This window comes from Acanthopagrus latus, chromosome 9 (genome assembly GCF_904848185.1).
Source record: "Acanthopagrus latus isolate v.2019 chromosome 9, fAcaLat1.1, whole genome shotgun sequence".
Classification (NCBI taxonomy): Eukaryota; Metazoa; Chordata; class Actinopteri; order Spariformes; family Sparidae; genus Acanthopagrus; species Acanthopagrus latus.
In genome coordinates, this window is record NC_051047.1 from 16915234 (window position 1) to 17438918 (window position 523685).

The following is a 523685-nucleotide window of genomic DNA, read 5'->3' on the forward strand; positions in this document are numbered from 1 at the left end:
ATTCTCAGCATTCTGAGGTTAATCTCAGAATTCTGGGATTAATCTCAGAATTATGAAATTAATGCTGAGATTTATTCTGAGATTAATCTCAGAATTCTGAGATTCATCTCAGACTTTAATCTCAGAATTCTGAGATTCATCTCAGACTTTAATCTCAGAATTCTGAGATTCATCTCAGACTTTATTCTCAGAATTCTGACATTAATCTCAGACTTCATTCTCAGAATTCTGACATTAATATCAGACTTTATTCTTAGCATTCTGAGATTAATCTCAGACTTTATTCTCAGCATTCTGAGATTAATCTCAGAATTAATCTCAGAATTAATCTCAGAATTCTGACTTTTTTCTCAGAAGTTCTTTTGAAAAAAAGTGAAAAAATTCTGACTTTTATTTCAGAATTCTGAAACTAATCTCAAAATTAATCTCAGAATTCTGACTTTAATCTCAGAATCCTAAAATTAATCTGAGATTAATCTCAGAATTCTGACTTTTTTTCTCAGAAGTTCTGACATTTAAAGTCAGAATTCTGACTTTAATTTTTCTCAGAAGTTCTGACTTTTAAAGTCAGATTTTTTTTTAGAAAATTCAGAATTCTGAAATTAATCTCAGAATTCTGACTTTAATTTTCTGAGATTAAAGTCTCAGATTAATCTCAGAATTCTGAGATTAATCTGAGACTTTAATCTCAGAATTCTGAGATTAATCTCAAAATTCTGAAATTAAAGTCAGAATTCTGAGATTAAACTCAGAATTCTGAAAATAACGTCTGAGATTAATCTCAGAATTCTGAGAATAAAGTCAGAATTCTGAGATTAAAGCCAGAATTCTGAGAAAGTCAGAAATCTGAGAATAAAGTCAGAATTCTGAGATTAAAGTCAGAATTCTGAGAATATTGTCAGAATTCTGAGATTAATTTGAAAAAAAGTGGAAAAATTCTGACTTTATTTTCAGAATTCTGAGATTAATCTGAGATTTATCTCAGAATTCTGACTTTATTTTCAGAATTCTGAGATTAATCTGAGATTTATCTCAGAATTCTGACTTTATTTTCAGAATTCTGAGATTAATCTGAGATTTATCTCAGAATTCTGACTTTTAAATAGATTAATCTCAGACTTTATTCTCAGAATTCTGACATTATTCTCAGAATTCTGACTTTAATCTCAGAATTCTGACTTTATTCTCAGATTTCTGACTTTATTCTCAGAATTCTGACTTTAATCTCAGAATTCTGAGACAACCTTATCTTAATGTGTGCACAGGCTAACAGTGCCAACACAAAGCACTAATTTGCATTGCACCTATTATTATTTATTTATTTGAAGTTATTTGATATCACAATGACAATCAGAAGTTTATGGCCTCATGATGGCACCAGAGGAATTCATCACCTCAATCACCCTCAAGGGACATCGTCTGAACCAAATTTCGTGGCAGTTCATACAGTAGTTATTGAGCTCATTCACACAAAACCACAAATGGCTCTAAAGGAAACATTGTACCATAGTTCAGAATCAGAATCAGAATTCCTTTCTTGTCCCTCAAATGGGGAAGTTTCTATGTCAGATACATTGTCTGGAGACCATGAATGTCTGAAAATAATTTCATCAAAAAATTATTGTAATACATCAGCCACAGAATATCATTTCCATACCCACAGCCATGCCTTAGTGTGCAAGAATGGACTTTGCACCCACCAAAACAGAGACATGTTGTCATGTCATTTAGATTACATGGCGAGGCAGCTCTGTTTAGTGTAGCAGACTGTGAAATGCAGACTAAAACATTAAAAAGATGAGTGGATCTCTGAGGTGAGATTGTTTTGTCGCACACAATGTGCACAAGGTTGGGACTTGCTTTAAACAGTGACTAGTGTCAGGAGGTCTTTCAGCTTTCAGGTCTCATATGGTACTATCATATTAACCTTTGATAGTTAACAAAAAGTTGAGTTGTATCAAATATGTGGTCAATACGTGTGAGCAAAGAATGAATCTAGTTAACCTCTCACAACAAAACATAAAAACAAAATGTTCTCTTGTGGCCCGAGTGGTCAATCTTGCATGTCTAATTAGTATTGCCAGATGTTTCGAAGCACTCCAGTGTGTTACAGAATTAGTCCTCTTGCATAACAGATGTCAAACGGTTCCTCTGAATGAGCATTTTTGGGAAGGAATTTATGCCAGCTTCGTCAAGTAGTGTGGAACTCAACAAGGTGTGGTAAACCTGTCGTGGCTGCCCCATTTTACAGTACACTTCCCACAGCAGCTTCCTCTGGGATCTGTGCCTCATTCCACACCTGATGTTGGTTACCCCCACCTGATCACAGCAGTCTTTCAAAACAGCCACGCTCAGTTTCACACACAGATGCCACACATCAGGCCCACGGATGGTTCTGATCGCGAATCGTTCTTCTTCTCATTTGTTTGCACCATGCCTGGATGACTCACACACATTTACAGCCCTGAAGTTTGGCGAGTATCATCATCTCCATGGAGTCAGTCTGTCTGATTGACAAGCAGGGTATTACACACAGACAAATGAGCACTGTAATAGCTAACTGACCGCCATTCATGTCCTGAACACAATGTTCCGTGCAGAGGGGAGGGGACTGTATAACAGCAATTACATTCAGCAGTGGAAGTCAATGTGCTTATCGATTCTGCCCATTTTTCTCCTCCTTTGGGTAAGAAAGTCCTATGCTGTTCCTCGGAGATAGCAATAATATCAGATGGGTTTAAATGAGCTAGTCCCTTGAAAGCAGTCTATATTTCAAAGTAATCTTGCCAGAGCAGTGTGGTGAGTGTGGTTAAAAGCCACAGCTGATCCCGAGATTACACCATAACCCACTTGCTCTTCGTCGAGATAAGCTGGGAAAAAAATCCTCTGGCTAAAATATTCATCCTGCATTCGAGTACAAGTTCCCATGTCTGTTAGTGTATATGATTCGGCACTCACTTTGGTGGAGCGCTCATGTTTTAATTAAACCTGCTGTGTTTAGTGCAAAGCTTTAATATGTTGCTCCATAATGCATATGTTGTAAAGTGCCTCTTACATACAGAACTGCTGAGCTGATTTGAATCACTGCACAGAAGGGATGAGAATGAAGTTTATGGCATGATTATGTGAAGGGGTAAAAAAGCAATCAAAGAGACACACAAGACGCTACGAAAGAGAAGAAAGAAGAAAGAAGAAGACATCAAGAACTGGCCTGAAATCAATCCTGAGCTTCACCTCAAAAATCTGCAAGATACTTTCTAAAACTTTTAAAACAGTAATAGTAGCAGCCATAATACACTCAAGTACTGCGCCTTCCATGTCAGCTAAGTTATTTTCGAGCAACCATGCGTCCCTCCACCCGCACATTCGTGAAAACATGCTGCAGATATTCTTTAGAAAATTTGAAACGAAGGACATGAAGCATAAAGACCAATTTCGTCGACTGCTATTACACATAAATCCCCTGGCATCCTCTTTGCGCTCCCACTGCTCCCCCCCCCCCCCCCCCTTTTTTCTCCAGCCATTTTCTCTCATTATAGGCCACACACACAGCAGCCAGCGAGTGCCCACAGCTGGACATCAGTCCTCAAATGAAAACCACTCACCACCTCCATTCTTACCTCAGATGCATCAAACAAGAAAGTACATTTTGTGCTCCATTACAAAAACGGAGCGGGCCTGAAATTTTGCATTTAGCCCATAATGACTCAATGAAGACTGCGCGCGTTGACATCTTCAGCATATAGAGGCAACTTAAATAATTCAGATCACGTCGGGAATGCATTTCAGACATGCGAGAACAAGGTTTGTTACATGTCTGAAGACAGCTTTCGCTAATGCACTGAGACAGTAGAGTGGTGAGGTCTGCCACATGAACAGTGCTCTGTGTATCATTCATGTGCGGTTAAAAAATGAATCACCCGACCTCCATCTTGGCATCTTCCTCGCTTCAGCACTTTTTTTCTCAACCATGAAATAAACCTTGCTTTGGTAAAACTGTGTCAAATGTTGTTGGAGGGGCTTTGTCGGTTTTAAGAGTGTCTCAGTGGCCGTGCTAATGAAGGGGATTGTTACCTGTAGTTTCCCCAGTAAACACACTGACTTCTTCGATTGTTGCAGTCCAAAGCGCAGGCTGCCCCTTATGAGCAGCCATGTCGCAAATGCTGCCTTTCCAAAAACCAAGTCTTGCTTTCAAGCATGTGCCTAGCCGCGAGACACAGCTGTGGGCTGAAGAGTTGTTTACTGTGTGTGTTACCGGGGCACCATTATATCATCACCGCCAGCCACACACACCCCAGCACACAGGTATAAATGCTCCTGCGCAGATTATGCCGTAGGTTTGTGCCGTCATAAATCAGTCTTTAAATCAATATTCACAAAATTTCAAAGTGAATAAATACACATTTGAAAATGACCGTTGGTAAGCAAATGACATCAATCAGGCTGATACAGCATCCATTTTGTCATTTCAGCCCCGAGCAAGCTAGTGTGTCTGTGCATGTGTAACACTCTGTGACAGTCTGTCTTTATGTCCATCTATCCTTAACACACACACACACACACACACACACAAAGCACTTTCTGAGTGACAACCTGTCAACAGAAGCCCGACCAATTCATTTTCTGACAGACGCCAATTCAGCTAAGATCCTTTCAAAGTGCCCACATCTCCTCACAGACCACAGAAGAAGAACGCATTCAGCACAAGCTTACAAGTGCTGAGCATAATGTCAGGTTGATCAGACGGGAGATATTCATATCTGAGTCGGGGAATCTTCCCACATTGTCAGGTTTGCTCGAAAGACAAATCCTTTCAGAGATTTTCTATTTAAAGTTCTAAAAAGAGTAAGAATGACGCAAAATATTGTGTCTGACATTTACTATGACATTCAGCAGCCATGTGTTATTCATACTTTTTTCTGCTGCGATCTGACATCATGCTCAGAGGTTTTCTGTCATCGCCATCAGAGAAAGCTGGAAAATGTGGTGTGTATGTGGTGTGTGTGTGTGTGTGTGTGTGTGTGTGTGTGTGTGTGTGTGTGTGTGTGTGTGTGTGTGTGTGTGTGGTTGTGTGTGTGTCTGTGTGTGGCATTGCTAAGGGGAAATACAGTAGACCCTTTTACCTACACGATTGAATATCCATGAAATCAGCAACTCTTTCTGAACCAGGGACTGCGAATAGCTGGTACTCAGCAATCAACAGCTTTGTGCGTTCTTGTGTGATAATTGCAATCCAGAGAGGAATTGTACCAAAAATAGTTTCTCGACTCCCGTTATAAATTTGCTGTGCAGAGCTCAAATGTAGCCGAAATTCCAATTTGTGATCCCGATGTGTGATGGAAGCTGTGCCATGGGAAGCTGCACATGAACCAGGCTTGTATGTAGCAAATAGTAAATGGAGAATGTTTGATTTTTTTTTTTAAACTCAGAGGTAACGCTTTCATTGATCATGGGGCACAGTGGGAAATAATCACCTAGAGGACAAATATGCTTTTAGACAAAACATGCTCACCTAAAGCAACAAAAACAAGCAGAGTTGGAGTCATGTGCTCTGTGATGAAACTTAACTATAAGTTCTCGAGGGCAGAGGGATAGAAAGACCTACCATACTATGCTCGTGTTTGCATGTATGCGCTACTAAAGCGGTGGTCATATTATTGATTGGTGCTTAAGTAAGAGAGGATGGTCCTAAGCCATGTGTGCATGGAAATTTGTGACACATGAAAGAAAAAATGAAACAAAATACAAAAATCTGCATGACTTTTTTAAGCAACAATTTTCCTCTTCTTTTTTTTTGTCTCACACAAACCAATATTATGTAAAAGCTTTTTCAGAGCTTTTTTGACTCATTATTTTCAGAGGGGAAATTGAAGCAGCATGCTGCAAATGTTATACTGTGTGTTGTTGATTGTTAATGTGACCGTGGTTGACAGGAAGCCAATTGTTAGATGAGGGAGGAGTGGCTGTAAGGCAGGTCAGCAGTGTGCTGGACTCAAAGCTCACTGAGTAAAATGGCCAAAGGCAAACATTGACCACCTCATATATTGTGAATCAATCACACACACACAGCAGTGAGGCACAGGCAAACTGTGTGAGGGTGTATAAATAGAACACCAGAGCATATGAATATTCTCTGATGGATGTATCCTTAGTTGAGAAATGGTTTCAGCATCTGATCAACATAAATCATCAGCAAGAAAATGAACGATAAATGAAAAATGATGGTAAGATCAATGAAAGTATGAATCCAAACAGTCGAGCTAGAGTGATTTTTGATCTGTGTAAGACATCTTTCATTGACTCCTCTCAGGAAAATATTGTTTCACTAGCACTCAGCAGTGAGGTCTGGACATGTTGTCAGCTACAGAACAGCACCCCTGCTGGTGGCAAGAACTCTCAAGAACATTAAGGGCAGCTTCTTTTACTTCTATATCACGTATTTGATTGTATGTATTTTTGCATTTTTTGTTAGGAATTAAGTTGTATCGCATTTCAATTTAAGCCAGTTCTTGATCTTGAAACTTGATTATCTATTTTTGCCAATTAAATATCAGCTGTTCGTGGGTTAATTTTCAGTTGGATACAGAAATTTAAGGTGTAAATTGTCCTGAATTAATAACAAAAATGTATTTACTTTAAAATTTGATTTACATATTGAATGCATCATTTTAGAGTTTTGTTATGTCATGTTGTGTTTTTACCAGTGTCTGATTGTTGGTTGGTTGGTTGGTTGGTTTGTCATCAGTATTACACAAAAACTACTGACAGCTTACCATTCAATTTGAGGGCGCCGTATTGAGGATAACAATTTCTATCAGTAATATTTTAGTTTAATTACTCAGTATGACCGAAAACATTTGCAGCTATGCATCAGTGATGATTCATGGTTTGTTTTGTTTGTTTGTTTCCCAGAAGACAAGTGATGCACTGTGGTTGACTGACTCCCATCATTAGGTTGAAGCTCGATCCATCACTGCCCCTCACTGTCGCCTTGTTGTCGTTTTTGCTTGTTAAGAGAATGGATAGGGAATTCTCCCGCACTTGTCAGTAAATACATCAGAGTTTATTGCAGTCTACCTCGAGTGTGGGATCATCTGTTTCCCTACTCTTTGTTGCATGCTTCATACTCCAACAGCCCCTTAAATCCCAGGGACGACTTCACAGCAAACAACAGCACTGAGCAGCATATAGATAAGCTTCACATCACAAACATCTGTGGCAACCGTTTTTCTTTTTGAAAAGATCTTGAACGATTGTTCAAAATGTTTGAGTCGGTGGACATGTTATCTCTACAGGACAAAAGCAGCAATAAAAGAAAATCTATTTGTTCATTAGGCCATCAAACTAATTTTCTGTTTGAATAAGCCTCATAATGGGTGAGCTGCTGCTTAACCCTGCTTTGTGTGAAAAATATACGACCAGGCTGCAGGAGGGAGAGGACCACGGCTGTGTTAATGGCACTTAAAGACGCAGAAAGTGACCACTCTCTAATTTCCCTACCGTCACCAGGAATGATTCCAGCTACAGACAGCCAGGAGAGCCATGTCACAGAAGCCAATAATTGGAAAATCACAGCCAGTTCTCCAAATGATCCCCAATACACCAAGGTAATTTAGCTGTGTCTGAACACCAGCTACTCCAGCTTCTGAAATGGGCACCTGTTTCAACATCTGAAATAGCATTCATTTCAACAGTGCAAAGAATTACCTGTCTGGCAGAAAAATCTGTCTCATTTGCAAGGGAGGGCAGGTGTAGGTTGCAAATACGTGGATTATCTAACACAGAATGTAATTAAGTTCACAATGACATTTAAGACACACAATTTCACACAACACCCTTATTATTTTTGAGGTACAAATACAAGAAACAAGAAAACAAGAAACAATACGAATTTTAGCTGTATCAAAACCGCATGTTTTGGATGTCCAGCTGTTGTAAATTGCTATTTTTAGACGCAATTGTCTGTACAATGTATCTGCATGATCTTTATGGATGTATTGCATTGTTTATTTATCTTTTGTCTATTTTGGATGTGTTTTTCTATGTTTGCGTCTTTTCTGTCTAATCTTGGAGGTTGGGATATTTAAACATATGTTGAATGTACTTATATCATTTCATTATCATATTTAAACTAATCTGACTATATTTTAACATATTTTACATTAGTTTTGAGTATTACATTTCATTACATTTTTTTTTTTTACAGAAGATGTTGTTCAGTCTACAGTCTATTGTATTTTATGGCTCTCGCGTAATTGTACAGTAAAATCACAAAATACTACCACTCCCGCTGTTTTTTGCGCATTTATGCACATTACTAACGCAGAGTGACGCTTCGGAATCTTCACCTCTGACCTCTCAGCGCTGCGGAGAGAGTCGAGCCAATCATCGTGCTCGTTGTTGAGAGGTGCTCAAGTTTCTAGGAGGTCTTACCCTCTCGTCAACATGGTGAGTACAGTCATTCAAAAGAATATGTGACTAACTGTAAAGTAAAAAAATAATAACTGACTAATGCGAAATTGTACTTATTCTGCGTTTGTTTAATTGCCGGTTCTTTGACTCCGCGATGTTATAACAATGTCGCACTTCCTTGAACATCACAGGTTAGCATGTCGTGTTAGCGCTGAGCTAACATAGCGGCACACTCAGATCGTCATGGTTCGGACTATTTCCTGAAATCGATACTAAGCATAAAATAAAAGTAGAGACTACTAAGAGGCAGTTCGGTTTGCTTACATGTATTATAAGTAAGTATATTAAGCGGTATATACAAAATTAATCCTGAGACAGGTGAAAGGCGTATTTAGCTAGTTGAACAGTTAGCCAACTAGCTTTAGCTGACTCTCAGGTTAGCTGGACTGCTTCCACTAACCATTCTTCATTGCCAGGATGTAGACGGGGGTCAGCCTTTCAAAACGAGCAGCACTTTACAAGGGGGCAGTTGATTTCCAAGTTATCATGACTCTGATGCAAATGTGAGATACTTGGCCATGTGTTCACGTAAAATGAATTAGGACAAACGACAGTGATCTGCTGTTAGAGACACTGCTAACATTAACGTTATAACGAACGTTACGTTAGCATCTCTTAGGTGTTTTGGTTACGTTTACGTCAATGCATTTGTGCTATCGTCTGCATGGAAAATCTTATGAAGTAAAAATAGTTTGATCTTGATTAATTGAGCCCACAGCAATATTTAATCACATTATATAACATTTCTTGACTTGACTAAAAGATAATTAACTTCTGGTTAGTTTGGTCAGCTAGACTTAAATAATAAAAGTAATTGACGTTTTAACTTTGAACGGCTGGTATGTCTCATTTAGTTGGATACATGGAAGTCTATTGACAACAAAAGATATGGAAGAGCACTAAAAGTTAACCACCAGGAACACACACATGGGCAGATATGTAAGCAGAATCAGATTGTGGCAAATAGGGAAAAACACCCGAGCCTGAACAGGTGATTTGAGCATGCAAGATAAACTAAAACCTGGGACAGAGGTGTTTTTGAACCACCTAAATTAGACAAAGCGCAGTATTGCATTTTATTTTATGCTACAAAATCAAAATGCTTTGACACTATATAATCAAGATCACATTCATTTTGTTGGCAAAGTATCTTATCTTTGTTCAGGGTGGAAATCAGAGTAACTCATGGTATAATTTACGGTACATTTTCCATAATAAGAGTGATATCACAATATAGTTATTCCACTATAAACATCAGAGCCAAAGTAGCACATTTTTAAATTTGTTCATTTTTATTGGCAATCTGACAGAAAAATCACAGATAACAATAATTGGGAAATGCTGAAAATAAGCCCAGATAATTGGTCTATACCAAACCACAATATAGCGATTCTGCAATAAACATTGGAGGGGTAGACTGACATGGCTTCTTCAGGGCCAGTACCGTTTATTAGAAAACAAGGAGATCAATTCATTTGCGGTACAAATTAAACTTTTTGACAAAATTTCGAACAACCAGTAACATAATAACTTGAGTACAGTTTACTCAAGTACTGTTATAATTTTCAGGTACTCTACATGAGTACTTCGATTTCTGCTATTTTATACTTCCTCTCAACAACATTTATTTGGTATATTTAGTTGCGAGTAACTTTGCAGATCCAGATTATTCAGTGTTTAAAGGCTGTTAATTGTGATGTGTTACCAATCAGATAGTGTTGTGGGCAGGACGTTGTGGGAGGATGCTGTATCAGATCCAAAGTATCACATTATTAAATTGGTATATTGTCTGCAATCTGAAAGAAAAACAAAACAAAACACACATTTTCAATTATCAGAAAAATGCTGAATATTGGCCCTATAATCGGCGTACCACTAATCAGTATACTGCAAGACAATCATCTAATGATGCATCACGATATCTGTCCAACCAAAGACTACAAAATATCCCTGCAGAAACAAAGCGCTGGAGTTATGTATTTATTCACGGAATTGTGGTGTCAGTTTAACAGAATTTAACAACTGAGAGTAAACAAAGTGTTGAAAAAGTACATCAGGAGTATTGCTTAGCGCCACACACTGACTGCAGCTTGCTCATTTCATGTGTGTTGTCATTTAGTTGTTAAATAGTCACCAAATGGCAAAAGCCTAAACTGCCAGGAAGCACAACAGTTCTGGAGGTAAAAATGTTTAAAGGAAGAATACAACAATGCCTCACTTAATTCACAAGTCTCAGCAAGTCATATTTTCAGGGGAACCTATTGAGAGAACCTGCATGTTTGAATGAAAATACTGATTTTTGATGTAATTTTATATATAACTTGTCCCACCCCTTGTATTTAAGCTATAAGTAATGTTCATAGTAATTTCCAAGTTAGTGGCTGTATAGCATCATGGCCGTATTAGGTTTGTGTTTAGAGAGAACAACTTTTCAAACAAATATGTGAAAAAATATTTATGAATCAGGCTCATTGTCACTTCTGATCAGAACGTTGCCCCCAAAAATCTAGTGAGCCTGATATACGGTGGTCAAACTGTGGGATTAGAAAAATACAAATGGATTAAAAAAAAAAAACCATCATAATGATAATAATAATAATACCATGATAATATTATCATAGTGTTAATAAAAGATTATTATGGGCTGTGACTACATTCAGAATGACATCATATAGGCATAAAATATGTAAACTGCACGTTGTCTTAAATAGTTAATAAGTCATCACTTGCTTCTTTTACAGAGGAGAAGTTACTAAAAGCTGAATTTGTGCAGACTCTAACTTTGAAAAAGACATGACCCTGACCTCCTGATGTGAGTGTGTCCTCTTGCAGCTTGCTAGTAAAAGATGGCAAGCGACCTCGTTGAGACGAGGCTGCTGCACCAGCTGGAGGAACTTGAGCTCGGATTAAAGCCCACACATCGTTGGGTTTGCATGCACAACTCCGATTCTTCACTTATATATCCAGGCCTGTGCAATCTTAATGGTTGACTTGCAGATCAAGTTGTGGCCAGAATTTGTTTTCACTTCAGATCTTTTGTTGTCAGTGTAGTTCTATATAGGTGTACCGGACTAAAACGAACACAGACTTAAACAAGAGCCCTGCATTAAATCGTGTTTAAGGTTATATTCTGTTTTTTTTTTTTTGTTAAAACTGTTTTAGTGAGGTGTTGATTTCTTGTATTTCTGGTGATTTAGGAGGCTGTAGCTTGTGGTGCTTTTAAACTGCACTGCCTCATCTGAGAGGTGTTTCTTATTCCCCCCCCCCTCCACACAAACACACTTTTAATAAATATTGTGGAGTGATACTACCTGAAAATTGATATTCATTTACTCCTTTTAATCATATTTAACTGTAAGTGTGAAATCATTTAACCTTCTGTCCTCATCATTAGATGTAGCATTAATGAGAAACAGTTTGCACATGTTATGGTAAAACTTTTATTTTCTCCTCAGCTACAGTTAACTGTCATATTACAGCATGAAATTCTAATTTAACAACTTTAAAAAAAACTTAATGACATATTTGGAGACTCAATGATGGTGGCTTTATTGAATTAAGCACGCTACCTGTTAACTACGCATTACACCACCAGCTGCCGTGAGTTCACTAACTCTCTGTGGTGTTTCTTATTCATGACAGTCTTCATCGGAGGCAAATAATGGCCCGAGCCAAGCGCCACCTTATCCAGGTGTACCGCCCTCAGGGATACCTCCCCCATTTGTAAGTCAGTGACAGATATGTTTATCACAATTAGCTTTTCACCTCATGTTTCCAGTCATCACACAGGGCTGTACTGAGAGTAGTTAATATTAAAGGTCTTCATCATTGTTTAATCTAATCTAATCTAATGCATCTTCCTCTATCTCCCCGCCTAGATGGGACCACCAGGAATACCGCCTCATTTCCCTCCCATTGGAATGCCCCCTATGGGACAGCGACCGCCCAGCATGACTCCCATGCCTCCTGGTATTATTCCTCCAGGTATAATGCCACCAATGGGTGCACCACCAATGGGACAGGTGAGCATGGTAGGAAGCATTGCAACCTGTGTTTCTGCTTTTACTGTTACACCATTATTCATCATGTTCTTAATCTGAGCCAGACAAGGATTTACCACTTTACACATCCCAAAAAATGAAAAAGCTAGATGGTAGACATTATTACTTTATCAAAGAAAGACACATGGTGCTGGTTGTGGGTGGATCAATACACAAATATTGATAAATCCAGTCCCAAATGTATCTGTTTTGGGATCAGATTTAATATTACAAGATTGATATCTAAGCTCAGTTATTTAGGGTAACTGTGTATTTTACTATCAACAGGGACACAGTAGAAAGTAATTACACCACGACCAGAATCTAGTCTGAATAATATTCAGTTGACAGGAACTACTCCTTCTGCCTGTTATAGTCAAATGCAAACTATCTGTTTTTATAAGTGCATGAGACACCACTCTGATAGAGAGTGGTCAATAACAGCTGACCAAAGCAGAGGAGTGGAGTCTTTTCAGAACAGAGGGGACGCTGCATGTGATCTGTATGTGCGGTATTGCAGCGACACCACAAACTTTGTTAAGCATCTGAGATATACTCATATATACAGAATATAATTAAGTAATGCAGTGACAGTCTAAAGAAGGGGTGAGAAAGGTACTGATAGGGTGAGATGGACTTCATTCACAGTCGTGAGGAACTGGCATTATCCCGATTCAGAGAAACTGGGTGTAGCTATTGGCGATGTTTATTACTGTCACTGACCATGGGAAAGTGATACACGTCTGCCTAGATATCAGTTTTTGCGCTGATGGTTAAACAACAAGTGATAGTCGCTTTCTTAAAAATGTTGACTGTTGTTTTATTAAGCATTACAAGCATACAAATGTCAGTATTGTATTGGTATTGGCGATACTAGTGTAGTGGGGAAAAAACAAACAGCTGCTCCTTTTTCCATTGTCACTTTGGTTGATTTTTTTCAAACTGTACTAATACAGTAAACCATTTTTATTTAAATCTTGTTCTGCCACTGACAAGGTGATTCTGCTGTTATTGTCAGTTAGCAAAGTTAAGATAGTTGAACAAAAAAAACTGTGTTCCATTACAACTTGGATTATCTTTAAATTCCATCCTCAATGGTTTTAGAAGTGTTAATAATGCTCAATGTTGTGAAAGCCTGAAGATATGTAGTATGACATTTTCTGGTAATGAATGGGCTTATGTATCAAAAGTGCAACTTAAAGTTGAAATTATTCATATATTAACATACTGTATATGCGTGAATGATCAGGTGAACGAACCACCAGATTTTGGCAAATGTTAAACGTCCATCACAGTTTAGAGATAGACTTATTTAGTTACTGTAGATGAGTGCACTCATGAATGTTCCTGTGTACTGAGGTAATGATGGGTGCATTCACTTTTGGTTTTACCTTGTAAAAATAAACCAATCTGGGAAAATTGTTATGTTTAAACCTGCTGGCCAGCTGACGGCTCACGTTCCTTAGTGTGTTGGATGTATTTTTTAAAATGTTGTCATTCTGAGATCTCAGAAATTACATTGAGTGCACATTATCATTGCTAAAAGTTGTTGATCAGAAATAAACACAATCAAATCACGTCTTAAGATTACTTTTAACACAATCATAAGAGAAGTAACTCTTGACTTCCCTTTTTGTTAAGCACTTCTGCACTGAGGCTGATGGGTTCGACATTGAAAAATATCTATTAAATGAACAATAATAATAATAAACTGCAAAGTGCTTCACAGAAAGGGAAAGGAAAGTAAAAACAAACAGCAGCTAAAAACAGCACACGAAGAGCAGTAGTTTTAAGTAAAGACGCTTAATGATACAGCAAAAGCTTTATAAACATTTAGGGATTAAATAAACTTGACTAAGCAATCAGGGAAATTATTTGATAGTCAATAAATTCCTTCCTTCATATTTAACTCCACCCTCAGTTGACTGAATACTGTTGAGGTAGTTTGTTTTAATTAAATGTGTGTTGTTGTTTTTTTTTTTTCTTTGTTTTTTTTTAAAGCAAAAAGGTGTCCACATTTAGTCAGCATATGTGGTCCTGTCATGCACATAAATAGGTGTGATATTGGGGGGTGTTTGATCAAGGAGCCAGCTACACAAGTCTGAAAAGGTGGTGAGGTGTTGTAGTTTGGTGTGTTGCTGCTTCACAGATGACAAGCTGTGGCTTCACACCATTAAATAAGCACAGCAGAATCAGTTTCAGTCTCACCTTCACCCCCAGTTGCCAGCCGCTCATCTCACACACACAGACCCAAATACACACCAGCACTCTGTCTCACACTGTGTCTTAAACTTCTGCCTGCACTAGGTGGTATGGAAATACCAGATGAATATTTCATGATGCTTCTTTTATTAGATGCCAGGCATGATGCCACCTATGATGCCAGGGATGATGATGCCCCCTCGCATGCCAGCTGCGGCTGTACAACCAACGGGACCGGTAACCCTCCTCACTACTTGCTCAGCCATCCTCTGCTTCACACATCTTTAAAAATACACTGCAATCTGTGAGATGCTAAATGATCATGTGCACAGGATCTGTTACTGTCGGATATGAAAAATTGTCATTTCTATTTTTAGACCAAATTTTTAACCACGTGTTTGAATGAGACAGCTGAAAAACACTGAAATACAGTTTGTAATTAAAATGAACACCTGCATCCAATATGTCCGTGATTGTCACTTTTTGTTTTCACTTTGGTTCAGCTGTAAAAGTAATGAATCACATGAACCCCTCACTGTTCATCTTCTGTTAATTTTTATTTTTTACTGAGTACTAAACAAGTTATGCAAATGAGCAATCTGAAAGATTTATTGTGACAACAAGCAGGCGGCTTTAGAGATCCACTTAATCACCGCAAGAATATTTTTGCATCTTAAGGGTAGGAGTTTTGCACTAATTAGCAAAGCTTTGTCAGTTACTGCTTATTGTGAATGATGAGTCTGTATTCCCAGCTGAATTCACCATTCAGTATTAGAGAGGCACTGTTATATGCTTCCAGATTTGTGCGTGTTTCTTCATGGGGAATAATCCACTAATAAAATTGTCTTTTTCCACAGCCTGGTGTTGACTCCACAGGTAAGAAGATCCTTAATTTGTCACTTCACTCACAAGCTATATTGTTTAATTTTTTTTAAAAATTATATGACAATATATTTCCTGACTCATTTCTGATTTTATCCTCACAGCTGCTGCACCTGGAACAGCTGTAAGTGTAATCTAATTATACAATTTTGATTTCACATCATTGACTGATGTTTTTCAATAACTGCAGTTTTTTTCAACCTTTCATGTGTTCCTCTGTCCCCTGTAGAGCACCACAAATGGATCTCCACAGGAAGACCAGCCAAAAAAGGTTTGTGCATGTTGAAATTGGAAAGATTATAACCCTAACCCATTTAAAATACGTAAAGCCAAAGTAAGTGGTGTCTTGCTGTTTCTTTTTATTGTCAACGCTAAAATAGTTGAAGTACCTCTTGTTTTCATCTGCCTCAGAAGTCCCTGTGGACAGAACACAAATCACTGGATGGGAAGACCTACTATTACAATACAGAGACAAAGCAGTCCACATGGGAGAAACCAGAGGACCTCAAATCTCCTGCAGAGGTACAAACATTAATCACTTACATCACACCTTTAACACCTACTTTTAAATTGCCCAAGAATAACCATTTGCTTACTGACTTCACTACGTCTTCACTAGAGCTGCAACAATGATAGATTAATTCATAAATTAATTGTTTCAGTCTTTTTTCAAGACAAAGTGTCAGAAGTTTGCTTCTTAACAACTTCTTGAATGTCAGGACATTCAGCTTCTCTTTGTCATGTATGGTGGAACAATAAGGTGGTTGTAGTTCAAACAGCACATTTTAGGTGAATTTGATCTTTTCAATACTTGAATGTATTCACTAGACATAATGAAAAATTTGGTGTGTCGCAATATACCAGTATTAACTCTAGTTGTGATATTTACAAAATGAAATGTTGATATTGTGTTAAAAATACATTGCCTGTTTGCAGTGAAGCACCAGGCCGTATAGTAAATAAAAAGGTGTTGACTGTCGTTTATGTCCATATTGAATAGGATCTTCTTGCATATACAAATCTCACTAAATAAATGCAATTAAATTCTTGGTTTGGGTCATTGTAACATCACTTTTCACTTTCCCTTCTATTTTCTCCCCCTTTAGCAAATGCTGGGTAAATGTCCATGGAAGGAGTACAAGTCAGACACAGGGAAGCCTTATTATTACAACTCTCAGACGAAGGAGTCCAGGTGGACCAAACCCAAAGAGCTGGAGGATCTTGAAGGTAAAGACCTGTAGTCTGATGATATCAGACCTGCTGTGAGAAATACTGTGATGGTCCGTACTGAGCCAGGCTGCTCTCCATGGCTGAGCCTTTAATGGCATGATGATTGACATGCCCGCTGAGGAGGTTTTGGGCAGCACTGGAGTACAAACGCAGGAAGCACAAATACAGGAACACATGATCGCTCCTGCTGCACATGTATCTCTGTGCTGTCCTCTTATCTGCAGTCTGCTTTGAAATGAAAACAAGTACCCTAACAGCTGTCTCCTTTTGTCTATTCCAGCTATGATCAAAGCAGAGGAAAATGGGTAAGAGCTTCCTGTTTACCTTTGGTTAGCCATCACTGCAGCACCATGTATTATAAACAACACATTCAGCGGTTATTAAAAGTGATTTCTTCCTCCATCAAAAAGCTTTCTATTTTATTATTAATACGGTTGTGGATTTCAGCCTCATTGTCCTGGTATTCTTCCCATCATGTGCTGTGATTTGTCATGCTCTGAATGCAGAACGGCAGAGGCAGTGGCTCCAGGCACCACAGCAGCTCCAGCAGTGCAAGCAGATATTACAGCCACTATGGCAACCGTAATGGAGGCGGAAACTGCAACAGCAGTCTCAGAGGAGCACCTGTCTCAGGCGGCCGTGCATCACACAGCTGAGGTCAAGACTGCAGATGCACCTGTGGTGTCCTCAGAGAGCTCCATCGCCACAGAGGCCGCAGCCAGGTAAACAATAATGTCAGCACAGAGACAGGTAATGTCTCCTCTACTCAGTTAAACACTGTATACATCAAGTCAGAGACATAGAATCACATTGACACTGGGTTCATGTACACAGGAACCTTTCAACTTGGATCAGGATGTCTGTTTTTGTCTTTCATTAATTTACGTGTTAAATGTTTGATGCAAACACAACTAGGTTAATCCGTCTTCTTCTGCCCACAGTGTTGAAGTCGTAAAGGAAGAACGACCAGAACTTCAGAAGAAAACTTACAAGTGGAACACGAAAGAAGAGGCCAAGCAGGCCTTCAAAGAGCTGCTGAAGGAGAAGGTGAGTCAGGCTGTCAAATGGGGTCAACATGTATGTGAACTAGAGGCCACATGCTACAGGTGAGTGCATGTACACATGACTTGATATGTAGCATGCTGGCCTGGACATACATTAGTTTCCATTAATTTGCTCTCATCTGTGCAGCAGCACCATAAAAACTTAATCTGTGAGATGTTTGGTCCGTCCCCAAGATTGAAGACTTAATATTGCTTATGCTATCACAGCCACTTAAACTGTACTGTTGCTGACTGCATCATCTGCCTTTGAATGAAACTAAAGTTACAACATGAGATATCTTTTTCACAAAATACTTGGAGTACAAATTGTTTGTCATGAGGTCAGTGGTGCTATGAGTTTGTGTGAGTGAGTAGAAACCACCAAGGTTAACGATTTAACAAGCTAGTGAGTGGGTTACACAGTTTATGCAATTGCATTATATAAAATTACCGCCTACTAAAAATGTTCTTCCTTGGCCTCTGCTATTTCTGAAAAAGAAAGCAAATGTGTAAACTTGAGAACAATTCCCAAGGTTGTCAGTAGTACAAGCGAGGGTGGGAGGGTCTTCTCATGAACATTTGAAAGGAGCATCTATCCAGAAAATTCATAATCAGTGCAATTTATCAGCAATTATGGGCTTGTTGTTTGATAATTACATCTATGTCTAGATAACAAATGTTTAGTTTTTAGTTTTTGTCTGTCTCTTCAATGTATTTTAGTTTGGTAATAATAATCCTGATACAGCCATGTTAGAGCTCTTGTTTAAGTAGTGCCTTACAACAAGTCTTCTATTTTAAGTATTAATAAGTGATTCGGCTTCCCTGATCAACATATGTCGACTTTGGAAACATAAGGTGGCCTCATATATTTCATCAAAATAACTCCACTAAGTGTTTTGGTGATTGAGTTGTTCACCCTTACACTTTGAAGGCTTGTTTGTCAGGGATGTACATTATGAATTATTAAATTTCATCATTGGTGTCAGACCAATTCAGAGGAAGACAACACGTGTTTCTTGCAATACATGTTGCAAGAGGAGGTAAAAAGTCTATAAGTTGTAACACTACAACCTGTGGAATATAAAATCATCCTTCTTTGCTCTTTACATTTGAACCTTTTTCAATTCCCAAAAATGTCAAATTAACAATAATCTTTTGATCATGAGAAGCAGTTAATCATCCCTTATTGGCCGACAAAGTCCACCTCATTTTAATTTTTTTTTAGGTTAATTAAACCTTGTCTATCAGCATATCCTTTGCATTTTGATCTGAATCTAATCCCTGTCCCTCCTCATGAACCCCTCTGACGTTTTAGCACGATTGTTAAGCTTCACCTCCTGTTGCTGTGGATGTGTTGTGTGTTCGGTCACAAAGGAGGCCTAGCGCCACCCACCTTGAATGGTGCTATATTTAGGCTCATTTTAATTTTGTGCACAAAGCTCTCCTCTGAGATTGCTTGCCATTTCCTGCAAGATCTTAATGGCTCTGTCTTTATGATTAGCTTTATTGGATCAAAGGCACAGGGCTGGCTGGGATTAAGACAGTGAGAGAAAGTGGCATGCCTCAGTGAGTTAGAATAACTGTGACAACTGACGAGACAGAGGCACACGGTGGAGTCAGTTCATAATGGATGGCGGAGTCACTCGCTGGAAGAGGCAAATGGCAGAAAGGGCGCTTATAGAAGTCCTCAGTGGCACTTCTTTGAATTATTGCCACTCCACACGTCTTAACCCGGAATCTATTAGTAATTAAGAAAATGTGCGAAGGCAAAGCAGCACAGCTCCCTTTTCTGCCTGTCTATCATGTAATAAAGGGCAATGAACAGTTTTCCTTCATCTGCTGTTTGAAAGTGTTTGAAACATGACATCTAAATTTAACTTCTCAGTTAAAGAGTATAGTCACTCACGACTTTGAATTTTATTCTCTGTATTTCAGGGTGTGTCCTCAAACTCCTCTTGGGAACAGGCTATGAAAATGATTATCAATGATCCTCGCTACAGGTACACTATTAATTTATTTTATTTGTTTTCTCTTTTAAAACCCACTCTAAACTCTTGATTTTGGTTAGATTAATTGTTTTATGACATTTATGTGCTTTTTTTTTCTTTTTAATGTGTTCATTCATTCTTGAAAGATGCTGCATATGTAAAGTTAGTAATGCTTTATAGTAACCATTAATAAGACATGGTAAATTAATAGTTATTCAGTCTTTAGTTAATATTTATATCCACTTTAAACAATTAAATGTTTTATAAATGATTTATTGAGCAATTATTTATTGTGAAGTTGCAACTGATTTCCACAGAACTGTGTTAGTGATTAATAAGAACGGTTTAGTTCATCTATAAACATTTTTTGGACGGCCATTATAAAGTTGCAACTGATGTTTTTCTAAACCTTTAAGACCACTCAGTAAATCTTTTATAACCCATTTCCTGGTCTGTTAACAGGGAAATTACTATCAACAAAAGTTAACTAGGAAGTTACCATTTATTATATCAAAATGTTACCATTAATTTAATATTATTATTATTATTATTATTATTTGCATTAGCAGTTGAGAACTGTCCAGATCTGACATGTAATTTTCACTTTTCTATGCCAACAAAGTGCCCTTCCCAAACTGAGTGAGAAGAAACAGGCATTCAATGCGTACAAAGTCCAAACAGAGAAAGAAGAAAAAGAGGAGGCCAGAATTAAATACAAGGAGTCCAAAGAGACCTTTCAGAGGTTCTTGGAGAACCACGAGAAGATGACATCTACCACCAGATACAAGTAAGAGCTGCACATTTTGTTGGTGTCTTTTTTTCCTGCATTGACTTGTGCTTCCATGAATTGTCAATATGATTATGCAGATGGGATCAGTAAAAGGTCATCTATGGCTTGTGCACGCCAGCATGCCGCTCTAGCACTGTTAGCTTCCACTTAAACTGCTTTGACCTGTTAGTTCTTGTCACATTGAATTGGGTTCACCTTAACTTAATGTTGCTAGGTCACAATCTAGTGAACAAGAGGACTTAAGGAATATTGTGGTATGTTGGTTCTGATGTTCATTTTGAATTTCTATCTGTGCTCCAATTTTTCCTCTCATCATGTTCAATTGTTTTCATGCACAAATGCAACAAAGATCTTTTTTACATGACTTGTACCTATATAGTTCAGTTTCTTTTGCTCGCATGTAGTCAAGAGTTCAGTGCTGGAAATGATGCAGACAACATTCAAATTGTTAAAGTTTTGATCCTTGGTCTTGCATGTGACATCCAGCTCACTAAGGTTTGGCATTTGGGTGAAAGTCATCATGACGGACAGATTGATGAGTGACCTTGACAGGGAGCCAGTTTCTGAGTTCAGCTGGCACTGGTGTTGTTGTGGTGACTAGTGCAGTAATCTGGGATGGCACACAACAGGCAGTCGGGCAGGATAATGGGGCTGTGTGATGGTGTTTCTGTGTATCTCTTTGAATTTAAAGCATTATTTCACTGTAGTCAACAACCTATTCTGACATTAAGTTTGGAGCAGCCCACTAAGTTGTTTTCTGTGTGCATGATGAAAGACAGCTCCTTTTTTAAGTTCCACTGTGCTGTTTCCTTGCTATTTACACAAGTTTTACATTAACTCTACACTACGGTGCATCTGATGAATTTAACTAAGCATTCTATCAATGCTTTAAAGGTACATTTGGCTGGTGAAATGCTGCCCTCATGTGGTTAATTGTGTGAACGTATATCCTAAATGAGTGTGTGTAATTTCTCCAGGAAAGCAGAACAGATGTTTTGTGAGCAAGAGGTGTGGAGCTGTGTACCAGAGAGAGACAGGCTGGAGATCTATGAAGATGTGTTGTTCTACCTGGCTAAGAAAGAGAAGGTAAGGTTTCGGTCTTTAGTGTTCAGTCTTCAAGTTTCATTCTGGCTCTGTTCACATCCTGGTTTTCCTTCTTTACCAATCGTTTTCAGGAGCAAGCCAAGCAGCTTAGGAAGAGGAACTGGGAGGCTCTGAAGAACATTTTGGACAACATGGCCAATGTCACATACCGCACCACCTGGTCTGAGGCTCAGCAGTACCTGCTAGACAATCCTACCTTTGCAGAGGACGAGGAGCTACAAAGTACAATAGCAGACTTTTTTTTTTGACACAGATTGTATAAATGGGTTAACTTGGTTCAGTGTTAATTGGTATAAAAGTATAAATTATTTGAGTTCTCCCTGCTGATAGTGTTATCTGCGCACAGATATGGACAAAGAGGACGCTCTCATCTGTTTTGAGGAGCATATCCGGGCGCTGGAGAAGGAGGAGGAGGAAGAGAAACAGAAGACTCTTCTCAGAGAGAGGAGACGCCAGCGCAAGAACAGAGAAGCCTTCCAGGTGAGACTGACTGGTTGGGATAATGCATATCTGAAAAAAATTACCAACTTACCACCAATTTACATTTCTCACAGTCACAAAAAGGGCTCACTCTGTTTGTAAAAACATTGTGTTCTGAATGTCTGGCTGTTCTGAATGTCAGTTTTCTAATTACATGTATTCCTCTCAGAAATTTCTGGATGAGCTCCACGACCACGGACAGCTCCACTCCATGTCTGCCTGGATGGAGATGTACCCGACACTGAGCTCAGACATCCGCTTTGCCAACATGCTGGGCCAGCCGGGTAAGGCAGCAGGCAAGCAGCAACACACGTGGCCTCACGCATCTGCAGCACGTGGATGTGACATGCAGAGACAGCAGCACATGACACAAAGCACACACAGCTCAGGATGTGAATACTGTATGAACCACGGGAGGGTATTGTTGCATAGGGATTTTATTTTTAATGGCACTCATTTTAGATTTGTCTATTTCTGTTTATTACATTTCCCAAAAACAATTTAAAACAATGTTTTAAACATAAAACAAACTTTTTTTCTTTTTTGACATCCTGTATTTTCTGCAGGTTCAACTCCCCTGGATCTCTTCAAATTCTATGTGGAAGACTTGAAGGCTCGTTACCACGATGAAAAGAGGATCATTAAAGATATTCTCAAGGTACGATTGTTGGTCCTCTTCTAGAATATGCTCTTAATATCTGTACAAGGGTCAAACTGTTTTTATACGACATGTTCATTTTCTGCCTCCTTTCTTGTGTGGTCAGGACAAAGGCTTCCTGGTGGAAGTTAACACCAGCTTTGAGGACTTTGGATCAGTCATCAGCTCAGACAAGAGAGCCACCACTCTGGATGCAGGAAACATAAAACTGGCCTTCAACAGTGTAAGACTCCAGATCTGCATTGCATTTTTCCTCAGCAGATTCCTATGTAGCTTCACGGGGCAAACACAGATGCTGCATAACAAGCATGCTTGTTCAGTCAAAATGTGCACACATGTTGAGTAGCGTAGCTTAAGGTTTCAATTGATGTACACCTGATTTTCGTCTCCCTAAGCCAGATTTATCCCTGTCTTTGTTTCTCAGGCTTTTTTTGTGTTCATATTTTCCTTCAGGGTTCAAACACAATATAGAAAAATATAGAAAAGTATGTTTTGGGATTTTGATCATTTCCAGTGTGAATTTCTAAAAACAAATTGATCAAACAAGCAGACATTTTATGGTGTTTGGAGCTTGGATGTTTATCACTGTGTGAGAGAGTGGTGGCCAGGGCAAACTTGATAGCCAGGCAGGAAGTATGGCATACAACGCTGAAGGCTAACTCCTCACAGCCGTACATCACAGCTGTAAAACAGCTCCAAAATTAAGTGCCTGATAGCTGTACCAGTCTTGACGTACGCAACCAACCAATCTAATTTGAAGTAAAATGCGGAAATATCTGAGAATTCCATACATACATGGCATCACAAATAACCACATGTTAAGCTGTCTGAACATGTCTGAGTTATGCAATGATGCCGTTATCAGAAATGTACACAGACACTCTGTTCTGTGCAATGAAACCATAACTTTATATTTTCATATTTGAGTGTTTATCAATTTGCGTCAGCTACAGTTTTCTGCTTTTATGTAGCAACATAAAAGCATACATAGTTGGAAGGCATCATTCATGTTAACAGCTGGATTAAAAAGCATTTATTTATATAAAAAAAAAACTTCCTGCTATGTTAACTCGAATGTCACATGTGTTCTGTAACATCCACCCACAGCTCTTGTAATGTGTCAGTAAAATTATGGGATTTTTAAATGGAAAATCTTTTGGTATCCTGTTCATTTATTAGATTAACCAATTTTGCAACCTTTTTTTTTCTGTTCAGCTACTGGAGAAGGCAGAAGCCAGAGAGAGAGAGCGAGAGAAGGAGGAGGCCAGGAAGATGAAGAGGAAAGAAGCGGCCTTTAAAAACATGCTGAAGCAAGCAACACCACCGCTGGAGCCAGAAAATACATGGGAGGGGGTATGTGGTTCAGCTATTTTCCATTTAGATTAAACTCCCCGCCATTCAGTTCTGATAACAGTGATAAACATTATTGTGGCTTTGCTCAAGTCATTGTACTTACTTTACATTTCAGGTCAGAGAGAGATTCTTAAAAGAATCAGCCTTTGAAGACGTGACTCTGGAGTCAGAGAGGAAAAGGATATTCAAAGATTTCATGCATGTCTTAGAGGTGAGTCTGTCATTCTCACTGGGAATGGGTTGAGAATGATTTATCTTGGTGACAAAGACGATGCTGATTTTTAACATGGCATGTATTTAACAGCATGAATGCCAGCATCACCACTCCAAGACAAAGAAGCACTCGAAGAAGTCCAAGAAGCATCACAGGAAGCGTTCCCGCTCCCGATCGGTTCGTAGCCCCTTTATTAATCTAGAACACGGCTGTAACTAACAACTGTTTTATTGTTGATTCATTTATTGGTTGTTTGGTCTGTAAAATGTCTGAAAATGCTAAAAAAAAAAAAAAAAAGTCAACTAATGTTTCCTAAAGCCCGAGAGTATATCATTTTTTGTCCACGACCCAAAGATAATTCGATTACTGCCATAGAGAAGAAACCAGAAATGTTTACATGTAAGAAACAGGGATCAGAATTGTGATGATTTTATTCCTCAAAAAATTACCCATCGATCAATGGGTAATTAAATCTACAAGAAATGCTCCACATCATGCCTCTTTAATCTCTCGGTTACTTACTTTGTCAACAGGGCTCGGAGTCTGAGGATGAGGAATACCACAAGAAGAAAAAGAGGTCACAGTCCAAGTCTCCCTCTGAACGCTCGTCTAGTGGAGAATCTGGTAGGTGGCTTTCAAAGCCGAGATGATCCATTTATTTATCATGTTTGGAAGAAGTGCAGCCATATTGACATTTACTGACATTTTCTGCCTGAAACCAGAGAGAAGCTATAAAAAGTCCAAGAAGCACAAGAAGAAGGGCAAGAAGAGACGTCACAAGTCTGTAAGTATACAGCCCATTAAATTATGTATAATATAAATGTGCAAGTTGTGTCTGTATGTGCACTGATGGTGATTGTGACCAACAGGCATCGCCAGACTCCGACAATGACAAGAAGGGAAGAGATCGCGATGGGAAGCGTGAAAAAGACCTAGAGAAGGACAAAGAGAACGATAAGTCTCGGGGGAAATCACGCTCGGACTCTAAACAGAAGTCTCCTAAAAGGAAAGCGCCAAAGGAGGAGGTTGGTTTTGTTTATTACTGTTGTGTACAAAGATTCTTTGGGTATGAAGGACAGTGCGAGTACACGTTGCCATGGTTAAGGAAACTGGGGGGGCCTGAGGGAGCTTCACACTTGGCTTACTTTGTGAGGAAGCTCAGGCAGTCTGGTAGATGAGCTGAAGACCTTGGAGACGCATCATCTTTATAATAAGCACAGATGAGAACTGGTCACACAAACGTGGATGCGCATCATAATCTTAAAATGAAGAGACCTACATCAGTATGACATTTTGATCATGTCGCACAGCTCTGTGCTAAAATCTCAAGACGTGACTGTCAAATCGGTCAGTTTTATTAGCCACTACCATTTCAAGGTCGACCTCTGAGGACTCATTATCATCTTCTTTCTTTTTCTGTGTTGTGTTCAGGGCGGCTGGGATACATCAGGCAGTGAGCTGAGTGAAGGAGAGCTGGAGAAAAGGAGAAGAACTTTACTGGAACAGCTGGATGCACCTTGATGACGGCACTTCTGTGGCCCTTAATTGTATTTGTACACTTCGACAAACATGCATTCCCCTCCGAGCTCATCTGACCGTACTGCAGTGTTCATACGGACTGTGTGAGAGAACACCATCATGGGAATGTGCTACACTGAGCTTATACACGTACTTGGTTACTAATTTGATATCAGGAAACTGATCAGCTGATCAATCTCTAAATGTCAGGATGTGTTTTTGTTGCTTTTGTTAGCTTTAACTATTTTTTTTTGTTAGTTGGCTGTAGCTGTACATGTTTTCCATCGCCAATAATTTTTTATATTCAATTAAGCGTACCTGAAACGTCAAAATGACTCAAATGGAGTTCAAGTCTTTGTCATCATAACTGGAGCTATCCAGAGATAAAGAAAACATATTTTTGATTTGATCCCACCAAACTGCAGCTGTACTTGAAGAATAAATAAAAGAACGATTTTAATTGGAGCATTTGTTAAAAATTGAACTGTAGTGAAATGAAATAAAATGATGTTTCAATGGATTATGTCTGAATCTTTATGCAATTATGAAACCACTTGAAGAAACAAGTGTTTCATAACCTCCACCAAGGAGGTATGAATTTGTATGTGTGTTATTTGTTTGTTAGCAGGATTAGACAAAAACTGCTGTATTGATATCAATAAAACTTGGATGGAGGGTGAGTCTCAGCCCAGTATAGATCCCATTTACTTCAGGTGTTGATCCAGCTAACAAATATTCCCCCTCCAATATTGAGAGAGGGTTTTTTTTTTCTCCAACATTTATGTTTATTTCTAGAGGGATTAATGCATGGATCTCCATGAGTACCATCTGATGAAGATCTAAACAATCTGGATGTAATGGTTTTAAATATGTTTTGTGTGATATTGGATTAGGCTGTTAGGCCTTGGTGGAGATATACACTGAGAGCCATTGTAGTTAATATATAGAGGCTGCTTCTATGACAGCTAATTAGTAGGATATTTATCAGTTAATATTAATAAATGACCTGCGTTTCATCCACTTCAGTGGATGTGCGACGTGTAAAATATAAACCCATCTAAGGCTAAGTGAACGCAATAACTCCTCCCTTAATTAATGAAGTCCTGGTTTGGATGCTAATATAAAGCTTCTGCGATAATAATCAGTTCTGTATTAATGTTTGTCCAACACATTTATATCACTGATGGTATACTTGATGTAACCACTCATTTTAACACAATACAGTTAAACTGCAGCCTGAACACTCATCTATACTATGAAACTTTCCTGAAGGTGGAATTTATTGCACAGGTGTCACATTAGATAGCCTGTTTGCTTGACATACAGCTCTTTATGTAACTATTGAGCAAATGCTAAGTCTTACATCTCATGAAGGGTTGTTTTTTTATGGGGGGGGGGGGCGAGCATTCTCCACTTAAATCTCCCACTGGTTGTGTGGCTGTTTCAAAAAGAAGAGACAAGTTTTTTTATATTCAATGTAAATAGTTTATTTGATCATATTTGTTGAAAATCTCATATCACCTAATTTTTAAAAAAGCTTGTTATTTTGTAATCAGCACAAACTGCCTAAAATACATTTCTGGTGAAAGTAAAAAAAAAAACAAAACAAAACAAAACAAAACATGCCAGTATTATCCAGTTAGAGATAGAGTCACTATTACAAACAGTGAAGTTGAGAAAAAAAGAGATGAACGGCAGCATGTGCTTCAGTGGAGATAATCACAGGAGGGTGTGTGACAAGGACACAAAACCAGCTGATCACAGGCCAACCAGTGGAGACCGGTGTTTGATTCAAGAGTTTAAATCTGTTCAAATGCACCAACACTTGCACATCAGAACATGTTTTTTTCTCAGCTGGCTTTGACGCCCCTGTGACACACCCGCGAGCAAGTTCAGTGATCCGCTGCCTCCTGCATGAGACACGATGATTTAACACACTACTGTAGATTCATTTGGCTTAATTAAATATACAAAAAATGGAAACAAAAAACTATAAGTTAAAATAACATTCAAGTTGTATAGCACAAGGCAATGGAAACTTTTGTTTAAACAATATGTACAATAATAACCATCTGGTGATGTGAATAAAGTAAAAAAAAAAAAAAAGTTGTAACAAAATATCTGTACATTTAGGAAACTTTTTTTGTGTGTTGTGAATTTGTTTTTTAATGACCGTGGACACGTTTAAATGATGATGATGAGCTTAAAGGAATCCTTTCAGTGGTTAAATACTATACATTAAAATTACAATAAAGTGAGTAGACACAGTAGCCTTGGATATAATTAATCTGTAAAAAACTTTTGACAGAGATGAAATGCAGAAGGTATATCCAGTTATGACGATGAGATCATCCAGTAAGGTTCATGCAGCTTGGTAGGAAAACATCTTTTACGTTGCTTTACAAGTTAATTTATTCTCGTTATTTGTTCCCACAAACCAAACAAAATGATGTGCTGCTACAGAAATGCAACAATTCCAAATGGACGGTAGACTTAAGTTAGCAGGCGGCCTACTTCTGTGGATTAAGAGCTACAAATTCAGGCTTGAGCTGTTAACAACTTCAGCATGGAGAGGCCTCACATCTAACATTCACATTAGCCCAGACTTGAATTACTGTTTTAATTTTTTATTTTTTATTTCATGTGTTCTTCATCATCCTTATACAACCCATACTCCAAAAAAAGCTGAGACCTTGTAACATGTAAATAATAATCGAAAGCAATGGTTTACAAACCATTTTTGACCTATTTTCACGTGAGTACAGTGCCAGGACGCCATATTTAAAAAGGTCCCATATTGTAGAGTTACACCTCCATGTCCTTTTGGTTATAGAGCAGGTCTAAGTGCTGTATGAATGTTGTGGTTGCAAAAACCAGCGTCAGAGCTAATGTGGAAACACAGCGGGACAGTCACTGCTCGGGCCTGTGAAAGCTGACCAATCAGAGCAGATTGGGCTTTGTGGGGGCGGGGGGGCGCTGAAAGAGACAGGAGAGTTCAGATGGAGGGTGAACAGAAACTTACCAGCCAACCTTGAGAATATAAAACTAGGGAGAATTTCAAAACCGAAGTGCGGTTCTGAGGCTCCCACCCCCCAAATACTTGAGGTTCAAGGACGTTTTTCCTGCATGATTTTTAAAGCATGACAATGACAAAATACTGCATTTTATGTTAATTTTACTCTTTATTTTTACTTTTAGAATAATTCACTTTCTAGTGTAAACTTGCATACATCTGTAGCATAAAGTAATATATATATCACTTTTCATTCATTCTTTAATTTTTTTGCCTCAGCCCTTACGAAGCCCACTGCCCTGTTTGTCAGACTTCTGATGGGGAATGACGCAGTGCGACCAGTGTGATCAACAGAAAAACTGACTTGGCAGACTTTCCTTTTAAACTGTACACATGAATCTAGAATTCTTATCTCCAGGGCATCTGAAATGTGTTCCAGTATTTCTTCTCCTGTCCATTTCTCTGTCTGTCTGTCTCTCTCTCTCTGGACGATGAGGCGTAACAATACAGCAGAGTACACGCTGTAAAGTGACAGGAACTGGTAATGATAGTTAAAAAGGGGAAAAACTGAGAAGAAATGTCAAACAACAGGGGAAATAAGGGAGAATTGTAAAACCAGGGGGGGTATGAGAAAAATGTGTTAATTAAAAAGTAAAGATTTTCCAGTAGACACCCAAAATAAAAACATGATATGAAAATTAGCATTAAATAGGGCCTTTGATGTTCAAACTAATATTGACTTTTGCTGCCCGCAACATTTCCCAAAAAATTTGGGAGGGACCAAAATTTTTTGGAATAGGGGTTGTACACACTTTTGTACAAATATTGAGTTCAGTGATTTTCTCATCACCATCTTCAAGCCTGCTCATCAGCCCTTTTAAGTCAAAGTTTTGAAGCCTCGAGATGTTAAAAAAGAAAGTGCAGGGCGAGCACGCGTCTGTATGAGGAATGGAAAAGGAGCACCGGAATGTACCAAGATACTAAGAGATGTAATATTTGTAACAGCTACAGGGCAAACGTCCCGTATACATTCTACATTCTGTTTCCGAGGAAGCGTCTCTTCACGTGGCTCTTAAGGCCACAGCAAGTCCACTTGTACACACATATTAAAGCCAGGTCAAGTTGTATTGCTCGAAGTGGGGGAGTATTAAAAAAAAAAAAAATCAGACAAACAGAAGACATTAGCCCACAAAAATAAGTTCAGGCACTTGGCTTGTCTAAGGTTTGTGAATCAACCTTTCCGACACTTTAAATCCAGTCCCACACATGTCTCAGTCCTTCATGAAAAGCTACGATACCACAGACATGGAATAACGTGTATTCTTATGTAATATATATACATACTCGTCTCTATGGTTGCTACAACTCGTCATCTTTCACTTATCCATCCTTCAAACTGCATCCGACCTCCCGTCCCTCCCTCTCTTGACGTCACACACATCCTCACCATCTTCTCCCCTCCCAGCACATGCACTGTCCCCCTCGTCACATGACCACTTCGCCGTTGTTCACCGGCCGCAGGTTCTGATCATCAAAGCGTCTCCTGACACTCCTCCGCACAGCGTCCGCTCGCCTGTAAGGCTGATTCCTCAAATCTGTGAAGGGATTGATGGGGAGGGATGAATAAAAGAGCTGTCAGTCATCTTGTCAGGGCGGTTTTGATGAGCCCACATGCTCAGAGTGCTGGCAGCCTGTCTTTCAAAGCAGCATGAGGTCTACACAGAAAAAAAGCCTCACGGGTCGACTGTCTCTGGGAGTTACCACTGAGACATGCAAACAGAGATACTGTTAAGAGGTGTAACTGTTTCTTTTCTTTTTTTTTAATCATTCAACATTAGCATTGTCATACCGGGGATAAGAGGAGGAGGTAACAGAGGAAGAGGGAGGATGATCCTAAAGGAGAGGACAGTAAAAGAGGAAGGGAGGTAATAAAGAGATGCTTGCCAGGTTTGGGACACATCCACCACTACAGGGGTGCTACTGGACGAGTTCCTTACCCTCGAGTGGACATTGGGAAATTTAGTTATATTATTCTTCTTTAGAGCTAGATGAAGAGAAGACAAAATGAAGGTTAAAAGTGGAGGAGGAGGAGGCCGACCGGAGCGCGTCAGCCCGACATATTCACACTGGCTTTGCTAAGAGAGCGCCGCAAAGCAGAGTGGCAGCAGGCTGCATGGGGAGGAGGGGCGGGGGAGAAAGGGAGACAGAGCTGGAGGATGTTAACTAGTTCAAATGGCAAGGAGGAGGATGAAAGCTTCTGTAGGTTGTCTGTTTTTTTTCTGTGTTATAAACCCAGTCTGCTTTGCAAAGTGGCTACCAGCAGGACAGAAGAAGAGCCCGTTTCAAACGTCCACTGAAATATACAGATACAGTTCCGGGACACAGCGTTGTTGTTAAAGTTCGACAGCATCTTGACCGAAAACCAAGCAAAGCATGCATGCATGCATCCAGGGAAACCACACTGTTACACAAAACAGGTGCGATTGCAGTGAAACGACCTGGTTGCGCGTTAGTAGCACACACGGAGCTGCAGAGACAGACTGCTGCAAGTAAAGGAGTATTTGTACGCAGGCATCATGCAGAATATTAGTGAATTTGCCAGAGCACAAAGTTTGACAGAAGGGTGACCCGCAGGGGCAAGCAAAAGCATATGGGACTAGCAGGGATGCATTGTGGGAAAGCAGGCAGGGATGAAAGCAATCTGCATGCACGAAGCTGTATCAGCTGCAGCAGCAATGATTTTGTGATAATGAACACACACAAACAGTCATTTTTAATCAAAAAGAATGACTGAACACACACAGAGAAAAAAGCAAGTTATAATGCCACAGACGCTTCACAACCATGTAACATGTAGGCGATGAGTGAAACCCTAAGTGTTTGTTTTCAGTCTGTCACCACTAGATGGCAGCGCAACGTTTCTGCTCGATGATGAAAAAGTGCACTCTCCAGATAAGAGTTTGACCTTGGAGACAGTTTCTTCTGTGACATTATTGTTTGCCGTGGTTGATAAAAAAAATGGTGATAAATGAGGGTGTCACACGTCATGCAGGTGGGGGAGCGAAAACCATCCCGACACCAAATCATGCTTAGGGGTGGTGGGGAAGAAAACACGTGAACACTCAGACAACGTGTGTACGTCTCAGGTCCGGTTTAAAAAATAAAATAAAATAAAATAAAAACAGAAAACCAGGCATGCAAGGATGGAAGGAGGAGAGAGAGAAGATATAAAAAAAAATCTGAGAGAATTTGTTCCAGCAACCTTAGAGAAGAGAGACAGTTCTATAAGCTTTAGTAATGGTACTCCTCATTGAGGGCGGGCTCGCAGAAGAACCGAGAGCCGCGCTTGGCGGTGCGGGCGGTAAAGGGCACGGTCTTCAGCACTGCATTGAGAACAACAAGGACAACAGCCAGGACAAGACAAGACAAAGACAATATAAGAAAAGCAGACTCCTACAGGGGGTTTAGCACTGGTTAGCACTAGGCAAATACCCGACAACAGCATCAGGAGGAGGAAACATGTCTGTAAAGAGGGTGAGGCTTTACTGAAGGGCCTGAAATACACTTGGATTATCACAGGACTCCTACTTGTACTGTAAACTCTTCCTGGCTTTGAACACAGCAAGTTTATGTTGTTACACAGATTTGGATCGACCTGAGTTTGTATTAAAGTCTTCAACACTAAAAGCACATTAACATTACTCCTGTAGCAAGTGGTGGAAAGATATCGAGAACCTTCATTTAGAATAAGCAGGAATACCTCAAAGAAAAGGTCCTCAGATTACAGGTAAAAGTATCAATGGGTAACACTTCATACTGAAGCAGCAGACTAGACTTAAGTAATGATTAACTACTGCATGACTCATGACAATTTAATTCAGGATGTATTATGAATTTCTGTTGCTTACTGTGAACAAACAATCAAGTTACGTTGACTTTAAGTGATTAGATTACTTATGAATGTTTATCCCTTGTTACCTCATATAGTAGCTGCTATGTGACCAAATTAACTGGATTCCAGCTCCATTAAAACTGCATTTGCTCAACCTCATATGAAAACTGTTCCTGTTCTCATGAAAAAACTAAGCTTTTCTTTTCTTTTTTAAATCAGACTGGTAAGAAAAGGTCAAGTTAGCTCTGAATATAGAGAGTGGGTTAGGATAATGACAGGGAAAATCGTTTGAGTTAATGTTACAACCATAAAAAGTCTGCTGAGTCATATCTGCTAAGTTTTGTCTTTTATAAAAGGAGCCCAACACTATATTTTGGAAAAATGCATTTTCCCTTTGGATGCATGTCTGTTTTTGACATTATGAACATCTGTAAATAATCATACAGGTGTAAGGACAGGCTCTCTCACTTATTTAGACTTCTTATTAGTTTCCAGGTTTGATTTCTAGAATGGGTGGATTGGTTCATAATTCACATTGAATCATCATGAGTCATGTGTTAGTTACGCATTACTGAATCATATGATTTGTACCCTTATTATAAAGTGTTACTGTATTAACAACCAAATGTTCTCCAAGTACTAAAGGACATTTTTTATGTATTTTATCATCTTTTAATGTATAATATTATTGTATAGTAATTATTAATATATCAGTATGTGAGTAGCATTTTACCGTTGTGGTTGGTCGAGCTGGAGTCGACTGAAGCGACATTAAAACTACCCAAACAGTAAATAATCTATATCAAGGCACTCAAAATCTCACTTTGCAAAGTAAATCAGAGCCATTAGAGCGAGACTTAGGTCATCTTATATTAGATTTTTGCAGATATTTATCAGTATAAATGGCAGCTGATAAGAAACTGCTGTACAGACATGCAGAAACTATGTTTGAGATAAACGAACGGTGTCTCTATTACATAATTTGTCACCAGAGAACACTGACATGGTTGTTTTTCAACTGTAAAATGTTCCAGTCAGTATTTATGTGTTTTCAGCTTTCTAATATCAACATAAATATTTGCCTGAAGTTAGCTGATTGCAGTAACTATAGAGGTCAAATACATGCCAGAAGTAGAGTAAAATGACAATATATGATTATGAAAGTAGCGAAAAAGACATATAAATTGCCTTTATATAGAAATACAAGTTCCTCCATAATGTACCCGAGTAAACTTGAGTAAACTTCCACCACCGCCCTTCAGTAAACAGAAGATTGATTAATTCCCTTCCAGTTAATTTATATTCCAGGAGCTAGTCACATCCCGGCCCCCGTCACACAGATGGTGTTACGAAGCAATGACAGAGCAGATAAGATAAGCAACGACCATCAGACACATTGGAGCTGAGTGTCACTGGATTAGCTGGACTGTCAGCGCATGTTTGTACTCATGAGGTTATCACACCTTCAGTTCTCAAACATCTGACAGCTGAGTTTTAAAAAAGAGCCACAGTCATCATGTTAGTGGTTTAGATTCCCCTTTGTTAATGACCGAATGTAGAGCACCAGAGAGGACCTTCATGCAGAGCGCTCTGAACGTGTGTGTGTGTGTGTGTGTGTGTGTGTGTGTGTGTGTGTGTGTATGGAGAGAGACTGCAGCCAGGCCCGTGTGACGTTACCCGTGATGATGTCCTCTATGGCTCCGTCTTTGCCCTCGTAGACGTGTCGGCTGTCTTTCACCTGTTTCCTCCTGAGCTCTTGGATCAGCTCTTGCTGCTGCCGCTTGTTCTTATGAGATGGAGACTGAAGACGACACACACACGCACAGTCATCATCTAACATCTTCAACTAAGTCTCTCATACATGAGTATTCTTTAATTAGCCAAGGATTCTCCCAACATCAGTATCTATCAGTCAGTCTCTCTCAACTCTTTGTGCATGTTTTTAGTAATTGGAGCAGTTAGGAAGTATAAGCGCTGATCCTGAGTAGATGTGATGAGGCTCAGCAGGGTGTCGGGCTGTAGAACCAGATATAACTACCCCCGGCACTCAGTCAGAGCACAACTAATCCTGTGATCAGGAGTCTGGAGGATGAAGCGGAAGGGGAGGAAGTGGAACCGGCTTACCTTGATCCACTGTAGCCTCCTGCTCTAAAAAGCAGTGGGGGCAGTAGTACAGTGAGAGAAGAGGTGGCGAGTCGGGTGACTTACCTTCTGATCTTCCTCCATCATAGCCTCCTGTTCCAGAAGTTTCTCCATCAGAAGCTGCTCCTGTCTCTTTCTCTGCTCATTGTCCTCCTCCGCTTGCTGAGGAGATTACGAGCATATGTCATGTACACTCAATGAAGAAAGTGTTGAAATGCACAGTGTTATTTCCCGCCTTTAATTTGTGACACCATGTCACACACCTGAATAATTTATGCCTAGCAGCTAGTTTGTCATGTAAGCATACAATTAGCACAGCTGCTCTGCTGTAGTTGCCGGTGCTGACTCAGACTTGTGTGAGCTGACCAATCAGAGCAGACTGGGTATTCAGGAGGATGGGCCTTAAAAGAGATAAAGGCTAAAACAGAGCGTTTCAGTCGAAGGGGAATACAGAGCTGCAGCACTGGACTGTAGTAAGCGGATGTGTTTTTTGAACATGAAAGTATGTACACCTATTCTAGTAGTAACCATAAATAATACTATGAACATGAAAATGAGCAAAACATGTCTAGTTGGCAACTTCTTTCCTCACTCTCTGACTGTCTCCCAGGAAGTTATTGTAACAGGCACAAAATCAGTGTGGTTACATTGTTATAACATTATTTCATCAGATGTTCCTCTCTCTCTCAGGAACTCTCTTTTTAAAAATATTCACCACACGTGCTGGTGCAATCTGAGCTTCTATTTCAGTGTCAAAACACGTGGTAAATTAAGTCATCAGAGTGGTTTGGAATAGTAAAGACGAGAAAGAGCAGCACTAAACAGAGTTGACATGCAGCCGTGAGACACAAACAGCTGAAAACACATCGAGCAAGTCTTGGATTGAAGCCCAGTTCCTGTAAACATATTGATCAAACTGCTACTTTAAAGATCATTAAGAAAAGAGTCAAACATTATCAACACAGATGGCGCTGTGCAGTAACACATAATGTGATTGGTTTTGTTTGTTATAGCCACAGTACAAAATACTTGCTCATTCAATTGTAAAATTCTTAAACTTTTAACTATTTTGATAATCAATTAATTAGTTTGAGTATTCAGATCCAGAACACCTCGCACACACAAGACACACAAGCATTTCAAACTCATTTACCACACTGATCCTCCTCAGACGCTGTTGTGATTTAAAGAAGAACTCCACCAATTTTACACATCAAAGTTTGTTCTATGGATCTTGGAGATAAGTGAAATTTGTGGCTCCAGAGGGAGCTGCAGGGAAATAAACTGATTCACTTGAGTCAGTCTGTGAGCGTACCAGACCTCTGCAGCCTGCTCCTCATCTTTGCCTCAGGGTAGAGACTTGAGGCTCTATTAGCTGCTATCAGCTTTAAATCTGTCTTGACTCACTGGTTGATGTGGATGATGTAGGAGCAATACTTAGACAAGAATGTCTGGAATCAGTAAGACAATATCTCTGGTTCTGTTGCATCAATTTTGTGCTATATAAGCAGTGAAGTATGTTGTATGTGTGTGTGTGTGTGTGTGTGTTTGTCAGACTTTTTTCAACTCACCCTGTAAGCTTTAACAAATCGCACAAACACAGGGAAGAAGACAGAGGGTGGCGTCGTTTTGGAGTTCTCCCCGAAGAACTTCACCGCCTCGTCGAAGGCGTCCTTTTTCAAAGACAGGGGACTTATGTTAGACAATATTTAGATGACTTTGTGTACAACTTTGTTGGATTCAGCAGATGGCACTACATCATGGTGTGCTCATGTTACCTGTGCAATCTTGGCATCATCCTGCAGCTTCTTCAGCTTGCTCTCATTGTGTGCAATGAAGTCTTTCAGCATGGTGTTGTGTCCGTGCATGCTGTACTCTCGTTTGGTCAGCTCCATGCCTCTGTTCAGCTCCTTGACGTCCAACAGGACATTCTCCAACGACACTGTGAATACGAGCAGCAGCAGTGTGAGCAACATGTGCAAATCAGAGTTACTATTCTAAACTAAAACTTAAACTAAAATGAATATAAGCAGTGAGAGAAATTAAATTAAAAGATAATGCCTGGTTACAAAAGAAATCAAAATGAAATAAAACAAAAAAAAATAGTCAGATTTATTTTGTTGGTAATAGGCATCAGGTCCATTTAGTGTCATTGAATTAACAAACAAAGATTTGAGAAGTGACTAAAACTAAACTAAAATCTTAAAAACATAAATTAAATAAAAAAACTGAAAATTCAAAACTACCAAAACAGAACAATGTCAAAGAGAAACAAATCTGTACGACTCACCTGCTGCAGCTTTCTCCACGTAGTGCAGCTCATTGTAGAAGAGAGAAACTTGGGCATATTTCTCCTTTACCACATTGGCTATGTAGTGTAAAAGCGTTAACTTGCGGTCCGTCGACTTGGTATCAAGTAGCTGTAAGGAAAGTTAAAAAATATAAAACTCTACAAAACATTTGTTTAGAAAAATTAGAGGGTTTAATAAAGGAAAAAAAAGAAACTTACCAAGTCTAAACTTTGCAGCTTGAAACCGTACACAGCTCCTCTTTTGCTGCTGTTCATGTAGTTTCCAAGCGCCAAGATAATCTGAGAAGAAGGAACAAGAAAAATGTGAAGAAGGAAACTATACATTGAATCAACATCATGTTAAGTCCATAAATGATTCAGTCACCTCAAGGATTTTCTTTAGCTTCTGTGACGACTTGATGGACACAGATGCTGCAATGACGGCATGAAGTTGCTGTGGGTAAACAAACAAGATGGCATGAGATCACTTCCTCAAACATCACATAATAATCCTCATCAAAGAGGTCCTGGTTCTCACCGGCGTGAGCATCTGCACACTCTCGCAGAAGTTGCCGATGAACGCCATGATGGTCATCTTCTGCATGAGCCGCTCAATTTTACTGAACTGCATCATGAAGCGGTCTTCGTCCGTCAGGCTCTCAATGGGCTTGCGCTCCTTCTCAAACTGCCGCATGACTTTGATCTCATTCTCTGTGGGCTGGAAGCGCATCAGACACTCCACAAAGTCCACCGGCAGAGTCCGTAAGTCGAAGCTGAAAAAACAGAAGAGATGATGGACATTAAAACACACTCATAACACAGAAAATTAGTGCAAAATGCATAGAAATTACTATGGAAGGACTGGAGTCTCTGGTTTTATTTTGAAGGGGCTTACATCTGAATGGCCTTGCAGATCTCTTCAGGAGTCTTGCCCACTTTCCTCAGTGTGATTGCCAGGTTCTTTGCTCTGTTGGAGTCCAGCAGTGTCACCTTGTTGGGCCCCTTCTGGATGACCTTCTGCTTGTTCATGGTGATGTCAATTGCCTGTCCCTGGGCCTTCGTCTTAAACATCTCCTCAAACTCGTCCACGTTCAGGTCCTGAAAGGCGGCAACAAATAATCAGCTCATTGCCTGTTATCAACGGAAATGGATTTGCTAAACTGAGAGAAGACTCTTACCTCGAGTATCCTCTCATCATCGATCTCGTTGAAGACAGTCCCATTGATCTGGTTTGGTTTCAGAGCGACCCAGTTGAAGACGGGCATACGGAACTTTGTCTTGATGGGTTTCTTGATCTTGACAGCTACACAGGATGCACAAACGTTAGCACAGCATCCTTGTCTGCTATCAGAGTGCACACACGTACATTCACACACGTGCAGGGTAGACATTGATCTGGGATTGGTAACACACATGGAGTTGTCTCTAAAAACACACAATTCAACTTGTGATGGACTAATTCATTCAGGTTGAACATGAGGCAACCCCAAAGAAAATTGGCGAGCCAGGCGAGAGGGATCTTTCAGGAGACTAGACCAACGCGATGAAGCCACCCCCACCCCAGACTAATGCACCAGCTCAACTAATAACCCTGAAGGCTGTCAGGGGAAAGGTGAACTGCCATCGGTTTGTTTTTATTATCTTCTGTTGGTCATTGTGTCCAAGCATGCAACCAACACTCTTCAGTCATCCATACAATCACAAACAATATCAAAACTACAATAAGGTGTGAAGGTAAAGCATGCAGAGTTTTGAAATGTGGTATTTTCTTTGCCATCTAAAAGTCATAGAAGAAATTCAAAAAAATATCGTGTTTCATATATGTTTGCCAGGTTCATATTTGTTAGAAGTGGCAAAAAGAAATAAACAGAAAAAAATAACGGGAAAAAGTAAGCGTTATTTCTAAGAGACTTGAAATTACACAAATGCAACATATTTCTGTCTTTGTCTACTTTTAGTCAGAGACTGAAAATACCAGTTTCAAAACATGTGATAAAGGAAGGGGAATAGTGGAGGGACAAAACACCGAGCATGACAAGCAGAACCTACAGAAAAGTTTGATGGGTCCCTCTGGTTGGCAGAAAAAGAAACAATTCAAAAGACAAATCATTAAGAAATTGAATTGGCAAAGAGTTAGTGAGAAAGCTTCCACATGCACATCTGAAACACACATCTCACTGTTTACGGACGGATGGAACGGAATGTGCACCAATATCTATCAATCTACATACAGTACAGTACAGTACAGTACAGGTTGATCTGGTTACATAAGAGTATAACTCAATGAGTCACATTAGAGTGTGGCCTTATCAATACTCATCATCTCAGCAGCAACATGTCTGAAACTGAGTTTTAAAGTTACTTTGATTTGGAAACCTACGTACAAACTGTCTTAAAGTATAAATAAATTAAAGCATTTGACAAGACATAGACGACAACGAAAGCCATTCCAACCTTTCGGTTACCATTAACTATCTTGAAAAACCATACAAATACATACTTAGGGCAGAAACAAGGTCCACGCAAGTAGGTGAATGCAACTAATCAAACCATGGCCAGCTGGCAGAAATACGCATCCCCACTCTTTTGACAGGTGGAGGTAACAAACCCCTCTAAATCCTGATAGAGATAATCAGAACGATTCCATGAAGGAAGTAGCAAAAAGTCATGGTGTCTGTGGATGAAATAAATAAATGAGAAGAAACAACGTGACAAGGTGTCACAATTATGCCGATCCATATGGACATGTTCAGCTCGAACTTCATCAAACTGTGATCACTTTAAGTGGAAGTGAACCAAACAGAAGGGGTCAGACTGCAGCGTTGTGTTACAAATTTTTCCGGAGACAAATTCCAGGAAGCAACAATGTGTTAAATCGATCTTGCATCACTTGAAGCGTCTGCACGTGTTCTTGTGTGGACCATATTTCTGCCCCGCTGTGCACCTTATTGAGCAACAAGCCAATCAGCACATTCAGCCTTCCTGCTGCACGTCACGCCTCAAACTTTTGCTTTCATCACATTCCCAGCGACAGGAAGTCTTTTACTGTGAAGCAGCTTCAGGTGTTAGGTTTGCATTAAACTAGTTGGAATATAGTTTGTTGTTTGTTGCACTGAGAAGTTCAGGTCATAACAAATCCTGCATATTATCATATATAAACAACTGCAAACTGCTATGACCATTATAGGATTTTTCAAAATATATGACCTTACCCGCTAACCCGGAGTTCATGATGACAGTCGGTGTGCCACAGCCAGGCAGAGGAGGGGCTACAGGAGGAGGCGGAGGAGGCAGAGGTGCTGAGATCTCCGAGGCTGGCCCTGGGGGAGGAGGTGGTGGTGGAGGGGGAGGTGGTGGAGGAGGCGGAGCTGGTGCTGCAGGAATGACTGATGATGGTCCGTTCAACACTGGTAGAAAAGAGAGACGATAATCATAAATAGCAGGAAGGTTAACTATTGGAAACCAAACATCAGTTTAAAATAACAACTGCAAAAATATCTGGACTAATATTAAACCTACATGTGCCGTTCACTGGCAGTGGAGGTGGTGGTGGAGGCGGTGGAGCAGGCGCGCCCGCAACAATTCCCACATGGTTTGGACCAACAGCGACACCGTTTCCTCCCATCATGACCCCCGACGAGCCCTCCACACCCGAGGATGGCGTGGGCAGGATGGAGATGTCTCCATCTCCTTTCTTGTGGATCTTGATGGTGCCTTGTTTCTCCAGTTCATGGATCTTCTTCTCTAGGTTACTCTGCCGCTGGATGGCCTCATCCTTCTCCTTCAACATCTGCCGCAGCGAGTGGACCTGCGTGCTGGTGTCTTTGTAGACTTCCTGTATTGATGAAGGACAGAGAGTGTAGATTTGTAAAACATTTGAAATCATCATGCTTGATCCAACTGGTACAAATATGTGGTTGATTGGTATAAATATGAATTTGTATTTGAACATATGTTGCAGGATATGTGGATGCATGACTATTTGTATTTAGCTTAAATGACAACTTGAGGATGAACATGAATGGTAAGAGTCTGACCCTGATGGATTCAAGATCCTTGTTCCTTTGCATCAGCTGCTTCTCCAGCTCCACGATCTTGGACATGGCCTCGTTCTCCATGTCCTGCAGCTTCTCCGTCATCTATAGGAACAATAGCCAGGAGGAAAAAGAGTCACATACATGAACTCATTGTTATGACAGCATCAGACTCGATATATCACAAGGAAATCCAGTGGGTCATTGATGTGCAGCATTTAATATACATGTCAGGATTAATTGTGAAAAGTCTTAAATTATGATCATTAAAAAAGTGTGTGTGTGTGTGTGTGTGTGTGTGTGTGTGTGTGTGTGTGTGTGTGTGTGTGTGTGTGTGTGTGTGTGTGTCTGTGTCCATATATGAGTCTTTCTATGGTGGCTGACAATCAACAGCAAGCATGAGATCATAGTGATCCCACTCTGAAGGGGCAGTATGTGATAACAAGCAAGTGTGACAGAGCTTCAAACAGACTGCCAATTCTCTGTGCCACCAACATCCTGACATCCAGGATAATAATATGTAGTGACAGCAGAGAAATGAGATGGACGAGTCTGCGTGAGTAAAATCAATCGTCCCATGGACTCACATGCGACATGTTCTCCTCCAGCTCCTCCACGCGCTCCAGGGCAGCGTTTTTGGTCTCGGCATCCTCCAGAAGGGCTCCAACATCAAACACATTATCCAAGTACGCCTGGATCTGGACCTGCAGCTTATCACTCTCTGTGTGCTTTAGTTTCTGGAAAACATGCAAACAAATAGAGATATTGTTAAGGGAAGACCAAGATTTCTTTTTTTAGTTCAGTCCCCTCGGCCAACATATCATCCTGCAAAGGTCAGCATTGATCTCACCTACGCACTCAGCCAGGAGATGAGAATTTCAAAACTCATCAATATTTCCTTAAGTAAAGGAAAAGCCATTATCAAGGTGTCTTAAGACAACTTGTTTTCTGATTACCTTTCCCTTTAAACATCAGATTCTGAGAACTGAGAACTTTAACAATGACAACTATCAAGCTTTAAAGATGAGCTTTGCATTAACCTGCATCATTCAACTTCAGTTACTCATGAACACACCTGACCATTGCACTTTTCACATGCAGACAGCATGATGTAGCCTATCCAATAATGACAAGTAAAAACAATATCAAAAGAACTACAATTTCAATTTCTGCACAAAATATATACATTCAAGCACTTTCAATGACCCATATCTAAATATTCAAGGACTTTAAGTTCACAAACTTGTGCTTTAAGGACCGTTGGGAGCCTCACATTTTTGACTGGTTTTCTGTCTCGGGGGTGATGTAATGACAAGCTGCTCTGCACTGAGCCAAGTATAAAGAGTCTGTCTGTCCATGTGTGTTGCATCGTAATGTCTCAACTCACGTCTAAGTAGTCGTCCAGACACAGCTTGGTGAAGTCGAACTGTAGATGAACTCTGAAGTTCATGTCCTCCACTGAGTGCACGACTATGTTGATGAACTGCATACAGGCCACCTAGGGATTAGAAACAGAAAAGCTGAAGACCGAGGACTTGACAAGTCAAAGTTTAACAACAGCCTAACCTGCAATAACACATTTATTTGTGACGTTTTGGTGACGGACCTTCATCAGAAAAATACAGTGTGACAGTGAGAGGCTTATCTTAAAAAGAGAGTGGCCATAATACAGCAACCAATCACATCATACACAAGTAATGTCAGGCCTAAAAACAAAATTACTTGAAAGTCTCCAATATCTTACACAGAGCAAAAAATCCAACACTCTGCAGAATAAACTACTTTTTTAGAAGGAACACAATTTTCCTTTCAAGATTTAAGATGTTATTGTCACTCTGGTTGTACAAGAACACTCCTGTGAAATAAAATACAAGTGCATAACTTAAGTACAAATACAGAATTATGCAGAATTTAAATAGATGGGAAATACATTCCCATGAGTCTGACCAGTCTCTGATGTGTTTATTAGTTTCACAATTGAAACAGAATGAAAACAACCTGCACCTTTCTAATCTTAAAAGTAGGTTGTCAGTTTAATTCTCATAAATTCCCTCTGATTATACAGATTTTTACTTATTTATTCATTCATTTATTTATTTATTTTACTTTTTAATGCAATAATGTTTGTGCTTAGCAACAAACATAACTTCTGAACGGGCTCATTAGCTAACCAACAAAATGATCAAACAGCAGGAATGAGATTGCTGAATGGCCGGATTTGGCCCACTGACCAGCACTTCCAGGTCTGCTGTAACAATCCTTAAAGCACCCTAACATACGTACATTAAATGGTCACTTACTTACTATTCACTTAACTTTTAGTATAAAATCAATGCTTAAAGCCTGACAGGCTAAATCTGAAATGAAACACTCCAAGATATTGCAGGTTCAATTTGTAGATGCACTTGCGGAGATACATTAACTTGGCAAAGAGAAAATCAGCATCAATAAACAAATAGAAGCTTCATAATACATTTCTAAAATTCTAATGGGCAAACACTAAATCAATGTGTAATAAAATAAAATAAAACACATAAATGATCTGTCAAATAAAAAATAAATAAAATGGCCATGAGATCCAAACAAAATGCTGTAAACTCAAAGTAAGAATGTGTTGATGGGCTGTGAAAGGGTTTTATGTTCATTATCACATCTGTTTTCTTTTAACACAGCTTCCACTGAAACTGTGGGTAGAAATCCTGATTATTGGGCCAAAAGAATCTCAAAGAATAAATGAACAAAATCAACCCGTTAATCTCTATTGGCTGTCTGAAACAGATTAGTGGGGATCTCAACACGGCATCTAATGTCCACACATACTCCTCAGCCTGACAGTGGCTTAATAAACGTCCGGTAAGAAGTTCTGTTGTCTCTGTGTGACATGGCAGCTTCGACAAAATCTGTTTGCTTTAGTCTGATGAAAGCCCACATAGGGACTGTGGGTGGATTTGAGACTGAAATCCTACTGAAGGGCACTTCAAACACAGCATCTGTTGGTTTTCACTGTATTTGCCTCACATCAATTAAAAGACACACACTGGATGAAATCATGTCTTAGTTGGCACTTTCCATACAGTGTCTTTTACTCTTATCTGCCAGGCTAATTAGCACTACTCAGCCTGGAAATGACAGACTTAGCATGGATTCCTTGCTCACTGCCACTCCCCCTTGATGCACTGCACCACACATCTGTAGTTTCTGCTCTGATGAAAGAAATTAGAGGGCTCACACACAGACTGATAGTCCTGTGAGCCGTCAAACTGGAAGCAAAATGAATCTTTTCATGGAGTTATTTTTGACTTTGGACAAACATTTGAGGACACATGCTCAAAATGTTAAAAATATCTATACTTACAACATAAACTATGAGTCATGTTTCTATTTAATAACATCTGGATGTTTGCGGCTCCCTGTGCACCTGTCTAACCTTAAGATTACAGCAAGTCAGAATCACTGTCTCTGAACATCGGACAGCAATAGTGAAGAAACTTAACTCAGGGTTTTCCTAGCTCAAAAAACCTCCAAACCATCTGCAGTTCGCAGGGTGATGTAGGATTTTCAAGGGATTGCAGAGCAATCAATAAGCCATTAGGAGAGTGTGTGTTCAAGTGTGTGTGTGTGTGTGTGTGTGTGTGTGAACCTACCATAAAGTCGATGTTGTTGTCCTCGTTCTTGAAATACTCCATTAGCTTTTCGAACCGCTGCGTCTCCACACACACCTGCACAACAAATGACATCTCACTTATTGTATTTATTGGAGTCCAGCTTTTAAGAGCAACTCAAAGTGATTTTTGCATAAATGACACCAGCGACTTCTAGGATGAGAACATTCTTATTGTTGAGAGGTTTTTAATTGGTTTTCACCTTCACACAAAGCAGCCATTTGACAAGGTAAACAAAAAAAACAACAGCTTTGATTTCAGCTTTAATCATGGGGTCTAAAGGTAACAGTTTTTTAATGATTTTTTAATGCTTTTTATAACCATTTCAAGCTAATCATTAACCAAATTTAAGACAGATTTTTAGACAAATCACTGTTTTCTCATTCAAGCATTGCAGATAAGTACAAAATTATTTACTACACACTGTTCAGTGCAGAGGTAGGTTATATGAAGTAACATGGTTATTGTAGAGAGCCAGGTTAAAGGTGCAATATGTAAGAATTGTGGGTGAAAAAAAAGATTCTAAACTAAACTTAAAAATAGTAACAGTTTTAACAGTAAGACTATGTATTGCACTGCAAAGCATGTTTAGCATGCTAACCAATTAGTCCTGGCCCACCCCAGTTGTTGCACGAGTGTGCAGCAACCCTGCAGGCACGACCTTAAATGACCTCAGACATCTGCAGGAGGTTAGGACAGATACATTGAATTACTTGAGAACTCATTTGTCATGCTGCTTTTGGCCTTTTAAATGAGTTAATATGATACAGTTGTTTGTATTTATTGTTGTAATTTCTTTTTCTTTTTTTGTGTAGTTGCTGTTGCCTGATTGTCATGTGCTTACTGCTGCCTGTACCACGGAATTGGCCCTTGGGGATAAACAAAGATACCTTGAACGTGGGTGAGGATACAAAATTAAGTGATGTTCAAATACATCACTGCTTGCCATAAACTCAGAGAAAAAGAGCAGATTACAGAGTGACTGTTAATCTAAATTAGCAGTACACTGTACATCTGTGTTCAACACTGCTTGTGGTGCAACTTTTACCACCCATTCTGGAGTTTTTTCGTCCTGCCAGTGAAGCCCATTTGAACGAGATTTTGGGAGACAGAAAAGAACGGAGGGGGAGAGGGAGATGCTCTGCAGTTCAGACAGTTCATCTGGAGGCCAATGAAGGAGATGGAGCATGATAAAGTATTGAGAAGGAAGGGAGGAAGAAGAAGGAGGGGTGTGTGTGTGTGTGTGTGTGTGTATTCAAAAAAACCTCTGAGCAACGTTTCTCCGCCTGCAGCCTCTCCATCTCCATTAAACCAGCAATATCAAAGTCACTTAGCAAACTAGATGTAATGACGCTACATTTGAGTGTCAGTTTACAACTAAACAACCGATCTCTGCAGGAAGGATACAGAAAATGTGTCCTCAGATGCTCCCGGCTGCCTACACTATCATTACACTAACCTTCATCTCATTAGACGAGCCTCTCCCTAAGACTTATTCTCCAACTAATGCCACTGAGAGCAACACTCAATATTTCATTCAGGGGTGTAAATATTGCATTAACTGCGGTCGGCCCATTTTCGTGGACCGTATGCTACAAAATGGGGCTGCAGTTAGCGCCCCACTCCATCAGAAACCACCCTTTCCTCCGGCAACCAGAATACCTCATTCAGACAGGAAAGGGTCAGACGAGGCTGTCCGTTACATCTTTCTCTCTGCTATTCTGAGCTTTGATGCGTCTGCCAAATCCCTTTGGGACTCACGTAACTGTTTTCTCTGGACACCGAGAGAGTCCTCCTGTGCTAAGCAGCTAAACCACTGTCTGTAATCTGTGCACAATAGAGCTCATTCCTAGATGCAGAAGCGAGGAATCTGCCAGTCTCATGTGCGCCTGGGGGAGCATTCCTCCAGGGCTGAGTCACCACTTGAAATGTAATGACATATTCGTCTCCCCAGACCCCCACTTCCTCTCTCTCTCAGTGCAGCTCGTACCTCCTTAAAGTTGTCGAACGCGGAGAGAATAATTTCGTGGCCTCCCCTCACGAGACAAACTGCCGCCAGGAGCTCCAGGACGAGAGCTTTCGTTCTGTGAAAACAGGGAAAAATATAAAGGCATGGATGGTTAGTAAATGACAAGCGCCAGAGCTGCGGCTAACCTGTACTTAAACATGGAGCAAACAAAGAGGAAAACAGGGTGATATAACATCCTGCCTGTGCTGAAACCTCTGTGTGCAATGGGGCAGAATTTATCACAATTAATGTGTTTTAAAGATGTTTTAAAAATAACTTTATAAAAGATGTAAAAACTCAAGGATAAGAAGCCTACATTAAATAACTCACTGAAAAAAATGAAAAAAGTCCACATTTTTATCTTATCCGATAGGATTAAAAAGATGGGCCACAAAATTAATACTTCAGTCCTAATCCGTGTGTGTGTGTGTGTGTGTGTGTGTGTGTGTGTGTGTGTGTGCGTGTGTGTTGGGAGCGCAGAGGACGGCTACATCCTGTGCGGCCACTCTTCGTTCGAAGCAGGATTTGATGTGACAGGTGATGCGGAGTGGTTTCACATCCACTTTTGAGGAAATCCTTGAGCCTTGCAGGCATGAAGTGAAAACACACACACATATACCCAGCCACACACACACAGAGAAGTGAGTCCTTCTTGCTGGCTGTTTCAGTGAGCAGCTGCCAGTGCAGTGGAGTGTGCCAGCGGTGCCCTGACCCGTCTGTCTGCATGAATGTGCCCCAGAGCTACAAAGACACTCACTCTGGATCAGACTGTGCAGGTGCACTGAGGCTCATGTTGAATGCTCCATTATGGATGTTGGTCTTTGTTGGTGAAATACTTGTATTTGTTGAGCTTCAAATGTATCAAATCTGTTATTATCTATTTTTATTTGAAAAGAGAGACACAAAAACCTTCAGGTTTCCTTGTAGATAACGAGCAAGCAAATTATGTAGTGTTCTCGCAGAGTTAACTGCTAATAAATGCAATATGCAACTGTTTTTTAGGTTTCAAAACAAGTCCCCATCTACTTCAGGTTTTAGGAGAAAAACTGCATCACTGTGTTGCTGCGAAGTTTTGTGGACCCACGAAACATCAGTAGTTAATGTAGATATTGACTGGGTATTCATTTTTGTGTGAACTGTTCCTTTATTGTTAACCTATATGGACTGTCAAGTTATCTTTAACCTTTGCTTTTACTTACCTTGGGTTTTTATTGTTGAGACTTAGTGCAATTTCATTCACAGCATGTGGGTGTGACATGACCATGTTGAAGCCATACTGCAGGATGAGAAACAAACAGGAGGCAGTCAGACGCAGACAAATCAGCTAATTTACAAAGAAGAGGAGGCACAGAAGAAGCATTCCTCTGCATAATAAATGAAACATGGAGGACTGGCAGTGGAACAAATTGAATTTGGCTTCCGTTAGATAAGTGTGCTTTAGTCCAGAGGGACACGCTTCCTTCGAGGACTGACCTGGTAGTTCATGATAGCGCGCAGGCACATGATGCAGACGTGGACGTCGTCTTTCTTGCAGACCAGCCTTGAGTTTTTCAGAGTTCTCCGACTCGGCAGCGTGTTGCAACTAAAACAGACGATGGAAAGGATGAAAACAAATCAGTGATTAAAGAAAACCAGGCTGTTTTTTACTTAAACAGGTGTCGACTGTATGAGCATCTGAGCACAAACACAAGTGCACTAGAAATAAGAAAAACAGATGCCATTAGTGAATGAGCCTCCTCCACATAGTGAGGCTATTAAACTGCCCCGCCACCTTACATTAACACACAAACAAAGGACATATAATCTACAGCCTCACCAGGGGCCACAGGATGCCACTCTTTCAATTGTTTTAATTTTATGTCCTCCACAAAGATATCACTTACAGCCTGCACAATAGAGGCCAGTCATTTGCATGCAGCTCAGTGATTGGGCAGCTCAGTGTGGATAGAAACGAGGCCTTTTCTCACAGCGCAGCTCTCACAATAAAGAGAGAAATGCTGCAGCAGCAGTATTACTGAATGATATGCAGAGTCAGTCTGAGTAAAACAGTTTATTTTCAGACTTTTGTCACGAGGTTCAATTGCCAGCCCGAGTCCTGGAGAAAAATGTGTCCTCAGGCTACTGATAGACACGCCGATTCGTGTCAGCTCGCATGTCTGAAGGCATGACTCCTCTGTGAGTCACAATGTGGTGTTTTGTTTGTCTGTAAACGGCTAGATAGTTTAGACAAAGATAGTTTTTTGATAAACTGGCAAACAAATGTCAAATTTGTGCTATTTACTGTGTGTTTGTGTGTCTGACGTACATGGGAGACACTGTGCGGTAAAAATAACCTAAAGAGTTCATTCGAGGCTTTTCCTCTCCCGATTTATCAACAGCTACACTGAGGCGTGGCACAACAAGCAGGAAATGAGTAACAATATTTCTCAATCTCAAACCAAGGTTCAGTAATGATAAATGATTACGTGACACCCACAAAATGTAATACCTTGACCTGCATTGACTCGTCTGAAATGACTCAACTAAACTTTACATAACACATCAAATACAACACGGTAGATCCAAGAGGCTTTACAGACAAGATCAGACAATAGGACAGGGGAAATACATTCAGGATGGTTTAAGTCAAAGTAAGGACAAACAAAGAGATACAGACACAGCTGAAAGACAGACACAGATGAAGGAGCTCAGGTCTGTGACACTGTAATATGGAGACAGGAGGTCCCAGAGATAAAAAATAAAAAATACATTCTTGTGACCTCGAGGTTTAAGTTGGTGACTTTGTGACCACAACATTCCTGGTTTGAGTCAGGTGAGGGGACATAGGTTACGTCATGTCCTGTTCGCTCTCCAATAAAAACAGAAACAGACAAACAGAATCATCCTGAATGTAAAAAATCCTCAACCCGTTTCAGCCAGGAATGGGCCATGAGTTTGAATTTTCACATTGTCTTTAAATCAGAAAAAAATGGAATAGCTCGTGCGACTATGGTTATGTCTCAAAAATCATACATTTCCATTGTTTTTTTTTCCTCTTGTCATTACTGGCACCTGAAAATAATGCTATACCACAAGGTATCTCATCATTACAGGCCACAGGTAGAGCTGAGCTATTATTACCAGGCTCCAGGAAAACTTGTGTAGCATGGTCTCTTCCACACAAGTTCAGTGCCGCTATATGTTCATGTACATGCTTACATTTATATCATTCAACAATTGCTGAATAGTTCCCAGCGATCCCTCGTTTCACCATCAAGCCTTCGTCAGGGAGTCAAAGGTTTGATGCTGAAATTAGTCTGAGTTTGGTCCAAACATGAGCATACTGTGACACCAAAAGCACTTAATAGTTTAAAAGTTAGTGCCTTGGAGTTTTTCTTGTGATTTTTATAGATATATATATCACAATCCACAGAGAACCTCACACAAACTCAATTTGAGTCCAGGAAGCACTCCAACTTTTTCATGTTAAGAATTGTCCAGAATTTAGATTTTGCTCCCCAAGTTACTTGTGTGTTGCATTTTATTGCCGGATGACTGTATGAGGTTTAGGGAAATATTGTGGTTTTGTTCAAAACAAGGACATTATTTACATAATGACATAAATCGAGTTCCTGCTACTTAGTTGAGGTTGGCATAAAACTTGCACACAAGAGACACATTCAATTATGATTTGTCTCTGTTCCCCGCCATTTAGAGGAAGTGGAAATATGAAGCTTGTGCAAGTTTGAAAACATTTTTAAAAAATAACATTGCACTCTATTGCCTTATAATCACGAAACGTGGTGTGGCCCTGGAACATAACTCGGGACAAGACGTCCGAATTGAAGGAGAGAGAGCAGTGAGTGGTGCTGTGAGGATTTAATGGTTGCAAAAACACAAAGACAAAACTTCTACTTTTGCCACTTTTCTCAAAACAGCACGAGCACAACAAACAGAGGATGTTCTAAATCACACCACAGAACAACATCAACCACTACAACTACAATCTATAGAACCACAGGTCAAACACAGCTATGTCTTGCGAGCTCCATGTAGCTCTTCACACATACCGTCTGATTTGAGAGCACTTTGGACAGTTCAGCGTGCTCGTGGTCCTTCAAGATGGCAGTTTGCAGAAGACACACACAGATCTTATTTCTACACCCAGTTACTGATCTTACATCATGCTAATCTAAGCGTGACAACACAATAAAGGCAAAACATTCTGTATAATGGACATCAAGAATTTCAAAACTGACAGTAGATCAGAGCAAATGCTTCATAATTAGTGTGACATCTCAAAGACAATGTATCCAAAATACAGAAGACTTTCAGAGGCAACCTAATCTATCCCCGGTGGTTTTGTGGCTGAGTGAAAGCCTAAGCTTTTACAGGGCTTTTGTAGAAAACTAGGCTAGCTTCTGCACAGAATGGCATTTAGGGAGCCACACAAGCAGCACACAGGCACAGAGGCAAGAACAATGAGTGCAGAAAAACCCATTTGCTCCGAGGAAAAGGAGAACTCAGTCTGAAGCGCAGGAGGGGAGGCTGGCAGTACAAATAATTCACATCCCAGACACAGACAGCAGGACAATTAAACCGGGCAGCGCTAGCAGGGAGGTATAACGTACAATGAGGCAGGGGGATTTGTATGTGTGTATTTGTGTGTGTGTGTGTGTGTGTGTGTGTCTGGGGAGGGAGCAGGGATGCAGGGTCACGGCTGCAGAGAGCTCAGTCAGCCAGCAATGTGAACCTGCCTGCTGTCGAAGACTGGCAGACAGAAGAGGAGATGACTATGGACGAACACGAGGACAGAACAGAAGAGACGGTTAGCCTCACTGAAGACCTGTTACACACACTGTACGCACTCAAGAGGGAAGACACAAGGACGCCTGATTGTCTGGTGATTGTTAAATATCAGGTCGTTCCCATGAAAAGGTATCTTTAGCATTGATTTTCTGATAATCTTTACAAACAAGTCACACAATTCACATCTATAATTGCCTACGATGGATTAATTGGATTACAGTGTGTAAGACAAGAGAGCAATACAGTGAAACAGTTCTTTCTAAGCTACATTTTCTTTAGCTTTTGTCATTGTTTTTGTCCCAAAATTGAAGATAAGTTTTTCTCCTCTTACCTCTAGTGCTATTTATCCATCTAGATTGTTTTGGTGTGAGTTGCACAGTTTTTGAGATATCGGCTGTAAAGATGTTTGCCTTCTCTCAGATATAATGGAACTAGATGGCATTGAGTTTATGGTGCTCAAAGTGTCAAATAATACTTTTGAAAGACTCAACAACAATGTGTTTTTCTAGACATTATGACCCGATTACTAAAGATAATCCACCAACTTCGTTGTGAGGAGTTTCATGTTGGAAGTATTTTCTCTTCGTATCATTGCGAGGGAAGAGGGAATTGTGCACCTACTCATAGATGAGACGCTAGCTAACTAAGCTAACTAACGTTACAGCTCAGCTGAGGAGGACGCCAATTAAGGTGTGCATCCCATGTCACAAGCCTCTCGTCCATGAGTAGATGCACACACAAGAAATATTTTACAACATCTTTATAAAGATAAGATAATAATGACAACTGAAATTATCTGGAGCAGGGGTCAGCAACCTCTTTGAGACAGAGCAAGAACAGAGTAATATGGTGGGACGGAGTAAAAAATAAGTAATATCTGTGTGGGAAACACTGTTATAGACTTAATAGGTTACATGTATTAGGAGACAAGTTTGAGGTGCTCATGTTGGAGACCCCTGATCTTGAGTAACCACGTCCTGATTTCTGAAAAAAACACACTACTGATGACATTTTCAAATGTTTGCTTTTGCCTCTCAAGCCAAGTGCCATCAAGTTCCATTATATTCAAGTGAGGTCAAACATCTCTCAGCCCAATATCTCCAAAACTCAGCAACACACACCCAAACAATCTACACAGATAAACGGCATTACAGCTAAGAGGAGAAATACAGTATGTATTTTGATTTTGAAGTGAACTGTTCATTTGAACACATGGAGAGAAAACTAAAGCAAAAAGTGCTGTACTGAAACATCAATGGAATGACATGGAGGATTAGCAAAATAATGCACAACTGAAAAGGATTTATGCTTCGGAGCATATATTAGCATGGGCTTTTGAATTAACCGCTGTGAAATCCTCTGTGTGAAGGATTTGGAGTTAAAATGGTCGGTTTGGTCTTCATAAAAACAAAACAGAAAAAAAAGGTTTGCCCCATAAAAGAAATATTTTCCTTCTGCAGCATCGTCTGTAATATGAAAAATTGTGTGTCATGATTGTGTGAAAACCAGCGTGAGTTTGACAGGCCAAATTATCCGGACAAATATTACGTCGCCTCACGCTGAAAAAAATGGGTCTTAAGCCATTTAAAGTCTTACAGACCTCATGACTGCTGCAGAGGCATCATATGAATTGTGTGACTTCTGAAAATAATCACAATACAACCATGTAGCTCCAGCTTAACACTGGGTAACAATGAGAGGGGGAAAGAAAGAACTCTGAAAGGCAAAAGTAGCTGTTACAAATCACACAAACACACACACTGAATGCTGAATCTTTCTTAACCATCGATAAGTGTGTGCACCATACCGTAACGTGGAATGTCGCCCAGCACGTGTGATGCCATTCCCAGTGATGGGTGATGGCAGGGTGCTTCCTCCATGTAGGTCTTCTATAGAGCGGCTCCAGGGTTTAGACTTATCCATCACAGCCTCAGGGTTGTTCTCCAGAGAGTCTCCATCAAACCTGTCGCACAATAAAAACAAAACAAAAGTCTGACTGCTGAAGCACCGATGTATGGGCTGGACATTAGTATTGGCTGAATTTTATCTGTTGTTTGCCAATAATTTTTTGTGCTGGTACAGTCATGAGGTGCTGGCTCGTGACGTCCCTGCCATCAGTGTGTAATGCTAAGTACTGAAAAGTTGTTAACCTGGAGTAAATAATCATTTTTGAAGCTTTTATTGCATAAAACACCTCAGTAAATACCCTTGTTTGAATTATAAAAGGTTTAAGTGTCTTGTAAAAGATAAATTGCAGGTTAGTTTACAAAAATATGACATCTCAGCAGCAGTCTATACAGTATCTGTTTTAAATCCCATTTAGCGTTTCTCATATTTTGGTCCAGCATTAGTATTAATGAGTGCTGGCGCAGATGAAAATATGCTCAACTGCAGTGCTAAAGCTAGGATTTCAGATTTTTGGTTTACGCATAATACTGTAGGTAAGCAAAAGGTCTCATGTTCTGTTGTACTTGGAGGAAACCTCGGAAAGAGCTGGTAGTTACAGCATACCTGTTATGATCTATTTCAGACTGGTCGTTTTAAATGCTGCTGCAGTGGTTCTGAGGGTAAACACATTTTTACTGCTAACCATTCATAATGTGGACAGACCATAATGACATATGGTGAAGTGGGGGAGTGAATTAGAAATTTAACTGCGTGGCTCTTTGGCCCTGAACAGGGACCTTGTGACTGACTAATAATCACACCGTCAATCTATGAATAGAAGCCTATGGCTGGTATAATACACAGTGCCAATGTGTCAGCAATGGGCCCCGAGTGACTCAGTGTTTCTGACAACCAGGCAGCAGCCACAGTGATGGCAATGGTGGTGGTGGTGCTGTGTGGAGATGCATCAGCGGCTGTGCAGAATAGCAGCATTGTGTTGCTTGTCGGTGCTGCATATAGACTACACTGGTGGTAAAGACAGAAAGAGCTGGTAGTGACTTACGTGACGGCATACTGTGCAAAAGAAAGATACTCCACCAGCACATCCAGGCCTTTGTTGTCTTCATTCAAGAACTCTCTCACCCACCTGAAGAGAGACAGAAACAAGTACAACTGAACAAAGGCACACAAACTTCTATAAAATCATGTGGTCAGTTTCTGTCTAGAGTTCCCCAGCAGTTTGAGCAAGAACCAGCTGCTGTAATACCCATTTCTGACTTTAAAGGAGACATACCATGCTCATTTTTAAGGTCCATCATTTTATTTTGGGTTTGGAAAAGGTTTACATGTTTCAGTGTTCAAAAAACACATCTGTTATCTCATACTGTGCAATGCTGCAGCACTGTATTCCCCTTCTGTCTGAAATGCTCTGTTTTAGCTTCTGTCCCTTTAAGGCCCCCTCCTGAATATCTAGTCTGCTCTGACTGGTCAGCTCACACACGCCTGAGCCAGCACCACTAACAACAACAGAGAAGCTGTTATAAATCATTTATTTTATGCCGAATTAGTTGCTAGTTCGAGAGGAGCCAGTTGAGGTGGCTCGGGCATCTATATCGGATGCCCCCTGGGCGCCTTCCTTCGGAGGTGTTCCTGGCATGCCCCACTGGGAGGAGACCCCGAGGAAGACCCAGGACACGCTGGAGTGACTATGTTGCTCGGCTGGCCTGAGAACACCTTGGGATCCTCCAGGAGGAGCTAGGGGAAGTCTAAGGGTGAGGGAAGTCTGGGTGTCCCTGCTCAGGCAGCTGCCCCTGCGACCCGGCCCCGGATAAGCGGAAGAAAATGGATGGATGGATGGATGGATGGATAGTTGCTAGGCAAAATTATTCAAAAATTTGACATGTTGATGTGGTGTGATGTCACAAAGACACAGAATTAAATGGGGGACCACTGACGAGGCGTTTCAGAAGCAGTGTTTTCTGTGGGAAAGAGGAGCTTCTGTTGACAGTTTTAACTTTCAAGACCAGAACCTTTACAACATACTGGAGGAAACAAAAAAAAGGTCTCCTTTAATCATTTAGACTAAAACTGATCTACTTTGGGATAATCACAGCTTAAAAACTTATTTTCAGTCTGTGGTACTCTACAGTAAAGCAGTAGCATGAAGAAATTGCCCTGTAAAATTATCAAACATGCTTTAAAAGACAAATGTAATGGTTTAATTTTACTAATATTTTCTCTTTACTTTGTTTAGTGAGTGATGTTTTAATGTTAAACATGTCCTAACATCTGAAATACATCACCATCACAGGTCTTTTAGTCGAAGGATCTACAAATTAACACTAAGATAGTTTTAAGGCTCTTATTTGAGTGGTATATAATATGTTACTTCCTTTTTTCTAACCCTCTCTGCAGCCTTTGGCCATACCTGACCTCGGTGTCCAGATGTTTTCAGATCGTTTCCCCCCCTCTCCTTTAGTTTCTCCCTCTCTTTGCCAAGAAAAATTGTAAAAAAACTTCAAAGCTTCCTGGCTCAGAGCAGCAAACATCTCACGCATGTATGTGTTTGCAAAAGCAGAGGCATCCACACACATATCCAGAATCTCATTACTGACTGTCTCCTCTACAAGACGCTCACACCGACACACAGTTTCTACTCTGGTAAAGACAAGCCTCCAGAATGATCAAAAGCCCATTCTCACCTTCCTTGCAGGCACTGAAGTGGGCCACCCATTCAGCACTCTGTGTGCTTTAATTTCTTATTCTGCACAGAAAACCCCAAGGTTTTCACAGGAAACTCCCGCTACTTTTGGCATGTGCCATTTTTCTCCATATTTATAGGCACTGTAAGCTAAATCACAGAACATATTTATTTAATCGTGTCCTATGAGGGTGATGGTGTCTTTTTATTGGAGCCTCAACAGCTTCGACAGGCCTGATTGCTTTGTGATTAGAGAAATTTGCAGGGCATAAACATAATGACATGCAGCCAGGTTTCTGAGTTGTACCGTGCTGATGGAGAAGTAAGGCTAAACTGCTTTAAAAATCCACTAGCTGCTTCTTTATTAGCTCCCCTGTGGTGTAACTGCATGGGAGCGAGCGAGGCTAACGAGAGCATCCAGTAAAGCGGTGCCTGGTGGGGCTCGCCGTGTTTTAAAAGGCCCCGGAGGTGTGGTCTTGTCGGGCCACATGGTAATCATTACGGCAGGACACTAGCTAACAATCCTCCCATTCACCACATGTTGTTGACCACTGCACAACATGTGAGGAGCAGGCAGGCAGGCAGGGGGCCGGGGTTATCGACAGCAGGGCTCATACAGGGACAATCTGCCTTTTATACACAGCCTACATGGTGCTGATATTCCTGTTTCACCTCTGAAAAGAAACAGTAATCATTCACTGTCTGAACGGGTGACATCTTGCTCCCCCCCCCCACCTCAATCTATCTCCCTGTCCCTCAGCCATTATTCTAATGCCATATTGTCTAATCTAGATTAGGCCGATTATTTATGTAATCTAGTTTACCAACGTACGGTCTCACAAATGAGATAATCCAAGTAAACAGTGCCGTGACTGGTTTGCCAGACGGACATCCTCTCTGGCTGTGGTTGGGAGTTTATTTTGGTTTGAGGAGCAGAATCTGACCTGTGTGTGGAGGAGTGTGAGAGACGGTGTTGTCAGAAATACAAGATGAATTGTGTGAGTGTGAGTGAATCAGGAGTAAAGTAATATGTGTGTAGGAGGGAGGAAAAGAGAAAAACAGAGGGATTAAAGGATGTACAGTAGTTTAGATAACGCGTGTGTGTGTGTTTGAGATCTTGTGACGGTTGTGTAATCAGCGTGCCTCAGCATCTTTGTTGTCACAACAGTCTGTGGACAGCGGATGCTCTCATGGCCATCATGGCTGCTTCTTCCTGTGCTTGATGGGGTCTCCATGTCTCCTGTGACCGCCCACCTCAGACAACCCTCCAAGCTGCTAGCCCTCATCCTCTTTCCTACCAAACAATCCTGGTGCTTTCCTCTCCCTTGTCAAAAACAAGCACATTTCCAGAAGCAGCTCCCACAAGTTGGATTGGTTGGATGGGCACTTCTTGCGTACCATACGGTCAAGCTGCTCCCACAACAGCTCAATGGGGTTCAGATCTGGTGACTGCGCTGGCCACTCCATCACCGATAGAATACGAGCTTCCTGCTTCTGCTCTAAATAGTTCTTGCACAATTTGGAGGTGTGTTTAGGGTCATTGTCCTGTTGTAGGATGAAATTGGCTCCAATCAAGCGCTGTCCACTGGGTATGGCATGGCGTTGCAAAATGGAGTGATAGCCTTCCTTATTCAGAATCCCTTTTACCCTGTACAAATCTCCCACCTTACCAGCACCAAAGCAACCCCAGACCATCACATTACCTCCACCATGCTTAACAGATGGCGTCAGGCATTCTTCCAGCATCTTTTCATTTGTTCTGCGTCTCACAAACATTCTTCTTTGTGATCCAAACACCTCAAACTTAGATTCGTCCGTCCACAACACTTTTTTCCAGTCTTCCTCTGTCCAATGTCTGTGTTCTTTTGCCCATCTTAATCTTTTTCTTTTATTGGCCAGTCTCAGATATGGCTTTTTCTTTGCCACTCTGCCCTGAAGCCCAGAATCCCGCAGCCGCCTCTTCACTGTAGATGTTGACACTGGTGTTTTGCGGGTACTATTTAATGAAGATGCCAGTTGGGGACCTGTGAGGCGTCTGTTTCTCAAACTAGAGACTCTTATGAACTTATCTTCTTGCACAGTTGTGCAACGCGGCCTCCCACTTCTTTTTCTACTCTGGTTAGAGCCTGTTTGTGCTGTCCTCTGAAGGGAGTAGTACACACCGTTGTAGGAAATCTTCAATTTCTTAGCAATTTCTCGCATGGAATAGCCTTCTTTTCGAAGAACAAGAATAGACTGTCGAGTTTCAGATGAAAGTTCTCTTTTTCTGGCCATTTTGAGCGTTTAATTGACCCCACAAATGTAATGCTCCAGAAACTCAATCTGCTCAAAGGAAGATCAGTTTCATTACCCATAATACAACTCATTTACTGAAAGTTTTGGTAGTGCCTTATATAGCCTTGAAGGAGCAGGCTACAGAGCTCACTTCTTTCTAAGTTCAAACCTCAGTACAGTCAGTACTGAGGCAATGTCAGACTTCATGCAGCTCCTACTGGAGCCACAAAAGCATTTATACGACTATTTAATGGCAGTATTTTCTAATGTTTTTGCCATACTGCAAAAAATAACAGTGGCTGAGTTTTAGTTCTGTTTATTTATACTGCTATAACTAAGCCAGGTATATTTTCTATTATTCTAAAAGAGCTGAAACGTTTTATGAAGGGAATGAAAAGCAAATAGCTATCCTTGGCTGTAGCAACCAGTTGCCATGCTAGCTGCCATTAGCAAATAACACAGCTAGCCGTGAAGCTAAGTGGCTCTATTAGCTGACTGAAGTCTGCCTGCAGGTAAAACAGCTCAGTCAACCGGTGAACACTTAAATCAGAATGTGACTGAACAAAGCCTCAGAGAGCAACTGGTGCCAGTTTGAAGACAGGGGATACAGTAGGGAGGTGAGTTACAACTGCTGTGATTTGGATGAGATGATATGCAGGCAGGGACAGGAGAGGCATGTAAGGACAGGGGTGACAAAGAGATAGTGTGAGAGTCGAAAATGGCGTGTAGAGCCTGCATATTTTCATATCTACTCTGTGATTTGAAGATTTATTTACACCAAACCAGTGGTGTCTGTGGAAAGACAGTTTAATAAGTTTGTTAATGTTAAATGTTAATGTCTATACTCTGAGCCAAGGAGGCACTAAGCTTGTCTTGGCTCCTTGAATTCAGGCATTGTTCAGTTGTATTTTTCTATTTTGTAAGGAAAAAAGGTTTGAAAAATATCTATTTTCTTGACTAGGGAGAGTTCAATTTGCTTCCTTATTAGATTAAGCAGCAAACTCAGCCCATTACATCTGCTACCTTAAACTATAGACGGCTATCAGACTATCGTCTCTTGCTGTTCAAAGAGGTATTAGAAGACAAGACAAAAACAAGGGCTAGCTGGTTAGCATGCTTTGTTCACACTGTTGAATGCTGCAATTCTTTACTTTTCCATCACATAAAGTTAAATCTTTTTGTATCTCTTTTAGATGTTGCATTGATAAATGAAGCCCGTGGATCCTGCATATCCCAGAATGCATTAGGCCACATTAATGATGTGGAGCAATCCATCACAGTCTATCAGGGTCTCCAATCACAGAGACCCATGATCTAAAGCGAGACTAAACACTGAGCCGTTGCTGTGATATTGATCTTTCCTGTGGCTTGACTATACAACACTGAATCAATATCAGCTGCAGCACGTTGAGGCCTGTTAACTCAGAATACCTGGAATTACCTGTGAATACTGCAGGGTTTTTAATCTGTTGTGAAATCATGATCTCTTTAGCAATCTCTACAACAGTACCACTGATGAATCAAGTAGTGCAACTCAAGCACTGCAAGAAAAATGTGTTTTCCTTCCAGAGGCTGCTCATGTGTCAGCCGTCCCAAACAATCAATCGATTCATCTTTTCTCCATCGCCACATGGCTTTCTGTGTAATATTAGGCCGGAGATGAATGGGGGATGGTGGTGGTGGTTAGTGTCAACGTCTCTGGGTGTCTGGAATGTCAGATTTTTTCCCCCTTGAATCTAATATAACCAGGTCCAGGACATTCAAGCTTCACACAATCCTGCAGTGACTCACCCTATATGATTGGTCCGTAACGAAATTTCCAGTTCTCTCAGGACTTGGGTGGACTCCTGAACCCTCCGTCTGAATTTCTGAGGAGGGAAAGAAAGGGGGGAGTTAATGTTTTCTCATACGGCTAGAACTGTAAATCATCAAGTGGTAGCGTCGGGAAGTTTTGGCCAAGGGAGAACTTTTTTAAATGACTGAAAGGTCAGAAAAACAAGAGACAAACCGCAGTGACATTTAAATGTGAAACCAGACAAACCGTGCACTGATTACATAATAAAAAAAATCAAGGTTGGGATTTGCTTGTTAATAAGATTTTTAAAGTGGGCCTTTTCCTTGCCAGTAACGATTCAACAGGCTTAAAGAGAAGCTGACTCATTGGAAACTGTGAATATGGAACAGCTCCCGTTATCTTGTTTGCTCACATTGCTTCTTTATATAGCAGTAATCCCTCCTGCTAGCACCGTGATAAAATCAAGTAACCTAATTGGTTACCTCTCAGGCCCTGCAAGGACACCCAGCCACCACACAAACACACAGGTATACACACACACACACACACACACACACACACACACACACACACACACACACACACACACACACACACACACACACACACACACACACACACACACATTCTGTACTCGTTACTGTGGCTACAGCTTTCAGAGAGTGAGGGATGAGCATGGAGGCATGAGCTGCCAGGGAATGAAACAGAAAACAACAGAGCAGAGAACATGAGCCGGTTCCTCTTTGATTTCATCCTCTGACAGCGGGTGATCTGTAGAAAAATGAAAACAAAAAGGCTCTTCAGGCTGTTACACAACCGCAGCAACAAAACAAGAAAAAGTGAATGACCAGTAGCGATCAAACAGGAGTGGGAATCCCTGAAGAGAGGGAGTGTGAGTGTTGCATCAGAGGAGGAGGTAAATATGTTAATGCATCACAATGTGTGTGCGGTTAAAAATAATACATTATGTCAAAAGGGAAAAAAGAAGCTTTAGTAGACACATCCAAAAGTTCTGACATTATGCTGTCTGGATGTTTTGTTTCAGAGATATCTACTCAAGTTAGCATGCTAACCAGCTAGCCTCCATCCTTCCCAGTCCAAAGCTCCTCTGTTATTGTATAAACACCAGCACTCGCCTGGTCCCAGAGCTCCCAGTCGCAAAACACTAGCTGCTTGGGTCTGAATTTGACAGGATGAGTTGTTTCATATCAAAATGAAAAATTATCAAATTATTCCACCCATTAGCGAACAGAAATTGTGTTTTTTACACGTTTTTGTACAAATAAAACCTTTTTATAGGTGAACTTTGGAGGATTTTATCCAGTCTGGACCATCTCCTTGCTGAAGCTTTAAATATTTATTAGACAGTCGTCTCTAACAAGTGAGTAAGCCCATTTCATAATTGAGTTACAGCACCACAAATGGGAGGATTTGTTGAATTTCTCTGTTTTATATCAATGTAAATTGATAATATTTACATCTTGGACAGCTGACAGAATATAGTAAGATATCTCAAAACGTCTTCTTGGACTCATTTATGATTTTTGAAACTGAATAGACAAAATCATGTATCGATTAAATCTGCAAAATAAGTGTCGGACCAGTTAAAAACAATTACACACAATTGTGAGGAGAGGAGAGGAGAGAAGAGGAGAGGAGAGAAGAGAAGAGAAGAGGTCTCCACCCAGGGTTGGAGGGCCTGGTCACTTTCCATGATGTGTTTGTATCACGGAGGAAACAGAGCTCAGCCCTGCGTTAACCTATTATTACCATCCACAGAGACGAGAGCAGTTCCCATAGCTGGGGTCGCTCTCTCTCCCTCTCCAGTCTGTGTCTTTGGGCTTGGGCGGTGTGTGTTTGGCACATGAGGAGATGAGAAACAGAGTGTTTTTATTAGGGAGGAGCCCTTTGTGCGTTGGTGTGGAGAGCAGAGCATATTTAGGGGTACTGCGCAGGCTCCCAGAGGCACCCCGTCCTCCTCCTCCTCCTCCTCCTCCTCCTCCCTCTTCTCCCACCAAACGCCCTACACTCCACACTTTAAGTACTACCAGCTGCAACACAGAAGAGAGAGCAGGAAGAAGAGAGGAGCCGACAGTGGGGGGAGAGGGTGAAAGACGACATGAGCGGAAAGGAGAAGAAGAAGAAGAAGAGGAGGAGACGGGGAGGGAGCAGTGAAAGGGGAAAGTAAAAGCAAAGGAGACAGCACGGAGAGTGTGAAGGGGGAGAAAGAAAAAGAGAGGTTTGAGGGGAGTGTGAGCTCAGGAGGGGTCATCCTGGAAACAAATCAATGGCTGATACATTCTTGGGGACTAGTTGGACTGGAGCTCTTCCTCCTTGGCTGCCTATTGGCTGGGAGCTGCCCAGAGGAATGCACCGGAGCCTGCCTATGGAAAGCAGAGGCAACGACCTCCAGCTCCCTCACAGCGGCACAAAGTGGCAATTGTTTTGAGTTGGAAGAAAAGGGGGATGGAGCAGGAATGTAGAAAGAAGCCCATAACTCTTTCTTTCCCTCTCTTGTGCTTCTCTTTTTTTGTGTCTCTCTCTCATTCTCTACCCATCTTTCCCTCCAGCCAGTCTACATTATTCAGTCCTGCTCCTCACTCTCTCATGCAATTCCTGTTCACTCGTCTGCTTCAGGTTTCTGATCCAAGCAAGGCAGAGGCAGCCATTCAAGGCAGACTGTTTTGTTTTTTTTTTCAAAAATCCCACGCGTCTCAAGCTCGTGAGACTAAACATTCAAAACAAAAATGTGTGTAAACAACGAGGTGTTGGGACAGTTTCTCCTATGTTGCCTCATCAGGAGCAGTTAGTTAGTCTTGCAGCCGCAGATGAGTTGAATCAAAAGAGAGAGGAAGGATGTGGCTGAGATAAGCAAACTAGGTAGACAAACAACAAACCTAAGTGATGTCTTGTCTGTCTGTGGTCCCTCAGTCATAACTATGTTGAGCGTTTACACCAGAGAGGTTCAAACATCTTCAGCAACTCCCTCAGTTTGACATTTTTGCTAAAGTGTCTTGCTCAAAAGCATGTCAGCAAAAGGTGAAGAAGCAGTGAAGATGATTACTTATTTAAGTCATGGTTGGCAACCTGTCAACAAGCCTTCCTCTCTTACCTTGACACTATCTCTGCCCCAGCACACAATGCCACGATTAACCTTAAGAAAGTGTTATGTCTGGTTAAACTTGCGTCAGTCTTCTCTCACTTCCTGCTTTTCTTTTTTTTTCTTTTTTTTTTTTTAAATCATAGCTCCTGTGAGAAACAACAGGAGCTGAGCAGTCTCCTACAACAATAGTTATCATCCTGTTCCACGGAACTATCAGATGAAGCCTTCAAAAACTTCATCAATATGCTTATTTGAAATTATTTTGAACTGAACTGCCAGCTAGCACCATCAATCGAAGTTAGATTGGTTTGGTGTAGTTTGCAATTGGCAGAGGGTAAAAGTGTGAACCATTTAACCGTTACTTTTAGCTATTTATTTATCTATTAATGTTAAACCACCTAGCCATTACTTTACAAGCTGCTACTGCTATTTTTAGCAAGCCGTTCCATTTGTATCCTTTGTTGTTTTGATAATCTATCCATTACTTTTAGCTATCCATACCAACTGCTACTTTTAGCAAACTATTCAAGCTGTTTTGCTGTAGCTAGCTGTCCCAAATTTTAATCTACAACTATAAACTAATTTAATAATGTATCCTTTTAGGATATCCAATACTTTTTGCTAACTATACCATTTGCTACTTTTAGCTAACTGTTTCATCTGTATCCTTTAGCCTACCTAGCTACTTCAACCATGTTAGTCATCACTTTTAACTTACAATACCAACTGCTAGATTGTAGCAACACTGTAGCTATTTGAGCCTTTCATCCAGAACTGTTCCAACCTGGAGCTATTCCAACCTTTTATCCCCAACATTCAGCTATTTCAATCATGTATTCATTCAACAAATACCCATTACTCTGAGGTATGACTAGAGCACAGTAGGAATCAACCAATTATCCAATATATTTTTAGCATGTTCCAATATTTATCAATTACAAGGCTGCTTTTGACCTTTAATTCAACAAACTGTTACTTATAATTAGGCCAACTATTTCAACTGCTTTAGCCTACTACTTAAACTGTTAATCCATTACCTAAGTAACAAAGTTTCAGTCATTTGTCATTTACTATTAGCAAGCTCACTATGTACTTGTAGCTAATGTTCAGCTCTTTATTTATTGTGATTATTTACAACTTTCAGCTATCGATTTCAAACTCTTGTCCACTACTTTTTTAGCTATTTTCTGACAATTTGAGTCTTTTCTGTAACACCTTTGGAAAATTCCCAGATGTGAGCCTACTGTATAACATATTTTTTGCATCTTAATTCAATCAACCAGGGAGAATTTAATTCCACAACCATGCCTTTTAAAGGATTTTCTGTGTCTCTATGCATGTGCCACTGTCTCTTTTGCTACAGTCATTACAGCTCAGCTCCTGCTGCTCTAGCTGGCTTATTGTGATGTAAAATTTTAATTCCAGTCAGTGCAAATTGAATTATTCAGCGATTTGTTGTTATTCTGGCAGAGTCCATTGGTTAATTTGTTTATCACAGAGACCGGTCTCCCGGCACCACCCCCCCACCCCCACAGCGCTCTCACCCTGGCCAAAAGACTTAATTTTGGCGAAGCATGAGAGCTGGCTGATACTTTGCTTCATGGAGCTCCTCCTCTTACTCCCTTCTTCTCCTTTCCAAGCAGCCAGGAAAGCCAGAGCTGGCTGCTAGGATGACATGAGACAATTTTTATCATGTTGTGAAAAAAGCTTAAGCTACTTCTCATGTTTGCTCCTGCCATGCGGCAAGCAACTAGCACCAGTTTCAACACTATTATTCTCTCCACTGCCTCAACTCATATGGTTTTCTGTTGCTCTTCCTCAGAGAGAGGTCAGAGCAAGACAATACTGTCAGCCACAGAACAGCATCACAACGGATTGGTAAGGATTCAAGGATTCTTGCTTAATGACACTTCAGCTGGGCAGATGTTTCTCAAACCTGGGCGTTCCAGATAAACAACTGTCTCCTTTATCACAAACTCACTCACACTGTTGACTGTTTTGTAACTAAAATTCCCAAGCTGTCTGCTCCAGAAGCCTTGTGTGCAATCTTTCCTCAGCTGTAGGGATATCCTGGATGAGAGATAGAGGGTTAGAGGGGAAGGAAAAGCTGCAGTAGTGGAACGGCCAGAGGAACAGGATAGCATGTTGGTGAGGGCACTCACCTTTCTTGTGACTGCTGGGTCTAGATAACTCCTCAGCTTCTGGAGGTACGTGTGAGGCGGGTTTTTCACTTGGAATCGTTCCTGCCAAAAAAAAAAAAAAGAGAGTCAATTGAGTACAAGAAGAGGAAAAATATTAGAAAGCATAGAGAGACAACATAAAAAAAGAAGGGAAAAAGATAAATCCCATAGAGAAAAGTCTGAACACATGTCTGGTAGAGGGTTAAACTGTCGTTGAGAATATAGCCATCAGACTGAAACTGAACAGGCTTTGAGTAAACAACAGTCATCATGAGTCATCCTTCAATTGTTGGGAACCAAGATTAAGTTCTACATTAAGGGTTGGAAAGAGACTTGCAACAATGATCCCTCTATTTCTGCTGCAGTGGACATGACAAGCCTTTGTCAATGACCAGCACTCAACAGAGCATATTTTCTTGGGGGACTTCTTTGTAAATATGGGCCCATTCAATGATACTGTGTCACATTTTAGAGTGGTTCATGTTTATAATATTTCATACAGGTAGATGAGAGCAGGAACGTAAATCTCTTTAGAAACCTGGTCGCAGTCTGGGGAACACCAAGAAAGGTTTGGCTGTTGACTGAGCTGACAGAGTCGTTCTGCCTGCAGGTGGTCATAAACGATTCTGCTGTTAATGATCGTGATTAGTACTAATGAGCTATAAAGCAAGACCTGCATGGGGATTCTAGCCAAACGTGTTTGGCTGTGTGCGCAGGTGTCTTAAGTTCAGCCAGGAACAGTTTTAGGTCAAATCCCTCAGCGTTGTGCTCTAAATATAAATACAAGAGATTAGAGGTGGATTTGGATCAGTGTGTTGAGCGGGAAACAGTATTTGGATCAGGCTGAGTGTCACACCACAGCAGCATGAATGGTTCCGTTACCGCACTACACTGAATCAGAGAGTATGAGACTTGAGGACATTTCATTCATGAAATGTATTCTTCAGATGTGGGAAAAGACGGGGAAGATAAATACTGACAGACAGCTAGGCTGTTATATATCATCCATCTTTGATTTTGATTTTCAGTGCATGCCAGAATATGCAAGGACCTCAGCTGCGCATCTGTATGTTGCTTGTTAGATTCGCTTCTCACACGAAGACATATTTTCTCAAGTACAGTAGGAAGTCAAACATTCATTAATCTCCTCAAGGAGACCTGTAAATCCACATACCAGGATGTAGTTCTATGGTTTCCCAGGTCAATGGACATTGTCTACATTCTCTGTTTTGTGGATCTAACAACACCAAAGTTCTCAGTGGTGTTTTATAGCGAAGATGGACCAACCAATCTGAAACAGAGTCTACTTCTGCTGACATCCAAAAAAAAAGACACAGTGACACAAAGAGTAGTGACACAATAAAAAACATACATTTTAAGGGTGTGGTTATTGTTGAAGTTGTAATCAATTAACTAAACTGTTGATGAAACAAGATGCATCAGGTTAAGGGTGCCTGGTGGTTCCCCACCTGTTTCTTTTCATCTGCCAATGCAAACAGAAACAGAGGTTTATTATTTCCACCAGATCCAACCCTACACTCATCAGACATCAAGGAAATGCAACATGGAAATGATCCCTCAACACCTTCCCACCAATATACACTCATTTGTGTTCACAGGATCACAGAAATTAAAAGTTTCATGATTGGAAAAGGAGCCCTTGATCTCTGCAGGTCTGCTACAATGACATCTTTTTTCAACCTGTGCTGTCAACTGTAAGTCTACATAAGTTGAAACATTTTCATGCTTTTCCCAGAATTCATTTTGTCATATAAAGACAAAGTTGTTGCCAAGATTAATTTTCAGTTTTTCCAGTTGGAAAAAAAGCAAATGTATTCATATGGAATTTATCATTTTGCTTGCTTCAACAGAAATTAGAAAAGGGTGATGTGGCCGTTACAACCAATTGCAAATGTACGATGTCACTGTCCACCCAACACAACAAACATCAAAAGCCACAGCCTAAAAATGACCTCTCCCTCTCTGACAGTCAAAATTAAGTTATTAGTTTCATAAAAGGAAGCATTTTCTTCAACTCCACTGTATTGCAGCACATATTATGAAGTTGTTCACATTACTGTGCCTCCTTCTGTATACAGATAGTGATCGGATCACATTTCTGGGCTTGCCTGTGTTATCAGTATCATCACATGATTCACTGCCAGAGTGTGTCTATCTCACAAAAACAGGAAAGACGACAGTGGCGTCAGGAAAGGGAGCTGGCTCTCATGGACACAGCTGACACACGGCTCAAGTCTGCAAAATGAACACTGTATATTTCCTGTTCTGTGCAAAGAAATGTGAGGAATGGAGGGTAGTCAATACATGAAGCAAGATACGATACTGTCTGTTTTTAGGACATATAAACTTGTTCGAGCATGCTCTGCAGCAGTTAAAGTTTGTCTGAGGGAGCTGGTTTGGAATAAATTTCAAGGTTGTGCTACACCTCCCTTTCTGTACCTGAGGAACCAAGCACTGACTCAACAGGGGGAAACGCTTCATATGAAAGAGAGAAACCGGCTGTATATAGACGCCCTGCTGCTTCCAAACAGCCACAGGACTGCAACAGATTCTGAGAAGTCTCCAGATTTGACAGTGATGAGTTCATCATATCTCTTTCTTTATACTCTTTATACTTTTAACCTTGTGCTAACATCAAGAGCGCCCTCCATATTTCATAAATTCTTGTAATTGCCTGAAAAATGTTTAATATTTCAACCTCTGGTGGCATTTGCCAGGGCCTGTTTTTCATAGGGGATGTACCTGTCATCTCTGCTTCCTTGCCTCCCTCCATCACTGCTGTTTCCATGGTTACATAAAGAGATTCACTGAAGCTATGACACAGAAAATATTCACTCCCAGAGCTGCCGGTGTTGTCAGGGGTATAGGTTTGTTGGGAAAACAAGAGAGGGATGAAGATACTGGAGGGCTAGTTTAGCAACATTCTTTCATGTTTCACTGCTGAAACAATGGGAAAAATGGATCGTCTTACATCATAAATGTTAACTTTCTGGTATTTTGTTGACAGGAATTACAGTGCTATATTGTTTTCTTGTTTTAAACTTCACATGCAGCCATTTAACAAAAGATAGACTGATTACTGTACACTTCTTTGTGTTATGCTCTGTTTCAGTGCATGAGAAAGCTGAGACGCTTGTCATCAAAATCACCAGGTCATGTTTTGGGGAAACCGCTTCACCGACAATAAAAGTGAAAGCAACTATTTTCACTTCAGTTCTGACCGAGGAACATGCAGTCCCTCTCTGAACTGAAAGAGGATCTCTGACTGCTGTTCTACGGACTGGTGAGCTCTCTCTGGCACCGTTCCCTTCAGGTTCAGCGGCTATCAATACAGCGCGAGTGGGTGGTGGTCTTGATCTTGTCTCCGTTTTTTCTCCTCTGCTCAGGGAGGCAGAAAAACTCTGTCACGGAGGCTGCAGGCTGAGTGGAGCACTCAGACCACAGCTCGCTGCACAACGTGCACCCTCTGTTATTTCCTATGTGTAGCAATGACGCCAATAGCAGGCTGAGTTTTTTAACTGGCTAACTGATGTGTGCACCCTGCTGCGCCACTTAACCCACTTGACCAGGGAAGCCATGGCAGCGTGTAAAGACAGGAGAGGCTTACAGGATAAAGGCAGGGCAATGGAGCATGGGTGCTGTGTGTGGGACAGACCCTCTCCAGGATTAGATCAGAATCATTTTGTTAAACTGTAAAGACAGCTGATTAGTTGATGAGTGCACCTGAGCTTAATTACTTCCAATATCACTTCTTTTGTGTCAGGTAACCATGCAGCCTCCAGTGCATGAAGTGTGACTTGTACAGCACTACATCACAGCATGTCAGATGAATGTGACTGATGCTCACCTGATCACAGATGAGTTCCCACTTCTTCTCGTTGTCATACTGCCGCAACAGACGTGCTTTGTCCGGAGGAAGATTCATCGAGTTCTGCAAGAGAGGAAAAACATCAGAGTTAATTGGTTGTGGATAATGAAACATCATCAGTCACACAAGTCCATTAAAAACTGACATCCCAGATTAACTAAAACCACTGAAGCTGTGAACCCAAAACAAGTTACAGCCCTGCAGCCTCTCTCTCTACTTGACCATAATAACTACATGAAAAATAAGAGTCATGGTAACCAAGACATGGTATGATGGTGCTGCTTGGGAGATGTTAGCGGAATTAACAGGTTTCTTCCTCTCTGGAACACAGCAAACCTCACAGCGAACTGGCCGATTAGTTGAATGAATGTATGAACATTGGTTATATACATTACAGTATATCATTTTTTAAAATTATTTCACACAATGAGTAACCGAAAATAAGAAATAGGCTGAAGCTCAAGGCTTGTTTTTGCTTATCCTATACCATCCATAAAATAACCCTGATAACAATTACAATATGTGTGTTATAATGTATACAGTGACGGCTTGAAACTGATATTTTCTGAGATAATCATTGTGAAAATCCCATGAGGTTGCAACCCGAATATCAATATCTAATAATCAAGCAACAAGACCGACTCCTACCAAGTTTTGAACTGAAACATACAGTCCATGTCTGCTTAAAAACAAACAAATTAGCAGTAAGCAGAAGACATCATAAAATCAAGTATCACCTCAGATACAGCTGTACAGTGACAAGGTTTTCGGTCTAGGATTCAAACCTACAACATCCCGCTAAGTAATTTCCACTTCCAACAACACAGCTACCAAATATCTGGCAGACACAAAAGCCACTAATGAGAAAATCCAAAAATATCCATTGTGAAGCGCTGCAGAGGAGTCAGCAGGGAAAAAGAGGTCTCTCCTTAATGAGAGTTAGGCTGCGACACTGAGGCAGAGAGGAAAAACATCTAAGATCTGCTGTTTGAGTAAGCACTTTAATTTGTGAAGCAGGTGACCGAGTACAACCCTGACATGCTGAAGTGCACCAACACCAATGAACTAACCAGACATCCTGAGACTCTGACTACACTGAGAGTGAATGAGAGCATGAGCAACTAAGAGGATGCTCAGAACTTTTGCTGTAAAAACGATATTTCTTGTTAATGATGCTCACAGCGGAGAGTGTTTTGTTCAGGACAAATCTAATCCGACCCATGTGTTGGTTTGTCTGAAAATGAGCCCCAATCATCCTGAAACTGTTACACAACTTCTTTCTTTATCCTACTTTCCTTCGTGCACCAACACCTCTGCAGTTGTCTAAAATTTGGCTTGATTTAATACAAGCGTGACTCACCCCACCCCTGTGTGAATTAGACAAGCTTGGAACAATTAAGCAGCACTTAATCGTACCACCTACAGCATTGAGAGCGCACAACATGCAAATACGTCAGCAGAAAAATTAAAATAAAACACGTGACCCAGCGGGATATTAGTGAAGCACTAACATCAACCGCAAAGAAAATTGCAAGAAGTAAATTACAGGCACGAAAACTGCAGGCAGAAGCTGTCAAATCGATACAAGCAAAAGTGCTTCATCTTCCCTCTTCATCTGCAGCTTACATGTGGTTCATTTGAGAATTTTTTCCACTGCTGAGGAAAGAAAAAAAGAGGAAAATGTGGCCATCATGCACCGCTCAGCTTGGGGTTCATTTTCCCCTCTTCATACAATGGCCTGGATCATCTATCAGTGTGTGTTCAGCACACAGGGGGGAGCGAGAGGAAGATGGATGAGGAACATCCTGGGATCCAGCCTGTTTCCATGAGCGAGTAACACCAAAACAGAGTCAGAAACTGACCGAGTGGTCTGATCCACAACTCAGGAAGGATCTTCTCATTTTAGGTGACACATCAGCTACTGATTTACACAATCGTTGGTAGCTTTGGAATATAATATTCATTATAATGTTTTCATTGGTGTAATTGTTGTGTTTTTGTTACTTTAGACTGAACACTTGAACACTATGTCTACAGAGGGAGTGGGTCCTCTTCTATTGAGTCTGCCATGTTGCATCTCCATGTTTCTACAGTAGCTCAGGATGGACAAACCAAAGTCTGGCTCAAGAACACATGGCCCGTTCATGTTTTTCGTGCTTTTAGCAGCCACCATGAGGCAAGAAGTATTCAGTTGGTCGCTGGACCTTTAAATTACTGAGAGTCAGGTAGTTTTTTGCTTCTACTGCAATATTGTTGTATTGTTGTTCAATACCCTGACGAAGACTGTCTCATCAAAACACTGGAAATTCAAATAAAGTGTTTTCTTTATCATGCTTACAAGTGTGCGACTATCTTCCTTCACTCTTGTACTTTTGTCATGGTTAGCACCTCTCCAATCTTGGTGTATGTTCCTCTCATTTTCAGAGGCATCAAAATCACTCTGAAACACAACACTTCAAGGATTATTTGGTACAAACACCCAGGTTGTACCGCGTCCAGCCTCTTCTACAAGAGCGACCAGGAGATGACATTAGTATTCAACAGATGCTGCGAGCCGGCTGATTGCTGCTGTGCTGACTGCAGGGAATCGGGAAGTCTCTATTGACTCAGTCTGGCTGCTAACCAGAGTTAGTCCACTCTTTCCTCCCCTAAACACATTAAAATACAATTTGACACCTTAGCGGATGGTCACATTCAATGACAGGAAGCTACTAACAGTCTCCCCAGATCACACACTAAAGTAAAACAGGCTTTTACATTTTGTGGATGGTGAGTTTGTATTAAAAGGACGGTAAATCATTAAGTTATTTCTAGACTCCTTTCTAGGCACCTTTTTATGTTTGGATACTGGAGAATTGGTTTGTGGTGATGATGTGGGTGCTCCATGTAGGTGCCGCTCTCCCACAGGCTGGCTGGTTGGTTTGCAGAGTCGCCGGGGGCTTCCTGCCTGGTCAGGCTCCAACTAAAGCAGAGAACCACTTCTACCAGCCCTCACTTCATCCAATGCTAATGAGCTGTGACAGGCACTCTGCTTGCCGGGGTCAGGTTACCCTACGTCTGTCTACAAGCATACAATTTGTGTGTCTGAGTGCGTGTGCATCTGCGGTATTAATGGGGTGATGTTGAGAGAGGGTGTGGCAGCTTTTCACCAACACCTGATGGCAGGCCACCCAGACAAATATTCACACACACACACACACACACACACACACACACACACACACACACACACACACACACACACACACACACACACACACACACACACACACACACACACCTAAATTTCACTCATCAAGATTAATTAAAGTATTACTGCAACAATATAAAAAAGATTATGACAAGTCTGACCAATCTGACAGACTCAGACAAATTGTGTAATTTCTATAATTATCCAATGGTTTGGCCACAGTAATTGGGGAAGCACTGAGTAAAAACTTAGTATCAGTATCAGTCTGATACAAACCAGAAAGACTGCAAGTGACAATCTAGAGACAAATGCACCTGCAAATACATGTAAAACGTTTGTGCATGTGAAAAAATATACCCCAAAGCAAAACAGCAGAATTAACTTGAGTGTTTCAAGGGAAGAAATGTGTGTAGTAAGTAAAAAAAAAAAAAAAGGGGTTCCAGGCAGCAACAAACATTGTTGGAAACAAAGACAGCTCGTAAGAAAACTCCCTCCAGACAGCAACAAAACTAAGACCACAAGAAGGGAAATGACGGAATTTACTGTGCTGGACGACCAGCTTCACTCTGTGAAATGTGGGGCTTCAACACTTCGACATCTCCACCCTCACTTCACGCTGCCAAACTGACATTTCAGCTCCAGAGCAGCTGTCCCACATCTGTACTGTCAGAGGGTGAATTCCTTTAGAAACATTTGTAACGAAGCTGAAACTCAAACACAAACACTGGGTCATTAAAAAAACATTTCAACAATATGATCTAAAATCTAAAATCTTAAGTACAACTCCTTACCAGTTAACACCAAGTACTATTTGTTCGTAAAATATGTTCTACTTCATTTATTCTAAATAATGAAATGAACGCCAGTTAAAGTCTATGGAGTTCCAGTCCTGACTCAGGGTTGATCGGTTGAAGATTAAGATGTCACTGACTGTTTTGAAACATTTTAACTTAATCCTCTGAGTTTTTTTTTTTAAGGACAGTCAATACATTTGGTTTATGTTTTAGCTCTGACACTGGATAGACAGGCAACAGTTTAGGGGTTCACACACACAGAAGAGTCAAACAGAGTCAAACAGAGAAGACCACTGTACACTTATTTATACAACATAATGCAAAAGGTGCAGGTTAATTGACTATTTACATTTTAAAAGCAATAATGAGTATCTGATTCGTAGATTTTATAAAAGTCATATTAGTTATTGTTGCAAACTTTGCTGCCAGTGAAATTATGCACAATTCTCTCCATTCTTTCCTTTTCAGCAAACCCTTTTCTCCTAGGATGTGATGTATGTGCTCACTGGCAAGTTCAGCCACTACCAATTAGACAAAAAGCAACACTAATGCTACAGCCATAGGAAAGCAGCTGAGAAGACAGTGAGTCTTTTTAGTCTTCAGTTTCTCTTTGATGAAGGAGAAACTTAATCATAAAACTCAACAGAATAATGACTATTGTGTTACTAAGAAGCTGAATGAGTAAACCAAGCACGGCCGTGCACACAGCCTGGGCAACAATTCAGACTGTTAAATGTCTGGACCCTGGTCATGGTGGTTATTCTCTGCAGTGAGGGTGCAATGAAAACACCTGTGATCACATCTCACTATGCCATGAAGTGACTGCAGTATCGCCCTAGTGAAGTCAAAAGGGTAAATCATTAGCTCAACTTTAATATGGCTACTTCTATCAATCCGAGGTTAATGTTTCACTCACATCAGGCCACCAGACCCAGGAATACAGACAGGACTTATTTAGTGTCCATGTATCCTCTCATTAGGCAGCTTGAGTCATAAAACGAGTAAAAATAGGCAGCTGGCTCAAAGCCCACCGAACCAACCCACAACCTTCCAGGAGGTCTGCGGAGGCTCGGCCCTCGCAGCACAGCTGGCTACAAAAGCAAACACAAACACACACATACACACACTGCCCACGTAAAGGGCCTGCTTTAGGGGTGGCTGCTGTGAGAAGATGTGAAGTACATGTGCTCGGTCGCTTTTCTTAACTGATGATGACACACAATGTGCTTTTCTTTATTTAGTTAATACGGTATGTCCATGGCCATTTGTCAATGGCCCGTGCATCATGGTTTACTGTGGTACAACAGAGAAAGTTGACTGTTCTGCAGTCTGTCTAGCTGTACAGGAGTTAACTTACACATCATGGTTTTCATATCATAACTTAAGTCTTGAACATATAAGCAATTTTGACAACACAGAAAAAGAAGGAGCGAACTTGCTGACGCCCTAAATGCAGTTTCCAAAGCTGAAGGCGAATTGTCCTGTTTGAACGCCTTCTTGTTCCAACACAGAATCCAAAAACCAAGCCACCATGACAAGAAAAACTAACTTTCCTAAAAGCAGTCAAGAGATTGAAAACAAGCTCATGCTCCACTGCGTTCATATCCTCTGATGTTTGCATTGTACTGACAACAGTGTGGAGTGCAAACCCTGCCTCCTCTTGGATATCTTTCCGGGATTGATTTGTCCTTGGGGACAGATGAGTTTGAGACACGCCCACGCTCTCCTCTTTCCTCCATCTCTACCTTTTTTCCTCCTAATGCAGCAACAAATGAGAGATCTCCTAATCACTCAGACTGAGCCAACAGAACCAGACCATCAAAACTATTTTCTCTGCATCAATTTATGCTGTAAACACCAAGCTTGCATCATTCAAAATGATGTTCCAACCACTTATTAATTACTGTATTTTAAAATCAATCACTGTCTTTTCAAATGGGAATTACAGACATCACACAACATGCCACAACAAGAAAATCTCTGACTGCATGGCTTATTGACGACTAGTCATAACAAATATCCGCAAATTGCCCAATACTCTGGAAATGATGCTGCTGTACTGTTCTCTCTTAATACTTGCTTCATCAGTCACAGGAGTGTTTTTGAGGCATTTACACAATCATAATGAGGTTAGCGCCACAGGCTGCTCTCAGAGTTGTAAAACACCTCCCCAGGTGTACTAATATGTGACAAACTGCATCACATTCCAGCTTCTCCCTCCTCTCATTCACCCTGCAGGGTAGTGGAGGAGCCCTGCAGCTCACATATGTAAGAATCAAACCTGTCACATTCACAAGGGGGCAGGGAACAATAACTGCCTACATGAGGGAGAAAGGAGTAGGATAGCCCCGAGGCATGCGCCATCCAAAAACAAGCCATCCTCCCCTCATTAGCGCAGCGTGGATCCATAATCCATGGCGTTCTTTGAGGGCACAGGTGTCCTCTGTCTGTCCTCAGATTAGCTTTGTAATCCCCACGACCCCCTGCTCCGGCTCAGCGGCCTCCTCCATCGAGACAGTAGTGTTTGTGTTTGTGGAGCTGTTCGCTGGAATGGCGAGTTCAAATGTTTGAGCCTGCTGGCCTCTCATTTTCCCCCCTTTTTACGGGCACATTCCTTAGAAATTCCTTTCATTTACTTCAGTGTGGCGACCTCACGTCTTCTGACAGGAGTTCATCAGTCTGCAGCAGCTATTCTTAGCTTGGTGAAACAAGCCTCATTGGCATAATTTTCCCCACACTGTCTCTACTGTCATCAGACCACTTTGAAAGAAAACACAGAGTAGAGCAGCTGCAACTGCAGCTTCCTCTGAGAAAACTTACCAAATCTTAGTGTAAGGCAAAACTAACTTCGGGGCAAACAAAAAGGGTTGGTGTGGTTTTTACATTGTGGGTGAAGTCTTAACACAGAGGGGGCTTCAAGCTGGACGTTAACCTAAATGCCGGAGACACTATGAAGATGATCTGGAGCAGCAGGAAGTTGTCCAAATAAAACAAGCGATACACAGAGGATCCCTTGCCAGGCCAGATGTTGCGAGGTTGCGAAAGTGTTTGAAATGAGGTGGAGTCCATGTTCTTGTCGAAGCGGACAAAGAATCAGAAACGCTGTTTATCTCAAAGACAAACAACGGCTTTCGAGACAGGAGTGGGTTATAGAATGAGATCACTGGTTTACTTGAAGCTTGTTATATAAGGTTTGAGGAAAGTTTAGTTACTTCCTCGGTAGTAAACTTTATCCGAGTAGGTGGTGGTGGGATGAACAGGAAATGTATGAGCTCACAAAATGAGGCTGGCTAATTTAATGATGCTGCTAAGCATATAATCCTTCAGAGCTTTTAATCTGTTTTCTGTGAACAACATTCCAACATATCCATCCACACACTCATCTGCAAAATTGTGATGTAACACTATTTATGTGAGTTTTTCACACGTTGTTCACTCTTTAGAAGTGTAATAAATTGATTATTTTTTGCATGCAAAGAGTCTCTGTGTTGTTTTTCAGTGTGTTTGCATCCCCTTGTGTGTTAGGGGAACGTTTCGATGCAGCACGACATTATATAACAAATATAATTAGATGTATTCAGGTCTGATCACACTGGAATTGTTCCTGTGGTGTAATACGTCAACAGCTTCCTCCTGCACTGTCGCTTTAATACAACATAAAACAAACTGAAATGAAAACTTTTCCCTGAAGTCTCTGTCTCAGGACAACACAACAGTAGTGTTGTAAACAACAATGGAAACTATAACAGACTCAATAGGGGTGGAAAATACATGCAACATGAACTTAATAGATTCAGACTTATTTAAGTGTTTCTCAAACACAATCTGGCTTGTTCTCAAACAAACATACACCATAATAACAGGCCCAAACATCTGCACTCATACTGAAAGCTGTGCTTTCGGTTTGTTTTTGCTGATATGGAACCTTTTTTACAGGCTTTGGTGATGTTTGGACATATCAAGTTATTACTCTCTCACACAGGCCGAGTCTCGTCTTTGCCTTCTCTCAAGATTCTGGAATAGTTTTGGTTGCTCTGCTAACAACTCTGAAGGAGGTAAATGGATGATTACTAAATACTAACTTAAACCCAGTAAGTGATTACATCTGATTATTCCCCTAAAATCCCAAACCATCATTAATTCAGTGTTGAAGTGTACAGCACAAACTTTTGAGAAGACACACGCTCCGTTGAAGGCCACTAGTCCAAAGTGTGAGCATGTTGTTTGACATGGTTAGAATAAATTGGTGAAATTGAGATTTGTTAACTCTGTCCCGAAGGAGGAAGTGTGAGCCGCCTTTATCCCTTTGGATAGTTCAGCACTCAGCAATCATCAGAACTCACTTTTTCTATTGAGATAATGGATGAACTCTTAGCTGCACTTTCCCAACACAGAAATGTGATCCTGTCTCATTCAATAAACAAAAGGCTGAACGTAAGCTTCAAAATAAATGATTAAACTCTACAAATTACATAACCACTGAACACATCAACCTTTTCTCAACAACAGCAAAAAAGAACAAAGCAATGACAAGCAATCCAGGTGGACAAGCGGAAGTGTATTAAACAGAGTGAACAAAGTGTTTGCACAACATACTGCGTAGTGTGTTGTTATCAACTGGCATCAGCAGCAATGGCTAACCTGACTTTAACTGGTTTTCTGACTTGTTCTGGAATGCGGGCAACTGTCAACTGAATGAAGTCATTCCCAGCTCCGACTCTAAGATGTTTTCACCGGCTAATATGATTCACAAAAAGTACAACCAACATTGGAGAAAATAAACATGAAGAGCATTTATTTGCACAACTTTAGCGGAGCCAGCAGAGAGGCAACTTGATAGGTCTTTGCTTTCTGGATCACCACAGGAGCTGCGACAGCATTGGAGGGCAGAAAGGTGTGTTATGATTACCCCAATTCAAATTGGTGTCGGATACGTCTACATATCTGTTTTGTATTATGACTATGCTTTATTACAGGCTTTTCATTGATAACTAGACCGGCACTCAGTAAAGCCGTCAATCTGGAATTTTATTTGGATCCTCATCAAGTTACACAAACTCATTAGATACCAGCCACCTCAATATGCTTGATTTTTTTCCTCCGATAGGGTCCATGCATTATTCAGAGGAATAAACAAAAAATGTAGGGGGACAAAAGAAAAGACTAAAAAAAACACACAGTGTTTAAAAAAGGAAGGAAGGAACACATTCCTAGATGCCTCCCTTTATCTGGATATGCACCAAAAGTTAATGGGACCTGTTGTGAGCTGAGACCAATCCCCAGTCCAAATTTCAGGGAAATCTGTCCAGTAGTTTTTGTGTTATCCCTGCTGAAAAGCCAATGCAGACATAGTAAAAATATGACAGAGGTAATTACTTGCTTATCTTTAGCTGTGACCCGGTGATCCCGGGACAGTCCTTTCTGTAATCTGCTGTATTTCGCATTCCAAATGTTTTTTCTAGAAAATGGCATTTGAACAAACTTACTAAAAAAGAAAAGAAGCCATCAAAAAAACAAAAGGCTGCTATAAATGAAACCCTCTAAAAACTAATCTCATTCCAGGGGAACATTTTCTCACATCCCTGCTTTAGTTTTGGTTTTACTGGAAATAAGTGATTACTTAATCTAAACCCAAACACATGAGCACTCCACACTGCTTTTGTTTCACGTGGGGGGTCCGAGGTGATGGTCCCGTCCAGTAAAGCCTGAAACAACAGACTGTTGCATTGTGTGGAGCTGTGATGGGGCCTATATCAAACTCCAGCAAAGAGCATTTAAAGTACATTCAAATTCAACAGGACCTCCCATTCGGCTCTGCACATGTTCATTCTGGCAAGTCGTTACCCGACAGAACCTGCCTTTTTGACTCCAGCGGCTGCAAAAGCAGCATATGTCACAATAAAGAGACATTCAGGAAGAACATCCTGAAAAGAAGTGAAGAATAAGGTGCTGTTCATTACTATTCTGTCTGCTTACTTTTCTACTATTTGGAGGGGAAGGACACAGAGTCGATGTTGTACAAGCTTGTAAAAAGTCCAAACATGCACTAAAAAAACATCAGCTGATAGACCATGAGTCCTCGTCTGTATACGAGCCTCAAAGATCCACATTATTCAGCTCCAAAACAAGGGCAACAGATGAAACCATTATGATGAATCTGCAGTTTGGCCTAAAATCAAACAGTAAACACACCCAACAAAGCTCAAGGCCAGTAAAAGAGAGGGTACAAGTGCCACAAGATAAAGCCGACCCTGACGCCACAACACACCGCTCTTTTGTCACAATGACACGGACATCTGAAGGCTGCTCTGGACATGTGTTCTGATTAAGCTCAACACCATGAACATCAACTAATTCTTGACACTTCACAACAAAACACCCACTCTTGTCTGGTGCCGCCCTTTGGCCAAGCAGTCTCAGTTTTTAAAAGCGCAGCTGCCATCTTGGAGCCCGGACAGATCCTGGACCATAATGCACTTCTCCACACAGCACTGACTCTCCAGTTCTTCTGTGCAGTGACCCCTTGGACAACACTGGCAACCGGCTGTGACCAACATGAAAAGGACTCCGGCTGGCCTTTTCCAGGTGACATCTTCCTGCTTCTTACGCAGGGAGACCTACAGCAAAGACCCCGGCAGCCAAGTGAGGCTTCGTCCAAACTAGACCTTTTTCTCAAGAAAGCAGCCGGGGAAAGTTTCTCTTTCTTTCACAACGACAAACAAAAGCTCAACTGCTCCGGTTATTCTGTAGTACAACAGCGTATTAGGGCCACTGCAGGAGAAAGAAACTACAGAGCAGTGGGACGGGGGTAAACCACAATAATGTGGCCTCTCTGGCATGATGAGGTTGATCCAACCTTGCAAAACGAAGCAATGAGGTTCCTTGACAAAGAAGGAACACATCTTTTTCCTGTAAATTTGTGACAATATTTTTGTTTTTTTTTTCTTGTATATTTGTGACTTTAATCTCCAGTTTATGATCTCAGGGAAAATTCAGTTTGTCTTGTATATTTGGGGTTGTGTTTCCGAAATTCAACACTTTAATCTCCAGGATTTTCTAAATTAAAAATTACATTCTCTTTCTGGTTTATTTAACACATTAATCTTAGCAAATAGTGTTAAATAAATTTGTGACTTTATAATGAACTCAGATGTTTTTTTCAGGGAAATGTATCTCTTTAATCTCAAAGGATGGCAAACTCAAAAATGTTTATTTCAGACACTTTATGTTTTTTTTCTGGAAAATGTATTGCTTTGTCATCTCAGATAAATGTACCAGTTAAATCAGAAAATCAGAAAACATCTGAGTTTTTTCTCTTGAATGTATGCCTTTAAATCTCATGTGTCAAAACAAAATACAAATTCTTGAGTTTCTTCTCTTCTTCGGCTCTGTCATTTTTGCATTTATGGTGCTAATACACTGACATCCTGTAGTCACCAAACCAGACTCTTCTTATTAGTTCAGCACCCAAACAAAGGTCAGGGACTGTCATAATCAGGTATAATCATACTGAAAACACCCTGAAAGCTTTTCACAAAGTTTTAAAGTCAGACTTTGCTTGGTCAATACTCTTGGTACTCCCTGCCACCCACGCAGCAGTGCAGTAAACCGAACCACCCCCAAATGTGCGGATGTCAAAACTGAACCAAGAGAAACAATACAGATTGAAGCCCCAGTGGTTTCATCTCAGCGGTGCCTGCATGCAGCCAAGAGACCTGTTCCCACATAATCAGCTGACCCTCTGCCAGCCAGGCAAGATGCCCCCAGGCTTGGCTTCAGGGTTTTGAGCAGTGCAGTCTCATTCGACACCGCAGCACCTCACATCCCTTCTGGAAGGCTGTGAGGGCCACCGACTGCCGGATCTCATCGCTCCCCGAGCATTTCATGCTCAGCTCTGTTACGGCTAATTGGTGGGTGAGTGTCCTGGGGCTCCGACACAGCAGAAAACATACATGCCCATACACAAGCAATGCACACACTCATATTTGGGTATGTGCGGTGGCCTCTCGCAGCCTGCCGGGTCTGGGTCCAGTGCCAGGCTCCGTCTTGGGCTCTCCACAGAATAAAGAGCAGCTCTGTTCCCCGGGCCTGCTGCACGGGATTCAGCCACAGTTCACCCTCTGCTCCTTAGACAATAGCCATTGTTCTGCTTTTTAATGAAGAAGAGTCGACATGGAAAAACTGAAAGGGTTAGCTTAGTCACTTCCTGGGTCCCTTATGGCAATGTAGAAGATGGAGGGATCACTGTGTTCACACAAGCAACAGATGGCCTCAAGAGCTCAAAGACAAACAATCTATCAGAATGTAACCAGATTAAACATTTATAATTGTATATCTTTTCATTTTCCTTCCACATCCACTTCAAAAACACTATCAAGTGCCCTGGCAAGGTGTTAAACCACCACAAGCCTTCTGATACACACTAGCCCCTCTCAGATAGAAAAGATGGCACATCTGCTGCAAGGTAAAGGCTGCAATGTGCCGCCTTGTCTATCTAAAAGGGAGGTGTAATATTCCTTCTTTTCCAAAAAGCCTCCACTTAGCCGCCACTGGGGTAGGCGTAAACATGTGACGTAAAGTGAAGCACAAAGTTGGGCATGATTAGTGTAACAGGTTGAATTTGTCTTATCAAAATAAGAGCTTTACATTGCACCCCATTGGAGTTTAGAACTGGGTTCTTAGCAGGGGGCTTTCAATTTTAAAGTAGTGACCGTTAGTAACTTGCCGCCACAACAAGTGGACAACAAAGACAGCTACAGAGACAGAGAAGACGCTAGCATCTCCCGGATCTCAGTGGCTTTCCAGTTGCTCTTCTTGACTTCCGTGGATGAAGTGATGGACTAAGTGCTGTGATCAGCTTTTTCCTGGTTTTAAAAACTCCACGGCTGTGGGTCTCACAGCGGTGCACTTCATCGACACGTCCGCATATCTCACACGATTTCTGGCACGTCGACCTAGCAATGGAGGTGGAAATAAGTGTACCCTCCGAGGCGTCAAATTGGCAGACCAAAACTGACTCCCAACTTAATGCCTTCTGTCTAAATCCGCAGACCTAGCCGCTAAAAGGACAGCCAAATTGGCGGCTTGCTGCCCTGTACAAAAATGGCTACAGTAAAAGTCTGTCAAACTCTACTGTGGTGATAAACACATGTTATGTGTTGAGGATCCAAATCTCCCATACAGTGGGTGTTCAGGTAGGTTGCAATGTGGTGACAGAAAAGCCCATCCAATGTGATTGTCAGCATTTATGTTCTCAAAATTCAAAGACTTTTTTTTTTCATGTTTTTGTCTACATGCGTCGTGTTTTTCCTTATATTTGCCATCCATCTGGGGATTCATCTATGTTTCTAAATCAGTTACCACAAAAACACAATGTTTGCAACAATGACAAAGCAAATGTTTAAAGCAGCACTACTCATAGTATTTGTCTGCCTGGGGCCGAACATCTAGCACACATTTGACACGCTTAATCAAATGAAGTCGTTTTGGCTATTGTTATGTTAGCAGGCAGCTGAGTATTTGCACACAGCAGAGAGAAAGCAACATTTACATTCACTGGGGTCGAATTTCTTACCTCCTGACAAAGTCCTCAAGCTCTGTTTCGGTCTCAACCAACACCTCTAAAAAGCAAAAGTCCCATTTATTATTTTCTTATTAAACCTTCCAAACCTTTCACATGATCACTCGTATAGGAGGCACCCATTCGACCCACTGTTTCAATAAAAATATTGATTAGAGCAGCCTATTTTTATCATCATTTAGTTTGGATGAAATACAGCTGAATACTTCTTGGAAGGTTTCATACTGAAAGCACAGCCAGCTCGGACCTGTCAGTGTGACAAATTAGACTTCAGCTGAACATGAAGGCTACTCATGTGATTAATCTGGGGAGTAGATTTCAGATGCGGGGCCTCACAGCACAAATAACAGCAGCTCGGGGTGCCTCAGCAGCCTTTAAACAAAGCAGCTTAGATGTAATCTGGGCAGACTATGGAGAAGAGCAGCCACAACGACTAACTCTAAGCCTATAGTCCCCCATATGGCATTTAAATGAGTGATGACTGTAAACTTTTCTGCCTCCCTGACAGCAGTTGTGATATTCGGCTAACACTGTAGCCCTGAGATTGAAGTGGATGGTGTCCTGGATGTGGGTACAATCTAATTTGATGTCAACTCTGTGGTGAGCTGACGCAGAGGAGCAGACATGAGGCCTGAGTTGAATTCTTGTAACACCGAGTCATTTTCCTGTGGTTCAACTTGAAGCATATAGACTGGCTCATGCTCTACATGTGACTCACAGGGATTGATTGCAGTCATTTCACATGCTTTCAGACCGTATGCACTTACAGACCTGTAAATTGCCACTTTGAAGCTTTGCTTATACCCTCTCTAATGGTCGGCTAAATGACAATGTTGGATTGATTAGGCAATGAGTGCAGAGCAAACTGATCTGCCGGGATGTTGATATGATACCATAAAGTACATTCACTGGGAGCAGGGTAAACATCAAGAGGCCGGCACTGATACTGGCTGAACATCATGTGCAACCCATCTTCTTCTTGTCGACTTCAGTCCTATAGCAACCACAAGAGAGGTGAAGGCTTGCAAACATGCTTCCCAGAGTAACTACAGAGATATTTTCCCTGGGAAAACTTAAGCTCTCACAACACTGCGTTACAGTAATATTCACAAGACATACCAAGCAAAGAGCAGGACAAACACACAGCAAACCACTGGCTGGAAAACTCATAAACAGTGAATAAATTCTAGTTTAAACCAGCATGAAAATCGACCGCCCCTTCGGGACTTTAAACCATGAATATTTGGGTTTAAACTACACCTCACTTCATGGCCAAGGTCACATGTGAATTAGCCTTTCTTATCGTGGCGGAGGCCGTGCATTACAATTAGCCTAAGTCTATTTTGAAGATCAGCCTGTGGCTCCCGGGATTCACGAGACACAGACTTCAATGGGAGTGTTTCATTTGGTAGAAAACACAGACGCAGCCAGCAGTGAACCCGCAACCTTTTTACAGATCACTGTATCAAACTGAGTCAACTATCAGACTGGTAATACTGATATACACATGTAGGCAAAAGCTGGTAGGCTATTACCACAGACTTTAACACTGTGAGGTGTGTTAAAGTGGTTGCATTTTAACTTTAACAAGACCAACAAGAAAACATGAATGTAGCCGAAATAAGTTATTTCTTGCTGAGAACTTCTCTCTTCAGACAGTAAGCAGTGTGCAGTTAGTATAATGTGTATTTCTGTGCTTAGAGGAAATCACTAAGCTTAGACAGGACTCCGGGGTGTGATGGATAGACCTTCATCAAACACAAAAACGTGTTTGCAACTCTGTTCCTGTTCACCATTATTTTCATTACGTGATGAAAAACTAAATGACAAATCTTATTGGCTGCACCAAACTTATGTGCCAGTGCATCTAAATGAAAAAAAAGGTTCGATGTACCCATGCAACCAGTGAGTGTGGTGCCCTGTTAGACATCACAAATTGTGAAGCTGACTTTGGAAAACAGAACAATCTCAACTCAAGGTCCTCTTACTCATGTTGTTCTAAAACTTCATCTGCTGATAAAATACACATGTTCCTGGAGCTTTTTACCTTCAGTGGATACTTTTTTGTCAACCACATTCTTCATGTTTGGTGGGGAAAAAGGCTGGTGGAAAATGTTTTTTTTTTAATACTCTACAAAACTTAATGGGAGTGAATGGATTCTTTCATAGGGAAACAAACAGGCCTGATATCTCCAATTACTACAATGAGGACAGACAACCAGTAAGGGAATTACACATCAATACTTTTTGGCTACTGACAGAAATGTGCCTGTAGCACCAAGTAGCCTTGTTTATCTATTCTTTTTTAGGGTATTTTCTGATTTAAGTGAAGAAATCCAATAATGGAATGAGGCCAATATCAGATGCCGGTCTAAGAATTTGATAATTCTTACAGCCGATGGTCTTCACACAACTCTTCCTGTAGGACTTAGCCTCATTTTATATGTGTGGTTACTTATATATGTGGTCTAGTCAGATGATAGAAGTCATGCGTTGATGTATGAAAGGAGGCTTTTCACAATACGCAGCAGCACCGACCCAAACTCAAATACTATACTCATTGATAAGAAATTCATGGGTTTGGCGAGGTAAATTCTTCAATGTGTCAATGTCCTACACAGCACAAGCCTTTACTCCCAAAGACTTCCTCTTGAGATCCATGACTTGCCTAATGATAAAACGTGTTAGGAGTGGCAGGTAAACAATCCTGCTGCTGTTCTGTCACGCCCAGATTGAGTGAGCACATGTTGAAGGCAGTCTTTGCTGTTGCATCATTGAAAGGCTACAATGGGTGATTTCAGCTCTTAAGGCTCTCTCAGTCTGAATGATGAATATGAAAGATGCAGTTGGATGACATTGTGAAATAGCATGCAAGTTGTCTTCATTTTCAAGTTCAGGGTGGTAATTAAAATAGCCGTTATCAAAAGGAAAGTTTTCTATGTAGGGAGTTGTGATCATTGTACAGCCTCCTGACTGACCAGGAACCAAAAATCCCAAGGGACACCAGGCCATCGTACAGGTAATGTAAAAATGACAGCCCACACTTCTCCGAAGCTTAAGACTTTATGATGGGTGTACTGAAGTGACAGGAATCAACAGCAGACAAAATTCCAGCACTCTCACAGAACAGATTATATGCTTTATTGTTTGCAATAAACAAAGCGTTTCAGCACTAAGTCGAATCGAGTTGAGTTGAGTTGAGTGTGTTGAGTTGAATGAGTTCAATGTGTCCGTTGATATCACGGAACTGATTTACAGTTTTCCTTTTATATCATGTAGCATCAAATGGTAATGGATGATCACTACTGTTAGCTGTTGTCTTTCATTAGCTGAAAGGTAATCAAATATATTGTTTTACCATTAAAGTTTTCATTCACTTTATCTATACGACTTGCAGTACCACAAATGAACTTCCCACCTTACTGTGATAAAAGAAAATTGCCGCCATGTGAATATAGTCTTTTACTGATGAAAATCTGTCCGACATGGCTCTGGCAGAAAATGTTTACGGACGAGGTAATGTATGAAAAATATATCTGTGATACATTTAGTCGTGTTCATCAACTTCCTTTCTCCGTTTCCCCCCAAGTTATTGCAACAGGTGACCAGATGAAACGCAGGTTTAGCTTCAAATTCAAAAGCTTTTCCTTAATTTGAAAATTGTGGGAAACTTATGAGATAGCGTAAAGAAAAAACTCAATAGAATATATATAACAAAGGTGTTGTCCTTTTTACGACCTTTTTATGTGGAAATGTTTTAACAAAAATCTCCTCAACAAAAAAAGGAAGCCAGCCAAACCAGATCAATCAAAACATTTGTAGGTGTTGATGTGACAAATTAAGGCTCAGCATTGGCAAACAACATGAGAACTGACAAACCATCAGGTGAAACGGTGTTTGATCAGCAGCCAAGAACACTTCAAACTCGATCCACTGGCACTGATAACCGCTTATATGTTGAGCTATAAAGAAGAGGCTTGACGAGGCATCGTCCAAATGATCATCTCCCATTCAAGCTCAAGTGAGGTCATCATAGTCGCACCACTTGTGCCACTCACTGCGGCGCTCAGTGGAGCCAACTGCCATCAGGCACGGCTGAGACACATTAGGGTTTAAATGGTGGTAAATAACACTAAACTCTGTGATTACAGCTCTAAATTCTTCTAATGCTGGAGGGCTTCCATCCCGCCAAAGAGCTGAGGCATCACGCTGGCAGCAGGGAGGAAGAGGGGAGGGAGCGGGGTGTTCCTGAAATGCTACGAGGATTTCTGACAGCCAGCCCCACGAAATCCTCCGGTTGGGTTGACTTTTTTGGTTTTTATCTTTCTGGAAAGGTGGACATAAGGATAGTAGTGGATCCTAATCATTTTCTCACCCCTGACATATACTCCTCACAGAGTTTGTGAGGGGGGGGGGGGGGGGGGTGGGGGGGGGGGGGGAGTAGGTGACTGAACCAAAAGGAGGACTCAAATCCCTCTATGATGTGACGTCAAACACTTCCCATCCACCCCAAGTCTTCTGAATGGGATTCATCAGTGTCTGACAAGCAGCAGTCACACCCCAACTACACAACAGTGATCTAACTTCCAACTCTACTTGATCCACTTTCTGTAATGGGCTTACAGGCTAAAAGGATCTGTGCCACCACCAACATTAACAAAAACAAAGCTCTGCAACAGCAAAAAAAAAAAGGAGCACTGAGGCACAGAAAATTAGACCCTTTTCTGTCATCTTAAATACAAGTTTGCAACACAAGAACCTGCTCGTAGAAGTCAAATTCCTTTGAGCAGCTAATGTTTATGAGAGCAGTTGGCCAGGCGACAATCACGTTTGACCCACATTTTGCCAGCTCTCAGATTTCACCATCACTCCACTGTTCTTCCATTTAGGCCTTTCTATTCAGTGACTTGGGGAGAGCTGTGTGCTGGAAACTCTCCTGATCAGCAAAAAGTGAAGTGAGTAACGCTTTAGCACCAAATCTCTGTCTTTTACAACTAAATCCAGCCAAACAAAGCTGCTAACATCAACATAAACACCTTTCCTCTTACATCAGGTCTTCATTATGTGTCTGTCTTACATCGTATCCTCTTTAAAAGGGGACACTATGTAGATCTTGCTGGGAGAGAAAATCTTAAGTGGTTGATTTTTCATGACTAAACGGACCTTAAAGGTGCACTATGTAGTTTTGGAGTTTTTAACTTACAATTCTAATGAGGTAATAAACTCAGAAATCATTTTCCATAATTGAATAAACAAGCTGTTTTGAGAGGAAAATAAGGTCCCCTGAACACTGTTTGTAGCTATAATGGTGGCAGGGTCCGCCACATATAAACAAAGTGAAACAGCATGACATTGTGTTGTCCTTTGAGGTCAGTTTGTTTATTTAGTGTGTTTAGTGAATAAAGATCTTTCTCCACAAAACATACACTGTGCACCTTTAATATTGTAAATATCACATTTCCGAGTTTGAATTTACTTTTATCAAATTACATCAAGTGCTCCTTTAAGTGCTTTAGGGATCTTTCAGCAGCAACAGGAATGTTCAGCCGTCTGCTCCCAGGTAACATAATTGTTGACAGACGCTGTTGACACTTTATGATGTGACAGATGTTTCAAAGGACCCTGGCATGCTGGGCACTTACAGCTTCAGTAGTGAGCCAGCCAGCGTCTGGACTCATAAAGTTGAAGAAGAAGAAGAAGAAGAAAAAAGAAAGCCATAAAAGCAATAATTTGCTGTGTGTTATGACTGCAGGTGTTTCATGTGACCACACTTGGAAAATTTACAGAAGCAGGTACCGGAGGTGGCTGGGAAGCATTTATTATCTTGTAGTGTGGACTCAAAGGAGCCAAAATGTGGATGTTTGATGGGAGGTTTCAGATGTAAGTGGCTGGATAAACTGCAACTTAAAAAAAAGAAGAAAAGGGGGAGGGGGCGTTTGAAAAGGAATGCAACAGATGCAAACCTCTGTGCACTTTTTTGGTCGATATACCCCTTTTTCCCCCTGAACAACAAAGAGCAGGCGTGCTGGACAAACAGAGGTCCAACCTACACACACACACACACACACACACACACACACACACACACACACACAGCTGTCCATGTCCCGTCCCAGGACACTGAAGCATGGAGGGGAACAAAGAGACAAACATTTAAAATTAGTTTATTTTTTCTTACCAGCACGGTTGCAAATCTTTCCTCCAGTTCACCTGGGTCAGGCATGGGCAGTTTCAGAGGCATGTTGTGTCCTCTGAAATCAGTGTGCTGGTCCATGCTCCCCGCGTTCCCCATGTTTCCTCGTTGACCAACAACTTTTCACCCCCACCTTTCCTCTCTCCTCTCCTCCGTCACTCTCCTCTCTTTTCCCACTTAAAAAATAAATTCTCCGCACGGCGATAAAAAACAAAACAAAACAAAACAAAACAAATATCCCCCTTTGGTTTCTTTTATCTTTTCTCGCTCACTTGCGCCTGAACAGCTTCTCTCCTGCTCACTTCTTCTTCTTCTTTTTCTTCTTCTTCAACATAAAGCGCGTGTGAGGGAGGCAGCATAATGCGACGGGTCCCAACAGCAGCAGCAGGAGCAGGAGCAGGAGGAGGTGGAGGAGAAGCAGTAGAGGAGCCCCTGGGTGTTATGAGGCATTTTAACGGCGGACCTGGAAACTTGACTCGATATCCCCACTCTTCTTCTTCTTCTTCTTCTTCTTCCTCGCTGTTATCCGTATCTTGCACAATTTCGGCTCCACTCCCAGTCGGTAGTAATGACGACGGGCATGATTCACACGCTTGTTGCAGTCTCCCCCCTCCGTCCGCCTGTGAGTTGTAGTGTGCGGAGCTGCCTCCTCTAATCCCTCCGCTGCTGACCGGCTCGTTTGAGGAGGGGAGGGGGCTTCACACACACACACTCAGGACACACACACCGCGGCTGCACACACTCCCATACCCTCCCTACAATGAGCTCTTTCAGGAGTAAGCCTCCTACTTCTTCTTCTTCTACTTCTTCTTCTTCTTCTTCTTCTTCTACTTGGAGCGTAGCTCCCAAAAAAAAGCTGTAGCCAAAGGAGATGATGATATTTTCTGTGTTGCATTTGAGTCTGGACGAAACTTTGGCTAACTGCTGTGACGTCATTAGCCTATTTTGCTATGCTAATGTATTGGCAATTGGCAATCTATTGATTTATTGATTGTGTGGGGGCATTTTCTGGTGCTTTAGTGAAATAACAGCAGTGGGAGAAAACTTAAATAGAAATGCCAAATGTCTAAAAATACCTAATTACATGTCGAAGTCCTCAATTCTCTTTGTTGTTGTATCAGCAAAATGTACTTAAAGTGTCTAAACTAAACTTTAATTATATTAATTAGTATTGTTTATCTTTTTTTTTTTTTTTTTTTTTTTAAAACAGTATTAAAATGAAGAAATTTTAATCAGAAGATCTCCACTGGCAGATTTTCAAAACATTTTCAGACAACTTTTCAAAAACGGGGATGGCGGACAACCCGTCCTGCAATCCCATGTTTGTATTTGGCAAACCCTGCCACAAGGTGCTATATCAAATGATAATGCTCTGGGTTTCCCAAATCAACAAAAACTGACATTTTGGGATTGTATGATGTGTTGGCTGCCATCTCAAAGCATCGGTTTTTGTCGAGATGGGAAGAGACTCAAAATAATAACTTTTTTTTTTTTTTTAATTTACACATAGCACCTTTAACACCATGATTATTAAAAAGGGAATGTAATGGTGGGATTTTTATGAGGTAATGAGGGACCACTCCCCAACTACTAAGTATCACTTTACTGTAGGGGGCACAGAAAGGGTAACTAGTGATCAAGTAATTAGGAATGAATGAGTCTCCACTAGTTTGTGCTGGTTGGTGACTGACTCACCGTTGATCTGGAACAGCTCATGAAGAAATAAGTTGTTATTTCAAAACACACATACTAAAGAACTTATAATAAATTGATAGTTGTTTCACTGTTAACAAACAATTTAATGCTTTATATAAACTACTTATGAAGGAATTATGTATTGTAAAGTTGCAACTGATGTTTATTACACTTTGAAAATAGTTTTCTAAAAACATTAATGGGATGGCCATTGTAAAATCGCAATAATCTTTTGCTCTTTATGCAGAATTTAAATGTTTGTTAACAATCAAATGTCTATTAACTAAAGTTTAATTAACTGTAAATTTGCTATTTATTAATGTTGGTTATTAAAAATTGCTCTCCTAACTGCCAGTCTGTTCCCTTGTAACAGTACCTACCCTTTCACATAAGTGAAGTTTATATTCTAGTAGCTCATCATTATACTTGATACAGTCCTTAAATCTGAATCATTCAGGAACTACTCATTGAAGATTCATGAATTATCATTAGATTGTTCCTCACTAGTTCCTTTTAACTACTCACCTTTCTATGCATCATATTGTGAAGTGTTACAAAATAATGTTGCAGTGAATTGAATTGAATAATTGTAAATCTTAGATGTACTTGTTGCATTGATAACCTCAGTTTATTGAATTTACTTCTTCTTAGACGGCTCCATTAGATGCTTTCAGCGGCTCTTTAGCAAACTGAGAAATCAAATTTGTTTCATTTCTTCTTCTACGATTAGATTCTACACCTGGAGCCACTGTGTGATTTGTTTTAACTTTTTTCTGCAACCTACTCTTGTCTCTAACATCTCTATCCAGTCAAAAGCCTTGGGACGAAACCTTTATCAAATGGAGGTCTTTTGTCCTGACTATATCTGAGGATTTTTAATTTAAAAAAAAAATCCATGGGTGAGAAAAGTCACAGGTGTAAATCCTAATTCCATTTAGCTGCTTCAGTTTCAGAGTCCTGGCATCGTGCATGCTGGCTCTGCTTACTGGGACAGTTGACAGTAGAATGAAGCCATTGTTACTGTTATTACTAATAACTAAGACACATAAAAATGTCTGATGTAGAACACTCCCTGCACAATCAACAGTGCCTCTTCATGTGTTCACGTGTATCATGAAGTAAAAACACTAGAATTATCATTGAACTACAATTTTATGATAACACAGTCGCTGAGACAACATCTCAACATGCATTAGGGTGAAATCTGATCCGCTGACAGGGTGGAGACCACATTACGCACACGATGGGTGACATCAGCATGCAGAGCTCTGGAGACAATCCAGAGGTTCTCCTGATGCACAGTGGTCTCATTGAGGCTGCTGGGGCGGTTCAACAGGGGAGGGTGTCACACCGGAGGTGGCTGGCTGGATGCACTGAGGATGCAAAACACAGCTGACTGACCTCATATGATCATTACGTGTTCAGAGTTAAGTTGATCTACTCTGAGGACCCCTCCTCCTCCTCCTCTTCTTCCTCCTCCTGTGTTGTGCACTGTATGTACTGTAGACTACATGTTTATCCACTTATTTACTTAGAGGATGCTGCTTATTCAAGCTGGTTACACATCAAGAATGTAACTACAGCTTTGAGGAAATGAGCTTAAAGGCCTAAATTTAGAGCACAAATACTAATACATGTTGGACCAGTGTTGAAAATAAGCAGAGTCACATTTAAGCAACAATGAGGGTAATGGAGAGAATCTTAATCATGGATGCGGGATATGAAATCAAACTAGTATTTAATTGAATAAATAACCTGGTACAAATCTCAAATGATTAAATCATATCAATGAAATGGGTAATGTTTGTGTTTAGTGTGCATTTTGTCAGTCAAAATCCTATAGACATTTAGTGGATTTAACTATTTTTCATTCATTATGAAAATATAAATAAACATGATATAAGTATGATTCATTTCAAGTCAATTTAACTTTAAAGATCAATCAACTCATTAAACTCATTAAAGGGGCAATATGTAAGAAAAAAAATAATTAAAAACTAATCAAAATCATTGAAAGAATGTAAAGAAATAACAGTTTGACATGATGATGTTTATTTATTGTGTCACGCAAAAGTTAGCATGCTAATCTGCTTGCCCCAGTCAGGCCCGGTCTAAAGCTCTTGGCCATGATCAGCATATTATCAGATTTCCCAGCATGCATTGTTTGAGGGTTAGAAACTCTCCTGAGATCGTTCTCTGTCATAGTTTGAAGAAAACTCTCTCACAGCTACATGTTGACATAGGTCATGGTTATTCTCTTTTACAGTAATGAAAACATTGGTAACCATGGTAAGGGTCAGTATTGAATTGATGACCATGGTTTGCTTATTTGGAAATCAAATCCGTAAAGGAAGGGATGCAGAGTTTCATTCATCAAGAGACTCTAAGTTCATATGCAAATATGTCTTTACTATACATATTAATACAAGTCTATGTTAGTTATTCATATGAACATAAACTCACAGAATACACATTTGTTTTTAATGTGAAAATAACCATTCCTTTCTTGTTTTACATACACATGAGTGGCTCAGTAATCCACCTATTATCTTGTCACAATAATAAACAAATGGAGCTTACTGTACGCTGACAGCAGAGCCGTGCAGTGCATGGCGTCAGACAGACAATGAATGAGCTGTAAAACAATAACGATAACACAAAGTGTCCCTGCATTAACTGCAGTGAAGAAACAATCGAGGGTATGTGTTGCCTTAACAGGCGTCCCTGACACAGCTGATGGTGACCCACACAGAAACAAAAAACACAATGTGAAGATGGGACTCTTGTCTGTGTGTATAATAATGATTCATTACTGTCTTTGGCCCTGTCCCTCTTTCCAGGAGGCCTCTCAGGTTCAGTGAATCCTTGCAGGTGATTTTGGAAAATGGCACCATGAAGGCAGAACGAAGCAGACTGTCATGAAATGCTTTAAACACGCATTAACACCCCACCAAACACAACATATATCTGTCCAAGCGGCTGTGCATCAGAAGCCAGAGGGTGTATGAGTGGTGGAGGGGGTACCTTGCAGCTGCATCTCTGAGAGGATTGGGGGAATATGCACGGCTTCAGATATCTCCACCAGGAAATATAAAATGCAAAGGAGATGCCAAAAATAAAGGCAGCACAATCAGACCAGTGTGTGAGGAGCCTCGCAGGGAGTTCATTTGGCCACACAGTTAAGAAACATCTGTGAAATGAAGTCCTCTTAAATAAGAGAAGACTCATGGAGTTATGGCCCTCACAAGGCTGAAGTGGAGCAACAAATGTATCTTTGTATTTTAATTTAAGGACTGGAGACGAGTAAATCACGTGCGGGGATCCTCTTAATCATCAGGACAATGACGCCCTCTAATGTATGTTAAGTGTATTGCTCGCTGCATCAGGTTGCTGAAATATAAACACATGAACTTTTTCTAGTATATTCAGGTTAAAGGAACAATCAAACCAAAAATGAATACCCAGTCATTATCTACTCAATGGATGCTAATAGAAAGTTGTGTTTCTGGAGCTTCACAACAAAACAGCGTTGCAGCATTCTACTAATCAACAGAAGTATATTGGGACTTTTAAAACATAAAAGGATAAACTAAATTGTACTTAACAACAGTACCATTTAATCAAGTCTAATCCAGTATACAATGGTTAACCATCATATAAACTCATCAGATCTAGGTTCTGCATTAAAGTGTATTCACTCACAGATACCAGCCACCTAAATAGACCTGATTTTTTTCCCCATCATAATCCATGAATTATTCCCTGAGAATTAAACACATAGGAAAAAAACGTCCTATCCCCCAATGGAGAAAAAATAATCTTTATTCGTCCCTGTATTGGGACTTCCACCAAAGATTAAAGGGCGTCTATTCTGGGCCAAGATCCATCCTCCATCCAAGTATCATGGATATCCATTGAGTAGTTTTTGTATCATCCTGTTGACAAAGCAACAAACCAACCAACATGGGTGAAGACATGACCTCCTCTCCAGAGGTAAAAAAAAATAGGTATAATATGACCCCATACACCTTAGCTTGCATAATTGTAGTCTTCAGATCCAAAAGTAATTTAAAAAATGTTAGTTACACATTTAAGTCAAAATCTTCACTGTAAAGCTAAACAACATTACTACTAAGCTAAGTGTTAGCTTGCACCCTGTTCGAAGTGGCTGCTTAAGCTGAACTTCACTTTGTAAGTTAAGCAACGTCTTTTTTCAAATCAGTTTGAGATGTCAAGGCTTCTGCAGTCTTAGATTATGTTTTGCTGTGTGCCTCATCCGCTTTTCTCAACAAATATGCAACAACACTGTTTCACTGTGAAGCTCCAGAAAGGTTTTGTGGATGACAAAACTTCACACAACTTCCCATTCACATGAGGGTGAGTAGGTAATTAAATAAAGTCATTTTTGGGTGAACTTTTCCTTTAATACCGCAAGCCTTTTCAAGGGAGACTATAATAATATCATCTAATTCTGGAGTTGGACAGATTGACCTCTGTTCCAAGGCCTCACATCTGGAGACAATGACTTAAGTTTCCACAGTAACATAAACTCAGTGGGCAGACTGTTTATTTGCACCTCTAGTTACATGAGACAGTGACCACAGATTGAGCCACCACGGTTAGGAGAGATCATTTCAACATGCAGTCAGGAGTCCTGCCTTTAACCTTTTAATGGCTTCATTTACACCCACGATGTGAATATTTCACATTTACACTGAATTCTGTGGCAAAAATATGAATTTTTATAGCCGATTCACACAACTGGAAGGTCACATATAATTCAAGAGGCTGAGTATCAAACTATATTTATTGTATACAGTATAGGGACAACAAATAATGTACAAAAAAAGTGGAATATCTGCCAATGTGAACTTTTAAAATGAAGGCAGACATTCTTATAAAACAAGATTTCTACCAACACACAAGAGTCAACACAAACTAAGCATCTGTGGATAATGGTTGGATAGGTTGATGGACAAATCGACATCACAGCATTGACTCAATGTTTGTTTATACAGTGATGTACGAAGTATATATAAACATAGATGAGCTCACTCAATATCTGCACTGGTAAAAGGTGAATTATATTTTATTGTAAGTCCTGAAAAGGTTGAAAGAAAATTAATTTACACATCAAGAGAAGTTCTCCTGCTGTGCAACCACAAAGACCACTGATACAGTCGCAGTAAACCCTTAACATCAATGTATATATTAACCAAACCCTGTCATAAAAAGAACACTATTCATTTAGCTTTTTGGTCCAAAAACATTGCTGTACTTTATTTTCCATTCAGTCAAATCTGCATTGAGGGTGACAGTATTGAGGTAAACCATCCATATGGATCTTTATCCACATTTTTCTTAGCAAATGTTGAAGGTAAAATGGGCATGATACAACAAAGTCATTAACTGTTTATCAAACAAAAGAGACAGCTAAAATGTACATTAGAAAAATGGCATAGCGCCTTTAGCATCTATGGAGAGAAACCACAAGCTCCTTTCCAGCAGTTTTCCACATAGCAATCAATCAAGTACATGAATTAAAACTAGTTGAACCCATCCTGAATTTCAATGTTTACAACAATCTGGAAAAGTTAAACAAAAAGAAAACAAAAAAAGATTTTGGCATGTAGTTCAGCTTATGGTTTATGAGACATGCAGGAGGTCATCTCAACAACAAAAGAACAGCAAGTTTTTTTCATTATGAGCCAAATCTGAGCTGAGATGTGTCCCTGCCTTGGACAATTTCAAAATCATCCATTTATCTAAAACATGTCTTTAAAAAAGTTACCCTGCATCTCAAAGTTAGGATTTGGCCCCAAATGAAGAAAAAAAACGAACTCCTACTACTCTCTTTTATGTTGTGAGGAGCCTGACGTTTAGCCAAGCACAGTGGGGAAAAAAAGAACGAAGTAAAAACAGAAATAAACAATTACAACATAGAAAGAAAAAAAAAAAGGTGTGGATGTTCTTCAAAGAGTCCACGTCCCACTTAAGAAAAGACTCCTCCCGTCTGTTGTTGAAATACATCAATAGTGTCCTCGTCCTCCATCTCCAGCTGGAACCAAAATAACAAAATTACACATTAGTAATTCAAAAGCACAGATAAGATTCATTCCACAGCAAATGTAAAGGCTTTTTTTCTCATGGAGGCAGAGCCAGGTATGAAGCCCTCAATGTGTCTTCAACAGGGCATTTCACCATAAACTGTCCCACCATCTATAATCATTTCCACACAGATTAAACAAATACAATCTGTAATAAACATTCATCCAGTTTAAAGAAATGTGCAATTTGGGCAAAATACCCTTAATCATATACCCTTTCAATGCAATAAAGTCTCAACCATGCAAGATGCAGTCACAAAACATAACAAGCATGTAGTTGACACCTAATGTGCAATGAGATGCTGTATAATCATATCTCCAAATGCCATGCTGTGAATATTTTATTTATTTATTTTTATTTTATTTTATTTTATTTTATTTTATTTATATATATATATATATATATATATATATATATATATATATATATATATATATATATATATATATATATATATATATATATATATATATATATATATATATAAAAATAAATAAATAAATAAACTGTCACAAATGTGAAAATGCTACATATAACAACATCTCAATCACAATGACCAGGCCCAAAACAAAATTCACATCTGCTGCAGTGGGGTAGTTGACGCAAATGCACAGTGAACGCATGATGTAAAATTGCTTATCGTTTGTGTCTCACAGCTGATTCGATTAAATTTGTTGTTGTATGCAAGTAACCAGACCACATTAATCTCATCCATAGTCATGGGCAGGAACATCAACATGTATCTTAGCTAGTGTTTTCCCATCACTAAAACAAACTGATCAGTAAATATTCATCTCCATGACTCGACCCCATGAGTCCAGCGGTCACCAACCTGTGCAGGTGTGTCGGTTTCATTTATTGGCTGTCCATCAAACCTAAACCTTATCTGACGAATTGACAATCCCTGTGAAGGAAAGGACAGACAGAAAGCATAAGTTAGATTTTGCATCCAGTTAATTCTCAACAAATCAATTTAATGACAGTTGCTTGATCTGATATACTGTTGTTAGTCGTCACATCATCACACACAGGACATTAAAATGGTTCATGTTTGAGACATTTGGAATAAACTTACCTGTCTTTCGCAGTATGCTTTCATTAGTTTGCTGAGCGGGGTATGCCTTTTTATTTTGAACTGTACCACTGAGCCATCCTGACCAGCTACCTTGAGGTTGATGTGGTCGTTCTCCGTCTTCACTCCTTCCTGCAACAACAACAAAAAATAAATGAATAAAACCGTCAACATACCGGCGTTCAGCATCGACCTGGGGTCAGATCATCTGCAGGCTGTCGACCACCTCAGTGTGTCGGTGGCTCCTTGTACCGACAGGAGTGATACCAACTTCATCATGCAATCTGCGGCGAATGAATCCAGCCCCTTAACCACACATGTTCACATGCACAGCGGAGGCGAGAAAGACGCAGATGAATGTGCATTGTAAAAGGTAAGGAGGAGGCATTAATGAAGACGCTTCTCTTCCTGTTTTAAACACCGTCTGTTACTACAAGCAAACGCCGACGCACCGACGTGATCAGCACCAGGTCGCGTTGATGTGAACACCGGTTACAGTTAACTTGGCGTTAAAACTTCAACTTAACCAGCCGGGGAGCTAACTTAAGTTAGCTTTCATTAATAAGAGGAGGCTGGTCTGGAAGGTGGGCTTCACCAGCCAAACACACCGCGCACACACAGTCCTCTGGGCTCTTCCCAGGGTTAGCATAGCAAGCTAGCCCGTGCTCAAACTGGCGCAGAAAGCCACAATGGCGCAAATGAGAGGAAAACAACCATTCATTTCACTCGCCATCTCCTAAACCGACGTTGGCTAACCTATCTCAATTTGACGGTGAACCATATGCCAGCAGGAGTGGATGTTGATATCTGTGGTTCGGTGCAAACCCTGAAGTATGCGCCTAAAACCAAAAAGATCCGCAAATTGGTCAACCTTTGTTTTCTGCCTCGACCCGCTCAAATGCGGTGTGTGCAGCCTGGGGACGGGGCTAGCTTAGCAGCCCGTGCTAACGTTAAACTAGCAACCGGCTTTAACGAGCAAACATGACATTCACGGTAGAGAAACGCAGTACTGACCTTTGGCTTTTCTTCAGACATTGTGCTGTTTTCCCAGGGATTTCTTTAAGCGTGGAGACAGGCTGCTAGCTGTGCGGCGGGTTATCAGCTCCTCCGGCTCTCTCCTTTGCTCCAGGAGCGCGCACTCACATTTAAAATGCCATTCGACCAAAACGGTCACGTGGTCCGCTCTTTACTCGGGGCCGCGGATACGTGTGCGCGCAGGGATGATTTGCGCGTGCACGCGAGATAGGTAAAACAAAAGGGGCCCAACTGCAAAGCAGGCCAGGGGAAACTCATGAGCTGTAAACTGAAAACACAAACAGTCAAGCAACTAATCTCAAACTGCACCTCAGTGGGGGACAGACGCACAACAAACCGACCACAAATATTATGGTTATAATATGACCATGACCAAACAAAACAAACAGTATATGTGTGGGATAATGTGGGATATGTTAGCAATGGTATGATGTTGTCCACAATTTTGATATAATGTCCAGGTAACTTCATACCTTAACATCATATGTCACATATATTTTGTTCTTGCTAACTATTGAGTGTAAAGAAAGTAACAGTGCTAACTTAAAACCACGGTCTGCAATTATGTATTTGTGTTGCACAGATATCCTCTGAAGTTAGCATGCTAACCAGCTAGCAGTATTCCCAAAGAGCTAACTGAGCTAGCCAATAAGGAGCCATGTTTGCTCTGAACTACACTTGTGATGTTTGTCAATCTAAAAGATAGATAAAAGCCATTAAGGTCACAGTTTGTCATAAAGCTAATGAAATACAAGACTGTGATAATATGAAATTATAAAGACTACACAAACAGATGTTGCACTGGGGATGTTGTCTCATTTAACAGTCAGCAAAACCTGTAAATTAAACTTTGTAGAGCTGGTCACATAATTTTAAGTTTTCACATAACTGCAGTTGTCTATTTGACCAGCTTTATAGTTATTTGCACCTTTTTCTGTGCCAAGGCCACGGCCATGTTGTCGTTGGTGATGCATGTTAGAGGAAGACTAGTTCACCGAGCAGTTTAAAACAAAACTTGATGGTAATTTACTTTATAAATGACATAAAACAAAATAAATACCATGATGACAACCTTCACTTTGTTCTCTTCACAGCCACTGGATATAAGCCAGATTTCTTTCCCACAGTGGTTTGACTATTGAAAACTAAAGATGTGGGGCATTGTCTCAATATGTGGGACACAGGGACAAAGGATAAGAATGATGTGCAGTCCAACCTTAAGTGGGACACCTGGTCACCAAAAACGGTAACCATTTTTATCCACAAAAAAAAACAAAAAACAGAATATTTCATATGAACTAAAATCTAGTCTTAAGGATTTTTGTGTAAGGCTAATACAATTATTTTTTTAAAAATTTACTTATGTACTATTGGCCCTCAGTTATACATTATATAGATGTGGAATTAGAGATTATTTGTATTGTTTGGTTGACTGTGTGTTTTATCTGCTTCCCCACAGTAATCAAAGGGCTGGGCCAAGATGACTATAATGCTTCAACAGCAAATTATTCTCAGGAACTGCATCATGCATGGAGTACTTCCTTTTTATGAGGGTGATGAGAGGTTGTATAGGACGTGTGATTAGGGATGAAAAGTATTGCTGCAAATGACAGTGTGAGGTGGAGGACTGAATTGATTGTGTAATGAGTTTCGTTCTTTATTCTCCCAAAAGCCTGTTTGCATTTCTGCTGACCCCTCATGTTGCTGTCTTTGTGTTTGGGTGGGTTGGGGATGTCGTGTGTTTGGGAATTGATGTACAATTAAAGAACAAAAAACAAAAAATCTTAGCCATTTAATATTAAATTGGTCACAATTTGTTTTTATCAACAGCTGCACAAAAATCACAATGTCTCATACGTAGTTCAAGAACACACTTCTCTTTTACCCGAGAAAGTTTGTGATTCTGATACTTTATCAGCAGATGGAATAGAAAACTGTAAAATGTTACATGTTGTAAATGATTTTTTACACAAAATAAATGTTGTACCTTAGGCATCAATTGCAATCAGTAAAACGGTGTGCATGAAAAATATTTTATAAAAATTAAACTGTTATTATAAAAGAAGCACCACATGTACTTATCTGAAGCTGTTGAAATCCAACAATTCTGCATTTTATGCACGAAACAAATGAAAATAAAACAATCATCACAAACAACATCATGGTGGGCAAAATGTTTTTGCAGTTGTGCCCTGACATCTAGTTTCCCGTATGGACAGTGAAACAAGTTAACTGAATGGATTTTTAATCACTGACATCAGAATGAAGCATAAAAAATATTAATCTAGTATAAAGCGGAGAGGAATGTGAAAAACAAGAACAAAACATTAGGTGAAGCGATCACCTTCAAAACATATAGTATCATAATCATTTCAGAGCATCTTTCACTAACACTGAAGTCCAATCAGATAATCACAGTTTATCTTATGCTACATTTATATCACGTATGACATCAGTGAGATCATTTTAAGGGATTTTTTTAAAGGAATATCATCTGGGATTCTTCTTAATGATCGTCCATTCGGGCGTATGGATTTCCCTTTGCCAGACCTGAAAGAACAATGGAAAGATTAACATTTTAAATTGTGAAATTAACATTGTGGTCAGAAAATGTGTAATTTAATGTGCATCAGTAAACAAAGTAAATGTTCTCCAGTAGATGGCGCTACTGAACCAAATCTGTTGTTCTTATGTTGCTTTTTTCCCCTCTTTATTGTCAAAGACTCCTTTGTTGTTCCCTTGATTCATCATTAACATACCTCTTTATTAATCTTATTAAGTCTTATGTTTCCCTCAACCTGCCTTTTGCGCTGTCATTAATTCAACTGTTTCATCACTGTGCATGTAAACACAGCTTTAATGAATGCAAGCATCTTTGACATTCCACATTTCCATGTATTAACCCACTCACACGAGTCGAACAAGAAATGTGTCTCACCATATTTCGTCCTGATTTCATCATGTCTCAGCTGCATTTCTGTTCTCCTGTTGGGGTTGAAACAAAGACAAATTGTCAAGACGACAGAGAACACTGGTCGCACCCACGACTACAGTGTCTGAATCCACGATGGCACATGCCAAAACCAGAGTTTCATGTTTAAAATGACAATGAAAACTCATCATTTGTCATTTACAGAATGATGAATGATCAATGAAATAACATTTACACTAATAGAACTACATTGTAATGTTAAAACAGTTCAACAGTGTTTTTCTTTCTGCACATTTTAGAGAATAAACTTTGATCAAAATAAATGTTTATCTGCATGTTGAAGAGTGCAGACAGAGTGAAAGAGAATTTTTATGGTTATATTCTTTACTGAGTGACAGAATAAGTGTAGTTAAATTGGTAACTGACTTCTCTTTCTGACGAGCCTTCCTCATACGGGTCTGTCGTTCCAGCTTTGCGTCTTCTCTCTTGTTCCTGGAATATGACAACATTAAATGTTTTTTTATTATTATTGTATAATGTATCATATCAGTAATCAGAATAGTAATGTTTTTGTACATAATAGATTACATTGCAATATGAATGGCAATAGTAATACATCAGTCAGTCAATGAATCAGTCCAAGAATTGATTAGTATGACCAAAAACATCAGCGTCTCCTCTTCATCCAACACCCATTGTCAAATTAACTAGCTCAATAAAAATAGCAATGTTACTTTCAGAGCTAAACCACAGTTACAAATTCTGGCAGGCTTTAGGAGACAGCGGTATCAGCCTCGCCTCGCACAAAAACAGCCCATTGTGTTTCCCCCTCGTCCTCCTCCTTCCATGTTGATCCAGATTTCACAGCAAACGCTCGACGAGACTCAATGCCGCTTACCCGACTTTCTCACACTTGCAGCAGCAGAGGCAGCAAACAAAAGCGCCGATAATGATGACGCCAGCCACCACTGACACGGTGATGATCAAAATCTGGAAGTTAACTGGAAATCACAAAGAAAGAGGAAACAATGCGATTCAGTTAAAGTTTAAATGTGTCATATCCTGTGGAACAGAAACCAAATGTGTTACCTCTTTTTAAACCTAAACCAGCTAAAGCATCTAATGACTTTATCTAAAGTCCTACACGATAAGGCTTTAATTAACTAGTTTAAAACATTATTTTCAGTTCATTAATGTACAGACCCATTTTGGAAAGTCCTCCTAGTCAAATGTTGCTTTAGAACTCAGTGTTTGTTATTAGTGCAAACAACACTGCTTAACTTTTCTACTTTTCAACATCCAAGCCATAATATCAACATTGTTAAAGATGGAATATGTAAGAATTGTTAGCTCAGTTAGTCACGCAGCTAGCCGGAGAGTAGTTGTTCACACCGCTGGCTCAGGAACTTTACTCCACTGGAAGAAAACAGGATAAATATTGCACCTTTAACCTTTGGTATTTTTGCTTGAAAACTAAGAGCAGCTATCTCTGCTAACTGTATTCTGTTCATGACTGTAGCTGCAGATAGCTATTTAGCACAGTTAGCCATGCAGCTAGCCAGGGAGAATGTGTTTACACTCCTAGCTTAGGATCTTTGGACCACTGGAGGAAAGAGGTTTTCAGGACCAGAGCTATTATTAGCATGCTAACTTCAGTAGATATCTCTACAACAGGGTATATGTGGACCGTTAACCTTTTAGATAACATTTTATTCAAATTTGAATGTTTTCTGAGTGTTTCATTACATTTAGACTAGTCAACTAGTCTAAGTTTAAACGTGTTATTAACAATTCACTTGATCGCAACACAAAGTCTTCAAATTACTCTTTCTTATGTGACTAAAACTTTCACTTCATCCGGTAATAAAGAAAGCAGCATCACAATTGAGAAGCTATAATGGATTTTTTTTAAAATTTTTGCTTGAAAACTATGAGTAGCTATCGCTGCTTACTGTATACTGTTTATGATTATAGCTCCAGGTAGCTTGTTAGCACAGTTAACCGGGCAGCTAGCTGGAAATTAGGTGTTTACAATCCTGGCTCGGGACCTTTAGACCACTTTTCTGAGTGTTATCTTTCTTTTAGACCAGTTGACTGATCTAAATTTTAACTTGTAACTCACAGATTATGACATGAGGTGTTTAAATGGCTCTTTTTTGTGCGACTTACATGCCAAAACTTTAAAGTATTCACTTTATTCTCCAGTTAGAAAGAAGAGCATTATGACAGAGAAGCTGTAACTAGATAACTAAGAGAAGCTAACTGTGTGCTGTTTATGACTGTATCTACCGCTAGCTTGTTAGCACAGTTAGCCAACACAAGACATATTGCCCCTTTAACCTTTTAGAAACATTTTCACTCAATTTTTAATTGTTTTCTGTGCGTTTTCCCAATTTTGACCAGTGGACTTACTCTTAGCTTGAGGTTAAAGGTGCAATAAGTCTTGTGTTGGAGAGATAGAAGAAAGAAAAGCAGCCCCACAATCGAGAAGCCGCAACTAGATAATATCATGGTAATGTTTTTTTGCTTGAAAACCAACTCAAGTCATTAATTAATTGCTTATCAGGGGACTTGTTTCAGCTTCTTGAATCAAAATAATTGCCATTTCATTAAAAACAAAATATATTTGACCCAGATTTGATTGTTATCTGGGGCCTATCTCACCCCAACACACCCCCCACCGGGCGTCGTTCAGGGGACAGACACTCCTGGGGGGCAGGATCTTTCCCACTGGGTAGTCGAGGCATAGTTTGGTTGGTTCGCACCACAAACACTGTAACAACAACAAAAAAAACAGCAACAAACACAGTGCTTAGTGTCTTGTCTTTGGTATAGTCACAGCTCAGTCACAGAACTAGAGACTGTTGCAGTGTTTGACTTACTGCCACATTCTGCAGACAGTCAGAACAGGAGGTGTTGGATTTCAGGGCACAAGGAACTGAAACACAGAGAGATTGAGGTGTGTTATACTGGAGGTTGGTGCACTTATGTGCAGGAGAAGACATAAAATAATAAAATCCAGCTGGAGGTTGAATTTTTCTGCCCACAGTGGACAAATCAGCAGTCCTTGCAACAACAAAGTCCACAGTGACTCACACACTTTGCTCCAAGAGAAACAGAGCGAAGTTGCTTCTATACAACTTCTTACCATGAATAATACGATTATCTTTGTTCATATGATCGGCGAAAATCCTGTTCTGCTGCCGTCATGTGACAAACCTCCTGACTTGACTCCGGCCGGACAAAAAACAAAGCACAACAGAGAAAGTTTAAAAAAAACAAAAAAAAACAGAAGAAGCAGAGGAAACTCACCCGGAGCAGGAGAAGGAGTCTGCGCCTCTGAGCTCAGCAGAACACCGCAGAAAGTGAACACGAACACACGCAGCGAGGCTCCGCAAACTCCCGACATCGTGAGGCGAGCTGAGACCATCGACTGGCGTGAGGAAGAGGAACAAACTAACGTGTGTGTGTGTGTGTGTGTGTGTGTGAGGGGAGAGAGAGAGGCTCGAGGAGGGTGGGCCCGGGGTGACCAGGGCTGACGTCATGAACTCCTGACGCTGGCGTCATGAAACAGCTGCACAGAGAAACATCTGCAGTCGTGTGAGAACGTGATCCATATATGTAGAGAACTTATTGGCTTAAATGAATGGTTAATGACTCGTAAACTATTTTATTAATTCCCCACTCAACGTTTGCATGTTTTCAATGCAGACATCAGTAATATAATTTTTTTTAGATAACTATTTTAGACAATTAGATACTTTTTTAGAAATCCTGCTGACAGCTCATTAGATTTAAAGAAACTGAATTAAACAACTGTAATGTAACTCTAGTAGCTGGTCAATAAAACATTTCATACACATTTCAATGTTTTTTGCTGAAACTTTAAAGGGCCTCTGTAAACTTGGTACATTTCCTGTAAAAAATAATGGATATTTAATGGTTACTTACACTAAAAGATTTTTTTATATATATTTACATTAAACATGTAAACACAGTTTGGTTTTGTAATTGTGTTTCTATCATGCCTCTTTGAAAAATACAGGAAACTTTTGTGAAATAAAAATGACAAATTCTGTAAGATTTCTGTCTTTCGTGTTTCCTTTCTTTTTACAGCGCGCTGAATCTTTCACATGTGCAACAGATCCAACTGAGTCTGGTCTAATCAGGCACAATAAGTGGAAACACCTGTGTCTGTGTACAATGTATTTACTGCTGTGTGACCTCAGGCATAACAATGCACCCTGTAGATGCAGAGCTTTAAACTGGGAACGCATTCATTTTGTTGTTTTATTTTTAGTGTTTCCATTTAATTCACAAAAAAAATAAAGTGGCGTGCAGGTGGAGAAACGGGTGCATTTCTTGCTTTGGTTGCTCGAAGTAAGACTGTAAGGTATCAGCTGTCTCACTGTGGTGACCTCTCAGCTTAGTTACTGCACGAACCATTTCAAAGACCAGAGTGTGACACAATAATCAAACAGGACAGCTCTTTGAAATACAATAATTTATTAAAGCATCTTTAAATTCTGATATAAAACATTTTTCTGATTTTTTTTTTTTTTCCTTTCTTCAAAACAATCAGAAACCTCAGAAATACAGTCATCGTCAATGGCAAGATCAGTCTCTGGTGTGGCCGCCGGCAGCTGACCAGATCGCCTAAGTGAGTAACAATTGGAGAGCGATGATGGAAGACAGTGATGCAATGTGAGGTAAATACTAAGCTTGTTATGTTTGGACCTTATCATGAACTATACTGTAAGTCGACTGGCACAGACTCCTTTGTGTTCATTTACAGTGGAGGAGCGGACATAGCAAAGATAATACAAGGAACTGAGGGTGTTGGGTTTTGACGGCAACACGCTTCGATAAATTTATGATGACAGAAGAGCTCAGAAACTGGGCACAAAATGGAGAAAACCAACGCTACGTTATGAACAACTTGATTTCTTTTGGATCTGCAATTCTGTGTCCCTGAATGCACAAATAATAGAAAAGTCCTGGGACAACTGCATCAGTACATTTCCAGCACACTGTTCACCACACTCATATCGCTCCACCCACTGATACTTCAATAAATAAATACCCGACCCTCACGTGGCCTCTGACATCGCTGCAGGAGAACAATCTTTCAGACACAGATGCACTAAATAAGAAATATCCTGCTTTTTTTTTCTCAACATCAGTTTTAGCTACAAACACATCGATACAACGGCTCAACACGAAGCATTCATTCTGGTAGAGAAGCACAAACAGCTTGACTGATTTTAGTAATTAATGCTTTTTGAGATAATACTTGACTGCAGTGGTTACAGACGTCGCCTCTCCAAGGATGCAGTGGCTATTCGTGTTTGAATTTTTTTTTGTTTGTTGCATTTATTTGACTTGTAAGAGGCAAACGCACCAGTGGAAGCCGTAACTACCACTGACAAAGGGCACTGAAATCCCCAAAATTTATATTCCATTCCTGAAAGGCTGCAACTGAATCGTTTAGTCCAGGATACTTAGAATACAATTTAAATAAGGCAAGATGAAGGTGGAAATCTCCCTGGGACAGTTATATTACACATTAACCTGAGGGAATCTCCATCCAGGAGAACATTCATTAAAATGGGGAGCAATATCTAGAGAGTTAACTCTTGATTAAAGGTTTGTTTGCTGCTGCAACTCATTTTTTTAAACTAATTTTAAAGAAATTGAGTCGTAACAATAAGTCATAATTCAGATGTAATATTGTGAGGGTTTGGTAGAAAAGAGAGCAAGCTCCGACTTGTTAATCTGGATATTTAAAAAGAAAAAAAAAAACATGAAAGAAACCTGAAGTATATTTCAAGTAGGATGTGAGAAATGATCAGTGTAACTATAACGAATGTGAGAATCATGTTTGGAGACTAAATGGAAGGAAGCAAAACTCGGGGCTTTAAAGCTTAAGATGGTGCAGATGATTCAACGTTCCTGCTTTGCTGCCACAACAAAAACCTGCGTCTCCACGGAAAAGACTTTCCTCCTGGATGGAGTTTGTCTGCATTAGAAGTCGAAAGCTCTGAAACGAAATGTCTGTCCAGGTGTTTTGATCCCCTTTCTGCGTCCTCGATCCACGCCTGCTTGTTTTCCATCAGGTGAACTGTGGCTGAGTCCAGTTTAATGCCCTCTGTCGAGTCAATCACCTGATCCAGTTGCTTCCATAGCTGGACACAGACTTCACACTGCAGCGCTTCTTCACGATCATGTTTATGTAGGCTTTCATGATCTTTGTGATCTCTCCGACCTGGAGAGGTGTACAGATGAAACACACGATCAGCAAGAAGAGAAGATAAACAGACACATATACATCTTTTTTTAGAAGCAAATTTAAGTAAAAAACACTCCAGTGTTAGGAAGAAATTGGCTTATGTCTTGAACATTTGGTTGAATTTTATTTACAGTTTTACTGACAAAACTTGCTGTGTGTCCATTAATCTATGAAGACCTGCCACTGAAAGTCTATTACCTGAGGCACGGTTTAAACACACCTCCTAAAGCAGTGGTGTCAAACTGATCCAATAAAGGGCCATGTGGCTGCAGGTTTTCATTCCAACCAAGCAAGAACACACCTGATTTGGATCAGCCAACCAATCAGCCAGCCAAGCAAGAACACACCTGATTTGGATCAGGTGTGTTCTTGCTTGGTTGGAATGAAAACCTGCAGCCACATGGCCCTTTACTGGATCAGTTTGACACCACTGTCCTAAAGCCTGAGGGTTTTCTGAAAAATGTGACAGAATCGCCAACGTTCACCAAGACCTTTATTTCTCAGCCTCTGGAGCAGATAGAGCTCAAGACTGCGGCTTTAATTTGAATTTATTGCCCTTTGCTCTACTGTTCATTAAAGAACTACAGAGTATTTCTTCACCCGCTGAAAAGACCAAATTCTGCTTCCACTCATGACAGAAGACATGACGTACCTGCGGCGTGTCAAAGAACATTTCCCTCTCGTCCACAGTGATCTTGTAGGTGCAGGGCTGCGGAGCGCCAAAGAAAATGATGTGCTCGTACGGGAAGGTCTCCAGAGGTTTGGGCTCGCCTCGCTTGTAGACGGACACGTTTTCAGCGCTCACACTCAGCCAGAGATCGTGAGGGAAGCCTCCTTCTTTGCACTGGAAAGAAACAAGGACAGGAAAACATGAAGATCCCTCAGTGTGTGCAGTGAATGATCATTTTTACTATCAAATAATCTGCTGATTATTTTCTTGTTTAATCTTTCAGTCCACAAAATATATTAAAAAAAATGTCTATAATACCTCGACATCAAACAGTGTGGATCCATATCCGGGCCACTCCTTGATGATGGTCATGTATTTGAGCATGGCCTGATGCTGGTCCAGACCCTTGAGGCGGGACCACTTCTCCACGATGCTCGCCCTGGTGGCAGACATCTCCTCCTTCACCCACATCTCCAACATCTGCTCCTCCTCCATGCGCTGCTTCTTCATTGAGCCCGTCTTCAGCCCCCGTCGCAGGGTCCCGTCCAGGAAGCTGGTCCTCCGACGCTCCAGAGTTTGGCCTGAGCCCGAGGCTCCGCCCACCTTGGTAAACTGGAGAATGCGGCTGCGCAGGCGGCCCACGGGGTAGACGTTCTCCAGACTCCAGGTGACTCGAGCTTTGTCGCCATATAGGAACTGAAGGCGCAGCGCGGCGAGGTGCTGCAGGGTCTCTTCTCGGGCAGGGAAATGGCCCCGGGTCAAGCTCTCATGGGCCTGAACGGACGGGACATCATCTTAGCACCAGCTCATCAAAAAGACTCTGAATTAACAGTAACGGACAGAGTAAAACATACCTGCTCAAACATGAAGGCAAACTCCACTCCTTCTTTAGGCATGCTCTCCACATCCAGGAAGCAGTAGAGTTTAAAATAGAGTTTCCACTGGCCGTCCTCCTCACCCTCCTCACTGCCAGCCAGTCTGAAGGGACAGACACAAGCCTCACTTACATCTCTGTGCTTTGGTCCTTTCTTATCATCATAAACAGGCATAGGTGAAGATTTCAGAGGGACAGCGGAGGACACGCCCCCCCCCAATATTTAGAACACGCGCATTTCTAATGAAAACATGAAAATAGCAGGAAACTTTAATTTGGAAGAACCACTAGAACATGACTCACAAACTGCTGCCCCCTATTTGTTTGGAGTGACCATTTGAATGTGGCTGATTCTTACGTATTGCACCTTTCAGGTAATGTTTTGGTAATGACTAAAATGTATTGTATTCTTGTTTTCAGTCAGCGTCATTAAAGATTCCCTGTGGAGTTTTCCTGTAAACAAAGTTCCCGCTGTTTAATGTCAGCGTTGCTCACCAAAACACATTCTGCGTATCCTTGTAACAGACAACAACACTTGTGGCCAAAAACTCCACAGGGTACCTTTAACATAGCTGAGATGTATATCGTTACTAAATGTGTGATGTTTTGAATGTACACAATACAATATTGACTTATTTAAATATTTTGTATATTTCTGACCTAAGACTAAATCATGCCTACATGTGTGTTGACAGCATGAAATGATGCTGCTCTACAGGAGAGTAAATATTCAAAAGCAGTACAGAATATGTGAGAGCCTTATTGCATTTTAAATTTCAGAATTATTATATATAGCTGTAGCATGAATAGCCTACCTTTCAAATTTAGCCAAAACATCAGCCACAAGCACCCTGCTCTCCACAGCTCTGTCAATGGTGTTGTTGTGTTCGAAGAGTGCAAACATATTCCTGCTGTCTTCCATCGCCAGACCTCGGATCAGCTTCTCCACCACCTGAGCAAAACACGCACAAGATCACAAGTTTGTATCAGAAGAAGGCAAACTGTCAAATTTAGGTAATTCTTCCAGAGGAACGTTTGAAGCAGCATGTGTGGTGTTGACTTCAGCTCGCTCACCTCTCCAGCGGTGGTGTGTGAGTTGATGGAGATCTTGCAGGAGCCTCCTCCGTGGCAGTAGACTGTGGTGGTCATTTCCTGTCTGGTGAGCAGTGCCATGATTTCCTCCTGAGAGGGAACAAACTCCCTGGTCTTGGTCTTCTTCAGAGACTCGCCAATGAAATGGGCGAACATTTCTATCTCTGTACCGGGGTACAGCTCCTTAACCCTGCAAAGAGATAAAGAGAAGAAGACAGTGAAGTAGTTTTAACCAGCTGTCACGTGTGACCACAGGATTGTTATGAATCTAATGGAACAACATTAAATATACACTGCACCTTTTGAGGTGAAACTTGAGGTAGCGTAGGATGCCTCGGCTGGGCAGGAAGGTGCAGCTCATACAGGTCAGGAGGTGCCAGTGGGCGCGGTTGGCAGGACTGTTGGGGTGTGGGACGTGATTGGTTTGTTTGATCAGCTGACAGTAAACCTCATCTCTCAACGACCTCAAGTCCTGACAAGTCTGCAGGATTCCCTGGATGATTGGGACGGGATCCGACACTGCCTCCATCTCCTGCAGCGAGTTGAAAATTTTCACGGCTTCGTCCTGCAGGCTGGTGTAACCCTTCTCCTTTTGCACTAGAGGAGACAGACAGAGAGGGGATTTTCAAAACAGCCTCTTTATTTTATACCTGCACTAACAGGTGATTGTATAAATCACATTAGAGAACGTTTAAACTACAGTGCCAGTGTGTCACTTCGAGGTTTGAGGACGACTGAACCTTTGAGTTTGGCATTACGGCCATTGCCATCTTGGCTTTTTGGGGCCATAACTGACAATATTTGGGTGAGAGTGTGGAGCCTGGGGGGATATCCTGACTGGATCTGACTGACAGACAGAGGACACGCCTAGGTAGCTACTTGTCAATCATAATCTAATCACCTGTTTTACCCTAAATGGGACCATAATTTACCAGAAGAATGTCACGCCGTGTTGAAGAAGACTTGAATCAAGCGATGGAGACTAAAAACATCAGGGAACTGAGGGAACTGAGGTACTAAATCAAGTGAGAAGTGGGGTTATTCTCCATAACCTTCAGGAAAATTGGATTTCTTCTTGCATCCAGCATTAATGCCCTAAATTGGCTTTACTTTTGAGACATGGAATCCCTGTTCTTGAAATCTATGATCACTCTAGAAACGTCCTCATCTGTTTCGATACTGCCATAATTCTTAACGTTTTCCAATGAAAATGACGAGACCTGTTTTTTTAAACAGCCCAAATCAATTTATTGGCAGATCCAGATTGTATCCACATTGATGAAAGGTAGTAGGATTTTTGCAGGAGGTTTGAAATGCGAACCAAATCAGATTTTTACAGATGTGTCTCAGTCCAGATGCTCCAGAGTGACGAAAGTCTATCAGAGCAGCTGAGCTGAAGCTGTGCTGCTACCAGCAGAAGATAACACAGAACAGTCTATAACACAGTCACGCTGAAATATACTCTCTGCTCCGTGACTTTTCTGACGGTGGAGATGATGGATCTCCATTTCTCACGCTCATGTGTAGTTACCGACGCCTACATCAGGACCGCAGCAGCCTGTGTAGACATGTTGCCGATGTCTGGACCCAAAGACCCGATCCTTTGCAAATAATATTGCAAAGGCTCTGTCCAAAAGATCTGATTTGAGAAGCAATTCAGATTTGCCTGCAGTCTGAACAAGGCTTAATCAATGAATGACAATATGACGTCTCGAGATACATTTTAGTATAAACAAATGATCTGAGTATGTGAACACAAAAAACGCTATCTCATTTTACCCAGATCAACAGAAGTCGACAGCTGCAGATCGTAACACTCACAGTGGATGCTGACATCTCCGTAGGGCAGAGGTAGAAGAGGGGAGTGCAAAGGATGCTGGGTATATCTCAGAATGGGGTTCCTCCAGTACGTCTGCTCCACAGCCTCCACATTCAAACTGCTCTCCTGTTCAGACACAGAACTGGATCAGTGATCTCAAATAGGCTGAAGTTTGTATTTAACAGAGTTAATTAAGTCAGTTTAGGAACAGTAGAGATATCAGTGGTAAAGCTGGAAACTGGCTGTATGTGAGGAAAATGGGTAAACAGAAGTATTTTGAAGCAGGTGAAGACGATCAGAAGAAGATCACGGCACACACTCAGTGAGTACAAGTACCTCACTTTACTACACTGTGTGTCCCTGCCAAGGGTTTGCATGACTGAAAAATTGGAGTTCAAATATTAATATATGTTACCGTGATTAAATGTCATACAGGATTATTGTAACAGTGAATCCTTTACTACCTTGATGTCCCTGATGAGCTGTTGTGTTGGCGTTTCAATGGGGACTTTGCTGTCTATGGCTCCCTGTATGGCATTCGCCCACCGCATGGCTTCATTCAGCATTTTGGTGTACAGACGGTAAGAGTGTTTACGTCCATGGATGATTATATTCCAGTAACCTGCAAGAAACACGGCAGAAAATAAAGCAGAGCTTAAGAACAACTTCTCGACAAGGAGCTCAGACCTGAAATAATAGTGGATGTGAAATACGGCAGCTAAGTTTAAACTCATATCAGTATATTTCTCTTGATCAAGATGATGAGAGTAATGTCGATTGGAACTGACCAGTGTCTTTGAAGACCTTTTCATCTGGCTGCACCACAGAGCAGAGGCTGTTCAGGACCAGAGTTCCCAGTTTGGAGGCGCTGCGCTCCGACGACTTGTAGTAATCCAGAGAGTTGGTGGTGAGAACAAACCATCGCTTCTTCAGCTTCAGAGACGTGCTTTTGGCTCCTGACTTCATCTCTTTATGTAGCCAGCCTGAGAGAAATCAGTTTGAGTCAAGAGAATCATATGTAGCTTTTAACACGTTTTTCTGTTCAGAATCACATCAGCCGTTTATTGAGCCATCCAGAAGTGTCCTATAGCATGAATCAACTATGCAATGACCTCGTCTGACTGACCTCTGACTAAGAACTCCTGGCCGTCAACTCTTAAGTCGCCCTTGGATTTCTGCAGCAGGCCGATCCAGTGGTGCATCTCCTCGGGCGTGTCTGTGTTGCAGTGGATCACCCGGTTAGCCGTGATGATCACAAATGAGTTTGGTCTGCGAAACAGAAAACATACATATTGTTAAACCGCATGCAAGCCGTCATAACAACTGGACTGTAGATTAAATACATCTTTTAGGTGTAGTGGCCGTTCCTCACCTGTCGGGGTTGTCTGATGCACAAACAGAGTCGATCAAGCCCACATCCAGTGTGCCCTGGACAGAGGGAAGAGGACACTCAAGTCAAGAAAGTTATTTTGCATTTACAAGAATAAAGCTAACTTGGCTGCTTTATTTTAAGAATGTCAGTGACGGTAAAATACTATTCAGTCAGGGAACAGCAAATCCTCACGTTTAATAAGATGAAACCAGCAAGTACTGAAAAATTTGTGCTTGAAGAATGACTGATTATTAACAAAGTTGTGGAAGACTTATTCTTACAGCCCTGGACACAATAGGGATAATTATTGGACAGTCTGTCCTCAGATGTATTTGAGGTGTTACCGTTGTTACGATACGTTAGTATTAATAGAGTGAGGGAAAAAAAGAGGAGAAGATTAATTTCTGCCAGCCAGCTCTGCCTCTGCACACATGAGCATCCGCTGCATAAGGAGAGGGTGAGTTTATTGGATTTCAGAATTTTCCTGACGCAGCTCTCCCAAATTCCAATGTGAAAAAGATGTCTGATTTAGAGGGTTTCAGACGCTGTTCATCGATTCAACAAACTCTTCGTCTGAAGCATGCTGATGCCTTGAAGACTGAGGCTGTGCCACACTTATTTGTTCACATCTTTTAATTTCTGAATCTGCAAATGCTATTAACTGCACCGCAATCATCCGCTGAAATGAGCAGTGATACAGCCGCGTGTGTGCTCCACTTCTTCAGCTTAAATTACAGCGTGACCCAAATCTGGACCGTTGTACGTTGGCTCATTCAGTTACACACTCCATTATTACTGCTGAGAAACGGAGTTGAGGCTGGGGCCCGGGCAGCAGAGAGGTAAAACAGCACTAACCACTGCATTCTTTGGGTTGGCCTGTTCATGGTGCATCTCCATGAGCTGCTCCGGGCTGGCGCTGTGGACCCGACTCAGCACATTGAACCAACCGCTGGATGGGGTCAGAGGGAGTTCAGAAAGTGAGACTCAGCAAACATGGACTTGAAAATTACAGTGTGAAGTTCCGCTGGCAACCACAAGGGGGAACTTTGTCCCCACAGATCATTTTTTTACAGAGAGACGCTGTCACAGGACAACATGACAGCCACAGATTGGTGATGACTTCCTGAATATGTGTAGACAACGTACCTGGCATCTTCTGGAGACTCTGCATAGATTTGGTAGGTCCTCTCCTCGGTCACAATGTTCAGTGCATTCTCCTTCTCATGATTGTCCAATATTTCCCTACAGAAAGTTAAAGAGAAGATTTTGTTAACATTTCTGTTTCTTTTGAGTAACAAAAGGCAAGAAAAGGGAGGAAGACCCTGATTTTGAACCCTTACTTGGCTGTGCGGACATCAATGGTTCCCTTCAGCTTCTCTTCAGTGTCGTTCTCAAAGTACATGAGCTTCGACTCCCGCAGGACGAACCAGCGCATCTTCCAGTTGCGGCGAGACAGCGTGGACATCCCTCCTCCTTTCTTGTAGAGCCAGCCGGATTTGACGGAGTCCTGCTTGGCCCGAAACCACATGAAGGTCTCGTCCTTCAGGACACACCAGCGACGACGCCACGGGATCATGAGACCGCCTGAGAGAGGGAGACAGAGAGGATGTTTATTTATGTTGTTGCTCCCACCAACACCCAAACATGCATCATCGGGAGACAAAGGACACAATACATGAAAAACAACATTTGTCAAAAATATACAGTAAAGAGTAGACATAAATAAAAGAAAGAAAACAAGTGGAAAACAAAGAAAAGCCTGCAAAACTGACGCAACAACCACACGGTTGGGTTTTTGAAGGCCTGCAGGGTAGTGATTTGGTGAAGCAACTCACTCTTCATGTAGAGGTAGCCGTGGAAGTACGGAGGCCCGCTGCCGTTCAGGATGTTCACCCTCCCGTTGGAAACCTCCTCGTCTGTGTCCACGTAGCCGTCGTTGTCCTCGTCGCTGTCGATGAACTGAAACACGAACAGCAGCATTCATGAGCAACATGCTTAACGCATATTTAAAGCAGCACTGTGTAACTTGCTGCAGAATGATAACTGACTGTTGAGTCTCTTCCATCCTTCCATCATCGCCACATATGTTTGGACCTGAACCACTGACCCAAAACGTGGATATCTGACTAGGAATGAGACTCAACAATTAAGAATTTTTCTCTAGAAAGCTACCCTGTGTTGCTTAAAATAATAAACTCTGTATCTGTAATGTCGTTTCAACAAAGAACAGATTGTGTTTTCATTTCCTGGCGACTGCTGGAAGTCAAGAAGGCAAGTTTTGCATTTTCAGCATTTAAATCGGTGCCCAAAATCTGTCTGACCTTGTTGCTACTTTGTCAATCAACCTCTCCATAAAAACTAGCAGAAGCAGACACACACACACACACACACACACACACACACACACACACACACACACACACACACACACACACACACACACACTCTCTCTCTCTCTCTCTCTCTCTCTCTCCCCCTCTACTTTCCCTTTGACATTTTGCTGATCTGACAGTGTCTGAGCTCTCTGCCTGACTCGCAGTATCTGGGAATAGATTCACGTGCTCATCAGCAAAGCCAAAACAAATAATTGCAGCAGTGTTTCACTGAGATGCTAACATGAACTGAGCCCCTTTGATACGTTAGGAGAGGATTGAGGCTCGCACGCTGAATATTGGGTGTGCAGTATATTCGTCGAGCCGATGCGTGGGAAGAATAACATACCCGGAGGAAATCTAGGTGTGTGTGTCGGTGCATGTGTGAACAATGGCTTCAGTTAGAGCTGATGTGGTGAAGGAAAATGCAGCAGTTTATATGTTAGGATATGATGTAAAGGCAAAACCTGCAAAAGCTACATTTATACAAAATCTACATCCATTGGCCCTCTGATGGAGCTCCAAATGATGACCCATCTGGATTATATCTGCAGCATTTGACAGGAATGAGTCTGTTCGTTCTCACCGAGTCCGAGCTGCCTCTGAAGGAGTCCAGGCTGTTTTGGGTGCAGGAGGATTTTCGCAGCACCTCCTCATCTGTGACGTGGCCGTCATTGGTGCTAGCGCCCGAGCTCCCATGAGCCTCCTCGAACTCCTCTTGGTCGTAGTCCGACTCTGCGTCTGGCAGGTGTGAGTTTGACGGCTCTTCACTCGCAGGCTCGAAGTCTGGACCCCTGCTCGCCCTCTGGCACGGCTGCCTGTCTCCATTAGTGACAACAGCTGGAAGAGGAGGAGGCGGTCTGGAGGTTTCTATGTGAGGAGAGGCATGACTTAGTCCGTTGGGGGTATGTGAGGAGAGCTTTGCCGGAGCAGGAGAGGAGGCCGAGGAGGGAGTGTCCACTTGTCCTTCCGCAAAGGCAGGTGGAGGAGGGGGAATGCTTTGGAACACCTCCTTGTCCAGAGGAACTGCAGCCGGAGGAGGGAAGTCGGGCAAAGGAATGCACTCGTCGTCGGCATGGAAACCCTCGTCCACCTCCTCCTCGGCCAGAGGGGCGGTGGATTCAGTGGGGTCGTGCAGGTTCTCCTCACTCGAGAGGGACGGCTCCAAACCGCCAAAGTCCAGGAGCTCCAAGAACTCAGTCGCCACGCGAGAGGCTTCCTTCTCCAGCCTGTAGATCTCAGCGTCCCTTTTCTGGCGCAGCTCCTCCTGGGAGACGTCTCCCAGAAGAGACACGCCGTCCTGCTGCTGCTTCTGCAGACGCTCGATCTCTCTCTCCAGCCGAAGGATCTCCTCCATCTGACGGCTCTCCTCCTCAGAGGTTTGGCTGTGGGACATTGTCTGAGACAGCTCCTTCTGCAGACGGAGACACATGTTAGACAAACCATATGTTTTTATTGAGTAACACCATTTTTTGTGGTTTATGTTTTTGAGCTGGCTGTATTTAAAAGTATTTACCTTCTGACAGACGCCATTTACCAGTGAGCTCCTAAAAGCAAGATAAAAAACATCATGAGCGCAAAAGGAAATCATATTTAAGATTAAACATTTCACATCGACATATCGCAAAAAGTGAAACACTCACCTTTTCTCGCCGGCTATAGCTGCCAATTTCTCCTCCTCCCGCTCCGTCATCAGTCTCAGCTCCTCCCTCCTCTTCATCTCCTCCTCCTCCATCTGCCGCCGCCTCTCCTCCTCCTCCCTCTTCCTCTTCTCCTCCTCCTCCTGCTGTCTCCTCTCCTCCTCCATCTCCATCCTCCTCCGCTCCTCCTCTACTCGCCTCCTCTCCTCCTCCTCGCGCTTCTGCTTCTCCTCCTTGAGTTGGCGATGGAGGGAGCGGCCCAGCTGGCCCCTGTGATGCTTCTGCAGGATGACGGCGGCCACGCGCAGGCGCAGGAAGGCGCGTCTCCAAAAGTGAGCGCGGTAGTTCTTCTGGATGGTGACGACGCTGGACAGAACCCTCTTGTACTGTTTCCTGGTGAGAAAATCAAACACACACATTTTAGAGTCACCATTATCGAAGAGGACCGAGTGTCGCCACAGACGTGTTTGTGACGTCGGCGCCGCCCGCTGGCGCTCTCTGTTTAAATAAACACTGGTAGAAAAGCCCGTGCATTGTGAAGTGTACGATGTTTAGAGTTTGATGAGCTTGTGCTGTTCCATTGTGGCCGTGTGGGCTGCTGTGTTTAGCCCTCTGACTAAGCCCCACACACTGCATACACACACACATAAACATGCACACACACAAACACACGTGACTCACAAAAGGACCACACACACTGCTCTGACTCTGACCCGTATCCCGGCCGAGTCACCGCAGTAATCACTCCTTAGCCTCTGTCTGGTCTCAGGACAAAGATAAAGTTACATATAACGAAACAAAGGCCTCTCTTGTGTCTTTAGGGAAGTTCCCAAGTGTCTTTAGCAGGAGTGGCTCTCGAGGGAAGGGAACTCGCAACCTGGACGCTGTCATCAGCCTCATTATTCGCTCCCAGTGGAGCATTTCAGGACTGTATTTGACCTTTTGTGCTGCAGCACGCAGGTGGAGCACAGCTAGATTGCGGGACATGCCCCAGGGTGTCTGCATGTGCAGGTTCTTAAATCAACTTAGTGATGGATGTCCTTCGTGACAGGCCGAGTGGTGAAGAGAAAACCTGCCGCTCAGGCTGAAAATATTCATTTGGTGTGTAAAAATATCAACTGTGCTGCTGATAACGTAGTAATAAATCAAAGCCCCACAGATAACCGTCTGTCTGAGAGTGGCTGAGCTGAGGGGCGTGTCCTCAGATCACCTCAGATCCCGAGATGAAGAAATTGTAATGGATACCCCCTTAAGTCCCTTTTTTGCTTCTTGATTTGCTTTAAGATTGTTAAAATCATCATTTTCCTCACTGTCCGACACATTCAATCTAAAGGCTTGTGTGCTTTTTACAGCTGCACCATTATAATCATTTGTAAAAATTCAGAGGTGGGTAGTTACGAGTTATATTTACTCCGTTACATCTACTAAATATTGATAAATTAATATTTAACTCTACTCTATCTATCATATCATCTATTCATAACTGATTGAACAAGCTGTTCTCAGAGGATAATAAGGTCCCCAGAACACTGTTTGAAGCTAGATAGCAGGGTCCGCCACATACAAACGAAGTAAAAAAGCATGAAATTGTGTTGTTCTTTAAGGTCAGTTTGTTTATTGAATCGTGGAAACAAAGAGAGTTTGTTTATTTAGTTTGTTTAAGCATAACAAAATCAGTCAGTGACGATGTGTCTCTTCTGATTAAAATTTCTTCCCCAAAACTACAGAGTTACTCATTACTCAAGTTTAGTTTTTCAGCAAGTTATTTTGATCACTACTTTTACTTTCCATCACTTGCACTCGATGTATGTTTAGTTTTGTTCCTCACACTTTCAAAATAAAGTTCTGTGTATCTGAGATTTTACTGGATAAGTGTCTGAGGACTGAAAGCGAGTACGAGTGATCTACAGTGGATTTTGAGAGGCGAAGTCCTGACCCTTACTGGTGCACCGGAATGGGACCTTGTTTCACAATAAAATGTAGTAGTCAATGGGAAGCAGCAAATCAATTTTTGATCCTGTTTGAATTGTGCCATGAACTACACATGCAATGTTTGTCAATTTGACAATTTTGCAAGTCAACAACGTTGCAGTTTGTCGTTTGGATAGTAAAGCACCATTTAGTTTTGTGTGAACTACATCATCTCACTCTCACATTCACAGCTTCTGTTATGTGAAAGAAGAGTTAGTCAGTTCTGTGAGTTGGCTAAAAAGTTTCGATTATTGGTTTTTGGTGGGTTTTTTTGGGTGTGTAGTCCTTCTAATGATGCTTCAGTCTTACATTTTATTAGTTTTCTAACAAATGGAGACTTTCTTGAGTAGGAATGCTCCCTTTAATTTGACAAACATCGATCATACGTGTAAATCACGGCACAATCTGAACGGGATCAAAACTAATTCCCTGAAATAAGGTCCAATGGTGGTGCACTGGATGATATGTGACTCCGCCTCTCTGTACTAGTCCAGACATTGTAGCGTTTATAGACCTTCTGGATGTGCAACAACTTTTTAATGAGTGTGACACATTTCTCCTGAATTCTGCATGACATATTAGTCAACTTCAGAAACTCAACTAGAATTCCTTCAAAGGCTCAGTGGGTTTGAACAATGTTTGGAATAACTGATTCACCAGAGAGTCAGCAAGTTTTAAGAGAGTTATATGAAACATATATTTAACTTACGAGATGAAATAACAGTCTACTTTTATTGCACGAGAGGATCTGTAAAGCAACATGCGCTGATACTGTATATAAACCCACATAACACACACACACATTCACAAAGGTAAACACGTGTGCAAAGGCATGCAGAATCCCCCCCCCTCCCCACACACACAGGCTGTACACCTCTATTACAAAACAAACACTGACAACTGTCGCTGCCACTCAGCCCTCCTCCCCCGCCACCCCTCCTCCACTCTCCACCGCTCACCTTGCCACATAGCTGAGGATGTGGGCGCGGATCACCATGCCAGCCCTGCGCCGCACCTCTTCCCTCTCCTTCTCCAGCCTTTGCTCCAGGGCCTCCTTCAGGAACACCTGCGGGACGAGCAGCGCCACGGCCGAGACAGAGAGACACAGAGAGGGGAGGAAGGAAACAGGATGGGTCAGTTCCACTTCTCAGTTGGGCTCCAAAGAGAGGGCCCACAGAGATGTGAAGGGCCCCTGTTGTCTGTTGGCAGCACCCTGTGCCCGCTGCAGAGGAAGCTATGGTGCAGCTGAGGCTAGCAGGCTAGCCGCTCTCCCTGACTGCAGAGCAGAGCAGAGGGAAAGACTGGCACCGAGACTGCAGTGTTGCTGCTAATGCCGCTGCTGCAGAGCCTCATTGTGTTCAGGCGTCCTTCCCGAGCGTTTCCCTACTGCTGCTGCTGCTGCTGCTGCTGCTGCTGCTGCTGCGTTGGTAGCTCAACTGACGTGCACAGGCAGAGAGGCACAGAGACGGAGGGGAGGGGAGAGGTAGGGCGAGGAGGGATGGAGGGATGGAGGGGGAGGGATGGTGGCTGGTGTCCAGATAGAAAGCCACACCCCTCCTTGCTCTTATGAAGGAAAGAGTTTAGTTAACCCTTCCCTCACACCTGCAGACTTTGTTCAAACCTGCAGCTCCTTCTAACCCACAAAAACGCCTACGGGAAATGAACACACAGTGGTGACACGACATTGTAAAACATAATCAGCTTTGGTCTGTCTGCCATGTGAGCAGGCGGGGAGCACCAACCAGCTGTGGATCTGGGTTTATGTGATAATGCGATATCTGTTGCTAGCCTTGAGGATCAACTGCTTCTACGACGAGGGAGAGACCTTTGAGTGACTGTGTGTGTGTGTGTGTATGTGTGTGTGTGTGTGTGTGTGTATGTGTGTCCCAGATGTTCCACTAATCAAAGGATCCCACAGCTGCCTCTGTAAAGTCTGTGAGCGAAGGAAGCTTCCACTTCGTCCACATCCTTCCCTCGTCTGTAAAACAAATGGCTCGCAAACACACACACGCACACACACAATCTGTGCAACGTCACCCGAGCCCCTAATTCTGGGCACACATACTTCCTCTGCATACAATCAGCACGTACATAATTACACGCAGATTGTTTCTCCAAAGGAAATGTACCCCCCTTCTGTCTCTCAGCCCCCTTCCCACAACCCACACTACATTTCCCCGAGCCCAAAGAATATTAGGCTGCCGTCAAAAGCCTGTGGACGGACTGACACAGAATCAGCAGGACTCTGTGCCTTTTTAGGGTCTTGATTTGAATCAGAAGCCTCGTTTCTCCTTCTCTTTCTGTGTACGTTCAGTGTAAAGTGGAGCAGTGATCAGCAGAGTCAGCCAGGGGTCAAAGTTCCGACCCCTGGATGCTTAATCAAGTTTTACGAATACAGAGAACAGAGATGGACACTGTGTGCATGGCTGAAAACTTAAATAGAGCGTGGATACCCGACACAATCCCCCCCAGGACCTGTTGGGACCTGTTGGGACCCAACAGACTCTGTTGGATTAAGACAAGAAATGTTAAATGATGCCCAGGTTCGCTTCGGGTTCGTTTATGTCAATTTACATGCTGCTTTCAAGTTCTTTTAGGGAAATAAGCGATAACTGTTATCAAGTGATGGACCTACTGCCTGCGTGGGGGCTCTATGTCTATGAACGCAATACTGTTCAGGCAAGACTTCTGTTAAATTCAGGTCAAGTAGTTACTACTACTTCAGACTTTTTGAAAATAAGACGGGGTTTGGATCTGGTAATTGACCTGGGGCTCAAATGTGAAATAACTGGAGGAGAGGGGGTTCTGGGATTACCCTCAATAATCTACATCATTGAAAACACATGATTTAAAATCATATAATGATATGCACTGAAAACATCAGTGCTAATTAAAGACGCAAAACAATGTTTTCAAAGTTTTCAAATATTGGTTCCCCCCCGACTCTCCTCCTCCACAAGTGGTTTGGTCCACTGCCAATCAACCTGCACCACGTCCTTTAACATGCTTGAACAACCCCGAAGTTATTTATCTTTCATTATCTGGTATAGTTTAGTAGTGGGCCTATTAATCATTGTTTCCTCTGTATACATTTAGTACAACCCTACTTTTGGCGCCCCCTTCAGGAAAAACACAGTGTAAAAATAAGTGATAACTGACAGTAAGTATTGGACCTACTGTCTTGTGAAGTGCTTGGTATTACTAGTTACATGACAGCACTTTGAACGTTGTGGTTATTCATTAAGTTTATAGTAACTGCATCGACCTCGAGTTGCAAAGCTTGCTGGAGTCACGCTCTAAACTTTAATATACATAGAAATATGCACATTAGTGGTTATGAACCGGTTGTGTATTCACTGAGAGCAAACATGTGGTTCACATTAAACATTTTTGGTGTCGATATATATTCCAGCGTGCCATGTGTGCAGCTGATGCTATTCATAGACTGCCAGCCAAATGGGGTATTCCAACAAAACTGTCCCAAAAGGAAAACAACAAATCTTAAATGTCTCAGCAATCTAACGGTCACTGAGGAACCACAACTTAGAGCAGGAAGTAACAGTGGGACAAGTGTGGATTTTCGCTGATTTTTAAGAAAGCCCATAAAAGCGTTTTATTTATATCCTCTTTCTGCTGCGTGGACGCCTTCTGTGCTGAGTTCAACAAAAAGACAAACAAGTTTTACTGTCCGGATCAAACAAGCCATTACAGGTTAATCATTCAGCGAGAGTGCAGAGACGAAAGAGAGGGGCTTTGGGCAGAGAAGTTGATGATTGTTTTAAAGAGAAGGGAGAACACACGAGGACGGAGAGGGTGAAGACGAGCAAGAGATAAGCATCACAACAACAGATGATGGCGTGATAACTTTTCTAAGATGGATGCACAAGATGTGACTTTCCTCTAACCTCTGCAACGCTTCGTCGCAGCCTCCGCATCACCCGCTGGGAGTTTAGTTTATTAAATCGCTCGAGTGTCAAGAGGCTAACACTCTTCCAGCTACAATAAGGCTGCCTCAGGATTACTGTAAGGCCCCTCACACTGGGTTGGAGTTACAGTAACAGTTGTTGGTGTTTTAGGAGTAGCCATGTAACTCTGTGGTTGTCAGCAGGAGAGTGGTAGATTGGCCACAACCGGCCAGAGAAATCTTTGGGACATGAGTCACAGCTGGGGCCGTCCAAACTGTGGCACACATTAACAACTTGAGGATGACGGCAGCTTGACTTCATGAGAAAGAATCAGATCCCAGAAGACACCACGCTGAAAGAATATATCATGATTTCCTGTAGAGTCATCCTCATGGAATTGGCCATATCCAGTGCGTTTTTGAAAATGATATTTCACCTGATTCCTCAGCCTGTCCTGTTCTGTTCTCAGCAATTGTACCCTGCCCGAGTGTCTGTTTGTTTGCACAACATTGTGGGGACATTTGTATGTTCACACAGTCGCATTACTGGGACTCACCTTCCATTTTGAGACAGGAAGCTGGTCTCTATTTCCCATTTTTCTACCAGAGCTCGATCTGGTGCTCAGAATGACTGTTTACGATAGCATCCTAAAATTATTTCCTGTCTCTTAGTTTATGTAATGTTGATAGTAATACATGTTGCTATACATGTAGTCAAATATTGACCTATTATGATTTTCATGTTTTCCTTTCCTTCGGTGTTTTGTAAAAGGTCTTGAAAGTTACAAAGATCTTAAAGTGACAGGAGCTAGAAAAGAGCGTGTCAGACAGAGCATTAAAGAATGTAAACCTATTCTAGTGACAACCCCAAATTAAATCATGAACCTGAAAATGAGTCTCCGTGAAAGCTCCGACTAGATTCCATCCAAAACACAAGTCATACATTAAACAGACAGTCATTTCAAAACCCAGAGACACTCAAGGCACCCCAAACAAGAACAAGTATCAAAATGGAAAGGAAGGAAATGTTAAAAAACCTTTAATATTAGAGCAAAATCATTAAAAGGGCAATCATTAAAAAAGTCAAACTCGTTCAACTTTAAATCTAATTTCTCCTTCCTCGTTTTGATACTTTTTTCTTGTTAGGTGTGCCTGGATTGCCTCTGGTTTTGATGTAGTTCCCCTTTTTTTCAAGAGCACCTGACACAATTTTTGCTGACATTATCTGACGCAGAGCAACCAGTCATCAACTCTCACATTCTGGGTGTTGAGGCACCAAATTGATAAGCTTTTCATCTCGACTGCTCATGTTTTTTTCTCATTTGTTCGAGGGAGCTACCTGACATCCGAGTCTAAACTCCGTTGCAGAGAAAGTCAAAAAGGAAGAATATTGAACTTCAGACGGCACATGCGGTCTACCGTCACCAGCGTTCTCTGCCGGCCTCGCTTAATTTTACCGGCCTGCTCTCGTCCACTCAAAAGATATCATCTTTGCTGTCTACTGTCTGCCTGAATCCACATGACGCAGCATAAAACCAAAAATTTCAGGGTTTAGACTTTGTTTTTGGATAATGTCAGGGATAAGCTTGACAGTTAGGTTAAGGGCCGGGGCAAGGTTTGGGTAGTGGTTATGGTTGCTGTGAGTATCCAGGGCACGAACATAAGTCATGCTTAAGTGACAAAAACAAGTCTGATCATGTGTGTGTGTGTGTGTGTGCGCGCGCGCGTGTGTGTGTGTGTGCGTGTGTGCTCCACCTTTGTCTTCCCCAGCTGCCAGTCCTTCTTGGCTTTGTCATGAAGTGTGAGAAGCTCTGAGCAGCTCTGCTTCTCATCGTCAGAGTGCAGTTTGTTCTTCAGGATCATCTTGTACCTGTGGTAACACACGTACACACATATAAATACACACACAAAACGGCAGAAGACCAGATTCCTTAGAAAGAGAGAGAAAGGAAGGTCTCATTTTTCATGGCGCGTTACAATCCGCTCACATATGGCCAGTAAAAAAAGTGATTCATACATGAACATTTCTACGTTCACAGCACTTGAGCATTTTGCTGACCTGCTGAAGAAGTCCCCAAATGTCCTCCGGACTGGGAATCCAGCCCTGCGGATCTTCACAGTTTCCAGCATGCCTGAATATCTCAACTGATTCAGAACCACAACAGGATCAAACTGGTTGGCCTTCTGTAGATGACAAAGAGCAAAAACAACATGAAAACTACAAAGAAATCTACTTAAAACAAACTGTCTGTTCTATGCTTACTTTCTGAGCAACAGCTGGGCATGAAAAGTTGCCCTTTATTCAGGTTTTGTCAGCACAATTGATGTTTTGGCTGCAGTGTTGTATAAAGTACCTAAAGTCGTACTTGAGTAACAGTAAAGATATCGTGTTAAACGTGTAAAAGTAAAGGTCACCCATACAAACAGCACTTGAGTAAAAGTCTTTAAGAGTCTGGAAACAGATGTACTTAAGTATAAAAAGCTAATTTTTGGCTATGAATATATTATAATATTATAATCACTATAAAAAGGACAGTTGCTGACGGAGCTAACTAGTTTACAGCAGTAGTAGCAGATCAGTATTAAAAATAGGAGTAAAAGTTAGTGATGCATGTGTGTATAAACTGTATACTATGGGGGGAACAATTACCCACCTGGCTGATTATCAGATCAGATATTCAGTATTTTTCTGACTATAGGAATCTGTATTTTTTTCATCTGATTGCCAATAAAATAAATACATTCAAAGTAAAGAAAGTGCACTGTTTCCCTTCCAAAATTCAAATGTAATGGAGTGGAAGAATAGAGGAGCAGGACATGGAAAGTACAATTACATAGTTACACTCTATCTCAGATTACCTGTTAGTGGAAGTTATGGGGCAGCTAAACACTGCCGGCAAACTCAATCCTCCCCTGTTGAGCCCACACACCTATTCAAAAGAACTCACTGCCGACTCAAATTCAACCGGAACTAAAAAGTAAATTACCACAGTGAGTGCTATCATTTTACATTAACAATCGGGTTGCTGCGGAGAAAGCACACGCCATCCGAGAGAAACCTGAACAGTTGAGCAAGACCTCGCCAAACGGGACGACCGTTTTTCTTTCTGGAAATAATCGGCTGCATTGTTCCCAGCGATCCTCGGGCCCTGCTTATCAGACAGGATCTGTGATGTCTGCTGCCTCACACCTCTGCGCAGGCCGCCTGGTCGCTCGCAGGGAGCACACGAAGGCCATCGTCACCCAGAGGGCACACAGGACTGGATAAGCCCCGCACAGGACCCCCGCATTCCCCAAATGTGTCGGTCTAATTACAGGCTAATGCTACTATGCATGGAAACAGACACGCATGGATACAAAGGCTTGTAATTGAACACACACACATAAATGTGCGCCCCCTCGGAGCTCTGAACTCTGCTCTTTAGTGGAGGATTTAGGCAGCCGAAAGAGGCATGGCATGTCGACTCGTTTGAGTGAAAACAAGCCGGCCGTTCCCTCTGTGACATTTTTTCCAGAGAGAGTGTTTGTCGGTGTGTGTATGTGTGTGTGTGTGTTTGCATGCATGCAATCCTGTCAGAGGATTGTGCACGCAATCCTGTCATTCAGCAGGATTTACAGAGGCACGGCTTGTTCCATCCTGAACCGACCGAGGCCAGGTGAGCCAATGTGAGAGCAGAGGACGGGCGAGAGAGAAAGGAGGCGGGTGGAGAGAGAGAGATGGTGAGAGGAAGACAGAGCAGTTTCAATGCTAATAAGTAAGCGCAAAGGTGTGGAATGACGCAGCGGGAGTGGAGGTGAGGAAACAATCCCCACACTGTGCACATTAATGAGTAACAGTCACAGAGAGAATGTCACTGGACTACAGAGCAGCCAGTTCTCTCTCTCCCTCTGTATTGACACATAATATCACCAGAACTCCAAGTATATGAAAATTGGATAACAGAGCAGATTTTTAGAGATTTCTGCAGTAATGTGGTGAGGCAGTCGAGGAGAAAAAGAGGCCTGTGGTCTTATCTTGGCATTCCACTGACGCAGCCAGATCAGCGGAGCATCAGCCAAGCCGCTGCAGCTGGAGTGGCCGCCAGTGACCTCTGACCTTTGGTAAAGAGGGTAAAGTGGTAGGAATGTGCCGTTACGCAGCCCTTTTCATTTGGGGAAGTACAATGAGAGTCTTTGCACCACAGCCGGGGAGCGCTGTCAGTTTATTGGTGATGGAAATTTGCATCAAAAATAAAAAGGAAAGTGGATCATTTATATGGCTTTGTTGTAAAGAGACTAAATATTAGCTCTGAGCAGAGGGAGCTAAGAATAGCACCAAGGAGGTTTAACTTTGCAGGCACTGACCTTGACAAGACCTGGCAGCGATTCTAATGTTTTCTTTTTTTTTTTATGTGAGTGAGCGTGTGTGTGTGCAAGGAAATTTGCATGACCTACCTTGTCCATATTTGGTTTGATGCAGCGTACAAAAAAGGGGTTGGAGGCACTTAGAGTGGCCATCAGGGAATGAAGAGAGTCCTGAAAGACATCAGCAACAAGAGGATTAGGATCGAGACAGCAGAGGAACGGCTCTTTAGTCCAAATATATTCCTTTATGTCTGTGTGCTTACGCATGAGATTCTCAACTACTAACTCACTCAACAATTCAAGTACAGGTTGAGAAAAGTTGTGTGGCTACTGGTGTTGACAAAAATATCAGTACTGGATAATTAAAATGGTTGCAAGAAAAGTTGTATGTCGTTCTCATGTTGCAGAAGTGCAATAAGTGATACTGTGAATTATTTTGACAGATATTTTGATGGCGATATAATCCATGATTATTATGGGTAACTACATTTTACATCACAATTTTCATTGAAAAACTAGTGACATCACGATGATGTGGCATTTCTCCCAGTCTTTGCCAACCAAACATGTCATACTACATCTGGAGAATAAGCTTTGTAGACCAGAGCATCTCTGCAGCACTACAACATTTAATCAAGACATTATTTGTGAAACATTTCACCCTCATAAAATAATCGCAGTACTTAGATTTACAGTATTTAGATATTGCATTTAGTCATACTGTGATTTCGATTGTTTTCAGGAAACTACAGACACATTCTACTTGTAAAATGAAGATTTCTGCAGTGTCTGCACTCTAAACATTAAATTACAAAGTAACACAAGCAGTCAGATAAATGTAAAAGATTAAAAAGTACAAATCTTTCATCTGAAATGTTATGGAGTAATTCTACTTCAGTATGGGTGACATTAGCAGATATGAGAAATATTCAAGTGAGATATTTTAAACAACAATTTTACATTTTTTCTACTTAAAGAATAATTCTAGGCTTCATCCCGTTAAATCATGTATTGCAATATTTTAACCTAAATATTAATTCTGCAAAAATATTGTTGTGATGATTGTTGGTCCTTTCAATATATTTAATGTATGAAATCTCAACATGATATTTTCAATAAATGATCATCAGTACTGAATTCAATGACTATGCGAGTAAAGACAAGTGTTAGAACAGTTAGTGAGTTTGTAAAACACTATATCATTCTCATATCGTGATAACAATGTCATCTTCATATATTTCCCAGTACTTGAGTAACTGTTAGGGGGCCCCTTGTAGAATAAGTTAACAGTAAAAGTTAAATGAACAATGTTATATTACTGTACAGTAACCGAAAAGAAGTAGTAAGAGTAAGAGTAAGAGTAAACGTAATTTGATACTTCGCATACATACAGGGTATTACTCAGTCTATATATCCCTCAACACACACACACACACACACACACACACACACACACACACTCCGAGGACCCTTGAACCTTGCAGGCTATGTCAGCCTCGCTCTCCTCGCAGCCTCAGACAGTCTGTCTCCAGCGAGGCCTGGCCTGGCAGAGCTGAGCGTGATTGGCCCCTGGTTGGCCCCTCTCTGCCCAGCCATCAACCCTAATCCTCCGGCTTTAGGAACTGTAGGCCAGGGCAGCCTGCCAAATCCTCCCCTGCTCCTTCTCTCCACACTGCAGTTAGAACATGCTAAGCTAAGCCCCTCCACTCCAACCCCCTCCACCGCCACAACCACATATTTCATACATCCCATCAGCGATCATTCTCTGACTGTGTTCTCCTCCCCCCTCCGTCCCTGCATGATTTCTTTCCTCTTTTTTTCTCTGTGCCCCCGCGCTCACACTCACCATGCCAGGGAAACAGAGTCAAACGTTACGGGCTAAGTGGTTATTATATGCAGCAGCACATGAGAGGCAATTAACTCATTGTCTGGTGGATGAGACAATCACACAATCACGAGCGCTTAGATTAGAAGCTCCAGTCTCACCCTGAACTGAGAGCTGACGGTGGGCTTTCGTCGGGCTGTGCCCATCTTTAGGGTCTCGTCACCATTTCTGCTCCCGACGCGCTCAAAGAGGTCGTAGATGAAGTCCAGCCTGCAGGAGCACAGTGCAGAGCATGTGAGTGTAAAAACTGTACTTCCCTGAATCATACAGGTGTGTGTTCAACATGCAGGGGACAGAGGGTGTGATACCTGCTGTCTTTGAGAATAAACAAGATGTCATCTCTGAAGGTGTCCCTGTTCTTCTCCAGGATCCCACGCACGTCATAGAGCACCTGAAGCAGAGGTGAAAACACGAGTGTGAGCGTGTTTGACTCCTAGATAATATAAGGCTTTACAGCAGTACAAGACAAAGTCAGAAGAGACACTGAATACAACAAAAGAGGAACACAAAAAAGAATACTTAAGCCATGAACAAGATTTGTGTTGAGCCAAGGTAATGTTAAGCATTTTAAGCATTATTTGCAGCATTATCCAACCACAATCTTCAGTAACCAAATATTCTGTCAATGGAGACAAATTATGCTTTTTAGTTTTTTCTTCCCTTTCCGTCAGTGTTTGATTAAGTTTCTTATGCATGTTACAGAAGCGCCTCTTTCCCACAGAAAACACTGCTCGTCAGTAGTCCCGCCTTTAATTCTGTGACTTTGTGACATCACATTACATCATCATAATTAATCTATTCCTTGCAGCTAGTTTGGAGAAGACTGATGTGATTTTAAGCATCAAAGCATGTAAACATATTCTAGCGGAAACCCAAAATAAAAGTATAATAAAAATGAGCATAATGTGTCTCCTTTAAACAGATCACAAACACATCATGTCAAGTTGAAAAGTTTTACTAAGAGACATTAAATCATGAAGAAATATTACAAGGTAACATCTACAGTATTCAACATTTTTGTAACACTATTATAACCATCACTAATAACTGATACATCAAGTGAATAAACTTTAGTTCTTGGTTATTTCACTGTTAACAAACAATGAAATGCTTAAAAAAAAAACATTTATTAAGCTTTTGTAAAAGTAAGTCAAATCAGCTGCAACTTTATAATAAACAATTGCTTAAAAATAATTTATAAAGCATTTCATTGTTTGTTAACAGTGAAATAACTGTTAATGATGCAACTGTCAGTAATGATGGTTATTATGTTTGTTATGTTTGTTGTCTATGTTTTGTTGTTTTTGTTGCCATGATTCACAAACATGGAGACATCTGTTACTCTAAACTAAAGGAAAGAAAATACAGCTCTAATCAAGATCTGATGAAAGATAATTACCTTTGGGCTGGTACCTGTGTGCACTGCAGCACATTGTGTAGCTCTGTTAGCAAAGTATTTCCTGCCTCTAAAGGCACAGGTGTTTTAAAAATAAAACTATTTGCATGCAAAGGTGTCATTATAAACCCATAATTTAAATGCTTAGAGACTGAATGTCAATCCAGCGTGGACATAAAACCTGCTCTATTTTTACCTTCTGAGGGCTCGTTATCAGGACCCGGTGATTAATGTTTTCAGAACATTCACACGTATGTGCACAGAGTGTGACATGAAAAGGGGGACTGCGAATGCATGTTTGGGTGCTCGGTGTGAACAGAGATGAGGAGGGGGGGTCGGGCCTCTTCATGTGCAGCAGAGCGCCTGTGTGTTAATGCAGTCACCTGTTGAGTTCTGCTCAGCCTTTCGTCTTAGCAGCACAGCATTCCTCCGCTCGCCCTGACCCACAGTAACGCAGCTCTTTGTTTGTGTGTGCGAGTGTTGGCTTGTGCGTGTGATGAAAATAAGAGTGGAAATTATTCTTAGCTGGAAAAAGCATTTAAGTGATATTAAAACACACTCTTTGTGTACGTGCACGTATTGTGAGCTTGTGTTCTCAGCTGTGCGTGTATATAACAATCCAATAACAACCCCCCCCCCAATTCCCAAGCCTGGAGGCTCACGGGGAGCCATGAGATCCAAACTTGACGACACATGTATTTATAAATCGTAGACACACTAATTACACTCCATTCCTCTCCCGTTGAAAAATACTCATACAAAAGGCTCTCTGTGTCTGTCAGTCTCAGGTTCATTCAACCAAGACACTTGGATGGTCTCGTGATGCTGCAGTTTGTCAAGAGGAAGTGTGAACACAAAATCTTGCAGGTTCGGAGTGCACGAATCGCACGTACAGTAATCGCTGATCATATCCGCAAGGGTGCATGTGCAAAGCTTTAAGTAAATGTTTATATTTGACCCACGAGTTCACAAATCGTGCTGAGGCTTTATGTTGCCGCTCAATTTCCCGCCTGACACCGAGACTTAATTTAAATCGACTGCATTTCCCTGCACCAGAGGGATAATCAGATCTGTGGGAGGATGCTACTATTTCGCTGGCTGAACTCACGGTAACGTTTCAGATGACAGAAGGAGCTTTCAGAGAGGCGTCTAAACCCTCCAGAGAGGCACACTGGACACAGGGAGAAAGAGAGAGAGAGAGAGAGAGAGAGAGAGAACAACTGGCTGGCCTGCCTGTCCTCTCTGGGCCGAGTCATTACCATAGTCGTCCATGCCAGGCTTGTGACTGAGCTGCCACACTCACACTGAGGAGACCTTGTCTGAGGCAGGCTTCATAAGGCCATTCTTTATCAGGGCGCACATCCCATGCCTCCTGCCCTGTCCAAACCACTCTCCATTTGTGCCTCCTCCCTGATCTCTTTTCTCTACACTTCCTTCAGGACTTAATCTCTGCCTTCATGTAAGCACAGCAAGGAAGGGGTGATGGTGAGGCAGTTTCTGCTGACTCAGGGGAGAGACAGCAGAGGAGGGGAGCCGTATCAACATCCTGTAGCAGAGTTTGGCAAAGATGATCCTCACTTCCCCATCTTATTCATTCAGGGAGGAAGGTGAGCCTGGTTTGGCTCTGTATCTGTGTGTGTGTGTCTGTGTGTGTAAGTGTCGTTAATTACCTCTCCTGCATAGTGCTTGATGCCAAACTGGTGGTCGTTCACTCTGGGCTTCACATAGTATGGGTTCGTCTGAGGAGAAAGGACAAGGGGACTTTTAGAAAATGCTGTTCGTGTTTACTTAGTTAGTACTAATCCAATTAAGTAGCGTACAGACTGCATTGAGACCTCCATGAAGGCGTTCAGAGGGTAACTCAAAGACAGCAGCTGATGAATATATGGTGATATCAAATAATCTGTTTTCTCCACTGTCTTGGGCAGTGTTAATGATGATTTCTCTCCTGGAAGGTCAGCGTAGAGGGCACTGCGTTACATTTTCTTCACTGGTAGGGCAACAGAGTGGGTGCTCCGTCGTCTTTCCTCCACTGAAAGGTCACCACAGAGGGCACTTCATCTTTTTTTCCTCCACTGACCCCCGTAGAATACACCACACCATGTTTTCTCCACTGGAACCGTACCAGAGAGGCCACTTCATCATGTTCTCTCCTCTGGAATAACACCATAGAGTAAACTTTGATGAGGTTTCTCCACTGAAAGGGCGCCATTGAGGGCTATGGTGCTTTCCTTTCAGTGGAGAACATGGTTATCGTGTTTTCTTGCACATTGGGCCACACCAGTGGGAACTTTTTGATCAGGTCATTTATCAGAATATTGTAGAGATAATCTGGTTTTATTAAATGCTATAAACAAAGGAAGCAAAGGTTTTTTTTTCCTTCTACATAATTTACACTTTGGTTTGGGGACACAGCTACTCTCTCTCCAACCCAGTCAACCAGTCAACTTTAAAACTCAGCACATGGCAGAGACCTCAGGTAGAGGTCAAACAGTTCAGATCAGGTCTCACTTTGTATCCCTTCCTGTTTTTTCCGGCAGCTACAGAAAAAAAAAAACCTGCTGGGTTTTCTGAGGACACTCTTTTCTCCTTCACACAATGCTGATCAGGCCTGGAGAATGGCTGATCACATTTCAGCATTGTTGTGATTGCATGTGAGAGCGGCTCGGGGGGCGTGCCGCACAGACTTTCAAGGCTGCACCAAAGGCAACAGACGATTCATCAGCCAGGAGGGAGGTTTAACTCTTTGAGGCAGCCTGAGCTGGTGGGTGGTGAAGGTGTTTCTTCAGCTTTGTTGGAGGTGTACGGGTCATTTTTGTTATGCCGCTGTGAGTGTCAGCCAGGGAGTGGATAGGATATGTGTAAACTGCTGCATGTGAGAGAGTTTTCATGGGTGCGTGTGGACTCACTGCATGTCGGCTGTGCAGCTTCTCCAAAAGGGTGTAGTCTGTGCCTTTGGGGAAGCGGCTCTCCTCATTGATAAGAGCCAACATGCCCAGTTTCTAAAGGGGAGACAGACAAGAGGAGAAGAGAGGGTGAAGCACACCGCAGTCATGATGGAACTAGTTATAATCCCATTGGGGCCACATCTGGCAGCATTTATTATAACAATGCATCCAGGAAACAGCATAGTAATTCATTCAATTTTCTCCGTTATTTATAAAAAAGAGGGTTCACTCAGCAGGCACGATGATCAGCAACACCTTCCTTCACATTTCTGAAGACACACAGTCATTGAGCATAAATATGAACCACAGTAACTTAAAGTTAGCTAAGCTGAGTACCTGGCTAATGTTGCTAACGGTTCTCTAAGATACTGAGTTGATTATCTGATTATCTCATGACCAATAAATACAAAACATTTACTGTAAATACTGTGAACAAGTTGAATGATGCTGGGTTAACTGTGAAACTACTACTTAGAGTTGGCTGTATATTAACGTTAGCCTATTTTCAGCAGCCAGCTAGGCTAGCTGACAGGCTCACCTCGCTAGTGAGGTGTGAGAAGCCTCGTGGATGAGACGTGAAACGTCTTCAAGAAACTGAAACAAGTCCAGTTGCCGACAATACAGCACGGAGAACTACCATGACCCGGATGACTGAGAAACTTCATCATCATACATTATGCAAATAGTTAATAGCACAAGAATCATCCTATAGAGGGACATCAAAAGCCAAATACAAGTTTATGTAGGGGTAAAACAGTTGTAGTATAGTCTTTGTGCTTCCCCTGAACTTTTTAAGTGTGTCATTTTGACCCTTTCAGACACAAGCCTCCCATCTCTGCAGAGACTCAGCTCTAACCATCATTATAACTCTGGTGATAAAATAACACCGACTGCCTTTAATGCTTCTCTTCAACCATACCTCCAACCGCTGACTGGTGTACATTACTGTGCACACAACATGCGAAATGAGACTATATAATGATAGAGTGGGAGATGGAGGTCAACGCAAGCCGAGTGCGGCGTCTCGGTCGGCACGCTCTGGCTGGCGGTCAGTGGTCGATCCTGGTGGTGACTTTGCTCTCTCGAGGACTGACTGTCTGTTACCTTTTCTATGAGATCCAGACACTCCGCATTATCCATCCAGTCTATGGCTTCCCACTGGATCCCCTCCCTGTGAGGACAAAGAGACACACACACACAAACCATATATATATAAATATAAACAACCAGGAGGACACAATGGCTGTATTGTCTTGTGTGGACATGTGATGAAATGAGCCATGTCCAAGCTGCTGGCCCACTATTCATGAAAACAACTGTCTGGGGGAGAAACTGAGCTGATTCCAAACCTCTGGCAGTTTGCCTGCATCGCCATGTCGAGGCCCAACCCCCATCCCTGAGCGCTATCTGTCTGCAGCACATGATTTTACTTTGGATGTATCCACCAGCATACGGGCTTCATCTGAAGAAAACAATACGTCTCCAGTTTTTAAGACATATTAAACGTCTTCACCTGTTGTACTCCAGCTGTTCCAGCGAGAAGATGTGCTTGTTGAAGTACTCCTGGAGTTTCTCGTTGGCGTAGTTGATATTAAACTGTTCAAACCGGTTCACCTACAGGATGGAAGCACATGTTTTGGAGGCCATCAGTAACTAAAAGATGCTCTTCAGATGTTTTTTTTTAAGACGTCTAAATGTACTCAGCTTTGAACAACAATCAGTCTTTCACCTCAAAGTTCTCAAAGCCGAAGATATCGAGGATGCCGATGGACTTGAAGTTGTCTTTCCCTTTGATCTTCTGGTTGATCCTCATTATGATCCAGGAGAAACACTGGGAATAAAGCGCCATGGCAACCGAGTCTCGTGAGTCCACGGCCTGCAAAAAACCCACAACACAACATGACGAGGGTTAAAATGGATACCAAGTTGAAACTTTGCTGACTGCACACTCAACACAACATACAGTATGTCATAGTGTGTAATTAATGGATTTTTTAATTAATGTAAAGAATTTAATAAAAACATTTTTTATTGTTTGACTGCTGGCGTGTGCAGGGCCTCAGTGAAGTGTCTATAAAACAAACAGCGGTTTGGAGACAAAGGTGTGTTATGTCATCGTCTGTCTGCCGGCGGCAGGTAAGACAACGTCTGTTTTCACAACAGCTCAACGCCTGCATGTCTTCAGGGTGACACGCTGCAGGCAGTATTTATTGCATTTCAAAAATCCGGCGAAAAACAGAGACAAATCAAAGCAATGTAACCACATTTGCAGATAACTGTCTGTAGTTTAATTATCTTTTTTTATGTGCTGTTGTACCTTTGTTTCACCTCCCACAGAGATGGAAATATCATAAAGACAGAAGGCAGACTCTGGTGGAAAGTATACAAGTACATTTTGAGGTACTTTAACTGGGTATTTCCATTCTAATGACATTTTACTCAGCTTCATTTCAGAGTGAACTAATGCACTTTTTACTCCACTATATACCGTATATCTGAAACTTATAGTTACTTTTCAGATTTTACAAATAAAAAAACATTACGTTTGTGAAACACGAAACCCTTTAAATTATTAAACCCGTGGCTACCACACTGTTTGGCTTACAAATTAAAATAGTATTTATCTATTACCAGCTGCAACAGCAACATTGTTGTGAGTCTGTGTGTGTGTCATCATGAAAAAATGTGTTCCTAGAGACACCTACTATGGCAGAAACTACCACAGTGTTGTGCCAGTGTCTGATTTCTGTCAGCGCTGTAGCATCACAACCATGTAAGATGCAGTCATGAAACCTCACAAGCGTGTTGCAACATCAAACTGAGGGCCGAATTTAAAGATGGGTGCAGTGTAGTAATGACTACTGAGTACTCTACATCTGACAAGCATCCCGATCTTTTTCTAACTTGTTGCTTTTTCATCTTTCCTTCCTTTTTCTTGTTTGGATTGCATCTGGTTTTTGAAGTATGTTAACCAGCTGGGGTCAGCAGACCAGTGGGGTCTTTATTAAACTGCAGAACATTAACGTAAGAAATATTACGAGAGAAAAGAAATCTGCAGATGAAGACCATGTGATATAACTGAAAACTTCCTAGAGTGAACTGTCAAACTTGACTTTGAAGTCATAGCAGTAACGCAAATGACAAGATCTGCCTGATCACTATCAGACAGAACTGATTTTCTCCAGCTGCCGTGAAGTCGGCTTTTCGGCCAGACACCATCCCTGTACGAATATAAAAAGCTCAAACTTGCCAGTTAGACTTCCTCCGCAGGCATTGTGCATGAATTGAAAACAAAACAAAAGCGTGGCGGTGTGTACTGTATTTGGGGCAACAATGCTCCTGGGCTTTTCAGTAATCCATCATGCCCCGTCACCTCTTGCAACTAGCGGGTGTGAACAGAGTGCTGGTGGCTCCAGGATCTCCGTCACAGGGGTGAGAAGAATGGCTGTTTGTCCAGGATGGGGTGAGGGGGTGGGGGTGGGGGGGGGTCTAGCACAGGCAGTCGTGGGGTGGGTGACCCCTGGCCGCTGTGAGAAGAATCCATTCTTAGTGACTCCGGGGCTGGAATAATGAACTCTATTAAGAGACAAGCTGCTTCAAAGGCCAGGCAGAACAAGCAGCAGCAGGGTGACAGCACAGGGTCTTTGTCCGCCGATGAAAAGCTTTCTTGTGACTTTCGTGTCCCTGTGATAATAGTAAAGGTCCATTCTGCATATTCGCTCATATTTATGCGTGTGAGTGGGCTGCAGGCTTGCGCTCAGCCAGAGAGCATTGTGTCATGTGTCAGAATGTGCTTGCGGCGTATGGTGAGAAGGATAACGCATGCAGATAAAGAAATATTCACATTAATTGCAGACCGTAGTGTCTGAGGCCGAGAGATACACTGTTGAATTATTGCACCGACGTCTTGGTGGGGAGAAGACTCTCACTTCACCCTCAGTCATTGGGCTCTATTGTGCTTTTAACTCAGATCACTATCATGATGGCTGTATTGTGCCAGGAATCTGGCAGACAAAAAGCAGGAAATGGCTGGGAGTCACGCAAGGGATCTGGATAGGCATGTGGGGGAGAGTGCTTGGAGAAAGGCTGTGTGTGTGTCACCAGGACAGAGGAGGGAGTGAGAACAAGGGGCAACAAACAGATATCTTCTGTATGATTAACTGGAGGGAAAAAAAGGCAGCGTAGACCTTTGAAGAATCCGAGAAATAACGGTAAAGGGATTGTTCTGTGTGTGATTCCCGTTCCGGTCGGATGTGTCATTACCTGCTCCACAGTGAGCGGCGAGCAGATCTCCTCTCCTCTCAGGATCATGGAGCGTTGGGTCAACACCTCCGACAGCTGGAAGGAGTCCAGGCCGAGCAGTTCGCTGACATTACTCACCACTGAAACACACACACACGTATTAGCTGCCGTGTTTGTGTAACAGACGGTTCAAGTGACTCAAACAACAGACGTGACATATAGACCGTGATCCTATACGGTCTATAGGAAACTCTACTCTTGTTTGGCGGGGCTGTAGTTACTCTGCAGTCACTGAAGTTCACTGGTTCTTTGGAAAAGAGGTCAGACACCACGAACAAAGGAGCCTTGAGCTCATGTTACAGCCTGTTCAGCGCTCTGTCTGCGAGTGCAACGTCAATCAAACTGAGGGGCATGAGGAGTGCTGCTGCACAGTGGTCCAACATCAGGGGAAGAAAAATGGAAGTTTTCTTCCATAAATTCCAACGAAGGAAACAAAAGATCATTTTAACTGCACCCATGAACCCAAATGTTCCCAGTTGTCCCCTGAAAAGAAGCATTAAAGATAAAGTACTGCAATTTAACATATATTTTGTATCCGCTGGGTCGAGCAATTCACACACACTGCTGTTATTTTTCAAAGTCTAAAGAAATTTAAAATAAACTTTTATGGATTACGGTTCAGCTTTTTCTTGTCTGCTGGGTTTTCCATCATGTCTTCTTTGACAGGTCTCCCTCAGAAAAGACAGTAAATCTCAACGGACCTCCTGGTTAAATAATGCTTAAAGGTACAAGATGAATATCCAGTGCTTACAGGCTCCCAGTCCAGACTGCTAACTGCATTGCTGACTGAGCTAACTAGCCAACAGCAGCTACAGTTATCAGCAGTTAGCGGTCACTTTGATGAGATGCTGCCCCTTACTGGTTTTGAGATAACTCTTACATATTACACCTTTAATTAAAATCTAGTGCTAATAAGCTCTAATGGCCCTGTAGGGTTAAAATGGCTGATTGTTTGTTTTTCTGGTCGCCAAGGGAGAACCTGTTTTAAGAACCCTAACTGCCCGAGGCGCCTGGTATGAGCAGTTCCAAAAAAACTGACTGCAAAAATTGTATTTTCCTAAAAAGGGATTCAAATTAAAATGTCTTGCATGTCCTCTTCTTTTTCTTCTTGCCTTGCCTGCTCAAATCACCTGCTGTGTACTCACTAAAAGACAGGATTTCATGCTTCTCTGTACAAATTAAGGACGTGCATTACACCTTCATCAGGATCTATAAGTCTGTTATATGTTATTCACGTAATTCCTTCTCCTCCTACCTCCTTTAGAAGTGATCTGAGCGCCGCCAGCAGTCATGAATTCAATGTTGCCCATCTGAAGGACGGCGGAGAGCAACTTGAACACGTCTCTGATCTCCTCCTCGGTGAACTCCATCACTTTCAGGGCCTCCTGCAACACAACACAGACAATGTTGGACAACATGTCACTGCAAAGGACACGAGGAACACCCCTAGACCTGTCCAAGACATGACAGCAGTTCAACCTACTTTTGTTTTTTGCTTGCAGCTATACAATACTTGTATGAACAAAATTCAAAATGTGCCTCCAAGGCCAACATGACACAATCAAATAACATCTTTTCCCCAGGCTCATGTTTCCTAGAAGTCAGTTTCGGTCTTGTAAAGTGGTATTACACTCATGACAAAGGGTTATAGCGCCCTCTGGGGGTACAACAAACAATCTACACACACGCACACACACACACACACACACACACACACACACACAAATAATCCTTCCTACTGGATTTTTCTCACATCTTCTACTTACCATCACACTGTCAAAGAGCTGCTTGTCATCCAGGCTGCTGTCCTGCATGCAGCCTGACTGGCTCAGGTAGTGATATGACTCAGGGCCCTCGGACAGGAGGTACATGTCTGCAACACACAGAAGGACGAAACTCACACTGAATGAAATAAAACGTAATGTATTTGAGCCCAACAGTGGAAAAAAAAAATACAGAACTGAGTCGCCTGTGTCATCTTAATTGCTGATAGCAGTTACAGATGTTTAACCAATCTATCGTTACATGAGCGTCACATATTGTCATGATTGTGATATTTAGACATTTACTCACTTGCTATCAAAATGTGAGTGTGAGATTAACAGCTCATTTAAACTCTGTAGAAACAAACCTCTGTGGTCCTGGTCTGCCCCGGCTAACAGAGCGTAGAAGATGTGGTAGTTTCTTTCTCCGGGATTCTGTCGAACCACGCGATTCTTTGGAAAAGAAGATAGTTAGAGGTAAATGTTTACAGTATGTTACAAAGATGTTGCAAGATGGCCGTGCTTTTAAATAGTGATTATATCAAATATTTAACTTGCTGATCCCTGTTGCTGAATGTTTAAACACATCATAGACTCACCTTCTCCAGCAAATCTGATGACTGAGAGTCAAGGAGAATGATAAAAATTTACAGTGAATATGCTGAGTGAGTCCTCTGAGCCAAACACAATAAACATCTGCAGTAACTCTAAATGAACTGTTGAAGGATACAGTCAATGATGCAGCCTCCCTGAATGTTTCCGTTCTGGGAAAAGTGGAGCTGGATGAACTTCCCAAAGCGACTGGAGTTATTGTTGTACACGGTCTTGGCATTCCCAAAGGCTTCCATGATGGGACTGCAGAGAGAGGAAACACAATCAAGCCAATGAAAACTCTACCAAGGAAATCTTTCTTTTACATCTGAGACTTCCCTGAAATTCTCTAGTTTTTGAGAGGAACGTTTGTGACTCATGGATGAGTTCTGAACAATCAACTGAACTAGTATCAAAATCACAACATGGCTCCTGACGTCAAGGGAACATGCTTTTTGGGGACAGACCACAAAAAAAAAACACATCATCATTTTATATTGACAGCGAAAATTCTGACTAAAGTCGTGACTCATATCATAATCACAGTATCTAAAGTGCAGTTTGTTTTAAGAAGTAACCGAAGGAGTAAAAGTAAAGATATCTTGTTATAATTTTACTTTGGTAAAAGTGAAAGTCACCCGTATGAAGAGTACTTGAGTAAAAATCTAAATTAAATGTACTCAAGTATCAAACGCACACATATCAAACATATCTGACATAATCAGATATATGATCAGTATGTTTCCGATTATCAGTGTTTATTTTAATATGCCTGCCAATCCCCCCAAAAAATCATTTAAAAACATTGCAAGACACAAAAGTAGTGGATAAAAAGTACAATATTTGCCGCCAAAATGTAGTGAAGTGGAAGAATAAAGTTGCAGAAAATAGAAATACTGATACTGCATAACAACAAATGTCTTTATGAACTCATAGTACTCATGAGCTCAAAGACTGGCCTGATTTAACATAGTTTGCAACTAAAAAAGTTAAATAAATAAATAAATAATGTATATATGTATTGATATGTACAGAGAGAGATAAGTAAAACGTTACTCATGAGTCAAAAAACCTAAATTAACGAATTCCACAACAAATTATTTGAAGGAACGATGTTAATCGCCGTGAACTTTAACATCTTGGGACTCGGGGGTCAGTGGTTGTGGTTTGAACAGTACCTGCTCTGGACGAGGGCCTGCTCCACCCGTGTGGTCCTCTCTGACAGAGGAGTACCTGCAGAGTTCTGGCTCATCACTGACAGAAACTTCAGCAGCAGCTTGGTGCTCTCCGTCTTCCCAGCACCGCTCTCCCCACTGAAGACACCAGGACAAAAAGAGACATGTTCAACCTGTTAATTAGCTTACCTTCATTTTTGGGAACTGTTTTTTTCATTCAGCGAATCCTGCCTTTTCTATCCCCCCCCCCTCACCTGATGAGGACACACTGACTGTCATGTCTCTTCCACAGGCAGCGGTAACACTCGTTGGCCACAGCGAATATATGAGGAGGCAGCTCCCCCATCTGGTGTTTGCTGTAGAGGTCGACTGCAGTGCTGTCGTACAGGCCAGTTATCTGCTTGTAGGGATTTACCGCCGCCAGGATAGAACCAATGTTGGTCTGAGGGAAATGAAAAGGCAGAAGGAAGAGGAGGAGAAGAAAAAGAGAGAGGGAGATAAGGATTATCAGTAAAAGAAAATAGAATACACATGGTACAAGAGATAAATGCTTGATACTGTACACTAGAATTGAGATCAGTTCACCCAGTTTCCTGTCTCCTTCCTCTGACACACTACCTGGAGTCAGTAATACTCTTAAACTCCTGCGTGTGGCCTAGTTTGCACGGACTTTGGTAATATTTTAGGATCCTTTTCTCCTGCTCGGGTAATGCGCTTTGGGGAAAAGTGCCGCACAAAAGTGTGTTTGTGGGTCATCGTTCCACAATGAAACTGTTCTGCGATGCCATGCAGACAGGCCGGGCGAGCCCTCGGAGATAAGATTAGGAGATATGATTTCGAAAAAACAAAGTTACCAACGAAGTCCGTGGGGCAATGATTATTTTAATAAAGCCCGGGTCGTGTTTCAGTGCTCTGCTGTGAAAATAATCCTGTGAGAGAGACGGGGTCAGACAAACAGATCTATAATCTTGCATTCTTAAAGGAAAATCCTGCTCTGAATACTGAACACCGTATGAAAACCTGTCTGTGTTGATATTTCCTCTCTACAGAATTGTCTTAAGTCTGAAATTCTATCTTATCACCTGAGTTTCAGGCGACATTTAGGATTTTTGGTGTTACAGAAACATGTTTTCTAACCGCCTTTTTCAGAAAAAATCCAGTCTGAATTTAGGATTGGAATTTGTTATTACAAAACCATCTGAAGTGTAGAAATTCCAAAGTAAGGTTGGCAGAGAAGCTGTCCTCCAAAATAACTGCCCTCAACTGTTGTAATGTCTGTTCAATAACTGAGAAGATGGGGAGCAACATCACCAAAACATTATGATTGAAAGGCTACTCAAACTGTAACTGTTGGAGAAGCTACTGATGTTAGCCTATTTGAGAAGCTAACACTCTTGTTAGCCTGTGTAATTTTAGCCTGTTGGAAAAGCTAACACTGATGATCGTCTTATGGAGAAGCTAAAACTCTCGTTAGCTTGTCAGGCAAGCTAACAATCTTGTTAGCTTGTCAGACAAGCTAACAAGATTGTTAGCTAGCTAGCCACTGACAAGGGACACTAGACAGCCGCTGTTTATCAAAACCGAGCCACTTATAAATACATAGGAGAGAGCGACTGAAGCAGTAATTGCCAAGTAAGAGTGCGAGAGACTAAATGTGGGTCATGCTCCTTCCTAAAAACACACAACATCATGTTGTTGCATTGCATTTCCCAACAACAAAAACATTACAGCATCAACAGAGGTTTCCCGTTGATGTTGTGAATGGTTTGAGAAATTCCCCCCTTGCACCCCTGCAGAACACAGAGGACCCACAGATTCCAGGTCCATCATGGTGGTAAATGTGCTTGCAGATTAAGACAGTGCCTTACATAGATGTTGTCTTTCTGGTAGCGCAGAAAGAGGTTGTGCATGATGGCAGCTTCGTGCAGCTCCGCCAGTGTGGACATGTCTTCCACTCCATGGATGCTGCTGGGGTGCATCGGGTACACCGTCTCCCTGTTCAGCTCTGCCTTCTGTAGGTAGATCACCTGGAACAACAAACACAGATCCAAAATGTTTCACAATACTGTGTGCCAGTGCTTCAACTGGATTGAAAAAAAGTGATCTAGACCCGCAGCAGCGGGCCAGAGGCCGACTACACACTTACTACACCCTCAGGCTTTAAAAAAAAAAAAAGGAAGGAGGAATTTTCACACATCTGAATCAAACAGAAAGCCTTGTGGCACACGCATGGATGGATGTCAGGCAGATTCAAGTGATGATACTGGAAAAACTGAGGTGCCTGCCCGTGCCTGCTGCCGACACACCTGACAGGTAGAGAGCCCCCTCACTTACTCATGTCCTGACATCTCACCTTGATCAAACAAATCTCTCACCATGCCACATTTCCTGCAACAAGGACCATGAGATGCAGCAGCAGAGTTTTAGCAGCTAATTTAGCAGCTAATACGAACCAGTTTCTTCATACTCGCAGTGAAACGGTCATACAAAACGACAGACCGCCAAAGAGCGTCCAGCAGACTTTCTGGCTATTAGACGTCTAATGGATGAGACAAGAGATAAGAGAACAGACTACAGCTGTGTTGGTCACTTGATGGGAAGCAGTGTTTGGGTCAATACTGATGGAGGAGCAGGGTTTGCGGTGTCCCATTGCATTACTGCTGGCTCCCCTGGCTCGTCCAGATGTGTCCCAGCTGGGAGCAGACATTTGTTTTCACAAGACTGCTGAGTCAGCAACGAGAAGAGATGCTATTGACTGAGTGTAGATGAAGGTTGAGATGTATCTTTGCAAGCTGGATGGAGCCAAGTCCAATATTCACTCTTATTTTAGCTCAGTTTTTGGTCTCTACCAACTTCTAAAGGAAAAAGCCGCTTTTTTTGCTCACTGGCAGCTAATTGGTAAACAAATGTGTTGTTTTACCTTGAAACACAGCCCGGTGTCCCTAAAACATTTCACTATCTATTATCTCTTTTGTTGCTGGTCGATAAGAAAAAAATGAAATGACAATGATTTGTCAGATATTTTATGTTTATACTCGTTCCACATCTGCCACGCAGCTAGGTACAACTCACGCTGCGTTATTATCATTGACATTATGTTAACCAAGCAGGACACACATTCTGCAATTCGTCCGATCAGCGTGTCCATCTGGTCGGCTTCAGTACTTCAGTGGTTCGTCACACAGAGCGGATCTGCTCGTGAGGTTTGGTAAACTGATGAAGGACATTAAATAAAACAATACTTATGATTCACCTTTAAAGTCGATTTTGGCCGCCTCCAAGATAAAACACAATCTAATATTATCAGATTACCCAGCCCCGTTGTATATATAAAAATATTGATCAGTGCAGCCTTAACAAAGTTAGTGGTATCACAAGAGAGCTCCCATTACTGTTTTTGTCTTTGTCAAATAAAAGATGCTTCAGAGCTTTGTATTGTGCAGACTCCTCATGCACTTCCAACAAAATGATTCGATAGGGTCAACATACCCAGTATATATATATAAATGAGTGGCATACAGATGAGTCAGAAGCATAAAGATAAGTTATGACTAGCAACAGAATATTTTATATTAGAGTGCATTAAGATAGATCTGTAAGAGCTCTGAAGCAGATTGCTTTGTTGCAAGGCTGACAGTTTACAAATCACTGCATCCATACGTATGTGTGGATTCCATCATTTTTCATCTACTGCAGTGCGTTAAGTGAAAAAAAACTAAATACTACACCAAATAAAAGTGTGGGAAAAGCCTCATAAGTATGTGAAAAGATACACTGACTCTGGTCACTAGAGAATGGGTGTAAGCGCGATAACAATGCAGTGATTGCATGTTTTTTCAGTATTAAGGTTTGTGCGAGGGTGACGACCTCGGGGGAGACAAGCAGCACGTGCGGTGATGTCATCCATCGAGCAGAAGCTTCCAGATTTACAGCCAGATGTCCCTAAACGTTCGTGTTCAGCCCCACCCTCACTCCTCTCCGGCAAATTGGACCTGATTCACCAGGCACGGCCTAACTGACTAATAAATCAAACAGGCTTTTCCACTTGTTTTACATCCTTAATCAGTATTATCAGTTCACACTCAATTACATCATTCACTTAGTGTGATTGATGTCACTATCAGCACCTGGGCTCCGGTGGATTTAGGTGTTATCATACAAAATCACTGTGTATCTATTTGATAGTGTGTGAGAATGAAAAAAAACCCCAGAATATTAAGAAACCATGAACCATAGCCTCTTCACAAGGTGGCCATCTTAGTTACAAGGTAGACTAAATGTAGGAAACCAATCTTTGTCATTTCGCCACTTCCTGAATGATCAGCAACTGCAAACATGATGGATATTGAAAGTCTGGAGCAACATGTGTTTTAAGGTAAAGCAGCATTTTTAAGGCACCATTAGCTAACGTTAGCAATCAACTACTTTCTAGCTACTGTAACCATTTGATTAAATCTAGCGTCATTTCCAGGCTTGAAAAAAAGGATAGACAGTAGAAAATTATTGATAACGTTCTTTTTAATTCTAAAGGGTGACTGCACCAAATTTACACATTAAAGTGTGTAAAGTGTTGCGATAAGAGTGTAAATCAATTCTAAAATATCAACGCACATCTTGGACACATTTATTTAATTAACACAAATGTGCTGTTGAATGGAAATGGAACATATTATCAACCTCCCACATCTGTTCAACACCCGACCAAACAAACCAAAGAAGTCTGGTTTATATCTTCTGCCTGTGTCAGCATGCTTTACATTCCCCAAAGCGCAAGTTCAAAGATGCATTGAGGTGACGGGGAGCAAAGATAATACGGGATAACAAACAGCCAGGAGAGGCTACAGGTCCGTGTTACACTCTCGATTACACGAGGACCTCAAGTTTCACAGGAGGAAAACAAATATGGGTTCTTCAGCGAAACACACAATGAGCCGTGTACTTGGAAAGCATCTTTACCACTCCTCCAGAAAAATACATAACACAAGAAAGGGGAGAATTATCTCTTTCCCTGTTGCTACATCAAATGATGTGACCTTTGTTTCTGATCTCCTTTGGATAATTCATTGTTCAGATTTCACAGAGCGATCGAGCCTCAGGGAATTTTGAAGCCTCAGAGATGCTCTGAGGAAAACTGAGCCGCAGTTTCCAGCATCAAAAGATGTTTCACATTCCTCTGTTTTGCCCCGCTGTGGTATTTCATTGTTTGGTTCCTTTGTTGTTTTCATTCCTGTGAGATAAGTCACTGAGCGCGGTCCTCATTCAAGACGTTCATGTCTTCATAAAATGTTTTCCAAATCATTTGCTGAGTAAACAACGTCCTGCAGTCATGGCTGAAAAGAGGATGAAACATGAGAGGAGCTCAGGCCCAGACACAGACTCTTTTTTTATTTCCATTTTGGTCTTTAGGAGGTGCATTAATGTTCTATTAGTGTCCATTATAAGAAGTATACTGGGACATTTTTCCCTCCAGAAGCTGTAGAGCATCCAACTCATGCAACTAGAGAATCTATAACAGTCTCATCAAAGTAATGTAACAGTGTGTGTCCACTGTCATAGATTTTTTGACTTCCCAAAAACAAATAAATCAAAGCACACAAAGTATATCCAATCCAATTTGAGAACAAGATGGCAAAACTTAAGAGCGATTTATTCATTTCTGCTCATGATTTCAGTCGGCTGGATGTCACTGCAGTGGCCGTTTCACGTTGTGATACAGCAGCGTCGTCGATGTTAACGATCTGAGTGGTGTAACGGTGGCTTGGAGATAATTTCATGCCACTTACAACACCATGTGACTCGTCATTGATCTGTGAAAATGTTCACTGTAGAAATCAATGTTCTGCAAATGGAGTCTGGCGTTGACACCAGCGCTCTACACCGCTGCAGGACACGTGTCTGGGCACAAGGCAGACACATAAAACAAAAACGTAAAACTTTTGCTGCCATAGAATCAATAATTTATTACTCTTTCTTGGATTACGGGATGAAGCTATTAAAGCAAGTGAGCTGGGAGAGACAGGCTGTGTGTGTCTGGTTTATCCTCCTCTTATTTCTTTCTGCATTTATTCCTTCCTTCCTTTTTTAAATAAAACTGCCAAAAGCAAAAGACAACAAAATATTGCACAGGTGCCTGATGATTAGCTGTCTCAAGGCATGCAGGAAAACGATAGGAAACAATCGTTCAGGTCCCAGAGTTGAATCTTTTTAACACCATCCCTCATCCATGTGCTAGAAAACTTCAAGTTTTTGACCATTACTGGGGAGAACATTTGTTCACCATGAGGAACATTTGTTCATACATTTCTGACACTTCATGGAACTGATCACGTGAACTGAAGATTATTAAGATTTATCTTCCTGTCATGTTTCTTTTGATAGCAAAACAAGATGTCCCAATGTATGAATAACACTGAAGGCTAATAATAACTTTATCTAAATATACACCACAACAAAGCTAAAACAATTTTATTTTTGTTTTTTTGCAAGTAAAAATAATAATAATACATTTCATTCAGAGAGAACTTTTCCAGATGCTTAATAAATTGGGCTAATATTGTTTGAAAACTAAAATGTGACACACATGACCACTAGTTTTGCATTAATTCGACCAAAATTATGTACGTATTTTTTGTGTTCTTGGTGTAAATCTTTCTTAAACGCATCAAACTCAAGACAAACTGCTTTCACTAAGATTGTACAGGCTAAACAGAGGGAACATTTTTTTCTGACAGCAGCCTTCTGAATTTTAAACTTTTTCCTGCAGCTGTGACGCTCTCTCCTTTTGTTTCCTCCTGGCTGAAACCACACCCTGCTGCTGCTGCCGCTTTGTTCCACCAGCTCTACTGAATATTCACATTTAGGCGGCGTCAGGCTCCATGGCTCTGCGGACCTTCACTGGCAGATATATCCGAGGCCTTTAGAAATGACACATGGCCCGACACAAAATCACAGGCCTGTGGACACAAACACTAACTTGTTTATCACTGTCTGTTTCTGCCTCCCTCTCCCTCTTTTTCTTTTTTAACTCCGTCTGACTCTCTCTCTCTGTGTTACAGTGAATCCATCTGCTGAAGGGGGATCCCACCCAGACCCCGGAGACATGGGGGGTCGTGCGGGGGGCTGCAGGAGGAGACAGGCTTATTAAAGGGAAAACTGTGCAGAAACAAATAACACTCTGAGACTCTGGCAAATCCATCCCGAAACATATTCATATTAAAATAATTGAACACGACTGACAGCAAATCCTTAAAAAAAGATCTGTGCACCACACACACAGATGCTCACAAACAATGTTTGTGTGTTATTTCCTTGAGCGCACTCGTGAATGCACATCACCCACATAAAGGCTCCATTGACCAATAATCCAGAAAAGACTGCGAGGCCATCAATGACCTATTTCAAACCTCACAGTCTTTATGACCGCAGGCCCAGGACAACTTTAGGAGTCAGACTTGGTCCGAGTCGAATCTCAGCTCTTGAGCACAGCTGAAAGATAATTTGTTGATTAAAGAAAAAAATATCTACGCTGAGAGTAAATGAAGAGCTTTGGTTACTGGGTTGAATTGTAACGAGATGAAAAAGGAAAATATCCTTGTTTTTTTTTTTTTTGGAGGCGTAACCATCCAAATCAACTTTAGGGCCTGAACATAATACTGAAGTACTTTTACACTGTATCCTAACAACAAGCACCATGAACAAAATCAGCTTGACCTGACTGTTTTCTGTCAGGGTGTACAAACTGACCCTGTCGCTCGTGTTTCAAGCACAACATGGAGGACATTGCAAAATATAGGTGTTCTGTGATACCTATATATAGTAATATGGATCAACTACAGTACCTGGAGGCTATGCACACAATGTCACAATATGTGTGTGTCACCATGCTTACAACCATTGAGTCGCAGAACAACCAGTGAGAGGCAACACTGTCAATATTTATCATGTGCTGCCATCTTAACATTCATCTTAAATGATGCGAAAACACAAAAAAACCCACCTGAAATGAGTTCATTTGCCTTGTACACACTGTGTCGTCAATGTCGACGCGATATATTGTGCAGCCCTGAAATCAATAGATTCTGACTATTTATCTGTTAATTGACTAATGAATTAAACATCTAATTGTTTCAGCTGGACATCAACAACAAAGCAGCATTTGGCCTGTTTTTAGAGATATAAAACATGAGCTGCAGTATTTTATGTGCAGCATGTCACAAGTGATTAATGCCTCGGTCCAATCTCGGTTTATTGTTCAGCAGGACGAGGATGACATCATCTCTGACAGCAGCCATTCAGTTCAGGTGACAGAGCCTCTTCCTGCTTTTCTTCACATGTGCTCCCCTCTAGGGAGAACTCACACACTGTTAATCCAGCTGGTGCCATCTGGCCATGGAGCGCACACACACACACACACACACACACACGCGCGCGCAAGACACGAGCCACAAGACATTTAGCGCTCAGCTTCAGTGTGTCTGCTGTATCCTCCTGATCCTCCCGGGTCTGTGGTGCACCGGGGACGAGACAGTGATGAATGCTGATATGATGGTTAATGAGACAGCAGCCAGGTCAGCCCGTTAAAGCCGGGGCAGTGTGGCTGAAGACACTCTCTCGAGTCTGCAAGCCGAGCACTCAGACACAGAGCTGCACCTTACTGTGGGCACTGAAGCATTGGATAATGGTATATCCCGGCTCCCCGAGGGGAAAACACTGCCAGGATACATTTACCAAACCACCTCTGAAACTGCACACGAGGGTAAAAAACACCAGGACTCAGACAGAGAGAGACAATCAACACACACACATACATAATACCCTTAACAAAGGTTTAAAATACAGATTGCAACAGAATCAGGATTACGAGTGAATCGGGAAATGCAAATAAACCTCAGCAGATATTGTGTGTCATCCCGGGACAGAGGATCACATGAGGTCAGCAGGCAATCCTGAAGGTGGAGACTGTTTTTTCAGTCTCACACACATTCCTGTCATTCTGGCTGCAGAGTCTCACACACACACAGATAAAACACCCATATGTCTGGCCCGGTCCGAATACATCCTGAGCTCGCATGTGAAGAACATATGAGACCAGCTTCAGTTCAGATCGTACTTCCAGTCAGACAGGAAAAAACGTGACACCACGTTCACCAAATGTTAACTGAGGGTGGTGAAATGTTTCTGGAATGAGAACAACACCCTGTGGTGTTCTCTGGTCATGTCAAGACAGTAAATGAGGAGACGAGGGGTCTGATTAATATCTCAACCCCTGACCTGGTGCGGTGAATCCTTGCCAGCTCTGATACATGGTATTTCCATCTCTGCCCCTTTGACAACACATGGTTGACTTCTCACACGACAAGAATCCAAACCACTGACCATGGAAACATCAACCTAGGGCACATGGATGAGTTCATATGTTCCCTCTTACGTATATTTTCAAACTCTCTGCAGTTTTTTCTTCCAGCCTCCCACATGCAAACTGTAGGGCCCTGACACACCAAGCTGATGGTCGGCCGTCTGCCAACATCTGTAACCCTACTTTTTGCGGTATATCCCGCACTGTTGGCACTCGCCAGCTCTTGTCGGCAAGTTTTTTGGCTGATTGAGCAAGTTGGTGCAAATTAGTGCTCAAGAAAAGAAAGGGAAAGCCCCTCAAGCCTTTGTAGTATCCATGATTTCACTCATTCAGCGTGTTTTCTCCATATTTTGTATGTCAGCAGTCCTGAGTCTTCCTTTTTCATTTTTGAATGAGGAATACAGTTCAGCTGTAGTATTTACAGTACGTTAGTCGGGTGTACGGTGTGTTCAAGTGCAGCTTTTTGGGCGACAAAGCTTTCATCACTGCTAGTTATTTGATGCTAGTTAAGTGTGTCTGGGCCTTAAATGAAGAGTAAGGACTATTCAGTGCTATGTCTTAACTAAGAAAAACCCTTATTTTGGATTTCACCTATTTGTCATATTCAAATGGAGAAGCTTATAACAGAAGGACTGAAAATGTACATATGAGGATTCCTTGAAAGGTAACATCTTCTTCTAACTTCAGTTAAAACATGGCTCAGAACCATCTAAAATAAGTCAGGTCTGAACAATAACACATATAACTTCCGCATCTTGTGAACTCGCTATATGATATTTCAGACATTCAGGTCTCATTTCCACCAAGAAAATAAGCATACGTCACCCTTCTTTGTATGAACACTCAAAGACTCCAGTGAAGGAGTAACACAGGGCCTGGGGTGATGGCTATGTGACAGTGCCTGGAGGTGGAGATGATGCTACACGTTGTGATCCTGTCAGTCCTCGGGCCCTACCCTGCTCCTTCTTCCAGGCCCCGACCTGACCACATGAAGCTAAAAGGACGATCACATGCACCCGGCGCTCACAGCGCTTGCTCATTACAAAGGCATTCCACGAGATAAAAGTAGGCCTGGAAGCTAATTTTTGATCTACATTCTCTGACCTACAAACATTCAGGACTATTTTCTAACCATTCATCGCCACCTCCCTCTGTCTCTCTCTCTCCACCTCTCTCTCTCTCTCTCTCTCTCTCTCTCTCTGTCTCTCTCTCTCTCTCTCTCTGTCTCTCTCTCTCTCTCTCTCTCTCTCTCTCTCTCTCTCTCTCTCGAACAGGATTTCCTCCAGACACAAAGACCACCATGTAGTGCCAAACAGATAAGCCCAGGCCAGTGACACGACACAAGGAGCCCATTCCTGTCATTCTTACTTTACGACAAAAGGTGTTGATCCCACCGCAGAGCCTCGATATGAAACACATGTGCAAACGATTAACCTCCTCACATACACACTGGGCCCCTCCCGAGCCATATCGCAATCGTGAAAATTACAACTGAGAGATGAGGGGAGGCTTCACATGTAAACTAGACCAGTGGAAGCATGTAGGTGCGTCGTTTTGACTTCAGGGCATAAATGATGACTTTTTTCTGGAAGTAAAGGGTTTAACAAACTCATGTGGGTGCAGTCCTTAAAGGGAAAGTCCACCCAGAAATGTTCAGTTCAGTCATTATCTGCTCACCCCCACGCCGATGGAAAGTTGGGTGAAGTTTCGTTGTCCAGAAAACATTTCTGGAGCTTCACAGCAAAACAGCCCTGTTGCATTCTCTGAAACAACTGAAGTAGATGAGGACTTGTTTTAAAACATACAAAAATAATAATAAAAGCTTGTCTGGCCCAAGTCTCAGGAAGCCCCACAATCAAGCTCATGCACTCATTTCAGTTGGGATATGCACTAATTCCACCCCCCCACCCCTTTTTTTGGCAGCTACTGTGAAGATTTCAGACATTGGGGTGAACTTATCCTTTAAAGGTGCCATATCTGAGGATCGACCATATATCTGTTGAGTTAAGATTTACAAAGTGCAATGAAGTGTAAGAATAATTATTTTTGCGTGTAAATTTAGTTATTAGTTTAGTTATTTATTAGCTAAAAAAGCTTTAAAAAAATGCTTGTAGGACGTAGTGAACTTGCTGCTTGTGCACATCTCGCAGGGCAGGAGGGCTTGAGCTGCACTATCTGGTCGATCGCCACTTGTGGTAAAAAGTGGTATTACAGAACAGGATGGGCCTGCGCTAGCTGGTTAGCATGCTAATCTCATACTTCAGCAGATATTCTGCAACACAATACATAAAAGTCTTTGACATAACGCCAAAACTTTTCTTTCTTCACATTCCGTTGATATTCTTCAGTAATTTTTGGAAGACTTGAAACAAAAAATCTTACATATTGCACCTTTAAACCAATAAAAAAATAAAAAAATAAATAAAATAACACTGTACAGATGAAAGTTTGGGGTGGTTTAAAGTGAATCACTGGCAGGATTAACAGTTCAGCTGGGACAAAGGAGTCTCTTTACCTTCCCATAGTCGGTGGTGAGGGCCAGGGATGAATCATCACAGGAGCTGACGGTGGAGGGGAGGAGCTGCTCTTTGTGTCTCAGCCAGACTCGGGCCCCCTGCAACACAAAAGCCACAACAACACCATTAGCATCTGGACACAGGGCTCATAGGCTGCAGTCATCTGTGTGGTCAAGGAAATACTGGACATCTGCATTTCAATCATACTTTAGGAATCTAGTTCACAAGGCTTATATAGACCATTAGTAGAGAACAAGGAGAGAAATACGTTAAAGAAATATTCAAGTGTTCAAGTGCTGGGTGAATAATGGCTGCTTAGTTAGAAGAAACTGCAGAGATTATTTGAGAAAAAGCTGAGCTCCTGAGTCGTCTTTCCATTTTTCTCAGCATTGCTCACTGCTCTTTGCCACATAGCTTCTCCTCCACCACACAGAATTGGCACAGTTGTCCTCTTATTAAACTGTCATTGCCTTTTAGTAGAGAAAACGCTGTTTGCCAGGCCTGCGTGCAGAGGGTGTGTCAGAGACTGAAACTACTACTCAGAGACACACACACTCGGTAAAACTGTCAAAAAGGCTTTCAGCTTTAGTTGTGAGGGCTGATTTAGTCCATAAAGTAGAAGTATATGATCCCAAATGAGAGTTTGTCACTTAAGCAAATCAATCAATACACATTTTCTAAGACCATCATGCTTTCTTCTTTTCTTTATGTCAGTCAGACAAACCACAATGCGCTTCTTTCCATGGTCCCAGAATAGATCCTGGTTTCAGACAGAGATCAAAACCAGCACAACAGCTGATCCTGGTCTCCTGTGTTTGTGTATCTGTGTGGAGTCACTGACCTTCCCAGACGTGTTTGTGAGCAGCTCAGTGACCAGGAGCAAAAACAGGAATCTGTGGCTGATTGCTTAGACCCAACTGTCATTTCCTTACAGAGGTGGAAGATACGCTTATAGAACTGGTCGCGTTTTAATAATGGATGAGAACCAAAGCCTGCAGAGCCAAACTGTGAATCTTTTAGGATGACTGTACAACAAAATGATGCTTTTAGTTAAACAATATGAATTATTGATGACCATCTAGTAGTAAATCTGACTTTAAAGGAACATTTTGCATCTTGGGAAATACGCTTATGCTCTGTCTTTACGAGAGTGAGATGAGAAGATCACACCTACGAAATATAAAGCTACAACTAGCTGACGATTAGCTTAGCCTGTCTTAGCATAACATCTGGAAAAAGAGGGAAACAGCTCGCCCAGGCGATCATGGCTCTTAAGCTCAGCAATTTACATGTTATATCTGGTCTGTTAAAAATTTACAAAAACTGAAGCGTAAAAATGACTTGGCTTTATAGAGGGTTGTAAAAATGTTTTGTTAACTAACAAATAAACAAAAAAAACAGTGTTTCTCACCAAATCGCATAATTGTGTACGGTTAATGCCTCTTGTGTGGCTCTTCACTGGGAGACATATTGTAAACAGTATAAAATAATCTATAGCTAGCAAGATGTCGGATGAGGAGCTTGTGACAAAAAAAAACTGTACACTATATGTTGCATATAGTTCTTGTTGATATGATGCAATATTGTGTTTTATTAGCATATCAAAATTGAGAAAAAAGATCGCAATTAAGATCAATGACTGTGACTGTGATTAAATACATTGTGATATTATCAATATATAGATACAGATATATTGAAATAGCCAGAGAACCGTTTGTTTGAACTGTACAAAAACTGAAGTGTACAAATAACAATGTGTAGTTTCACTTATGGTAGATTATTATTACCCAATATGTCAAATGTTTCCTTTAAGTGGCCTGTTTGTATTTCCTCTACCTGTAGTCTAATCTATAAGTAATGCTACGCAAATTGAACATCGTGGTTGCTTGTAGGATGTGCAAGACATTTGCCCCCTCTCCTGTAAACCTGTCTTTGACAGATAAACACCATTAATCATCGCAAGTGCCACCACCGGGGTGGCCGCGGAAAATACGCAGCAAAAGGGAATTGTGTGTCCAACAGAGCATAAAACCGAAGAGATCAATGCGCATGGATTCCACTAGGAAACCTTACACAAGGTCACCACTTCCAGACATCAATCCTCATTAACTATTAACAACAGGCTGCCACGTGTGCGCACACACTCTCACCCATGGATCCACCAGGGTCAGAGCAAAGATCGAGATGCTTTTGTTAAGGATATTTACGCGAAATGTAATCTGCTTGATCACAGAATCAAAGAGGGAGATTAGATCAATAACGAATTATTCTGAGTCTCTTATTCTAACTGTGATGAGTGATGATTTGTCTCCATTCTTTTCTGGAATTTGTGATTCAGGCTTCGGACAAAGAGTCACTCAGTCCAACCATCCAGACTGCAAACCCACTTCCATCATCAAGGATTCTTAGTCTTTCAGTCAGCTAATGGAGGGCAGCTAAATGTGGCTCTCTCAAACCACGGGGGACAGCGGTGAGTGGGCTGGGGGGGGGTCGTGTAATTTAGGAGGAGGCTGAGGAGGGGGCAGTGAGAGGGGAAAGAGGAAGGGCGCAGGCACCTGATAAAGTCTGCCTCCCATTGTTTGGAGAGAGAGTCAGACAAATATCAGTAATGTAAGAGAGGTGTTTCTTCTCAACACATGGCCGCACATTAACTCAGTTTCAATATGGGATGATTGGTGACTTTAATACCAGTGAGCGACTGTGTCCGCCTGGTACCAGCCTGGCATGCACGGCCTTTTCAGAGGGAAAGCTGCTTCACGTGAGGTCCAGCGACGGGAGATTAATGGTGTTTACTCTATAGAATTTAAGAAGATCAGTTGCTGTTACGTAACTGGAAATCACAGCGAGTTGAATTCAGCAGAATATTTTCTGGCAGGCGTCGTCTTGTAGAGGCTGTTTGTGCTGCGACGGTGAAGAAACACGCAGCGAGGAGGTTGTAACAAAAGGCAGATTACATGAGATATCTCAAGGAATAACACAGCAGGCAGGCCCTGACATGGACAGCAGAGGCATGGCTCATAATACTGTGTGATAATACACGACATCCCAGTATTACTTCAATTTCAGTGACGCAAATATTAAGAAGACTGGAGTGGTTCAGCTGCTGAGTCAGACCATTGGAGGTTTTCCATTCATCATGAATAAGGACTTTCTCAGGAGCCCAATAACAGTTTTATAGATAAAGACACACTTGGCTCTGGTTTTTAAACAGGAATGAAGAGACCCAATAATCATAATAATAACTGGTGAATTAAATGAGTTGACACTATCTGGTAAACCAAAGGTCAGCAACAAGCCGGCCCATATTAAAGATGCTAATTCAGTCCTGGCTCGCTGCGGCAGCGTCTGTGCAGAGTGACTTGCACTCTGGAGATCTGCCCACCAGGCACTCTCATCAAAGAGACCGGAAACTGTCCAAAAAATAAAGCTGTACTAGACTTATTTTGCTCTCAAATTCCCTTTTTCAACCTTTTTTAACATGAAATTGAAATATTGACATCATGTTAATAAAACACATGTGACAATATCGCATAAATAATACAACCTTTTAAAATCATTTCTAGAGCAGAAGTGGCGAAGTACACACATTCTTTACTCAAGTAGAAGTACAAATACTTGTGTAAAAAAAGACTGGTAAAAGTAGAAGAACTGTATACTTCAATACTTAATTACAAGTAAGAAAGAAAATAATTTAAACATGACGCTCATATTAATGTATCCGCTGAAGCTTCTCTCACAATGTTGGCTTAATGGGATAAGTATTTTTGGGCATACAGTGCATCACGTGACGATGTAGCACATGGTTACAAAAACCGTCATCAAAGCCTGGCGCTCGTCCGTGGGCCTGGTGTGGCCGCTCCAACCTGTTAACATGGACACCCAAAAAACAGTAACATGCCAATGATTTGTCTGGTTGACAACTCATCCAGTCAAACTGAAGTTGGCTGAAGTTGTGGTGGGTCAGGGAAGCGGACACCAGATGTGTTTGTCCATTTGTTAGTGTCTTTTTATGTGAGCGTGTGTGTCTTAAGAGTCTGAGGCTGAAGGGTATAAAGTCGAGATTAATTGTCTCAGCAACAGATGGTCTCACCAAAACTCCTCCCCCTCTTGTCCCCTCCATCCTCAAGAGCTCCGTCACTAAGTCAGGACAAAGGCAAGCACCTCTGACTGAGAGCTCAGAAGTTAACCAGGCGGAAATATCCCAAACAATGACCAGCTGGGACGCAGAGGGACACAATTATCAGCTTGCGTTACGTCCCCCAAAACTTGAATCAGCTGCTGCAGCAACTAACCGCTGACTAAACCAGTGAAACAGTGTGTATTCCGGTCTCAGTCAACTCGACTCCCATGCCTCCGGTAACCAGGAGTTTTAATAGCTTCATTAAAAAGCAAAGTTGAACCGCTGCCATGAAATTTCCAGCTCGAGCTAATTTCAAATTCTTAAAGCTGCATGTCACCGAGCACGTGTGGCACCGCTGAGGCAGAACCAGCTGACAAAAGTAATCTGATCCACCAAAAACAGGCTGCACGCCGACGTCCCATCATGCTTTCTGACACAGAAACCACTCGGGCTGAATGATGTGATCCCGGAGTCAGAGGCTTGAGTTTCTGCAGCTTGTATCATGACATCCAGCTCAGAGATTTGATAATGAATGAGCCTTAAATATTTAAGGGCGTACACAGTACAAGGTGCCACGGCTCTTTCTCCGCTGTCTAGCGTAGCATGAGCGCAGGTGATATCGGGTGATCGCATCGGCAAGAACAAAAGAAAGCTAATTAGCTCGGCCTCGAACTCGAACACGGTCGGACAGTTAGTTATGAAAAGCTAATTTCTCGGATCATGGTGTTGTCTGAAGGAGCGGCGAGTGGACGCCTGCCCAGTGGACAGCAGTGTTGTTGCTGCAGGTATGACTGACTGATGGCCGGGACCGATGCCTGGCTGAGAGACGAGAACATCCAGCTGGATTCCTGACAAGCCTCTCATTTGTTGGAGGATAAACGTAACACGGGAAGGCATCCACCAGGAACATTTTCCTCCAATGGAAACCCTAGCTACTGCCGCTTTCACTTGTCCCTCTCACATTTCCGTTCTTTCGTGCGTTCATTCATGATTTCTTTATACTTGTCCTGGGTAAACTCCAAGCTTCTGAAGACCCAGGAGCAGATGTTCAAGAACACATCTCGAGCACGGTCAAGCGCTTCATTACCACCTCAAATACCAGGATGAAGCAGCAGCATTATCATGACAAAAGAGAGGCATGAGGCAGAGTCAAAAACCCTTTGTGCAAGTCCAGAACACTGGCTGGCAGGACGGCCGGTCTCTAATAAGGTCAAAAAGCATATTGACACTCAGGTTGGGAGACACACGCAAAGGCAGGGAGCTGATCTGATCTGGTGACGGGTGATGGGTGACAGCGGTGTGCTAATGACCAACTCCTGCCTTGTGACAATTCAAAATGCTCATTGTCAGAGGCATCAGAGAGTTTCAGGAAGCTCTAAGTGGGCAATGTAAATGCATCAATACAGAGAGACAGAAGTGCTATATTTGGAAATTCGTAGTTAAGACAGGAGTTATTGATCTGCAGTAACTGGTTGCTAGTATTCGCAGCTAACTCCAGGGAACTGTTGAGACTCAACTATCACAATGTTTCACGGCGGACATCATCACGTGCTAATTCGGTAGACATCCCCCAACTCTAATCGACACTTGCATGTTGCCAGTCTGTGTGTGAAATAATCCTGTTGTAGGAAAAAAATTAAATGTTCAACTTAAAATAAATTGAGATATTGTTCTTTTCCTGTTATAACCACCAAAATCCAATGACATTTTCCTATTTTCCAAACTTGCATGGTTTAGGATGATAAGACTAAAATATATGAGGAAAATAAAAGGCCAGAGGATCCTGTCTTTTAGCTGGCATTTTGCAGAAATTAGAGCTCTTTATTTGTTCGTAATGGACAAGAAAGTCACGGGATTAAATGCAGCCAGAAGAATTTACAAAAACAATCGGTAACAATGCTGGAGCTTATTGCCGTCTCCGTCAAAAGTGAGCCAAAATCAGGGATTGAAACCAAATCTGCTGAATGCTGAGTGAGTGGAATGAGGTCGAATCCGCCAAGTAGCTGGTGAGATTAAACAAATAGGCTGAGTGCAGCTGGGAGGGGAATCTGGGCAAAGGTCCCTCTGGGTCTTTGGCCACAGGCTTTACAGTGGGGCAAAAAAAGCTGTATGCCCTGCAAAACCTCATCTGAGGGTTACTGGATGTAATTTCACATAACCTGTCATTTTATTACAGGAACATTTGGACTCAGCTTGATCTCTGTTGCCATTTTTTTTTTATCTTAGTTATATTTTTCTCTAGGTCAGTAAGGGGTTAAGTGTATTTCCATAGAGCTCTTCAGTCGTGTTCACTGAGGGGAATTTCTTCACTAATTCACCATGCAGTCATGCAGCCCCCCCGGCAAGATGCGACAGGCTGCTGTCATCAGGCTCGTCACGCTGTACATAATTACGCTAAAAAGAATAAACAAATAATAATTAACAGTGATACAAATACAAATGTGCCTCTGCATGCCCGCTTTCCATTTTCCTGTTTCTTTGTTTGCTGTAACGTCTGCCAGTCTGAGGTGCAGCCGGTGCCCGCAGCCAGCCAGCGTGGGGTAAGGGCAGGGAAGGGGAAGGGTGGGGGGGGAGAAATCAGAAGATTTAAAGGCGACCCTTCAGCATCTGTGCAGCAAGACGTATGAATTAATGATGGGAGGGAGCAGCTGATCAGAAATTAGCTAATGGAGGAGGAGGAGTCCCATGAGAGAGAACAGGGCTTCCCCCGATCCGTGGTGGAAAAGGGGGGAGAACCAAAAAAGGGTGGAGGCTGGAGGGTGCAGCTCATCAATTGTTCTTGACTCCAAGGAGCAGCCTGAGCACCCCCCCGCTGAGGAAGCTGTAAACAGACTTAAAGCAGGATGGCCCGGAGGCAGGGCTGAGACAGGCAACCGTTAATATTCAAAGAGTGCTTTTGTTAAAGCAGAAGGCCTGAAAACGATGAAGTTATGAATGCAACTGTGTCACTGGGTTAATGGGAATCAAACACATGCAAAGCAGCAATAATCTGCCGTCATTACTGTTTTCAAAGCTGTTTTCATTCACACGATAAATGAACAGCATTCGCCTAAAGTGTGCAAGTTTGTACAGTATGTGTTTGGTAGTCTGTGTGTCGGTCCGTGTCCTTTGTCGGTGGCACCTCCCCCATCATCATCTCATGCAGCTGATCAGCCATGTTGCTAATGAGCATATTGAAGAAGATTTGCATAACAAATTATGTCTTCAGGAGAGCAACAAAAAGAAGACGAACACTTGACTCTCAGACTCCTGGCACACGCTCCTGTTTTACATCTTTATCCTGTGTGAACACATTTTCCTTCCACCACTCCTCTACAGTGATCAAAGTACCAGTGTGATCCTGCGCTCAGGGTTTGATACTTTTTCCAACAACAAAACGGGACAAGGAGGAGGCAAGCAAAATGATGCGATTACTGCGTGTTTGATTGGATCATCGGCTCAGCTTCATGACTTTGAGTATCTCCAGAGCCACATGGCACATTCCTCCTCCTGTCTGTCTGTCTGTCAGCCACATATCTGGCCCTCTCTGTGCTCGTCCGTGGTCTGTTACGGGGTCACACAGCAGGAATCTGAGGAGATATTTCAGGAATGCTGCTCAGTCAGGACTGTCAGAGAGGATGTGTCTGTGTCTGTATGTGTGTGTGTGTGTGTGTGTGTGTATGTGTGACCATGTGAGCCAGTGGACTCGTGGTTGTTAAGGCTGAGTGGAGTCATCACTGGGTGACCTGTTACTTTGCCTTTGACCTTCACTCATACCTCACATTGTCCTGTTATGGCTCATAGTGACCCTTTCGTATTACACGGCTCATCATTTTAAACATGCGTTGTATTACTGACACAACATATTGACTCAGGAGCTATGTGTAAGGATTAAAGAGTAGAGAAACTAAAAAAGTTCTGACGTCATGTCACGGAGGTCTTTGCATTGTGTTGCGGAGATATCTGCCGCACCTAGCATGCTTTTTATCTTGTTTTATATGATATTATAATTAATATGTTTAGTATTTGGACTGCATGTTGGACAAAACAAGCAATTGGAAGGGCAAATTTATGATGGATTTAAGAAAAGTTAGATTATCTGACATTGTATTGACCGAATGTTTAATCCATAACTCAAAAAAAAAAAAAAAAGTCAGATGAATCGATAAAGAAAATGATTAATGATGGAAATAATGCCACTGCCAACAGTCTCCTCCTACGCCTCCCAGAAGCTGCATCATCAACTGCGCAAGCACACACATCATATTTAAAGCTCATAATTTATAATGGTAGAGAGAGAGAGCGAGGGAGCACTGGTGGTCAGGATGATGTCACTGTGCTCCAGGCGACTGGACACATTGGAGATATACTGTACTGTATTTAAGAGGCCGTGCAGCGCGTGAAAGATCTAACAGTGCTGCGGGAATGGCTGAAAAAATGACAAAAAGAGCAAAAGAAAAACTACTGCTGCTGCTTCTCTCTTGCTGAAAGAGTGTTTCTATCTTCTGTCTGAGGATGAGGATGTGAATTGAGGTTGGCTTCAAGTGGGCGAGATAAACATACGTGGAGTCTTGAAAACATTCCTCCTCATCGGAGTCTCAGTGTCCAAGTGTGTATGATCCTACAAACACCCGGAGGCCAAACCACACACACACACACGTCTAATAAAACAAACTGGGAATGGATGGGAACGCTGACAGGTCATGACTCTGGATTGTTCCGTGCTGTGTTGTTTGCTTCTGTTAAGCACCAAGGTGCCAGTTAGACTCTTCAGACCTCAGCAGTCATGCAGTGTGGGGTGTGTATTTAGGCCCGGCGGGGTGTTCGTCATGCAATTAGTGCTGAAATTACGACTTTAACATTAACCTCATCATGACAGAGTCAAGAATTTGACCTTTTTTTAAAATGTTTTTACCTACATTTTACGCCCTTGTGGTTTTTTGCAACGTGTTTCAGGAAAATTTAACATACAGTCAATGTGTGTAGAGACACACATGCTCCATCCCGTAATAGGCCGACTCTGTGCGCAGTAATCATAGGGGGCTAAAAAAGGAAAGTCAACATCTGGGCTGGGAGCAGTAATCACAGGTTGGCTGTTATTAAGCTGCCAGACGAGACCTCCGAACTGAGAGGATTTAAGCTACTCTCATTACCAGCTCGCAGGGTCGGTCAGGTGGGGCAGCCAAGGTGAAGGCCAACGGACACTCACTGTGTGAGGGGTAAGCAGCGATCAACAGCAGCTTAACAAAGATGGAGGCAGATCAATATTCTCTGCGTAAATCTTGTAGAAAAAAACTTTATTTTGTTTGTGGAACAGCAGGATTGATCTGGTTTAAAGTCCAGATTCTCCTGCTGTAGACGTACAGGGATATTACTAAAAGATCTTGCTGAGACACGAGGAGGAGAGCAAGTCTGAGACTTTAATGAACTATGTATTACCTCACTGAAAATGTTGAGGTTTTAAACTATAGTTCAACATTTTCTGAAAATGAACAGTGATTATGACTATTCTATTCTTTCTGGCTGAGCGCTAAAAAAATTTAAAAAGAAAAACACCACTCATGTTTGTGAACTAAATGTGAGGCTACAGCTAGCAGCTGGTTAGCTTAGGTTAGCAACGAGTAGTCCAGCGTGTAGCTTAAGGACTGTTTTGTTACCTGTGGACAGAGGCAGATGAGCTGTTTCTCATTGTTTTGAGTCTTTGCGCTAAGCTAAGTGTGACTAAGTGCTTCCTGGTTTTTCCTTATCCTACTCAAAGGACAAAGGTCAAAGGATGTTTTTATCAGATTAAGTCATATAAGGCAATGTGGTTGTGATTTTGGGCGCTAAAAAAAAAACTGACTTGATTAAATAGTCTCAAATAACCCACCCCTTTGAGCCACTTACACAGTTCTATCTCTGTTGCTTTCACACTGATCACAAGGTTTACAGCGAAACCACCCAAACATGAACCTGCATGACTCTACAATGATTCCTTCATTTCACTTTAAATTCACAGATATCACAGACAATTATCGAGGTTGTTCTCTTTCTCCACAACCTTTCGAGATGACAAGAAATGTGTGATTCACCCACCCTGAGGTGATTTATATTTCAAAGGATGACACACCCAGGGTGCCCTGATACGGATACAGACACACACACAGGGAGACGTGATGCACACAGGGAGGGCAGGAAGGATGGGTGTTGGAGAGTAGACTGAACGTAAGTCTGTTTTGATGAGTTGTGTCTTGTAAACATGTAATTTCATATGACTTTCTTCTCTTGAACACTGTGAGAAACTGGAGGGAGTTATTAAAGAGTCTGGTTAGACATTTGGGCAAATTATCTCATTTGTTTTCTGGCCAAGATTCAAACAAGAAGAATGATACCACTTACATGTCATTACAATAAATATGAAGCTACCACAAGCAGCAGTTTAGCTTAGCTTAGCACAAACATTAGAAACAAGGGGAAACAGCCAGCATTGCTCTACCACAAAGGTAATTAATTCTGCCTATTGGCGCCTTTAAAGCTCACTTATTATCCCACGTTATCTTGTTTATATATTCTGTACAGAAATAGCCAAGATATAGTTCAGCCCACAACAGGTTTTTGTTTGGATAAAACAGATGAAAACATGTTTGCTTCATACAGAGACAGGATAGCTGCTTCCCCCCGTTTCCAGTCTTCATGCTAAGCTAAGCTAACAGCAATGCTACACTATGTACTACATGTTATAACTGTATAGTCACCGGACAAATCTGAGAGTTGTGTCAATCTTCTCATCTTACTCTTAGCAAAATTTAAAAAAAAACAAAACAAAACAAAACAAACAAGCGAGGCTGTTCTGAACACCTTTTTTGTTATGGCCACTGAGGGGTACAAGAAATCATACATGCGGTAGATTTTTTTTACCTATATACTGTTATACTATTATTATGCTATAATGCTATTACCTGCTTTTATTGTAATTTAGTCCAGTGATCAGTTGAACACGTAACTCCCTTGCAAGTTTGGTGCAGGTGAAGCATCAACCACTTTCTATTGAATACTTGTCATTATGGGCTAATAGAGAGGAAGACCAGCTCCTGCACTTCTTTATTTGTCATTAGTATGAAGACGTTCTTTTCCTTTTATCACCACACTCAGCTTTGTGTGAAAAGCCTGGTGATGTAGCAGGTTAAGCTAAAGTCAACAGTGTGGTGTCAGCAGGAGGTTATCACAGCATTAAGCCCCCCGTCTGACGCTGATAGACCGGGGTCAGGTTACTCATAGAGACACAAGCAATGCAAACACAAGCTAGCGAGGCGAAAACGGCTTAATCAGGGTGTTATTATCATTGCAAACAGCTGATTCTGATTTCAACGCAGTTTTAAAGCGTAAAAAAAAAAAGTGTTTATTATGTTAAAAATTGAGCGCGGCTGTAACACAAGGCATGTGTGTCGTTATGAGGACGGATTATCTGTGTTATTTTGTGTGTGGTCAGACGATGCCTGTTGGTAATTAGTCCCAGCGCACTTGTGACAGATTAAACCACCTCCAGACTGTACCAAAGCTGCAGGACTTCTGCTGACGCACACATTAACCACTGCCTTAATAATACCTCCCTCTGTTCCTTCATAAAAACTCAGCACTGTTAGTTCAACCACAGCTTCAGGACTCTCTACAGTATTGTTGGAAAGTCCCCCTAATTGAATGTGACGATGCACACAATAGGCACCTCAAGCTTAATTACAAGTTAAGACAAAAGGAAACTCAAAGGAATGCAGGATCCATTAGCCATTTTCTGAACCTTTCCTTCCTTCCTCCCTCACATCTTAACTGTACTTCCTGACTTCCCTCCTTGCTCTGTCAGATGATGCCAGATTCTCAGCACTCTTAAGTGGCAGCTGGAAGAAGTGACAACTGCATTTAAAAGACCCCGAGTTGAAAAATAGTCCACCCTTTCTCACGTTACCCATTTCAACACAGAATGCTTACCGAGCATGCCGATCCACGGCTCCGGCTTCAAAGCCCTAGACATAAACAGCACATCGCGCTGTGAGGGATGTTTCAGGATGGTGTCCCTGTGTGTGTGTGTGTGTGTGGAGGGGGAGCGGAGGTGATGGTGTGAAACCCAAAGCCTCGTCACCACAGCTCTACAATGCAAGGATGACAGGCCGGCCAAGACCGGGAATTTCAGGGGTCAGGGCCGGGAGTCTGGGATTCCCTCTGTCAGGTTTACAAAGGAATTTGGTGTGTAACGCAAGGAAGAAGTTAGCGGGCGTGGAGAGGTCCTCGTGTGGCTTTACAGTGTGTAGCAGCTGCCGCTATAAAGGAACTGATTGCCAAGTTTGGAAACGGATTCAACTTCGTCAACAGGATGTTTCACAAAGACAGAAAATATCTACTGTGCTTTTTTAGTGTGTGTGAAGGTGCGATTGTGTGTGTGATCCAACCACGTTTTCATCTGCGAGGGGATAAAAACAGAGGAAGAGAGATAAATCTATCTTTACATACACGTACAAAAAGCCCAACGAGCCTATGTGTGGGGAAAATATAGCAAACCCAGCCGCCTGGCAGACGTTAGAGTGCACAGACAGGAATCGCTGGCAAACTCCATCAATTCGTGTGTGTTTATTGGGTCGTATCCACTGAGAGGACGGATTGGGTGTGGAGTTGAGGCAAACGTCGCTGAGGGTTTTATGATGTTGTGTTAGCTCCTGGGAGGAAAGGCCGCGCTGACGGTCAGGATGGGCTTTCCTCTAAGTGCTCGCCCGTGTACCTGCCACTCCTCTCGCTCTAACCCCTGTCACCATGCATCACCCAAAAGTCACGTGCAAGGGGAAAGCTGACTGTGGATCAGAACCAAAGTGACTGAGACGAATCAATAAAGCTGGTCGGTAAAAAGAATCTTCTCAGAGCACGAAGCAGATTGAAGCAGTTACACTGACAAGCCTTCATGTGTTGACTTCCCTGTCGTGTTGGCTGTCAAAAATCACACTGATTGATCGATTCGCTGGATCCACAGTCATGAATTCATCCCGCTGCACTTGCTTTCACCGAGTTGAGTTTAATCCTCGTCTTACTTCACTTCCAGAATTCCTGCTTAATTAAATCCACCCCGGTGGCACTGAAGAGTTCAGGATGCTGGCCTTTTTCCATGACCCGACAGTCACTTAAAAAACCAGGACAGTTCATTCACTTATACTAAGGATGTTTACAGCCGCTGTAGTTAAGTTTCTATAGAGGTAGAATTTGCCTCAGACTTGGTGTCAGTGCAAGATTGTTTAGTGAACACAATTAGCGCTTCGAGGGACACTGTTGCACTAAACGAAGACATGCAGTTTGATTCAGGGCACCAGAGTGTCAACTTGTCCCATTAGCAGACTTGAACGATGAAAACTGAACACACGTGGACTGAAATTGCCTGTTAATTTGTCTGTTTCATGCATGACATCATTACTACAGTTAAGCCGGATGGTTGGCCAATATGAAAACTTGCTTGTTGTTCAGTCATTTCAGAAATGTAAGTTTACTGTTAAACTGTGAAACACCCTGCGACTATTAGACATCTTCGTAACAAGTTTTGAAGTTTTGAACACTTCTGACGCATCATTGTAAAAAGAATGAGTGCAAAGTGGCCAAACTTTTATCAATATCGGAATTTTTGCTCTTTAATATGCCCCAAAAATCAAGTATTGGATGGGCTCCAGTCAAAATTAGCATGGGACTGATACATTCTGACCAAACTTTAAACACAACCGTCTTTCTTCCCATGTAAATTCTGTCAGTCAAGACACAGATGAAACCTTTTGGTTTTACTGCAAGGATAAAAAGCACTGTGCTTTATAATAACCACATGAGAGAGAGAGAGAGAGAGAAAAAAAAGAATCCTGGATAACCTCAAATTAATCTTTGGGGAAATCTCATACAGTTGGCACAAGACGAAGGACACACACCAAATTAAAACAATGATCTTTGCTGAGCTGAGCTCAAATAATAACCTTCCACTGGACAACATATCGCCCCAATAAAATCAGATTATGACCAAAATCCAGTTCAGCTCAATATGTTCACAAAACTACAGTTCAGGTATGACGTGGTTCTACCTTTGTGGTCGTGATAACCTATCGTGATTTGACCTTAGAGTTGTCTTTTTCTGGTTTTCGAGGCTGCATTACAGTAAAGTGATGTAATTTCTGAATGACCCAGCATGTTCTACTTGTTCTAATACTTGTCTTTACCCACTTAGTCATCATGTCCACGATACTGATGATTATTTATCAAAAATCTCATCGTGTCACAATTTTGTCAAAGTACCAACAGCCATTCCTACAATATCATCATCATATGGCTGTAGAGATGTTGAAATATCAAGAAATATACTGTGTTTCACATTATAGACTTTACATATCGCAACATTAACCACTTTCTTGCTGAATGATGACAATTTCAGTACTTTCACCACCTTTGAAATGTGGAAACAACCGACATTAGACCAGAATTTTCTAAAACTCACAGTCGGACCACGTGACTATAACAGGTTAGTAAGAGTCTGGGAGTGATAATCTAGCACTGAATCATCAAAAATGTCAAATTATTGCATACAGTATACAAAAGTGCAACTTTCACATAACTTTGGTCGGACAGGGACATGTCTTATCAATGGCAGAATGGCCTCAATTAGTCCAGTGATAACTTAGTATAAGCTCAGTCTCAGCCCTTTGATAGGAGACTGTAAGAGTGTGAGGCAGCATCTGTACGGGCAGCATAATCCAGGAAACACATCGCTGAGGGTCGAGTCCTGATGATGCTGTTGACAGAGGAGGTGAGGGCAGGGACGAGAGAGGAAGAGAGTCTCATCACACACACACACACACACACACACACACACACACACACACACACACAGTCTGTCTGTCTGTCTGTGTGTGTGTGTGCCTCTCTGAGTCAGAGGAGGATGACAAATCAGACCTATAGCCAGTCCCTACTCCCTACATAGGGTTTGTGAGTGTGTTTCTGTCTGGGTGCTGTCAGTTTTGCAGATGATACATCCACCCTACATGGGCACACACTGCTGGGAGATCTGCTTTAAAAACTACCACAAGAGGGGAAGAGAAGCTGTGACATGAGGGCTTGGTGTCGTTTTGTGCACAGTAATAGTGTTTTGTTTTTGTTTTTTTTAATTTGTAACTGAGTCCAATTACAGTTCCCATTACAGCTGCATCCTGTAGAGACCAGCCCAGTGCAGGCACACGACCACCACCAGTCTGGGATATATGGCTGAGAAAGCATCACAGAGACACAATGCGGGCTAAATGAGAAAAAGTGGGTCTGTTCGGTTTTAAGTTAGCTCACAGTGTAATAAAGGGCTCACGGTTGAAGTGACTCTGACAGCAGCTCAGATAAATAAATAAAAAATAAAAACCCGCACAACACAAAACAAAGAACCGCCGCGGAATAATGTAAGAGTCGGAGCAGAAAGTACACTGTTGAGTGCAGAAACGTGTTTTTTTTTCCGTGTGAAAAAGTGCTTCCAAACTCACCTCCAGAAAGAAAGTATCCATTTTTAAAGCGGCGGCTTCGACCCTCACGTCCCTTTGTAGTCTGAGTTCAGGGTACCACAGTTGAGGAGGAGAGGAAGCTGCTGTACTCCCGAATGATTTCCATCCGCTTCCTTAAAGATAAAGTTAAACAAGAAAAAAAAAACTCTCTTCTTTTTTAGGACTCAGACACGAGTCATTCTGCAGTCCTGCGTTTTCTTCTTCGTCTTCTTCTCTCACTTCAGGGTAGTTTGTTCAGGGTCCCGGTGCAGGCTGTGTGCCGCTGTGTTGCTGCTGTCTAGTCGTTTCAATGGACCCGGCACATTATGCAGAGGGGGCGGAGCCTGCAGCGGCCCAGACCTCCCTCAGCATACGCCCTCTTTGTGTCCACTGCTACAAAGGCCTCCATGCTTTTTAAAGGATGTGCACCTCCCAGAGACAGGGATGTTTAACACAGGAACATATATACAAAGGGAGAATCTGCTGCCAAAATGACTGATACCAAGTAAATTGCTTCACTCCCAGGTATCTATGTATGTATGTATGTATGTATATATATGTATGTGTGTGTGTGTGTGTGTGTGTGTGTGTGTGTGTGTGTGTGTGTGTGTGTGCTAGACGGATGTAAGAATAAATTTGACTTCCTCCTCTGGGAGAAATAAAATGAGAAGGAAGAGGAAGAGGCAGCACAAGTGGGGGAGACTGTTTACAAAGTGATGTGGGCCTCAGGATATGTGCAGTCTGATTTTTTTTTTATGTCTGTGTAGGAAAGTGGTAAATGCTACGTATTGCATGCATTTTGTGCTAAAGTCTGAAATAGCATGTGGGTCAATAAGCAAGAAACTGACTCTTACACGAATCCAGCACTGGAGAAAATCAATTTGCCAAGTGCTGGAAGGGAGGATATGAGCAAATTGATCAAATAAATTGACTCAAACAAAAAAGAAATCATCTTCTTGTAGCCTTAAGCTATTTTTTATTAAGAAACTATAAAAAATACATTTGAGTTACTTAGTTTGGGGGAAGGACATCATTCCTGAAATAAATATAGTGTTAAAAGAAACATTGGTTAAGTAACTCAGTTTTATTAGCTGGGTTATACGGTCCTGATCAATACCAGGAGCTGAGCTCGTTCACTCCCATATCCTTGCTAACACAGCATGTTCATTTATTATCAGTGATTAAAAGAAATAGATTTTTTTTAAAGCATTCGTGTGCTTTCTTTATGGTGTGGCACTGTACAGATCATGACAACACAACACCCAATTCTGCTGCGTGGCTTTTAGCCTGTTTTAGCTCATTCTTTTCTGGCCACATTTACACTGCAGTCTACTGTTGAGTCTCATGGGCATCACTGGCCAAATATTAAACCATAAACATTAGTTTCAGTAAAAGATTAACCTGGTAAAATATAAAAGAGTCAGAGGAAAAATGGTTCCAGATGAATAAAGTTGAATAACTAGCATGCTAACTCCCAACTCTGCTCCTGTTAGCTTAGTCTGTTTAGCTCAAATTCTTTTGGCTTTCTGCCCAACCCTAAAATGTTTCGTTGAGTGTCTAGCTCACACTAATCCCATATAAAATCATAAACATCTGTTTCACAAACAGACACACCTGGTGTACAACTCAAAGCAGAAAAGAGAGAGAGGATAGGGTGACTGATAATGAAAGTTGAGTCACCACCATGCTAACATCCAAATCTGCTGTTTTTAGCTTCCAGCAATTGAACATTGGAATGGTTGTGCGCTTTGTATTGATTGGCTCCAATTTAGCCAATTTAGGAACCATAGGCAACGTAAGTTAGCTGTAGCCAGGTTAGCTCAGATTGTTAACTGTGTACATTATGGCAACTCTCTGTCAGACTCACCTGTAAATGCAAATGTTTCCTTCAGCATATCTGCTGTTTATTCTCTTGTCAGTATACATTCATGAGGTGGAGTTGTAACACCTGAACATAAGCACAAACCTTTTGTTCGGGTAACATTTTCAACTCGTGGGACTGAAAAAAAACCCTCAAAGAGAATAGAACTGTGATTATATTAGCATTGATACTTCATTTAGAAGTTGCTACGAGTCCTATTCTCCCGCTTCTGAGATAATAATTGCCTTTACTCCAAATGAAACTAGAGTAAAGAGAAGAGAAAGGACAGACACAACACTCACCAGATGTAATCATACTGGTTGTCTTTTAAGCTTATGCAATCAGTTCCAATAAACGAGACAAGAGGAAAAACCCTGGCTTTTTAATCTGCGACCTTATGCCAGTAAGAACAGCCAGTCTTGACCTGTGGACAACAGTGGAAAGACAGGCACAAGTTAATCTAGGCGCAATAGTCCTACAAGAGATCTAGGCTGGCAAATTGTGTTGCGTCTGTTATGTAATCAGTGTTGACTGTGTGGTAGCTAATAAAGGGACATGGAAGACTGTTTTACTCTGAATTTCATTTAATGTTGGTCAAAGGTCCCAAAGCCGGCCCCCGGTGACTATTCTTTTGTACATGTTGTACGCCCATCTCACATGATTTAATAACAGAAAGGCCATGAAAGTGTTGTGGCTTTTCTTCTTTTTACTTTAAAGCCAGCGTATCTTCTTTTATTGTTGAATTTTATCTGGAATTTTGTTTTGGATGGTGGGTAAATGTGATGCAGTTATGTGGATGTATTAGAATCATTAGTAGGTTAACACTATAGTGCTGTTTTCATGCCAGAGTAATGTAAAGTAACTTTACTTTTTATTATTGCAGCCCAAATATGTCTAAAGGAATGCATTTTTTTATTGAATTTCTACAATGTATAAGCACATATAAAAATGTATAATGTATAATTGTTTTTGCTCCATATGAGAGAGGAAGAGTTTAGTGAAGTGAGTCAGTAATTCCTGATAAGAAGGTTAGACACAGCTTTAATAAGAACAACATAACCATTGTGTGTTCCTGTAAGGACTTTCTGTGACTAATACTTGAACAATCCTTTTGCCAATCTCAAAGCTTGTTTACAACTCAGAGACTTTTTTGGCTTTGGCAGTTCTGACACAGACACTCTCACCTGATTCTCCACCAAAAACAAACCTCCAGCTGCCCTGATTCGCCGCAATGCTACACAGATTAATCATTATATGTTGGCTCTGTCACTGCAATGCATATAGAAACTTAGTCACAGCACGTTTCCCTTGTTTCTGGATATGTGTTGCTTTTTGTGTGCGCTTTCCTGACCTTGATGGTAAAACTGATCACTAGAACAAATGGATAAGATGTTTTTTACTCAAAGAAAGAAATATTTTTATAGATAACAATTGCCGAATTGATAAGAAGGCGCAAACAGTTCAGAGTTTTTCCGTGGACAGTGTTTAAAACATTTTTTAATTTCTCATAACTACAACTCACAAAATTGAACATTTCTTTAAGGAAGTCTGGGGCTTCCGCAGACATCAAAGCAGGTACCTATAGTGGATTGGACTGGACAGAAGCAGACGGGTGACTAATAACAGAACTGTGGATATGGGAAGTTACAGTATTAGTGAGGCACTGACCTAACTGTAACTGGTGACGGATTAAGCTTTGTGCAGGAACAGTCCACATCATGTCTCAGGTGATTTGACCCTAATCGTAAAATCGGAGAAGAATGCCAGCCGTGCCCTGCAGAGGATATTCAACATTGCACAGATTAAGCATTACCCGTTACACATTTGCCAAAACCACACAATAGTGAAAGCGCTGCTCTTTACGTGAGTCACTAATTCGACCCCTCAATGTGACACTGTGGCGGGTTAGCAGGCACGAAGGAAATGTAGAGCAAAGCTATTTTTCACTCTACCTGAGAGGACAAAGAGAGCAGGAACAAAACATCCATTTGGTCATCAAGATCCCCAGAGGGGCCCGAGGGGGGAAGGGATGGTGTTCACCGTAAGACCTGCTGTTCCTGACTCCTGCAATTGTCTCAGTCAGTCAACATAATGCTGGTTTGGTCCCTTTTAATGGAACAATTGTTCAGGTGAAGTGTGAGCAATGCTTGTCAGGTGCGTTCTTGGTTTGAAGAGGATTCATAAGACATTGGTGGAAGATGGCAGCAGGAAATTAGATTTATTGTGAGATGTGTTTCATAATGGTGCACGGTCATCAGTCCTTCAGCTTACAAGAGTGATTGAGGAGACTCAACGAACTTGAATGAAAATATCAAGATGCAGGAATATGGATGGAGGATAAAGGGGAAGTATCCAAGGTCCCATATTGTACAGTGAGATTTTTGATGATAAATGAAACTGACCAACATATGGGACCTTTATGGGATGTATAATGAAAACTACATTTTTTTTAAAGACTCTCCAGCGTTGCATTTAACTAGCTGACACCCATAATAAAAGCCCTGCACCTGACCATAATATGGGACCTTTTAAAACACATATAATGAAAACAAAATGTTTCTAAAAACCTCTCCAGTGTTACATTTAACAAGCTGTAAAGTGAAATGCCTCGAGGCAGTTCACATACAGATCCACTGTGCAATCTTTGCCCCCACTTCCTGCTCTTACAGCATGCGGTACATTTGTGGAAAGCTCTGTGGCTCCAGAAATGGTCCCTATATAGCCATATGCAGTGGCATCAACAGACAGAGCCAGAGCCAGTGATATATGTATGGAAGTTTTTTTTTTTTTTTTATGGACTCAAGGAGCCAGGGTACTGAGAGCAGTGTGACCATTTCAGATCAATATTCTGGCTCTGTTATATAGATGTCTGACTAAGCGTGAAAATGGAGCATGATGTGTTTAAGAATTGTGTATTTGGAGGGCTAATGGAAGCCACTGGCAGACAAGACCTCAGGCAAAGTCATTCAGGTCGGGTGAAGGACCCTTTTGCAGCCTCATGTCAAACAATGGGTGAGTCTGGCCTGAAGAACATGTGATGGAGGTCCCGCTGACTGAGAGTGACTGTTTGATTAGTCTCTATACAGCCACAAACAGACCATGATAATCACTTAACTGGAGGTGGTTTGATTATGTAAAAAGGACCAATCCATGCATGACTGCTTAAACCCCGACGGCCAGCTGAACAACAAGTACATACATTGATATACGCTCAGTTGTATACCTGATGTTTGTGCTGGTGCTGTTTCTTTTAGAGGTAATTTGATTTGACAAAGCAATAAGGATTAATTGCATTGGAAATGTTTTGAGATGTTTAAATAGAAAAGACACTTCTCCCATCTGTGCCCAGTTTCCTGAGATGTGTAATGCTTTCAGTGTTGAGTGGTTTTAAAGTCAAAAACATTGTCACATTTTTGTATTTAGTATTCCAAAGTAATCTTTCAGGCCTTAAATTCAACACAGTTCAAGTCCTGAAAATCAAGACGTAGTTTCCAGTTGTTTAGCTATAAACACTGCACGACTGTGACTGGTGCCAGACCTGCAAATGATGGTGAGCTATCATGTTTGATTAACTAAAGATATTTGAAATATGTGCCACTAATGCAGTTAATTTCACAACCTGATGACGGCAGGCTATTTTTTTGCAATATTTGAAATGCCATTATTAAAATAACTGGGCTATGAATAAAAAACACATATCAACACATACCTGATACCACGAATATAGTAAAGTCAAGCAAATTCTATTCATGTAGTGCAAAATCACCAATTTGGCTTTATGATCCACACATCAGACAACATTAACTATTAGACACTTAGACACAAAATATCAAAGAAAAAAACAACAAAAAAAACCCTGAAAACATATAGACAGAGCAACAGAAGAGAGGCAGGGAAAAGATGTCATGCAGATGATAATTAGACAAAAATCTTCAGCTGTAAATTTACAGTATAAAAAAAACAGAGTAATAATACAGGTATAAATACAATTTAAGTAAATTCAAGGTTTGAGCCATTCATACAAATGAGAGTAATGATGTAATGATTTCTTCTGTTGAATTTCACTAATAAAAACGATGTGGTCAGTGTTCATTCATCCTTCAGGACTGAGGACAGCTGTGTCAGGGGAGCAGCAGATCATTGGACACACCCAGGGAACAGAGCAAACAAAGCAGGAGGGAGGGAGAGGGGCATGGAATTGATTAAAACAAATGTACTTTAGATAAGATGGATGGCAAGAGCAGCGAACATTGAGATAAAAATGGATCACCTAACAGTAACATTAAACAAAGGTGATCCAATCCTTATTGGATCACTCTCGCTGGCAGCATCACATTAATGAGTAAAAATGGTCGATGACAAATCCTGGTGCCACATAAATTAAATCATGTGGCCGATCCTGGAACACCACAGAGCCAGCAGGTCTCCAATTGAGGGCATTACTCACACCTCTGTCAACGATCTGTGATGTTTTTACGACGATGACGGGATCAAAATATATTCTGTAAGTGGCAACAATTCGCTGGATTCAATTAAAGGTGTTTTTCTCTGTGTTTTTCTCCATTAATTCATTAAAGCTTTATTTATATTTAAGATATCATTGAGGGATGACCTTTATCTGCAGTGATATTGAGGAAAAACAACAACAATAAAGAGATATGCAGAAAAGGCAGTCCCACAATTGGCTCATAAAAAAGCCAATAATTACTTTGGATTACGGCAGATGTATATAATATTCTATTTAAGATAAATTGAAAATAAAGACAAGTGAAATTTGAAATGAAATACAGTTATGTAAAAGCCCCAAATTAAACCACGATAGATGAACTGATCAAAATAATGCATATTCAAAATAAATGATGATGTTACATTTAATTAACAGTAATGTAAAACAATTACATGTATATGTTTGGGAGGTTTTTCCCTTAAGGTGTAAGTCAATTCATTAAAAAAAAAAAAAAAAAACATTCAATCAATTTTTATCTTAATTATATGGAGGGAAGAGGTAACATACAATATTAAAAGGAGATAAGTTCTGAACAGCAGTCCATCTATCTAAATGATAACATCAGTATGCCAACATGCTTACATTGACAAAGCTAACATATTAGTGTTAAGCAGATATCATATTTAACCATGTTGACCTTAACACTTGCAAATCACCACTCAAACCAAAGTGCAACCTACAGCTAAGACTGATGGGAGTGGTATTAGTTTTTCTTGTGTTTGGCCACAAACTAAAACAGTGGACAACAATTTGACATGATGATGTAGTTAAATGAAAAGTAACATAAAGCTGTACTACGTTTCATGGCATTTTCACTGGCTTTAGCATACAAGGTAACTGTAATAAATCCTCTGAGCATGAACATCTCTGAGACATCTGACGTCGGCTGTCAAGATGTGTCAGTCGGAAACAAAAGTAGCAGACTGTTGGACAAAGGTTGCCACACTGCAGCTAAAAATAAATCTACAATTAAACTTGAGAAACATGTCATTTGGCAGTCAATGTGTTACTATAAAAGGAGGGGACAGAACTGAATGAAAGGCGTTTATCGCCCCCGATTGATTTTTAAAAATAAGTCTCTCCATCAGCTGTGATAGACCACATGGGTTCAGTGGAATTATCCCAGATTGAGCAATTTCTCACCACAAACATTCCCCCTCAGACAGACTCGTACCCCAATCGCATACCATACCTTCCTTGCGGCTGAGGAATGAGGGCCAGCTCACACACTTCCCATGCTCCCCCGCACTGTCAACTTCCTGTTTGTTTATAAAGCTTCATGTTTCAATGCTCCCACAGAGATTGCCTCCTACTCCCTATATAAATTCCTATCTGTGGCTTCACTGCTTTTCAAGAGACCTGGAAAGGAACGCCAAGGATGCGCTGAACTGCTGAGCTATGAAATGCAAACACTCTGCTGGACGCTGCTGTTTATTGTTTAGTTTCTCAAAACGGCTTTCTCTCAGAGTCCACTGTGTCAGCATCAGTGAGCCCGGCAGTGACTCAGTGGACATTCAGAGCCTGAGAAAACAGAGAGGGTACATTCCTCTCAGTGTCCTGAACTCAGGACTGATACGGAGACCTGTGGGGAATTCTCCTTGTGTGATTCAACTGTGTGACTCACAGACAGCTCAGCACGTAGAGCTGTTACATCACTGATCACTGTGCTTTACCTTATATGTGCAGAATTGGCACAGGGAGTAATTGGTGTTGAGCGGGTAAACAAACCTACTTGTTTATTGAGATCATTTGCTGCTAGACCCGAAAAAGAAAGCAGCTTATTTCATTGTTACAACAAGGTGTTTTAATAACAAGATAAATACTAAATGACAATGCTGCTTGATTTTTTTCTCTTATAGAGGAATGATCTGGAATATATATGTGAATGGTTAGATTGCAAACTGTCCAGATCACCAAGGTCGTGTCTATACGAAACTTTGGTGCCACAGTGAAGGAAACTTCACATGAATTTCCTTAACTATGTTACTAAACTCACAATACCCCTCTGGTGCAGCAATGGTTAGCAGTAGTTAGCTGTCACTCTTGTGATGCTATGCTGGACATTTGTTTTGAGAATGACTTTAACTTCGAGCCTATTCTTACACATCGGCACCTTTAAATTTAATCCATATAAATTTGTGGAATGCCCCTTTAATATCAGCTGCTCCACGTGCGCTGTATTTCCAGTTGGTGGCTGTGGGGGGTGTGTGGAGGGGAAGAGGGGAGTTGAACGCACCTGCTTCCACCAGAAACAACAAAAAGGGCTTATGTCGGGGGTGGTAGAGAAGAGGGGATGCTTCAATCTAATTACAGACTCTGTGGAGATGACCTCATTGGGGTGACGCCCGACCCCAGGGTGAGGGTTTTCCTGTGTCTCCCGTGATGCGAGGGGCAGGCCTCTCCAATTACTGCTGGCAGGTCTGCTCTGTACCTTTATGTGCTAATTAAATGGCTAACTATGGTATTTTGCAAGTCAAATAAAGCGATTTTGAACCCAGATGTAATGACGTAAGTGCAACCTGATCTCCTCTGAGTGTCTGTGACTGCAGTAATAGGAGTAAAGCAGTCTCTGTGGCATTTGTATTAGTCTCAGTCACTTCCTTTAGACTTCCACTCTTGCATCTCTGTAAGTGGTGCTGTCCTCAGTGCATTAGTCACTGGTTTTCTCTGCGGCTTGAACATCAGCTTTTCTCAAACTCAGGGGCTTCAAAAGTGGCATACTGACAAGCCCTCCTCAGGCACTATCGCTTGTAACTAAATTACAAGCCCTTGTATGTCGTTCCTCCTCTCATTCCCGGGACAATTAACTGCGTCTGACAGTGGGCTAATGAGGCACAGAGCCAGAGCATTTCTTCTATCTGCTGTTGAGATCAGTTGCCATTAGCAATTGTGAGCACCCCCTGTTTCAATCTTCTCAAAATGGAGATTGATGAATAAAGAGGCAGCGCAGGAAACAAGATTACTGTACAGTCATTACTGCTGAAGCTGGAAAAAACAGGAGTAAAAGCATCCCGAAAAATGTGTGTACATAAGCATGTGAACACACATGTGACAGGCCAGCAGGCAAATGCAGGCATTATTAGCCCGAATTACCAGGATTAACTGCTTTGTGTTTACATGACAGACAGAGATAAACTGTTGTTCCCATTACGCACTACAGCCTGAGCCACTTCACTCCCACTTAAGAGCTTTCTGTAACCATAATGATGTGCAGGCCTGCAGCAAATGGGTCCTGGAAGCAACTTTGATTCTGTTTGAGTGTGTCAACATACTTGGAGGCTTTTTTTCTCTCTTTCTCTTGCAGGAAAAGTGCAATTAAACAGACACAAAACAGACTTTCATGACGACTTGTGTGAAGAGTGAAAATATTTGCTCATGATTAGTCCAGACTTTGAGAGACCAATGCTATTCAGGAACATTTGCTGTGCTTCAGTATCTGATGAATTCTGAGTATTTGGGGGTAAATTGTACCAATTGCTCATGTTCAGTGCAGAACAGTACATTTTCTTTGATCAAAAACAGAGCTTTACTTTTGCATGAGGATCCAAATTTAGTCGGCCCATTATCTGATGTGTCTTTCTTTGAAGACTATGAATTTGCCTCTCCATTGATAGGACCATTCACTCACTGGTTCTCATCAAGGTATTGAAGCGCCATCTAGTGCTCCATTCAAAGATGTGACATTATCACAACCATTCAATTGTTAGTAGAACAATAATTGCAAATGTATGTATTATCATCACACCAGCACAAGATGATCTATCTGTCACAGAATCCTGGCATTTAAAATCCACATTTATCAGAAAAAACAGTCACAAACATTGATGATCAAATGTTTGAGTTTTGTGACCAAAGGTTGATTTTTAACCATCATTCACACAGCATGAAAAGACAACATCCTCAGAGCAGAGCTGAGCTACAATAAAGCAAACCATTCCTGAACTGGCTGCTTTGTTATCTTACCATGCCAGAACACAATGGGAATTGTTCTCTACCTATATAATGCATAGGATGACAGCATGTTGTGACAGCATTTTATCATATGGCGGCTCTCCCTCTCTCTCGGCCAAAACAGTTACATACTTTTAGTCTATCTTTATCACCTGTTTGTCTTATAAGCATGTATTGACGCTACAACCAGCTTTTACCAGAAATTACATGCTGAGATATTTTAGTTTAATTTTGTTTTCTAATAGAGATGACAAGTTAAGCTCACACAGTGGCATCTGGTGGTTAAACTGTAAACATAATTTCCAAGTTTTAGTCTCATTTCATCAGCCTACTTCAGAGTGGACAGCAAATATTGTTATTATTATATTAAATTGTACATTTATTTTATTTATTTATTTTTATTTATTTATTTATTTATTTTTTACATTTTTTACAATAAGCTCTGAAACTGAACCTTCTGAACCATTTATCAACTTCTTTAAGCTATTTCACCTGTTTATGCTTCACTTCAATCAAACTATTACAACCATTTGTCTGTAACTTTTAGATGGCCATTTCTACATTTCTACATTTATCTAATGTTTTTCAATAATTTATTCACTGCTTGTATTACTGCCATTTACTGCTTCACTTTTAGCAAACAAGTTCAACTCATTTGCCAATTAGGCTAATGCTAATCTACACTTTTAGCTAAGTATCTAATTGCATCTATTTATCTATTCAATATTCACCATTTACCAATAATTTTCAGCTAATTAAGCATTTAACCGTTAGCAAACTTTCAGCTTATTTTTTATACTTCATTTTCCACTTTAGCTTTTCCACCATTTAGCCGAATACTTTTAGCTATTGGCTATTTTAGCTAATTATTTCAACTGCATTTTTTGGCCATTTAGGCTAACACTGGTCTATAAAAGTATTTAATATTATCTATTTAATTAAGTACATTTGAACCATTTACCAATGACTTTAGCAATTTAAGCATTTATCCTTTAGCCTACTTTCAGCACATTTTAATACTTAATTTGCCACATGAGCTTTTAATACTTTGACTGAACTATTACAACTGCTTTTTGCCATTTAGGCTGATGGTAGTCTAGTCTTACAGCTAATTATGTAATTTTATCTATTGAAATATATCTGTTTAATCATTCATCAATAACTTTTAGCTATTTAAACATAAATACATTAGCCGAATTTAAGCCTCTTTTAATAATGAATTTCCAACCTAGCTTTTTCAACATTTAGCTGAATACCTTAAGCTAATTCAACTGCATATCAACTTACCTAACTGTTGCAAGTCTTTGGATTGTGGGAGGAAGCCGGAGTACCCGGAGAAAACCCATGCAGGCATGGGGCAAACATGCAAACTCCACACAGAAAGGGCCTTGAACCCTTGTCCTTCTTGCTGAGGGGCAACGGTGCTAACCAACTTCTACCATATTTTAGCGATTCGTGTACCCTTTTGAATATTGCTTTTAAAAGCTGAATCAATCATTAAGATGCACCAAGTAGATAACTGGATAACATTAGCATTATTCATGACTTTTTCGCCCATTTTATCTAGACTTCATTGCTTGCTTTGCCAGCTACGTAGCGTTCAGGTGTTACAGGTGACATGGGAAGTTGAGATCTACACAAAATTTAACTGAGCTTCTTTCTTAAAATAACCGGTGATACCTGCAGAAGTACACATCGCCATTCACACCTGGGTATACATAAAAGAAGTCAATGCAGTAAGAACGAGGGTGAGGTTCAACCGACGGGGTTTAGGACCCTGCTGCCGCCCAATGAGAGTCACATGACGTGCTATAGAGGCGGACAGGACGCTGAGAATAATGTTCCTCCGCCAGTCAACAACAGACGTGCTGAACTGAAGGCGACACGAACACATAACATTAGAGCATAAATGAGTTATGGACTAGTTTTCGGCTCAGTCCTCGCAGGAAGGCAGCGGACATGGCTGCTGCTGTTCTACTCCTCGCTGCAGTCAGCTTTGCGTGTTTGACTGGAAACTTGGTAAGAAAGATTCAGAAATAGACTTTACTTTAATAATAGAAAAAGTCACCTGATCCATCACAAGTTTGTACTTCCTGGAAAGTCTTTTTTTCTTCTTTCTTTGTTCTTTTTTTTATTTTTATTTATTTATTTATTTATTTTTACAAGTTTAAACCAACACTTATTTTAGTTATCTTGGTTTTATGAATGGGAACAGATGTACAGTCTACAATCTAATATTAGAAGATTTCCCCCCTCAGGCGGAAAATGAATATCATACATGTAATGGAAGAAGAGCTTTAAGAATGATTGAATGCACATGTCTCCTGCAGGTCTCTGGAGGCAGATCCTTCTCGATAGACTACAAACGCAACTGTTTCCTCAAAGATGCCAAGCCTTTTCAGTACATCTCAGGCAGCATTCACTACTCCAGAATCCCACGGTACTACTGGAAGGACCGGCTTGTGAAGATGTACATGACCGGACTCAATGCCATCCAAGTGTAAGTCCAACACATCACTTCCTTTCATATGTATTCACAGTCCTCTCAACATGTCTTTGGTTGATCACATCACAGGTATGTGCCCTGGAACTTCCATGAAACAGTACAGGGGGTCTTCAACTTCACAGGGGACCGAGATCTGGAGCATTTTCTGGATCTGGCAAACCAAACGGGTCTCCTGGTCATCCTGCGCCCGGGACCGTATATCTGTGCAGAATGGGAAATGGTGAGAAAGTCTGATTGGAAGTAGGCTTCATTGTTGTAACAATATGAGCTCGCACAACATCACGGCTTAAAAGAGCAGTGTAGAGGGAACCGATAAACACAGTAAGGTAACTGTACGTTATCAAGAGAGAGATCACAATCTTAAAGGGGCACTTTTTCTTTGACTGATTTTTTTATGCCTCAACAAACTAAATAAACAGTCACTCTTTGTTTTTCATAACTGAATAGTCAAACACACAGTTTCATACTTTTTAACTTTGTTTATATTTGGCGGACCCTGCCACCTTTCGAGCAGCTTGTTTATCCACATATGGAAAAAAAAAAATCAATATTCAGTTTGAGTTATATAACATTGATAGTGTAAATATTTGAATTCTGAGTGTGAATTTCTTCTCCAAAATACCCAGTAAACAGAAAACTACAACATGGCACTTTAGTAAAATTAAGACAAGGAACAAAACATGGGATATTACAAACACATTAACGTACAGATCATCCAGATATTTTCATCACCATTAGCACAACATTCAAAAAAAAATAAAAAAAATAAAAAAACGTTATTGTTACTTTTTTATAAGCAGGGAATTTGAATGTGGTCTGTTTTCAAGGTTTAAAAAGTGCTTGGATTTTGGAAAAGAGTCCTTGAAACTGCTTGAAATTGTAACTGCTGCTAATCACTTTGTCTTATATTGGTTCAGCCAGGTTATATATGGTAGGGTCAAGAAGTCTGAGACCACTTGCCAAAATACTTCCATTTTACATTTGCTTAACAATTTGGCAAAAAAGATGCGTCTTTGAAAAACGTACATGAATTTCAAAATATCTTTGTATTTGGTATGTCTCCCTTGAGCTGACATGGACTCAACACAAGTTTGTGTAAAACCTGATGACTCATGTTGTCCCAGCATGATTTGAGTATTTACCAAAACTTCTTGTGGTGTCACAGAGCGCTTGGCCTTCTCAGGCTTCAAATTCCCCCATTTTGCCCCCTAATAAAGGTTCAGGTCAGGTGACAAAAGTGACTCTTATGTCTTCAAGTAGTTCTTACACAGCTCCAGTTTTTGTGCAAGATGTTTTGCATGAGTCCATGCCAGCATGAGAAATGCTAAAGGGGGGGTATAGAAAGATTGAACTTTTCACTCAAACAGTTAAGCTGATGTTATTATTGGGAACAACAAAAACAAAACAAATACAAAATAAAAGTATTTTAACTCATCTCAGACTTTTGTGACCCTCCTGTAGATGCCAAGTGTAACAGATCGGTGACACATTCAGACACTCACATTTCTTGTGTTCTCAGTTTGTCATCCTTCTGTAGAATTTGTTAATCACAGTCACAATTACATCTGATTTAATGTGATGAAGTATTTAGAGTGAGTGTTAATTTACAGCAGTATTAAGGCAAGTTTGTTGCTGACGTTTGTTCCTGTTTCCCATTTTGTGAGAAGAAGACTGAAACTGATGACGAGATAATCTGTACTATCAGTCATCTTACCGAGAAATTAGAGACATGATCTCCCACTGCTTCCTGACAACATCATGTTGGTGACATCGGTGATATTTTCTCAAAACCACAATGTGTTCTTCCTTCCCAGGGCGGATTGCCGGCCTGGTTACTTCAGAAGCCAAACATCATACTTCGTTCAGCTGACACAGGTATAAAGTCCAGCTGCTGTGCATGTCTTTGTCTTGTTTTTTTTAAAAAAATATATATATTTCTTTGATTTATGTTCTTCTGCTCCAGATTATGTCCAGGCAGTCAGCAACTGGTTCGCCGTTCTTCTCCCCAAAATAAAGCCGTGGCTGTACGTCAACGGAGGCAACATCATCACTGTCCAGGTGGAGCATTTAATTAATCACGTTTCTTCTAAGCAAGTGTTTCAATGTTGGTTTTAATGAATGGTCTTCTTCTACAGGTGGAGAACGAATATGGAAGTTACTTTGCTTGTGACTACAACTACATGCGTCACCTGCGGACTCTGTTCCGCTTGTTTCTGGGTGAGGACACAGTCCTGTTCACCACGGATGGGAACACAGACAGGGAGATGACCTGCGGGAGTCTGGAGGGATTATACGCCACGGTGGACTTTGGAACAAGTCAGTGCGATATGAAAATGATTAACAGGAGGGCATTACATCTACTGTCTGAAGTTAAGGGAAAATGTGTCTATTTATTCTCTGATACAGACAACAACGTGACTGACGCCTTCAAGCGGCAAAGGCGGTTTGAGCCCAGAGGACCCCTGGTCGGTTACAAGTCAATTCATTAATGTTAACACGTCGTAATTACTGACCCGTCAAACCCAGCGTGTGATGCATTTAAATGATGTTGCAGGTGAACTCGGAGTTCTACACCGGCTGGTTGGACCACTGGGGGGATCAGCACGCTGTGGTTGATGCTCAGAAGGTCAGCAGAGTGCTAGCAGAAATGCTAAGCATGGGGGCCAACGTCAACATGTATGTCTCCCCAAACGTCCTCATCCCATCATCACGCATTTGGTGCACATTTGTCTATAATTTTCTTATTGAAAACAAATGCCAAGACCAGACCAAAATCAAGGATGTGTTATTACTTAAGATGTTTGCAGTGTATCCAGTGCATATTGGATTTTTGCAGGCTGAACTCATATCGATATATGCACATATTTTTCCACCTAATCGGAGACTTCAAGTCTCTCTTGTAGAATTAACATATGATTATGCTCACTTATATTGTGATGGCCCGCTGGCAGATCAAGATGTACACATTCAAAGAGCAAATTAAGAAAACGACTTAGTCAAGGTCATCTCATCGGCCTGTCACATGGGTAGAAATGATCATTTTGGGCCGTCATTTGAAAGCAGATACAGATATTACCGTGTTTAACTCATTAGTAATTTATTTCTAACCTCCGTAGTCTGTGGCTCTCTTAAATCCTTAAAAATGGGTAAAGAGATGGGCACTCTAATTTTTTAACAAACTTAATTCAAACTGAAACATAAAATGCATTTGTTTGGGACTATTATCGTGAGCAGATTAATGCACATTTAGTGCTTGAGTGAGTATTCACGGCTGCAAAATCTCATAACCCATCGGTTATTGTCTAATGTCGATTTAACTTCTGGGGGCAAAGGCTAATGACTGAAGCTTCCAGTGTAGCCAGGGAATATCCACATGACAGATAACTCTTCCATACGCTGTTCGCTGCGTACCGTCTGATTAAAGTCCAGACAGCATTTCGACTAATCTCCATGAATATTTATCTGCATAAGATTGGAGATGAATTTAATAAAAAGCCAACAAAAAGATTAATCATTGTCAGACAATCTGGTCACAAGCTGGTGGGTTCTGACGTTGCATTTTCGCCTCTATAACGTGATGCAGATGGAAATATGCAGATGTATCTTTGTAGAGATTAATGTCAGAATAACAGCGTACCCACAATCGACAGCGTTCATTGTGATGAAGATTCAAGGTTAGAGATTCAGTCCTTTACTGCCACATCATCATAAAACCGAATGGGGTTCGTCTCATTGAGCTCATCCAAACACAGACGTTGGAACCTCTCACTCACTCACAGAAACACGGAGAGTCAAATAAACACATACATACACTAAAGACAGAGACGTAGGACCATTCGGTGCACCACTGCGGCTCATTGATTTGTTTTTTAGTCGATGTGATGACAGTGAACAGCTACAGCTCGGAGGAATATGACATGTCGGAAATTGTTGTATGAGAAGTGTGTTGGTGGTTCTGTCTTTTCATGTGATGTGGCGACAGTGAGAAACATGTCAAATACAGCCTGTCTTTGGGTTGCATCGATCACTAGTTTGAGGTACACCTGCTGTTAAGGGTTAAAATGTAATACAGTCTGCTCTTCTCTCTGCTGTCAGGTACATGTTCGAAGGAGGCACTAACTTTGGCTACTGGAACGGTAAAGTCACGTATTATGATTATTATCAGTGCCTTTTTGAATCATCGCAGCTGCGACGCGTCTCCGAGATAAAGGCTCAGCTTGCGGCGCGATTCGTCTCTTCGCAGGCGCCGATCACGACACCAGGTTCCGCTCGGTGGTGACTAGCTATGATTACGATGCCCCGCTGTCTGAGGCAGGAGACCCCACGGAGAAGCTGTTGGCCATCAGAGACGTGATCAAGCAGGTACCATTGATTGTGCTGCCGCCCCGCTGAGGCCGATGTCCTGATTGCTCCCCGCGTGCACATATGTGGAAGATATGACTCATGATTCACAGTTTCTCCACAGTTTAGAGATATTCCCTCTGGACCCATGCCGCCGCCAACGCCCAAGTTTGCCTACGGCTTTGTGAACCTGAAGAAGGTATTACAGTGAGGAGTTACTGACAATGAGTCTGAGTGGTTGCCGTGATTGGTCCTAATGATGGGACACTTTTTTTATTCAGGTTGGTAACGTCAGCGGCCTGTTGAACACGCTCTCCCCCCTCGGGCCGGTGGAGTCCCAGTATCCTCTGACGTTTGAAGAGGTGAAGCAGGTACGGTGTCTGCAGGGCAGGACTGGTGTTGCCGTGAGTGTAAAAACCTCTTGAAACGTGGAGAACTTCTAGACTGTTGTGTCTGCAACCTGTCATGTCCATTGTTGTGCAGTACTATGGATACATGCTGTATCGGACCACGCTGCCCAGGGACCTCTCGCAGCCCACGCCACTTATCTCTCCACTGAATGGGGTTCATGACCGTGCATATGTGTCCGTCAATGGGGTAAGGCTTTTACAATGAACTTTTGTTGTCTGCTAGCCAATCGCTTTAGGTCCGGTGGAGGGAAAACATCACCGGTTAAGATCAAGCAAGCTTTTTTTTTTTGTTTTTTTTTTGTAATGAATCAGGCTGTGGAAATCCAGGTTCCTCCTTTTTTTTTTTTTTCTAACATTCAGAAACAGAATTAAGAGCGCGGCTTTGTGCGTCGACAGGTTTTTCAGGGCCTGCTGGAGAGGGACACCGCGCTTGTGACGAACATCAGCGGACGGCAGGGGGACACCGTGGACGTCCTGGTGGAGAACATGGGCAGGGTGAACTTTGGCAGCAAGATTAATGACTACAAGGCAAGAGAACAAAAGTCCAGTCCCACAGAGAGTGAATTACATTTTCTCTGCACACATAATCACTTCCCTCACAGTAAATACTATCTTCCCCTCCCCATTGTTTGAGTATTGACAAACCTCAGTACTGTATGTGTAAAACTAATAGCTACTAGATCATCCCTTTTCTGTCTCTTTTTTCTTTGGTTTGACTTTATTATAGCCAAGTATACAGAAAGATCTGGATGTTATAATCCTCCCATTTGCCTTAAAGTAGGCTCACACATTGAAGAAAAGTAGCAATACATAAATGACCGTAAAGTATTGGAACACAGAGGGGGCATTATTTCAGTTTTACTTCAGACACTGACACTAAAGAGTAATCAAAACCGAGGGCGTTGAGTTAAATGAATGATTCAAATCTCATCTGTCTTTGTCAGATATTGATCCATATCTGTGTGTGCCAAATCCTGTTGCTGGCGTTTGCACAACATTGGCACAGGATCATAGTTTGTTATTAAAAGTTTGAGTGGGGCTCAGACATTTATTTCCGATTCCAAAAATGGGCCATGCCACTTTTAAATTTGGGAATGGCTGTTTTACACAATATACAAAAATTACTCCAAAAAAAATCAAACATGTACCCTGCAGTATTTATGCTGTAGAGGGAGTGATGTAACACATGGATTTCTATCATGGATAAAGTGCAATGACAGAAATTCACTATTCCACTTCACTATTTACATATTTGAAATCATTGTTTACAGCTGCTACCAGGAGCTTTCATTCTTATTGTTGATTCTGGCGGCCTCTTTGGACAAAAAAAAAAAAAAAAAAAAAATTTAGTTTGACATCGTTACATCAGACCACAGAGCAGTTTCCTTCCTCCGGCTGTGAGACTCCTCACACTTTAAGTTTAATCACTGAATCAGAAAAGTCCTTATCCGACCTGGTGACAGGCATATAGTTTAATAATTATACAAACTGATGGTTTCATTTTCATATTTAGGTCATATAGAGGACTCAGTATTAAAGTGACACTGTTATATAACCGCTTAAATGTTCCTTTAGGTACGATTAATGGGGCCAGTGTATCAATGTAAAGCCATGGTACCAGCACCAGTCTGTTAGAGGTGGTCACAAACCTCAAACCCTAAAACTTTAAAACGATTATGAAAAATGAAAAGTTATTGGATAACTACTGTGAGTTAAAGCTCTGTACAAACCAGCACCAGTGTTAGCTACTAAACAGTACGTGTGCTGCAGGGCCTCTTGAGTCATCTGATCCTGGGGAAAGACGTCCTGACTGACTGGAAGATCTACCCTCTGGACATCGACGGAGCCATCGCAGGAGGATGGCCTCATTCAGACAGTCAGAAGAACTTCCCTGCCCCTAAGAAAGAACCTTCACTTGGGCCGGTCTTCTACATGGGGACCTTACAGCCCAACGGCCTGGCTCGGGACACCTTTCTCAGGCTCAATGAATGGACCAAGGTAATTTGATTGATTTACCGGGCACATCACTTTTTGTGTACAGTAGGTCTTCCTCATGATTCCAGGGATACAATAACTGTATCCTTTATCATGATGTCTTTTAACATCAGGGCCAGGTTTGGATTAATGGCGTCAATCTGGGACGATATTGGCCGGCCAGGGGCCCTCAACAGACTCTTTATGTCCCCGGACCCCTACTCAGCACCGTCCTTCCCAACTACATCACAGTGCTGGAGCTGGAGGGGGCACCAGCACACCAACGGGTTCTCTTCATGGACCGGCATCAGCTCAGCCCCACCGCTGGAAAGACATGACAGAGTTCTGTGGCACAAAATGTCCGACATTCTGAATGCTACATCCCAGTGCCTGTTTGAAGCACTGCACAAGAAATCATTAGAGTGATGTAGTCCTCTGAACAATCCAGGCGCTTCGTTCTGCATCACATCTGTGGCCTCTTTTAATCCTCCATCACTTCAGATTTCAGTGTTTGATTTCCTCATCAATCAAATGTCACCTGCTTCAACCTTTGACTCAGCAGCTTCAGTCAATTAGTGAGTGTTAGAGGTTGAACCTTCACTGTAGAAATAATGACAACGGTATACAAACAGTATTATAGTGTTTTATTGCATTTGCTTTGTTTCTCCGTTTGCATAATTGCAGATATTGTGAATAAATTATACATTTATTACATTGTTTTAATATATGTAGATATGTATGTGTATGCAGTTCATCATCAGTCATCTGCCATCATTCCATTATATTTGAAATGTATGTGTAGACTTGAAAACAAGACAATGCTTTACTGTTCCTCCAGAGGGGGGAACGATCAAACACATTGGCAGGGCGCAGCCACGTTCCACTCCCACCGAGGCTGCACAAACTCACACTTTTAGTTGTAATGAGGTAGTTTCCTTCCACCTAAAACGTTCTTCAGGTCTTGCCTGGAAGAGTGTTGGCTTTACGATGTGCTTGAACGCATTGAGGGCTGCAGAACGAATATTCCAGATACTGAAATGGGATCTTCCCCAGCAGAGACTCTCCACACAGCCAGCATCTCCTAGTGACACAAAAGAACACTGAATTTTAGTAGATATTTTTAAGTAGATACTTACTGCATGTCTTCACCCCAAAAGAAAAGCAATGGGGCCATTTTATGTCTTTTTGTTGTTTTTCTTTTACGTTTTGAAACAAGTCCCCATCTACTGTTTTGTGGACTACCAAACTTCACCTGACTTTCAATAGAAAGCACAAGTTGACGCTCTATCTGGGTTACTCACTTGACATGAGAGATGCTGACTCCCGATGCAGCCACTTGCTCTGCTAACCTCCTCTCTGCTGCCAGAGCTCTCTAATCAAATATAAAACAAGAAGCGGTTAACATCTTCAAGAATTTTCAACGTTTTGATTACCAAAGATTAAAATGACACCTTAGCTCACCTTTTCTCGATCTGTCAGAGATGCAAACCTCTTCTTTTCCTCCGCCTCCAGCTCCTGTTTCCTCTTTTCCTCCTTCTGCTCTTTTTCTCGCTGTTTTTTCAACGCCTTCTGAGCCTTTTTCTTCTCCGACTGTTTGGATTCAATCTCTGCCGTTAGTGGCCCCGGGACCTTGAGTTACACAAGTGTAAAAAAAAGGAAAAGGAAGGCAAATATAAATCTTCCGCTTGTGTTTAATGGCAAACATATGAAAAAAGATAAGACTGCACACTCTTACCTGCGCCTTGACGTAGTCGTATTTGTCAGGATTCTCACCCATATATTTACGGAAGACATTTCTTGTGTCTTTGTCCGGGGCGACGACATACGGGGTCTTCCCTCTATTATCTCTGTAATGGAATATTGCAGAAATAATCCTTAAGTCTTGGCAAAGGTTACTCTGTTCATTTAAGTTTTACTTTAATACACTTGACTATAGTATTTTCCAAACCTGCAGGCTGGGTCTCCTCCTGCGTCCAGGAGCAGCCGGACCACTGCTTTTTGTGCAGCTGCTGACGCCACGTGCAGCAGAGTGAACCCTGAAGAGTCAATGGGCTTATTGAGGAGAGTTAGAGGACTTGGAGCATCAGAAGGGTCGTTCTCCGACTGCTCTTGACTCTCTGCTGTCTCTCCAGGTAGCTGGAGGAGTGTGCACAGAGCATCCGCATCCCCAACCTTACAGGCTGTAAACAGGGCATCCCTCAGGCCGTACTCCCACGACTCATCAACATCATCTAAAAGAGACGCAGAAGGCTAAAATTTAGTTTTCTAGCGAGTATTATGAACAAGGGAAAGACGCATTTACTCACCTTCCAGTTGTTTCTTGCTCGGTGCTTTCCTTTTCCTCTTCTTTGATTGCGTCTCTTGAGGGCCGTCTCCTGCTGCTGCAGCCTCTGGCACCTCCTCTTCCTGATCGTCTGCTTCCGTGTTACTCAGTTCTGTCACACATGCACATGACATTGCAGAAAACTTGCAGAACCGATGGGTGATAAATGCGCATTTCTTGGGTGTCGATAATGTAGCTGCAGCCAGCTGTGCGATGCCACACCGGGCCAGACCTACCTTCAGTTTGCATTTTGCCCTCCTCCTTCTTTTTCCTCCTCCTCCTCCTCCTGTGCCGGGAGGGACAGATTTCAGACTCCCTGAGGTCCAGAGTTCCTAATGTCATCTCCACCATCTCCAGCTGGATCTCTACACCTCCTTCGTTATCCGAGCTGTCATGGATTTCTTCTGCAGAAGCCAAAAAATAAATAAAGGAAGTGTACTATAACACCATTTTTCACAGCAAATCAAACAGCAATATATCCCACAGGGTAGATGATAACTGGGTAAGCTTACCTTTCTCCTGATCTGTATTTATTCGAGCTGTGGGCTTGACAGCTTTCTTCCAGGCCTTCTTAGATGGGCTGAAGACAGCAGACATGTCTGTGTCTTTCCCTAAATCAGGATATTTTGCACACAGTATTGATTATACCCTGCCCAGGCGACTACGAGCAGATAACATGTCATTACTCCAAGGATATAATTCAGCTTACCATAAACATGGACAGTGGAAAGCACCTCGTGTACCCGCTGTATCTCCCGAAAGGTCGCCCTGCGTGTGGCAAAGGGGAGTGTGCGGATCCTGGAGTCTTTTTTGTCGAGCGGAGCTGCACGACCGCCGAAAAAGATGGTTTTGTTGTAGCTGGGAGCTCGTACGAATATGGCAGAGGCCTCCTGCACATGTTCGGCCCAGCTTACTAGGAGATCCTGAATGTCCTGCAAAAGGACATGCAAGCATTTCATGACAGTGTCAGTCCATTTTTAGGGGTTGTCTTCTGACAATATGCAAAAGCACCCTAACATTTATCCTTGGGATTAAGCAGCGCCTTTACTCTATAGACTCATAGGCACTTAATACCCTTAATTAAACTTAATTAGAGGCACTTTTCAAATCTGAGTACAAATTAGAGGGAAACTAATAAAACAACAAATACCAAAAGAAGGACCTGGAGGAAAACATTAAAAATTCAAATTAAAAATTAAAAAAGAAAACCAATAAAATAAGTAGGAAGCTCATATAAAATCAGGGTATGCGCTCTGAGAAAAACACATTTTTAGACTAGAGTTGAAAGATGACACTGACTCAGAGGGTCTTATTATCTTGCGCACGTCATTCGAGCCTCAGGGCCTGAAAGCAAATGACTCTGTCCACTGCCTGAGGGTCTTAAACTACATCAAAGATTCAAACGTTTTAAAATAAAACAAAAAAGTCTGAATGCAATTTGCCAGAAAATATTGTTGGGGTTAGCTTGATTTGTTTTTGTCCTCTGTGAATAAAAACAGCAAACCTGATGGCTGTCACTGTAAAAGAAACAAAGTGCAGACAGTGTTGTTAAATGAAAGATCATCTTACCTTTACGAGCGCCGCCTCGTTGTGTCGCCTCAGGGCAGCTCCTGCGGATTTGGGTGCGTGACTTCGGTTCTGTGAATCTTTCAGTCCTTGAGCGGTGCCTCGCTTCGCCCGCACTGTATAGCGGTGGAACGTCTTGTGCTGAAGGACTTCTTTCCTATAAATATATATATATATACATATATGTCAGCTCTATTATAACAAAATGGAAGCGTTTGGGAACAACAGCAACTCAGCCACGAAGTGGTAGGCCACGTAAAGTGACGGAGAGGGGTCAGCGGATGCTGAAGCGCATAGTGCAAAGAGGTCGCCGACTTTCTGCACAGTCAATTGCTAGAGAGCTACAAACTTCATGTGACCTTCAGATTAGCCCAAGTACAGTACGCAGAGAGCTTCATGGAATGGGTTTCCATGGCCGAGCAGCTGCAGCCAAGCCACACATCACCAAGTGCAATGCAAGGCGTCGGATGCAATGGTGTAAAGCACGCCGTCACTGGCCTCTAGAGCAGTGGAGACGCGTTCTCTGGAGTGATGAATCACGCTTTTCCATCTGGCAATCTGATGGACGAGTCTGGGTTTGGAGGTTGCCAGGAGAACGGTACATTTCAGATTGCATTGTGCCAACTGTGAAATTTGGTGGAGGAGGAATTATGGTATGGGGTTGTTTTTCAGGAGCTGGGCTTGGCCCCTTAGTTCCAGTGAAAGGAACATTGAATGCATTAGGATACCAAAACATTTTGGACAATTCCATGCTCCCAACCTTGTGGGAACAGTTTGGAGCGGGCCCCTTCCTCTTCCAACATGACTGTGCACCAGTGCACAAAGCAAGGTCCATAAAGACGTGGATGACAGAGTCTGGTGTGGATGAACTTGACTGGCCTGCACAGAGTCCTGACCTGAACCCGATAGAACACCTTTGGGATGAATTAGAGCGGAGACTGAGAGCCAGGCCTTCTCGACCAACATCAGTGTGTGACCTCACCAATGCGCTTTTGGAAGAATGGTCAAAAATTCCTATAAACACTCTCCTCAACCTTGTGGACAGTCTTCCCAGAAGAGTTGAAGCTGTAATAGCTGCAAAAGGTGGACCGACATCATATTGAATTCTATGAGTTAGGAATGGGATGGCACTTCAGTTCATAGAATGAGTAAAGGCAGGTGAGCGAATACTTTTGGTAATATAGTGTATATATATATATATATATATATAAAATGTGTTGGGCTGGCCGTCCATTTACACTCACATTTACAGCCATAAGGTGGAATCCAAGGTGCTGAAAACAAAAAAGCCCCCCGTCTACCTACCCTTGGAAAACAGCACCAGCAAAGTGGCCTCCACCTGTCATGAGGACGATCCACACGGTCTTCTTACTTATGGCCTTCAGGGAGGATCCTGCATCCTGCTCGTCGTCTGACTGAAGCTTTAAACAGGGAACAGAACATGAAATTGCAATAAAAACGCATATGGCTCACACACTGTTCTGTACTGCATTGTACCTGCAGCTGAGCCTCACCTTGCCCTGCAGAACGCAGCGGTAGACTGATAGATACTGTCCTGCCGAGTTCTGGAAAACGATCCTGCTCAAGGGTCGGCCGGTGATTGAACTGCTTTCAGCTGAGCTCTCGTTATCTGTGCCGTTGACGTTGCTGCTGCTTCTTCCTCCTCCTCCACTGTCACTATCCAAGTCTTCTTCCTCTGAATCCGACTCCGAGCCCGAGATGCTCGACATGTCTCCTGTAGATCAGCAACTGAAAATCAATCAACTGCTCAAGTCCCTGACAGATGTGTGCAGGACTCCAGTGGTTTTCCTCACCAGCTCCTGTCTTCCTCTCAAACTCCTCAGCTGTCACCGGCGGCGTCCCCGACATCTTCTGTCTCAAGTTGAAGCGGTGCCAGTCGAGCTTGTAGTGCTCCATCTGCGATTGAAAGACAAAACGTGCGTTACCCAAGTGACGACCCACGCTGATTGTACAAAAACCACCCACAGATCTTTGCTTACCTGCTCCTCACGGTTATTAAAGGAGCATCTGCAGGCTGAGCACACCATCTTGTCCGACACCTCTCGAACCAGGCTGGACTCCCTCTGCCTGTCATCTTCTGGGGATTTATCCTCCAACTCTGTGTGAAAGGACATACAAGGTTTTCAAACATATAGAAATTTAAAGGGTACCTTCTTCACAACAGGAACTACAGCTTCATACAGACCTTCTGGGGCTGGGTCGGTGACAGCAGCCTGCCTCAGGACGGGGTTCACCTCCCTCAGTCCAGTGAGAGCTTCATCATCCGGGCACAAGTCGAAGATGGAGCGATACTCGGCACAAGCTGTCATTGTTGGTGTTTTTCTTCTTCTTCTTCTTCACCTCATGATCTGCTTAGACATCAGAAACAGGGAAAACCTTCTCCACATTTTGCAAAATGATACGTTTCGCTCGGACATAACAAATATTATTAACAACACTAGTCTATCGTTAACCACTTACTCACTCTTCCCTCTGGCAACACCACTGCCATGAGCTGTCAACAGCCTACCAACTACTTCTTCTGTTTTTAAAAGCTAGCCTTACCTTGGCTGATGTAACCATATGTTAACCTGCTCTTTGAACGACACGTGTAGCCAGCGGTAACAGCAGCTGTCATCTTCAATAAAAGTCTATGCTGACCGGCCTTTTCTATCGTGCAATTAAATGTTTTAAAACAAATAAGTTACAATTACTCAGTATAAAAATAGCGGACAACTTACCTTAAGGGGCTGTCTCTCTCTCTCTCTCTCTAACGTTTGTGTGCATGTGAGCTTCTTCCGGGAGTAACTACGGAAGCCCGCGAGCGTCAATATAGCGTGATGAGGAGGCGTTCACAGACCGGCAGCTGAAATGTACACGAAGCGTTAAACACGTTTTACTGCCTCAAGGATGACTGTAAATACAGAAAAGTGCTGCCCTCTTCACTGGAAACATGTCGGACTGACTGTGTAGTTTTAAGTCCCTACGTTTGCGTTTAATTCATATCATTTGAACGATTCTTTTTAAAGCTGTAATCACTTTGCTGTCTGTGTCTCTGTCACTAAATTCTTGTTTACATTTTCTTTTTTTATACTCCTTCATTATGTTTACTTACATGTTTTGTATGTGAAGTATAAACTACTGGATGTCTATCTATCTATCTATCTATCTATCTATCTATCTATCTATCTATCTATCTATCTATCTGTAAAGAAATTAAAACTCAGAATTTTGGTTTTTACAATATTTACAATTTTTTTTTTCCATGACTGAATAAACAATCTGCTCCTCAGAGGAAAATGCAATATGGTGTTTGTTTACATTTGGCGGACCCTGCCATCTCTCTAGCTACACAGTATAATAGTATGAATTGTGCTTTTGTTGTTCATTCATAGAAACACATATCCCTAGTTCATAAACCTACTTCCAGTTTTACATTTGCTTGTACATATGTTATGTTTCTACATGTTTCCTTTATATTTACATTGTATATAGGCTTATGTACATGTGTACATATACATTGACTCTTCCATTTCCCCTTAGGTCATCAATGAAGGATCGCCTTACACGCACTTCCAAATAATTTCCCTCAAACACAGACTTTATGTATTTTAAACACACATATAATTTCCATCTAATATTTTACATGAGCTTTACATAAAGTATATCATTACATTTCATATACTTCATATTGAGCATTGCTATTGTGTGGAGTCGATGTGAATAAATTTAACAAGTATTAACTTTCAACTATTATAGGCCAAATAAAAGTAATGCATTACATATGCATAACTTTTATGTATATTACTTGAAAAGATGGAAATGTTATGTATGATTGAAATACATGAAGTCAGTTTTTAGGGATATTACTATTTGAGTGACATGCACAAGTCTATATGTTTTTTTTTTTTAAATCAACCTATCATAATAATAAAAAAAATCTGTTTATTTGATGTGTCTGAAATAAAAGAGTTTTCTGCTATGTCACTGTGAAACAACCTCTCAACTAATAAAAAAAATGGCTGCAATTCTCAGTGAACCTGCCCAACATATACAAAAAAAAAAAAAAATTGTATATACGAACCAAATTCTGTTTGTTCATCATTGAAGTAGTTCACACAGCCACTTGGTTTTTATTCTAACTACATTGGTCTTCTTTATATTTAACACATTATAATGATAAATTCTTTACACATTCTCTACATGAAGACCTTTCAAACAAACATACTCTGACTGATCTTATTCCTTTATATTGAAGCAACAAGGAATAATGTATGTCTAAGATATCACATAACAAAGTACAATATCTTTCTCTGAAATCTATACAAATATAGTCGCATGAACAAAATTGAAAAAATATACATACTCAAGTACGTACTATGAAACTTTGTAAATTGGTGGATTGTCAAGAGCTATTCCTGCAGAGAGAAGTGCTTCTGGGACAAGATCAAATCAAACACTTTATTGAGTTAAACACAATATATATTCACTATTGATTATACATATCAAATACAGTTTGAGATAAAAACAAATGTGCCTGTAATCTACTGAACAAAATTAAATATTGATTCACTTGGGTTTGCTCTGATTTCTCTTTGATTTGCTGGTTGGTGGGTGGATCAAAGCTTGGGCTGTTGGAAAACAAAGACATGAGTATTAGAAACTACTGTGATTCAAGAATATGTTCACCAGGATGTAGCATGCATCCTTTACCTGCTGTGTTACGAGTTTTTGCCTCTGCCAGACTCTTTTTCACCTCCAGGATTTCAGCAGTGAGGCTTCTCACCTTGTTTGTGACGCACTCACTCCTTTCCTGCAAACCACTCCTAGAATTTCAGAAAAGGTAATCAACTTGGATTTAGTCAAAGTCTTTCAGTCTCTTTATGCACATAGCACAGCACTTTACCTGTCCACAGAGGCGTCACCCTTCAGTTGTTCAGAGAGGTTTCTTTCCTCTTGCAGCAGATGACCCAGTTGCTGCAACACATCAACAACACCACTTTTGTCCATCACCAAATCGACTCTCTGCTCAGTTTCTCTGGTGCTGCAAACGAGAAAAAGATTCATAAGACAACCAACTGGGGCTGAAATTGTTTGGTAAGAGGATAGTAAGTGGTTTTAATTGTGAAAGAAGAAAAGGATGTGGGGTCTATTTCCTTGAAGGGTTAAAAATTGTATTTCTCAATAGAAGGTAAATAAAAGTAAAGTCAAAATGTCTGCAGTAAAATAAAAGGTGAACTTGACAGTTGGCTGTGTCTTCATGTTTGGTAAGCATGATGAATATGATCAGATAAGGACACTTGAGCTGGTGATACTAAAATCACACTTGATTGTCAAACAAAGTTTATAATTTGAAAACCTCCCCTTGTTTATAGTTGTTTGTGGCAGGCTGATATCACTCCTCCTCTTACCAGCACCTCTTTAAAGGATAAGTCACCCAAAAATGAAAATTCAATCACCATGCCGATTGAAAATCAGGTGAAGTTTCATAGTCCACAAAAGGTTTCCTGAGCTTCACAGCATTCATGAAGTGATTTGGACTTAAAATTTGGAATTAGAATGTAAAACAGAAGAGAAGGAGAAGAAGAGAAGGAGAAATTCAAAAAAAAACAAAAAAAAACTCCTAAGCCCTGAGAGACCAAAATGTTTTGAAAAGATGTTATTTACACCTTTTAAAGGAAAATTCTTGTTGCTGGAGTGGGTGCATGAGTTCAATTTCTAGTCGAGGGTGTAAATAACTTCTTTTCACATCAATTTGGGATCTCAGGGCTTCTGGAGATTCGGATGATGCTGGACAAGCTTTATGAAGCCAGTCTGTTCTTTTCTTCGGTTGTTTGAAAACTGTTTTGAAATAAATCTGCATGTACTTCAGCTGTGTAGAATGCTGCAAAACTGTTTTGCTGTGAAACTCCAGAAAGGTTTTGTTGTCTATGAAATCTTTACCTGACTTTGCAGCACAATGTGGGTGGATGAGGACTGAATCTTCCTTTTTGGGTGAACCTATCCTTTAATTAACTGTTCAAACGGCACTTATTTGTACTATGCAGATGCTGATTAATGCCCAAACCCTGTCAGTTGTGTCAGTAATTTGACTGATAGCCAAAATACTTTCCTTTAGTGAGTGAGCTGAGTGATTCGGGGGGCAGAAACATGAATGACAGTAATTAGCGACTTTGTTTGACTCCCCTGCTGGGGAAAAAAAAACAAAAAAAAAACAGCATGGACCAGCACCAAAACACAACATATACTGGTCTATGCTGTTTTTTCCAGCAGGGAACTCAAGTTGAGTCAAGCCAAGTCGCCAATTAAGACATGGCACATGTTATCGGTGAGTTACCACTGAATTATCATCTCTTCTGCTCTCAGTCTTCTCTGCTGGACCTGCTCCAGTTTGAGAGTATTGTCTTTGATAGCATGTTGGAGCTGCCTGACCTGCTGCTCCTGCAATTTAACGAGAGGAAACAACGCAAAGAGTTAGCATGCCAAAACATTAGTTTTCAAACAAAGAGTTAGCGAACACTCACTACAATGTTGTCAAGTTCCAGTAGCAGTTTCTTTACATTGTTGTCATTTCCCTCCATAACTCGTAACTTCAGTATTATCGCACCGTGCTGTAGCCGCCGACATCAAACCTAGCAAATTTAGCTAGCTAGCATAGAGAACAGTTAACTAACGTTACACATTCGACGTACCGTAGGGTTGTCGTGTTGTGTCTGAAATGTGTTACCATGAAATGCGGTCATTGTATTTCGCTTTATTTTATTCTTAATGCAGGATTTGTTGTCAGAGAACAGTGAGACAGTCACGTGTCGTAGTCCTTTTTATATGCCACTTCCGGTGCCCATGTCAGAGCCCGGATAGCTCAGTCGGTAGAGCATCAGACTTTTAATCTGAGGGTCCAGGGTTCAAGTCCCTGTTCGGGCGGTAGTACTTTTCTCTTTTTTAACAAGTATCAGGTATGAGAATATGTTAAGAATAAGTAGGTATTGCATGAGTTACGTATCAGCTGAAATTAGCAGCGTAACGCAGCAGGTCAAGTGTAGTTAATCTTAGCTTCACTCGGGAGAAAACAGCACTCCAGGTGAATGCTTGAGACGACTAAAGCCTAAAATTGCACTAAACCTGTGCCAAACATTAAACCGTTCAATTTAAAGCTACTCATTGAAGTGGGGCTGTTATTACACACAGTGAGAACCTCACATTAGCCTGCAGTTGGAGTTGTTGTTTATGAAAGAATCAAACTAATTTGGGGATTAAACGCACTCACAAACAAATAACAGTAACCCTGTCATTTACCTGAGATGATCATGGGTATTATCTCGGGACAGTGATTGGAGACACCTATAAAGCCTGGCGTTAGTGCAGGTAAAATGGCAACACTGAAGACATACCTGACTGGCAAAGATGGAGCGGATTATCCTCTTGTGCGTGGTGTGCACCTGTCTCTCCGCTGTAGATGCTGAGGTAAATATGCGTGGGATTGGGGTGGGATTTTAACAGGTTCAACAACAGAACTGCCAACAACTTTGTCCGTCTTTTCTTGCAGAAATTTTTCTTCAGCCCAAAGTGGGGTCCCATTGGCTTTAAAGGTAAATATACTTTGAATTGTATCTAAATGCTAATGACAGTAAAAATGCACTCACTGACTAAAACTCTTTTTTTTTTTTTAAGAACATGAAGCGCACGGTGATGGTACAGCGATGGATGCAATCATTAAAGCCAATGAGTTCCATGGTAAATGGCACACTGTTTAATTGGATCATTTAGCATTTTATGCAACAAATGAGCTGGTGCTGTTCATTTTCCATTATTTCTGTTAGTTACTGGAATCATAGACGGCACCACCAGTCTCAGAGAGGGAGACATTGCCGTTACTGCTGGAAAGCGCTCCAAAGTCTGCTTCGCCCGGAGCTGCCTCTGGGCCAAGTCAGTGGACGGACATGTCTATGTTGCATACAGACTCTCGCCTGACTACAGTAAGTGTGAATAAATGCACACAATACACATTGCGGTCCGATACATTTTTGAGATTCAGCAACTTCGTATGTGATGATTTATGAATTACCTGTTCCTCATCTAAACAGCTGAAATGGAGACAAAGCTGATAAAGAAAGGGATGGAACATGTCGAGAAAGGCACCTGTGTGAAATTTGTGGCTCGGACTCACGAGCGAGACTTCATCGACATCCAGCCAAAGGCTGGGTGAGAGCATTTGTTATAAAAATATTACTCCTTTTTGCAAAATGTTTGTCTCTGTGGAACAGATACAAGATGGAGAGTTGAGCATTTGTTTCTAGAAATATGAGTTGAATTTAAATGGATAAACCTTCAATTGCTAATGATCCAGGTGCTGGTCCTACCTTGGTGCGCGTGGTGGAAGACAGACCGTGTCTCTCCAGACTCCCGACTGCCTCCAGATTGGAGTGATCGCCCATGAATTCATGCACGTCCTGGGATTTGTGCACGAGCAGTCTCGCTTTGACCGGGACAACTATGTCACCGTCATGTGGCCAAACATTTGGAGGGGTAAATTCAAAGGGGCGGGAAGGGGGGGTGGCATTGAGGGAGGGTTATCTCCACAAATGGTAAACTAAAGAATATTCAGAATTGTGTTTATATGTGCAAATATGTCTATATATCAAAATTATTGCTCACAAACAATAACTGTGTTTTTCTCTACTTTCCGACAGATCGGTTGAGGAACTTTGAGAAATTCAAGACAGATAATCTGGAGCTGCCATATGACTACAGCTCAATCATGCACTTCGGGATGTAAGTAATACTTCGATGGAGCTGAGTTTACTCTATATTATATAATGTGGTTTGTGTGGCATGATGTGGCGTATAATGTGTATGTTTTTAGGTATGCCTACTCTCAGGATGGACAGCCAACCATCGTTCCGAAGAACAACAAGAACATAAAGCTGGGCCAGTCGTCGTCTCTGAGCCGCATCGACAAGCTGAAAATCAACAAGCTTTATAACTGTGGTCAGTACCAAAACATCCTGAGCCAGCCTCCGTTATTTCAGCGCTCGTATTGTCAAACATTTGATTTCTCTCTGTCTCTCTCTGCAGGTGACGCGGATGATAACTGACCAGACTGAAGTGAGGTGTAGCAGGAATGTACTGAAAGCTTATGAAATAATAAACTGATGTTTAATCATGCAGACAGATTCAATAAAGGTTGATTCATGCTTTCTACCAGCATTTCTTCTGTGTGCTTTCAATCCTGTGTGTTTCAACAAGGTCGTGCCGTTGATTTTGAGAAGGTTGACAGAAGCATGCAGGGCTTATTGTTGCATCAAATAGAGAAGAAAAATGTCGGCATCCAGGTGTCCTCATTCACCGCATAAGCACAGCACAAGTCATTTCATGAATTCCCAAGAGAGCTTTTGACAGTGTGATCACACTTGCACATTGGTAATATTCCTGTAAGGTTTGAAGACTGGGTTGTGGCATATTATTAAAGAGGAGAAATCCAGAAAAAAACATTCTAAATGTGTTTTAGAAAGAGGGAAAAACTTACCTGTTTGTTCCAATGACGAGACTTGAATGTATCCGTCCTGGAATGACGCCGCCTTCACTCGGATACAGAAATGTTAACCACGGAGGAAAGTGCCAACACATTGGATTCTTTCCTCAGCCCCTCAAATTGGCCCCTTGATCAAAATCGAAACAATATTTGGAGAAGGATAAGATTTTGTTTTGATATATTTACCTGTGTGACTAAATGATTGTTGCCAAGACAGTTATCAACTGATAGTCTATCACAAAATCACCGGTTGCTGGTACAGTCAGACACAAATTGCCAGTCTGTTGAACTGGGTGGACGGTTATTCTCCCGGTCGCAACTGCTGAGTTTAAAAAAAAACACCTTAAGTGTCTAATTTCTGAAAGTGCTGAACCTCAGCATGCGCTACAGTAAGTACGGGGAACGAGTGAAGGTCAACATCGGGACCACCTGTTACGGATCAGCAGTGGACTTGAGTAAATTACACACAGTGGATGATGAGGGGGTCTTAATCGTGCGCCATCATAGAAAATGCGCCCAATCAGTTCAGAGCAGAGGAGGAGGAGTGGGTATATAGATTCCGAGGAGGCGAGGAGTTCATTCAGCTCTCGCGTTGGAGTACTGCCGACTGAAACGCAACAATGAATTCTGCCTTGATCCTCCTGGGTTTCTTGTTTGGCTTGCTGACGCAGGTGTATGCTCTTCCCGTTAAGGTCGGTATCAAGAGATTTTCAGGCAAATGCCCCCCCCCCCTTTTTTTTTACACCCCTGTCATGCTTTGGGACCAGAAAATGTCTTGAAATGCACCTTTTCATTTCAGAATGCTACTGAAGTGCAGGAGGGAAAGGTGAGGCTGAAAAGGAAATTCTCAGGTAAAGTTACTCTTACGTGCAACTACAACTTGATCCGTGTTGTATGATGTACCTAGAAGTCACACTAAAGATATCATATTAAAAAATACAAGTAAAGGTAAACTATTCATATATTTATATGTATGCAAACTGTATACATGGGCTCATTAATAATTTGAGTAAAGAATCAGTGTTTTTTTTAAACTAGTTGTTGATGAATTACATTTTAAAATGTGGTATTGGCTCTGATGCTGCATGTAATCTGCAATGTAACAAGAAATTGAAGTTATCAAATACATGTAGTGCAATATTTTTTACACAAAAGCTAGTGTAGTGGTACCCAAGAACCCACAAATTTGTACTTGAGTGAATGCACTTAGTTACATTCCAGCACTGTACATAAAAGAGCACTTTGTAGTTTTGGGGAAGACATTTTAGTCAGAAGAGGAAGATCTTCGTTGACTGATTTTTGTTATGCCTCAACAAACTAAATCAACAAGCAAACTCTTTGATTTCATTGGCCGAATAATCCAAAACATTTCATACTGCTTTACTTTATTTATCTTTGGCGGACCCTGCCACCTTTCTAGCTCCAAGCAGTCTTCCGGGGATCTTATTTTGTTCGATTAACAGCTTATTCGTTCAGTTATGGACAAAAAATAATGTACCACTAATGCTGTGTATTTAAAAATTCTGAGTTTGACTTTTCTTCTCCAAAGCTACATAATGGCCCTTTAAAAAGAATTGTGATTTTGGAAAACAGAGCAAGACAATTATACCTGTCTCTGCTTTTTGTGTTCAGATGAACTGACGGACCGCGATCAAATGAATGCCATGGATCAAATCCTGCTGGTCAACAGCAGTAAGTAAACTGTAACTTAGATAAACCTGAACTGATGTGAGGGAACACGTAAGACCTGGACTCAGTTTATTGTTGTTCTCTCACCAGAGTTGCGACAGCCGCGAGGAATGGCACTCAGAGAGGGAGACATCGCCAGCTCATATATAAGGAGCGCCATCTCCTGCCCTGGCAACGCCTGTCTGTGGCCCAAATCCATTGATGGATTTGTTTATGTGCCCTACATCCTCTCTCCACTATATGGTATGAGTCCACACATTTAAAGAAGGCAGTAAGAGTTCACATCTTTCTGTTTAACACATTTTTTAAAATGTATTCCTGGTAGACGACATGGACAGAATCACCATAGAAAACGGGATGCAGGACATCTCCTCTGGAACGTGTGTTAAATTCATTCAGCGCACTGTCGAAGGCAGCTTCCTTGATATCCAGCCGAGATACGGGTGAGTATGGCTGCTACATGTCTGTTTTTTTTACATGTCCTGAAACTGACTGCGTTGGGATGCTGCTTAAAACATGAATGAAACAGAGTTTGAACATTTGCTAAACCTCTTTAATACACACCTGATTGAAAACAGTAGACAAAATAATTGATGTTTAACCACATTAACTTCATTGATTTTATTAAGTATATGTTTATTTTTGAATGTCATGCCTGTAATATTAAATAAAAGTACAACTTTGAGATAATTCTTCTTTTTTTACAAAATTTATTTGATAACTTTTGTTACTTTGTAGATTTCACACTGCATCAGAGCCACAGTAGCACATGTTTTGTGTTTATTTTATCAGCGATCGGGTGAAAAGAAACACTGATTCTGATAATCTAATAAATGATAATCACCAACGACATGCCAATTATTGGTTGACCCACAGTATACAGTATAAACAAACGTGAATATATTTATTGTTAGTTTTACTTGTACTTTTGATACATTTAAGTACATTTATTGCCAGAGAATGACTTTTGATATTTCCTTGCACTTAATATCACATTCAACAGTGTAAAGAGGTGACAGTATCATAGTTGTATAAAGGTCAGGAACACTTTGTACAACAAATGTCGGTCAACACAGTTTGTTGTGATTTTTGTGCATTGTGATGATGAGTCATGTCATTTCTCTTCTGCACCCCTGAAGCTGCTGGTCGTATCTAGGGCAGACCGGAGGAAGTCAGACGCTGTCCCTGCAGACTCCTGGGTGCATGTGGTCAGGAGTCGCTGCCCACGAGTTGATGCACGCCCTCGGTTTCGTACACGAGCAGTCCCGCTCGGACCGGGACCACTATGTCTCAATTATCTGGAAAAACATCATGCCAGGTTAGGATCAACGATCACCTCCTGACCTTGTCACTGCGTTCAGATTGCCTTTTTCTTTTTTCCCCATTAAATGAGATGTATTCCCTTCTTCTTTTATGTTTTGACAGACCAACTGCACAACTTCAGGAAACAGCTGACAAACAATCTCAACAGTCCATATGACTACGGCTCCGTCATGCATTATGGAAGGTGAGCAGCTCTTAGAGGCAACGTGATTATAGTTTTTCCACACGTTGCTGGGGTCACATTGTGATTTACTTTGCGTGTCTTTCATCCAGATACGCCTTCTCTGAAGACGGTGGACCAACAATAATCCCCAAACCAGATCCTTACATTCCCATTGGCCAGCGAGATGGACCCAGTCTGCTGGATCTTCATAAAATCAATGTCCTGTATAACTGTGGTAGGTGAACCTACAGACATACTGAGTGAAAAACAAAACTTGATCTTATGTTCAAAATGATCGATGACCTTTTCTCTTTACTCCTGACTAACAGGTGCCACCGACTAACTGGATCTGGAGTGTTAAATCCTGGAAAGTGGTTAATTATAGCATCTGGTCTTGTGTAGACTATATGTTCTTTTTTAGCAGCTTCCTCTATAGGCATTTTGAATTGTTGTCACAACTCCAAGGCTGTACTGTGTTGGGTCAATACTGAGCACAATCTACTAATCTGCGATAGAGATGTCCAAAGGTGCAAATAAATAAGCAAGTAAGAACTGAAAGCTGCTTTTACTTTAATAGAACTAAAATCAGCACTTTGTCAAGTTATTTTTTAATGCCTGCTGCTGCTAATCAGATCACTGCATCCAATCTCTGACGCGCTCTGCTCCCATGTCTGACCTCCTTCTCCACTTCTGCTCACTTTAATTAAAGAAAATGCAACAGTACATGTAATCGTTTCAGTGTGTTTGTCACACGGTGGTACATGGACTTCCTCATTCTGCTTTCAGGTGGGTCATCCTTTTCTATTCCGACCCGTATGAGAATAACAAGACCCTTTTACATGCAATATTACCCCATTTGGTATGGATAATGGATGTGTCTCCATAGGGGGGGAACAAAAGCAAAGTTTGTTTGTGTCACTGGTCTTTGAGGTGCTTTTCTTACCCCGCCGCCTCACAACCCAGTGAGCAGCAATTACAGGACTTTACACTGAGATAAACAGCCACATCTTACCTCCAGGTATCATTACATGCTCTTAACTGCCTAAGTTAAAGCTGCAATTGAAGGTGATGGAAGTGCTGACGGTGTGAACAGTGGTGGAATATGAATCAAAGTGCATTTATCCAACTACTTAAAGGGGCACTATGTAGTTTCAGGAAAATAAGCTGAAACTCAGAAATACTTGAGGTACTTGAACTTTACTCGATTATCTCCATTTTATACATCTTTAAACTTCTGCTCCGCCACGTATCTCGAAACAAAATGATGATTTAAATGCGAGTTTATCTGATAGCTGGGAGAGTGAAGCGTTCCTTCGTGGGTTGAGAGACTCCTACTTCTTAAGCTGAGCAAACCATTTCAAAAACCCTCATGGGTGAGCTGGAAAGTGCACCGCCACAAGGCTGAAGACAGGCTTTTCCTCTCAACACATGAAAGGTTGACTTATGATGATTTAACAGAATATGATGCGTAGATTTAACTACACAACAGAGCGTAGAGAAGGTGAAATAAACTTGACCTGAGACATCATCAGCAGTAAAAATGCAATACGCACATGTCATATTAAAGGTGTGCTCCATTCTTGGCTGCCAGGTGAGGGCTTTATCTTATGCAACAGTAACTGGTGGAGACATATTTTAAGAAATGATTGTTATTATGGTCATATTTCTCAGAAATGAAACGTCCCTTTAATACATGTCAGAGCGTTGCTGCAGCTGCTCTCACTTTGTTTCGAGGAGAGCTTCGTGCAAACCTTGCCCGTTCAGGAATCCAGAGTACTGAGAGAAGTTTTCATTTGTTATCGTGATCACCATGTGCCCCCCCAGCGCCGTGCTCTCCCATTATACAGTATCTATACCCAGTGAAGGCTTGAGGGAGGGGGAGCTGTCAGCGCCCAACGCTGCTGCTGCTGCTGCACACCGACACCTTAGCATAGACACACATGCTGTAGTTAGCTTGTAGCTAGCTGGTTAGCACCGGGGCATTTAAAACAAAAATAATAAGTCTGTCACTTTAAACGTAAAAATGAGCGATAGCGGCAAAGGTTACGGCGAGCGGGTACGTTTGAGCTTTGTGCATGCTTTGATATGATTAACTTTAGTGAGCTAACGTAGACAGGATTGGAACAGAAATGCTAACGCTAACAGTCCCCGTGTCGTGTTTGGCTGCAGCTGGTTAGCTAACGTTAGCGCTCGAAATCAGTTACTGGATTTTCCATTCGGCGGTGTTCTCATGAGACATTAAAGTGTCGTCTAAAACATTGATTCACTATTATCTGATATATGAGCATCGTGCAGTCTAAGCTACATTCAACATTATCATCTGCTAAGGCCTCAGGTAGCTAGCTGGATGATATTAGCTAGGCCCCAGACCTTTACTATGAAGTCGATGCTAACTTTAACCAACCAGCTTGCAAACACAGCGACTAAAACCCAGACATGTTTAATTATCAATATTAATGTTTGAATGTTTATATCTGTGCATTTGCCATCATAAGTTTGCTACATAGACTTTTATTAAGCAGTCAGACATGTTAAACACTTAGCATGTTATAAACTGTGTGCAGAAATCTTACGAAAAGTCATTTCTCAGCTTATTGTTTAAGATGTCACGTTTTAATTTAGTAAATGTTAAACAAAAGTGATAAGCTGCACATGTACACATTAGAAAGGCTCTTGATTTAGTGTGAATGATGTGACTCCTCATACTGGGCGCGGTGATTTGTGTCAATCAAGTGACAGTATGGTGTTAAAACACTGTAGCCACAGAAATTCACCACTAACGGCCTCAAGATGTCCTCTTCGTTTGCATCAACTTGCACGTTAGTCTTATATCCTGCCAGCATGGTGGTATTATAGAGCAGGTACCATGTTAACATGTCAGATCCATGCCTTCTGTCAGTGGGCTGAGCAGTGAGCACATCTTATTAATCAGATCATCATGCTGGGGGTCTGAAATGTACTCCACGGTTCAGTCTCCTGTTTACTATTGTTTTCAATTTAGATCCATCATGCACGGCACTGTGATGGCACTTTGTCTCACATGTCTGTGAAGTCTGACCTGCCGCTGGTTTCTTAGTGCAGGCCGAGCAGGAGAACATGTAAAAGACATTTATGTTTTAGTTAATGTCCGAGACCAGAGTAGGTTAGAGCAAGGCATTAGAAGACACTGCAACAATTCAGTGCTTGATTCTGTGAAAAAGTTTTCTTCAGGTCCATTGAACACACGTTTCTATATAGACACTGTTGACAGTTGACTTTCAATATTCCAGTACAGACTGGCTTGACAACATTTTTTGCAAACCGACTTCAGAGTTGCTCACCCGAAAGACATTTCTCGTGGTTGCATCGCCTCAGGCAACAGCTTTGATTTAGCTGATCACAGTGAAGTATATGGAGGCAGTTTACCTAATGGATCAGAGTAAAACTGCATCTAGTGTACAGCACTCAGAGTTACTCAAGTATATTGGTACATGTGTGCATAAATGCATGTGTTTGGATATGCAATAAAGGCCAAATGAAACGTGTCGCATTATTCACAAAATACAAAATAAAGGTTCACATGTAACAGAATAAACAAGTCAAGTGAAGCACTGTAATATCCCCAACTCATTATGAATAGTGTATATGGAGGCAGTTTGCTGGATAGATTAGAATAAAACTGCAATTTATGACCAATCAAACATTTCTCAAATTCCTTTTTTTTCTGTTGCAGTTGGATTTCAAGCATCTGACACCCGTCATTAATTTAAAAAAAAAAAAACAGATTAACCAGTCAAGGCCACAACTTGTATAAATGTTTGCATGTATGAAAACAGTCTTTCTGTCAATAAAGTGCGTACTAGTCTTGTATATCTGCGGTTTATGCACTCAGGATTATATCTCAAGGTTTCATTTCATGCAAGTCAATGCAAATGAGTGGCAGAGGCATCTTGAGGTCAATTTGATCTACTTTTAGTCAAGATTCGTGTCATTTAAATGAACCATGAGTAGATATTATTCACATTCAGTGTTTTGATATACACTTTCACGCCTTAGAGGCCACTTAACAGAAATTATGTCTCTTGAAAGAAGGAAAATGACTTGTGAAAGATGAAAAGTATTAATTTAACCAAAGCTCATAATATCTATAACGGCTTGAGAATGTGTGTAGGATAATACGGTTTGTTCTGTTTTCTTGAGGCAGACGTCCTCATGTGCCTGACACCCAAACAAAATGTCAGGATTCAACCAGAGAGTGCAAAAAGTAGATGAATGTTTGTTCATCTGTTTCAAAGATTTGGCAGCAGTTTCCAAAATTAATGCGCCTTCCTTTATTAATGTTCTCAGCTTAGATGCTTCGTACGATCCAAACTGAAAGTGGCCGATACGACGTAACAGTGAATTTTAAACCACTGAAAGTGAAATATTTATAGAACTAACATTTAAGATTTGTATTATGTTCTCTTAAACGTTCCCATGCATGTCATAAGATCGTAATAACACATTAAAATTGAATGAGGGTGCAGTTTCAATTGTAGTCATATATTCTTCATCCTTTTCTTTTCCATAAAGGTTAAGGTTGGACGAAGAAAAAACGGAAGAAGTCTCATGTCTGCTTTATTTTCAATAATATGAAGCTCAGATGTGTGAAGCTGAAATTGTTGAATGCATGCTAAAACATGAGGAGGGAAGAAGTATGGGCAGTGTGTGAGATGGGGGAAGTAAGAAGAAGTAAGACAATTGAAGAAAGAAGAATGTGTGAAGTAATGAAGTTACAGAAATGAAGTTAAGGAAGTAATCTGGATAAGGTCACTGCGCTAAGTAACTTTCTGGTTTGTCAAATGCGTGCATGTTCTTGTCATTGAATACAACATACACATTAGATTAAATCATTACAGTTTGTACACACCTGTTTCTTGCATCTTGTTGACAGTAAACGTATATTGATTAGTGTAATCGTCATATTGATCTCATATATTATCATGGCTACAGAAATGGCATTAACCTACATTCCTAATCCACAAAGCTCAGTTTCATTCTGTACTTTTCACAGGATAGTTTTTTAAATTCCTCACTACATATTACACTACATTACTTTTGCAAATTTCTAAGTTTGATCTCTGACTAGTGCTTCTAAGGAGTGTGTCGGTGTGTGTGGTTCGTTCAGGAGTCTCGCTCTGCATCCAGGAGCGTGAGTCCACGGGACTCTGGGAAGTCAGCGAGCCGCTCCCCGGCTCGCTCGCCCGCCCGCTCAAAAGATGGCTCGCGTCACTCCCGCTCTAAATCTCGGTCCCGGTCCAGGTCAAAATCTGGGTGAGTGACAGTTTGTTTGGAGTTGCAGTGGGTTAATAAACCTCTTTGCCAGTCTGTCTTTTGAAGCCGCTAAAATGTTGAATGTTTCTGTCTGCGCAGGTCCCATTCCCACCGCGGCTCACGCAGGCACTACAGCCGTTCTCGATCCCGCTCGAGGTCCTATCGTCGGAGATCTCACAGTAGGTCCTACAGTGGGGAGCGCCGGCGCAGGAGCCACAGCCGCTCACCCATGTCCAACCGCCGCAGGCACATTGGCAACCGGGTAAGAGCTCAATTACTCTTGCAACAAAAATACTGTGTTCTTCCTGCATGACAACTGAATGTATTTATGTTAAAAAAAAAACACCTTTTTGTTTTGACTATGAAGGACTCTCCCAATGGTTTGTTGCGTCTGCAGGCTAATCCAGACCCAAACTGTTGCCTGGGAGTGTTTGGCCTGAGCTTGTACACCACAGAGAGGGATCTGAGGGAAGTCTTTTCTAAATATGGCCCCCTGTCGGATGTCTCGATTGTGTATGACCAGCAGTCGAGGCGATCCAGGGGCTTTGCTTTCGTTTACTTTGAGAACAAAGATGACGCTAAAGAGGTATGAGAATATGAGTTGACAAAGGCTCCAGCTAAACCTGTTGTTGGACTGTTTCCCGGGTCTGAAGAGGTCGTTTATATGTTTGTTCACGGACAGGCAAAGGAACGAGCCAACGGCATGGAGCTGGACGGACGAAGGATCAGGGTGGACTTCTCCATCACAAAAAGACCTCACACCCCAACCCCTGGAATCTACATGGGCCGGCCCACGTAGTAAGCTGATTTATAATGTATGATCTTTGTGTGTGTGTGTGTGTGTGTGTTTTGTCGTTAAGTTTAATGATTTAACCCTTCAAAGGGGACAGCGCTCCTCTTTCAAACCAGGGGCCTTATCGGATGATCAGGTCAAATTGTTTTTGCCCATCAGGAGCAAATATCGCCTTCAGTTATTTTGGAAAGCAAGTTTTTAAACGAGCTACCCAAGTTTGACAGTTTGATTCAGTCAATAGTGGATCTCTTGAGAACATGGACAACAACATCATCCAATTTGTTCCGGGGAATAGGTTTGCTTCTGTTGGGTGCGACATAGAGCTACGGGGTATACAGATCGTCATATGGTTGAGACAAAACCATTTGTAGTTTGCGTCCTTGCTCTCGCTTCGCCTCGCTCACAGGTTCCTCTGCAACACTGAGGGGGATTCAGCAACACTACTCTATTTTAATCAGTCTGTTAATTAGTCCACAGTGCGACATGAGCCTATATGTAGCATGCGCTAGGCAAAAACCTGTGCCAGGAATGAAACTGGCACCAGTGCAACACAGCTTCGCGCTGTACTATGTGCTAGACTGTCACTTGCTTGTGTGAGGTGAATCACAGTACGTATATAAGCTACAGAAGTAGTCTTACTCTATTGTGTTACAGTAAGACAGCGCCTGGATGCGGGCTACAAATGTGATAAATAAAATCTAGTCTGTGAAAATACAGATCATTTATACATGAGGCGATAAAACACAAACAGTTAAAATCAAATAGCATTATTGGCATGATGTAGCAAAATACAATATTGCCAAAAACAAAAACAGTGCTGATGATGGATAATGAGTACAACATAAAGAAGTCTTTAAACATGTACTGTGTGTGTGTATTTATACATTTCGAACAGCACCAAACTATCCCGTCCATATCGTCCAGGCCCGGCGCCACCAGATCGTACTGGTCACCAGCTCTTACATCACACAAGCAGTGTTTGGTACTTTTGGATTACATGTTATTGGGCATAATATACATCATCCAGTTACGCAAAATTAGTAACTATCAACCCAGATTCATTTGCAGAAAAAGTGTACATTAATTATACTTACACACCAGTCATTGTATTATATTCCCACATGTAGAATATTCATAGTCTGTAGTTTACCGTGTTGTAAGGTTCATATCATTTGACCAGCTGTAAATGCTGAATTAGCTGAATTCATTTCATTTGCTTTAAGAGACATTTTGCTGTGTCATTAATTTTTAGCACACAATGGAATATTTTCAATTTTTGGTTTTCAAGTAACTTAAAAGTATTTCAATTAGATCAAAACATTTTTGTTAATCAAATTGAATGTGTTACGAATTACAAAGACTGCCATGCATTTTGTATTCAGTTACTTATTCGTCTGACCCAGCTCTACACAAAAATGACAAAACACTTCTCTGGATGTCCATGAGTGGTAAATCAATTCAGCTCTGTAGCTGTAATTCACTTCAAGTAAAATCACCAAGTTAGCTGGAAAATGTATTAATGAAATAGTAAAACATTTTATATCGAGGCACCTTTCAAAGCACTTGAAAGACATCTTACATGAGCAGGTTAGAACTGTAGCTGTTTATTTAACAAAAATGTCTCATCAGATGTGTGAGTTTGTGGAGCTTAGAGCTCAGTCAGTCAGTAAATTGAGTTGTCTTTTTTTAAATTGGATTGCAATTGTAAAAAAAACCCCAAAACATTAAAACATAATTGTAAATCTAATGAAGTAGGAAACACACGCCACATCTCATCTTCGTATCCTCTGTTGTGCAGTGGCGGAGGCGGTCCCAGCGGTCCTCGACGCTATTCGCGCGACTACGACCGCGGATATGACCGCGGATACGACAGAGGCGGCTACGATCGCTATGATGACAGAGACTACTACAGATCATACAGGTGAGTATGTCAGTATTGTCTTTATATTCACGCAGATTATCACTGGCGAAGTGTTTGGCTTACTATTGAGTCTTTTCTGACGACCCTCCGAAGTAAATTTAACATCAGGTCTGTCTCGTTTCAGAAGGCGATCTCCTTCACCGTACTACCGAGGGGCTTACAGGTCACGGTCCAGGTCACGATCTTATTCTCCCCGTGAGTCCTTCTCTTAAATCAGCAAGTGTTAACAAGGCATTCAGCAGGGTGATCCACGTCTGGGTTTCATCTAACGGTGTTGTTTTTGTTTCGCAGGTCGTTACTGAGCGTTGCTGTCCACCCCATCGTCTTTCCAAGCACACACGGGAAATGTTTCTGAGTGGTATGAGTGATTTCAGAATAGATCTTCTTTCTTCTGTTTGCTAGTGTTCATGAGCAGTAAATGTATACCGAGCACAGGTGTGAGGCTGCGTCGCTGGCATGATTTAAGTGGTCCTTTCATGTTCTTAATTTTAAATGTACCGGCAACATCTGCCATAAATTATATATTGATTTGTTCGTTGTTGGGTTTTTTTGGTTTTTTTTGTAAACTGAGTGCAAATCCCATCTTTGAACAGATTAAAACGAAGATGCATTTTTTCACATTGACTCATGTCCTTCCTTACAGCACCCACAATACAGACAAAGGTGGAGTAAAGCCGTTGCCAGATTACTTTTTTGGTGTTTGTGCTTTATTAGAAAGTGGACTGCTGCAGAGAGACAGGGAAGGCAGATGATGATCAGCCTCAGAGGAGAAGTTCCCCCAAAAATGAGATTTCAGTCATTACCTGCTCAACCTCATGCAGATAGAAAGTCGGGTGACATGTCGCGGCGCACGAAACCATTCTGGAGCTTCGCAGCAAAACAGCCATGTAGCATTCTCTTAAACAACTGATTTCGTTTGGGACTTATTTTAAAAAGTAAGGAAATAATAGTGTAACAAGAAACTTAAAATGACTCAATGCAGCTTGTCCAGCATAATTAGTGCACGCTCACACTTTCATCTTAGCACCTACAGTGAAGATTTAGGCTTTAAAGAGGGCATAAATAACATCTCTTAAAATCAAAATTTAGTAATGACTAAAGTGTAATCTTTGGGTGACGTTTTCCTTTAACACATGGAAGTTGCTCTACCCGGTGAGCTACAAATGCATCTTAAAGCATTCATCTTAATGCAATCATATGTGTGAATTTCTGCAGTGCTTTTGATTTCTCTTATGATAACTGTCAAGTAAACAAATGATTGATGATGGCATTTTAAGTTTAAAATATTACACTCATATAAGTCATACTTTTGTTATGATCCAGAAACAGCTTGAAATAAAGCCAGTTTACAACGATTGATGCACTTGAATTTAAAAAAATGTCGCTGAACTTCAAGCTAATCTAATAAATAATATCTGGGTTGTTAAGAGAGACACATTTTCCTGCATTCCGGTTCAAGATTGAAGGTTTTTTTTTTTCAACAATTCAGATCACCATTGTGTCTGATCGTCAGCCTGAAATGTCCTAACCAGAAGCTATAAACATGTAATTGAAACATCACCTTTTCAGTCAAATAGGCATGACTTTAAACTAGTCTGGGCAAATTCATGAGGATGACTAATCAATGAGTGAACGCGGCTAAAGAAGCTGTGTTAATCTCACTCAGAGTACACTGTTTACGCTACCAGCATCATGTGGTGAGGCCGGACCTGCCGAGCCGCATCTGGCTGTCCAACATCTACCCCTGCTGGACGGACCAGTGTCCAAACTGCCTCCAGCATCCATGATGGCCAGCACAGTACAGAAGCTGATCAGCTGGATGGACTGTAGGATTCCTATTGGTCCTTAAGCGAAGTTCTACATTTTTACCAGTGATGGGTGGAAAAAAATGGAAATTCTCAAATTAAAGACGAGAATTAAAAACAGGCTGTTTCCGTATTTAAAGGGGTTTGTCACTTAAATTATAAAGGAAATTAAATATTTAACTCAAGAGGGATCAAACAAATAGTTGTGGTTGTATCTGTCCTGGTTCGAAATACGCAAGACGGTTCTTCACTTCCAATGAATACAAAGTAGGTGAATGGATTTTAAAAATGTTGTTTTTCATGCAATTAGTGTGACTAACTAATACTATAGTGGTATCAGCAAATAAACAGTATTTGCTTCCTGTTTCTTTGCTTATTCATTTCCACCTGAAGTAGTCGCAATAAAAGAAACCATAAAAGGAAACAATCATTTAAACTGCCAGTTCCGTAGCACACTTTGGTTTATTGCACAACATAACATAGGAACGGTGGACCTCTGAGACAAGACGGATATTAATAGGAAATGTGTTACACTGCTGTTGTTCTGTGTTTTTGTCCCACAAGGATACAACCAGGAACTTGCACTAAGGATGTAAATTGTAATTTTCATGAATTTTTAATTGCAGTTTTCATGAATTCATCTTTAATAATTTATCTTTTGGTTTCATTTGTGGGTTGTTGTTTTTTTTTCAATCCCATGTTTTGTTAATCAGCATTTATATAGACTGATAATTAATAATCTCACAGAAATCATAACTAAATGTAAAACTAGTACAATAGATAAGATGGGTCAGGTTTTAGGTGCGTAGTTTTCCCATGTTCAGCCAGAGAGGAATGAAAAGACACCCCTCGCATGGCGGACCACACCTGGAAACTGAATGAGTGGATGTATTTCCCTCCTCTACCATTGGTCTACATGCATGTGCATGTTGTTGTTGTTGTTTTTAGTCAGCAGCTCGCTCTGTGTGCTCCAAATGTCACATCCCTTCCAGTTCCAGTTTAATTTTCCTTTCTCAGGGCAAACCATGTGGGTGTTTGCATGATTTGTCAGCAGTGACCTAATTGAGCAGAACATGTTAACAGGAAAGGATGCGCTGTGTTCATCCACTTAGAAAAGGAAAAAATGTCAAATGCTGCTGCTATTTAAATCCAGAGGTATATTAGGAAAAGTTACATGTACAAATTACTCAAAATTGTGGTTATTAAATTATTGTATTTAGTTATCGCCCACTGCAGCTTAAGCTCCATTCACTGAGGAAGGCCATGATAGACAGTAAAAGGCTCTGGAAGGCCAAGTTTGAGTCCTTTGATTGTCTTTTTGTTAATCTTATAGCTCCAGAATTATTTCTCATGCTCGAATGTAATCTTTTATTCTGTATCATTAAAGCAGTGTTGTAAAAAGATCCCAAATGTCACACCTGAGTGAAATACATCCATACAAAAGCTACAGTAATGTCTAAAGTAGGTAAAGTAGTGTATATGAAATGTACTTAAAAGACAAATTTCACCCCAAAATTATACTTCAGTCATCATGTGCTCACCCTAATGTGGGCCAGGTGAAGTTTTGTGGTCTGTAAACATGTCTGGTGCTTTCACAGCAAAAAAAGCATTGTAGCAATCTCCTAAACAACTGAAGGAGACAGGTATGTGTTTCTAAATGTAGCTACAGTGCATATTTCAGCTTTTAATGGGTGTAAATTAAGACTTTTCAAATCAGTTTGGGATCCCAGGCCTTGACTTAAAACATTTTTTTTCATTTTTTAAATTGTTTTTTTTCGTTTGTTTTTTACATATTAAAACAAATCCCTGTCCTCTTCTGTTGTTTTTAGGAGAATGGTTCAGCACCGTTATGTGGGCTACAAAAACCCCACCTGACTTTACCCATTAGCATGAGATTACGTAGGTAATGAATTTAACATTTTTGGGTGAATTCATCCTTTAATTTACACTCAATACATTTAGTCTGGGGGGAGTTGTAAAATGAGTTAAATGACTGACTTCGTGCTATACTTGAAATGAATGGGCCATTGATTTGAACTCTGAATGAGTCTCAGCTGGCAGCCTGCAACAACTGTGTTAGCATGTCATCAGGAAAGTAACCAAAGAGCTGTTTTGTAAATAGGCCACAGCTTGGACATTCCTCTGTCCACACACACACACACACAGACACACACACTGACGTAAACAAGGAGAGGAATGGTCACTCCTGCTGCTGGCACTCTCTCCACTACAGTAGGGTGGCAGTAATGTTCCAAGGCGCAGGCGAGTCACATGTAGAAACACTCAAGTGCTGTAGGCGGAGAGGCTCCTCCCCTTGGTAGCTAGTGTAGGTACAAGACTTACACATCCAAGCATGTGGCGCTGCAGCCTGTGCCTGCAGGCCTTTCCCCCTTTACATTGCAGCTACTGTTGTGTAATCCACCCAGTTTACCCAGCACTGACACACCAACATGCACACACCTGCATAAAAAAAGAAAAAAGAAAAAAGAGAAAGAAGCTATAGAATGTCTGCTCGCAGTGTGAGCTCAGACTGGCTGAGTGAGCGTGCTGCGTAGAGGGCGTCTCCCTCATTGCACGCGCGGATAGAAGTTAGGGTCAGGAATCCCCTCTTTTCTCCTTATCAGCATCTCAATTTAAATATTTGCCCGGGTTTAATATTTTGCAGGTGGAAGGCTGAAATGCAAAGTGAAAGCGGAATCACCTTTATTGACATTGTGTAAAGTTAATGGGACACCAGCTGCAGGTCTGAGGCCTTAAAGGTGCAACGGGTACAGAGTTTTAGTTTCGAACATTCAAAGATGAATGAACTAAAATCAGAAAAAGAGTTTTGAAGGCTTGGGGTGCACAGGACCGTATTGGGATTACGTAATCAGGATACAAAAAAAAGCTAAGTGTGTCATTGTGGGGTTATAATTAGATTACAGATCACTGAGTAAAAGAGGGATTTTTCTTATGGAATACGCTTATTAGTAAAATTAAATATAAGTCATCTTATTGATGTTTACTTTGTCTTATCTTTATTCACATGTTTGGTATTCAAGTAATGCATAAGTTACTGCCTACATTTTTAAAAAAGGAAATTAGTAACTGTATCGGAAAACATTTTAAACACAACCCTCCCAACCCTGTCCATGTATCATGTTGCAGAGATATCTATTGCAGTGAACGTGCTAACAAGCTAGCCTTGACCTGTCCTCCCAAAATACCACCCCGAGCTACCAGTACCGGCCATTAGTTGCACGGCTATCTGAGCTAACTAGCTTGTGGCAGCTGCAGTTAGCGGTTACTCTGGTGATATTCTGCCCCTTTTAGACGTCATGCTAGCAACAGTCAAGCTTCTGCTGTGCTTCAAATTTCGTGTACTGCTCTGCTTTGTTAGCATCTTTAATACATACACGACAGTAATCTTATGCTAGCTGATAGCTCAAGCTGTCATTTTCTTGAACAGGTAAATTAGGTCTCCAAACTATCGTTTGTGAAAATGTTGTTATTAATAACATATGAAAGTATCAAACTTGCATTTAAGATGAATTAGAGTATTTAAAAAGGAGTTACATCAAAGACATCAATGAGTTGCAGATATTGTTTGAAGTTAGCAAGTTAAACAGCTAGCCTTGACTTGTCTTATCTCAAAAGACCACCTCGAACTCCCAGTCCTGACAGCTAGCTACACGGCTAACTAGCTAGCTTCAGCTACAGTTGGCACCAGTTAGTGGTTACTCTGGTGATATGAGCTGAATCATCATGAGGCGGCGCTCGCAACAACAGTCACCTCCATCAGAGAACTGGTGATATGAGAAATTATTACATTTGTTTGTTTCTGTTGTCATTTTAAGTTGTTAGTGTAAAGTTAAATCCGTCTGTTTGGCCTTATCTGACAGTTCTGCTGTGCTCGTGTCGTGTTTACTGCTTTGTAGGCATCTTTAATACTGCACAGTGAAATGCTATGCTAACTTCTAGCTTTGGGTAACTTAAGCGGCCATTTCCTGTAACAGTGAGCTCATTAGTGAAAGCATTGATAAAAGAACACCAAACCTTCATTTTGGATTTATCAGATGAACACCCTTTGAAATAATATCATGAAAAACACAGTTAAATTGCATGTAAGCTAACGTGTTAGAGAGCGGTTCTCTACTTGTACTACCATGAATTAACAGAGGAGGCCATTTTCTTTCACATTGCACCTTCAAACACGTGAATGCCAAAATGTTTATTTCACAACACAAGGACAGAATGTGCAAGAATGACTATTTTAAGGTTTCACTTTCTGTCTTTTTTTTTTTTCAAACAACAGACTTAATTGTACCACGTATACCCAAATACTACTAACTCATGAATATTAACTGAAATGTTTTTAACATTTGAGGGGCTTGGTTCGGACCCCCACTCTCCTGCATTCACCGGCTCCTTGAATCCATATTTCAGTGTCACTCATAAATAAATAAAAGGCAAACTGCGGGGATCAGTGACAATGTTTGGGTCGACAAGTACAGTGACAACGACTTGATTTTCCACACAGTAGCTCTTTTTCACTCCCCACCACCAGCACCACCACCCTCCCCACCCCCTCATGCAAGCCTGGAGGGACCCAAGGCACGGCCCTTATTATGATTTGATGAAATAACCCCCTCTGCCTCCTTTAAGCCCATCCCTTCGCTGAATGTACCCAGTGATCATCATGCCACTTTCATAGCCTGGTGCACTTTCCACGCTTGGGAGAAAAAAAAATCAGGAGTTGAGCCCACATGCACCTCCAAACTGTTTTTTTTTCTTTTTTTCTTGTGATTTTTAAGGGAGATTTTATTTAGAGGCGGTGCTTGTTGGCTCCGGAGTAGCGTCGTAACGACACTTTTTCTCCTCAGTCCCTGTTAAAAGAGTTAGACCAGGGCCAGAGTTGGTGCTGGGGGGTCGCTTTATATAGCTTAGTAATTTTACTTGGGGGGTATAATCGCTTGCGTTTCTTTCTTTCTTTTTTTTAAAATCCCATCTTTTCCTTTTCTGTTTTTCTATTTTATTTTTATTTCTAATTTTTTTTTCTTACTTTTTTTTCCTCCTTGAAATATCGCCACTCTCTCAACGCACGCTCAAGATCTGAAAGCCCTTCTTCGGAGGATTTTTTTTTTTTTTTTTTTTCACCCCCGTCTTCTTTTCAGATCATGAACAAACTATATGTCGGGAATTTAAGTCCTTCGGTCACTGTCGAGGACTTGAAGCAGCTCTTTGGGGAGAGGAAGCTGCCAGTGGCCGACCAGGTCCTACTGAAATCCGGCTATGCTTTTGTGGACTTCCCCGATCAGAACTCGGCCATAAAGGCTATAGAGACTCTTTCTGGTAAGTGCGGATTATTATTCTGTTTTTGTGTGTGGATAAGTGATGCTGCTTGGTGACAGGAGGGGGGGAAAAATCCACAGTGCCGGGGGTCAAACTGCAAGATCAGGGGTTTTTTTTTTTTGGTTTTTTGTTTTTTTTTTTTAAAAAAACGGAGAGACTATAAAGCACAATAGCTCAGCGTGTTCCGAAATATGTGACACACTGAAATCATTGCTTGGGTTTTTATTCTCTCTGCTTTTCGGGGAGAAGTGTCTTGTGTGTGTGTGTGTGTGTGTGTGTGTGTGTGTTTTGTTTTTGTTGTTTTTTGTTGTTGTTGTTGCGATCACATCCGTGTGTGTGCCATCAAGTAGTTTGGATGAAAAACGCTCGGGCGAAATGTACGCTCCGACAAAAAAATCGGATAATTTATCGATCATAGGACACACTCAGGGCTTCAGTGCCCGCTCGCCCTAAAGAAGAACACGAGCAAAACGCGATTTTTACGCGCACTATAACCTGTATATTTTTGCGTGTGTGGAGGAGATTCCGATAGTGTGGGGCGCTTTTTTGTACTTTGCAGATCGCCCGCTGGAATGTATGGGATGGTCTGATGGTTCGGGTAGGCATAATTATTTTTCACTTATTTTTTATCTTGATTTTATTGAAGGGAGCAGAGCGACGCGAGCGCGGAAAACTTGTCAGATCCATGTTCCCCTGGTGTCTGGCTATGTTTTTACGAGGTGTCTTGGAGGTGGGTCACGGGGGTCCGGAGGAAAGAGCTAATAAACAGGTAGCTGAGGGGGGACGAGGTGAGACGCTAATTCCGTGCTGCGCCAGGCCACTCTATAATAGTAACGAAAACCCCGTGTTCGAGCCTCGCCGAAAGGAGCGCTGACTGAAACATTTTTTTTCAAAAAGCCCCACGGCTGGGTCTCAACACGGGAGAATTTAAGAAAACACCTACCTAGGATAGAAAGAGTACAAGCCATTCTCCCTTTCAAACCATCTCATCCTTTTGATGTTTCTTTACAGAGAGCAGGGAAGGAGAGAGAGAGAGAGAGAAAGAGAGAGAGAGAGAGAGAGAAAAAAACACCCCTCATTGCACCGAGAGAGGGTTGTGGGAGTGGAAAGCATGGCTGCCCATTTCCCCCTTTTACTATAAAAGCTTATCATGCTTCATTTTTTTGGCAACGATTGCCTCCATGTGTGACCCCCCCACTCCAGGTTAAAATAAAAATAAAAATGTATGAGGGGAGAGGAAGAACAGTAATAATGCACGTTTCAATCTAAACGTAACACTGGGTTGTCCGCCGCCGTGCGCACAAACGCGCCCCATGCTGTGGACTTCTTCTTCTTCTTCTTCTTCTTCTTCTTCTTCTTCTTCTTCTTCTTCTTCTCTCGTATAGCCTGGCTTTGGCTTTTTGAATTGGGGGGGGTTGGACGCACCTACTTGGAGAAGTGATTCAACGTGTGTCTTGTGAAGGCCTACCAGCTTGCATTGTTACTTTTTGTTTCTTTCTTTCCAATGGCACGCAGCTAATGTTACACTATCAACTTTCGTCCCTACAGGTAAAGTTGAATTACACGGAAAAGTGATAGAGGTAGACTACTCTGTTCCCAAAAAACTAAGGTAGGCCTACAGTCTCTCTCTCTCTCTCTCTCTCTCTCTCTCTCTCACACACACACACACACACACACACACACACACACACACAAAACGACCCCCGTCTCTCTCTCTAACACACACACACACACACACACACACACACACACACACACACACACACACACACACACACACTACGCCTATACTGTGCCCCATGGCAGACTGTGTGACCTGTAGGCTTCCGCTGTGAAATATAGCAAGCACGTTTTTCCCTTCTTTCTCTCGGCTTGTGCGTGTGATTTTTGTTGTTGTTGTTGTTGTTGTTGCTGCTGTTGAACCAGGCTGCTGTTGGGTTTGTCCCCCTCGCTGGTGGGAGTGTATTTGCATGGCGATTAAAAACAAAAGAGAGAAAAGCGACAAAAGAAACAGTTTTTCAGTCCCAACACCACCCCGCACACACAACACACGGTGGCTGCTGCTGCTGCTGATATCGCGTGATCTGCAGCTAGGGCCTATCCCACTGTGTAACATGGACACACACACACACACACGCACACCAAGTGCATACATGTTAACAACTGCGTAATAATTGTGCCTCACGTATAGGGCTGCGAGCAGATATGGCGGCTTGCGCATGTATGAGCTCCCCCTCCACCTATATGTAGGCGATATAAAGTTAGCTTTCATTATTGACTGTAACACTGCAATGCACGACGCATTGCATACCAATCAAATGCCCCCCTCCTCTGCTTACTATATATACGTGTGTGTGTGTGTGTGCGCGCGCGTGCATGTGCGAGAAAGTCGTGAGTGTTTGAGCCGATCTGTAGGCCAAACTCTAAACCAAACGATCACGAAACCACTGATATTTTGAGATTTGTGTGTGAGTGTGTGTGTGTGTGTGTGTGTGTGTGTGTGTGTGTGTGTGTGTGTGTGTGTGTTAGTCGTCACCGTATATCCACGAGCTTTTAACTGAATGGAAAACAACAATTACCAGAAAAGAAAAAGCTTTTTTTTTCTTCGCCGTGTGCGTAATGCGTAGTACGCTGATTCGCCTGTGGAGAGATACTATAGATCCACGCCTTTTCACTACAATGCCTTCAGCTGTAGGGAAGGACTACCTTGCGTGACAAAAAGGTAAATATTCAAGCCCCTTGGGTGGAACACGTGACCATACTTTATGCGCTTCCAGTATACTCCCCTCCACCCACCCACCCTTCAGTGCAGCTACACTTCCCTGCATTACAGCCCCCCGCTTCTTTCTTTCTCTTAACGCTGTGCCAACACTGTAAGAGAAAAAAAACAACGTATGTCCTGAAAATATCTATAGATCGAGCTGCCGTGTCATTTCCCCGCTCCACGGCTCGTTTTTTCGACAGAGACTTCCTCTGCGAGGCTGCAAGAAAGAGGGAAAAAGGCGCAACATGGTGTACAAGCCTGCGCCACTCCCCACACTTCATGTGCACGTAGGCCATGGCAATGTTGGGAGAGCCTCATAATGGCTGCCATGATGGGGCCAAGCAGCAGCCACACACTGCTCGGCTATAGGCGGAATCAGATGGAGCGAAGGGGGGGAAAAAAAAAGAAAAAAAAAAAAAAAGGAAAATTTCCATACATGTGTCTGCATGTGGCCAATCGGCTCGCGCGCGGAGCTGCAGGTCGTGTATACGCGTTGACAGCAGCCACAATGTTCGCCATGTCAGTGAGGTCGACACAGGTGTTCATTTTGTAGCACGCGCAGAGTCAGTGGGCGAAAAAAAGCTCGCGTGGAGGTGTTTTTTAATTCGGTTGCCAGAAAAGTAAACAGTTCTCCTCGCAGTGACGATTTAATCTATTGTGAAGGGTTTGTTGGCGAAGACATTTGCATTCATTTAAAATTTGAAACCTCAAAATGCGTATTTTTTTTGTCCTGAGGTGCACGAACGTATTTGTGGTAATTTAATTATGTCTACATGATACGAAAATGTTCAATGCCCTTAATGTTTAATTTTAATCTGTTAGATTTTGTTTGAAACTATAATTTATATTTTGTGACACACCTGCAGACCACAATTTTATTATTTCTAAACATCGTATTTAGATAAAAGTGATAATAATCACAAGTGTTGTTGTGTATTTAATTCATATTTATATGTGTGCAGGGTTGGTGTGAGTGGAACATGTCTGAGAAGTGAACTATTCACCAGCTCTTGTCATGTAGGAAGTTGTGTGGCCTCCTGGCCTCACTGAGTTTTGTGAGGCTGCTGTAGTTTCAGCTGTGTGTTCTGTTTGTTGATGTGTTTTTGGTTGTGTATTGTTGTGTAATGTCTCCAGTGTGTGAAGAGGCACAGCGGGATGGACAATTAAATTATGTCTATTTTTATGGACGAAAAATAGGATTGTTTATGATATTGTCTTTTCAGAACAATTTGTTTGCTAATGAGTTTGTTCTGGGCCTTTTTTATGATTATTATGATTCAACCAGAAAAGAAAAAAGTTATGGATTGTTGTAGTTTTGAAGTCCTGTTTATTATTTAAATCTTCTTTCGCTTGTGTTCATTTTCTATTTTGATATTTTAAAGTTGTTTTAAAAGCTACAACTTTAATATTTTTAGCAGAAGTAAACTTGCATTTTGATTTTATTTGCAGAGCTTATTTAATTTTTAGAAGATTGTGGAAACTACTAAATAAATTGCGGCACTGTATTTGTCCCATTCCTGTTAGGTTTTTACAAATTATGAGGCTTGTTTTCACTAAAATGATTGATTATATTAGTGTTATAATAATGTAGGTTACCCAATATGAATTCATCCTCCATTTCAGTGCTGACATGACTGTCATTCAAAATTAATCTGCCATGTTTTCTTTGAGTGACTAAATCAATTTTCTGATGTGTGTTATTTAATTATTATCACCACCTGAGCTTGTTATTTACTTGTGGGTTTAGAATATAATCTGTTAAATCATTTGATGATGAACTAATCAACACTTGAACATAGCAAACAAACACAAGTAAATGAAACATTAGAGAAAATAAATAGATGTATGTAGGATGATTATAAATGATTCTTAAGGGCACATTTATAACAACTAAATTTGATTAAAAGAATGGATTTTAGTTTGATGAGATAATTAAGTTATTAAATATCTTTCTTGCATATTTTTAACACTGTCTTATTTTGACACCACAATACTTCCCTCCTCCTTGTTAAGCCTCTTTGTCGAGCAGAGCCTGTGGCTGATTCTCCGAAACTCACGAGGAAACAGAGTGTGACTCAGTGTTAATTGATATTGGGTGCTACATAAATGATATGCAGTGTTGTTTGACTGTCAAATAGGTGGTGAAGGTGTAGACAGAGCGACTATCATGATCTCTTCGTACACATTTTAAAAGCTGTCTTCCTGGGGAAAAAAAAGATAAATATGTACATGTTTGTTTGCTTTCCTCATCTAATTATCTCTCTCTGCCGCTGACCTAACCCCGAGTGAAAATGTGCAGGTGATGAATGTGTGATTGAGCGCTCACCTTCCATTAGGCTGTTGCACTATAAACAACTGTTTTGTGCGCTCCACGTGAATCTGAGTTTACAGTTTGGTAAATGGATTTCTGAGACCCCCTTTTCCTCATGAAAGGACACAAACCCAAGCCATGGGTGTAAACATCTGCATTGCACCACAGTGGTGCAAATGCAGATGTGTGTTTTGGGCTGTCGGTGCACACTGAGTCACAACTGTGAAACACTATAGCCATCAGTTGATCCACTCCGAATCCATTAATACTCCCCAGTTGATCCTGGGTGGAGGGGGAAGCTCTCCAATTCAGGCTCTGGTTTTGTCTGGACTGATAGCAGGAGGCGCTGCACTGCCCCCCTTCTAAAGCCACATCTGCTGCACCCTCCTCCTGAGTCCTCGTGTCTCCCCTCACCTGTCTGTGAGGAGGGATCGCTCGGTGTGATGTGTCGTGGAGTGACCGGAGGAGACCCTCTAGTTTGCTAATTTTCTGTCATAAAGAGCATTTTCTTGGTGGTCCTACAGTTGGTCCGTCTCAGGCTTTTTACCCATGAAGAGATTCATCGCGTAGAAAAATTTGTGTATGACTGTAAAAAGGCCGAATGACAGATCTTCATCAGCACCTCCAGGAACAATGACTATTACGCCAGGCTTTTATTTTGAGTCCCAATGCTGCTAAATCTGTACAGCAATTATTAACTTTTTCACAATGTGCAGTTGTGTATTTTCCGCAGACTCACTAGTGCAACAGAGTCTATCGCTTAAGGGAGCAGCAAGATTAAATGTGAGGGCATTGTTAATTCATCGTGTGTCTAACAGAGCTGTGGGATCACTGTTAAAGCTCCACGAGAGTTGGGATCTCCAGCACTTGCATGTAGCATCGCAGCAGCGGCAACCGTAGAAATTCTCCACTCAGTATAAGCTGCCGTTCACATTCCTCTCCAACCTGTTGCATGACTAATGTGTTGCTGCAGCGTTACACTCATTACAACCAGGAGTGATCAGCTGGGTGACTCTCGTGAGCTGCAGTGAGGAGGTGTGGAAAGGTGGGGCCGGGATGAGGAGGATTGCATTTCCGTGGTAAATGCTACATCACTGAAATGCACTGTAGATGAGAGAAGTTAAACAGGAGATGGTTTCAGCTGAGGGACGATGACGTTGTGTTTGGTTCAATAGAAGATGAATGGGGCGCTTCTTCTACCTGTGCTATTATTTATGACCCCAGCATTACACATTACCTCTCACGTATTCCTGCTATTGAATCTTGAGAGTAATATAGAGACAGGCCACAGCAGACGTAAAATAAACCCTCATTGATTGGAGATGAGTGGCATAGAGCCTCCTTGAACTGAGTCACTGATGCCATTTTTCTTCCTGTTCTTCTTTTGCTTGTTGAAGGCAGCTTCTGTTCATAGGAGATCAAAGTTGTATTTCTGCACACTCTTAAAATCGAATTTCTTAGAAATAAAAAGTCCTTAAAAAAACTTTAATTTATACCTTTCTGGAACGGCACCTCCATCAAGGCCCAGCAATCATGTTTTGTACTCACTCATCTAAACATGCCTAAAAATTAAGAACCATGCATTATTCTCAAAAAAGTGAAAGGGAACTGTTGAAAAGGCACTCACACTGTAAAAGAAATAAGACTCTGAAGAATTCCTGGATCTGGTTCATGGGATCTATACTGACTCATCCTCCATCCAGTGGTAGCAAACTTACACAAACTTTACTAAAGAGGAGGCACCTGTATGTATAAACTTGAGTAAAAGCAATAAAGTACAAGCACTGAAAAGTATTTAAAGTATAAAAGTAAGAAGTATCCCCCTGAAAGACATTTCTCTTGGCTATTTCTGTGCAAAGTTAACTGAAGCTCATGTCATATTGATATAATTTAAAGAGTGTTAAACTTAAAGGTAGAATCAGTTGATTTGTCTGAAAAAGATAGGTGATTGTTGATTCTCACTCTCACGATGTCAAATACCAACATTTTGGGTTGGTAAAGCATCTCGAGCAGCAAAAAACAGAGAAAACAAGAAAATCCAGGCAGACGGCTGCAGGGTTTCTGCAGATATGAGACACTAACATGTCTTTTCTCACCAACCTACTCTGCCTCTCTTTCTTATGCACTGGAAGGTTGAAATCAGTCTTGTGAAGTTGGTAAAAATAATCCATTATGCCCCTGAGATGTATTAAAACTACAGCAAGGAGCCTGTTTGAAAATAAAAATGTAAAGAGTAGAAAATACAGAAAAGTAAAAAAAGAATGTTGAGAACAGATCCCTGAAAATTCGAGTTGCAGAATTCTAAGTGCAGTAATGTAGTATATTATACTTTGTTTCTTCTCCACATCTGCCTTCATCTAAATTTTGTGGAAGTCAGTTCAGTAGTTTTTGTGTAAACCCTGCTGACAAACCAACAAACACACAACTGGACATGGGTGAAAACATAACCTCCGTGGCAGGGTAATAAATTCAGTGTGGACAGGGTGCGGGAATTCAACCTTTTCTTTTGTATGATTTCACTTTCCGTCTTCCAGGAGCGCATCAGACAAGTCTTTGTTTGTTATTTGCCACCATCGCAGTCCTCTCCAGGATAGACCGACGCTGTTTTGAGCAGATGTTCAAGGATACTGTTTTCACTAAGCAGGGTTTGATGAATTGCTGGAATCTTAAATGTGCTGCGTGTGAATATTTAATGAATTATAAAGCATGATTATGAGTTGTTGCAGTTTGTACCCGAGTTCTTTTTTAGGGGGAAGTAATTTGAAGATGTAACAGCTGTTCCATCTCTCCTTCCTGTTCTGTGTCCTGCTGTTGCTCGGCCTGTCTCTTAATGTGTGTGTGTGCAGCGTGTTTGGAGTTGCGGGGTGTATATGCACATGTATGTATGTGAGGACGACGCCAGATGAACAGAAAGAGCTGTGGTTGAATCCCAGCTGAATGCTACGTGCCGGATGTAAACTTAAGTGTTTGTCACCTGTCAGTGTGCCAGCACTCCCAGTGGGCACCCAAGGGTGTGGTCTCCGTGGAAGGTCCGGCAGCTGAGGCGCACAGCAGGTGGCATTTCTCCCCGTCCTTGTCCCATTTCAACACCATATAACCCTGCCGACCCTGCTGGAACTTTAAAGCTCTGATGGGTCTTGAACAGGTGAAATGAATACGGCGAAAACTCCAAACGGCCAATCAGAGCAAGCCGGGGGGGCTGTAATGCTTACACACAGCCAATCCTTCACAAGTGGGTCGAGTGGTAGGGATCGAAGCTCACGTAGAGGCTCTGTGACTAAGCCTCGAGCTGGGAATGCTGTTGGCCTGAAGAGTCAGCCAGGTCAAATGGTCGTCTTAATCTGTTGCGTTGGACCTTCACCCCCTTGCACATTTTGCAGTCTCTTACCTTGCTTTTAATGTCGCAGGCAGAGGCGCACAGGCACAGGGGCCCTGTACCTGGGTCAGAAGGTGACAGGGAGGTTGCCTGTTAGTATAAAAGATGGATTACTGAAAGGGTCTGACATGTATGGGCCCAGATCTGTGTGACGTGACTGTCAATCTTTCTTGTTTGAAAGTCAGTCAAATCATGGCAAAGAAGAACAACGTACATAAACAACCACAAATTGACAACAAAAGGGCCACTAAGATACAAAAAGAAACAAGGACATGCAAAAGACCACAAGGAGCTAAATTAACAACCAAAAAGAGACAAAAACAACTGGATTTAGCTTTTATTTAGTGAGTCCCACAGAGATCACAGATCACTTTAACAAGGGAGACGGGCCAGCAGCATGGCAGCAAAAACACAATACCATGCTCCGATCAAACATCTGCACACAGAAGACATGGACCCAGTGGATTTCACCATAACTTTAAAACTGTTCATTGGTAGAATAATCTGAAGTCTGCAGGTTCCTCCAAGCAGTGGGTACCAGAGACCTAGAAATGTGCTTTTCCCCATTTCAGTTCCGAATTTGGGAACAACAAATCACTTCAAGTTTTCACCCGTGTCGGTTTGTTGGTTGGTTGGTTTTTCTGCAAAAAATTTCCACAAAACTGAGATGGATCTGTGGCCGTCACTGAGCTGCTGACCACAAGGGGACAAAAAGCAAAACAAGATAACAAGAGAGCAAAGCAGCCATAAAGAGGTTCAAAGTGACCACAAAGAGATGATAGATAAAAAGAATGACCATAAAAAGACAATTTAACACCAAAGAGATGAAAAAACCCACAAGGAGATAAATAAACAACCACAAAGAGACAAACACACACCACATATACAAAGAGATGAAAAAAGACAGAGACAACAAATGACTACAAAGAGATGCAAAGTGACCACAAAGAGACAAAAATGACTGCAAAAAGCTGCAAAATGACCTCGAGGAGACAAAGAAATACACAGAGATGCAGAATAAACATAAAGAAAGGAAATAATACACAAAGATGAGAAAAAACTCTGAAGCTATTTGACCAGTGGCAAAAAAAAGACCACCAAGACAAACAAAAGAGATGTAAAATTACCACAAAGAGACAAGTAATGACTATGACGAGATGAAAAAAGATTACAACAAGAAAAAACAAACCACAGAGACAACACCTATAATAAAACAAAACAGAAACCAAAAACAACCACAAACAGAAAGAATTGATGACCTGTGTCTGTGTCAAGGGACACGTCTTCCTATGATCTGTCTATGGTATGACTGTTAGGAGTTTCATATAGTACTACTAATTGACATTGTTTCATATTAGAGTATTTAAAGAAGTGTCTTTGGCATCCATTTATTACACTGACAAGGCAGTGTTACCAAATATAATGTACATTTTTTCATGGCCAAGAAGCGGGGCGTCAGATGTGCAGACGCAGTGTTCTTATGGCGGGACCCTGCTTTACTTCATGTTTCAACAAAAACTGGTTTTCAGTTCCTGTTTAACGTCAGTAACCCTGTCCAAAGTGAGTAGGGTCTCTACACCCTCTAATGCATATTTTAGAAAATGCAACAGAGAAAGAGCTGCAACTGTAGGAAGCCCACGTCATGTGTGACATGGAGGGTCAGGGGACGTGGAGGAAACTGACTGACAACTGCTCAGTGCAGCGTGGACAGCTGTGTGGAGCTGGAGCTAACCAGCCATGAGCAGCTACTGTCAGACTCTGTGGAAAGACAGCGAGTCTGGTGGAGAAGGAGCACATTTATGTCTCTTTGCGAGCATCACTGTGGATACCTGTGTTGTCTCTGCAGACAGATTGCATGGATTGTTTTGTCTACATTTCTCTCATGTAGTGGGAATGTCTTCTGACATTTGCAGCATCTTGATGTGGGAGCAGAACTCTGCCACTGGTGCTCGATAATACGCGCGTGTGTGTCTGTGTCCATGTGTGTTTACAGGTTGTGCTGTATTCACTTCTAACTGTTCCAGGTTAGGTTCTCCACGTTGCCATGGGAACCAGTTTTGAGTGTTTTGCTTAGTTATAGAAGGAGAGCCTCGAAACGATGGAGGCTTTCAGAAAAATGAACCGAAAGTCCTCCAGTGTGCAGAAACGACGCGCGAGCTGCACAAAAACAAGAAAAGTTAACAGCATGCGACTCATCCTACAAGTCGTCATTATAATATCTTCTGACATCACTGTCAGGATCCTGTGATTATTGCTTGAATATGTTATGCACTGCTGTCAGTTTAGGGACCCTGTAATTTCCACCCATTTCCCAGGAGAGTGGAGGCTGCCTACTGGTTATAGCTGCGAGCGCTGGTCCGCAGTCCAGGCGTGTGCTGGTGGCTCACGCTATGGGGCGGTGCAGTGGTCAGAGTGCTGATTTTATATGACAGTGAATACATAGCCTAGTAAGGTGCCTCAATAAAAATGCCAGTGTAAAGCTATCACTTTATTGAAACCCTCAAGTGCTCATTTTCTTTCCACAAGAGCGGCAGGAAAATCTGCAGAGTGGGCTGTCCGTCTCTGTCACAGCCACAGCCCTTTTGTGACCTTTCCTTATTCATAAACCCACTCAGAGCTGCCATTTCCATCCTTTTCCATATGTAAGCAACCAGCAACGGAAGCTGGGAAACCCCCCCCCCCCCCCCCTTCATCTCCCGACACAGAACAAGTCATCTACAGTGAGGTCGGCTCACAGCTGAGCCCAACACAACCTGCAGCACAGTCTGATCTTTGTGTTTCCTCTGTCTCACACTGTCTCTGACGGAAGAGGAAGTCATGGAGAGGACTTCCGAGTCAAAGACACGTGCATGCCACACACATGATTATAAGCGGTGTGCGTGTGTGCTCTTGTGTGGGCAGAAATGAGCACTGCTGATAGAGGGCAGCATTTCCTCCCCCTGAAGCTGGCTCTGTGTGTGTGTGTGTGTGTGAGGCTGCTGCTGTCCTGAAGTGGATTAACCCCTTGCTCAGCAGACAAGGCAGTGACGGAGAGCGAGTATTTTCTCACAACAATCGCTAATCTCAACCTATCACCTGATTTTATTCCCTCATAGAATTTGTATCCTGCCTCCTGACCACTAGTCTGATATTGACAACCTAGAACAGGTTTTGGGGCACCTGACTCGCCTATATTTATTTAGCTTTTCCCTGTTCCCTATTCCTATTACCTAGCTTTTCCCTATTTTGCCCTATTCTAATATCCAGCATTAAGTGACAAGCATGATCAAAAGAAACTGAAGTTTCATTCTGGCTCATTATAAGCCCTGGTTTTAAATTTGTTTTGTACGAGAATTGATGAAATTACCAGAATTTCTTTTACTGTGAATTCAGACGTTTGGTTTTTTTTTAGTTTTCATTTATTAAAAATATTAACTTAATTGTTTTGTACTTCCTTATGAAGTTTTGTTTACATCTGACCCTTCTTAAGAAAGATACATCCATTTATCCATTTATTAAAATATCCTCTGCAGAGGGAGCAAGTGATCCTAGAGGTCATTTACTGACCATGTAGATGAGTCCAAAAAAAAGTTTGGCATCTTGAAAGGTTATTAAATCCTCACAGAGGACACTGAAGCAAAAGTGACCATGTTTCATTTGAATATATCAAGCACTGAGCATGAGCAAAGTAGAAGCCATTAAGGTAGAAACTGTGAGGGTTCCCTTTATGAATCAATGCTGCAGAACGTGATGGCGTAATCATAAAGCCTACAAAGCCCCTGACTGCCAACACAAGACATGTGCGATATGAAAAGCTGGGAAATTCCACTTTACACAAGTTTATTTTACAGCGGTTCAAGAGTTTTTGAACATGTTAACACAGTAGCTATTTTTAGCTGCTGGAAATGTGTAGGTATTTGAGAGTTAAGGAAAATCCCAGTGTCAAGCAGGAGGAATTTCTTGACTAATAGATAGTGGCTTCAATGTAAAAGACACAATTTTAAATCATCTAAAGCAGGAGTCTCAAATCTCAGTTTACTGTTCTGTCTCAGACATGAGATGAGAAGGCATGCAGTCACATTAAACTCCATCCTGTGTTAAAACCACCCACCTGGTCAACTTTTAGACTCATTTTGATATGGTGTCACACGCACTGTGGTAACTCAGAGGTCCGTTGGTCAAAGTGTGTATGTGAGTGTGTCGTAGGGCTGCACAAAAAATTGTTCCTGTAACATCGTGGGACATGTAGGATATCAAGTAAGGCAATTTAATTAAATTAACTAAGTCATGTTACGACTTCCTTGCGGCTTGATCCTAAATGAAAACGTGAGTGGTTCTTATTTTTAATCACTAATCTACAAGAAGTCGGTCTTGTTGCAGCCTAAAGTAATTATTACAGAAAATATAGGACTGAGGCAAAAAAAATCTGCATATGAAGAAATGAAAAAAAAAAAATTCAAGCTTGTGTGTAATAAAGAAAAATATATGAAAACATGTGGTACAACCAGCAGCTTGTTATCTTAGGTTAGCATAAAGCTAATCCAGAAATATGATTTCACTTAATTTTTTTCCTTTGGATATAGAGAGACTTGCTCCTTCCTCATGTTTGTAGTTTTATGCTCATCTAAAACCACCGGCTGCTGTCCCCCGTTCATATTTAACTCATAAATATGTAAGCAGTATTGATCTCGTCAGTCAACTTTTGAACTACTCCTTTAATGATTTTGATTCCTGTTGTCGAGTGGAAAAGAAAAAAAAACGTGCTCTCATCATTGCTTAAATTCTTCGAGCCGTGGCAGCGGTTGCGGGCTGTCCTCCACTTTCATCGGAAGTTTAGTATTTGTGATATGAAGCCTGTTGTTTTACGCAGCTGTGCTTGATCCCGACTATGATTTGCTGAGCTCAGAGATGAGTCGGGTAATGTGGGCCAGGCAGGTGCTGGAGAGAGTCGGACAGCTCCATCTGCCTCGCTGCCAAGTGACCCAGCACATGCCAGTACTGCCAGTCAGTCGCAGTGTAAGCGACAGACAGAGCATGTACTTGTGAGAGTGAAAGAAAGAAAGAAAGAAAGAAAGAAAGAAAGAAAGGGGAGAGTTGCAGGGGACCCTCTGGGAGTCCTTTTTGATTTTATCGCACTGAACATCAGGTTGTGGGGAGAGCCGCTGCAGAGGGCTGAGCACACAGACAGGACCCGTGAGCGAATGTAAAAAAAAAAAAAATGTAAATAGTTGTTGTCTTGCTGACCCTTGTCTAATATTTCCCCAGAGGAGGAGAATATTTTATCTGGAAATGTTCAGTCTGCACAAGTCTCACTGAACAGTCCGGGTTCCCCCGCGGGTGCAGTAGCTTCTGCAGTAGCACGGCTTGACTGTACACAAGGAGCTCACACGCATATAAAACCGACTTGCATGATGCTAGAATACCATCCAGTTGATTGATTTACTGACTGATTGATTGAACGATTGATTGATCGTGCATACGTGTCGAGGATGTTTACAAGTCCTCGTCTTCCTCCAAAGCAGCACCCCTGCAAACAACATGATGACACTGATTGATGAATCGCCCCGTCCATGTCAGGTTAAATGAAGCACGGGCTGACACAGATCCAATTAAAACTGAAGCGCGCCCCCATAGCAGGGAAAAAAAAAACTTAAAGGTGCATTATGTAGTTTTGGGGGAGGAATTTAAATCATCCGTCCTTTAAAGGAAAATGGTGTTGATGTTTGCAGGATGCTTTTTATTAGAAACCTTGCTAGCTTCAAACAGTATTCTGGGGAGATTATTACACTCTGAGGACCACTTGTTTATTAATTCATGTAAATGTTACCTAATGCCCCTTTAAAGACCCCCCATCTTCAGCTCACCAGGATGGTAAATATTTGACACTGAAGCAGCCATGCATGAGTCTTTGTCGGAGGGTTTGCAAAAGTTGACAGGGGTCTTTTTGCCTCGTCAAGACCAAAACAACTTATTTTCCCCCTTCACTCTGTGCATGTTCAAGCGATGCTCGCTCTCATTAGAGGTGAACTCCTGTCACCCAACAGCCACACACTCTCCTCGTCCCGCCTCGATCCCGTGCATTGTCTCTCCTCTGCTACTCACAATGCCACTGCTCCCCTGGCACGGCGCAGCAGCGCAGCACGTTAGCATGAGTGGGTGTAAATAGTGTACGACTCCATGTTATGTACTGTAAGCTGAATGCGAGCCGCCCTATCAGATAGTGTAACAGAGACAGGCAGTTTATTCTTAGTAGAGTTGTGGTTACCGCGAGTGGAATTCTTCGACAACAGTAGACGTCTGTGTGTGTCCGTGTTCTTGCATATGTGCGTGTGTGTGTTTGTACAGTGCCTCTGTGTTCCTGCCATTCCCCAAGCGGGAGGCAACAGTTCATTTCAGAGATGGTTGCTAAGATGGTTTTGTTTTAAGTGGTGTGAGGAGTGACTCCAGGCGGCCTGGTTTCCGGTCGCCCGACGTTGCGGGAGGATAAATTAGAGAGATATAGGATGACAGGCTTCAAAGGACCAGTTTGATGTCACAGAGACAGTGGTGGAGATGTGGAGCCACCGAATACACTGGAAGAAAAGTCTAATTTAACAGGACGGGGGTGTTTGTTCTCCCATTTGTCAAGTGTAGCCGTCGCACCCTTTGATGGCCGACTCGGGTGCGCTTGCGGATCATTTGGAGTATTGCTGCTTCCTCCCTGTCACCGCACATCATCAAAGCTGGCTTATCCCTCGTGATTCACACAACCCAGGTCCACACACACACACACACACACACACACACACACACACACACACACACACACACACACACAGATGGGCTCTGATGTGATCAAACGTCAGCGCAAATAACAGAAATGCCACTGGACTAAACCCAGCTCTCATTTGCTTTTCAATGACGCTGATCATTTGGAGTCCACTGCTGCGCATTTTACCCTTTTTCCCTGTATGTGGTCTGATTATGAAGAATCATTCTTGATGCTGTTCTCTGAATTGCTCAGTGCCTTCACACTGACTCAGTGCTTCTCCCAGGAGATGTTGAGGCTGTGTTAAAGGTGCACTACATAGTTTTGGAGGAAGAAAAGTAAGATTATCATTGACCAATTTTTTTTGTTTTTTGCCTAAACAAACTAAATCAACAAACTCTCTTTGACTCGACTGTTTAAACTGAATAAACAAACTGTCTGTAAAAGACATGAAATTTCATAATGTTGTACTTTGTTTACGTGTGGCGGACCCTACCACATTTTTAGCTTCAAACAGTGTTCTGGGGACCTTATTTTTCCTCAGAGAACAGCTTGTTTATTCAGTTACGGAAAAGTAAATATTTCTGAGTTTGTGTTATTACCTCATTAATATTTTAAATATGAATTTCTTCTCCAAAACTACATAGCGCTTTTTTAAAGACAGAGCAGCCAGGTTTTTCAGGTCACTCTCTAATAGGCCGTTTAACTTAGATGGGGTGTTTGTTAAAGAGGGGCAACCAGCCTCGTGTGTTTCCTGCCGGGAACGATGAAAGCAGCCGGCCTGTAAACGCTTGCAGATTTGTTTTGGTGTTTTTTGTTTTTTTTTGCGGAGGAGAGTCGTAAGCCCCGGGCACGGCTGGAAATAGTTGTTAAATTAGTGGATTGCACCCTGAAACATCCCGTCCTGCAAATCAGTGGTCGTCATCTTGTTGTTATCGATCTTTTGATTTTGAGCCTCAGGTGGTCCCCAGCAGTGGGCACATGAGAGGTCGAGCACTTATTGTCAGTTAGACCTATCATTAGTAATCAAGGAGACAGAAAGCCTTTTGAAAAGACATACATTTGCAGTAAAAATTAAAATCCTGGACAGCCAGTGATCGAATGTAACTGATTATATTTATATTATATTAGTAAGTAAGTAAGTATATACTATGATATACTTTATATAACACTGAGAACAATTTACTTTTTGTATTGTTTGGTAATTAATTATACTGTAACATTTTGAGCAATTTGTACTTTTAATATGCATTTCCATGATTTGCTACTTTATACCTCCACTACATCCCCTTTACTTTTTATTCACTACATTTATTTGATAGATTTAATTATCGAATAAAGTTACTTTGCTGATTGATGGCTTTTTCTCATAATGCATACAGGGCTGCAACTAATTATAATTTTTATCATTGATTAATGTGCAGATTTTTTTTGAGATTCACTGATTAATTGTTTCGTCAATAATCTGACAAAAATTGTCTCTTGCCTTTTGTCAAACTACTAGTCCAAAAACCAAAGAATCTTAATTTACTGTCATAAATGAAAAATGAGAGTAGCAAATTCTTACATTTAAGAAATTGGAACCTGCAAATGTTTGACATTTTAAATGTGAATGATTATGTGATTATCACAATAGTTGGAAACTTATTTTCTTTTGACTGACTAATTGATTAAATGGCTAATCATTTCAGCTCTAGACATGTAACCATCAGAAAGTGTTGTGGGCAGGATATTGAGAGGAGCAACAGAGTGGTGACTATAAACAGAGAGGCTGCTGCAACAATTCATTTTTCTACAATCAGACAAAAAAAATCCCCCCACGGATTCCAATAATTGGAAAAATGCTGAATATCTGATCAGTTGGTTGATTTGAACGTTCAAAGAGAGTAGTTTTTATTTTCTGTTTGTTCCTGAGGGTTTGGTGCTGACAATGATTTTAGATTTGCTTTTTATTTTCAAACCTCACGTCTGTGTTTGTGTGCTGATGCGTTCACAGACTGTAGGATTTTGTCAGAAAATCAAACCTGGAAGACGAACAATAATCAAACATAAACCTTTTCGGAGGCTGCAGCTTTAGCCAGTTGAAGAATTGCTCTGTCTTGGCAGAAGCTTGGGCTCCACTCACTGCCTTATAGTGACATACGTAAGAGGTACCGACAACAAACCCTTTCCCCCCAGGCTTTTTTTTTTTTTTTTTTTTCACAATCACCAATAATTCTCTCTTGCCTTCTCTGTCTCACTTTAAATGCTGCCCACACAGCCCCGCGTTTCCACCCGCTTCCCCTCTGCTGTGGAGCTCAGGCTTCCTAACTTGCGATATCGATGTCAGCTCAGGATATTTACTCAGGTATTTATCGCATATTGATCAAGGCTGACACCCCTGTGAGCGTCTCCGATAATTGAATTAGTTGACGTGTTTCATTCCCACATTGCGCACCGGCCTCCTCCAAACTGTTTCCTAGTCCCTGTTCTCATTTTAAACAAAAAACACACAGCTCTGAATCCAAACCATCACTTCCTCTCGAGCCCCCTGCCTCATTTCAGAGAGTAGGTCAGGATTTGGAGCCATTTTAGCTGCAGGATTAAAGTCGGACAGGGATAATGCCACTTCAGCCACTTGTGAGTCACGTGGCACAAGATGATCTAAGGTTTTGGGAGGAGCTGTATTTAATTCATGTATTGGAGGCCCCTTATCCGTTTGACTCCACCTGTTGTGGAATCGGACACCCATAAATGTTTAAAACACTGCTCTTTTACAGACGAACATAAAGAAAACAGTCACAGGGATGAGTTCCCATCGTTCATTTTTACACCCCTCTGCACACAGTGACTATAACACAGTGTCATGGTTCCATTAATGCGAACATAACCTAAAATCTGTATGTGATGTCCCCCCGGCCTATAGTGCGTCCTATATACAGTAGATAATCCCACTGCGTGGTTAATCTCTGGGTGGTTTATTGGGACGACTACACTTTATTTACTTTACTGTTCTTCACTCACTTATGTCAGATTGCTGTTAGTCTGCAGTTTGTTTCATCTCTATCTCATCATTTTTGCTTGGATTAGATATTTTTGATGTTTAAGCCTCCAAGTTGGAATCAAAATGACATACTGATAAATAAATAATGTGGATAACAGTTGATCTGTGCTTTTATTCTGAAATGTTTCATATTAAAAAAAACTTAATCCAGTGACTTTGTGCCACATGTTTTTGATTGTGTCCAAAAGTGTAAAATTTCTGTGGTTTAATATTTCATTTGGCCTTCGGTCTTACACACGTGTCGACCCTAAGGTGCGCAAAAGGTGTTTAATATTTAAAACGTTATCAAACAGTTTTGCTCCATCTACGTCCATGGCAACATTTGCAGTAACCAACGGCGTCAGTTTGTGTTGAAAAGTGTCCAAACAACAAAAATGATAAGGATGAATAAATAGTTTTTTAAATGGTCCTCATCATACGTGATTTTAGGCAATGTAACATTGGGAGGTCAAAGTAGATTTTCACCACTCTGTTGCATAAAAGATTGCATAAAGCACATTAGTAGATAATTGTTTGTAAATGAAGTCCATGACAATAACTCCTCCGGATGTTGACTGAAGCAGAGCCTGAGCTGGTATTGTTTCTTTTCGCTCACTTCTGGCCAGAATGCTTATGATAGTGGAGGTTCTCTTCACCTCCAACATATGGACAGGGATTAGGGATGTTATGCACATTTTACAATTAGAGAATATCTGTTGTTTCAGTACAAGTACACTGTGTTCTCTTTCTCTATTAATTCACTTTTATTTGCAGCTAGTTTGGCTTTCCTTCCTCCTGTTCTTGTATGCTGAGCGGTGGGTGGGGTTGATTTATTACATCTGTGTTCATTTTTTCTTTTTTTTTAAAGGTGGGTCAGGGTTAGGTAATAATGCAAACAGAAAATGTCTCAACTGAGAAGGATCCTATAAATGTAAATAGTAAAGTAAAACTGAAACAAAAATGAAATTGCATTCAGCCATGAAATTCACTTTGTTAAGAATTTTGTCTTTCTCTTTCTATTAAATTTATTCCCTAAAACAACGTAGAGCTCCTTTGAATAAATATTTCATGGCTGCAACTCACAATTATTTTCATCACCACTTTAACCGAATATTATTTCCTTGAATAATTTACGAGTTATTTGGTGCGTGCTTCCAGAGCACAAACTGACGTCTTTGTGTTGTTTGTTTTGTTGGACCAATCCAAACTTAAACCAGCGGAAAACAAACGAACAAAATATTCAGTTGAGAGACAGAAGACAAAAATAAAATGTTGCTGTTCTTTGCTTCAAAAATTATTCAAACAATTCAATTATTAAAATTGTTGGGATTTAATTTTCTTGTCAATTAATTGACTTGGTTAAAGTACTTTATAATTACTAAACACTAACTGTATTTAAAAAGATATGTAGATTAATGCTGTTTGATTAAAATCCCGGCTTTGCAACCTTAATTTTAACTTTTAAATTTACTTTTCCTTTTTCCTTTATTTAACCAGGTAAAAGTGAACAGGCTAAGACAAGTTTCTAAAATATGACTTTTAAGTAAACATATAAGCCTGAGTGCTTCTTTTCAGCATATTTTAAAATGTTTTAGATGGGGCAGCTTGAATTAAACTTCCTCATGTAGCCCTCGGCCCGGCTCTGGCTCTCGACCCTGTGTTTGAGAAACGCAGCGCGTTCTGCTCTTTCCAAAAAAACACCTCGTCCTGCCGCTGTCTGGAGAGTGAGGGCTGCTCAGTGACAGCAGTGACTGGCAGGGGTGTCTTTTTTTTTCTTCCTCTTCTTTTTTTCCCCCTCTTCTTTAAAATACGCTGCTTATTGACTGGGCTCGCCAACAAGGATGAAACTTCGCTCGCCTCCTGCTTGTTACTGTACGTGTTTTCACTCCCGGGTAGAAACTTCCCTTGCAGACAGGGGGAGGGGAAAGAGATGAGGTAGTGTGTGGTTCATGTGTGTGTGTGTGTGTGTGTGTGTGTGTGTGTGTGTGTGTGTGTGTGTGTGTGAGCTCTCTCGAGGCAGCTGGAGGGAGCAGTGAGACGGGCCGAGGGAGAGAGAGAGAGAGAGAGAGAGAGAGACAGAGAGACAGAGGGACGATGAGAGACAGGCTACAGACGAGCCGTAGACAGACAGAGAGAGGAGCGAGGCAAACTGTTTGAGGGGGTTTGCATAATGTTGAGTGGTGTGTGCGTGCGGTATTGATCCAGGTTAACCCTGCCGGGACCTCTACCTATAGCAGGCGGGCTCAGCCTTCCAGCTACAGTGTAATACCTTATGGTCGGCAGATTAAAGGATGAGACCTAAGGAACAGGCTGCACAACTCAACATAAAGCAGCAGCAACAGAGGCAGCCATGAGGAGCAGCTAGCAGCGGAGCCGCAGTATGAGCTGGTATCCACCTGTCAGTAGCTCTTAGTGCTGAGGTGTGTGTGAGAGAGAGGAAGACACAGAAAGTACATCAGTGTGTGCATGTAGAGGAGAGAGTATATAGACACACCAGTTGGCTATACATTAGTGTTTGAGCTGCGTGTGTGTGATTGCGTGTCAGCTGCGTCCCTGCAGGCTCGCTGTGTGCCTGTCAGTGACAGTGCTGCTGACTAGGTGCTTTGTGACGGGGGCTCAGAGGAGTCCTCAGTTGGCGGAGCAGCAGTGTGGAGGAGCAGGCGAGTGTTTGATGTGCGCAGGACAGGACAGGACAGGACGGAACAGCGTGGCACATGACTTCGCAAGTCTGCTTTGAATCATCTTTCTGTTTGTTTGTTTGTTTATTTAGTCAGGAGCTTGTGGCTCGGTGGCACACGGGGGGGGGGAGTGGTTTCCTCTGCTGAAAGTTGAAGTGTAAATGGTTGTAATTGCAGCTTGTTGAATGTTTTGAATGATTAGCAGGAACCGGTCTGCACAGGACTGCACATAATGTTTCCTGTCCGTCACATTAAGTGGCCTGTGTGAGGTTTTCTGTTCAGTTGTATGTGTTTGAATGCTGCTGGAAGTTCTTATTGCTCTATACACTCACTGGCTGCTTTCTTAGGTGACCTTGTGATCCAGTACAACAGCTCTGCATTGAATTCTGCTTTCACAATCTTCAGTTTCATGGAATAGTATCAGAGCTCCTGTGAAAAAAAAAGAAAAAGAAAAAGAAAATGGTTTTGACGTTTGCTTTTCACAATTCTGCATTTTTTCTGTGCCTTTATTTCTTAGTGTAAAGTCAGAACTCTGTGCAGGTTTGATTGACACTGTCAGAGAAGCGTTAATTCCACCACATGCCTTATCACAAATCACACGTTAGTGTCAAAGTGCATGCACAAGCATGTTTTCTGCTTGTTTTTGCCACGCCGTGCAGAGTTTGGCGATAGGAAGCTGGTTTCACTTTCATCTGCTTCAGAGGGAAAACGTCTCTCTTCTCACCTTAACTGTGAATCGAACACGTGTAGTGGATTTATGAGAATGATTTTGCCATGTCGCACAGTCAATCACGATCCAATGTGCAACTTTCAAGAGTTTTGATGTGAAAACTTGAAAACGTCCAGCACAACACTGACAAGGGGCTTCTGTGTACTCCTGTGTTCAGTAGTCAAACTTCAAGATGAAGAAATATTTATTTATTTTCAGTAACTGTTACAAAAGTCAATTAATCTGTTTGAGCCATTTTAAAAGGTGCACTCTGTATGTTTGTGGATGAAATTTTAATCAGTTGAGAAAAATCTTCATTGATTGATTTTTGGGCCTGAACAAGCTAAATACACAAACTGTCTTTAAAGGTCAACACTTTATGTTTATATTTGGCGGACCCTGCCACCATTCTGGGGACATTATTCTCCTTTGTGGACAGTCTTGTTTATTTGTAAAAATATATATTTCTGAGTATGATAAATGTATGATAACATTATGAGTCTGGTTAATATCACAGTTTAGAGTTTGAAATTAATTTTCCCAAACTATATAGAAGGAAGAAACTATATAGACTAATAGACTGATAACTATATAGAACCTTGAAGGAAGAAAAAGTCAAAATTGTCTGACCTCATAGATAGAGCTTCAAAGATATGGTTTCTTTATTCACATAATCATAGATAGATCTATGTTTTGAAATAATAAACAAAAGTTTTTTGTGGGAAATCTACACAATTGTTATCCAAAGCCATGTCTTTATATATCTTAAAATGTGTCAGGGGATTTTTAAGCTGTTTAAACTTGATGACGATCCGACCACAATGTTCCTTATTTAAATAACTATATGATCGAGTCAGTGTGCAGGTGTCTTTGGAGGCTTTTTCATTCAGAACTCCATTAAGATTTGATGACATTTAATCTTGAAAAGATTGTTTCCTCTGGTAAATAGTAAGGTTCACTGTCCAGATAGAAGTATTAGACTACCACACTTTGTTCTCCCTCGAGAAGATCCAATACAGCTCTGACTTGTTGCTCCATGCTGCAGACTAATACACTGTCTTCTGCCTCTGTAGTCAAATATTGTCTGGAAGAAGTGCCAACAAAACATTTTGGTATAAGTGGACCAAGACCAAGTGTTCTGCATCAAAATGTAAAGGCTTGATTTAAAATATGTGAATGCTTGTAGCCATACTGAGAGCCTCAGTCGCCGTGCTGGAGCAAAGTTTTCATTTAAATAGAAATGCATTATGACACAGCGATAACAGCAGAACATTTCAAAACACTCATTTCATTGCCTTAGCAGGCATGACAGGAGAACATTTGTTTTGTGTCAGCTGGGCACCCCGTGGCATTTTAGCACTGAGCGAAAATTAATTTTGCGGCGATTACACCTGAGAAACTATAAATCATTATATACAAATAGCTATGGACAGCATGTCTGTATCTTAGTGTGAACAGATTGTTTTTGTACTATATGAACTGCATCTTTTTGAGCTTGAAGCGTAAAACGTGACAAACTTTACAAATGCCTCTATGGATACAGTTCATAACGGCCTAAGACCTGGCCTGACTCATTGAACGTTGTTTGAGTCATTTCTAATTATCCCTGTCATGTGACACTGAATCATTCCCTGATACACCCAATAATGTACCTGAAATTTCCAGCAGACCTCGACAATGAACTTTACTCCACATTTAATGGATGAAGAGACACCGTGCAGTCTTCTCCATATTTACATCTCGACCGTTGAGCAGCACACAAACGTCAACAGGAAGGCTGTGGCTTCCATTAGAGCTGCGTGCATGTGCTTACCTGCCTGCCTGCCTGCCTGCCTGCCTGCCTGCCTGCCTGCCTGCCTGCCTGCCTGTCTGCCTGCCTTCTCGGCCTGTGCCTCCCCGCCTCGGTGCCACAGTGAAAAACTAATGCACCAAAGAGATTCAGGCAGGCAGGTAAGCCTGCTGAATTCTGATGAGTCTCACCCGCCGAGGGCTGGGAGGGAGAAACAGAGGCAGGCACCTGAGCACGCTACACACTGAGATGAAATGGTTAGCAGCAGCGTGCAGCGGCGGCTTTGTTCACTCTGCAGTATCAGTATGAAAACTATGTGGTTAGGGAGCAATGAGGACGAGCAGGTACAGTGCTTGTTTTCTCAGCGAGGATGAAGCGGGGACATATTTTTGATAAATGTAAATGAATGCCTGGAGGAAACAGAAAGGATTTAATGAAAGTGAATGTGAAGAAATCTGTCACCGGACACAGTTATTATCCCTTTGGTGATTTAAGTTCAGTAGATATGTTCTTTCAGATGAGCTATGCGCCTGCTTTTCCTTGTATCTCCACAGTGTAGGGAGACCAGAAACAGGAGGTTTTTCCTTAACCCTCAAAAATCGGCTAACATAACACAGTTTCTAGATTGTGCCAGCCAATTAGGGTTGTACGAGATCTTTCATGTTATTATAACCATCTCAGAAAATAACATTACAATAACAGTAACATTTTCACATCTTAATGGTATGCGGTCCCACTGACTTATCATAATTATTATTATCAGTCACAATAACTCTTAACAGAATGAAAACAGAACAGTTTCTTGGTTGAGCAAACACATTATTATAACTTCAAAAAATGTTATCCCCTGAAAGACATGAAACTCGATAGAAACTTAAAATATAATTGTATTTACACTAATATAGTAGAACTCAACACGAATATACACAATTTGATTCCACAGCATACATTTAAAACCATATCACTAGCTGCAGCCTTACACCTAATGTTATAGTGATAAGGGTGATTATTAATTCATAGATAAAGCTGCTGTTATCAATATTTTCACAGTGGATCAAATGACTGCATGTGTGTGAAAGGTTTCAGTTGTAGTGACGAACCAGCAGAGAAGTTATCATGCAGTTCCCTCTACAGAGCATTCATCATTTTACAACCCTGATTCTAAAAAAAACACTTAATAATAACCATCATTAATAACTGGTATATTTGATATTAACCAAACTGTAAGTAAAAGTTTGTTCTCTGTTTAAGGTGCAATATGTAATAATTGGCCACCTATGTAATTCAGACTCAAAGCAAATATGAACAGCAGAGTGACTCACCAGAGTGACTAGCTGTGAAGTGGATTGTTCCCTAATGGTACCTTGTTAGCTCAGTTAGCCGTGCAGCCAGCTGGACAACTGGAGGAGGTGTTGGTGTTTACACCGCTAGCACAGGAGCTTTGTACTGACGAGAAAGAGGTTTTCAGGCCCAGAGCTAGCTGGTTAGCATGCTAACTTAAGGATATATATATCTCTACACCACTTTTGACAAAACAAACACCACACTGTTATTTCTTCAAATTATGTTAGTAATTATAGGTATGTTTCGAATGATTAAGACTAGAATTCCTAAATATTACACCTTTAACAAACTATGACATGCTTCCAAATCATTTATTACATAAATGCAAAAGTGTATAAACATCAGCTATATATTAAATGGTTTGTTATGTTTGTTCTCAAGTTTAATTAACTAGAAAAAAAGTGCCATTTATTAAGGATGATTTTTATGAAGTGTTGGGATGCTATATTTGGTGCAAATTCACACACAATGCAATCATTTGCAAACATTCACGTTTACCCACATGGTGGTTTTACAAAGTGCTGAACCTCGCCCCATCCTTGTCTGTGAATACCTGTGGAATATTCCAAACATGTGCTTATTTAGCATACAACAACTTTTCTGGTTGTTTGTTGTTCCTGTCCTGTGTTGTGTTGCTGGCACCAGAATCAGGATATATTTACAAAACTCAAAATAATATATGTTAATGTTTATATGTTAATATGAACTGTCTTGGCACTGTTTCCAGTTGTCAGATAGGACTGGCAGATTATCTGTTTTATTTCAGTTTTACACAGCATCAGGATCTGTGTGTGTCACTCCTGCTGCTTTTGTCATGTCGATCTGAAGTGGCTGTTTTCTTCAGTATTTATAAGGGGGAGAGGAGGAATGTCCTTGAAAGAAAAATCTCGGTTGAAACCCAATTAGATGTTCATTCATTATTCATTTATGATCGGAAATGTTGCTCTTTGTATACTGCACGTTGAAGTGTTTTAATGAATTCATCCGTGGAGTGGACAAACTGAACATAGCCTTTCCTACATAGTTATCTCCAGGAAATTGCATGTGTATTTAAAATAAAACATTATCTATAACAAGTAGATAACTGTGTGTTGGCCTTGTCCAGCCTGCGTCTTTGGAAATTGTTGATTGCTGTAAATAATATATCTGTAACGCGCCTTTGCATGCAGCCTGAAGAGCTTCTTCAGGGTTTGTTTGTCCTTCTGGAGGACAAATAGCAACAAATCTGCGTGGCTGAAGGACAATAACGATGCATCAACACTTCTCTCATACCAATCCTGTTATCTCTGCTCCACAACAATTGGATGGGCCTTAGAGAAGCTCTTAGCAGCACTGCACTGCACACAAAAAAAAACGGCCTGAGCTCGCTCTTAATCCAGCGACGGAGAGTGGGACACAGTGGGAGCGCGGCCAGAGTTTGAAAAGAGGAGCCGAGGGACATCGTCTACACAGTAGGGTCCCCTGAATATTGTTGACTTGTTGCTTCCTCTCTGAGATTTCAGGCGATTAAGAGCTTAAGGGTCAAAGCTAGAAATTGGGTTAATTCAGATTAGGCGAGTCTGCGGTCGGCATATAAGGACCACCAGACAATTCAAACCACACATACTGACCCATATAATATAGTTTCACTTCTGCACCGGCATTGAGTCAGTTGCAGGAAAAAGGCGAGCACTGACGTATTTGTCAGATTAGAGCTTTACAGTCTTTACAATACCGATGATGTGAGAGCCACGGGAGCTCACGTACATGCACATGTAGCTGTAAATGTAGCCGATTATCAGATGATCACATTATGCTGCACTCAGCACTGAAACGTCTCACTGCTACACATAAAAGAAGCGGACACATTAGTGTTGCCTCAGATAGTCCATATCACTGGATTTGTAATATGATCATGTAATAGGTGCATAATCACACACACACGCCTCCAGTGTGATTAATGACCGCACAGGTTTTCATTTCCTATTTTATCCGCATGGTATGGCTGCGACGAAGGCCGGATCATCTTTCATTTTGAGAGTCATCAATTATCTTCGGTGCAATATGAAGTCTTTCACGGAACCGGTTCGGCACTGATGTGGACTTCCTGTGTCTATTGTTTCGTTATGTTTCTTCAGTGGGGACTAAGAGCTTTGTCAGGAGGGAGCGGTGAAGATTTCAGTTTTTCGTTCAGACCTGGACATGGTCACCATTTTATCACAGGGAGAGAATCATCTGTTTAAGCACTGAAAGGGCACAATGTAGTTTTTGGAGAAGAATTTCAAACTCAGAATTGTAATATGTAGAATAGTAATGAGGCAATAATACAAACAAAATATTTTTTCTTCCATTACTGAATAAACAAGATGTTCTCAGAGGAAAATGAAAAAGATGGCAGAGTCCGCCAAATATAAACAGACATTATGAATTTGTGTTTGTGAAGAGAGTTTGTTTATGTCGTTGTTTTGGCATTAAATTAAACAGTCAATGAAGGTCTTTGTCTTTCTCCCCCAAAACTACATTGTGCACCTTTAAACCTGTGTCCATATTGGTGTAAAGTCATTCCAGAGCAGTTTATAATCTGAGACTTTTTCACTGAGAGTCAGTCGGTGGAGGTGTTGACAGCTAAATGGATGCATGAAAAAAAAAAAAAAAGAATTATCAGTCAGGAGAATTTTCCATTTAGAAACAATTAGGTGGGAGTGTTTTCAAGTAGAGGTGACTGTTTGTGTTTGTTGTGAGCTCTGTGAAGCAGACTGAAAGGCTATTTGGGATGCCTTTTTTATTTGTCCAGAGAGAGAGAGAGAGAGAGAGAGAGAGAGAGAGAGAGAGAGAGAGCGAGCCTCCCCGCTGGGTACAGACGCGGCCGTGCCCCGTGAGCTGTCGCTGACAGCACGGGCATCAGGGAGGGAAAGGTAAACAAGGCTTTTAAAGGCCTCATTAGACTGAATCCTTGAACGAAGGAGGAAATGTTTAATCATTCACTCCTGTGAGTTACTGTTTTAGGGTCTGCCCACGTTCAAGGAATTCTCAGAGATGTCTGAAGAAGACCCTCTGACTTTGATGTTGTTCAGTTTTTCTAATGGCATGAGTGACTTTTTGATAACAGCACTGACATCATGACAAATTGAATAACTGCTCTGTCCTCTTCACGCTGACTGAGTGTGAAGAGATTTTTAAAATGTCAGAAATGCAATGCAAAAAGAAAAGTACTCTATTGTTCCTTACACTTCATATTTTACAGGCTGTACACATTATTAATCCGTGTGTGTCGGTGAACCACGTGTGGATATGTGTAAAATAATCCATTAACCAACCTTAAAGACTTTTTAACGGCATCTCACGGTCTTCGTCAGTGAATGGAGCTTCAGTTGTCGTGGAAAATAGCTAAATGCATTTATTTCAATTGCTACAATTAAATACACTTTTCAGGTAACTTGTACTCAGTCTCATATAAAGTATCCAAAGGTTATATTTTAATAAAAGTAAAGATATGGAATTAGAATATTACTCTGGTGAGAGTGAGATTCACTGACATGAACAGTACCTGAGTGAAAGTCTGAAAGTATGTGATAATAACTGTGCTTAAGTATTTTCTGTCAATAAATGTACTGAGGTATAGAACTAAGAGTAAAAGAGTAAATAATACATATATTTACATGTACGTATATATTATTTACTTTGTGTAGTCTGATAATTGTATTAAATATAAATTTTTCTGATTATCAGAATCAGTGATTTTTTTTGTTTTAATTATCCAGTACTTTGGCTTTGATTCAACAAAGTTACTATTGTCAAAAGAATTGTCAATTCCATCACTGCTCGTGGTTTTCTTGGGATTCTTCTGCTTCCCTGTACTGTCACTCCATTACATTTACAGGTAGTGTGAGTTATCATAGAAATATGATACCTTGTTAGAGATTAAACTACTCAGTTCTCTCTAAAATGATAACAACACTTAACTCAAACTTTACTACATTCAAATGCTGGTGACAACAACAATGTTCCAATTATTTGAAAAATATATATGATAATGACTGGAGCCTTTTTGCATTCAGTACTTTTACTTCAATACCTAAAGCACATTTTGCTGCTAATGATTGTTCCCATTTTGAATGCGTGGGTATGTTTACTTTTGTTTTATCTTCTGCTGCTGGACATTAGGTGTTAAGTGTCATAACGATAAGCCATATGTTTGCAGTCATATCTCTATATCCGAGAGATGATATTTCCCTTTGACTTCCAGTGCTTTGAAACACATCCTGTAATCTAAGATTTAACATTTAATTTTATTTTAATTTCATCTCTGTCATTTGTGGTGGAATTCTTACCAAGGCCGTCCTCAGCTGTTGACGTCTTGTCCAGCCGTGTTTCTTTGCCTCCACTGAGGGTTTCATTTCAAAGACTTTTTCCGCTTTTTGTACTGACAGACACATGCTCTTTATTCAATCATCCCAGTCCACATGCCGCCCTGTGACTCATGTGTGGGGGAGCTGATGTGGAATCCATTCAAAAACCCTCTCCTTTATAAGATATAAGACATGATTCAAAGAAAGTGTACGTACATGAACAGGACATTGTTCATTACCAAGGCTACAACTAGGGATTATGTTTGCTGTTGATGAATAAGCTGTTAATCATCTCAATTAAGCGATGAATTGCAGAGCCTTAAGTAATGTCATTTGATAGCTTGTTTTGTCTGACCAACAGTTCAAATCCAAACACATTAATTCGCTCTAATGTTGGAGCAAGAAAAACAACAAAATCACATTTGAAAGCCTCGGATCTATTAGATTTTTGGCACTTTTGCCTGAGAAGTGACTTTGACAGTTTAATCATTTATCAGTAGTTTCTGATTAGTTACTGCCAGTCAGCAACTCACCATTGTAGCTGTAATCCTTTCAGCTCTTTAAAGGACAAGTTCACCCACAAATGAAAATTCAGTCATCATGTTATCACCCTCGTGTGAACAAAACATTTCTGGAGGTTTACAGCAAAACAGCACTGGAGCGCTCTCCTCAACAGCTGAAGTAGAAACAAGAAACAAAATAAAAAACATAAAAATGGCTCCAGCGTAATCTAAGTTGAGCTTGTACACCCATGTCAGACAGGGTGCGCGCTGACACCTTCAGCCTAGCAGCTACGGTGAAGATTTCGGCTGAAGAAGTGTAAATATTGTCTTTTAAAACCAATTTAGGCTCTCCGGGCTCTCTGGAGACTTGGATAATGCATCACAAGCTGAATTGGGCCATTTTGAGGCTGTTACGTTTTTAGGGACATTTAAAACAAGTCCTCATCTACTTTAGTTGTGTAGGAGAATAGCGAAATGCTGTTTTGCTGTGCAGAACTAGACATCTTCTGTGGAATTGTGGAATGACAATAAAACGAAGCAGAAAAATAGGTTTTAAATGTGCAGATCCTCCACGCAGCTTTTGATGTTCGTCTTTAGGATCGCTGCAAACTTCTTGCTTGGGGTGAATAAATACCCTCTTTCTCACCCTTCCATCTGCCCGCCCTCTCAGAGGTTAAAATTCCTCCGACCGCTCCATATGCATGTGTGTGTTAGTAAGCACGCGTGTGCGCAGACACGGCGTCTTACCTCGTGCAGGTGGGTGCAGTAAATATTAGCTTTTCAAATGAACATGGCCACCCTCAGATATTTAAAGGCCGAAATTGAGAGGCTTTCTTTTTTCTCTTGGCAGGCCGCTCTAAACCGACGGCAGACAGCGTGGTTACATTCAACAAACATTAAGTAACCGTTGACTTCAGTCTGCATCTTCTACTGCAGCTCAGTTTGGGAGAGGAGGGAGAGGGCGCCGGGTTCACCTCGAATGCAAACAAACAGATATTAGCAGATATACAACACCACTGGGTTCTTCCCTGATTATAACACAGATGACCAGAGGACAGCTGGTGTCTGTGGCTGGATGTAAACTCTGTAGATGGGGACAGTAGTGTATGCTGCAGGGTGGTGTGCATTGTCGGCCTCTCCCTGCTCTGGAGACAGACAGAAAGCAGTGATCTTATGGTCAGCCAGCGGCCGCAGGCATGCTGAAAATGAGACCTTGAAGAACTGTCGGGAGGGTGCTGTCACTTTTTCCGAGAGATGTCCATTCGGGGAGCTTCCTCTGCATATTTCTGAATGACAGACATGCAAGTGGCCTTTAAAGCAAGTGCGAGCTGCAGAGAAGGACATAAAGAAGTGCTTGATAGTTGCTTTCACTTCTCTTGTAGCTAGACGCCTCATTTTGCTAAAAATGGAAGCAAGAATCACATATTACCATCACGTATTCAGCGGATTAGACATCTTTTTGCAAAGTCCCCCTAGAAAGAATAAAATATGCTCTTAAAAGCTCGGCTGACTGGTTCTGCAACATATCCCAACCATTTTCATATTATGTAGACAGACTAAAACTGCGCTCTCCTGTAGCACAAGGGTCTAGTTCAGGGGCCCCAAACTCAGGCAGCCCTGATCTAGACTCTACTGCCGGACTGCTGGAAAGCTCAATTAAGCCTTAAATTTTACATATTTATTAATATTATTATGTATTGTGTACTTGTTTATATATTTATTTATTTTCTGTCCATTCTCTGTATTTGTCTTTTTATGACAGTTATGATTTGAAATACTCTCTGAAAAGGCATATTTTCCTTTTCTGTCTGTTAGCTGAAACAACAGGGTTGATGCCATGTTTCTGTGCTCAATTATGTATTACATGTAAAAGCAAAAAACACATTTTTGAAAAGGAAAGCGATCCACGTGTCGAAGTGATGAAAAGACAGTGAGACAATATTGATTAAAGCAGCCAACATCTTACTCTAGGGCAATAAAAATCATTGCAATTATTTTGACAGAAATTGCACTCTATGACTATACGATTCACAATTAGTGGGAATGGTTATTATTGTGTCCAAACTGTCATTTTCACTTACAGTACTATAATCAAATCAGGATGGCTTGACATTTTATGGGTTCTGGACCAAACAGACTTTTTTATTATGCCAACAAGATTTGAAGGCCAGGGCATCGTTCAGTTTGGTCCTGTTTTGTCACATATATTATAAAAAACTTGCCACCTCTTACGTCTTACCTCTTACTCGTACCTCCGCGGCACTTAGCCGTTGCGAGTTTACCCCCCCACCCCCCACCCCGAAGACCCTGTCTGCTCTGATCAATCATCTACCACACACCTGACCCTCCACTGCTTAAAACAACAGAACAGCAATTTTTAGGTCCGAAAGTAGCTACCACGCATAAATAATGCAAATGTGTGACATGGTGACATAGTGTGATGTCACAAAGTCCCTAAATTAAGGGTGGGACTATTGATGAGGAGTTTAAGGAGCAGTGTTTACCGTGGGAGAGAGGAGCTTCTGTTGGTGCTCAAGAACCTACAGTGTGTATAACACTGAATAGAAAGGGAAAAAAACAAAAAAGCATAATAGGTTTCCTTTAATTGTCAGCCTAAACTCTGCTCACCTCACCTTTAAAACAGTACAGAGGACGCTGTTGCTGTGCTGCAGTTCAGCGTCATGCAGTCTAACATTACATCAAGGTTACAGTTGACAAATGAATGGGCGACAACACAATAGAGAACTGGTCCTCCTGAATTCACAGGCTATTTACGCAGACAGCGCTGAATGAAAGGAGCTTTTACTTTCCATATTCGGCAGCTCAGGGATACCAGCGTTGTGTGTTCTGAGGTCTGGAGTTGGCCTTAAACACTTTGCAGCTATTGGCTGCTCTCGGATGGCAGGAGGTTGTTTACTACGTTGAAAAAGGTGATGTGTTTTAGTGGTACAGAGTGATTTTTATCGGTTTACCCTTGTTTGGATACCGGTTGCCAAGAGAGATCTTTCATCGAGCCACTCGCTTTAAACCACCGACAGTGACAGAGAGCTTGCAGGCCGCCGTGTGGTAGGACACGCCGGGAAGCGTCAGTTTTTTTGTTTGTCTTTCAGGGCTTCTGGGTATGCACATGACAGAGGATGGACCATACGTGAAGTCACTGATTTGCAGAACTACTTAAGTCTTAAATCCTTAATATGAGCAACAATGCATTAAGTTCAGATGTATGAGGAAAGGAAAGGAAAGGAAAGGAAAGGAAAGGAAAGGAAAGGAAAGGAAAGGAAAGGGTTGTCCCAAATCTGTGTGACGCTGTATTTCTCCTTTTTTTTCTTGAGCAGCACAATCAGAAAGAGTCATTCATTCATGTCCAGCTGCCAGCTCCTGCCTCTCGTTCTCTGCTTGCTACTGACAGGAAAGTCTGACCCACGCTCTTTCTGCGCTCAGACGTGTTCGGAGAAAAATTGCAAAAACTGGGGGAAATGTGTACAGTCCTCTTTTCATTATTGCTTCTCATTCCTCCTACACTTAATGTCCTTGCCTCGGTCCTCCACTCTCCTCTTCCTCCTAATTGTGCTGTAATGCATCCTCCTCTCTGCTCTTTAGACCGCTGCGGAGCAGGACTCTCTCACGTTAATGTGGCTGTTAACAGCTTGTGGTCACCGAGCGGTTTGTGTGACTTCTGCACACTCTCTGGAGAGTAGGAGGCTGTGTGAAAGCTCTGGACATTCTTTCAGTCAGCTCTGACTGACACATTTTGATTAAAAATCACCTTAAAGATGTGATTAAACCAAGAGCATATTCAAGTATAATCATATTCTTCTTCTTGCCATTTAAGGGTTTTATCATCTTTGTCATTAATCATGAATCAAACTCACAAAGGCTCAAACAGCTGCCAGGTTGACAAGACACGAAAAACAAGGATGGAAATCGAAATGATTGTGAATTGAAATCAAGAGTGCTGCATTGTCGAGGAATAACTGAATAAATTTTCAAGGAATAAATGAAAATCTTGTTTGTTAGTTGGGTGGTGTGGGTCTTTTCTTTGTCTTCCTCTGCATATTTCTCAACTACAGTCTACTGTTTTCCATGTCACACTTCAGCACTAGTTTTCCAAGCCAACTTCACCTTAATCACATTTGGATTTTTCTGTGAATTGTTTGACTTCTACCATGGATGCAGGAACTATGGGTGCTGATGGGGCATAGATAGATAGATAGATAGATAGATAGATAGATAGATAGATAGATAGATAGATAGATAGATAGATAGATAGATAGATAGATAGATAGATAGATAGATAGATAGATAGATAGATAGATAGATAGATAGAATGTATAACATATGCCAAATGTACAAAAATACCAAAATAATCAAGAATTTGTCACTGAAAGCATTTCACATCTTAAAACTCATCAACTCACCAAATTAAGCGTTTTATAAAGGGAGTCTGGGGAATCTCTTAATTTCCTTGCTGTTGTTGACTGTAGCGGATGTGGTCGCTCTGACCTATAGTATGTAGGTGTCCACGTGTGCTGTCTGCTGTTGTGCAAAACATTCTGAAATTGTCATTATTTGTTATTAATAACTATTAGATATTTAGCCCAAATGAATTCATATTGCTCCCCCGCGACCCTGCAGAGGATTAAGCGGCGTACATATAATGTACAGATAATGGATGGATGGATGGATGGATGAATTCATATTAAAAACATGAATGTCGTGCACCACTGGCTGTGACTGACATGTCCCTGACTTCCAACCCACTTCTTTCAGGACCCGATCTCAAATCTTTACTGATAGTTTCTGAATGGGGTGATGCATGATACAGATCGCAGTGTCTGCATTCTTACTCTCAGTCAGTGTGCTGCTCTTCATGTCTTTTCGTGTCACCTACATGTCTCACAGCGAATATAGTAAGAATAGCACTCGTGGGAGGGTGTTACTGAGAGAGACTCACTGCTCTCTAATATACATCTTCACCTACACACCTACATTTACTTTGGTGGCTCCGCGAGAGTCCTTTGATTTGCATAATGAGCTGTGGGTGTTACGCAAAGTAAGCGTGACACCGGCTGTTTAATTACACACGGCACCACTCTGCTTCGTCATCCCAACGTCTCTCCCTCTCAGCTGTTGATACGGCCAGTGTGTATAAGTTTCTGTAAACAACAACAGATGACTGTAACTCTCAAGTGTGTGTGTGTGTGTGTGTGTGTGTGTGTGTGTGTTTATGTCTGTAAGTGTGTGGTTCAGGTCTGTTAAATCCACTCCGTCTGTGCCTCTCATCTCTGCAGGAGTCGGAAGATCCAGATCCGGAACATTCCCCCTCATCTACAGTGGGAGGTCAGTTGTTTGTCTCTTTGTGTGTGTGTGTGTGTGTGTGTGTGTGTGTGTGTGTGTGTGTGTGTGTGTGTGTGTGTGTGTGTGTGTGTGAGACAGTGATGCCCAGTTGAAGCACCAGGTAGCACATAAACCAGTGACTCACCGGCCTTTTATACTTCTCTGTAGTTTTTAAGTGCATGTGCGTGTGTCTCTGTGTGTATCCGTGCTTATATCAGTCTGAGTGTTTGTTACCGTGACGATGACACTGTGTCTTTGTGTCAACATCTGTGAGAGTTCGCCGGGGTCCGAATTGTTTCTCTCTGTGTTAAGAGTCTCTGTCATCATCCCTGGGACTCTCTCACACTGCTCTGGGTTTCCACTGGTTGTCTACACACTCAATAAAAATGTATTAAAACTTTTCAGACTGGTTCTACATTAAAAAAAGATTATCAGTGTTAAAGGATCATTTATTTACTCAGCCCCAGTGCCAATGGAAGTCAGGAGAAGTTTTGTAGTCCACAAAACAATTTTGGAACTCTGCAACATTCTACTGAAAGAAAAGCATTAAAATTGTTGAATCTATCATCTGAGTGTAATTCAAATCTCTGGAAGCCCTAACCCCTAAAGTGATCTGAAGTAGTTATTCACACACTTTTTTAAAATTGAAATCTACACTAGGACCCCTGAACACCATGTCTAAAAGTGGATGAAAGAAACTAAAGTCTTTCATAACTTAACGACCAGCTGGTTATGAATGGAATAACTAAACCAGGTTTCACCATGACAAACTTAGGCCGTACAATGTCTTACCTGGTTGAATCTAAATTTTTATAAATCAGTTACTAGGAAACATCTGACATACGACACTCTGAAGTGAAAGAAGTACTTATATCCTCCAAAATTTAAAAATACTTAATTACAAGTAAAAGTCCCGACTTAACAGTGTTACTTAACCGTATAGCGCATTACTGTCAGAGGCAATGATGTTGATGTTTTAGTTCGTCAATTTCAGATAGAGACAATTTTAGACACTTTGTTTACTACTGGGTAGATGAGTAATCCGGCTTGGGGATTAACAAAATACATATAACAGGATTACATAATTATTAGATTTCAGATGAATAATAGGATTACATTTTTAAGATAAAGAATGATACGGTATGAAAACATGCCTGTGAGCACGCATGACAAAACTCCACACACCTCACAAAACGTTAACAAAACCTTATTTCACCACTGCGTATTATTATTGACTACAAATGTCAATGGGAATTCGAGTGAGGAGCATTAGGAGCATCAGACCTGTGTGTGTGTCTGTGTGTGTGTGTGTGTGTGTGTGTGTGTGTGTGAGTGAGTGAGTGGGTGTTTGTGTTTGTAACTGTGAGTGTTTTTAGTGTAGTTTGTATCTATCACTCATGCTCTTATTTCTCCCTCAGGATTTGGATGGCCTTCTAGCTCAGTATGGTACTGTAGAAAACGTGGAACAAGGTACAGAACCCTTCTTCTTCCCTCCTCTGCTAACTCGTCATCGTCATCTGTCTCCAACTGTTCAATGCACATGTGTCTCTTTAGCAACACACGCACGCACACACGAGACCTCCCAGCAAGTAGAGTCTCTCTGTGTGACTTGACTTACCATCATCCCACACACATCCCATTATCTAAACATAACCCATCTCTGCGTATAAATCAGCCTTTATCATCTCGTCTGTGTGCGTGCGTGTGCGTCTTACGAGTCTGACTGGGGGAGAGTGGCGTTTAAATTACACGCAGCCTCTATAATAAGCACTGTGTATCGCCGTGGCTCCCCTTGGCTTCAGTATGGATTAAAGTGAGCAGACATGGCAGACGTCCAGTAGTAACGTGTTTGCGTGTGCATCTGTTTTGGGGAGGTGCATCGTGGTAATGGGGGAGGACACTGCAGGCGCCTGTGGTGAGGCGCCGATGCGTTTGTGTGTTTATGTGTGCGAGTAGTAAGCTTCAGAGCCATCCCCGGGAACTTTTAGATATCTACACACGAATGCAAAAGTAGTGACGGGGGGATACACTCACACAAACACACAGGCGTGCATGCTCGCAAACGGTATCTCTGTGCATCAAAAGCAGCCAAGACAAACTGCCACCCACTGTAGTCATGACAGGTGTTAAAAGAGAATCCAGGGGAGGACTGACTCCATACGCTGCCGTGAAACAGCCCCGCTTCATGTGCGATCTCTTCGTCTTTCTTTGTCTCTGAACATCAGAGCCGCACGGTAACAGCACCCCATCAAATCTTTCTTCCCCCTCCGTCCGAATCACGTCCCAACTTCCTGTCACTTTTCTCCATGCGCTCTGGTTATGGGGTGAGGTTTTGGAGGACTCCCATGTTCTTGTGTGGCATGGTGATGGCTGCCGGTGGCGGGGCGGGGCAGAGCTGGCTGTGAGCGCCGGGGCCGGGCACCATGCCAGGCTCTGCCCACTCACCCTCTCTAAGCCAGCTGGGCGCTCTCACTGGTTTTTAACCCTTCCAGAGCTGCTGCTGCTGCTGCTGCTGCTGCTGCTGTCCACCATGCTCTTGCAGATTCAGAAGTTATTGTTTTCACTGACAATGAGACTTTCTAAAGTCTCCTTTAAAAGAGACAATCCCCTTTTTTTTAACATCCCGCACGTCTTGGCTCATTTATTCTAGTCTATTATTCTTACTTGTCAAACACTGTAATGGAGTTAATAGCACTTTTTATCAAAAGATATCTAAAGCTTCTGCAGTTTTTTTCAGCATCACTCCTCACAATGAAAGAGCTTCTTTGTTGGCTCATCATTTTGACATGTAACGGCTACACAAACAGAGATCCATCATTGACAGAGTGGAGATGCTGTTGTCTCTTCTGACAGAGGCCTTCGTGGACCAGAAGGCATTTTTATCAATAAGACATGCTGTGTTTCTTTTTTTCCCCTCCATCTATTGAAGCAAAATAGAATGAGAAGAAGAGTATGTGCAGTGCACAACTCTAACATGCCACTTACATGACTAAAAAGATGAATCTGAAAAGCAGGTTAACCACCAGTTTTTATGCTCACTGACAACATTTTGCTGTCCACTTTTTCTACCCAGGAGCCATTATTTACTTTTTTCCCTGTGCTTTAAGGCTGCAAACCACACACTTACTTTCATTTCCATTTATTCTAGCAGTCATTTTCTCAATATCCTGCTTGTTCATTCAGTTGTTCACCTTGTCCTAACAACAGTCCAAAACCTTGAGATGGTCTGTTAGTATATCGCATGACAAGAATATTTGGCTCAAGAAAAAGTAAAAAAAAAAAAAAAAAATTTAAAAGAATGACAAAATAGTGCAAAGTGCATTAACATGTTCACCAACAATATAATCGTTTCCTGTCTGCCTTTTTTCTAGCTCCATAAAATATGGGTCACTTAACCGGAACCAGCATTTTTCCATGGTAACAGGACACTAATCCTCATTCTTATATCAACTGGCACATCATTCATTGATATACTTCTAAAACTATTATTATTGCTTAGCCTACTCAAGGCTTATTTATTTGCTCCCTTTACATAGAAAAAATAGATTTCTCCATTTCACATGAAATAACTCACGTACTTCCAGGCGTCCTTGACGTTGCACGGGTGTTAATCGGCAATGGTCAAATTCTTGCAAGGACCTCCACTTTTCCTTCACCACCATCCGATGTCCCCACAGTCATACTGTCTGTTGTCTCTGTGCAAAGCGACATCATGCAGATGTTTAGAGGTTGAGCCCCATTCATTGCTATGAAAGCTGCTCAGTGGTGCATGAAACCAGAAAAGCTCAGGTTCTCGTCTATACAATTAACCAGATCTTCCGTGTTGTAAGGCCCGTAGAGTGTGCGCACCAGAGACTTCCACCGACCGAACCGGATAACTTCCGGGGTAGTGCCAGGCTGACTTGGTTTTACAGCCACTTCTTTCACAATGTAAGCTTATCAGAAAAAGTCGCAAGATGCTGTAATTACAAGGATGGCCACTTTGAAAGTCAACTTCAAAGCTAAACTCTCCTCCTGGGAGCTTGTCACCGACTCACATAACCACTCCTCTAAACGTTCCACCATTTTAAAAACCCCTCTCTCTTGTCCTATGTTTGCGTCTCGCTTGAACTATTGATTACAGTGCTACATTGCTCCCCAGGACTACCGGAGATGGTAGTCTGTTGATCTGTATCCATAAGCTCCATAGGCTCCCCTACACTCACATATAACACGGAGCATAAGTGAACCATTAGCTAACACTTCTAAAGCCTTGAAAGTACTGCAGTGCATCAGTGTTTATAATGCTTTGTTATTTACCCTTGTTCAATCGAAGGATGAAGGTATCACCAATAATCATCACCCCATCAGCCTCCCATCATCTGAACGTTTGCCTTTTTCACTGTAGCCCAACGAGAAATACCTGTAGAAGAGTGCAAAACCCACGCTTAAACAAAAAAATGACAAACAATGAACAAAAACCTGGAGACATCAGTGAGGCTGAAATGAGCACTAGTAAGGCCCATGAATTAAATAGCCCAAAGCTTGTTATAGAATCAGCAGCAGAATAAAACATGACAGAGGCCGACAACATGGACATGTATAAACAATAAAAACACTCCAGAGGCTGCAACCACAAACAGCAAGAAGAGAGATGCACACACACCCATGCGCGCGCGTGCACACAGAATTAGCCAGGAGGTTTGTTTTCCTCTGTAGTCCCTGGCCAGGTGTAAAGTTAGAAACCTAGAATCAAAAAATATTTTTAAAACAACAATCATGATGGAAAGGTATGTCAATTACAGTTAAAGCAGGACAAAGACATGGGCAGCAGGAAAAGCAGAATCAAGCAAATTACAGTGCATCAAAGCTAAAACAAACAACACAACAACAAGCAAACATAAGCAGGCACAGACATGATGGGCAGAAACAGACAACCATAGGCGGAGACAGATATGAGAAACAGAACAACAGGGCCAATAGTAATAACAGCAACGCTAATTGATTTGGACACTTTAACCCACGATGACATACCTCTTTATTATTTTACAGTTAACAAACTGCTTCATGGGTTTTCACTCTGTAACAGATTTGACCTGATATGTAGTAATGCTCAACACTTGAGGTAAAACAACATTTTAATTAAGGTAAAATTAGTCATCATAAAAACACTCAAGTACTGTGTACCACAGGTCAACTGATTATAAGCCTGGATCTAATGTTCAGTATTTTTTCTGATCAGTGTTTTTAATGTGATTGACGAAAAAGGTAGAATGTGCTACTTGTCTCCAATGCAGCACGAAAGCAACTGAAGTTATCAAATAAATGTAGTGGAGTATAAAATATAATATATATAAATATATATATAAAGAACAGGTTCTTGATTTAATGTACTTAGTTACATTCCATCACTGCAATTACCTGATTAAAGTCACCCCTAATTTCATGGTTGTGTTTCCTAACACGCAACTGTAAGTTATAAGCTCTTTCTGCTCCGAGCTGCACAGGACCACAGGTCTTCCCCAGGTGTATCTCTGTTGTTCACGGCATCCCACTTTATCACAGAGTACCTGCTTTGTTTAGACTGTCATGTCAAACTTAAATCTGTTATTGTGCAAGTGGCAGAGCGGCTATTGTGCTCAGCAGCTCCTGTGTGTAGAGGCAGCAGCAGGATCTGGAGGGAAGCCAGTGTGGTGACGGCTGTAATGGATTCACACAGACGAGTGGCTCTTTGGGTCACCACGGGAACCTGGACGCGTGTCCAACTCACCTACGGCAACAACAGAAACCTGCTACGTGTGTCTGCCTTTTTTAACTGTACCTCATGGTTTTGCTTTTTTGTCTCTCTGTCTTGTTTCACAGTGAACACTGATACAGAAACAGCAGTGGTGAATGTTACGTACGCAACCAAGGAAGAAACTAAAGTGTAAGCAGCACAAATACTGATGCAAGTACCTGCATGTGTCCCACAAGACAAACAGCAGCAACACGAGCATCATGTTCACATACTTCGTACATATCCACAAGGGTCCAGAACAGGGTCAAAACTGGAATACTTATGGGAGCCCACTTCTAACAATTAAACAAGAAAAATAATATGAAAACTAAGCTTGATGAAAAATATATAAATAAATAAATAAATAAATCCAGATGGTAAGTTATTATTATGACAGAAAAAGTCAAAATTACAAGAGAAAAAAAAAGGAAAAAAAAAGTCAATTATGAGTGAATGTAATAATGTAATATTCTTATCTCATGATTAAGGGTTTTTTTCATATCTTAATTCAGACTTTTTTCATAACTATTACTCGTTTCTCATAATAGTTTTTTTTTAATTCAATTTTTTGGTCGTAAATATTATTTACCATGGGAATTTATTCTTTATTAACAGCTAACTTTCCATACATTTCTTTCTTTAACTGGTAGAAAAGAGCTTCTGTACACATCCTCCTTGTGAACTTAAGATCATTCACAACAAGTACATAAACAAACATGGAGGTGACCACACAGTTAATGTAAAGATGACGCCAGAAAAAAAGCAACTTTGGCAGACAGCTTTTATTAAAGTATACATCCACATTGAGCTGAGTTGAGTGGTTAAACGGTCTGTCCTAACTGGGCTTTTTATAAATGTCCCCCAGAGTGACAATGACATAAGTCTGCCTAGTGAATATCAGGAGGAGTGCAGCAGTAGAGTTAAAAAGACAATTTTCTATCTCTGCTGGCATTCTCTACAATCACAGTTTTTTTTCTGTTGTTAAGATGTTTCAGTGTGGAGGAAAATCTTTTCGTTAATAACCTGAAATCTGTGATGCCTAGTGTTGTCAAAAATGCACCACTGCAGTGCCCACAAACCTTTCACTGTTATGGCCTTATACCTCCTCTTTCTGCTCCTCCATCTTGTGTTTCTCCCCGCAGAGCCATTGAGAAGTTAACAGGACACCAGTTTGAGGACTACTCTTTCAAGGTGTCATATATTGTGGACATGGATGCTGCTCCGCCTGACCAGGCTCCTCGCACGCGGCGTGGAGGTCGGTCGTCCCGGGACCAGGGCGGCTCTCAGCCCGGCACCTCGGGGGACTTTGGCGCTCCACACCCAAGACAACTCGACCTACCCATGCGCATACTCGTGCCTAACCAGATGGTCGGGGCCATCATCGGCAAGGGCGGCCAGACCATCAAGGATGTCACCAAACAGACACACTCGAAGTGAGCTACTCTCTCACGTTAGATCTCACGTGGCACTTTGCTTTTTGGTTTTCAGTGGAAGAAGATTGCATATTTACTGTTCATGTCCGCTACACCTTTAAAGTGAAACTCTCGCCAAAATGCAGCCTAGGGCCTTTTTGTGAATGTACCAGAGCACCACTTTTAAGATTGACTGTATTTTTGTTTTCGGGTCAAAATCATTTTCAATGGAGTGCTAGGCGCAAATTCTATGTTAACACTAAGAAGGCTCGACATAACATGAAACTTCGCTCGCAATATCAACAGGGTCTCTACACATGAACTCGAGCTTTGAGAACCTTGTATGTGTACAGAGAGTTTATTAAAAAAGTTTTTGAATTTGCCCCTAGCACTCCACTGAACATGATTTTGACCCGAAAACAAAAATACGGTCAATCTTAAAAGTGGCGTTTTCGTCGTAATTATGCTTTTAAATGAACATTTGACTCGGGCACATTCACAAAAAGACCTTCGGTTGCATTTTGGTGAGAGTTTCACTTTAAGTCACAATATGACAGACTTTATTATTCATTTATACAGAAATAAGCACGTAGGTTTGACTTTCTGCTCTCGCGTCCCTCTCTGTCCCTCTCAATGTTGTCATCTCAGGGTGGACATTCATCGGAAGGAAAATGCCGGCGCAGCAGAAAAGCCCATCACCATCCACTCGACTCCAGAGGGCTGCTCCTCCGCCTGTCGAATGATCCTGGACATCATGCAGAAGGAAGCCTGCGAGACCAAGACGTGAGTCGGCACCCCGACAAACGTTCACGAACGTGAGCGTAAACACACTTAGCCGTGCTTCTGCAGGAACATGTATACACTTCCACAGGGAGATTAGCCATAATGTCGACAGGGCTATAATCTTATCCTTTAACCTGCCTGCAGACCTTTTAATCTGACTGTGCGGGCAGTGAGACCACTCACCACTGACACAGTAAACACAGTGCGCACGACACACTCACATAGGCTAACACGTGATCACAGCTTAGCATTTAAGAAACGAGGCCAACATGTCTAATAGGGCTTGACACTTTTAACAAGACACTGCACCTTTTAAACTCCCGGAGCTTCTTCACCAACCTTTAACACATTATGCCAGCGTTTGCCACTACTCGTTTTCTAAGTATGTTGTTTGACAAGGGGGGCTGTGCTGCTGAATATCGCCCCTGGCCATGTGTGCACACACTCAGTGTTGTTGGTGACAGCTCAATCCTACAATGCTGGATTCAGAGCGAGACATATGCTTCCTTTTAAATAGACGCAGACGTGCAAGATAAATTCTAGAAAATATCACTCTGTGGTCGCTCAGTGAACCAGAGAACGTTTCAGACTGTGATGATTGAAGCTGGTGAGCGTGCGTGTGAAATGTTCGATCTAAACAACATTTTTCACCTTTTGCTGTGATCTCACTTTGCTTCCTGACATCCAAAGGAAATTAATGTTTTGTAGCCACATCTGTGTTTTCTTCTTGAGTTTGCCAGAAAGAAATTTAAGTCAGATTTCAAACTGGTGAAGGAATAACTTTAAGGAAATGTGTTTAAAGAAACCTGTGGGAAAAGGGCGGTTTAAACTTTATTTGGGTCAGTCACCAAACTTTTAAACTTTTTTTGTAAATTTTTACGAGATTTGACTGATAATTCTATATATACAGTTTCTATGTCCAGGTGACCGTTGAAAGTAAAGCTCTGTCCCTCATCCCATTCATTTAGAAAGGAGCCTGGTCTTGTTAGCCATTGCAGCCAGTTTTTATGCTAAGCTAAGCTAATCAGCTGTATGGCTGTAGCTTTATATTTACCATGCAGCCAAGGGAGAGATTGCACATCTAACTCTCAGCAGGAAAACCAATAAGCATATTTCTGAACACTATCCATTAAAGGGTAACTCCACCAACTTTACACATTAAAGTGTGTTCACAGGTCTTCAGAAATAAGCGTTGCAGGACTGCTTTTCTAAATCTTGTGCCTAAATTACAAACAATGCACCTTAGCCGCTGAGTGACATCACTGGGTGCAGTTTATCAGATTATATTCAGCTTCCTCTGGACCCATAAAAGGATTTATTCTTCTTTGTTCACATACGCAGTTGTACTCCCCAAGGCCTGTAAACACACTCCGATGTGTAAAATTAGGGGATTTATCCTTTAAAATTTGTAAATAAAGAAAATGGGGGAAAAAGTAAAATTGTCTCAATTACACCAGCATGTGTTCAATAACTGAGATGAATGTGACACAGATGTAAACAGTAGTAAGTGGGTTGTAGCTCTGAATGCCACCAATATTTCTTCTAACTGAAAAAAAATTTGGCATAAATGCAACAAAAAAAAGAAGATTTTCATTTCATCTGGCTCATGTTTCAGTTAAGTTTGATTGTTGGAAGTCGTTTTAGTCAAAGTGTCAAATAAGCATGATGTCATTTTACAGCAAGATCAACATCAATCTGTCAAAACATTAATCCTCCTCTCAAAAGTCAACTCAAAACCGCACTCGGCCTTGCCGGTTATGAACCTGTCACCTTGGGTGCCCCACACCCAGTCGTTTCACTATGGAGGCGCCCAGTGAAACCTCACCCAGCTCAACCCACAACACTGTCATCTCCCTTCAGTTGCCCGACAGCTCACCCCAAACTGACTTCACTTTGCAGCAGAGATCAGTACACAGATCAGATTATCACATGCCCCACCCCTACACACACACACACACACACACACACACACACACACACAAACACACATACAGTACCCCGCCCGCATCTGGTTACCCTCCACCAGACCACAGCCTTAACAGAGATTTAAAACTCACCCCAAAGAGCAGAAATATGGATTTTTCAGAAATAATCCATCTCAATAACTTTCCAGTATATAAAATAAAGAGGGAAAAATATTTAAATACTACAAAACTGAAAGAAATATACTATAAAATTGGTAAAAAAAAAAACAAAACAACAACAACAAAACAAAAAACATTACAAAAAGGGGGATGATGTAAAGGGGAAATGGAGTGGGCAGGGTTGAACCATCAGGTTACTGATGACCAGAAAGGATCTCTTTGTCTTGTAAGAGGTTTTCTAGAATCTGTTTTTCTTTAGTTTGCCAAACTGTAGAACCTGTTTGACTGATCAATGGTGCCCGGGGAGTGAAGCCCCTTTCCTCCTCAAAAGGATGAGACGTCGAGTTCATCAAGTCTTGAGAGCCAATGCGCATTTGCAAAGTTATAGGAACAATTGCTTCGAGCTGAATGCCAAACATTGCTGCTAACTGTTTTGGATCGACGATCAGTTATTTTCTAATAATTTCATGCAAGTTTCCATGGAAAAAAAACGGTGTAATTTAGTATCAATTATAGGCAGAATTAAGACTACTAAATCATTTATTAATTGCAGGAAAAAAAACTTTTACAATGTAATATTGCAGAAATAAAAATAAATATTAGTTAAATAGTTCATCTCCCCTCCTGCTTCAGGCCTTTGAGACATAGTTCAAGACTTAATCGTTGAAATTAAACAACCATTTTCATTTGTGCCCATCAGTCCGCCAGAACATTTCAGGGTTCTGTCGAGCTATTTCGTGGAAAATGAACCCTCTTAAATCATTATAATTTGTACAGTACAGAAGAAAATGGGACTCACTTTTCACTTTAGCCAAATTACACAGCTTGGACTCTCTATGTTTCCTGCTGAATATTTTTAAATTTACCAACTGCAGTGGCAAGAGAAAGAATACCAGTTTGCAGCCGTGGCCTTTTCTTCGGCTTCTATATCCATATGCTTTTATCGAGGGAAGTCTCTTTTTGCAACCACCACCAATGTGCAGCTGAGATAATGAGGGTTCAGAAAGGTACTGAGAGTGTTCACATATCTTTCATAGTTTCAGAAGAAGTATATCTAGTTGGATTTTGGTGCAGATCCAGATCTGTGGAGAGAGTAAACTAGACTAAGCTCAGCAGCTGAACGTTTTGCAGACGTTTTTAAATCTTATACCCCATGAGATCTGCTTACATTATGATTAAGCAGCAGTGGGTGGTTTAAACATTTAGACTGATTCAGGGACGATCCATTTTGATGTTGGATACGGCTTGATTGACGAAAATTCAATAAAAAAAACTAAACAAATCATGCAGAAAATGCAGGAAACAATCTATTTCTGTTTCACAGGCTGCAGAGGGAGATTATCAACAGATCCTCACCCGCGTTGACCAGAAGCCTTTCTCTGAGCTGTTGTAGCAGCAGCTTGTTTATTGTAAACTGCAATGAAAAAGTGTCTTCATGCTGCAGTAGCTTTTGTGTTCCGAAGGACAAACAGGCTGCAACATATGTTTAAACTGATCTTCTTCTATTTTTTCTGTAAATTTTGAAAAAAAAAAAAAAACCCTCAAAACAAGCATCTCACATCTCACACAAATGTCTTAACACTGTGCCTTCATGCTTACAGCAGCACTTCCAGCTGGGCAGCGATCCACATTCCTGTTCATCCCATCACACCATGACATTCCTTACACCGCATCACTGACACTCAACAGAACTTATCTACTGTTATCTCCCTCAACCTTTGTGTGTGTGTTTGTGTGTGTAGGACGGAGGAAATAGCCCTGAAAATCCTCGCCCACAACAGCCTCGTGGGCCGGCTGATTGGTAAGGAGGGCCGCAACCTGAAGAAGATCGAGGAGGAGACAGGGACCAAGATTACCATCTCCTCGTAAGTCACCACTCTCGCCGTCCTCTTTTTTTTGATACAAACGATGATTTAGGAACAGCGGGCGATTAGTTTTCGTCCAAGGACAGTTCTGACTAACGTGTGCAGATGCCAGGCGGTGATTTGTTGGTGCCACACCTGTCTCCGCCCGCGCTCATTAGCCTCCCAGCATGTGGTTTCACTTAACTGAGTTGTTACAGAACAAATGAGAAGAGTTGATTACAGCTCCTTCACTCCAGAACATGATATTAGAGAGGTGGCAGTTACACCCCATTTAACGGACCGCGCTCACCAACCTTCGTTCATTTAGGGCTAATGAATTGCTCTGTCTCCATGAGCTCTGAGGATGTAATGAGGCTTGAGAAAGAGACAGAGAGGAGGAGGAGGAGAAAGAGGAGGGAGGTGAAGAGAGAGAAGGGAAGAAAAGGGTCCTTCTGAGGAGAGGCAAACAGTACGTTCAATATTGATGTTTATTGTGAAATCCCTTCATAGTGTCCTCCACGTCCAGCGACACTGATGGCAGAATAGATCGGCTCTGCCTCAAAGGCCCAAAGTGCTTTATGGAGCTATCACTTATTTGATCTGCGTATTAAGACTTACACAGCTCACCTGTAGTAAAGGTGATACAAACAAATATCTCATTCATGTTTCCAGATCAGAAGTGAGAATCATAGCCGTGGCCTCAGGCGTTGTGTTTTCAGGTTGTCCTTCCCTCCGCCTGTCTCATTCTTGTAAATGTGATATCTCATGAACATCTGGGGCCAGATGTATAAACTGTGTGTTACGCACAAAAAAACACACACGCATCTCTCCGCATCATGAATAAACAAAGCATGTATGGTGAGAACGTGTGCACCTCACCCGTACTTTACACCTTTTCTGGGGATAACTCCAGGTGAAATGATGAATGGGTGTAAAATATAAGGTCAGAGAGTAAAACACTGATTGTGTCATTGTTTTACAGTCTACACATGTCCTGTAAAATGACACTGAGAAGAACATCTACGAGTGAAAATCTTTTTCAGTAGGAGCTGGTTGAGATTTTGCTGCGCTGGTGGCGCAGACACAAAAACAGCCACGGCCTCGGGTATCTGTCGCACGTAATGAAGGCTGTTCAAGTATCGATACCAAACAGATGTTTCAGGGCATTTTTCTACATCCAGTTATTTATTTTTTCCCCCTTTTTTATTGTACAGACTGATCATACGTCACATACAAACATGCGTTACGTACACAGTACATATAATACACTAACTACCTCTACAAACTCTCCAAAAAACCTTTAAAGATGAAAGATTTTGGAGTGCTTATCTTCCAGTTCAAAGCAATCATCCATTTAGCAATACAGTTTTACACATGACACATTTATACTCACAGAAAACCCCTCTGTTTTGGCCCTTAGCATGCACACAGTAGGACATTTAGGAACAACAATGAGAAGGTTTTCTGTTAGGACATTTATTACAGCTGACCAGAAGGAATTCACTGCAGGGCATTCCCACAGACTGCCTGCATCAGGGTACCACGCTGACCGCAGCCATGCCAGCATCTGTGTGAGATCGCCTCGTGCATTTTATTACATTTCACTGGGGTAGTAAATGCCCCGTGCAAGACTTTCATGTGAATGATTCCATATCAGCCACAGTTTGATATTGCTGAAGTATTTCACATTTTTAGACACTTGGCTGCAGAAACAAGGCCTCGTACATCTTTCTACAGCCATTTACTGATAAATGTGGGAGTGGAAAGGAAGCTTGTGCATGTGCGCCCAAGACAACAATGACTCAGATTACAAAAAACAGGATCACCAGGTTTATAAATCCAACCAAAAGAAAGCATGTGCATGGCTTTTGTTTGCACATTCACACGGTTTTAGTCATAAATTTGTATAGAGTTTAATGCATCTGTCCCCTGGAGGAAATTTCCTAAATTTGACACCACATGTTGCAAGTTATTGCACTGCAGACTATTCACTGGAGTCATACTTCTCCAAGAACAATACTTAATTATGTTCATAAAGTTCCTTTAAAATCTCCACTACATAGGCTGGACAGACATGGATGCAAACTGCAGTATGGTAGCTCTAGCCTTTGACCTGACCCTCTGTCACAAAGTGGTTGCTAATCTTCCCCAGCAACACCCACACATTATAATCTCAATGTCAACCAAACAGAGAAATAAAAATGCAGAACTAGCCAGACATAAAGGTTAGAAATCAAGTGAAACAACTCCACAGACTAATCAACCACTAAACAGAACGCACAGTAGTTTGGCTTCTCCACAAAATAATACAATCTAGCTTAATATATCTCTGCAGTGTTTTTTTCTACACTAATGCATCTTGCACAGTTTTTCTCTTGAAAGAATAAAAAGAGAGAGTGGATGAATCAATTCCATCTTTATGCACCTCGCTGTGCTGATATTTGCATCCTGACCTTGAGTTTACAACCTCGTCAGTAGCGCTCATGTCAACATCCAAGTTGTTAATCATGACGGGAAGATATTTCTGAATTCTCAACGGGGCAAAGAAAGATATCTCACGTCAGCCTACCTCAGCATACATTGCACTGTGTTTTTTCAACTTGCGGCAACTCTGTAATCAAACGACCATCTAAAGTTTTCAGCCGACATGAACGGGCGTCATTAACATGGTAATCTTTCCCATCAGAATCAGACTTTCTGCTGTGTTGGTTTTCACACACAAGGAGTTTAACGCGTTTTTTTAATGTGGGACTGTAAACGTAGTACAAGTGGATATAACAGCAAGTACTGTCAGTCAGTCAAGAAGCATAATAGAACATAGAAAAAAATGGACAATAACACATAATTAAGATTATGATATAAACAATAAAAGCAATTTCAGGGGTTTAAATGTATTTTAAAGGCCTTAACTTTAACTCTGCTTACTGTGTAAAACCCTTTTTTGTTCCTTATGAATCGAATTATTCACTAAGAAGCTCTGATCAGACCCTCCTTATGTGCCTATGTGTGTTTTTTTGTTTAAATGTAGAATTGGAGCATTGCCCAAAAACCCTCCAGGGGCTTGAAAATTGGCCATTCTCCAGGCAGCAACTACAAGACAATAGAAAAAATAATGTCTATCAGTTGAATTTAGTGCATAGAACAGAACAGAGACATTACTCGACACAACAATTCATCTCATAAACACACTGTCACACCAGGTCAATCAGACAAGTTCACACACAAATAAATTCATTCATGGAGTAACACACACACACATGTGATATGATTTAAAGACCCAAGACAAGAAAGAGAAAAAACACAACCAAATTTAAAGTATTGACTGAAAGAAGAACTTCTGTGATGACAAATTTTGAAATTGTTGTTGGCAATGAATAAACTGGAACAAATTCAAAGGATGTTGGCAAAAAAAAGCTTTTTTATGTTTCAGGGTCTCTCTGACAGGGATGAGATATCTTTCTTTTGATTATGTCTAGTTTAAGGTTGCGACTCCTTTCAGTTGTTCCGTCTTTGTTCTGTCTTCTTTGTTTGTTCTTTGTGTTTGTGATGTGTTGTGTTACATATTTATGTGCCTCTTATGTTTTGTTTCCAATTTGCAAGCATTTGTTTGGGCCCCTCTTAAAATGAGACGATGCATCTCAAGTTCATACTGAGATAATGCACGTCTGACAATCTAGAACATGACCATTGTTTAAATGAGTGAGCTCTGCAGTTGTGTACAAGAATGTGCAAGATTTCTCAAAATATTAAGCCTAAAGAATATTCTACCATCCATCCCGTACGACACGGGTTCTCAAATGTATTACCGAACAGTCTGCATCTTAAATTCAAGGTCAGGGGTCTGGAACAACTAGTGATGACAAAATAGGCTACCATTTAATCAATTAATTAACTCCACATCTCTCACATCTCCAGTCTCTCATGATTAAGTATTAAAAAACACAGTCTGCAATAAAACAAAATTTTAAAAAACGAAGGTGAAAAGCATCAAGTTATGGTTCAATTTGCTGATAACAGGTGATCAGATTTTTAAATCTATGTAGGAAAGAGGCGCAGTTATTATTTTAGTATCTAGTTATTAAAAGTATGTTACAGTTTATGTTTAATGTCACTAATAATAAATACTTATTTATCAATAGATGCCTTATCAATAGAAAACATTACACTTGTCGTCTGGGCTCAGATTGACATGACCTTCAGTCTGGATCGAGCTGCATCATGGGAAGTGTAGTGAACCAATGTTTATGGAGCTTGAGCTAAGGAACTGAAAGTCAGCCTGTTGCTTAATTTTTCACCATTCTCTTTTTTTTTTAACCTCCTGTGTCCTCCATCTTTAGCTCATTTTAAATTGCATTTGAGGGTGTTGACGCTATAACCTTCAGTTACACTTAAGTGAGATAAACACACACAGGACAGGAAATGCATTTAAAACCAGTTCACACACCTCCACCTTCTGAGAAAAAACATGTGAGCAGAATATGAGTGTGCCTTCTGCGTATCAGACGCTTACGTGTGTGTGCGTGTGTGTGTGTGTGTGTGTGTGTGTGATCTCCTTGGTCGCAGGTTACATGACTTAACCTACAACTTTGAGAGGACCATCACGGTGAAGGGCAGCTTGGAGGCGCTTGGCAAAGCCCAGGTCGAGATCATGGGGAAGCTGAGGGAAGCCTACGAGAATGACATTGCTGCTATAAACGTAAGCTGAGCTCAAAGGTTACCATCTGTATGTGTGTGTGTTTGTGTGTGTTTGTGTGTGTGTGCACTGGTGTGTGTGTGGGGACATGATCTCAGGTTGACTCATAGACTGGCAGGTGAACAACGGAGAGGGAGTGAAGATATACAGGAGGATAGCATGTTACCACCAGCATTAGTAATGTGTGTGTTAATGGATAACAGTAAACGATCGCAGAATAGCTCATCAGTGAGTCGCCCATTTGAGCACAGCATGTCTGCGTACGTGTGTGTGTGTGTGTGTGTGTGTGTGTGTGTATGTGTGTCTGTTCCGCGGAGCCTCTGACTCACACTTGCTTCCCCGCTGTGTGTGTCTGTGTTCCTGCTGTAACACACTGCGTTTCCCAGCATCCATCTGATATCTGTAGGCCGCCTGCTCTCCCTCCTCTCGCTCGCTCTGGCCCTGCTCCTCTTTCACACTGGCCCGATGACATCACTGGTGCTGCGGCACAGGGAGGTCAACCTCAGAGGAAGAGAGATAGTGACGATATCACGGGGTGAAACCCTCCCCGCTGCGATGCAGTAAAGCAGAGATGGATGCTGATGGAGTGATTGCGTTTCACTGTGATGATGAGCGGCAGTCGCTTGTTGGGAAAATTCAGAATCTCTGTGTCTCCTTCTTCTTCTGTGCTACTTTCGCACAAGTTGACAATCTCCTCCCTCTATCTGACCGTCCAAATATTGGCTCTGGGAGTGATCATCAAGTGGCATCACGCAGCATGCGGTTAAATTGCACCGGCTGGTGAGAGCAGCTCTGGCACCTGTCGGGGCTGAGCGCAGGCTCCACAGCAAGCGGTGAGGGCCATCTAGCGTGACACGGTGGATATTACACAGAGCTCTCTGGGAACAAGGAAGTGAAAGAAGACCGCGTGTCTCCTCCAGAACATGAAGCCAGAGTAGCTGACTTAACTTTGAGGGAGACACGTTTTTGTCGTGCCAGCTTACCACCGAAAAACATCAACTTCTCATGAGCTAAAAATAAACCTAGGCCTGTTTTCAGCACTGTGACAGTTGATTTCCCAGACAGTGCAGGGTTTTTTAAATGGTTTCTTCATTAAAAGAAGCTGGAGAATTATTTCAATGTATACATAGAATGAGTGGGAGTAAAGGAGCGGTTCACACCAAAGGGATGCGACTAAATGTTGCTTTTATTATCAGTTTATTTGCAGATTACTTTCTCAATAAATCAGTTATTAATTTGGCATGTTGAACAGTCATGCCCCAAATGATGTTTACTATTTTCCAGAGAGTAGGATAATGTTGTAGTACTTGAAGGTCTTTGTATTGATATTAGCAAGATGTATCATGTTATGAAAATCCCAATTACCCAAATGACCTACATTCACAAATAAATAAGATGCAAGAATGAAAGCAAAATCCCCCAAATTGTGCAGAATTTCTAGCAGTGTTTTATTCAGATCAACTCACAGCTGTTGGATTGATGACGTTTAAATTATGGTGGTTGGTATGGTTTTGGATTTTATTTCAGGACCAGTCAAGGCCACAGCTGCAGGGGTATTAATGTACTGAGTATCTGTCCGACAGAAGAGGTGGCAAATGTACACACATTCAGATATGGATAAAAGACTGATTCAACCTCTTTACTCAAGTAAAAGTTATAAAGTACAGGCTCTGAAATGTATAAAAGTATTCCACTGAAGGTAACTAAGCTAACTGAACCTCACGTCCTATTAATATTATTCAAAGGCCATAAAACTTAAAGGTAGACTCGATCACAATTTGTCGGAGCTGTTTTGTAACTGCACCGGAAAGATAGTTGACTGTTGGATCTCATTTCCAAACAAACTGATCAAATAAGATAATACAGACAGAAGGCTGCAGGGTCTCTACAGACATGAGACAGTAACACGACACCTCACCCAAAAAAAAACCTGATGCTTGCACAAAAATAGTAATGTGTTTTGTCGAATGGTAAAACACGGCGAAGCAGTGTTGAATGAGGGGATGGTTTTAGGTACACGTGCAAGGCTGTGAAGGAAAAGAGGGTAACGCCTGCACAAGCACTCCACATCAAGTGAATAAAAAAAACACACCCATATTCATTCTAACATGCTCTGTGGATTCTGGTGTAGTTAGTCATACAAACTGAGCTGAGTAATAAAACATCTCATAACAGCTTGGTAATCCGTAAAGTACACAGGAATGAATACATGAGGAGCAACAGTAATACAACGCAATCAATCATGCATCTGATACATAAATACATGTTATATCTAATTCATCGTCTCCTGAATCAAGATGCAAAGTTACCTTCATTCACAGATGTATTGAAGTAAGATGAAAGAGAGCGAGAGAGGGCAAAATCTTTATATATCTTTCAGGTCAAATCACAAACAGGAGGTGTGTCAGAGGTTTCAGTGAACAGTGAGAGTCGTCGTAATTACAGAGTGAATTTAAAGAAAATGTTTCATCTCAAACTGTGGATTAACACCTGGAAGGGTGAAAACATTCTCCATGGAGTAGGACAGTATTAACATATAAAGGAGTGTTGAATAAAAATAGTGAAGTCGGTGTTTGTATTTGTTTGCTCATAAAAGTAAAATTCCATCATATAAATTTCACACCTGCAATAAAAGAGGTGAAAGAAGAGGAATCTTGTTTTCATGAGAGTGTGTGTCCATCATCAGTCTGAGGAGTCGCTCAATGCAATTTTTAAACTGCTGCTGCCAAACAACAGTCAAAACTGAAATAGATTAAATTTAGTATAAAAGGAAAAAAAGAGAAGAAGCACACACATATAATTTAGGAGCTGGAACCAGAGAGATAATTTAGTTTGATTAACCCTCTGAACTCCACAACACAACAACACGTCTAAATGACACCATTTATTAGAGCAAGAAAGAGTAGAAATCTGTATTATTTCCAGATACATATCTGACGGCCTTGAATGAATCATGTGCAAGAAACATTTCTGTCAGAAGGCTTAAAATAGGGAAATCACTTAACATTGTTAAAAAATTCACTAAAGACAAAGCTTTTGCACGAACCGGGTCCTGGAAAAAACATTCACCCTGTTAAATTAGATTTAAGATATTATATTAAATGTTTCAGTATTGGTTACGTGTTGGGGCATGATAACTTATGACAGGATAACTTCTCGAAGAAATTCAGATGTATTATATTCAACAAACGACTTCTTGACTTCTCCCTCCTTATTGTCTGTCGTTTCCAGAAATGTGCAGGACTTATATATTACAGTAAAAAATGGGCCCACAGTGAATAAAAACTTCAGAGAAGCCATTGAAAAGACACAGAAACAGCTTGTGGTGCAGAGGCTTAACGATATAAAGATTATTCAATTATCAGAATTCTTGCTGACTCAGTGTCTAAGACCCAACTTGTGTTTTGCACAACGTGTTTACTATTCTTACTCTTTGAGACAAAGACATTGTGTTTGTCATTTAAAGCAATTCTGGAAATTACTGGTGTGGATTTATCATTGAATGAAACATGTTTAAATGTACTTACTTAGGAGTCACTTGAATTCGCATCATTCTTCTCTTTACCTTTCATCAGCTGAAGATGATCTTGCTCACTGTGGTTGTAGTCGGCCTCCTCTTGCAGTCAGAAGTGTCACAGCTTCTGGATTAAAATTTAAAAAACTGCATATTTTCAGTGAAAGCTGGTGAAAATATAAAAAACGAATGGACAAGCCTTAAATCCTTTTCAACTGGTGACTAAACCTGCCTCGCCTCTTCTGTCCAGCAACAGGCTAACCTGATCCCAGGCTTGAACCTGAACGCTCTGGGCATCTTCTCCTCGGGTTTGCCGGTGCTGCCCCCTGCTGCTGGACCACGCGGTGCAGTGCCCCATGTTGCACCAGCAGGATACAACCCATTCTTAGTGAGTATGCTCTTCTTACCACCCTCTGCGCACCACCATAAAAGGTGGGAAAAAAAGATTTTTAAAAATGTCCTTTTTCAGACCGATTTGGTTGGTTTTACACGCCCAGCGCAGCTGCGCACAGCGCCAGCAGGGATCAGTTTTGACTTGATAAAGCAATTTGTCTCGAACACATGGTAAACCAGGTTCCCCCTGGAGTGCTTTTAGAAAAAACAATACGGTGTTGACTCAGGTCTTCCTGCATGATGTTGCACACAGTTTGAAGCGGCCCAAAAATTCCCCCATCTTCTCCACAGATGAGTCAGTTTGTCTGTAAAACAAAGTCTCCACTCATCGCCTGACGAGGTCGGGCCAGAGTGGTGTGAGACAGTGTGCGAGAATGTGTTCGCGTGTTTCGTAGTCAAGAAAGTTAGTGTGTGATTCACTGCGAGTTTATGCCCTGAAATTCCCCTCGATAGGAGCCTGTCTTGTGTACGTGCATGTGCCTGTGGATGTGTGTGTGTCGGTGTGCCATCTGATCAGTCTGTCACTTTTCACTTCCAGAGTCACTCTTCACATCTCAGTGGCCTGTACGGGGTTCCTCCAGCAAGTGCCATCACCCACCAGCACTCAGTATGTTCCCCCTTGAATCTGCACGACAGAGAACATGACCACTAATTTATTGTGTTTGTGTGGTGATAGATAATTATTTGAATAGCTGAGGGCGTTCGAAACCATGTTTTTCAAGCTCAAGAAGCTTAGGAAAAGCTGTTTTGTACTGGAAAGTCTGTCTTTGCGAGCGACTTATGGTATTAAATGCCACATTATAAAGAAAAAGAGGGAGATTTAAGACTAATGGAGAGGGAGACATAAATATAACAAACCATGACAACCTCTCAGCCAGCGTCTGTGTAGAACTGAGAGTCTGGCATTCCTGCGTACCATCAACGAGTCACCAGAACACCACAAATATTTCTGGAAGGGGACTTTTCAGCCCACAGTTGTCCTGTGGCCCGTAAAAATTCACTTTATAAACCTCGGGTACGCGAGTGTTAGAGAGAGAAGGCAGAAAATAGGGCAACCATGGGCCTTGATAGGAAATACTGGGCTTGAGAGATGTTTACCCAAAGAGAAAACCCTTGAAGAGAGCTCAATTTAACTTTTCAGCTGCTCTTAATCAGAACTTTTGCAGCTATTTAAAAGTGGTTCTGAATGTTTTTTTGATTACTAACCTCTTTAGTAGAGTTTAGTGACAGTGTAGTAGTAATAATAATAATATGGCACCTTTTCATACACAAAATGCAACTCGAAGAGCTTCACAGTGTGGCATTAAAAATTAAGTTAATAAAAAATGTTTTTATAGAATCTATTGTTCTCTGTGTTTTTCTCTCTCAGCAACAGGCTCAAGAGCAGGAGGTTGTCTACCTCTTTATTCCAACTCAGGCAGTCGGGGCCCTGATCGGCAAGAAGGGCCAGCACATCAAACAACTCGCCCACTTCGCCGGAGCTTCCATCAAGGTGGGTTTGTCAGCGCCAGCAGAGTTCTGACTTCAGTAAGGAGGGTGGAAAAGACGCAATCGAACCGTCCCTGAGTTCACAAACATGAGCTAGAGGAAAGACACTGCATCTAGTTTTAAGATTTCGGGCAAATTTTGCTTTTATGGCATGTATTCTTTCAGACCGGTGGAAAAAATACATTTAAATATGCAAAATGTTTAATGTAGTTCAGAATGTTTCTCTCCTGGGTGTAGATGCAAACTAGAACATATTTAGTTAGACAGCTCCATTTTCATACTTAAAGATAAAATGGTGGAACAGAAAATGATTGTCCTAACTTTTTAAGTTTTTTATCTTTACATCAGTCACACATACACACATTCCAGTCTAAATTTCTAAAAGTTTTTACAGAACAGTCAGCCATAAAAGAATAGTTCTTTTATGGCCTGATTTATTTATCATTTTATATCAAAAACATTATAAACACACATTATTATGTTTTGGACAGACATATTTGATTAATTGAGTGATACAAAGAGATATCCACAATTGACTTTTAACTGACCATGCACACACATATGCATCACATCTTTTTCAAACTTCTCCAGCGAATTGGCATCGGGCTGGCAGCCGTCTCCAGCTGACTCAGCAGCACTTCATGGACCACTGCTGAGGATGTTAGTTATTTATGGTGGAAAACAAAACAAAAAAAGGAGATGACTAGTGAGCCGAGCATGTCAGAAAGCCCCTCGAGCCCCGTCCGCAGAGGTCGGACAGCTGGTCAGTGGATTCTCACGACGTAATCAAAGGGGTTTCATTTATTTGGAGGAATGTGCAGATGATTCACTGGTTACATGCGCTGAGAGAGCGCAGAGATCCACCAGCTTATGGACATGTTTTCTCCTTATTTGTATCCATAACCTGTGTGTTTGTGTGTGTGTGTGTTCAGATTGCCCCAGCTGAGAGCCCAGAGTGTCCTATGAGGATGGTTATCATTACTGGACCCCCAGAGGCTCAGTTTAAGGTAAAAACAAAACACTATGAATGTGAATAAATTTGTATTAATACGCAGTAAGATGCAATTCGAGGGTTGTTTTTAGGATGAAATGATCAAATTAAAAGTAAAAAATCATGATTATTTAACTTGTGGTGTGTCGTAGTAAACAGCAGCGGATCACTGTGTGTCCCCGTTCTCCCCAGTCTCTCCTCGCCTCATTCCCTCCTCTTTATTCTAGGCTCAAGGTCGGATATTTGGGAAGCTGAAAGAGGAGAACTTCTTCACGGCGAAGGAGGAGGTCAAACTGGAGACGCACATCAAGGTTCCCTCCACCGCAGCTGGCAGAGTCATCGGTAAAGGCGGCAAGACGGTGAGTCAAATGTGACAGTGACAGCTGTTTTGTTTTTTTTTTGTTTTGGCTTTTTCAGTTCCAATTTCTGCTTCACACACAGCTTTGAACTATTTTTAACAACAATGTCTTTCTAAAAGAATTTTTTTTTGTAAATTACCAGTAAGGTTGCTCCACACACCAGTGATTACTGTACACCAAGGAGCAGCTCTCATCAGCGTTTCAGTTGACCATAATCTGATACTCTGTCTGTCAGAGCGTTTTGTAATTGAGGCTGGAGGTGAAACTCAAAGCCACATGATGATCTCTGGAGTCTTTTTTTTTTTTTTTTATCTCCAGGTAAACGAGCTGCAGAACCTGACGAGTGCTGAGGTCATCGTACCGCGGGACCAAACTCCAGACGAGAACGACGAGGTCTTTGTGAAAATCAATGGACATTTCTTTGCCAGCCAGGTACACAAGAAACAAATTATTATTATTATTATTATTATTATTATTATTATTATTATTATTATTATCTGCACATTCAGGTGTACCAGATCTAGTTTCAGTGTCAGGGATGAAAACCAGTTGAAATTTAAAGTTTAATTTATCAACTAACGCAGTGTTTTACAATCCTGCCCTTGTTTTACCTGATTCAAATGATCAGCTCAGCATCAGACTTTGCTGAGGACTGGTAAAGTTACCTTTATTTGAATCAGGTGTGCTGGAGCAGGGAAACATCTTAAACATGCAGGGTAGACCCCAAGGATGGAAAACACTGAGCTCCTGTGTGCATCGTCTGCACATGCCCACAGAGTTTACACCTGAGAGGAGAAAACTCCACCTATGTATTTTTAAACTAACACCATATCCAACTTTTTGCATATAACATTGTTTGTGCAACAACAATCAGCTGGAATAGAAATTCAAAATACCGTAAGTAGAGAAGTAAAAGAAAACTATTACGTACCTGCTGTATGTGGCCCTGCAGAAGCCACAAAGTGATGTTGACCGTGTCTGATTAGACCTCTGCTCAGGTTGAAGGTGAGTGGATCCATGTTGGGAATGACACATTGTCACCAGACTTACTACTGAGATGGATTACGGTGTAACAAAGCTAACAGGAGGTCGAGGGAGATGTCAATCAGGCCCAGAGAAAGGGTCTAACCAGGGGAAGATAAGTGGTAACACCAGTGTGAGTGCCATATGGGCGTAATGATTGCATATAATTATACATCAAACACTGTTGATTTCACCCATATATTTGGTGTTATGTTTGCTAATTGTGTAATCATGTTATTATGTCTGCTTGCTAGTCGTGCTTTTACCATACATTTCATGATGTGGAAAATACGCATTTCTGATTGGTTGGCACTTATCTGTTAGTCTTATACAGAGAGCAAAGTCAAAATCAAAATTGTATCTCCAAGGTGACAAATAATAAACTTTTGATGGTGTTATTATACCTACTTACTAACAGGCAGACAACAGATGAAAAAAGGACAGAAAAAAAGAAAAAACAAACAGTTTTACAGTCCATCCACCCAAACAGTCATGTATCAATTAACACCTCGTCCTGCGTGTGTTGCCTCTCCAACAGACTGCACAGAGGAAGATCCGGGAGATCATTCAGCAGGTCAAACAGCAGGAACAGAAGCACCAGCAGGGCGCTGCCGTGTCACCGCACCACTCCAAGTGACCAGCGGGGTGGCTCCAGCGGGCGCCAGCCAATGAATGTAGCCCTCCCAAATGGACAGAGACCTACCCAGACAAAGGCCAAGGCCAAGGGGGACATGCAGGGCAGACCAGCAGCACCGAACAAAACCAAAGAACTTCACTAGGGGGGAAACAAGTGAGAGCCAAAGGCTGAGGGCATTGTGTGCACTGCCAGCCCTGTGAGAGCAGATAGAGTGGGAGAAACTGTACTGATATAACATAACAAAAAAGACCAAAAAAAATCTAAAAGAAAGGTGGAAACTGTTGTCTACACAGTTAAAAACAGGAAATAGTATGTCGCCCTGCATAATGTTATCTCTTAAGTTGGACTAACATAGGCCTAACAGATGGATAAAGCAACTGTATTAACACGAGAGTATACGATTGATATTTTGGGTTAGAGTGAGAGCGAGTTGACAATGGACTCCTTCTCTCACGAGAGTTTGAGATGATATCAGATTGCAAGATTAAATATCCTTAGCAGTATTAATACAGAGTAGAAAAGTATCGACACACACATAGAGTACGCTCTGTTGTTTTTCTATCACAAACGACAGTCGGACTCGGTGTGTTTTATGAATATCTTGCTTGTTCCAGAGATTGATCGGGCTGTGACAGCCACATCTGGCGGTTTCCTTTTGTTTGTTCACATTATAGGCCACTGAAATCAAAAAAAAAAAAAGAAAGAAAGAAAACCCCTATAACTACAGTAAATATGGTGAATGAGTCTTTGTAACAAGCCTGTGTGTGTGCCAACGCAAAAGATAACTTCCCTTTGAAATGTCTCTCACCATTCACATCTGATGCTTCACTTTCTGCTTCCCTTTTTTCTGCTCGTTTCTGCTTCACTGTCTCATCACACTCTCTCATCTGGCATCATGGGCTTTTTTTCCCTTTTTCTAATAGGATAAAAAAAAACATTTGTTTTATTTTCTGTAGCCTTTTGAAAAAAATTTAACTGACTGCCACAGAGGTTAAAAGCAACAGAGGGATTTATTTTCTACATTTTTTTTTTTGTTTACCAGTAAGCTGGTATCACCCTCCCAGTCTATCAACATTCATGCGAATTTAAAAAAAAAAAAGAAATCAAAAGGATGTCTGTACAGGTGTTCTCCTCGACGATCAGAAGCAAAAATTGACATCTTAAATCAAACAAAAAAAATTGGTGCACCTTTGCTTATTAAGCCATTTTGAATGTGCACGTTCTACCTTCACGAGGGGACAGGGTGCGGGCTGTGGGGTGGGTGCAGACCGATGGTGTGTCGAGTGGCAGTAAAAAGTAAAGTTTTGGGGTTAAAGGGGGTTGGGGGGTAAGGGGGGTGGTGGGGTTTTATGGGGAGGCACTGTATGACCTGTGGTACACACACAACCGCAAACGTGACCGCAGCCGCGTTTGGCTTTAACCCTCTCTTGTCAGGGAGCTTTCTAAAACGGCGTGACAGCTGTGAATGTACAATATGCAGCCTTTTTAGAAGTTATCACCCCTGCCGTGTCCAGCGGGGCCAGGCCAGAGGCACAGACACACAGATTGTCATTCTCACTCGCGCTCTCTCTCTCTCTTTCTTTCTTTCAACCTTTTTTTCCTTTCTTTTTTATTCTTTGCTTTTTATCGGCGAGCTGGCCGACCGACCGCTCCGCTGTGCGAGCGCGCTGGACACGCAGGTCCTGGTGTCCCCTCTGTGCTTTACTTTGGAGGCCGTGGGAAGCTTGTTGCCTTAATTTTGTCACCTTTTCATGACATCACCCATCAGCTCCATCTTCCAGACGCGCAAGGTTATTGCCAATACGCACAGCTTCCTCCGTGTGTGTGTATGTGTGTGTGCATGTGTGTGTGTGTATATATATATAAAAAGAGAGAGTAATATTTATGAATCTATTTTTTTTCCTATTTTGTGATGAGAGCTATTGATAAGAAACTAAAAGAAAACTAAGTCCTTTTCTTTTTTCCTCAGTGGGACACTGCCATATTGTTTTGAAGGGAAGTGTTTATTTTCTTGAAAAACTAGACTATGAATAATAATATAAATGAAAAAAAAAACCTGAAAAAATAGGAGAACAGTAAAGTGAACCACCGCGTTAACTTTGGTCAGGATGTGAACAGTGCGCATGTCAGTATTGTGATCTACCTCAGGCTTCAGGGTACCTCAGTCCAATCTTTCATTTCCCCTTTTTTTCCACATTTTGTATGCCTTGTTAACTGATCATTTTGAGCGTTTTTAATTTTTTCTTTTATAATGAAAAAAAAAAAGAACAAGAGAAAAGATCTACAGTAATCTCTAAACTCTTCAGGTCCAGCCGACTAGTGAAACTTTGTAAACCGTAGTCAACTCTGTTGGACTGTCTTTGCCTGGACGCCATATATGACCTCTTAATGATACACGTCAAAACAAACAAACAAACAAAAAAAGGATTTCCAAGTTTTTCTGCTAGAAAGGAATGAAGAGCAGGATCTAGGGGGTACATACCTGCCCGAAGTGGTTCTGAATGTGGATGTTGTGTACTGATTTCACCATCAAAGACAGAAAAAGATACAAGTCAGTTGATAGAAACTAACCAACTGTACCTCCTGTTTTTCCCAACTGTACCTCCAGGTTTTTTTTTTTTTTTTTAAACTTTTAAAATAACAATGAAGTTTATTCACTTGTGAAAAAAAAAGAATTTTATAACAACAACAAAAACAACAACAACAACAACAACAACAACAACCCAATTCAATCTTACCAGCTCTGTTTGATAAAAGCATACTCTGGGGTTGATTTGAAGAAAAAGAGAAAAAAAAACAAAAAAACACACGACGAAGCTGCAAAAATACACTGACAGGACTCTTGAACATGGTGAAAAACCCTAGTCTTCTGTGTAGAATGTAGAACAACTCTAGTCTAGTCGTTGAAATGTCACTGTGTACGACAAAGATAACTGTATATCTGTAAACATGTACAATAGAGTCACACATAAATGCATCGTTTCTCTGTCTCTCTATAACACTTACCAGTCTGCACCTGCGTTGTGAGAGCTGGTGGGAGGCCGTTTAGAGGCGTCACAGCTTCCCTCATAACTGACCTCTAAATAGATCTCTCACCAGATTTGATTTTAATTTTGATTTTTTTTTTTTTTTTTTTTTTTTGTGCTGTACATTTCAGAATTACCTCTCAGAATCCAAGGCTGACTTTAGTTACTAAAACCGATGTAGGGCAAAAGAATTAAAATAAAATGAATGATATAGCGAAAGTTAGTATTTGTCTTTGGACTTCTTTTAACTGTTGAGAGCTGTTTTTTTTTTTTTTTTTTCTTTCTTTTTTTGGAGGGCAGACTTTTGTCATCAGATGAGGCGGATTTTTTTGTTGTCCCAGTGAACACAGACTAGCAGTGCTTAAAAAAAACAAACAAAAAAAAAACATAGGTCTATCAAAACTCACACAATGCCTGAGGCTGTTTCAGCAAAAAAAAGCCTCCCCACAGCCGGTACAGTACCTCATACTGATGATGATAGCTCACCAGACCTGATTTTTAATACCCTGACCCTTACCCACCACGAATGCAGTATGGTGCTTCTACATGAGCGCATGACTCCTGTGACGGTCTTCTTCACTGTAGACGGGGGTACGTCGTGCTTTTCACAGTAGCACTGGAAAAATCATCGTTTTCGTCACTCATGGTTTGTTTTGACTGTCAGGAGTAGCTTTTTTTTTTTTTTTTTTTTTGAAGTCGAGGCTCTTCTCTTGCATCACGGAGGACTCCGTCGGGCCTCCGTCTGTCTTTGTGTTTTTTGGCTCTTTATACAGTTAAGTGCAGGTTTCCCTCTACATGTGGCGTCGTCGGCAGAGACATCTGTAAGCCAACCGCAGTCTGAGGCCGAAACTTGTCGAGATGATCGTAACCTCTTTATTTTACTTCCAAGGATTGGTGTTTCTAGGTTTTGTGGGGTGTTGCTAGACATTAATATTCAGTACCAGAAGAAAAAAACCACAATCACACACATCACTGAGGGTGTACTGTGTTGTTAGTCATATCACATGGTGGTTGGATAGTTTTAGGCTTTTTATTTTTGTTTTGTTTTCTGTTGATCTGGTTTTCTCGTCATTTACACTGATTTAATAACGTAGTCTGGAGCATTAGCTGGGATTCTTTGCTTTAATATTCATTCCTTTTAGATCACTACCAATAATACTAGCTGTTTAAAAAAAATTGTGGTTGAATAAAAAAATATATATATATCCTAGCTAGGATTTTCTGAACAGATTTGGGAATCAGAATGGCATAAAAAAATCCATGACATGCAAAGATTTGGGGGGGTTGACGGAGTATCCAGGTCTGATTTAAGAAAAGCTGATCAAAACGTGTTCTGCCTTTTGGGACTGAACAGAAAAAAAACGAGGGCATTCAACATCCAAACACAAAATTATGGATTAGCTGAGGAAGGATTTAACAAAGTCTGGTCGAATGTATGCAGAACTACAGCAGTGTTTTTTGTCCTGTCTTGTTGTTAAATGAGAAAACACAAAGCATTGCATGAGACTGTTGTAGGCGATCCAGTATGTACTACACTTCATATAGCACTAGACTTTCAGTAATGGTTTTACATGGATCCTTTTCTTAACTGCATTTCACCATTTGGGAGATTCCTTTTGTTTCCTCAGTAGGTCACAACCCTCAAGTCCTACATTTCCCACGGGCCAAAAGGTCCCAAACACCTCAAGGTAATGGGTGACTGTGCGCTGGACAGACATACGGTCCATTTTTAGTACATCTCGTGGATCCATGCCTTTCTGGTAACAGCCATGCTGTTGTTTTGAGTTGTGAGTGAACTGTATTGCTGAGCAACCTGGATCTGAGCAATAAAGAATATTTGAAAAATATTTTTTTTACTTGTGTTTTGTTTAATTTAAAAGTTTTTTTTTTCACCTCTGAAATCAAAGTTGCCACAACGTTTGTGGTCTGACATACCACAAAACTAAACTACACAAAACCTTAAAATCATTTACATCTTTCAAGAAACTTAAAGCTGACATTTAGTTTACATCTTAATGGAACAGTTCACCCCAAAATGAGAAATTCAGACATTATCTACTTGCCCTCATGGGTGATGGAAAGGCAGAGGAAGTTTTGTAGTCCATAAAACATTTCTGGAGTTTCACAGCAAAACAGCATTGCAGCAAAATCAACATAATTCAAGTCTTCTAAAACCCTGAGATCCCAAATTGATTTGAAAATACATTATTCAAACCCTTGATGCACAGGCGAACTCGTGCACCCACTTGAGGTGGTGGTGAGATTTTAGCTCAGCAGCTACACTGAAAATTTTGACTGAAAATGTGAAAATAACGTCTTTTCAAATCAATTTTGGATCGCGGGGCTTCTGGAGACTTGGGAGTGCTGCAACACTGTTTCACTTTGAAACTCCAGAAATGTTTTTGCGGACTGATAAAAAACTTCACCTGACTTTGCATCAGCATAAGGCTGAGTAGACAGTGACTGAATTTCCCCTTTTGGGTAAACTTATCCTTTATTCCACACAAATCCAAAAAAAAAAACACTTAGAGGCTGTTGAACCAGGACTGTACAAAAGACATAAGGACTGTGAAAAGAGGCAGCAAAGAGGATTTTACAGCAACATTAAGGCTCGATTTACCGGAGGCTTCACACTGTCTGAATTCACTGCACATTCACTCTCAGATAAGAATCCAGCTGATTAGAGGGAGTGAACAGTTAATGGCTAAATGCAATATCCGAATCAAAGGGGCTGCAGTTTTATTGATCGAGATAAAATCTTTCCCAACATGCCATTTTGAAATTAAGAAGCGTCATGCTACAGCCATGCCCTGGCCTACAAATCATCTTCTCCAGATGTAAAGGAGCATGCTTGCTTGGCACAGGGCCCAGTGAAAGTCTTTATCAATTTCAGATTTTTTTCAGTAAACATTACATTTAAAAAAAAATCCCTTTCCCCCTCAATAATGACTCATATTGTAATCGGAATATCTTTTGAAATAATCATTAATAATTGGGGTCTTTGCATATCATTCAGCTGTGCTGACAAAACGGAGATGCCACATTTACTCACTAAAGTCCTGATTGAACTGGTTTCTTATAACAACTCCTGAACTGAACCTTGGGCCAATTATACAATTTAAAATACTTTCAAGGTTGAAAATTGTACAAATTGTCCTCATACACAATTAGGTTTTATACAGAAACTGCAAAATGCAACTGTCAAACAAGACAAATACAAAATCAAGTTGTATAATATACTGTATGCTGCAAACATGATTGGTATTCAAGTCAATAAAAACACTGTATATAATTCACACCATCCAGGCATTACAAAGGTGTAGGCTGTTCCATTTCTATTAACTTTTCCACATGTTGGAGGTAGACTGCATGACAGGCACTTCAAACACCAGCTGTTTACATTGAAGCAGTTATGTCACTGTACAAGAGTGCAAGAGCAACGTCTCCTTAAAATCCCTCCCTCTCTCCCCATATTAGCTGTACATTCATACATCTATATACATAAACTGTGAATGTTGTCCTCACACAAGCTGTGGCACAGAAACATCAACATTTGGTAAAACAAAATAGTCGGCTTCACATCGCACTGGGCCAGTCTTCTCCGTCTCCTGGTGGCTCCAGAGAAGTAAAAGCCCTCCACAAAAATAAACGTTTTCACATGTGTGTACATAAAGTTTTCTTTTTCTTTGAGAGTCACCACACAAAGGGGCGTCAAAGAAGGGACACAGAGTCATAACCAGGACAAATCATTGGACCTTCTTATCGGCGACGAGCCCGTTCTGCGACGGGGCATCCAGTTTGAGACGCCTCTGACTGAAGTGGCGGATGAGGGCACCGGGCAGCAGAGCCATGCAGGCGATGGCCAGCAGCTGCAGCAGCCGCTCCCAGGAGAACAGGTCGTCCAGCGACGACACCTCGGACAGCATGACGCCTGTCTGGACGCAGATGAAGTTGTACGGCAGGAGGCCTGTGGAAAAAGATCAACCACACACAACTGTAGCTGTAGCATTATAGGAGGGTTCATTTTGCGAGCTGGGTGAAATGCTCTGGTAATGAGGACAACACAATTAATAATTTAAATCTGACGGCACATAATAAAACACTGCTCCGAAGAGGTGCTGCATTAGGTTGAATATTTGATAACTTTAGCAGCCATATAACATGTCTGGCAAGCTGCACTTTGAAGCTTTTAAACTGCCACATGTTGCTTTGAAACTCATTTTCCTGTGATTTTACACAGGCACAAATACGCCTGTCACACTAATGATCAACCATTAAATAAGCCTTTTCATGATTGATTTAACGGACTGTGGATCACCTTCTGACAACTCTAACGACTATCAATCAGGTGATCCCTGTATACATACCAATGAAGACGGAGCAGAAGAAGAAAGTGATGGGGATGTTGACAATCGGCGCTGACATGTTCAGGAACCAGTTGGGAGTCATGGGAAAGAATCTCAAGAAGAGCAGAAAGAAGAACAAACAGTCCTGGTTCTCCTCAACCTGGAGGATAAAGGTGAGATGTTAAACGACATGTACCAATCTACCAAGGGACAGAAGATGTGACTTTCTTTTTTGTCTGTTGGTGGTTGTCATGGTCCTTGGTTCACTTCTTCCCAATCCGGAGAGAGCAGCAGCATGCGTCCACTTAGTGAAAAGGCACCCAGCATCTTTTTTCAGAGCACTCAGTCTGTTTTGTCCGGCAGTGTTGAGTGTTTCTAGTTGGAAACCTCTGAACTTTTCAGAAAGCTGCTAGTGTCATCACTGCAGCTCTTTTTTTCCTAGGCAGCCGATCATAGATTACATGAGACGGGACTTGACACTTGGTCACCCTGGTAACCAAGAAAATGAGGGAAGTGCAGCTTTTCCCCCCCAGCGGACAAGCTCTTCAACCAAGCGCTCCCATGTGCAATACCAGAGTAGGAAAAAACATAGCGTGGACACAATTTTGGCACACTGTTAGCATCATGTGTAAGTGATGTGAGGACATTTAGACCTTGCTCACTATGTAAAACATCTCCACACACTGAAGAGCAGCTCATTTCACTCCAACAGTTTTAGTATGTGTTGCAGTGAGTTGTGGACGCTGTCAGAAATGTACCTTCCTCTGTAGCATGGAGACTTTATCGGGGAAGAGGTTAACGATGTAGTGTTTTCCGAAGGCCCGGGACAGGAGGTAGCACATGGTGGAGCCCACAGTGGTGAGCACACAGGCGAGCAGCAGTCCTTCATATGGTCCAAATATAGCTCCTGCTAGAATGTTCTGCACAATGACAAGTGGAGAAGGCCCGGGTTACAAGACTTCATCAATGCGTGTGTAATGATAACATGCAGATCTAGTGCATCAGAGAAACTCTGTGATCTAACAGCGGTTTTAAGTGTCAGAAGTTGGGTGACAGTCATTTTAACCAGCGTGTGGTGTGTGGTTGAGGCCTCTTCTCTGCACTGCACACTCTGTTATGCAGATTAAACACAAGTTGGGAAGAAAACTGTCACAAAAGTCTAGCATGGCTGACACTCAAAGGAGAGTCTGACGTCCCTTTGTTGTTTGAGATGGCTGAGTGTATTTTTATCTGCTGTAGTGACACTTTAAAGAAAGCCCAGAGCTGCACGCCACATGCAGGTCAAATGCGAGCTAAATTTCTTATTCATTCGTTATTTCGGGTAATCAGCACAGGGAAACATTTGGAACTATTTTTTTTTACATTACCAGGAATGAGGATCCGGGAATGGCAAAGGACTGCTTGTAGAGATATGCACTACAGAAGAGGAGCAGGACATATCCAGTGTGCTCCGTCTTGTAAAACTGCAGGAGCTCAGCCAGTTCCCGCAGCTCGTCCAGGTCCGAAGGGAACTTCAACCTGCGAGAACGTGCACACTGAAAGTTAGTCACATCATCCATTCTTCTTTCATGGAGAGACAAGGCTGGTAAACATGGACAAAAGATACAACTGCAATCAAAAGTATTTCAGTACTGACATAGTATATCTGCGTACAAATACAAATCATATTACTCAGTCAGAATTTTCACGTGTTAAAAATAAGAAAATGATGAGAAATGAAGTCTAAAAGTATTTCAAGTGCTCGACCAATGTAGTGAGATATAAAGCAGAAAGAAACTGAGTTAATTCCCAGTGAAGTTTATTGTTTCAACCCACTATGTTATGATTTTATTTCTGACAATACAGTTTATGTTTAAACTGCAAAATATCCTGCTTCTGTTGATAGATCTCTAAAAAAGAAATGTGCATGTATGTGCTGCTGTATTATAATCTGATTGTTTTATTCCCTAGTACCAATATCAGTGCCAGCATCTGCCCAAAAATTAGTACAGGGCATCAAAGAACGTACAGGTGAGCTCTGTTGTCTTCTGGAGATAAAACTAATTGATTAGTTGATAAATCGATGAGTACACTGATGGAAACTATGGCAGATTGAGTGACAATGGAGTAAATGCAGCCCTGTGTCATTCAACTTATCACAATTTTCTTGACTAATTTTCTTGGTATTTTCACAAATGATATTAAGATCGATTACAGTTTTGATGACCACTGACATTTATCATGAGCACAATGACAACGATGAAAACATTATGTTGTTTATCCTCCTTTTAAAATCATTAGCACCTGGCAAAAACTCGGCTACTTGGATGTTTGTCTACTGATAAGGAGGAGTTGCATTATAACTTTTAATGAAGTAACAGTGACTTGTTTTTAGTAGTTTTATCATTCTAAGTAGCCAAAAGATGAATCCATTAATCTGTTACTGTATGACACAGTTGTGCAACGTAACTGATATGAAGAATTCATGTGAATATGTAGCTATATAATAAATGTACTTCATCTGTGGGTGACATGATGCTAGTATTAGCTAGCGTTATTGACAGTACCGCCACACTACCATACATTTTAAAATGGCCTTTTATTATTGTAGAGAGAATTACAGACTTTATCTTGTCTGACTGAAGGCTCGAGGCTGCTGTCAGTCACCTGCTGGGTTCCTCAGAGCTGTCAGCGGGCTGCTGCTGCTCGGACTCCGCTGCTGCTGGCTCCACATGTTGTTTGTCAGCAGTTTGGTGAGGACGAAGTCGAGGTCCGGCAGGAAGGTACAGAGACAAAGAGTACAGGTAACAGCTGGCTGCGACGATAACACAGACCAGTCCGACAAGTGAGCGCATATTCCTCACTTTTGTTAGCCAGGACCCGGCTCTTCCTCCTTACTGTCAGAGAGCCACGGAGACAAACAATGGCCAACCGCTGATTCGTCTTCTTCTTCTCTCACTGGCAGTTGGTATTCTGTCAGCCCTCGTGGGCGCCATCTTGTGGATTTATGCTAGCTAACCTAGCAACGGTTCGGTTCTGTGTTCGGTCTAAACGTGTTTGACCACCAGATGCCACTGTGTTGGTTAAACTGCTCATCTCTATGAGAAAATATACATTTAACTTTATCTACTACGAACCCCTTAACCTCTATTTAAATGTAACCAAAATATCTCAATATAAGTAAGGTTAACATGCAAGAAGCTAGTTAGCAGTGCGCCGAGCAACATGATTAAATTGGATACAAACAAGGAATTTGCCTTAAGTTGCTTTTAATGTACGTTAACTTAACGTACTAACACAGAGAACATAAACATAAATAACAGTTAAAAATGATAAAAAATGAATTTTTCACGTAATTACATAAAAATATAATATTGACTAACAACATTCAATGTCACATTTACACAATGAAAAAACATAAAAAGACAGCTAATAGGTTATTAATAGGTTTTTTATTTATTGGGAAAGTCTCGTAATTTCTGATGATAATGATATGTTACATTTTTATATACAAATTAATTATGTAAATACAAATAATATATACATATAAATGCATATGAGTATCATAAAAAGACCGTTTTAGTTTTTGATTTTCTCCCGGCCAGGTGGGGGCGGAGGTGATCCGAGCGGTTACCGTCAGCCGCCAGATGCGCACAGAAATCCAGTCGACGAAGAAGACCGTTTGGAAATATGCATGGCTTCATGGAATGAGAATTGTGTCAAAGGTGATGTGATCCTGCCAGCAGCGAGTGAAGTTACAAAGTTCAATCTGCACACTAAAAAGAAGTGCGACATCTCGCAGTGTTTGATCGACAGACTCGATGGCTCAGCTCAGTGTTGTTTCGGGGTCCGTCGGCCTGATTACTCTCCAGAACCCGCCTGTAAACGCACTGAGGTGAGAGAGCTGATGTTTTTATATGTGTGATCTGATGTAGGGAGACTTTGTGCAAATCCATGTGTTGGGAGCCTTTTACAGAAGCATTAGAGGCTGAAGTAGCTGTGTGCAAACTTGCACAAGAAAAGGTGCAAACTTCGTGCACGAATAAGAATAACATGATTTGTCAGACAAAACTGTAAAGACAAAACAAAGTTATAGATATATATTATTTTTTTGACAGAGGGTGGCGCCAGAGGGCAAGCTTTAGTTAAATCAATGCTGCAGTTTAAACAAGCCCAGTTAATCAAGTACTCTCCTTTAGATTAATTTGAGGTTCTTATTTGAGGCGAGTTTTTTTTCTCCATTATTTACTACCTAATCCTACTGCTGCAATATATTTCACAGTTAATTATTGTACTGTTTACTCCACTTCCTGTCTCTGACAGCAGTTACTTATGACGTGTTTACATAACCAATCTGTTATGGCCTTTTGAAATATGAGTGTGTAAAAAGTAGTTAATAATAGCTTCTTCTTGAGCTGTTCCAATTTAATGTTGCTGATTACATTGAAACGAGTCTGTAATAATAACAATAATAATAGTAGTAGTAGTAGTAGTAGTAGTAGTAGTAGTAGTGTTTCATATTGCTGTGACTGTGTTGTATAATCAATACTTTTGATTAGAGCTGCAGTTATTGGTTGATCGATTAGTCTAGAGTTAACCTCCAACCATATTGATCAGTGATTAATTGTTTCAGTTTTTTGAAGCAACAATGCCACACTTTTGCTGGTTCCAGCTTATTAAATATGAGGATTTGCTACTTAATTTGTCATTTGTAATGACATGAAGAGTCTTTGGGTTTTATACTCTGTAATTTTTATCAGGCCATCAATTAATGAGTGAAAATATCTGCAGATCGATAGATAATTAAAATAATCGTTGGTTGCAGCCACACTTTTAAATTAATTTTGTTGACAGTACTTTTGTACCTTGAGCTAAAGTAAAATTGTACTGCATGTTGACTTTTTATACTGTGTTATGGCACATATAAACAAATCCTGATGGTCCTGTCCATTTTGCTTTTTCAGGCCACTGCTGCCCCATTTTTACAGAAACATGTTCCATATATAATACATGTCATATTCTAAATAATGCACATGTGGTGGTGAATTTAAGATTACACCGTGCACTTTTTCACATCCCTGTATTTGGGGAGAATTTGATGAAATTGGTCCTGACTCAAGGATAGATCCGTAAAAAATAAGCAGTGGGTAATTAATCATTTTGATGTCATCGTGTTCAAGTACGATTGTTAAGCTAGATCATATTGTGTAGCATTTTTGTCTCTCATAACTAAATATTACTTTTGAAGGTGGAAAATGGTGTATACTGTCTCATGAGCCTAACTGCTAAGATTAAAAAGGTTAAACATTAGCAAACCTTTAAATCCCTCACCAGGTAAAAACGTGTCATTTTTTAATATAGTGCAGCGGTGAGGCAGGGCATCATTGACACAGTCGAGACAGCACTCCGTGATCCAAAGGTCAAGTGTGCGGTCATCTGTGGCCAGAATGGAGTTTTCTGTGGAGGTACGGACATGTTCTTAGTTTTTTCTATTTCTTTTACATCACATTGTTGACATGACTTTTTAATTTCTACTTCAGATGTAAACTGTTAAAGAATACTTATGAGTCTCCTTCTGTGTGTTTATTACTTCAAAGATGGACCTCATATTACAGCATGTCGTGTCTTGTCTTTCTGTTTGCACCTGCTGATAACATCATCAGTTTAATGTTGTACAACAGGGGCAGATATCAAGGAGTTTGGGACAAAGATCACGGGGCCTCATCTGATACCGATGATCCACGCCATCGAAGCTGGGAACAAGCCAGTGGTGGCGGCCATAGAGGGGAGCGCTTTAGGCGGAGGCCTCGAGTTGGCGCTTGGCTGTCATTATCGAGTCGCACACTCTAAAGTTAGTTCATGTCTATGATCTCACTCTGTCTCTCTAAGGTCGAGCTGCATCAGTGTCGGACTGACAGGGTTGTCTTAAATGGTAGTGTGAACCTTTAGTAGTAATAGTAGTAGTTTGACCACCACATATTTTTTGAGTGTTTTAATCCTTCTGTTCAGAAAAAGGTGTCCTGCTGTGCTCAGCACCTTCTATTCATCAGACTTTATGCCTTTGTGTCCTTCCAGGCCAGACTGGGGCTTCCAGAGGTGACTCTCGGTCTTCTGCCAGCGGCAGCAGGAAGCCAACGTCTGCCAAGGCTCATCGGGGTCCCAGCTGCCTTGAACCTCATCACCACAGGTAGCAAAGACAGGATAACCTTGCCCAACTATTACAAAGTTTATAATAAATGATATTATATTCTTTTAAGAAGGAATAGACTGATTATTAGGGATGACATAAAATTAACTAATTACAATATTTGCTACTTTGGCTCTGATGCAACATCCTCTTACATGCTGTCCCACCCACACCTTCATCTGATTGGTTACACATCACAATTGATAGCCTATAGACAATAAAATAATATGAATCTGCAAATTAACTGATAACTAAATGTGTACAATAAATTTAGTAGAGAGGAAGTGGAAAGTACCATGAGATACTCAGTGCTGTATCTACTTGATATTAATCTGTTAATCTGTATCAGCTTTAAATTGTTATTGCAATTGTTAAATTGCTTTTTGAATACAATAAATATGCAGACGCAGATGTCCCTGCACATTATGACCATGAAAACCAGTTATTCAGATTTCCTTGACATTGCACACAACCCCTCTACAGAAGAGAGCAGCTGCTGTCACCTAAATAGTTCACTCTCATGGCCAGCAGAGGTCAGCATGTGTTTAGTTTGATCATGCTCACTGCCGTAGGAGCCTTCCTTCTCTGTGATTCACTGCTCTGTTTAGACTGTCCAAATTAAGATTTAAGAATTCAGATAAGCTGTAATTATTCATTTGTTTTAAATTTAATTAAAAGACAGACAGCAAAATCAAACAAGAGCTTTTGCAGTGACGTTATCACCTGTCCAGCTCGTTGTTCCTCATCTAATTATTGATGAATGTCTGACTCCACCCATATTGACCTTTTACGCCCTTCATGTCTCCCACAGGCCGCCATGTGACTGCTGCCGAGGCACTTCAACTTGGAATAGTGGATCAGGTTACTGATCACGACACCGTGGACGTAGCTGTGAAGTTTGCCCTGAGTGTTGCAGGTGAGACACAAAAGAAAAAACGAATGGCACACACACGGTGCCCGCTGGTATTGAATCAACTCGCTCTTCACAGGTTTAAAAATTTACTCGGTTGAAGGAAGAGAGATCCCTCCCAGAGCAGTTATTTTGGGCAAGTCCGACTTGGAGACGTGTCGGCATGCAGGTTGTGGAAGTCAAAGGAAGCAGAAAACACAGCAGGCAGATCCTCCACTGCCAAAGCCATAAATGTTTCATGGCTCTGTCAGATGTGCTCTGATGTCTTCACTGCTTTTGCTGTATTATTTAGAAGGGCGAAAAGGGACAAACTTTCCTAGAATATTAATAATGGGCCTTCGCCAGTCATTTAGGAGGATGAGGATTTCCCCGTGCATGTGGATCAGACTCATTTACTCTCAGAAAGGAGGTTGAAAGTGTGCCACGTCCCTGCAGTTTCCAAGGAATGATTTCTCTGTCAGTTTGAAGGGTAACCCATTCAGCTTAGGTACTGTACATGATGATGATGCTGACAGACAACACAAGTAGGCTCAACTGGAAACATTGAGATTATTTATCATGCATTTCTCTGACATGCTTGATTTTTTCCACTGCTTCTCCTCCAAAGTTGATTCTTCTTCCTTGTGCAATGTACTCCTATTTTAAAGGAATACTTCAACATTTGGAGAATTATCTTTTTTTCTTGTTGGGCATTAGATGAGAATATCGAAACCATTGTCATGCTAGAATTTACATATATGACAGTGAAAAAAAGGTAGCCTGGCTCTGCCTAGCACTTAAAAAAACAAAAATCTGACCACTAGCTCCTCTAAAGCTAACTGATTAATTACATCATATTATCATTTGTTTAAAATCGTACAAAAAGCCAAGTGCAAAAGAGAAATGCTGAGGTTTTGCTGAGATGTTATGTGTTGGATGGACGGATCCAGGCATGCTGTTTCACCCTACTGCCAATCATAAAGGCCAAATGTGAGTGGACTGTAGTGTGACGTTAAAAGTGAGACCTCCCCTATCTTTTTCGGTTGCCTATGTGAGCCTGTGGATGATCTGTTTAAGTTTTTTAATGCTGCTGGACTGTTGATTTCTTTGTGAAGCTAAAGTTAACTTAGAAATGATATCCGATGAGATAAACTTCCAGCACAACACAGACACTAAAGCAACTTTAACATACAGATATGAGAGTGGTATCAAACTTCTCATCAAACTCTCTGCAACAAAGTGATAAGTACATTTACCAAAATGTAAAACTGTTCCTTTAAGCTTTAAAGACTTTTTTTTAGCCCCTCTGGCATTGTAAACTAAAACACACACCACCCACTCTGCTGTGTGTTATTTGTACACGAGGGGAAGGTGCCTCGTCTGAGCAGATCTCTGGTTGTAAAAGAGCCTTTGATTCCTTTGCATGAAATGTACTTGTGAGGATGTTTTCACGAGTATAGTGTGGGTAGCAGGTTACTTGCTACAGAGATGTGATCTTCAACTGAATGTTGTGAGCTTACTTGGCATAAACAGCTCATTTCTAAGACTTTAAAGTTGCTGTGAAACTTGTTAGCTAGCCTAATATTGCACCTTTGGAAAACAATCTCGGCACATCAGTGCAAAATGTCAACAGAAAGTCTCTCACATTGCATGTGAAATAACCTTTTATCATCAAAAAGATGATTGCAGTCTTATGCTTTTCACTAATGCTTTTTTTTGTTTCTTCCGCACAACACTGCCAAGATGACTGTGAGTGGGTGAGAAAGTGAGTGTTGTTCGTAAAGCCGAGGCTTAGAGTGAGTCAGACAGAGCATACAAGATGGGAGATTTGAGGAGATGGGACTAAAATCTGCCGAGATTTCAACGGATACTCCAGCGTCAAGTTGATTAGCAGGGGCGTTAAACGGAGACGCTGAACGTGTGTCTAAATTTACAAAGCGAGTGTGAACGTTGGGTGACACTGAGATGCACGGCTGGTGAGTCACCCAGCAGAGAATAGATGGAATCTGTCACATGTATAGATGCAAACATAAAACACCAAACAGGGCGTAAAACTGGCATGAGTGTATACTGTATTTGGGGGAAAAAAGCAGTTTAAACTGATGTAGGCTCATGCACACACACACACACACACACACGGATTCAAGGCTCTGCTGGTGACGAGATTAACTTTTTTTTTTTTTTACCCCAGTAGTTGCAACATCTGCCCGCTACATCTGTCAGGACGACCAGGCTTTCCACACGCCGCACAACAAATCCATCGTCGCAGCTCAACCATTTACAGATTAACCGCTGCAATAATGCCTTCCCAAAGTACACTGGACTCACATCGCAGTGTCACACAGCATCTCGTTGACATTTCAGTTGGGCAGAATATACATTCACTGCACCTGACACCAGTAATTCGTCCTCTATGGTGTATTAATGCAGACTTAATTGCATTAGATGAAATTGTTAGTCATCGAACTAAGTGGAGATAACCCATCAGATGTGGCTGCTGTCCCTTTAAGCTGTGCCATGATGACCCAGTTTCTGGCCCAGACCCACGGCTGAGTGTAATTTAGCAGAGCTGTGAAGGATTCAGACTACTGTCTCGTGTAATCATGTCAGCGGAGACGTGAATGAAGAATTAAGATTTTTCCTTTAACAAGGTTGTAGAGTGGCCCTCTCCTTCTGCGCTCTCATTGTCCTCAGCTTTAACTCCCTGCAGACGTGTCGTAGAAAAAGTTCTGAGGCTCTAATATTAAATCTTCACATGTAGTTACACCTGGAAAATTGCTCTGGTATTGTGCTTACAGGCTTGAGAATCACACAAATTCAATTCCCCCCCCCCCTTTTGCTCTCAGAGTTGGAAATTTACCAACTTATTTTGCCCGGAACCAAATTGTTGCTTTTTTTTCCCATTTCATTTTCAGATCAGTGTTATTCAAGGTGAACTGTAACAGTGCACTGGCAGAGTCCCTCCAATTATCTTGGAAATGGTCCGTCAAATCACTCCGCTCTTAGAAGCTTCTGGGCTATCAAGTAATCGAGTGGCCAATTACACCCGGACTGAGGGCTGGCTGAAAAATTGGAGAAAGTGGGAAAAGAAAGTGCTGCTAATAGAATCTAGGAAGCACTTTCCACTTAGAAAATAAATGTATGCGGGCAGAAATGTCACTGCAGAGTAAATCTTCTAATTTATCTTAATTTTTAAGTGGAAGCAAAGAGTCATTTTTCCTCTGTGTTTCTGTTTCAGGTCAGTCACTGGATGCCCGTCGTATCAGCACTTTCCCGTGCCCGCGCCCGGCTGAAATGGACGCTCTGTTCGAGGATGCGATGCAGAAGGTGCGTAAGAGCGCCCGTGGAGCTATAGCACCAGTTGCATGTGTCCAGGCAGTGCGGGCGGCTGCCACCCTGCCTTACGCTGAAGGGCTGGAGCGGGAAAGAGAGCTCATGGCCACTCTCTTCACCTCCGGCCAGGCCCGAGCGCTGCAGTATTGCTTCTTTGCACAGAGAGCCGTTGGCAGGTGGAGTACGCCCAGCGGCGCCCGCTGGGACACAAGCAAGCCTGTGCCTGTGCGTAAGGCAGCTGTCATTGGTAAGAGCTTCAGGCTTTTAATTTCTCTTTGTGTTTTCATAAGGGCACAAACACGTTGACTCCTAATTCACATTGCCTGTGGAAGCTAAGCCCTCGTTTACAGTTCAGCTGAGTGTAAATGGATGAACTCTCTCTTCCCTGCAGGGAGGATTGGATGTATGACAGTCTGGATATGTGGCGCTCAGCAGCTTGCGCATTAAAACTGTGAGCTTCGGAGAAACTTTTAGCTTCCGGGCTAAAACTATTTTCAGTTTGTAGAGCACAGAAAGTAATTTATGCTTTTTTTTTCCATTTGTCCTCACAGGTCTCGGCACCATGGGGAGAGGCATTGCGGTGGCCCTGGCTCAGACGGGGTTGTCTGTGGTTGCTGTTGAGACTGAGGAGAAACAGATGATGGAGGCAAAGCAGGCGGTGTCCGGCATGTTGGAGCGAGGGGCTAAGAGACGCGGCGCGGCTCCTGTGTCTGACAGGATCATTTACAGCGGGAACATCCGGGCTGTGGCAGACGTCGACCTGGTCATCGAGGCTGTTTTTGAGGACATGGCCCTGAAGGAGAAACTCTTCCAGCAGCTGTCTGCTGTCTGTAAACCAGGTGCGCTCCTGTGCACCAATACCTCTGCACTCGATGTAGACCACCTGGCCTCTCAAACCCGCAACCCGGAGTTGGTGGTCGGGATGCACTTCTTTGCCCCTGCCCATGTCATGAAGCTGCTGGAGGTGGTGTACGGGCGGCGCTCCTCTCCTCAGGCCGTGGCCACCGCCATGCAGCTGGGGAAGAAAATGGGCAAGGTGAGCGTGGCTGTGGGGAACTGCCGCGGCTTTGTCGGGAACCGCATGCTGAAGCCTTACATTGAGCAAGCTTTCTACCTGTTGGAGGAGGGAGCTACACCCGAGCTGGTAGATCAAGTGCTGGAGGAGTTTGGTTTCAGCATGGGTGTGTTCAGGATGTCTGACCTCTCTGGGCTTGACGTGGGCTGGAGAGTCAGGAAGGGAGACGGGCTGGTGGAGACCGGTTTGGCATCAGGGCCATCAGCTAGAGTCCGACAAGGCCGCAGGTACAGCCCACTGGGAGACCTGCTGTGTGAGCAGGGGCGGTTTGGCCAGAAAACGGGCCGGGGATGGTACCAGTATGAGAAACCTGGTGGTCGGGTTGCCAGGTCTGATCCATGGCTGCACAGCTTTCTTGAGGGATACCGAGCCCGGCACGGCCTGGTGGCCCGACGCATAGACCACGAGGAGGTGCTGGAGCGCTGCCTCTATGCCCTGATCAACGAGGGCTTCCACATCCTGGAGGAAGGAATAGCTGCCGCACCCGAAGACATCGATATCATCTATGTGTTTGGCTACGGCTGGCCCAGGCACCGTGGAGGTCCCATGTTCTACGCTAGCATGGTGGGTCTGGCGAGGGTCCTGGAGAGGCTGGAGCACTACCACCAGGCTCACCCTGATGTGCCCCACCTGCAGCCCTGCAGCCTCCTCAGGAGGCTGGTGGCCAGCGGCAGCCCGCCCATCCACAAGTGGAGAGAAGTCATCAAGAAACTCCACAGCCAGCTTTAAATCTCAAACAGTCCAGCTTTAATCTCTATCTTAGTTCCAGGGAGATGTCAAGGGTCTTATTTTAAAAAGTGCACTAGGTAGTTCCAACCTTTTTATTTGTTTACACGCTGACATAATTGTCTGATATATTTCTATGTAAATGAGCCGTCCTGGAGGGGAGTAAGGTCCCCAAAACATAGTTGAAAGCTAATAAGGTCGTTACTTAGAATGGTCATTCATCAGGCTTGTTTGGCTCTTTATTAATCACATGAATGACATTTTTCTATTGTATATAAAATTTATAAAGATCTAATCTACATTTATCATCTGCTGCCTCAATAAAGACCTGTTCCACACACGTAATGATCTATTTAAGTATTAACTGCAGCTATTGCCTCATTATTCTGATATATTCTGGCATTTTATTTTCATCCATTCCATCAGACTTCTCCTCCACACAACACTGAAATCTGCTCTCCAATGTGGTGTGTGTCATGTTTCTGCTGACCCAGCGTGGTGGAGACACAGGAGAGCCCAGGGAGACGCGCGCGCGCACACACACACACACACACACACACACACACACAGAGCTAAACTGCTTTTATATAAATCAATCGCTCGCTCTCTGAAGAGATCTCACGCCCTGCTGTGGCCAGATGTTTGGGTCGCCACCTAGCGGCTGCGGACTGAGCAGCTGGATTTACTGCTCATCCATTTTGTCTGCAGCTACACCACCAATGTCCACCTTTTTGTATTATTATTCGTGAACAGCAGGTTTATGCCTGAAAGCAAATCCAGATGTATTAATATACGTGGCTTTGTAAAGCCTGTATAAACCAGCAGGCATCCAGAAAATGTCGCCAATTCGTGAATATCTTTGTGTGGATGAGATAACTGGTGAATGGGAGAAGCAGACCGAGGTGTTTTGAAGTTGCCCGTGTGTGTGTGTGTGTGTGTGTGTGTGTTTGAAGTACGCAGAGCAGCTGGCTTTGTGTTTGGTGGACTCCTCCCGCTTTGTGTGATGAAGTTCGGATGCGCGCCGTTGTTCCGTACGCGCGTCACCAGCGCGCAGAGGAGCTTCCCGACGCGAGGGGAGAGGATGGAGCCGGAGAGACGTGTGGCTCACGACCACGGGAGGCTCTCAATGTGGCGTTAACGCCTCGCCAAAAAAAAAACAAAAAACTGACGCTCTCTCCTACTTTTCGCAGGATATGTCCGACTCGAGCTGCTCCGGTTTCACACATCGACCCCTTTCTCGTCCGTCTTCCAGCGCAGAAGCTTCCAGCAGGGCGACGTGGACCGTAAAACCTCCGCTCGGTGCGTCGTACGTTATGTTGTAGTTTACTCAAAGGGGAGCTGGGTGTGTTTTCTTTCTTTTCTTCCTCTTCTGCTTATTTCGGGATCCGGGAAATGTTGGCATGGCTGCCTCGGGAGCACATAAGTGTCCGAAGAGTGAGAAGTTGGACGAGGCGCAGGCTTTGGCCAAGAGCTGCGCGGGGAGACCAGACTTCCTGCCTTGCGATGGACTCTCCATCTGCGCGACGCACAGCCACGGGAAGTGCTTCAAGCTGCACTGGTGCTGCCACTTGGGCTGGTGTCACTGTAAGTTTCTTTTTTAATTTTTTTTTTTAAAGCGTTCTGCATGAACCATCTAATCTGAAATCTGATGATTAAAAAAGCTGCTCCTGGCACGTCTGTGTTGTGGACTGAGGGGGGGGGGGAAGCACAAAGATGTAGTCAGATGTCACCAAGATGTTCTCATGTCACATCCTGAGAGGTTCTGTAAAGGTTGGCCGGCAGTCTGACTCATTCTGAACATTAGCAGCCTCACTGGTGCCATTTCAATTTCTGATTTAAAAAGAAATAAACTTCCCAATGGGATTAAAAGTGTGGTTTGATGAGACTGAGGGTCACACTCATCCCTGATCCTTGTATGAATAGTTAATGCCAGTCTAAACAATGGAGGATGCAAAAAAAAAAAAAAAAATATATATATATATATATATATATATATATATATATATTTGTATATATATATATATTTTTTTTTTTTTATATATATATATATATATATATATATATATATATATATATATATATATATATATATTCAAGAAGCAGGGATGTTTCAGGGTCATGGATCCGCTGCCTCTGATATTCTGCTCTGTGTTTACTGGGGTTTATTTTGGGGAGGCTGTTAAATTTTAATGTATTTCAATGATGTATTTCAACGATGGTGATGTTGAATCATGTTTCCTGTGAAGCGCAAGTGTCAAAATAAAGATATCTCAAGTTTAAAAAAGGCATTCATGAGCAGAAAACACTAAAATAACTAAAATAATTCAGACATTTCTAACCAATAATGCATTTTTAATTAATTCCCGAGTCTTCCCGTTTACTTTGTATTGAACTCCAATGGTCCATATGGCTTATAGCATATGCTTGGATGTATTATGAATGTAAGTGATTAATTATGAATGTGTCAAGATTTTGTCCATCAAAAGAGTCCACGGAGATCATTCTTGTACATCACGTTAAAGAACCAAAAGAAGCTCACAGGAAATATGTAAAAATAACCTTTGACTGTAAAGAGATGCTCTATGATGTCACATGCTTGAGTCATCATTTTCATTTCTGCTTTATGTATTAAGTCTTGTGACATTCTGGATTTTTCTTACAGTCATTAACAGACTGAAACCACCAAAGAAGTGATTCTTTGCTGACAAGTATTTTAATGTTTTGCCGTAAGCCTGATACAGTACTGACGCTCATCCCTTCCTGTTTGAACACATCAGTTCATTATGATGAACATGGGCACTGTAGTTTATTTTTAGTCAATCCCACAGACGCAATCCAAGTGCAGTTAATACCCTCTAGTGCACCAAATGTGTATTAATCCACGGCTGAAAATAGTCCCCGAGAAAAAGCACTATTCATCTGGTTTTGAGTCACGTTTTGCTAAACTCAACAGAACCCAGCTGGTTTAGCAAATTATTTAGCTTTTGTTTTCACTATACGTTTGTGACCAAACTGTAAAGACCGATTGAGCTTATAGACGAGTTCTGCAGACTGTGGAAGGGTGTCATGTTTGTTTTTGTCCTTCATGGGATTTGTTGACAATAAGAAACGTTTGAGGCTGCGACTCGTCAAACTCTTCTGCTCGGCAGGTCAGATGCAAACTCAAAGCATCGGTAGTATTTGACAATGAGGAGATGAGACTCAACAATCAGCTGTCTTTCTCCTGGAGGTTGCATTGAGTTGCTTTATCTGAATAGTTGTTTATTGTTGTTCTATAAAACGGTGGATAGTGTCGCTGGGTGTTGCCCTGAAGACCAAGAGACGTCCTCAGATGTCTTGTTTTTGTCCACAACCCGAAGATATTCAGTTAATGTCAGAGAGCAGGAAAGAAACCAGACAATACTCACATTGGTCACTAGTCTTAGATTTTGGATGTCGTGATGTGTTCGAGGTGTTTCTTGGTTTTAAAAGCTGCTGCACAGTGAGGTGATGTCATTTTGCTCTCCTCACCTTACCCACTTAATCATCACATCCACATTGCTAATGATTTAGTTATGTTTATATTTATGATCATTATATCATTAATTAATGGAGGTGAAGAAATCTACAAATCACAAATGTATTAACTGATGGCCAGATATACAAAAACATAAAGTATTATATTACAAATACTTGCTTATTGAGCCACTTAAATAGACACAAATGGAAGTTCTGCATTTAAAATGTTGTTATTATTATTGTGTTATTTAGTTTATTGTTCAGTTAAACTGGTGTTTATTTTATCTGCTCTCTAACTCCTTATGTAGCTGACTCCGAGTTGGAATTAAACATAGATCAAGTCAAGAAATATTTCATATCTTACTAGTGATCGATCAATTATCAAGACAGCCGACCACCAATTAAAGATATTGTGTAAAGTCAGCGTCCCTATGATGAGCAGGTACCTCCATCTCTACAATATCCATAAAGGACTTTGGTCAAAAACATTGTGACATCTGATTTTGTCTCCATGTCCTGGCATGTATGAAGTTCTTCTGAAGGGATTTAAAAATATCGAGGTATGTATTGTGAAAAATATTTCAGTATGTTTCTGATATCGTGTCACTCAGCCCTCTGTGACAACGTCTAATTGATCCTTTGCAGCTCTCGCCTCATTAACAGTCAGATCTCGGGTTACGTCATCACACTTTCAGATGGAGTCAACGCAGTCAGTCACGCTCAGCAGCTTCTGTTCTTCAGCTGCAGCTCAAACATTTGATAACATCACCTGAACTCAACTGTATTACCTCAGTATAATCACTCTCGGCATCATTTATCTTGGCTGCTGAGCTGACTGCAGCGGTGATAAAGCTCAGGGCGGCAGCTCCTCTCAAACACAAGCAATTTTCTGTTCACTTTGAAAAGTGTCAGGTGGCGTTTTTTCTACCCCCCAATGTACCTCAGACGCTTCTCTTTCCGTCTGAACCTCTCCCGACCTGACACCCGGAACACCACCACAGAATCACGTTAACCGTGCGTGGACCTGACAGGAAGTCCGTCTCTTTGTGCTGCCCTAATTTATCCCATCTCTGGCTCGCCCCTGGAAATCCTCAGATCAGTGTAAAACACAATCAGCCAACCACTCTGCAGCGGGCAGTCGGGGCTTATAGTGTGCAACTGCACAAGTCACATTGTAATCTTTGCCATGTAATCATTGGATTTAGATGCCCGCGCCGCTCCAGAATGAGCCCGAGCGATTTGAATTATCTGATGTGGCAGACAAAGTACGAGCTCTTTCCAAAGTGTTTATTATGTCACATCCGGGATTTTATTTTTGTTTGTTTGTTTCTCGGCCAAGCCTTTCTCCTCCTTTCAAATAATCATCACTCTCGCTGAAATTGGTTGAATATGGGCTCTCAGTGCTCCGAAAGAAAGAGGCCGGCCACGTCACGATGGAGCCTCTCACCTTCACATCTCCTTCCGCTGTAATTCACAGGTTCCCATCACACCACAGTGAGAATAGACCAGCTGAGACTGCTGAATCAGGCGGATCCAGGGCACCCAGTGAGCAAAGTATAGCAGCAGTGAGCTCCTGAATGCGACGCCCGCCCGATCTGCTCGGCTCACACACCTTCTTTCTAGCGGTGCATAATAACACCTGATGCAAAAAAAAAAGAGTGAAATTGCAGATTGGCGCGGCCTTATCTCGCCACGTTTTTTCATTTGGAACGTGCCCGTGACCGTCGCCTGGAGTACAAACTTGTTCTGAAGCCGATAATTGTGCATTCACCGCAGGGAGCTTTGCCAGACTGCCTTTTTAATTACATCTTTTAATAGGTTTCCAGGCAAACAAATACAAAAGGTCAGCGTGCAGTAAGACGGGGGCTCAGCATTCAGATTCACAAACACAATCTGTTTCCGTTCCCTTACCTGTGGAGGAGTATGGAGTGATTACCTGCGACTAAATTCCCGGCTTCTTCCCGTTTTCTCATGCAAACATCTTTCGGATTCGGCGAAAAATTGATGCCGCCGCTTTGACGACCTTCCAGCGTGTTCCACTTAGTCGTAGCGTCGTTAAAACCTTTGGCGGAGGAAAATGGAAGGGGGGAAAAAACTGGGATTGGATGTAGGTGGAGGCAGCGTTTCCCAGCTGGTGACAACATCATTCCAAGCCTCTCATTAGTTGTAATTAGCTGTGTTTAGTGTCGTCGCCAATATGTCATGTCTGATGAGAGCTTTTGCTCACAGCAACACTAGAACCACCTGGTCTGAATATCCTGGGTTTTTTTTTTTTTTTTTTTTGACTCTCTCTCTTTATCCTCTGCTAACTGATTACAATTACCAGGCACAGCGATGAATTACTCATTAAGAATGTCTCAGAGAGCCTAATGAGTTCTGAACCGTCTCGTCTCTGCTCCGGTTTCTCTACATGAGAACTTTGTGCAGATACAAGAAAGCGTGAACTTTCTGTCGGGCGCGCTCGTCTCCACGCAGCTGCAGCTCGTGACTAATTCTGAAGAGGGGGAACACGGAGGCTTGTTGGACGCAGCTCTGCTCCGTATTGATTCATTTTGGTGACCAATTCAAAATGTGCCGCAGTGCTGAATCAGAAAAAGCTTCACCTATTATTAAAGGATCAATACATTGTCAGCGCAGGCCTGCCCGAGGGGATGTTTTCCGATCGATTGTTCACGTTTGGGAACTACAGCGCTTCGACCGCTCTTAACTGCTGTTCTCTCAGTGACGGAAAAAGGGAAACGCCGAAACAGAAGTTCAACAAGTCTTTTTTTTCCGAAAGTGTTCAGAAGGATCCTTGTAGATTCAAGTCTGTCTTAATAAAACACCACGTTCCCTCTTTTGGGTTTTTTTGGGCTCAGCGAGGAAACAAACAAAGAGCTCGTTTAGTAGAAATGACTGCAACTTTGTAAGACAACTGCTCGATTTGACAAAGTTAGATTGCTGTTTTATCTGTAAACAGAGTTTTAGAGTGGGGATTATTTTCATGCAACAGAGTCACTCAGTTTGAGCGAATGAAAACTACAGCAGAGTTGGGAATGAGCCGGTATCGGTATTCAATGCAAATGCTCCTGACGTAATTCACTTATCAGATATTGGACTGATGTCGCTGATCTAGATTCCATGCTCCAATTGATTCATCTCTAATTAGCAGTTACACTATTTATAAATATTTTCAGTCGCTTGATATCATGTTCAGGTTTTTTGTTTTGTTTAAAACATTGAATATTGCGATCTGCCTTCCTTCACCTTTGGTACGTGAAGCTTTCCCTACTTACATTTTTAAAAATATGTTGCTTTGGATTCAATTAACATATTTTTGCTAATTTTTGCTCCTTGCACAAGAATTGCTGTGTAGTTTTACTACGTACACACACGATAAATTCCTTATTTTTCGTTCCTTCAATCGGGTGTGTTTGAGTGTGGAAACGTGCAGAACAGGATGCACAACAGTGACTCACTTGTAATATCAGCAAGAAAAACAACAATTATGATGATAATATTAAAGAAAAAAGGACTCTGGTGTCAGTTAGCGCTGAGCTATCAGTTCATCAACGTGTTCATGTGGTGATCCCTTTTAAAACGCGGCCTCACCTTTAAAACAACATCAGAAGTTGGCATTTTGTGCGATTTTTTTTTTTTTTTCCTGCTCATACGAGTCAGAATGTCGGCCTCATAATCACTGTGGGGGTTCACTTTACAAACACCCCTCAGCTGGAGTGCACGACACGCCCTGCTGAGCTCACGCTGTGAATTTTAAATTTGGTTTCGAGAGTTGCAGATTGAATATTTCATCTTTTTTTCCCACCGCCGCGTGGCTAGAATGAGGGGCTGTGGAGCTTTTCGTCTCCTAAACCGTAGTTACATTTGAAGGAGACCACTTCACAGCCATTACTCATCCTCTTTAAAAGTACACTTGGGAATGTGAGCATTCTGTTAGGTTAGGATAGACTTTAAGAACGACTCTGAACCTATCCGTGAGGGCCTTCGCGAGAATCGAAGCTTGATGTCCACCATGCATACGAGAGCAGCCCGGAGGGTTGCATTTTTTTTCCTCTGTGGCGACGGACTGAACGCTGGATTTCAAACTGGCTGTAAGTCAAGAACAGCCTGTCTGGAGCCGTGGAACAGGAAACAGGAAAGGAGTTTCACATGATGCCGGGTCAGACCGTCCCCTCCGCTGAAACCCGAGACTTATGCTGTCCGCCCCGGCTGCAGCCCCCTTTGTTGGACAGATTTAAACACAAAGAGCAGCGGATGTGTGAGCGGATCGTGTCCGCCGGGCCAAATGGATGCAGCGGCTGTCGATAGACGACCACAATCTGCTAAAAACGATTGTTTTTGTTCACCTGGCTTGAACTAGCCTGTCGCATTTTTACGAAGGGAGAATCTGTTCAGTCTGCACATAAAGACTGCTGGCTCCGGCTCAAACATTCACAAAATAAATAAATAAATAAATCAAACTGAGGGGGTTGTTAATGACTCAGTCTCTGCTGAGGCTTTGATATAAGCTGATATTAAAACGACATAATCTGCGCGAGACGGTCGTGCCCATTCATCTCGACTTCATGTGGAGTTTGTCGACATTAAACCTCGAGTATTTTCCTCCCAGCTGCAGTCTGTGGAGTGAAAAGGAGGGCTGGAATTTGAAAGGCCGATGTAGGAGCTCTGGGAGAGAGAAAAAGAGACAGAGTGAGAGGCCGAGGTGCGACATGCGGCATTATTCAAAGAGTTTTTCTTCTATATTAAAGCAGCCGTCGGCGAGCCACGGGCCCAGGAGGGAGCGAGATGGAGACGGGTGTGAGGAGGAGACGGGCTGGAGCTCCTCACAGCTCCTCCAATCTACTCCATCCTCCAGAGAGCAATCCGTCACTGCCTGTTCCATCACAGTCTTATCAACCTATTGAACTCCGTGATTTTCTCCATAAAACATCTTTTGGCAGTTTATAACCATCTCTGTCTCCATATGTCAGCACCTAAATGAAGTGAAGGTCTTTCTTATACCAGCTAAATGATTAATCCCAGTTTTTTTCCTGATATATGTTGCAGATATTTCTGTGATGTTTTGCTCTCTTTGGACAAGTTCCCTCCGCAAGGTGTGCGGGTCGGGGAAAAGTCCCCTTCAGTGCTTTTAAACTGTAGAAATCCTGAACTCTTAATTTAATTTTTGGAATTAGGAGCTGTTACTTCCTCGATGTACCAAACAGCCTCATCTACGTCTCCTACATCCCCCAGAATGCCTCTGATCCGTCCCCGGTGAACTTGTTGCTTTCAGCGGCATTTAATGTTAACGAAAGGGAGAAAAAAAAAGTGAGGAGTCTGGTGGCTGAATATTATTCTGGTCCATTGAGGACTGCTGCCAGTGGGAAACGCTGCGCCTGTGTCTCCTCTGCGGTTGATTTTCTCAGCATGACTGTAGGTGTAAAGTGGTGGGTCTGCAGAGAAGGTCCTATTTTTGATTCTGAAGCACTGACTCGAAGCCCTTCACATCTACTGTCGATGCCTCTCTTTATTCCATCAGTCTTCGTTACAGCCAGGCTTGAATGTCTCGTGACATCGTGCCATTGATCGTGTTTGGCCAGAAGAAGAAAAATATGCCGCAAAGCAGCAGAAAGGAAAGTGAGAAATCAAAGATACATCATCTAGTATTTTTTGTGCATCCACAGCCTGATGCAGTGTATCCCTCTGAGCCTTAGACCTCAATTGCAGTCCCTAAACAATCAAACACTATGTCACATTTTCCTCTGTTGGCATCAACATGGGCACTGGTTCAATCCAACACTAAACCTTCCTGCAGCTGTGAATACTAACCTAACCACCAGAATATATGTACATTTCTGCAAACCACAAATATGCTGAAACTCTCCATGTCTTTTTGTTGCTAATTTATGTTTCTTCCGGTTAAATTTATGTTGTGACAATGGTGGGATTATGATCTGGTCTTGATCGGGGTTAGGAAAAGATCGTGCTTGGCTTAAAATACCTGCATTGGTTTCCTTAAACTTGCCGGAGATGTCCTGACATCTCATCAAAAATATCAGTTTTGTTGCCACAGATACGGCTGGAAAATGTCGTCAGTTCTCCTTAAAGCTAATCAGAGCTGTCATGCTTACAAATGTCAAAACACACTAGTTCCTCATCAAACCGACCCACTCGGGTCACACTTGTTAAAACGCGGTCTTGAACTGCGGTCACTGGCTTGGCAGACTTCTCAGCTATCTTAACTCTGCCACCGTCTCCTCTGTCTCCTGATATGAAATGTTGTAGAAAATGTCAATATGGTACGTAGCCTACGGCGCGTACGAACAAATGAACAAATGGTGGATTGCAAATGAGTTAAATGCCAAGTTTTAACTCTGGCGACTGGGCTGGTACAAACTCCCTCAGTGTGTATTCATCCTCAGAAAACAGTCCCTGACAAATGGACCATTTCCTCTTCTTTAACTGAGCTAATACTAAAAATAGCAACTGTGACCTATTTTTAATTATTTACATCTTCAGTTGGAGCCCATGGGTGTCTGGCTGAGGGCCACAGACAGGGCAGGCAGTTCAGAGAGTATTAGGAAATAAATAATGAACTTGTGTCGGTTTTTAAATGGCATTCGTTGGCAGTAAGATTAAACAACACCTGGTTAACGCTTCGAAGAAACAGCTTAGAAGTCAGGGGTGGCTAGATGTCCTGGAGTAGCTGGTTATTTTTCTCTCTTCCCGAGGACAGCTGGTGTTTGTTAGCATGGAAATACAAACACGCACACAGGGCAGAGAGAGAGACGGTGCAGAGGCCGCCTAACAACTGACAGTGTCGTGCGAGTGCTGCAACACTGGGCATCACAGAAGGGTAGAGCACCACTGAATATCAATAAAGCTGCATGGACAGTGTTCACTGGCTGTCAGTCACTGTTTGTATATTTCTTAGTGAACAGTCTGAACAGTTAAAGCTCGTCCGTCTGTTTGATACGTGTGAAGGATAAGACACTTCTGACAACCAACTCCTTGACAGGAATTTCAAATTAAAGGTGCCCTGTTGAGTTTTACCTAAAAAAAAAAAGTGTGTTAACATTTGTCGTTACTCTGTTGAGCCGCAAAAAGGACGGTCAAATTGGCGGCATGCTGCCCTGTATAAAAACAGCTACAGTTTAACTATGTGAAACAAAGTCAACCCGCTGCATCTGAGAGGTGTTTTGATCACTGATTCAGCTGCTGATTAGTTTCTCAATTAATCTGTTAATAATTTGTCTACAAAATGTCAGAAAGCTGTTTAAATGTCTTTCTTCCAGCTCAAACTGACGTCTTCAGGTGTCTTTGTACCGTATGGCTGACGCTAAGGGCCTAATAAGAGACTATAGAGTGCTTTATGTTTTAGTAACACGTCCTCGTCTGAACCGTTTGATTCGTATGTGTGCGTTGAATTCGGATTCAACCAGTAAAGACCCCCAAAAAAAACATGGTTCCCTCCTCAGGTGTTTCTATGAATAACAAACAGGCCGCATACACAACAGTGTTGTTCGATCAACAGTCTGAACTTCAAAGACGTTCACTTCACTTTCATGTTTAACACAGAAAAGGCTTCAGATCCTCATTTCTGATTTCTTTTTTGCTTGATGTATAACTTTTACCAAAATAACAATGAACGTATCTATAAAGTTCTAGATGCCACGAATATACTGAAAACAAACTATCTGTTATTAACTACCGCCCTACCTGTAGCTTCTTCAACAATCTGACTCAGTATTTGTAGAGCTGAAAACAGAAGGTTGTGTTTTGCTTCACGTGTGTGGATTCTCCTCTCGTCCTTTGTGCGAGACTAAGTCAGATTATCTTACACATGACGCACTGTCCTCTGGGGCCGACGATAACGGGGATATTTCTGACTGAGCGCAGACTAATTCCGCATTCTGCAGACACCTTGTAAACCGACAGACTGACTGTGTGAACTCCTTCTGCGGGGCTGCTGAAGACATCCAGTGTTGGTATCATATGTCTGTCTGCACATCTGTCTGTGCCCGACTATTGCTCTTGGTATCTGAAAACTCCAGATGGATTAATGCAATTAGATGTAACACGCTAAAAACCAAATGTCAACACGTTACTTTCGCTGGCTTTAGCTCTCATTTGTAGCCGTTGTCTTGTCTGCCTGAATGGGCTCATCTCAGTCCTCAACATGGCCCATTGAGTTTCTCTCATTAAACAGAGGACAGCTACTGTTCCCCCTTTTGTCTGTATCGACATTAGCTCCTCTGTTTTGTGTTAATAATATTTACAGAATAGACGGACACACAGCTTCAGTCGCAGCCCCTGTAAATTGCTCCACATGGGTGAATGATGCAGTTTGTTGCCAGGCCTCATTACAGAAACCTCTCAGCTAATCCTATTTTATCTACGTGCAGATGACATTTAGGACTTTTGGTAGCCTCTTACAGAAATGTGTTTCCACATTGCATTTTGGGAAAAAAAAAAAAAATCTAATCTTAGTATATGATTCTGGTTATTTACAAAGTCACCCTAGGAATCCAAGTTAGGATGGCAGCAATATTGTTGTGAATTAGAAATAACAGACAAAAATGGCAGCATCACTTTTGTTTGGTCCGTATGATACTGGCAATGAAGAGAGAACAACAACATGAAATAGGTTTTGAAAGGCAACTCACACCATATCTCACAGAGAAAATTAGACAGATTCTAACCTGTTGGAGAAGCTAACACTGCTGTTAGCCTGCTGAAGAAGTAAACACTGATGTTGGCCTGTTTGATAAGCTAACATCGATGTTAGCTGATCTGAGAAACTAGCATGTTCGTTAGCCTGTGTGGAGAAGCTAACACAGATTTTTAGCCTGTTGAAGAGGTTAACGCCAGTGTTAGCCTGTTGGAGGAGCTAACACTGACGTAAGTTTTTTGGCGAAGCAAAACATCTGGTTTGCTCTGTTGGAGAATTTAACATCAATGTTAGCCTGTTGGAGAAGTTATCACTGATATTAGCCTGTTGGAGAAGCTAACACAGATTATATAGCCTGTTGGAGAGGTGAATATTGATGTTAATCTGTTGGAGAAGCTAATGTTGATGTTAGCCTGTTAGCTTGTTCGTCATTCTATTAGCTTTAAAGGGATAGTTTGTGTTTTTTGAAGTGGGGTCATATAAAGTACATATCTATAGTCGATCTGTTCCCTGCCGTAATCAGCGCACCCTCGGTGTGGAGAAGTAGTAGTAGCGTAACAGGTGATCTGCGAGCAGTGAAATGCAGTGCAAGGCCCTGCTGCTATACAAGAGGTTTATGCACGCAACTCTGTTTACTTTCAATCAAAATGAAACGTAACCATTTCAGACACAGAATGTAGAACCTCCGTATCCGTACGCATTAGCGCAACTGTGTAGGGATACGGAGGTTCTACGGTTGAGAAAATGTAGTGCCAAAAGAAAGAGCGGTCTGACGGCGATGTAAAGTGGTGTGAATTTTCTCTATACAACGTACATTTGAACTGATAGAGAATTTTTTTAGGTGAGCTTTGTTTTAGGTGCTTAAAATTCGCTTTGCATCTGGACTTTGTTCACTGCAGTACAAAGCTGAGCGTCTGGGCTGGAGCGGCTCTCTGCTTCTCCAAACGGAGGCTGCGCTGATCGGTGATTACAGTAGGGAACAGATCGACTATAGACATGTACTTTATATTACCCCACTTCAAAAAACACAAACTATCCCTTTAAGACAAGTAAGGACAGACTGCTGTTGTCATGGATACAGGCAGTAGTGTTTACATTTTAACACTGAGATAAGGGGAGTGCAGATTGAAGGATATCAAATTTACAGATATAAGTGGGATACAAATATAGAAGCTGGCCATGAGATTAGGAAATGCCTCTTTCAGAGGTAGATAAGATTTTTCCTATCACCCGGGCCATTCGATTACAGGGCCCTCGGTCACATATGTTTAGTTCTTCTTGCGGAACACGAATGTTCAGCTGATGTACTCAAACAACACGGTCTCAACAGTATCACACTTTTCTCTTCATCCATTCAGTAAATGCAAAACAGCCCCCTCGTGTCTCTGAAGTAGTTTGATGTTTTCAGTGTAACCTGGGAGAAGATTTTGATTGAATGGATGCCCCAGCCAGCGAAACAAAAGACAAGGACACAGAGTGAGAGGAAGTGATGCGTAGGCCTGTCATCTTCTGTGGCTTCTGCCTCTCCGGGGAGCCAGTTAAACACACATCTGAGCCACACTGTTCAGGCAGCGCAGCTCAGAGTTGGAGGCAGTGGGCTGCAAACAATGAGTAACATTTGGAAGCAGTCATTTCGCACAATCACCACCAGCACACGGGCTGCCAGAAAGGGAGGAATAATTCACATCGAAAGGCGTTTGGTGGATTTGTGTATGATTATGGCCACTTTCCACAACAAATTCATGCCCTGTATATAATGGGGGATTTATGTGACACCATACAGTGGAACACACTATTCACTCAAACGTGATGATTTACATCTTCGTGATTTCTGACCTGTAAAAGCTGGTGTGCGGCGTAAATCTTGTATGTTATTTCAACATTTTTGAAGGCCTTGCATCAGATTCTAAGGGTCAGAAATGATTGCCGCGCCGGTCTGGAAGTCTTGAAATTTAAACTGTGTTACACTCCGGCTGCAGCTCTTACAACTCAGACGGCGGTGGCAAGGCAAGTACTTTTGCCCTCAGCAGCACAAAATGCTTTGTGATGTGTAAATTGCTGCAGCCTCCAAGAAATGACAGATCATAAGTTACCAAAGAAAAGTTATTGATTCCTGCCTTCCATCCCACCTTTGGGCATCTTAAAAAAACTGCGGTCTTGGTCAAGACCGACCAAAAGCACGTGGTCATGTGTAGCAAACTTGATTAGACACACGGATGTATAGTGAGTGTCATCAAATATACATTTGTTGGGAAGAGACAACAAAGGATTCTGACATGTGAATGCTTAAAAATGCATTGTGACATAGATTTGGTATATACCAAGAGATAACAAAACAGTTGACACAAAGATGCTTGAAAACAAGTTGTGAAATGTATTTTTTTTTTTTCTTCCACGGCAAAGCTTGTTTACATGAATTACAATTTTTCGGAGAGCATATAAATGCTGCTGCTGGGATCCCTGCCAAATATTTCCACATGCTGTCATAATGTTTTTGCTATTTTTAATTATTTAAACTGTGTTCAGTGTTGTTGTCTTTGGCTGCTCTGGGGCAGAGGAAATAAACCATACAATCAATTATTTAATATTTTCACCTTTTAACCAGCAGTTCTCTGAAACATCAGCCCAGCATTGTGCCACGTTATCTTTCACTGGGATTTGCGTGTCCTTAAGAATGTGAAGTCTAATCTCAGTCTCCTTTTTTCCTTCTGCTTTTGGTCTCTTCTGACTCCGGAGGGAAATATCTCACTCTTTATAGCTGCTAAATGCTGCACTATGTTCACCACCTACCTGTGTCTGTCTGCTGTTTGGTGCCGAGCAGGTAGTATACAGTGGGCTAATCAGAGCTTTTTGCTGAAAACAGCTGCCTGCTGCGGCCCAAAATGACACTCGTGAGAGCAGTGAGAGCCAAACAGTGGAGACGGGGGCCTGAAAACTAAAACTAATGAGCTGGAAGATGTTACAAGCCTCTTTATAGCTGAGGGGATCTGCACAGAGATACCTTTCACGTGCACATTTGATCCATTGTTAATATTAGGGGATGTAATAGTCTGAAGCCTCCAAGCTTCTTTTATTTGAATTCTAAATCAACATTTGAATGCTGTGTGTCTTCTTTGCATGTTTGAACCCTGTATTTCACACAGTCGCAGATAAAGATAAGGCTACACTGAGCATCCACTCACACCGAGATGCATCGCTAGAAAAGAATCTCCCAAAAACAACAGGCAAAGTAGGTTTTTATCGGTGAAGACATCAACTCCCATGATCCTTCTTGTCTTGTGTTTTGGTTCGATTAGGTGACTGTTAATGGCAGAATTGACATCTATAAAAAAATTAACTCATTTAATTTTGATGAAAGACTCTATTCAAACTGAGCAGTTTGTTCAAGTATTTTTTTAAGGTGATGATGCACATGTGAAGCCTCTTCTTAAACCTCAGGAGAAGCTTCAGATATAAAAAAAAATTTTTTAAAATTACATTCACTACAGTTAATATTACAATAGTGGTGAAAGCAGCTTTAATTCAAACATTTTGTGATTCTCCCCCAGCCCTCTATTTTGTGATTAAGAAACATCTATGTAGTTAAAAAATATTTTATGTTTTTTTTTTTTCTTTCTTTTTTTTCTCCCCTTTAGGCAAGTACGTGTACCAGCCCATGACCAATGTGTGCCAGCTGCCCAGCACAGCTGTGCCGCCTGCTGGGACCGAGTACAGTAACACCATGGACCTGTCCCTCTCTCTGGCTGAGCGCTTCCTGAAGCTCGCCCCCTGCTTCCAGTCCCCGCCTCACCTGGAGTCGCCCAAGTACTGCGTCATCGCGGACCTGTTCGTGGATGACTACATCGTCAAGCGCATTAACGGGAAGATGTGCTACGTGCAGCGGCCCCCGCCTCCCTTACCAGAGCCGCCTCATCCTCCTACCCCTCCCCCGCCGGCTCCCTCTTCGCCTCAGAAGCCCGCAAATCCCGCTCAGCGCCGGCAGCCGCCGAAGCCTACGCCAGCGGCCCAGCACGCACCTGCATCCGCGCCTGTGCAGCCGGTCCAGCAGGTGTACAGTGAACACAAGCACCCCTCCCCCGTGGATAAGATAAAGGGCCCCAAAATGGACCACTGCTCCTCTCCATCCAGCTCCGAGGACTCTGGCATCAATGCGCTGGGTCTGCACTATCTGGAGTCGTGCGAGGAGGAGAGCGAGGAGGAGGAGGACGACGAGTTGAGCACAGACGGGAACTCCAGCCCTGGCAGCCTCTGGGATCAGGACGACTGTTCCCTGCTTTCCCCTTCCAAGTCTATGATAGAGATCATTGAAAAGATCGAAACAACTGTGTAACCGACACGACATCGACTCCACAGGACAGCATCATACAACTGAGAATAACACCCAACAAACAAAGGATTTATTCCACATGGACCAAGAGGACACGAACGCCTCGTCCACAGGGCTTGTCTGGATCTTGTTTTCCTGCAGGTGGTCGAGGACTGCACTCACACACAGCCTCCTCCTCTGTCCACACCCCCTGCATGGAGTGAATTTCTAGAACTTATTACTATACAGGAAAAAAAAAGAAAGCACAGAAATATCAAGCACATGCACAGTGGACCAAAAGGACCCGTTACCTTCTACACGGTAATTATACAGCGAAAACTACAAAAGGAATCTATAGTAGGTGCGCGTCCACGAGAGTGACGACTTCCTCTGAGACCTCTCTGAGCTGTATATTACTGGAGCTAAATTATGTACGAAACAAAGGTGGTAGGAGTAGGTCTCATTGCGATAATGAGCAGTTAGGTAATTCTTAGTGTTCTCCAGTCGTCAATCTGGCAGCAACTCCAAATTTAAATGGCAGATAAGCCTTCAATATCTTGTTCTCCGGTCAGTGGCGCCACCCACACGTTTTAATAATTCTGACACTCCTGCATTAAAAGTACAAGGCCAGCTACCTCTCACAGGGCCTGAAGCACATCACAGCCTTTTTACCCGTTAATTACTCAGCTCCGAGCTGTAGGGACACACACCTGCTTTTGTCACGTTAATAACACAGTCTGTCTGCACTTTACTGACACCAACACGAGCAGTAGGCAGTAGGTAGGTCAGTGTTCGACAATCAAGAATTACACAGAAGCACATTCCTATAGTGTACCTGCCAGCGAGAACCAATGATAAATAATTAATCAGACGATTAACACGTCGTTCCGACCACCCTTCTCTGGTCCGAACTGAAGTGCTGCTCAAGGTTAAATGAGATGTGAAGCAAAACATGACTTGTATTGACCTCTGTTAGCAGCCAAGAAATGAAATAGCACGGAGGTGTCTCTGGCAGAGCTACAGCGACAGGAGTAGGAGTCACGTTGTCACAGCAGAAACTAGAAAACACCTAGAGAAGAGGGAATATATCTAATATATACATATATATATATATAATAACTTATAATAAAACTGCATTGTTATTTGCTTTTTGGGCTTGGCGGTGAAATGTTTTGTGATGCCAGCTGAAAGAAAGAGGTGCGCAGGCAAGGATAGACTAATGAATATGTCATGGTTATTTGTGTTAGAGGGCATAAAAATGTCACCTAATGCTCCTTTAAAAGGGAGAATACAGTATGGGATAGATTGCTGAATAGGTGTTGTGATGTTGTGATGGACATGATGTTATAAGAAATACAAGCAAATATAAAATTAGTGAGACGGCCCCTTATTAGTCAGTTAGTCAATGAAGATGGGCTGGGTCTGTTTGATTTTTTTCTTCCTATGTTTAGACTTATTTCCTGGAGCGTTATCTGCAAAAATCCACTAAAAATAGTCACAACTATGTATCGCTACAATGCTACACTAGATGTTAAAAGAAGTAATCTTGCATGACTGCATTCCTTTGCAGAAGTCCCGTCATGTCAACAACCAATTTAACAGAAATTGTGATTCAGAAACGGGGGACAAATCCTGTATCTGTTATTCAAATAAACATGTTTTTTATTCAGGGACAGCCCTTGACATTACACTCAACACAGTCCCTCTTAATGCAGTTAAAAACATGTCTTTTGTTCTTATTATTGTTATATTATTTTCATATGAATAAATCCTAATGAAACTCACTTTTCTTCCCTCACCATTGTCTTGTGTAGCCGGGGGATTGAAGCATGTGGGGTTTTTTTTCTGTAAAAAGAAAGAAATCTTTCAAAAGAGAAAACGTCTGTTGGTTTGCTGAGTGCTACTTTACAAATGCAGGTATAAACAAAAAAAAAAAGGTGTTCTCTGTGTATGAAAGGACTCAATTTATGTTTCCAGATGAAAAAATACCAAGGCACACTGCTGTGTGTGCAGTACGACGACTCCTGCCAGCAGCTGGTATTGATGCCTTGTAGGAATTTAGTCTCTGTCTGTACTGTACGTATGGACGATAGCAACACGGCGGGTGACATAACTCGAACAGATAACTCATTAGCTGACGTTAGCATTCAATGACTTCCTGGTTAGCCTTAGCGTTTGATCACGTCCAATGTGTTTCACTCCCAGGCTTACATAAATGTGTCCAACAAGTGCTTCACTATTTTAGAATTGAACACCTTTACTATTGTATCCCGTTATTTTTTTTTCCACATAGGCCTATAAATAATAATAAATGAAACAAGTGACAAATGAATGAATGAATTCAATTCATTCTAATTCAAGACAAGATGATTCTGATTTCATGATCAGTATAACTGCCTACAACTGCTGTGTCTGCCAGCGTGGTGGTGGGAGGGGGGCCCCAGATCAACTTCTGCTTAGGGCCCACGAAAAGTTTGGGGCAGCACTGATTTTTGCAGGAAGCCTGTGAGTGCTTTGTGCTGTGGAAAACTAGAGTTGGGCTGAAGAACGATGCCAGTGGCAACCAGAATGGCTCTTATTACAGGAGATGTTGGGCCTGTCTATCAACACTTACATCGCCTCGCAGTCCTACGCTCTCACATACGTTAGGTGGCGACAGTGAAAGCATCTCAGTATGGCTGAAGAATCTGGACATCTGTTGTCAGCGTATAATTATCCAGCTGTAGTATATATGTGGAACCTAATGAAGAAGTCAGTCTAAATGTGAAAAAAAAAGACCTCTGGTATTTTTGAGTTGCTACTTGATCGCGAAGCCAAGTAGAAGTCGAACCTTTCCCTTTTCTTTTTCTGGTCTGAAAGTTCAAATCTTCTCTGAAAAGCACTCAGACTTCCACCAACTGTCACACAGATGACTAATGCTCTCCGGAGATTGGGCGGAAGAGCAAAGTCAAGTGAGAGATGCACTAAAACTGACTCATTTCTTTAGCTGTGGTTGTTTGTCTCCTCTGAAATGGCTGGAGGAATGTTCTTTGCTTTTGTTTTTCTCACTTTCTCTTCTTTGTATGGTCTCTCTGCATGGCACAGAAAAAAATTACAAAAAAAAAAACGAAATCAAAGTGAAGCGAGGGGAAGAGTCAGGACTGGAGATGACCTCAGTTTTAGCATTTCATAGAACTGTGGTCCAAGAAAAACACAGTGCAGGTTGGAATCAAGCCCCTCCACCTTTGACCCTCGCGCTTCATTTGATTGATCCACACCCGCCACGTCCTCGGGGTCCCAGGCGGTCCTCTTTCTCCACACTTCGTCTAGCAGTTGATTTTATGAGAGACTGCGGCGAGCGCCTGCCTCACCTTGACTCAGCTCAGATTGATTTCTCCGTGCTTTTCTTTCCCCCCTGCATTGTGTCTATCGATTATTTGTACTCCGCTGCAAGCGTGCAGGAGAAGATAAAGGTCGGGTTGAAATGCTAATCAGTTTATATAAATGTACATTCATTCTAGTGCTGGTTGTGGAGGACTGACTGCGTGACGATGCAGAGTGGGAGAAGAGATGGAGAAGTGAGGGGAGGAAATCAGAGACGAGAGGTAGAGAGGGAGGATGAGAGGAGGAGATAGCAGAAGAGGAGAGGAGGGGAAAGACAATAGAGGAGGAGGAGAGAGAGGATAAACGCAGCAAAGGAGAGGAAAGAAGAAGAGAAGAGAAGGGAAGAGAGAAAAGAAAAGAAGAGAAGAAGAGTAGCAAAAAAAGACAATAGAGGAGGAGGAGACAAGAGAAGACAATAGAAGAGAAGAGATAAAAGTAGAAATTAGAAAAAGAGGGATGAAAAAGACAGTAGTGGAGGAGAGAAGGAGAGGAGAGAAACCTAGGCGACAGAGGACGAGTGAGGAGAGAGGAAGAGGGGGAAAAGAAGAGAAGGAGAGGAGAGAAGAGAAGAAGAGAGGACAAAAAAGAAAGCAGACAAGAGAAGAGTGGAGTAGGAAAAAAGAGGGAAAGAAATGAAACGAAGAGTAGAAAAGAGAAGAAGAGAGAAAAGAGGGAACGAGAAGAGAAGAAGAGGAGAGAAGAGAATAGAAAAAAGGTGGAGAACTGAGGAGCAAGATGAGACAATAACAGAAGACAGACGAGAGGAGAGGAGAGGAGATGAAGAGAAGAGAAAGTGCAGAGAGGGAGCGCAGCGGCAGGCGGAGGAGAGGAAGCTCAATTAAAAGGATGATGATGATGCAAGCACATGTAAAGTCTCCGTGCGGACCGCGTGTGTGCGTGTGCCGGCACGCGCGGCTGCGTGTAAGTTCAACATTTTGAAATAATTTCAAAAAGCTGCAGACAGATTTCATGAAGAGATAGATTTCTGTCACCGCTAATCCCTCGCAGCAAAGTCACTCAGTTGGCAGGCACCTTGAGCGTTGGAGAGTTCACACACACACACACACACACACACACACACACACACACACACACAGGCAGAGAGAGGAAGACACACACCAAATCAAAAAATGCCCTTGTTCAAGGACTGCTTCACAAGCACGGTTGGCACAGCACGAGTCACACAAGCGGAAAAGAGATGTTGTCAGTTTCCCTTCTTTTTTCCCCCCCTACTTGATGTGCACTCAAACACATTACCTTCCTACAGAGGGTTCCTTTTTCATTTCACAACAATTACATCCTCTCTCCAGAGGCCGGTTATTAGACGAGAGGAACCCAAAGACTCAGAGGAGATTTTAAGTGTCACAAAGAAAAACGTGTAACAGGAATCAGTGGAATCCATTTTACCCTGGTGGACAACCCGTTATTAATTTATTCTACATTTAATGCAGGAGGATGGAATAGAAGCAGACAGTCTACTACTCCTAAAATAACTCATTACAAATGCTAACCATGTTACGTTTGCATGATTGCAGCATCGTTCATGGTCTCGTCTCTCAGTATATGTCTCAAACCCTTTAAATGAACGCCTGAGGTTAAATTTGGTTTCCCTACTTAAAATCCTTAATTTTGTTCGTCTTGTTTCTCAAAGGGTTTATTGAGTTTTTTAAAAAATAATAAAAAAAATAGTGTTGTAAAAAAGCACCCCAAAGTCACACTGGATTAAAAGTATTATATATATTGGTTTGCTTGATTACTGGATCCCATATATTAAGCATTTTTCTGATCATTACAATCAGCTTTTTATTTCTTTTTTTTTTTTTTTATCTGATTGCGTTTTGCTGTGATGCAGGGATCTGCAGAGTAACTAGTGACTAAAGTTGTCAAATAAATGTTGTTAAGTAAAAAGAACAATATTTGTCTCCAAAATGTATTAACAGAAAATGGAAGTACTCTAGTAAAATACAAGTACTTAAAATTGATACCTAAACTGTACTTAAGTAAATCCAAACTTGGTTACATTCCATCACTGACATCGATGACAAAATTTGTGTCCACGTACAGAAGCCACATTACAGAAGCCTGTAAAAATGACATTTTCCACAAACATCATCACAACCTTTCCATAACTTTAACCAACATTAAGACTGTTGATTATATTTTGTGACTGCTTGATGAAAATATCCTTTACAAAACTTTAAAATATGTGAACCCAGGATTCTGGTGTGACAGCGGTGAACATGGTTCATAAATAGAGGCATTAAGTAAATTGGGCTCGAGTCAAGAAAAATTATATTTCAGGACAGTTTCACAAACTGCTATGATACTATGTTGGGTTATATGGAAAAGTACGGTTTTGTATGCAGGCAGCAGGTCTTGTTGTGTTTACCCATTTTTCCCCTCTGTACAGACAGCCACGAGGCAAATACCATGAAACAGATGCCTACATTACCCACAATGCAACTCATCAGATTACATGCAGCTTCTTCTGGAGCCACAAAAAGACTTTACACCACTTTTTTCACATATGCAGTAGTCCTCCCCAAGACCTATAAACACACTTGAATTTGTACAAGGAGTTTTGAGTTGTGTTTATGAACCATTCACAACACCTCCATAAATATCTACATATATTAAAGACTGTTTTAGAAAAAATCTGTAATAAGCTGATATAGATAATTACATGATGCCTAACCCTAACCCTAACCCTCAGAACAGTCATATAAACACAAAACAATATAAGCATTAAAGTATTTCATGTCATTACAATACAAAGATAAACACAACTTATCTCAATAAGTTAGAACAAGAGCCTCAGAAGAAAGAAGACGGACTCACTTCCAACAATCAACAACCAAAGTAACCAGACCTGTTTGGCCCTCTGCTCCTCATATGACGAAGTGAGCCGACAGGAAAACTTGAAGATATTAGCAAGAGCTAAAAATAACATAAACTTACCAGTGAACACACGAGCCCAGGAGTTCATCACGAGGACAGGACTTCATTATGCTGTACATCACAGCCTCACACCATGTGACCATCGTGTGATGTTTGGATTCACATGAAAGGGCAAAATCAATGCAGCAGAAATACAAATGAATAAATAATAGATCTGTGGCTTTGCTTTTACATGAGTAAAAAAAAAAAAAAAGATTATTTATCCAGATAGACTGGCGACCTGTCCAGGGTGTCCCCTGCCTTCGCCTTAAGTCAGCTGGGATAGGCTCCAGCCCCCCCGCGACCCTGCAGAGGATTAAGCGGCGTACATATAATGTGTACAGATGATGGATGGATGGATGGATTATTTATCCAACTTCAAAGAGACCTAAAGGGAAATTAAAGAGTTAATATATTTCATAATTTGACAGTAAACATTGCGGAAATCCATATCAGCCTCCTACAGGGAACCAGCACCATATTGCAGACATACAGCTTCCACATATGGGCCGTTTCTAATCTGAGTCATTCAGAGCTAAACTCCAACAGCAGCACTCCATTTCAAAAGGGCCATTTATATGTTCAATTTACAGCATAATGTCCCTGTGAGTGGCCTGATGCAGGCGGCGTGCAGGTAACGGAGGGGACCCACCGGCAGGCTGCTGATAAACAATCAGACACATGGCTTCGCCCCGGCCGTGCTCGAGGGGCGATGGCTTTCTGATAAGCTGTATAAACGCCAGTGTCACCTGGAGTGCAGCTCTGCACTCCCTGCCTGTAAAATATTCATTACTTTTTTTTCTTCCGTCACTGTCTGCACTCGTCTTTGAAATGGATTTAGAGCACTTCTTCCTTTTAGACAGAGCGTGACTTTCTCCCTGCAAACTCCAGACAACGGCTTCAAGCTCTGCCGTCGATAGACAGAGTCGTTTGAAAGTCTTCCCTTTTTTTGTTGCTTAAAGCTACTTGGTGATTCAGCCTTTCACTACTTCTGGTGAAAAGCTGGAGCGTTTTTTTTTGTTTTTTTTTTTTTCTGCGGTGGCAGAATGACTCACAGTGGACTACCTTAATGTGATTAGTTGGCTTTGTTGCTGTGGATTAGTCCGTATTAGATGATGATTCTGTAGTTGGAGGGAGTACTTGCATGGATGATCACATTTGCACATAAAATTTGCAACACCTTATGCATGTTTAAAAATATTGGATTTTCCATTTCTCACTCAAGCACGAATGAAAAAGACCATTCACAACAATCCTGAGTTAAAGGGGTTCTGTGGAGCTTCTGTGTTGAGCTGGAAGCCGGTTGTCAGGTTATGTTCATCCTGATTTGCAAGAATAAATGTTAGCTCAGTGCATTCCTGCATAACCACAAACTAAACATTGAAACTTTATTTATGTTCAGATTTTGTCATAGGGCTGTACTTATGCTTTGCTTAGGCGATGGCACAAAAAACTATGGTTAGGGTTAGGGGGAGAAAAAAAAGAAATCATGGTTTTTACTTAAAATACCTGTTTTGGTCACCAGCGGGAGAATCTCTTGACTTCCCATGAAAAACACTTAAGATTTGGTCGCCAATAAAATGCCTGAAGATGGTCTGACTTCCTGTGAAAAGTAGCCGCTTGTGATTGGCACCAAAACGGATGCAGATGGTCCACGTTTCCCGTGAAAAAACACCTGGTTTTGGGTTCCACAAAGACATCTGGAGATAGTCTGTCTTCCTGAGACAAAAAAAGTGTTGGTCACCACTAACGCGGCTGTAGATGGTTTGACTTCCTGGGAAACAATGTGAAACTGTGGTTGCCATTGAAACATCTGGAGATGGTCTGACCTCCTAACTTAGAGTCACATCCTTAGGACTGTCATGGAAAACCCCAAACTGAGTCTTTCACAACGAAATCCACAGATCAGCAGCATTAAACAACTTAAACAAATCATCCACAGGTTTGTTTAGTCAACCGAGAGGGACTGAGAAGGTCTAATTTTTCACCTCACATTACTGTACACACACATATGTCCAGCAATAAAGTGATTATTAAATGAAATTCCCAAATTGTTACACACAGCCCCTTTAAATAAGTTCACATTCATAATGAAACAATGCTGTTGTCTTCTTCCTTTTCTGCGGTGCTCATGGTTTCGATAGTGGCCATTAGCAGAGTGATTGAGAGGTTTTTGTTCACTGAGGGATAGTTCGAATCCATCTTAATCACATCAAAGAGGCGCAGGATGTCGGGGATGCCCTCGCTGGCTTTCAACTTGAAAGCCGGCGAAGTCAATATGGCTGCCTCCACTCGTGCGTCTGCTTTTTTTTTTTTTTTTTAGTTTTGTTAAATCATCCCTCCCTCAGCTTTTATTCTCTTTGGCCCTTTTGATTTCTTGAAACAGGGCGAGGGCAGACGTGTCTACTCTCCAAGGTTTGTGGGAAAACAAGATTAACCAGCAGACTCGTTTTACTTTCTCTTATCTGAATCTTTTCAGGAGCTGCACATGAGAAGACACCACTTGTTTTCGTAGAATATTAGAAGATGGTGAAAAGAGTAATTGTGTCCAGTCATCCTCACAAAGCGGCGGTGAAAAAACCAAACCAATTCAAAGGTCAGCGCAGCTAAGACCACTTGAGGAATTCATCAGAAACAGGTGGTCTGAGCGTCCAGTGTGCGGTTTACAATCACTCGAGCTCTTTAAATCATGTCAAGTCAAGTGCTGTGCCCGGCGCTCAGGCACACAAAAAGCTACATCCAGGAAATGATGGAATTACAGACGCGACATTAAGAGGCTGTAACATCATAAAACTCTATTTCCTCTCTGTCTGCACCAGTCGATGTCTGATTATCATCACGGTCTACATCACTCACATGATTGATGCCGCTCCAGTCCTCTCCCACAACAATTTGGACAGATGTGGCCCTCATCCGCGAGAGTATTTCATAACGCTGCCACTCAAAACATTGCATTGTTCTCGTCTGTTTAATACTTTCTAAAGGGCTGCCCAAAATAAAGGGAGAGAAGTAGGCCAGTGCCGGACCCAGTTTGCTTCCAGCAGATATGACTGAAAAAATATGGGACGTAAGCTTTCTAAATCTAAATGCCTGCTGCCTGTCAACCATGAAAAACACTGGTTTCAGGGGAATTATTGCATTATGTGATCTTAACCATTACGGCACCCCAGGACGAGCTTTGTGGATCCATTAATTCGGGTACAGATCTTGAGGGAAAAAATGTCCTCAGAAGCACTTTGGCTCGAGAGTGAAAAGCAATAATAAACTTTTAGAAACTTGTAAAGGCGATCCGGTTTCCCCGTTTTGGAGTTTTCAAAATGTCAGAGTAACTTTCCCTCTAATCACACACAATAATTGGGAGTTTCACAAGTGATTTGTTCTGTGACCATTATGCTTAAATTAAAGCTCTGTAGTCCTGCTCACACTGGACTAGTGCTGCATTTCCAGGGGACCTCATGTTATTTATAAATCACCCTCTGACATTATGGTTTTGTGCAGAAGCTACGTCTGTTTTTTACTCAAATTTACTGACTAAATACTCATTCACAGCTCTTTTAGATTAAGTAACATCCTCTTTGTGGCTGTACAAACCTTATGTTGCTGCTAACCTTCTCTGTCATCACTTTTTAATGTTAGCATCAGCGCAGTTGTTGACTGCTGTTCAACGTATTATGAGGCATGACCAAATATCGTACCTGTTCAGTTGTCTGCTGACAGAGCCAGAGATGCTGACTCACACATGTCACACGCGTATTATGTGAAGTCTTCAGTATATCCGCTCATATATGGGAGGTAATTTGCAATGGCATCTTTATGTGATAAATTATGGATGGCGCCAGATACGCACGCAGAACACCCAGTACAAATCTGGCACCACCCACACACAGCCCTCCTTGACAATATATAATGCATGCACGTGAAGAAGAAGAACAAGAAGCGAGATCACGACTGAGACAGTCGACATGCACCTCCCACTGAGTCAGAGCACAACATGGAAGGTCACCAGAAAAGTCGGTGCTCGAGCCAAAACGCAGAGACATGGCAGAGGAAAGTGAATGTTTCATTAATTCTTGTCTTGCATGTTGATTTATTGCTTACTTTTTTGTAATAAACATGTAATATGGTTTTAGTTTGCAACTATTAGTCGCTGTCCACATCCAGACCAAGATGAGTCCAAAATAAACAAAACTCTGGCACTTCGAGATCTTATGTTCTTGTGGGTAAACGACGAACATGCAGATGATCGCTTCAGACTTAAATGCAGTTAATAAGCTGCTATTTTGTCATTAACTTAGTTTAGTTTGAAAGTTATGTACGCCGACCCTGCTTTGTAGCGTTTATGTCGTTTCCACATTACGACTGAAAAGCTCATGAACAGACCGAATATGGAAGAGCGATATTCCAACTTGTGAAATCAGACCATCTGAGGAGCAGGTGAAGGCAGTTAGGGTATTTCATATCCTTGTTTCAGTGAGCTGCTCACCACTATGTCCTGTCAGTAATGTCTAATGAACCTGCTTAAGAAAGGTAACTTGAAGAAACTGACAAGTGTAAGATGAGGAAATAGATTAAAAGCTCATATCCTTACGCTGTGTGTAGCTGGAGCCATTAGCCAGTTAGCTTTGTCAGCACGAGGACTGGAAACAAGGGTAAACAGCTAGCCTGCGTCTGTTGAAAGTAATTAAATCTGCCTAAAACTCACAAATCAATGTGTTAAAATCTTGCTTGTTGACTCTATTCATAAGCAGCATTGTGATTAGCCGTTTTCATGAGAGGAAGACAATCTGTGCGGTTCCACAGTAAAGTCCAATCATGACTCTGTGTGGCTATTCTTGGGCTTTTTCTTATTTTTCTCTGGATGGCTGAAGTTACAAACACCCACACCAACCTTTGGAATTGCATCTACTAAATAGAGGACATTACACCTACAACACACAGCGAGAGTGTGGGTGAAAAAATAAAGGTTTCTTATGCTCCAGCCTTGAATTGAGCACACAGCAGCAAAACATGTCAATAATGACCTTGGTGCACAGAACATCTGAATGTTTCGCACACAGACGTCAACAAGCGCTCAGTCTAACGCTCACAGCAAAAAGCAGACGAGCAGAGGGCGACGAGACATTTAATCACGACCAGAACCAGGTGCACAACACCAGCAGCTCAGGAAATAAGACCGGCTGATTTGTGTTTGAAAAGAGGCCTGGCAGTGTTTGTGTGCCAGAGAAGAAGAGGAGGAGGAGGAGGAGGACGAGGAGGAGCGTCCAACAGACACGTCTGATTAAGCAGTGTGTAAATGGACTTGCTGGCTGGACCAGATGAGGACCAGCAGATGGTTTTTCCACTCCGAGCGTTTGTGTGTGCCGCGCCGTGGCCCCCTCGAAAATCCTCCTCAACTTGCACCGCGGCCGTGGCCCCCTGTCCCGGCCCTGTTCTCCTCGCCTCCTAACACTATTAGCATGTAAATGACAGCTGAGCCCCCTCGCCTGTGGGTGCTGATAGGCTGCAGCAGACCTCCAGCCTCCACGGCGCATTAATATCAGTTTCTTCATTGTTGTGGGATTATGTGGGGGTGGGTGCTGCTTGTGGAGAGGTCAGGTTTGCTTGATTCTTGGTGTGAATATCAAAGGTTGTTGTGCAGTAGATATTCACACCACTTGTGATGGATAAAGGAGGCGACAGTGAAGGAGAAGCTGCTCCCTCAAGGTCAAGGTTTTCTGCGCTGCGACGCGAAGAGACACTGTGTACTGAACGGTTACGATGAAGAAAAACAAATAATACCACCTTTGAATGTCACCGGGAGACAAATAGTTGACAAAGAGCTTCTGTCCCTTTCTCTCAAACATTTTTTTTTCTTCCTTCAAGGTCATGTGAGAGCCAGTACAGTGAAACATTAAACTAAGTCCACAGAAAATTTTGAATGAAATAATCACTGTATACAAAAAAAAAACATGACCAAGGAAGCGTATGAACCCTTTCACCTCAATAAACTGCATATAGCCAGACAAGCGTGGAATAGTCACAGTCACGTACTTGCACAAATAGGCAGACAAATTGTCCATATGCAGAGACTTTATTTGGGCATTAGGTTTAAGCCAAAACATGATCTTTTCCTTACCGTAACCAAGAGGTTTTTATGCCTAAACCTAACCAGATCAATGAAACCATGGTTTGCAGAAATGTACATTGCACATAGTTATTCTGGTGATTGGGGTTGCTGCTTTACACAATTTAACTGAAGAAATATGATATAAACAGGGTACACTGTCAGGTGTGTTTACCATAGTGACCTGTCAGTCTGGATAAAACTGCATATCTGTGGTACTTTGTACATTTAACTAGAAGTGAACACATTTTTGGATGTTGTTCCTGTTTGCTTTAGAATGTTTACCCTTTCGCAGAGTGTTTTTCGTTCATAAAATGTTAAATGTAAAATTTTTGGCACCTAAATGTCTTGTTCAGCTTTGGGTTGTAAAAGGAACGAATAAATATCGAGGTTAACAGGAATGATCGATGCACATTGCTAACCTAGCTTTAGCTGCTCTGCCCACTCGTACAATTATGTTCACCTCTGGCTCCAAAAAAACACCAAAGGCAACGGCCAATTTGCCAAACTTGAGTCTTTAAATAGGCAGTCAACAAATCAGCTTCTGTTTAGATGGTAAGCTCAGACCCGATGATCTTACGTGAAGGATCATTTTTACCCAAACCATTATCTTTCTCAAGTTCTAACCAAGTGTTATTGTCCCTAAACCTCACTAGATCTTCACCACAGTCCTTTTTTATAAAAAATTTCACAATCATGCGGTTATTTATAATTGGCCATGGGTGAAGTCACAGCGTCTACATCGACTCCTTTAACAGTCCACTGTGTGTTCCTCCACCTTTGACGCCGCTGGTTCTTCTTCTTCCCGCTCTGTTTCCTGGATGCTTCTCAATGTTCCCTCCACATTTTTTTTGCATCCAGCACATTGAGCCTTTTGAGTGCAATTACAATAAATGCGATTAATTGCTGACTGCTGGCTGGCATTGTTAGCCAAAGGCTGCAATGCTCTCTTAACCTAAAATAACAGGCACAGGCCTGCTGAGGCACATCCAAATGCAAATAAGAGGCGCGCAGAAAAAAAACTTCATGAATATCACATCCTGCACCAACCTGACCCCATCCGAGACGAACACTCACAAAAAGTATGTAAAGCTGGAGCGTCGTGAGGTTGTATTAGCTGAGCTACTCTCTATATAACAGCCAGAATTCGTTTTTAAATCTCATCTCACATATTGATTCATCTTCCTTTGATCACCCTCCTCTTTTACTTTGCTGCAGGAGTCCAGTTGATGCGCCCTGACCGTGTCCACCCGGTTGCCTGCCTGCAATACTGAGGCTTGAACAAGGTAGATGATGAGCCAATCTTTAATTTCCCTGATTTTACACAGAGCTAAATGTTGAAAGTCCCTGTATTTTCTGCAATGTTTGGTTTTGGTTTTTAAACTCAAACCCAAACATGTTGTGTATTTGTATCCTGGTCAGAGTGTAAAAGTAGGTATTGATGTGGAGTCGCTTTTTTAAATGATGTTCGCAACTTTCAAGGTAGTTTCTTTAGCCTTGTGTGCACACAGATATGAAAACACCTCTTCCATGCAATAACCACACAGAGCTGTGAAGGTAAACCAAGGGTCACTGGGTTTATATTGCTGCTGGTTACAGTAGCTCAGAAGTTTTGCCTCTGTCCTTCACTGCTCTGGGCTTTCTGTGGCTGCACTAAATTATTTAACGGACAGCAGTCATCTCTGAGGAGACCCAGCAGACTCTCCTCCACGTCCCACGAGTGCAGGCAGAGGCAGACGGGTAGCTGGGGCACCGCTACCGGAAATAACATGGCAGAGGAATTTGGCTGCCTGGCTGGTATCTGGTTCAGAGAATCCTGCTGCAAACGCAGCCGAGCAGCATCAAGGTTTCCAAGCAGATGTGCTGATGCCAGGCAGAAACAAACGCCTCTTCTCTCAGATGGTGCAGGATCACAGCAAAGAGCGTTTCAGGGTGGTGGGCGCAGCCAGGTCCTAAAACAAAAGAGACTCTGTCCTCATCTCGACCTCTGCTGCCTTCTGGCTCGCTGCCAGCGCTCAGACTCCCCCGCACAGAGACGCCTCTCCTCTGTGGAAAGTGACAGTCCATCTTTCCTCATCCTTAGGCATGACCAATCAACCCTGAGCAGAGTGATGGATGTTCGCCGAGTCCTCTCACTCCAGCTCCCAGCGCCTCGCCAGCTCAATCTTTGGTTATTCACCTATAACCAGCCTTGTTTGTTCCCCCTGCGCTCACCTGAGGAAATACCTCAGCACATAAAGTTGGACTTTAAATTGTTAAAGACTCGCCCACACACACACAAGCAGGCGCACAGCAGGAGTTGCGCTCCTGCAGGCTGATCAATAGATTCAGAGAATTTCAAACAACTTCTAGTTCCAGTGCAAAAGGTCTAGAGAGGAAGCTCTTGACTATACTTTTTCTCTTTGCCCACAGCCAAAACCCTCCAGGGCAAAAAAAAAAAAAGCATGATGCTCTGTATTTATCATCACGTCTGACTATCAAAGCTAAAAAAAAACTTCAGCTGTGCCTGCGACGAAGGCGGACGTGCACGCAGATCGCTTGAATTAATATGGTGTAATTAGATTTAAATGCAAAATGACGGGACGCATAGCTTTACTCACAGCACACACACACACATAGGCACGAGGTGTTGGCAGCGTGTCCTTTCGAACTGACAAAACGCCCAGTCAGGAGCTGTCTGGTGACCGTCTGGGGCCTGCTGTCATCCTTCTCACTCCAGATAATCATCACCCATCATCTCCCTCTTGGTTTGCATCCATCTTGTCCAACCGTCCGTCTGTAATTCCACCTCGCTCAGCGTCCTCCGCTGCATTAATACATGTTGGAAGGCTGCTCCAAAGCAATACTGTTAAATCAGCAGATATTGACTCAGAATTGCCTCCGGCCTATAAAATGACACAATAAGTGAGGGACGGAAACCTGTCAGACGAGGAAAAAAAACCCCACCTCCCTCCTGTTCTTATGTCTCTTTAATTAGTCTCCTTTAATTAAAACCACTGTATTATGTAAATTCTTGAATTAAGGCTGGGAGATTTGCTCCAAGTGATGTGTTCTTACGCTTGCAAATCTCATCACATCTCCCGGGGACGGCAGCGAGGCTATTGTTTCTTCGGAGATGTCAGACTCATTTTGTTTTGTGGACGGCATCGCGCTCGTTGTGGAGAACAGACTCATGGGACCATTGTTAGCGGCTGTCTCATTTTGTCTCTGAAATCATTAAAGGCAGGCTCGAGCTGCAAATGCGCTAGTAAATAAAAAACAGCCAGGACTGGGATGCCTTACAGAAATGTTGAATGTGTAAAAGCTGGAACTCTCCGCGCGAAGGAGGAACAGGAGCTGAATACATCAGATTTCATATATTAAGTTTCTGAGAGGCTAAACTACAAATGACACAGAACTATATTTAGCATACGACCGGCCTGTCCTCATCAGAAAAACGACATTAAAGAAGCCAACCAAACTGTGAAAGCAGCTTATTACCACCCAGATTTAAGGTTATTTGTCGTAAGGTGACGATCTCCAGCAGAAGTCTGCTGTCACAATCACTGCATCAGTACCATGGCAACTGCCAACAGCTTGGCTTAAGTAAAGAGGAAAAAACAAACATATGAAGCCCAATTTGACCCAGAAACCCTGATCTCAGCGCTAGATAAAGGCAGAGTAAAACACAATTTTATTACTAAGCAGGCAGGTTTTGTTACTTACTGTGCAGTGTCAAGAACACCAGTTTGAACTGTCTTAAGTCCCAGTGGAAAAAGGGTAAACACATATCAGCAAGGGACCAGACTGTGACACAACACCGGCGCTCTCCATCAAGGGAATGCTCCATCAGCCTCGTTAGCAGTGTCGAGTTTTCACACTTCTTCCAGTTGTTACAGCATTACAAAGGGACAGAAAAAAAACAGGGACAACAATACCTCCTCCCTGTCTTGGTGAAGCGATTGGCAAACTTGTTTCCTTTTTGCCCTAATCCGACATTGGATTTTGCAGGAAAACTCACGCCTTGTGGCAGACCAGATAGCATAGTTAAAGCGAGGTTTATAGGGAACCAATCTATGCTGATGGTGACATTTTTCTACAGCCATGTGAGCTATCAGCAGCTGCTACAGCAGAAGTAGAAGCAAAAAAGTTGTCCATCAGCACTTTAAGTGACGTATGTAACATGTTCAAACTCTCTTTTTTCAACCCACACCGCAAGTTTTTTTCTAAACCTAACCAACAAGCAACAGGAAGACAAAGGTCCATATCTGCTTCAATGGGCATTTGGTTTTGGGGATGATGATACAGACCATTGTGAGTGGATATCGGCCTAGTCAGTCATTAGGTATTAGGACAAAATCAACACTGACAAAGATGAAAACAGAAAGCTGAGATGTAAATGTAAATTGATACATTTTTTGACATGCTAATAAGAGATTTACACATCAAACTGAGATCAAAGTTGAAGCTGAATCGAAAGGTACCAAACATTTGATAAAGCTCCTTGTAGTTTTCCAGCTTCAGCCATTTCTGTATGGCACTGTATTTAGTTGTTAAAGTTTACTCATTTTATGATTTTTCTGAGAAGTCCTTGTAGAAATACAGGCTCCTAGGATGCCTGGTAACTAAAGACTACAAAAAAAGAATGTTAATATAATTTGTACTGTAGTCCTCAGTAATTGGACTTGATTATATTTTATTGTGCTAGTACCATAAGTGCTCTACAGGAAATGATTAAACTGCCCTGTGGACAGGAGAAAATAAGAACCAATGTCTAAAACCTTGATCTAAAACCAGATCAGAGTGCTCCACAATGTGTCCTGAAACACAATGCCCTTCCCGTTTAATCAAAAAAAATGAGCAGAAGACTCAGAGAGAGACGTTTCAGCCTCTCAGTGGGACTTCTGCTGTTATTGTCAATAGTTCTGCTGCATGGTGAAATTCGATGCAAGCTTTTCCCCAGTTTATTCCCACACTCCATTACCCAATTTAATTTCCCATTGTCTTTAGCTGGATGTCTCTTTGATTTATGCTCCATCCTTCTCCACCATGGATCATTACAGATGTTGCAATAAACTTCCCAGCATCTAGCTTTCATCGGTTCACTCACTCATGGCTTGTATGAATAGGGGTGTATTTTTTTTTGTGTGTGTGTTGTGCTTTTTTGGGCAATACTATGTGCTTTAGCTCTCCAGGAGATTATTCTCATGTATTCCTCTGTACAGCTGTTTTAAAGGCACGCTAATGACAGAGGAATCGTCAGATAGTCCGTAAATAAGGAAAGATTTTCAGAGTCCCTGGGCTCACAGACCTTAAATTTCAGCTTGTTATCTTGACATCTGCAGTGTGTGTGTGTGTGTGTGTGTGTGTCACTGTTTATACTGAATTTGTATACATTAAGGTCTGCAGTAGCTCAGATCACAGTCTTTACTGTGCTGCATTTCATGCATCTAAACATTTGCATTCCTTATTTTTCCTGTGCTTTTATAGTCTTAGCCAAGTTAATTGCTGAGATCTGCATCTGCACCACATCCACAAAGTTTGACACAAGAGCAGTGAGATGATCAAGCCGCTTGTAAACAAGCCAACACTTTAGCCAGCTTATCAGATTATCTATTGGGAAGTAAAACTGAGAGTGAGCAGACACATATAGTCGATTATAATCCCCCATTGCACGGGAAAACTCTCAGTGCACAAGTTCCGTAAATACAGTAGGTCAAGGTTAAACCAGGAGGTCAGTCTGTGAACAGAGGTGGATTTTGGCGAGCAGTTTTGGTAATAATTTCCCTGTTCGCCTTTGCTTCTTCCTCTCCAACAACCCTGTCTCATAGGAATTACCTCTAATTTGCAACAGCAAATATGTTTTCTAATAAACGTAATGCCTCCCGGATTGAGTTTTTATATCAGCATAATGAGGAAATATATCTGCAGAGTTGCAGAATGATGATATTGATAATAGCTGCAAAATCTATATCTGCACTGACAGCATATTTAATTCCTTATTCCCCACAACATCTGCCTGTAGCAAAACATCCTATCAACTAGAACAACTAAATCTTGTTTTAATCATGTGATTTGCCTCTTGGTTAAGGTAAAGGGGAAACAATGTGGTCTTGGTTAAATAATAATTTAAAAAATCATTAGGATACATTTAACATTTAATTTAATTATAGTCAATCTTTCCCCATCTAATCTGAACTATAGCAAGTCACTGCTGTGAACATAGCACCATAACACAATCCAGATGGTATGTTTCCTTTAAAATCTATTAACAAAGTAGCTATATACAAATGTTATTTCACATAGTTGCTTGATTTTATTAAGTTGTGTACAAGATAATGGTCAGTTTCTTCAGTTGCCTATCACTGTAATTTCCAGGAGGGAGTGGGAAAGGAAAAACAGAAACATAAGGTGAATACAACTAAAATATTAACTTGGTGTCAATATTTGTGTCCAAGTCACTCATGTCAGACAGATTTTCATCAGCAATGGAGGTTGTTTAATGTTGTGCTCATCACAAGCAAAGGAAATGTTTGACCATGGGGTGATTTGTATTTTATTTGTGTAGCAGAACATTTCATTCGCACCCAACAGCCAGATGACTCCAATTCTCTTGTGTTTTTCCCCTCTTTCTCTGTTACATTACAATCACAAGGTAAAATTTCCCCTACAGTCAACATTACAGTACATACACACCTGACAATGGAGGTCACCTCTGCGGATCACTGCTGCAGTCGCGTCGATCAACAGGAGTGAGTATAAATCCACATTCAGCTCTGCTCTCGTCAGTATACAGCTCCAGATAATATCAGAATCCAATGTGATTCTGGGTGTTTGGCCAGGATCTTTTGTTTTGTTGTGAGATAAACAGGAGAAGTTAAATATTGTGCATTTAAAACACATATGATTGTGTGTCCATATTTCTTGTACTATTTGGAGGCCTTTTCCTTGCAAAGTTGACATGTTCTTACATCCCAGGAATGAACTTGCAAGTATAATGTTATAGTTGATATATAAACTATAGCCAAAAATGATGAAAACAAGATGCAATCTTTAATAAAAATTCATACATTTGTTAGGTTATGGTGTACAAACAATAATATAATCAACAGTGAACACTGAATGACTGAAGACAGGTTTCATTTGCCACAACTTTTACACATTAAACACAACTACGCAATTCATTTCGTATTTGGGATCTTCTTGAAGAAGTGATACCGATATATCCATTTTCCTGGTTTAAACACACTGAGCACTGTCACCGCCACAGTTTGCATGCTGTAGACTGTCTAATTCATGTCTTGGGGAGTTGTAAATTGGCATGTCATTACAGCTGAGTTGTCAGGACAGGAGCTCCCCTCTCTTGCTATAGGGGATCCAGGTCTTAAAGGCTACATAGAAGGCAAACTGAGCTCTCCTTGGGCAGAGGAATGACATGTTACATTTCTTTTTCACAGAAGCTCTGCACCCCGACTCTTTTTAAGTTGCAGGTGACTAATCTTCACTCGACAAGCAGTCAGGCTTTATTTTTTTCATTTTTTTCCAAAACTGACACTTTGAAGGCCTCGGCTCATTCCCTTGACTTTTTCTCCTGCAGTGTTCAGATGTTGCTGATTCATCCTGTCTCCTGCAGAGAAAATAACTGCACGATGCTTGTACTTTTAAAATCAGGGCTCTTCCCTGAAGGAACATAGACTCTGAGTCATGGCTTAGTCAAAGGCTTTGAAGGATATCATTAGCTGCTGCTGCAAATGTCAGGTGAATATTGACATGGTGAGAAAAAAGACAGGGGAAGTAATTGCACCGATGTTGTTGATGAAGCTGTGTAAATACCAATTAGGAGTATGCAGTGCTGCGTGTTGTTGCAAAATAATCAGATAACAAGTGACACATTTAGTTTTCCGTTATGCAGCAGGAGTCATTTGAGATGCACAAAAGTCATGCACTCAAGCTTTACCCCACTAACCTCTTCACCTCACACCTTCGCGTCATTATATAACCAAACAGTGCACACGCGGGGCGAAATACTTTCGGGCCGAAAGAGGAAGGGTTGCAGGGAAGATCAGAAGAATTTAGATTAACTGGCATCACAACTGAAGGCACAGAGGAACAGCAGGTCCCACACGCCCCAGCCCCCTCAGCTGGCTTTGTTCCTGCATCTTCTTTGCAACAATTCAAAAGCAGCTTGCACAAATTAGACCCATGGGAAGAGAGAACAGACCAATGCATGGCAAACTACTGTCACTCAGGAAGCCTTCTGCTGAGGAGAGAGAGGAAGGGGACACTGGATACGTAACGTGCCCAAGTAGACGAATTGGCCACGAGGGACCAGATGTTCCTCTACAATGTAGCCTCTTCTCATTAATAGATGCTCTTGGCATTGCACTGCAGCATACACTGTATGTATACCTACACCCCCATTCTTTGCTTGCAACTTTATTAATGTCAAGGCACAGTGGCTTATCTAATGTGGAGTGCAGGAAGCCAACCAAAGCAAGTGTAGTAGTGATGTAGCATGATGTCACAAAGTCACACAATTAAATGTGGGACTACTGACGATGTGTTTCAGGTTCAGTGTTTTCTGTGGGAGAGAGGAGCTTCTGTTGGTGCCGACTTTGACCTTTTTAACTTTTACATGGAAAAGAACCTTTAAAACACTGAAAGAAAAGAAAAACAGAGTATATTGAATGAGAGCAAATACATCTAAAACAGGTTTATGAATGTCTCTTAATTACTCATCTATTTCAACTTTTTAGACAACAAAACAAGTACAGATATTATGTAATGAGCAATACGTTTACATCTAGATTTTCTCTAGCTAACATTATCATTGATTACTTTAGCAAACTAACATGACATAACATAACATGCATTACAGTATCATGGACACATACTTTAGAAATCAGCCATATTTATGTTTTGTTTTTTTTGTTTTTTTCTATCTATCTCTAAGGGAGCGCCCTGCCACCTTTGCCGAGGAAACTCATTTCAGCCGCTTGTATCCGGGATCTTATTTTTTCGGTCATGACCCAAAGTTCATGACCATAGGTGAGGGTCTCTCTTCACCACGACAGACCGGTATAACGACTGCATTACTGCGGCCGCCGCACCGATCCGCCTGTCAATCTCACGCTCCATCCTTCCCTCACTCGTGAACAAGACCCCAAGATACTTAAACTCCTCCACCAGAGGGGACAAGCCACCTTTTTCCGGTCGAGAACCATGGCCTCGGATTTGGAGGTGCTGATTCTCATCCCAGCCGCTTCACACTCGGCTGCAAACCACCCCAGGACATGCTGGAGGTCCACATCATCCGCGAAAAGCAGAGATGAAATCCTGTGGCTCCCGAACCAGATCCCCTCCGGCCCGTGGCTGCGCCTAGAAATTCTGTCCATGAAAATAATGAACAGAACCGGTGACAAAGGGCAGCCCTGCCGGAGTCCAACATGCACCGGGAACAGGTCTGACTTACTGCCGGCAATGGGAACCAAGCTCCTGCTCCGCTCGTACAGGGACCGCACGGCCCTTAACAGAGGGCCCACGACCCCGTACTCTTGGAGCACCTCCCACAGAATGCCACAAGGGACACGGTCGAATGCCCTCTCCAAGTCCACAAAACACATGTGGACTGGTTGGGCAAACTCCCATGAACCCTCGAGCACGCTGCCGAGGGTATGGAGCTGGTCCAGTGTTCCGCGGCCCGGACAAAAACCGCATTGTTCCTCCGAGGTTCGACTATCGGCCGAATTCTCCTTTCCAGTACCCTGGAATAGACTTTCCCAGGGAGGCTGAGGAGTGTGATCCCCCAATAGTTGGAACACACCCTCCGGTCCCCCTTTTTAAATAGGGGGACCACCACCCCGGTCTGCCAGTCCAGAGGCACTGTCCCCGACTGCCATGCAATGTTGCAGAGACGTGTCAACCAAGACAGCCCTGCAACATCCAGACTTGAGGTACTCAGGTCGGATCTCATCCACCCCCGGTGCTTTGCCACCGAGGAGCTTCCCGACTACCTCAGTGACTTCGGCTTGGGTGATGAATGAGTCAACCTCCGAGTCCCAAGCCTCTGCTTCCTCTATGGAAGACATGTCAGTGGGATTGAGGAGATCCTCGAAGTATTGCTTCCACTGCCCGACAATATCCCCAGTCGAGGTCAACAGCTCCCCACCGCCACTGTAAAGAGTGTTGGTGGAGAACTGCTTCCCCCTCCTGAGGCGCCAGATGGTTTGCCAGAACTTCCTCGAGGCTGACCGACAGTCCTCCTCCATGGCCTCTCCGAACTTTTCCCAGACCCGAGTTTTTGCTTCCGCAACTGCCCGTGCTGCCGCTCGCCTGGCCTGCCGGTACCCGTCAGCTGCTTCAGGAGTCCCCCCGGGCCAACCAGGCCTGGTAGGACTCCTTCTTCAGCTTGACAGCATCCCTTACTTCCGGAGTCCACCACCAGGTTCGGGGATTGCCGCCACGACAGGCACCGGAGACCCTACGGCCACAGCTCCGGACAGCCGCGTCAACAATAGAAGTGGAGAACATGGTCTATTCGGACTCAATGTCCCTAGCCTCCCTCGGGATCAGGTCCAAGCTCTCCCGGAGGTGGGAGTTAAAGACCTCTTTGACAGAGGGTTCTGCCAGACGTTCCCAGCAGACCCTCACAATACGTTTGGGCCTGCCAGGTCTGTCCAGCTTCCTCCCCTGCCAACGGATCCGACTCACCACCAGGTGGTGATCCGTTGACAGCTCAGCCCCTCTCTTCACCCGAGTGTCCAAGACATACGGCCGGAGGCCAGATGACACAACCACAAAGTCTATCATTGACCTCCGGCCTAGGGTGTCCTGGTGCACATATGGACACCCTTATGCTTGAACATGGTGTTTGTTATGGACAAACTGTGACTAGCACAGAAGTCCAGTAACAAAACACCACTCTGGTTCAGATCGGGGAGGCCATTCCTCCCAATCACACCCCTCCAGGTAACACTGTTGCTGCCCACGTGAGCGTTGAAGTCCCCCAGAAGAACGACGTCATAACAATTATGATAAAGTTTTTAAGGAAAATAGATGAGAGCTCTGTGGTATTTTTAAAAAAATGATGTGTCTACATAAATCACCATCAATATACATTAAATAAGGCCATGACAGCTTTGCTACCCACAGTGCAATTGGTTGGCCAGCCGTTTGATCTGTTTCCTTGTTTCCCTAGTAACTGCTGTAAGCCTTTGTAGGGCACAGTAGAATCAGTTTTCTGCTCCTTGCATCCCCTAAAAAAACCCATCTCTTTCAGTGTCACACTTTGCACACACACACACCTGCCTACAGATGGTGACAAGAGGCGACAAAAAAAAAAAAAAGACAGGAAGAAAGAGAGACAGACAGACAGAGAGAGAAACATGTCTCACCATGGGAGGAAGTTGGCAGCTTCCTCTACTTTCTGTAGATTGCAGGTGTTGTGTTTCACGATCGTGATTGAGTTAGGAATGCCACACATCAGTGCGGGCTGGCAGGGAGAGCTGGCAGGTGTCGTCTATGGAGAGATGAGCTGGCAAGCACGAGGTGTCACATGTGGAGCGAATTGGAAAAACAGAACAAACCCTTTATTCTGTCAAAGCCAGCGTTGCGATATTCATCATGGTTAGATGTACTGAACTTCTGCACCGAAAATCTACTGCAAGCTGCACAGAGCACCAGAGGACTGTGTGTCTAAGTGTGTACTTCTGTATGTGTAGCGCATCAGCATGTCACTGCTTAAATTGGATTTTCCACACTTATTAGTTACACATTGTATTTTATCCAATAGAGGGAATTAAACATGCTTAATACTTGAGCAATAGTGCTTAACATCACGGACCTGAGAGTAGATGAATCACGAACATTAAAAACGGGACAAAAAGGGTTTTAAACGATTCAGTAGACGACATTTGTCTGAACAATAAGGTGCAAATGAAAACCAGTTTGCAGGACAGCAGACACAGATCAAAGTAATTAGAGTCTAGCAGATATTTTGCCTTTCAACAATGCAGAACACGAATTAATGCCACATAGGAAACATACATTTGCACAGCAATGAACTTATTATTTTGCTTTTTTGACAGAAGCAGCATTTCAATAGATGTTAAGGGGGAACATGCGTCTTTTCTGTCTTTACGCTGCCACTGTCAAGGTTGACGTGGAGTTTGTAATGGCAGCCAATTACAGCGGCTTTTCATCCAGGAGGGAGCATCAAACGGTTCGACTGTCAGCTTTTGTTGCTGGAGGCAGACAGGCAGACCAGCCTGGGGAGAGACTGATGCACACTGCAGCACTTTCTTCATCGCCGAATGCCCGTCTCTGTGTGATAGACGGCCTTCAGAGTCAATGGTTAAACTCAGCCGCAAAGGCGAGCTCTTAGAGGTGAAAGAAGTGAGGGCACAGTACTAAATATTATTTTCAACGTGGCAAACCAGCTCCAGCCTCAACATGAGAGCAAAAGTGAGCATGTGCTGCTTTAAAGCTGAGTGTATGTTGACGCTGCACGTGTGTCTCGTCTCTATGACAACAATGTCTTGACGACCGCTGCTGTATGATCGACACTGCCCATTCATGGTTTACTATCTGCTTATTTTCTGTTTTACATCGAGACGTCAGAACGAGGATGATGTTGGTGCATGACGTTATCGCCTCGGCCAGGAAAAAGAAAAAGAGCGACCGCGACGTCACAAACGTCGCTCTGAAAAGGCCTTATTTAAGTGAAACTCTTGCCAAAAAGCAACCTAGGCTTTATTTGTGAATGTATATGAGTCAAAATTTCGTGTAAAAGCATAATTACGACGAAAGAGGCACTACACATGAACACAAGCATTGAGAACATGTACACAGAGTTTGCTGACAAGAAAGTTTTTGAACAGCTCACCTTAGCAGTAGCTTGTTCCGCTGGCAGTCGTCATGGCAGCCCAGAAGTATCGATCCCCGAATGTGACATTACACGGAGGAGAGTTAAGGAGGACCGCTCCTAAGGCTTAGTTCCATACGAATGCATGGACAATTCGTTGTATGGTTCTTAGCGAAAAACTAAATCTTAAAAGTGCCTCTTTCATCATAATTACGCTTTTACACAAAGGATTGACTCATATACATTCACAAGTAAAGCCTAGGTTGCTTTTTAGTGAGAATTTCACTTTAATGACTAAATAAACAAACATGCAATTTCATGCTGTTTCACTCTGTTTATATGTGGCGGACCCTGCCATCTTTCTAGCTTCAAACAGTGTTCTGAGGACCTCATTGTCCTCTGAGAACAGCTTGTTTATTCAGTTACAAAAATGATAAACATTTCTGAGTTTGTTTTATTACTTCATTAATATTGTACAAATTCTGTGTTTGAATTTCTTCTCTAAAACTACTTAGTGCCCCTTCAAATGTTGCTCTGATAACATGTATATAGACACATCTCTTTTAAATAATAATAAATCTACATAGCTTCTAGAAAGGTGCAGAATGACAAAACTGAACAGGCTCTAGTGTTTGTTGGTTTGAGAGGTCCTTACTTTACCCTACCTGTTTGTCAGTCTGCTGTATAGCCCTGTTGCCACTCGAGGGACTTTCCCGAACACTGTCGCTGGCCTCCTCCTGGGATCTCACAGATATAATAGATGCAGCATCAGAGCAATGAATAAAGCCCTAACCTCGCACGCACGCACACACACACACACACACACACACACACACACACACACACACACACACACACACACACACACACACACACACACACACACACACACACAATGCATGCATGTACGCAGACAGAGCACAGACGTAAAGGCAGCGAGGGACAAACGATTCCTGCCTGGGAGGGGGAGTATATTTAGAGTCTTGCGTAATGTGCTTTTAACACAACACAGAATGGATGAATTTTTAATGCCAGGCATGAGCGAGGGGGTTGGGGTGGGGGGTGAATAAAGTTAAGTATTTAATCTGTGCTGCTGCCATGGGGCGGGGGGCCAGATCTGAGAGCAGCCCATAAACGTCAGGCATGGTGCATGGCATAGCCACCGATGTACCAGCTATGGATGAATGGGTCTGCAAGAGAGGAAATGGAAAGCAGGGGGGGGAGTGCAAGTGAGGGAGGAATAGTGGAGGATGTGTAAGGCAAGGGAGTGAGGAGAGAGTTTGCATGAATGAGCGAGCAGGAATAACTATGTCAACGCTGTGCTGGGTAACCCGGGGGAAACACAGAAGTGCACAGTACCACGGCTTTCTCTGGCAAGCCCGACACTCTGATACCAATGTTTACAATGCAAAGATATGTGCAGACACGTCTACCACACTGTTTGGCTGAGAGGAATAAGTCTCAGAGTAATTAAATTTAAGAATTCAGTAGCTGATAAATCTCTATTTCCTCAGCTATTTTATTCTTGGACATAAACCCATTTAAACTGTAGACAAAGCTGCGGCGAAAAAGAGCAATCTGCATCAGATATTTCACAGCAGCGCATAAGAAATGCCTGCAGATAGTGGCGTTGGTTACCTTCTCCAAGATTACAAAATAGGCAACAGGATGAGATACTGAAGATGACATTCTTGTGACTGTTAGTCATACGCTAAAGGGCAACAATAAGATGGTGTGCAAATGCAGTTCACGCTTCCGCTGGGAGGAGGTCTCGCATACGGCGCACAAAATAATTAAAATTACATGTATTGCCTTTTGGATCTTATGTTCATATTTAGTTGTTTTCACTCCTAAGAGAGTTTCCAAAGCCACGGTTTTATTAAAAGCACACGATATTCAGAAAACATGAGCCCAGGGGCGCACAACCATTCAATTAGCCACTAACATTTACAGAATGTGACACGCAAGTACAGTCCTGCTCGCTTGTTTATACACAATACAGAATTTTTTTCGATGTGGAACCTTTTGATGTCTCCCATTGTTGAAGATTTTCTCAAAGGAGATTTCCTCCATTAGTTTTTTCTTAAAAGTATAAGAACGTGGAGCAGTTTACATGTATTAAACAGTTTGCGTTGCCAAATTATAAATAAGATATAAATTACTTTACAACTTTAAAAGCTGAAATCAAATTCTTCAGTTCTGGTGATGGCTTCAGTGTTTTACATTAATGAAATAACTTAATAAAAATACTGATGGAATAAACATCAGCCTTAAAAGGTCAGAGTTACAACATTTTATGTAGGCAAACCATCTACAGAGCTTGTAGAAAGGTGCAAAATAAAAGTCTCTCTCCTTTAAAAGTTGTCAGGTCCAAAATTATTTTGTTTTTCTCTCAGTGTTTTTTCCTAACCTTCATCTTGACTGTTGGGTCCAGCTTCTGACAAGGTTTGTTTCTCTGACAAAAACAACAGCTGTATTTTGACGTGAAAGCAATGATGGGGGCAAGATGGAACGGCTGAACGTTACCAATAACACCTTTAATGGCCCGACCTGCTCTTTACCTGCAAATAACCTTTCAAAAATACAAGAAGCTCAAGTTTTGACACATGCAGGCTCTTCATCAGGGTTAGCTACATGAATGGATGACTCACTGACCTACAGACCATATCCCCAAACTTGTGCCAGGACCAAAAATACCAACATTTTGTGTGCAAGTTATGAAAACAGTTTCCCCTGCCGCTGGCAAGAAAACAAAAGATGAAGTAAAGCACACATGCAATGTCTTGAGATGTTTTGGAAACACCTGCCTTAAAAACCAGCTGGACATGCAGAGTGCAGTGGGAGCTTTGGTGCCTAAGGTGGGACTCACTACACTGTTTTCCTCTCAGCCTCTGCTGCTATCCTCACCAGAATAACAGTTGAACAAGGCGACAGAAAACATACCACAAAGGAAGTTTGACCTTCCCGGTGTTTGCCTAAAAGCGTTATGACAGCCACTGAAATTCATGTGAAGGAGCTTCTATAGTCGCTCTGAGCCCAGTGTTCGGCGCTGGTGGCAGCCGGAAGTGACAGATGGGTGATCAGGAGCTGGCTATCTATCTTCTCGCATGGCTTTACTGTACGTGGGAATCTTGCAGGGCAGAGGACAGAAAAACAATCAGGATCACTGATCAGCAGATGTATGGGCTCAATCCTGCCCGTATGTTCAAATCCCCCACAAGAGGAACTGCAGTGAAAAGACAGTAAGTGATAGTCAGATTGCATCACTTGTAGGTGACAGGGAAATAACCTCAGTGCATGCAGCTGCAATGTAAGGGCAGGGGTCAAATGAGGTGCTACTCATTGAATAGCAGGCATCCAGATGACTCAGACAGCACTGGTTAACCTTCTTTCCACCTCTTTTTTCAATCTGTGTCAGTAAAGCAGAAATCTGCCTTCTCACAGATATATGGAACTAGATGGCACTCGGCTAAATAAAAAAGCAAAACAACATTTGAAAATGTTGATGTCTCTTTCTTTCCAGAAACAATAAACAGGTTACTCAAGTTAATCCACAGACCTTGTTGTGAGAAGTTCCATGTAGGAACTATTTTCTGTAACTACACTGAAGCTTACATCTAATCATGGATGAGGGGCTCGCCCTTGTGACAGAGTGGGGTGTAAACATTAATCGCTTCCTCCTCTAGCTGTCTAGCCAGCCTGCAACTTTTTTTCTATTACTGATGGAAATACTGTAATCACCAGGTTCAGAGGGAGGTGGTCTCTATGGATCTTCAGAACTGCCGTACCAGAATTCATGTTTTTCAGTTGTTGTTAGTTTTCAGGCAACAGAAGCATTTTGGCTACGATTACTAAAAGATGCTTTTCAAAATGTTTGTCAGGTTCCTATCATTTTGGTTTATTTGTATATTTGTGTTTTTCCAGTGTTTTGTTTCCCTCCTGATTTCTCCACCAGCCTGATCTTCCCTCCACACCTGTCTTGTATCTGTTTAATAAGCCCAGCCATGTTACCTGCGTTCTTCCCCTATCCGCTTTCCCTTCACACCTGCTCTTCATCTCCCTCATTAGCACTTCCCTGTTTCCAGTGTTTCTGTCTGATCAGTTCCCTCACCTGTGTTTTTCCACCTGTCTGTCATCCCCTCATTTATTTAGTTTGTGTATAAGTTCAGGATTTGTTCAGCCAAGTTTCTGTTAGCCTGCTGCTGCCTAGTTACCGTTCCCCTACTTTGTTTCCGTTATATTGTTGTTCGTGTTTCCTTGATGTTCCTACATGTTTGCCTGTTGTATTGCTTTTAAAAACCTCATTCATTGCACTTCCTGCCTGCTGTCTCCTCCTCTTGGTTGAAATTACAGAAGAAACTGATATTGAGCCCATGATGCCTTTTCAATTTTTTGTTTTTTGGGGGGTTGAAATATTAAAGGAGTAATATGTTAAATAAAGAATTTTTAAAAAATACTCAAAACAAATAATGGATAGCATATCGCTATAGTAACTGCTTACTGCTGCTAATAGTAGCTGTGATTAGAAAGTTGGCTGGCTTAGCTGTGCAGCTAGTGGTCCAAACTGGAAGTTGTGCAAACCAGGGAAGTGTTGGTGTATTACACTGCTAGCCAGGGAGCTTCGGTAACTTCAGATGATATCTCTGCAACACAACAATGCATAGGCTTCATAAAGTAATTTTTTTTTTTTTTTAATCACATTCGATTTATCGCTGAGGGTAATTTGACTAATTGACTATTACAGTCTTTCTCTGTAGTGAATGTAAAAAAAAAAAAAAAGCTTGATATATACTTGATATATACTCTAAATATTTACTACTATATAGTTCAGTTTATTTCTAAAAGTTTCACCATCCACCATCCATCCTTGCCTTTACTATTCAGCAGCGGCAGCGATATCCTGGAGCATCAAACATGTTTGTGTACACACTCAGGGGGCATCTCTTCATGCTGACTTTGCTGATAGCAGAAATAAATTCAGAGGCCTGTCAGTCAGGGAGGTAGGAGAGAGCTTTCTTCCTCCACAGTTTCACACTGAGGCTATAAACTGATCTCCATCACAGAAGGAACAAAGCAGGCTTAGCAGACAGTACACATGCAGCTGCAGCATACAGGAGCAGGATTATTGCCACAGTAGAGCTTTCTATTCGGGTATTATTCTGTCTGTACTTGAAGCTGAAGCACCAGATGTGCTGGTGTGGTTTTCTGTTGGGTTTCCAATCCATGTGATTCTTCGTAAGACAGAGAAGAAAGAGTGTTGCACCTGCAATGACGGGTTTGATATGTGAGGGGATCCTGTAACACATATGGTATACAGCATGTCGGGTACTAAATGTGTCTGTCACATGATACAATTGACCTCCCACAGAAGAGAAATCCCTCAAGTCATCCACAAGCAGCTCTTTAACTTCGTCTCTCTTCTTACAGAGAAGTCGTGACTGATGGAGCCCAGAGGTGTGTGAGCTGCCATCCAGGGCTCATCTGGCCCATGACGGGCCCCGGGGGGGAGGGAGGCTGTCACCAGCAGAGCAGACCTCCTGCTTCCAGCTGTGGTTTCCGTTAGGCCGAGGCCAGCTAATGAGGACGTTATCAGATCAGTGTCTTCCGCCTGACACAAGCTTAGCCGCCAGCACAACTGACTCGACCTTTTCCCACCTGCGCTCAAGATGAACGACCAGGAGCTTCGCACAATATAGTCGCAGGAGAAAGGGGGTCGTGGATATTGTATATTATTTCCAGAAAGTGGATAAGTTCAGAGATGAATAAGAGAAGACAATCTGATTTACGTGTCACAATTAAATTTCAAAAGCATGTGGGTTATAGTGTTCATTTAGATGACTTATTGCTGAATATTGGATGGTCACAATCACTAAATCGGCAGATTGATCATTAAAATGAACTTTGCTTTTGTTATTATACCTATCATATTTTTCATATTACAAGTATATTTCATTTTTCACAGTAATTCAGATTGAGGGCACATTTTAAGTCTATGTTGGCCTGAAAATTATGGACAGAGGGTTGAGTGAGTACGCGGTTACAGATTTAAGAGCATCATCTGAGCAAAATGTGCAGATATCTGTACTCATGATGAAGTAAGAATCCACTTTGGGTTAGCTCACTAAAATATTAATTTAAAGTTTATGTGAGACTTTTTCCTGCAAAGTCTGTAATTAGTGTAACATCATTGATCTGAGGCTCAATCCTAACGCTGTTCAGAAAAAAGTGTTATAGAAAATAATGAACATAGCAACTCCTGATCAACCTCTATCAATTTCAGGCTTTGAGTTCTTCACGCCCATTTTCAGTTTAAGCACCAGCTACTTCTGAGTGAACTTAAGGATACAGATAGTTTAGTTGGTCATGTTATGGCCGTCGCCGAGCTCTGCCTCCATAGGGTGTGTGTGTGTGTGTGTGTTACCGTTTCTCCCTGCAGCTGATGTGATTTCAGGATGCAGGTGCTCCTCCCCCTTCTTGGCTAGTGTGATTCTGATTGGAGCGGCACCTAGAACAGTGCACCAATGCAGATGGATCAATTGGCGGAGTTTGCTACAAATCTCTGGCCAGCATGGCAGTCGGGCGCCTGTGATTTCCACTGAGCAGCACTCTCGAAACTGTACAGACTTTGATTTGATTGTGAACGAGACACTAGTAAATTGTCGGCGGACTGGGCCAGGTGTAGTTAAAATATGGTACTGATCACACACATTAGCAGTTTTTTCTTTGTTAGATCCACTAAGTGGTGGGGTGTTGTTTTTGACTGTTTTTGGTTTGGAGTAAGTAGGGAAGTAGACAGGGAGGTTTTATTTTCATTTTGTTTTCCGTTAGGTAACAGTAGCTCAATTTTACAAGTCCTCTTTTGGTTGTATTTGTTTGTATTTCTATGCTAGTCAACAAAGAAACAGCTGCAGGCTTTTCCACTTGTTAGGCACAGTCATCATTGAACCTGCTGTAAATCACCTCCTTACTGTGACCCCTGTTAAACTGACCAGAACTAATCAAACTAACCTCTGTCTCTGAGGCTGTGGTCAGTCCCAATCTATTGTTCAGCAGCGTTTACTTGGAGGCAGGCAGACTTCAGTTAGCAAATAGTGCTACCAGCTCCAGTGCTAACTGAGCTAATTAGCTGATGACAGCTAGCTGCAGCCAAAGATAGATAGTCAAGGTAACCAGTCAAGGTTGCTAGCTCAACAAGCACTAGGCACAAAGCTACTCAAAACCTTGACTGTTGTGCTGTAGCGGATTACCAAAGCTACAATAATTTATCCTTGCTGGGCATAATGTATAGCTGCATAAAATGGCAACAGATCTGATAGCACTGTTGCTGAAAGTCTTTTTGGGCTTAAGTGGTGGACAGAACAGGTGACACTGCCATCCTTAAAACCACCACAGTCATTTCAAACACTTTAGCTTGTGACGAAAGCCTTTATCAGATTTTACCTTTTTATGTAATCTTTCCCTAAAATAAAAGGTATTTATTCGACAGAGTCTGAAGTGATTACACAAGTGCTGCTGTTATTTTAGATAACGCTCTCAATCAGCACCAGAGTCACTCAGGCACTGCCCTCAATACGCCTCCTGGGTGATGGCTAATTGGTGTGTTTATATATGCGTGGCTCCATAACTCCGCTGAATGGAAAAACCATGCACCAGCGGCAGAAAAAAAACAGGAACCCGCTATCATGCTGTCATACACCTATTTTCACACAAGGCTTTAAAGCTAGAGAGAGTGTTGTTGCTTTTAGAAGTATGTGAACTTCAAGAGGGCGCAAACCAAGTGTAAAAACTAGTTGTGATTGCTGCGTATGCACTACTGAACATTTGCTTGACAGGACAGATTTTCAACAGATGAGAACTGAGCAACAGCGGAGAGCCATCTGTTTTACCTTCAGTCCTGAGACAATGGTAAACATCTCAGCATGGGCTGGATCATGACGAATGAAAGAGATGACTTTTTTTTTTTTTAAAGCTGTTTCAGAGCAGAAACCTTTGCAGTAAAACTTAAACATCCATCCTCAGCTCTGCTGAGACCACACCACCGGGAACCAGAGAGCAAATTAGCTTTGTTTACTGTTTTGCACTAATACATCAACATAATTATCACCACTATGATGGAGGAGAGGTGTCTATAAGCTGAAACCAATTTTAACTTTCAATTGTCATCTCCAAAACAGAGCCATTCTATCATTCTGAAAGCCTTACGTGGGCCATTAGTATGCACAATGAGGTGCACTTCATCTTCGCACACAGGGAGCAAATTAACTTCAAGCACTGGCGCTGTAGTGCTGTTGTGTAATGTTGTTTTTCTGCAGTCTGATGCACAGACAGCTAGGGACAGTAGGGCTGTGAGCGTCGTGACATCTTGTTTATGTATTTATCCATCTATTCGGTCACATTTTTGAACGGAGAGACAACATACAATCTTTTATATGGTACATTTATTTCCAAAATGGCACCTCAGGCAGTGACAGTCACAGAGCATCTATATGCTGGAAACATGTTCGAGAGCAACCTCAGAAGATGACAGCTTAATGTCCTCGGTGACAGCTAATTTGGTTGTGTGGGAGTGAGAGGGAGCTGCCAGAGTGTTTATTTCCCTCAGAAAAAATCAACATATCTGATCTCGGGTGGGAGGGAGAGTCATTTTCCAGAGTGAATTTTCTTCCTCACCGAGAGTAACGTCTGTTAAAGGCTGCACGAGATCCCTGCCTCCTATTTTCACAGGATGCCTCGCTAAATTGAGATTAGTCACAGAGGTCATGCTGTTACTAAATGCATGCATTCCGCAGCTTCTCGCAAGCAACTTAACGAAGCTCGGATGAGTATATGCAAGAAACAAAGACACAGTTAGAAATACAGAGAGTTGGTCCAGCAACATTAAAGCCCTGACAATGTTTTCTGTTCTTCTCTGCTTTGATACCAGTAATTGTTGTGCTGTTTGTTTTTCCTGTTGGCATATGTTGCTTAAGAAAATTTGTTTTTTTGAATGAAAGTGTTTACACATTTCTAAAGGACGTGTATTTGCATGATCAGCATTGGCCGTGTTGGAAAAAAAAAAGCAGAAATCAAAATCTTTTTGTTAAAGATGCACTGTGTAAGAGTTTTGGTTGAAAAATTATCATCAGAATGTGAAGAAATTATACTTTTGGCGTTATGACATCTGTGTGTTGTGTTGCAGAGGTAGCTACTACCAGCAAGCCCCGATTCAAAGCTCCTGTGCTAGCATTATTAACATTAACAGTCCCCTGGTCCATAGGTTACCAGTCTGGACCGCTAACCAAGCTAACTGTGCTAACCAGTCAACTAGCTTAGAACAGCTACAGTTACTAGTAGTTTGAAGCTGATCAAGCGATATGCCACCCCCTTTTTGTCTAGAGTGTGAATGTCTAGAGTGTGAATTAGACATTAATTTTCTCATATATTCAGTACAATATTTTTGTCAGAAAAAATTGTGTGTAAAATGATATACTGTGATGGACTGTTCTTTAACATGTTGACATATTGATTTTACAGATTGGTCAAGCTATTCTTATTGTCTTTGCACCATTAAGAGAAAAGTAATTCAAATAAAAAAGTAAAACTTATCGTGTGTGCCATCGTGAGCTGGACACCCACCATAAACAATTCTCTGTGAAATTTGGTGAACTTCTGTGTGTGAGACACCCTGACATGCTCAACATTTTTTAATTATAATTCAGTATCATCAGTGTAATATCATGGCAGCAGCGTTCAACATGAGCCTGTCCCTGTGCTCAGAGGTAATAAAAAGGTGAACAGCCAGATTATTGTACTTGTTTGAATCACGCTGCGTCCCCTCGACAGTATGAGCGGCTGTCACATTTATCAGCACCTGACACAAAGCGTCACCGCTGCCTCAGGTGAAAGTAACTGGACATATGAAACAGAGTGAAAGCCTCAGGGACAGATTGGAGCAGCAGGAAGAACAACAGACCTGAGAAAACACATATTTCCGTGTGATTCTGTGACAGTGTGTCATTTGTGGTCTGCGAAATCAGTACGGAACTCTTTTTCTGTTGTAAAACTCCGAATTCAAGGACACGACTGATCGATTTTTGGCCTTTGGATTGGCCACCTGTTGAATTCTTACTCTAAACAAACAGATAGGGCGCAGCATGTCAACAGAGTAACTATCCTGCCGTTAGCACTATCAGCGCCATTTGCAGCAGCAGGAGGCAGCTTCAACCTATGAAATGCTACCTCTCACATCAGACAGTGGACATACAAAGTTAGCAGCTGACTGTTAAATAGAATGTAGCATCTTGCAAGCTTAACAGCCAGATATTTCCCTCAGGAGGTGGTGGAGAACTTACTTAACTATAATACTCTCTCAGCTGTGAAAATAGACAACTCTTTGCGAACACCATATTGACTTTTTGATGCGATGACACACCAATGTTTACAGCTTGTTGCGCTGCCTGCAATTAGTGAAAAATAAATTAAAGCAGGTATACAGAACAAGTAGAGAGCATGTTTTCAAACCCCACTGCACTAGAAAATAAATAAAAGATTTCCTCCTGTTGCTTCCAGCCACTTCAATCTCATAATCACCGGCCAAATCTGATGAAAGTCAAAGATAATCACCTGTACTGCCGCTCTGACTGTCACAGTTGTCAGGCCACTGGTCCAAACCTCTTCACCTCCAGACTGGAAGAGGATAAGGACATTGTGAAGGTGACGAGAGAGGAGAGCATCTGATTCACCATGCAGCCTTTCCCTCTGTCTCCGTGAGCAGATGGTGAGTTGGATCAGTGCCTTTAGATTGGCTGCTATCTTCTCATCGGTGGCCTGTCTCTGCCCGTCAACAGCTGCCTCTCGGGCAGTAAACGTATTGATTACAGGTGGCACTGATCTCCAAACAGCCAGACTGAGGCATCTGGGGCTGAGTGGTAGAAAGAAATAACACACGGAGGAGCACACTGCTGTTCTCCCAAACGTTACAATAATAATATGGCGATTTATCGCACATGTCAAGTGATTTTTGAACAGCACTGAGGATGATAATGATAATGAAAGCAAAGCCTCCAGCATCTACTTTTGCCCTTTAATGTGGAAAAGGTGAGAAGATGTTGTCAATACTGCGAAACTTGCTACATACGGAGCACCAATTGCCTGGAAACCAGGTAACAAGTTTAATTAATGTCAGCATTCATGACAAATACACACACGCACACGCCCACGAGCAAACACACACGGCAATTAGTCAAGTACTTCCTGACGGATTAATGATGGTGAAGTGACTAAATGTACAGGTGTTCTGTTTCCTACTGTCATCAGCTGTGTGGGAGGCTTTCTTCTGTAACCCTCATCAAAACCCTGATTACACTGTGTGGCCTCATTACTCAGCCTCCAGAATGTCTACAACATGTATTAACATAATTAAAAGGCATGTGGTCCAGTCTTTTTTATTTATTGATTTATATATATATAATAAATATATATATATATATATATATATATATATATATATATATATATATATATATATATATATATATATATATATATATATATATATATATATAATAATATAATTTCAAATCTTAATTTGATCCAGAAAATGCATGTGACTGTGTGTGGAAGGAGAATGTCAGACCAAAAAGTCAAAGCACCATGTTTTTCTGAAGAAATAACATAGTATAATAAAATCTGTAAGTATATCTGGCTGACAAAATGATGTGTATTTTTTCCAGTAAAAGGGCAATTTTAACAGCAATCTAAAAAATGTGAATGTTTGTGTCTGCTGTCAGGTTTAATTATTCAAAACACAGCAGTTGGAGACTATTAGTGATAGTGTTTCCAACACCAGAACTCTGTACCTGCCAACACTGCCCACAGATTTGCTACCTGGCACAGAAACCACAGCATTAAATGTTGAGGAAACTGTATAATTATCATATAACTGAGTTTATGAAAATATAGGTAACGCCCCACCCCTCACCTGGGCAGCTCCCAGTCAACACGTTTGACCAGGACAGTAAAAAGTTCTGACGAAGGGGACACAGTGGTTTACTTGCCAGGTATTCATTCCCAACTGCTGGTTATATTAACCCAGCTCAGCAGGGAGAAGGAGATGCCGGAGCACGACGCAACATTTCAGCTTAATTTAGCACGGGGCAGACAGGAAGTAAAGCGCCAAAATAACAACCAACATCCGGTCACTTTTCAAAAATAAAAACACTCCATGTTGACACCAGAACACGTCGTGGGGCCAGCTGCCTACCGTACTGCGCCCTGGCGGACTCAAACCGCAACCGGTGGGGACTGCCGGAAGGCGGAGCAAAACTGGATCGGAGCCGCAAAGCAGCAGACCATATCCAGTGGAAACTGGGCCGACTCATTAGCCATTCTCATGGCTAAAAACAACACACAAAGAAGCTAACGTTAGCATTGGGCTAATACGAGCTGCAGACGTAGCCAAGTTGGCAAACCTTACATATTTCATGAAAATAACAAGTCCCCACGAAACAAAACAAATCATTACCTGTCCAACAGAAAGAGAGCAACCTCTGCATCACTTTTCAGGCCCTTCACGTGCCCCAGTTGTCTCCACCACTAAAACGCCACACCAGTGTTGACTGGGGTCTGACTTCTTTCTTTATCCAGAACTCTTTTCATCGCAGCCTTTTCTGCCTCAGGCTTTCCTTTCCTTGCCTTTTTAGCGGGGTGAGCTGTTACAAGTAACGCTGGCTGCATGTTCTCTGCCATTGTAACCAAAGGTAAGTCTTCTCCTGCAACTCCATATTTCTGCAGTGTGCTGAGTATTTACGGCATCAGTGAAATGTAACGTGTGCAGCGCGGAGGAGGGAGGGACAGAGGGGGGCGCAGGCAGAACGAGACATGAAGGCATCTGACCAATCCGTGCTATTCGGGTGAATAGCACGGATTGGTCAGCTTTTTCTCAGTCCCGCAGCTGCCACAGAGGTCTGATAATTTTCGTTCCTTTTTCTGAATATATAATGTATTGACTACTCTCAGGATAACAGGACCATTTCACCCAGTATAACAAAATGTGTTTCTGAACAACATTACAGACCCTAGCTTTTAAGTTTCATCAACCAACCAGCGCAGAATCGTTTCGAAAGACTGGTCCTGATAAAGCAGTTAGGAGCAGGCTCAGCAAAGACAGCTTGGTGCCACCAGCCCTCAGACTCCTCACTTGTTGCCTAGCAACATCAAGCAATAGTTTATATAGTCATTTTTACTTTTCTGTTTTTCTATGGCTTAAACACTCAATATATAATTTGTTAATTTGAGAGATTTAGCCATGATAGTGGAGGATTGTTTGGGGCCTTTTCCCCCATTTTCCAGTCTTTATGCTAAGCTAAGCTAATCGACTGCTGGCAGTATTAAACTGACAGATATGAGAGTGGCAGCACGCAAATCACAAGAAGGCAGAGCAAGTGCATTTTCCAAAAATGTTGAACTACTTCTTTCGGAAATTGAAAATGTTAAGCCACTAGAGTGTTAAATGTGTTAAGAGACAACATTTACTGCTGCCTGTTCCTGGAAAAAAAAAACAACAACACCTACACTTTCCTCATTGAAAATGTGGGCTTGTTTTGGTATACTAATGATGAAACCCAGGAAAAGAGAACATGGAAAACAACAGCAGGCTTTCCCCTGGACAACACTGCCAACATGCCTTGAATAGTAACTTCGCCAGCATCATGTGAGGTTCACTGAGTGCATGGCAGCGTGAAAACACGGTGCACCCTGGAGCTAAACAGAACAAAGCTGCTACATAGAAAGCAAAGCAATTCCTAATAACAGTGACTTTTAGCTTTTAAATGTCACAGCACATGTACTTGGAGGCAGAATTTATTCAGACTCCTCCATCTAAAATAAGTTTCCTGACCCGCGCCGATGGAGGAGTGCTTAAGAACATCTGAGGACATTTCTCCAAGGCTGTGATAATAAGGTAAGGGCCTGGTGGAGCACTTTTTAATTACTTAGTCATGGCCAGAGTCCTGCGAGAAGCGTTTTACCTTGCTCCCAGACTTCCGCGTGGAGGCAGTAAGGTCAAATACTTAAGGAAATTAGCAAACTGGAAACATCAAAATCAAACAGTCCCCACAGGTACTTCTCTTAATTAGCAAAGTTTCACCTAATGCGTTCCACTTTGAGGACGTTAGCGAGGGGTAGGTATAAATATCTAAATAATAATGACACGGTGTAATTCCCCACAGCACCTTCAACTCATCGAAACAGCGTGTTACAGCATCCTCCTGAGCCTGATATTGTTGCTAAATGTCATGGTTACAACCTTGCCAAGCGGGGTGCAGTCTCCCTCTGACACTGCCTCCTTCCTGACTTTCATCATTAAACTGCACACATGGGCAAGAGCCCTTTGAAAAGCCTGCCACTATTGAGCACTCTTGAAAGGAAGGCTCTTTTCATTTAGTTGTCTGCTGAAGATGATTTGCATTCAGGGGGTTTTAATTGTGCTGTGTGATGTTCAACAGGCTAAGCTGCTCCAGAGAGCTCGCTCCTCTCATCTGCATTAGTGATTGATGGCAGCTGATTTTCCCTTGAACTTTCACGGCTGTGGAGTTCAGAGCCCTCGGGTGGGTGTGATGGTAAAGGATGGAGGAGGAGGAGGAGGAAGAGAGGAGAGAGGGCAGGCAGGAAGCAGGGTGGGCTCATGCATGACAAGCTCTTTAGTCAGTCCATATTCATAGATAATCAGACAATCAACCAGAGAGATGCTTTTTTGAAAAGGCCTGATTGTAGTTTTCCATGATAGTAAATCCAGTAATCTTTATAATAGGGCTTTTAGCCGTCACTCCATGAGCACGGCACGTAGCGAGGCAGTGCTAAGAGAGCATCTTGCATAATTTGACATATGTTCTGTTGATGCAGAAATAACACACGTGGAGATTGCTCCTACACATGGGGAAATTGTTCAGGGAGCAAGCTAGAAATTACATCAATAGTAAATCGACTGCTTTTTCTATAGTGATTTTCTACTTAATTAGATGTGGTGCAAGCCATAAGTATGTCATGTTAACATGGTCTGACATGTTTTGTAGACACATCAGTACAGTACATAGCCTATGACTCGCTCAAATGAGAACGTATCAGTGTTTTTTTCCTTAGATAGTACTCAGTACGGTGTTTCTTCTTTTACGATGGCTTTGACAATATGTCAGATTTGCATGCCAGTATGAACAGTATGGAATCCACCATGTGAGGTTGAGGACCAACTCCACCTACAGGGCTTATCATCTAATTTGCTGAAAAAGGGTTATGATTATTTGTTGCGTCTCCTCATCCATCTGTGTTGTTGTTTCATCTCTCTGTCAACAGGTACAAACAACGAGACAACAGACAGCGGCAGTCTGGCAGGCGCTCAATGCATTTTGTACTTAGAGGAAGATTAGCATCACCTGCCAGGCGGCTTTACCTAAAGCACAAAAAATGGCTTCAGAAAAAAAGTATCGAGCTTCATGAATGAGACTGCAGACTGCCTCTGTTAGCTTGTTGCCAGTTTGTTTAAGGCAACTCAGAGAGCCGTGCCAGATCTTAAAAGCATTCAGTCGTGTTTTACACCCTAAGATGATTCCTCCATTTTGCGATGTCACCACTTAAACGCTTGTGCATTGTGAGTGTTATACGGAGTGGAGGATGCCTTTCAGCACTGAAGCAAAGAAGATTAGATCAGCCTACAGGTGCTCGGCTTCATACTAACACTATTTGGTGATTTAAAAAAAAAAAACACCCTGCAGAAGGAAAGTGAATGTGACAATCAATTCCAATTCACTCTACAGACGAGGCTAATTCGGTTAACCCTAATTTTCTGTACATGTGCTGTAAACGGTGGCTGACACTCACTGCCGAGAGTGTGAATAGATCCTCTTTGTTGTGAGGCAGCTGTGTCGCTCTCCCAGAGAAACAGAAGCATCGCAAAGATTGTTTTGCTGCGTGTTTGTTCCGTTTTTTTTAGGTTTAGTTAGACAGATTTTTAACAGCTTCCCCTTTGCTTATTAGGGAACACATCTGAGCAGTGTTGAAGGAAAACAGTGGGCCGCGAGAACTCGTGGTGGCAGTCCATCCTCCGGCAGGAGTCAGGCACATCGTCTTTACTGCATTCAGTCTTTGAATAATGCATGCTAGCTAGCCGCATGCATCAGCAGCAGATGCACAAGCCTCTCCATGGCACTTCTTCTCCTCACAGCCAGACTGAAGGCCCTCCATCTGCACCCATCAACACTGAGGAAAGGCTGCCAGCTCCAACAGTAGTAGCGCTAAAGTATCCAGAAAAAGTGGAGCCGCGAATAGCACCGCTCACACAAAGTGAACACTGCCTTTCAAAACACGTTGTTGTTTTTGGGAAGATATTGTCAGCTGTGGATGTCACGGCAGGATAGAGGTTTCTCTGTGCCGCCACACACCACACACTCCCTCACTGCTTTGGCAGAGATGTGCAGATGTGAGAGATGAAAGGCTGAGGCAGGGCTGGTAGATGAGCACCTCGGCTCGCTCTGCATTTGGACGCCAATGATCACAGCTCCTCGCTCCATTTCACAGCTCATTTCTGCGCCATCTGCAGCACTCTGAGGACACATAGCTTATCCGAGAAGCTTTACCATGAGGTTACATGACCTCGGGAGAAATCCCCCGGGCTCCCCTCGCGTGTCTCCAACCGCGTACTGTCAGTCATTTCACATAAAGGATCACGGAGTGCGACAAGATGCAGAACCTCTCGCAGCCTCCACAGATGTTCCGTTCGCCTTACAACTCACAATCGTTGCCGCTTTTGTGTGCAATTTTAGGATTATGTGATTTGAGGTTTAGACAGAGGCATTTTTTTCGTCTTCTGTTGTTTTGTGTTAGTCATGGCCAAATAGGTCTGGCAGCCGTAAATCAACTGCTGCCATGCAGAACCTGTACGCCAAAAAAATCAAAGAACTTGGCAGCCATGTTTCACTGTCTGGAGTCTGAGCTCCATGTAAAAATGTTCAGTTATTTTTCAAACACTCTCCCTGCATCAGGACACCTTTCAAACAACAGACAGAACGAGTGAAAGTAATAAAAGTAACATCTCTGTGACGCGCTCTGTGTCGTGATTGCAGGGACTGCAGTGTTTGCTTGTATTGCTTCATGACTCACAGTGGCCTCAGACAGATTGCTTTTGTCAAGGACATCAGAACAGCGCTACTGTAAGAGCCCCGCGAAGCAATAAAGAAAAAAAAAAAGCTGAAGAGTGTGATATTACAAATAAAATTTTAACTTCAGAATGAAACCACCGCATTGAGCTCTATTCTCGTAAGACTTGCAGGCAAAGGAGGATGAAATCAGCAGAGAAGCCGACAGGGGAATTACATCTGAGAGCGCGGCGAGCTTCACTCGAAGTGGGTCTATTATCTATAATCATTTGGGAGGCTATCTGAAACAAGACCTTTAAACCACAACCCAACCCTCTGAAGACTGCCTACCCACTAATAAACTGGCTTTTCAATTAGCACCTATCTGACGTTACAACGATAACACAAAACCAATTACACGCTGTGCTGCAGATAACTCCTAATCCACTTAATAGGTCTGATTTGACTTCTTCTTTTTTCTTCTCCCTTTCCAACAGGGCTGCCCGGGGGCTTTTTGTTCTCCAACCAGGACGAGGTATCACTTTGAATTATCAGTATTGAAGGCACATCTGAGATAGCAGGCTGGCCAATCTCCTGGAGGTCCTGATGGTGTTTTTATGTCTGTGTAGGGGGTGTTGATGACAGCTCCGGAGGTGAGAGGAGCAAAGCTGGGGCTTCATCTCCAGCCTCTGGTGCTAACGCGGTTAGCATGGATTCACAGTTCGGCATCACAGCTTTAACACACCTCTGGTGCTGCTTAGATAGTGTTGTTAATTAGTTTAAACCTTAACCACGAGTCGGCAGAAATAATATGCAGCTACTTTCCTTGTCTTTTCTTTGCTTGTTTTAGAGAGAACGTTATTGTAATTTTTCAGGGCTGCAGCTAATTTAATGTTTTCATTATTAAAGGGTAACTCTGCCAATTTTACACGTTAAATTGTGTTTACTAGTTTTGGGGAGTACTAATACATACAGTATATGCAATAGATAGAGGATTGCAGAGTCTAATCCCGAAGTCATTAAATACTGCTGCTTTGGGTTGGTGTCTGACCTGAACTCCCAGCCCAAAGCATCAATATTTGACAGTCTAGGGATGAAACTCTACAATCAACCTTTCTCCAGGAAGTCTCTTTAAGAAAATATGCAGAAACATCCACTGAGTTAGGCATGCTAACATGCTTGCTCCAGCCCATCTCTGAGCTCCCAGTATTACAGTATAGATAGCTGTTCAGTTAACTGAGCTAACTAGCTAACAGCTACAGTTAGCAGCCGATGCTCCAGTGATGTGCAGCCCCTTGTTTGTTTTGAGTAGGAATTCAGAAGGGGGCCGATTCTAACATATTGCACTTTTAATTGGTTTAAACATATCAGAGACTGTGGTGTATGCAGAGAGATTGTCGGTAAAATATATTTCATGAAAAGAAAAAAATCACCCTGACAGATGCAAAGCTGGAGCTGGAGGTCCGGTAAATGAGGCCTCTTTAAAGCAGCAGAGCTGAATAAGTAGACCGAGTGACTGCAGCTATTAACCTGCAGCTGATTCAGCCCAGACATATATAACAGAGACCCTGCTCTAATGGTGCCAGAGTCCGCAACAATCTTGCACTTAAAATTGACAGAAAAGAATTATCCGGCTCGTTTAGATAAAGACCAACATTCACACTGCAGCATGGAGCAATCAGCTGCAACTTTGTGCAAAGTAAAAAACACAAGAGAGGTAAATAATCAAATAAAAAGCGAGAATAATAGTGCCATCCATGTGAAAACAATCATGATTTTCCACATGTTAATCAAAGCAGGTCCGCAAAGCCGTGAGTGATTCTCTGTCATTGTGGACCTGATATGAGGCAACCCATCTCATGCATCACACAATGCTCAAATCAGTCATAATTTGCATCAGAATGACACTTCAGTGGAGTCTTTTCTCGCGTCTCAATGCGTTTTCTTTCTGTTTAAAAAAGCAAACAAAAGCCATTTTTGCTCCGGGTGGATTTCTACGAATGGTTGGGGGGCAGGGGGAGAGATGTTAGATGCATTTATCAAATATGGCAATTTGCTTAATGGACTCTGACAAAGCCATTGGCGGTCTTTATTTAGATGCAGATGACTTCCTCCATACTGGCTTCCTCTGTCACTCGCAGAGCCGCCTGTCAGGGAAAAAGAGAAGAAAACTCCCTCCTGTTTCCACAGACTGACAGTCAATCACTGTCGCTGTCTGTCTGTCTGTATGTGAGACTGACTCCTGCCTGTCTGTGCTCCCTCTCAACCCTGTTTGACTCACACTATTCCCCCTTTGCTCTCTAAAAATTCTCCATTAATGCAGCAAGAAGAGAACAAGCCATCTTTCAGCTGGACTGCTGCATGTGTATGAAGGCACGCGCAGTCATGGTTGTCATGATGTGAAAGAGAAATGGGACGTTGGCACAGAGAGCAGGTCTAAAACTGTGTCTATGTTTCATTGCATCCAGCAGGGTATCACTCAAGAGCATAGCTGTCTGTCCTTAAACACGGCCTGGTGAAATAGTGGGATGAAATAGTGGGATGAAATAGCGTTTCTAATTCTTTCAGTTTGACAGTACTCCACTTTATACACCATGACTTTTAACAAATATGCCAGCAAAAAATTAAGCTATTCTGTATTCAATTGCTGTATTGCTTACGGGATAAGTTTTAGGCCTGGAAGAGCTGATAAGAATGCAACCAGCATACTGAAAGCACAGGGCTTTCTCGCTGTTAAAAAATCTTAGAGTTGTGCGTGTGTGTGTGTGTGTGTGTGTGTGTGTTAAGAGGAGTGAGATGGAGAGGAGGGGAGGTTCAATGTTGAGGCAACAGTGCCCTCTTGGAAAGAAAGCCTCTGCTGTTGGATATTATCTTGATATTATAACGTTCTGATGTTTCATGCACAAATTATAATTTAACACCCAATACATGAAATAGCAGCATAATCACATTTGTGCCATTTTCTCTTTAAAAAAGTACTTAATGAATCTATAGCATGAGTGAAATGAAATACATTTATAACATATATATGTTTGCATCACAAATAAAGACAATGGAACCTTGCTTTTTGTCACTTGCTGACGCTGCATTAGAAACATTTTGGCTAGTAACACTTAGTAACACTTCATAAAAAACAACATTAAAGCAACGCTATGTAACTGCAAATTATTCTTGAGAAGATGAGTTGAGCGTTGAGTTTCATTCCCAGATCGTCAATCCCCAACACCCAATGCAACAGACCCAGTTTGGTATTTGATTGGTATTTCTGGGCACGAGATGAGTGTACCCTGCCACTCACCCAATCCTAGCTTGGAAGTTACCTGGTGTTGCTTTAATAAATAGTACATCTATAGCTAACTAAAGTTTAGTTAAGACAAATAAAGAAATGCTTTATAAACCAGTTATTAGTTACAACTGTAACTAATAAGTAAATGATGAGAGACATATCATTTTTTTATTCCATTTCAATTGGGAGATGAATCGCACATATGATGATGATGATGATGATGATGAAACTCATAAATGTAATCAAGTATAAGACTGTGAATGTACATTATTAGACATCAAACATTCACGTTAGGGATGTCATCTCATTTAACACTCACCAAAAATGATAAATGAACCCTTGTAGAGCCTGTCCAGTGTATAAGCTAGCTCACTAAACTGACCATCTCACCTGTTCAATAACTGTAGCTGTCAATATGAACAGACTTGTTGTGACTTTCACCTTTTTCCGTAGTTTTTCTGTGCCAAGGTGACGATCATGTTGGTGTTGTTCGTGCATATTGAGTTCAGTGGTATTTTACTATCTTGCTGTGTATTTCTTGACTCACAAAATTGTCTTTTTAATTGACAATCATCATATGTATAATTCATTGCTCAATTCAAACAGGATCAATAATTGATTTATCTTTTCCAATTGACTACTGAACAATGTTTTTTTTTTTTCCTGAAGGTCTCATCGTTTCACTGCCTCCTGATTGATCAGCAACTGAAAATATGTTGGATAATGAAAATCTGGGGGGACAATGGTAAAACAACATAGTTGATGTCCGTAAGCTAACGTTAGCCGTCAACAGCATCCTAGTTAACATTGCCATTTGATTACATCCAGTGTGTGATAACATTTTAGAATTAGTTCAATGGTTATGTTAGCTAGGAAGTGGTATAATCCTACATTGGCCGTTTTCCATCCGAAGCTATTGTGTTATCAGAAATGTTGTTTTACATTTAAATATATCTTATGTTCTGGTTTTCACTATTTATTGTCTTTTAGTTGCTGATCAATCAGGAATTGGTGGAAATATAATAATTGGTCAGATTCCCTACATTTATACGACTACACAACTTGGAAGACAACAGGATGAAATTTGATCTTCCCACTCTGACTGTGATGCCAGAAGAAAAAGGCCACTGCTTGAATATTATTTATTGGGCACACAGATCACCTGTGGCTATGCTAAACTGTCTATTTTATCTCCACTTTTTGATGTTTTGTTGTTGAATTAATCAAAATAATAATGTGATGAATGATTCATTGTGATGAAAACAGTCATTAGTTGCAGCCTTACAGCGAGCCCTTTAAAAATACCGTATCTCATAGTAGAGAAGAAAAAAAGTCAGATGATGACACGAAAACAAATTAAGATATTTGGTTTGCTTTGAACAATTCCTTACTGGCACGATGCTACAGACCAACTGGGATTTCTACAACACTCGTTCCTTAACAATTAGACTAAAGCCCATTGGGTTTATTCTTTGAGGATGGTAGAAGGAAGCCTCTTCCAAAAATAAACACAACAAATGGAGTTCTTCTTTAATGAGGCTTAAATATGACTTCTGCGCTTAAGATGTGTTAATGGAGATTAATCTTCAGTACTGTCGCAGCCTCAAATCCTCAGTGTCTTTCATCGTTGAGGGGAGATTAACAGCAATGCACCAGGGAGGTGATAAGTGGGTTCCTCTGTAGTCCACATGGGATCTGACAGCCCACTGAGAGACCGGCGAAGGGCCTGCATTGAACCATGGTAACCTCTTACATTAGTATGGTAACCAACTTCAAGCAAAGACCTTCAAAGTCTGTCAGACAAATGGCCCGTGGCAAAGACTCTGACATCCTGCAGAATGAGTTTCTCTGAATTCAGTCGAGGGTCAGCGGTGAAGTACTGTTGGATTTACACGTTTTTACTTTACTTGAAGTCTTTTGTTTGATGTTTACAATATTTTCAGGCCAAAATTTAAAAATAAGGCTTTTGCTTTCAGACATAATTTGAGCAGACAAGAACACAGAAGTTTGTCCGTAACTGCACGAGGAACCTGAATGAGTCAGATGTGATTTTAAGATAAAAACAATTCGACTCACAACAGCATTGATGCATCCAGACTGAGGAATATTCGCAGGGACATGATTACTCACCCCCTATGTAGATACAGGAAGTAAAACAACATATGTCTTTCAAGTTTTTACATCCATTCTTTGTCCTTTCTGATGAGCTTCACGTTTCATTAGCTGTGGTTACATGAACAATATTACTTCAATCTGATTGAAATAATTCTGCTTAGAGATTCCAGCTCAACTTAACTAAAATGGATGCTAATTGTCATGATTCAATAAGAGCCTACCTGCCTCAGACTATGCTTATATGTGTTGTAATAAGCTACTTTCATTTTTAACCTCTGTGGTCCTTTCTCTGATGAGGAAAGGCTCATTGATCGGAAATACAAATGGTTCACGCACCACCTCAATCAACCTGATTTACAAACTATTGTCATTTAGGTAGAACTGGGAACTTGGAACATAACAACACTGAACTGAGACAACACTGTGACAGTCTCTTCTGATCATCACATTTTTATTCTGAATGTAAATGCAACTAATAAACTGGCATCTTGTTGAACTCCCCTCCTACGGTCTTCTCCCTGTGCACTCCCCTGGGACAAAACAATCACATTTCAGTGTGCAGGAGCACATCTGTTCCAGTCCAACCACAGGCAGGCAGCAGCAGTCGATACTGATGACATTTGATGAAACAAAGGCCAATATTTGAATGGAGCACATGGGACAAAAACATCAAATCAGTGTTTCTCATTGACTTGATAGAGCTAGGCAATCACTTCCTTGCATCTCCCTGATGAAAAGTAGCACAAAAAGCACAGGCCTGCATGGCACGCACTGTATGAATCTTATTTCTGTGGGCAGGCGCTGTGTCAGGACCTTATCACAGCCGCCATGATGAAGGGGAGGTGATAGTCATTCCCATCTGGCCGCATAATGAGCTCAGAGCTAGACGCGGGGTTACTAATAGAAACATGTCATAGGTTACATCATACGGCCAAGTGGGAACAAAACAAACTGCGGCTGTTGTGGATGGCATAAAAGATCCTGTCATTTCTTTCTGAGTGTCTGATTTTATAATTGTCTTTCTCACTCACTGTCACAGTGCACTGTGATTTGTCCTTTCATAAAATTACTCTAATTGTTTGGCTTGTTTTTCTGAGCCCACTTTGTGAGGGAGGAGGCCGTTGAGCCGAACTGCTGTAGTGTAGCAGTTCATTGAAATTCATGAGGGAAGAGCATGCAGAAGTGGTCTGATCTCCTAAGAGGACCTATTTCACTATTAAATAAAATGTTACAGTTGGAGGGAAACCTCTTTGAGGTGCCAGGATGGCACTGAGTATGGAAGTATGAGAGATTTAACACCAAGCGTAATATATAGGTTACTCCCATAGGGTTGAAGATACAGTTCCGAGGTTTCTACCTATTACGAGGCAGTTTTTTGCAAAATGCTTGCTCATAGGGGAAATGTTGGGTGTCTGTAAATAAATTAAGTAAGGAGTATGGTTTAGACCCGCTCTATTTGGAGAGAGTCATGAGATGACTTTTGTTGCGAATTGGCGCTCTATGAATAATGATTGATTGATTTATTGATTGATGTTTAGATCCTTTATTAAACCATTCCAACAGGCACCAATGTGGGTCATTCTATGGTAACAAGTATTCCTTTGGTTGTAGCCCACTGGACAGTAACATGTCTGCTTTAACTGACCATCTCTGTAAGACTATCCCTTACAATAATTGTCATAATGTAAAAACCCTAATTTTATGTAGGGAAAATTGTACACTGTTATGAATTTGTTTTCTTGAGGTAGTTACATAAATGAACCCATTATCACAAGAAAACAAGTTTTGTTACATTCAGATAATCATATACTTGTAGTTCTTTTTAGCTTACTTCCTGAGTTTTTTTTGCAGTAAGCAACTCCCTCTGTCCTCTCTACATCACCACATGAAAGTCTGTCTGTTATCGTCAGGCATCATCATGGTCATTTAAGCCTTCCACATTTCAGCCTTTACAGGATGCAGGAGAATTTAGTTATACCTAAGAAGCAAGAATTAAACACTACTGCATATATATATATATATATATATATATACAAAAATGCCAAAAGCCTGTCTTTATTTAGAGCTTTCAAAAGTACATTTTTCTTACAATCAATTATCGACTTAAAGGCGCACTCAATCGATATATTGTTGCACTTAAACAAAGATTAGCAGCTTGCAGGTGAAAAATAATTGATACAGCAAAACAGTGATTAGTTTTCAGTATTTGTGCATTTTCAAAAACACTGCATCCTGCCGCGCACGTCTTCCTGCCTGATTATGGCCCACAACTAGCAATTATTGTAATAGTCTGTTTAATGGCAGATTATCATTTCAGTTAACTGTTTAAATATTTGATCTACAAAATGTCAGATATGTTTGTGTGAAAAATGGCACTCATACTTTTTTTAGTCCAAGGTGACGTCTAAAAAATGTCTTGTTTTGCCCAACAAACAGTCCAAAACCCAAAGATATTTAGATGAATTTTTATAGAGGACAAAGAAAATCAGAAAATCCTTGTACTGGAAAAGCTGAACCAGTTAATGATTAACATTTTTGCTTAAAGAATAATGATTGCAGCTCTACTCTGAGTGTGCTTTAAATAGAAGATTCTTACTGCAGCAGCAGGTTGGTTAAAGGCAAAATATATCCTGCCATGTCTTGTCTTCATTGTGTACTTGATGGGTACTTGGAGGTGACAGGGTACAAACACGCCCCACAAAGACGGGAACGAACTGGGGTTATTTCCACCCCAGGGCCATGATCCTCTCCATGTTGTTGTTGTTGTTTTTCCCCCACAAGCTATGTTTGTAAGGTAAAGGTCATCTTCACCCCATAAATAGCTTTTAACCACACACTTGGTTCACTGGTCCTGGATATCTACTTTATCAAAAAGCCTTTTCTGCCATAGGATGAACAGTTTCAGTTCTTTACCAGGAGAAATGTCTGTTTTTATGTCTGTGCTCTTGTTTAAAGTGGTGTTTTTTTGTTTTGTTTTTTTGTTTGTTTTGTTTTTTGAAGTACTAATGAGAAACATTTGAAAATATACAATATACTTCAATCAAGTACCCATTATGTGTACTGTTCTGTAGAAATTCAAACTCAGAATTATAATATTTATAATACTAATGAAGTGATAACACAGATTATTTTTTTTTCTCCATAACTGAATAAACAAGCTGTTGTCAGTGGAAAATATGGTCCCTGGAACACTGTTTGAAGCTAGGAAGGTGGTAGGGTCGGCAAAATATAAACAAATTTAAAAAGTATAAAATTGTGTTGTCCTTTAGGGTCAGTTTGTTTATTCACCCCTGAAAATAAAGAAAGGCTGTTTGTTTAGTTTGTTCAGGTGTAACAAATCAGTCAATGATGATGTTTGCCTTCTGATTAAAATGTCTTCCTGAAAACCACATAGTGCTCCTTTAAATATCTGCAACTGTTGAAGTTTTTGTGCTTGAAACAAAACACTACTGATATTTAGACTAGGCTAATAGTTTGCCATAGTAGTAGTATCTTTGGAAAACGCATTACTTCGAAGCCTCTTTAAAGAAACATAGGCTAGCTCCGGGCAGTGAAATCATTAATAAAAAAAATATATATTTTTTTAAAAATCATAAATGCACCAATATCGATTGGATTGAAACAGAGAGGCTTAGCAAAACCGTAAAAGAAGAGTTGTAGCTCATTTAAAGAGCGTAGAAGAAGAATTGTTGCTTCCTTTATGAGATAAACTAACCTAACCCAGCTGCGTCGCAATAAAATCAATATCTGCCTGTCTCGGCATTAATAGATAGCAACGCAAGCTAAGAAACCTAACATGATGAATTAAGGAAGTGTAGTTACTTGACTCTGTTGATGGAACCCTGGCCGATTCCTGCGCTGGCACCGGAAGGCGGAAAGCCCCGTTGCCTAGCAACCGTGGGGTAAAACAAGCGCGAGCAGCATCTGAGGAGTTTGCTTATGTGACTTGATAGCACCGTTAATGTCGTTTATTAAACTTATAACGTTAAGCAGATACAACTAAACAGAAGCTTGCCTTTTAATTATCGCTTGGGCCCTTTGAGATATACCCATTTATTTTGAAGTGCTAATAGAATGGCAGGCAAGAAGAAAGAAGCAAGTCTGCAGGTTGTACTAACGCACCTCCGTGTTTTTTAAGCTGGCGTTAACTTTACAAGGCCCTGATGTTCATTTGTTTTCTGTCGTCCAGGCGTCTGTCACAAACCAAGAGCAGTGGGAGGAGATGCTGGCAACGAAAGGTCTGACAGGTAAGAACTTCAGAGGTTAAACACTTGACGTTGTGTCCCATTAAAGGTGGTTACTGAGCATCAAAACACTGTCAAGTCACGTAATATGTTGTACAGTTGCAAATAAAGTGTATGTGAATGAGCTTAGTTGTTGTTGTTGTGATTTATTGTATGCTGCTGCCCCACTGTGTTCATTTGGGTAACTGCAGATTGGATGCTTGAAACTAATGCACCAGTCTTCCTCTCTTTGTCTCACTCTCTCCCTCCTCTCTCTCTGCCTCTTGCACACAAACAAACTCTCTCTCACACACACACACACACACACACACACACTCTCTCTCCCTCTACCTCTAGTTGTAGATGTGTACCAACAGTGGTGTGGTCCCTGTCGAGCAGTTGTTAGTCTCCTGCGAAAAATAAAGAACGAGTTGGGAGATGACCTATTACATTTGGCCACAGTAAGCATTGTGTGAATTTAAAATGTCAAGAATTTCAATTTAGACCAACATTTGTGATAAGGGAGCAGCCCCAAACATGATGTGTGTGCGTGTGTGTGCAGGCCGAGGCGGACAGCGTTGAGGCTCTGGAGAAATATCGTGGGAAGTGTGAGCCCACCTTCCTTTTCTATGGGGTGAGTGTGTGAGTGTGTAAAGTAAATGTGTGTTTCAATGATTCAGCATGGCCATCAACCACCACTCTTTGGGCTTTGCGTGTTTTGTCTTTTGTACACAATTTGTCTAGTTATATATAGCTATTTCTATATTTGTTCATTTTCTGTCTATATTTACCCCTCCTTTCATCCAGACTCTTTAATGCTCAGAGCTGTTAATGATGTAGGCAAGGGCATATAATGACTTCTCTCACAGTGATGCAATATACTGCCCAGTATTTCATTCACATTTTATACTCTTTTGTGTTTGAGTTTGGATTATTCATGAGCCTGTGCTAGCCCTCTTAATGGGGGTCTGCTGTAGTCAAAATACTGCTGTATATCACAGGTATCCGAGGTTATATTTAGAAAAATAATCTATTAAAGGGTCTATGTGTTGAATGCACAGGGTGGGGAGCTGGTGGCTGTGCTGCGAGGGGCTAACGCTCCTTTCCTTCAGAGGATGATTGTAGAGGAACTGGCCAAGGAGAAGTCGGTCCTGGAGCAAGGTGGTGAACGCCAAGTGGTAAGCCTGAAGAGTCACACATTAACAGTTACACAGTGCAGTTGTCCATTTACACATATATAAATTCTCGAGCTGAAATAATTGACCTTTTTTTTTTCTTTGTGACTGTACAAAAGCACAGGCGTTACTCACATCAATAATGGCTCAATTGTATTCAAGTGTCTCAGTAAGCTATGACAGTGTGATAGCATACACAACCCCAGAACCCTGACACCAAAGCTGCTAAGTTATATTCAGCCATCGTTAATTCTATTATTTAGATTTGGTTTTTCTGCCTGGGTTAGGCATGTCACAATGTCTGATAAAGGCCTTTTAAGTAAATTCACCAACTAGTCAGCTGAAATGATGTCAAAACTTTACATTTATTTATGTTGACTGCCAATCTTTGTCTTATGTGATAGTAAACTGAATACCATTGGGTGTTTTAACTGTTGGTCTGTTTGTATAGTAGAAATAACCTTGGGTGTCCATTTTTCACAGTTGCAAATCTATTGACCTAACAGTTAGCTATTTTTGGGCCTTTTAATGGCTTTATTGATAGGACAGCTCAGAGAGATGACAGAAAATTGGACAAAAGAGAGAGGGGACGACATGCAGCAAAGAGCCATAGGTCGGACTCGCACCCTGGGCTGCTGCAGCGAGGACGGGGCCTCTGTACATGGGACACCTGCTCTTCCAACTGTCCATCATCAAGCTGATTTGAAAATTTCTGAATAGTTATTACAATTATTCTTAATGCCTGCCACCTGCCAACATATTGAGGGAATATCGATAGTATAAAAAGCACTAAAACAAAAGGTGTGTAAAAAAAATGTGCTTAAAAAGGAGAAATAATCTTGCACTTTCTTCTAAAATAAAAGCACAGACCATACAGACCAAGACTTTACCACAGGAGAAGGGGGAGAGAAATAGTGCTTTTGTCAACAGGGGCCACCAGAATCTACAAAGGAACGTTTTTCTTGTGGAAGCTTTAACATTTTTGTATTTGTTGTATCAGGTTAAAGATGAAGGTCTGGTGGACAATGAGAAAAATGAGGATGAGGAGACGCCTCAGGAGGCAGAAAATGAAGACAGCATAATTGGTGCTGTGGAAACAATATAATCACATAAGTGGTCATTTTTTTTATTGTCATTGTTGCCAGTAATGTTGTTACAGTAATTATCATTGTAGTTTACCAGCAGTCTTATGATGCTGTTTAACATCTCATCTGCATTGCCAATCATCATTCTGCTCTTTCTCCTGTAGTTCCTGCCAGTAAATCCTACACGATCGCCATCATCAAACCAGATGCTGTTGCTCACGGCAAGGCAAATGAGATCATTATGAAGGTACACAGAGACAAACTCTGCTCACCTTCTGAGAAGAAGAGATTGTCTCAAGCCTTCCTGCTGACATTAGCTCATTATCCTGACATTACTCCCCTGGCTAGATTCAAGATGCTGGCTTTGAGATCTTGGCCCACGAGGAACGCACGCTGACTGAGATCGAGGCTCGAGATTTTTATCAGCACAGAGCAGGAGAGGTATAGTGAAACTGTATCAAATAGAAGTCTATCATGTTCCTGTCTCAAACTGCTGATTGGTTCGGTGTGTGTTCGTGAGGTGAGTCTGGGCAATTCTGAGTCAACATCCTCATGTGAGAGCAGTCACGACCAGTGCAAAAACCATTTCAATTAGGTTGCAATACATCACACTTCCATCTGCATTTCTGCACAGGGCTCAAAATAGATCTGTTGTGTAAGCAGCTTTTTTGTGCTTATTGTGCAGTTTGTGATGAGACTAAATGATTAGAGATTCAAAAATACAAAATGTGCAAGAAATGTGGCCAGGTAAAGCACTCACGTTCATGAAATAATATTTTTAGTGATAGAATAAAATGACTTATAATTTCTTTTAGAGGTAGTTGTAGTTTTTTATTCCTTCATCACATATAATACAATAACAACGGTATTGAGAGTATAAACAAAGTCATGTTAAGAAGGGACTGAAGTATAGGCAAAATGCTTCTATATGCTTATATACATTCTTTTTAATTTAAACTACCCCCAGAAATGAAAAAAATGTTCACACTTGTTCTTCTAGATGTACATTTCCCTTTTTGTATGATAAACCTCCAAATACCTCTCAGATCATGTTTGCTCTCCTGTGTTTAAAAAAATCAAACAAAAAGCCATTTTCTACAAAATGTAGCTTAAATAGAACATAGGGCACTTTTCTGGTAAGACTCTTGAATTCATAGTCATTCAAAAAGTCAGCCTCAACAATTTTAAAAAAGCACATAATAGCTACATACAGCTTTTCTAGTGTAATCCAGGTCTCCAGAAGCCACAAGATCCCAAATAAATTTTGACTTTATTTACACCCTCAACACGCAGTCAAGCTCCTCCGCCCACTTCATATGGGGTGCACGCTAACACGTTTAGCTACATTGAAGATTTCAGCTTTAAGATGGGTGTAAATGTCTTTTTCAAATAATTTGGGGAACTTGGGGCTTCAACTGACCTTTCCATAGTGGATTTCCAGAGTAGACAGTGACTGAATTTTTATTTTGGTAGGAACATATCCTTTAGTATATCCCTATACAAGTTGCTCGTGACTCTGAAAATTTGCCTTTGCTCTACTGTTTCCATGTTACTTTACCACAGATGCTGTGTAAAAACACAGATTGTTCCTTTAATTAAATTAACATCGGCTTGCTCTTGTCTCTGTATGTGCTTGTGTCTATGTAATGATGATTTTTTAGGCTTCCTTTGGGGACTTGGTGCAGTTCATGTCCAGTGGTCCCTCCCATGTTCTGGTACTCTCTCAGGTCGAGGGCTCAGCCAATGTTATACCAGCATGGCGTGAGTTTATTGGCCCAGCAGACATAGAGGAGGCGAGGAGAGAACGGCCAGAAAGGTTAGTTACTGGATATTATGCATATGCTACATTCAGAAAAAGAGTTGAAAAAACATCAACTGTGGCTTCAAAACTGTGGGACACTTTATGATGAAATGTGTCTTTGTAAAGAGGGACATTGTTTAAAGCATAGGCAGTTATTCATGCACTGTTGATTGCAGCAGTGTGAAACAGGCTAAAGTCTGGGAAAGCGAATGAACAGCACATTCTCGCCTCGCTCCGTCAGACACACCCAAACATTATGCTTCTCTCTGGTTGAGCACCAGCCGAGCAACCATCTGCTCTCCTCTCCTTTCTCCCCCCTGGCTTCCTGCAGCTTGCGGGCACAATACGGCACACAGACACTGTTCAACGCAGTGCACGGTAGTGAGGACATCGACCAGGCCAGCAGGGAGCTCGCCTTCTTCTTCCCCAACTTTAGGACGGCCTCGGTAACGGAGCAGGATGGGGAGGAAAAGCGTGTGGAGAGGACACTGGCTCTTATCCGGCCTGACGTTGCCAGAGAGAACAGAGGTAGAGCCCATGCCAAATACACAAGTACACACGTGTGCAAGCACAGACACACAGTTAAAGGTGGATCGTGTTGACACAGTCGGGCCGCATCTTGACTCCATCAGCTAAGGTGCAGCTCCAGTTTCTTGTAAGTGATTAATGCACATAAATGTTTCACACCTTCAAAGGAGAATATGGCAACTTCCTGTATTATAACTGCCACTCAGTCGCCAGTTAATTGGGTACCTGTAGCTAATAGTAATTTAATCTAATACAATGCAATAAATTTACACTGCAAATCCTACCTTAGCGATGATCAGTTTGAACTGATGAACTGTTTTAGAGAGGTGCAGAATCATCTGCATGGTCAATTTAGAGGCTGCAGACAGGTGTTTCTGTTATTTTGTCCATTCCGTTTATCTCAGTTGAGGAAGTCTAAATTACAGAAACACCTCTCTGCAGCGATGAAACATACGTTTTACTCAAGTACTGCATTGAAGTACAATTTTGAGGTACTACTTTACTTGAGTATTTCCATGTTCTGCTATTTTGTACTTCCACTCCACTACATTTGAAGGCAAATATTGTACTTTTTTACCCACTACATTTATTTAATAAATAATAACCTGCTCTTCCAAAATAATAATACATTTGAATCACATGCAGATGGCAGGACTGTTGTTAGACCACATTAGCTAAGTGTACCTAATAAACAGGCAATTTAGTGTATATTTTATATTGATGGTTCTGCAGAAGAGATCCTGGCACAGATCCACCAGTCTGGCTTTGCTGTGGCTCTCCAGAGAGAGGTGATGTTGACAGAGGAACAGGTCAGACAGTTTTACATCCAACATGTTGAAGAGGACTACTTCCCTGCACTGCTTCAGAGCATGACCAGGTGACATACACAGCTCTCTAAGAATTTCTAAAGAGTGGTGTTTTACTGCAGAGGGTGCGTTCAACATATGTTCATTTGCAGTGGACCAGTGCTGGCTTTGGCTTTATGCAGAACGGGGGCTGTCCATCATTGGAAGAACATGCTTGGTCCATCTGATGTTAATAAAGCCAGAGAGGAGAATCCTGAATGGTGAGTTATGTTTGACATTTACACAATTCCTTCAGTGCCCTAAATTCTTGAAATGATATTCAACAGATGCTAAAAATCAATAGTCTTTCAACTAATGGAAAATTTGAAGTGGAAACAGACACAGATGATGTCATTACTCTATAGCCATTACATTGTGCAATCAACATTTACTTCATAATGGTAGTTAAAGCATAAAAACGTGTCTATTGACAGTTTAAAACCATCATCACAAACCTCCCTGCTTTTTATTTTTAACTTCGCTGGAACTCAACATCATTGTAAAGTGGTTAAAATAACGGTTTGAAATGATGAAATAAATGAGTTCACAGAATTCACTGTGGTAGCTTGTTAGAAAGAACTTCTTTTGACCTTGTCAGTTTTTGCAGCGTATTCTACAAAAATGTGTGATTAAAGAGATGAAAGGCCGAACATTTCGCATTGACATTCTACAATCACATAGTGGGGAAAAAAATCCACTAATTAACTGTTTTTCTGTTCCTGCAGCATTACAGTTCCAAGACAAAGAGGAATTTTAGAGAAGTTCTGTTGCAGTCTTTCTCTCTACCTGCAGTGTATGATGTTCACTCCAGTTTCAAGGGGTTCTTGAAAGGCGGTCTCAAAAATGTGGAAAATTACTAGATGGGATAGAAGCAGATAAGGCAATGAAGAAACTTACACAATAAATGTCACTACTTTATCGGAAAATGATTTCTGCAAACCATCAAATATGAGTGGTTACATGGTACTAAAAGTCTAATCATCCCTAACATGATGGATATATATTCTCCATTTATGTAGATGTAATATATCAACAACATAGATATTTTTAATTTTTTGTCAGATTTTTGCCACACGGTTGTTATCTAGACAAATTCACGATTAAGACAGCGTCACAATATCTATAGAAATTTTTTTGGGGAAAAGGCAAGTAATCAAAACTGCCATGAACATTGTTTACTCAGACGTGATTCACAATCATAATGTTTTTATGGAAAAGAGAAACTTTTATTCTGCACCTTTCTACAAGCTGTTTTTTGATGAGAGATGAAAACACAGACTAGTAAACTCTTTAAACACAGGTAAACCTACAAATTAAAACAGGCAATGACTGAAACACCAAAGCACAATAAATGTATTCAAAATGTACATTACATTTTTTTACATTTATATTTTTAAATGACATTTATCTGCCATGTATGGAAGCCTACCATATATTAAACCGTGAATTTTTCACTATATGTCAATATATGCCTGGGACATCTGTAATGCTGACTTCTGTATCCAACACCTCTCAGTTTAAGGGCTCAGTTTGCTGTGGAGAACGAGCCAATCAACCAGCTACATGGCAGCGCAAACCACGAAGAGGCAGAACGAGAGATCAGCTTCTTCTTCCCTAAAGAGAAAACCCTGGCAGTGATCAAACCTGATGCCATGGAGGAACACAGAGGTCCTTCCTGGTCTTTTTTAATGATATACAAATGTAATATACATTTGTTTATGTGCAAAGAATGTGATCTCATTCTTAGAATATATTCTCTGTCACTCTAACAGAGAAGATTTTGGAGGAGATCCGTGGCAGCGGTTTCTCTGTAACCCAGCTGAGAGAGACGGTGCTGTCAAGGGAGATGGCCGAGGAGTTTTACAAAGAGCACAGAGAGAAACCTTTCTTCAGCCAGCTGGTGGAATTCATGTGTCGGTTAGTTTATCAGCGGACACAGCCAAAAGAGAAGGGCAAAGTGACCACAGCAGACCTGCCCTATTTCCTGCTACCACTGCAAGTTTTAGCAGCACTTTTAACTGTAATCTTAGCAGCTTAGAGTCCAGGCAGCCTCAGGCAAGAGGAGAGGGACTCCATCTCAATTTCATTCTTTGTTCCACCGCACACATCTAGATTTATCTTCCGCTCCGATTAGTCTCTTCACTTGGTTGTTACATAACGTCCTGTGAACCTCAGCCTGAGAAACTACCTTCACTGTCAGCATCCTTCAGCGTCAGGTTTAGCCTTAATTGTAGCTTCATCTTCTAACCATTTAACAGTGCTTTAAATGTTTGTTGTTGTAGTGAGGGTAACACTTAATCTCTATCAGTGTATTTGTGGACTGGGCTGAAAGGCAGTGTTTTGATTTTTTGGTTGACAGTCTCAAGCCTATTTCACCTGTTGGGTGTGGTCAGATGTGTGCTCTGTCACACCGACAGTGACTACGTTCACATGAGCCCTAATATTCCACTAGTAATTGTCCAGTCAAAATATAACCACCTCAACACTGTTTTCCCCCAATGCGACGCAAAAATGCAGCATGGCAATCATTATTTCACCTACACCTTTTATTATATGAACATCTTCTCATTGTGTATTTCAGCGGGCCCTGTCTGATGCTCATCCTGACTAAAGAAAATGCAGTGAAAGAGTGGAGGGCCATGATGGGCCCAACAGACCCTGACCAAGCTAAGGAGACATCCCCAAACTCTCTGAGGGCCCGGTTTGCCTCCGATATCCTCCACAACTCTGTCCACGGCTCCTCCAATGAGCAGCATGCGGAAGAGAAGATCCGTTTCATCTTCGGCGACATCTGCTCAGACACAGAGCTCACCACTGATGGAGAGACTGACTCGACAATTTTAGGTAGTCACATGACTGTTTGCGATAGCCTTTACCATCTGTCACACCATCTGGTTTCATTTATATATAACAATTTAGTTTTTGCTGGTTTTTATATCTGTTTCCTGCTAGATCTTTATATTTCTTCAGTTAATATTGTTTAAGGTTGGAAATAAAGATCAATTTCTTTCAGCAAAAGAACAAGATTTTTCTGCGGATGAAAACACAGAAATGTCAAGATCTACAACTCAAGAAAGTTCCGATAGCCATCATCAACGACATGAAGGTATGGTATGAGTAACAAGAGAGAGTTTTACCGATACAAATGCCTGACTCTGCCCAAAGGCTCACATGGGCATATACAACCTATGTACTGTATGTATACACATATATATTAATAGCTGTTAATTATGCAGAGATATTTACCATTAACCTGGTTGACTATTTGTGTTTTGTCCCACGTCATCACAGCCGTTTGAGGGAAACCTCCTGGTGATAACCTTTAAAATCAAAACTACTTTTAGTCTTTGTGAAGCTATTATTTTATTTAAGACAGAGAGGCAGATTTAGTCAGACCTCAGGCATCTTTCAGGGGGTTTGTCTCTTGACAAAGCAATCACTGCTCTACGTCCTGGGAATTTAGAGTAGCTAGTAAGTAGATAATGCTCTTGGCACTGACAATTCAGATAGCTTCCATGAGCAAGAAGATGCATCTCTTCTGATTCCGAGACAAATGAAGCCATAAAGTCACTAACAGCAGCTGAAACGGAGATGTAAACAGTCTGTTAGTCCCCAGAGAGCGAAATAGAATCTTGACCACCTGCATTTGTGGCTGCGGGGGACAATTGTGATTCTATTTTGTTGAAGTATAAGACATCTTAAGGTGACAGTGTTCAGGGATTGCAACATTACCATGTAATACTCTTTTGGTGGTTGCAAGATTTCATTGTAAAGGGAATTCATTCATCCTGAGCTTATTTTCCTCTCTTACTTTACAGGTGACCCAGATAATTTAAATCTTTTGACAGATGGGAGTGATGATCCAGAGCAGTGATTCAAGAAACTGAATTAACCACCACTACAGGTTTATTCTGTGAGAGTATGGGGGAAACACTGTCACCACATAAATCATGAAGTAAACAAGATGACACTTAAAAGAACATCTTGATCAGCTTCATCTGCTGTCATGCTGTGACGATATGACTGCAACTGATTAGGGTTTGATTTTTTAATGCGGTAGCTGAACAACTGAAAATAAATCAGTCTAGACTCTAAATCAGCTGTGTGAATGTCAAGAATAAAAACATTAAAACAAAAACGGTCGCCATTCATTTATTTATTTTCACTTGTTAGCAAAAAATATAAAGTTTTGTCAAAGTGTTATTTATATCTATTAAAATAACGAAAGCATTTATTCTTAAGTTCACATCTGTCATGATGAGCTGAAAACTTGTAGGGAAAGTGTTCAATGAGCAAATCAAAATGATATTTAAAAGGAACAGTTCACCCAAAATCAAACTTCACCCTCAAGCGGAAGGAAAGTTGGGCAAAATGTTGTCAGAACTACAAGACTGCATTTTCATTTTTGGGTGAATTGCTCCTCTAATAAGTTTCCAAGTCATCTGCTGAAAAAGTCTTTAATGCTCCTTTTGCTGGGGCTTTGTTCGACCGTGCCGCGGTGTTGACGCGAGCTGTTTTCAGGCGGCGTGTCATCCCAGTCGTTCGCAGCCTCCAGTAGGATGGCTTCGTCCATGTCATCTTCCGCGGTGAAAGACCGCTGGAACATCTCCATGATGCTCCTCTGGTTTGGGTCCTGAAAACAAAATCCAAATAACCAGGAAACGTCACTGGATATACAGACAAATGTTTTAATTCAGCAACATTAGCTCTGTCGTGCTGAGTGGCCTCATGTAAATGTGTCAACGCTATTAAAAAACTGTGAAGAGGATTATGCAGCGTATATTTTTATATACAAACGCAGGCTATACCTTAGAGTGGAAGCTGCTGTTCACTGCTTTGTCTGAGAGGTTTGACTCAGACAGACCAACCTGCTCCAAGACATTCATTTTTTCCTGGATCATTGGCCTGAATCAATACACACATAGACATATTATACCAAGGTTTTTACTTTAGACTGATGTATGCAGCAGGAATAAGACTTTATTTAGTTTAGTTATAAGTTATAAGTACTGACTGACACATACCAGAGGTGATCATCAGCAGATCCCTTGGCAACCAGGTAGTGAATGTTCACATTGCTGGTTTGTCCAATACGGTGCACCCTGTCCTCTGCCTGGATGAGAACCTGCAGAAAAAAAGTACAGAAACAAAAGAGTACTAGAGTTTTTTTCTTCATATCACCCAAATGTTTCCTGTCTTCATTCCGCTGTAGTAACCTCTGAAGGTCGACAACCACTTGAGAAAAAATATTTAAATTCAAATTCATTGTTCAACCTTATAATTCGGCTGCCAACAGCTGACATTAAAGCACCATTAAGATTCCTCCTGGAAGCAAAGCTGTAGTTACTGATGTCAGGTTCAGTACAGGAAATCAGCTTTTTTGCCACTTTTAGATCTTCCTTTTTTTTCTGTACTGTGATCTGTGTCACATCTTTGTCACCGTTAACACTGCTGGCATGAAGAGGGAGTAGGAGTGTGGACAGCCTTCTCTGACATACATAAGGAGGAGCTATTCCTTGCATAAAATTGGATTTTCTGGGTAATGCCTCCCCCTAAAACACCATTATGGTGGCAAAAAAAGTGAAATTCAATCCCAATTTATGTGTATGACCACGGACAGTACAATCTTCCTCTCAGCCCCTCTCTTTCTGCCTTCTGGCAGGGATAACTTTTTAACATTTCTCTACAGCTGCGGTTGTTCAGTAGAGGACTTCATGCTTCCGAAAATGTGTGCCCTAACCCCAGAGGACCTTAAAAATGAACTACCAAGAAGAACTGGACCTGTCTGTTATATAATAGATGGCTAGTTTACATAATTAGAAGACTCTGAGCAAACTTGTGTTTCTGGCTATCCTTTTCCTATTTATTTAGGCTCTCTTTGGTTCCGGACTGGAAGAGCAAAATGGAGCTAAAAGCGGCTAAAGATATGAGTTGGGCTCCAAAAAGTCCTCCAAACTACTGCGTGTTCCTATCGAAGCAGTCACATTTGAGTAAATTGCTTTTTCTTGTGACAACTTTCCGTGGCTTACCCCAGGGTTCCAGAAAAGCTCAGCGAAGATCACCAGGTCAGCAGAGTGCAGGGTGAGACCCATGTTAGCTGCAGTGATAGAAAGCACAGCCACGCAGGTTTTGGATGAGAACTGGAACTTGTCACAGAGCTGCTGCCGCTCAGCTGATGGAGTGGTGCCGTCAATCCGGATGTAGCCGACATTCTGCAGAAGAAATCGTTACATGATTATTTTTTATCGTTTTGCTTTTGTGAACCTAACCCTGTTTAGAGCATTAAAAAACACTCTCTTTACATATAGCTCTAGGACAAATAGGTGCTATGTTGGTATGTAACATGTATAACATCTAACATGCAAGAACCCATTACCTTTCCTCCAAATATAAGCAAAATCATCCAGACCGCCATCCCAGTGTAGACCAAAGTAAATTAGTACATGTAATGTTTACAGGGATGGTTCTGGGCTCCTTCTGTAAGTGCTTCTGACATTAATGTACAGGAGTTTGAGTGCTCTGAATTATTTATTTATTTTTCTTGCCTGAGTGCAAAAATCCCCCATTTCCTGGAAAACACAATTGGTCCACATCATATACTCTTACATGGTTTTATCTTGAAATGGCATGAACAGAATCATGAGAATCTAAAGCTTTCTAACTATGTATGGCATGAACTTAAATCGAGGCATTTTCTTATTTGCTTAGCTGTGTCTGCAAAGTTTATTTAAGAAGATATTAATACATTGAGTAACTGCCCACAGACCCCAGAGGTTTAAGGAAAATCTTCATCTCTGTGCCATTTTCTACACAGCTAACCCTGAGCTAACTCTCTTTTAGACACAGGTTATGGTTTCAGGCCAATACAAATCAGGAAATCAATCTGACAACACTTCCTTATAAAACTCAGGTCATACAGTAGAAGTGCTAACCTCAGATGTACTCAGCGCTGCCCACACTCAGTCCCTGCAGACACTGATGAGCGCTGACCTACGAGCTGACTTTAACTCCCACGAAAGAATCGCTCCGGTGGTGGTCAAAATGCACCCTTTTATGTCAAAGTTACATTTCTTTGCTTACATGTCTTGGGTCTGTAACATTACACTCACCTTTTTTCCCAGTTCGCAGGTGATATGATCCAGGACTAACTTGTGATGGGCGAACACGAGGAACTTCTCCCTCCCGCCCTCGAGCATGTCTGTGATGTACTCCCTGGCAGTGACAGAATCACAGTTATCTCAGACATTCCCTCAATGGTCTGACAAAAAACTCTGATTCATTTTACATTTTAATCTCAGCACTCATCATATTTAAGCTGATTCGACTTACTGATTCCCCCCCCACACACACTCCATTAAGAGGGTCTGTACTCACATGATGGCTTGCAGTTTGGCTTCAGCTGTGTGGTTATAAAAGACGAGGAGGGCTTCCTTCTCTTCCATTTTCTGAAAAAAAAAAAAAAAAAGAGAGAGAGAGATAAGGACCAGCGCGAGATAAGAAGCGACACTAGACTCTGTTTGATGCTCTGATAAGACTGCCATTACTCTGAGGAGCAGTGTGATTATGAACAATCAAGCTCAGCGACTCACTCCCACCGGAGTGTACAAGAACTCTTAAAATGAAGCTCGCTTGAGGATTCTGGGTTGGTTTAAAAAGCACTCGTGTGTGTTTGAGGCCTGAAAGGACTCGTGTGAAGAGGATGGAATGGCTTCGGTTCTTCAGTTAAATGTTTTTTTCTTAACTACGATGCCTTTTTAATCAAACACTCCATTTCAGCTAGAACATAGTGTTATTTTCAGGAAAAAGGAGAACTTGGGGAATGTGGAGGGATCTATAAACAAAATACTGTTCAATTTTGCATTAATACACAAAAAAGCTTTCCTTTCCCTGGACTGTGGGAAACACTTGTAACTTACGTTGCGGTGCCCCTTGCTCAGCTGTTTGGCAGCAGCTGACAGAGCGGCTTTAATGCGAGTGTTGATGCCGTCTATAGTCACTGTGACGACCTTGCGTTGTTTAGCGGGAAGCTGCGAGAGGACTTCAGACTTGAGGCGGCGCAGCATCAGACACTCCTCCAGCAGCAGCTTCAGCTCCCCAAGGTTAGACGAGCCCGAGTAGTCCCAGCCCCAGGTCATCTAGAGGAGGGGGGCGGAGGAGGACAAAAAGGTGAGGAAATTAAGAGAAGAATAGAGGAGGAATCGAGAGAAAGAAGACTTCAAGAGCGGGCAGCCTTTTAATTATACGCAGGATTAGTTTGCATGCAAGTCAAGCCAGGGACTAACTATAAGACAGCTCACTTTCAGCCACAGGAGTAAAACATCTGTCACAACTGCTAAAACTCCAGCTGGTCCGAGTCCCGATCAGGATGCAGGAGCTGCGTTATGCAAATGTTCGTGGTGATGAAGCCAAGTTTTACAGAGCAGTGCTAAATCTCCACAATCTTTAAAATGAGTCATCATGACCAAATTAAGGATGTAATTGGCCTTTAAATCACGTAGCTGTTCCCTGCTTGAACCCACTAAAATTAATCAAAGAGATTAAGTGGAAACAGTGGAGAAACAAAAGGAGGTGAGACAAATAAATCACAGTGGAGGAATCTGCTGACACCTAAAACACATCATCAGTTAATGTGCGCACTGTTCACTGACGTGTGCTGGCTTTAAAGTGCACCAACTTCACCTTTTATAATCCGATTCTTGTGAGCAGACCTTCAAGAAACTGGAGACTGGAAAATGCGAGTGACGCAGAGTAAATATTTGCTAATCCCACACTGAACGTCGTCTCTGTGGCGTCCTGGAATTACAGCTCAACAGTATTAAGCATCACACTTGGACAGATGAGGCTTCTCGAGCTAAGCTACCTGTTTGGCGGCGCAGTAGCGCACCCCGAACTCGTGGAAGCGAGGGAAGAGTGTGGGTCTGACTGCCAGAATCTGAGTGTAGAGCTCCGAGGGTCTGGACATGGCAGGGGTCCCAGACAGAAGAATCACTCTCTTTGCGGCCTGAGGATGAAAAACAACTCCGATTAGAGCGCTGCTGTGGGAGTCTAAATGACAGAGCGAGAAATTAAAGCCACCCATGAGCCAATTTCTGCAGTGTGTCAGTTGAGTTGTCACTCTATAGCCGTGTTTCCACCACAGGAACTTTCTGCACTGACTAGGAACCTCTGGAGGAACCAGAATATAAATTAAGTTCCTGTGACATTATTGTACCCCCATCAGTCCCTGCTTCAGGGGCTCTACTTTCTGAAGTACACTTAAAGTGAACTTTGGGGGTGGGGCTTGCAGTGTTGAAACATTTCTGAATGGTGAAAAAAAGATGTTTTGGACCTCTTATGTGTAGAAAGAAAAGTTTTTTTGTCGTGTAAAAGTTTCCATTTAAAAAAGGGGTTGAACTGTGTTAAGATTTTCATCTGACACGCTACAAAAAGCAACAACGTGATATCGATCCTGCGTAGGTTGAAGTGTCAGTGTCATGTTTGCATTCGCATACTTGCGTACACTATACTATACACTATTTAGTGGACTATATACGCTTCCTGAATGTGTAGTGGGAATTATTATACCCTGTATAGCTGACTCAAAGTTTCCCACAATAGACAAAGTATTGTCTATCCGATAATCACTAACCAAGAATAATATACCATCATGCATTGCGCTGGATGAAAAAAAATAATGATGTCACACAGAGGACTGTCTTAGTCCTGGGTTCTTATCAGAACCTGCAACTGGTGTACACATCATTAAAATAATCCAGATAGAAGAGCATTCATGGCAACTTTTGTAGTGCAACAATGGTCTTGAAAATCCAACGTGCAGTGTTTGAATTCGCTGAAAGATCATTCCCTGAGAGGGAGCAACCCTCTGCCAATGCTGATCTATTTTCCAACGTGCTGTTCCCACCACCACCATCCTGGTACTGTGCATGCTGGTTCACTGGAACAATTGTAGGAACGGAGCCATTTGTTAATGAAATGTATTTCACCTGTTCTTTTTCTGTCATGACAAGTCAAAATGTATCTGTGAAAACGTAGTCAATCATTCAACAGGCTTGAGGTCCATGTGACGGAACATTTTAATAAATTATCTGGTTCAATTTTACTTTCTTAAACCTTTAATAGCTCTTCTTTATACTGTTTCTGGGGATATTTTTGAGAAATCCGGCAGAGAGCCACAGAACGCCACTGTGAAGTGAAAATCTCTTTGATGTATGATACAAAAATTATTCATCCAAATAAAACATTCAACTACAGAGGAGAAGTAGAAGAAGAAAAGGCACCTTCAGCAGAGGCAAGGCTGCTTTACAACGAGCCGTCTTTATGTTCTTCAGGAAGTGAGACTCATCCTGCACACAGTGACAGAACCAGACATTTTGTTTTCAGTTTTTGACAAATTAAGACAACACAAAAAAGATTCAGGAACCAAACAGTTAACATGTATTTTTGACAGCCATCTGTAATTACAGCACAGCTCACCATGATGAGAACGCTGAAGGGGTTTCCCGGCTGCTGCTTGTCCGTCCTGCTCAGCAGGTCGTAGCTGACGATGTTGACCAAACCAGAGCGCAGGTTGTCTTTGGCCTTCACCACCACGTTGATGCTGTCAGGACTCAGGGAGGGAAGCCAGCGTCTGAAGGCCTGCGGGCAGAGATACTCGCAGAGTGAACTCCTCAGAATAACTGCATTGTTTTCAGGCTCTGCTTTTCCCCACTACTGGGAATAAATCAAGACTCAAAGACAGCTGGTTTGAATGTTACTAAAAAAGCTGGGGTCGGCAGTATTTTTGGGCGTCACTGAGCAAAAATTCCATCATCACATATCTGCATATTGTAATTCGAGCAGTCTGAGAGAAAACTAAAGAGCATCTCTTCTTGGCTCCTTTTTAGACTTTAGAAATTTCGCTCGGGATGAAACTTCAGCCAGTAACAAGTTATTTCCCATAGGGGGCGTTCCCACTCCTTTTCTACCAATGTCCCTTCGGGTGAACTGACTCCTACTGCTGCCAGTCGAACTTGTAGGTTTGGCGGGACGGGGTTTGGGGTTTGGCAGAGAGGAAGGTTAAGGTTCTGACAGGTTTTGCCTGCTGCAGCTTCAATTCTTACTACTATTCAGTGTTTCCATTTATAATCAATCAATCACGTGATTAGAAAAAAAAACATTGGCCCAAATCTTTCTGACAATTCACTTACTAGCTTTCCATTCCCCTGTCAACCCGGCTTAAACTCATGAAGTGTGAGCGCCCATGTTTTGCAGCAGATCCGGCCAAATGCAGAGAGCAGATAAGAGCCAAGCCAGACAGAGTAAGTGTCCTTTAATGGGGACGACATCCTATGACTAAACTCTCCTCAGCGATTCCAACTCCTGATTGGGGGGGCTGGCTGCGTTTGATCCAAGATATCTATTTAGAGAACAGACCGTCTTGTCTTGTCAATAGACAGAAGGCCGAGTAAAGCTCTTCTCAAAATGTGCCGCTAGTGCAGCCTGACGACGCTGCTGCCAGTTAGGCGGAGGAAAAGAAAATGGATGCGACAGAATATGAGACACCCTGAGAAAAACGCGGCACCTGAGATGAACTCCGAAATGACAGAGTGTTGCGTTTGTAGAAGTGAAACAAGGACAGAGAGGGACAAACATTTCATTCATCGTCAGGCGTGTACCGTGTAATTACAGTGACTCATGTTCAACGTCAGCTGGGAGTCTTTGCTGCATGTCAACTCCCCTCTTTCTCACACATATCCAGTCTACTGTGTCAGTCAAAGGCAAAACCAAACAGATTGCCTAAAATAATGTGCAAAGTAGAGATGCTCCGACGCCATTTTTTTCTGAGGGCAATTCCAATACCTGAATTTGTTCACCAGCCAATACTACGTACCAATCGGACACCGGTGCCTAAAAAAAAAACCAATCAATTCATTTTTTCCTTTACATCTGTACACCACTGACCCCGTATGGATGCCATATGATTGCTGCAAGTCCTGTGTGACCTGGCTCAGGTTAAAGGACAAGTTCCCCAAAATTAAAATTATTTCATTATCCACTCAGCCTCGTGCAGAAAACATTTCTGGAGCTTAACAGCAAAACAAAGTTAAAGTTTTCTCCTGAGAAAAAGATCATCAACAAATGGAAGTTTGATGATAGGTGCTTTAAGTTATATGTCCTTTATTTAAATCAGGCTGATAGATCACGCTGTGTCCGACCGGTGCATAGACTACAGCATTTTATGCCATCATGAAGGCATTTCCGATGCTAGGATCGTACCAAGCCTGATTCAAAGGCCACGAAAATACATAGATCAAGCTTTTACTATCAGGTGAAGGAGACCTTTATGTATAACAGAATTCAGAAATGTAGCCAAATAAACAAACTGCATCAGCATCTCCCCCATAAATCAATGCTTCAGAATTCAAATTATCATCTGCACCCACGAGAGGAAGAAATGGAAGCATGACATTTAATCCTGCCATCTCCCCTAGTGAAGATAAAGTACCTAACAGAGTGCAAGCAGTCCTTGGAGAAAGGTATTAACAGTGCTCGAATGCAGAGAGCCTCGTGCAGAAACCAGCACTATAAAGTGCAGGATGGAGCTTTTGTCGAAGGAGACTACAAGGATATTATTAAGAGGCTGCCTGCTGACTTAATGCAGACTGATAATCACACCATTACCTGGAAACAACGTGATAAACTCTTAACACCTGCTAAGTAATGAACCATTTTTCTTCCAGGCACGAAACTTTAATGAACAAAGGTGTTTTGCTGGACTTTTTTTTTTTTTTTTTACCTCAGCCCAGGTGAATCGCACAGAGGAGGGAGCAACCACCAGCAAGGGCCACTCGTTCCTGTAGTAGGCTGCTATGCAGATGGCCTGCACAGTCTTTCCCAGGCCCATGTCATCAGCCAGGAGGAGGCGGCCTTGTTTAGACACAGCAAAACTACAACGAAATAAAGCACGAGAGCGAGAGCAAGTCACACCGATTCAACCCTTTGAAAAACTTGGAATGAGTATCCCTTCGTTTTATGACTGAGCAAATTCTAGACGAATAGCTGTCTCCCGGTATTGAGTTATTGGCCCCACCACGCAGAGAGAGCACTAATGGCTGTTCAAAGGCACCTACTTGACTCCCTCCCTCTGGAAGGGCATGAGGCTGCAGGTGAGCGAGGGGTCGATGCTCGAGAGGTCTGCCTCAGGGACGTCTACAGACCTGGCCTCACTCCCATCAAAGCTGGCAGAGAAAGCCTGGACTATTGCCCTGGGCAGAGGCTCCACCTCCACTGCTGCTATCCCACTGAGGAGATCCACTGGGTATGGAACACAGCACGGTCAGACAAGATGGCAAACATATCAGACACAAACAGGAGCGCAGAGAGAAATCAGCTAAAAAAAGAAAACGTGTTGTTACTCACTGAGTCTCTTGTAATCCTCCAGTGAAAAGCTCCACTTTCTGGTTTTCATGTCTGGCGTGGACACACGAGAAGCAATCTTAAACCAAAAAGCCGTGGAATGCAGATACGGTACGATAAAAGATTGTGAAGAAGGCCGAAAAAAAATTGCGTTACCGTAGTTCTTTGTTGGCATCTGCTTGAACGCTGCAATGACGTCAGCATTGTAGCCGACATCGACCTCAAACTTCGTCCGAGACACCAGGATGCACTGGCCCTGCAGGACAGCTCCAGGTTTCTGCCAGCCGTTGCACAGCTTCAGCAGCGCCCCAAGAGCCGCGCCGTCGCAGGCTCGACTGGTGGCCGCTGCGACGTCCACGGCGCCCATCCCCTCCAGAGGCCTCAGAGACACGGAGGCGATAGAAGCCGCTTCCTCCACTGCAACGCAGAGGCAAGACAGGGGAGATGCAGCAGAAGCCCAGTGGAGACAGATACACTTCCACCGCTTCATTTTAGGCGATGTCTGAGAAAAGACTTCATACTTAGCTGTCGATAGTCCTCCAGGCTGAAACTCCACATCTTTGTGGCAGGGTCTGAGGCAAAACAGAATATTATTCCAAACAACAGTATTAACATGAATATACAAAACCAGACATGAGGCACAGAGAAACCTCATTTTGTGTAGCATTTGTGTATGGCTTCTTTTACAGGGGAGAGTTTTAAAGCTTTGGTCAGAGCAGTGATAACTCAAGGTCCCCACATCTTTTATAATCATATTTAAGCACTTTTCATGTGACATGTTTTGGCTTTCTGTCACTTTGCAGCTGTGGTTGATTCCATATTTATACACAGTGCATTAAATCAGATTTTGCTTTAAACAACCAAAATTATGTTCTGTAATAACATTCTCCCAGGAGATGACATGTTAAAAGGAAAACATCAAAAAAATGTCATGTTTCTAAGTGTGTTGTCTGTCTGTAAGTAGACGTGCCATTCTGTATCCTAGCTGAGCCAATATAAAGCCATTTAGTCTCAAAGTGCTGCACTTATGATTTAAAGCAATTTGAGGCATTTTATCCAAAATCCAAGCACTTTTCAATCCTTGAAAACACCTAAAACGAAAATGTAAGCGTTTTTTTTTTTCTTTTTTTTCCCAGCACCCGTGTATATTGCTTTTAACATGCTGAGTTGGCATTGCAGCTGCTCCTGACTATGTGCACAGGTGCATTGTGGTAATAAGGTTGGGTAATACTTTTTTTTTTTAAAAATGCAATATGTATGTCAACAGTACAATACAGTAGGTCAGTACTCAGAGACCATTTTGACAAAAGTGCAGAATGTACTTAATATATTGAGGACTTTGTTTGTTACTGGTATGAGGTGCGCACATGAAATAATTCAAATCAGTGTGAATGTTGTTAAGTTTTGTTGTTCTGTTTGTACTTTAACATTCCTGTCCTGCATCTTCTTACAGTGATGGAAGATATGCAAGTAATCTCTCAAAGAAAAAGAAACACGTTGCTGATTTGTGTTTAAATATACTTTTAACACCAGTGTTTCCCACAGGTTGAAAACGTATTTGTGTAGCTCACGTGTGGAAAAGGCACTGTTGCACTGGCAGCCACTCACCATAGTTCTTCGAGGGGATGGATTTAAAAACCGCAATCAGCTCTGCGTGGTATCCCACTTCTATTCTGAAGCGGCCCTCTGTGTGAGCCACACATTTCCCTCTTACAGAGATGGCCGGCTTTTTTGCAGCGACGGCATTGAGAGTTGATGAGTTGGAGGGAAGCTGTGCCACAGGACTTTGAGCAGGTTTAGGAGTTTGCCTGTAGAACGAGCCAGAGCTGCTGGGCGTGAAGTTAGACTTGGGATGAGCTGGCTTTGCACCAAAGCTTCCTCCGCCGGACAAGACGGGGCTGCTCACATGTTGAGTTCTTGTCTGAGGCAGTGGGTCGATGACTTGTATCTACAGGAATAACGTTACAAGGAATCAGGAATACTGTATTTTCATCCAAACAGTGAATGACTGAATGTTAGAGCACAGATCTCACCAGTCTTGAGGAAGCAGAGTTACACAGAGTGCTCTGGTGGTTGATTCGGTTGCCAGTACTAGATAACTGTTGATTCTTTGGGTCTTGATTTTGGTTTAAAAAGCTCTGTGAGTCTTTTTTGAAAGGTGGAACAAAAGGTTTCGGTGCAGCAGATGGGCTGTGTGCCTCTCTGTGATGAGCTAAGGTTGCAGCCTCTGAGTTAACGCTGTGTTTAGGAGGCTGTACCTGCACTGAAGCACTGCCGAAGCCTACTGGTATCTGCTTATTGCTGCTGGTAGTCTGACCTAGTCTTTGGGCTCTTCTCTCTAAGGCCTTCCGTCTGTTTTCCTCAATTTTCCGCTGTTGCTCTGCAGTCAGCTGATTAGACATGATGGAGCAACTAACGCTAACTCGCTAACTTGTGACTCCACAAAATCTGATAAGTAACACTTAGAGCTGCTAAAACATCTTGTTACCTACAGACAAGTGAGCCACGCACACCCATCTGGACCATCATCGCAGCTACGACTAACGTTACCGCAAAAGTTTGGAAACTTGCGCTGCTAACAGATTCGGCTAAGGTTGCTAACGTCGGCGGCAACAGTTGACTTAAACAAAATGTATCGACAGCTTCTCGGTGGTTTACAACAAACTCCAGCAGTCACACGTGTAAGAGCAGATGATCAATTTTATGATCTGCGGTCGGCAAAGATTTAAAAGGTCTGTACTAACACCCAACGTTAGTTAGCTAGCTGACAGGCTGCTGGCTGGTGGGCTGCGTCTCGTTTCGGTATCTGCCGCGCAGGAAGTGACGTAGAAAAACAAGCAGGCACATGGAGGTGGCGGTTGCTAGGTGATGTAGAGAGATGGCGAGAAAACTGTCGAGCTAATAGCTAACATTTATTCTTTGTTGTGTTGAGAAAAACCGCTTTTATGTAACCCAGGCAGATATATTTCATGTATAGGCTTGAAGAAAGCGTTGGCAAACAAAGGTAAAAAATAAGGTAAGTTAATTGTTCCTCTTTCTGATAAAGTTTAAGCTATTTTAAACTAGCTAAATAAACTAACTAGCTGTAAACTAGGTAAATACCCTGACATTTTACTCACAAAGACAAGATACACAGTTATCAGTGGTGGACTGTAATAAAACCAGATCACCAAATCAGATGCAGTCCTTAATTAAAATTTAGAGGTATCCTAACCCTAACCCTAATTATGATTTTTCAACTTGGGGTCGAACAATATGGCTTTTTCAGGGCTGATAGCGATATTTAGAAATCAAGCCGACTGACAACCGATATTTGGGAACAATACTTATTTGCAGTAAAACTGAAAACAACTTTATTTAAAAACTTAAAACAACCAGTGAAGGAAAGAACATCATGTAGAAATTGGGATTTTGTGAGATTTGGCCCCCTCCCACAGTTTTTGACTGCAACACCACTGTCATAAATACTGGTCCCAGGTCTGTAATAATTTGTCAAATGTAATGTAGGTGGTAACTACTAACTAAATTCATTACATCAAAACAATGTTGTCTGTTGAAAACGTGTATGTTGATGTAAAAATGCATGTGATCCTACTGTGAGAGGGTAGCTGTTACAAGACACTGTACAATCAAAACTATTTTGAAGCTGTTACATTGGTTACATTATGATGCTTCAAGAATAGAATTTGTATTTTTATTATGTTTCCTTTGTTGAGATGTGAACAATGTTAAAAAAAAAAGAAATTCCCAAGTTTACTCAAGGTCACTGTGCGTTTCATTTAGTAGCTCATCACTATACTTCAAGGATAGGAAAGTCCACAAAGAGAACAACATCATCCCATCTGTGAACATTTGTGCTTGACTCACATTAGATAACTTTTATCAACATTGTTGGTTGTTTATATCTCCACACCACCAAAGGGAGTTTGACCTCAGGATAGTTTGTGTTTATTCACATTTTTTTCTGCCCATGAATCTGGTGTGATTCTTACAGAAGTTTTGGCTTTGCACCTGAATCTCTAAGGGGCAATTTTTTCTGTATAATGACTTTCACCTTGATACTGTCAGTGCATTTTGCTGTAATCTTGCACCGTGAAATCAGCAGGATTGTGAATCAAGGACTTTTTTCTTTTAGGCATTCTCACATTTTGCTATTTCTATTAAATGATGTGACTACTTCTTCAATCACTGCTGTTAACCCACAGCATAATTCTATTTTTCTGTAAGCTCAGCCTAAACAATCAGCTGTCTTGGTTGAATAGCCATTTAGTCATGCACCACTTTACACCTGAGATGTGTTGTAAGAGCAATCAGTGGCAATTACCAGACAGAATAGAAAACCAGCTGGAGTCAGAGCTACAAGTTTAATGTGTCACTTCACTGTTGGCAATCCATTAAATGCTCACTCTGTGGCCACTAGCCTGACCGCAGTCTTACATACATTTTGAAAAACTAAAATAACAGGAACATGGTTCTGCAGGCTGACTCTGAGTCTAGACACATCAATTGTTCAATCAAGACCCAGCTGCCCTGCCTAGCCAGTTAATTGCTCTCCATTGTATGTATCCTTTCTGTCCAGCTCTCTCCAAATGGTTCATCTTTTTCTTTTTATACCTCTGTGCCTCTGACAATGTATGCTGCCTTTTCAAAAATGCAGAATCATACCACAAACCTGAACCAGGAGCTATTGAGATGAGATAGATGAGATGAGTGGTAAGTAGCACATCTTGATAGGTATCACATATCAAACAACAGCAAGAGCCATGGCCAGAAGCATTATGTTTTCATCTGTACATCTGTTCCAATTCTCTTGAATGTGATATCACAGGGATGCCTAGAGGTAATTTTATACAACCTGGCACAAACCTTGATTAGAGTTTAGTGGTCAGTGGTCACTGTGAGCTCATGTCCATCCCATTCTCGTGAACGTGATACCTCAAAAACGTCCGGAGGAGGTTTCATTACATCTGGCACATACGTCGACCTTGACTCAAGAATGTACTGATTAGAATTTTAAAATTCAAGGTTATAACAGTAGTAGTATTTATAAATCAAACTTTTAAGAACTGAAGTGATCTACAACAATTTGGCGATTGATCATTTTCCAGTTTTCTACAAAACTGCCATAATTTTTTTGGTTCCACCAGAATAATTTCTGGTTTTCTGGAATTTTATGATAATTAAATGAATATCTTTGGGCTTTGGACTCAAAAACAAGCAATTTATTTAAGTCAACTTTGGGAAATTGTGGTGGGCATTATTTTCTGCCATTTAGAGACCAGATAAGTAATCGATTAATCATTAAACTAGTCAGATCAGTTGAGACATTCTGACAATCTGCAGAGGGATCACAGCCACTTCAAGCAACTCTGCCCAGTGAAGAAGACCATTTCTTCCGTCATGGCTGGGGAGAAGAGAACCACAGCTGCCAGGACCACTTCATTTGAACTGCTAGGAAGAGCTTAATATTGTGAGCTGAAAGCTGACATGGGGAAGCAGCTGAAGTTCCCAGGAAACACCAACAACAACCTTAAGGTCTGACATGGTGCTGACCTCAGAAGCCTCCAAGCTTCTCCAAGGTTATTCAGTTGGAACTAAACTTACCCTGGTAGGACCACATAGAGGAGGCAAATGGGGAAGAGGGAAAAGTACATGTGAAGGGACATCAAATTGGCCACCGAGGCAGCTAAATTAGCTCCAAGCTGGCTGTGGATCTGGAGAGTAGAGCCTTGGATGGAGTAGTGCTACCTGGACGCAAGTCAGGGCTTGATCAACCCCAGCTGGGTCGTCTGGATGTTGGTGTAAGATTGTTGCAAGACCCAAAACCACATGAGTCCAGGTACAATCACTGATGTGCCCAGGTGCATCACAAGATGATAATAAGATTAAGGAGTTCCAGTGGTTCCTTCACCATTGGGTTTATCAGTGTTTGGATTTTAGTCTAGCCTGCATTTTCTTTCCAATCACTCTTTTGGACATGATCATTTTTTATGTTTAAGCCAACTAATTTATATTTGTGTTTAGCAAAATAGAACTATTAAGCCGAGCTGATATGAATAATTCCCTATGTTGTCCGATAATTGACTTGTTTAATTATTGATAATTCACGTTTGCAACTTAATTTTCTGCTCCCAGTTTGCGTGATTAAAGACAACAAACACCTACATTAACGTCACCTTTAACTTACTGTTTATATTGATGGATGTCTCGGCTGAAACAAGCAATTAAACCTTTTTCCTGTGTATTTGTCTCAGTCCACAGTTGTAGTAATGAGTTGGCTGCTTGCATCACCGTGCGGTGGTGACGTGTGGCGTCTGGGAGCTGTCCCAGGAATCATGGTGCTGAAGCTGCAGCACCAATTCAGCAGCCAATGATCACAGGAGAATCCGGGGATACGGACGCTTTCAGCCAGAGCAGGACAGTCCGACAATCGGGTTGGATTTTTACGGAGGGATTTAAACCCGTCGGCTTGTTCCTCGGACATGGAAATTCGATAATCGGGGATGTAAGCTTCGCACAGAGTTGTCAGCGACCTGCAGTCTGGCCGGGGATCTGTGAAAAATAACAATAACCCCAAACTGTGAGTCGTATAGAAATCGGGGTAGCTCGCCAGGTAAGACAGATTTCGCTTCCCCCCCTAACACGGCACGCCATCGATTGACTTGATTTGCTCTGAGAGCTTTACAAGACGTCGACAGAATTCTGAGCTCCGCTCATGTAAAATGTCTCTTTTTGGTGTTGTTGCAAATATTTGAATTTGAAGATTGAGCGCTGACATTTTATTTTGTAGTCTGTGTCAGTCCGTGGCAGCAGAGGCAGATTTCTTGGTTTGTGCACTCGTCATGAATCTGGAGGGAGAAGCCTGTCGAGATAGTTTATGTTGTACAGAGCTGGCGGACTATTAAGGCCATGAAATGACAGTGGACACTGAGTGAACGGGCCATAGCCTTATTACTTGAATGCATATTCCTATCAATCTAACATTTGACTTTCCTCTTTTAGCTTATTGAACTTAATGGCTTCAGACACTTGTTTGCATCGATGGGATTTATTTGCCTTTCGGATTTACATTGTCGTGGGGAGACAATAAAAGACTTTCACTTAAATATCACCACTGAAGACTAAAAGGCTGCTTTAAACGCTGGGAAACGCATCCTCTTCCTCCACTACCACATCTCACGACATATGAAGAAGTGTTTGCTCATGACGGGGACACACACAGTACATGCTGATATCTTCCAGCACCTTTGCATGCTGCTGTGAGTTTCTGGCCGGAGACAGTCGGATGCTGCGCAGCCAGGGCATGCTGAAGAGCCGCTGTTGCGTCCTGCTCGGTGACCTGAGGGTGCTCCTGCTCGGGCCACCGGCGCCGCCGACACCGCTGCCTCCGCTGACCCCCATGAGCGGCCAAACTACGGAAAGCCATGAGACAGGCGTCACCGTCCCCGAAAACAACAACACGTTAACGCGGAGCCACCAGCAGCACGCAGGGGAACGGGTTGCCCCACCTGCAGCAGGAGCCACCGGGCAACCGGGCGGAGAGCGAACGGCCTGGGTCGATGCTGCAGAGCTGTCGGCGGCCCTGCGCGGCTGCAGCAGCTCCTCTGATGACTGCTCAAAGGGCAAACTGGAGGAGAGGTTCTCCCTCACCAGCTACACGGAAAGTGGCTTCAGGACGCCTGTGTGCAGGATCTGCTTCCAGGGACCAGAGCACGTAAGTCAAGACAAATATCCCAATAAATGTCGAGATATTTCTGTCATGAGGCAAGTTACTGTCTAATTCATTAATATTTTGCACTCACACACCTCCTACCTGAGGGTTCAAAGATTTATGAAATCTGTTGGTGTTATATGTAGTTGGAATGAAATCTCTCCAAGGAGCATAGGTTAACTATGGATCAGGGTGTTGTGTGAATGTTGCACATTTATATCCAGAAATCATCCCCTCCTGGGAGATCCTCCGTTACATGCAGGCTTTGTGCTGGCCAAGCTTCTTTTCCAGTGAGAAAACCCACTCCTAGCGTCTTATTAGGGCATCCATGCATATGGAGAGCCCTCTGAGCAGGGATCCCACTGCATCCTGCGCTCATCCCTTTGTGCAGCTTGAAAAGACAGCTATACTGTAGCTAGCAGTGGGAGGATAATGAAAGACCTTGTCCCCATGGTTGACAAGTGTGGAGGATACACAGAGATGCAGTAACAAGTCATTATAGCCAAACACTGTGAATTCATATCGAAGCATTACATGCATGAAAAAATCAAATAATGCCTCTCACTCTGCTGCTCACAGGTAGGCACCACCTGGAAACAGCAAAGAAATTAATAATGATAATGTTCACAGAACAGAAGGGAAGAGCCTTCAAGTTAATCACACCATGCGCCTCCATCTTTGGGGCCATACTGATGATAATGTCACAGTACATCAATCAGAAGTGGAGAAATCTGAAAGAAGATGGCCAAGGTGTGCCGCAATAAATAATATGAAATTATAACACAGTAGCAGGTACTTAGCAATTTGCGGACACGTTAGTTACACTGTTTGACAAAGCCTTTGAGACCACATTGACGAATATGTCACACCTCACCAATTAGTAATGGAGGTAGGAAGGCAATAAAAAATGTGAAGCAAGATAACTGATGCGTAGAACAGGCTTTTTATCTGGCAGCCTGTACTCATGGTTGCAGTTCCTTTTACCCGAGCAGCAGAGTTACAGTATCGTTTCATGGCCATTGCACAGTGTATGGTCTATAATCTCTCCATGTTTCATCAACTAATTACTCCAACAGCAGTTCTGTGCATCTTTCCACCTCTGAGTACACGCTTTGTAATTATTACAGACATGGGGGATAGTTATGAGATTGGCAGACAAGGCCTGATCGTTGTTTTTTCACAAACTCCACAGATAGTCAGCACACTCTGCAATGCATACAAAATACCGTCTTCAAAGTTTGCAGTATTTTCAATGGTCTCCTCCAGCTCATCTCATTGGAGACGTTGCAGCTAGTCAATAGCTTTTGATTTCATGCAGTCTTATCATTATGCAAGTTCTTATCTCTCACCGGCCTCCCTGCCATCTCTGCTGTTGGTTTGGGTGCAGTCCAGGTATGGATCTGCTGAGGTGTAAATGGTTAAAAGGAGAATGGTGCTCCATTTGAAAAGAGAGATGAGTGGACTGTCTGTGTGTCACTGTGTGATACAGGCAGTGGGGACATTAGTTATCCTCTGTTCTCCCTTAGCCTCCAGGATGTCACATAGACCAAGGCAGCCAGTATCTGATCTGACAATCCACCTCCAAAACACTTCCATCCCCAAGGCTGAGTTACTCAAGACAGAGTAAAGAAGGGAGCAAGAGACATTGCTTTCCTCAAGCATCCAACTAGAAAAGGGCCTTGAGTGTCTGACAGAGGCAACCATTGAAAAATGATTGTGCTCTGATTTAATGTGACACCAAACGATGTAATAAGTCTGTGTAATCGAAATCACGTCAGTGTTTTTTGGTGCCGTTTTCTCTGAGGTGCCCTTAGTGATTCACTAGTCCTGTTGTTTTTTAAGATAGTTTTGCACCTTTCCTTCCAAATCTGTAGTAACTCATTACTCACATGCCTATTTAACGTCATTGGTCACTGTAATAATCCCTCTTCTCTTTACCAGCCATAAAACAATCCATTTATAAGTCTTCAAGTCAAATCATGTGAATAATTTTCAGGCTTTTTAGTATGAAATTCTTTCTTTGTGTTACTGCCCCTTCTCAACAGTCCAAGAAACATATATAGGGAATTTGATAGACTGACACTGGATATTATTCACTTTCAAAGTACAGAACAAAGCATGTGAGGTTTGTCCACCATCACTTACATTAGATTCACACAACAAAGGGATCTCCTCAAGGACAGCATGGACAGGAAAAATATTAACAGCCACTTATAACTCTTTTAAAAGGATATGTTCAACCAAAAATAACCTTGTGCTGATGGAAAGTCAGATAAAGTTTTGTAGTCCACAAAAATTTTCTGGAGCTTCTCAGCAAAACAGTGTTGCAGCATTCTCCTTAACAGCTGAAGAAAATGGATTTCACTGGACAAGCTGTCTAGAACTATTTTGGGTTTTGTTTTTTGTACATTTAAAAACAAGCCCAGATCTACATCAGTTATTTAGGAGAATGCTGCAACCCTGTTTTAAACCCCAGAAAGGTTTTTCGGACCACAACATTTCCCCTGATTTTCCATCGGCACTGGGTCGATGAGATAATACTGAAATGTCATTTTTGGGTGAACTTATCCTATAATCAGAATCAGAATCAGAATTATTTTATTTGTCCGCAAATAGGGAAATTTCTGTGTCACACCAGCCCAAGTACAGTAATATTACAACAAACAATAATAATAGTACAAAATAACAACAATAACAAGGTAAAAAATAGAATACATTTGTTTATACATAATATTGTACAATAATGTATGTACAGACATGAGACATTTGTCTTAAGACAGTATGTTCAACTACTTCTCCAGACACACACAATGCATAGTATAATGACCAGCTGAAGAAATGACAAATATTCATATACCTTTTACCTCAATGCCTCAGGTTATTCATTATACAGCTAACTTTAAACATATTTCAATTCATGATTAGCTCTATTTAGCTAAAGGTCAGGAAGAAGCTTTACAGGGAGCTCTGGCTTTCTTGCATGGAGCGTTTGCTCTATTTAAGCTTGTGCTTTCAGACTCAATCTTGACCTAGCCCCTCGAAGAAAAAGCTATTTCTCTTAAGATTTTCAGGAAATAGTCTTGCCGTGCACAGAATTCTAAAATAGGTATTTTAAAAGTCTCATACAAAGAAGAGTCAAGGTATATTTCCATGTGTTTGGGATCCTGCTCCAGCCTTCCTGTCCTCACTTCAGTTTCATGTCGAGAATATGTGAGTCCCTGCTGCTTAGAAAAAATGTCTGTTTTCCCTCCTAAATCATAACACAGATAATGCACTTGCACAGTGTGTTTGTCTGAGCACAATGAGAAGCCTTGAGGGGTCAAGTTAGCATCATTCTTTCTATATGGCCCCACAGAGCCGAGGCTCTATGCTCTCTATACTCCATCATAGCATGGCTCCTCTGCCATTTGTTGGAAATGGGATATAAACAACTTACATAAGCACATGAATTTTTTGGGCCTGGCTCGAGTCTATAGACAGCAGCTGTGAATTCATAAACTTAAATTATATACTCTGGTTCCTCTTGTTCAATGACTTTTAAATGGGCCATTAACTGTCACTGTAGACCTAATGGTTCCTGTAAAATAGGAAAAGACTGGAGCATCCCCATGTTTTATGAGCAGTCATAACAGATACATCAATTTGAAATTATTTGACCTTCAGTGTAATTTTTCAGGGATTGTTCTGTCCCTTCAACTTGTTGAATATGATTAAAATGTGTATATGAAGTTGTTTTTCAGATGACTGCAGTGACTGCAAAGCTTGTAGCCTGAATGTCTGTTGTAAAAATTGCTTTCGTTCAGTTTCTGTGAGAGCTAGTTTATTGTGCCACAATTTCTCTAGAGTTAATGGAGTTCACTTGCATGGACTCCAGGCCCTTAAGAAATGTGAATAGCCATCTCTAATTTAGTTTCGTGTCATTATATACATTGGGAATGGATCCAATTTTATAAGGACAAAATTAGGCGCGCCAAGGTGTTTTTACGACAATGCAGCAAAGAGAAATGGAAAAACACAGACAGAGCTTTCAGACCTATCATCTTTTTTAATACATTGTTCTAATGTGTGTGTGTTTTTTTTTTCAATTATCTTTGTTGTTTGATCAACAAAAGGACATTTAGTTAGCACTTTCTGTATGCGTGGGCTGTAATGCCACATTTTTTATCAGTCTCTCTTACTCTCTCTCCAGCCTCAGTTGTACTGGAGTGATCTAGGTTTCAGCTCTTGGCTGCAATCAGGCCAGTCACAGTGAGCGGTCCGAATCCCACTGGACACGGCAGAAGTGTTCTGGTGCTCCTGCCAATACACTCCCACCCTGGCCATCTGTAGATGGGCCTTTTCTCCTCTAACTCCCTTCATTTTCTCTCCCTTCTCCTCGACCAGGGTGCTGCTCCGTCTGTCAGAGATGTCAGCACAATGATGGCGTGGAGAAATAATTTGGAAACTCTGCATTTTGAATTTTTTCCTCCTCTCTCTATGCCATTTTCATGGTAGACAGGGACGGGGAGTATTTAACACTGAAATGAAAATATCTTGGCTTAGAAAATGAGTGCCTCAGCTCAGAAAGGTAGGGAGCTTTCGTGCAGCAGGAGCTAATTTATTTTTTTTATTCACTACAGTCTTTTTTATTCAGTCCCATTAAGCTTAAAACACATCTTTACAAGAAGGTCCTGCTTTGAATTTTATAGATCCTGGTGTCTTTAACTGCAGGTCAGGACCTAAAAGCGGTGGCAGGCCTACATTTTTTAGGTCATCATCTATATCCAATATGACAAGACTAGTAATATATTTTAATGAGCTTGGGGCCTGGTGTGAGAGATTATAAATCTCTCATTTGTTCCTTGGGCTGAATACAGCTTAAGAATAATAGCTGGTTAAGAGTATGGCTGAGCACATATTGCTGTTAAGTGAAAAGCTTGCGATGCCAAATATCATAGTTCCACTACACTATTGTGTAGGATGAAAAAATCAAACCTGCTGGATAGGCTGAAAACATATGTTGGTAAAGCTGAAAATATGGCTTCTAAATCTCAGCTGTTTGATATGACCTTTTCAGTTCTGCTTTACTAAATATTAACAAGGTTCAAGAGTTTACACGTCTGCCACTGCTGACCACCAAGAACCACCTCAGGATAAGTCGATATTATTGCCCTTCTCAAATGCCTCTCAAAAGCAGACCTTTGTTTCAACAACCTTTAAGGTTAAACGAAGAGTACAAGCATTCTTATTCTGCTTGCAGTGTAACCAGTCATATGTAGATGTCACCAAGCAGACGCAAAGGACTTGAAATTGTACAAATTATTTGAACATCCTGACTGACTGAAGTCATCATAACATCCACAATGATTATACCACATAAGGATGTTGGTTACAGCAGTTTCATGAATGCTAGAAACATGCAGGACGGCCTGACATAGAGTTTTAGCTTTTCCCTTTACTGACATCAGATGTCAAAAAACATCATAGTCAATGTGCCTGGCCCACTGCTGTTGACAAGCTGACAAACCCTCCTGTGTCAGTAGCCCCTAAACTTATATCCACCAAGTCATGCAATGAATTTGTCCCCTTCTTCTTCACAACATTCAGCAGACAGGCTGCCAGTGCCTCTATATCATGAGTTAGTTCTGTATTGCATCCTTTTAAGATCAGTGCAATTAGCATGACACAATTCAATCCTATCAACCTTGAGGGAAAGTGTGCAATTTCAGTCTTGATATTGTGCCTCCAGGCCTTTTCAATTATTTTTTCCTGCATGGCATCAGATCTTCTTACTCGTAAGCCATTTCCCACAGACCCTGAAAAAAAGTTAAAACAACACTATAAAAGAACAATTAGTAATGAACAGCAGTCATCTCATCTCAAACTCCCTTACTTTTTGTTACACTGAATACCTGGCCCTAAACCATTATTTTGATGGTTTCCAGTGATGACCGCTGTGCTCTGCTCTTGTTAGGATCTTATTAAAATGTTGTTATGTTAAAATGACATCCACTTTCACATAGATAGTGGCAGAGTTTTAGTTTTGGTGTTGATGTTCGATCTCAGTGCTGCATTCAACACAATCATTAAACAGACTTGAAAACTGGCCAGGACTTTCTTGCACAGTGCTAAACTGTTGAAGTCTTGGTCGAAGGACAGGGACGAGTTTGTGTTGATTGATTACAAATCTGATCTTTCAAAAATTACACATGGAGTTCCCCAAGGCTCCATTCTCTGGATGGTCCCAGTAGCTCAGTTTGTTAATAAAAAAGCAACAATTATCTTGAAGCTGATCTGTTAAGTTGACAATTAAATCAGTGGTCATCTCCAGTTGCACATGTTGACGACCTCAGTCCTCAGACCAGGAGAGTTCAGATCTTTACACCATCTTTTTGTTTGTCAGATAATTGATTTAAAAAGACATGTGTTGGTTTATAAACACAGTCAGCAAAAGACCAAAAACCATTTCTGATCTGCTGCTCTGTTATGAACCTCTCTGATGGTGTGGGACAGGTCTGCTTACTGTCCCTGGAGTCAAAACCAAATACAAAGAAGCAGCAGTCAGTTTTCATGCTCCACATATCTGGAACGAAATCCCAGAAAAGGTCTGCTCCAACTGTAATTTTTTTTATTTAAATCAGGGCTTAAGACTTTAATGCAATTCTATTTTTTTTAGGTTAAACTTGGGAGTGCTTATTCACATCTTGCGCAGCACTGTAGCTGAACTGTTTTATCTGTTTTTATCTCCTGTTTTATTTTATTGTCTTAAACCCTCTTTGAATGTGCCATTTCATGTAATATTTTCATATATTCTATACACAGTATATGCACTATGAATTGCCTTTATGAAAGGTGCGATAATGAATAATGCAAGTAAACCTACCCTGCCTTTATCACAGATCGAGCAGAGAAGGTCGGTCAGGGAGAGCAGACAGAGGAGGATAGAAGAGTAAAGGAGAAACATAAGTGTTTCTTCTATATTTTTATTCGGTCTGAACTAACCATATTTGCAACTATAAAAGAATATTTATGCTTATGTGACAGCTGCAGTCCCTTTCAGACTCCCTTTCCTCAGCACAGTATTTTGCAGCTTTGTGGGGTTTGCTGTCTGACAGAAGCTTCGTTGACTAATCCCCCTCTTTTCAACGGTACTAGTAATCAAGCATTTTGCCTGTCAACTAGGTGTGAGGCAAAGCTTTCATTTCACACCTGAACTGGTGTTCTACTGTAATATGATTGTGCAGTGCTCTGTGCTTTGTACTCTCTCAGAAAATCAACGAAGCTCAAGCGAATTTCAGAGAAATACAAATGTATGCATAGTGTAACCTGCAGTATATTGCATGAAAAAGGGTTCTCTGCAGGGGGTAGATGAGATGAGAAGAATTGTCAGCAGGTCAATAATGGCTATAAGGAGATATTTCTTTTGAAACATAAATCACTATTTAAGATGCTCTTAATCTCAAGTCCAGTATTATGAGGCAGAACTTTTTAACATTGTCTTTTTGCTGTGTCTGCGGTTTCTCATCGTATTCTTTGTGGTAATCCTGAAAAACACATTACTTTAATATGCATCAGTGAAGGATTTCTTATTTTCAGACAATAGTAAAGAGATGAAATACAAAGATCCACAATTAAGACGAGGCATAATAAACACCACAAAACAAGAACAGACCCAAAACTAGCTGTTATACTGAGATGTTGCTGTTGTAGATAGCAAAGACACTGGCCACTGTGACATATCTCCAGAATGCAAATCAATGGCCAGTTGCGTTAGCAATCTGCATTAAAACAAAACCTTACATTTCTTAATCAAAAATTATTTTTACACATTTTTAGACACCGTTTGAACACCTTATTTATCAATTTTTAATCACTTTTTAATTACTAAATTGACTCAAATAATTAGAAATATTTAGACGTAACTGTCTCAGAGAAGTGTAATATTTTATACAACAAATGTAGTGTTACAATTTAGGTCAAAATGTGAAACTAAGATTCTCCCTTTTGGAGCCATATATTGCTTCACTGATGTCTCAGAAAAAACAGCACAATTCTTCCCATTATGGTGGCGACAGAAACAATAATGAGTGACTGCACTATGCTGTTGAAGTAGGCTGAAGTTAGTCTGCAAGGATTTGTTCATTTTCATTTTCATTTTCATTGGTTAGGGTTAAGGTTCTTCTCTCAGGTATTATGAAATAGGGGACCAGTCCCTCACAAAATACCTCAGGAGTACGTCTTTACACATATGATAATGTCTCCAGTGGCAAGAAAGATATAAGTCTTACATACCACACTGTAATCAGGGGGCTGTTCAACCAACCATTTTTGTGATACTGTTAGCTGTGCAATTTACAAAGCAGTTCTTTGAATGAACCTGAACCCAAAATGGAGTCTAATAAATCCAGGACAAAATGGTGTGGATTAGGGATACATCAATGCCAAGTATTTTCTTAATCTCACTTTGGACAGGCAGCCAGAAATGTACAATTTTAGGGCACAACTACATACAGTGACTCATACAGTACCACAGCTATTTTACATTGCAGACATAATGATGAGCACATCAGGTCATAAATATGCTGCCAGTGTTGTAAGAAAGACAGTGTAGACAGAGGTCAAGTCATGACAAAGATGAGAGTGTGTCAAGACTGAGACAAGACTTGGAGGGTTTGAGACCAAGACAGTGTGAGTCCCAAACTGTATGAAACACTTCCAATAAAATTTGGAGCGTCAAAAACATGCGTGAAATTAATCCACATTTCAGTAAAAAAAAACCACCAGAAAACAAATGAAGATTCCTCATTATTCACCAGTTTTATCAGCATATATTTCTTGTATGTGCATATGTATACAGTATATATAACAAGAAATGAAATTTCTAATCAGAATGCATTGCAGAGGTGAGCTAACACCAAGGACACGATCTTTAATCAACACTCGTGCCTTTCACAAGAAACCATCACTAAGTAAAGAATCTATCAAGTAATTATTCAGTATGATGATTTAGCTGCAGTTTTGATTCTAAGGCAACACCAAGACCTTCAGGAAGTTGTTAATGCATTAAACAGAATGATTCTTCACACCTCATCATGCAGGAGGACATCATTTTAATTTATTTACATATACATTTAGAAAGGTTCATGTCTCACCAGAACCGGCACAGACTGTCCAAACAAGAATTAAAAATACAGCAAAAAAAAGTATATTTATCCATTAAAATGAACTGTGTTATGAAAAGCTCTTGCCCTGCGTTGCTGGTATTGACTGACTCTCTCCCACAGGGGGAGCTCCTGAGCCCGTGTCGGTGCAGTGGGTCAGTACGCTGCACCCACCAGCCCTGCCTCATCAAGTGGATCAGCGAGAGAGGATCCTGGGCCTGTGAGCTGTGCTACTACAAATATCAGGTCATTGCCATCAGCACCAAGAACCCACTACAGGTGAGCAGTAGGGGCAGACAGAAGCATGGTAGTAATGTAAAAGGGAAATTTTACAGCCAAGTTTTTGTCGGTTCTTAGAACTAGGAGGCTGAACTTACATTTACATGAAAAAAAATCAAACAACAAGTGCTGAAATGTCAGTCAGGGAATCACTGGGATTTATGGGGATTGGTCTAATGTAGCCCCAGGCTCTACTCCTCTCTGGGACTCATTTGGCTGCGTTTCAGATTTTTATATCAAAATATTTGGGACAAAACACCTAAAACAGTATTTTCAGGAATCACAAACTGTCTTTACTGCAGCTATAGTTGCACTCTGATCATAAACAGAGGAATTCGAGTGAAGATGAAAGTGTTTTTGAATTAAACAAGGATTTTTCCCTCTGATCTCAAGAACAGAAAGATTGCAGAAGCATCTGTTCTCTCAGTTTTAGCCTTTGGTGATGTGATATTGTCGTTTATAGTTGGATGGATTTCTTTTAGGTTTTTCCAGGGTTTCATTTGTAGCATATTTTCTGTGAACAGATTTTTATTTCCAAAGAAACCAGACACACACGCACACACACCTGCCCCCAGTCTGCGTCTTCCTTACCTCCTTTTGATATGAAAAAGTTCAGGATTGTCAGCCTGATTATTTTGTATTATGAATATTTTTATGAATGCTTTTTTAACCATCTTGTACCTGCTGATTATTTACCATGCTGAGTCTGTGTGTCCAAGTATTCGTTAAAGTTTAGAGAGATGGAAATACAGAGAGCTAAGCTGTATTGTGGTCTGTGTCTTCCTGCAGTGGCAGGCCATCTCTCTGACTGTGATAGAGAAAGTGCAGATAGCAGCGGCCATCTTGGGCTCCCTGTTCCTGATGGCCAGTATCTCCTGGCTGGTGTGGTCGTCCTTCAGCCCGTCAGCCCGCTGGCAGCGTCAAGATCTGCTTTTCCAGATCTGTTACGGCATGTACGGCTTCATGGACGTCGTCTGCATAGGTGAGGGGTCACATAATTGCTCCTGCAATGAGTGTGTGAGGAGAATATTCAGTTTGTCACTTTATTCCAGATGCATTATGCATTCAACAGTCAAAGCAAACTTCATGTCGAAGGTGTTCAGTGGAGTCAATATAGTAGGTCTACCAGCCTGGTGTGCACAAATGATGGTAAATGCAATGAAGAGTTTAACCGATTGACAATCTATATAAATACAAAAAGATCAGTAGTGAGTGTGGGGACTCCTGTCATGCAACATTGGCTTTGTATTGAATATGTGATTGTATGGCAACTTATGAAATATTCACTATCTTATATCTTGATATCTTAAAGAAAACTTTATTAAACATGATTACATTCTCAAAGCTTTCTTGATAAATAAAACATGAACATTCAAAACAATTTCGCAGCAACTAAAGTGATTTTCATCCCATATTTGAAAGTTTTCCTCTCTAAAATAAAAGCTGCGGCACCAAATTTAAACTTTGACGACCTTGTGTGCGCTGATATAACACAAGAGAGAGCTAAAACATTTTTAACCATCTTCTGGATTCGTGTGGGCGTTCAAACAGAAACTTGTAGCACATCCGCTTTAAGCCCGCTGTCCTCTCTCCGGAGCCTGGGGGCCCGCTTGATTTTGGATGAGTATGTGATGGCATCTCACATTAAGAAAAGCTCTGACTGCCAATGCAGCAGACAGCAGGATGAGTGGAAGAGGAGATTGATTGTCTCCGGTTTGGTGGCGAGGATTGAGTGTGGAGTCATTAACTCTGCACTTTACAGAGATTAACTTGTCACCTGGCAGACTTTAAAGAGCAAAGACCTGACTTTCATTTATCCACAGAGTACGAGTGGGAAAATGAAACAGATGAAGAGGAGAAACAGGAGATTATGACCAAACTGTCAATATAGAAGAGGTTGGGAATTCTTATATGTCCCATGTCTCTCTATAGTGTTTGCAATATTTGAGTTATATGTCACTTCTCATATCAGAGGACAGTATTGCACTATAACAAGTGTTGTCGTCCTAACTCAATAAAAGTACTGTGGTACGCATTACTCATTACTTATTTACTCCCCCCAAAAATTAAATCACTACACTAAACATTACATTTGTGTTACTCAGCATTGCCTAAAATGCATTGTCACGTATCCACCAGTAAACAAAATAACGTTACCTTGTCCTGATGCTATTTAAATGGTGTATGGAATCACTCAAACAAACTCACTCGAGTCATCCGCTCACCACACCATGGCTTTATGATTGACTACTCAAGCTTTTCTGATGTGTTTATGACTAAAGCTGGGGTTATACCTCTTCAGGAGCACAAGACTGCCCAGGCTGAGGAGCCGATTCATAGATATCAGGATAGGCAAGGCATTTATTAACAAACTTTCTTTCATTCTCTTTGAAAAAAATGACTGACCTGGTAAAAGAAAATATAACTAATAAAAGAAAAAAAACATTATCACTGAAAAACACATCAAAATACCACAACATTAAATACAATTTAATGAGATCATTTTTAATGTCTGTATCAGTGTCAGTGCCAGATATTTGTCTCGGGCCCAATATGACATTTTTCAGATATAAATGTTTCAGTGCCAATATTTCCTTTTTCAGTTCAGGTTTTGTTTTTCAATTTCAAATTTCATTTCTCGATGCCAGAAATCACTGCCACCATTTTGGCTCTGTAATTATTGTGCAAGCGTGCATGAAGGGACGTTGATGATTTTTTTTTATCTGCCTATTATGCAGATAAATGAGGAGCTTGTGTGACACAAGTAACAATGTGATTGTCTGATCATTAACTGTAATACAATAACTGAATTCAGGAACAGAAACTATTATATTACTGCCTTCCAACAAATGTAATGTGACTACAGTAATGCTTTACTTTGGAACACGTTATGCCCAACACTGACTGTATGGTCTGTCTGATATTTCTGTGTTGGTGTTGATCCTGGAACATCATAATCAATATTTCTCCAGTCCTGGGCCAACATTTCTGCTTACAAGACAGCAACAACATTTGCATTTGGATCAAGTGGCTGTGGCTTGTGGGTTGAGTACAGGATTCACACCAAGAGACCGGGCTTCATATCCCAGTTGGAGCATATTATACTTTTTACTCATCATTTTCCATGTTTTTTCAGTTTTAATGTCTCTGGTTAGGTTTAGCAAAATATGGTCTTTTGCACACTTTTTCACAACATGATCATGGTCAGTTGCAATGATGTTCCAGGAATAACACTAACACTCTGAAATCAGTTTGTGCAATCTGAGTCCTGGCTGTAGTGGTGATGAAGGTTCAGAGTGTAATTAGCTCAGGTTAATACTAAAAACACATCCAGTTCAGACAGTAGTTCCCTCTACATGACCATAATATGAGTGAAAATGCAGTGGAATCTTGCGGCCCAAGCTCTTGTCACAGATTGATTTCAATTTTCCAGATACTGAGTTCCATGAACACCAATCAATAAGCAATTTTAAACTGTGATAAGATGTTATCGAACAACCGCATAGAACAGATTCATCATTATTACTCGCCTAAATCCAAAAGTGGTGAGTATTGCTGTGTCACAAGTTGTGCCATGTCTACAGTTTTTATAGGAAACGAAGAGCTTATCTCGGGGTTATGGTGTGACACTTTAAAGATGAGTTGCTTTCTCCACTGCTCCCTCAACTAATACTTTCTGCAGTGATTCCACCACTGCAGAGTTATATATCACTTCGTGGTGTCATTAAGACTGCTGCCAGACACTGACATTGTCTAATTGATGCTCTGATCTTCACAGCACTAATTGTCCACGAGGGACCATCTGTGTTTCGTATCTTCCACCGCTGGCAGGCCGTGAACCAGCAGTGGAAGGTCCTGAACTATGATAAGTCAATGGACAGCGATGACCTGAAGAACACCTCTGTGGACAGGACTCTGTCTCAGCCCAGCCCGGGCTATCAGACTGGGATAGGAGTGTCCACCTCCACCTCTTCGCTGATGGTGGTAGCCTCCACAGCCGCCGGCTCCACTTCTACGACCGTGGTGACGGCCGCAGGAGGACTGGGGACACATGTGGACCCCAACATCGGCAGCACAGTGCCAGACCAACACTCTCCCTACAACATCCTCCACCTGCTCAGCCAACTGAGGCAGCCGGAGCCCCGCAGCCAACCCAGCAATAGCACACGAGAGCTGGTCATGAGAGTCACTACAGTCTGAGGAGTCAGTTGAGGCCTTATCTCACACAGAGGTGACAGATTTATGAACCAGCTGACAGTTGAAAAAAAAAAAGTCTTATCTTAACTGCACTGGATTAATACCATGTTGTTGTTTGTTTCAAAATGCATCTCTGATGTCCTTACATGGATTGAATAAAAGTCAAAGTTGTTTGATTTGCAGAATTGGTTGAAAAACAGTTCTTTCTGGATATTTGGTTAAAAAAGTTGAGTATCTGTGTTCCTTCCTGATCTCTTGTAACATTGAAGTGAAGTTCATATTGATTGAGCTTTTTCAACCACATCTCAGGTGACACCTCAGCCAGCTCCATCAAAGAATAAAGACTGAGACGCTGTTGAAAATCCATCACCCATAAGAGGATTTTTGAGCTAAGACTCACCGTTCATTACATCACCACCTTTTTTCTATTTATCTATATTACATAACACTGATCTGAAAATATTGGTTGAAAGAACTTTATAAATCTTCCATAATGTATTTTTACAACTAGAAAACCTTTGAGTTTTTAAATCGGCATCTGATTCCAGATAAAAACTAATAATTAGTAACAGCTACAGGACACCTTAACCATTTTCTTTTATTAAGTAAGTGCAGTAGTTCATATCTCTGCATGTTAAAATGATTTACTGAAACATTTCTTTACGTACATTGTGACCTAGATTCAAAAATGCTGTGAAAGCTTTTTATGACTTTTAATGATTTCTAGCTGTTTCCACTCTGTCCCTTACTTTTTACCCAAATTATTACTCTATAATAAAATTATGTCTGTGTGAAAATATGCAAAAGTATAAAACTTCATTATCAGTTTAAACATTATACAGAAATTGACAGTTTGTGTGATTATTATAGGAGAATTCTGGTGTTTTTCAAACTGGGTCCTGTTATTCACTTGTTTTGATGTGTAAATCATTTATACTAACCAAAAGTTTTGGAATTGTTCCAGTAGAGCGGCTTGACACGACTGCAGTGGTCGAAATGTAATCCTCTGGGACAACTGGGAATGTCAAAGATACTAAAAAAGCTTGTTTTGGGTGCTGAGACAAAGACAGACCTTTTGTTTTTCGTAACCTGAAACAGAAGCCTTGCTCAAAGAGAAGTCTTGCATAGTTATGACAGTTTTGTCTCGTAAATCTTCAGCCATGAATTTGTAACTAAATTCTTGCTGACAGTTCCTCCAGCTAAACTCCAAACGCCTCTATTCAACTCTGACTCACATTTCCACTGTCGTCCTCCTGCAAAAACTCACCTCTCATGAGATACACATTGCAGCCGTGTCACAGCCTCCAGCTGCGGTGATCTGCTGGACCGATTCCAAAACTTTTGATAATTATGAATTGTTTTCATACTAAAACATATGAAAAAAAATACCAGAATTCTTCTTTAAAGCTGCAATATGTAAGAATTGGCCACCTGTTGAACTATGTACTCTAAACAAATAGGGGGCAGCATATCCTCAGTACAACTGCTAACTGCTGCTAACTGTAGCTGCCACTAGCTCGTTAGCTCAGTTAGCTGTAGGTAGCAGTCAGGACAAGGAGATCAGAGCACCAGGGACATTTTTGTGTGTATGCTACCAGCACAGGAGCTTTGGACAGTGAAGGGCCAGGGCTAACTGGTTAGCATGCTGAACATGCTCTGCTACAAAATACATGTATAATAACATCATAACGTCATAACATCTAAACTGTTATTCTTTCAAATTCTGTTGATAGCTTTAAGTATGATTGTTTTCAACCAAAATGTATATGTATTGAATCTTTCGAGGTGTCTGATCAGGGGATATATCACAGCAGTGTGATGTGGATCAGATGACTTCATGTAAATGACTCTGGATCAGTAAACAGCCTAACATCATTTATAACCCGTTTTTTTCAGTGTTTTACCACCATTAATTCAATGTAGGCAAGATGCACTTTTATGGGAAAGAGAGTTGATATTTTCCATTGTGTGATTTTGTTGATTGTGTGAAGAGTTTTGAATAGTCATTTGCTTTTTTTGGAGTCGTGCGCCACATCTACAATGGGGCCTTTTGACAGTATTTCAACAATGCATCCAGACAATGGGGCTTAGCTGCTTCTGCCACAATCTCCACACATTAAAAAACAACAGATGCGGTCCATCAGGGACATATTCATGTTCACATCTGATCACCAGTGATCTCTGCTTCTTTTGGCTCTCAAATTCAAATATGCTCTTTGATTTCTCCTTTCGACTCTTGTTTTAAGTCCACGAGAGAGATCAATTTGATCCCAAGGGACTCAAAGATTTCTAAAGCACGTTGTGGGAAGGAAGAGGTGCTGTTTAATCATAGCTCATAGCTGGTGTGTTTCCACAAACAGTCTGACACTGTGATGCGGCGAAGAGAAGGCACTCTGCATTATTGTATAGCGCCTCATTTGGATGTAGCCGCTTGAATAAAAAACGTTTTGATGCTAATATTATCCATTAAAACGCGAGAAAGCCAAAGCTGATCATAGTGTGAAACATTTTTCAGGAGCTCTGCCTCAGATGCCTTTGAGCACTTTCCAACATGCATTACATTAAAACACATCATTAGCTTAAAAATACATCTGATGTGAATGATTTGCATTAATTTAAGAGATGCTGGGGCTTAATGTCGTGCGATTTATTTTTATTCCTGTAGGTTTTTGGCAAAGCAGCGGTACACTGTAACCTTGTCATGTCGGTATGACGCTGTTTTGACTCATAATTTCCCATCAAATTCAGCTGTCAAAAAGCACAATCATGAAGTGCATTTCCTGCTCCAACCGTTTAGTTTTCTGTCTAATTAATCCCCACATAACCAGGTGGACGGGCTGCTTTGCAACTCGGCTGTTTCTCATCACAATCAAATGCCAGAGTACAGTATCTGCAGAGAAATCAGGTAGCGCTGTGATTTTCTGCTGAATTATTTAAGCCATGAAGTGCTGCTATCAATGGGTGGGAGCTGCTGTATAGAACCAAGGAGCTGGGGAGGTTGCAGAGAGTTCATGAATCTGCTTGCCTCAGTTCCCTTCACACCTTTGAATTCACAGGCACATATACCTTGCTTTGATATTTATAAGAAAAAATCCCTCATAAACAACCAGGCAGGTAGGTTTTTAATTACCCGAATGAGGTCTGCAGCAGGTGCTCTGGTGCGCATGTTGAGATCATATCTATTTCACGATGAAGAAAAACAAGCTGCATGACAGTTAATTCCTGTGGGTTATTGCTAATCACTACCGAAACCACATGACTCTTCCAGCAACAGGTGGAATGGACCTTTGTTGTACCATTTTTGTTTAGGCAAGAATACTGGTTTGGCCGGAAAAAAGTCACCACCTGGATTTAACAAAGCAAGTAGGTAAGGGCCTCCTACTGCATAGGCGATCATCTTTCAGTTGGAAACAAGTTATATAACCCCATCTGATGCAATGAGTAGCTTCTCATTTCTCAAGCCACCATGTCGAAAGACACATCCAGTGGTCGTGGGAAAGATGTTAGTCTGTTTGAGAAGGGCCAAGTCATTGGCATGCATCAAGCAGAGAAAACATCTAAGGAGAGTGCAGAAAATACTAAAATTGGATTAAGAGCTGTCCAACGCATTATTAAAAACTGGAAGGATCGTGAAGAGCCATCGTCCTCGAGGAGAAAATGTGGTCGGAAAAAAATCCTGATTGATTGTGATCACTTAAACGTTTGGTGAAAGCAAATCCTAGAAAAACAACAGTAGAACTCAGGGCTATGTTTAATAGTGAAAGTAAAAGCATTTCCACACTCACAATGTGAAGAGAACTCAAGGGACTGGGACTGAACAGCTGTGTAGCCTTAAGAAAACCACTAAGCAGTGAGGCCAATCGTAAAAAAAAAAAAAAAAAAAGGCTTCAGTTTGCCAGGGAGCATAAAGATTGGACTCTGGAGCAATGGAAGAAGGTCATGTGGTCTGATGAGTCCAGATTTACCCTGTTCCAGAGTGATGCTGCATCAGGGTAAGAAGAGAGGCAGATGAAGTGATGCACCCATCATGCCTAGTGCCTGCTGTACAAGCCTCTGGGGGCAGTGCTATGATGTGGGGTTGCTGCAGTTGGTCAGGTCGAGGTTCAGCAGCATTATGTGCCCAAAGAATGAGGCCAGCTGACTACCTGAATATACTGAATGACCAGGTTTTTACATCATTGGATTTTTTCTTCCCTGATGGCATGGGCCAGTATATGTAAAGCAACATCGTGTCAAAATTGTAATTTTGTGTAGTTTTTTTAAGAAAGAAAATAGTTGAAAACTTGTTACTGCTTAGAACAGTGTGTGGGTTATCTTGAGTAACCTGGTCAGGATTTCTGGAAAGAGCCTTTTAGTTCCATTATATTCAAGAGAAGGCAGACATCTCTGTTGCCGATATCTCCAAAACTCTTCTCACCAAAATGGCCGGGATGAATGAAAAGCATGACAGGTGAGAGGAAGAATATGTGTTGTTGATTTTCAGGTGAACCAACCCCTGCAAAGGGGGCTTTGGTGCCATTTCCATTACTAGTGTTTCAGTTTTCATGGGATCACTGGACACTTTCAGCTATTCTCCCAAAAAGAAATAATTATATTTTCAGAATAAAATGAGTCATAATAGGAACTACAGTGGTGGTTTTGTACATTTTTGCTTTAAGGATTCATGAAAACTCTTTCATGAAACTCATCAAGCAGCTGTTCCATCAAATTTTAAAGCTTTTAATATTTCTGCTAAAGCAAATAATTGAGCCACTTTGCAAAGCCTGAATGTGTGAAATTCATACAGACCGGTGATTCTGGAAGGGTTGTCTTCCTCCTGGTTGGTGCACGATATAATAAAACCGCCATACGCTTTGCTTTCATCTGCAGAAAATTGACCCAAAAAGGATTTTTTGCAGACTTTATAGAACACTGAACCTTTGAAAATGGGTAACTTGCATACAGCTAATGTGTTATTCAAGCAGGTCGTCTGGAGCCTGAAACGCACTAGCAGACAGCACAGTGTTCATCCCTGCAACTTCTCCTACCTTTGAAAATGAAAAGGAGCATTTTGAAGAGCCCAGATAAAATGACGGGTATTATAGAGGAGCTAAAAGCATTGGCGGTCAGCGACAATGCTTCGAGAAATTGCAGGAGCAGCAGCCTTGGTCAGAGTCTTCCTCTATTTCAACACAGACACATATGCCTGTCCTTTTCTGACACCCAGCTACAGCTGCTCAGGGTCAGGGGGAGAAATTGTTGGGTGAATCATCGCGGAAAAACAAACAATTTAGATGTCCCAGTTCTGTTGATGTGCTTGTTTTTGGACTGTGGGAGGAAACCATCACACATGCACACACACACAGAGAGAGAGAGAGAGAGAGAGAGAGAGAGAGAGAGAGAGAGAGAGAGAGAGAGAGAGAGAGAGAGAGAGAGAGAGAGAGAGAGAGAGAGAGAGAGAGGGAGGGAGGGAGGAAGTCCAAACAGGAAGTTTGAAGCAGGACCTTCTTTCCGCGAGATGACAAGACTCCTTCAGGGACTTCAAATCTGAAACCACCCAGTACTTCCAATCATTACTTTATCTGGGGTCCTCTGTCATGTAGAAATAGACTTTTTACAAGCGTGGAACCGATTGAAAAGATAAAAGTCATTCTGTACTTCACTTGTCAGAAGTGATAATCAGTAGTAGGATCGGTTCTCGTGGTTCTGCGGCCTGTGTTCTCCTCCTGGTGGCTCACTGGCGTACTGCTCTGCAGAGTTTGCAAAACAGGGGCTACTCTGAGTGCAACCAGCGTCGTGTTCACATTACCATCAAAGTGAGAGTGCTGCAGAGGTCAGCTCACTTCAAACACTGCTCCTGATTTATAGTTGAAAAGATGAAACCTGTCACCTGTTACAGTGTGTGGGAACAGTGCAGCGCAGAAGCCACCCTGCTCTTAAGAGATTCTGCTCGTCTTTGATATTCAGTACAGGCATCACGAATGGTACAGTTTGAGGTATACTTCTACTTTTCCTGAGTCTGTCCATGTTCTTCCACTAAACTACATTTTGGAGGCAAATATTGCACTTCTTACTCTATTACGTGTATTTTAAAAACTTTGCACATTGCATGCTGCATCAGAGGTGACCTAACTTATTCTATCGATAATCAAATAAAAAACAATCAATTCCAGTTAATCAGAATCAGTCTGATGGTCAAATTGTAAATACATAAATAATTAACTCTGACTTGTACTTTTGATACTGAAGTACATTTAATATCACATTTTTTAAGAAGTGCTATGTGTATGAGTGAATATTGTAACACAATGTCTTTACTTTTACCCAAGTATGACTCCGAATTCCTTTAGTTCTTTATTCTGTGGGAAGTAACTAAGTACATTTATTTGTGTACTTTTTTGTGAGTACTGTCAGGACACATTTTTTCCTGTTAGCTGACTATATTTCACAGGAAAATGTTGCACTTGTTTGCAAAAAAATTACTAAAAAGTTATACTTATACTTGTAAAATTTGTATAGAACTTGAAAGTCCTCACTTTCATCATGTTAAATTGACTTAAAGGTGCACTATGTAGATTTTGGGTGAAATGTTTATCAGAAGAGAAAGTTTCATTGACACATTTTTTTTTTATGTCTAAACAAACTAAATAAACAAACGTAACTTAAAGAGCAACACAATTTCATACTTATTCACTTCATTTAAATGTGGCGGACCCTGCCATCTTTCTAGCTTCAAACAGTGTTCAGGGAACCTTATTTTCCCCTCAGAATAGCTTCTTTCCTCTGTTTTGCATTATTACCTCTTTAATATTGTTAATTTTGAAAAAAAAAATCAGAGTTTGATTTCTTCTCCAAAACTACATAGTGCTCCTAAATATTTTCTGCAAGAGAAATAATCCTGTATGTGTCAGTTCTCAGCGCACATATACAAACAGTTAACATAGTCATCACTGTACTGAGGTGTGAAGTACTTGTCTGCCAGTGCTTGTGGAGGTCACTATGATCGTGGTTGCTCTCTTCGTGATGAACAGCTGCTCTACCTGCGAGTGTTCATCTGGATGCTGCAGGCGTTTAAACAGAGAGTTGCCCTGGAGAAACAATCTCAGATCGCCTGCCTCGCTCTTAATCGCTCATTTGCTCACTCAGCAGCTCTTAAGAAAGGCGCCCCCACCCCACCCTACACACACACACACACACACACACACACACACACACACACACACACACACACACACACACACACACACACACACACACACAGTAGCTCTAAAAACAGCAGCAACTCTCTGTGAGCAGGTCAATAGCAGTATCACTGCATTTCTCTAATTGAGCCCCTGATGAGGAACTTCCTGAGCTCGCTGCCTTTGAACGTTGATAAGCAGACAGGCTTGTACACTAATGCATTCCTACTGGTTGTCACACAGTCAGCGTACAGTGTGTGACCTAATTAAAGAGCATCTCTCAAAACTAGGCCACATGCTGCTAAATGTCCAATCCCAAAAAGTGCAGGATTCACAAATTTTCCCCCCCTGCTAAACATGGCTGCCTTGTTTTGGATCAGCTGCACCTTTGTATCATCTCTAGTCATCAGTCCTGCTCACCACTAAAACAAAAGAAACAGCCTGCTTTCAAACTGTCCTCGTGGTTTTTTTTTTTCTTTATTTGTTCTGTGAAGATTTCTCCTTTCACACGAGCATCACAGGTTCATATTTGAGTGTTGACTCAGATCTGGTATTTCCAAGCATGGGTGGCTGCACCCCCCTCCCCAAAAAAGTGTGTGTGATGAAAACACAACATACACACATCAAATGGTTTATGCGAGGGTCAGGTCCCCTCATCTATTCTCCGCTGTCCTTACATACCCCTTGTCTCTGAGCTCACAGCTTCCTAGCTGCTGGTATCTTACTGTATACATGAGGATTTTTTGTGTGTTATTCTGGTGCGTTCGTGCACTGGTGGAAAAGCGGAACATCGTGCACTAGACAGATACATTAAATACTAAATCCCTGACAGTCACACATAATCTAAAAATAAATGATTTATTTGTACTTTAATAAAAAGCATTAATGTTTTTAATGCTGTTAAAAACAGCGTTGACTGTCATGGTTTGGGTTTTTGGGTTAATTATTGTTTCCTGTTTTATTTTGCAAGGTTCATCCTCATGTCTCATGTCTTATTAACTCTCAAACATAAGTGAACATTAGCTAATGCTCACTTGCAAATTTTAGCCAGTGTTAGCTAATGTCGCTAATGCACGCTAACGTTGCCAGTGTTACCTCACAAACATTAGCCAACTTTGGTTAACATTAGCTAATGTTCACTCACAAATTTTAGGCAATGTTAGCTAAAACCGCTAATGTTGCTTACATTTGCCCGCAAGTAGCAAGAAGCTGACGGTGCTCGAATGAATGGCTCTCGAGATGTGTGAATAACAAACAGACAGACAAGAGAGATTCTTTGCTTCATAGTTCGATGGATAATTACAGCAACACGCTCCGTCTCTTTAGATTAACCCCAGCATTAATTAATTGCAGAACATAATTGATCTTGATGCTGGGAGTCCTTGGTCAGCTTACAGTGAAGTCTGTTAGACAGTCTGTGCATCACATAATATTTGCACCAAAGCATATCTATACTGTACCAGCTTTTAAATACTAATGTTAAATGATGCATGAAGTTTCAATCATCAGGACTACTGAGTGACCTCGCCACCGTTAACTGCAGAGAGAGAGGACACGTCTCTGCCCTTGATTTATTATAAAAAAAAATAAAAAAAAAAAGAATAAAAATCATGGAGGCATGAAAAGACAGGCAGGTCATCTGTAATAATTTATCTACAGCGTCTGAGAGGGAAAACGTCCTTCAAGAGACAATGAAAAATTGATTCTATGTCGTGTGGCAATCTTGTGGCAGTGCTGCAGCATCTACAGCGCCATCAAATTCAGAGGACCTACTGTTTCCGGCAAGCATTCTGCTTTAATAAGAGTGAAACAGAATTAAATTACATTTTGTTGAGTTGATAATAAAGTGGTATAATATCAAGAGGATATTGAGTGAGCCTCTTCCTGAGTTACCTCTTGGGAGTTTTCAGCCATACAGTCACTGCAAAATGATCCACATTATTGCACTGAGCCACAAGTGATAGTGTTGTGCCCAGAAATGCAGAGATTCACTTATTTGCATTTTATTGTTTCGATTCTTTGTTTTTCTACATGAAAACTTAAAGTAAAACTATTGATTAAATGTTCTATTCTATGTAGAAGTGAAAGAACTTTTACTTTTCACACTTAAGTAATAGAAATTGTTTCATAGCAGCAACAGAAGCTGCAGCTGCATTTCACTACCCAATTAAAAATGTGGAAATTGTAATGTTTTAAGTCTCATTTATCCCCATGTCTGAATGAGGCATTTGTCTTTTTTTCACAGGTTGTATGTGCCCCTCTAACAAAAGAGCTGGCCCCAACACGGCCCCCCGTGTAAAAACTGGTCTAGAACCGCCACTGATAATAACTATCACATGAAACAAATACACAAATACAACTTCTGCACATATGTGAATTGACAGGTGCGATGAGATTTTGTACCAAAACGTTGTTATCTCTCTATAAAAGCAAGGAATCTCTGTCTGTCTGTCTGTCTGTTCCTCAAATATATCTGTGGATCAGGATCCAATGACACCGTTACTAAATTATTTCGTAAATGCTTTACAAATTCCACCAGCATTGTCCACCAGAGCCACCACAGCCATGTGCGCACCAGAGCCAATCACTGCAGAGCTCACCTCCACCACATACCTTAAGACCTGCTGCGGCGCCAGCTGGACCGTGATTTTGCCGGAGGTTCGGTTCCGTTCTGTGCATCTAAATGATTAATGAGACTAAACGAGTCCGGACCGAGTGCGTTCAGGTCTGAGGAGATCCGGAGACGCGCGGAGAACAAAGTGGAATCGGAATCTGTGGATGCTCGTGTGTAGCTAGCTGCTAGCTAATAACACGGCCCAAGTCCGGAGTTGACGGACGCACCGGCAGGTCCAAAACCGGACTTGGGGTGAATAATGTCCGCCATGCTTTTTCGCGAACATTGCCGTCACGTTTGCTTTGTGTCTGGTGCAGGAAGAAACAGTAAAAACTGGCTTTTGTCACGAAAGTGTCCGCAAACAGCAAGTTTGGTTGTTGAGGAACAGGAAGTTGTGGGAGGGACGGAGGCGGATGAATGACAGGCAACGACGGTCAGTGTAGAGACAGCCAGCGATATTGAGAGTTGAGAGATTTTTGACATCTAGCGTGTTTGGAGTGTATAGTTAGTGTGTTATGTAGAGTTTGGTGTAGTGTGTTTAGTTTGTTTAATGAGTCAAAACAATGAGGAGACTCCTGAATGTGGAGCAGGCAGTGCAGCTCTTCATTCAGCTGGAAGGAGCCCAGGCAGACCTGAGCATTGCCTGCATGTAAATGTAAATACTTACATATAACTTTGTACATTTTAAAAATGTATGCACATATTTAGCAAACAACAATTTATATTTGTATTAGAAGTAATAAAAAATGGTTCGTTAAACATGTTTGTGGTTTTCACAGTAAAAAAATGTAACTTTTTCTACTCGGATTTTATGTTTTTTTTTGTGATTTTAGGTCCTTTGTGTTAATACAGTATGTCAAAATTAAAAAAAATAACTGTACAGTCACACATGTGAGGTTGTGCTGAAAATAATGACACCAAGTAAATAGTTTTTAAGGTGAAATATAATGACAAAATCAAAAATAGTAAAAACTGGCCAATTATACCCGGGAATATCGGATTTCACAACAAACCTAAATATCCCTGACATCCCACCTTCAAACACAGCCTCATTTGGCCATCCATGAAAAAGCTACTTAACCTCCCACTTTCCTATAGGAATACATGTTTCCTACAGGCACTGCACTAGTTAGAATTAATTCCTGGTTGCAAGTTGTTTGTTTTTATTATAAAAAATAAACTGAAAGTGAAAAGTGGCTTATGTCATCCCGGTCTCCCCTCCTCCTCAAGACCTGTAAACACACTTCAATCAGCAAAATCAGTGGCGTCACCCTTTAACATCTCCCACAGCCCGAGGAGATATATTCAAATAGACATGAAAATTAACTACATTAATAACATCGAATATTTAAATAAGCGCAGACAGGGTTCCTGTTGATCAACTAATTGCTTAGTCCAATGATCGTTTGGTAAACTGCAGCCAGACGTCTTTGACTGGCTGGAGGCAGCAGCCACATTCCAGCCTGGCATCCCTCCTGCTGTATAGTGCTGGAACATAAACAGGCTGCGGGGGTGAGCAGCTCTCTCCATGTAAGGCCGTGCAGCAGCTGGACTGTTTGTGGGGCTGAATCACTTCTGTTCTGTCAGATCAGCAGATTAATAGACGCTCTCTTCTGCAGGATCACGTCTCAGCCTTGGAGACGGACCTCCTTCAGACTCCAGCTGTTGGGTCCAGCGGCGGCAGCAGCCAATGACGTTCCGACGAAATTCACTTGAAATCCGTGCGTGTGGGGGGCGCGCGTCTGGGCGCACGCCTCTTACGCGCTCGCGCTTTACTTAACCGGGCGGCTCCTCGACCAGCAGCTGACCCTGAGAGCGCACTGATGTGGGAACTGTGCGACTGAGATGATTGTCTAAAGTTTACGGTCTCTGGAAAACCGGGTGAGTTTCCTGCAATCTTCGGACTCGGAATTTTTGCGTCCTGCGTGCAGGTGAGTCCACTTTATTTGAACTTTAATATTATTCACTGCAGTGTGCTGTGTAAAGCCTGTTAAAAAAACATGAGAAACCCACCCCCCCAGCAATTAGTTGTGTGTTTATCTGACTGTTTCTGGAGGAAAATAACAGGAAGGAGGGTGAAATTAAGACCAATTGGTCCTAATGTGAACACCTTGTAGAAGACTCTCTGGGAGGACTGAGCCTACATTCAAATGTTTAGTCGTGTAAAATGAATAATAGTGCGCTCAAACTATAAACATATATATTTACTATCATATATATTATAGCAGAGGTTGTTAAAGGCAGAGACTGTGGCCGCCCTGACCAGCTACTTGTTTGTGTGCGCTCAGGTCCTGGATTCTCATGGGATCACGTTTGTTGTAGTAATTATGTTACTGAATCCCCCAGACACTCAACAATCCAGCCGAGATGGCCTAATATTGTTGTTTGACATAACTTCAGACCATATCGCAGCACATCAAAGGTCTGTGCTGAGGCAATTCTTTGTTCCTGAGAGAGAGAAACACAACATTCCCCTAAATTACTGTTTCTCTTAACTCTGTCATCTTATCACACATTTAAGCAGTGCTTTACCCAAAAGTCCTACTGGAGTCAAAGTTAAGATATCGTGCTAACAAATCACTTTGTTGAAAGCGCAAGTCACCCACAGACGTGTCATTTTCTGGCAATAAATGCACTAAAAGGGGCATTATGTGAGAAGAAATTCAAATGATATTTACAATTTTAATGAGGTAGAAATACAAACCCAGGGATATTTATTGTTTCCATAACTGAATAAACAAGCTGTTCTCAGAGTAGTGCATTTAGTGCCTTACAAGCTGTTCTCAGAATAAGACAAAGACCCCTGAACACTGTTTGAAACTAGAAAAGTGGCAGGGTCCGCCACATGTAAACAAAGTGAAGTGTGAAACCGTGTTGTCGTTTAAAGTCAGTTGGTTTATTTAGTTTATTGAGGCATCTCGTCTGATCAACAGTCTTCCCCAAATCCACAGAGTGCACCTTTAAGTCAGTTTACCATGACATACTTCTGGACTTAATTAACGCGATATCTTTACTTTTACTCAAGTGGCACTTTTTGGTAATATTTTTTGTTTATTTAAGAAAAAATAAATAAAAACAAATCAGTCAGTGAAATTCTTTCTCTTCTGATTCAGATGTATTCTCCAAAACTACGTAGTGCACCTTTAACAGATGTAAGTAAATTTACAGATTGGATTATAATTAATTAACTTTGATTGTCTAAAATGACATCAGTGCACTAAAACTGAAAATTTCACTCAAAATTGTAGTAGTTATAAATGCCCCAAGCCTTTTTTTCTTCGTTGTGTTCTTTAAATCCAAAACTTTATTGGCTGATATCAACAACATATTTGCCTTTTCAATATATTTGTAATAGGCCAACCAACTTATCAGTCAGGCTTCATACTGTGCACTGGCTGATAAATGGACCCAATATTCAGCATTTGTCTGATTAATGGATTCAGTATTTTTCAAAACAAGTAAAATGTGGCTCCGATTCAAGATGCAATCTACAAAGTAACTCTAGCACTTAACAATGTCAAATAAATGTTGTGAAAAAGTACAATGTTTGCCTCCGAACAGTAGTGGAGTGGAAGTACACTGAAATACTCAAGTAAAGTACCTCAAATGTACTCCATGTGATTGTTCTTTTGATAACTACTTATAATAATATGATAAATCCTATCTGTATTCATTGAGCCTCCTGAAACTGTTCAGAGGCTCAATGTTTATTTTTCTTTAATATAACATAATACAGAAAACAATGGTGTGGTAATTTAAAGTTATCAAATTCCCATTGAACCACATTTGTGGGATTCTTACAAAAAACTGTGTTTAGTACATATTCACACTGGTCGATATTTCTCCATTGGACACTTTACTCCCTAATATAGTCAAAAAATCATATTGTGATTATTTTGACGGATAGGTAGCACTTGTGATATGATTGTCCCTACAGCACAACAGAACTTCATTCTAATGTTGTTTTATCACACATTTTACTGCAAAACCAAGTTTTACCTTGAGTGATATCTGATTTCAATTAGTATTTCGATTAACTGTGCAGCATGTATTATACTCTACCCCACAACTACGCTACAGCAAAGCTGATTTTTGAATTATATGAATGACATGTTTTGATGTAGCGAGGTTGGCTGTTAAATGGTGAAACAATAAATAAAATGTTCCTCTCTGAAATGCAGAAGAGAGGAAATATAAAGCAGCGTAAAAAAAAGAGATGCTCAATCAATACCCCAACATAGCACTTTAATGAATGTGCTTCTGTCCTGGATTAGATTTTTCTTCAACAGACTCTTTTTTTGTCCCTGCTATTAGGTTATTGGGTTTAAACCTACAGCTGAATCTGTGTTATTTTTGTATGTTGGTGTCCTAACAGCACAGCTATCTAGATTTATCTGTTTTTCTATTTTATGTTTAGGCATTCTTGACATTAAAAAGCTTGCCATAAACTTCACCGAAAACGTTGGACGCAACAGCAACATTTTCCACTTCAATTTATATATTGTCCTCTTTCTCCACACGCTGTGGTTATTCTCCGACAGTGTTTTAAACAATGATAAACATTCCTAAGCTCAGTGGAGATGCCTTCTGTGAAGACTCACCCCGTGTGACAGCTATTTCCTGCACATTTAAAGGAGAATTGGAGTTTAAAAGAAGCCAGCAGCAACTGTTCTCTCGTCTTTTTGCAGGAACCATGGCGATGATTTCAGGGTTCATCTTTCTGTGCATGCTCCACGCTGCAGTCCCTCAGTTTTATGGACCCAGGCCGATACCTGGACGAGGTGACAGTCCAATGGCAACTGAAGCTCCACCACCAGATAATCAAGGTTGTTCGAGTGAGTTCCAGTTACATATTAAGCTTCATATTTCATATTTTCATTCATTCTACTTTAAAAGTAATCTCTGATCTCTGAATCCAGGCACTCTTTAGTAGCATAAAGAGTGGCAGTTTGGTTGCAATCAATAAAATATCCCTCATCTCACTCAGAGCCAGTGTTGCTGCGCCCTCAGTAGATATAAAGAGTTCATTCTAAGTTGAAAACATAAATATGTGCAGTATTTCATTAAAATGATCTCTAATCAAGTTGTTTACATTTTTTCTTCTCCAGCCGAGATAATCGATTGCCCCATCAAGCTGTTTTTCGCCATCGACACCTCAGAGACCATCGCCTTACAGGAGTCTCCACCAGGCGTCCTGGTGGAAAACATCAAGGAGTTTACCAAGATGTTTGCCCAAAGTCTAAAGGATGAGGTATACAATGGCCAAGTCCGGTTGAGCTGGTCCGTGGGAGGCCTGAACTACTCTGAGGAGAGTTTTGTGTTCAGCCGGTTCACAACCAAGGAGAACTTCATCAGGCAACTCGGTGGGATTATTTACTCAGGCAAAGGCACTTACACCGACTGCGCCCTCAAAAACATGACGTACGAAGTGACCCAGCACTACGCGGCGACGAAGGCCGTCCCTTTCTCCGTGTTCATCACTGACGGACATGTGACACGAAATCCATGTGGTGGGATGAAGGTGAATGCGGAGAGGGCACGGGAGCAAGGGATCAACATGTTTGCAGTGGCAGCAACCAGGACCATCGATGAATTAGGAATGAGGGAGATCGCCAGCACTCCCCATGAACTGTACCGTGATGATTACATGGCTGTGGAGATTGTTGGAGGACGACCAAAAATACAGACCAGAACCATAGAACGCATCATAAATGCCATGGTGACCTGAAGTCTTCCTTACTTTTCCTTATTACTTACTATGTTCAAAACTTGAATTTGACAGGATTGATATCAGGCACTTTAATGTTGTTTTCGTTCTTTGTTGCAGAAATTTCAAGCCAGTGTACTGGTAAGAAAGATTTTTATATGTGTTATTGATGGGAGTAATTCCTGTAAATGGGTTATGGAGGCATTTAAGCTTTCTCCAAATCTCTTGTTTTCTATGTTTTCATGTATAACTGCTTCTGATTTGTTGTTTTATCGACTAGGTGATTGAAAAACAAGTGGTTGCAAACTATTTTGATGGTCGTTTCATCACTTAAGTCACTTTCAAGCAAAAATATCAAACATTTGCTGGTCCCAGCTTCTTAATTGTAAGGGTTTGCTGTTTTTCATATTAATTGATGAGAGTAAAAAAGGATTTGGGGGGATTTGGGACTGTTGAATGGTCAACATGAAGCAGTTTTGAAGTCATCACTTTAGGCTTTTCAGAAATTTGAACATAATTCACAATTTTTTTTTACTTTTAATACACTAAATGATTAACTTATTACTTTTTAAAATAATCAGCAGATTAACTGATAATGAAAATAATCATTAGTTACTACGTTTAACACTGTTTTGTTTTCCTCCCTGATGTTGTAGTGTTTTCAACGTAAACCCAAATGTGTGGAGAAATCTGGGCCTCATGGACCAAAAGGGCAACCAGGTCAAAAAGTGAGTACTGAAGAACAAAATCACAGCAACACTAGAACTGGACTCAGTAGAGTGCATACCTCCAGCAAGGCCCAACAGTCCCCTTTAACGCCCCCCTCCAGTGTATTTTGGTATATTTATGATATTTCTGAGTCCTGCTCTGGCGAGGTTGATGAGCCACATTGTTCCAAAGATTCTTTGACAAATAAGTACATTTTGTGCTCAAGCTCACAAAATGTAAGATGATGTTAATATGGAATAATGAGGTATGACTATAGTAGAATTTGAGAGCCATATGTCATCCTCCAGTAGGGTTTTTTTTTTTTTTAAAGCAGTGTAGCTCCTTTAAGAAACAGGAAAGTGTTTCCCCCTCCTTCATTACCACTACTGGGGTGCCCTTGAGCCATTCTTTAACCCCAAACTGCTCCAGTGAAGCTGCACCAGATTAATAGACTGAGGATGGACAGGGCAGCTTCCAGGTGTGAAAGTGATCAGGGCATTCCTGCAAAATGGAGCATCGCTCTCAGCAAACCAACCCTGAATATATAAAGGCACCCAACAAGAATAATGAAAAAAATGATATGTTCTACCTTCCCTGGTGGTCCCTGATCAGTTGGTGCAACACGCTCAAAATAACTGCGTCTGGTAATGATGCTGTTGAAATAACCTGGCAACACGTCGGCGTCCCACCCAGTGGAAAAGTCACTCCACCGCTTACTGCAAACAAAACTCATCATGCCATAACAATACTGTGTTCTGAAAACTTGCATCTTGAAGTAAACATATATGTAACGCTGTGATCCAACCCTCTCACTGAAGTTGCATGGTGCAGAAACAAGTGATGGGGGTGTGGAGTGGCTGAGACAGAGACACATTTCACCCTGTTACAAGACACTGAATCATCAACATGATTTTGAAAAGTCACATAATGTTGTTTAATAGATGTGAGGAAAAAAAATCCTGTATCCCTTCGTCTGGATCCAAACCCAGAAGTTCCGCTCTGGGCCGAAACCCATCCTCTATCCGAGTCTAGTAGAAACCCATGCATTAGTTTTTTGTGTAATCAAGCGGACAAACCAACAAAAAAAACAACAACCAACAAACAGACAAGGATGAAAACATAACCTCCCTGGTGGAGGTAAATAAGTAAGTGGTGTATATTTCTGCTCATACAGAAGATTTTTGTTTTTGAAGTGTCAATATTTCTGCTTACCTCCAGGGTATGAAAGGAGACAGAGGTAAAGTTGGAGCAAAGGGCCAAAAGGGAAGAGCGGTAGGTAATAATTAACATCATTATCATCACACTTGAAATTCTGTGCAGCCAATATATTTTTTTTTAATGCTGAATACTATTTATTATGTTACAGGGTGATCCTGGCATTGAAGGTCCGATCGGCCCAGCTGGTCCAAAGGTTTGCTGACACGTCACTGATGGATGATTTTCTGTGCTGAATTGATGCGTTTTTTTAATCTTCAGTAACGTGACTATCTGTGCTCCAATACAGGGAGAAATAGGTGCTAAAGGTGATAAGGTGAGAGATTAATCCTTGTAGTCCTGCTTTTCTGTTCATCAGTCAAACGAGATGTTGTTGCACTGATCAATGGCTTTGCTTTACCTCGACAGGGTGAATATGGATCACTTGGAGCAAAGGTAACAAACACTGTTAATGTTCTTGCAGTACTATTTTCTTATTACTACATCCAACACTGTTTGTGCGCCAGAGTTAATCTTCTGACTTCAGTGATGTCCAAACTCTCAGGGTGTGGCAGGAGAACACGGCGCGAACGCAACTGATGGTCAGAAGGTGAGTCTTCGTGTAGCAAAGTAAAATGTCCAGTATACCATGACTCTGATGTGTTCAGTAGGCTGATAATTGTAATTGTCTCTGCGAAATCTTCAGGGTAAAATTGGGCGAATTGGAGCTCCTGGTTGCAAAGGTGATCCTGGTGATGGCGTAAGTTTATATGAAATCATTGTTCGCATGTCACTAAAGGTGCTAATATTCACTGTATTCACAGCAGAATGGCTGTTATTAAAGTGATATGTTTTGACTAAGGTGAATAAGTTTGCCTTTTGTAAAGTCTAACCTATTCCCAATTATTTAATTTAATCCTATTTATTAGATAGAATCATGCATGTGGCGACTAATTTTACAATCCATCAGCCATAAAGCAAGAAAATTGAGTTTACTGAACAACTGAATCATTTCATTTTTGTATCTGAAGGGACCAGATGGTTATCCTGGAAATGTTGGTGAACCTGGGCAACCTGGAGACATAGGAGAAAAGGTCTGTATGAAATCAAAAGCAGGATTTTTTTTCTCTAACTTTAAGCAGGAATCAGGAACTTTTGTGGCTGTAAGGTTTCTCTGCCATAAGTCCCACGTAGATGCCGTAGCAACTCCCTTCCTCATTTCTACAATTCTGATGAAAAAAGCAGCTGCAGGTACGAGGAAATGGTCATCACATAACACTGGGTTGTACGACAAAATGAAAGTTAAACATTATGCTCCAAAAATTACCAAACTCTTAAGCAGTCATTAAAATACAAATAAACATAAACACAGCGCATCCTCTGAATTTAATTTATAATCAGCATCTATATCAAAAGATCGAGATCTGGGTAACACTGTCCATCACTTGGATTGTGTGAGAGCACCAAGCATCAGTGTTATAAACACAGAGTCCGCCTCATCATCCTGCTGTAGTCCTGCGCTCCTTCGGCTCAGAACACGGTCCAGCACAACTGTCAGCAAGACGCCCTGCAGGCCGTGATGGTCTCAAAGTCTGCAGTTCTTAGTCCAACGATGATGACAGTATTTCTGCCATGAGCAGTGTTTGTTTAATCAACAAAAAATGAAAAATTTGGAGGACCAGCGGCTGCTGCAACTTCATGTGCCACCGCTGCCACAGAATATCATGCTGATTCAAGGTGTTCCTGTGCAGGAAGTTGTCCGCTGACACAACATTTAATCCTCTGGTATACTGCAAAATACAGAGAGAGGTTTTTCTGGAGGGTAGTGGCTATTATTAGCCATATTGCTCTGTGATAATATAGAGGAAAAGTGAATTTGTTCAGCTATGGCCTGAATATAAAAGAGTGTGATTTGTATCCAAAAATTCCACACTTATGACAGATAAAAACATAGCTAACATAGCTACCTAGAGCCATTCTAGCAGCTGTGTCTGTACTGACCCTACAATCTAAATGCATTCCAGTGAATCAGTTCATGAAACATGGATGTTGCAAACTTGATAATTGCACTCTAAAGATGCAATACGCAAGACTAACCCGCAGGACAGGAAAAGTAAGCATACAAAGATCATTTCATGTCTTCAGTCGTGTATGCTTGTTTGTTTATTCAGGGTTATCCAGGCCGCGATGGAAGGAATGGTCCCCCCGGCCCTATTGGTGGTCCAGGACCAAAGGTAAACTTCTATTTAAACACAACAAAATAATAATAATCAATAATAATAGTCAGTCTGGTGATTCTCATTTAAAAACTAAATCACAAAACTGACTTTCTGTTCTTCAGGGAGAAATTGGATATCCTGGAAACCCAGGGCTGACGGGAGTAAAGGGCTCTCCGGTAAAGAACAAAATTTGTTTTGATTAATAGAATTATTGTGAGATAAACTACTAGGAACTGTTGCAGCGATAACGCTGACATTATACTTTACTCTTGCAGGGGACTAATGGTGGACCTGGACCGAAAGGCGAAAGGGTATTTCAAATACTTTTGTATAAAAAAGTATAGTGTCATGTTGAGAGTTTGTAATAAACTATGGTTAATTAAATATGAACAGGGAAGGAGAGGAGACCCTGGAACGAAAGGAGGCCAAGGTCCTGATGGGCAAAAAGGAGACAAGGTAAGCACTCAGAGAAAGTTGTATCATGAGCTTCAGCCGCTTCAGTCTTATATTTTTTGTATTGCTCATGCAACAAGAGCAGCCTGGCAAAGTTGCAGAAAATACAGTACTACAGAATTTCTTTGCAACTCGACTTAGCTCGGTCCAATAAACAGGGAGAGAAACAAGAGATCTGAAAGCCAGGAAACAAGTAACTGTGAAATCCTGAACGATCTCAGCTGTTCTGTTGACCTTGGCATGTGTTTCAAGTCTCTCTGTTGGGTTTTTTATTTTCCAGAGAAAGAACATGAAACAAGCATTTGGCCGCACCTTGCTGTAGTTCATTTCCTAACAAGGTTCTCAGGAAATTTCCTCACATATGTCAGCCAGGCAGAATTAATGCCCCTCGGTTACTGTTGTGTTTGGGGTACATTTGTTGATGATTAACGCTGTTGTGAGAATCCTGACATATGCATTTATTTAACCTAGGGGGACCGAGGGCCACAGGGAGGCAGAGGTCGGCCCGGGGAAGACGGACTTAAGGGCTCCAAGGTGAGAGAATCTCGCTGTGGCTGGATTTTGGCATAAAGATGACTCAGCAGCTTCTTAGGAACTCTGGAAGTCCTCCTATTAGACCTCTAACACTGGAGTCGATCCCTCATGTACTGGGTCTGCTGCCAGAGTACCCTGAGCTGAGCCTGTTATCATGAAAACACATTTTCCAGGGAAATTGCTTTTTTTTTTTTTTTTTTTAAATAAAACATTTGTTTAGTTTTATACTTTGCCAATTCCACATCAGCATGAGTTATTCTGTGAATGGGCTGGAGGGATGGCGATGTCTAGGAATAATGTTTTCTCTTTTACTTTATCTCTCCTCCAGGGAACCCCAGGACTACCAGGGCCGAGAGGTTCGCCAGGAGAACCAGGGGGCCCCGGCGGAAATGTGTGTCATTTATAACGTCATAATCATCAACGCTTGCTGCTCAGTAGCTGTGGTTACAGGGACAATGTGTCCTCAGTCAGACTGACATTCTGATTTGAAATTCCAACTTAAGTGTTTGCATGGACGCTAATTAAAGTGATTTGATTAATTAAAGTGTTAACATCCACATTATGCACCTAACAGAAGAAGTGTTTTTACATCTTGAGAAAATTCAGTCATTCATTAATTTGTTCTCCCTGTTGACACGATTCTTAAGATGGACCCACATCGTGTCAATATTAAGGTTTTGGGTTGGTTCATCTTATTAAACAACCATCGAGCCGTTCAACAAGCCTTCAGTTTTTTAGGATCTCGGGCCTGTTTTCTGATTGAGATGTTTACCGGAGACATTTCAATCCTGATTATTAGAGGAATATATGGATCCATGTAAACGCAGCTATGTTGGAGCCTGTGGAAGGAAATATTCTCTATGAAAATAAAACAGCTTTAATTAAATATTTGTTCTGTGGTTGCAGGGCACCATAGGAAGTCCTGGAGACCCTGGACCAAGAGGAGACTCTGGACTGCCGGGACCAAAGGTGGCAGAACCTTTTTGTTTATTACTTTCACCACCTAAAATTACGGCAGCCAGCCCAGATAAAGAAACACAGATCAGTATCAGATAAGATATTTTGGTAACAAAGACATTTTCACGTTATTGCAACATTCAAATGTATCAAAATACAACAAGAAACCTTTAATGTTATAACAAGAGCCCATTTGTCTAACAATACAAGTGGTCACGTCATCACGCGTAATGTTTAATGGTATAACAATGTTTTCATGTTGTAACATTAAACATTTCACTTTATAACAAACGTTTTTTTGTCACAGCATGAATCTTCCCTTTGATTGCTATATACTATTTATCTTCGCACAGCTGAATTAACAAAGGTATAAAAGTCGCCTCTAAAGACGCCTCCTCTCAAAGATTAAACACAACTTATCATGTTATAATGAATGTGAACGTTCCACATTATTACACTGTGATTTATTAGTATAACATGTTTTACATATAACCAGATATTTTAACATTTTAAGTTAAAACACAAAATGCTTCGATTTATAACAAAAAAGGCTTCTTGTTTTGTTTATTTTGATAAGTTTGCATGACATAATAACATGAAAATAACTTGTTAAAAATGTGACAACAAACCTTTCATGTTATTACCTGATACTGATTTATTTGTATTTTCCTGATGTGGCAGCAGTGTGCCTCTGTACAAAACATTTGCTGATTAATGTTGTTTTCTTCATCCTCTAAAGGGTGACAGGGGGAGACCAGGATTCGGCTATGCTGGACCAAGAGGAGCCACTGTACGGTATTCTCCTGAAGTCATGAAATTCTTGCATATTTTGCATCCTGTACGTGAGTCTAAAGCAACTCTGAAACCTTTCCAGGGAGATAGAGGTGATCCAGGTAGACCAGGACCCAGGGGGGGCAGAGGTGAATGTGGTATGAAAGGAGAACCTGGACCTAAAGGACCTCCAGGAACCAAAGTAAGAATAAAAACTAAAAAGGTGCTCTGTGGAACCTCTGTGTAGTGCTGGAAGTCGGTCGTTAGTTTAAATTAGCAGACTCTATTTATTAAGTAACGTTAGCTGCTGCCTGACGTCCACGTAGTTGGTGTGCAGAGAATGCGTGAATGGGAGTTAGTCTGGAAAAACACAAGCACAAGTCAGCCGCTCACTTCATTTTCAATATCCAAGTGTCACAAGTGAGCGAGTCAGCGTGAAGCAGACAAGTACACAGCTTAAAGCAAAGCTTGTTGTCAGAACAAGCCTTTAAATCTGGCGGTTCCCTCGTCTCAAAGTCGGTGATTCCTTTGAATGGGTTTTCACTTAAATGCCTGAAATAAGGTCTGTGGTGACTAAGATAATGTAGTCTGCTTATAGCCTAACATAAACCTTTTACTTTTTAGGGATTAAATTTACACTTAGAAAATCACAAAAGTGGTGTTCATCTGTGCTGCTGAACAAAATGTGTAAGTATCATAAATGTGTGTTTGCCACAGAGTTTATTTCTTGCAATAATCCAAGTGCAATTATTTTGCTGACATAAAATACTGTTCATCATCCTGACGGCACTATACAGTACGGAACCCGTACCTTCATGGTCAAACCCCACTGGGTCACAGAAGGTCATATCTAACCACAGACTGTGACTTTATATAAAGTTAATCACATCTTATCTATCTTATGTTAATGTATCAAACCCACCATATATGTGGCTATGATTGGCCCGACACAAACCAGGTTCCCAGGTTACATCCTGACATACAAACAGTTAAACATGTGCCATGCATGCTCAGTCTCAAAGCACTTTAAAAGATTGATTCACTCACATTGTATGATAACATTTTAATTTGACTCTCATACAGTTAAACTGTACCAGGTGCCCTGGAGAGCAGAATAATTACTTTTCAAAGCTCAGTTTCAACACATGGTTCCAAAAACAGTGTCAAGTGTACTCCCACTTTTCACTGGAATTGTTTCTTCGTTGGAAACTACTTCCAGACAAAACTTCACAGGCAGATTGTCCAGAGAGTTAATGAAGTATATGTAAATTGCTTTGTCATCACAAGTTAAGTATTAACTGCTGTTTGAGTTGAGGTTGAAATCTCAAAAATCTTCAAAATAATAAATAGTAATAATAGATAATAAATGAATAAATAAAATGATAAATATATAATAAAAAAGAAGCAGTAACTACAAGGTGCCTCTTGCTTGTTCCAATGGAAGAAGTGGAAATTGCCTAAAAGCCAGTCCAGGTGATCTCACTGAAATGCTGCTTTACATATGATGTGTTAGCGCGATTAACTGCTTTGACAAATATATTTACTTGAATTTTGAGTTTTTGCCATGCAGAGACTTTATTATAGCTTCGAAACTGAGAATTTGCAGCACAAAGTTAGACACCATTTCGACGTCAAGTGCAAATATGTCTTTTTGTAATTTGTGTGAGGTGACGCTTAATGAGCCGTATTCTGTGCTGAGTGACAGATTAAAAACAACAGGTCCTGTACCAGATGCAGATGATTACATGATAGAAGCTGCGTGAAGCAGTCGTGTAATTGTACGAATTCGTTCTTAAGAACACGCTGGAAAACGCACAGCCAAACTAATAAAAATCACATTTTGGAATGTTGTGGTTAACTCTCACAGAAGAATAACCACCAGTGAGGTTCAAAGGCAGAGACCAAAAAGAAGGAAATTACTTCCAAGGAAGAGCAGATTTCTTCAGAAACATGAGTCAGTTCCACTGAAAAATGTTTGTCTGCGTAGGGTGATCCAGGTCCGCCAGGGCATCCAGGACGTAGAGGGCCCAGAGGGGGTCCTGGAGTTGATGTAAGCAACAGCACAACCTCCCAAATAATGAGTCATGCATGCAAATCTGAGATCCAGTAGCATTTCTCCCTCTTTGTGTGTGTGTGTGTGTGTGTGTGTGTGTGCGTGTGTGTGTGTGTGTGTGTGCGTGTGTGTGTGTGTGTGTGCGTGTGTGTGTGTGTGTGTGTGTGTGTGTGCGCAGGGGAGCCCAGGACCAGAGGGCGATGCTGGGCTAAGTGTGAGTCATCTTTAAAAAGCGTTGCTTTGCAAACTATATTGATTTAACCTCCTTGGTTCTATAAAGTCTAACCTGCGTACCTGTCGCTGCAGGAGTGTGACGTCATGAGTTACATCAGGGAGACGTGCGGATGTTGTGGTGAGCAAATATCAACGTCATTCAAACACAGCTTCATTCTTCGGTTTCTTTGAACCCACTGATCCCTGTTCTCGCCTCTTGTGTCAGATTGTGAGAAGCACTGTGGTGCTGTGGACATCGTGTTTGTTATTGACAGCTCAGAGAGTGTCGGGATGACAAACTTCACCCTGGAGCAGAACTTTGTCATCAATTCAATCAACCAACTGGGATCTCTGGCCAGCGACCCCATGTCAACAACAGGTACAGTCGAGCGGAAACCAAAGTCCCTTTTTCAGAACTTTTGTTACAAACTATTGTAACTCTAATTTTACAACTCAATTTATACTAAATATATGTAGTAATTGTGGGTGACAGCTAACTTTGAACTAGCAATTAAATGTATACTTACCACAACAGTGGAGGTCATCTTGGAAGATTATCTCACTGAACAAAGCACACATGTATCATAACCCTTAGTTTGCCACAGAGCTTAAACAGTCCAATTCAAAAATCCCCATTCAAACACTGCAGCCGTACACTTACCACAGTGCAGATACTTCAGCTTCGTACTGTAGACAGTGGCAGCTCATTGCAACAGATTTAAACACAAAAAAATTAAGTCAAAAAATCAGAAAAGTTTTCATTTTTGTATTCATCTCTGAGAACCATCTCTACCTAAAACAGCTAAAAGTTTAATATGTATTCATTCGGAATTGAAATGACGACCATGTGTGTAGTGTTTAGTGTGTAAGAGGCAGCAGTCGAGCATCACAGCAGCCAGGTGCTGCTCAGGCCGGCGATGTTGCCCACGTGTTAGTCATCATCATGTCCATGAATAAACAGATGCTTCCTTTTTTGCGCTCTTGGTGGGTGTAATTTGGTACAAAGAAAGTAGTTCCCATATTAAACTGCCGTCTGCCAATTATCTTAAATAACCGGGTCATGATTTCTCGAAGAAGATATTACTGTTGAGTTTTTCAAATGCATGCTTCTTTGAGCACCACGTATTTCCTTTACTTTTGAGCGAAGGCAGACATCTCTATGCCAGATAGCTCTAAAACGCAGCAACTCACTCCAAAACAATCTAGAAAGCTAAATGTGGATTTGTGATTTTGGGGTCAACTGTCCTTTAATACAGCACTTTGTGTATTAATATGTGACTGAAAATAGTCCCCAACCGATGCGCAGTTAAGACCTATTCGATGGAAAGACCTGAGACCTATTTTTAAAGATTGACTGACAGGGTAATGAATTCATAAACACACTTCAGTTTTTAACTTTTTTAATGAGACTGTTTGATAGTAACATCTTAACTGAACTCACAGACTTGTAAATTCACCCTCTGTTTGTTTGCCTCTTCTAGGGACAAGAGTCGGCGTTGTACAGTACAGTCACAACGGGACCTTCGAGGCCATCCGTATCAACGACCCGAACATAAACTCCATGTCTGCCTTCAAAACGGCGGTGAAGAATCTGCAGTGGATCGCTGGAGGCACCTTCACACCCTCAGCCCTCAAGTATACCTACGATACCCTTATCAAGGGCACCAGGAGGGCCAACGCCAGAGTGTCTGTGGTGGTGATCACAGACGGCCGCTATGACAAGCGCGATGACGATAATCTTCTCACAGTCCTTTGCGACGACGACGACGTGGGGGTGACCGCCATTGGGGTTGGTGACATGTTCCACAAGAGAGAGGAGGATGAGACTCTGATTTCGATAGCGTGCAACAAGAAGGATCGTGTCATTCCGATGAAGCGTTACAGTGACTTGGTGGCTGATGAGTTTATAGAAAGGATGGAGAAGGTGCTCTGTCCTGGTAAGCCTGTTCCATTACACACAGCAGGATGACAAACTCCTCCTCCTGATCCTGACCTTTTTATAACCCAAGTCCATTTGACTTTACTTTCCAGATCCAGTGATTGTGTGCCCCGAACTTCCCTGTCAGATTGGTAGGTGTTGTTCTCAGCTAGATTATTTGTTAATTGTCGTACTGCTGTGCAGCTCAGAGCATGCTTTGTTTTCTTTCACTACAGAACCGGATGTAGCTCCTTGTGTCCATCGGCCGGTGGAGTTGGTATTTCTACTGGATGGCTCAGAGCGTCTCGGGCCGAGGAACTTCCAGCATGTCCGTGAGTTTTTGACGAAGGTGGCATTCAGACTGGGACTGGCCAAGAGCAAAAATGATCACATGCGAGCTCGTCTGGCGCTGATGCAGTTCGGTAAGGAGAACGAGAACAACGTGGCCTTCGCTCTCACACATGACAGTGCCGTCATCGCTGAGGGAGTCGCTCGCTTGCAGTATATGGATTCTTCCTCAAGCATTGGGCCTGCCATCATCTACGCCATCAACAACATCTTGGGCAGAGGAAATGCTCGTCAGACGAGACGCAATGCGGAGTTTTCGTTTGTCTTCATCACAGACGGCTACACTGACACCAAGAACCTGGAGGAGGCAGTTAGTGCCATGCGCAACGCACAGGTCGTCTCCACAGTGTTAGCCACGGGAAGTGACATTGACGAAACTGTCCTGAAGAAGCTGGCCATGGGTGACAGGGACGCCATCTTTAAAGGAAAAGACTTCTCTGAGTTCACCAAGTCCAGGATGTTTGACCGCTTCATCCAGTGGGTATGTTGAAGACACCGCACGGATGTGAACCGGTGCTACTACTGTTAATCAAGCATTTTAATCAGGAGATCCTGGTTCATTATAGTCATTTTCACATGTAAAGAATCAGGTCCAAAGATTGTTCGGTGCTGCCCTTTCACACATGTATCACACAACAGGAGGTTGTTCCCGTCAGTCGCGTAATCATCTACTGGAAAATACTGTTTTGTTTGGGCTAGAGGTGGTGCCTGATAGAGTGATGAATACTGGTTTTGCATTGATATCAGTACTACTTGTATTTGGACAAATCCACAATATGAGTGATAGTGGAAAGCAATAAACAAGCAAGGAGAAAAGAGGAGGCAGGAAAACACAACAAAGAGCGTGCTTTAATAAACTAAAGCTGTAATCCAAATAACCCAAAAGAAGGGAAGGCACAAAAAGCAATGTGGTAGGAAAAGGGAGAACACAGGCTTAAAAACACGACGGTGAATGAAAAAGTGAAACACAGGTGTGGGTGAAGGGTGGGAAAAGTACAAAGACAGGGAGCAGAATGTCCAAAGACACATGGGGATATAATCTACACAAGAAAAAAGGTAACGACTGACCCAAACATGACCAAAAAAAAAAAAAAAAGCAGCTACATTCCACGCATCGTTGTCATCGTCATCATGCCTTGTCTCGCACTGAAAGTCCTCCATACAGTGACCTGCTTTATTCACACCTGGCGTCAACTGGAGCTGCCAGCGTAATGTAATCTACTGTTCAGCCAACAGATTCTGACTGGCGTTCACACATACAGCACCTTCAGGTAATGTCAGGACAACTTCAGGGTAGCAGTACACGTGTGAAAGGGCCTGATGGTTCTAGTAGGCATTATGAAATTTGCAAATTAAATCGTAACATTGTGCTTTACTTGTCAGAAAAAAACTGTATTCATCTTCCATATTTTGTTAAACAAAAACATAGTATGTGTTGCTCATTCCCTGTCCACCACTTAGCTTTACTTTGAGATAATAAATGCACTTTGTTGAACTCTGCAGTGCTGTCTTCTGTAAGATACTTAAGTTTTTTACCACATTCAGTGTATTCAACATCACTGAAAATGACAGAATCAAAACAACAGATTCATAAAACAGTTTAATTAGAATTTCGACATTTAAGGCATTGACACAAATCACAACATACAGTTCTCGCAACAGTTTTTTGTTGGAGATGCACCGACGGCAATGTTTTGGGGTTTTTTTTGGCAATGTTTTGTTGTTTTTTTAAACCTTTTTAGTGTAAAATTCACTGATTGTTGAATAATTAATAAAAATAACACATTGTAAGCTCTTTTAATGCCCTGAAATGTGTACGTGGATTTTTGCTCTGTCTTAAAAGCATTTACAGTGTTTACTGGTCTATCCGGGACTCTTATTGTGAAAACTAAAGATGGCAGGAGTCTGTAATTGATATGTGAAGAATAAGACGTAAGCATTCGCTGCTCTTCAGACAACAGATACAACTCATACTCTGAGTAAATGTGCAATCTGTAACCCTCGACTACAATGTTTTACTTTCCCAAAAGAACAGAGATACACATCCTGTCAACGCGAGTAATGTCCCTGGACAGGAGGGAGGCGTTAGAAAGTATGACTGTTATTGACGGCAGAACGCAGTAATGACTCACACTGACCTGATGACAAAACGAGTGCACAAACTTTGGCTAAATAACATAACATTAAATTTGACCCGCACAGCATCGTACAAATCTGACACTGACCAGCCTTTCACCAGCCCCTGGCCAACTGATCAGTGTAGCTCTAATTTTTGTGAAATGTACAAAAAAGCATAATTATTTTTTTACATTCCTGGTGTAAACATCAGTAATATCAACAACCTGTCCACTATACATGCAGCTCCAGCTCAGAGTACCAGTGGGAGGCAGAACAATGGACGGCTGAATTGGTTTGGTCCGGCCGGACTGAATCATTGCATTCTTCTCATATCTCCGCATGTCCAGTGAAGACGCTCCCATTGCCTCCCTTCTTACATCATGTCCAGCTGCACAGCAAGAGGGGGGGGAAAAAAAAAAAAAAAAAGATGTAAGAGAGTTTATAAGATCTCGACAGGCTGAGCACATCATCAGACACACACACACACACGCACTCAGAGACAGCCTGCAGATATACAGGAAATGGATTAAGCCAGAGTTTGGGGCAACTCAGATAAATATTTAAAACCTGAAATCACAGAAACACGTACCAAGTCATCAACATCTCCAGTATCTTCAACTGGTGGTGCAGCCTCTTCCACTTTCTTCTCCTCAGAAACCAGAAACTGAGGACAAAACAGACTTCGGTCAGTCTCAAGATCACAGTCACTCTTTCTACCAGCAGCACCCACGGCTTAAAATACAGGAGATTTCAATAAGTCACCTGATTAGCTTCATGTTTGGACACGGTGCTTCCTTCAACCTCGTCCTTGCTGATAAGTGTTATGGCATCTGTCAATCAAACAGCAGAAATTAAGTCCACAAATACTGTCCGACCTCTTGAGAATCAATCAGTTTCTGTTTGGGTTACTTAACAAATATTTGCAGTCAGTTATACTGAAATGTAATCTCATCTCGAGGGTGGGAGTGATTTGAGAGAAATCTCGCAGCCCTGAGGATTGAGGCTTAACACACCCTGAACGAGCAGGTCCCAGAAAACCTCCAGCCGTCTGTTTGGGATGCTTCTTTTCAGGGACTGGAGGTAGCTGTTGTACAGTGCAGCATTCCCCAGCTGAAAAATGAAAGATAAGACACATTTGTGAGTCTCCTAAAAAAAAGCTCACATCTACATACAGACGCAGCAGCACACACACTCGCACTGAAATTGGCTTCGGTTCAAGTCTCGAGTTGAAACAGATTCATTGTAATCTCCTTCAGTGGACTCATAATCTCCACGGTAAAGCTGCATCTATGCTTTCTGATACCAGAAGATTATTTCACCCAGAAACTCCCACATCATCATGAATTTCCCCATATACAAGATAGTGAATGTTTACTAACCTTCACGGACTGCTCTCTAAAGGCCTGTATACAGGTGATGCTTTTCATGTAGTAGTGTGTGTTCTTGTTGCTTAGCAACTGCTCTATCCTATGAGTCAGTTGCTGACAGACTGGAAAGGACACAGGGGTCACCACAACCAAAGGGATAAACACAATTACCAGGGCTGAACATGATTTACGACAGTTTATAATGCAACTGGGCAAAATGTTTCAATGAAAGACAAATCGTCCTCACCATCTCCGAATGGAAGACTCTTCTGCTTGATCAGAGTACGGAAGTCTCGGGCTGGATCCACACTTCCCACCTGGTTAAGTGAAAAGTAAATTTTTAAATACACGTGTTCAAACTAGTGGTTCAAGCAGCTTTCTCTCTGGGATGATTTTGCCGTCCAGTTTTCCAGATTCTCACCGATGTAACAGAGCCCTCAGCAATGACAGCCAGGTTATAATCCTCCTCTTCTTCGTCTCCTTTAGCCTTCTTGGCGTCTGGCTCCTCAGCACTGTGATCAGCAGAGAGGTTCAGTTAAACTACTGAACATTGTTTATCCTGATAATGCCAGAATGGGGCATCAAAATCAAAAATTACAATATCTTTGAATACCCTGTGGGTAAGGACAGTATAAGAAAAAGTAGTGTAGTCTGTTAGGTCCATAAAATTACATTACTGTAATGGTGCCTTAAAAGCCATGAAAAAACAAATCGTATGCTGTATCAATATAACTGTATCTAAAATCTAGGATGATATACAGACTCACATAACAACAGAAAACCACACTTAAAAAATGACTGTAGATTAAAAAAGAAAAGAAAAATAACATTCCGATTGCATTTACACAATTTTCAGCATGAATATTTTTAGACAGCACAGCTTACTTTTCGCTAAATGACTAACCACCCTGTCTAAGAGGTTCAAAGATCAACCAGCACGCTGAATCAAACTTACTCTTTGCCAAAAATCTGAGCACTCGTCTTCAGCTTCTTTTTCTTCTCCACTTCTGTGAGAGGAAAGTTCTTCCTCACCTCCTCTAGTGGAGCCTGGCATCGTTCAGTAATCACTTCAGGGCGCTCAAGAGAGGCCTTCAGCCACGGCTCCATGGGTGGCAGAGGGGTGCCAGGGTTTACTGCCCGATGATGCAGGCACTGAAAGAAAGGTTGGGTTGTGAGTTTAAGCTCTTGTCAGACACAATAACACAGCTGTCTCCTTTCAAAGCTTCATCTGCCACAACTCAGAGGAACTCAGAGGAAGTCGGAGGAGGGCTGGAATGCTAAACTGGACTACAGTACCTGGAAGAGCCTCTGGAAGCCAGGGTGGGGAATGTGATGGACCTTGAACATGTCAATTTTTTTTCCATCATCATCCTCCTCTACCAACATCATGGAGTCAATGAGAGAGTCCACGGCAGACAGTTGGGTGTCTAGAGGAATCACAGAACACACAAAATCATTTTTTCTTCTTAAAAGGAGACATAGTGTTAGTGACGTGAGCCAAATGAAAGGGCCAACAATATTATCAAACACTGGAGGTTCAGTGCCCACCAGTCTCCTTTGCAAAAACTAGGTACAGGCAGAATAAGGAGGATTTTTTAACTGCGGTTTCTAAACACAGCATTCAAAGTTGTTCCCTCCTCTCAGCTGCGTGCTGATCAGCCAATTCTGAGATGCACTGCAGTTGTCTCTTGGAAGATTAAGTCTTCATGCAAAACTTCATGCTACTTCTTGAATTTTGGGAGAAAATGGCTGTGTGGGCAAAGATTGTGAAATTAAATTCAATTGTTTGTTTTAATTTTGGACAGAGGTGGGATGCAAATATATTGTTTCTGTAGTTAAATAGATTGTTCAGGTATCTGTACTTTACTTGAGTATTTTTTGGAGAACAGACAGAGAGGGAGACTCAGAAGTGGAGAAAAGGCATGTTAGTTTCTTGCATCTGCAGCCCTCTGGCTGAATTTTCTTAAATTCAGTTTTTTTTTTGCTGTGCTCAGGATGCTTTACTAACCCACAATGTCAGTATTTGACATCCTGGGAATGAACTCAACAATCACAAGCTTTCTGGTGCATTTACGAACAGCTTGGACAAATCCTACTGATTCAACCTTTAAGTTTAATAGTCTTTCAATCATATTAATATAGGAATGTAGGTACTTTTACCACCTCTGATCACTCAAAATATGTGTTTCACAAGTAGCAAGTAGTCACATACTGAGAAAAAACAACTCATGTATACTTATCAAACATTTTGATGCATCAGCTTGCACAGTTTATAAGCATTCTATAATTACATCAAAGTCGACTGAACCTGAATCAAATTGAATCTTGGGGCACCTAGAGATTCCCACCTCCGCTGCAGGAAGTTAAACATTAATGAATGTGTGCGCTTGCGAGTTTCGAGTCTGTTTTTTTTTTTAATCTAAAAATGAAAAAGAATAAGTTTGAGAAGCAGAGACCGTACCTGATGGAATGAACTTTTTGTTGTTGTCAAGAGAAGGGAACGTAAACTGTCTGAGGTCTTCCATGAAGGGCAGCTGGACGTACATCAGACACTAGTTGGGATGAGATACACGGCGTTAGCTCCGTGTTACATGAACATAGGGTAGATTTTGAAGTTTTTGATCTCACCTCATAATCCTGTTTGATGCACGGGAAAGCTGCTCCTACTTGAGGGTTGCTGCGCCGGTCATAAGCGTAACGTACAATGGCCACCATTTGGAGCTCATCTAGTGCTCGGATGACAGCGGACAACGCGACTCCTGCGTGCTGCTCGAACAGAACGGCAGAGACCGAAACAGTTCAGTATCGACATGAGATCACCAGCAATAAAGCAGGTCTCTCCTTCCTCACCTCATCATCCTTGGGAGCAAACATCTTGATGACCTGACTCCCCATGAAGTGATGGCGATGGACCTGCAGGCAGACCAAAAAAAAGAGACACAAGGTAAATAAAGGTTATGCGTTTTAGAAGCCATGTTCATCACACTGGCATGAAAAGTACAATACCAGGTTCTGTTTGGTGAAGCCCAGAACAGCGAAGCACTTCCCATCATGCTTGTACTTCATCTGCTCTTGATCGACTTTAGAGAATGGAACAATATCACTTCCATATCGAAAACCTGTGACCACAAAAACATTTATTTTATTTATCAATAATTAGTAAGTACAAAAACAATAAAACAATCTGAATTCAGGCACATTTTATCACCTTGGATGGTATCGTCCACCTGCACCTCTGTCTCATTGTCATCATCCAGACAGTAGACGGTCTCCCTCTTCACATCTTCTTTCTGGTTAGTTTGAGCGTCAACTGTTGCCCACGATTTCTTCAGTTTCTCTTCCAACACCTGGAATACACAATGAAAAGTATTTGTGGAAGAGAAAACCTTTGGCTTCACTGACATGTGACTATTATTGATGGATTGTCATCTGTGCACAGAAGTTAAAAGAAAACCAAGGATCTTTCTCAATATATACATCACTAAGACTTTGAATGTAAGTTTTAAGATACAAACTGCTATAGAGATATAATAATCAAACAGTAATTTTTTGTATTTTTTTAAGTAAACAAATAAAGCATAAACATCTGAACGAAATTCACATAACACTATCTGCAGTAATCATTTTGTGCCACAGGGGGTCAGTAATTCACCAGATTAAAGAGCAAGAAAACAAGCAGACTTTACAGAAGCAAAGGCAGAGTGACATGCTAACTCATGGAACAGCACTCGTCTTTCACACATGACACAACCTGGCATGGGCAGGTGATGTTCACAGGAAAAAGAAGCAAATTGTCTGCAGTTCTTTTGGTTTAATTCTCAAAAAAAAAAACAAAAAAAAAAACACACACACAAAAAAATCTACGGTAATCGAAACATGTATAATCACATTAATATTTATCCAGTGCACTTTTAAGTGAACTTACTGCTTTGTATCCAACAATACGAATCGTCACACAGCTGCCGATGGTCAACTGACAGGGCCAGGGCATGGGTCTCCTCTCAATGCGCTTGAACATACACAGCTGCTCGATTGCATTCCTACAGCATGAATGAAGCACATGGAGAGCCAAGTCATACAACATCATCCAATAGCACTTTGAAAGAAAGAAAGAAAGAAAGAAAGAAAGAAAGAAAGAAAGAAAGAAAGAAAAAGAATCCAGTGATTTATAGAGAAAAAAAGACATAAAGGAGAATGAAGTAAGACATAAGAAATAACCAGTGTTTAACCTAAAGGTGTAAATCTGATCCAGGCCATCCTCCTCGTCAAGGCTCAGCATGACATGTTTCACCATGTCCAGGCCCTCCTTCTGCTCCCTGGACAGACCTTTGCCCATGCCTCGGTGACTTGGACCTCCATTGTCCGCATCTCCTCCACCCTCTTCATTTTCATCCGCAGGGAAAGGCAAACTAAAAATACATACAGTAAACTCAACCCATAGAAAAAATACATTAAACATATTTGTCAAAAACACGCATGAGGAAAGAAGGCTTCATAGGCATTATTACTGTAATGACAGCACACAAAGTAAACTTTACAAGAAACCAGTTTATCGGAATTTCTGCTTTAGTCAGAGCAACTTCTAATAACAACACTAAGTGTGTGTGAGGGATTGTGTTTGTATATATCCCTTTAAACCTATGAATTAGTCTTTTTTTATGTAAAATCATTTTTTCCTCCGTTGTGATTAACATTCTAGTATTATGATATGACTGCAATTTCTAACGATAAGCACTGACTCACAACTGCAAAACTATTATCATTATTATGCAGCTTCACAGGTCAATATATATGCAGAAGTGATCTGTTTGCCTGGAGTGTGTACAAAAACAGCATGAATGTATTTTATTGTTCGAAGAGTTCAGAACCCTCCTGCAAAGTAGCAGTTAGTGAAGCTGACAGGGCCAAAAGCTGCACAGCCAGATGGAGAGTTATTAGTGCTGACTGATATAAAAAATCTTTTTGCATGCGATGCCTGTGCACTGCCCAACAATCTTTACTGATTATATATATTTATTCAAATCCTACTTGGTGGATGTGTTTAGCCTTACAAAAACTGCAGGGTGATGTCGGTTTGTTTCAGGTTCTCAATAATGACGTCCAGCTGGTCTGAGTTGACCTGAGTGTTGAGGTCTGTCAGGAGGACAATGCTGAGACGACTGCACTTCTTCCCTCTGAATAAAACAAACAAGCACAGTGTCAAGCCACTGGAAAACAAACAATGACAACATTTAATGGGAATTCTATATGAAATACAAGCTTCTTTGTACTTTGTTTCTGTCTGGAGGAGATCCATGGAGACAACAAGAGCATCCATCCCTGTAGAGGAGGAGTTAAGGAGCGAACTGAATCTCACACATCATCTGCGCACAAACAGGATCTAAACCACAAGTTGTTACCTTGGTTGACGAGGATTGTCTGCTTAAATGTACATTAAAAGCACAACTTGAAATAACTACTCAGGAATGTCTGTTTTGGCTTATCCAGAAAATGAAATACATGAGAAAACGAGGTACTTCATCATTTGATGCAAATAAATAACAATAAAAATCCAATAAAACATATACAAGAAGCATATAGTCATCATTAGATGTACCCTCACACCGATCTTTTAAAAAGTATCAGTCAATAAGGATACAATCAGCCTGCTGACTCTCTGGATGGATCTGATTCTCTATTTCCTCCAGAAGCTCAAAGTCAGGCACCATGAGGTGACGATGCACGGTGATGTTCTGGTACTGGTCGTCTTGGTCCAGCTGGTTCTTGGTAGAGTCTGTGCCAAACAGAACCACTGCCAGTTCATCCTTAGTCTCTGCAAAAACCTGTAAAAAATACAAAAGGCATCCTCTGTGTAGATCCTCCCGGTAGATTAGGTCTGATCATTGTGTTTGTATATGTGTAGCAGAAGTATACCTGGCGCTGAACAAACTTCTGGATGACTTTTTTGGCAATTTCAAAGGGAGACTCTTCACCCGGGGCGGAGTTGGACATGGAGAACCCAACATCCATGCACAGAACCAACGCTGACTAAGGTAAATAAACAATACAGTACATGTTTCAAGTCAATGAGACAGTAATAAAACAAAGGAGACGGCTTTTTGATTTTTCGAAGGTATTAATTCACTTGTTTCCAAGCTTTGTATACATTCAATGGTGGGCGGGACGGCGCAACATGTCCCGACATGTCGCTAGCGCTGCACGTCTGAACGTCAACGAGTGAGAACAATTTGTTTCTATCGTCTGGATTTTGTTCCTGACGGCCATTTAAAACATGATAAACTATCTGCCGAAGTCGCACCCTTGTGTAATTAATTTATATAGAGAATAATGAAAGCAACTTACTTTAGATGCTGCCATCTTCTTTTTTTCCCTCTTCCAATGATTGCGTGTCACTCTGTTATGGCTCCGGGGAGAAACCGGAAGTGAGAAGTGTTCCGCACCGGGTTTAGCGAGCTTCAACGATCTGTTGGTCGCTCATACCATTGATTTCGATTAGATTACTTGTTTCAGGAAACACAGTGGACTTGAATCAAGCCTCGGTTATGCCATCCGTGCTGTTGTTGATCTTGAGGCACAGAGTAAGGGCAAAATGGAATCCTATAATCATATGTGGGTCAAACACCCTCCAGCGTTTCCTGTGGCCGCGTGCACTGTGACTGAAATTGTAGATCAGCTTGTGCTGTATTGAAGTCAAATAAAAAATAATGATAAATTATTTACATTAAAATGAATAAATAGTGTAGATACACAATGAACAGAACTAATAAATGAATACATTATAAATAGATGTGTAAGAGTAAAAGATAAATAGATTAATAAAACTTTTCATATTCTATTTAATAATTTAAATTGTAGGCTATAACGTTCTCCACACTACAAGAAATAGAATCATTGACTGTAAAATACTAAAAACACATTTCCAGAAGAATTACTGAGGTGTAATGATCTAAATCATACAGTGGCCATTATTCTGGCTAATTTGTGAGGTTTCTACCCATAGTTCTGTGTTTTCACATTAAAGGTGCACTATGTAGTTTTGTGGAAGAAATGTAAATGAGAGGAGAAAGATCTTCATCTGCTGATTATTTCTTTTATTTTCAAAAACAAACTAAATAAACAATTTCCCTTTGTTTTCATAAAGGAAACAACATTTTTAAAAAAACTTTAAAGGACCACACAATTTCATACTGTTTTACTCCCCCACCTTTCCTTCTTTCTTTCTTTCCTCTGTGAACAGCTTTTTTTATTCAGTTAATAATTCATTAATATTGTAAATATTCAAAGTTTGAATTTTTTCACCAAAACAACAAAATAAGACAGTAAAGCAAGCTAATAAATGTGTGCTGGCCCTGAGAGTGCTAATATTTACTGTACAGTAATCAGCATTGGAGCATATGGATTTCCTTCAGTAAGCCCCCTAATTTAACACCAGGGTGCCAATAATCAGATCCTAAAGCACCCAAACCCCAGATAGCCATCTGTATCCGTGTGCACCATGCGGGGATACTAAATACTGACTTATTTTCCTAAGAGACATGTGACCTCTATTCTTTTTCTTATTCTTTCTCTCATCTCCTCTTTTTATCTTCCACAGCGTAGATTTAAAAATTAGCACATAGTTGCAATGTGACGACATAACACTTTATTGAATTTGTGTAATTCTTTACTTTGCATTCTGTGGTTCCACAACATGTAATATGATATACAGACCCAAAACATACACACAGATCTTTACTTGTATGAAACTGAAGTTGATTTATTTTATGAACATCTGAATCACCAAATATTTAAACCATCAGCTCCACTCAAACCAACCCCATTTGCAACATATTAACTTCAAAGTGCCAGAGTATAAAACACCTAGCTACGACAATTTAGGGAAGTATACCAGACTTAAATATTAAAAATAATTTAAATCAACATTAAAAATATGACTCTATAGAAAAATGTAACAGCAACTTCATTTGTATGGACCACAACTGTGAAGACAACACGAGCAGTTTAAGATCACAAACTTCTGTGTTTGATGCCTTGAACATATAAAAACATGAGAGTGAAAGAACGTTAATTCACCAAAGAAATGACAACTTGTCCTGACTATGGCTTCAAATCATGGCTGGATTAACTTGCTGGGGTGCCCTGCGGTAAAATGAGCATAAAACTATAAACAGATCTGTGAACTTCTGGTTGCACTGGGTAACATGTGCCTTCATTATCGTAAACACACACCCTGTGGTTTTTATTGAGTTAGTCCCACAAACACCTTCCTGCTGTTGAAAATACTCACTAAAGCACCAGATGCGTATTAATCCACAGCTGAAAATAGTCCAGACAAATGCACGGTTTACTTCAGTTTGAGTACCATTTGACTAAAACTAAAGTGACCAGCTGTTTATATGGAGGACTAAAACTGCCCAAATTTAAAATGAATAAAGTAATAAAAAAAAAAAAATGACTTGATGAATAAATGAGTATGCCATTAAATGCACCAAAAATAATTTAAAAAATGAGAGGGAGATATTGATTAATTTATAAAATGTAATATGAATTTGTCTTTTAAATGGCTTCTGTATTAAGTTACTTTTGTATTTGTTTTAAATATTTATTTTACTTTCCCAGTTTTTTCCATTTTGTTTATTCAATAATTTATTTTACAAATGTATTTACATATTTATGAATGTATTTCTTTAAATGTTTTTACCTGTTGCATTTTCCATCTATTTATTTTCATACATTTATTTATTTCCGTATTTTCTTTTTACATTGCTTTATGCATTTCTGCTTCATTAAAAATTAGAAAACCAAATTAACAGAGAAATATTATTTTTTGACAAATTTGATAAATTAATTAATGTGTATATTTAGTACATTTAATAGCATATCAATTGATAGTTTTAATTAATACTTTGTTTTCGATTGTGGCAGCTTCAGTCCTCCATGGTTGTAGAAAAGTGAAGCACATTTTTAAGTATGTATAAAGTAAAAACATTGTTTATAAAGATTATACATGCAGTATTGTGCTCAGTGTTGCATATTCCCAATCAATGCCCACTTCTCCCCAGTTGGTAATCCAGCCTTGCTTCAAATACAACTTCACTGAGTGATTATGATGACGTCATGTACAAGACAGCGTTACCTGTGAAGTGAGGAGTGTTTGTGATGTCAGTGCACAGCACGGTGATCACGTAAGATTTAATTACAGATATTTACAGATGAAGTGAAACTTGGTTTAACTTTCAGGCCTCCAACAATATGTGTATCAGTGTCCACAGCCAGTTTATCTTAACCTCACTGCAGGAGGCATCAGGGCCTACGTGTATCAAAAAGTCTCTGAGTAGGATTCAGTGATTTGAGAATAACTCTGAGAACCTACAAGACATCATGCTCATCATCATTTATAGAGACCTGGACTCAATAATGTTCTATAAAATTTGAAGTAGTTGCATTTTAGCACAATTTAGGCAGTGTTTACATCGTGAAATAGCTTAAATATACTTTCCAGTCATATCACTTTGATTTCGGCCTACATCAAGAAGACCCTTGGACCTTCACACGGATGATGTCTGGGCGTGTTCGCTTGGTGCCTTGCTCTGCAGAGTGCCAGAAACGGTGTCAGAGTCAAGCAGTTCAACTATGCTGTAGGGGGAACAGTCCTCCAGTCCCAGCTTCCCACAAGCCCAGCCGCAGAAGCCTTTCTCCAGGTCTCTGACGGACATCCACCACTCGCTGAAGGCCCAGGACACCTGAACCACGGCTGAGTACAGAGCCAGAGACACTGCCATGGGCATGATGAGCATAGGGTAGAAGATGATCAGGAATGGGCATATTGTGATCTTGTGCCAGAACGTCCGCTCTTCATTATATACCAGGAAGACGTTGTACCAGGTAAGAGTGCCATAGTAGAAGGAGGTGATGAAGGAGAGGAGGAAAACCAAGGGGGCGCATGAGACGCTCCAGAGGACAACATGTGGCCCCTGACACACACCTAAGCTGCAGGTGCGTTTCGAGCCTTCTCCGCCCTCGCACTCTGCATCAAGACGTTCCCTTGATTTAGCCAGATCCCTGAGTTCCTTCTCTGTCATGGTCAGGTGAATGTCAACTACCTGACCCTTCTTCTTCCCTCGGGTGATGGTGCCAGTGAGGGTCACGTAGCGGCTGTCTGGAGGAAGGCTCCAACCTCCTCCTGTTGAGAAATAATAAAATACAACAACAAAAAATATGTTTCCCTTAGTGACATAACCTCGTCCTTGGAAGCTTACAATGAGCACTTCAAATCGTCATTTTTTTTTCATCTGTTAAACTTTAAACGGCAAGTCCACCAATTTAACCCAGGTCTTGGGTAGTACTACTGCATATGTGGAAAAACTTGTATAAAGACTTTTGTGACTCTTTGAGAGAAATTCAAATATACAAACATATCAGACATGTACTCCACATGATGCTATAGAGAATCTTAAACAAACAGTCATTTTAAATTAATCGTCATGGAGATAAGACATCAAACAAACTGAGAAACAAACAAACACATGATATCTAATTGAAAATATCTGTGTTTTGACATAGTCTTAAATTTGCAAAAGAAACCTATAAAATGTTTAATTTCCGAAGAACATTATGATATTTGTAAACTCAATTTTTATATTAGCCTTTAATTCATTTTACACTATACTGTGTAATTTTCCATCCAAGCCGAAAACGTTATCGCATGTGCACAATCGTAAAATAAGTGCATTTCTGTTTAATCATTACAAAAGCTACATTTGTTGTCAATGGCTTAAAATTTAGAGAAATATAAATGTGTTGATATATTGTGTGAAATTGCAGTAGTACTCCTGAAGACCTGTAAACACAACATGACGTGTTAAATGGGCGGATTTACCCTTTAATGGAGAAACGTCTCTAATTCTTGCTTTCACTCAGTGTAAACGTATGTCACTATTTACACAGTCCTATACTGAACACAAACCTTTCTTCAGTGTTCTTCACACACGTATGTATTCATGACTGATCGCTGACGCTCTGTTCTGCAGTAATAACGACTCTGGCATGTGGCTTCAGGATTTTTAACAGAACCTGACACCTGTCTCACCTTCGCCTGTAGGTGTGCAGAGGAATTTAGCCCCCTCCTCCGTGCTCCTCTCTGCTCCCTCCTCGCCACCTTGGTCCTCTCCAGGCGCCCTCTCCATATCAGAGCGGTAAACGATAATGGACTCGGGTCGGGGGTCTTTCTTCTTCCTCCTCTTCCTCCTTATGGAGGGTCCCACTTCTCCATCGTCTACGTGGTTCCCTGATATGTCTGATCTTAAGGAGATCATCTGGGGGCTTCCCTCTCCTTCAGTTTGAGGCTCCTCAACCTGTGCCATGCTGTCGCCTGATCCAGTAAAGGCTTTGGACTCTTGGCTTGCTTTTTGATGGGTTATATATGGAGGCTAATAGTTAAGTCCTGAGCATCTAACATACAAACAAGAACAGAGAGAGACTGACATAAAAATCAGGTTATTCACAGTCACAGTAATCCTCCATGTAGAGTGATCCTGGCCTAGATTCTGCACAGTCCCCTTTTCTGCGATGCTGACTCGTTAAACATCTAACTAATCTCACATTATATTTGATCTGACAGCATAACGCATCTGCACACAATGAGACCAAAATCGTCCTAGATGGATGATAAACAAAGCGTGATGGATGAGTTCAAAAAAGGGGGGCTGCTGCCTCTCTCCTGCGGTGGATGCGCTGCGAGCTCAGTTTAGAATCAGCATTATCCATCTTTTACAGGCATCATGACAGGAAAAACTGCACCGTTCATTGACGAATAATGGTGATGTTTTGCAAAGGGATGCATCATAAGAAAAGATAAGAAAAGAGGGGGTGAGACCGACAATGCAATCCATTCTTCACACAGCTGATCCCCTCCCATTTAAATCCCACCCATGTCCGCTCTTTTGTCTGTAGCCCGGCGAACAACATTGTACTCTAACTGGGTCTGAAATGTAAAATTCAATCTTACCTTGAGCAGGCAGGGCGAGCACAAAGAAAAACCGCAACCGTGTGAGGATAAATAACTGAATTTAGCTGGGCCCGCTCATCACAGCGATGTGTTCTTGCCGATACAGATGCGCTACGCAAGATGATTTCCAGAATAGCACTAAGCCCGCCTCCCGAACCTCTGTCACACCAATCCTGAGCCACCCACGAGCCTCACTGCAGTCACGTGAGCGTGACAACATCCACCCAGGTCTAATAATAAGCACATCTGTCACAGAGGATGGGAATGTATAACTAATATGTCCACTGCAAATCAAATATGTACATCAGAACACAGTACAAGTAGAAATTTCCACTGCTGTATATCTTAGGCTGGGACTGTTTTATAGCCTTGGATTGTTACATTTGACTATTTCTATAGGCCATATATGGTAATGTATGGAATCACATTTCCAACAGAAAATAGGAAATACATAAATAAATAAATCTAAATGAACAAAGGTATGTGAAAAAGTATTTCCATAGTGAGTCATAATTAAGAGATATCAAGTCATCAAGTTATCAAATAAAAAGTCAGTTGAGATGAAAATTCTATAATATAACAAAAAAGTCCAAATTAGATTAGAGTTTAAAGTGAGATCAAACTTCACTTTAAATGTAATGTTATTGCAAGATTTAAAAAGTCATAATTATAGCATAAAAAGTTGAAATTATGTGAGGAAAAGTCAAAATTTTGAAATTAGAATTCATAACTATGAGATAACAAGTAAATACTAGAGATACAAATTCATCATATGTAGATGATATAAAAGTCATAATGATGAGAGCGTATCATTTTTAGTCAAGGCGAGTTCTCATATTTTTTCCTCTTTGACTCACAGAAATAGGCTTCCAAACTCATGTTACAACCTGTGTATAATGTAAGAAAATGTTGGATACAAAATGATTATAGCTTGAATATGTTAACATGAAATGTTAAGCCCTGAAAAGCTTTCACATAAACTAAAATTCACAATAACTTTTAATCTTTCTTTAATTTACTTGTATACAACGTTAAAATCGCAGTTAATTACCTGTACATTTTGCTAAATGTACAATGCTAACTATGCTAACATCAGCTCCAGCTGGTTTACATGCCTCAAAACAACTGGATTGACTCTTTTAGCTCATGATTATAAAATACACCAGATTTCCAAAACTATAGTCAGTGCATCCCAGTGATATTTAAAAGCTTAACCTTAACTCAGAGTAATAATATATATGAATCGAAAAAAAAGTTCATGAATTAATAGGAACTTACTTGACCACTGGAATGCACATCCTGTTAATGGACGTTGGTAAATTAATTATGCTGCTGTTTTGGAGTACAAAAGAGATTACCAGTCTCAATGGTAATATTCCTGGCAATATATATATGTTAAACAAGAATTGATAAATACAAAATCGATTATAACATGAATACCTTGATCCTTCAACAAATACAGGTGGCTGGTCTTTTATGTTGAAAGGGTGCGTGTCTCCTAACGTCTGAACGGTTGAGCAGCAGCAGTCCGACGACACCAGTAAGCTAAAGCTAATGTGCTCGAAGTCGGACAGGTGTAAAAATGAACGACCAGTACTCATTTGATAACATTGACAGCCTCCTCTTTCAAATAGGTGAGTACAGTTATTAAGTTTATTGTGCTTTTTTTGTCGAAGTTTTTTTTAAAAAAAATGTTTGGTTGGCTTCCAATGAAACTATTAGCGTTAACGCTAGCAAGCTAGTTCTGGTGTTAACTAACTAGCCTATGCTAATTCAGGTGAAGAGATAACAAGTAGCTATACTGACAAGATAGATAGATAATAGTTCTATTCAAATTAATGCTGCAACTAATGATTATTTTCATTTTAGATCATTTAGTGGATATTTTCTTAAGATTTTTTAATCTATTAAGATGGTTGTTTGGTGCATGAAATGTCAGAAAAAAGATTCACAAAGCCCAAGACGCTGTCCTCAAATATCTTGTTTTGTCCACCACCAAAAGAGATCGAGCTGACTGTCATAGAGTAAAAAAAAAAACAAAAAAAACCCCAAAAAACAAAATTTACAGCACTATGTCAAAATGGCTGGTAATTAATTTAACAGTTGAGGACTAATTGATTAGTCAGTCAGCTCTATTTCAAATAAGCTTACTGTTGTTTTTTTTTTTTTTTTTTATCATGTAGCTCTTCAAACTCGGGAGCTTTCCCAAAAGAAGAATGAAATCAACCAGCAAATTAAAGGTATGTCTCACAGTTATTCCTATTGATCTAACCAGAAGCAGTAGTTGTATAGAATTAGATGGATAGTTTACCATAGATTTTATGTAGTGAAATGGTGTACATCAAGTGTTTTCAATTTTCATCAACAGTTTGCAGAGCTGAAATTGCTGAGAGGAGGTCTTACATTGAAACAGTCCACAGAAATACCACAAAACTTGAAGAGGAAATCAGGTTGAAGCAGAGCACAGTGATACATAATAAAACAAATGCTAAAAGGTATGATGACTAGGTAATACATGGGCAAAACCATGATGAATCAAGGTGACACATCATCATATTTTACATATGACTTAACGTAAGCAGTGCAGTGTGATGTGTTTAATAGTTTCCTGCTTGTCATCCTTGTAACTTCAGCATGAAGGCAACCAACAGCCTGCTTCTTCAGTATGAGCAGACACTGAAAGAAGAACTGGAGAGCCGAAAAGCCAGCTACAAACAGGACGTGTATGTTCAGTTAGCTGTGGTTAATTGTGTTAAATACATTTTCTGTCAGCAGTAATAATCAAAACTGTATTATTCCTCATTTGTAACCCAACAAGGGAAGTCTACGAAGAGAGAATTGCAAGCTATTGGAAGATCTTCCAGTCACATAAAGAGTATTATTGCCAAAATCCTCTTGCTCAAAAGCTCCTCACGCTGCAGGCTGAAAAAGACGAGATTGAGTCAAGGATAAAGGCCTGTGATGATCAGATAACAGTGAAACAGAAGGAGCTGGAGCTTCTCACTGGTAATACAATTTTTATGTCATCACAATATGCCATGGTAGAGCTCAGGTATTTACAGCTTTCTATACTGCTAATTTAATTTCTGTTTGACCAGGTCCAGCAGTCAGTTCTTCTTCCACTGAGAAACTACCAGACAGGTATCTTTCAGTGAATCTTTCAGATAACAATACTGATGACATAGCCTCGAAAAATAGTTTTCTCTGATTGAGTCCACTTTTCTTCCTAGTGTTTCTGGCCAGCAGCCCATAACAGAACCAGAGAAACAACTAGATACTCCCACAGAGGAGATCAGTGATTGTTCCGTTGACATCTCCTCACTTCATCTCACCCAGACAAAGGTGCTCTTATATCTCAATAAATAACAATGGTATTGTGAAGCTGAGGAAACTCTAGCAACTACAGATTGTTAAAGGTAAAGCTGATTCTGTTATAACCACTAACAATTATACCTTAATAGATCTCGCAGAATGGTCACAACACTTCTGTCGAGGAAAATGCAGAAGAAATTAATGAGGAAAACAAGGACCAGGATACTGTAGTCTGCAGCCCTTTACCAGAAAAAGCAAGCAGCGGGGGTTGGTCCAGTCAACAGTCAGATGGTAAGCAAAAAGTAAAGTCTGGTATGTATTTCAATTAATCGCAGCGCTTTACACACAGCATAGCATGTCTGCCATGTGTGGATGGTTACAGTATGTTACACACTCTTCAGATAAAAGACGGCAAGATGTGATTCACACTGAAGAGCAGGACCAGGAAACTAAACCAGAGGACCAGGTCTTGGTAATGTCTCTCTACTTTTCACCTTATTCTAAGCACGATGACATCTTGTGTGAATTATGGGTAAGATTTCTGGTGAGATCCCTCACTTGAACTGAACCCGCATTTTCCATGGACCTCTTTCTGAGACTATTTGATATGGTGTATCATTCACTTATGAAGATCTAGGTTGTTGAGTGAATAGTATTATTTCTTGGCCCACTTAGCTGATGCTTCTTGAACTCTGAAAGTGCCCACTGTGAGTCAGTTATTGTGATTCTTTGTTACTTACACTAGTTCTGCTGATCATGAATGTACCATTATCTTTTCCCCTGTAACCTCCCCATCAAAATGTGGATTGCTTTTCTTTGTCACTTATGACTAAACGATGAGCCTTTGGGTTTAAACAGTTGGTCAGACAAAGGAAGCAATTTGATGATGACTGTTTGAAACACATTTTTGTCATACATTCTACAGAACTATTGAGTAATCTTGACAACAATCTGCAGAATAATCGATAATAACTGTTAGTTTGAGCCATACTCAGCAACAGCATCTTTTACTAGAAATAGTCTCAGGGTACTGATGATAATCCACAGATTGACGAATTTTCTATTAAAAAAACATTTTCTACCAATGTAAAATGGCCAATGAAAGCGCTTCACAGGAAGGTCCCTGCAATATTTTGTGAGCAATTACATGCAGATGAGTTTTGCATTAATTTATTTAAGATGAAAGAGAAAGAAAGATTATTAGATGAATCACATGATATAAGATAACAACACAGTTCCATGATGGACTACACTCTAAATGTAATTTTCAAGACTTCCACTCTTGGAAATGCCCTCACAGTCAATGTGTTTTTGTGGATAGGAAAAGCAGCCAATTGTATCAGACATGGATGAGGCGATGGAGCTGGAGGAGATGGAAGAAAGAGCAGCTATAGAGGAAGAACAGGCACCAACCAGAGAAGACAGGATCGGTCGTGATGCTTTTCCTCAGTCATCACCTCAAGAAACTAATCCTGAGTCTTCCACAGCAACAGCGAAAAATGTGTCTACAACCCCAACATTCCCGTTTAAGTAAGGTCTTGTGTGAGATGTCTAAAGCTTTACATCACTGTCAGGACGGCTTCTCAGAACTCTTTTTCCATGTTGCCATTTCAGCTACAGCCCAGGCAGCTCCCCCCATCGAGGGACCTCTGATACCAAATCGCCAGCTTTCCTGTTCTCCCTGAACTCAGATCCCTGCACCCCGGGCTTCTCTGGATTTGGATTTGATGTGGGCTCATCGCAGGATGAGGTGAGGAGTAAGCAAACGGAACAAGTGATTTGACAGAAATCATAGTTTCTTGGTTTTGAAATGACCTCAAAGTTTCTTTACAGGACTCAGCTTTTGCTTTCACTGGCTCTTTCTTCAATGAGAAGGTACTGCATTTGTACTGTTCCTCTGATATTGTATACAGTAGAACTAGAGTAAAAAACACCAACCTGCTGTGTTCATCTCTTCGTCAGAAAACCACTGAATCAAAGTCTTCAAGCTGTAAGTATTAAATCGAATCTCTCTATTTTTGTGATGTTACTTGCTCTGAAGTACAGGTATTTGTATGTTTTTGCAGGCCTTGAGTTCCTGTTTGGCCAACAAAAGCAGAGCGAAGACTTCCAGTTTGCCTTCTCTTCCACGAGTCCTCAAGCAACCAACAAAGAAAACAGCGGGGATGAGTTTCCCTTTTCGTTCAACTTTTGAGAGTTTAGACCTACTTAAATACTTAATTGGCATCCTCATTTTTTTATTACCTACTCTCTTCAGTAATGTTCACACATGGCAGGTTAATGACAAATACCTGTGGTACCAGTTCATAGTTTAACACCATTGTAAGATTTATAAAACCTCAACAGTTAAAAATCTAAGTGAAGTTTGCCATGTAGGATTTTGCTAATATACTTTCTATTTTTTGTTTCATTAAATGTTTGATATTTATTTATGTTTAGCTTAATGTCTTAGTTCAGTTGCTATTCACAAAACAATGAACATATCAAATATTACCACAGTTGAATAACATTTTATTGCAGATACTGCATTAGTATCAAAATAATACACAACATACGTTCATAGTTCTTTACAGATTTCTCTATTGTAAGTGCAGTAGTGTGTTTATTACACAGTATAATAATATTTTGATGTGCCGTCCAGTTTGCATCAATTAAAGACAGAAGCAGTGTTTCAGTCCTACAAAGCATAAATAAAAGGAAATTAACATCTCACTGGTCCCATGAATCACACAGTCACATTCCGACAGCATCAGAACTTTATCTCAAACCAAACACTTGAGCACTCAATGTAAATTTTTATGGTCACGACTCGCGTAAGATAATTTCCCCCAAAATACTATACTTTAAGTATTCCAATCTGGCAACACTGGTCACAATATGGATAAACACGCTTCTTTTAACTAAGGTACATGATCAGATTATTTCTGGCTCAGTGTTTGTTTTAGAGACACCAGTATTTTTCTTGTATGTGATTGAGGAAGCAAACCATTTAAATCATAGTATATACAATCTGCTTTATCTAATATGTTCAGTAGTTTATTTGCAAAATTCTAGCATTAAGACACACATAGTTACCTTTTCATGGCAGTGAATTCCCTACATACGGTTCACTTGACACAAGGAAAAGCAAAACCTGATCTGCATTGATTTCCTAATTCAATAATTGAATAGTCAAAGTATATTTTTACATTATTTACTGTAGTTACTATGACACTGATAACATATGAACACTATGATTACATATTTTGGTGCGTAAATGACTGTTTACAAAAAGTTTTGGAATTGGTCCTGTATATCCCCAAAAACAGTTTCATTTAGTTTGTGTCAAGTTTAAATCATGGGTGTGTTATGCTGATAAAATGACTGTTTCTGTAAATGGACTTGGGTTGATCTGGGGAGATCAACATAGCAGCTGTAGTTGGTTAAGAATAATCCTATTCTTGAACAAAGTGGTCTACCTCTATAGGGATGCTTTTCATAATGTGGTCAGACACTTAGAGTAACGATATTTTCAAAAAAGCAGGAGGCTTACATCGCAGCCTGGGCTTTGGCTGAAGGTTCCAAAAACGTTTTGTACCTACCTGTCATTTAGACACTAAAATACATAAAAATAGGGCTTAGTTTTAAAAATACTACAATTCCGCTTTCAAAAAAGTCTTCAGTCCTGTAAACACATATGAATGCAGACTGAAACCCGTTCTTGATGTAGGAAGGATGGACAGATAAGGGTTACAAAGTGCAGAGAATGTGCTGTTGTAGGGAGCCTAAAACCCAGAGTCGATACTGATGGAGCGCTGAGTCACATGTTGAATCTCTCCTGGCACATATTCACAGAAGCTGGTTTGGTACTTGGCCAACATTCTAAGCAGCGGCCGAAAATTTAACCACCACTGGTCTTTGGGCATCCGGTGCCTGAAAAAGTGGGACATAATTTGCATATTATTAAAACAAATAAAATAATGAACACTTGCAATTCGGCAAAAAGTGAGTTACTTACTCAAAATCAGTCACAGCCTTCAGTTCAGTGACAGGGCTGAATGAGATGACCTTCCTGTTGAGGCCAATCACACATGCTGTATCTGGAGAGTTGGCGAACACGCGGTCTGGTGGGAGAAAGATGATGTAATAATAACATTGCTGCGGACTTACTTTGGCGCTCTAAGCAATTTATTTATGTCAGCTATGACTTTATACAGTAACTCTACCTTGTCTGAAGTTTTCAGTCAATCTCTCTGAAATCCACTGGATCGCCCGAACACCCAACTTGGTGCCAAAATTCCTATCGAAGGGAGAGGGTGCACCTCCCTAGAGCACAAACACACAAACTGAGTGTAAATATGTTAAAAGACTTTTTTTCTTTCATTTGTAAGATGGTAAGCTGTGTTTTTCTGGAGTTGTTGGATCTTGTAAGGTGGCTCTGTACCTGCTGAAGGTGTCCCAACACATTGACTCTGCAGTCAAAGATTCCCTTCCCCTCCGCTGAATACAGCCTATGAATGAAATCTGTAGTGTAGCTTTCATGGCATTTTTCATTCCTGTTAGGACAGAGAACACAATCAACTTAACAAGCACACGGATGTTCATACAGTGTGATGTGTTTCATATACACTACACTGTTTGTGTAAAGTTTTTCAGTATCATCTTCTGCAGCCACCATCACATGACAGTCTGTGTGGCTGAATGAGTGTACCTCAACACAAGACCCCGCTGGATGTCCTTCTTCATCTTTTCAGTCAAGTGCTCCACATTGGTCTGTCAAAAGGCCAGATACTTAAACACTGAACAACATAACACTGAATATTATAGACAAAAAAAGAAACAGCAGAGGTTTGATTAATGGTCTTACCTTCAGGTCGTGGATGTTGAAGGGGTCTTCAAAGATGTAGGCTGCATCAGCACCCACAGCTATACCAGTGCAGGTTGCCAGATAGCCACAGAATCCACCCATCGTCTCCACCACGAATATTCGTCTCTTCGTCCCAGTGGCAGACTGCTTGATCTTGTCGCAACCCTGATGAGGGGAAAAAAATCAAAATGGCTGTGTGTGAGGAGACAGTGGGAATCAAGGACAGGGTCCAATTTAATTTACTCATAATTAAAGTGAAACTCGCCAAAAAAGCAACCAAGGCTTTATTTGCGATGGAGTGTGATGATGGACTGTTCCTCAAGCCTGCCAGTTAGATCGCACTCGGGGATCGACACTTTCTGTCTGCCATGACGGCGGTGCGCCGGAGTTGCAGCAGCAACCGTGAGTCATTCACAAACCTTATTTTTCATAAACTCTGTGTACACAAACAATGTTCTCAATGCTCATGTTCATGTGTAGAGACCCTGGTGGCACTACGAGCTAAGTTTCATGTTGTGTCGAGCCTTAATAGTGTTTTCAAAATAGCGATTTTGATTATCTTGCCCAAAAATTAAACTATAGTAAATCTAAAAAGTGCCTCTTTTGTCATAATTATGCTTTTACACGAAGGTCTGACTCATATTCAATCGCAAATAAAGCCTTGGTTGGTTTTTGGCATGAGTTTCACTTTAATCCTCACCTATACTGCACTATGAGTAGTTTCAGAGCCGAAAAAACAGCCAAAAGACGAGAAAGGAGCAGCTTGAAAAGAGGTCAAGTTGTTCCTCAGGAAGGGTTTTTTGTTTTTTTTTGGGACAAAGCACTATTGCTGTGTTATTTCTGTGCTTTTTAATCAAGAAGTGGGGTGAACCCCAGTTTTGACTACATATCCACAGTTCAAAGTGTATCTGAGTTATACATCGTGTTAGATGGGATGTTTTCTGGCTTGCCTCAGTCTTATTTCATGATAATCCTAAACATCAAAGTGGCACCATTAATTTGCCATCTGCTCAGCATTACCTCCATGGCAGCATTGACAGCCGTGTCTGCTCCCAGGCTGAAGTCAGTTCCAGGGACGTTGTTGCTGATGGTAGCAGGGATTACACACATGGGGATGCAGAGCTCATCATAGCAGCTCCGGGCTTCAAACAGCTCCAGTACACCTCGGTACGCCTTTGAGGAAGATTGAAAAACCTCTTTGATGTAACATTGACACTATAAATGAATATACAAGTAATTCAGCCCTGGGTCTTTGATGGGCTGCATCTTGCTCGTTACCTCAAACCCTCCGACTACAAGCAGAGCTGAGATGTTGAACTTGCCGATGTTTTCCACAATTTTCTCCATGTGTTTGCTTGGAAGAGTTCTGAAATAGGATGTAAAAACATATTATTATTACACAGACTGTGAGAACAGTTCTATTACTTTCCCTGTGGCTCTGGAGGAAGTTTTGGCAAGTCAGAGAAAAGACTGTGACATCACCCCAGTCTCAGCTTTGGCTTTGGAGATGACATGTTTTTAACCAGGAAATACACATTTATCTTTACTTTAAACATGTTCACGTGATCGATATCAGTGTCCTGTCGCTCACCGTTTTGTCCCCAGCAGGGAGCCCCCTTGGCCCGTCCACCCTGCCACGCTGTGCCACTCCATCTCAGAAACCTGCAGACAAGACGGGGCATCAGCATTGGAACAGTTTCCTCAGTCTCATAAAGATTATTTATTGCTAAAAATCGAACTGCAGCGTGGTGAAGGCGCCGCGGTAGAAGCCCTCACCGCTCCTCTGGCCAGTCCTTGAAAGCCATCGTTGACGGCGTAGACCTTGTGTCCGTGGGCGAGCGCCAGCCTCACAGCAGACCTCACTGCTGCGTTCATCCCTGCAGCCGGAGCTCCAACGTTCAGGATAGCCACAGAGAAATTGCTCTGAAGGAGAAGACGAGTGAATTTGAGCTTATTATTCGTGATTCTATTTCATGTGCAACGGCTAACACTGTGTGTGTGTGTGCCCTTGTGTGTTCACCTTAGTCTTGGCCGGCTTCTGAAAGGCAAGAAGCTTGTAGATGTTCCAGTTGTTCTCAAAACTCCTGCAAGAAAATAATCACTTTTAGCTTCTTCTTGTTTAATATTTGCACAGAAAAAAAAATGTACATAAATGGATGATACATGTATTGGGGACTTAATATGTATTATAATACACTGGAAAAAATACTCAGCTCTCACCCTCCACGCAGTTTGATAGCCTCATCAAACCTCTTCTCATTCATGGCCGTCTGCACCAACTTAGTCTGCAAATTATGGAACAAACAAACAAAAAAAAAAAACACGCAGCAACCTCTCACTATTCTGCGAGTACTTTGTGTCCATTAAAATTAATTACAGAAGAGAGGAGAGCCACTCACCATCTCCACACACTCCATTAGAGGCAAACGAACAGCCTTATTGCCTGACAGGCCGATGGCACAGGCTGGAGTGTCAGGAGAGGCCTCCATCAGGGCTATCACCGCCTCCACACCCAACTTACTGCTCTGGAAACACAAGAGCATTTAAATACAGGGGCTACGGATATAGGAAAATATTACCTCCTACTCATTAGTCTTGTATTGGTTATATAAACAAGGTCTGTCTAAATACAATCACAGTTTTGATCATGTTAAGTTTACTGAGGAGGTGTGCAACATACAGTTCTGTTGTCTAAATCAAAACTACAAAGATTTCACGGAATCATTTCTGAAGCACAAATATAGGCCCGCCAGCTACATGTGAAATGTGTCTCGTAATCCAAGTTGATAAACATCTGCTGAGGTTATCATGGTCAACATCAGGACTGGAGATGTGTGTGACAGTCAGTGGTGATTTAAACATTGCTGCCCTCACTGGTCAGCACCAGAGATACCAGTCAGTTAAACATAATTTATATTTAAATGACATGTTTACATAATTTGCAGTGAAATGTCTTTAAGACAAATGTTGCTTCTTAAAAAGTTAGCATCCATTATTAATGTTAACAAGGTTTACTAGTGAGACTACGGGGCTGTTCACATTAGGCATTACTGCCCATCCCAAAGTGGACGTTTCTCGTTTTTAGAAACTTTGCATTTTTTAAAGGGATTCAGGGGACTTTCTCCATGGACAACAAAGGTATCATATATTAGCTACTTTTAACTGCATTTTTAAATTAACACAAGTGTACCATCAATACGTTACATTCTTTAATACGTCTTGTCTATAACATATACAGTCGTAACAGTGCGTTCAAACAATTGTTGGGATACACAACGCACTTCACAACGCTAATTAACAATGATTTAAGTATCATATACTTTAAAAGCTTTTGACAGGCAAGCTCTACATTCTGCCAGGTTAGACCTTGAAGTTAAGATTCAAACCATCGCTGTAGTCGAACATTTATGTGTCGTGTTGTCCAACTCACCAGTATTCTGTCAAACGCAGAGGGAGTTCCTCCTCGCTGAACATGGCCGAGTACTGTCACTCTGGTGTCATAACCAAGCCTCTTGACCACCAGCTTCAAACAGACATGAAAACAACTCAGTGTACTGTTGGATTGTCATTTAGCAGGCATACGCAACTAAGAGACTGAACAGTAATACGTAAACATCACTAGGTTGTGTCACAGAATGACAGCGATCAAGCATCCCAAGACTTTAAGACTAAACTTGTGATGAAACTTACATCTTTTATGTAGGCTGAAGAGATGGGCTTGCCGTTTATGTCGATGGCTCCTTCTGCCACGATAATAATGTTGAGTCTTGACCCCTTTATGCGGCTCTGGAGGCAAACATAAAAATATATTTATCACTGAATCAGTAACAACAAATCCTGCTTCTGAGCTGTATTTAAGCGACAAAATGTCACATCCTGGAGAAAGATGGTTTCATGGATTGGGTTTTTTGTTGATATATTCTTTTGGTAACTTTTACTTCCCACTTCCTGTCTTTGTGTTTTTCTTGCCTTTTTGTAGTGCCTTATTAGTTTCACCTGCCTCTTATCAGCCTTCTCTCAGTTGTATATTTAAGTCTGTGTCTTTCCTTCTCTCTTTGTCAGTTTGTCTGTTTTGTTCCAGGTGTCTCTGTGTTTGCTCCTCGTGTTTCCCTGACTGAGTTTTTCTCTTGGCATGATCTTTATTTAGATTTTGTATTTCTCTTTAGTCTTTTGGATTTTCCCTAGCATGTTTGGTCAGTGTTTTTAACTGGACTTAGATTTTTGGACCACTGTTTTTGCAGGCTATATCAGATTGAGTATTGAGTCTCATCCCCAGGTCTGATGGTTGTGGCTGATGTCCAACCTGAGCTGGTGACCCAAAGTGACAGTGATCGATGGTCTGTGGATGAGACTCAACTCACAATCAACCATCTTCCTCCAGTAACTTACATTTTGTTGCATGAGAGCATGTTCACATTTCTCCTACTTCAAAAGTGTGCCTGAGGCTAATATACCATCTAGACTAGTTTCTCTGTCTTACCGTTTCAAGACGGGCACACATCCGGTCCTCCCATCCCTCCTGAGGAGGAGCCTCTGGAATGAAGAGCCAGTCTGCCCCAGATGCCAGCGCTGACACCAAGGCCAGATACCTGAAGTAAGAGCATCAGAGTAAGAGCATTTATCTTATTCAGTCGCAGTATGTAACAAACTGGGCCAGAGTGGTACTCACCCACAGTGTCGGCCCATGACTTCCAGAACAAAAGTGCGCTGGTGGCTGCAGGAGGGACACAACATTTATATTGAAAAAAAGCTAAGAAACATTTCTGAGCATTCAAAGGATTCTCTGACTGTTGCAACACGCCGAGACTCAAGGGAGCAAGTCTGGGCAGGATCGGAGAATATTTCTGTGATCTCAGCAGCCTTGAATGGGAGAGTTGGTTTAAAAAAAAAAAAACATGGCTTCGATGATTGCATTCCATTCACTATAAATCCTCACACTATGCAGGTATGGATATGCATGAAGAGCACTCTGATATACAGTTGGGCTGCAACTAACGATCATTTTCAATACAACCCATTATCATGAAACATTTTACTATAAATATGTGAAATATGCCATCAACCATTTCTTTGATCTCAGGGTGACGTCTTTAAACAGCATGTTTCCAAATGTGTCCAAACCCCAGAGACAGTTTACTTTTATATATTATTACAAAGAAAAGCAGAAAATCTTGTTTTCCTCTTCTGCTTAAAATGCATTTCCCAAAGCTACATAGTGCACCTTTAAAGTACCAGTGTGGCCTTACTGTAGCTTCATGTTCTTGAAAGCATTAAGTCAGAAATACCGAACAAATGAAAAAGATTTGTATCAGTGCGCTCATAAGAGTCACTCAGATGAAACGCCAGCCGCCACTGTTCAATCACAGTGTCTGACCTTTGCGCAGTGGTCATGATAGCATCAATTATCTCCATGATGCGGTGCAGCGCGGAGTCGGCTCCGATGGTCATGTCAGTGCCGCAGAAGTCGTTGTCGATGGAGCCCACGAGCCCCACGATGTTCAGGTGGTCGTGCTGCTTGGCCAGACTGTCTGTGATCCGTCCTGAAAGGCACACATCGTACACGTTGTTGTAGATGTTTTACTTGAAGCTCATTATTGTGTTCACTTAAGCAATAAAATAATGATAGTAAAAACACAGTTACAAAGTGTTTTATAGAACCGAATAAAAACACAAAGCGAATACAACAAGCTTTGCCCCATAAAAACTAAATGTAGAGAAAACAAAGAGAGTAAAACAGAGTGACATAAAGTGAATAAAATCACAGAAAATCTATTGTAAAGGAAGTGCGTTTTCAGCGCTAATCTCTTCAGGGCTCTGACAGATCGTGAAAGTTACCGTTTTTCTAAGGCACTGTGACAAGCTGCCGATGGTGTGTGGGAACACTTTACCTTTCTGTACGAGCTCCTCCAGCAGGCTGCTCCACTCACTGCGGAAGAGGTTGGCTCCGGTGAGGCTGCCGTCTCCACCGCACACACACAGGTTGGTGATGCCTTTCTTCACCAGGTTGAAGGCAGCGGCAAGCCTGCCCTCACGGGTCATGAAGGCCTTGCATCGGGCGCTACCAATCACAGTCCCACCCTGCGGACACAGTGATATAAAACCAAATCAAGGCAAATAGAAAGATGTGAGTGAGCTACTTGAGCTACGGTCCACCTCCGACGTAGCCGTCGTTCCCAACTTCTGGGCCATGACTTCCAAAAGGGGTCACAAGATGGATCTAAGGGGTTGTGAGATAATAGTATAACAAAATAAGAAAACAATATTTTGCCACATAGCATTAGGTTTATTTCTTAGACTTTTCTCTAGAAGTTATTTTAACTGAACAGCCTAAGAAGGAATATTCACTTTTCCCTTTCTTCACATTTGCTGCATCAGGTCTAATGCAAAAAACAACGGTGGAATTGCTTATAATTTCTCTCGAATAGTTGGAACTTGCTCCTTCTGAGGTTCAACGCACATGCAGCAAGGCACCTTACCCCATTATAACCAGTATTAGACAGGCAGGGAGACAAGAGATGATAGGAGACGGATGAAATTATAAAACTCCAATTGAAACCATGGAAAGGAAAGAGAAAAAAGAGATTTAAGAGCAGAAATGAATGAAGGCACAACAGGCATGTATCATGAAAGAGATTTTGACATAGTAGCAGTGGGTAAAGCACACGTGTAAATAATTCAAACAAATTTCGAGCGATTGTGTTTATTGCATAACTTCTTACTGGGCCACCTGAATGGAACCCAGTGTCTTTAATGTTATTTGTACACTCAGGGGTAAACCCACCATGACGTCATCGAGGGCTCTAGACTAACTTTTTACACTGGCTGTGCTGTTGTTTGTAAAAATCAAGCCTTTACCACTGCTGTCAACAGTGACTGATGACAATACTGTAACCTACCTGTTGGATGATGTTGGTCACACTGTGCCAGTGTGCCAGTTTGATATTGTCTCCCCCCTCCACCAGGCCCTGGTACCCCTGAGACGTAATTTTCAAATTGAATGTTAATGACAAGAACAGTGTGGGCGAGACAATGAAGAATAAAGAACTCAATGTGTACATTTAATAAGGTCATATTAACACATCCATCTTGTTTACCTCATATATAAGATAGACCTTGGCCCCCACATAGATGCCCATTCTGGTCACAGCTCGGACAGCAGCGTTCATCCCTGGGTCGGGGGATAAATATTAGATTCACCTCTGCTCCTCAAGTCATTACACACAAGCTGTTGCATCATAACCCTGCATGAGGAAATCAAACACTGTGGAGGATATGACTTCACTATCTCTTAGTGGGCAAAGGTGCCACCCGCTCTCTGGAGACATATTAACAACAAGCAATTACATGAGAACACCCTGACACGTAACATGTCGTTTTTGCACATTAAGTGGGGCGTGCTGTAGATTGATTGCTTGTTCACTACTTTATTTTAACAAGTTGTTTTTTTTTCAGTGAAATTTAAATGCAAAAACGTTCGTTATTCTTTGTCTCAATTCATGGCGTCTAAGAGAGTTACCACTTTCCAGGATACTTGCATTGATCATCAGGCCGTCATGATTTTTATGAACATCGTGCCAAAGCAGATGCAAATAGGAGCAATGCATTAAAAATGTACAACACCATTGATAAAGTACCAAATTACGAAACAAAATAAAAGCACTAACTATGCCAAAGGGCCCATTTCAGAGTAATCCGTCAATAAAGGTCAAAGGTCGTATACAATATCATAAGATTATAATGATCAATGTTTTGTATGTGATGTGTGTATCAATTTAATGCTGCAGACAGTTCATTTTAATGACTTTATGCAACTCTAGGGAGGCTGTGATGTCTAAACCTATGATAATACATCACAATTTATTCGTTGATTATGTTCTATATTCATGATATGAATCTGCAGAGTAACTAAAGCAATCAAGTTAATGTGGTTTAGTAAAAAGTGCAGCATTTGCCTCCAAGAGAAAGTGCAAAAGTAGCAGGAAATTGTTACATTTCAATAAAACTCAAGTGCCACAATTTATACTTGAATTTGGTGAGTGGGTGTATTTTGTTACTTTCCACCCTTGGGTTACAACATATCTACTGTACTAAACTATGCAGTACATACACGGCCATTGACCCCTGCTGACACTCTCTGTCATTTTGACCTGACTGTCAGTATTTACTCATCTATCCATGAACAAACTGACATTAATTTCCCGTCTACGTCACCCTTTACTGCAGAGACCTATCTTTAATATATCCAAGTGTACATGTAATTGACTAACAGCAGCTGAATGCCAGCTTGGCTGACTTTTAAGTCACCTTGTGCATCTCCACCGCTGGTCAACACTGCCATGGCCCGACCAGCTCCCGTCATCTTCAGCTTCTCCAAGTCCATCGAAGACATCTTGACCCGCTCAGTTTACAACAGTGAGAGGGGGCGAGAATGAAGAAATGTCGGTTACCTAGCTAAATAAATGCTTGGTTTTGTAATCCTGGGTTTCTCCAGATGTCGCTTCCTTGTTTTCAGCAGGTAATAAACTCGGTTAACGTCACGTTTCAACTGCTGAGACACTTCTGTCAGTTTGACTCCGCCCTCGTCCAGAGGAGGAGGAGGACAGCGAGCGTTGACTTTATGATCCCGCGTCGTCCGGCGAAGCGGAGCACACACTACGACATTAACTCCGCCTGCTCGCCGCGCCCTGACGTTTAAACAGCAGGGGGCATTGCAACAACACGTACAGCACGAGTTAATGATTTCAACAGGTTTTATTGGCTAATTCTCATATCTGTGGAAGCACACTGCAGCCAGTTAATGACAAAGTAATGAAAACTTAGCCATGATTTAAAAAAACGTATCCAATGTAACTCACAATTTTTAGATAAAAACAAAAAACTACATAAAAAATATTGGTTAAAAAGTTTAAAGAAAACGATGAGATAAAAAGTCAAACATATGATGAAAAAGTGTGACTTTAAAAAGTCACAATTATGAGCCAAATGCTTATTTTATTATTATGATGTTTTGTAACTTAGAATTGTGATTTTTTTGTCTTTATTTTCAAAAGAATCAGTTTGACTGTAGAACTAGAGCTTAGGACATTTAAGATAAAAGTATACACAGTAGATTTACAGTATGTGCATATATAGAATACAATAGTGGGTAAAAATAGAATTTTAGTGAAAGTTAAAGTCCCCCATATGAATAGTATTTGAGTAAAGGTTGTATTAAGTTTCTGATATTAAATGTACCTGTCAAATGTGCAAGTAAAAGTGAATTAAACATGAATATGCAGTATGTAACTTACTGTATACAAAGAATCAGTTATTCTTCCATCCAACATCCAACAACTTTCTGATCGACAGAATTATCAGATGGCTGAATTTATTATGATTTTTAAAAAACAAACAAAAAAAAAAAAACACGATGCTTTGGCTCTGATGCAACATGTAATCTGCAAATTTACTAGTAACTAAATTTACTCAAATACATGTGGTAGAGTAAAAAGTACAATATTTGCCAAGAATTTCTTTCAAACTATTTTGATTTTAAAACTTTCATTTTTATATAGAAATTATACGTTTTCATTTCCTATCAGGGTTGTAGCCTCCATTCAAAAAGTATCTTTTCTGGGGATTTGGTGTATTTTAACAATCAATGGAAGAGTTAACACAAATAATAAGACGTCATGCGTGGTGTTTTTTAAGTCAGGTATTCTATAAAATCAGTATCTTCAAATGTGACTGGTGTTAACTGAAGGGAGTTAGTGTTCTACAAAATCTGCATCTGCATCTGATAAAAAACTTTATGTAGAGGAATAAAACATGACTGAAAATACAACAGAACAGTCTAATAGAAAAATCTACTACATGACAGAAGAGACAGACCACCACATATTGGGTACAGTACATCAGCATTTATTCCATGCAGTTGTTTGCTCTGATTTTATTCTCCCAGATACCCTTTGCACTGTACACTGGATTATACAGGAAATTGACAGGATTGGTTGATCATAATGCCATTCAACAGGAAAGGTAGTTTGGAAATGAAAGTAACAAAGAAAACAGATGTTTGATACATGGGATGAGGCAACATGATGTCCACAGTTAGAGACAATTTCACAGAAATTCAAATGTTAAGTAAATGGTATGTTGATTAAAAATGAGGGAGGGATCTCTGCCTTTAGGCTTAGCGTCTCATTTACCCTGCTGTGACAGTCCACTGACTGAGTGACTCCTTATAGCTTTTGGCGAGATAACAAAAGCTTAAGAAACACCTGATGTTACTAAATACTGATGTTAAATCTGCTAAATCGTGATCTAAATCATGAATGGTCCCCTGCAGGGTCACAAAGATAAAAATGACATCAGATTCCCATGATATGACAATGCCTTTGTTCTCCCATACAAATACTGTCCTCTTCCTGTACCAATTCATTGTGCTTCCTTTAAATAATACTTTTCAGGAGAAATCATAGGTCATGACATTTCTAAAGCTGCCTGAAATTAAAAAGAACTCAACACCTTTTCATTCATAATAAATTAATTCAATAATCATGTAGGCCAGCTACAAAGAAAAAAAAAAAAAAAAAAAAAAAAACAAGAATCAAAATTAAATTAAAACTTTACAACAATCATACTTCACAGGATATATGCCAGAAAGACAATGTTATATTAACAGCTTGATCGGATTACCCAGTCATTACGATACACTAGGTTATTTCACACGTACGTAAACAGAGTGAAGAAGGTTGAAGGAGGCTCGAGGAAAAGGCAGCAGCTGCTTTCGGTCACTTATCCATCAGTACAGTTTTAGATTCACCGTGTGCTACTCGGATCTTACAACTCACACCCTCCTGCAGTCTTCAATACTGATTTAATACACATTTCTGCTTAATTTCATCATCGACAGGAGCTCGAAGCTGTTGGAGCTGTGCGATACGTTAGAGGGAGAAGACAAAAAAAAAAAAAAAGATTACATTACATTTTACAGATGTTTTATGTACAGGTGTAACTAACACTGAGATGAGGTTGTTTGAAAACCAAGAGCAGTGTGGATGCTCTGTGGCCTTGTCTCTGGCTTATATTTCCTAACTTTTGAAACTCAGCCGCCTGCATACACTTGAGCTGACATCTTGACATCATTATCGTTAAATTCAACCCTGGCTGGCGAAGTAAGTAGTAAGGAGGATAACGGGGATAAAAATAAATCTCTCACAGGTGCAGTATCCCTTTTCATCGACGACAAGACAAAATAGAGTAACTATTGCTGGGGTTCTTGGGAAACAGCATATAATTTGAAGGAATCAGATCAGGACGTTACATAACAAGGAGAAGAAAAGTCATTGTAACTGTCGCCATCTGGCGGCTGTGATTATATTGCTCCTAGTGTCAATGTGGCAACATAAAAACCTGAGCATCAAAATCTGGAAAAGGCTAGATCACGAAATTAATGGGACAATTTAAAAAATAAGCTGTTTGACACTTGCTGCTCTCCCTCTAGCCACCAGTCACTGTAGTGTGTCTAGCCAGCTAGACGCCGCGGATCCTGAGCCAGCAACATCATTCTCACCTGAGCTCCGACTTACTGTATATTATTGCTGTTTTAATCACTACAGCACAAATAAAAAAACAAAAAAAACAATGAGCATTTTTGGGACTTATTACCCTGCTAGAAAATGGTACATGGGAGACGCTGCACCTAGTGAGTAGAAGAAATAAGATACTGCACCTGGATTGCAACCTACAACGCTCTACATGTCTACAACTTTATTAACAACAGTGGGTTGAACATCAAGGCTAGCATGGTCCATAATATGTGCCACTCGAAGAAGACTCCTACATACGACAATTGGTCCAGTCCAGTTTCTCGCAGTCCTCGAAACAATCCTGAGATGAGACTTGAAACTGTGATGTCTAATGGAGAGGTGAGGGCTTCACACACACGCGCGTGCGCACACATACACACACACACACACTCACAATGATAACTCCCTCAACGAATCTGGTCATGACATCTGATTGATGATGACGATGACGTTGGCGTGTCTCGAGGAAGGATGAGCTCGGTCACAGAGGAAGAGTCGCTTCTTTTTTTTTTCTTTTTTTTCTCTTCATCTCTGCTGCTCTGCTAGCTTGTCCCCTTCATGCAGTCTTCTGGCAGCTTTTTTTTTGCATTTAGCAAGCTGCGCATGCATGCTGGGACAGTTCAGCAGGAATCCTTGATGACGAGACACATGTGGTGTTTTTCTCTCTCTTTTTTTTTAGGGGGGCAGGGAGTCCGGTTGCGAGGCAGGTTGTTCATGCTGGTGTTCACAGGTTTTTGTTTTTTTTTTGTTTATGAGCTCCCCATTCCCCACTCAGCATGGTGGGGACGAGATGGAAGGAGGGGAGGTGAGGGGAACTGTCCACACTGTAAACTCATATGAAAGCGGGTCGGTCTTACTCGAGGAGGAGGGAGTCCTTGTTGGTTGGGGATTTTGGTCTGAAACATTAAGATGCTGAGAGCAATCCCACAATAGCACTGATGTAACTCCACACTGCTAGTTGTCAGCGTCTGATACGTCAGCGTCCCAACACATCCTCCTTCTCATCACCATCTCAGTCTCTCCCCAACACACAGTTAGCCCATGCTCAGTTTCAAAATGTCAGGTTTTTATTCTCTGTTCCGATCAGAGACCATACAGAAGTCCTGAATTTTCCTTCAAAACGCAGACAAAAATAAATTATGAATGTTACACTATCTACTGTACATTATCATTCAAAAGGGAATCCCTGCCATGGGTTGCCTGGATGCTGTGCTAGAGATGAGGGTCTTATGAAAGGAAAGAGGTGGGGGCTGGAGGGGGTTCTGGGAGAGATTGCACGGGGGCTTTTGCTATAGGGAGCTTTTGTTTACACTGTCGTCCTCTTATTGCTGTGTTTTCTGCAGGGCAGAGTGGGACACGACGGCCTCCAGGCAAAAAAAACAAAACAAAACAGAAGCGAGCCCTAGGGCGGGTTTCACCATGAGGAAGGAGCACCGACTTTGTTGTTTCTGATGGTGGCATCGGAACACTCTGCTTCTGACGTATCGCAGTCCGAGTCCCCGAACTGGAGCGGGTTCTGAGAGAGAGATGAGAGAGGTGGACACAGGAACATCAGCACAGAGGGCAGCGACTTTAAAACATCAGTTCTGTACTGTGATCATGAACTGCGTTGCTTGTTAAGTTAATCTACATAATATCTTTATATTAAGACATATAATAGGATTCAACTATTCTTTTTGTCTATTAAATGTCAAAAAAAGGGTATGAAAATGAAGAGTATGAAAAAGGCTAATCACAGTTTCCGAAGTGACAGTGCATTTAACCTCTGACCTTTTGAATCTGTCCCATAGTTGTTGATATATTTCAGTCGGGACTGACGGTGCCTTTCCTGGTGGCATGCCCCTAAAAAACTGACCTAACACAACAGGACCACACTCATCCACGGTACTGACCTCATAGCTGTGCTCGTCTGAGCACAGTTTTCCCAGAGAGATCTGGGTCTTCACTCTGCGGACGGCGCACTCCTTGTCAGAGAGGCCGTCGGACTGGGTGGAGATGTCGATGGGGATGTCTGGTGTGTGCGACAGCAGCTCGTCCAGGTGCTCCTCCTGACTGGCGCTCATCCTCTCCAGGGGCCCGCTGTGGGAGTGGTCGCTGGTGTTTCCCTCCTCTCCGTCAGACACCGACAGGTTCTCCGAGCTGAAGGTGGAGTAGGACTGGAAGCTGCTCATACAGCGGTGAGGTCTGTGAGGGAGCAGAGGAACAATTATTAACGTGTACCTATATGGATCTTTTCAGCTCTGTAGTGTTCTTTTGTTGCACCACATGATGTAACATGTAAGTGTTACAACACAGTGACGGTCAAGGTATCAAACCGTATTTTACCTCTGTCTCCTTGGAAACTCAACTTCACTATCAACCTCCCCCTCCTCCTCCTCAGATGACTCATCGCCGCCCTATGAGAGAAGCATTTACAGCTGTTAATCACCCATCTTTCACCTAACAAACACATAGTACAGACTGATTCAAGGCCTCCAGCTGTGCTCACCTTCCTGAGAGGTCTGAGAGTGCGGGGCAGTGCAGAGGGCAGGGCGTGACTGTGTTGGCATGCCTCTTGTTCCTGTGGCTCGGCCTTCTTCGCAGCCTCTCCGTCTGATGCCAGGTCTTTGCCTGGAACCACCAAAGAAGTTGGGGCGCTTTCCTGGGTGTTGAGCAGTGAGTAGTGGGACAGCTCTGGGTGATTGGATGCAGGTGGGGTCTCCTGACAGTGTAGGCAGCCAGGGAAGGGGTGAGCCTGGCAGCAGGGACACAAAGAACCAGCACCAGCTCCTGGGACGGGATTGGAGCTGGTGGATGAAGTCCGCTGCCGTGTGTCTGCATCCACAGCAGTGGATATGAGGTCAGGGCTGGAGCCAGACACGCGGCGCTGCAGGTGGTCCGTCTGAGGGCTACGGAGGGCGGCGGCGGGGCCGAAGTAGCGCAGGTTGTTGGCACAGTTGACGACGGCCTCCTCGCGGCCCTTCAAGGGGAGGAATGGCCCCTCGGTGGGTGGAAGGTGGTGGTGGTGGTGATGATGGTGGAACTGCTGCTCCTGAAGTGACTGGGTGTCTTCTAACGGCCCAGCGACAGGCTTCAGCAGCCCAGGGAACTCGCTGTGGCTTCCTTTGCTGTTGGCGCGACGGTGACGAGGCTTGCTTCTGTACCGGGCTTTGCCAGGAGGCGTGGATACCTTCGGGCTGGCTGATAGTGGCGAGGGGGAGGGGAGAGGGTCCACGCTGGGGATGCCATCAGAACGAAGCAAGTCAGGCCTGTAAGAAATGCAGTCAGCAACACTGACGAAATGTATCATCGCCTAGAAGAATAGTCACCTCTTCAATATAGCTGACTGTATATCCCATCCATGCTAATAGATGCATAGCAACTGGAACTTTGTGTATAAGCGGAGTTTCATACCTTTTAGTGGGGGGCATCCCAGGTTTGTGGGAAATGCTTCCTTTCTTCTTAATGAGCTTCTCCACAGCGTTGGACCTGACGATGGGTCTGACTAGGTGACGCTTGTAGGTGCCGGGATATTTCTTCTCCACTGCCTGCTCTCTCCTGCAGGGATGTCTGGATTAGTTTAGAGTTATAGAACAATAAACAGCATTCACATTCAGTTCTACAGAGCGTTATCTTTACTCTAAACACTGAACTGTTAGGATTTTTCAAGAAAGAATTTAAAAGGGGCACTATGTAGTTTTGAAGAAATTCAAACTCAGAATTTGAATATTTACAATGTTAATGACGTAATAATACAAACATTACAAATATCAGGCAATCAGAAATATTTATCTTTCCCATGACTGAATAAACAGGCTGATCTCAGAGGAAAATAAGGTCCCCACAACGCTGTTTGAAGCTAGAAAGGTGGCAGGGTCCACCACATATAAACACAGTAAAACAGTATGAAATTGTGTTGTCCTTTCAGATTCATTGTTTATTCCATTAATTCAGTTATTAAAATGAAGACAGTTTCATTATTTAGTTTGTTCAAGCATAAAAAGAAATACATTTAATAAAACAGTCAATGAAGATCTTTCTCTTCGGACTAAAGTTTCTTCCCCAAAACAACATACAGTGTCGCGCACCTTTAAGGTAATTTTAAAAAACTATTAACGTGTGACAACAAACACAGCAATTATTCAGAGGAGGAGAGGAAGCCTTAAAGGTTGAAAGAAATAAGTCAAGGAACTGGCAACAAATGAAGGGGGGAAAAAAACTGGCACTGTTTTTAATTGAGTCATCCCACAGCAAAGACAAATAAATGCCAAAGAAGCTCAGGCGGATATGTGATTCATGACATGCCCTATTGTGCAGTGACTTTTTACTTCTTCTCTTGTTCTCGCTAGCTGAATATGCTCTCAGCTGTCTTGCCAGGTCGTTGTAATAATTTAAAAAAGTTCCATTACTTTAAAATAATTTTGACAAGGAGGAAACAGACAGACACTGACAACCAGTAAGGCCTGATAATGGAAGGAAGGAGCAGTGATAATACGTACTTCATTAGCTCCTTCTCTCGGACCTCCAGCTGCAGCATGATGGCACTGAGCTCCATGTAGAGGTTGTTGGCCCGCTCCAGTTTCCTCTCATAGTGCTCCCGGATGTCCAGAGCGTGCCTGAATGTGTACAGGAAATGCAGACAAATGTTTACATCATTCCCACCAAGTAATAATTACATACACAAGTAATTCCATTCTTAACATGCAAAAGACTTTCTGATGCATTTCAATGGAGAAATACATCATCACAGTAATGGAGATGCTACAGAATTTGTCTACTTGTTACTGACAGACAGAGATAATCCATTCCATTAACAGGAAACAAGTTTCTATGAAATTAGGTTGTGTTTTCCTCTATCTTACCTGAGTTCATCCCGCCTGCGTCGGATCAGCTCTTCGTCCAGCCTGTGGATGCAGGTGCCTTCACTTTTGATCTTCTCAAAATGTTTCTTCACTTCCTCCCTCCACTCTGACTGTAACATGGATGGACAGAGAAAAATACTGCTGACAACCCACTCGAAGACAGAAACGTCATCAGATGATTTAAACCCTGCGCTGCGTCAAAAACAAACAATATCATTTTGAAATACTGTCTTTGGGCTTGAGCCCTACACTCATTTTAAGCTCATATCAAACTTATCTAAGAAAAGAAGCATCTAGAACCTTGTGACGTAAATAAAGAGGATGTTATTGTGTTATAATGCTAACCTGAGACTTGAAGTAGGTCTCCTGAGGAGCTCCGAGGACATCAGCAGAAGCAATGTCGAGGTGTAGGAGGATCTGACGAAATGAAGGCCTATTCCTGGGTTTGCCTTGCCTTGAATCAGCAAAAAAACGAAGAGGGGAGAAAATTGGTAAAAATGCCACTGTATTTAGTTGCAGTTAGGTGTAATCCTGTGTGGTGCATCATTAGCATTATCTTGTCACTCTAATATTGGTGGACAACGATGCTACTAAACGGAATACGTGATCCATACTCACCATGTTTGTTTCATGAGAATTTTGAAGCCATCCGGGCAGGTGGAGGGGACAGGAAGGTGAAGACTGTTGCTGCCAACGCCCCAAATAATGGCGGAGGAGTCCACGTCTTTGTAGGGAATCTCTCCGGTCAGCAGCTCCCATAACACAACTCCAAATGACCTGCAAAACGAGAGTTAAGAGAGTAAGGATTCACCGCAGCAACATCAGATGATTTTTTTGAACATTTTGAATTTGAGACAGTACTCACCAGATGTCCACTTTTTCAGACACAGGCTCATTTCTTATCACTTCTGGTGCCATCCAGGCCACAGTACCGGCAAATGACATCTTTGTACTTTTGTCACTGAGCTCTTTGGATGTTCCAAAGTCAGAGATTTTCACAGTGTCATTGTGGGTCACCAAAACACTAAAACAGAAGACACAAAAGACTTGTTGGAAAGGTCAAAAGGACAGACAATATCTCCTACTTTACAGTAGTCTTATGATGATCTATATCTACTGTATAGAAATTCTAAAGTTATTGTAAAAACACGTTTACTTTATTATTGGACCTGAGCGCTTTCAGACTGATTAATCTAGGTCAGATGCCCTCAGTTAGTTAACACCAAGTTTTTCCTGTTACATTCGACTGGTTTTAAAGTGGAGTGAGTTCATTTTGCAGCATTTCAATCTAAGCCTTAAAGACTCAGCTGTTACAGAGGCACATTTCTGCATCTGAATCACCCCATTAGCCGAATGAGGCTGACCTTTCCAGCACATTCAGCCCGCGATCGTTCTGCTGACTAATACAGTGTTTGGCACTGCTGCGGCATGAAGATATTGATTAGAGGAACAGGGCTACAGTGTGCAAAGGATGAGACAGGACGAGCAGGAGGAGACAGGACACTGTGTCTTACTCCAACGATGATGCGGCGGCTAGTTTTTATGAATTCTGAGAATGGCCTTTGAGTTAATGTCAGAGCTGAAAGGACGAATTGTTGTTGCTGCTGTGGGCTAAGAAATCTTGAAAAAGGTTTTTTGAGCTGTTTCCTGAATTTTACAGATCAGCTGCTGCATGTTAAGGACAGAACAAAAACATACTATACTTTCCTGGAAACGAGAATGGAATATCAATCTGTCTGTATTTTTTTTTTTTATTGTAATCCAACAAAACTGTAAATCAGGCTCACAGATTGCTCATAAAGCAGAAACTCACTTGGGAGACTTGAGATCTCTATGGATGATCTTGTGCAGGTGAAGGTAGTTCATGCCGCTGGCAATGCCCGAGGCCCAGTCCACCAGCATCCTGGGGGTCACTTTCCTCCCCGCCCTCAACACCTCATACAGCTGACCCTGGGCACAGTACTCCATGATGATGCAGTAACAAGGTGCCTGAGTGCACACACCCCTAAGATGGTGAAAACACATCAGAAACACATTTAGAAATCAACACCAAACAAGAAGAAAATATCAGGTAACACGCAAGTGGTTGTAGACTTACTTGAAGCTGATGATGTTTGGATGCTTGAGTTTCCGCAGGTGCTTAATGTCGGTCTCCTTCTGCTCACGCACCTTCTTGATGGCCACCTCTTCAGAGCGGAACTTGCCCAAGAAGACAGCTCCTTGTGCACCGCTGCCCAGCCACTGCAGCTCGGAAATCTCCTCAAATGGAACCTCCCACATGTCTGGAAACAAGAGAAGGACATTTTGCTCTTAGTACAATCTTCTTCCACAAGTTTGGGTCTCTGGAGAGAACTGTTTAGGTGGAATTTGATCAGATGTATTGGAACCCGACAAGCTAAAATGTTATTTATTCATGCACGACAAATACCGAAAGATAAAGATATTATTCGATGCCAGCAGGAATGCTGTAGGGCGAAAATGTTAACAGGTCGAACCTCCCAGAAAGACTGAATGGATGGATATTGTTACTGCTGTTTAAGGGATGGAGAGAATATCTATTAAGATGTATATCCATCAGTATAACGCCTGTATCAATACATAGGTGAATAACTTTTTCAGTCACTTCTGTCTGTAAACCTCACAGTGACAACACGACTCCGGGAAGTGAAAACAAAAAGCGAAAATGTCAAACAACTGCTTTAAAATGTGAAACTTAAATGTCATGTAGTTTAAGTTTCCTGCAAGCATCCGTCATGAAAGTTACAGATGTATGGCCCAGCACAAAGAAAACAACTAAACAGAAAACATGGTTAACACTGAATATCATATTTCATATTTTTAAGCCACACTGAGCAAAAATAAACCTAAAGCCCTGTGCAACACTGCTATAAATGACTTAGAAACAGTTCAAACAGTGAGTCATATGCTCTTCCATCCTCGTTATGTGGTTTGGAAGCATAGCAGAGAAGCTACAGTATGCTGCTGAGATCTCCAGCCCACCACATTTAGACATTAGCTGACCAACCACAAAACCCAGCCCAGTTCTGTCTGACCTCGCCTCGTATCCTGTAGCCTCTCCAGCCTGTGCAGGCAGCCCTGCAGCAAGGTGAGTCTACCTTTACCATGACCTCAATTCAAACTGACAGCTGTATAGCTTCACACACAACACACAGTAGGATGATGCTAAACATGGCTGTTCAATTATGGTTGGTTGAAACGGGGAGGGAATCTGAAGTTTATTTTCTGAGGGCATAAAGGGGTGTCTGAGTAAAACTCAAAGCATTTAGTTTCCTTAATTAAAGCCTTGCAGAAATAATTTTAAAAAACAAACAGAACTAACCTTGCTGCTGTAGCTTGTATTCTGTGGAGTAGGTCTTCCCTATGATATTCCAGACAGGCCGCAGACATCCAAACAGCCCCTCTAAAAAGCCGCCCGACCCTGGCCCGGCTCGGTGGAAGTGCAGCTTGATGTCATCAGGGTGGTGATGGTGGTGGTGGCCCTGTCTCCCCTCTCCACCCTGGTGCATGGGACATTCCCCTTCTACCATCTGCTCCTCCATCCCACTGCCACATCCGCCATGCTCGCACGAGGCCGGCGATCCTGCTTCCTCGTGGTCATGCTCCTGCAGCTGGAGCACGCTGTTGTCAAAGTGCCCACCCTCGCTCCGAGTCGAGTCCACGCTCAAGGCTGTGTTCGGGGGGCTTATACCCCCCAGCATTGAGTCCTCGTCCTGGCCCGGCGTCTGCAGTGTCTGCAGGGGAACGGGCAGGTGCGTCGGTGGGGCCAGGTCTGTGATAATCTGAGGAGGTAAATTGGAGGGAGGGGCCTGAGGGGCCTGAGGTTGGGAGTTGGGCGAGTTTGATTTCTTCATGGCCTCCCCCACCACAGTGAGTTTGAGCTCCTCCTTCAATTTACCCACCAGCAGACTGGGGCAGGAAGTCCACGAGAGCACCTCGGGGGAACTACCCATGGTGTCGTGCATGTGCATGGGCTACCCAGTGATGAGGAGTCGGGCGCGTCCTAGCACACTGGTTTGACTGAATGCTGAAAATCACCTGCAGATAAAGAACAAGAAACAGAAACAGGTAAGCCAAAATTTTAAAAGTAAGTGGCAAATGAAATGCAGATAACAAATTAAAAACACGCTTGGATGACTCTGATGCAGCGTAAACGTGAGCATAACTGTTGCTATGGGGCTCTGTTACTTCAACAAAGAAAAGTGCAATCGTCTCATTTCCTCTCATAGATCTGGCATTGAAAGAGCTTACATTAATGATGATTATTTTTAACTATGGAGTGAAAACACTGCAGGGCGAGCGAGGTAGAAAAAATATCAGGATTTAAAAAATAGCATGAGAGACAGAGCTACTAAATGAAAGACATTGCAAAGTAGATCCTAATAATGGAATTCTGGGAAATTTCAGGGAAACAGTTGGACTTAACCAATCACACAGACACAGACATGCAAACACACACACACAGACACACACAGTGGGGCTTTACCATGTTCCCTGTGAAGCAGTAACAGTATAGCGCGGATTAAAAGTCGTACTGTGTATTAGTGCTGCTGAGAGTGAAACATCTGGCACGCACAGCCTGTTCTCGCTGCTTAAACAGCCAGCTAGCCATAGCCGCCACAGGCCGGTAACCAGCCGCACAGCAAATATACTATTTTCCTTCAGTCGCTGAATCACCAGGAGAAAATCTGTTATCGTCTCAATCTGCCTACTACTTTGTTATACAAGAGACGCTGCTGAACCAGGCTCAAGAAAGGGATGCACCGCTCCTCAACGCGTAAACGCAGAGCAACACATTGTCTTGTGGGCTGCATGATATGGGGGAAAAAAAGGTATATAGTGATTGTTTTGATTTATATTGCAATACATGCATTTGAGCAGGTTGAATTTAATTTTCACTGAAGGAAAAAAACAATCTGAATCAAGATGATGTGACTGGCACTTTAACCCCACCTGTAGATCTGTGGAGACAGTGGGAACAAACATACAAAACAGGAACCTAGGCCTAAAAACACTGCCTCACTACCAAAGTTGTTTTAAAGTGCACTATGTAGTTTTGGGGAAGAAATCAGAAGACAAAGATCTTTTTATGTCTAAGCAAACTAAAAAATCAATTTCATTTTCATGGCTCAACAAGTCAAGTCCAACATTGCTCTTTTATCCTATTTTGCATGATTGTATCGTCTTACATGAAATCATTATGACAGCAAATGTTTTAGTTTGTGATTTGTCTTTCCCTCTTTTTTCATTATCTCCCCGTTTCAGATGGCGTGCAATGCTCTCTCCAACAGTATCCTTTTCATCACTACCACTCAAAGTCCGAAATGTTAAAATTCTGCACGTGGGGGCTGTGCTTTGTTGCAGCTGTAACTTACACTGTGTTTTCTGACAAACAGATGGCCATTTATCCAGCCGGTCTGTGCTTGTTTACCAATCCAGGCCAGAAAAAGCTGTACAAAACAGTGAATCAATTGCTTTTTCAAATGACACTTGAGGACATGGCCTTAGAAATCCAATCAAGTTTGAGGGGGCAGTAGAAAAACAGAGAGTGAGAGAGAGATAGTGCAAGGCTGTACAGTCGGGAACAGTAGATCAAAGTCCAGGAGGGAGGAGACAGAGAGGCAGAGCAGTGAGCTGGCTCTGTGTTACGTGGACGTTTTCTGAGGGCGACAGGGCAGACAGGAAGTCCGATCGAAACGCACTTTGGTTATGTTGCCCTCTGCGGGGGACCGTGAGCATGAATGCGCAGCTCTTCCTCTCAGCGTAGGTCAAACTACAATAAAGAGATCCCTCAAATATGGATCATTTTGCTGACAGTATGCAAATGTGTGCTTTTTAGTTATGAATTTGTTGCCTTTTTGGATACTTGATAAGAGAATACAGAAGGGAAAATATGTGGAAAGAGAAACTGGATATTAAAAGTTCCCGACAGGACTGTGTGATGCTCACAGTTGCTCCACACAGATGCTGCTTACACAGTTGTGCGAATGCATGTACTGTATCTGTGTGGGGTAACCTGAGCGCTGTGAGAGTGCAGCGGCTGCCAGGAGCTCATCTATAATGCAGGCCTGTCTCTAAGCAGGTTGCTGAGAGTGCAGGGGAAGGAGAGAATGCTCTCTCAGATATCCAATAAATCCGTCCCCCTCCAAAGCCGAGACAATCGAGCCGTTCGAGTAGAGGCCCGCGCTGTAATTCCACCCCATGGACGATTCTCAGAGCTGGGCTTGTGACGTGGGCCGCGGTGGGTGGATGTGGTCGGCTGGGCAGGAGAACCACGCACATTAAGACACAAGGCCAGCACGCACAGTCACCCCTATATAACCTTACTAAAACTGCACGATTATCTCGTCTGAATAATGACTACAGAGCTCAGTCTGAGAGAAAATCTGACGCCTTTGAACTTCTTATAATTTTCACCCATCCATTTTCATCTGAGACTATGCATCTATCTACATCTGACACCAAGAATAGGAAAAGGACCTCTCACTCCTTCCCATTAATCTCTAATGGAAGATCTCTATGGGCATAGAATTCCACGAATAATGTCTGCGCCTCATCAAGAAGGGTTTCGTTTACGGTCATTTATTTACAGGAACTTTCCGAAAGTGACCGTGATGACTGGGCAGACAGACGCGCTGACATACGTCCCTCTGATGTGGAAAAACAAATGTTTGCATGAATCGCTTCAGAGAAAGAAACAATGTGGATGCTGAACTGAATTGTTAAAAACAAGAAAGAGGGGAAGAGAGAGAGAGAGAGAGAGAGAGAGAGAGAGAGAGAGAGAGAGAGAGAGAGAGAGAGAGAGAGAGAGAGAGAGAGAGAGAGAGAGAGAGAGAGAGAGAGAAATTATCAAGGGCTGATCCTTTAATCCCTCTACAGGCCTCTAGAAACAAGCTTGTACAAACAGACCGTATTCAGCCCTCCCCCTCCATTTCTCCTCTACACACTTCTTTTCATTTATCGCCTCTCTAAAGGCGACCTTATGACAGTGGTCAATAGCACAATGCACCACGGGAACTTTAGTATATGAACAAACTGTACATACTGATGCAGAGAGACCTCACTGGTACAGTTATTGTATCATACTTTATTAGAGTGTGTGTGTGTGTGTGTGTGTGTGTGTGTGTGTGTGTGTGTGTGTGTGTGTGTGTGTGTGTGTGTGTGTGTGCGCGTGTACATGCCAGCTGGTGATGCAGGGGGGGATCAGATTCAGAGAACACACACTCACACACACATGCCTGGGGCGTGTCTGGCAGGATCCAATAATCCCACTACTCCCAGCAATCCACTGGGGAAGGCAGTTATTCTGCGCCACTCAGCAAAAGCTACTCCAGTTTTTTTAGATTGGGTTTCATGGTACTGAAGCCTTACAAAAGCAGCTGGACCTCTCACCACATATTAGCAGACTTTTAACATACACAGGAGGTGCTCGTCACATTCACACTCATGCAGCAGCATCAGTAGCAGCAGCAGCAGAGTCATCTGTGTCTCCATCACTCGTCTCCTCATTAAGGGGAGCCCTGCTGGGCCTCATAGGGGGAACCTCCCTTTAGGTGACAGCTGCGCCACCAACAAAGAACCAATTTAGCCCCTATCCCACCTCGTCATTCACACGTTACCATGTCAACACAGCATCCATCCTGACCTTCTGCTACTAGTCACACTCACTCTCATCCAACACTTTGGAGAGGCCAAAAAGCCCGGAGGTTGCTTTTATATCCACTGAGCCTGTCACATATTGGTCTTTTTTTGAAGAAGAAGAAGAAGAACATGCTATAGCTCTTTACCGTAAAAGAAGATGGGTGCTGGTCTCAACAAAACATAGTGAAAATAAATACTGGCGGCCCAATTATCGGATCTGATATTCCGGCACTTGTAAGATAAACGTAATCTGTGTTTTTTTTTTCATCCGATTGCTGCTAAAATAAACGTATAAATGTTCTGCTTTGGCTCTGATGCCTCTGCCTCTTTCTGTATTTAGTCAGAGACTCTGAAATAGCAGTGTTGGTGTTATTCCTACAACATCAGAATTAATGACGTTCCACAACCATTATCTGATCTTACGAAACAGTGACAGAAAACACATCTAGAGCCAACTGACAAGGCTGAGTGGGTTAAATATAGGACTCTCACTCAGGAGACATGGATTCGTATTCCATTTGAGATACATTATTGTGCTGTTCAGTTATTATTATCCCATTTTTAGCCATTCTCTGGTACTGTTTTGTTTAGGGAACAAAAATACTAAATGAACTTAATTAAAGTATGGTTTGGGCTAAAATAGATCCTTTCACAATGTTTAAAATGTGTTACAAAGGATAGCTTCCTTCATAGGCATATAATCGCACAGCTATAACAATACAAAAACATGATTGGTCAGCTGCGATGATGGTCTTGGAACAAGATTAATTACGATGGTGTTGGAACAATAACAAAACGGCCATATCAGATCATGCCAGACCAATTATCAGCTCCAATATTCAGCATTGGTCCAAATTATGGGAATCTCACTACTTTGGCTTTCATGCAGCCTCCTCACTCCATCTGTAGTCTTTCAACTCAGTAATCTAACTCAGTGTCAGGCCCATAACGTTGTCTGATTGGTTACATGTTATGAGTAATAGCCTAACAATCCCAACCAATCTGAATCTGCAAAGTAACTAGTAATTAAATTCATCTGAAAAAAACATAATAGAGAGGAAGTATACAGAAGCACCAAATGACTATACTCCTACATTAATATGAGATTTTCATTTTTACTGAAATTGTATATCAGTGCCTATCGTTCTCCTTGATTACTAATAACAGATATTCGTTCAACTTCATCATTCAACAGTTAAGGCACACAGAGATGTAGGACTGCAGCACAAGGTCAGATCTGATACTGTCCAGATCTGACATCCTGGAGAGCTCACTGCTAGAAGGAAAAGACAAATACCTCCTCCAGTCTGTTTCTATCCCTCCTGACCTCCTCTCTTGGAACAAACGGAGCACAAAATGGATGGCGAGAGCAGGACTCGTCTCCCCTGAGCATCAATAAAAACAAAATGAACTGGACAATTACAGGAGTCTGTTATCAGACCGTCTCTATCGTCTGCACTACACATGTGACCGTCTGTTATTCTGGGTCACAGTTGAACAGCTGAACTCTGCTATCTGCACTTGTTTCCCCGAGTCAGTGCAGACTATGGACTTTCACAGCCAGTGTTTATCATGTGAGTAAACAATGTTATGAAACAGAAATCTGGGAACACACTGCTTGTAGACCTCTTTCTGGTCATTGAATCTGGCAAATTATAAACACATGCAGCAATGTCAAAAACAGAGACCTCCGAAATATGATTCTGCCAGCAGAGTCCTGATTTGATTGTCGGGATGTGGGCCGGTGTCTAAATCAGCTTTCCCTCACTACCGTGGCCGTGAGCGCTGCCAGGGGGGATTGGACGGCCTGCTGTAGGTGGGTGAAAGTAATAATCTGCTGGTGCGCGGCGTAGTGAGCGGTGGAGGGGGGGAAATAAACAAATTCTGGCACAGCGTTCAGGCATCTGCCGTCACATGGCTGACATTTTCTCTATAATCTGCCTTTCTTCATATTCTGATTCCCTCTGGTGACTCACCTGGGCTGATTTGACAACCTGGTTGGCTGGAGGGGAAAGCAGGCCACAGGACAATAATCCCTGCCTGCCTTAGCTGTCTGCCTGCTGCCTGGGGTTTGACTGGTGTTGCTGGGCAAATGGAACAAGGTCAAAGCTGCAAGCCACGGGGAAAGTGCCAGGTGGGATCACCTGGAATATGTGTGGTTTGTTGTGAAGGCAGGAGGAGGAGGAGGGCGGTCAGGTGGATGAATGAAACAGGCAGAGAGTGTGTGAAAACAGCTACACTTTGGCTCCTTCTTCTGAAGTCTAAATCATCAACGTCTGATTCATACTTTGTAGAACTCAGCTGACCGACACGTTCTGGAGGCTAAGATTGAATCTAAGAGTTGACATGGTTGTGAATAATTAGCACTCCAAACACACACACGCACACACACACACACGCACACGCACACACACACACACACAGAACTCCTGCCTCAAATAGCCTCAGCCGGTACCAGCCAGAATCAGAGAAAATAAATAAGTGAAGAAAAGAGTGTGCGCCATCGACACGTCACACACTCTCCCCTCCAGCTTCATTCTCCCAGCCTCTCAGCGAGGCTGCAGCCAACACTGCAACCAGGACACACCGCATCCTAAAATCGGCAACTATCACACACAGTCTACCCTGAAACAACTCCGATGTCGGCCTTTTCAGTTGAGTAGACTCTTTGTCCCAGTGATGCTTAATGACAAAGCTTTACAGAGCTCTGTTTATGAATGCTAACCAGATAAGTCCAGATAGATGATGAATGCAAACAGACAGAGAGGGATGGTGAGGGCCAAGAGGACAGTAGACGGGAAGAATAGTTCAGAGAAAAGTAGAGGGAGAAAAGCAGATTAGGGAGATGGAGGGTTATGAGTGAGTGAAATGGAAGCAGAAAACTGAGTAAATAGAGAGACAAAAAGGAGAAACCGACTGTCTGCTTCGCCACTTGCGGCATGATACTGTACCGACCACGCTCCGATAGGAAAGACTCCCAGAGCGACAACAAAGGACACAAGAGGAGCCGGCTCCATGTGAACTGGGCCTGTCTGCCCTGCACGGCCAGGAGACAGCACACACACACACACACAAACACACTCAACACTGCACACCAGAGCAGCTGCTGCCACAACAATCCCCCTTGTGCTCTTTTAATAGGGACGGCCTGCCTGGCCCGCCAACAACAAGGGCCGAGGAGAGAGACAGACACACAAAAAGTGACACAACAGACAAATGGGCATGTTGCAGGAGACTGGCTGCGACTGACACCGTATTTAACGGCTGCAATATGAAAATACACAAGGCTACGGAGCACAAAAATAAATGGGGCATGTGAGTTTAACAAGAGGAAATAGGTGTTGGGCTTCTGTCGTCTGCATGAAGCCAAGAAATCAATGCACATTAGTGCTTCTGTCAGCTCCTGGGTTCATGCTATCCCCGCAACGTCAGCTTTGTTTTTTTTTTATCTTTATTTTTTTATTAAATCCTCTGGAGCAGCTGAAGTGAGACAATCTGGAAGAAAATATGGCAAACTCCTTGTGGATATGAATATGCAGCCATTATTTCCAACACTCAATGCATGGATGGATGGCGCTCTCCCCTCCTCCTACTTCTCCTCCTCCTCCTGCTCTCCTCTAAAGCCCGGCTGCCGGCTACTCATCCAGTGCAGTTACATAAACATGCTTAGTAGCAGAGGACAGAGGTGGGCACACAGACACACTCACAAAGCTTTCCTGCTGCCAATCCGAGGGAATAAAGAGATGTATGAAGATGCAAAGTAGGGGGAGCAATGTCAAGTGATCGTGGACAAAGAGGACAGAAACACTTGTGCACATTGTGAAATAGCTGTGCGCCAAAACACGTGTGTCCCAGAAAAGTCCTCTCATCTCTGACCAACCAGCGTCATAATGCTTCAGAGTATCATTCGAATGCTACATCAGGAGGAGGAGGGGCAGGTTTACCTTTACCTACGTCTCAACCTGTCCTTCAGAGGGCACGGAGATGTACTGCATCAAAAAGCAGCAGCAGCATCATCACAGCTGAGCCTAAAATAGCTCCTGCACGCACCAACGCACGACCGCTCAACACACTTCTGCAGCGCTGCCGCTGAACAAACACTGACAGCTGATCCACACACAAACAGCACACTTGACTCCGTCCTTGCAGACGTACACACAATCAAAGAAAACCAAAAAAAATACAAGCAGGAGAGGCACCTCCACATCACACTAGCTTCAGCTCAGAAGACACAGATTCAGCAGATTACTCACAGCAGACAGAGCTCAGATTCATGGTCCTCTCTTCAGCTCAGAGGGAGGGATGGATAAAAAAAAAAAAAAGAAAAGCCGGGGAAGAAAGGCTGAACTGACGGTCAGGACTGGAGAAAAACAGCAACTAATGCACGGAGAGAGCGAGACGGAGACATTCCTCTAACTCTCGCAGCACCTGGGCCGTGAGTGGGTGGCCGGCAGCAGCGTCACCGGGTCGCTGAAGACCTGCTCACGTCACACTTTTCATGAATGGAGCTGTCTGACGCAGGGAGGACGCGGCTCAAAGAGCAGAGGAGGAGGGAGAGGAGGAGGGGGGGGCGGTGGAGGAGAGGTGGAGCTTTCTGCACAGACTCAAGAGAGGAGGAGCGACGAGAGATGAAGAGGACAGAGGAGGAGGAGGAGGAGGGATGTATTTCAAAGCAGAGCCAGCTGGGAACAGCAGGTTAGGCTGCGGTGGCGTCTCTGTAAGTAGGACAGACCGTTTTTGCACAAGAGAAAATCCCTTTGTGCCGAATCAGTAATCAGTTCTCTCCACACCAGTTTTATCAACATCCCACATTAGACCGCACACTGATTCCTGTGTTTCAGGCAGGGACTACCCATCTCTGATAACATGTGCATACAATGTCAGAAAATATCATGAAATACACACATTTCCTGGCCTGACATCTCAAAGTTATTCAGTTTACCATCACACATCATCAAAATAGGCGACAAATCCTCAACCAGGAACCAGAGAATTTAAGAAATTCAGGGCTTTAAAAATGATGATTGCCTGTTGAAAATATAGGTAGATAGAATGACTCCCAAGCTTAATTGGATGTTCAAAAAGTTGTTTTTAGCTCATTGGTTTTGACATTTGTTGAGGATGACACTGTTGTCAAACCAAATGAAACTCTTTACTACTTGTACTGCAATGATCGATGTTGATATGTTCAGACTACTGGCTTTATTAATGGCTGACTAATGCTTAATAGATCAGTTATAAAAGATATTCACTGGAAGATATCTGGGGTTCAGGAAAAAGCCCTTTGGCTCCTGTGTATCCTCTTCTAGGACAACACTTGTGTAACCCTAAATCTTCTTTGGGAAATTCTTTCATACAAGATATGGCTGTAAATTATCAGTGTATTATAAACTATTCTTCTATTTGACCATTTTCTCAAATGTCTAATGTCGCAGAGCACTCACATCTAAAATCAAACCACCTTACAAGAGTCCAGACTCAGGGGAAAGATAAAGTTCAAGCTCCAGGGCTGAAGGGCTACAACAGTCAGAGGAAAATCCAAATGTCAGAGTCAGAATATCACAATAGACAGTCTTCACTCTCTCCCGAAAGGTCATTTAACGTCTCACAGTTTCTCACACTCCCCATGAACGTGCTCAGTTGCAGCCATTCCAAAATCTGTGCATTTAGGTGGGCCTGGGAATGTATGTGTGTAGTCACCTGTCAGGTGGGTTCTGAGCATCTCACAGGATTTGTGATCTGAGTCCAATCTTGGGTTCAGCTCTGTCTCGCTTCTCACCTGCATACAAACACACACACACAGAGCAGGGTTAAAGGTTCATATTCTAAACCTTTATTATTAGCCAAGAACTAGCATGCATGAAGATAATGTGTTGAGTGTATAATGCGCAACAAAGGTACAGCCATCCGCAACATTTTCATAAACTGACTGAACAGCTGAGTCACCAGGTAATCAAAAAGCCGGTGGGTCTACCTCAGACAGAGGGAGGTGTGTCTGTCTGTCTGTCTGCAGTGTTGCATGCTTGTGAGTGCTAATGGCAGAGATTGGCCGGCTGCAACCAGAGGGGGTATATATCTAAAGAGACTGATTGAGAGGGAGTTCCAGCGGGTGAAAGAAAAGGCTCGGTTAACATATGCTCCACCCCATACTCTCCATACAGGCCTTAACCTCTGGGGAAGAACGATGATGGGAGGAGGAGGATGGGGAGAGGAGCAGGAATGTAATGATGCATGGAGTGTGGGGGGTTGGGATATTGGAGCAGCATTGTCCAATCTCCGTCCTCAAGCCACACCCCAGCAGGGGGACACTGCCAGAGGAGGAGGTCTGGTATCCCGGGGCGAGGCTGAGGGGGCGACACTTCCAAAGACAGCCTATAAATGGCGTGAAATGACAGTCAAATGAGTCACAGTGCAGATGGCCGAGGATGCTGGCTCCACTGGGGACTGACATAAGGGAATGGCGAGTGTGTTAGCGGATTTCTCCAAACTACACCTTTGTGATGCAAAGTCTAAAATTAACACAATGTCAAGCATTCCTCTGGCCCCGATGAGCAAGAGTGGGTGGAAACTGAAATTCTTATTCCTGCCATGTTGGGAAGACACACACAAAAACACAGCAGGGGGATTCCCAAAAAATACAGCTCTAGTTAAATATTGGCAGAGAGAGAGAGAGAGAGCAAGAGAGAGAGAGCGAGACATTAGATATCCAAAGAAGCATGGAATTCAAATACCTGAGCTGTTTGCTTAGCGAGAACATCTAGCTTCGCTCTATAGCCGAAATTCCAAAGGTCAGCAGATCACAAGCCTGTGAGCTCATGTGGGAACAAGCAACGGCCACATTGTATCATGGAAACAAGCAAGAAACACACCCCGACCAAGTATCTTAATTAGACATGAAACACTCTTAAGTGCTGGTTTACTGTACTGTACTTTTGCTTTTTGACTTTTCTCTTTCTATGGTTATATTAAGTTTTATGTATTGAGTGCGACTGTGATTGAATAATAAATGTAAAAATCACTTAAAAGCTTCTCTATGGTCTAAGACCCAACTGGGATAGAAAGGTCTCAGACTACACAAACCTCCAGCTACAAGTCACACAATCATGACATGGTTATGTACCTCAAAGCCTCTCTGTTCTAAAAATAGCAGTGATATAACATTACAAATTCATCAGGCTATTGTGGTATTTTCATACGCAGTATTGTAATTGTTGGTTTCAAATTCACCTACTCAGTCTGAAGCTTAAGAGGCTTTCCAATGTTCCAAATGCACAGTTAATATTTCAAAAGGCTGGTGGTGCCTTTAACAATTATTGATTGCATTAACCTTAAACTAATCAAAGCAGTGCTGATTTGTGAGGACTTTCTATCTATCTATGCACCTTATATCTAAATATTATGTATCTATGTATCTATGCATCTATCTAACAAGTGATGCATGAATAGTATGAGCCAACATGAAGCAGTATATTTTCAGTGCAACATCAAAAAATCCACAGAAGTTATCTCGAGCCACGGCTTTGATTTCCTCCACCCTTCAGCTTTGTTACAAATATTTGAATTCATTTAACTTTAATTAAAAGTTTCAAATAACCGTGAAGAGCAACAAGCACGGCAGCTGAAATCAGAGCTTATTTTGTTTTCTTCTTTGATTACAGCTGTCTCAAGCAGAACTGCTTTTTTTCTGCATATATAATATTCGTCCCCGAGCCTTCACTTGACAAGGAGATACTATTATCTTTGGACCACACGAAAAAAAATAATAGAAATAAAGCTCATAAGACTCAGATTACAAAACTGTTATTTTGTGATCATGATAAACAAAACCACCCGTGGTCTTGCGGGCTCTCATATCAATCTGACAGTTATCATTTGGTCCATGAAACAGAAAAAAAAGCCCAAGTCTTTCATCTACAATAATATAAAACAGAGAAAATAAGAACAATTTAAGATGCTGAAACTTTGGTATAGTTGGTAAAAAAAAAAAAAAAAAAAATTATCGATTTGTTTATACAAAAAGGTTGCTGAATCATCTTCCATCATTAATCGACTACTGTCATAAGATCTAAGTTGATTTAAATGTCTAAAACAATTACTTACATCCACTACTTGCCATGAAACATGACCTGGACATTCCAAATCCATACAAATATTGTTTATATCTACTTATGCTGGGCCTCTCGATAGGCTGTCTGATCCAAACTATAGCTACAACCAGATATTGATGACCTTACTTAAAGAGTTTAGACGTTCTGGATAGTTAAAAAATAATAATAAAACAATGACACTGACATTTCCAAACCAAAGCGATAAAAGGAGCCTGACCTCACTCTCTCAATTATCTTCATTCCAGCGGTGGCCAAAAGCCTCTTGTTCCGTCTCCATCAGCGGCACGCGGACATGATGTACAGTCAGTCAGTGCTCCATGTGCCCCAGCCTCGCCTCCAAGTGCAACAGAGCTGTAAACCACACTGGCTCAGCTCTGTTATACACACTCATTACTATTTCACCAGCAGCGGAACAACAGCACTGACAGCTCCTGTGTCCCTCGCATTAATAAGAGAAAAAGCACCATCGAGGCTTACAGTGGTTTACCTTTACGATCTGCCATCGCATGTGGCTGCCAGGTACAGACACGCTGGCACACACACACACAAACACACAGATATGTCTACAATTATAGACAAATCAATGGACGTCTGTTCAGTTTGATTGTGGACACATTGAGGTATGTGGCTGTCATATTACGTCCCATGACATTATGATAAAATCCAAGTAGATGAAGGAATCTTGCAGGGTCACCACAAAAGTTTCTCCAATACAAGTGACATCACCTAAGTGGACAGGTGCAAATCAGCTAGTTTATCAAGGGACAGTCAGTTTCTGATTTTGATATAAAAAAAATTGGTCTTATGTTTAGCTAAAATGTTTCATTCTTTAATTCCTACTTTTTCTGACAAATCTAATTAATATTCTGTAAAAGAATTGTACACGTTGGGGGTCCTTATGCTCATTCGAAGAAAAGATAAGAACATTTGCTGATATATCACAAGTGCATTTTATTATTGACTTTAAACATGACGGGGTTTTTTTCGAAGTAGTTTCTGAAAAGTAAATATTTTGGAGATATTGTTATTTATTACGAGCTACAAAGCACAGCGTTTCCTTAGCACTGCATATCAAACTGCTGTAATAAATCTAAAGTTCTCCTTTTTTGGACAATTTTATTCAGGCACAGTCTTTGCACAACTGATTGTATTAAAATAACATCTGCCATTGCAGAATTTTGTGCCATTTTAGTTTTAGTAGTATAAAGGTAACCATGTTAACAGCGAGGTACAGAGAAAATGCTGTTTTAGTATTTATCTAGCAAACTCCTAAAACCTAACCTTAAAAAACTTATCAAATGTTGAAAAATCTGAATGTGAAAAAATAACTACAGCCTTGGAAAACAATTCAAAGGCACTGTATTTTTGACCTCAAAGGTGGAGTAAAAGTTCAAAGTCTTAAATTCTCAATTAACCTGACAGTATTTAAGTAAATGTACATCAATATCTCATGTCTACCTTTTGTGCTTGCGGTGTGTGTGTGTGTGTGCAACCTCTTAGACAATCAATGTGATAAACTGGGAAAAACTGTGCAAAGCAATTAAACTGTCAATAAAAGGCTTTCTTAGCCACTGATTGGTTCAAGGTCTATCGTTGGCACAGCAACAGTCTGTCTTGACCTGTAGAGACGGGTCAGACACTTCTAGAAGGGAGATTAAAGTGAACCTCTCGCCAAAATGCAAGCTAGGCTTTTTGGTGAATGTACCCGAGTCAAAACTACGTGTAACTTTGTGTGATGAAGAGGCACATTTAAGATTTACAGTATTTTCATTTTCGGGTCAAACTAATTTTCAATGGGAATGGGCACTTTTACAATAGCATTAGCTTTAAGAGTAATCTGAAACAAATCAAGTTTTTTTTATCAGATCTGTTCAAATTTGTGGCAGTGAGCTGGTATCAAAGACATACCTTCATTACCCGCTCAGCTATATCGTACTGTCTTCGGAATAACTAAGTAATACTTTGTCCTGTAATGCTGAAATGCAGCAGCCTGTAACAGATTAACTGCTTATCATTTCAAAATGGCTGCTAAAACAAACAAACAGACAAAAATAGCTAACAAATCCATTGTAGATTGCAAGGAGAGTTATGTCATGTCATTGGTAGCTAAAGTTAGCTGGTGAGATATCCACAGCTAGCCTTGGTCAAAGCTAACCTATCTAACCTCTCCCCATAGCCATTTCCTGTAATTGACATATTAATTTTAAGATTAATCTTAGAAATTTAGTCCATTGACATCAGTAAAAAAGGGCATGCAGCAATCAACAACGATTACATTCAGAAAGAACATCTAAAGTAGTCCTGCTAAAAGACAGCTCAGTGTTAGCTTGGTAGAGTAACAGTATCACACAGAGCCACAAAGAGTCCTGCTAAAATGCAGCTAATTTAGCATTAGCTTAAAAGGGTAGTGTTAGAGTAATGTTAGCATCTCAGCTTATGGCTCTAGTGGAATTAAAAAAAACATCTGAAATGTTAAGATGCTTTTAAATTACACATTCACATTGAATAAAATGTATAATTTATGGTTTTATTGATTTGAAGGTAATTATTAACAAATGGTGCAGAGAAAGTTTCTCAATACAGTTTACCCTTTCACTCTAACCCCTTACCCTGAAGACTGTCTAAAGATATTTGAGTGCTGTGTAAGTATTATATAATGTTTAAGTTAAAAAGAAGTTATCAACCTAAAAAGACATTCATAACTTTAATTCCTTTTTTTGAAGTTGCTGCTCTCTGTAGTCTGGACTGGTGTCCCCCACTTGCAAACCTTTAAATTATTCACACTTTATTTTAGTGAAAACGCTGAAGAAATATCTTTGTGATTAGATAGTGTAGCTGGGTGTTGTTAGCACTTTTTCAACACCAAATGCTTTTTGGTACCAACTGCAATCCTTTAAATCACGCAGCCCCGGGGCCAAATGTTGAATACAAAAGAGTAAGTGGACGGGGAAGTCTGATGAGTTGGGAAAATACGGAAAGTAATGAGAACAGACTGGTCCTGAGTATGTTGACTTCATGTATGAGGACAAACCTGTTTGTCCATGATGGATGATAGAAACAGGCTGGCCTGACTGGTTGTTTGGATTTACAAAGGCATGCATGGATGAGAGAGTCCTGCACACAACAAGCACTGATTCTGAGAGACAGATAATGCTTGTGAGATTACCGTGCTGAGCCCACCAACAACCCACAGCCTGACCAATCCGCAATGAGAGGAAATTACATAACAATGACTGTTCAACGCTCCCGGAGGATTCTGCCTGCACCACAACAATCCATCTATCCTGGTTGACTCTTTGCCGTGAGTTCAGAGTAGTAGGCTGCAGCAGCAGACAGAAAGCCTATTGTGCCCCCCGTCCTCAAAACTGTATGCACCTGTTAATCCCTAGCGTGATTTATGGGATTGTGTGCAGAGTTATAATGCAGAACACAGCAGCTAGTCTTAGATAACAAAAAATGTTATGAAGGCCCTCCATCCTTCTAATTATTTCACCAGAGAGAATTACAGAAGTGGGAGGAAATGAACACATGCTGGGATGTCACTTCACCTCCTCCTTCCACATCCCTGGACAAAGGATGTGTGAAAGAGTATGGAGCTGCTGCACTGGTGGTCTGCCCGAGAATACAACTGTGGGTGTTGGTGCCGTTAGACGAATATGTGAGGTTATGGAGGAGACTGCAGGGTAGAGCACACACTGTACATAAAGGATGCACTGGGTACAGTAGCATGTAAGTAGGAAAAACAAACATTCTAATTTTATACTAGTGTGCAACAAGTCAGACCGATGGAGGTCAAAAATTCTGACATCAATATATTGGCCAATTTACACACATTTTTGACAATGATCAAACACTTAGATATGAGATATGTAACAGAGGAGGGATAAATTACAGTTAAACAATAAACTGTATTGTATAAAATGACAACAGTGCAATGACAACATAAACTTCATAGGGAATTAAATAATTACACAGTAAATAATTCAGAGGGTATTTTTCTGCAGTATAATCTCCATAAAGAACGTTACACATACCAGGCAACATATACATTGATACCAATATATCTGCATTGTGCCAGAGCTGCAACAATTGGTCAATCGACTGATTAGTGGATCATACTTGCTGGATCCAACTTCCTAAATATGAGGTTTTTTGCTTCTTGCCATTTATGATTGTAAATGAATAGTCTTTAGGTTTTTGAGAGTTGATTGGACAAAAGAAGCTATTTGAATCGTCATCAGCTGCACAAAACTGGACAATGTTGTTGATTTTGCATGAAAAGTGACTTTAATACTTAAGTGGTTATCAATATTGTTGCTGTCGATTGGCTATTTGTAGCTGCTCTAGTTGTGTTCCTAACATTTTTTAAACATTTTTTTTATTCTGTATACACGCGCACGCACACACACGCGCACACACACACACACACACACACACACACAGTTTACCTGTTATTCAAGCATGTAGCTGATCTAGTCTAATATTTATCTTGGTCACATGGTGAACGCTGCAAATCACACCTTGTGACTGATTTTATGACAATAACCCTGATTGCTTTAGACGAGCATGACTCATGGAAACATGAGAAAGCATTATACAACAATATGTGACTACCACTGCATCCCTCATATATTATTGTACAGATGCACACATCAGAGGTCAGAGATGTTGCAAATGCATTCCAGCAACCACACACGCAGCCTGTATGACTTGTGCATGTGCTCCTCCACTCGTGTGTGTTAATATGCTCCCCATGAGGCGCTGCAGGCTGTGGTAATTATAGAAGCTCGGCTCGCAGACACATCACAAGAGAGAAGTACATTTAAAGCCATGTGCAGTTGGGTGAATACAGTACATGCATACAAAGCACACTCATGCCACTAAAATATTGTAGAAGGTCGTATAAAAAAATAATCTTGTGCTAATGTTAAGTGGCCCTCCTGTAAAGGCTTTTCATCATGTTTGGCCACATTTATTTTCAGAATGCTCTACAGGATGTAAAGCCCAGGAACACATAGGGCTCAACAATGCTGGGTTAATCCAAACCCCTAACAGTCTCTACTGTAATACCCCTGCCCAAATATAAAAAGATTGGGGGGGGGGGGGGGCTTAACCCACTTCTCAGCTGATTCCCAGTCCTAAAACAGGCTGACCAGCAGAGTGTCTGCAAATGTGTCCAATAAAACCATTGGCAAACACCAGCTCCAGGAGAGCCAACAGAGCAAGCAGGGCCCCGGATGATGGAAGACGCTTACTTTCTTCATCAAGCTGAGTTGTCCTTATTGGCATTTAGTGGTCTGATATAGATGTGAGGCGAGCCAGGCAGGCTCTCGGTGTGACAAGCTGGCACTGCGTGTGGCGCACAGTAAGCTAAGGATGGCAGTGGGGAGGAGGCAGGGCCTGTGGAGCTCAGACAGTGTCATTACAGAAATGTCAGTCAGAAGGGAGGAAGGAAGGGAGGAGAGGGCCTGAGGGAGGAGAGGGAGGAAAGGGGCCAAGACATTAATGTTCACATGCCTCCTTTAGCCCAGCGTTTTTTGTTTGGATTTTTCCACTCAAGTGCCCTTCAATAGCTGAGCTGCACGCGATGGGAACCTCCAGCACATTAACCTACGTGATGTCTATTTTCAATGGCTGTTAGGTATTTATCTTTGTAAACCACACACATGAAACACACATATATACCTTAGAGGGATGATGGGTCTGACCCACTTTTTTGAGAACAGCAGCTTATTTTATTATCAATGTGTTGTAGTTTGATTCGTTGTGTTGTGTTTTTATAAATCGATGAATCATTTAGTCTAAAAAATGTCACAAATATGTGAAAAAGGTCCACTATAATTTCCCACATTCCAAGATGATGTCTTAGTATATCAACTGACAGCCCAAAACCTAAAATATATTCAAACAGAAAAAGACATTCCATATGTAAACAAGCTGATGAGAATTTTTAGGGTTTTTGCTTGATAACTGACTTCAGTTAATCAATGAAGCATCCTTCTGTTTCAGTTCGAGATGGGTGTGAAACATATTGCAGTGAAAATTCAAGTGCCTGGTACATTTTGTGGTGTATCTCTACAGTCTGACTGATTGGTTCGCGGATATTAGCCTACACAGATGTATGCATGAAAACATTTATCTTTTTTTAAGCCATGTCAGTGAGTGAGCACGGACAACACCAGAGCCCTGGAACTATCTATCTCAACTAAATGGAACCGAAGTTGGAAGAATGACTTCCAAATACAGGAAATGGAACCATCTGAGGAGTATGTGATGTCTAAAAACCTTTTCACTGTGCTTTTTCCCACATTACAGATGTCACAACACCTCACAGCTGTAATGGATCTTCGTCAAAGACAGCACACCACACATATAAACTTTACATGTTTGAGCTTATGAAACACGAAGATGAGCTTATTCATTAAGCCTGATGGGACACGGCACTGACTGGAGCCACCGCTACATAAATGAGACCGAAAACAAACAAGCTAAGTCTCCGGGGTCAGGATTAGAGAGATCAGACCAGCTGCAAGGCTATGCTGCTGCCGCTGTTGCTTCACATGTCAATTACATAAATGCAGCTTCCTGTCTGTATGCCAGCATCAGGACCGCCCCCACCTCACCCCCTTCTCTCGCTTCCTATGTCTCCCCTGACACTCTGCTCGACGTGGCACACAATATTTAACTCAGATGTGCAGGTAGTCATGACACCTGGACACACAACGGGGTGACCCACTTCTTCTTCAAGAGGGGATTTGAGTGTTCAACCACTTAAAGGATAAGGTGAGTGACACCGCATATTGTTCTTGTTGTCAACAAATCCCATAAAAAAAGTATTTTCAGGTCTTTCAACACACTTCCCTATCCTATGACACTAAATCTTTAGGTCAAAAATACGTTAATATTTTACTCCAGCATGAGTGAGAAAGTCCATAAAGTCATTGGAAAAGAAAAGACATGGTTATCTGCTGATGGAAGTCAAGTGATATGATGTCGAGCTCAAGAATGCAAGTGGACTTTGTGATGAGACTCTGTTGTCGACTACTGCTTCCAAGGTCAAGAATTAACATTGCAACAAAAATATACAGTTTCATTTCTATTTTCCAAATCAGCTGCCATCTGTAGTTTTGATGAAACCAAAATGAAAGCAATGGGGCATTTGCTGGGGACTTTTCACAGTGGTGGATTAATACTAACATAAACTAGACTTTTTGGTTAAGAAAAGAAGCATGTCATCCATTGTGACAGTGTGACTCATTCATTCATTCATCTAATAGTTCTTGGACAACAATGGAGAATCCCTGCATCTGTCCCTTTTTTTATGGATCCGCACAAAACGTCTAGGGGTTTATTCTGGGCTGTGACCCATCCTCCATCCAAATTTCAGGAAATCCATTCAGAAGTTTTTGTGTAGTCCTGCTGACAATCCAACTAACAAACAAACACATACGGATGAAAACAGAACAGAATAGAATGCAGCAAATACCTACATTCGAGAAGCTGGAGCTGTTTTTGCTCGATTAATAAATCAACAAAACCATTGCTAGTTTAGGATTTCAAAAGTATTAATGATTTGAAACTTTCGGGACAAACAAAATGAAAATGATACGATACAATATCTGTTCAAAAATATCATGCTGACTAACTGTCTGCCACTACATAGAATACTGCCAGCCTCGCTCTTTAAGCGACACTCATCTCATATTTGCTGCTACTATAACGTAGGGGTGGAAAATCCAGCACTTCACGCCTCTTTGTAATGTTTCTGTTGTAGTTTCATGTCATCCGTTCACTGATCTATATTGTTGAAATGCAAAACATTCTGCTCATTCTTTGTTGGAGGCAGATCTCGAGTTCAATGTCAAAGCACTCCTTGTTTAAAAAAGACCACATAAAACAGGTCCACATGTGTCACTGCTCACATTTGCTGTAAGCCTGGTGTTCGGTGTCTTTGTGCCATAGTTAAGAAGAACACCTGAGAGGTGTAGGCTTCAACACGCTGTTAGTGGGGGACCACATTTGGCTGATTGGTGCAGAGCATGACCTGTAACTGCACCGCACACACCGCAGCAGTTACAAGAGGAGTGGAGCCATTAGTGACACACGTGGACACTTACTGGAAATGTCCCGCTCAGCACAATGAGGCTGGAACACAATGCTGCTGCCATGACAGCGCACAGCATCCGCCGCTCACATGTGCAACGCTCTCCACGGCTGACTGACTGACTGTCAAGAGTACGTGGGACAGAAGTGAAAAGCAGCCGAACCATAAGGCTGTTGTGACATGGAGTCTTCATGAAAGACGGATGAACGATTGTCTCTGATTTGTGTCAGATGGCCACTGAGAGCTCATAGTGAGCACGCAGGCTGATGTGATATCAGTCCCACATCTGGCAGAGAGCACTCATCACCTCGCCTCTCTGAACATTAACACACAATCACCAGCTAATTAGACACAGATCACCAAAAGCAGTGCAGTGTAATACAACAGTCTTGCAATAAATCCGATTTGCATAAAGCTTTCAATGCTCAGTTTTTTGCTGAAAGTGTTTTGGGAGAGGTGCTGGTTAAACGTTTTGGTTGTTTATTAGAAGACTTCAGTTTGTCAGACGAGGTTTGTACTAGAGTGTCATGAATACTTTAATGTCAAAGTGAGCAACTCAGCAATGATCTTTGAATTATGTGGAATATTCAGACACTGGAACAATTTTATCATTTATTCTTAATAAATAAAATAAAACGCAGGTAGTCGAGTAGTTAGTGCACATGCCACGAACGTAGCAGAACCTGGTTCAAATCCGGCAAGAGGACCTGTACTGCATGTCTCTCCCCCCATCTCTCTCCCCTTTCTGATCTGTCCACTGTCAAAATAAAGGTGTCTATGCCTCAAAAAGTCTTTAAAAATGAATAAATACCACACTACCAAAATAATAATGAAAAACAATGTGAGCACAACAGACCATATCAAGGTCTGCATAAATGATCAAGGTCATGTAGTAAGACGTGTACGTATAAAATAACATATGTAAGGTTCGTTTTACTTGGCTGTCAGTCATGTGAAATTGATTGACAATGTTTTGTAATTCCTGTGAAATGGATTCAGTGCAGTCAATAAATTCAGAATTTCTTCAATGACACAGATATCGTGATGTATCGTGGATGAAATTTCGTGCAATATATCGATTATCGCAGAATCACTGTATCGTGATATTATCATTACTGTGGGAAAAATATCGGGATAGTATTGTATCTCAAGCTACCTGGTGATACCCCGCCCTACTATATATCATGACTTGAATTATATCAAACCTTACATAAACTTGAATTACTTATTAATAACACCAGTAAGAGTAATTCAATATCATACATCAGGAGTTCCCAACCACCTGGCCGTGGACCGGTACTGGATTTTGCGGTCATTTAGAGCCAGGTCGTGAAAAACTCAGCAGGAACTGAGGGGGCTGATGTAAATGCCATTGGTATACTGTCTTGTGATTTGTTATCATTTTCGTGGATATGGCAACTTTTTCATGACATATCACATGGCAAATAATTTTCATTTCACATTAAAATACCCATGAGCTACATAACCCGTCCTCCACCTCAGCCGCCAGAAAAATCACAGCTCCTGTCTGATCTGTGTGTACAACCAAATGTAGGTGGTATCATTACTGTTAGTTATTATATCAGGTATACTTTGAAATCAGTATCCCACCACAACCCCACCAATGACTTCGATTTTTAATGACTTCATTGCCTCTGTAAGCCGGGAAAGATTAAACTGATGTGTTTGATGTGTTACATGTGAAAATAATGCAAATAACAGTATAACAGGAGTAACATCAGTAACAAGGCATGCCTGATCATTTTGCTTTTAAATGCAGGTAATCACTACAAATTGTTCCAGTATTATATCATAATCTATTACTGTATCCATAAATATGTAATGGCATTGCATTTATTTAAGGGTGCATACACACTTGTTTAAGACTTGGATCGGACTCAGCACTTCATAAAGCAAGACTTGACACCACAAAACAATGACTGTGTTCAAATTCTGACTTGTGATGCTGCAGAATTTTGATGCATTATGCTTACAAGTGTCTTATATCTAGTCTCCTCTGATCAGGATATATGTGGAGTGGGCAAAATATTAGAAACATCAGCACCACAAACTCATAAATCACCATACATTTTAAGATTCAACTGTTCAAAAACAAAAAGTGAACATTGTGTCACTTTAAGGAAATCGTACTGCAGGGATGCAGTATCAGACTGCGTTTGTTTAAACCAGGTGTAACTAAGAAAACAGTTCAATAACATAATAACACCCTCATTAAGACCACATACTCATAAATCAGAGCCAAACTATGCCTGCCAGGATCATTTTCTCACAGTTTTGTTTGAGCCACGTAGTCAGAAATACTGCACAAAACTACAATCTAACTCAAAAACAAACATTTCTCCACCACCCACTATAATTTAGCCTCCTTTTCCTGCAACAGCAGGGCAGAGCAGCCTATAATTTCCTTCCTTCTCCTGGTTTAAGCTAGATCCAAAGACTTCAGTATTCACCCAGATTGTACACAGGTTACATAATGAAGGCGAATAATAGCTTCAACCTTTTTTTAATACTTGTATGCGCAGGGTCCACTTTACATCAGCTTGTCCAACCCACAGTGATTACAGTGATTTAAACTAATCACACAGTGTTATTCTGTGGACTCTGGGGTACACTGGGTGTCGAGCTGAGGCTGTAAATTCATTCATAAACAGTCCGAACCGTCGCGTCACGGTCCATCGTTGTCGTGTTAATGCTCCCGGACCGGGAGCTCAACTGACAGCTAGCCGAGTCAGCACATCCCAACTCATCCCGCGGTCAAAAACACTCCGTTTATCATCGAACTGAAGCAACATGGAGGCTTTTTATGTCACTACAAAGCCTCGTCAGTCGACATAAGTCGTATAAAATGGAGAATATTACCGTTAAGAGCCGTTGGGTCCCTCAGAGATGTCCAACTGCTGCCTCTTTCTCTCCCCCTCTCTGTCCTCTCGGTCCATGTATTTATCATCCAATCCGACAGCGGAGTCTTGTGAGCGTCCTACGTCACTTCCGGACACTCTGGTACACCTGTAAGTGGCTCGGCGTAGACGCGCCTCAAAGATCGTCTACTGGACAGATGGATCCAGCAGGAGACCAAAATGTCCGATATGAAGAAGCGTAAACCAAAAGTCATACATGAGTAAAAGCAAAGATATTTGTTTTTTTTAATATTTATGTGGTCAAAGTGAAACTCACCGATACGAATGATACGTGAGTAAAAGTCCTAATGTATCTGATATTAAATGTACACCAAGATTAAAGGTACACATAAAAGTAAATTATACATTTATGTGCATGTATGTATGTAATTGTTTACTATATTTCATTACATTGGACATTATTATATCTATTTATTACATTAATAAGTTGCATGATTTTCACTGTTAACCAAGTGTGCAGTGTGAAGCAGTGGTGGAAGAAGTACTCGTGTCTTCTACTTAGGTAAAAGCAGAAATATCACAGTGTGGAAAAACTTGGCTAATGTCTAGCAAGCTGTGCTTTGTGGCGCTGTTTGTGGTCTCATAAAATGTGATCGGGGTGGGAGCTCTTCGTTTTTCTCCTCTCTCCGACGCTGTGGTTAAAAATAGCTCCCGTTTATTTTCAATGACGCTGCGCCGTCGGGACTCACAGGACAAATAATAGCAACAACAACAACTACGACAATGATAATAATAATAATACACAGACACTTTGGGTATACAGATTTTAATCATCGTAATTGCACGCAGAATCTTTAATTTCACTTCTTCCGGCCATACGTGCTCAAACCGCTCTGTTTATTTTCAGATTAAGAGCATGATTGTCATCATAGAAAAGGAGTAACTGATTGATCTGAATGAACATAAACGGTATGAGGAGGGAGGGAAACCGATACTGCGCTGTCTGGCCACCACCGTCTGAGCCAATGAGCGCCCTCAGAGGCTGCTCCGAAACTGCTGGGAGGCTGCATGGTTGGCAGGTGGACAAAAACACCCAGGAGAATTAAAACAGACAACACACACACACACACACTGAGTTCACTGTGAGAGAGCTTTTCTATGACACATCACAAGCAGTCAGGACAATTCAGTTTGGGTCAATCTTTTTTTAATAATGATTAAGGCCAAGTCATCGATAATCAAAGATCACATGTGAAATAAATACAGGGAAATCCATTCTTTAAAAGTATGTGAGGGACGGAAGAACTACTTTAAATAAAAGCAGCAGTGGTCAACTATAAAGTAAAAAACACTCCACTGCAAGTAAAAAAAAATCCTGCATTTATTATTATACTCAAGTAAAGGTATTTGCAGCAAACTGTATGAAAAATAAAGTCATTATTTGCAGCACATTCCCTTTTTTAGGAGTTTATATAATATAAACTGTAAGCAGAGTCATATGATAGCATTATTATTGATGCATCATCTGTATCAGCTCTGTCAACTACTCTCTAGTGTTTGGCATCTGTAACTGCATTATTTTATATTCAGTGAGACAATGATTTACATGTGTATGTAAAAGTGAATACTGACTGAAGTAGTATAACATGGGAATACTCTTTAGAAGTACAATTACCTCAAAGTGCCACCATATTTGGAGTATCAGTGATCAGTGAACACGTCGCACAATGTGTGGGCTAAACATTCAGAAATAATCCACAGCAGCATAACAATTAGGCTTTAAAGTGTCTTTTTTTTTACAAGTGCTTTCAGTGTAACATAATCAATCAGCCCTTAACAAAAAGACAGCAGAAAACCTGCCGACAGAGAGGCACATTTACAGCTGGAGCGGCGTGTGAACAATCAGAACTTCCTGTTGTGCAGTTCGGCAACCTGCCGCAGAGACTCTCTCTGGCTTGAGCTGAGTCGGGCTCTGCCGCTCACCTCCTGCCACAGAAGGGAGCCGTAGGCGCTCACCGCCTGAGAGGGAGATGTCGCGAATCAATAAGTGATTCAGTGTTCACTGCAGGAGGAATACAAAATAGAATAGAGAGTAATAATGTTCTCACCATGTTGCTGATATCGACCATCAGCGGGCTCGTTCTGTCCAGGTGAATGTTTAAGACGGTGGTTTCCACCCAGGCGTTATCTGTGTTCCTGCAGTCGTCCACATAACCCTCGAACACCTGAAACAGTGTCGGCAACTGTGAGTAAAAACCAACGAGGGTCGATGTTCAAACTATCCTGAATAGTCAGAGTCAAGAAGAGGGAAACAATCATGAGAATATTTTATATTATGTACAGGAAAAATACTTTATTCATTGATGAACATGTGTTTATAGGAAAATAACTTTACTCACATTATAAAATGTAGAGACAAGTTCACAGACACATTTACGTCTGCACACCATAAAAATGTTTTGGAAACACATTTTAAAACTTGATTTACAGGTAGAAATAAAAGTAAACAGACAAAATGAGTTAGTTAACATGTAAATAATCTCTTCTTAAGTTGTGTCTGACAAAAACAATATTCTTTATAACCCAGAACTGTCATTTAATAACACTGTGAGTGATTATTACTACAGATTTGCACATTTCTGAGGTGCTGGTGTGATTGTTCTGGGTTCCCCATACATTATCAAACTGAAAAAATAAGAAGTCAGACATAAAGCTGAATTTGTGCTGAAGAAGAAAGTGAAAATACCCAAATGTATCTGGAGGAATGAAGTGTTACCCTTGTGATATATGATGACTGAAGTCTGAGGTTTCTAGAGGAGGTCTTCTTGCCTCAGTCCACGATATTTATCTCAATAAGAGTTGTCAAAATAATACAGATACCTGTTATACAAACACAATTTGGTTTCCATTAACCCTGCTAACTATTTTTCCCAATCCAATCAATCAGTCCCAACCTACAAATCAGGTCCACAAGACCTCTCAAGCAATGAAGCAAAGGGCTACTTGTTGTGTCACTGGCCACTTGCCATATGTTTTTACTTAGGATGGCGAAGAAATGACCAACCCTAATTGACATCTGATTGGCTTGTTCTTTCCCTGACCCTGACCTGTCAACACTCCTCAAGCCTAAACCTGTCAACAGTAAGGCAGTGAGTAGGAGTCAGAGGCAAAGCAGGGGAGATCACACTTTACCAATCCTTGGAAAAGAAAATGAACATCACGCTTGAAGGTTGAATTTCTTGGGGACAATCAAACTTTTTCTGTCATGGCTCCTAATTACTGTCTCAGGGTTTCAATTAATAATCAAACGCAATTCTTTGTTGTTCTTGTCCCTCTACTAACATGTCGTTAAGGTGATTAAATATAAAAACCAGGAGATAGCCAACTTGTGGACCAGACCTACCTTTATTCCGTCTGATACTTTTTCATTTAGCTTTTCATACAGCGTCTTTCCCATGGTCCTCTTAAGAGTCACTGGCAGGACGTCAGTAGTTTGGACGGGTCCCTGGAGAGTTTCACAATCACAACAGAACCATATATCTAATTTGAACCATTCAAAATGTCAATTTTAAAAAAAGAAAAGAAGCCTAAAGTGACTGAGCAGTCGGACTCACGGCAGGTAAAGCCAACAGTCCCTGGGTCTCTCCCAAAACAGCCAGGTACTCCAAAACAGATCGCTCACTGTCTCGCCAGCTGTGAACCAATTTTCAAAGTATTAGATCATGCCATGCTATCTATCCATGCTGGTTTTTGAAAGCTATGAGAGGACATGAGACGACCCACCGTGTAAGCACAAGGTCTACGTGCAGATTTGGACCGAGGCGGCTCAGCGTGCCTCGTCCTCTGATGCCCGTCCTCCCCTGTGGGTTTCTGATGACAGATGAGACACACATCAGACATACAGACATCTCACAAACATCTCTTGTTACTGAAAGTGACATTGATGCCTCGTGGATCCAATATCATACCTGTAATTATCTAAGGCCGCTAATTCGGATCTGCAGTGAGAAAGAATCCATCAAATGAAAGAGATACAGATGCATTACATCATTAGATTTGAAAAAAATCTTTTGTTGTCTTGACACAAACACCCACAAGGACCGCAAATATATTCACACACAAGCCTTTTATGAACCAAACATTCCGTGTGATCTTCTCTTGGTAAAAACATACCCATCTACATGGTCTTCACTGTCTTCAGAGGCGAAATAAATTGGCATGTATGAGCTGAAGCCGACCTTAAAAAAAAAAAAAAAAAAAAAAAAGATGAGATGAGATGAAAACCTGGAAAATCTGGACTCATTAAACCCAAACAGCATGCTGTGACGCTCCGAGGACCAGCAGCTGGTGATTCAGTGTGTGTGAAGTACCTCCCATGGCACCTTCTCGTCAGGCACCGGGAAGCGCGTGACTTTGCTGCCTGGGTAATGAAACTGCCGGGCGTTCACGTGGAACCCGTCTTCTTTCTCTGATGTACCGACGTACGTGTCAGGGGACTCGTCTGTTGTTGTTAATGATGAGTAGAAGTGAAGGCAAACAAGGGGGAGAAGTGACGTTTGAAATATTTGCAAAATGATGACAAAAATATGTGAACGAATGAAGAAGATGGTTGCTGACTCAGTGACTGTGGTTCGTTTGCTGCAAAACCCTGAGATTTCAGACTGTCCATAATCCACTGCAGGGCTCTGGCTGACTGGCCGACCTGAGCGAGACAAAATAAAAGTGGGTCAAATACTGATGACAACTAAGATGACAGATTTTTATATCGGGGACGTCTGGAAATAAAGTTCAGCAAAAACACGTTGGTGCGTCAAGACGTGCGTCATCTATTCTCTGCATCGTGCCACGCTCTATGACGTATGATGTGAGATGTTACAGACAGAGGTGCAACATTAGCAATAACCAAAAAAAATAAAAAAAAATCAGGTCACAACCTGCTCCTCTAGTCGAGCCAGTCTTTTCAACATGGCATCAGAGCTCTTCTCCTCTTCCCTCTCCAGCCGATCGCCTATGGTGGTGACCCTCAGGAAACAAACAGGCAGAGTGTGAGGGCCTGAATTTACTTGAAAGTCACTCACAGAATAATTAAAGGGTGCAGTATGTAAGAAATGTCCACCTGGGGGCAGCGCATCACAAGAGACCCCACCAAATGCTGCTATTTTAGCTCTCATTAGCCAGTTAGCTCAGTTAGCCGTGCAGTGCCTCTATCAGCAGACTTTACGACGCAAAGATGTCTCAACCTTTGGTCAAATTTCTTCAAACTGTTGATAATAAAAGTTCATTTGTTCATGTATTACACAGTACACCAGTGTTGTATGATCTATACTCAGAGCATTTCAGCTTCATCAAATCTTTAAAAATAAAGTCAGACTGTATTGTTGCTTAAAGGCAAAAAAATGTAAAAGTTTGTGAGTTGTGTCTGTCCATTAAATACTAAATTACAGCTTCCAGTCAATTAGCTTAGCTTAGTACACACACCAGATGCAGAGGGAAACAGCTAGACTGGCTGTGACCAAAGGTAACAAAATATCTGGGCACATCCCAAGTCTCTTAGGTTTGTATCCATGTTTCTATCACCAGGATAATTTCCTCCCTACCCATGATACGAGGAGACAACAGGGTAAGAAATGACACGTCCTTTTAAGAGTCACGTGAAGGGACGTCCATCATCAGAAGTAAGAGCTCTGAGATGAACTACAAGATGGTGGACCAAACCGACTTTCAGTTAAAGTGAGGAAACTGGGATGTCACCTCTGTTTAAGTCTTGGTGCTAAGCTATTTTAAGCTTCTCCTTGCTCTCGCTTCGTATTTAACGGACAAGACATAAAAGTGGCATCCATCCTCTCATTTAACTCATTGATTGATGGGAAAAGTGTGATGATGAGTCCCACAAAACAATAGACAGCAGGACCCAGGAGGATGTACTGGGTTTCCCTCCTGTGGGGTTTTACTTCTGGGCCGTGTCCAGGATGCGTCGCTCCATGCTCTGGCTCTGCTCCTGCTGAGTGGACTGCAGGTATCTGTCCTTCATCAAGGCCTCCCACGACAACAGCTCCTCCTCCTCACTCTCAAGGAGCTCGTTCTCTGAAAAACAGGGTCACATGCTATGCTATGCTATTACATTCTGTCACTCTCCTCCTCACGCTCTCATGCATCGTCTCGCATTTACCTGGAAGCTGTAGTGAGCGGTGACCAAATGAGAATGTTGGATTAACTTGTGGATTTATCAACAAATATATCACAAAAGTCTTGTCATTTTAAAATGTCTCAACACTGAAGTGTAACATCTTTATATGTCTAATAGAGTGATGAATCTAAGACTCATGCTGCATATAACCATGAAGCTGAATACTTACTGAACTCTTTGCAGACGACGGGGGGCCTGCACAGCACCACGTTCCTGATGAAGATGTAAAGATGGCTGAGGATGATGAAAGGAGGAGGCGCAGCGGGGCGGCTGTGGTACTCCTTAATCAGCTCGTATCTTTGAAACTTCCAGATTCTGTCTGTGTTGTCCTGAACTTCCTGGAACGTAAAGCTGGGCAGGAGGAACAAAGAGAGACAAAGAGAGCTCAAAGATCTGAGCTCAGGACTCTCTTCCGACACAAAGGTATGGAGGAGAAAAACTCACTTGAAGATGGCTATGAGCAGGTTGAGCAGCAGTATGTTGGCAAAGAGCAGGTAAACACAGAGCATGATGATGGTGAGCCACTCAGGGAAGGCTGGGGTTTGGCTTTCGTTCAGCACGGGACACTTTGGCTTCAGAGGATCGGTGCCGTTCATGCTGCAGGAGTTCAGGTCAAATCCGGAATCTGTGGCGGGCGAAGAAGGTTTCCATAGAGATAAATATACACGAAAATGATCATTAAGACATTTTTTTAAACCGCACAGAACAATATATAACATTTTTCATCTTCACTCACATTCAATATTTTGAGGAAAATCCCCAAATATGATGAGGTACGGCTCATAAACTGCCCCGCGGAGGATCCAGTCCAGCCGATTGTCGTTGTGGATGAGGATGCCTTGTTTGGCCACTCCGTACGCCACCACCCAGATACTCAGCAGGAACATGAAGAAGAACATGTCCATCATCTGGAAGACAAAAATGTGGATGCATCTGTATGTCACAACTTTAATAGGGACTGGATTTACCAGTCCAAGCATCACATCAACAAACACTTGATGATATGTTTTGCACTTCAGCCCAAGAGGTTGCTCTCTTGTTCCAGCGTTAGCATCTACAAAAGCTATAATAAGCTCTCTAAAAGGTCATGAACGTAATAAATGTAACAAGCAGACCAGCTGCAGCAGTTTGTTCAAAAACACCTTTTATCTAACACCAGATGGAGACCCAGTGAGGCAGAGGCCTCTTTCTGCGTCAGATAAAAGGTGTTTTGGAGCGTAGCATTTGGTGCTCCGCTGTTGCTCCCACATTACATCAGGGCAGCATTATTTGCAGCTATATTTGGATGTAGCCCTCTCACCATCCTCTTCACGATGATGATTTTGGGTCCCAGGGTTTTGCTGATAGTGAAGATGGCCATGAGACGGAGGCAGAAGACCACAAAGTCGATGCAGAGGAGGACTTTACCCGCATAGAAGAGCACAGTCGTCAGCCTGAAGTGGAGAAAACTTGGAGATACATAAATAATGCAGGGAGCACTTCCAAAGTATTGTCAGGGAGGAGGGGGAACTCACCTAAATGCAAAGCCAATGATAAAGAGGATGATGGACAGAACGTCTAAAATATTCCACAGGTCGTTGATGTACATCTTGGATTTCTTACGAAACCCGAAGCCATCAGGATCATGAAACAGCTGAGGCGATGAAGAGAAATTAAAATTGGCAATTTGGGAAGAGAATATCTAGAATTAAGGAATAGTCTGGATGTTGAGGCTCCTATTCTTTTTGTGGTTTTTAGGGTGAAAGCTCAACTCTTTTGCTTGTCTCTTGCGTCTCAGTTACTTTTTTTTTTTTTTTTTTTAACCTTTTCAGGGCTTTATTTCTTAGGACAGCTCAACATTGACAGGAAGCAGGACACGAGACAAGAGCAGTGACGTTCAGCAGAAGGCCACAGGTCTGATTGGAAGGCTGTATTTGTCAAACGTCAGCAAAGCACGGATGAAAAGCACATCGTCTATTCTTCAATATTTACAGCAACGTCTGTGTCCCAGATGCACTCTCTCACCTGTCTGACCTCCTCGCACACCAGAGAGAGCAGCCAGATATAAAGCAGCAGCTCCCAAGGAGAGGGCAGGTCCTGGAAGTCGATCATCAGCACCACCGCGAACAGGAAGAGGAAGGCGAAGTAAGACACGATGTTCCAGTAAAACTTGACCTGCGGAGAGCTGTACAAGCTCACCAGTTTGGACCAGCTCCTCAGAGGCTTCAGGCGCCTCAGGCTGGCGAGGTCACTGTGGACAGAAAGGTCGCTGTTGTCAGAGAGGACGTCATTGTCCACGTCTAACTACTTATTTTTCTCAGGTGACATTTTGGGACTCTGATTTCTTGCTTTCCGACAACTGACCTGCAAATGACGTCCGAACTGAAAAATTAAAAAAAAAAAATAACAAAAACTGTTTAAACATTAAGGCGTCTGTGAACTCTCACACAGTCTCTCAAGGTTCTTCACATGCTGTCAGTGTAAAAAGACACGACTGTCAACTTACAGGCTGCGAGAGTTTGTTCGCATCGTGCTTCCAGTCACTTTCTCCACCGTCTTGATCTCCTCGTTCTTCGCAGTTTCTCTCTGGATGACTTCATCTCGTCTAGGGAGAATCATAATTTATTTGTTTTTAAAAAAGACTCTCAAAAAGATGAAACATTATTGTAAACTCGAGTCAAGTAGGAAAATGACAAAGGTTGTTGAGTCTTTATGATTTGGAGGGAAAAAAATGATAGAGGTCTTGCTGCCACCAGGTGGTGTCTACAAATAAATGGGTGCATTTTCGAGAGTACAGATGCAAAAACTAAACCTAAAAACATTTCTTTCAAATTTGTATCTTATTCTAGTTAGTTTTGTGAGTGCACATTACCAATTTTAGTTAGTTTTTTTAAGTCTTGTTTTTCATTTTATCTCAGTTAACTGGATGTTTTTTTCACACCCAGTTTATGTTGTTGGTTTACTTTCACTTAATTTATATAACCTTGGTCAGACCAGGTCACAGTATCCTAATTTTGTTAAACTGTGTGACAGATGAGATGATTCAGTGTGGTCATATTTAGGTACAAGTGAAGTTTGTCTAATCTCACATCAATCGTCTTGACGTATTGTCTTTGTTGCACTAAGAAAAAATACTTTGTCGTGTGTCTTTAGAAAGCAAAATATTTTATATACTGGAATATATTTTTGGGAACTCTGTGTATGAAGTCTGTCTGACCTCCTTTAAAGCAGCCAAATCACTACAAGTCAGCAACATATTAATTTGATTAAGCTCTGATTCTACACCCGTCATTGTGACCCGCCCCTCATATCATTCATAGTTCTATTACAGCTCGATTGTTATAAGAGATTACTAAAGGCAGTGACATCTGACAGGCTGATTAAACTCACCTGTAAACCAGAAATCTGGTGTAGATGAGTGGGAAGAAAACCATGCAGACCATCACTCTCCACACAGGGTTGTCCACTGAGAGCTCACCGCACCAGATCTGCGTCAGAAGAGCCTTAAAGACGGACATGTTATCAGACCGGGTCACCTTGAAATCTTATACACTCATATCTGTGTGTCAAAATGAAAAGTCTCATTCCTCAGGTTAGATTCACTGATCAGTTTTTCTATTAAAGGCAGAACAGTTTGTTTGTGCTGTCAGCGTCCACACAGACTTACCACTAACCTCCCAACGTGTTAAAAGAAATCCCCCCTGAAGATAAATCTGAAGGTTTCTGTCTACCTGAACTCCTGACTGAGCTACAAAGCTTTTATCATCGGCCTCCAGCGCCAGCCTCAGGCACGTCGTCCTCCCCCAATACGGTGACGCATGAACCAACAACTTCCGAGCCCGGTCTTCATCACTGTTGTGGCACTGACTGAAGACACCTGACACACACACACACACACACACAGTAAAGTCAAATGCTTACCTTGTAAAATCCCTTTATTTTACATCTATAAACCCACACATTACATCTGCGGTGTTATACCGATGGCGTGTTTCTCGTAGTGATTGGCGAGCTCTTTCATTTCCTCGGCCTCGTCTGCATCACTTCCTTCACCGGCCAGCTTCCTCAGGATCTTACTGGCGGCCAGGGCGGCAGACATGCAGTCTCTGCACTGTGAGCGTAAAGATACACAAAGATGGCCAGTCACGTAGACATACAACACACAAACCAGTGCTTTCAAACTTTCTTTGTTAGGGGTGTTTTGATCACCTGCTCCCAGGCAATTTCAGCCAGATCCTTATTGTTCTGCACAATGGCCCAAAGGAAAAGGTCTCTGCCCGGGTCCCTCGGTGCTTCAACAATGATCTCCCTGAGTGCAGCCTGGGATCCTGCCTGACTTTTAGACTGCTAGAGGAAAAGTAAAGGATTTCAGAAATATCTAATCCAACACAAAATCCTCTCAAGACACCCCTCCCTCCCTTAAAACTGGTGACAAGACGCCAACTTGGATATTTGAGGGAGCTGGTAAATATTCTTCCTGTAAATTTTATCTCAATCAAGTGAAGATCGTAATGCCCTCGCAGCAGTTTTGGTGGGAAAATTCTGAATCCAATACCCCCTTTTGGCCTGCAGGTCAAGTAATATAGTAAGTTTTTAAATGATAGAAAGTCACACAGGGTAATAAAACCTCCAGCTCCCAGAATAAAAACTAGTAAATTACATGACATCATGATTCAAATTAGCTGCAACCAACAGATGTTTGACATTTTTGCTTTCAAAATGGTTGCAATGTCCAATCAATTATCAATCAATTATCAATAGTTGCCAGTTTAGGTGTTGTAACATGCTGAAACAGACTCACTGATGAAGATGAATCCTCCATAGACATGTTGAACTGGTTTATAGTGGTGGATGGAGGGTAGAGGGGCTGGGTGAAACTGCCCAGCAGGTGGCGCACCTCGCCAGACACGTGAGTCATGGTGATCGATTGATCCGAGTGATTTCGGGATCTGATGCCGATCACCCGCCTCCTGAAGTGGCTTGAATTTTGGACCCGCTTGGCCAGCTTGCCGAGAAAGAAGCAGCCGGGCATCTGCTTGTAGAGCTCGCACAGAGTCTCCTCGTCCTGCAGGAAATCCCTCAGATTCACACCGTTCTCCAGCAGCAGACGCACAAACTGAGGTTTGTTGCCAACCAGGGCTGAGAACATGGCCCAGTGGAGGTCACTGGACTGGATGGGAAGAAGCCAGCAGAACAGGACACAGTGAGAAAGATGACAGCTTGTGTTTCAGCAGCGTGACTGCTGGCTCATTTACATCAGGTGCTCTTTTGTTTGGACATCGCTGAACTACCCTCTCTTATCCATCGCTCCAGTAAAGTTTTGTGATGCAATGTTTCATGTTTTGAGGCCCATGGTGGTTTACTAGAATTGTACACATGTGCACCTTTCAAACATTTTGTTGTGATCTGACAGGACTTTGAGGAAAAACATTACGATCACTCACCTTCCAGTGGCTCTCCTCAGTGAAGATCTCAGTCTCAGCTATGTCCACTCGGTTCCAGGCGATAGCCAGCTCCAGCTGCCTCTTCCAGCAGTCCATTCCCAGTGACTCGCTGGTCCTCGAGGCTGAGCGGAGAATTTAGAGCGACACAATTTATGTGACTCTTTACCAATTCTGTTTAGACTGAGTCAAAAGATTTATTGGCTGCTGGAGAGGTGACTCTGTTACGAGACAGTCTTCCAACAGATCAACTACTCTCCTCAAACAAGCTGTTTTTTTTACTGTAAAATGACACAACTGAATCAATTAAATAGTTTAATAATAATTGATAATACTTTTTGTGCCTATTTACACTGCTTTACATAATGACCACATTAGCTGAGCAAAATAGAGAACACTACTGATGGCTACACTCAGCGATTAATCAATCATTAAATCTGCTTTTCATTTTCTTATAATCAAACTCATTGTTTCTGCACCATTACATACCCTTGGATCAGAGGTTGTGAAAGTGACCATAAAGTGTTATTTGAACAACTACGCTGCACGATCAAGCAGCAGACAGTAAGACTTTACTCCACTCTGAATGTTGTGGCTGCAGAGACAGTAGCTGTCCTCAACGATGGAGCCGGAAACGCATTTTCATCACTCCATTACTGGAACTTAGCGATGGAAACTATGGGCAAAGCGGTTTAGCTATAATGATGAATCATCACGATCAAAACCATACGTCCAGTGCGGCTCAGTTTACTAAGAAAATGCATTAAGCCTGCTCTAAATGGGTTTCATCTGTCTCTCGCATGAGGAGGAATATTTAAGTGCGGCTATCAATGTTTCTCTGTCAAGAAAATAATCGTTACGATTAAGATATCTGCAAGAGTATCACTGCTGTCTTTCTGACGTGCGTACATTTGATACCAAAGTCCAGTCACTTAGTTTACTGAGAGGCAATATATTTTTGGCTGGTTTGGCTCAAAGCCTCTCCATCGTCTTGTTCACCTCCAGTTAGTCCAGTCAGGTACCGAATCCTTACCTTTGAGCAGCGCTTGGAGGATAGCTACATCCACATCGCCTTGCTCGTCATCGCTTATTGTGAAGACTGTCAGCAGCTGAGACATCCTGATGATGTCCTGAATCTGCCACAGAGAGCAGACGAAACATGCATTACAGTGTTTCACAGAACAAAAACACAAAAATCAGAAACATGTGAAAGATGAAACTACAACCATCAAAGACATGTTTAACTACAGAGTGCCTCACAAAATCACCCATAATGAAATATATAAATATATCAATATGCAAGTGACACGCATATTCCAATAATTTGTTTAACAGAGCTATTTTCTAAAGTATAGAGCGGGGGTGTCAAAACTTTTTTCCCTTCGAGGGCCAAAGCTGAACCTAAGTGGTGGCCCTGGGTCAGATGCAAGCCCTCATTTAAATGTATTGCTATTGTTTGGATGGATGCAAAACATTGTATCTCACAGAAAAAGTGCAATAAGTGCAGGGTAAGCAAAAAAATTTAAAAAGTTTGATTCATTTTTACATTTTTGCTGCATTATCAGGTGGGCCAAAGTTCGTCTGATCACGTGCAGAAACGTTTTTAATAAATGTTCACTGCTTCTGAATTTAAAACCATATCAACATCTGCGACTTGTTTGGAAACTTTCACTTCTATTACAAAAATAGTTCACTGAAGTGTGTTTTCGGTGAGGCAACAAATAAGACATGTAGCTGCTGAATCTCTCTTTGTTCTAGATCAACAAAAGTAAGTTTAAAAGTTTGTTGGGAGTTGCAAGACTTATTGAGTTGAGCTGGAAATGATGAATCCACCAGTCATGTTTGTAAGAAAGAGTTTGAACTTCTGTTGTTGAGGCCGTCAGTATGTCCACGTACCTTCTTGGTCCATTCTATGATCCTGAGGTCGGGGAACCTTTCATACTCTTTGCCAAAGAACTTTTTCATTAACTGGTGGATGAGGGCGATGGTGATCCGGCCCGGTGGCAGCCCTGCCACCTGAGCGATCACGTCTGCTATTCTCCCAGAGCCCTCCAAGATCACACATGGTGTACTGTTCAGCATGGCGTTATAGATGGTCTGAGAGGAGACACACGGGACAGTCAGGCAACATGAAGCCCAGAGACAGAGAGAGAGAGAGAGAGAGCGAGATAAACTGATGACTCACATTTAGAGTGCCTGGTCCTCCATCCAAAACCACACACACCACAGGGATGGTCACGCCGCTCTCTGGGGGTTAGACGATAAAGAATCAATATTAAAGCCGGGGCCAGATAAACAGAATCAGATTTGAGATGTTTTCTGTGATGGCATGCTGCTCTTAAAGGCACCGCCTCAGCTATTTTTAACCTTTGTTTCCAAGACGCTTCCCAGCGATGCACTTCTCCAGACGGCTCCGCAGCTCGATCTCCACTCCATACTGTCCCTGAGTCCCATCGTCCACCAGCAGGAAGTGGGTGTGGTTGTTATCGAGGCAGGAGAGTCGGCCTTGGCCCTCAATGTCCATCACATAATGGGCTGGGAAACAACCCTGCAGAGAAGGAGGAGGAGGAGGAGGAGGAGGGGGAGAGGCAGAAGATGACTGTAAGCTCGCAGGTGATTAATCTTACCACAAGACAGAAACAAGCCACATGTGTAAATGTGTTTATCCAACCTCTGGCTGCACCAGAGCATCCCTGTTGTGAATTACTCCCCACGTTGCCACTCCGATGGCCACGATCTGACCCTGCGTGGAGCTGCTCAGGGCGTAGTCCCTCACAGCCCGCCCGACGTGCTTCATCACACCAGTCTGTGTGCCACCGGTGATGATCCACGCACCTGTTTACCACACAGCATATGTCCCAATTCAATACTGTGCATAAACCATATGTCTACATATTGTTGGCCAAATTCTACATCCACAGTCAGCTATTGTACAAAAACGTATGGCAAGAAATATGTCAAAACCAACAAATATGATTGCTGAGCATGTTACTCTAAAAACATGGACACTAAAGCAATAGTTAGACATTTTCAGATGTCACATTTTCTTAAATGTCAATTCTCTGCTGGTTGCAGAAGGAAATCACTGCTCCCAGCTGAGACACAGTTCCAACACACAACCCCGCTCTTAAACCTCAACTTGTCTTTCTTACACTCTCTATTCTTGCATAGATTACAAAAAACAATATAATATAATATATAATGATAATAATATTAGAGCTGCTGGTAGGCAGACTGTGTTGTCAGTCCGCTTGCTTCAGGTCTTCATGCTAAACTAAGCGAACGGGCTGCTGGCTGCACTGTTGGGACAAATGTGAGCGTGGTGTCATCTCCTCATCTAACTCTCTGTAGGAAAGCGTGAAAGCAAAAATATCAAAATATATCAAAATATCAAACTGTTGCTTTCATATGCAACACTAACAGCCCTCCCTCTTGCATGAACTCCAGGTCTCACAAATGTTCGGGAGTAAGGTCTGGCTCTAAGCTCTGTACAGGCCGGCTCATTTCTATGCTAAATGCATGCATAGGACCTGTCGGAGCCAAATGTAATGTACAGTGTATATTGGAGATGTAACTTATATTGCTTTATTTAGATAAACAATTTTTGTTGTAGGTTTATCATATTTTGCTAAGGAGATCCAACACTGAGGGAACGGATGTTTGAGGTGCGCAGAGTGTTTAACCACAAACAAGAAAAGAGACGCCCAAACTACACACCTGCACGTGTTCCTGTAAAACATGTGTTTTATCACACACACTGACCTGTGGTCTGCGCCACTTTAATGAGACCTCTGTGGAAGACCGTCTTGAGACGAGCCTTCAGGTAGAAGTTCTTGGCTCCTCCGGTCACTGAGATCAGCAGGTTGGGAGGGGAAAGTTTCCACTGATCGGTCAATAACTGGTACAGGATTTCAGGGCTGGTGTCTGTGGACACTCGCGCATACTGGAGAGTGGACACGAAGGCAAGGATAAGTGTGAGGGTACAAGAGCTCCTGTATTGTTACAGCAGTGGGGAGAAAGGATGGTTTCACCTGGCCAGTCTTTTGTCCCAAACCACCAAAGCTGATGTCTCCAAAAGCATCGGTGGGGACTTCACGGATGTGTCTGTGTCTGTCCCACGACTCGCCTGTGAAGTCCTCCGGCTTGATGGCTTCATCCACATGGTCGGTCTTAGAGTAGCCACACTTGCATACATCCGCTCTGGTGGAGAAACAAAAGCTAATACTTGTAAGCACAGCGAATAGGGGGGATGTCTCCTCTCACATAAATACACCACAGGGTGGATGATACAGTATCTCTGAGTCACTGTGCTGCAGCAGCATCGACTACAAGGTCAGTTCACACATTCATCGGTGCAGTTGCAAAGAGCAGTTCATCCTACCTGACACCTTTTTCAAAGAAGCAGCACTCCTTCTTGTTGATGTTCTCTAAGACCCAGGAGGCAAACGTGCAGCGCTGGAAAGAAGGCGAGAGAGGAAAGTGCTTAGAGGCTCTGACGGCGCTGAGTGCCAGAGTGTGAACCAGCCGTGACTCCCCCTCAGCTTCACCCATCCTGGAGGCAACATGGGGGGGCTACGGTGCACAGATCTGCCTCCGGCTGAGAGCTGACAGCATGACAGGGAGAGAGCAGCCTCTGCAGTCAGAGCTGTGGGTGCTGGCTCACCCTCAGCACTGCATCAGTGATGTCAGAGCTGAGCAGACTGCTGAAACCCGATTAAAGCTTCCAACGAACGGGACAGAAAGCAGCTAGGAGCACGATCTGGATCGATAGATAACTGCTTCTCTGAGATTGGATTACTTACATGCTGATGCTGTATTCATTGGAAAAACAGGAATAAAAACAATCTGACTTAAACTAAACAGCCTCTATGTCCTCCTCAGGAACGTTCCAAATATCTTGAAGTCAAATCAAATCAAATCAAATCAAACTGATTCATCTTGTCTTTTTCTAACTTGCATTTATTTTAACAGTGAGAAGAGTATTTCTCGTTGCAAATGGACAAAACCAAATGTTTGAGTTAGCAGCAAATGATCTTTCAATCTGCTAATTGCTCAATCAATAATATTGCAATCACTCACCTTTTTAAAACAAGAAACCGCTTGTTTTAGTTGAAGATTTTTCCCCTGGAGCTGCTCGATCATCTGCTGCGGTTGGATCCTGTTCTCAAATTTTTGCAGCATTTCTGAGGTCGGGGGAAAAAAAATTAACATCAGTTAAAAGCCTCTGCTTGGAAGAAGTAACCTGAGCTCCTCGCGGAGGAAGTGACAAGAGGCAGAGGCATCATGTCTATTAACGAATCCATAAAACCTGCAGAGACTTTAGCCTTTAGACTTCAGCCTCTATCTCGCTCTCATGTGATCTGTTCGGCTTTGTCTTTACTTTGTCCACTGAGGACCCTGGAAGAGCAGGAAACCATCAACTCCAACTAATTGATCTTAATTAAGTACCTACAGTAAACCTACAATACCACATATTGAAAGTCCACACTAACCCGTTGATTCATTCATGGCAATCAGTCCTTCTCGGTCTCAACTGGACAGAGTGAGAGAGAGAGAGGCAGTAACCACACTGTGAAATAACTCCACCCTCTACAAAACAGAATTAACCTCCTCCTCTTGTAACTTCCAAACATCTGATGTCCTGATAAAAACCATCAAACCAATCTGTGAGGAGTCTGACTCCGCCTGGAAGAGAGAGAAAAACTGATTAAGACAGCTGGAATCAGTTGTCAGGGTTTACATTACCCATCTTGCTGCTTTCTTGCAGATAAACGACAGCAACAACATGAAGTCTTTCCTGGTGTCCGACTGGAGAAAACACAGGTGCGTGTGGAAGTGCTGTGTATTTTATGTCCTTCGTTAGGCGTTACAGCAATTGTTGCCAGGTGACCCCTCAAGAGTATTCAACTGTAGGGATCTTGTTACTGACTGGAGCTCTGGTTGGCTCGGCAGCTGATACATACATGTCTGGGTATGGTTCAGTCATTGAAACAGGATGAATGTGTTGGATTTGTTCAGCAGGAAGTAAAGAGGCCCAGGTTTGAACTCAGATGAAGACTCGGAGACAAAAGTTCTTGTTGATTCCTGATTAAAACCCTTTTTTTTCTCTGATGTCCCCCCACAGCACTGAGGGATTAACTACCCCTTCATCAACACCACCTGTCATATTTCAACTGTGTTCATTTGAATTGATTTGAAACCAGATATAATGATTTTATTTCATACAGTTGAACTGAAAATGTTCAGATCAGTTTGGTCCACACTGTTCTGCTGTTCTTCAGACATTTATTCTAGGTATTTTAACCATATTCCATTCTTATTTTTATTTACACTGTTTATTCATCTCTCTGTTTTTAAAGTTATCAGTAGCTTTTTACCAACATTGAAGCATTTACCTGTTATCACAAAGAGCGCTTGTAACCAGCCAAACCCAGTGTACTGATCCAACAACAACCCGACCACAATCACAGTAACAGAGGTGTCCTCTGTGGGTAAGAAGAGGAACGTCATCATGTCCATTAAACTCTCCACTCACTAATCAAACTGTTGCTTCCTCCAGCAGAGATGACCGACGGTGCTTAAGTCAAAATCCACTCCTGCTTTTTGTGTCTCTTCATCTGAACAGATCAGTTCCTGCTCATACTTGGTCTGCGAACAGCTGTGGTGATTCTTATATTAGACGGGATCGCCATCTATTTTGTTTGGAAGAAGAAGAAACACGATAAGGCTGAAGGCTCTGCCGTCCCTGAAGAGATGGACTATGAGAACTCTGTTATGATGGTTGAAATGAGAAGTTCTGCATCTGAACTTTAACTTTCTGAGCCAACATCTCAGTGTCGCCTCTCAGCTGCTGTGATTGGACACGAGTCTTCATGGATGTAAAAAAAGATTAGAGTCAAAATTATAAACTCTTCTTATTCCTCTCAAATTTACTTCTTAGCATCTTACAATCACCTTCCCGTAAGAAGTCTCTGAATGTTTTCTTCATTTGTGTCACTGTGGAAGCTCTTATTGAACAAAGGTTATGTGCTGTGACTCAAGTTCTATGATCACAAGTGGAGCTGTCTGACTTTATGTTTCATATATGTTTGATGTTTTTCTTCACAGAGAAAAGTTGATGTTTATGGAGATAAACTGTGTTCACTTTTTAGCTATATATTCTAAAAATGTTGACTTGTTATCTTAAAGAGCAAACTGTCATTTTATGAGCACATTCGCACATGTGATTTAAGTGCTTGTGTCTGAAAATATTTAATTATGTGAATAATCATCTATTGTTTTTTTCTAATCTGATCATGATTACAAATAAATGTTAATTCTGTCACTGAGTAATAATGTAAATAATGTCAAAATTACTTTAATCAAACGTTGATTTAGTTGCTTTATTGTTCTGTATTCAAAACCTGTAAGTCAGTCATGTGACATCAGACAGTTCATGAAAGCTTCCTGTATGTTAACATTCTGATCATGAACTGTTCCTTTAATGACAGCTGACACCAGATTCATCATCAGTATCAGGTGTGAGGTTTCCCTCTACTGGTTCACAGAGAATACTGTTGTTGCTTTTGTTGACTGAACAAGTGCAGCATCTATACACAGAACATGGTGGCTGGCACGCGCCTTTAATATTGTGAGCAGCTGAGTAAACTGTACCTTTTTTTCCAGTGTGCAAATGCACATATGTTTGTGGTAATCGTAATGAAACAGTTCTGAAGAGCTGCTGGGAGTGAATTTGGGGCAGACTGTAGTCTCACAATCAGACCCATGAAACTTACCATACTATTACACTAATTATTCCCAGTAATAAACGAAAGCCTTTCACCCCCATGAAGTCATCATTCACTTTTAATTTCTATCAATTTTATGGTAAAAGTACAGAACAGAAATCGATAACACTTGAGCTAAGGTGTCCAAATGACCTGAATTCACCCAATTACAATATTAAAGTAATGTCACTTGATGACATATCAATGAAAAAAAGCACCTTTTTTTCCATTAACAACTGTATCTGTTATTATCTGTTTTATTTATTTTTTATGACAAGAGAGATTACAGGAAACAGGATGCAGTAAAGAATTTCAGACCAGGACTCAAACCCAGGGTGAAGCTGAGACTATTCACTGGATACCTGCCCTACCAACTGAGCTAAAGAGCATTTCTCAATCCTGCACAAAATAAGTCCCGCCCACAGATTTTCTGACGAATGCAGGTGGTGCACGTCAAAATGGGCGGTCTCTCTCGTTTCCCGCGCGAAATTAGCTATTTCCCTCCAAAACTGTAGGTACCTGTATTAATGCCTGAGGGATTTTCACTCTGGTCCAAACGGCTCTACTTTGAGGACACGAATACGGTAAGTAAGATGTTGTGTACGAACCTGCTTTATGTGTACCTGCTCAGTACAGGTGTATTCATGTTTGTTTATGAGGTGTACAGATAGGTTATTATGTGCGGATCTCAGGTAATAAGCCCAGGTGATGTTACTTCATATATCAGAGAGCTTCACATACCGTCATGCTTTGTCTAAGACCAGTCAGTTCTACATATGTGCGGGTTAAAAGGGAGCCAGCCTCCCTCTCATGTTGGTGAGATTTGTTTTTACCTCAAATGTTTCTGAAATAACTCTCAACAGGAAGCTGAAGACATCCATTTAACTGTTAAGTATTGAAGTAAATTCGGCTCTAACATAATTCTCCCATTACATACAATTAACCCTGCTATGGACATTATGTTTTGCTTGGTGCACCAAACTCCATTGTGATTTTTGCCATTTTTTTCTCTACCCTGTTTATAACATGAATATTGCACAGTTAATTAAATGTAGGTAACTTTCTCAAAACAAGAAAAATCGGCATGAAATCTGGTTAGCTAACGTTTGCTGGTCAGTTTAGGTGAGTGGTTATGTTATGCTAGCTAGCTAGCTGACTTTAAACTTGTTGGAGATACATTAAAGGGTTTGGTAAACATGTTAGCAGCGGCTCAGCTGCCTTTATTAATGGGTAAGGACACT

At 41.5% G+C, this 523685-nt stretch overlaps 23 protein-coding genes, 7 long non-coding RNA genes and 1 other non-coding gene across 70 annotated transcripts; 15 read left to right on the forward strand and 16 right to left on the reverse strand.

The window, feature by feature from the left end:
• The first annotated feature begins 8354 nt into the window (after positions 1 to 8354).
• Positions 8355 to 26494, forward strand: prpf40a (PRP40 pre-mRNA processing factor 40 homolog A). Of its 6 annotated transcripts, none has more exons than XM_037110367.1 (27): positions 8369 to 8448; positions 12115 to 12195; positions 12351 to 12503; positions 14868 to 14951; positions 15572 to 15590; positions 15701 to 15720; positions 15826 to 15867; positions 16008 to 16118; positions 16703 to 16823; positions 17107 to 17131; positions 17333 to 17548; positions 17768 to 17873; positions 19805 to 19869; positions 20480 to 20644; positions 21625 to 21733; positions 21823 to 21973; positions 22098 to 22231; positions 22401 to 22527; positions 22798 to 22889; positions 22996 to 23112; positions 24105 to 24242; positions 24358 to 24453; positions 24547 to 24633; positions 24990 to 25080; positions 25179 to 25240; positions 25326 to 25481; positions 25888 to 26494. In XM_037110367.1, exons 1-27 carry the CDS (start codon positions 8446 to 8448, stop codon positions 25975 to 25977), a joined length of 2661 nt encoding a protein of 886 aa, XP_036966262.1. In that variant the 5' UTR covers positions 8369 to 8445; the 3' UTR covers positions 25978 to 26494. The 6 variants fall into 6 exon arrangements, with proteins under 6 accessions (XP_036966268.1, XP_036966262.1, XP_036966266.1 ...); XM_037110371.1 differs by having other exon boundaries at positions 22401 to 22515; XM_037110370.1 differs by having other exon boundaries at positions 12351 to 12494.
• Positions 26495 to 27435: 941 nt separating this feature from the next.
• Positions 27436 to 90197, reverse strand: fmnl2a (formin-like 2a). 8 transcript variants are annotated; one of them, XM_037109523.1, is made up of 28 exons: positions 89375 to 89488; positions 69612 to 69695; positions 65726 to 65806; positions 60457 to 60533; positions 54754 to 54837; positions 53611 to 53766; positions 48489 to 48597; positions 48215 to 48291; positions 46998 to 47091; positions 44990 to 45064; positions 42733 to 42843; positions 41933 to 42082; positions 41349 to 41450; positions 40831 to 41146; positions 40524 to 40718; positions 39361 to 39381; positions 38490 to 38614; positions 38207 to 38409; positions 37850 to 38084; positions 37697 to 37765; positions 37531 to 37611; positions 37312 to 37441; positions 36800 to 36963; positions 36593 to 36694; positions 35088 to 35183; positions 34557 to 34680; positions 30932 to 31031; positions 27436 to 30582 (listed from the first exon to the last, which is right to left on the reverse strand). In XM_037109523.1, coding segments are annotated over exons 1-28 (3276 nt in total). In that variant the 3' UTR covers positions 27436 to 30581. The 8 variants fall into 8 exon arrangements, with proteins under 8 accessions (XP_036965418.1, XP_036965419.1, XP_036965415.1 ...); XM_037109524.1 differs by lacking the exon at positions 30932 to 31031 and adding an exon at positions 32250 to 32370; XM_037109525.1 differs by lacking the exon at positions 27436 to 30582 and adding an exon at positions 32250 to 32370 and having other exon boundaries at positions 31013 to 31031.
• A 5675-nt stretch (positions 90198 to 95872) lies between these two features.
• sumo3b (small ubiquitin like modifier 3b) lies at positions 95873 to 99436 on the reverse strand. The gene is made up of 4 exons (XM_037109127.1): positions 99279 to 99436; positions 98268 to 98396; positions 98025 to 98096; positions 95873 to 97142 (listed from the first exon to the last, which is right to left on the reverse strand). Exons 1-4 carry the CDS (start codon positions 99297 to 99299, stop codon positions 97077 to 97079), a joined length of 288 nt encoding a protein of 95 aa, XP_036965022.1. The 5' UTR covers positions 99300 to 99436; the 3' UTR covers positions 95873 to 97076.
• LOC119025513 lies at positions 98663 to 100958 on the forward strand. 2 transcript variants are annotated; one of them, XR_005076838.1, is made up of 3 exons: positions 98663 to 98848; positions 100394 to 100545; positions 100759 to 100958. It is a non-coding gene; the product is annotated as an uncharacterized LOC119025513 (long non-coding RNA). The 2 variants fall into 2 exon arrangements; XR_005076839.1 differs by lacking the exon at positions 98663 to 98848 and adding an exon at positions 99579 to 99760.
• A 118-nt stretch (positions 100959 to 101076) lies between these two features.
• pttg1ipb (PTTG1 interacting protein b) lies at positions 101077 to 105736 on the reverse strand. Its single transcript, XM_037109126.1, has 7 exons — positions 105544 to 105736; positions 105114 to 105169; positions 104896 to 105004; positions 103130 to 103232; positions 102658 to 102723; positions 102238 to 102284; positions 101077 to 101849 (listed from the first exon to the last, which is right to left on the reverse strand). Exons 1-7 carry the CDS (start codon positions 105659 to 105661, stop codon positions 101806 to 101808), a joined length of 543 nt encoding a protein of 180 aa, XP_036965021.1. The 5' UTR covers positions 105662 to 105736; the 3' UTR covers positions 101077 to 101805.
• A 1433-nt stretch (positions 105737 to 107169) lies between these two features.
• myo10l3 (myosin X, like 3) lies at positions 107170 to 170389 on the reverse strand. 2 transcript variants are annotated; one of them, XM_037109124.1, is made up of 41 exons: positions 170119 to 170389; positions 154509 to 154607; positions 144507 to 144665; positions 142893 to 143080; positions 142642 to 142776; positions 141603 to 141727; positions 141472 to 141485; positions 141241 to 141325; positions 140876 to 140982; positions 140365 to 140494; positions 139071 to 139189; positions 136537 to 136683; positions 136321 to 136421; positions 135912 to 135978; positions 134769 to 134861; positions 133530 to 133598; positions 130772 to 130854; positions 130565 to 130673; positions 128669 to 128749; positions 126294 to 126418; positions 125990 to 126104; positions 121290 to 121396; positions 118363 to 118752; positions 118236 to 118266; positions 117306 to 118133; positions 116183 to 116306; positions 115688 to 115931; positions 115494 to 115589; positions 115203 to 115296; positions 114348 to 114403; positions 114102 to 114244; positions 113764 to 113958; positions 113440 to 113597; positions 112978 to 113101; positions 111456 to 111753; positions 111139 to 111346; positions 110880 to 111016; positions 110045 to 110168; positions 109509 to 109964; positions 109173 to 109364; positions 107170 to 108496 (listed from the first exon to the last, which is right to left on the reverse strand). In XM_037109124.1, the coding sequence occupies exons 1-41, from the start codon at positions 170137 to 170139 to the stop codon at positions 108392 to 108394; spliced, it is 6282 nt and encodes a 2093-aa protein (XP_036965019.1). In that variant the 5' UTR covers positions 170140 to 170389; the 3' UTR covers positions 107170 to 108391. The 2 variants fall into 2 exon arrangements, with proteins under 2 accessions (XP_036965019.1, XP_036965020.1); XM_037109125.1 differs by lacking the exons at positions 154509 to 154607; positions 170119 to 170389 and adding an exon at positions 144785 to 144868.
• LOC119025514 lies at positions 136554 to 140503 on the forward strand. The gene is made up of 4 exons (XR_005076840.1): positions 136554 to 136670; positions 136863 to 136943; positions 137145 to 137207; positions 140374 to 140503. It is a non-coding gene; the product is annotated as an uncharacterized LOC119025514 (long non-coding RNA).
• A 685-nt stretch (positions 170390 to 171074) lies between the features above and the next one.
• Positions 171075 to 182140, reverse strand: LOC119025407. Its single transcript, XR_005076812.1, has 3 exons — positions 181722 to 182140; positions 173645 to 173750; positions 171075 to 172400 (listed from the first exon to the last, which is right to left on the reverse strand). It is a non-coding gene; the product is annotated as an uncharacterized LOC119025407 (long non-coding RNA).
• Positions 182141 to 182264: 124 nt separating this feature from the next.
• glb1l (galactosidase, beta 1-like) lies at positions 182265 to 190377 on the forward strand. The gene is made up of 16 exons (XM_037108925.1): positions 182265 to 182453; positions 182765 to 182934; positions 183010 to 183160; positions 184755 to 184815; positions 184904 to 184998; positions 185076 to 185256; positions 185347 to 185405; positions 185495 to 185616; positions 187036 to 187076; positions 187184 to 187302; positions 187406 to 187480; positions 187563 to 187652; positions 187765 to 187878; positions 188088 to 188219; positions 189462 to 189689; positions 189800 to 190377. Exons 1-16 carry the CDS (start codon positions 182394 to 182396, stop codon positions 190001 to 190003), a joined length of 1902 nt encoding a protein of 633 aa, XP_036964820.1. The 5' UTR covers positions 182265 to 182393; the 3' UTR covers positions 190004 to 190377.
• ankzf1 (ankyrin repeat and zinc finger peptidyl tRNA hydrolase 1) lies at positions 190293 to 196381 on the reverse strand. The gene is made up of 16 exons (XM_037108924.1): positions 196296 to 196381; positions 195761 to 195923; positions 195555 to 195673; positions 195369 to 195471; positions 195069 to 195289; positions 194860 to 194975; positions 193558 to 193711; positions 192698 to 192920; positions 192501 to 192599; positions 192225 to 192392; positions 191972 to 192100; positions 191614 to 191896; positions 191401 to 191512; positions 191127 to 191294; positions 190967 to 191037; positions 190293 to 190746 (listed from the first exon to the last, which is right to left on the reverse strand). Exons 2-16 carry the CDS (start codon positions 195882 to 195884, stop codon positions 190620 to 190622), a joined length of 2217 nt encoding a protein of 738 aa, XP_036964819.1. The 5' UTR covers positions 195885 to 195923; positions 196296 to 196381; the 3' UTR covers positions 190293 to 190619.
• Positions 196382 to 199240: 2859 nt separating this feature from the next.
• Positions 199241 to 207240, forward strand: LOC119025404 (high choriolytic enzyme 2-like). 6 transcript variants are annotated; one of them, XM_037108934.1, is made up of 11 exons: positions 199241 to 199352; positions 199520 to 199548; positions 200883 to 201018; positions 201101 to 201143; positions 201226 to 201288; positions 201375 to 201530; positions 201639 to 201756; positions 201902 to 202080; positions 202245 to 202326; positions 202418 to 202542; positions 202630 to 202761. In XM_037108934.1, the coding sequence occupies exons 3-11, from the start codon at positions 200959 to 200961 to the stop codon at positions 202647 to 202649; spliced, it is 846 nt and encodes a 281-aa protein (XP_036964829.1). In that variant the 5' UTR covers positions 199241 to 199352; positions 199520 to 199548; positions 200883 to 200958; the 3' UTR covers positions 202650 to 202761. The 6 variants fall into 6 exon arrangements, with proteins under 6 accessions (XP_036964829.1, XP_036964833.1, XP_036964832.1 ...); XM_037108936.1 differs by lacking the exons at positions 199241 to 199352; positions 199520 to 199548 and adding an exon at positions 199561 to 199882 and having other exon boundaries at positions 200856 to 201018; XM_037108935.1 differs by lacking the exons at positions 199241 to 199352; positions 199520 to 199548 and adding an exon at positions 199561 to 199882.
• On the forward strand, positions 200406 to 200478 carry trnak-uuu. Its single transcript has one exon. It is a non-coding gene; the product is annotated as a tRNA-Lys (tRNA).
• On the reverse strand, positions 205539 to 208117 carry LOC119025406. The gene is made up of 3 exons (XR_005076811.1): positions 207985 to 208117; positions 207815 to 207880; positions 205539 to 206073 (listed from the first exon to the last, which is right to left on the reverse strand). It is a non-coding gene; the product is annotated as an uncharacterized LOC119025406 (long non-coding RNA).
• Positions 207736 to 214885, forward strand: tra2b (transformer 2 beta homolog). Of its 7 annotated transcripts, none has more exons than XM_037108930.1 (8): positions 207787 to 207852; positions 211408 to 211553; positions 211653 to 211815; positions 211951 to 212139; positions 212236 to 212351; positions 214145 to 214267; positions 214392 to 214462; positions 214559 to 214885. In XM_037108930.1, the coding sequence occupies exons 1-8, from the start codon at positions 207802 to 207804 to the stop codon at positions 214567 to 214569; spliced, it is 870 nt and encodes a 289-aa protein (XP_036964825.1). In that variant the 5' UTR covers positions 207787 to 207801; the 3' UTR covers positions 214570 to 214885. The 7 variants fall into 7 exon arrangements, 6 of the variants coding, with proteins under 6 accessions (XP_036964825.1, XP_036964823.1, XP_036964821.1 ...); XM_037108928.1 differs by having other exon boundaries at positions 207830 to 207852; positions 211921 to 212139; positions 214395 to 214462; XM_037108926.1 differs by having other exon boundaries at positions 207832 to 207852; positions 211921 to 212139.
• Positions 214886 to 219723: 4838 nt separating this feature from the next.
• Positions 219724 to 281997, forward strand: igf2bp2a (insulin-like growth factor 2 mRNA binding protein 2a). Its single transcript, XM_037110777.1, has 17 exons — positions 219724 to 219860; positions 221226 to 221403; positions 222952 to 223012; positions 256246 to 256294; positions 257710 to 257761; positions 262133 to 262196; positions 263189 to 263479; positions 264107 to 264241; positions 268068 to 268190; positions 272733 to 272865; positions 276627 to 276764; positions 277308 to 277376; positions 278139 to 278261; positions 279190 to 279264; positions 279476 to 279607; positions 279926 to 280039; positions 281169 to 281997. Exons 2-17 carry the CDS (start codon positions 221229 to 221231, stop codon positions 281265 to 281267), a joined length of 1833 nt encoding a protein of 610 aa, XP_036966672.1. The 5' UTR covers positions 219724 to 219860; positions 221226 to 221228; the 3' UTR covers positions 281268 to 281997.
• A 2387-nt stretch (positions 281998 to 284384) lies between these two features.
• tmem41aa (transmembrane protein 41aa) lies at positions 284385 to 291586 on the reverse strand. The gene is made up of 5 exons (XM_037110779.1): positions 291286 to 291586; positions 290007 to 290157; positions 289398 to 289559; positions 288661 to 288799; positions 284385 to 288260 (listed from the first exon to the last, which is right to left on the reverse strand). The coding sequence occupies exons 1-5, from the start codon at positions 291471 to 291473 to the stop codon at positions 288040 to 288042; spliced, it is 861 nt and encodes a 286-aa protein (XP_036966674.1). The 5' UTR covers positions 291474 to 291586; the 3' UTR covers positions 284385 to 288039.
• ehhadh (enoyl-CoA, hydratase/3-hydroxyacyl CoA dehydrogenase) lies at positions 291289 to 301173 on the forward strand. Its single transcript, XM_037110776.1, has 8 exons — positions 291289 to 291422; positions 292224 to 292513; positions 293980 to 294083; positions 294300 to 294469; positions 294694 to 294805; positions 295617 to 295721; positions 298933 to 299274; positions 299579 to 301173. The coding sequence occupies exons 2-8, from the start codon at positions 292440 to 292442 to the stop codon at positions 300829 to 300831; spliced, it is 2160 nt and encodes a 719-aa protein (XP_036966671.1). The 5' UTR covers positions 291289 to 291422; positions 292224 to 292439; the 3' UTR covers positions 300832 to 301173.
• Positions 301174 to 301603: 430 nt separating this feature from the next.
• Positions 301604 to 319066, forward strand: zgc:162707 (UPF0524 protein C3orf70 homolog B). Its single transcript, XM_037110778.1, has 2 exons — positions 301604 to 302412; positions 316612 to 319066. Exons 1-2 carry the CDS (start codon positions 302229 to 302231, stop codon positions 317304 to 317306), a joined length of 879 nt encoding a protein of 292 aa, XP_036966673.1. The 5' UTR covers positions 301604 to 302228; the 3' UTR covers positions 317307 to 319066.
• LOC119026412 lies at positions 305600 to 306721 on the reverse strand. The gene is made up of 2 exons (XR_005077140.1): positions 306263 to 306721; positions 305600 to 305965 (listed from the first exon to the last, which is right to left on the reverse strand). It is a non-coding gene; the product is annotated as an uncharacterized LOC119026412 (long non-coding RNA).
• A 16891-nt stretch (positions 319067 to 335957) lies between the features above and the next one.
• Positions 335958 to 355390, reverse strand: LOC119026454. 4 transcript variants are annotated; one of them, XR_005077164.1, is made up of 8 exons: positions 355029 to 355390; positions 354768 to 354900; positions 353129 to 353191; positions 348948 to 349031; positions 343192 to 343263; positions 341058 to 341197; positions 336361 to 336509; positions 335958 to 336029 (listed from the first exon to the last, which is right to left on the reverse strand). It is a non-coding gene; the product is annotated as an uncharacterized LOC119026454 (long non-coding RNA). The 4 variants fall into 4 exon arrangements; XR_005077163.1 differs by lacking the exon at positions 335958 to 336029 and having other exon boundaries at positions 336175 to 336509; XR_005077161.1 differs by lacking the exons at positions 335958 to 336029; positions 336361 to 336509 and adding an exon at positions 336695 to 338321.
• A 294-nt stretch (positions 355391 to 355684) lies between these two features.
• On the forward strand, positions 355685 to 360659 carry LOC119026455. Its single transcript, XR_005077165.1, has 3 exons — positions 355685 to 356465; positions 360129 to 360166; positions 360261 to 360659. It is a non-coding gene; the product is annotated as an uncharacterized LOC119026455 (long non-coding RNA).
• An 8035-nt stretch (positions 360660 to 368694) lies between these two features.
• On the forward strand, positions 368695 to 378778 carry nme9 (NME/NM23 family member 9). The gene is made up of 17 exons (XM_037109246.1): positions 368695 to 369139; positions 369222 to 369279; positions 369613 to 369716; positions 369818 to 369889; positions 370317 to 370433; positions 371431 to 371515; positions 371680 to 371762; positions 371864 to 371956; positions 373177 to 373331; positions 373648 to 373844; positions 374577 to 374721; positions 374803 to 374910; positions 376206 to 376357; positions 376462 to 376606; positions 377271 to 377533; positions 377703 to 377795; positions 378508 to 378778. The coding sequence occupies exons 1-17, from the start codon at positions 369107 to 369109 to the stop codon at positions 378561 to 378563; spliced, it is 1959 nt and encodes a 652-aa protein (XP_036965141.1). The 5' UTR covers positions 368695 to 369106; the 3' UTR covers positions 378564 to 378778.
• Positions 378779 to 378830: 52 nt separating this feature from the next.
• On the reverse strand, positions 378831 to 390877 carry smarcal1 (SWI/SNF related, matrix associated, actin dependent regulator of chromatin, subfamily a-like 1). The gene is made up of 17 exons (XM_037109245.1): positions 390118 to 390877; positions 389693 to 390032; positions 388606 to 388656; positions 388241 to 388501; positions 388088 to 388138; positions 387799 to 387982; positions 387465 to 387615; positions 385163 to 385324; positions 384967 to 385032; positions 383550 to 383690; positions 382606 to 382824; positions 382064 to 382134; positions 381799 to 381901; positions 380719 to 380901; positions 379714 to 379814; positions 379498 to 379594; positions 378831 to 379322 (listed from the first exon to the last, which is right to left on the reverse strand). Exons 1-17 carry the CDS (start codon positions 390484 to 390486, stop codon positions 379128 to 379130), a joined length of 2745 nt encoding a protein of 914 aa, XP_036965140.1. The 5' UTR covers positions 390487 to 390877; the 3' UTR covers positions 378831 to 379127.
• A 47-nt stretch (positions 390878 to 390924) lies between these two features.
• march4 (membrane-associated ring finger (C3HC4) 4) lies at positions 390925 to 409596 on the forward strand. Of its 2 annotated transcripts, none has more exons than XM_037109247.1 (5): positions 390925 to 391088; positions 395327 to 395798; positions 405059 to 405214; positions 406004 to 406196; positions 408993 to 409596. In XM_037109247.1, the coding sequence occupies exons 1-5, from the start codon at positions 391054 to 391056 to the stop codon at positions 409412 to 409414; spliced, it is 1278 nt and encodes a 425-aa protein (XP_036965142.1). In that variant the 5' UTR covers positions 390925 to 391053; the 3' UTR covers positions 409415 to 409596. The 2 variants fall into 2 exon arrangements, with proteins under 2 accessions (XP_036965142.1, XP_036965143.1); XM_037109248.1 differs by having other exon boundaries at positions 390945 to 391100.
• Positions 409597 to 419139: 9543 nt separating this feature from the next.
• LOC119025593 (collagen alpha-2(VI) chain-like) lies at positions 419140 to 437642 on the forward strand. 5 transcript variants are annotated; one of them, XM_037109292.1, is made up of 29 exons: positions 419140 to 419229; positions 420805 to 421116; positions 423874 to 424020; positions 424294 to 424904; positions 425013 to 425033; positions 425549 to 425620; positions 426819 to 426872; positions 426967 to 427011; positions 427105 to 427131; positions 427224 to 427250; positions 427360 to 427404; positions 427501 to 427554; positions 427826 to 427888; positions 428966 to 429028; positions 429136 to 429189; positions 429289 to 429324; positions 429407 to 429469; positions 429938 to 430000; positions 430329 to 430391; positions 430907 to 430969; positions 431697 to 431747; positions 431832 to 431930; positions 433716 to 433778; positions 433960 to 433995; positions 434088 to 434133; positions 434221 to 434373; positions 435476 to 435931; positions 436026 to 436064; positions 436149 to 437642. In XM_037109292.1, exons 3-29 carry the CDS (start codon positions 423879 to 423881, stop codon positions 436748 to 436750), a joined length of 3111 nt encoding a protein of 1036 aa, XP_036965187.1. In that variant the 5' UTR covers positions 419140 to 419229; positions 420805 to 421116; positions 423874 to 423878; the 3' UTR covers positions 436751 to 437642. The 5 variants fall into 5 exon arrangements, with proteins under 5 accessions (XP_036965187.1, XP_036965191.1, XP_036965186.1 ...); XM_037109296.1 differs by having other exon boundaries at positions 419173 to 419437; positions 423874 to 424011; XM_037109291.1 differs by having other exon boundaries at positions 419174 to 419437.
• A 205-nt stretch (positions 437643 to 437847) lies between these two features.
• xrcc5 (X-ray repair complementing defective repair in Chinese hamster cells 5) lies at positions 437848 to 446231 on the reverse strand. The gene is made up of 21 exons (XM_037109297.1): positions 446088 to 446231; positions 445659 to 445772; positions 445384 to 445567; positions 445016 to 445064; positions 444797 to 444919; positions 443975 to 444154; positions 443671 to 443785; positions 442954 to 443092; positions 442752 to 442864; positions 442596 to 442658; positions 442374 to 442511; positions 442207 to 442297; positions 441042 to 441172; positions 440701 to 440897; positions 440167 to 440257; positions 439993 to 440062; positions 439758 to 439867; positions 439392 to 439488; positions 439141 to 439208; positions 438968 to 439042; positions 437848 to 438766 (listed from the first exon to the last, which is right to left on the reverse strand). Exons 1-21 carry the CDS (start codon positions 446100 to 446102, stop codon positions 438752 to 438754), a joined length of 2178 nt encoding a protein of 725 aa, XP_036965192.1. The 5' UTR covers positions 446103 to 446231; the 3' UTR covers positions 437848 to 438751.
• A 2893-nt stretch (positions 446232 to 449124) lies between these two features.
• On the reverse strand, positions 449125 to 453325 carry tmem169b (transmembrane protein 169b). Of its 3 annotated transcripts, none has more exons than XM_037109606.1 (3): positions 453193 to 453325; positions 450835 to 451196; positions 449125 to 449928 (listed from the first exon to the last, which is right to left on the reverse strand). In XM_037109606.1, the coding sequence occupies exons 2-3, from the start codon at positions 451106 to 451108 to the stop codon at positions 449294 to 449296; spliced, it is 909 nt and encodes a 302-aa protein (XP_036965501.1). In that variant the 5' UTR covers positions 451109 to 451196; positions 453193 to 453325; the 3' UTR covers positions 449125 to 449293. The 3 variants fall into 3 exon arrangements, with proteins under 3 accessions (XP_036965501.1, XP_036965502.1, XP_036965500.1); XM_037109607.1 differs by lacking the exon at positions 453193 to 453325 and adding an exon at positions 453031 to 453115; XM_037109605.1 differs by lacking the exon at positions 453193 to 453325 and adding an exon at positions 451753 to 451965.
• On the forward strand, positions 453248 to 457774 carry LOC119025720 (protein SIX6OS1). Of its 3 annotated transcripts, none has more exons than XM_037109601.1 (14): positions 453248 to 453386; positions 453936 to 453992; positions 454121 to 454247; positions 454386 to 454475; positions 454571 to 454758; positions 454851 to 454893; positions 454983 to 455094; positions 455214 to 455355; positions 455466 to 455536; positions 456386 to 456594; positions 456679 to 456814; positions 456898 to 456939; positions 457027 to 457054; positions 457131 to 457774. In XM_037109601.1, the coding sequence occupies exons 1-14, from the start codon at positions 453335 to 453337 to the stop codon at positions 457256 to 457258; spliced, it is 1425 nt and encodes a 474-aa protein (XP_036965496.1). In that variant the 5' UTR covers positions 453248 to 453334; the 3' UTR covers positions 457259 to 457774. The 3 variants fall into 3 exon arrangements, with proteins under 3 accessions (XP_036965496.1, XP_036965497.1, XP_036965498.1); XM_037109602.1 differs by having other exon boundaries at positions 454857 to 454893; XM_037109603.1 differs by having other exon boundaries at positions 454860 to 454893.
• pfkla (phosphofructokinase, liver a) lies at positions 457559 to 468495 on the reverse strand. The gene is made up of 22 exons (XM_037109600.1): positions 468215 to 468495; positions 467005 to 467078; positions 466807 to 466884; positions 465799 to 465988; positions 465285 to 465450; positions 464580 to 464624; positions 464391 to 464499; positions 463601 to 463696; positions 463341 to 463433; positions 462310 to 462435; positions 462131 to 462195; positions 461931 to 461994; positions 461687 to 461833; positions 461502 to 461572; positions 461189 to 461276; positions 460931 to 461083; positions 459911 to 460075; positions 459755 to 459816; positions 459488 to 459599; positions 459270 to 459369; positions 459062 to 459167; positions 457559 to 458976 (listed from the first exon to the last, which is right to left on the reverse strand). Exons 1-22 carry the CDS (start codon positions 468297 to 468299, stop codon positions 458829 to 458831), a joined length of 2343 nt encoding a protein of 780 aa, XP_036965495.1. The 5' UTR covers positions 468300 to 468495; the 3' UTR covers positions 457559 to 458828.
• A 1278-nt stretch (positions 468496 to 469773) lies between these two features.
• Positions 469774 to 503166, reverse strand: si:ch211-45c16.2 (mitogen-activated protein kinase kinase kinase 13). 2 transcript variants are annotated; one of them, XM_037110233.1, is made up of 15 exons: positions 503073 to 503166; positions 489681 to 489759; positions 479662 to 480377; positions 478420 to 478603; positions 478135 to 478326; positions 477187 to 477345; positions 476940 to 477098; positions 476667 to 476775; positions 476322 to 476431; positions 475959 to 476075; positions 474874 to 475017; positions 473969 to 474728; positions 473806 to 473876; positions 473373 to 473664; positions 469774 to 472996 (listed from the first exon to the last, which is right to left on the reverse strand). In XM_037110233.1, exons 3-15 carry the CDS (start codon positions 480308 to 480310, stop codon positions 472895 to 472897), a joined length of 3048 nt encoding a protein of 1015 aa, XP_036966128.1. In that variant the 5' UTR covers positions 480311 to 480377; positions 489681 to 489759; positions 503073 to 503166; the 3' UTR covers positions 469774 to 472894. The 2 variants fall into 2 exon arrangements, with proteins under 2 accessions (XP_036966128.1, XP_036966127.1); XM_037110232.1 differs by having other exon boundaries at positions 474874 to 475029.
• A 1262-nt stretch (positions 503167 to 504428) lies between these two features.
• On the reverse strand, positions 504429 to 520281 carry trpm2 (transient receptor potential cation channel, subfamily M, member 2). Of its 2 annotated transcripts, XM_037110907.1 has the most exons (35): positions 520171 to 520281; positions 519758 to 519861; positions 519060 to 519133; positions 518710 to 518878; positions 518441 to 518621; positions 517350 to 517513; positions 517046 to 517226; positions 516864 to 516925; positions 516575 to 516775; positions 515712 to 515814; positions 514682 to 514803; positions 514039 to 514407; positions 513447 to 513584; positions 513219 to 513348; positions 512969 to 513114; positions 512628 to 512740; positions 511744 to 511842; positions 511602 to 511619; positions 511263 to 511488; positions 510773 to 510891; positions 510559 to 510691; positions 509995 to 510166; positions 509703 to 509883; positions 509428 to 509609; positions 509023 to 509155; positions 508006 to 508093; positions 507689 to 507773; positions 507442 to 507572; positions 507245 to 507309; positions 507040 to 507069; positions 506855 to 506941; positions 506686 to 506764; positions 506475 to 506576; positions 505180 to 505296; positions 504429 to 505090 (listed from the first exon to the last, which is right to left on the reverse strand). In XM_037110907.1, exons 1-35 carry the CDS (start codon positions 520184 to 520186, stop codon positions 504974 to 504976), a joined length of 4437 nt encoding a protein of 1478 aa, XP_036966802.1. In that variant the 5' UTR covers positions 520187 to 520281; the 3' UTR covers positions 504429 to 504973. The 2 variants fall into 2 exon arrangements, with proteins under 2 accessions (XP_036966802.1, XP_036966803.1); XM_037110908.1 differs by lacking the exon at positions 511602 to 511619 and having other exon boundaries at positions 513447 to 513581.
• Positions 520282 to 523685: the final 3404 nt, after the last annotated feature.

Coding starts and splice junctions, on each gene's coding strand:
- smarcal1 (XM_037109245.1), bottom strand. CDS start 390,486: ATGTCTAATCAGCTGACTGCAGAGCAACAGCGGAAAATTGAGGAAAAC. Junction 387,616..387,798: donor TTCCAGAGGGAGGGAGTCAA/GTAGGTGCCTTT, acceptor ATTTCGTTGTAG/TTTTGCTGTGTCTAAACAAG. Junction 381,902..382,063: donor GCCAAACTGCAAGCCATCAT/GTGAGTACAGAC, acceptor TGTCACTGCCAG/GGAGTACATCACAGACATGC.
- ehhadh (XM_037110776.1), top strand. CDS start 292,440: ATGGCTCAGCTCAGTGTTGTTTCGGGGTCCGTCGGCCTGATTACTCTC. Junction 294,084..294,299: donor GAATGGAGTTTTCTGTGGAG/GTACGGACATGT, acceptor GTTGTACAACAG/GGGCAGATATCAAGGAGTTT. Junction 295,722..298,932: donor GTTTGCCCTGAGTGTTGCAG/GTGAGACACAAA, acceptor TTTCTGTTTCAG/GTCAGTCACTGGATGCCCGT.
- si:ch211-45c16.2 (XM_037110232.1), bottom strand. CDS start 480,310: ATGCACATGCACGACACCATGGGTAGTTCCCCCGAGGTGCTCTCGTGG. Junction 476,776..476,939: donor ATTCTCATGAAACAAACATG/GTGAGTATGGAT, acceptor TGCTGATTCAAG/GCAAGGCAAACCCAGGAATA. Junction 473,877..473,968: donor CTCTCAGACCTCTCAGGAAG/GTGAGCACAGCT, acceptor CTTCTCTCATAG/GGCGGCGATGAGTCATCTGA.
- pttg1ipb (XM_037109126.1), bottom strand. CDS start 105,661: ATGGTCTCAGCTCGCCTCACGATGTCGGGAGTTTGCGGAGCCTCGCTG. Junction 102,724..103,129: donor TGCAAGTGTGAGAAAGTCGG/GTAAGCGGCATT, acceptor GTCATATTCCAG/GAACAAGAGAGAAGACGCAA. Junction 102,285..102,657: donor AAGGCTCGTCAGAAAGAGAA/GTCAGTTACCAA, acceptor CAACCCCAACAG/GAGAACAGAAATGCAGCTGA.
- trpm2 (XM_037110907.1), bottom strand. Junction 519,134..519,757: donor CGGTTTCTTGTTTTAAAAAG/GTGAGTGATTGC, acceptor CCTTCTTTCCAG/CGCTGCACGTTTGCCTCCTG. Junction 513,585..514,038: donor TGGAGGATTCATCTTCATCA/GTGAGTCTGTTT, acceptor CTTTTCCTCTAG/CAGTCTAAAAGTCAGGCAGG.
- tra2b (XM_037108929.1), top strand. CDS start 208,285: ATGAGCGATAGCGGCAAAGGTTACGGCGAGCGG. Junction 208,318..211,407: donor GCAAAGGTTACGGCGAGCGG/GTACGTTTGAGC, acceptor TGGTTCGTTCAG/GAGTCTCGCTCTGCATCCAG. Junction 212,352..214,144: donor TACATGGGCCGGCCCACGTA/GTAAGCTGATTT, acceptor TCTGTTGTGCAG/TGGCGGAGGCGGTCCCAGCG.
- igf2bp2a (XM_037110777.1), top strand. CDS start 221,229: ATGAACAAACTATATGTCGGGAATTTAAGTCCTTCGGTCACTGTCGAG. Junction 256,295..257,709: donor CCCCTCATCTACAGTGGGAG/GTCAGTTGTTTG, acceptor TTTCTCCCTCAG/GATTTGGATGGCCTTCTAGC. Junction 264,242..268,067: donor GAAGCCTGCGAGACCAAGAC/GTGAGTCGGCAC, acceptor TTGTGTGTGTAG/GACGGAGGAAATAGCCCTGA.
- glb1l (XM_037108925.1), top strand. CDS start 182,394: ATGGCTGCTGCTGTTCTACTCCTCGCTGCAGTCAGCTTTGCGTGTTTG. Junction 184,999..185,075: donor GCAACATCATCACTGTCCAG/GTGGAGCATTTA, acceptor CTTCTTCTACAG/GTGGAGAACGAATATGGAAG. Junction 189,690..189,799: donor GGCTCAATGAATGGACCAAG/GTAATTTGATTG, acceptor TTTTAACATCAG/GGCCAGGTTTGGATTAATGG.
- nme9 (XM_037109246.1), top strand. CDS start 369,107: ATGGCAGGCAAGAAGAAAGAAGCAAGTCTGCAG. Junction 376,607..377,270: donor CTGGTGGAATTCATGTGTCG/GTTAGTTTATCA, acceptor TGTGTATTTCAG/CGGGCCCTGTCTGATGCTCA. Junction 377,534..377,702: donor GACTGACTCGACAATTTTAG/GTAGTCACATGA, acceptor AATTTCTTTCAG/CAAAAGAACAAGATTTTTCT.
- sumo3b (XM_037109127.1), bottom strand. CDS start 99,299: ATGTCTGAAGAAAAGCCAAAG. Junction 98,397..99,278: donor TGTCTGAAGAAAAGCCAAAG/GTCAGTACTGCG, acceptor TTGTTGTTGCAG/GAAGGAGTGAAGACGGAGAA. Junction 98,097..98,267: donor AAGCATACTGCGAAAGACAG/GTAAGTTTATTC, acceptor TTTCCTTCACAG/GGATTGTCAATTCGTCAGAT.
- LOC119025404 (XM_037108933.1), top strand. CDS start 203,707: ATGAATTCTGCCTTGATCCTCCTGGGTTTCTTGTTTGGCTTGCTGACG. Junction 203,779..203,885: donor TGTATGCTCTTCCCGTTAAG/GTCGGTATCAAG, acceptor TTTTCATTTCAG/AATGCTACTGAAGTGCAGGA. Junction 204,779..204,865: donor AATCCTGCTGGTCAACAGCA/GTAAGTAAACTG, acceptor TTCTCTCACCAG/AGTTGCGACAGCCGCGAGGA.
- LOC119025720 (XM_037109601.1), top strand. CDS start 453,335: ATGAACGACCAGTACTCATTTGATAACATTGACAGCCTCCTCTTTCAA. Junction 454,894..454,982: donor ACTGAGAAACTACCAGACAG/GTATCTTTCAGT, acceptor TTTTCTTCCTAG/TGTTTCTGGCCAGCAGCCCA. Junction 455,537..456,385: donor AACCAGAGGACCAGGTCTTG/GTAATGTCTCTC, acceptor TTTTGTGGATAG/GAAAAGCAGCCAATTGTATC.
- fmnl2a (XM_037109520.1), bottom strand. CDS start 89,488: ATGGGGAACGCGGGGAGCATGGACCAGCACACTGATTTCAGAGGACAC. Junction 38,615..39,360: donor GGGACCCATCAAACTTTTCT/GTAGGTTCTGCT, acceptor CATCCTGTGTAG/CTGTCAAGATCAAGAAACCC. Junction 35,184..36,592: donor GATTTGTTAAAGCTTACAGG/GTGAGTTGAAAA, acceptor TAATCTCCTCAG/CAAGCGGAGGAGGACAATGA.
- march4 (XM_037109247.1), top strand. CDS start 391,054: ATGTATAGGCTTGAAGAAAGCGTTGGCAAACAAAG. Junction 391,089..395,326: donor GAAAGCGTTGGCAAACAAAG/GTAAAAAATAAG, acceptor GATATCTTCCAG/CACCTTTGCATGCTGCTGTG. Junction 405,215..406,003: donor GCACCAAGAACCCACTACAG/GTGAGCAGTAGG, acceptor GTCTTCCTGCAG/TGGCAGGCCATCTCTCTGAC.
- tmem169b (XM_037109606.1), bottom strand. CDS start 451,108: ATGGCACAGGTTGAGGAGCCTCAAACTGAAGGAGAGGGAAGCCCCCAG. Junction 449,929..450,834: donor CTGCACACCTACAGGCGAAG/GTGAGACAGGTG, acceptor ATTTCTCAACAG/GAGGAGGTTGGAGCCTTCCT.
- xrcc5 (XM_037109297.1), bottom strand. Junction 444,920..445,015: donor CTCCTCCAGACAGAAACAAA/GTACAAAGAAGC, acceptor TGTTTTATTCAG/AGGGAAGAAGTGCAGTCGTC. Junction 444,155..444,796: donor GACATCACCCTGCAGTTTTT/GTAAGGCTAAAC, acceptor ATGTATTTTTAG/TTTGCCTTTCCCTGCGGATG.
- zgc:162707 (XM_037110778.1), top strand. CDS start 302,229: ATGGCTGCCTCGGGAGCACATAAGTGTCCGAAGAGTGAGAAGTTGGAC. Junction 302,413..316,611: donor CCACTTGGGCTGGTGTCACT/GTAAGTTTCTTT, acceptor TCTCCCCTTTAG/GCAAGTACGTGTACCAGCCC.
- tmem41aa (XM_037110779.1), bottom strand. CDS start 291,473: ATGCGCTCACTTGTCGGACTGGTCTGTGTTATCGTCGCAGCCAGCTGT. Junction 290,158..291,285: donor AGCTCTGAGGAACCCAGCAG/GTGACTGACAGC, acceptor ACGTTCTCGCAG/GTTGAAGTTCCCTTCGGACC. Junction 288,800..289,397: donor TCTCCATGCTACAGAGGAAG/GTACATTTCTGA, acceptor TTTATCCTCCAG/GTTGAGGAGAACCAGGACTG.
- myo10l3 (XM_037109124.1), bottom strand. CDS start 170,139: ATGGATACTTTCTTTCTGGAG. Junction 126,419..128,668: donor TCAAACCAAATATGGACAAG/GTAGGTCATGCA, acceptor TGTCATCTACAG/AAGGCCAACCAGTTTGATCC. Junction 109,965..110,044: donor TTGCCTTCATGTTTGAGCAG/GTATGTTTTACT, acceptor CCGTCCGTTCAG/GCCCATGAGAGCTTGACCCG.
- pfkla (XM_037109600.1), bottom strand. CDS start 468,299: ATGTCTTCGATGGACTTGGAGAAGCTGAAGATGACGGGAGCTGGTCGG. Junction 462,436..463,340: donor CTGCGTTTGACAGAATACTG/GTGAGTTGGACA, acceptor TTGTGTTTCCAG/AGCAGTAAGTTGGGTGTGGA. Junction 461,995..462,130: donor GCTATCAAACTGCGTGGAGG/GTGAGAGCTGAG, acceptor ATTTTCTTGCAG/GAGTTTTGAGAACAACTGGA.
- LOC119025593 (XM_037109292.1), top strand. CDS start 423,879: ATGGCGATGATTTCAGGGTTCATCTTTCTGTGCATGCTCCACGCTGCA. Junction 430,392..430,906: donor CAGGGGGCCCCGGCGGAAAT/GTGTGTCATTTA, acceptor CTGTGGTTGCAG/GGCACCATAGGAAGTCCTGG. Junction 435,932..436,025: donor GGAGAAGGTGCTCTGTCCTG/GTAAGCCTGTTC, acceptor TTTACTTTCCAG/ATCCAGTGATTGTGTGCCCC.
- prpf40a (XM_037110367.1), top strand. Junction 16,824..17,106: donor AGAGCTGGAGGATCTTGAAG/GTAAAGACCTGT, acceptor TGTCTATTCCAG/CTATGATCAAAGCAGAGGAA. Junction 17,874..19,804: donor AAGAGCTGCTGAAGGAGAAG/GTGAGTCAGGCT, acceptor TCTGTATTTCAG/GGTGTGTCCTCAAACTCCTC.
- ankzf1 (XM_037108924.1), bottom strand. CDS start 195,884: ATGACAGCTTGTGCCGAGTATCGCTCCATCTTCGACTTGTGCCCGGAT. Junction 192,921..193,557: donor ACGAGGCGGCGCTCGTAAAG/GTAAGATGATCT, acceptor GTCCTTTTGCAG/GACATTCAGGATCTCCTAGT. Junction 191,513..191,613: donor GGAGGAGACCCAGCCTGCAG/GTTTGGAAAATA, acceptor ATTCCATTACAG/AGATAATAGAGGGAAGACCC.